The 574,270-nt window shown below is 34.2% G+C and overlaps 34 protein-coding genes and 1 long non-coding RNA gene across 67 annotated transcripts; 18 read left to right on the forward strand and 17 right to left on the reverse strand.

The window, feature by feature from the left end:
- The first annotated feature begins 8,091 nt into the window (after nt 1–8,091).
- LOC130641640 (uncharacterized) lies at nt 8,092–13,744 on the forward strand. Its single transcript, XM_057448520.1, has 3 exons — nt 8,092–8,403; nt 12,931–13,065; nt 13,342–13,744. Exons 1-3 carry the CDS (start codon nt 8,181–8,183, stop codon nt 13,512–13,514), a joined length of 531 nt encoding a protein of 176 aa, XP_057304503.1. The 5' UTR covers nt 8,092–8,180; the 3' UTR covers nt 13,515–13,744.
- Nucleotides 13,745–14,525: 781 nt separating this feature from the next.
- LOC130641639 (inhibitor of growth protein 4-like) lies at nt 14,526–74,337 on the reverse strand. Of its 2 annotated transcripts, XM_057448518.1 has the most exons (10): nt 74,180–74,337; nt 72,656–72,727; nt 69,758–69,924; nt 50,415–50,505; nt 49,996–50,007; nt 49,369–49,435; nt 23,629–23,764; nt 23,086–23,124; nt 22,951–23,012; nt 14,526–14,803 (listed from the first exon to the last, which is right to left on the reverse strand). In XM_057448518.1, the coding sequence occupies exons 1-10, from the start codon at nt 74,214–74,216 to the stop codon at nt 14,764–14,766; spliced, it is 723 nt and encodes a 240-aa protein (XP_057304501.1). In that variant the 5' UTR covers nt 74,217–74,337; the 3' UTR covers nt 14,526–14,763. The 2 variants fall into 2 exon arrangements, with proteins under 2 accessions (XP_057304501.1, XP_057304502.1); XM_057448519.1 differs by lacking the exon at nt 49,996–50,007.
- A 3,881-nt stretch (nt 74,338–78,218) lies between these two features.
- Nucleotides 78,219–85,481, forward strand: LOC130641643 (uncharacterized). Its single transcript, XM_057448522.1, has 5 exons — nt 78,219–78,608; nt 81,240–81,360; nt 83,943–84,028; nt 84,334–84,496; nt 84,706–85,481. The coding sequence occupies exons 1-5, from the start codon at nt 78,298–78,300 to the stop codon at nt 85,018–85,020; spliced, it is 996 nt and encodes a 331-aa protein (XP_057304505.1). The 5' UTR covers nt 78,219–78,297; the 3' UTR covers nt 85,021–85,481.
- Nucleotides 85,482–86,106: 625 nt separating this feature from the next.
- LOC130641641 (cationic amino acid transporter 2-like) lies at nt 86,107–93,392 on the forward strand. The gene is made up of 2 exons (XM_057448521.1): nt 86,107–86,729; nt 90,193–93,392. The coding sequence occupies exon 2, from the start codon at nt 90,238–90,240 to the stop codon at nt 92,179–92,181; it is 1,944 nt and encodes a 647-aa protein (XP_057304504.1). The 5' UTR covers nt 86,107–86,729; nt 90,193–90,237; the 3' UTR covers nt 92,182–93,392.
- Nucleotides 93,393–95,934: 2,542 nt separating this feature from the next.
- Nucleotides 95,935–105,941, reverse strand: LOC130641644 (endothelin-converting enzyme homolog). The gene is made up of 19 exons (XM_057448523.1): nt 104,934–105,941; nt 104,569–104,765; nt 104,359–104,464; nt 104,087–104,238; nt 103,925–103,990; nt 103,717–103,830; nt 103,549–103,638; nt 103,346–103,476; nt 103,033–103,255; nt 102,864–102,962; nt 101,436–101,513; nt 101,185–101,347; nt 101,056–101,107; nt 100,715–100,782; nt 100,413–100,537; nt 99,974–100,039; nt 99,759–99,854; nt 97,138–97,214; nt 95,935–97,059 (listed from the first exon to the last, which is right to left on the reverse strand). The coding sequence occupies exons 1-19, from the start codon at nt 105,202–105,204 to the stop codon at nt 96,960–96,962; spliced, it is 2,274 nt and encodes a 757-aa protein (XP_057304506.1). The 5' UTR covers nt 105,205–105,941; the 3' UTR covers nt 95,935–96,959.
- Nucleotides 105,942–119,120: 13,179 nt separating this feature from the next.
- LOC130641645 (uncharacterized) lies at nt 119,121–125,005 on the reverse strand. Of its 2 annotated transcripts, none has more exons than XM_057448526.1 (10): nt 124,311–125,005; nt 123,898–124,033; nt 123,619–123,811; nt 123,049–123,115; nt 122,049–122,177; nt 121,831–121,977; nt 121,614–121,755; nt 121,061–121,281; nt 120,309–120,537; nt 119,121–119,260 (listed from the first exon to the last, which is right to left on the reverse strand). In XM_057448526.1, exons 1-10 carry the CDS (start codon nt 124,905–124,907, stop codon nt 119,217–119,219), a joined length of 1,905 nt encoding a protein of 634 aa, XP_057304509.1. In that variant the 5' UTR covers nt 124,908–125,005; the 3' UTR covers nt 119,121–119,216. The 2 variants fall into 2 exon arrangements, with proteins under 2 accessions (XP_057304509.1, XP_057304507.1); XM_057448524.1 differs by lacking the exon at nt 119,121–119,260 and adding an exon at nt 119,859–120,177 and having other exon boundaries at nt 124,311–125,003.
- Nucleotides 125,006–125,756: 751 nt separating this feature from the next.
- LOC130641647 (tyrosine-protein phosphatase corkscrew-like) lies at nt 125,757–133,197 on the reverse strand. Its single transcript, XM_057448530.1, has 16 exons — nt 133,065–133,197; nt 132,857–132,988; nt 132,463–132,672; nt 131,725–131,847; nt 130,771–130,933; nt 130,635–130,694; nt 130,348–130,444; nt 130,159–130,238; nt 129,895–130,029; nt 129,642–129,767; nt 129,239–129,408; nt 128,804–128,871; nt 128,481–128,557; nt 127,633–127,707; nt 127,196–127,299; nt 125,757–126,243 (listed from the first exon to the last, which is right to left on the reverse strand). Exons 1-16 carry the CDS (start codon nt 133,067–133,069, stop codon nt 126,204–126,206), a joined length of 1,665 nt encoding a protein of 554 aa, XP_057304513.1. The 5' UTR covers nt 133,070–133,197; the 3' UTR covers nt 125,757–126,203.
- Nucleotides 133,198–135,193: 1,996 nt separating this feature from the next.
- Nucleotides 135,194–149,543, reverse strand: LOC130641646 (tyrosine-protein phosphatase non-receptor type 11-like). Of its 3 annotated transcripts, XM_057448528.1 has the most exons (17): nt 149,402–149,543; nt 149,068–149,199; nt 148,295–148,504; nt 148,084–148,206; nt 147,023–147,182; nt 144,314–144,382; nt 144,054–144,150; nt 143,262–143,341; nt 143,013–143,147; nt 142,300–142,350; nt 139,012–139,134; nt 138,674–138,834; nt 137,849–137,916; nt 137,326–137,402; nt 136,769–136,846; nt 135,473–135,558; nt 135,194–135,371 (listed from the first exon to the last, which is right to left on the reverse strand). In XM_057448528.1, exons 1-17 carry the CDS (start codon nt 149,404–149,406, stop codon nt 135,365–135,367), a joined length of 1,662 nt encoding a protein of 553 aa, XP_057304511.1. In that variant the 5' UTR covers nt 149,407–149,543; the 3' UTR covers nt 135,194–135,364. The 3 variants fall into 3 exon arrangements, with proteins under 3 accessions (XP_057304511.1, XP_057304510.1, XP_057304512.1); XM_057448527.1 differs by lacking the exon at nt 149,402–149,543 and having other exon boundaries at nt 149,068–149,270; XM_057448529.1 differs by lacking the exons at nt 142,300–142,350; nt 149,402–149,543 and having other exon boundaries at nt 149,068–149,269.
- Nucleotides 149,459–167,640, reverse strand: LOC130641648 (general transcription factor IIH subunit 2-like). Its single transcript, XM_057448531.1, has 17 exons — nt 167,505–167,640; nt 162,870–162,947; nt 159,257–159,293; nt 159,083–159,172; nt 158,769–158,819; nt 158,605–158,659; nt 158,281–158,386; nt 157,857–157,947; nt 157,668–157,755; nt 157,492–157,568; nt 152,343–152,373; nt 152,217–152,262; nt 151,462–151,519; nt 150,396–150,441; nt 150,221–150,314; nt 150,013–150,052; nt 149,459–149,934 (listed from the first exon to the last, which is right to left on the reverse strand). The coding sequence occupies exons 1-17, from the start codon at nt 167,558–167,560 to the stop codon at nt 149,815–149,817; spliced, it is 1,164 nt and encodes a 387-aa protein (XP_057304514.1). The 5' UTR covers nt 167,561–167,640; the 3' UTR covers nt 149,459–149,814.
- Nucleotides 167,641–189,166: 21,526 nt separating this feature from the next.
- On the forward strand, nt 189,167–190,764 carry LOC130640671 (uncharacterized). The gene is made up of 2 exons (XM_057447190.1): nt 189,167–189,960; nt 190,078–190,764. The coding sequence occupies exon 2, from the start codon at nt 190,103–190,105 to the stop codon at nt 190,493–190,495; it is 393 nt and encodes a 130-aa protein (XP_057303173.1). The 5' UTR covers nt 189,167–189,960; nt 190,078–190,102; the 3' UTR covers nt 190,496–190,764.
- A 13,361-nt stretch (nt 190,765–204,125) lies between these two features.
- Nucleotides 204,126–242,361, forward strand: LOC130641649 (cilia- and flagella-associated protein 74-like). Of its 4 annotated transcripts, none has more exons than XM_057448532.1 (44): nt 204,126–204,414; nt 206,862–206,958; nt 209,471–209,540; nt 209,895–209,983; nt 211,890–211,988; nt 212,076–212,180; nt 212,260–212,433; nt 212,568–212,781; nt 212,900–213,057; nt 213,239–213,269; nt 213,349–213,441; nt 213,529–213,618; nt 213,723–213,808; nt 215,402–215,522; nt 215,605–215,667; nt 215,809–215,886; nt 219,072–219,232; nt 219,315–219,381; nt 220,097–220,186; nt 220,315–220,441; nt 221,231–221,277; nt 221,360–221,402; nt 221,474–221,538; nt 221,915–222,094; nt 222,278–222,342; nt 227,103–227,319; nt 227,474–227,647; nt 232,823–232,915; nt 233,007–233,324; nt 235,894–236,135; nt 236,215–236,340; nt 236,408–236,517; nt 236,932–236,987; nt 237,469–237,588; nt 237,674–237,829; nt 239,551–239,698; nt 240,041–240,106; nt 240,194–240,282; nt 240,418–240,538; nt 240,926–241,047; nt 241,453–241,521; nt 241,650–241,715; nt 241,807–241,836; nt 242,081–242,361. In XM_057448532.1, the coding sequence occupies exons 1-44, from the start codon at nt 204,171–204,173 to the stop codon at nt 242,156–242,158; spliced, it is 5,058 nt and encodes a 1,685-aa protein (XP_057304515.1). In that variant the 5' UTR covers nt 204,126–204,170; the 3' UTR covers nt 242,159–242,361. The 4 variants fall into 4 exon arrangements, 3 of the variants coding, with proteins under 3 accessions (XP_057304515.1, XP_057304516.1, XP_057304517.1); XM_057448533.1 differs by having other exon boundaries at nt 209,474–209,540; XM_057448534.1 differs by lacking the exon at nt 233,007–233,324.
- Nucleotides 224,809–226,091, reverse strand: LOC130641658 (uncharacterized). The gene is made up of 2 exons (XM_057448567.1): nt 225,950–226,091; nt 224,809–225,781 (listed from the first exon to the last, which is right to left on the reverse strand). Exons 1-2 carry the CDS (start codon nt 226,050–226,052, stop codon nt 225,066–225,068), a joined length of 819 nt encoding a protein of 272 aa, XP_057304550.1. The 5' UTR covers nt 226,053–226,091; the 3' UTR covers nt 224,809–225,065.
- A 1,720-nt stretch (nt 242,362–244,081) lies between the features above and the next one.
- On the forward strand, nt 244,082–267,768 carry LOC130641654 (uncharacterized). Of its 3 annotated transcripts, none has more exons than XM_057448553.1 (29): nt 244,082–247,299; nt 254,841–254,924; nt 254,996–255,114; nt 255,327–255,436; nt 255,513–255,637; nt 255,721–255,783; nt 255,865–256,051; nt 256,799–256,986; nt 258,941–259,033; nt 259,111–259,189; nt 260,131–260,205; nt 260,475–260,630; nt 260,822–260,944; nt 261,017–261,086; nt 261,502–261,571; nt 262,186–262,279; nt 262,429–262,493; nt 263,013–263,095; nt 263,245–263,386; nt 263,679–263,748; nt 264,179–264,260; nt 264,476–264,506; nt 264,590–264,621; nt 264,856–264,913; nt 265,379–265,483; nt 265,556–265,627; nt 265,733–265,849; nt 266,351–266,479; nt 266,636–267,768. In XM_057448553.1, exons 2-29 carry the CDS (start codon nt 254,859–254,861, stop codon nt 266,762–266,764), a joined length of 2,733 nt encoding a protein of 910 aa, XP_057304536.1. In that variant the 5' UTR covers nt 244,082–247,299; nt 254,841–254,858; the 3' UTR covers nt 266,765–267,768. The 3 variants fall into 3 exon arrangements, with proteins under 3 accessions (XP_057304536.1, XP_057304538.1, XP_057304537.1); XM_057448554.1 differs by lacking the exon at nt 244,082–247,299 and adding an exon at nt 252,354–254,082 and having other exon boundaries at nt 255,721–255,759; XM_057448555.1 differs by lacking the exons at nt 244,082–247,299; nt 265,556–265,627; nt 265,733–265,849; nt 266,351–266,479; nt 266,636–267,768 and adding an exon at nt 252,327–254,082 and having other exon boundaries at nt 264,856–265,434.
- Nucleotides 267,769–268,645: 877 nt separating this feature from the next.
- Nucleotides 268,646–291,780, forward strand: LOC130641652 (anoctamin-7-like). 7 transcript variants are annotated; one of them, XM_057448547.1, is made up of 29 exons: nt 268,646–268,747; nt 268,824–268,877; nt 269,738–269,836; nt 270,065–270,137; nt 270,354–270,481; nt 272,142–272,312; nt 278,826–278,885; nt 279,717–279,783; nt 279,864–279,976; nt 280,903–281,010; nt 281,166–281,302; nt 282,688–282,800; nt 282,988–283,115; nt 283,651–283,715; nt 283,827–283,870; nt 283,947–284,043; nt 286,550–286,658; nt 286,913–286,973; nt 287,501–287,721; nt 287,965–288,123; nt 288,225–288,261; nt 288,385–288,496; nt 288,577–288,631; nt 288,705–288,802; nt 289,090–289,214; nt 289,624–289,829; nt 289,984–290,123; nt 290,197–290,287; nt 291,029–291,176. In XM_057448547.1, exons 1-29 carry the CDS (start codon nt 268,739–268,741, stop codon nt 291,068–291,070), a joined length of 2,922 nt encoding a protein of 973 aa, XP_057304530.1. In that variant the 5' UTR covers nt 268,646–268,738; the 3' UTR covers nt 291,071–291,176. The 7 variants fall into 7 exon arrangements, with proteins under 7 accessions (XP_057304530.1, XP_057304529.1, XP_057304528.1 ...); XM_057448546.1 differs by lacking the exon at nt 283,651–283,715 and adding an exon at nt 283,329–283,393 and having other exon boundaries at nt 268,647–268,747; nt 291,043–291,780; XM_057448545.1 differs by having other exon boundaries at nt 268,648–268,747; nt 291,043–291,780.
- LOC130641660 (acidic phosphoprotein-like) lies at nt 272,237–273,612 on the reverse strand. Its single transcript, XM_057448569.1, has 2 exons — nt 272,447–273,612; nt 272,237–272,365 (listed from the first exon to the last, which is right to left on the reverse strand). The coding sequence occupies exons 1-2, from the start codon at nt 272,837–272,839 to the stop codon at nt 272,333–272,335; spliced, it is 426 nt and encodes a 141-aa protein (XP_057304552.1). The 5' UTR covers nt 272,840–273,612; the 3' UTR covers nt 272,237–272,332.
- LOC130641657 (OTU domain-containing protein 3-like) lies at nt 291,390–325,932 on the reverse strand. Of its 8 annotated transcripts, XM_057448559.1 has the most exons (10): nt 325,760–325,922; nt 319,349–319,440; nt 319,058–319,272; nt 317,486–318,092; nt 315,639–315,946; nt 314,365–314,513; nt 308,454–308,553; nt 307,464–307,863; nt 307,104–307,200; nt 291,390–293,963 (listed from the first exon to the last, which is right to left on the reverse strand). In XM_057448559.1, the coding sequence occupies exons 5-10, from the start codon at nt 315,848–315,850 to the stop codon at nt 293,536–293,538; spliced, it is 1,386 nt and encodes a 461-aa protein (XP_057304542.1). In that variant the 5' UTR covers nt 315,851–315,946; nt 317,486–318,092; nt 319,058–319,272; nt 319,349–319,440; nt 325,760–325,922; the 3' UTR covers nt 291,390–293,535. The 8 variants fall into 8 exon arrangements, with proteins under 8 accessions (XP_057304542.1, XP_057304548.1, XP_057304545.1 ...); XM_057448565.1 differs by having other exon boundaries at nt 314,365–314,498; nt 317,486–319,272; nt 325,760–325,926; XM_057448562.1 differs by lacking the exon at nt 317,486–318,092.
- Nucleotides 325,933–327,272: 1,340 nt separating this feature from the next.
- LOC130641655 (uncharacterized) lies at nt 327,273–335,011 on the forward strand. Of its 2 annotated transcripts, none has more exons than XM_057448557.1 (10): nt 327,273–327,770; nt 328,998–329,126; nt 329,939–330,133; nt 330,549–330,772; nt 331,346–332,061; nt 332,470–332,897; nt 333,173–333,387; nt 333,741–333,951; nt 334,038–334,278; nt 334,800–335,011. In XM_057448557.1, exons 1-10 carry the CDS (start codon nt 327,746–327,748, stop codon nt 334,936–334,938), a joined length of 2,523 nt encoding a protein of 840 aa, XP_057304540.1. In that variant the 5' UTR covers nt 327,273–327,745; the 3' UTR covers nt 334,939–335,011. The 2 variants fall into 2 exon arrangements, with proteins under 2 accessions (XP_057304540.1, XP_057304539.1); XM_057448556.1 differs by lacking the exon at nt 327,273–327,770 and adding an exon at nt 327,786–328,124.
- Nucleotides 335,012–335,864: 853 nt separating this feature from the next.
- On the forward strand, nt 335,865–374,333 carry LOC130641651 (pleckstrin homology domain-containing family G member 5-like). Of its 9 annotated transcripts, XM_057448540.1 has the most exons (18): nt 335,865–336,003; nt 336,859–336,898; nt 348,686–348,759; nt 350,881–351,083; nt 351,310–351,406; nt 360,937–361,034; nt 361,224–361,360; nt 361,486–361,559; nt 367,570–367,692; nt 367,805–368,053; nt 368,158–368,358; nt 368,468–368,578; nt 368,742–368,891; nt 369,015–369,152; nt 369,493–369,609; nt 369,735–369,980; nt 370,954–373,095; nt 373,615–374,333. In XM_057448540.1, the coding sequence occupies exons 2-18, from the start codon at nt 336,871–336,873 to the stop codon at nt 373,759–373,761; spliced, it is 4,335 nt and encodes a 1,444-aa protein (XP_057304523.1). In that variant the 5' UTR covers nt 335,865–336,003; nt 336,859–336,870; the 3' UTR covers nt 373,762–374,333. The 9 variants fall into 9 exon arrangements, with proteins under 9 accessions (XP_057304523.1, XP_057304524.1, XP_057304521.1 ...); XM_057448541.1 differs by lacking the exons at nt 335,865–336,003; nt 336,859–336,898 and adding an exon at nt 337,352–337,370; XM_057448538.1 differs by lacking the exons at nt 335,865–336,003; nt 336,859–336,898 and adding an exon at nt 338,996–339,299.
- A 4,083-nt stretch (nt 374,334–378,416) lies between these two features.
- LOC130641659 (uncharacterized) lies at nt 378,417–379,750 on the forward strand. Its single transcript, XM_057448568.1, has 2 exons — nt 378,417–378,556; nt 378,785–379,750. Exons 1-2 carry the CDS (start codon nt 378,495–378,497, stop codon nt 379,371–379,373), a joined length of 651 nt encoding a protein of 216 aa, XP_057304551.1. The 5' UTR covers nt 378,417–378,494; the 3' UTR covers nt 379,374–379,750.
- A 559-nt stretch (nt 379,751–380,309) lies between these two features.
- On the reverse strand, nt 380,310–383,089 carry LOC130641656 (uncharacterized). The gene is made up of 2 exons (XM_057448558.1): nt 381,773–383,089; nt 380,310–381,655 (listed from the first exon to the last, which is right to left on the reverse strand). Exons 1-2 carry the CDS (start codon nt 382,456–382,458, stop codon nt 380,371–380,373), a joined length of 1,971 nt encoding a protein of 656 aa, XP_057304541.1. The 5' UTR covers nt 382,459–383,089; the 3' UTR covers nt 380,310–380,370.
- A 2,755-nt stretch (nt 383,090–385,844) lies between these two features.
- Nucleotides 385,845–401,393, reverse strand: LOC130641661 (ATP-binding cassette sub-family F member 3-like). Its single transcript, XM_057448570.1, has 18 exons — nt 401,247–401,393; nt 398,545–398,689; nt 397,960–398,098; nt 397,619–397,830; nt 396,944–397,156; nt 391,387–391,437; nt 390,814–390,847; nt 390,310–390,356; nt 389,804–390,116; nt 389,639–389,722; nt 389,461–389,537; nt 389,334–389,378; nt 388,999–389,047; nt 388,618–388,787; nt 388,317–388,408; nt 387,136–387,268; nt 386,311–386,398; nt 385,845–386,008 (listed from the first exon to the last, which is right to left on the reverse strand). The coding sequence occupies exons 1-18, from the start codon at nt 401,332–401,334 to the stop codon at nt 385,853–385,855; spliced, it is 2,136 nt and encodes a 711-aa protein (XP_057304553.1). The 5' UTR covers nt 401,335–401,393; the 3' UTR covers nt 385,845–385,852.
- Nucleotides 401,394–402,570: 1,177 nt separating this feature from the next.
- Nucleotides 402,571–436,867, forward strand: LOC130641672 (tigger transposable element-derived protein 6-like). Its single transcript, XM_057448582.1, has 2 exons — nt 402,571–403,136; nt 436,378–436,867. Exon 2 carries the CDS (start codon nt 436,469–436,471, stop codon nt 436,865–436,867), a length of 399 nt encoding a protein of 132 aa, XP_057304565.1. The 5' UTR covers nt 402,571–403,136; nt 436,378–436,468.
- LOC130641669 (uncharacterized) lies at nt 412,867–414,200 on the forward strand. The gene is made up of 2 exons (XM_057448579.1): nt 412,867–413,006; nt 413,235–414,200. The coding sequence occupies exons 1-2, from the start codon at nt 412,945–412,947 to the stop codon at nt 413,821–413,823; spliced, it is 651 nt and encodes a 216-aa protein (XP_057304562.1). The 5' UTR covers nt 412,867–412,944; the 3' UTR covers nt 413,824–414,200.
- On the reverse strand, nt 414,760–417,542 carry LOC130641665 (uncharacterized). The gene is made up of 2 exons (XM_057448573.1): nt 416,223–417,542; nt 414,760–416,105 (listed from the first exon to the last, which is right to left on the reverse strand). Exons 1-2 carry the CDS (start codon nt 416,906–416,908, stop codon nt 414,821–414,823), a joined length of 1,971 nt encoding a protein of 656 aa, XP_057304556.1. The 5' UTR covers nt 416,909–417,542; the 3' UTR covers nt 414,760–414,820.
- Nucleotides 420,295–435,843, reverse strand: LOC130641662 (ATP-binding cassette sub-family F member 3-like). Its single transcript, XM_057448571.1, has 18 exons — nt 435,697–435,843; nt 432,995–433,139; nt 432,410–432,548; nt 432,069–432,280; nt 431,394–431,606; nt 425,837–425,887; nt 425,264–425,297; nt 424,760–424,806; nt 424,254–424,566; nt 424,089–424,172; nt 423,911–423,987; nt 423,784–423,828; nt 423,449–423,497; nt 423,068–423,237; nt 422,767–422,858; nt 421,586–421,718; nt 420,761–420,848; nt 420,295–420,458 (listed from the first exon to the last, which is right to left on the reverse strand). The coding sequence occupies exons 1-18, from the start codon at nt 435,782–435,784 to the stop codon at nt 420,303–420,305; spliced, it is 2,136 nt and encodes a 711-aa protein (XP_057304554.1). The 5' UTR covers nt 435,785–435,843; the 3' UTR covers nt 420,295–420,302.
- A 581-nt stretch (nt 436,868–437,448) lies between the features above and the next one.
- On the forward strand, nt 437,449–472,324 carry LOC130641673 (tigger transposable element-derived protein 6-like). Its single transcript, XM_057448584.1, has 2 exons — nt 437,449–437,583; nt 470,827–472,324. Exon 2 carries the CDS (start codon nt 470,918–470,920, stop codon nt 471,314–471,316), a length of 399 nt encoding a protein of 132 aa, XP_057304567.1. The 5' UTR covers nt 437,449–437,583; nt 470,827–470,917; the 3' UTR covers nt 471,317–472,324.
- On the forward strand, nt 447,314–448,647 carry LOC130641670 (uncharacterized). Its single transcript, XM_057448580.1, has 2 exons — nt 447,314–447,453; nt 447,682–448,647. Exons 1-2 carry the CDS (start codon nt 447,392–447,394, stop codon nt 448,268–448,270), a joined length of 651 nt encoding a protein of 216 aa, XP_057304563.1. The 5' UTR covers nt 447,314–447,391; the 3' UTR covers nt 448,271–448,647.
- LOC130641666 (uncharacterized) lies at nt 449,207–451,981 on the reverse strand. Its single transcript, XM_057448574.1, has 2 exons — nt 450,670–451,981; nt 449,207–450,552 (listed from the first exon to the last, which is right to left on the reverse strand). Exons 1-2 carry the CDS (start codon nt 451,353–451,355, stop codon nt 449,268–449,270), a joined length of 1,971 nt encoding a protein of 656 aa, XP_057304557.1. The 5' UTR covers nt 451,356–451,981; the 3' UTR covers nt 449,207–449,267.
- On the reverse strand, nt 454,742–470,290 carry LOC130641664 (ATP-binding cassette sub-family F member 3-like). The gene is made up of 18 exons (XM_057448572.1): nt 470,144–470,290; nt 467,442–467,586; nt 466,857–466,995; nt 466,516–466,727; nt 465,841–466,053; nt 460,284–460,334; nt 459,711–459,744; nt 459,207–459,253; nt 458,701–459,013; nt 458,536–458,619; nt 458,358–458,434; nt 458,231–458,275; nt 457,896–457,944; nt 457,515–457,684; nt 457,214–457,305; nt 456,033–456,165; nt 455,208–455,295; nt 454,742–454,905 (listed from the first exon to the last, which is right to left on the reverse strand). Exons 1-18 carry the CDS (start codon nt 470,229–470,231, stop codon nt 454,750–454,752), a joined length of 2,136 nt encoding a protein of 711 aa, XP_057304555.1. The 5' UTR covers nt 470,232–470,290; the 3' UTR covers nt 454,742–454,749.
- A 1,264-nt stretch (nt 472,325–473,588) lies between the features above and the next one.
- LOC130642300 (protein dj-1beta-like) lies at nt 473,589–485,394 on the reverse strand. Its single transcript, XM_057449390.1, has 6 exons — nt 485,045–485,394; nt 479,659–479,754; nt 475,254–475,343; nt 475,032–475,101; nt 474,524–474,604; nt 473,589–473,938 (listed from the first exon to the last, which is right to left on the reverse strand). The coding sequence occupies exons 1-6, from the start codon at nt 485,132–485,134 to the stop codon at nt 473,784–473,786; spliced, it is 582 nt and encodes a 193-aa protein (XP_057305373.1). The 5' UTR covers nt 485,135–485,394; the 3' UTR covers nt 473,589–473,783.
- Nucleotides 485,395–493,640: 8,246 nt separating this feature from the next.
- Nucleotides 493,641–495,906, forward strand: LOC130641674 (uncharacterized). The gene is made up of 2 exons (XR_008982497.1): nt 493,641–495,159; nt 495,779–495,906. It is a non-coding gene; the product is annotated as an uncharacterized LOC130641674 (long non-coding RNA).
- Nucleotides 495,907–508,403: 12,497 nt separating this feature from the next.
- Nucleotides 508,404–510,571, forward strand: LOC130641671 (charged multivesicular body protein 2b-like). Its single transcript, XM_057448581.1, has one exon. The coding sequence runs from the start codon at nt 508,556–508,558 to the stop codon at nt 509,192–509,194; it is 639 nt and encodes a 212-aa protein (XP_057304564.1). The 5' UTR covers nt 508,404–508,555; the 3' UTR covers nt 509,195–510,571.
- A 140-nt stretch (nt 510,572–510,711) lies between these two features.
- LOC130641668 (COP9 signalosome complex subunit 7a-like) lies at nt 510,712–518,409 on the forward strand. 2 transcript variants are annotated; one of them, XM_057448577.1, is made up of 9 exons: nt 510,720–511,247; nt 515,264–515,342; nt 515,443–515,531; nt 515,733–515,792; nt 516,238–516,303; nt 516,475–516,551; nt 516,785–516,890; nt 517,567–517,670; nt 518,166–518,409. In XM_057448577.1, the coding sequence occupies exons 1-9, from the start codon at nt 511,086–511,088 to the stop codon at nt 518,206–518,208; spliced, it is 786 nt and encodes a 261-aa protein (XP_057304560.1). In that variant the 5' UTR covers nt 510,720–511,085; the 3' UTR covers nt 518,209–518,409. The 2 variants fall into 2 exon arrangements, with proteins under 2 accessions (XP_057304561.1, XP_057304560.1); XM_057448578.1 differs by lacking the exon at nt 515,733–515,792 and having other exon boundaries at nt 510,712–511,247.
- Nucleotides 518,410–519,705: 1,296 nt separating this feature from the next.
- On the forward strand, nt 519,706–535,647 carry LOC130641667 (uncharacterized). The gene is made up of 16 exons (XM_057448576.1): nt 519,706–520,529; nt 524,956–525,079; nt 528,675–528,776; nt 528,862–528,927; nt 529,071–529,136; nt 529,993–530,084; nt 530,161–530,255; nt 530,704–530,831; nt 530,933–530,989; nt 531,071–531,145; nt 532,223–532,285; nt 534,088–534,216; nt 534,334–534,393; nt 534,463–534,501; nt 535,176–535,267; nt 535,434–535,647. Exons 1-16 carry the CDS (start codon nt 520,339–520,341, stop codon nt 535,546–535,548), a joined length of 1,494 nt encoding a protein of 497 aa, XP_057304559.1. The 5' UTR covers nt 519,706–520,338; the 3' UTR covers nt 535,549–535,647.
- A 23,627-nt stretch (nt 535,648–559,274) lies between these two features.
- LOC130641675 (eukaryotic translation initiation factor 1-like) lies at nt 559,275–568,126 on the reverse strand. The gene is made up of 3 exons (XM_057448585.1): nt 567,968–568,126; nt 560,022–560,179; nt 559,275–559,530 (listed from the first exon to the last, which is right to left on the reverse strand). The coding sequence occupies exons 1-3, from the start codon at nt 567,993–567,995 to the stop codon at nt 559,384–559,386; spliced, it is 333 nt and encodes a 110-aa protein (XP_057304568.1). The 5' UTR covers nt 567,996–568,126; the 3' UTR covers nt 559,275–559,383.
- Between the last annotated feature and the right edge of the window lie 6,144 nt (nt 568,127–574,270).

Raw genomic sequence — 574,270 nt, forward strand, 5'->3', positions numbered from 1 at the left:
ATGTACATAAACCTTCAGGGCAGGATTATACACCCCACGAACATAAACATGCTCACCATAGGACCTTTCGAAGTTTCCGCATTCCGGGGATGGGAGGTGCCGACGATGACGGGTATATCGGGATGGTGCGACCCAATGTGCGAACCCTGGTTGAGGGGCAGGTAAAAGATATGGGGTCGGCAAAGATACAGCTGTCACTATGGATACATTGCAGGAAGCCAATAGGGGGGACAAAAGACTATGAGGAGGCAAATAAGGCCTTCCATAGTAATATGGCGTCGGCATTCCAAGGTAGCAATTTAGATGATATGCTGGATACGATGTTTGCCCAGGTTAAAACGCATGTGAAAAATCCTGCATTCCCAAGAAGTGGCTTCTCGATAGGTCGAATCCTGCACCTTGATGTAGACTTCCATAAATTGAAACTAACAAGAGGCTCATCGTACATCAAACTACCTAGATGGATAGCTTCGAAAAAGGCCATTATTAATCCAAAAAATGAAGATGAAGAGTGCTTTAAGTGGGCTGTTATAGCATCCCTGCATCATGAGGAGATAGGGAAGAACCCAAATAGAGTTTCTCAGATGAGACTCTACGTGGACCTTTATAATTGGGATGGTATAGAGTACCCAACAAGTATCAAGGATATATAAAGTTCGAGGATAATAACAAGGAGATTGTGGTCAACGTCCTGTATATAGATGGAAAAAGGATCAATATCCTACGTCGATCAACGTATAACGGGCGCGGTAAGCAGGTGAATTTACTGTACATCACGGATGGCAAGAAAAATCACTATACAGCCATCACAAGCATCTCACGGCTCCTAGGTATTGAGACTTAAAAAAATACTGCAAAAATGCATTTTTGCCTGAACTGCCTCCAGGCATTCCCCACAATCGAGTCGAGGAATAAACATTATAATTACTGCAAGGACCACTCTGCAGTCAAGATCACGATGCCAACTGAGGCCAAAAAATGGCTATACTACAGAGATGGCCAGCAACAATTCAAGGTGCCATTTCCCATATATGCCGACTTTGAAAGCCTACTAATCCTGGTAGAGGAGGATGCCAGAGAGACCAAGACCAAAAAGCTTAGCAAGCACGAACCTCCGGCTGGTCACATATAGTACCTTTGAACTGGGTGAAAAATATGATAGTCAGGACATTAGATGCATCGCCAAGAACACGGAGAATATATAAGCTTCGGTGTTAAATTTAAGGTACCCCTTTTTATGGGATATGGTGATGGCGAGAAGTACAAGACAATCGAAATCAGCTTCATAGATTCCTGTCGATTTATGGCATCCTCGTTGGAGAAACTGGCAAGCAACGTCATTGGTACAAACGCCGCGTGTATAAAATGTCGGCAGTGTGCGGATATTTGTCTTGAATTCCAGAGTATAGACGCCGGGTACGTAGCATGTTTTTGCTGTAAAAATTGCGACTCGAGTACCACGAAGCAGCTTAATCAAGATCGGGTAAGGACAAATGTACCATCCATGGCAAATTTCATCGATAAAGATGATGTCCTTAGGCTAATGCTTCGGAAGGGCGTTTATCCGTATGAGTACATGGATGGATGGCATCGATTCAAGGAGCTGGAACTACCTTCCAAGAAGGTCTTCTACAGCAAGCTCAATGTGAATGGCATCAGCGGCAGGGACTATGCATACGCAAAAGAGGTATGGAATGTCATTAGCCCGGGGGTGATAACGTTACTATGGGAGACTATCACGATATTTACCTGACCATAGACGTCCTGCTATTGGCCGACGTCTTCGAGACATTTCGAGGCGTCTGCTTGGACAACTACAGCCTTGACCCCGCCCATTTTTACACTGCACCCGGCCTGGCATGGAAGGCAGCCCTAAAATTTACAGTATAAGGCTAGAGCTAATTACGGATCCCGATATGCTCCTCATGTTCGAGAAGGGTATAAGAGGAGGCATAACACAGGCCGTACATCGATATGCCAAGGCCAATAACAAGTATATGGGAGATCAGTATAACCCGGATAAGGAGTCCTCTTACATCCAATACCTCGATGCCAACAATTTGTATGGCTGGGCAATGAGGCAGGATCTGCCAACGGATGGCTTAAAATGGATATCAAACGTCGAGGCATTCACTGAAAAGCGGATCAGAAAACTTGTTGAGGACAACAAGCATGGGTATATTTTAGAGGTAGATATTAATTACCCCGAGAAATTACATGAGAAGCATAACGGGCTGGCGTTTCTGCCCGAACGAAGGAAGGTCCACAAGGTCGAAAAATTGATACCGAATCTAGAGCATAAGCGTAAATATGTTGTACACATCAGAGCCCTTTACGAGGCTATAAAACATGGGCTTGAGCTCAAGAAGGTGCATAGGGTGATCAGGTTCAACCAGAAAGCATGGTTATAAATCTTTAAAATCTCTTTCTAAAAGAATCAACATGGATCTAAAATTTCTCTTCCAATGGCTCAACGCCAACAAAATCTCTCTAAATGCAAATAAAACTGAATAAATCCTGTTTAAGCACAAGCTTAAACCAGCAAACTATAACTTCAAATTATTTATCAACGGCAAGAAACTCTTCCCCAGTAACTGCATTAAGTACCTTGGTATTCTTGGAGAGAACACGTTGTTTGTGGTTTATGACATGATATCCGACGAGAGCCTCGATAAAAAAGGCAGCCCTTGCTTCAGCTGGCTATTTCGGGAAGGCATTGCAAGCATAGCTTGTGGCTTTTAACGCAATCATATACAGCCCTGCCAAAAAAAATTAAGAAGGCAGAAGAAACAGCTCTTCCTCTGGTACCCTCATGAAAAAAGTGATATGAAAATGATAGATGAGGAAACCAACCTAATAACGGAATGGTTGGATAAAAAGGCTGAATTGAAGAGGTCCAAACATGCTTGCCTTTTTGTAAGATTGGAACACCCTAGGAGTTGGAAAATTTTGGATTGAACGTTATAAAATCCTCCGGCTGGGGATCGATATAATAAAAAAGATGTCAACAACACAAGTTATGTTTAACGCAGGAGCCATCAAAACCCTGGCTAACAACCAGGACCAACCGCTCTTCAAGCGAGCTGATTTAGGACGTTAGGAGTCCTATCGAGATATTTCCACCATTGTACGCCATGAGATAGGGTCGGGTGGTAGCCAACCCCAAAAACAAGACCAAAATGGGCATGACGCCTTCGTGACATTGGACAATGCATTGAGGATTTTTGTAGGTCACAAAAGCCTAAAGCAGTGGGCCTAATGAAATGGCTGGTCGGAGCAGTTATGAAAAAATTACAGGATGTAATTAAAGAACAGCGTCAAGCCCTTGAGTACAGGGATAGGGCGATGGCCATACTTGGTGATGAAATTGAGGAGAGGGACAACCAACTCCTGGCACTCGGTGATGAGCTCAGGGATAGGAATGAGCAGCTTAGTGCCCTTAAGCAGGACAACTCGGGGCTACGGCAGAGACATGTCCCGCGCCGATATCAATATGATACAGTACTATGTGTAGTTGATAAAAACGACCCCAACGAGCATGGAAGGAAGGGTATACATGAGCATTATATGATACGATGCCAACGCAAGCAGCTCAGCACAAGGGTAATCATATTAAAAACAATGTATCCCGACATGACGGTGAGAAAACCTGAATGTGACGACCCGAATGCCGTACATGCTTGGTGTCGATTCAGAGATGATTCTCTTGGTACCGTTATTGTTATCTTAATCATTTTACATTGCCTGACGATGATACGCCGGAGGTATTCGAAGGTATGTTCGATATTGATATGTCGTAAGCGGACTCTTTTTAATACTACCCATGGAAGCAGTATTAAAAATTATGGGTTCGTGGGGGCAATCACCATGGGCCCTACCACTCTTTAACATGCTCCGGAGGCACTTCAACGTTCTCAGGAATAAGCATCAACTCTTCCGAAACGAAGCTTTTTCCGGGGGCGTCTTTCAAATAGTATAGCATACGACTACCTGTCACGATCCTCCTATCCAGCCTATACATCTTTTCACTCCAGAAAGCATCAGTGGCACGTCGTTTCGCATCAGCATGCTCTTCCCCGGGTTGCAGAAGGTACAAATATAAACCATCCAAAGGTAGAGGCTGTTCCTCGGGATATTCCTCGCCTTTTACAAGCGGGACATCTTTAAGCTTTATCGATTTACTGGGCTTCATACCGATCATGGCAGTCTTGGTATTATTAAGACTTTTTACGATAGCATACAAATGTTTGACCCATGTACTGCTGGTCTCATCAGATGCTAACTCTTGGGTATCTTGAGGCTTGAATAGCCTTTCGGCAAGGACCTTGTTATACGACTCCACGAAGGCCGTGAATGTATGGTGGTATTTGGTGGTGTTTGGTGGTAGCCCTCTTGATCTTTTCCAGGAGCTTCGTTACATCGGATTTAAACTCACTACCATTATCACACTGGAATGTTTTGGGGTAGTGTAGGGGTCCGGCTTTGTATATGTCTTTCAACATATCCGCGACCTCGCTGGCCTTCTTTGTTCGCAAGGGTCTTGCTACCTTATAACGCGAGGCTACATCGATGCCTGTCAGGATATACTTGTACGTATTGCCATACAGCCGATCATGGGTCATATACAAAAGATCGAATTGGTGCATCTCATTCGGTGCTGTAATGGTAAAATGGAGGTAGTCTATACGTTTTGGACCCCGAATGTGTCGTAGCCATAGGAGTTGCCTACTAAGTCAATGTATTACCTTCTTTTTGGAGAGACCGCTCTCCTTTGCGAGTAATTTGACGGCTTTGCGACCGGTCCAGAGATGTTCCGGGGTATAGTAGATAATACCCAGCTTTTCTGCTTCCTCCTCTGTAACGATATGTGATGCTTTTGACATGTCCTTTATTTATACATGTTAAAAAACGCGTTTTTACAGATATTTGTAAACTACAAAGCCTAGCAGGGTTAGGGAGCAAACAATTAACGTGAGTTCACCATCTTGTTGGGTTTTTGAAGGGGTGTAGAAGTCTTCCAATTGCGGTCCTTTTTTGTCCGGGTTGATGTAATACTGATACATATCGTTGTCCAATTCACGTAGGCTCTTGCCCGCCTTAAGCTGCTTCTCCCTTTCGGTTGCAAACCAGTCGAGTTTTTTCTGTCTATCCCTGATCCATTGGGCCTGGGCTGCATTTAGTTTTTCAACCGCAAGGTCATGTCTTTTCCTCTCAGCCTCTCCATGTCCCGAAATTTTGCTAAATAAATAATTTGAACTACTGAATGCAAGGGCGTTTATGGCCGTCCCAGCCACCAGCACTGCTATAGTAGCCATTTATTAATACTCCACACGGTCCAATCTACCATCCAAAATACTCATCTGGCCATCTTGTAACAGGTATACATAACACCCAAAATCGACATTTCCATCTGCTTTCTTTGTAATGTGTAGGGTAATACCATCCCTTTGACGTTGCAGAGGTCTTCCACTACCATGCAAAATATTGTCGGGAGATGCCCGAAAATCCACAAATAGGGCACGCCTTTCATTGAAAAACTGGCCAATGGTCACATTAGAGTCGTGGCTTCCAAAGATGCTGACGATCTGCTCCAAATGATCCTTAGTCAACATTGCGTGAGAGTAGAGTTCATTGGGTTCGCCCTCAACCGTCACGCTGATCTTCTCAATTTGGGATTGTAAAAAACCTCGTTTACACCGGCGTAAGCCTTCACTTTCCCGGGGTCTATGAATAATAGCAATATACCCTGAAAGGACGTGGAAGGGTATCAATTTGTAAATTGTAACTAGTATCTGCTTTCTTCATGGTGACAACTTTCATTCTAAGCACCCTTTCATAAGGCAAGGCGAGCCTTGTATATCTTGACATCATAGCACCTGTCCTCATGGGTGATCTTGTCAAACACCAATCTGATATTGGTAATTTTATACGTGGCATCAGCCGGCTTGGCTGCTGTAGACCCCGAGGCCGCCGTCCCCTCATCTTTGATAAGGTCGGCGTAAGGTGCGAAATTTACGATGAACTGGAGGCGGTCATAGAGTCCCGCCGGGTAGAACGGAAGATCACCGGTCAATTCAAACATCCTTCCAAGGGGTATGCAAAAGGTGTTCCCATAGGCGGCCACAATTGCCTTTTCTTCATTGGTCCCAACATGGTCACTAGCATTTACCTGTAGGGACCGGATAGTCCCATCGTTTGGATTAATACCTTTCAGGATGAGATTATTGTCACGGTCAAACTTGGGCAGTCACAAGTCTCTATATACGGCTAGAATGTTGTAATCGCTAATGTTTTGGACCTCCTTGCCCTTCAAAGTGATGCGTAGATTCTTTACCAGGCTTTTACCAATGTTCCTAACAATGGTACGCTTTGTATTGGTTCCCGTAAGGGCCAGGACAAATAGGAGTTTTAGACTACCCAGAAAGATGACATCATTCTGGGGCATATTAAGTATGTCAGTATAGAGGTCTTCATTCTGGTTGATGGTTGATGGGATATGTGATATTTGAACCCTCTGTCTCCTACCTTTCATACCTAGTAGTTGCTTGGTCTCCGTATGGATCTGGTATGGTTCCAAACGCATTCATATTTATTATAGGGGAAAAATATTGTAAATAAAGGATGGCCGATAATTCAGTATTCACACCTGAGGAGGATATAGGTAAGCATGATGAGGATGATAAATGCGACAAAGAGGATACGCAGCAATCAACGCAATTATCCGGAACGCAGCAACTTTCATCAACATCGGGGCAGCAACAACATACCATGACGGGTAGGCAGTTGCTGGTTCACGGGGTCGATGAATTATATGACCAAATTAGAAAGGACCCAAGGATGGAATCGGTGGAGGTCCATGTAATCCCCTATGAAGATTTTCGTGTGGATGGAAAACTTCTTTTTTATAAAGGTGAGGATATTACCGGAAAAATATGCAAGGCTAGAGGTGTTGGCTTACAAAGCCCCGAGTCTATTATAAGTAATTTGGGAGCAGGCCCCATACGTGACTTTGGCTTTAGAACGTTTGTCACCACGCCCAACAAGGCGGAGGTAGTCCGGAAGCTTGCGATAGAGGTTGATACTATTGTTAATGAGGGTGGGGAGGATCCGGCACATAGTAGAGCATAAATGGATTCTTTTCAACAGCCTTGTTGCACATGTCCTGCGTCTTGAACCTGTTGGGGACATATTCAAGTTTATGAGGCATCTCCCCAACGGCCTCGATCCAATTTTTATGGTTTACGATATCGTCCTCCAGTAAGCTAATTAATTTGGCCTTATATAGCTTATGTAGCTTATAAAGCCCTATTAATCCACGGGATTTTGCAATCTCACGCAATTGTTTGACCGTGTGTGAATTCATTCTCTTTTATTATATGATTTTTAACAAATTCGGAAGATTTCATTTTGCTCAAAAACTAACACAGTTATTTCTCTCAAGGAAATTTCCCTCTTTACTGCGCATGCGTTAATTTTTTGATGAATATTAGTATCATGAGGGAAATTCCCTGTATGTGTTGATTATTAGGGGATTGTGTTATACTCTTGATGACGTCATTTTGGTGAATACTAGGTCTTTGTAGATTAATATGGAATGGTCTTGGGATTGGGGGTGTGGTGACTATTAGGGGATTACCGATGACTTGTCGGTGACTTTGCTGTGGGTTGCCGTGACGTGCGCGTGCGCCTGTGCCAGAACATACATTTTCCTATCTCTGCAACCTCTCCGCAACACTTTCTATATTGATTTCTGTATGCCACAAACAATTCTTTGTGTGAAAGTGACCGAGAAATTTTACTGGGCTATGGAGGCAAACAAAAACAGGCTCAAAGTTGTCCCTACCAAGTGCTTTACTACTGCCCCAGACTGCGCCGGAGGTCCCGTAGCGGCGTCGTCAGGAATTTTGCGCGACTGACCTTACGCAAACGAATTCGACTTTGATTTTTTATGTTCCGCAGGTTATTACATGCCAGTCCAGATATACTATAATAAATATATCACAGTGGTAGAACAAAGTTTTTATCGCTGTTACTGGAAATGGAAAACACCGTTAGTCCATGTCTGGCCTTAAATGGGGTGTGTCGTATTAAGGACAGGATCAGGTCATCCTCGCTTTCCTTTCCATTGTGAACTTTGCTGTCGGTAAAGGGTATACCAACAAAGGTTTATTTGCTTCAGAATGGGTGGTGATGTTGCAGCGATTAGGTTTTGCGCCTTCTTGTTGGGCTTACTTGGTTTGTTATTCTTATTGATCGCCACTCCAACACATCATTGGTTTCACGACAGTTCGCCTAAAGGTCCAGGCAGCAATGTTACGCAAGAATCCTATGGTGGAATATTTGAAACGTGCGACACTCACACCGGCTCCAGTGGATATTACTGCCATGATACTAAAGGACACGGTATGAGAATAATTTATCCCATTTTTACGTAACTTAGTACAAGTCCTTGTTGGAGATATTCCTAGCTATAACTTTCTGAAAAGGTAGCTAATATGTGTGGCTAGAGGAGTATTTTAACAATGTTTTATAATTTAACATTTTCAAATTGAGTAACATACTGAAAATAAGAAAAAATAAAAAAATATAAGAAAAGTTCAACAAATACTGAATTTTATATTTCTTGATCATGAAAAAAATAGACTAGGCTGCCGCACGGCTGTTACAGAACTGACAAAAATGCTACAAAATAATAATTCGATTTACCCTCTCAGTTAAAACAGGATATCTCAAGAACAAATTAAGATTTTTATATTCTGTAAAAAGAATAATAATCTTAGATAAATTGTCCATATTATTAAAAGAAAAAAAATTTTTGGACACCTGTCCGAAATTGGTAAATTTAGGCCAAAATGTCTAAAAATGACTTAAAATTTATCATTTAGATAAATGTCTTCCACAATATCTCTGGAATAATGTTAAGAAAACATTTTTTATGGTCCACAGGTTAGGTTAAACTAACCAAATTCCCCTGCACCACTTTGGGAACTTTTTCTTCTCTTTTTTAGCGTCTGAAGAAGACTTTAACTTAAAATTTAAGTAGTTTATAGTTTGAGACGAACGGTGCACAGTACGAGGTTGGAAAGATGGTATACTTTCGCCAAAAATAATTTTTTTCTATTTTGTGTGTTTTGTTCGACGAAATAACTCGAAATCCATAACACACATGTATAACATATTAATATATTTAAAAAGTAGAAAAGTAGATCGTTTAAATACTTTTTATTTCAGTAAAATTAAAACAATATAAAAAAAGTTTTATAACTTAAAAATGATAAAAATACAAAATTTCAATAAAAATTGTGGAAGCCATTTTAATTTTGTCCGCGGTTTGACTGTAGAGAAACAGCCGTGGTCGATAAGCTGCATACGCTGCAAAAAGTGCAGGCGTTTTCGCGTGAGTTCGGTGTTTTAAAAACATTTAAGTATTCGCCTAAAAATACCTGCATAGACCTGGACAATGCCCAAAAAAGCGCCTTCTCCCAACTGTCGTCTGCATGGTAGGTTACAAGGGATTGTGCGGGCGGTTTTGTAGCACAACTGGCAATTTAATTCGAAAAGTTGCCTGAACTCGCCCTTATTTATGCGACCGTTTGCGCCTTCCTCTTAAAAATAGAAAACCCAGCACAATGTCAATAAAACTTAAATGAAAGAAAAAAAAATGCATTACAAGAGCTACAAATAAAGTTTGTTCTTTTCATTTTTTGTGGCATGCTGCAAACTTGCAGTTTAATAAATTTCCATCTATCTAATGATATGGCTTGGGCCGGGCTCTCTAAACAATCTTGCTTGTGGCTTTCAGACATGGTGTTTGGTTCTCTGAGATAACTCTTTCTGCTTCAGAAAGCAGTACTTTCAGCTGATCATTTTTAATTTTTTTATTGATGTTGTATCTTCATTTGTTGTCAAACATAACAAAATAAAGGCATTTATTTAAGTAACCTCTATACACAAGACAAATAGACATTGCCACCATTTTACAGTTGACGGTTAAATATGTCGTAAAATGATAACATTGATCCATATCACAACCATTGATTGAGAAGTTGTATTCATGGATCATATTAGGCTTGAATGAATTTGTAATCTTTGTTTCAATTTTTAGAGAAAAAGTTGATACAACAACTGGTTTCCTTTCCATGCACGAAGTAATATTTCTTTTTCGGAATGTGGATTACTTATTTTTCAAATTTTTAAAGTTCTTCATGTCATGTTGAAACCCTTTTCAATTTGTCATAAGAGTACCCGCATACAGTGACGTATCCAGAGTTTTGTTGGGCTACCGTTTTCTTATACCTAACTTTTGCTTAGGTTATCTCCGTGAGGCACCACCACAGTTGTTGCCGAAGGAAAAATTTTGGGTTTTGAGCTCCCTAGATCGCTGGAAAATGGCTTTGCAGTAAAAAGAGCAAAATTTTGTACAATTATTGCATTTATTACATATTTTTATATATTTTTCGTTTTTAGTCTTTGTTGCTGATAAATACCTGTTAAACCTGTTAAAAATTAAACATTACACCATGGTGTCCACAATAGATAACTTTTATTGTAAAACAACAAAGACTGAGTTAGTTTTTTTCTTTGCATTTTTTATTTTTTTGGGGTAACAATTTGGAATCCCATACCGGTAAACCGGTAGCAAAAACTCTCTGGATGCGTCTGTGGTATAATACGTGTTTTCGATTTAAAGTGTGTAATATCGATCAGCAAATATCTGACAACTACCAAGTTGATGCATCAAATATTCAAATATCTCTGATTGCCCACTATCTAATTCAGGATTGTAATATGTATATTTGCCAAAATAAATCAAGAGTTTGTAAGTGTAACCAGTGATGGAATCATACAGTACTTCTTTCTTTTTGTCTCTGTACTCAATGCCAAATTTTCTCTCCGTGAAATTTTGTTTATTTTTAGCTGCATTGTTTCTACAACTTCGCATAGGTACATAAACTGCTCACTGTGGCTCGTTAGCTGAATGATAAAGGTAGTCGCGAATAAAGAGGTTCAGCATACTTAGTAGATTTTGTGCAATACCATTTGACCCTTCACCCACCACCCCCTTAACGATTTTTTTTCTTACTTACACATATCTTACTTAAACAAATTTTTACATTTGAAATCCTCTGAAAAATCTTGACTGTATTTTTCCTGTAAATAGGAAGTTCCATGGAAAAAATTTCAAACGCATAAAATGGGAAAAACTTATAGTGGCTGCTTAATCCGTGATTGGTTTGACTAATATCATGACGCGTTCCGTCTGCGAGAATCAATGAAATAATAAGAGCTAGCTAATTTACATTAGGCTCTATACATTTAACGGATTAGAACTTTGATCTTAAGATTGCTTGGTTGGTGCTCTCCAAAGTGTGGTAATGTTACCATTCTAAGCTTTATGTATGTGCTATCAAGAGCAAACCTTAATGAATTTGCATGTGTACATGCATGCTATTACATGCCTTTCCTGAAAAAGCTTTTATCATCTTCAGCTCATAGGCAAAAAGTCTACAGAAAGCATTCTACTTTCTAGCATTGTTCATGTAATTAATAAGATTCAAGAAGGCAAACTTTTAAAGTAATAAATTTTTGATGGTTTAGAGTATAACCTTTGCATGTGAAAAAAATTAAAAACTTAGGAAATTAAAACTTAAAATGCTAATAAATGTAAGAATTGCCTGTACCAAAATAGTTAGGTCAGTGCAATTTTAACTTGGACCAATTTTTTTGATTTTTTTTCAGATTTTTTTAATGAAGTGGTACACACAAAAACAGACGGATACACCAACCCACTTTTAAAAGATACAAAAATATGGATCAGCTACAGAATAAAATAAAAATAATAATAATTTTCCGATTTTGATTCTACCAGGGGCTGACATAAATTTCCAACCATTTTCAAGTTGGCCCTAAACTGAGGAGTGCAATGCAATTGCTTCAGTTAGCAATTTAGACATTTTTTTCTAAAACACTTCCACTATGCCTGCCACATGGCATTTATTGAAACTTATTAAATACATGTTTTGGTAAAATTGGCAAATTGTTAGAATACACAATTAAACACCTCCCTAAATTCAGTATTCGACTTTTTGCAAGACCAAATCAACACAAATTTAAAAACATAATGCCTTTCAAATCAAAATAACTTTGATCAAGTTGCCTAATCAATCAAGTAAATTTACTGCAATGTTTTAGTAGTTTAATTGCACTATGACGTCATCTTAACAAATCAATTATATACACCACAGTCACTGTTCCACCTAACAACTATTGCCATTAGTAATAATACATAAACTATTTTTTTGACATTTCTTTGTTTGAGATCATTGATAAGACAGCATTTTTAGCAATAAAACACAATTCGTACCACCCCCACCCTTCTCTCTATTCTTGTCCATACCTGTCTGATTTTTCACAACATTCCCCTCCCCATGTCTGTGAAGACAGATTGTGATATTTAGTATAGCTCTTCATTAAAAGCAAAAAAATTGCCCAGACAAAAACTACGTAGAATTCTCTACTTAAGATGCTTCTCATGTAAAATGGATAACAAAACAACGTGATAATGTTCTTTTTTCTCTAAAAAGACAACAAAATCAACAAGAAAAACAGGGAGAGAAAATGTATGAGGAAAGAATGTCTGCCTACTTAAACAACCTCCCTCTCCCTGTCTGCTTTTGTCTCCTTTTTTTTGCTAACTGCTTCCCCTCTCTGAGATGCACACGTCCTTTATGAACGACTCCCTAAAACATAAAAAAACTAAAAGGACGAAACTATCCCATGATATGGTTATTGGTTGCGCTAAAGAGACTACGAAAAAACCGTCAAAATTAAAACATCTCAAAAATCATTGTATGAGAGTAATGGTTTTTTTTATATGTAAATGTATCCTCCCGACTTATCCTTAAATTTACTTACGTTTAACCTCTTTAGGATACGTCAAAGCAACAAAAGCCTTCATGGTATTAGCGATAATCATGTATATTCTTATTGTTATCTATACATTGGTGCTGACTTATACAAAGGGAATTAGTTACAAAGTTCTTAGCGTTTTAACTGTTATTGCAGGTACGATGTTCTGTCACAAATTTGACTTGGAACTGTATGAAACAAGCATAAGGCATACCAGAACCTATAGTTACTGTATATACTTCTGTATCTCTAGTAAACCCGTCTCGTGACTTAAAATATAATCTAACGTCTCTAATAAACATGTAGCATACATTCTGACGATAAAGGCATTGCGATACTCAACAAAAACTTGCATCAAATCACGGATTCAACAGGCTTCACAAAGTTGAATGTATAAAATACAACGTATTTAAGGTTTCTGTATTTTTTCAGGTGTTTTCATTTTGGTTGCAATGTCCATCTACACAGATCAACACAAACCGGAAAGCGATGACAGTGACTTTAAGTTCGGTTATTCATTTGCTCTTGGATGGACATCAGCTGTGTTCACCATTATTGCTGGCATCTTAATTTTCTTTGGAAAGCCAGAGTATCAGAACATCTAAAATTGTCGTCTCTTAATTGTTGTCGTTCTCATTCACTTATTTTTTGTATAATGGAATTTATGCACTGACGTTGGTAGTTTTGAAACTTGTAGTACAATTCGCCATATTAGCCTTTTACTATTTAAGGTGAAATATAGCATGTGAACTTCTTATTTTTTTAAAGGAAACTAACTTTTTTGATATATTTTGTAGGAATATTTTTAAGTTTCAGTAAATCGACATTCGGGAAATTTATTTGTAGTTATTTCAATTCAAATTCTGAAACCTAAATGACTAAAACTATGGCCACGTTTGCTCTACTTAATTGCTCGTTTTGTGGACCGTTGTCGTGAGTTTTAAATCCACATCCCATGCTATTATGCAATACAATCGCGCATAATTAAATTTGTGGTAGTGTTACTTTATATCGCGAATCGTTTGTATTCTCCAGAAGAATAGAAAAACGTTTCTCAAACTATTGGACACGTCACTCTTTTTGAAGTTAAGTCTTTCACAAAAACAAGTATTGTTAGCAACAGGCAAGGACAAGCCATGCACTACGAAAACTGCAACACAAGACATCTGCCTTTACGAATGGCTCTAAATACAGGCGCCGCGGGAAGAAAAAATTTATAATGCGCGTGCTCCACATACCAAACGCTGCGGTCAAGAAAAAACATTAGCAACACGGTTGATACGAGTTTACACTTAACATGCGGTTGATGTCCTGGGCTCGTTCACGCTGAGCTTGACACTGATGAAAATGGTGAAAGGTACCCAGTTATCGTTGTTCCATATATAGTCATCTGTCCGCTGTCTCTAACAATACCCGTATTCTGCAGGTTTCCTTGCTCATGAACTTGCAATAAATTCTCCGATGGAATTTGCCAATGGGTTTTTTGTTTCACCATGCAAAATATCCGCAGCCGACAGGTTCTGCGATGTCCATACGATGAAACAATCAACGCAGAGGCTTTTTGAGATTGATTTAAGATAAAATTAACCATTCTATAAAGTCCTAAATGTAAACTGTTGCATCTACGACCTTTTTTTCTTACTTAAAATTAAACAAAATACACATATTTTACAGATTTTTATTTACAGATATTATATTTTTGTACAATACGGGTTAGATTATGCACGACAAGTATGGTATTGTCAGAAAATGGAAACACTTTTCTCTTGCTTAAGGTAGAATGATCGTTTTCCATTTTTCCTCGGAATGTTCACTTGAACTGACACCAACTTTGACGCGTCCTCATCAACACCATTACCGTTTTTTTCTCTCAGCAGAACATTTTGGACAAAACCTGAAAAATAGTCGTAAGAAAAAATGATTGAAAATCGGTGTTAGATATATCAGCCCTTGCAGTAGTGTTATCGAAAATGATACCAAATAACAACCTCGATCGCAAGGTATTTTTTTCTCTTTTTGATATATGGGACAGCAAGAAAGAAATAGCCCTGGCACTTTCAACACCGCAAAATATGCAGTGTTTGCTCGATTACCAGCCGTATTTTAATTGAGCCAGATAAACTACTTGACAAGCTCGTCGAGTTCACGAGGTGGATTCTTTCAACGCAGCAAATGGAATACCTAATATATTTGTTCACCAGAATTAAAATTCCTCTTGAAAAAAATAAAATAAAAAATTAATTTATCGTTTAGTTTTTGAAAGATTTATTCGTATGGTTTAGTGTTAAAATAAGATATAGCTATGGTTTGTAATTAAAATACAGCTACCTACTTTTTCACATGGCCCAAGAATTTTTAAAATAAAATTAGCTAGCTAGCTAGGTGGGTACATTTTCAAAAGTGAACTACTCTGTCCCAGGTTTGAATCCTGTCTGGATTAGTTTCGAGAATTATGACAATAATACAAGCAATTACCAATAAAAATTTCGTCATTGTTACAAGCATACAATCTATGTAATACTTGCCTGGCTTGTGATACATAATACAGAATAATCTTAGTTAAAAAAATGACTTATATAATTTTTTTCTTTTATAAGATTTCTTTATATACTTTGCTACAAGTTTATCGCATATTTTAGAGTGACTCACCTCTTTGTAGTTTTATGCGTATTGCTACAGATACACAAATGTTCGATATTTTAGACAGAGTTCATTGCAAACAATTGATTCACTGTGGATAAAAAAAATTTTTGAAAAAAGATTGGTAAACTAGAGAGTACTTTTTTCACGGGCATAAATTTTCTTAAACATTAGGCATTGCACAACATGTGCATTACAGTAGGTATATACAACTTAAAAAACCTATTATATCTTGGTGCTTTTTGCAGAGAATACTGGTAATTGCTGATTTTTTAAGCCAGATTTATTTTTATAATCATTACAGCAGTTATTTTATCAAGTAAATGTGACTGTTTATTTTGCAAACTTTTTTTATATTAATGCTAAAATTTAATTTACACATTGGTCTTATTGACAGTCGAAACGACATGGTAGTTTCCGGTATATTGGTCACATTGTTAATCATTTTTCAAAGTTTCATGTCCCAGGGGCGGATTCAGTCACGCGACTGACGTAATTTTTACTAAGAATCGTAAAAAATAATAGGGTACTCGATCCCGCAGGCCCTGCGACCTTTGAGCTTTATTTTACGGACCTTCCTCTTCTGTGACTGAGTTAATAAATACGGCAAAAAGCGACTGACATCCGAAGAATTTTCCTGCGAATTGATTGGCTTGCCGGCCGAAATAACGTATTCTGATTGGTTTACAAAAACCTGACTGCTTTGAACCATATTTACGGTATTTGAGGTGCGATTCAGCATGCATTTTTCAATAATCATTGAATTTTTTTGTAACCGATGCCGTGTAAATTGAATTTCGGACCAAACGAAAGCAATTAGGAGGGTTTTTTCGGACCAAACGAAAGCAATAAATGACTTTTCGGACCAAATGAAAGCAATCAAGGGCTTTTCGGACCAAATGAAAGCATGCAAGACTAATAAGTAACCAGGCATGGTGATTCACGACATGTGTGCTGCAATGAGATGCAATAATTTTTTTAATGTGCAAGAAATATACGTAAAGTTATTACATTAAATTAAGTCTTATGTCAAAAATATAATTACAGTTGGTAACTATAGTATGCCATAAAAATATATATGCTGAACGACCATGTATATGTTTCTTTAAAGTATTAACATACGTTCACATGAACATGTCATTTAAAGATTTAATTACAGTTGGTTATAGATATTGGAACATTTGTAGCTAGCTAGCTAGAAATTTCAATGTTGTTGTTGACCAAAAAATTAGAGAGTTTTGCAATTCCTTTATGGTAAGAAGATAATGCTTTATTATTCTTGTTATTTTAAACAATAATTAATAGGTAATAAAAGCACCACCTAACTTTCATATGAAAAATCCTTTTTATACTTAATTTTTAATTTTCACGAAATAGGCACAGAGCAAATGTAGACTGATAATAACTTCCATCCTGCAGTTGTTAATAGATTACTACTAGAATATAGCGACCTTAAGCAAAGACGACGGGGACTTCTCAAGAACGGCATTTTAGCAAATGACGTCATTTTTGTAAGACTACGCATGCTCAGAATAAGGCGATTCCCCTTATTGCTCCGTCCTGTTCAAGTTGAGCACCTCAAACACAAGCTTTTGACGTAGTGGGGAAAACGTCAACAAAAAATAAATAAAATGGCTGATGAAAACGTTGCCAATACTGATAAAAAAAGGTAAGAGATCATGTCTCGTAACATACTACAGGCCCCCTTCCTGTTCTCCTTATAATTTTTCAATGTTTGCTATCAATAAGCTTGGATTTAGCGAGGTGAGCCGGCAAACATGTCTGTTCCGGGGCTAGCTAGCACAGAGGAACCTCTTTCCAGAAAGCCTCTCAATGGTTGTTCCCCTCCAAAACATGGTCCTCTTCTTATGAGATTTTAGCTAGCTAGCTATAAACACACTATTTTGTTCAAACAAAAACAATAAAATTGTGACCTTGCTTTCTCTCTTTTTTTTGCAAAATATAAACGAATTTATTCCCTTTTAGACCTGTCATGGTTTGGAGTGAATCCAAGGATGAATTGTTATGCAGAGAAATTCTTTTATATGAACCTTTTCAATATAAAGAAAGAACCAGAGAACGAGGCAATAGCTGGAAGATGATTGCAGAAAGTCTTAATTCTGTGAAGGAACATGTCTTTCGAGTAGATTTACGAGCTGTGCGTGAAAGATTCAATGTAATAAAAACTAATTATGAGAAGAAGAATCGTGAAGAGGAAGCTGCAAGTGGTATTAGTCCTGAAGAAACAGAACTTGATGCAGCAATACGAGACATAGTTGAACGAATGAAAGAGTTTAATATTCAGTTTTCACAACAAAGTGAAAAAAAGGCTGAAAAAACAGAACATGACAAAAAAAATTGCTGAAGATTTCCGACAGCAAGCTTTAGAAACATTTTCAGAGACCAAAAAGCGAAAAGGTGAGGATGACGATTGTGGCAAAGTTAAACGGCGTAGCTCTGGTTCTGATACCGTGCAGTTTCTTCGAGAAAAAGCAGAATCAGACCGTGACGTTAAGTTACAAGAGTTGGAGGTTCGAAAGAAGGAACATGAACTGCAACTAGCGCAGCATAATGCTATATCTAGTCAACAAACTGAAATGTTTAAAATTATGATGTATCAGCAGCAAAAACAACAAGAACAAACACAGCAATTTATGTTGTTGATAGCACAAATGATGAACACCAAAAATAATTAATATAATGACCTAATTTATGCAGTTAGTTGATGTTTTGTTGTAATGTGCAGAATACTGCTCCTTGTTTCGTTTTGTTTTTTGCAATTTCGGGGTTTTATGTACAATGAATTAATACATGCTGTTCAAAATTATTTTGGGTTTGTTATGACAATATATTTTGTTATGAAGGTTTGTTATGAGAATATATTGAGCTAAAAACTATATATTTAAGCTATATATATATATATATATATATACATTTTTATATTTTATTATATATTACACGACTTGTAAATTTACTTTGTATAAGTTGACTGACATACATTTATATTTTATTTTATTATTTTACTGTATATACTCCTCCAGAACTGGCGGTTCTAATTCGAAGAAGGACGATGTTTGTGAACCATATAGACAAGTGCGAACATTGGTCAGTAATGCACAAACAATGTACATTTTACCAACTGCACTAAGTTGCACTTTTAAATTCTTTTTAAAATCAAGAAAAGCAAAATAATTTAAAATTTCACCGAACACCCATTCTACGGCTACCCTAACTTTACTCATGCTCTTGTTGTAATTTACTTTTTGTGGAGTTAAGTGTCCTCTAAATGGTGCTTGTAAATGACTTCGTAGTGGATAGGCAGGGTCACCGTAGATACACAGTGGTTGTCCATAAACTGTGTTGGAGTACTGTTGAAGGTCTCCCAGGAGATTTGAGGCTGCTAACATCCCGCTATCGTGCCTTTTTCCTTCCATTGGTCCAAATAAATTTGCTATAAGACCATTTGGGGCTACGACGGATTGAAATTTGAGTGCATGAACTCGTTTGTGTCCATTGTATAACGCACGTTGGTTTTCGCCAGGCCTACATACTGACCGGACTGTCCCATCCACAAATCCCCAACAATTTTGTAAGGCAGCACCTTTATCATGGACTACTTGAGCGTAGCGTTCTAATTCTGGCTGTGAGAGCCATGGCTGGTTAAAACTGCGTAACAGATGTCCATATTCTGAGTAGATAAAGTTTAGCATGTAATTGGTCATCATGCAAATTTCAGGAACTGGCCTTCCGAATCTACTTATCATATCAGAGTATCTGCATGGGTATGCAAATCTTTTCAGTAGTGCACAAAAAGACTCGATTCCTTTGAAAACAGAACGATTGGAACAGGTAATACGTTCTGGAATCTGAAAAACTTGGGCTAGCCTGTAGATGTCAGAACGATAAAAACGAAATTCTGATTTGCATTCCGCATGTCATCAAATCCAAGTCAAATGTATTGTGTTTCCAATATGGAAAATCTAAATTTTTGCTAGTGTTAATATCGAAAAGTAAAGCAAATTCATCATCTTTAATCATATTCTGGTTATAGGCGACCAGGAGCACATTCCTCGTGTCACGGAAGGTAGCCATATTTGTTTACATGTTTTCCCGCCGTCCAAAGTTTACATTTTTGCTTAATACGGATTTCAAGACGGGACCCCAAACGTACTCGATCCAATCCCTTTCCATGAAATCCCGTCCTGATTGCTGCACCGTCGTCTTTGCTTAAGGTCGCTTATATCATCTTAGGAATTTTGATATAAAAAAATATAAAAATAATTCCTAACCGATTAGTCAAGGTGTGAATTTTATGAGGGTAGTATAAAAAAGCATACTTTTCGCTAATGGTAAGAGTCCAATAACTTGTGCAAAAATTAAAACAATGGCCTAAAACTTGATATGGTATAGTTTAAGACCAGATTGATGAAAGAGAACCCAATGTACATTGACGTATCATTGTAGTTCTTAAGTTTTTTAATTTAGGCATTTTCAGGGACGCTGATAAGGCATTTCTTACAGTATATCTGTCTTAACACAGATAAAAGTGCAAAAACCATTAAAAACAATTTTCGTGGTTGAATTGATAAGATAAGAATTGATAAAACTAGTTAGGGCCTAAATTTAATCAGTCTAAAGAAATTGTAAAGTATCGGAATGTTCAACTTAAATTATGTTGGTACAAAAGCTTAATCATGATTACGACTACGGTTTAAGTGATAAAATTTTTGTTTGTTCCTTATTTATTATTTTATCAATTGAATAATATTTGAGCAAACGCATTTTGCAGAATAGGCAGTGACTAACCAAAAGGGTGCATATATGTTTTATTCTGTAGTGCTAAATCCGATGTTGTATAATACAGAAGTTAGTTTCGACAATTTACTTATTTCCTGGAATAATTTTTTTAGCTCTTAAAATCACTGAAAATTTATTTGTACAGCTACATGTCCTAGCTACATGTTGCTGCCAATACACTGGTTGATGTGCTGCAACATTCCATCATAAGGATTTTTCCTTTACCCTGAGGTACATATATAGTAAGAACTCTGTTTTACTTTCTTGCTAAGAACAATATCAAGGTAAGTAATTTATTTATTCCATCTTACATATGATGAGGCCTCTTTGTACAATTAAACTGGTGTAACACAATAGAATTTGTGGGAAATTAAGCTGTTTTTACTTGTACTTGGTTTAGTTTGTTTTGGTAGTTGCGGTAGTATGGTTATTACTCTGAACACAGACAAATTTTGCCACCTTTCGCCAAATACTTTAATTTCCCAGTGGTAAGAAAAATTATGTTGTGTCTCCAGACTGTACAGATACAAATTTTCCTAGCTGTAGTGCAAAGTGCAAAATTGAACCTGTATTTACATCATTAAATGATAAAAATACTTATGCTCAAGTTCATATTCTGTTTTGTCTGCAAGGTGTTGATGAAGGATGTGATGATAAATTTAAAGCCAACCATTTTTGTAATTCTGATTAAAAAATTTAAAAAAGTAAAAGCAAAACACCTTTTTTTGAATAAGCTTACTGCGCATAAATGTCTTTTTCTTTCATTATGTTATATCAATTTATTTTATTTAAATCCCTGCTTCCCCTAGTTAAGCCTACTTTAGCATATAGCAGACTATTCATGTCTGGAATAGCTAACATTACGCTATTAGCCATTTCCTAGACATGCTGACGAGCCCTGATATTGAGCGAAACAGTCTTAAAATATATGAATTTAAACCGTTGTTTTTACTTTTCCTACACTTTTTTTTACAAGATGGTTTGTTGTTTTGCTGTCCATTCGAAAATTAAGAATAAAAAACGTCTCTAACAAAGCTAATAATTTGGACATTATTTAACCGTTTATAGTGCGTAGAGGCTCAAAATAGCGAAAGTCATGGTCATGGGGGGGGGGGGGGGGGGGGGTTACAGCGCCTCCCATGACCACCAGCTATTCCGGGCGCAGCAAATTGCTGCGCCTTTTTTTTTGCTTCGCAAAAAATTTGACTAACATGTTAAAAATGCTGGATGCGCCCCTGTGTCCTGTTTCCACTTATACGCAAAACAGCAGAGGAAACTGCAGAAAGGTTTGTAGTTAGGTTTCTAACTGTCTTTGGATTACCAAAAATTATTCATTCAGACAATGCCAAAAAGTTTGAAAATGGTGTGACGAATTTTGTTGCTGCATTATGGCCACGTTCGTACAAGCTTTATGGGATTCTGTTGTAATTTTGTTCACAGTTTTTTTGTCTTTCTTATCAATCACTCTTTCAATCACTTTCATTACTTGATCAACCAACTTCAAACGTCTATAGTTACCTCTTTCTCATGCATCACCATTGCCCTTGAAACAATTCATTATTACACTCGACTGCCACTCAGTCGGAATAGCACCATCCTTTATAATCTGATTAGTAAGCTCAACTCCAATATATCCAGATGCTTTTACTATCTCTACTCTGATACTCTTGCAGCCTAGCCAATCTTCAATTTCCTAATAGCCTCCACTACCATTTCTGTCTTGATCTGCATAGCTGGCCCTTCTACAACATAATCATCAGAGAAATTATCCTCATCCCAATCAAACTCAGTGTTAAGCAACCTCTGATAATGATTCTTCCAAGCTACCCTTTTCTCCTCCTCTGTGCTATCCAAAACACCTTCATCATTACGTATACACTTCTAACCTACAACATATTGATTAGTCTTCTTCATTTGCTTTGCTATCTTAAATACCTCATTGCGCTGGTCTTCCCTTCTGAACACATCTGCAAATCTGTTTCTCTCTGCTTCTGATTTTGCCTTATACACTGCTGTACGAGCACGACGCTTAGCTTCTAAGTAAATATTTTTACTACCATCTGACTTCCACTCTTTCCAAAGTTTCCTCTTTTCCTTTATATACACTGGTCAACCTCATTATTCCACCACCAGGTCTGTCTATGTCTAGGTGGTCCTTTCGTCCAATGTGTAACTACCATAATTTATCTCATTTTTTGGCGCTTAAAACGTTTCCCGTATTAAAGACTCCCGACAATATGGGACAAGCCTTCTTGACCGTCCTGTATTATCTTATAAGAGCCACAGCTATATTGGAAAAGCTGTTAAACTTTTCAGCTTCTTCACCAAAATTATTAAACAACACAACGTATATACATAACGTAACGTATATATATAGTAAAACTCCACAACAAACAAGCGCCCCATTGCGCACCGCCATCTTGTTTTGCATTGCGCACGCGCCACCTCAAAATATTTAGATGTCACTCGCGCAATTTTTGGGACGGCCTTTGTAAGACCACCAGCCGGTGCCAGGGCTATTTCTTTCTCGCTGTCACTTATCCCAAAAAGTTAAAAAAAAGCCCTGTGATCGAGGTTAACCAATTAAACAACACAGCTTCCTACCATTTCCCTTTGGGCTTCGTTGTTAATCCCACACATCCGAAGTGAAACCATTCAATTAAACACTAAAAAATAACAAAAGGCATTTGATTGCACAAACAAATTTACTCGGTTAATAACGATTAAGAAAAAACTGACGTCACTGTTGTCGCAGCCAATCATTTCCCCGTATGAAACCTGAAACGAAAAAATACTGCCATAGTAAAAAATATTAATATTAATCACTCTATACTGCAACTTAGTACCCAATAGAAAGGGTTAAGCTTATTGCACGGCATTAAAGCAAAATAATTTGCGAAGAGATACTATTACTCCATTTCTTAACGCTTCTTTAGCACCGAAAACGTGAATTGAACACAAATGACGGTCATAAATAAGCGTTACATAATCTTGTTGGCATCAATAATTATATTTAGGTGAAGACAATGGTAATCAACTAAACCTTACTGATAGGGGATGTTGATAAAAAAAGCAACAGAATGTTCAAACAAATCAGAATTTATTATAAGAAAATTCCAGGTTTCTTTAGCCTTGTCCTGCTAGCCATTGCTGTTTTTTGCACGTTGATGTTGGTCAATACATACGCTGATGTTGATCAATCAAGACTTCAATCGGATAGATTTGTAGGAAATGGAATAATATTCGGAATTTTGGAAGAAATTATCGTATCAATGATCTTACCTGATGGCAAAGACAATATGTTGGTTCATTCGGATCGACTGGCATATCAAGTACATTCATGTCCGTTGCCATAGTGATAAGCGGGGTCGCTGATGTACTTAATGACGACATCATGCCTGTTGGTTCATCTGAATCTCTGAACGAAAAGATACAAAACATAACATAACATTTCAGATCGTCTAAGGCTTCAGGAGTTTTGTACTAACCTTGCAATAAAAACAAATTTACTTCGATACGAGGGGAAATATTTTGAATACACAAATTACGAAAACGAATAAATGTATGGAGAATATTTTCAGAATAGTATGAATAAATCCCAGTTTTCTACATTTTAGTAACCCTTTTACTGCCGTCATTGTAATGAAAATGTGGAACTATCTACTCGTATTATGAAGAAAATACTGACTGTCTCCTGAGTAAAAGAAATAACAAAGCACTAAGTAATTAACTAAGGCTGAAACACACCACTCCCTTTTTAAGGAAATGTTTAAACCTACACTAAAAGTTCGGACCAAAAATTTCAGAAAAATTTAATATTAGACGAGAAAGGAAAAAGATGTTGCTGTCACATATTTTTGGAATTTCGAGATTACATCTTTCCAACTCTCCTGGTTTGTCATGGATCATGGTGGTTTAACGAATGTTAAAAATGGTTTTCAAAGTCACATTTAGTAGTTATAAAGATGGGGGTACGAGGACAGTTTGGTAAACCAAACTTTCCTCAAACACCCCATTTCTATATCTACTTAAACACGCAATGGTAACAACTGTTGTTTGCAAGCACTCTGGAATGCAATGTCAAATGACGATGGTAAGCAGGCTCGGGAAGTCATCGCAGAGCAATGAGTGAGGCTCCTTTCCAGCTCGCAGTGGGTAAAGACGAAGTCTCGTAGGGCACCAGAACAAAACGTAAAATCATCTGGTTACATATGTTGCATACACATTTAACAAACCAATTTTACCACCAAATGGGATTTTTCTTTTTGCGATGTTATTTGTCGGTTATATCTGATGTCTAATGCGTTTAAGACTTAAAGAAATAACATGTATGTATGGTATAGATGAATAAACTTACAGATATAGAAATGTCTAAAGTAGATGATGATGATTTATTAATTATATAGAGTCTCATATGCATGATTATTTTGGTGATACTGATGATAAGGATGATATAGATTGTACTTGTGATGTGGATAAGATTAAGAGTACAACATCATCGACACTAGTTTGTCCAAAATTTGGTGTAGTTAGTCAGTGTTTTTGAACGTTGTACATTTCGGAAGAAGTGCATATACAAGAGGGATGGGAATTTCACTGTTATCCTAAAACAGTTCATATGTATGCAAGATCAAGTGGTACCTGATGATGTGATAAAAACGTTATGGAGTCAGATTAATAATACAGACAATTAAGTATACAATTATGTTATACCATAATCACTATTAAAGAAGAACAAGTTGATGTCCTATAAAAATAGTATATTTTACATTTATTTCACATTAATGAATCAACCGTTTCCACATCTAACAATAGAGGAACGTAATCGAACACAACATCTATTTACTGTCATAAGTCGCTTATACAATAAATACAAACCAAATAAGAAAAAGAGCTTTACAAACTATTACTTTACACTAAAAAACATATTCCAAGCACTAGGTATGAACGATTATGCAAAAATAATTCCAGAATTAAGAACACAATCTAGGCAAAAGAAAATAGAAAGAATATGGGGTTTAATATCTAAGGATTCCAAATGGGCCGAAGCTCTTCGAAAAAAGTGATCTCTTAGGACCACCATCTAAATAATATAACGTTGGTCGATTACTTTTAATGTATCTATCTTTTATTTTATATACGTCCCTGACCATATTGGATCAGTAGATCGGTTTCGCCTTTCACCTTTATAAATTTGTCCCTCCAATTCACCAGGCTCATATAGATATCTAACGTTGGTACCAACATCAAGTAATCTTTTATTATCACCTTTGACGGGCCGTGAAAATCCCTGTTTTATTGAAGTGTGTTTTATGGCGTCTACTGGTTTCATATCAATTAGCCTGGTTTTTTCGTTATTCAAAGCACTAACTACAGTTTGCAATCTACCAACCCATTCTCTGTTACCTTTTGATGGATCTACAAACCCTTTATAGTATTGATAACTAAATAGTCTATCCGCTAATGTTTTATTAAATCGTTCAACAATACCTTGACTTCTATGTTGGCTAGGATCACCACGTTGTATTATGACATTATGCTTGTTCATAAGTTTGGTAACATCACCATAAAACTATTTGCCAGCATCACAAATCGATGTTTTGGGGAATTTTAGTTCAGTATTAACATATATACAATTAAAGGCTTCAGCAGTTTCTTTCGAGCTTTTACTAGTTAGTTGATATGCTGATTTATACCTACTAGCAACATCCACAACACAAAGAGCATATTTATATGTTTTTCTTTTGTACTTCTCATGTGAAAGATACAAGACATCTACTTGGTGTATATCATTGGGTGTAGCATAAATAGAATATGAGGAATTGGGTCTCGGAACATACTTTGGTGCTGGTAGATATATTTGATACAGTGGTTGTTTCAGTAGCCATTTTTCTGCTTCTTCATTGGTTGTACCAGCTTTTTTAGCCAACTTACTTATTGCACTTCTACCTCTCCAGTATGATAAATCTTATCCATTCTTATATTATATGGAGTATAATATCTAAGAACCATAAATCTTCTCATACTTGTTACTTATCCCATTGATTGGTGGACATAGGTCAGTAATAATACCATCCAATATCACCATATCTGATAGAAATGTAGTATCCTCATATTTTATTCCATTAAGAAATGACTGTATTTGGATGAGAACCTTATTGTATGATGTGTATGCAAATTTATACATCTCAACCTTCTTAGCAATATTTGTTTTCGTCATATATCCCTGTATAATGACACCAACGCCGCTTATAGAGCCCAATATGATAGGATTTGCAGTTATTGTTCCAGCAATCCCACCAACAACAATTAATGTTGTACTAACCATGTTTAAAACCAAATTTAGTTTTTTAAGTACGTTTATATTTCCAATTGTAGTATATGTACAACTTATGGTAATATTTATACCAATTCAATGGTTTAACTATTTCAGTGTCCGAACAATCTTCACCACTACATTCAAAGCATATGATTTGTTTCATTATATTATATGTAAAATAAATTATTCTAGTTATATATTATACAATGGCAGAAGGTTTTGAACCATTAGATAAGGATGAATTTAATGAAAGTTTTGATGAATCTGAAGATTATAATGATGATAGTGTATTAAATTTTGATGAAGCATATCGTCAGCAAAATGAATTACGAGTAAGGTTAAACAATATAGATGAAGGTAAAATGTCAAAAGAGCAAGAAGCCGAAAGAGAAGAATTGAGGAAAGAGATTAATAACATAACTGCAGGAGTGGAAAAACAAAAAGTTAGGATATCTAAAACGATAGTTTCGATACTGCATAAAGAATATTATAAAATAAAAAAAGATAAAAAGGTAAAATTTACAGATGCACAAACCAGTAAAATATTGTATGATAGGTTTAAATTTAATTGGGGGACAATTTACAACCCCCAAAAAGTATAAGAGAATATAAGGTGTAATATTTTTAAAAGAGATGGGTTTTGATCCGAATTCATCTAAATCAGCACAAGAAGAAAAATTAAGTAAATGGGCAACAAATCTAAATAAAAACTACAATGATACAGCCAATAGTATACAATCATCATCAAACAAGGAAGTTGTGGAAGTGACTAGTAAAGACTCAAAGGAACTTAGTACTTTAAATAAAAAGTTTGAAGAAACATCATTTGGGGGTGATGAACATACGCCACAAATTGGATTGACAGAGCGAGAGCTGAAAGATCATAATAAAGCAATGTAAACATTTAATGGGGCTCTTAGAAAGGCTATGGCTGAACAGATTAAAGTAAAAAATCACATACAATTAGAACAAGAAAAGAAATTGGAAATTTTAAGGAGTACTGACTATACGCAGAAGCAGGCAGATGAAGAATTGAAAACTATTAATGAAAGGATTGATGATTTAGAGATTAAATTGGATGGAAGAAATGAACAGATTAGCATATTAAAGAACAAAATATTCCAGTTAATGTACTATAATTTATTCTACTGTTGATATGTCTTAAAATATTATTAATACTATAGAACCCCTTTTTAAAAATAATGTGTGTATTATTTGTTAGATACATCTTCTCGTCTTCTTCAATGTTGTAAAACGTGTAAACCAAACGCGCTCTAACTAAACCAATTCTTTTACTAGTATTTTTATTGTCGATAGGTTTTTGCAAATTGATACCTTCTGAAATATACATTTTCTAAGTTATATAATATAATAAAGAGAATATAAATACGATCCTAAAATATCTGGGTTTTATGAACCAAACGGTGGGAAATACCTACAACAAATCAAAGCAAAGGACCTATACATACAGAATATAGTGGTTGCAGAGAATGTAGGTGATCACCTCACACTTCTGTATGTACAACACATTAGGAGTAAATAATGATAATTACGTTGATCTTCTTCTATCTAAAAAGTCATTTACTTTCTCCACCGATGCTCTCTCTACAACAGATAACCTCCATAATGGGACTCCATCCAATACCCTTCATACTGGATACACACCAAATGATGTTTCATTTGGTGATACAACAATATGCGAGCCAACTAATGTTCAATACAAAACTATGAGAAATGGTATAATAGATTATATTAAAGTTGAGCTACGAGGTAATGACAGAAGTATTATAAACAGTAATTTTCCTACATCTGTGGTTCTACATATTATTAAACTTTTTCTATTGTATAAATATATAATGACAGCCACAGGAGAAAAACTAAATCCTAATAGATCACTTAGAAATGCTTTTGGAATTAAAGGGAATAGACAACATCTTACCGTCACTAATAATCCAACTATTATCGGAGTAAATGAGATGTTAAATGTACGGTTTCCAAATTTGACGGATACTGATGTCATAGTTCCAGGAACAACCAGGTTAACATTTGATATTACTCTTAATTCAACCGATGATGTGAACAGAACATTGGTTTAAAAATATTGGAAGGGCTATTATTATTAAGAAAAAAGTTATAAAAATCGAGGGCAATGAAACACTTAGTATTGATGATAGTGACACACTTGACACATATTATGATTTATGGATGGCATATGCTGAAAAACGAAATGCTATATTTCAAGGTATTGTTAGCAAGGGAAATGGATAAACTGAAAATGCTATTAAATATCGAATTGGTGCAGGTGACAAAGTGGCCAATAATGGAGATGAAGCAATATCTACAACATTTGGTAATAAGTTTTGTATTCCACTAGACTTTGAAATGCTGGAAAGTTCTAATGTTAAAAAGCGATTAAGAGTGACAAGACGGACGCTACATACACAATTAGCAACACCTCATTGGAATTTGATGCAATTTCTAATTCAAGATTGGCATCTGAAATCAAAAATGAATATATGAGGACGAGTATTTTGTATGATCGAATTTTAAGACACAGACATGTTGTTCGAAAAGATGGTGATACGAAATGGAATATGAATTTTAACACACCAGCCAAGAGTCTAAAAGGTATTCTAATGCTGTTTACAAAAGAGACTGATAGTGCAAGAGACACTAAAAAAATCTACAACCCTAAAATTACTAATGTTGAGATAGCCATCGAGGGAAAATCTAATATTATATATATGTTATTTATAGATCCCCGGATAATTCAAAGTATCTTAATAAAGATTTTTCACCTCTTCTATCTGATGTACTGATATTAACATTAGACGGTATCAAAGAAGTTATAATCTTAGGGGACCTTATTGTCGATTTTCTGAAAAAGAATGATCATATTGGGATTAAAACAGCTTTAACGTTACACGGTTTTAAACAAGTCATTAAATCACCAACCCGAATAGTGGAAACGTCACAAACTCTTATTGACATTATCGCTACAACTAATTGCACAGTTATAGCGGATACTAAAGTCATCCCCATTTCTTTTAGTGACCATGACCTTATATGTTGTATTAGAAAACAACATCACACCCGTTTCGTTAGCAAAACAATAAATTGTCGAAACTATCGAAATTCCTCACAGAATTTTCAAGATGTGTATAATTCAACGAACGTCAATAAAGCATGGTCTTTGTTAAAGGGAATTATATATCGCACCTACAATTCCATGGCTCCAATAATTCGTAAAAAAGTTCGTGGTAAGCCATGTAATTGGATGACTGTTGATCTCAAGAAGGAGATGAACTCACGCGTCAAATTGTTACGAAAATCGCGTAAAACCAAATCAGAAGCAGATATCACCACTTATAAAAAAATTAGAAACAAGGTTAATAATAAAGTTCGAAAGCAAAAAATACGTATCAGCGAGAATTATTTGAGGAGAACACCGGAAATCCAGAATCCATCTGGCGATCGATAAAAAAAGTATTTCCACTTAGATCGAACTCTCAAGCGAATACTACTATACAAATCGACGAGAAATTGGTAACCGATCAACATTCTATTGCTAATGCGTTTTGAAAATTTTTTCCTAATGCTGTAAATTCATTTAAAAGATCTGCTTTTGTGTTGACAAACTCTGTTTGGAAATATCATAAAGAAATAACGAGTAAATCTAACCAAAAATTTCGACTTGAATCAATCACTGTTAATGAAACTATGAAACATCTACAATCATTAAAACGTAAAAAGTCTGTTGGGCTAGATGATCTACCATCCTGGTTACTCAAAGACTGCATGGAGGTAATCACTTCACCACTGACATACATTATTAACATGTCTTTTGAAACTTCAACTTTTCCAAGTGACTGGAAACGCACCAAAGTGTTACCACTTTTCAAATCTAGAGCAAAGTCATCTGTTAATAACTATAGACCAATATCTGTTATTCCAGCTATATCCGAGGTGATTGAAAAAGTTGTGCATGAACAATTGACTGTATATCTGGAAAGTAACAATTTAATAAACAACAACCAGTTCGGTTTAAGGCCTCATCGCTCAACTGAACTGGCTGCAACAATCTTTATCGACACTGTGAAATTGAAGGTTAACGATGGTAAAATGGTCGGTGCCGTATATTTAGACCTCACAAAAGCATTCGACATGTTAAGTCATGGTAAACTACTGTCAAAATTAACCAGTTTTGGAATTGTTGGAGACGAACACGAGTGGTTCACAGACTATTTGTTTGGTAGATTTCAGCAAGTTCAATACAAAAATTCTTTGTCTGATGAACATCCAGTCAATAGTGGAGTACCACAAGTGTCAATTGTGGGCCCACTACTATTTATTATGTTTTTCAATGATCTTTGTATCGTAGTGAAACACTCTAAAGTAGTCAAATATGCAGACGATACTGTTTTATTTGTTGCTGGTAAGGACTTAGAGATCATAGAAACCCGTCTTTCTTCCGACATGAATTGTGTACTTGCATGGTACTTGGAAAATGAATTAACTTTAAATCTTGGAGCAGGAAAAACTGAAGCAATGTTATTTGGTTCGAAAAAACCTCTATAAACAAAAAAGCTCATTAAACGTAACTTACGGCTACCAAACTGTGAGGGTAACATCCACGTATAAATATCTTGGTGTACTTATCGAACCATCATTGAATTTGAGCAGCAACTTTGATTTAACGTATCAAAAAGCTTCCGGTAGATTACGTTTACTATATCGCATTCGACCGCTGATTACACAAAAAGCTGCATTGGCAATTTTTCAAACAATGATTCAACCAGTATTAACATATTGCGGATTTGTTCACCTTAAGAATTCTCAGACACAGCTACGCAAACTCCAATCTTTACATAGACGAGCAACTTCAATTATTGGAAATCAATGCTTGACACCACCTGATACTGTCAATATGATAGAAATGCGAGCTTGTAATTTCATTCGCCGTTGCTTGGACATGTGAAAACTTTAAAAATTAATTCACAAAAACAAACCACACAAAAAACATACCTAACAACAGAAATAGCTTGAAATTACCTAATCTTCGTTTGTAATATGCTCATGGAACTTACTGTTACAGTGGAGCATATATTTACAATACACTCCCGTTGGACATTAGAAAACTACTTGAAACTAAATATAAGCACCATTTTGAATACATTATTATTCTATGTCCAACAATTTTAGATAATAAGACGTACCTATCAAGAAAGTGGTTACTCGATGATGAAAGTGTAATTATTGTTTATGATGTAGAATGTAAATTAAATGATTGGATTAGACTATTTACCAATACTTTTAAGGGCCACGAAACACTATTTATAATTGATGATTGTTCTGCTGAAGGTGAAATAAAAAAAAAACGTGATGCGCTATCAGAACTTGCATTCTCTGGTAGACATAGAAATCACTACCTATAGGTATTAACACAAAAGTATAATTCAGTTTCAAAAGACGTTAGAGAACAAGTTAAATGGCTTTGCTTGTTCTTCACCAAAGATAGAGATAGTTTTGAAGATTGTTTAAGGGAGAATGATGTTGTGCCAGATAAGAATGAACGAGATAGATTGAAAACAGTCCTACAAAATCTGCCATATTCTAAACTTATACTGAAGTGTTACCAACCAACTAGTTATTATTTTTTAAAATCCTGGTAAAATTTGTTGATACACTAGTTATACGCTAGTTATAATTTTGTTAATTAATAATATAATGATTGAATACGTTAACTTCATTTAGTTATTAGCAATTATTTTTGCAATTATATATCCATGTTATAAGTTGCGTAAGATTTTCTATCTTACAAATATAGTAATGGATTCTAAGATGCTTGATCAATTAACTAATTTAGAACAGAATGTTGCCAAAGAAATGAAACCTAAAAGAAATGGTAGAAGAAAAAAGATAGAACAGCCATTAATTGAAGAACCAATGGAAGAAGTGTATCCTGAAAAAAGGAATAGACTGATTAATTGTGTGCTATCGGGTAATTCTAAACAACATCTAGGCAAAGAATGATGAACGCTGATGAGATCAATAATATGTCAACAAGATATGAGAGCAAATTAAGCGGCCAGATGACTAAATCACTAGGAAAATCATTAATTGGTTTATATTCTAATATAGCATGTGGGGCTTTAGGTATGGAAAATAAAAATAAACTAAATGATGATCTAGAGAATGATCCATTTCTTAATACTGCTTTACAGAGATTTACATGTGATATGTACTATTAATTTGGTGTAATGCTAGCGCCAGTTAGTGTAGCCATGATTACAGGTAGACATTATGTAAAAAATTCTAGCACTAATAGTAGTAATAATGTAATAGCAGCAAATAGTGCAACCAACAACAGCAGTAGCAACAGTAGTGGAGGAGCAGAAAGTAACAAAACCGGAGAACCCCCTAAGAGTTGAGCAGGGTAAAAAGCTTGTTGAACATAATCGTCGTAAAAAAGAAGAATTAAAAAGACTCAATGATAGTATAACTAAGCAAGAAGAACACCATGTTGAAAAACAAAACAAACAAAATAATTACCAGTATGTGCGTGTTGGTGCAGGCATATTTTTATTAGGTGGATATATTGCGTATAGTCAAATAAAAAAGAAAATACCAGTATCACAACACAAACCACAGTCAATTGAAGAACCAGAAGAGCCAAAGGTAGTAATCAAAAAACCTAGTAAAGATATCTTTAGTATGGAATAACTTTTTCTATACCATAACATATAATGAGTACTACGGATTACACTAAAAATATAAGAGAAAGCCTGCATCATGGAGCTGTCGTTTCTGGACTAGCCGTTGGATACACAATGCTAGGAAAATCACTTTTTAAAATGACACCACCATCTTAGTAAATTTGATATAGAGGATACTTTTAAATTGGCAGTTGTTGTAGCTGCTGCTGATATGACCAAGGACTATCTAGTGAAGCAAAAAATAATTCCTGATAATATATTAGATGGCTAGCTTAGCAATGATGGGTATTGGTGCTATTGTGAATGCTCTTGCTTTCTCGGGTAGTAATTTCCTTTTTAGTGCATTAAGGGGAAGTGATGAAGAGAGAAAAAGACTCGACTTGGCAGTTGAAACAATGCAAAAGGCTCATATAGCATGGGCTGAAAAAAGACAAAAACGAATTGATTACATAAATAATGAAATAAGAAAGGAAAACTTATCGGAAAAGAGATTTGATGACTTAGGACTTGTGATGAAAAGATATTATGTGCTTACTGGTAACAAACTTCCAGAACTACCACCCGAACCTAAATTATCAGACTTCTATAAACCATCAGAATCACAGAAATATAGGGAATTAGGATTTATTGTTGCTAGCATGACTATGGTTGGTGGTGGTATTTATTGGTATGAAAAAAGAAAGAAATAATAATCTATAGTTATATGGAAGACTATTGTATTTACAGTTATTGTAATCAATGTTGTAGGCTATCTAATGATGTAAAACCGTATTATAGAATAATCGGTGGAAACTTTATCTATTGGGCATTATGCAGTGAATGCAGATGTTACATATTTTTAATCGGATACAATAAACCGATTGGTGGTATTTAAAAGATTATACTTAAGAAAATAACATTATTAGTAATTTTTATTATGGGATATATATTTATTTATGAAGATGTGAAATTAAATGTTATTAATGTTAATGACACTGTTTGGTTCAAAGCAAAAATAATTGCCAATATATTGAAATATACAAATACTCGCAAGGCTATAAGGGATCATGTTGAACCAGAAGATAAAACCACACTAAATGACCTCAAATCTAGGGGGTCTGTGGCAGTACCCCTAGAAAATGGACATATGATTTACAAAATGAATCCGGATTTAATAGCCTTTTTATTAGATCAAGGATGGAGAAAGCAAAAGAATTCAAAAAATGGGTTACAGGGGAAGTTTTACCATCAATAAGGAAAACCGGAAAGTATGAGAAAAAGAAATTTAAAAAATAAAAAAAAAAAAAATAAAACCTACACAATAGAATCAGAATATGATCTACATTCAAAAGTTGTCAATTATATTAGAAGCCATTATCCGGATACAATTATGTGTGTATCATTGGGTGAAAATCAAATAAATAGTAAAATGAGAATAAGATCATACAATATGGGCTATCAGAAGGGTGCCCCAGATATGGTAATACAAAATTTCCACATGTTATATCCAGGATTTTTAATTGAGTTTAAAACACCAAAGGGAAATGGCCAATTAACTGATAATCAGAGAGTTATGTTACAGAAATATAAATTAAATGGATACAAGATACCGGTAAGCAATGATTATGATGAAATTATAACAGAGATCATTAATTATTTCTATGACGTGAGAATCAAATGTGAAAATTGTTATAGAACATTTAAATCACGAGAAACATTAGACAGTCATCTGAAACACATTCATAAAAAAACTTAAGTAAATAAAGTATCATATTTCAGTTATCTAAAAATGAGTAAAAAGATATATATACATATATTTTTTGTATATATTTATATCTAATGGATCAATATAAACGCACTTGCTTATAAAAAACAATATAGTACTTAAGAAATTAGACTTAAAAAGATACAACTTTATTGAAGTATAAAATGAATAAAATAATTTTCAAGCCTAATATAATGATGAATGATATAGATCTCAAAAAACTAACCAAGGCTGAGCTAATTAATTTAATACGTGGTAATAAAACCATTGATGAGAAACCTGGATATATTAGAAAGACCAAGAAATGGATCAAGATAGATGATCTAACGTATGAAAAACTTTTGAAGCAGGGTAAGATAGAACCCTATAAGCCAATGTCAGCACCCAGACCCACTAAACCTGTACCAGCACCAAGACACATAAAACCAACACCAGCACCTAGACCCACTAAACCAACACCAGCACCCAGACTCACTAAACCAACACCAGTACCAAGAAAAACTGTTACAGTCCAAATAATACAACTTGATAGTGCATTTGAGATGGCAACTAAATCATTCGAGGTTAGAATTAAAAATAATATGGATCCATTAAAACAATTAGAATCCACAAGAAAAGGTTTCAAAAAGGTTTCAAATATGTGGAAACATTAAAAATAACATTTGTAAAGCCTCTTAATATGGTGTTTAAACTGCATACTTTAAAAATAGAGTATACACCGTCACAAATGAAAATGATATCCATTATGCTATAAATCTATCATCCCAGCAAATAATAAATCTTATTAACCAATGGATTTCTGAAGGATCTGGATGGACTATTGAATCAGTAGATTCACATTTTTTGAATTTAACATTATATGATCCACTAAACGGATCAAGTTATACAGAACTACCCAAAGAATTAAGATATAATTCAAAGGGACTAACCAATATGCAAAATACAGATAATGAATGTTTTAGATGGCGCCATATTAGGCATTTAAACAAACATAAGGGATCACATCCAGAAAGAATTAAAAAAATCCGATAGAAGATATGTAGATGAATTGAACTATGATGGTATTGAATCTCCTGTAACGACTAAACAGTATAATAAAATTAAAAAAAAAACAATATCAGAATGAATGTATTTGGAGAAGTATGAAGATAGTATGTCCCTACTATTAATAACAAAGGATGAATATAAACATTATGTACTAATTGATGATTTCAACAGTTTTATGTACAACAAAACAAAATATAAGGAAAGAAAACACTTTTGTATTTATTGTCAACAATTTTTCTCTACCAAAAAGATATTGGAAAATCATAGTGAAATCTGTATGGTAATAAATGGTAAACAGGCCATAAATATGCCAGCACCAGGTGAGAACACATTAAAATTTCAAAATTATCATAAACAATTAGAGGCACCATTTGTAATATATGCAGATTTTGAAGCCATCACTGAGAAAGTACATGGATGTGCACTTAAAAACAGTAAATCATACACAGAAGCATACCAGAAACATGTGGATTGTGGATATGGTTATAAGGTTGTGTGTAGATATGATAACAAATATAGCAAACCATTAAAAATATATAGGGGTCCAGATGCTGTATACAAATTTATGGAAGAAATGATAAAGGAAGCTAAATATTGTAAATACATTAAAAACAAACATTTTAAACAGGATATGATAATGTCAAAAACCGATATCAAAAACCTTAAAACAGCAGATAGTTGTCACATATGTAATCAAAAATATATTGAGACAGATATCAAAGTTGGAGATCATTGCCATGTAACAGGTAGATATGGATATAGAGGATCAGCACATAATGATTGTAATTTAAGTTATAGATTAACAGACAAAGTACCCGTAGTTTTCCATAATTTTTAGAGGATATGATAGCCATTTTATTATGCAACAGATTGGTAAAATCATTCAAAAACATTCGTATAAAAATAAATGGGGAGAACTCAAAGAAATGGATATCAACGTAATTCTAAACAATATGGAAAAATATATGGCATTCATGTTAGGTAGTCAGTTGAAATTTATTGATAGTTTCCTATTCATGAGTTCTAGTTTGAAAAAATTAGCAGATAACCTTCCAAAAACATCATTTAAATATACAAAAGAGGAATTTGGTGATAAAAAGAAATTTGAACTAATGACTAAAAAAGGTACGATTATATGGATTCATTTAAGAAATTTGATGAGACACAATTACCATATCAAAAAGATTTTTACAGTCTACTAATTGATGAATATATCACCGATGAGCAATATAAGCATGCTAAAGGGTATGAAAGAAGTTTGAATTGAAAACAATGGGAGAATACCTATATCTAAAATCTGATGTATTACTATTGGCAGATATATTTGAAAACTTTAGGGGTACATGTTTAGAATATTATAAATTGGATCGATGCTATTATTGTACATCTCTAGGATTATCTTGCGATTCAATGCTAAAAATGACAAAAGTAGGACTTGAAATGATGACAAGGGGTTGAAAAGGGATTAAGAGGTGGTGTATCAGATATTGCTAACAGATATGGTAAGGCCAATAATAAGTACATTGATAATTATGATAAGGATATGCCACCGAAGTATCTAATGTATTTGGATGCTAACAATCTATACGGTTCTGGAATGTCACAATATCTACCAACTGGTGGATTTAGATGGCTAAAAGAAAAGGAAATAAAAAAATGTAATCTAGCTGATTATAAACCACAAAGTGGTAAAGGACTAATATTAGAAGTTGATTTAAAATATCCAAAAGAACTACATGATCTATATAATGACTATCCAGTAGCTCCAGAAAAATTAAATGTTACCAAAAATATGTTATCAGACTATTGCAAGAGAATTCAAGAAAAATATAATATATCAGTAGATGATAATTTAATAATTAATTTAATACCAACGTTAGGGAAAAAAGAGAAATACGTATTACACTATCGAAATCTACAATTATATTTGGATTTGGGATTAAAAATCAAAAAAGTACATCGTGTATTAGAATTTGATCAGAGCCCATGGTTGAAAAAATATATTGTTTTCAATACTAATAAAAGGACTTATTGTAAAAATGCATTTGAAAAAGATTTCTTCAAACTTATGAATAACAGTGTATTTGGAAAAACTATGGAAAACACAAGAAAACGTGTAAATGTAGAACTTGTAACCAATAAGGACAAACTAATGAAATTAACATCCAAACCAGCATTTGAATCATCAAAAATATTCAACGAGGACCTTGTGGCTGTACATAGAATTAAGGAGACTCTAAACAGACCTGCATATGTAGGAATGTGTATTCTCGATTTATCCAAAACATTAATGTACGATTTCCACTACAATTATATAAAAAAGAAATACGAAAATAATGCAAAACTACTATTCACAGATACCGATTCCCTAACATATGAAATTACAACAGATGATGCATATATGGATTTCTGGAATGATAAAGATAAATTTGACAATAGTGACTACCCGAAACATCACAATTCTATAATACATCAAATAAGAAGATTATTGGTAAAATGAAAGATAAGGCAGCAGGTGTTCCAATACTTGAATTTGTAGGACTGAAGTCCAAAATGTATAGCTATATTAAGGATGATGAAAAATGTGATAAAACTGCTAAGGGTGTTAAAAAGAATATCATTAAAAACATAATCAAACATGAAGACTATAGAAATGTATTATTTGAAAACAAACAATTATGCTATAAAATGAGAACCATAAGAAGTCAAAATCATATGTTAGGAAGTTATGAGATAAACAAGTTATCACTAAGTTGTTTTGATGATAAGAGATATATCCTAGAAGATGGCAAAAACAGTTATGCATATGAATACTATTTGATTTAAAAATAAACAAAACTCCCGTGGGAGAATGACCTGCACCATGAAGTATCATGATCTTATTGCGCGCAACGTCATGGTGCAGGTCATTTTTAATTCAACTGTGAGTATCCCACTCGGAGCCGTTTAATTCCAACTCCATATGTTTATTGGCGCTTTTCTGCTTAGCAGGCTCAGCTTTCCTGCTCCTGATACTCTATACAGTGGCTTATGGGCAACCTAATGCCACGCCAGGGACCCAACAACACATACGTTACAGGACTACGACATATAGCGGTACTACATGATTGGACGTGTAGGCGGCACACCTTCCTCACTAGCCCCATGGCCCCATGACCCTCCAGCCATGAGAAAACTTATAACATATTTTAACTTTATATAAAGCACTTCACTTTTATCTAAATAACTACTTGTGGTTCACATTTATTACGGTAAATTCACGTCATTCTCGGTAAATCACACTATACATGAATATACATAAAATATCATCAGCGCAAAAATAGGTTAAAATAATTATTAAAACGCTTAACATTTCCACAACAACCAATAAAATAAGCTTGAAAACAGGAAAACGTTAAAAGTAAACATGTTTACATTATAAAGTATCATATTTATTTAATATAGTTTAAAAGAATCATATTTCAAATTCAATGACATCATATCATTGACTATATTTATTTAGACATCAGATGTAACCGACAAATAACATCGCAAAAAGAAACATCCCATTTGGTGGTAAAATTGGTTTGTTAAATGATGTGTATGTAACATATGTAACCAGATGATTTTACGTTTTGCTCTAGTGCCCTACAAGACTTCATCTCTACCCACTGCGGGCTGGAAAGGAGCCTCACTCATCGCTCCGCAATGACTTCCCGAGCCTGCTTAGCTCCTTATCATCATCAGTTGACTTTGCATTCCAGAGTGCTTGCAAACAACAATTGTTACCATTGCGTGTACAAGTAGATACAGATATGGGGTTTCGAGGAAAGTTAAGAAGACCCCATCTCTATAACTACTTATTTAAAAATCAAGCTGAAAAGGGATAGCAAAAAACTGAATGGGAAACTATGATGTCTATATTATATAAACGAGCAAATCATCACTCACTTGTTCATGTATTTCATTAAAGGAGATATGAGTTTAAAAATTTTGGTGACGTCAGCAAAATCCTACCAATGTAATTTGCTTACTCATTACCTCTATTGTGTAGAGCCTTAAATGCTGACGGTTGAAAAGATATGGGGATTTCTAGTTTGTCTGTTGCAGAAAAACAGACACATTTTCCTTATTATTATAAGAGATTTAAAAGTGAAGACTACAAAAATGAAACAAGAAGCCCTGCGGCTTGAAGATTTCTGCCTTAAGCAAACATGTTGGAGGGCAATTATATGCCTTGCGATCGAGGACAGTATTAATTTAAAAGTTTAAAATGCCAAAAAAGGAGGTTAAAAACACGAAGAAAAGAGTTGTTTCAAGTCGTCTGTAAAGATATTATGTTCCATAGGTTGCTTTTTTCAAATCAGAGAGTTTAAGCCTGATTGTATCGTGATGACTGAAATAGACAGTTTTAACGAAGGTCTTGACATTAAAAGTATTTAAAACATTCTCATGGATATAGACATGGTCAATAAGTGAACCTGATATATGAGTTGGCGAGGTTACGACTTGTTTATATCCAGTAAGAAAATCAAGGAAATAGTTTTCATCGCTAAATGCATTCATATTAAAATCTCCGAGTATAATATCGACAGTTTCATTTCCCGAAAAATGTTGAATAAGGTATAATGACTCATCTCTATTGAGGGAATTTTTACGATATAGAAGCAAAACATTAATAGCGTTTTCGTGAAACGTTCTTTTTGTCATTCTGAAAAATATTGCACCAGGAATTTTTACAATATCAAACAATTCTATAGTATCATTATGACCAACTAATAGACTAGAAAATTTGTCCACATTGTTGTTTGGAATTAAAGTAATCTAGTTTTGAGTCGCAATGTGAGTTCAATGGTATCTGAGTTTCCGTTGGGCATATTAAATCACTTTCCATGAGAACGCTGTCGGATTTAATATCGTTTTTATGCTTGTGTCAATTTTGAATGTTCTCGCATGTAATTGTACTGCTCTGTTGCTCGTGTGTCTGACTTAATGGTTGACTTAGCAAATGTACCCGTTAGGTATAAACTGTCTAAACTTGTGACTCGACTTAATGCAACATAGATTTGTCCTGAGTGAAAGGCTCGTTGTTTTAATAAATCAAAACAGACAACAATTTTATCAAACGTTTGTACTTGAACCTCGTGAACACTGCAGGCCCATGACAGCATTAGTGGGAATTGCAGCCGTTTCATAGAAGGTGAAGATGGATTATGTTTGTTAAATTTGATTTCTTTCTCTACTCTATTAATTGGAACAACATTTTCTTGAATAGCATATGGATCTGTTCTCATAGCTTTAAGTCCAGGATATATGTCTTCCATTTTCAAATATATTCTTGTTACATTTCCTGGGCTATCGGTTTTCAACCGATGAACAGTACCTATTTGTCCGTTAATAAGTTTATCAGATACATCAATAATTGACGTCAACATGACTTTTGCATGAAGTTTTAACAGAAGGTTTGGCGCAAGTCCACCTGTTTCCACTTGAGTGCGAGAATTATGAATTGCACGCGTATATTTTCTGGAATTTTGTCAATAGCTGCGATATTTATTTCGTTCGATGTTATGCTATTAAGCACGGGTTGATTTTCAGCAAATATATGAATTGCATTTTTGGGGTAATGTGGGTCATGGTGAAATAAATTTAGATTTTAGTAAATCTTTGTGTCGCGTTTCTACTTTTCCCACTCTGATATTGTTTAATAATTCAATCAAATGTTGATCACCACGCTGTCTCATAACTTCTGTTAGTTCAGCAATCTTAAAATGCTTCCAGCAATGTGAAAGATTTAATAATGCATCTTTGTATTCTGCGTAAACTGGCCTTGCTTGAATTGGTGGAAGTTGGTAGAAATCGCCACATGCTATAACAGATATTCCTGCAAATGGAATGCCATCTGCGCATCCAAATGTTTTGGTTAGCCGTTGATGAATATGTAAAAGTAGCTTGTTTGAAACCATTGAGATTTCATCTATTACAAAAAAGCTTAGTTCTGAAAGCTTGTTTCGCAGCATACATTTCTTTTTATCACTTAACTAAGAAATGTTTTTAATGAAACTTCTATCCGCTGGTATACCTAAGGCTGAATGTATTTTATTTCCCTCTATATTAATGGCAGCAACACCGGTTGGTGCTAAAATTAGAATTTTAACCTTTTCTAAGTTTCCTGCACGATAGGAAAGTGCTTTATTTAGCATGCCAGAAATTGTTGTTATTAAATAGGACTTTCCACAACCTGCACTTTCTGTTAGAAAAATGTGAATTGGCTTAATTTTATGGTGTGCATTACATGTTAAACCTTTTACGTAAGTTCTAACCCAATCATTTACCACTTCAAAAATTTGCCTTTGTGTTTTATTTAATGTTCGAATCTTTTCATGGAGTTCATCTTCGGAAATTCCAGGCTCCAGTAATAGATGAAAAAGTGTTTCCAAAAACTGGGATGTTTTCGGTTTAACTTCGAATTTCGTCAGTGTCATGGTTGTTTATATTACTAATCTCATCAGTAACATCGTCGTTTTCCTGTTCGGCGAAAGAATCAAGATTATTTACATTTGCGTGAAAACTTATCATTGCTTCTTCAACAAGTTCACCAAATGGTTCGCATATTCTTTTATAGTTATTTATAATTTCTAATACACCGTTTTCCAATAATTTCTCTGTGTAAGTACCCGAGTTTTCACTTAACAAACCCTAACAACACTTACCAAGCAAATGATGTGCATATCCTTCTGGATTTTTGTCTCGACTAGGTACATGGTATCTTAGAACACATTTTTCTTTTCGCAAGTTCAACATTTCTTTTGATGACATCAGAGGTATAGTATTTGGATAAGGAGATTCGACTTAAATCTCAGCTATTATTTCTTTGAGTACTTCTGGTTCACTGTCATTTTCATCTTCTGGTTTCGGTTTTATTTTCATAGAGTAGCTTGACAAGAAGTCAGCATAACACATTTGTTCCAACATGGGGTATCTGCCTTTTTTAAATTCTAAATTTGGTCTATTCATGTATCTATCCAACATGTTTCGTTTAAACTTAAAATTTCTTCTTCGTTAGGATATACCCTGTATCGCTTCTCAGGAATGTTACTAGTTTCAAAAACTACAGCTGGAAATGTCTTTCGTAACCATATTTCTGGCATTATGTGGTAGCTACTGCTTCTTGAACTGACATTTCGCGATGATTTCGATACGCATTTGCAATTGACTTTATCTGTTTAAATAATGAATCACCAGTTTCTAGTGCCTGCGATGCAGCTTTTTTCATTGCCTATGAAGATTCATTTTCAACTTTCGACAAATAAGCACACATGTTAAAAACTGCTTTATAATAATCAAGAACAGGTTGAATGTCTATGTTGGCTTCCCATGCCTTCAAACCTTCAGTAAAATAATTATTGATAAAACAAGAATCTGGAAGCCTTCGGAAGTGAATTTGAAATCCAGTAACAGGTAAGATGCTTAGTGCGTTTTCATATTCTTTTTTTCTTATGGCTAAACTTTGAAGGATTTGTTCAATTGTACCTGGTTGGTTATAATTCGGTTCGTCTGGATGAAGAATACTGTTGAATCTTGGATTCAAATTTGAACCTATGTAAGTTTTTACTTTTTCTAGTATAGCCTTTCGTTCTTTTAACCGTGTTTCTCTTTCTTTCTTTGATATGTTATCAGGTAAAGGATCAGCAACAATTGTACGCTCTGTAAAAAACTTGCAGAAAGAGTATCGACAATTCTTGTTTTTATATTTACGACAAGATTTAGAATGAGAATGTGTTTGATATGTCTTTATTAGGAATTTGACATTTAACTATGTTATCCACAAAGGCAATATATTTTTTTTGTTATCGCAACATAAAATTGATGCATTGACAACCCATAATAAAGAGTGGATGTGTCGGCTACCTCTAACCTGAAATTCAACTCTAATCGCGTAGTAGTTTACTTTACCTAATGGCCCGTTGACAACTATGGTTTTAAAAAACGTCATAACTCTGTATTTGTAATGTCTTGCTAGAAGAACTGGATTACTGTTAAGAATCTCTGTTCTTTGATAATAATTTAGATTTTAGATTTCTTCTTCAGATATGTCATTACCTTTTAATAATGATTTTAACCAGTTCATTCCATCTTAAGTCTGCACAGGACAAAGTCATAAAAAATGTTGGAAGTTCTACCTGTTTTACCATAGCCAAAACTTCAAAGAGAAATCGTTTCCAATATGCAGGAGTTCCTTTCAACGTGTTCATAAACGTGAAAGCGTCGTTACTGGCTATAAACGACTTAACTCTTTCTTTAAAATTTGAAGACATCATTCCTGCTGTAAGACCGTTCACTTTAATTTATTGCATAGCGATATTTATGCGACTATTCAAATTAGGATCTTGTGTCACTGCATGAGCAAAAAGTATGTAGTCACTATCAGAGGCAAACTTTTGTCTATAATTAAATAATCTTTGGTTGAAATACTTGGTCGGGGAAAGCGGTACTTCTCTTTTCGTATGATATCCGAATTTACCTGTCGGAAATAGATAGGGGTGGGAAAGTTCTTCACAATGCTCATCAGAAATTATTGGTATGGGAAATTTGTTTTCTCCTGGAGCAATAACAATATTTCTATCATCAATTTGGTCAGGAAGGTGGTATGTTTGAGTTTAATTTCAATTTTTGATTAAAGAGGGTTAACCAGTTTTAGAAAACAAAGAACTTCCCGAATAACATCTGGCTTACCAATTCTAAATAAACGTTAGATTTGAAATTCAGTTTTTTCTTCAACGCAACTTGCACTACACCATTATTATCCATTCCTCTTGGTAGGACATTGCTTATTTCATCGGCTTTTATTGGAAAATTACATATTGCACCTTTTATTTTAGGACACTGACCCTTAGGCATTATTGCAATTTGTTTAAATAAAATTCTTTTAGATATAATAATTTCTTCTAATCGTCGTAATGTGCTCATTAATTCTGGAAGATCAAACATTTGGAGATTATTAGATACAGCCTGGGAAGGAATTTTTCCTTTTGTAAGTTTGGAATGGCATATTACACATATGTATTCTTTGCCGTCAAAACTTTGTACTCTGAAGCGAAAATGCTCTTCTCAAATGGCAGGATAATCGATGTGTCGAAAAAATTAAATTGACCGCTTTTATAATGAACGATTACATATCACACATATATAAAATGGCCCATTCCCAATGCATTTTTTAAATTGGTTTATTTTTTCATCAGAATCAGGCAGATTGTTAACACGCTTACGTTTTGTTGCTTTACCTTCCCCTACATGGCGTTTCTTTGCAGTTTTTTGTTTTTTGATATTTGCCTATCGACTTTTTCACCTTAGCGTGACCCTGTTCCGTTTTCCGATATTTGCTTATCGACTCGCTCAACTTAGCTTGGCCATGTTCCATTTTCTGATATTTGCCTATTGAATTTTTTTTGTTTCACTCGGCCTCTCTTGGATTCAATGTACTTCCTGTTTTGTTCTAATTTTCTTTTTCTGCTATGTCATTTGTTATGTTATCTGTTATCTGTTCAGTTGTGAGTATTTTAAAATATTGAGTTTCAAGATACATTGCTTCGCCAGGGGTGACGTATATTACGCGTATGTAGTTTTCAACATGTTGCAATGAATTAAATTTTGAAAAGACTAACGTACCTTGTTCTGTTATTTGTCCTAAACTAGTTCGGCTATGAGGATCAAATAAATAAATTTGCGGGTGGTCCCAAACTAAAGCAAAAACTAAAAAACGCCGCTAATAATGCCCAACATGCCTTGCCCTTTATCAGAATCAGATTTGTATGACCTCATTTTCAAGAACCAAACTATTTGGGAGCTCACTTGCACTTAAGTACTGGTTTGTGTATCCTAGGTTTGTGTATTCTAGGTTTGTGTATCCTAGGTTTGTGTACCACTTTGTTCCTTCGTAAAGGATATGATCAAGTTCACCTGGATTCCAAAAAGAAACTTTTTTAAGAGCCGACCAAACGATCGCAAACAGGAAATTACACATACATTGTGTACCAGTAAAAGTTCCAAGCCTAACATCTCCTTGATATAAAGATCCCTGTACCGACTTTAGAATAGTGCAAGGCCCCGGATTAGTTTCAACATCACAAGAAAGTAAAAGTACGGTGACAGCTTTTATATGCAGGGTTCATATTAGCATAATGTGTTTGAGAAAAAAAAATCTTAAAAGCTAGAGAAACCTCTGTTATTTTGTAATTTCACCAATAAATTCACTACTAAATTCACCCATAAGTTCACTATCAAGTCCACCAATAATTTCACTATTAATTCACTATTAAGTTCACCGATAACTAAATTCAAGTTCAAGGCTCAGTAGGTTCAATTAATTCTGAATATCTGAATGTTCTGAATAACTAGCTTTTATACTCTGTCGAGTTTCTTCTCTTTTATACTCTGCCGAGTCACGGTTGTCAAACCTAAAAAAAGATAAGAAATTCATTGTAATTTTTTGTTTCAATAGCCCGGTATAAAAATTAATAAACTTATGTCTGCTAAGATACCAATACCTCACAAAATCAAGTTAAAAAGTATGTGACGCTAATTTTATTTGAAATATGCACTTAAAGCAGCTTACCTCCCACTTCCAAATAAATTATAACCTGAAAATCGTTTATAAAATACTAGCTGTTAACCTGTTGTAATCCACAAGTTTGCTAGATTAGCTGGTTGTATACACGTTTTTTTCCCTATAAGAAAAGCGTTTTTGACCTGCTTCAATTTTACTAGCACAATGCTTCTAGGCTGAAACTTTCTTACTTTTTTTTCTTCTTTTTTCTTTGTTTTAAAACACTATTTTCGTTGAAAAAAAAGACTGTTATTTTTAGAATAAATATTTCAGGATGTAACTTCAGTAAAAAAATTGTGTTGTTTCTTGACATGTAATTGAAAATATGCGGGGGTTTTTTCAATATAAGAAATTTTAAAATCTTAAAAATGTTAAGACAATGTCCAGCCTCGGTATGACAGGATTTAATTCCTGGAGACAGTTATTTAATCACATAATTTCAAAACAGCATATATCATGCTATATCGTTTATGTTTGGAAAAATCCATGGGGTCACCCGTCCTTTATATATCACATTTCATTTCGCTTGTGGTTTTACACAAGTCCCTTTTGGTCGACAAACAGACTAAATACAGCTAGTATCAATATAAAGACTAATTGTTTAACCCTGAAAAAATTCATGGGGTCGCCCGTCCTTTATATATCACATTTCATTTCGTGCGTGATTTTACACAAGATGCTTTTGGTCGACAAAATATGGCTGTTATTAATATAGAGTATAGACTCCTATACACACGAAGGGGTGTCCAGCGAACAGACAAAATATGGCTACTATTAATATATACTAATCAAGAATGGAGAAGGATAATTGGGTAAGAAAGTGTAGAGACTTGATAGTTCCTGGGGCAAAGCCCAGAGGCAGACCGAGAAAGACTTGGCAGGAGGTTATAAGGACAGACTTGATACAGAGGAAGTTGAGTTTAGATCTAACACAGTCTAGATCAGATTGGAAGAGGGTCATTAATATAGCCCGTCCAACCCATGCTAGCATGGAAAACGGACGTTAAGCCGAGAATGATGATGATGATGTTTACCAATGGAAAAATTCACAGGGTTGCCCATCCTTAATGTATCACATTACATTTTGTGTGGTTTTACACAAGACGCTTTTGGCAGACAAACAAACAAAATACGGACTGACAAACAAACAAAATATGGCTAACTAATAGTTTACCCATGGAGAAATCCATAGGGTCATCCACTTTTATATATCGCATTTCATTGTATAAAAACCATACATTTACGTAAGGTATAAACGTTAAATGCCACAAAAACCAAGGCTGTCGGTCGAGTTCCGGCAATTTAACAAAAACTTGAAATTTCGCCTGGAAAAACCCGAGATCAACCCGAAACAACATTTTTTAAACATTTATTACCATGTATAATTTATTCTTTTAATGTCGAGGAATGGTAGTGGAAGACTGTTTTTTATATCATTTATTTCATAAATAGCAGTAATAAAATCCCACAAATAATAAACTGTAAGTACGATGACAAAATAGCACCTCCCTTTTTCTTGTAAGAATTTAAATGGGAACCAAGGAGCTTGCCCGCGTAGCATTTCGGGCGGTTTCGGAGAGACCCAGGCTTTTCCCAAATTCGCCCTTACATATGCGGGCATTTTGCAGCTTATCGGCAACCTCTTCTAAACTCAGCAAAATTTTTCTTAGGATCTAGAGAGAGGCTCAAAATGTTAAAATTTTTCCCTTGGCACTAAACTATGGCAGCACCTCACAGAAACTCTAAACTAAGTTCACCCAATCTCCCATTTTACAGGATATCAGGGTTGGAAGGTATGTAATTAGCAAAAGTGGTACATATATAGCTAGCTATACTTTATTTTTTCCCAGTCAGCATACATCATTATGGCATGGCATAACTTTGTAATTATTTAATGATTTATATATCTAGCCTAGATACTTAAAATACTATTCCCTGTTAAGTTAGAAAAATACTGTAGCTACAGGGACGTTTTAAATTAAAATATTAATTACCTATAATTCAGTTCAACACCACCAAAATTAAAAATTTCTTCAATGTTAGCTAGCTAGCTAGCTATTTGGAATGTTCAAGGTGATACCTAACTCAACTTTTCGGTATGTTCGGTTAGTTCTGGAACGTTTAACAGACAGGAATTCAATATTAATACGTATTTTTTCGTCATTTTTCTTAATGCAGATATAGCAGTTCTAGTCTTTCCAGCAAGAAAACTGGCTTTCTGGCTACCTAAAAAATTGCAACTTTGGGACGGGTCGTAAATGGTAATACTGTACTGTCATTGGTTGAAAACTATTAGCCTGTAAACCATGGAATAAACTGAAAAAGTACACAGTATCTATACTAGGACTAACTAATCGCGGGTCCCAGGCTCTGTGCTGTCTCTATATATCTATATATATATCTCTATCTACCATCCGGCGATTTTAAAGATTCCGCCTGCGTGGCAATGGCGGAAATCAAAAATGAATTAGAACACGTCCTTTTTTTGAAAAAGGGATATGAAAGTACCTGTCCCTTTTATTATTTACACGATCCGTTCAAAATAGGGTTAAATCTTCCCTTTAACATTATCATGTACTTTTAGCATTTAGAAATATTAACAAAGACATACTCTCCTTTCTTCCCTTTCTTTTTCTTCTTAACAGTCTCAGTTTTATCTGATTTCCTCTTTCGCCCTTCTATAAAGACACACATTAATTTTTTAAACAAGGTAATAATAGCTATCATTATTCTGTTCAAAACTTCCTGTAAAACTCCTCAAAAGAAGTCGTTGGTGTTGTATCATCTTTCTGATGGGTCAAGCACTGGCCAAAGTACTACATAAAATTCGATACCACAACTTTTTAACTTTATATTTCTGCAACTCTCACCTTACGGTGCAGAAGCTGAAAACTGAACGACAGATGTTCTTGTACGTCATAAACTGATGGCAGTGCACATGCAACAGGTGATCCAAGACAAATACAGATACTGACTAATGATTATTTCCTTTTTACTTTTGAATTTAAAACCATGAGTGTAATACGTGTTATGGATTTCAAAACAATGAGAAAAGGCAGCAAATTCTTGCACCTGACCAGTTAAGAGTGACCACACCCTCATGGGTGGTAAGGATCTAGCCTTATAAAGAGCTACATTATTCTTAGGGTGTCAAAATTTAGCCCAACATAGAGCCCAACATACAAATTTATTTGTTTAAAAAAGAATGTAAATACAAAATAAAATATACAATACTTACTTTCACTGGAACCTGAATAATTAGAAATGCAACATTTTAATACATCGTATTGTTTTTTTCATCTACAATATTTTAACTAAACATTACTGTGATCAAACTGATAATTTTGTAACAAAATAGGACATTACTTAAAGGGAAATTGATGGCAAAGATTTGACCTAAATTCTTTATTGTGTCAATGAAAACAAGAAATATACACAACAAAGTCATTCAGATTGTATTGATGTTCAATTCATTATCCATATTTTAAAGATTTTTTTCTTTAATAAAATTTTCATTACTGTTTGATAACGAAAATCTTTGTTTTAAAATTCCGCTTTATCACGGCTCTGCTCCTCCACCATTTAATGTTGGACTAGGTTTAGGATGGTAGTTTTTTATAATTCTTTTTATAGGGTGATGATTACGAAAAAAAATACCTTCTTCACAGCCTTGTTGTTGTCGTTGTTGTTTTAATTCGTCCTCAAATCTTGACAAGTCAGAGTCTAATCTTCTTATATGTTTGTCAACCTGAATGAAAAGTATAACAAATATCAACCTGATGTCCAGAATGGTGTCAAAAAATAGAAAAATAAATTTAAGATAATGTTCTTACTTTTATATATCAATGAATACTAATTCTACTTCCAGTGTTTTTATAACTTATTATATTCTGGAGTATAACTTTTAAAAGAGAAGCAAAATTTTAGGAATATTGCTTAAAAGAGTAGCCATCAAACTACTATTGGAAACTGCTTTATTAAAACTATCTTTACCTCAGACGATGGTAACAAATATAATTTTGTTTCAAATACCTACACAATTGTATCGCCACACAGGAAATAATGTCTATCACAAAAAGGAAAACATTCAGCATGATTACAGCATTCTGATTTTCTTGTTACATGAAGCAGAATTGATATTGCAAATAATAAAAAAGATTGTGAGCAACGAAACCTACATTAGCAACAAAGTCAACATTTTTAGGTGATAATAATCCCTTGCTTACTATGGGTTGAAAAGTTGCGTCATATCCCCATAGCCTATAGCAATTCTGTTTTTGAATTCACTATTGCAAAAATTACATTTGTTAGAATGCATGAAAATTAAAAAAAGTTAAAAGACAAATAAAATTTAGAATTATTTCTTTGTTGGCTTTTCTTATTCGTTCATGAGTGCATTTTTTGTCAGCGGTTGAAATTACATGTATTGAAAAAATTAAATATCTTTTTATTCTGAGTTCTGTAAGTATTCCTAAATACTAGATATAGATAACGGTAATACATCTGCCTCTACACTAAAATTGATAAAATGTGTATCTTACATTTTTTTGATAAAACATGTGTAAAGACAATTAATTTCAATATATGTCACATGGTTTGCGATTATCAACTGTTTCCTTTTTAACTTTACCTAATATTTTAACGGCGTTAATAACACGTTATAACGCTGAGGGTAAAAAGTATACCAACGTTAAAATTCATCTTGCTTACTGGTGCTGATTGGCTCTTGATTTAGCAGCGTTATAACGCGTTAATAGCAGCGTTACAGATTTCACAAAATTTCGAACGTAGTAAACTTTCGAATATTGCTCAGACAGACGTTCCAAAACTGTGACTTCTAACCGTTATAACGCGTTAAAACGCTTCTTTACAGCGACTGTCAATCATTGAAGTGTTATACGATGCCGTTTTGACTGTATTTAAACAAACTGCAGCGATCTTTTTGATTTCTACGATCCCGTTTTCATGATTTTTAAACAATCTATGGCAATCTTTTCGCTTTCTACCATCCTGTTTTCATCTTACAATATGTCAAACGGGTTATTGACAAGATCGTTATCGACGAAATGAAACATTTGCAGCTACTATGATTTAGAACGCTTGTTCTAAAACATAGTAGCTAAATATAAATGGAACCATTACACGTTGTTGTAAATAAACTTTTTTATAACAACGTAATGGCTAACACTGACGACAATGTCGTAAGTTGGAAAGAAAATAAATTAATAATAAAATTTCTGATCTACAGTTTACTTTTTAAACTCGTTGAACGCAAAGTCAAGTTATTGTTTCATGATCGAATTTTGTTTAACAGGATTCGAAAGTGGGGCAGCGTTATAACGCTGCTACAAATAAAACATAACGGGTAGTGTTATTAATGCGTTATAATGCTGGTTAAAGCGGAAGTGTTATTACGGTGTTGTTCTTAAACATGTCGCTTGGCTACCCTGTAGCTACATTTATTATTTCATTTATTAGTTAATAATAAGTAAAATGGGTCAAGTTTGATTATTAAACTTTTTCGCTATAGCTAGTTAGAGTAACTATGAAAGGAGAACGATGCGATTTTTAGCTGACAAAAAAGTCAAAACTTAAAAGGGAAATTACATCACAGTTTCTTGCCTTTCAAAGGAAATTTTATTGTTCATCCTGTTACCCCATATGGGTAACATGGAAGATTTCTTTATAAAAGAAATAAATTTTTGCAAGATTCTCTCGGTCGGAATGTTATGTGGTACAACTTTCGGTTGAGAAAAAACACAGACGTTATACGGTCTAACTCTCACAGAAGAAGCTTTGATTAAACAAAAACTACAAGCTTCTGAATTATAGTAAAGCTAAATTAGCAAAACCTCTCCTAAAACTACACAATATGACAGGTTTAAGGTAGATTCTATATTATTATTACTTTCAACATTTATACAGGATATAGCCACTTGAGTGTTTGAAACAGTGTTATCAATGTGGTTCCTGTGTTCTGAATGTATACATTAAGTATACACCGGCATTGCCTACCCAATTTCTCTCGCATGGCATGGGTTGACCTGCAGCTGTGGTACAGACACTTGCTAAAGATGCCCGCGCTGTGGACTGAACTAAGAACCTTGTGATTACGAAGTAAACTCCATAACCACAAGACTACTTGAGAGATAGGGAAATGTATGTTCTAGCGCAGTTGCGTGCGCACGTCCCCACAGGAACCCCCAGCAAAGTCACCAACAAGTCACTGACAAGTCAACGACAATCCCCTAATAGTCACCATCCAAGACCTAGTCCCTATTAACCCAGCGCCCATCCGATACCATCCCATATTAATCTACATAAGACCTAGTATTCTGATGATGTCATCAAAAGTAGAATAAAAGATCCAAAAATTATTCTAGCGCAATTCTCTAAAAATCAACGTGCACATAAGGGTAAATCCCTAATGATACTAATATTCATCAAAAACTCAACACGCACATAAGGGTAATTCCCTAATGATAACCACGATAGTTTTTACTCTCTGCTCATCTTTGGAGGAAATCCGAAAAGCTAGAATTAAGGAGGATCTTCTTCCGGTAGCCTGACATCCTGATAGGTTCATCGCTTGGTGCTTTTCAGTGGATGAAAAGTTAGGTCTCAAAAAATATTGGGGGTTGACCTGAAAACGTTATCTTACAGCAATTGTTGTAAAATGACCTATAATAGAATGTGCATTAACTGTCAATATAGCTTGAAAAGTATGTTATTCATGACCTTCCTTACCGCCATTGGTCTCTCCCTACCACTTGTAACCCTGGCATGCATACAAGAATCAGAGAAGGAGAAGTATAATAAACAGCGAATTCAAGACCTTTGGGATCAATTTAATGCCATAGATCGTCCTTGTAACTGTGATAAATAAATGGAACAATGTAACGACTGTGAAAGGGTACTCGATGCATATGACAGATGTACCTGCGGACGTAGGTTCATGGTAAACGGTAAAATGTTATGCAGGTACTGCTAAAATGAGCATATGACGTACAATGGGGGTGGCTGAGAATGTACCATGACTTGCAATTCTCTGCAGTCATTCGAGATATACAATAAAGAAGATGCTGCAATTTGAAAATGAGCTTGTCAATCCAAAACTATTCTACAATTTTGCTAGTACGGTTACGGACATTGACGATATCAATGTAGAATACCTGACGGTATCAGATACCAGGCCTGCTAATGGAGGTAAGGACAAACAATATATAGTAAGGTGCCAATACACAGGACCTCGTGGTGGCCTTGAGGGTAAAGACGCCTAAAATCTGGTCCGCACATGGGGTGAGTAAGTATAATCAAATACGTCACCGATAATGAGTCTGGATTTTGAGGAGTATCCGGATTGATCACAAAATATCGTCAAATATGGTCAAAAGTCGAAGAGTCAATCTTTAAAAAAATTAACAAAATAGCCTGTGAAAAAGGATGGATATGTGAACGCCAAACTCCAGTACCACAAGGACGCGATCACAGCCAAATTCCATGGTATGCGGATACCCTACGATGAGCCCTGCCAGGTCAGTGCAATCCTGGCCACTTCATGGGTGTATGTACGAGGTAAAAATTACTACTCACAGGCACACATCACAGAATGCCGGTACAAGGACTTTAAAAAGCAATGGTTGTTAGGTGAGGACTAGAAAAAACATATATTTTGTAGGTCCATTAGACCTATAAAATATTGGGCTATCTCGAGCATGAAAAATACATCATGCCGTTTTTCAACACCTTCCGGGGTATCTGAGCAACTGTATTCGCTACATACGGTTGTTATACCCTCTATTTCTCCTAAAATTAAGGCCTATATTCAGGTGGAGACTCTAGATAGTGCTTGCATTTTGCACAGATTGAAGTTTTTTTAATACATCCTGCCTACCTTCTTCCCAGCCCTTGGCAACCAGCTGCTGACGCTCCTGTTCATTGATAGCATTCACAATTCTATTGAAGCGCTGCCTCATCTGTTCCTTTAACAGCAGGTATTTTTCCTTCTCCCAAGAGATTAGGCTATACTCGTAGTCGCTGATAACACCATTTTCCATTGCTTTACTGATAAGGTCAACAATAGAGTTTAATTTCGCCTCAGTGAGTAGCCTGATGCCTTCGTGCTTTTTAGACTTAACACGCAACCGTTTTGAGGCGTTCCGAAGACCGTTTGCCCTATTCCGGCAGCAATCGCGAGTCCTCCCATTGCAAAGGCCAATGGGACCCCCAGGCATGACACCATAGCGCCAATGCCAACCCCCCGAAGTAATAACACTTACACCAAGTAGACCATGGTCACAGAGGCATACCCATCCATTGTGCATCTTCAGTCTCTTTGCCAGTCTATTACGTTCCTTTATTTCATCCCGAAGATATTGTTCAACTTCCTCAATTTTTTTAAGATCGAAAACCTGTCCCTCATCCTGATCAGAGCCTTGCGAGGGTGCACTCGGCAAACTCGGATATAGTTTACTGACATCCATCTTTATTCTATCAGCAAATGCATTGTGATGTCAAAAAACGTGACGTTTTTCTCATGATGGTAGACATCTGTCAGCATAAACTCAAGATAGTCAGTAGACCCTTTTAGGGGAAGGTATACAGGGGTATCAAAGGTCTAGGTCAGCATTTCTCCCCAAGTGTTCAATTCTTTGGTGGAAAACGGGGCCAGAACCTTGGATTTTTTGCCATCTAAAAGACAGTCGTCTTCATCCAATTGTGGACAAATAAGTCTTATAATATTTTTTGCGGGATCATAGGTTAATCCCAGGAGCTCTTGCAATTGCCTACCGATCACCACCACATACCCGTCACTGACACGGAGTCTACAATATGCATTTTTCAATACAAACAGTTTGATTTTATGTTCTGCCTGGCTATTCACAATAGCTGCAATACCCTCGATCCTATACAAGCCATTCATAATCTCAATCCTTGTAACCCTCTGGTCAAGCCCCACCTTCCGTATAGTGATATCGTTGTTGCTATATAGGTTCAGCCATCCAGGCCTAATGCTTATCGATTTTAGAGAAATATGGGTGTCCTGTCCCAGGTAGTCTTCAAATATGGCAGGTTTATCTATGTCGGTTATGTACAGTTGTTTCATCTCCCTTTCTTTTAACAAGAAAAGGAATGAACATCTACCAATACAACCACTCCGCAAAGTATAAAAGTAACAGGGGTGAATGGCCACTTGGTGTAAAAAACCTGGAACATCAGGACCTGTACGTGAGTATGGAGTCTCATATTTCTGTGGCATTCCCGGAGTTTACCAAGTACGCCATCAAGGTCCCAACGACCTACCTTGATGACCCCGTTCAACTGGGGTGGAAAGGACAGGCACTTAATTATTGGAACATTCAGGTTAATTTCGCTACCCATAGCGCAACAACTGCCCTGGGCATCTGTGCCAAACACATGACGGGTTCGGTACCCCTTATCAACTCCATCTTCAAATTCCATGTCTATTACCACCGAGGCCTCAATAATCACCATAGGGGTAGGTATAATCCTTGCCTATATATGGTTATAAAAAAATAATGGCTTAATTAATGTATAGCAAGACAAACCCGACAGCGGCAGCAGCTGCCATGTACAGATGCTTAGCAGCATATGTAAAGATAGTTGACACCACTCTCAGAAAGAACAAGACCACTGTACCTATAACACCCGGCAATGCGGCACCTGCTTTACCTGCCAGATATTTCAGGAAGTTTCCAAGCCTTTCAAGTTGCTTTTGTACGAACCCTTTTTCACCGCCCACTGCGGCACCACTGGCGCTTCCCCCTGTAACAGAGAGTAAGATGGTGGAAATTAGTAGACCCACAGCGAGACCACGCTTGCAATAGCCAGGCCTTGCTCCTTGAATAATATCTTCAAATTTTTCAAGCAGAGTTGTATCATTCCCGGAGATCTTCAACAGCGTGTCTTTAATATTTCTCAGTTGGCCGTAAATATCAGGGTTAAGCTCCTTCACTTTATCCTGCAAAACACCTCTTTCTTCCCTCATCCTTTTAATACCCCTCTCAAGCTTTTCAATGGCCTCATTCGAGCCTTCATGGATCTGAACATCGGCATCCACCTGATTACCAATCCTTTTGATACTATCCTTCAAATTTCTAATATTTACGTGGCATCTTGTTTTCAGTTGGTTTGAAGTTCAAGATCGAGTCCCTTCAATTCACACTGGGTAAATTTACCGGAGAATGAGGTTTCCTAAGCAAGGATTCCCGCTTCGGAGAATGGAGTTTCCTCTGTAAGAGTCTCAACATCATGCATAATTCTCCTTATATTATTTATATTTTTTTATCTGAATTATCTCACCAGGGTCCTCCTCAACCCTCATTAACAATAGCATTAACATCCATAGCGAGTTTTCGGACCACCTCCATCTTGTTGGGCGTGTAGACATACTCGGTAAAGCCCATATCTCGAATATATTGAGCCGTAAGGCCATTTTTTCTCAATGTGCTTAGTGCCAGGAACCCGGTCCCATTCTCCTTCGTAAGCCTTATATTTTTTAATAAAAGCTGCCCATCCTTAAGCTCAAAGTTACCATTAATTACATTTATATCTATCCGGATTTCATCCAGATTTCCCAGGTTCCAATTATTATGTAAATGCAAATAAAAATCACCTACCTCTTTTTCTAACACGGATTTGGTAATTCTATCTATCGAACTACCCTGCTGCTGTCCCGATGTTGATGGAAGTTGCTGTGTTCCAGGGAGTTGCATCAACCGTTGCGCATCATCTTTATCGCCTTTATTATCCTCATTATGCTTAAGGGTCCTCCTCGGGTGTGAATACTGGATTATCAGCCATCCTTTATTTACATCCCATATAATAAATATATAATGAATGCATATGGTATACTGATGGACCCTTACGCAGAAAGCAAACAGCTATAAAGTATGAAGGGACGCCAGCAAAGAGTCCAGATTTCCCATACCCCATCAACCATCAACCAGAAAAAAGATCTGTACGTTGACATTCCAAACATGCCACAAAATGATAGTCTAAAGCTCCTATTTGATCTGACACTGACAGGGACCAACACGACACATACCATTGTCAGCAATATAGGGTAAAGTCTGGTGAAAAATCTATGCATTACTCTAAACAATAAGGAAGTTCAAAATATAGGCGACTACAACATCCTGGCATTGTACCGAGATCTATGGCTGTCCAAGTTTGAACGCAACAACAACCTCATATTGGAGGGGATTAACCCTAATGACGGGACAATCAGAGCCCTGCGGCTGCAATTCATAATCAATTTTGCGCCTTACGGTGACGTCATCAAGGATGCAGGGACGGCAGCCGCGGGGAGCACGGGAGCCAAACCAGCCGATGCTACGTATAAAATTAGTAATATCAGACTTGAGTTTGACAAAATCACTAATGAGGGCTTGGCAAGGGCAATGATGTCCTGATATTCGAGACTAGCCCTGCCCTATGAAAGGGTACTTAGAATGAAGGTGCTTACTATGAAAAAGAAACAAGCTATAATTTACAGATTGATAGCCCATCAAAATCGTTCAAAGGTGTCTTGCTACTGTTTTTGGATCCTGGAAAAGTTTTAAAGAAACGTTTTACAACTCCAAGATTGAGAAGATCAGCATGATGGTGGAAGGGGAACCTAATGAATTGTACTCTCACTCAATGCTTCCCAAGGATCATCTTGAACAAATTGTGAACATTTTTGGCAGACGGGGGAATTCCAATGTGACAATTGGGCAGTTCTTCAATGAAAGATACGCGCTCTTCATCGACTTTCGGAGCTCCCCTGACGATGTGCTACATGGTAGTGGTAGACCATTACAGAGACTGACTGATGGGATCACGCTGCATATCACCAAAGTTATGTATATCTGTTACAGGACGCCCAGCTGAATATTTTGGATGGCAGGCTGGACCGTGTGGAGTATTAATAAAATGGCTACTATAGCGGTGATCATGGCTGGTGCGGCTATAAACGCATTGGCGTTCAGTGGGACTAACTTTCTGTTTTCTAAACTCTCAGGGCATGGGGAGGACGAGTGCAGGCATCATGACCTTGCTGTTGAAAAGCTCAATACGGCCCAGGCCCAATGGATCAGGGATAGACATAAAAAAATTGACTGGTTTGCAACCAAAAAGGAGAAGAAGGCGGGTAAGAGTTAGGGAGCTCGATGACTCTATGTATCAGTATTACATCAACTCGGACAAAAAAGCCCCGCAATTGAAGGATTTTTACACCTCTTCAAAAACCCGACAATATGGGGAATTGGCCTTCGTTTTTGGTTCCCGTTGTTGTTTCCCTATCCTGGCTGTATGGGAACACCTAAAAATATACCCTGACAGGTATTGACGTGGCTTCACGTTATAAGGTAGCAAGGCCCCTACGAACAAAGAAATCCGGTGAGGTCGCCGAGATGATCAAAGATATTTACAAAGCGGGACCCCTTCATTACCCCAAGACACTCCAATGTGATAATAGTAGTGAGTTCAAATCCGGCGTAACAAAGCTCCTAGAGGGCAAAGGGGTTGAGAGGGCTACCACTAAATATCATCATACATTCACGGCCTTTGTGGAAAGCTACAACAAGGTCCTTGCCGAAAGACCTTTTCAACCCTCAAGATGCCCAGGAATTAGCATCCGGGGAGACTAGTAGCACTTGGGTCAAGCATCTGTATACTATTGTGAAGGGTCTCAACAATTCCAAGACCACTATGATTGGTATGAAACGAACAAAGCGATCAAGCTGGATGATGTACCACTCGCAAAAAACGAAGAATATCCGAGGAAAAGCCTCTACCCGAGGATGGTCTGTACTTGTATCTGCTATAACCCGGGGAAGAGCATAGTGACTCTAAAAGACGCGCAACCGATGCCTGGTGGAGTAAAAAGATGTATAGGCTGGATAGGATCGTGACAGGTAGTCATATCTTATACTATTTGAAAGACAGCCCCGAAAGGATCCTTGTTTCTGAGGAGTTGATGCTTATTCCCGAGGACGTTGAAGTGCCCCCAGAACATGTGAAGGAGTGGTAGCCAACCCACTTTTGCATATAATTTTCACTACCCACAAGGGTAGTGAAAATCGTGCTTGGTTGGGTGTGGACAGATCTGTCCACACCTATTCCACGAGTTCCAGGAGTCTTTCATGCGTATAATTCTCACCAAGCCTAAAATGCCTGACTCTCTCCGGGTTGCAGCAGATACATCCGCCAGCCAATTATAGTTAACAATAGAATTTGGGGTTTCAGCCAATACTATAATCTCACCCTTGGTGTAATCAACAAGCTTATTGCGTATTTTTTGTGCTACACATCCTTGTTGCCACAGATTGCAAGATAAGGCCAGGGATCGTCGTTATTCTTTTGAATAATCACCATACTGTTATCCTTTCCGGAGATCTTCGAGGTGGGGCACGGCACGTTGCTTCAGCTCCTCAATCTCATCCCTCATTACCATAAGTTGGCTATCTCTGTCCTCAATTTCATCATTTAGGAAGGCAAGGACATTATCCTTCTCAATAATGGTTTCCTGTAATTTTTCCACCCCCTTCCCAGTCAACCATTTATTCAATGCTACGGCCTTGGGTTTCCAACATATGACGGTGATTTCCAATACCCCGTCCAACGTGACAAATACATCATGGGGATTTTTCCCTCCTTCAAGCATACCCGGGTGGGTGTAGTCAGCGACTACACCCAGCATACCCTCCATTTCTCCTCTCAATATTATCATATTGCGATCAACTCCATACTGCCTGGCATTTGGGATACATAGGAATCTCTCAAGGTCTGCCTTTTAAACAGGGGCTGATTTTGTTTATCAAATAAGGTCTCAATGGCTCCCACAGGTATTGCATTGAATTGAAGACATTTTCTATAATCGATACTTTGCCAGAGGATTTTATAACGGTCAATCCAAAATACTACAAGCCCTGGTGTGCTTAAGCATAGATAATACGAATAGATATATATACTCGGATTTTTTCAATTCAGCCTTAATATGATCCCAGTCTGTAATCATATTAGTTTCCTCATCTATCATTTTCATATCTGATCGTTCGTTCGGATGCCAGACAAACAACTGTTTCTTCTGCCTTCTCAGATTCTTTGGTAATGCCGTATATGACTACGTGAGTAGCCACAGGCTATGCTTGCGATGCCTACCGCTGATAGCAAGTTCAAGCAATACTTTGGTATGTTGTTTGTTAATAGGTCATACAGTATGAAGTAATTCTCATCCTGTTGAACACCCCGAACTTCCCTATCAATGGCAAGGGGATCGAGCTTATATTCAACTTCCCTGATATCTCTATTTGCTACAGCCCACCTTTTTTTAGCTTTATCAAGGCAGTCTATGCAACTCTTCGTTCGACTTTTACCCCTAATTTTAAACTTGTGTATGGGTATTAGATTTTTACATACGCGGCAACATCTTATGTTCATTTTATTGTTTGTGGTGACTATTCAGACACATATTTTAGCTTACAGCATCTGATTCCCGGATGTTATAGCATGCTGTGCCCGACGTAATGCATTTGTGACGTCAGCAAGTGTTGGGGAATTAAAAGTTTCATTGTACCTGAAGAGTACCCTATTATTTACATGTCTTTCGAAGTTCTCCCAGGTATACGCCTCATTAAATTGAGCTTGAATATGATCTTGTAGGAGAATTATTAATTAGAATAGGGGTTGCATGAAAATGCGGTGTTTCGTCGTACCTTTTGATACCCTACTGAGATCAAGACAGGGTATGTATGCTTTTGTAAGTTGCCCTTTGCCCTTTGCCCTTTGACTTGAACTGGTTCAATGGTAGGGTTTTTAGACATTTATGGCACTCTTTGGTCTCCTCTTCCATATTTTTTTGTCTCTATGACAAATAAATAATTAAATATTTCGCTTTAGGCACAATGCTGGCGGGTAGCCATCCTTTGGATACAGCCATTTCACGACTTGCTCTCCCTGCTGAAAAATAAGCAACCATCTTGAGGACATCGTTGGTGTCCATTTTTTTAAAGGGCCTCGTTATGTCAAAAATTTTTTACCTGCCATGGCATAGGCAAAGGTGAAACCAAGGTCTACCACTGTGTCATATAGCACATCTAACATCTCCTTTTCTTTCGGTGCTATGTTACTTGCCATTTTATTAGGTGTTATTTTTTAGCAAAATTATTGCATCTTGAAGATGTCAATCTGAGGCTGGGTTTTGTCCTGTTTCCCCTGTTGGGACTCTGGTGTGGTGTTTTCGGGTTTGTTTTTACCCCTGCCAAACATATACCGGACGCCTACCCCCATAGCAATCACGATTATTGCTCCAGCCCCATAGATGTGGACATTGCACAACGACTTGCTAGAACCTGTGGCAGGTTCCTTATCATCCTGTGAAGGTTCTTTGCCCACGTTCTTCTTTAAGTCGACCTTGTTCTTTCAGTTCCATTCCGCAAGTCTCTTGCCTGCGGCAACACGACCCTCATTCTTCTTGGTTATGACCCTCTCCTCTTGTTTTTGTTCCTCTTCACTCATTTTATTAAAAGCCTTGTAATAAATTACTTCTTTTTTACATCAAGATGGAGGTATAGGCCCCGGTCATCAAGGATCTCCATGGCCTCTTTTATCCCTTTGAGTATGACTTCGGGGGTGTTTAAATCTCTCTCGAAGTATCTTAAGAACTCCCTAAACGTCATGGGTTCCTTCTTTGGTGGGGCTATTCCAAGCTTCCTCTCCCTCATCAGCGCTGCTAGTCTGTGTCCCTGGGCAAGCCTTCCGGGGTGCTTTTTGTGTACCTCAACAATTTTTTCTACGGTCTCGGGCTGCTGTTGATTGATGATAATACTACACGCGCTGCTCATCTTTGTTATCTTTAGTATCCTCCACGTTCTCTTTCCTTTTGCTCATATGCCAGGCTGTATGGCCCACCACAAGCAGTGGGGCTAAGCACCTCCCAAGGGCGCAGTATACGAGTATTCCCAGATCAGTCATGGAGTCCCTAATAATTGGGTCTTCCTCAATATCCCTGCGTAACTTGTCAACGCTGTCGATATCCACAAAGTTCCCAATCATGCTGGCATACAGGCTTATAACATGCGTGGACAGCACCCTTGACGTCTTCTCCCCTTTCTCTTGAAGCTCACCTTGTACGCACTCGGCATGTACTCTTTCTACCACCTCCTCCCTTATCAACAGACAGGGGCCTTATCAACAAACCCTTCCGTACACTTCTTTGGCAGGAGATGCCCTTTACCTTTGCGTATGGCCTCCTTTAAAATTTGACGCTTATCAATGGGCTTTTCAATATTTTCATATTCTGTAGAGGCATTGTCGAATACTTGTGTAATGTCGGACATTCCTTTTATTATATGTCGATATCTAAAAAGTATGTAAGCAATTGAAGCATAGGGAGGAGTAAGGCTATATACAGACATGCCTCCATTTTATTTCCCCATAGCCTCTGGCAAACGTCTTAATTTGATTGGGTTGTACAACATGTTCACTTCTTGGGTATATACCTTATGACCCCTGTTTTGTATCAGTACCTGGCTCTTGTGGACGTCAACGCCCACTTCCAGGCATCTTCGGTAATCGTCAAAGGTGATGGATTTTTTAGTTACACAACTCTTTACGCACTTGGTTTTCCTGTCACCGCATTCCTTAGTGAGGCTCTTATAGGCGTATGCCTTGGCCCTCAACGTAATGAACTCTGTCATGATTTTAACACCCAGCTCGTCCTTCATAAGGCCTACCACCTTCTTGTTTTTCCCTATCGGAGTGGCCTTCCATCATCGGGATTATAGGCACTTGTATCGCATCGTGCCTCAATGTCCTGTGCAATATCCCTATAGAAATCTTCTGTGCAGATGTGGTACACAAAGCTGTCTGTGTCCATGTAGCAGAGCTGTAGCTTGCTGCCGTATTTGGGCTGCATGTAGTCATAGTTAAACTCATACATGATCAGCTTTGACATATCCAGAATGGCCTGGCTGATGTATATGGGCTTATTCATTTTCACCTCTGCTTTACCTATCTCTAGACCCAGTAGGTTTTTACTGAACCTGCTTCCACCCTTGAAATTAGGCTTCATTACAAGCTTCATATACTTGTCCTCATTGGTGACCAGCTGGATGTTGCAGTGATTTCTGATATTCTCCATAGTCTTTTCAAACACCGAGAGGTTCATCAGTTTGTAGAAATCCTTCTTAAACTCATTCCTGGTGGCCGTTCTCAACCTTGTGTTGTGATCAATGTACCCCGCCAGCCAGGGCTTCTGGTTGAACCTAATGACCCTATGCACCTTATTGAGCTCAAGCCCATGTTTTATAGCCTCGTAAAGGGCCCTGATGTGTACAACATATTTAAGCTTATGCTCTAGATTCGGTATCAATTTCTCAACCTTGTGGATCTTTCTTCGTTCGGGCAGAAACGGCAGCTCGTGATGCTTCTAATGCAGCTCCTCGGAATAATCAATATCTACCTCCAATATATACCCATGCTTGTTGTCCTCAACAAGCTTTCTGATTCGCCTGTTATACCCTTCTCGAACATCAGGAGCATGTCGGGATCGGTGAGAAGCTCTAACCTTATACACGTAAAATTTAGTGCTGCCTTCCAAAATAAACCAGGTGCGGAGTAGAAATGGGCAGGATCAAGGCTGTAGTTGTCCAAACAGACACCCCGAAATGTCTCAAAGACGTCGACTAACAGTAGGACGTCTATGGTCAGGTATATGTCATGGTAGTCCCCCATAGTAACATTATCACCCTCTGGGGTAATGACATCCCATACCTCTTTTGCATAGGTATAGGCCCTGTCGCTAATGCTCTTCATATTCAGCTTGCTATAGAACGCATTCTTGGTAGGTAGCTCCAACTTCTCAAATCGTTGCCATTCATCCATGTACTCATAGGGGTACACGCCTTTTCTAAGCATCAGCCTGAAGACATTATCTTTGTCAATACATTTGGCCATGGATGGTATATTTGCCTTTAAATGGTCCTTATGAAGCTGCTTTGTGGTACTTGTCGATTCACAAGTTTTACACCAAAACTTTGCCATGTATTCAGCGTCTATACTCTGGAATTCAAGACAGGTATCTGCACACGGCTTACACTTCATACCTGAGGCGTTTGTTCCAATGATGTTGCTTGCCAATTTGTCCAGTGATGATGCCATGAATCGACAGCTATCGATGAACCTTATTTCGATTGTCTTGTACTTCTCGCCATCGCCATATCCCATGCCCCAGAGGTGTACCTGATTTTAACGTTGAAAGAGATATACTTCTCGGTGTTTTCGTCAATACAGCCAATGCCCTGGGTATCATATTTTTCAACCAGTTCCCGGATAAACAGGGGGCATCATACCCCGAAAGGTTATGGAATATCACAGGGATGTGGCCGGGTATCTTGTATTGGAGGTTACATATTGCATGCGCTGCGCCTCTATACAGACCTGTATAGTGGCAGTGGTCCCTGAGCTTACGGTTATTCTCATAGTTATCAAAGGGTTTTAGGCAGATATGACATTTCGATGCCTCGTCATGTTCTTTTTTTAGGACTTCTGTTAGGGGCTTCATGTCCTGCTGTGGGTATGTATTGTACAACCTCTTTACCTCATCCTCTAGGTGGTTGACAAAGCGGGTGACGCAGTCCTCACCCCTATAAACCGTTAGGGGTCCGGTACATCCCCATAGGCAAAGGTACTATATGTGCACAATCTGGATGGTACATGCTTGCTTAACTTTTTATTCTTTTTGCCTCTTGTATTCTCTACCGGGACTAGTAGACTCTCGAAATCCGCATAGATGTAGGGTACCCTGAACTGCTGCCCCTATAGTATAGCCTTTTTTCGGCCTCCGTTGGCATTGTGATCTTGACTGCAGAGTGGTCCCTACAGTAGCCATGGTGCTTATCTCTCGATTTAATTGTTGGAAAAGCCTGGAGGCAGTTCAGGCAAAAATGCATTTTTGCGGTATTTTTAGAGGTCTCAACACCCAGGAGCCATGAGAGACTGATAGCTGTATAGTGGTTCTTCTTGCCATCAGTGATGTACAGTAGATTCACCTGCTTGCCACGCCTGTTATGCGTTGACCTACGTAAAATGTTGATCCTCTTTACATCTATATAGAGGACGTTCACTGCAATCTTCTTGTTATTATCCTCGAACTTTGATATATCCTTGATACTTGTAGGGAACTCTATACCCTCCCAATTATAGTGGCCTACATAGGGTCTCAGCTTGCTAATTCTTTGTGGATCTCTTTCAATCTACTCATGATGTAGACCAGCGATGATGCCCCACTTGAAACACTCCTCATCATTATTTTTTGGGTTAATAATGGCCTTCTTGGAGGCTATCCATTTAGTTGCTTGTATATATGATGAACCCCTTGTTAGCCTCAATTTGTGGAAGTCTACGTCAAGGTGCAGGATTTGGGATATTGTAAAGCCACTCCGGGTTAGTGCCGAATTTTCCACACCTGTTTTGATTTGAGCAAACATCCTATACAGCACATCATCTCTATCATTACCCTGGAATACCGGGGCCATATTACTATGGAGGACTTTTTTCACCTCAATGTATTCCTTATTCTCATTGGCCCCCTCTATGGGTTTTTTCCACATTATCCATAGCAACAACTGTACCTTAGCTGACCCCATATCTTCTGCCTGCCTCTGAACCAGGGTATTCTTACGGGCTTTCGTTGTCCGGACCTTCTTGATGAATAATAAGAGGCCTGGGACGAGCAAGCGAGTGTCATTTTGGCAAAAAATTTATGTTAATCAATTAACCTTTATATCTATGCATTGATAAAGTTTGAAAGCACACCCCTTAACAGGTCTAAATTTACTGATGAAAATAAATGTCAAGTTTCCTATTACTGAAATATGACATCATAATTCATGCAGCATAATTAAATCTGAAATTCTTTAAATGTGAATATCTTGAGAACGAAAAGAGTTTTTTAAAAAATTTAAAAAGACTTGTTAGCTAACTTTTTAAGCTCTATAATATAGGTCCAACATCATTTTGTACCTCGGGTTCCCTTTAAGCCCCTATTTATGACGATTTGACTGCCTGAACGACGTGTTTTCCCTCAAATCATAATGGTTATCCTGAAAAATACGAACCAAGGTAGCTATTTGGATCTGAAGTATTTTTTTTACTATCTTCCTATAACAGTAAACAGTTAAGACTAAGTATATTGCTAGCTAGGTATGCAAGGCATTGTATGTTAGTCGAATATGTTGTCGCAGTGAACAGAAACCTATTCTTCATAAATAAATTTCTGCATATTTTCAGATTTCGTTTATCAAACAGAAACCTTTCTTTTCCATATATAAATATATTTCTGCAGATTTTCAGGTTTCTTTTAAGAAATATTTTTTTTTTGGAAAACAATACTAAGAAGTAATATTCACTATGAGGTTCTTGCAATGATAAGACATTGTTGTTGCGCGTGGCCTTGTGGTTATGGAGTTCGCTTCGCAATCACAAGGTCCGTGGTTCGGTCCACAGCGCGGGCATGTTTAGCAAGTGTCTTTACTACAGCTACGGGTCAACCCATGCCATGTGAGGGAAATTGGGTAGGTAATGCCGGTGTATACTTAATGTATACATTCCGAACCAGGACCCACATTGATAACAGTGTTTCAAACACTGAAGTGGCTATATCCTGTATAAATACTCGGAATAATAATAATAATAAATAATAATAATAAATAATAATAATAATAATAATAATAATAATAATAATAATAATAATAATAATAATAATAATAATAATAATAATAATAATAATAATAATAATAATAATAATAATAATAATAATAATAATAATAATAATAATAATAATAATAATTGTATTGTTGTTGTAGCTAGAAGACCTGAAGCCTCAGTTCAGGTTAAAAACTTGGGCATGTAGGGCACTTAGTATAAAGTTTCAGAAATCAGATAGAACGCTTATAGCAAAACAGCACTAAAGGTGTACATCTTTTTTAAAGACTAACATTCACAGGGCTTATGTTGAAACTTATTGTTACTTCTGCAAAGCAAATACAGTTTTTATTTATTTATTTATTTATTTATCAATATTTATACAGGATAAAACATTTCAGATAAAATATCTGCTTTACAAATGTGTCCTGTTTAAAAAAAATAGCTAAAAATTAGTTGATATTTATTAAAATCTAAATAAAAACGAGATGGGAAAAAATAGAAGAAAATGTGAAACAAAAGGCAGAGAAAATGATTGAGTATGGACACAAACTTTAGGTAAAGACGCTCCTCAAAAAGGACACATCTAGAAAACAAAGAAACAAAATTTCATAACATACACCTAAATATAATATTACTTCAATTTCTTTTTAAATTGTTCTAATATCTAATGGAAACCTGTTGTATGTATCAGCACCCATGTAATATAAACTTCTAATTTCTAATTTAACTTTTGGTAAGCGTAATGTTAACTGCTTATTCCGTGTAACCCTTTCGTGATTTATCAACTCGAAGCTTCTGAGAATGGCTAATTTCAGGAAATGATAAAAGTGAAAACGTTTTTGGCTTCGTTTTATTGAACTGGTCTAAAAACACATACCAATTTTAATGTCATTATTTTAATTTTTACTGAAGTTATAGGACTTTTTTCATACCACTGCTGCCACCAAAATGGTTGCAGGCACTAATCGTTTTGGAATTATTTTATATTTTGATAAAAATCTTGTGTTTTTAATTTTCTGCAAAAAAGAAGTTGTTGCGTAACTTATTATGACTATGGGTTAACAACGAAATATTTCCTCCTGTGGGACATTGGTTTCAAACCTAAAAAAAATTTTCTCAGCAAAAAATTTGAAAAACCATAAGCCACGAAATTGCAAAAGTTTATTTTCCCAGTCAGCAAATGTCACGTGATACTTTTAAACCACTTATTGGGATGAAGACACATAATGCTAAAAAACACGCAAAAAAATTGTTAATACAATCTCTGGAAATACTTTATCTATATCTAAGAAAAATATAAATGGTCTGGAGCTGGTGCCTTTGAATTGTACAGTGGGTTTTCTTTTTACACCTTACTTAATAGGATTTTGCCAGGACCTTTTCTGTGCATGTGCTGTAATTCACACGTAGTTAATTTTGAAGCTGTTTATTGCACATGTAATTTTTTTGCACAGGCGATTTTTAAGTATTATTTTTATTAATTCTTTTTACAGTGAAATTTTAAAACAGAAAAAAGCAAATAAGAATTTAAAAGTACAGAAAGTTGTGTCTTCTTGTTTTACAACTTAGGGTAACTCTGTAGTTTAGAAGCTAGATCAAGCTAGGGTTAGTACTATGAATTAGATAAAACAATTCTCTGCTTAGCATAAAACTCTTGCATGTGTTTTTTTTTAAAAAAAAGGCAGATTCGTGACACCCTCCAACGTTGTGATGTTAATAGCCTGTCTCGCACAATTGAGATACTATTATCCCCAATTTTTATTATCCCTAAAGAAATATTAGACAAGTGTTTTATCATTCGTATTATGACATATTACATGTGTGCTTGCACGCGCACATGTGATTGTACATGGCTCCAGATATTGACTTACAAAATATGAGGATTTTATTTAGAAAACTTATGCTCTCAAAAGGTCAACAAAAATTGTTTATAATAACGGGCACACAGAAAAGGACTTATGAAAATGACTTTGAATAATGGAGGCAAAATAGCCTTCTGTGAAGCACAGCCACAAAAAAACTGTCTATAAGAAAAGAATACATTATATACCATGGTGCAAATATTTAGTGAAAACAATGGAGGTTGTTAAAATATGATGGACACTAAAAATACAGAAATTATGGTTATTTGTTGCCACAATGCTAAACATTATTTCATCTCTATAATTGCTTTTTATGTGTATACATATACATTTTAAGCATTTTTAGCACGCTCCCATCCAGACCAAGTGCAGGCTAAAAACTCAATAACTAATTACCTACATTAGTTTTTATAATGCAAAGCTTACCATTTCGTATGTTTGCACAGCTAACTGGACTTTATCATCACCATATTCTCGACTTTTTTGAAATGCATTTTCAATTTTTGAGAAAAAATCTTTTCTTTCAATTGGAGGTAAGTCTCGAACCTTTGAAATATACTCCTCACATAATTTATCTATATCATCCAAGAGATCTAAAAATAAAATAGAATATATTCCATACATGGCAAAACCTCCACCACCCAACAGCTAGTCTTTCTAAAATTAAATGAGCCAAGGCTATGCATTTGCGACGTGCTTGTTAAGTTGATACAAAACAAAGCCAAGCTGTTTAGCTGCATGATAATTCATGTCTTTGCACATATCTGCGTTACATGCACATTCAACTAAAGGCTAAAATACACTGTAAGTTTAAACGGACTGTTTAAATGTATGATAAAGAAACTTACCGTGTAAACAGGAAAGATGTACAACTTTTTTCGGTTTTATAAGTTTTTTTAAAAGATGGGCATGTACAACTTTTGCTACGTTTTTTCTATTGAAAATAACAGAATGATTAATGAGCTATTGTTCAAACTAAAGATTTGAGCATATTTTTTCGGTTTTTTAATCGCAACCAGTGCTAATCCGCTTTTTTTCTTCTACCCTTTCCCCTTCTGCTGCTATAGCAATAACCGCAATGAAAAAGATATACATGTTCTTTATTTGGTATTTACTGTAAAAAAAAAATTTTAAAAAACTTATACGTTTTAACTTACCGTGTAAACAGGTGTATTACCTGCAACTAAACTTATAAGTTTTTTCTTACAACTAACAGTCCGTTTAAACTTACCATGTATTTTAGCCTTAAGCACCATGTTCAAGTGGTATCAACAAATAATCTTATTGTGATGGTGTTGCAATGTAATGTAAGCTTTTACAGTATGGTTATTATTGCAGTAAAACAGAATAACATGAGATACTGGTGCAATTAAACTTATTCATTTTGGTACAAGCATAATTTTTTTAAATAACTTTGTGTTTATTCCATCTTGAAGATGTGATTTTTTTGTTCATCCCCTGCGGTAATATGGATACCTATATCGGACAAAACAAAGTCGGACAAAATTTTAGTTGGACAAAATTATTACTCACTTTAGTCTGCCTAATAATTTTATCCTTTTTTAAAATTTCTCAGACTACATAATTTTAAGAAAAAAAGCTCTTTTTACTATGTGTGTAAGGTTGAAAAGGACAATTTTCAAAAAAGGACAGCCACAAGCTTTTATTTATTTAATCAGACTTTTATTTCTCAATCCAAGGAAGTTTAAAGCGAGAAGGAGATCATCTCAACAACGTCCATTTAAATTCTATTCAAATTTCTTTTATTTTTATGTGCTCCTTTGAACCCATCCGTTGCGCCGCTTTTGCTGTATTTTTACATGCCGAGAGTGAGACGAGTATTTTAACGACAAAGCAAAACTTTCAAAAAACATATTAAGAACTTTACCAAACACATATAAAACACATCACTCTGTTGAGCTATAAGAATTAATGCTGGTAAAGTTTATTTCCTCTACTTTCAAAACGATTCAGCCGGTATTGCAGCTTGTATTGTGTCAATTGTTGCCATGAGATATGATATAATTTTATATCTTGTAGGTATTTTTGTATATTCCCTCCTAGCACAGCGTCAGTTAAAAGATTGATATCTCTAATTATGCGTTTTTCGTTGGGCAATGATTTACTTTTATTTCTTTGCGTTTTTATTTTCTAATGTTGTTTTTTTATCTTTATGTTACCATAATTTCCCTCATATTCGGCTGATTTTACTCATTTTCTGCATATACCACCAGAAATGTGTAAAAACTGATTTTAAACGATCAAAATACAAAGCAAACGAGTTTTCACCGCTAGAAAAAATTTATAATTATGCAGAAATAACAATGAGCAACAGTTACTTTTATAATTTACGCGCAAGATTTTAAAAAATTTTGTTTAAAAAACTGAATTTGAAAACAATACAGCAACCTGCAAATCAACAACAGATGGTTTCAATAGAAACTACTGAGATGTATCTCCTTCTTTCTTTAAACCTCCTTGCTCAATCAGAATATCATAATCTTCATTAAAATTAAAGTTCATTTCGAAGAATAGCTTTTGTCACTATTAAGATATATTGTTTTTTTATTTCTTTGTGTCATTGGTTTTAGAAAATATAGAATTTTACAGCTCAACAGCTGTCCGAAGACTGGTTTTGAAAAAAAATTATTAGTGGAACAAAATTATTAGTCAGACATAATTCTAGTCAAAAAACCTAGTCACTTTTGTCCAACTTTGTTTTGTCTGAAAAGGTATTCCACCCACATACTCAGCCGTATGCATGAGCAAGTCAGTGGGTTTGCGTAAGCAAGGGCAGCACAAAAATTTTGAAGTGGTCATTATTAGCAGATCCTTTTTTATATTAATTTTTCCACTAGAATAATGTTTTCAAGCATGGTACATATAAATGTCACAAAACAGGCCTGTCAATAAGGGCAGAGTAATCGCTCTCGCACACGCAAAGATGCAGTAATTCTGAAAGTGCCAAAGGAATTTTGTTAATTTACAATTTCGAATTTTCTTCAAACATTTTTTATTTCGGGATTGCTTGTGCAAACAAAATTAATGAAGCTTGGGGCGCGCCATTTATTGTGCGATCGCTTTCTCTTATTGATAGGCCTGCAAAAATATTGAACATGTTCTTTGACTGTATTTCCCTAAAAATAAATCTTTCAACTAAATCATTAAAATTTGTAAAAAAAGTTTAGGTAAGAAGTAAACAATTTCATATTTAAAACATATGGACAAATCTATTTACTCACAAACTGGTGGAAAGAGCATACATAATTGATGCCTAGATTTGTCTACTCATTGGTTCCTGTCAAAGCAGTTTGTAAGTCTTACCATGAGCTCTCTGATCCAAATCTCTTTGCAATGAAAAGTTACGCTGTAAATCGTATGGTAGACTTTCAATGCCTACAAAAGAAATATATGTAAATACGCAGTTGTATAAATAAATGTGTGCTGCTAGTATAATCCAGACTCTGAATCATCCTAAAGGATATAGATTTATGGCATAAAAAAAAAAGTTTGATTAATTGTCTGTTATTCCTTTAACAGTTTACACAGACTTTAAAGACAATTGTTTCCCATATATACAATGCAGTCAGATATCTATCTGGGTATTGGGAAATAGCAAAAATTGTTTTGGTTTTTTTATTGGTGTTTATCGAAAATGAAGGGTGATCAATTCACAATGTACTTGGTGCTTGGCCTTGCAGCAATGCAGTGCCTTTATTTATTTAGGAACGGAAAATTAGTACAAAGTTATTGTAGTGATACACAAGACCAGTAGTTTTCTTTAGTGAAAAGATAAAGGGGTTACTTAAAGTCTAGCCCAAAACAACACTTTATACTAAATGAAAAAACAAAACTATTTCGTTTCATTAAATGAAAGTTACACAAAATGAAAATGAAAATTTCATTAAGTTTTAAAAAAGAGATGCAAAAAAGTTTGTTATCACAGGAAAAAAACATTAATACGAAAAACTATAGAATGTTTCTAAGGTGAAATGTAATTCAAAAGTAAACACATTTCTTTAAATATGAAGCTAAAAAAAAAAGCCATAAACAATCAAATAACCATCAAAACATTACTGTAGTAATTTTTTTCCATCTTAAATTGATAGTTGAACCCTCCCCTACCTTCTGTTATCAGCCATATTAAGAAGTAGTGAAATTCCAGTAGTTAATCAGTACTTTAAAAAAATGGAAAGCATTTTTTTGTAATCTATTGCAAAATATCAGACATCATCTTCTATCAAAGTTAACTAAACTCTTTTCACAAAAGCAAGGATCCTACAACAACTGATTTTTATGTCTTTTTAACACTGTGGTTTGTGTTCATTTGATAATATATACCTATATTATATGTTTTTTTAATACTTTGTGGAAATTAAATCCAGGGTGTCCATTCAAGAGTTTACCCCAATTTTCTTGACAATGCTGACATTTTCCTGGCATCTTTTAGCTCAAAATCCTGATACTTTTTAATATTCTCCCCTACATTTTCTAACAGTTAAGACTGGCAAACTAGCTGACTGTTCAGAGAAGAGTAAAAATGCAATATACAGTGCTGCTTAAAAATCATGAAAACGGGATGCTAGAAAACGGAAAGACCGCCGTAGATCGTTTAAAAATGATGAAAACGGGATCGTATAAAGCGAAAAGATCGTCGTAGATTGTGTAGATTGAACCTATGAATATGCAATTTTACTAGCACAGAGGAGGAGAAAAGGGTAGCTTGGAAGAATCATTATCAGAGGTTGCTTAACACTGAGTTTGATTGGGACGAGGATAATTTGTCTGCTGATGATGTTGTAGAAGGGCCAGCTATGATTCTGAGATGTTAAAACATGTCATACTTACTTTCTAGGTAATGCTCTAAATACAAAGAATTTGCCATTTCAGCTCGCCAAAAAGCCTGTTCTTCATGCAGTCGAAAAATTATTTCACTGTTGTTACCGCCATTATTTTTATCGGGATAAAATACAGTGGATTGTCATCTCACCCGCAGAGGACACAAAATTGTTCTGATAATTAAGGGCCCCCGTCCGGGCGACGCTTATTTTGTGGTGCTGCGGCAGTGGTTTTAACTCTCGCACTCTGTGCGTAAGAACGGTTCGATTCGCCTTGGCGGCGATTCAATATGGGCGAGTGAATGATATCATAGCAACGGGTTAACCCAAGCTGGATGAGGAAAATTAGGAAGATGGCACACTGTATGCGCCGTTGGATGTTGCAGAGAGTTACTGGGAGAGCGCGAACCCTAATTGGGTTTGCATAGCTCACAATGACATTAAAGACTCTAGTACTTCCCATCTAAGCCATGAAGATGTTATATAAGTTTGAAAAAAATAAAACCAAAACTTTTTGCCTGCATTATTCCAGGAATTTTAACGAGACATAAATTAACGATCACGATATCAACGTGAAGGAAATTGATACGAATGCCTATAACAACTTATAAACTACAATTTAATTAACGCAATTCAGTTCAACTGTCCTATAAAATTAAAATAACGCGAATCAAGAAATATGTTTATCTTTATTTCGAGAATGTGTTTATTTGACAACCATTTAATTCTTTAGAACGGTTTTACAATATCAACTGGCCCCAATTGTCTTCTTTAAACACATTAGGTGAGTAAATCGTACGAGAATGATAATAATTTTTTTCGTCAATCAAAAACAAAGAAAACAAATTATGAGTGTGTGTGAGCTTTGTATTGTAATTACTGAAAAACTTTCATTACAGGTTTTAAATTAACTAGTTACTTTGTAATGTTCTGGATATTTACGTTACATTTTAATAAAGGGGCATTTAATTAACACGAATTTTCCAAATTAGCTTTCATTTTGTGTCTCGTTGATTTCCTGGAATAGGATATTTTACAAAATTTCGGCCCTAACATTGCCACTTGTCAAAAAATTAACGCCACTTGGGGGCGACCGGCAGAAAAAAAGGTTGATCTATTTTGATTGAAGACAACTTGTTTGCAGAATTCTAAAATTTTGAATACAAGTTCGCTAATTATACAATCTATTGCTTCCATATGGAGATTTCTACTTCCAATTAAAGCATCGTTAATTTATACCCGCAACCGCCCACGTTTTATGTTGTTTATAAAGAACATATTAACGCCTTTAGAAGTTTAAAAGTTTTGAAAAACTTTCAGCAAAAATATTTTTTGACAATGATTTTTTTGTCTTTATTAAAAGGTTCTTAAAATGCAGGAAAAAGAACTAGCACTTAGCGGAAAAAAGAACGGCTGTTTTTAAAATAACAGTGGAAAATCAGGACACGGCGGCGAAGAATCATGGTTCCTGAAAAAGCCATCCGTTGAAACGATGATACTAATATTTTTAGAGAGGGGGTTATTTTTGGTTTAGCACAAGAAGAGGAAAAGGTGTTAGGTAGCTATATGACTAGCTAATTGAATTAATTTGACGTTATTGAACTACGACTATGCGATGTGGTACGACATATAAGTCATCTGTACCCACTCGCTGCAATGGAGATGAAAAATAAGAGGGCTTAACATTACCATTAGCTGCAAAACTAGTTAAGCAATTTCTTCCCTGTAGCCATCTAAAGCATCATTTTCACCACACTTCTCTGAAAGGTAAAATGTTTGCATAAAAAATAACATAACAAAGAAACAAATGAAGCTGGCTTGCTACCTATAAAATCAACAACACCATGTACATTCAAACACCTCTTCACAGTTTAGTTGTTTGCTCATTTCCTATTTTCCTATATTAAAAAAGGGAAGTAAACAGAGTGAATTTAATAAGGCTTTGACCATGGGACATTATAAATAATTCTAATTTTCTGAAGAAATGGCATGAAATGTAGCTAGTATTTTATTAGCAGTTGACCCTACTTAAAACACAGCTATGTGAAGGAATTGTATATAAGCTAGCTGCTTACCACTAACTTCTCTTTTCAAAATATTTCACTTTTCTTGATGGTCAGACAGAGCCACCTTAATTTGTAACAACTTACTTCTTTTTTCAATTCTTAATAAGTGTAAAACTCATGAAACAACGTAGTCTCGAAGATGGTTTCCCATGATACTGTTCTGCGCAGTCTTGGAATTTGCCCATCTTAAAAATAATTAATCTTTAGACAGTGAGTGGCTGGTCGTAAGACTGAACCTCTCAATCAGCAAAACACCAATGTCCAATCTTGGAGGACAAAAACAACAAGAAAATTTTTAGGCTGTACTTCTTAAATAAAAGTGAGTTAAAACTTGTCTTGACAAATCAAAAGACTGAAATATTATATCAGGTATGGGTGATGTCCAACTATAGTTAATAGCTCAGTATAAAAAATCGGAAATATTTAACCATACTAGTCCGTCTCCTGTAGAAAAATCCATGCGTCTGCTCGTCCTTTTTATTGCATGTGTCTCACTACTTGCGGTCCTTTGCATTGCATGTGTCTCGCTACTTGCAATAATATTTTGCGTGACAGAAAGACCTATACAAATGTTATAATATAGATTCTTAGTTAGCTAACTTCATCTAATTTTATTTTAAAATTTGGCTGCTACAAGTTATATATAAATTCCAAATGTATAATAAATGCTAGCTACAGCATTTATAGCTACTTTTTTTGCTGCGTCAAAACTCATCCTGCCCAATCGTAGGACAATACTGTCTGACAAATTTGAGTTTTTGTTCAAAAGATTTATTTCATAAACTCTAAATATGATATTAATGTATAAAGTGTTGCAAAGCAAGAACCAGTTTCCCCATGTGTGTTAGAATATGAGGCTGTTGACTTGCTGAAAATGCTGTTATACGAGGGCAAACAATGCAGCTTTTATCGCAAAAATGTATTGCAGGTCAGGTTTCTCTCTTTGAGCTATATCCAGTGGTACAATTTTTTTTTGATGAAGATTTTACTTGTAGAGGAGGAAGTTTTCGTATAATCTGGTCTGTACAATATCACATTGCCAATTAGTTCACCCAAAATCCATCCTAATTTATGTTAAAAAAAATAAGAGGATTTTTACCCCATATATGTATACTCAATAAGCTCGTAAAATTCACTTTAATAAAAGAACAATGAAAAAAAGCAATTAAAAATTTATGTGAATTTTGATGATGTCAGCAAAGACCCATCAATGCACAAAATATGTATTATAAATTGTAATAGCATTTTTTGTAATTTCAGTTAAATTTGGATTTGCAACAACATGTGTCCTATAATCCTATGTTAAGTGGTTATGGTATTTTTTTGGTGAAAGCCAGAACAGATAAGTTTAAACTAATGTTTACACCATAAGTGATGCTCAATACAACTTGTAGAGGAATGCAGAAAATTATTTGGCATGGTTATTTGTGATTGACAGAACCTTTGGTCTGACATGATAGAGTATTATTGGGAGTGCAATTTAGTTTAACCCCTGGCTTAATATGTTGTTTTAATTGTTGTTGCTATAAACCATAAGGGAATGATTGCATCTAATTTTCAGACTATTCACAGAATTTAATAAACTCCAGACATTAAAGACACAAAAATTAAAGTTGCAAGACTGCTGTTTTTTATTTAACATCTTGTCAAATTCTTTTTTATTCTAAGATTTTATTTTAATTTGGCTGATTGCTAAAGAGAAGAGAAGTTATTCAGTGTTGATTAAGTAAGTTCTCATATTTTTGCACATTGTGAGCCTTGAAATGAGCTGTGGTTAAAGCTGATTAAATAAGCCAAGACTGAACTGCTAATAAACAACTCTGTAACCTGTTCTTGGTCATATATTATTTTATGGCAAGATGTATTCCACCATTTATTTTTTATTAAATTTTCAAACTAGAAAAGTTTTTTTTATAAAAAAGAGATTCAATACATTCTTGTGATTGGAAAAACTGAAGACAAGTTACAATCATTTCTTCCTCTTATATTATATATTAATTTTTAGGTATATTTACATATTTTTTAAAAAATAATGTGATTTTAAAAGTGTTGCAATTTAAAAATGGTTCAACCTTCTGAAGAAAAAGGTTTATTACTTGAAACACCAGAAGACACTGACATCAATGATGTGGACAAAATTAGTACTGGAGTGACAGCTAAAATTGCACCACACACTGAAAAAGTCAATTCTGTTGTGAATGACAAGGAAAAAACTATAGTGGCTTATAAGTGTAAATCGTGTGATGATTTGTATGCAGATGTGACAATTGACAAATTTAATGGATTGGTATTGAGTAAAAGTACAAACTTTATTAGCAACAACAAAAATGAAAAGAATAGTGTATTAGTGGCTGACTTTGAAACAGTTTTACAGTAAGTATATATACTTATTTTTCACACCTTAATCGTGATTATGGGTTACCAGTGGAACTTAAAAAGCTGGTAATAATAAAATGAATAATGTATACAGTTTCTGACTTGGATATTCGATATTCTTTGCATTATATGTATTTCTTAATTGTACTGACCTAAAGATCAATAAAATTTCATGAAAAGTTTGATTTCCAAATTTTAGTTATACAGATTGTGAATTTTAAAGTCTAAACTACCAGTTGCCTGGTTTGTCTGAAAAGTACTTCTTATATATATAAAATTTCAAAGGGGTTTGCTAAAAACAGAAATAAGTTAAAGTTCTGTTCATGGTCAACGTTGCAGAACACAGTAATTATTTCCAAATCTTATAAAATCTGCTTGTGTTAAAGATGAGTGTTAAGGTTTGTTAAAAGTTAGAGGAAAATTTTAAGCTTTACAACATTGTAAATAACGTTGTTCTAACGCTAGTTTTCATGTTATTTCTATTGAAAAAGAAGTATATATTTGTTGGTGTTAATTGTCCCTTTATCTGCATGTTATGTAGTTTTATGTTCATTGCACGAATTACATAAGAATAAGCATGCAAGTAAATATTTTTACATGCAAACAACAGTGAGTTGCAAACATCAAAGCAAATTGTTTAATATTTTTGGAAATCTGTTTGTAATGTATTGTTTTCTAATTTTCTCTGTTGGTGTTCTGTTGAAAAGAATGATGCCTAAGAGAAATAAACAATTTTCAAAGATCATGTTTTACCAACATATTGGATATATATATTATATACTTTTTGATTTTATTTTGGTGAAAAATACTTCTTTTGACCCTTTTTTATTCCTTGTTGTTAGCTTTAGTCTTGTTTTTACTGTCTTTAAAGCACATCCTCATCAAAGAAATACATGAAACAGTTAAAGGGGCTCTAAACAAATATTTTTTGATACATTGTTACTACTACCATAAGAAAACACATTAAAGTAGTCTTACTGTTTCATATTACTCTGAAGTGGCATATAAATACGAACTCTATCGCCTCTAAATATGGCTACAAATCCTGACCCCTAATTCCGTAAAAAAAGACTGGGATGAACGTGGTTTGTGACGTTGCAAAGTGCAGAAAAATTCGATTTTATGTAGCGCCTGATTTGTTTGAGCTACAAATTTTTGAAATCGTTGATAACTTTGATAAAATATCAAGCAATTCAATCTTATTTTATATAAATATCCGAAGTTGTTCAGCTTTTGGTTGTACAAGTCGCTCCCTCATGAAAAAGAGCTCAGTTTTAATAAAAATACTTCGTAAAAAATGGTTGCAGACAATCAGAAGAAAAGAGACTTTACCAAAAGATTCTGCATTTTATATTTGCTTGTAACACATTACTGACAATTGTTTCCAGAGGGATATTATTTGTTTGTCTTGAATTTATTAAATGCAAACAATAAAGTTTTCTTGGTATTTGCATATATTCATAGGTCTTCAAATCCATACCACTGTATAATTTATGTTCGCTTTCATTTTATTGATGTTACTTTACTCATTTGCTCCCCTTTTCCATTTTTAAGTTTTTAATTTTTTTGATTTTCATCCTTTTGACCTCTTATGGTTATCTTCTTTCAGAACTCACAGAACATTATTTTGTATTTCAGGTTTACGTGAATAAGAATCTAATTTTTGACTGCGGGTAAACACTGAAATATTATTTTGCTAGAGTGAGCTAATGGGTGAACCGATGTTATCAAACAAAAGCAAAACAAAAACGTTTATATAGGCACACAGTTTTAAAATCTAGTTCTGGTGATACAGTTCTTTCCTAGTGGAAAAAATTGTTTTTATTACACCCTGAATTGTTTCTCATTTAATATGCAATTTCTCAGTGTGAGATCCATCAACAATAGAATAAAAAAAATGATGAACTTATGTTCTCCTTCATTGATATAATTTAATTTTTTCGTAAACAATCTGCGAATATAAAATTGTTATCAACCAGGAAATAACAATGCATCAAAAATGTTTTAAAATGCCCATTTTTTATGAAGATAACTTGATTGTTTGAGAAAAACTTTTGGTGCTTTTCTGACAAATGAGAAAGATTTATTTTTAGTAAAAAATGCATTTACTTTTTACATTTGGTTTTATTTATGTGTTCATCAATTTACTTTTAGAAAGTGAGGAAAACTCATCGCTCGACGAACAATTTGGATCATAGTTTTTTTGATTTGTGTTTAAAAAATATAAGTTTAAACAATTCTTATTTGCTTGATGTCTTTTAGGATTCATACTTCTCGCAGCAGTTTGCTGAGTGCTGCACTTTGCAACGTCGTTTTTGTTACTAGATCCAGTCTTCTTATTTTTATACGTCCCTATTTTTGACAATATATCAAAAAATAATTTTTGTGTTTAGTTCCCCTTTAGCAAATAAAAATGTACCTTACGCAGGAAGAGTTTTACGCAAGAATAGGTGCGACTGGAAGGAAAACTCCTGTACCTAAACTTGCAATTATAAAGACATTTGTAAATTTGTACTTAAAATGTATTTGATTAAATTGAATTTGACCCTTAGGTTTCAGTAGCCACATTGGAGTGATCAAATTGTGTAAATATTCTGTCAGCATTTTTTTTTTTTTTTTTATATTTAGACAAGTTGGTTATTCAACAACAGCTAGACATATTACTATTAATGAAACTTCAAACCGTTCAGAAACAGTTGCACTAAGGTTGCAACATTCCCGTGGACATGTTTACCCTGAACATCAGGAGGTATTGTTTATAAGATTTGTTGTTAGTTCACAATGCGCAACTTTTTATTGAATTATTATAAATTAGTGATTCAAATGCTCAGACTGTGTCGTACATCTGGTATACAATACAGTTTGATGTTAACAAACTTAAAAAATTGTCCTTTTTTATCAAAAGAAGAATTTTTAAAATCTGAGATTTGCATTTTCAAACATAAATCATAAATTATTCAAAATATTTTAAGAGTGTTTATGGATGCGATATTCCGATACATTTAAGTTTGTGGTTTTAAAACTAAATAGTTTGGACAATGAAATTTCTTGTATTATTAGAAACTGCGAACTTTAACACCTTTATCTCAATAGCAGTGCCTGTTAAAATACTTCTCTAAATCTTCAATTATTACCTGGCGCAGGGGAAAGCTAATATTACACTACAACATCAATGCATCACACCAACATCAATAAATAATATTGCAGTAGTCAAAGTGTGCTAAATATTTCTATGACAATGAACATATGAATATAACCGACACCATCCCCTGCTTTCATTATAACGACTAAAATCAGTGGTGTCCACTAAGTAACTGCCAGAGTGTCAGAAACTATGGATTAAAATTGCCAATAAGAATACTATGTTCATTTTAAAAATACTCAAAGAATTTGCATCGTAATTAAATTCAAAATGTTTTAGGGTAATCCATATCTTTCTCTTCTGAGAAAAGTCTTGAATAAAACTTTCGCCACCTCTTACTCATACTAATTTTAGGGTGAAAAGTTAAAGTTCGATTTTTGGCATATATGATGTGCTGATTGTAAATTTTCTTTTGTCGTTTTATAAGGTTTTTGTTTTCTGGTTATCAATTCTGTTTTGGGTTGAAAAATCCTTCCTATCAAATTAGGGCCCACGTCAGACAGAAATTTGTCCATTACCCCATAATTTGCCAAACCCTTTACCAAACTGCAGCATTGATGGCGTAATCGAAAAACACAACCCTAATTAGTATCTTTTTAAACACTTGCACGCAATGGCTAAGAAAAGATTTGAAGATTTTTGTATATAGAGATGTCATTGCTGACTTCATCAAAAATTTTAGCATCAATAATATTTTTATTGTTCATATTAGGGTAGCAAAATAATAAGCAGATATTTAACGAGGTGCACTGGGTGAAATATGGTATTACCAAAGTTGTTAAATCTGATATTCAGCAAGAATGGGCTTTTAATATTGATTTTATTACATGCATAAACTGTTTCTTAAGAAGGAAAAATACAACAAGAATTCATGTAGACTGAGGACTGAACACAACAATTTTTTTGAAAGCGATTCCTTTTGTGCTTTTTGAAATGCAGTCAAACCTGCTATAACTACCACTCGTATAAGAGACCAACTGTCTTAAACGACCCCGATGTGTTCATGGTCATTTGCTACTCTATAAGATGACCACCTGACTAAGGCGACTAGCGTCTACTATTTCCCATCTAAGATAGATACCTGTCTAGCACAATCATGTTTTTTTCAAGAACAAAAAACAATTGTTCCCCAATTTTCTACCGCAAAACGAATGCGCAGTGAAGTATCCACATTTTCATTGACATTACAGAACGCGTAACTTAGAAATCAGAATGCTTGCATAAATTTAAATAGTTCTTGAATTTCACAAGTTGAGCTGAAGTCTAAAAGAAAAGAAAAACCTGTCTGACACGGAAAGTTCAGAGGCTGGCCGTTTTACAGAAATGTTTTTTTAAGACGAATAGTGCATTTTTGTTTCAGCCTTGATATTTCTAATTTTTAAACAAATATCAGCTTGATATATTCTTAATATGTTCTTCACGTAAATACAGCTTGGCAATATATAATCAGCCTTAATAAGCTTGCTATATTGGCTGTTTGCTGCGTTTGACTCCATGTAACAAAGTCATTACGTTGTTGCTTTGGCCGGATAAAGAAGTTTGGTTTGCTTATAATATACGATAATATACTTCTAACTATAGTTTATGTCAAAGCTAACATATTCATAACTTGCTCTTATTATGATTGTAATAAAACTTTTATAATTGGTGGTTTGCAGTGTTACGTTCTGTGTTTAGTTCATGAGCCTGCTTTTCAGGTAGTATGAACAGCGAAGGAAACGATATTTTTTCTGTAAAAATATTTTAATAACTTTGACATTTAATTTGTGTACGTGTGCAGATGTTGGAGTGTTTATATAATCAAGTGTGGATAATGTTTTAAACTGTCTGTCGGTATAAGCATCATAATACATCTTCTCAATTGGCATGCATTATAATTCACTAATAAGCAAACTTTCGACAACGTCATTCTGCCGTAAATGACATAAGTCGCCGTCGTCAGTGTGTTGAGGCCATGCAATGACAGTTTTTAGAATTACCTGTCATGTTTAAGTAAAGACAGTTAGCGGTGAGTGCGAAAATGGTGAATATAGTTGAGGCTGATTTTTTTATATTGAGTGGAACAGTGAGAGGTCGGATTTGCTGCAAAAAATTGTAAGCTATTGTTGACCCTGACAATGGTTACTTTTGATAAATTTTTGTTTGTTTATTTGTTTGTTTGTTTGATATTGTGTATTTGAATATCATAGATTGGACCGTGTCGAGTAGTTTTTCACCAACGATCGTACGAAACATCACAGAGCTCAGAATCAGTGATCTGTAGAATATGTCACAGGTTTGTATTTGTCCACCACATAGTTTACTGCAGAATTTTTGTTATACAGAATTTTTTTAGCCGGCGATACATAAGTATGTGACAGCACCTGTGACAGGTGGCGTTTTGCTGTTTTTTTAATCAAGTTTTGTTAGTTAATTTCATCACGTGATTGCTCCCCCCCCCCCCCCCCCCCTCCTGACTGATGTTAAGCGTGAAAACTCAATTAAATTGACAAGAAGTCAGAGAAGATGATCAAAGAACTTAGTGAATCTCCAAAATTCGAGTTCGTTAATGGTAGTTATCTAGGTACACTTTTGTTTTAGTTCTGGCGACGACCGACTGATAGCACCATGTCGGTGCTCTGGTTCAAGCCGTTATGTGCATGCTTCGTGTCTGGTCACGTGGTTTAAAAAAAGTGTTAAAAATCAATGCGAGCTGTGTAAATCTGATGTGAAAATCCGCAAAATTAATCACAACATTGCTTTGGTATGGTTCAACAACTGATTTTTATTTGTTATCGACAGACTTATTTCCTCCGGACTTCTTCTGTTGTTTCCGCATGATTTTTTACTGAGCAATTTGTCTCTTATAAAAACAGTTAGTTGTTCGTCAATAAAGCATGATGTACAAATTAAACTTACCTTTCTGTGACTTTACTTTTTAGCGTGTTGTCTCACTATTTTATTCTTTTTCAGTGGCGCAAACCGGAAGATCGGCCCATTCCACTCATATGGTTTTCCGTCTTTTTTATTGGCTTATTTTTGAACGTGTTGTCAATATATGTGAACGCTTCTGAGAGCTGCAAGTCGACAGCGTGTTTGATATTTTACGTGGTGAACGGCTTTGGTATTATATTAGACGCTGCATTTCTCTGGTTTTGGTTCCATAAGTGTCGTCACTACTGGAGAAAATGGTGCGCGTTAAATCAAGATTGGTTTATAGATGATTTGGATGAGGCCAATGATGTACATGTTGAATTCGTCAGAAGTCAACATGTTCAATTTGTTTAAAAGTCATCACAGTAACACGTAGCCGCAGTTTTATGCAGCAAACAATAGCAGAAAAAACCCATTCGTTATCGTTACATAAAAATTGTTTTTTGCTTTTACTACTACAATCACTGTTTGGTCCGTCAAAACTAACAAATCTCACCCACATCAAACATGTTCCACCCTTTTTTATTTATTGCTCATTCTCGCGTACATTTCTTTTACCGATATTTAAAGCTATATTTCCACTGTGTTTAAAAGCTGAATAACAATATTCTTTTTAATTGGCTAACTTTAATTTTTCCCATCTCGGGTTGTGGCGGACGATTTACATAAAGAAGGCCCTAACCTGCACTATTTATTAGTCTTATTGTTATATATATATTACTAAATATTTCCAGCCTAAATAATGTTCTAGTTGTATTTGTTTGTTTGTTTGTTTTGTTTAAAGACGATTGTTCTCGTGTTCTTCGTTTTGAATACCACTCGAAATGTTCTACTGCGCTGAAATGATGATGTAACCCTATTGTGAAATCCCATTTATGAAAACAAGACGTGTGGTGTGAATATGGAAAATGAATTTTTCAATTTTTATAAGTGACAACCACTTCTCATTTGATTTTGAAAAGCGACATGCGCTAACTTTGTTAATATTTTATTATTATTAGTCTAAAATGAATTTGTTAAAAAATGTTTATAGAGGTGAATTTTGTTATGTTCTTTATATTCACATGCCATTATGGGTGTAAGCCTGAGTTGACTTTTGTTTACGTCAAATGCGCGTACATGTTAATGTTCGAAACAATTCGTCACAAAAATAATGCCGCCGCACCTTTTTTTGGAATTTTTTTTTTTGATCGTGTGAACTCTGATTACATATAACTCATTTGTGTCAAAGGCTCGACAGCGTATGTGGCTCAATTTGAAAAAAGTTTTTGTCGCGTGATGTCGGCTTTAATCTTTGGGAGTCCTCAAAGATCTTTGGGAGTCCTCAAAGATCTTTGATATTTAACAGTTCTTTTCCCCAGAGATCTATGAGGTCGAGATTTAGCTCAGAGTTCCCGACAAAAACACGGGATTGCAATGGACTTTTCTGCACCCTTATTTAGTCGTTACTTAATGCTGTCTAAGCCCTGTCTAAACTTTCGTATGAGAGAGACTTTATTTTGATTTCCTAGGAGAAAGTTTTAGGTAGCTACTAGGCTAGCATAATGTTAAGAATCGTAGCTTAATGACTGCCGAAAAAAAACTTCATGGGTTTATTTGTAATTTTTCAGTGTTACAGATGGCTATACGCATGCGCGTGGGAACCTAACGAACTGTTCTTACTCAGTTAAGATCAATGATGTGCAAAAAATCATCAAAACAACTGTTTCAAAACAGACAACCGACATTTTGAAAGGAATTTTGTTCCTAAGCAACAAAGGGTTTGTGGTAAAATATGCAGAACAAGATGTACAAATTTTAAATCGCTAATATATGCATTGTGCACTCGCCCCAATCCTCCGAAACAGGTCGTTAAAGCGAATTGATAGAGTTGAGCATGCTAAGCGGTTGTAAAAAATAAAAACAAACGTGAAATGTTAGAAAAGATACATTAGTGGTATTATTGTTATACAGAATTGGGAAAGGTGGCGATGCAGTTAGCGGTGTGTATATAGACTTTGTGGCAAAATCAATTCCAATTATTCATTTAAACGATCAGTGTTAGAGATATTCAGAGCAATACGGTAGTTATTTTTTTTTTATCAACGACATTTTCACGTCGTATCTTTCAAACATGTCTTATCTATCATGTGTTCACGTTTCATTATTAAGGCCCATATACACTTTTGTTTTTAAATTCATTGTTTATTAATCATTCCTTTTAAGGTGTTCGTCTTTTCATTTTTAATGATCATTGGTGAGCATGCTTAATAACTGCTCAAAAACAATGTGCATCAACAATGATTACAAAAATCTTAGTGTATCTGAGCCTTTATTTGGTGTACACGTGAATCTGTTACTATGGTGATGATTACATTTTTCTATACCGGTTTGTGTGTCTCATAGTAGCGGTAGTGTATTGAAAGCACAAATTCACAACTGGACTTTTTGTATCAACAAGATCTCAGTGGGGTTGTCTAATATGTATTTTCTTATCTCATCTACTCGATAATAGGAAAGGTTACGAAACAGGATGTTAGATGGCTGTTGTTGTTTTTGATCGGAGTTTAACCTGAAACGATAGCATCCAAAAAACAATGTTAAACCCTAATAAACGGTTTAAAACATTTGAAATAAACAGAATATTTGAGAAAAGTACAAGAACATTCCTTTGGCTTATGTCGATGTCTCCTGAATGGAAACTTATCTCCTGAATAGAAAACGTTTACCGATCAGATTCCTTCAGGCTCTTAAATTATAAAATCCTTGATATAATTTTGGATGATAGGGATTTAAAATGGGAATATATTCATGTTGCTGGATTTTAAATAGGAATAAAACTAATTAAACAATGAAGCGGGGCCCTTTACAGGAAAATGTCCCATCAAACATAAGTCGTAGTCCATGGATGTAGTAAAAATATATACTTCTATATGCACTCCTTTTAGTATCTCTATGGATAGCGCAAGTGATGTGGGTTGCATTCTTTGTTATTTGAACAATTCAAGGAATTTCTCCTATTTGACTGCTTTTTCTTCAAGTAAATGTAATGTTATAGTAAATATCGCGCCGTCCCTCTGGCGAACTTCAATTTAAACTTTCAGCGTACAATTTCCAAACCAAAAAAATGTTCGGCTCAATTTTTTAAATACCGTATTTTATTCCACTAACTAACAGTAAAGATACGTGTGTACATACATGTTTTGAACCAGTAGTAATAGATCTACGGGATCCTGAAAAATAAGGAAAAAACTGTTGTATGATGGCGCAGTATCGAATCTTCATAACTGTTAGTTCAGCTGTTAATTCAATTTGAAGTTTGAATTGTAATGAGAAATTATAATTCCTATTGAAAGTTTTTTGACACCAAGATGTGCGTAATTACCGTTCATTATACTCGATGCGGTGAACTTTCGACGTCGTGGTAGCAACAGTCTGTGGCAATTATATGTGGTAACGTACACGATAAGTTGTTTGTTTGTTTTTTATTTTTTATGATTTTTTTTCCCTTTTTAAATTTGATCCTCTTTTTGCATGAATTTTGTATGATTCCAAGAGTTCACGGGTCTTTACTTTGATGATAAAATTTTAGTTGGATGAAATTTTATATGTTACGGAAAAAATATTATTTTAAAGCATGCTAAGTCACCATATTACTTAAGGGTATCTGTTTAACCAACACAAGATAAAGAACTCTACTTCTAAATTGGAATACACTTTTTTGTAATAAGAAACAGGAAATAGTTTGGTTTAAGGCGAAATTCCACCTTATTCTTTTAGCTAGCCTGTTCAAGTGCACACAAGCCAGAAATTCTTCTTATTTTGGTCTTCTAATTTGAGATTTTTTTATACTATACATAACAACTATTTGCTTTGTAAAATCTTGCCATATTATTTGTAGACAACAATCTATTTACGCGTTGTGTTTTTTGGGGGAAAAACTAAAATTTCAGCCTTGTCTTTGTTCTTAATTTGTTCTTATTTTCCCCATTACCAGCCTTTTTGTTTTATTATTCTAATACAGTTAGCTCCTGGTAACTCGAACACCGAATAACTCGAACTTTCATTACCATTTTTTGGAGTCCTTTGAACTTTTGTTAATATTTTCTTACAAAAACTCCGGTTAACTCGAACCTCGGATAACTAGAACATTCGTTAACTCGACCCATTTTTCGTTCCCCCTGAGGCTACTTTTTTTTAGATAAATTGAACGTCTTAAGAAAAGAAAAGCAAAGACGAGATGAATGTCATATTTTAATTTATTTTTTTAAGTTTTTATTAACTCCTAATGTTATATAGATGATGTTGTCTCTCAAGGAAAATTCGATGTAGAAGGGGTTTGCATGCCTTTTTCATGGCCAAGATTGCACCTTTTCCCGGTAATTGCAAATGAGGCAAAAAGAGATTTTATAAATAAATGTTATATGATATAAGTGCATTGGGACAAAGTTGTTTTCAAGTGAGAGGTAAATTTTAAATAGCGTGCTTCGATTCAATTCACGATTTTCTTAAGAATACTTAAGGCCGACGCAAACCAGTCCAACATTTCATCCAACATTCGTTTTTTGTAATGTTGGATGAAATGTTGTGTTTGCACATTTTAATTATTTTAAAAATTTCAAGAAAGAAGAAAAAATTGTGTTGGATGATGTTGGATGAAGTTTGATTGCTGTCAAACATTTCATCCAACAATTTAGGCAAGTTTAAAGAAAGTCTCTGATTGAAACGCGTCATTTTTCATGTTGGATTGGTTTGGGTGGTATGTTATGTCCAACATCTACAAATTCTGTGAATTGAACGGTAAAGATTCGAAACATCGTTCAGAAACATTTGAATTTGTCAATGGAATATTTAAAATTCGAATGCGTCAATTACAGGCAGAGCAGGACAAAACACAGTTACTCATTTGACCAGGTGAAATCAAATAGGAAATCTCATTAAGTATGAACTCAAAATCTCCAGATTTCCCTGAATCCAAGTCTGTCTTCGATTTTTAATTCCTTTATGATATTATTAAAATATCTATTTTACCCTCTCCTCTTTATAGACTTTCTTGTTTTATCACATGTTGACTTTTCGTCATCTGAATCAAGAAGCTCATTCAGTAACACAACAAGCACTACAGACCTCTTGTCATCCGCCATTTTGTTTTTAAAGAATGAATGAACGATCAAACTGTCAAACGTTCAAATGTTGGATGAAAGAAGTTCCCACAAATCTAAAATCGTCATCCAACATTTCATCCAACATGGTTTGCCCCGACCTTTAGACTTTTATTAGTTTCATTAGTTAGAAGAAAACTGCACTTGAAATTTCTTAACCACAAAACTTCACATTTGACTAAACTTCCCCTCCTTCAATAGTAATGTTCTCTCATGCTTAATCTCCTTCAACAGTAATGTTCTCTCATACTCCTCTCTATTTAGTTTTGAAACTGCTTGTGATAGTTTAATTTTGCAATAAACAACAACATGTATGCGGAAAATATCTATTGTCTATTACAAAAGACTAAGTGTCTAATAACTTAAAATTAAATTTATATTTTAGGTTTAAAAGAGAACTAAAACGAACGAACTGGGTAACGTGCTGGTCATGGGGCTCAGTGATCTAACTAATACTTGGTTTGGGATTGTCTTCAGACGAAAAAAGATTTTGCGAAGGTCGGCAGTACAACAAGGTTTTTCAAAATGTCTGAGTACTCATCAGTTGATTCATTTGGGAATTGGTGCGACCTTAGGCGCCGGAACGTATGTTGTAACCGGTCAAGTAGCAGCCAACATGGCGGGACCGGCTGTGGTGATATCCTTTACCATAGCTGCAGTGACATCAATTTTATCTGGTCTATGCTATGCTGAATTTGGAGCACGTGTTCCGCAAACTACTGGAAGTGCTTATACCTACAGTTATGTCACAGTCGGCGAAATATGGGCTTTTTTTATTGGTTGGAATTTAATTCTTGAGTACATGATTGGCACAGCAGCTGATGCTGCCGCATTGTCCGGATCGTTTGATTATGTTATAGGTTACCAGATAAAAAACTGGACACTAGAAAACATAGGAACATTTAATACTGAATATTTAGGAGGCTACCCAGATATTTTGTCATTTATTGTTACAATCATAGTTACAATTGTGTTAGCTTTCGGTGTTAGAGAATCTGCTCATTTTACGGTTGCATTCAATATCTTTAACATTGTTGTAATTATATTTATAATAGTCACCGGATTATTTTATGTCGACATCAATAATTGGACAAGTGGTGCTGGTTTCTTTCCCTACGGAGCGTCCGGTGTGTTATCCGGTGCAGCCACTTGCTTTTATGCTTTTGTTGGGTTTGATATCATTGCAACAACCGGTGAAGAAGCAAAAAATCCATCAAAATCAATTCCGATAGCTATAATAGCGTCTTTGGTGATTATATTTTTATGTTATTTCGGCGTTTCTGCTGTTATTACACTGATCATGCCATTCGACCAATTAGATAAACTCTCTCCAATACCAGCAGCCTTTGCGCAAAGAGGATTGTCATGGGCACGCTATGTAATTTCAATTGGTGCAATATGTGGTTTAAGTTCGAGTTTGCTGGGAAATTTATTCCCTTTACCTCGCATAATTTTTGCTATGGCGCAGGACGGACTTTTATTTTCGATGTTTAAGCAAATGAGTTCGAGAACGTTAGTACCAGTCAACGCCACTATATATCCTGGTATTTTAACTGCTGTGTTTGCCTTGCTATTTGATCTGGCCGAGCTTGTTGAAATGATGTCAATTGGGACACTTTTGGCATATACTTTGGTTTCATTGTGTGTTCTCATTCTACGATACCAACCGGACGAATATTTTCGTGACGATCACCAGATGCAGCCTCTCATTGAGGCGCAAAGTGGCAGCGAGACTGAAGAACTAGCCGATGAGGAGAGTTTAGAACGTACTTCTAGTACTGTGAATGTTCCTAAACGCTCGGAAGAAACCACGGAAGAAGAGACACTTTTTAATGAGAGCCACTTAAAGACTCCGCCGAGGTTAGAGACAATCTATTCACCTAAAAAACTCCCTGAAACTGCTTGTGATGATAAAAGTGAGGAAGAAAACAAGCCGTCGAGATTAGATCGAGAAAAACACGATAAACGTGAGCCGACAGAAGTGACTGGTCGTATTGTGACGTGTGCTTGTCTGACATTGTTTCTGTGGTTTTTTGGATTTAATAGTACGTTGCTATACGCATTTGATCAAATCTATGCTAAAGAAATGTGGGCTATACTTCTGTTGATTTTTTTTGGACTTCTTATGATAATATCTATAGGCTTAATTTACACTATGCCACAGTCAAGTAAAAGATTTGGATTTATGGCGCCGTGTGTACCCGCCTTACCCATACTAGCTATATATGCAAACACATTTTTGATGTTGAAACTGTCCAAAATAACTTGGATTCGATTTGGAGTTTGGATGGTTCTAGGAACGGGTATTTATTTATTTTACGGAACGTGTCATAGCAAAGCGGATAATGAAGTCACACGTGAAGAAAGGACTTGAAAATTGTTGTTTTAACATTTAATCAGTTGATTTATTTACAACTTATGATTGATCTATTATCTAACAAATCTTAGTGCTTTAAAAAATTTTTTAAATGCTGTATGCCTAATGCACATTTCCGACATTTCTGTAGCATGGCTACACCGTATTTCTATTAGCGCCTGGGGAATTTGTTTAATTTTGGGACTTTAATGAGAATTGCACCTCAACAAAACAGAAATAAACCTACACACTATAGTTTATTAAAGAAATCCTAAATAGGTACCGAGCAACGTGTTATGGCTTGAGCGGTTTTTTGAAAATAAAGAGGTGCTTGTTCGAGTAAATGCGATATGCTAAAATTATATATTGCTAAAATCTTTTTTTAACATAATGGACCTGACTTGATCTTTGTATGTTTTTCCTAAATATTACTTTAGAGCAGCGAATAATTCAGGAGTGGTAATAAACGAAAGAGTGGCCATTAAAAATGTAATAGAAAATAATAAATGGAGGTGGAGCAGAGGTGGTGGAGGGTGGGAAATAGGAAACATAGATACTGCCATGTTAATTTTTATAATCGAGCTTATTTGGTTACTCTTGTATGTGGAGCAACATCGTTGTTCATTTTTTTTCTTTAACTTTTATATTGCATTTCAATATGCCGTTTTATTCAAGAATCCGGAAAGAATGATTATTTGATACTCTGAATAACAATATTAGAATATTCATTACGTAATATTTTCTAGTATAACTGTAGTTTTGTATCTTCAGAAAATAATATAGATTTAAATAATACACTCAATCATAATGCCGTGTTTTTCCTGCGCGCAGAAATGGAGATAACTTTTCTGCTTAGTTTGTTTTCTGCGCGCGCATCGGGCTTTATGTAATCACTTAGATGCGTGCGCAAGTAAATAACGGGACTGTGATTCCATGTATTTAAATGTCGTTATTTATACATTTCCTCAAAGAGGAACTGGGGAAGAAGTGGAAATATTTCCCATTCTAAAGGTATTTACAATTAAAATTAGAATACTACTACACTTACTGTGTAGCAAGCTCTACAGACTAAAGGTGGGTTTCCACTCAAACGAATGTGGTCAAATCGATCGACGTCGATCGCATCTATGTTACTAAAAAAATAGAACATTGCATAATATTCGTCGATCGACATCGACTTGCCGGTGTCACCGTAAAAACATACTCCCCTAAAAGTTTACTCCCCAGTAATAATTTACTAGAAAATAAGTACTCCCCAGTACTTATTTCCCGGGATATTGTTACTCCCGGGAGTATCTATTTACCAGAAAATTATTACTCCCCGCAGGAAATGTTTACTCCCCTATCTTAATAAATAAACAAGAAGCCCAGGGGCTTGAAGATTTCCGCCATTAGGCTAAAAGATTTTAAAATTTAATGTTGATCTTGAAAACGGAGAATTATGGGGTAAACAAATCATTGAGTATTCTCAATTAAGGGCCTGATATTTGGATATATGATCACTCCATTGTCCTTTGAAACTACAAAACTGTTGCTCAGAATCACAAGTGTATAAACTCATAAGTATGTGCTGTGTGGTCGGCTCAATGAGTTGTATGATATTGTACTTGTCGTATGTACATCCTGCCATTAGGTAATATAAATCAACAGATAATATATTTAGACCAGGACCGCCCTGTAAAATGCTCCATGCAGTCAGTTTTCCAGCTAATTCATATCGCTTATTCTGAAGACATGTAATATCATGTGCAAACCAATCTCTCATAAATAATTGACTCTGAGCTATTTCTGTCATCAGAAGACGTAAAAATTCCCTTCGAGGTCCTTCCTCATCTACTCCAAGTTCTCCTGAAAAATGTATGTCCATAGGCTTAACAAAGGAGAAAGTATCCCGTTGTATAGCACACAGGGTCGACTTGTAAACAGATTGACAATTTACAGTCACAGTTACAGGATGTTCATATTTTTATTAAAATTATCTGAAATATATTTTGATAATATCACTGAAGCACTTTCCTCTGGTAAACAGTGTTTCAAACTATTAACGATTGCTTGGTGCATCGCTCCATTCTCACATTCATCTTCTTCTTCATCATCAAACAAGGATAAGAAAGTCTTGTAAGAATTATTGTCTCTGCTTGTGGATGGAACATTGTCTAAAAACAAAACAATTATGTCAAGATAAAACATTACATTAGAAAAAACGGCGAGTACTTTGTCGAATAGTGCACACTAACCCTATGTGCAAAAAGTATACCCTCGATAATACTAGGCCAAGAGGGTGCCGATAAGCCGCAAACGCCCGCATATATACGGGCGAGTTCGGGCGACTTTTCAAATAAATTTGGCGTTTGTCCCCCGAAACCGCCCGCATTTTCCCGAACTCGCCCGGAACATTCCCGAAATGCAATTCCTTGTAACAAACCATGCGGAGGATGGTTGGGAAGAAGGCGCTTGATGAGAAAGGAGTTAATAAAGTTTATATATAAGTTATTTATAAAGTAAACTTGTTCAAAAACCATCAAAAACAGTTCTTCTAAGAACTTCGCTACGAAATAGTAAGTTTATTTTAATTTTTATAGTTTTTTGAATCATATATTAGTGTCTGTTTTTTTTTTCTTTCGGGCATTGTTCGGGTCTATGCGGGTTTTTTCGGGCGAATATTTGAATTTTTTTCAAAACGCCGAACTCGCCCGAAAACGCCCGCACTTTTTACGGCGTATGCGGCTTATCGGCACCCTCGTTAATTGCATTTAGCATAAGAATAAGAATTAGCTAAAAGGAGGTAGCTAAAAGGAGCCAGCTGGGTAGACCGAACTTCAACATAAAAATAAATAACAATATACCAAATCGAAAAAAACTTTAAAAGAATAGGAATAAAAATAAAGATAGCTATAGCTAGCTGCCTCAAAATCTACGTTTTTAGCTAGCTAAACACTTAAAATTGTTTTGTTTAAGATTTGTACATGGCTAGAAAACGTCATGTTATACTTACCTTAACATGTGAAAATACACAGAAACTAAATAATCCTATAGGATACAAAGTACTCAGAAAAAAAGGATCAAAAGGAGACATATCACTTCCAAACCAAAATGACATTTGTAGGGGTAGCATGTTTCCTCCGTCGGCATGCTGAGGCCGCGAAGCACTTGGATTGGTCATTAGTGAAAATGGAGCCCTGTGATTGGTCTATTACGCGTAAGCGATGAAAACAAGGCCGGTAAAAACGGGGTCTGCCGTGGATCCGAAATAAACTGCAGGGCCGCGGGGATTTTCCGTATTTTTTTCGGGGAGTAATTATTTACGGTTACACCGGTCGAATTCTATCGAGTTCAAAAGTAGGATTGTATCTAATTTTTGCCTCGATCGATTATGTTTAATTCAGTGAGATCATTGATTTATACCTACGTAATGTAAACCAATCGATAAAAGAATAAACATTCACTGAGAAGCGGGAAAATGTGAAAAATGGTTGATGTTGTTTTTACCAAACAAAAATTTGAACATTTGATGTAACAACAGCAATACACTATTTAATAAAAGCAACCGTTAAACGACGAAACTGCGAAGTTTGCAGATTTCGGTGTCCTGGGTCACTTTCTCAAGAAGTTTTAAAGAAAGTCTCATGAAGCAAAGAGTTTGGAGGCAAATGACTGTGAAATTTTTAAAAAATGGTACAAAAATAGTTTTGTTCATCGTATTTATGTCATGAAATTCTAAGTATATGCTCAATATCATTATTTCATATCAAATTTGTGTTATTGTTTTAAAAAAAATTCGAATGAATCGCCATAGTCGAATTTAAGGGGGATTTTCACGAAGCGAATTGAACGGCGAATTCGACGGTGGATTGTATCTGAGCATGCGCAGTTTTGTTTGTTTTGATTTTGCATCGAGATATTCGCTTCGCTGAAAAATTTTTAGCAGCTAAAGGTTTCGCTGCTAGTTTTTGACCAATCAGAACGCGGTTAACTAATGTAAACAATGAATTTGGCGCCTTATTTATTTTGTCGTGAAAATTAAAAAGCGAATTCGCCATCGAATTCGCCGTTCAATTCGCTTCGTGAAAATCCCCCTTTAAATGGAAACCAATTTTCATAAAAACGCCATGATTTGATCGATGTCGATCGATTCGACCACATTCGTTTGAGTGGATCTTAAGAGCGGAAACCCGCTTAAGTAAATAACAAAACATATCACTTTGGAAATAAAGAGGACATCAAATTAGCCCGTCCTTTATACATCGCATTTCCTGTGTGACGGTGTTAATATAGGAGACAAGTTTCCAATAAATTGTGATGTAATATATTTTATTCTGCTAAGTATTCTCGTATTATATACAACAACTAATGTTACTGCAATATGTCACAAATTTAGTCTATTTATTTTTAAAGAATAATTTTAAATGTACCCTGACCGTTAAACAAAAGGCTAGCCGTAGCTATGGTTGTTTGAATTCTGTCAAAAACAAAAACAAGAAAAAATCAATATCGATATTCAGTGACAAAGTCAAGTTTTTTAACTATTTTATTATAAAAACGGCGCCCTGTTTAGCCTCGAAACAGTCAAGGAAGTTTCTAAAAGTAAGGAACGACAGATTAAAACGTACTGAATTTCGAGCTGTCCAATTTACAAAAGAGAGTGGTTACGGTACAAGTGCATGTTGAATTTTTTCGTTCACAGTATGTTTACGACATTCTTTCAATAGTAATTAGCACCATTTTGGCTTTTTGTATCAACGAAATTGTGGGCAGGTTTATCATGTCTCGTACTTTCTATCCCTTTTCTGTTTTTGTTACCATATCCGACATTTCTTTACAGGATTCATAGGTGAGGCAACAGGACATTTGTATGCTTTACTAAAATCTTCGCTGTTCTGTAATGTACCAATTACTCTACAAAAACAATTAAAATGGTGCTTTTATTTTTCCAAGAACGAGTGAAAAATATTCAAATCATATTGTCTTACTTACCTGAACATTGATAGTGAATGAACACCTGTTTCAATCTGGTTAATCGCAGCTGACTCTCTGTAAGCAGTACACCAAACCTTTAAAAAAAATTCAATGCCTTGCTATTTTCACAAAAAAATAAGTACTGCTTATGGGTTACGTCGTATTACGTGTGTAATTTAACGTCATCATAAGCAATTGCTTATGGTGACGTCAAATTACATAAACGCTAATTTTACACTTCACTCGCCGAGAAGACACAGTCGTTTTTAATCGAAAAGGAAAAAGAGAAGAGATGGGGAAAGAAGAGAAGGAAACAAAACCAGACGAATTAGTGGAAGATCTGCAAGCCGAGCATTTACGTCTGCAGCGGCAGTTTCGTCTCCTTGAAGACGATCGACGAGTGTATCGCGAAGAAACTGAGTATTCGCTGCGTAAACAACGCGAAACAATTCGCAACCTGAAGATCGAGCATGAGGAACTCGCGAAAGAAGATAAATTAGCTGGTAGTGTGAAGAATCAAACCTTTGATGCGCGAAATACTGAAACTTTGCGTGGATTGCTGGACGAGGAAGATAGCGCTAGGAAAGCATTCCTTGAACAGAGCTCAAGATTGAATAGGGTTAACACAGAAATCAAGCGTCTACAAAAAAAGATGGAGACACAGAGGAATGCTATGGGAGGGTGCAAAGAATCTGAGCGAAGATGTAAAGCCATCATAAAGTTGATCAGCGTTATGGAGAACAGACTAAACAAGGGGAACATCAAATTTAACACTGCTCTTGCAGAGAACCACAAAATGCGCCAGGAGATCGATCACATTAACGTTCAGGGAAAAAGATTCGAAGATTTGCACAGAAAGCTAAGCAAAATGTTTAGAAGTGGAAAAGAAAGTAAAGACTATCTTCTTGACAGCGCAACATCCCTGTTTAACAAGTTAGTTTTACCTTTGAGGGAGATTTTACGCGACTTGTTGTTTTTCTTCTTTATTATTCTTACAAGTTTAGTTAGTTATCAGTGGCAAACTTAAGCTAAATGGAAAATTTGTGTCGTTGTTTTTCATTAAAAAAAGGTTAATATTTACGTATTTAAGCCGGGACGAAGCTCATCACCGTATGCAATCACTGCGGGAGAGATCCGAACGAGATTTAACGCAATTCACATCTGAACTTAAAGATTTGCTACGAGTAATTGACCACGACAAGAAACTTCGCGACTTCATGAATACAAAAATGGAGGAGAGAGGAGAGCTGTATGAAGCAGCCGTGCAAGGAAGGAAGGAGAAAAAAATGATTGATCAAATCAAAGTACTACAGCTGGAGGTTGAGCAGTATGAAGACATATTTCAACAGCTTGTTGAGGTAATATTTGTATATTTGAAGGAGAGCTCTATAACTCTCAAAACCAACTTGTCACAAATCTTTAATATTCTACAAACGATTTTTAAAATTGACATATCTATGTGCGCTAAATCAGTAAAAATATTAGACACGTGCAAAATTTAGTCACTTCTTGCGAATTAATTTTCGAAAAATACTTATTGTGTTAAGAAAAAAGGAAATAACTAGTCGGTAGCCCGCAGATAATCTCACGGATTTGCCTATCTTGTAAATATCGCATTTCGTGTTTCAGTGACACTGTGCGTTGTGCAAATATGTACTGAATTTTTTTACCGATAACATGCGCATAAATTTTAGTGACATTCAAGACCACACGCTGCATGAAGACGAAAGTTGTCATCATATGTGTTTTATTTCAGGTGAGCGGTTTGGAAGATATTGACAAGATGGTCGGTATGTTTATAAAGGTTGAAGATGAGAATTTCGCGTTATTCAATTTCGTGAAAGAACAAAATCAGTCAATACAGCGCAAAGAGAGCGACATTGCCGAGTTTCAACGACAAATTTCGGTCATGGGAGAAGAGGATGTTCACATTGAGAAGCAACACAAAAAGATTCTAAAGAAATTACAAGATGAACAAACTTTGATCTTCACCGATAGTCAAAAAGGTGCTGCACAATTTAAGTCAGAATTGCAAATTCTCGAGAAAGTTCGCGTAGAAGTAAACAAAACACTAAATCGAATCGATACGGATCGTTCGGTTATGACTGAACAGCTGGGTGGATCTAACATAACAAACGAGAATCTAACTGCGTATCTTGGATTAATCGAGCAAAAAGCAAGTGAATTAAGTCATGCTAAAGATGTGCTCCACCATAAAACAATTTCTGAAGTTGAAAGAGAAGCAAAGGACCAGAAGATTTCTTTTAGCACAGTTGGAAATTTGGTGCGCTGTCTCGTTGCTCCGCCATCTTTCCTGACAGACACACCAGATTTATTAGCCACGTCTTCAAGTGATGGTCTCAATAAACCAATGAGTCAGAGAGAAGCTCGTCTGGCTGCACAAAATTTGTTCAAGTATGAACGAGAAACAAAGATGGCAGAAGTTAACGCGAGACGTTAAACTCCCCTGTTTTTGAATACTTAAATACGAATATTTATTTTTTAATCTTGTCGTGTATCTTGTTTCCGTTAAACTATTTCAAAAACTTTTTTAAACTTTTAAAACATTTAATTAAATATCTGTTGAACAACGAACTAACTTTTAAAATATACAACAAAAAACGGTGACAACTTTTTACCTGCGCAAATGCCAGAAAATAAAGTTGCTCTGGAGTTAAGTCAAGTCCAGGAAGTTTGTCTTCTTCGCCATTCTTAGATACCCAATGTCGATACGCCTGTTACAAAAAGGAATATGTTAATGTTTTATTGAACAAATTAATTTTTTTTTCGTTTAGAGCTTAAGCGTCAATATTAAAAAGCCCGATAACCTGTCTGTATCGGCAACTGCACTTACCTGCAGTGCTTGGCGTAGACCACCATTATCAGCTAAATCTTCTCCGAGAGTTTGAGCACCATTCATCTATAAGAAATGATCACATTGATATTTAATAAGGCGGCTGCTGAAAAATCACCATTTGTTTTCTCTTAAGCCCAAAAATACACCTCCGGTTTTGAAGAGTTCTTTTTTGTCAAAAAAAATTAGCATTCCAAAATCCAAAGTTTTATTGGTGACTAATAAAAAATCTAGATGTTTCATGTTTGTTGTCGTTGGTTATTCGAACTCACCCCCCCCCCCCCCTTTTAATATATGAGCAACACTTTTCGTAACAACCTAGTTCTCAGTAGTTATGGCGCTTCAATTGTGGCCTGTCATTTCCTATTTTTGACTATTTTTGATCCGTAGTCTAAAGATTCAAAACGTGTTCTAAACTGAAATTGTTATTAAAAGGTACCTTTTTATTAAATAGAGTGAAATTGCTGTATTGATTGATGAAGCATTGTGATTTTTGTTTGAACTGCGTTAACGAGTGATTTGTCCACCATGTGTCGAAATTTCCTTCGATCGTAAAATCTTTTCCTGAATTGAGATTCGAAGAAGTAAGTAACAATAACAATAAAAACAACAAAAAAACAGCAATAACCGCAACGACAACAGCATCATTATCAACAATAATGACGACGACAATAACAATGGCATCAATAAAAGCAACAACAACAAAAATAACAGCAGCAGTGGCAACAACAACAACAGTACCTTGATCATCAAATCCGTGTGTTATTTCGTGACCCACCACCATACCAATAGCGCCATACGCCACTGCCCTACACAAAAAATTTTTCATTAACTTACGTTTGCGACAGTAATTTTGAGTAACATTCATGATGAGAAGTCTAATTTTTATTCACTGCTTTTATTATTGAAATGCCATATACAATTCTTAAAAAGGGGAAAAACGTATAAACCCCATTTGGGCCATACAAGCCAGACCTTATTTACCAGTCTTGGAGTATGTATAACACTGTTGTTGTTTTTGCTATGTTGACAAATTGACACTAATAAAATCCACAGTAAAAAAGATTAACAGTTTTTTATACCTTGGTGCTCGCTTGTCGTAAAACGGCCACTGTAGTATACCAGCAGGAAATCCTAAATCGGAAAGTTATCTTTAAACTTACAAAGTGATCTTTACAGTAACTTAGCAGTAACAGGGAGAACGAACTAACCAATTTTGTTCTCTGTAGGCGCGTAATAAGCATTAACAGTTGTTGGAAGTATACCCCATTCTGATTTATCAACGGGTTTTCCTCTCTTTTTATAGTTTTTAAAGTTTTTGTATTTTCTTCTCGTCATGTAGTTGTCAAAATGCTGACCTTTTTCGACTTCAAGCTAAAAATATACCGAATTTTCTTTAAAGGGGTTTTCGGCAACTACATTTTCAGGTTAGCAATCGAACAGTATTAAATGTAAGACTTACTCCAATGTATTCCTGTTCCAAAGCAGTGCTATTTAAAATGAAATCTGGATAACCAATATTTTCAAGTATTTTCTCAGCCTACAAAGTATGATATTAGAACTAACAACTATGCTCTTCACTTAACCGTCTGCATTAAATAGGTTAAAATTAAACTAAGTACCGCAAAAGAAGGAAACAGTTGCACCTTAGTGAGAAAATCTTTAATCATATTTTCTGTCTCCATACCAGATTTAACCCTATTCGGTCCGGTCCGCCCCCCCTGACGGTTTTTTTTAATAACTCCTAATTGCTTTGTTATGTGGCTATGATACTTACTGAGTTTCAACATTTATCTATTAGTCACCTGCATGCTAAATTTTTAGGACCCATACCTTTCAGAGGCTTTGATATTGGCCATTACTCGAAACTACCCCTAAGAATCTCTATGAAATCCTTATAATGAGGAAAATATAATAAATCCTGTTAGGATTATCCTTAAAACTTGCAACACAACTTTGTTTCATCAAGAAGAATTATTTTGAATAATTTAGACACGTGACGATTCCGATTTCCCGATTTTGTCGGATTTTACCCGAAAATCGGAAAAGAACGGATTTTCGGACAATTTTTGGCAATTTTTTATCCGATCCATGTAAAAACCGGAAGACATGTTAAATAACATTTATTTAGCTTTCAGAAACTTCAAACAGAATGTAAAAATTCGCTCTAGAACAAAAGTAATTATATTTTAAGCAGATAGTGGCATTTTTAACAATTTTCAGACTTCTGATGAAGTCACAGAAAATGTGCGGACGCAAGCAAAAATTTATTGCCGCCATTTTGTTCCTTTTGTGACGTACTATAAGTGTGCCAAGTTTGATTCAATTTAAACAATCCTATGAAAAGTTATTGAGGGGGGATTGGTCATAGTATGTTCGAAAAACCCCGGACCGAATAGGGTTAATGCAAAATAGAAATTGCTAAAAATCCAGACGGGTGAACAATTTGCGTAATAGACTATCACGTTAAAGACGTGGAGAAATGCCCACAATTTTGAAAGTTTAGAAAAAGTAAGAGGGTGGTGAAGATGAACTTTAAATGGTGGGGAGTGTAGTGTATTAAACACACCATAACCTTTGCAAACATATTATTGAGAAATTATTTCTCATCCTGAAGTATTTAAGCGTAAAAGTTCAAATTTATGTGGATAAATTATTTTACTAAACCGCCGTACATTAACAGCTGGTATCATGCAATTTGTGCCGATAAAGTTGGTATTTGAAATTACCGTAATAAACTGCCTACGCACATGACGGATTTTTTAAAAACAATAAAACGTGAAAGATTAGCTGCAAGCAAGATTTGCAGCCCACTACACGCTCCACAAACGCCGTAGGCAATTAATCATTACCGTAGTATCGTTTACTGAGACAGAAAGGATATCATTACCTTTTTTCGGGCATATTTCTTTGTTTTAGCATCCATCCAATCCATTTGCTCGAGATTGTCTGTGAACACTCCTTTTATAGCTTGTATCATCTCAGTCGACTGAAAGAGAATATTGACGCTTCAATACCATCAATATAAGAGTAATCTTTAATTCTAGGTTAATACGTACCATTGTTTTAGCTGTTCTATCGTACACTTCCTCGACAAACGATCTGGATAACGCGTAACCAAACGCACCCAAAGTACTTCCAATACATATTTCCCATCTCGGCTGCCGGTCTTTTGTACCAAACGCAGTCATAAAGTAATCGTCTGTGACATCCTGGTATTTACCAAGAACGACAGGTGCCATAACTTTTACGGCTTGCCATATCACATATGAGGCCTGGATACTACAAAAGAATCAATATATTTTTGCATGGCGACTGTACGTCCTAGTTCGGTACCTACTGCATAAATTATTGCACTCTTGTTATACTTACTCTGGACGTAGCGCTGTGAATAATTTGAATGCTTTTTTAATGTATTCCACATTAAACGATACTATCCTCTCTGATAGTGGTACATTTACACCCCCAAAAATTTTGTTAACAAATTCCGACAGCCATTTTTCCTTAAAGACAAAGTATAAATTAAACACTTGGTAGTGTGAGTATAAAACTTTGGAATACCAAAGTGGACTTACAGGTATTTCCGTTTGATTGGCGAATTCTGCTAATGTCATTGTTTTGTATATAAGTCGATAGTCTCTGCGTTCCATAACAGACATTGTTATCTATGAACGAGGCGACATCATTATTAGGTGTGTGAGAATTTAAATGTAAACACTGGAGTAATTTAAAAAAAAATAAACCTCAGCTAGCTGTTTTTCAAATTCATACACCTCATCCATTAATCTAATACCAGTCTCATTTGCTCCCATCAGTTTTACAATCTCTTTCACCATCTTCCGATATGCATTGCGATTCTAAAAAAGCAGACCGTCGGTTAAACAACAAATTTTCCATGAGCTCAGTCCTAACATGCAGGTGATAACCACATGGACAAAAAAAACAGTTTACCTTTGCGTGGTATGTGGTGTTTAAAAGGTACGAATCTTTTGACATTGATAATCCCGATTGATCAAACTTAAAAAAGTGAAAAATTATTGTTTAAAAATAGGAAAAATCTGATAAAATAAACGAATGTACGGGCAGGTAATCAAATAAAAAAATACGGCTTACCACTATAACATTTTCGGTTGAGTTTTTTATGTCACCAGCCACATATAAATTAAACACAGGAGCTTGACTGATGTTTCTATGAATTTGAACCATAGCCTCCATTAAGTCCCAAGAACTTGCGTTAAAATTTGAATTGGTAACGGGCCATGAACCTAATTATACAAACATAGTAATACTAAAGACCTTTTTAAGCGCAAAAAATATATTTGAAATATACTAAATACGCCTTGTAAAGGGTTTCTTGTAAGCCCAACAGCCGCCCATTATCTTACCCAGTTTTTCAACAAGTTCTAACATTGGTTTATCTCCTAATTTTTCGATTGTCTTCGTATCCATGCAAGTATGATAGTAGATTGATGCTTTGTCTAATGCTGGAGTCTGAAAAAGAATATATTAGGGAAACTTTTGGCGAAAGATTACTTTTAATAAAAGAGTAATTACAACATTTACTAAAGAAGCGTTCCTTTTTCAACTATACTCACGGAGGCGTTTCTTTGTCCACTATTCAAATCATTTAGAATTTTTTTAATGATAACAGAGTTTTGTTCAGATAATTTTTGAAATCTGCTATATCTAGTTCTGGAGTCCGGAATGGGCGTATTGTGGAGCCAACCGCCGCACGCGTATTGATAAAAGTTTTCACAAGGACTGACTTTATGATCCATTGCCTCGATTATTCCTATTAGAAAACATATAAATTTAAAAAGAAAACAATTAAACAATAAAAAATAAGAAAAAAACAATGAAATGATTGAACTGGTATAAATGATTGACTAATGAATGAATGGCTAAATGAATGAATGCACAAATAAATGATTGCTGTAAGCGATGAAATGATGGAACTTACTGGCTGAAATTTGCACACAATCTCTCGTACTACATACAGTTGTCTTGTGCTTTTTTGCAACTTCTTTCATTTTGCTATCCTTGTTAACATACAGCGTTACCATGACGATAAGAAGCACAAGTAAAAGTAAGAGGAGAAAAAATAACACGATGACCAAAATAGTTTGTCGTTCATTTCGCGGCTTGCGCACATATGCTTCATTCATTGCGAAGTGATTGTTATTTGTGAGTGACTTTTTGTGTAAGGGACTTTTGACATCATCTGTGGCCATACTTGTTTTCGGCTAACGTAAATATTGATTAACAATTCTTTAATGTTCGCACAAATATCTTAGTATTATATCAGCATGTTCAGTTGAATCTAATTTGCTTTCTTTGTACTATTTACCATAAACTATTGCAACTAAACACAACAACAAAATTAAGATAATCTTTTTACACATCATATATTTTGTAAAATTGTCTTGAGCTTTCTGTGTTACTCCTTCTTTTTCTACTAAATTGCTTCTACGATTAATGAGGATCTTAACGGTTGGACAGATAAACAACATTTGAAAGCAGCAATTAAATCAGCCTTTTCTTCCTAATTAGCGTCTTATTTATAATTTTTTTACTGCGTTTATTATCACTTAAGGTACTATCGATTCAACAGTGTGCAAGAGTTTACGTGGAGCCAACATCAAGTGCATTTTTGTATGTCAAGCTCAAGTGACATTGAATACTTTCACGAACATACATTTTCAGTCCGAAGCGAATTGGTGAAGCGTGCATCATAAATACTCTCCTTGCATTTGTAATTTACGTCTGACATTTATTGACGTAATATACCACAACAACAAACGCGTCACGCTTCGAATGAGTCCACCACTGTTCAAACTTAGAACGTTCATTTGCAGAAAAAAAAAATGCCGGAAGTCACACCATGATTTTACACGTCGTGAAATCAGTTAAAAAAACACATCCGTTTCACGAAGAAAACCTACACTATATAAACGTTTAGGGAGATTAAGCTCTTTAAAATATCACGCAAAGCAACCTCCGCTTGTTTGTCTTCTTGAATATTAGGGTTGAGATTTTGTTAAAATTAGAAACATATTGAAAACGTACTCAATCTGAATTCCTTTTAGAATTAGAAAGAAACAATTATTTTAAACAAATTTTCAAATAAAAAAAGGAAACAAGCACATTTAACGTCAACTAAAATTTAAATTTTTCAAATGAAAAGTGAAAAGATAAAATTTGACCTTACTGTAATGTAACCGCTCATTTTTTTACTGCATCTGATTGGAAAATTCTTGGAAGTTCTAGGGTATTCGTCGCGTTTATATTTATCAAAAGACATCTTTGCAAACACTAACCATGCAATGATAAGAAAATGAGTTATGAAACAAAGTGAAAACGTTAGTCACGTAAAGCAAACTTTTTTTAAAAAAAAAAACGTGTTAGTGTGTTGCAATCCATATACCTGCATAATATCTAACAATACCATATGCACCAAACATTTACGTGTACAAAAAGTACATAGTTTGAGTGCGTTGACATCAAATCGTTATGCTTTTAGTTAAAACCTATACTTGATTCATGCGAGTCAAGTTTTTCATTCATTATATTTTCTGTTGTTTTAAAATAAGTTTAACAAATCGCATATTGTACTTAAACAAATGTAAAACTATTTTTCTTTTCGACTGTGAGATCGCATATATCTGTTGTTGACATTTCCATATTTACTAAAGGTAGAAAAAGAAGCAAAGCATCCTGTGTAAATACAACCTTATATATGACATAGATTACACGAGGTCACTGATGCAGAGACATTATTTAACACCAAAACATTGACAAAATGACTTTGAACATTTTTGGCCAATTTTTACTTGGAAATGATATAACCAGATAACGTCGCATCAAAACTATTTAGAGGAGTCGTATATCGAAATTTTCTTAATAAACATGACTCACTTAAACAGAAAACAAAAATCTGTTTTGAGAAAGAAAAAAAATAAAGTCGGCGAGATAATGCGTCAACGATTAGTTTAAACAGACTGAGAATGAAGCCGAAATCCTGCTGCTTGTAATTATTTTGATGAAAAATATACCTTGATATGGCTACACGTAAACTAACTGTGAATTATGTTTCTAATAATGGGAAGTTAAGCGACGGTAAAGACTTTGTGTAAAACCTTATAAGAAATCAGTCATCGCGTTTTTTTTTTCCGCTTTAAACCTCAGCTTATCCGTTTTGTTATGACTACATATTTTTTATGAAAACACTTTATTTTTTTAACACTTAATTTAGTTTGGTGGGTAGTCCTACCCTTCACAATATTAGACACTAGCTATTTTGTTTTAAAATGAGAAGTTTTTCCACAAAAAGTTACCCAATAAAAATATTTACATACAGTCATCACGTTTGGAGCAGTATTTTGGAATTTGGTTGTGGATTCCACACGCCGCACCTCTGCCGTGTAAATAGAGCTAAAGAATTCTATATTAGAGACGTCTTAAACAGGAATCACGCAAATAGCCTCGCTTAATTTCTTATTTAAACACATGCATTTTCTCGTTTTGTAAACGAACAAACGTCTTGGGTCTTTATAAAAATTTGAGCTGCTAAAACAAAAGCAAAAAAATGTACAAAAAGAAGGAAAAGAGTTTAACTTATTAGCATATAAAATCTTGTTAGTATTCTATACGTATCATGTAAGTTTCATTGCGAATAAAACGTGAAAATAACAACAACGCAGTCAGCGAGACAAATAAAGGATTTTTGAGGAAGTAAAACTTAATCCACGCTCTGTACCATAGTTCAGAGCAAAAGAGTTTTTATCTATGTATCATGAAATTACAAAATCGTGCACACCTGCCGTGATATGCAACTTCAACATGCAACTGTGAAAAGAAAGAAATTATAGTGTTTTTTTAGCTGTTAACCTTGCCAAAAAACCGAAGCATGCTAGAATTCTAGTTTAAAAATTTAAAATTTTTTACATCTATATTATAATGCCTGTGTACGTCTGTCTGTCCGTCCGTCCGTCCGTCTGTCTGTCACGCAAAATGGTAGCTTAGCTGCGACTGGCGAACCCGTGGATTTTTCACGGGCTGACGACTAGTTATCTAGTATTTACATAGAACTCTGACGCAACAAATCTATTGTTATATGATACCTACTTGGTTTTATCGGATTTCAATTCAACAATAATGTTTATGAAAATTAACTAAAAGGATATATTTTGTTTTGCTGGAATAACTAAGTTTTTTTTAGCTCATCACGAAATTATTTCAGAAAGAAAAAACGTACACTGGAATCTTCCTAAATTAGGGATACGTGCCGGCGAGGGAAGGGGGAGGGAGGGGGGTGTCTATTTTTTTAAGATTAAAAACAAATTTTAAAGCTAATATAAAACTTAACTTACGGAAATACCGTTTGGAAGTTCCTACTGATTGCTTGCGATACTGATTGCGGGTCAAAAGCAGTCACTTGGATAAAAATGAAAATAGATAAATAGGTAACAAATACCAGAACGAAAAATATTTAGCGCTCAATTTCAGCAGCGCATTTCACAAGTCAAACGGCTTTAGGACGCTTCTTCTTTTTAAGGTAAGAGTATTTTTTATGAAGAAGAGTTGAGTTGCTAAAACATTTTAAGATTGGACCTAAATATTTTAATAAGCGGCCTTACATTTATACCTTGAAACTATCATAGTTTGAGAGAAAAACCACGGGACTTTCAAAATGTCAAGAAATTAGGTGTAAAGATTGTACTAGCTTTTAATTAACCACTGAGAATGTAATTTATAATGACGTCAAGTAATAATAAATATTCTGATAGTTTCCTGGCCTAATGCTCACAGAATATTATACACTTTTATTTTTATTTTTCGTCATTCTTAAAAAACGGCGTTTTGAGTCTTAATAATTCTTAAAGTGGTTGTTACGGAATCTATAAAGTAGATGAAATTTAATTAAAATTGTCGAGAAACGCAGTAACATGGTTGAATGGATAAGAAAGTGGCTTAATATCAAACAGGTGAACCAACGAGAAAATGAATATCTCCAGAAAAGCCATGACGTAACAAAAAAAATCGTAAAAAATAACGTAACGACGAGACTCAATTTTAGAGAAAAGATAAAAATAAAAAAGTGCGCGTTATGTAAACCTGCTGATAGAAAGGCGAGCACATATTTTTTCCACTCCTCTTCACGATTGCATGCATTTTGAGCATCCATATTTGAAAATGAGATACTAAGAAAACCTATAGTATTTTTTATAACAACTTTTAACCAGTCCAAACAAATGGTAACCACGCATTTCCAAGCACATGTAGTTGCTCTAACATTTCTTCCATATCTTGATCGTGCTATAACCATACAGGCTATAACGAAGCTAAATAATTAATTCCCTATCAAAAAAACTGAAAATAACAAGCAAATGAACGAGGCTAAAGTTGTCTTGATGATACAAACATAATATCTTTTTTTTATTTTTTACTTTTATTCCAGAAAACAAAAACAGAACAACATCATTTACGCTAGACTATCACGCATTTTAAAATTATGTAGTTGCTTAGCGACAGCAAAAGCCTCTATTTTGCGTCAAATATCGATTTCTTGTTACACTTTTACTCTCTTCTTTACTCTTCGAATGAAAATTTGCAAATTCTATCACCTAGTTTTTATTTCGTTACGAAGGGAAGCGCGTTAGGACGTGATAGATGAGAGCTGTATTGTTTCTAGCCTGTTTTCCAACAAAGAAGCACACAAGGTGCAATATATCCTTTGAAAAGTTACTCGACTAGCTTTACCGAAGAGTTAGACAGCTGTACGCGAAGAACAGTATGAAATATATCAACAATAAAAAAGTTTTGTTTTATTGCGAATGAAATTTTAAAATAAAAAAATAAACACTTTATTCTTTTCTTGTAAACCTCGTCTCCAGGCCACTTTTGAAAGAGCTATCATGAATTTGTTGCAGCGCACCACGTAACGTCAGTGAAATTATGTGTGAAAAGATGAATATTTGAAGAATCCACTCCCCTATTATATGGACATGTCGGTGCTTTCCATGTTACACAAATACATCAACGACCCATTTCTTTAACGTGACGAAAACTAACCCAAAAATAATGGATAAGAAGGCTATTGATATTTACTGAGGACGAAATTTTTTTTAAAAACCTGAACAACCCCAAAGTCTGTATCTCGGGAATTTAAAGAAACAACATTTAGTCAAGAGATAAGAATTCAATTATGCAACAATATTCGGCGAATCAGTCCAGTGAATATCACTACTCGTGGAAAAAGACACCTTGGTGCCTGTATCGGATCAGAGGACTATCTATCGATAAGAATATTGTGGATATTTGATCGAAAGGACCTTAAAACATTGTGTGAAGTCGCCGACACACAACCGCAGGCTGCTTATGCAGCTTTTGCAAAAGGATACAAATCCAAATTTTCTTATTTCATCCGGACAATGGAAGGGTTTGAACAATTCACTGAACCTATTGACTTGTTGCTTAGTGACAAATTCCTACCCGCACTGTTCGGAGGACAATGCGAAGTATTTAACAATCATAGAGACATGGTCTCCTTGAATCCATCAGAAGGAGGACTCGGAATTAGCACCATTTCAAAAATAGCAACCGAACAACACCAAGTCTCCGTTAAAATTACAAAGATACATGTCATTGCAATTTTAAGTCAGAAAAATATAATGCCTGAAACCAATGGTAACGGAAAATCGATAAGTGAATTAAAAGCAGAAGTAAAATCAAAACGTAGGATGTCGAAAAAAGATGAGGTTAAAGCCACTCACGACAATAACTTAAAATCACTGGTAGATCAGGCATGCGACAAAGGAGCTAGTGGATGGTTGAAAGCTTTACCTATTAAGTAGCAGAACCTAGACCTTAACAAAAAGTAATTCCGAGACGCCCTTCGCTTAAGGTACAATGCGCCACACAAAAACTTACCAACATATTGTGCGTGTGGCGAAAGATTTAATAAATATCACGCAATGAATTGCAAGAAGGGTGGATTTGTAGTAAACAGAGACGACAACATTAGAGATTTTTTAGCGTGTTTAAAGAAAGTCTGCAATTATGTAGAAACAGAACCGCGTTTAATGTCTATCGCAAATGAGAAATTTTTCTTGAAAACTGCCAACACCAGCGAAGATGTTAGGTTGGATTTTAAAGCGAAAGGTTTTTGGAGGAAGGTAGAAACTGCATTTTTCGATGTTAGAGTCACCCACGTTAATTCAGAATCCTCTAAAAACCTTGATACGGAAACACAGTTTAAAAGACACAAAAAAGCCAAAAACGCGAGTACCTTGAACGAGTACTGGTTTTTGGGAAAAATGGTGGTGTTGGTGACGAATGCGGACGATTTCTAGCTAACTTAGCAGCAAAAATCTCTGCTAAAACTGATGATAATTACGCAGCCATAGTGACATGGTCACGTACACGACTCTCTATGGAACTGACACGTGTCTATTTGCTTTGTTTAAGAGGGTTAAGGACTCCATTCAGATCGTACAATACTGAGGAGATCTGTTTGGACAATGTTGCTAGTGGCTTAGGCTAGCTTTTGTATTTAAGGTAGCTAAAGATTTATTCTCGTAGTTTTCCCATTACTTGGCTTGTGGTTTCTATAGGGCAATAAAATAATTTTAATTTTTGGACCAATTTTGGCCTAAAATAATATCACCATCATGTCCAGCATACTTTTTTGTTACCTGTGCTAAATTTTGTCGAAAATAAAGTAGTTTTTATTTTCGGACCAATTTTGGCCTAAAATGACATTGAAGTGACAAAAAGCAAAATTTTGATGTCACCATCATGTTCGGCATACTTTTTTGTTACCTTTGTCAAATTTTGTCGAAAATAAATTAGTTTTAATTTTCGGACCAATTTTGGCTTAAAATGACATTTAGGTGACATAGCTAAATCAAAATTATGATGTCACTATTATGTTCAGCATAATTTTTTTGTTAACTGTTCCAAGTTTTGTCGAAAAGAAATACCAATTTTGGCCGTATGAAGTTTAAATTTGTGACGTTGTAATTGACCATTTGGTTAGTTAGTTGAATTTCCGCGCCCGAAGGCGTAGCAAATTCTTTAAAACTGTCGTTTTTTTCTTTCTCGGAGCATTTTTTGAGAAAAAATCGACCCTGGGATTTCACGTTCCTCTGAGAGGAGGATAGTGTTGGTATAACTGACTAACTAACTAACCCTGCCCAAATGGGCAAGCTCCCTAAGTACTGGGAAGTCATCTAAATGACGTTTCAGGCCAAAATTCGTATTTGTTTTCGACAAAATTTGGCACAGTTAACAAAAAAAGTATGCTAAACATGATGGTGACATCAAAATTTTGTTTTTTTTCGTCAACTAAATACCCTTTAAGACCATAAACGTTTCAATCGCAAGACTTTAAACCATGAATGATAGGCTGTATTTTTTGTTAGCAATTTCTTTTAAAATGTGAGTTTATTATGACACGTTTTTGAGTTTGTTGTAAGATATAATGTTACTTGTGTGCTTTATCTTCAGAGCTTCATGCGCCAAACCTCTTCGAATGTTTGGCACGATAACACAACGAATTAGCAGGTTGTCATCAAATGTTTTGGTAGCGAGTGGAAATTCTTAGAGCCCCCAGGGCTTCTTGTTACGAGTTGGAAACACATCCTCGCAGGCGAGATAGTAAAAAGAAAAAAAAAGTACAAATAGTTACCAAGATGAGATTCGAACACACGACTACTCCCGTGTCGGTGCTCAGAGAGGCAAAAAGTTCCATTTTGGGACGGACAGCTGCATTTGAATACCCTAGCATCTGTGAGCTAGTGTAATTATGCAACACCAACTTTGCTACCAACCTTTGTGAAGCCAGATATAATCGAAACGATTGCTAGTAATTGTAAGCAAATTTAGTACGTAAAGCAAATAAAACTGAGCGGAGGATGTGGCAAAAAAAAGAAAGTATTTGTTGTAACCTCGTTTTAAACGAGTTAGTAGAATCTAATGACGGAAATCACTCGAGGAAAAACAATGGAATGGTGAAAAGAAGAAGACAAAATGGATTTCATAACAACATTGTTCAAGAACTAAAAATAGAGGACCGATTCAGTTTCAAGATGTTACGGATGGACCGTTTTAGACTTGGAATTAATTCATCTTAGAAAAAATCTCACATCTAATAAATGGAGGCCACCAATTCTAGCTTTTATCACTCACTTTCAACGAAAGTATTACTACACAGATTAACAATTCGAACGTTTGACGTCGTTCAAAAAATAAGAACGTTTGAAAGTGGAAATGTTAAAAAACTCCACCAAACCGATCAAATTTCCCCATTTTGATGAAGAAATATGTTTGATGAAAAATGTGTTCTGGAACATATCATCAAAGCACCAGCAAACCAAATTTTTTCTTCTTTTTAAAAAAATATAAAAAATTATGCATATACGCAAACCAATCAAACATCAACATCAGAAAACGAATTGCAACCTTGCAATAACAGTCGGGTGTTTGTATTGAAGCTTTGCATACACTATGACGGTCATCTCAAAAAAGTCAAAAGTTAAAAAATATCAAGGTATTCAAAAAGTACCCCCCGAAGTAAATTAACGACTTTCATACAGCGCAGTCTGGGCACGAATATAGCGCTTGTAGGGACAAATTTTTAGCTTGTTTTTGTGGGACTCGATAGCCCAGTCAAATTTCTCAGTCACTTTCTCACAAAGAATTATTTCTGTTGTACGTAGAAAGGCGGAAAAATGTGTAACCTTTTGTTGTTTCTTTCCTAATTCTTTGCTTTTTATACTAACGTTTAACTTTTAAATAACGTGTTAAAATGGTGCTGCTAGTCCTCTCTATGGTATATTAACTTTATTTTGCTGATGCTGAAGATTTAGTAATTTTAGTGAAAGAAAAATCAGTATTGTTAAATAACGAAAACATTATTGTGGATAAAAAATGAAAAACTTTGTGGTAGAAATTTGTGGATGTTGGATTTTAATTTTTCAAAGGTAGATGTAACTAACAGCTAACATAATGATAATATAAGAAAAGTATTTACAGTGATATTTTCCTTGCCCTTGCCAGGCTAACTAAAGCTAACTGGCTTAAACTACACCTTTCACCACACCTTTCGTCAGCTATTTACCTAGCTAGTTAGCTAACTGCACTTGCTTTGTTTTGAAATATAATGGTAGTAACTATTGCGGACAATATTTTTTTAAAGGTAACAATAAAAATTAGCAATGTGGTGCCAACAATAACATTTCTTTCTGGTTTAACACGTTGGACACTTGACTTTTAGCTAGGGCAACCTTCTAGTCATTTAATAACCTTGAATTTTGTGTCTTACAGTTCATAAACCATTAAAGAATACTCTCTTTTAATTTGAGTGTTATAATAGTAAAGCAGGGAGGTATAAATGTTAATGTTGTTGTTGTTTTCTTGTTGCGCTACCATTATGAAAAATTTGTCCCTACAAGCGCTTTACCTGTGCCAAGACTGCGCTGTATGAAAGTCGGTAATTCAAATATTTAAAATTCTCTAAAAATTTCGTCTATTTTTTCAGTAGCAATAGGCAGCAAAAAATACAGCTACCTATGTCTGCACCAAAACCACAGATTGCCGAAGCTATACATACAAAACTAAAATGAATAAATTGTGTTTTGTAGAATAAAAGGCATAACATAAAAAGAAAGTGCTAGCTCCCCATGAAGGGTACATTAAGGTAGCCATAACCTTTTTGAAAATACTTTATTATAAATAAATGATTGTTTTAACATGAACTGAGCAACTTCCAAAATAGCCGTCGTCATGGTAGCTGCCGTTTTGTTTATAAAATCAGGATTTGCGATTAGTTTAATTAGTGGACAAATGTTGCTGATGTGCCGTGCCAACATAATAAAAAATTGAACATGAACCAAACACTCGCGTATATGCGATCAAAAAATAAAATTATCAACCAAAATTTTAAACCCCGCAATTCACTACGATAAAATGTTGTGAAATGGACGGGATGCGGTATTGTCGCAGTCCTGATATAAAGGCTGTACACAAAGTTTGTTTATCAATCATAAAACTCTGATAACAATAGATGAATGAATGAATGCATGAATGAATAAATGAATGAATGAATGAATGAATAAATGATTGAAGGAAGGAATGAAGAATGGAATGATTGTTGTGGTATTTTGACAAGTGAATATGCAAAATAAATTCACAAGTAATTCACGTAATGTTAATACGCCATGCTACCATGTTTGTGTCAACAGAACTCAATGTGTTTCATATTATTGTCGTCTTCTGTTCAAAGTTGGGAATAATAATTGAGAATAATAAAAAAAAAACACTTACTGGACGCAATGATTACTTTTTCTCCACCTGAAAGAGAATTACAGAAAATTACGTATTACGTGCATGTTATCAGAATTTTCAGAAGAGCTTTGGGGATGAGGTTAATTGCATAGGACATTTTTTTAATTTTTCAGGACAAAATAAACGATAGTATTTCAAAGATAAAGTGTATCGTGATGCTATCAAAACAAGGTAAACTCAAATAAACTCTAGCCGTGCCATGCCGTGACAAACTCATCAAATATATACTTAGTTGGAATCGACGCAGCTTATAAAACCAATACCTGGCCGTGCAGAATCGAGCCAAAAACGCTGACCTAGCTTTGACGCACGCTGAACCGAGACATCATGAATATTTAAGAGTTCGGTTTGGCACAATACAGGTTATATAATGAGTCTTATAAACATAAGAATTTTGAAGCGCGCAGCTTTACTTTGCCTCTTCTTCCCCGCCGATTAATTTTATGATTCCATGTTAACAAGCAGACAAAAATGCACGAAATACTAATGTGAGTTAACGACAAATCATAAAATATAAGAGAAACAGTCAAGCACACAAATCAGAACATTCGGAATTAAAAAAACTCACGAGCGCATAGACCACGTGCTACTCAAAACATTATGTCTTAAGTTTATACATGTATGTTGAAACAGGATGTGCCGTGGAAAATTCATGTGCCAAACACGTAAGCATTACAAAACAAACCTATGTGAGCATGTCTGGTTTTTTAACCGTCACTAACACCAGTGCAATAGTTACGTAATAATATCTGCTAAGCTATATTGCGGTGGTAGGTAAGATATTAAAATTGTTTAGTTGATTAACACGTACTCTTTTGTGCTTAAATGAAGGGGGGGGGGTCGAATAAGCAGGGGGGGTGGGTACTCCGGAGAAAGTTTCTTAAAGTGGGGGGGGGGGGGGGGGTCATAATATAATGACCTACGTGGGGATTACGATATTTTCTGTAAAATGGGGGGGGGGGGGGGTGAAAAAAATAGGGGGAGGGAGGGGGGGGAATAAAACGACTAACTATTAATAAACTAACACTAGTGAAACATTTAAAAATAAAGATAACAATGCTTTTGACATGTTTAAGGAATAAGCTTTGCTGACATTTTGTTAATATTTGTTATTTTTAACCTGTAAATAAGACGCTGCTTTGTGATATTCAAAAAACTTATTATGGGGGGTGATAATATAATGAGGTGGGTCTCATTCTCAAATTTTAATAAAATTGGAGGGGTCATTATAAAATGATTTTAGGGGTGAAAAGTTTGAAAAAGTGCGATTTGAACCCCCCTTACAATTAAGCACAAAAGTGTAAAAATGGTGGTTAATTCAGTGAACAAAGTTCGGTTTCCAGTATTTTGGTGTTTCTTACTGGTAATATTGCTGAAAAATTCACGGCAATTCACTCGTCTTAACAAAATCAATAAAAAAAATATCATATTTGTTATTTCCCCAGAACGATTCTTTTTCTCGCGAACAGACGGAATACGAGTAATAGAAAAGATAGAGAAGAAGACTAGTCGACAGCCCAAGGACAAATTCATGAGTTTCCATCCTATGTATCCAACATGTAGGTGATGCTAACAAAATGAGAGTATTATTAAATCAACGGAAACTTTTCATTTGCTACTTGTAGCTATCATCCTTGGCTCACAGACAGACAAGCCGTAGTCCGTGAAAACATTCACTGGTTCGACTGTCGGCTCATTATGTCACCACTCGTTGTATATATCAGGGACATAAATATTTCGTGCATCTTTATCACAAAGTAGTGATTCGGCTATCACAATCTTCATTACACAAACAACAGCTATTTTAAAAATAAAATAGTCGTTAGTACGAGAAAAAATCCACGAGAATGTGTCCATCCAATGTGTCCATATGTCCATCCAATGTGCCCATGTGTCCATCGCATTGGTATTTCGTGCCTTCCTTTCGCCTGACAACGACTAATGATATATAGACATCCTCAATTTGTTGAAAATCCATGGGAATTCGCCCGTGGCACATATATTTCCAGCATCGGTAATTCGTACATTCTTGTTCGAATGTTAGCATGGAGTAATAATATGCATGATTAACCCTAACGGAATACAGCTGAGCTTAACTATTTTGAACACATAGGAGACAGTTATTATTATGGAAAGAAGACAATGAGAGCTTCATGTTAAGAGAGGCGAACTGCGCTGCGGCACGGCTGCTAAATAAAAGTTTATGATGAGTGTTAATTTTAAAGACCAGACTGACTGGGCTTGGTCGCCTGCTCCATAAAAACACTCCTCACTATAAGAATGAATATACAGACCGGAAACATTCAATAACAAATCGAACGCGCAACATGGTGGCTTCATATTTTTCCCACAACCTGGTTTGTGGTTTCAAGTTTCTATACGCGATTTGTTCCCTTTCTAATATTCAGGAGTCACGAATCTCATCATAACAAACTTTATCATTCGAAGTTGGTAGTATATTGTGGAAAAAGGACTTAAAACATGAAAAAAATATTGTTGTTGGTTATGACAGATATTTCTTTAGTTCAAAAAAGTTTAAACTATATTACGTAAAATATTCTTGGGTATCTCGAGTCAAAGATCTTATTTTTGATGTTTCCTGGTAAGTACATCCAAAAAGCTACTTATTTTCACCCATACAGCCATGAAAATTATGTAAAAACGTTGCTAGGAAGATATATGGATACTTAGTTGTGAAATATAGTTATTTATTTGTTATTACAGTAGCAGATTTAGGATATAAAATCTATAAAAATTTTTCTCTCGCTTAAAATTTATTTTCTGGCTGCTATAAAATAATTTTTTGTTCGCCTCTCCTTTTAGACAAAATTTAAATTACGTAACCGTGTCACTAATAGCTTTTATTTTTTATTAAGTTTATGACCCTTTTTTGTTAATCTCTACCAAAGAGTTTATAATCTTAACACAGACTTTGCTACGCGTAAACGTTCATAGTAAACAAAAGATGTGATGATAGAAGCTGTGTGGGCAGACAGCAACAAACCATCACGCATTTCGTGTTCGCAAACAGAGACTAAGGGCGAATTATAATCTTAAGGTAACTTTAAAATAAACAAATTCATGAAAATCGAGGAGTGTACTTGTTAACAACTTTATGTCATTTACATTTATTGCGTTTTGGTTTGTACAAAACACTCTGGTCATTCATCTTACCTTACCGTGGCTAATTTACTAAAAATGAAATTACCTTGGACATATTCCTTCTTTAACCTTCTTACTTTCTTGCTTTGCACAATAAACGCTCCTAACAGAATGATGACGAGGACGAACAAGAAAACACATGTCCCAGCCACTTTAACACTGTGTCGTTCTATAATCGACACAAAACTATATCTCAAACATGAAAAAATATACAAAATATTTAGTCTAGCATAAAAATGTTACCATGCCTAAGAAAGTGTGTTTTTTTTTCTCTTCGCAAAGCTCCAACTTTGAAGAAGTTTGGTTCTCCTTATCAGGTTGGTATGTGACATCGCCGGTTTCCATCTTTCTACTTCACTTTCTTATTGAGCTGTTACAACACGTTGTGATAGAACGCTATTTTTTTAAAACCCATTAGTTTTCTTAACAAACAAAACAATTCAAACGAGCTGCCATATTTGTTCAATAAAAACACTTAAATCCATCTCTCCTTTTTTATAATAACGGATGTGTAAATGCAAGTAAAAACCGTGCATATTATCAAGTGCGTCATTCTCGCCACATCTCAAATAAACAGCTAGCAGTTACCTTTTATTACGGCTTGTTATCCAAAATTTCGCTTTCATGTAAGATATTGGTGACTTTTGCAACGTCTGAAGCTTGAAAAAATCAAGTGGGGGGACTGATTCATAGCGTGGGTTTGATTGACGTAAAATGTGCAGGGTATTCACGACCATTAAAACCACAGAGATATAATTATCATGTTTATTATGGTTGTAACTACAAATAAATAAAAAAAATATAAATAATTGCAAAAAAATTCACACCCTAAAAATATTTTGCCCATAAATGAAAAACCAAAACAAAATATATGTAACGTGTATATACGGCTGATCTAGCTACATGTCCGAAAAATCATGTAAATAAAATAAATGAAAAAATGACCTATGACTGTGTGACAACCACAGGGGACAAATCACAGTATCGTAATTTAAAAAACTGGAAGCATTTTATTTCTGTCAAATCAATCCTGGACCAAACCAGCGTATTTCACACAACAACAACGGGGAAACGGTTTCGACACGCAGCATATTTGTTTACGTACAAAAAAAGCAAGTTGTCAACTCCTAGACGTCAAAAATTTCTGATTGGTTGAATCCTTTGACTCGATAAACACAAAGTTTTTGCACGGCTCGACGTGTGAAACTGTTTTTTTTTTTATTAAGATATATCTTTTGCTTTCAGAATATTATACAGTAACAAAATATGCATAGTAAAAATAATTACGTTTTTTTTCATAAGAAAAAATTTCAGCTGGCTCTTAGCCTTAAATGTTTTTATTTGTGTCCCACAGAAAAATTTGAGAAACCGGTACTCATTTTTCGTATATTTCATAAATATATTTCAAAACTGAATTCACATTTGAATAAAACATTATTTATATGTCTATTCTTAACTTTTTTTCAAATTCTCAGCCTCAATGTTCTTATAAACTAGACTCTTATAAAAAACGTATGCACAACAGGATAGCAGCTATAACTCGATGTGTCTGTGCTCTGAGTTATCAACTTCATCCCCCACGGAGTTCCATACATAACGCTCCCCATCTTCGGGTTGATAAATCGGATCATGGTCAGGGTAGCCATCTTCATTTTCATCAACGAATTCATTTTGAGATGATAGCTCATCGGTTTCACCTGATTGATCATAAAAAACTAACCCTTACAAAGGTGTTTACGGACAAAAGAGAACACGTCAATTTTAATATGACGCATTGTCGTTATAGCGACTAACGTTTGTTGACAAGGAGTAACAAATTACCGCCTACCGTTTAAAGTCGACGTAACATCATGGTATATCTCCTCTACATTGGTTTGAACACTTTGTTCCTTCAGTCCAGCCTGCTTCTCGTTGTCTTCCTCTTCTTCAGAGAGCTGGTAAATAGGTTCATGGTCTTCCATGTCTTCGTCACGAACGAGATCTTCTTCATGTCCGGCGTCAGCTAATATTTCTTCAACATCATCAATGTAACTCAGAATTGGTGCATCCTTTACGTCCTAAAGAGAGAAAATCCCTTTTTTGTCATATAAACTTATACCTATTAGTCCTTGCATTTCTCTTCAAGTTCTTACTAGCGGTGCAAGTAGTTTTTTTAAAGAGTGATTTTCAAACTTTCACTTGTAAGGGAAGTACATGGAGTTGATTTTCATATATTCCATCTCGTTAGCCCAAAAAAATATTCCGTTTTATAGGTACTCAGGATCTTAAAAAAAGAAAAACACTTTTACTTCTCAAAGCGACATAAATATATGGCGTCTGACTATATGGGCAGGTTAAGAAATGTCTGGTCTATAGCTCATCACTAAAATTTAAGTGACGCACATTATTTGATAGCTTTCTAATACTCACATTTTTTAAAAAATATACATAAATTCAAGTAGCTACGTCAAAAGTAGTGTTTTCATAAAAATATGTTTTTTCAGGATTTTCGAAAAACATCAAAACGCGGTCTCAATAAAGCAAAATATACCCAAAAACTATTTAGGATCGCCAATAAGTCTATCAAGTTGAAATGCATACCAGTTTGTCGTCAATGGCAATTTCGTATTGATTTTCCATTTCTGATGGCTGGTACATCGGTTCATGAGCCGGATAATCGTCGTCAGTTTCTGATGGCTGGTACATCGGTTCATGAGCCGGATAATCGTCGTCAGTTTCTGATGGCTGGTACATCGGTTCATGAGCCAGATAATCGTCGGGTTCCTCAAAAATATTACTATTCTTTGATTCTGTAGATTTCTCTAAACAATAAAAACCCGAAAAGAGTAACCATGGCAAAAACAGACTGACACAAAACAAAACATCGGTAATATTTCTTGTTTAAACATACTATATATTAGACAACATTCTTGCATTAACAATACTATTATCGACAAGCTGTATGCCGTCCACAGACATCCTGAACTATTTTTTATACTTTCGCCATATAATCATGATGAAAAACTTATTCGTAATGTGTAATAACATCTATTATTCTATAACAAACTTTTTTATATATTCAAGATAAATCCTATGAAGATCAATGCAAGCATATGCAAAAGGAGAGCACAAACAAAAATCAAATCATACTAACCGGAGATATCCTTCCTCTGATAAAGAGAGGTGACTCTGACTGCATTTTCTCTCACAATATCGCTTGGTATGATGACATCATCCTTCTCATTATTCAGCATCTTGAAATTCTTTTCACCCATTATCTGCGACCCGCCTAGTTCCTAAAAAAACACAATAGCAACTCATACTTTCAAAAAAAACTATAAACGTAAAACGCGTTTACAAAAAATTATTACCTCATATCTGGCTATGAAATATCTTTTATAAAAGATGCCAGATTCAGACAAACTTTCAATTATGTTCATAATATCTTGTGAAGAAAACATAAAATACTCGCACTCCCCAGGAATAACACGGTTTCCTTTTTCAGCATTTAAAGCATCCTAAAAAAATTATTTTTTTACATTCATGTTTTCTCGAATAAAGGTTTAAATGGCGTTACGAAGTTTCTTACTTGGAGCTGAGATAAAGTTGATGATTGAATGTCATTTAGGTCGATATAACCCTTGTTTGTAGTGTCGAAGGTACGTAATAACGTCTTCACAATACATACGCATGGAACATGACAACTGCCGTCAAAATGCTGAAAACACAGATAAAACTAAAGTAAAGTTTGTACGATTATTGCTAAGGTGGATTTTCTATTTACTGTATGGAGAAAAAGCTGCACTCGCGCAGATTTGTAAACTTTTGGGTTCAGTTGCAGTCAAGTCAACTTTTCCGCAGTTTTCGTATAGTTTAACTTTTATTATTCATTCGTGACATTACACTATTAATTTACCCATCTACAAATTCGATGTAAACCTTGAGAAGATTTAAACCGCCATTCGAGATTAAACTTGGGGGTTTAAAGTTTGCCATTTTTAATTTAGTTATCAACGTCATGCGTTATTAAAGTCATAGAAGAATACATTTTATACTATTACTGAGGCTAAATAGACAGGTAAATAGAAGAATTAAGGAAAAAATAATAACCAGGTTTAAACCTTGTCTGTACCAATTTCGCGCGGAATAATTTCGCGAGAATTTAATTTTGCGAATTCGGCCTTTCTAAAAATTTCGCGAGAATTTAATTTCGCGTCTTTTCCTTTTTTAAACTTTACATTTTGCAAAAGGTGAGTAAAATATCCGCATTTTTTTCTTGGTTTACATTTAGCAATGGGGTTGCCATGGCAACTCTCAAAATGGGATTTCAAATTTTGTCTATAAAAAGTTGCTAAATGAAAAGTATTAGTCACCAGTGAGCTTCAGCTCTGCTAGAGCAAAATTTAGAAGTTACAATTAAAAAAAAATTGGTGGTGGAACCCACCCCTTTCCCTTGCCTAATTACAAAAGGGGCTATTAAGGGATATTTAAGCTTAGTTTTCATACTGGAAAAAGAAAATTCACTTTTAAATACTGACGAAGAGTTTACAGATGCATTCCGAAAAAGAACTAAAAGCATTTTTACATACATAAATATCCTGTAATGTTGCTTCATCTAATTTCTCATATGTACCGATATACGTTATAAAAGTATCCCTAAAAAGATAAAAATGGAATAACTGTAACATCGGCAGTTAAGTTACGTGTTCACCAAACCTTTATTACCAAAGAAGCGATTTTCATATCACACTACTTAGGCCACGAGGTGCTTAGCGAGCTTCATTAATTTCACTTTACCTCAATGTTACGACAAAAAGAGAAAAAGGCCACAAAATATGAGATTTCTACTTACAAAAATAACATGCGTATAGTAGCGAAATCAGTTAATTTAATTGGACAAGCTTGATCTTTTGGTTAATATGTGTTGATGCATGAAACAACTTTTTTGTGTAGTACAGTTTCAAAAATCAAACAAACAAAAGAATAAAGAATAGTTTTCTTTTGAATCAATCAATCAAAATATCACGTTGCGATATATTGTAGTTCTGAGTGGGAATCCGGCTTAAGGACCGGATTGGACACCAAAGTTCTAAAATGAAACCATGCGTTCTATAGAGTATCAAATACCACTTCTATCTCAACCTTAAAAAACTCCATACCTCAGCTTGAATAGGTCTTCCTTGTTAAGAGTCTGGGAAACATTAGCGAAATAAATCCATTTTTTTTTCGACAATGACAAGTTGTGCAACATACTTCCATCGCAACCCGAGTTGTTAAAACTTTTCAAATAAGGTAAAATCACAGACACTTGTAGATTTTGCATGCCAAATGAATTAACTTGATGCCAGTACCCTAAAATATAAACGAATTTCATAAAAAAAATAACTTGAGAAAAAAATCAAAAAGGTGCAGAACAAGATGTACATCAAGCTACTTGCTTCGTGGAAGAAACATGCAATCTCCTGCATTCATATTGGCGTGGTGGTAGCGCACGGCTGCAAATTTTGGATATTGTTTTAAATCTATTTTTTCAACATCCAGTAGAGAATACTGTCTGTAATCCGCTGTAGGTATCTAAAAAAGAAAAGTTTTTTGTGCTAATGTAAAAAAGAATCACAAAAAATAGAAAAAGTTTCGCAGGACGAGAAAATTAAGTTGTTTTTTTTAATATCACTGTCATTAAAGAACAGAAATAATGAAGTATACGAACACGCGTCATCATCCAAGGGAAGGGTGAGCGTTCTTTCAAAACATTTTGGTTCCAAGTAAAAAATGTATAAATGCGTACCTTTTTGAAGTTTCATGTTTGTGATAATAAAAAAACATTAGAAGAAACGTAACAATAATTTACATGTTCTGTAAAATTCGGATGGATTAGTATCCAGTCCTTTGTACCATTCAGTAAACAATGAATCGTGTTTCCAGCGTCATATCGCAGCGAACTCTTTTTTTCACCAGAACTTAACCATAAATTTGAATGTAACAGCCTCTCCTTGTAACTACCACAAGTTAAAAATGGTAGTACAAAAATATCTTCAGCCATAAGATCAGGCAACTGAGAGAAAATGTGTTTTTCCTCACTGGTATAACTCTCTAAAAACGTTTTCATTGTGTCTCTACCAATCTTTTGTATGTTTGCTGGAACCTCTTTCCTCCCGAGTATATATTTCACTTCCAGGTCTCCAAAGCGGTCAATCAAATATTCATTTGTCCATTTTTTTTTCGCAGGAAAATTACTCCCAGCCCCTCGGAAAAGGCAAGGTTTCTGTATATGTATACACTTATCCCAGAATTCTTGGGGTACTGGAACTTTATCGAAAATATCTATATGACCATCACTGTGTCGATGACGACCAAGAGGTTTGTTATATCCGGATTTATTTGACAAACCAGTGGAGAGTATAGATGATAGTAATAGGACAAAAAATATGGATAATTTTTGCTTCATTTTGGTTTTAATCCCACTTTACATTTTTTTTTTATTTCAGTTAGTCTTTTTAACATAACTAAAGTATAAAATAATAAGGATCAACGAAGATCGCGAAAATAATGAATTTAATAAGGGGAGTCAAAGAAACATGGTATTCTAGACATATTTTTACATGCTCAAATTTTACTTTTTAAAAAAATTTATTTGATAAAAGTATGTAAAGTATGTAACTGTAAAAGTGCGTTTTATAATAAATTTTTAAGTTTCCCTCCAATTAAGCACCATTAAAAACGACCGATATATTTCAGTTGAAATTAAAATTTGGAATTTAAAGAACAAGTTTAGCGGATCACAGAAAAAAACTAAAATAAAACGCGAAAACGCTGACAATAAAGTAATTTATAAAAACCGACTTTTGCTACCTTCAGTTTCCGAAAAACTTCAGATTGGCTGTTGTTTAGGAGATGCTTTTTTTCGCGTTGTGTATATGAAAAAAGTTACTTAATTGACGCTTTTTTTAATTGACGCTTTTTTTCGCGTTGTGTATATGAAAAAAGTTCCTTAATTGACGCAAAGAAAAAAGGGTTTCGAGAAGCTTTCCAGATAATAAGAAAGTGCAAATTTAATGTCCATATTTTGCTGTTACGCTCAAAAACAATGGTATTTAGTATTAATAAGAGATTCCTTTTATCTTTTTTTTAAACCCCTGAAAATTATTGAGTGTTAGCAAAAATTTATTTTTAAGAGAGATTCAACAGTACCCGGTCAATACGAACAAATGAACAAGTAGTACATACAAATGCATATACACGAAAGCATGCAAGAATATAAATGTGTGGTAGTCAATATGAACAAAGAAACAACAAGTTCAAAAAAATGCATATATCAACATTGAACAAAAGAAGATTAAATTATAGATTTTAGAAACGTTATCTCTTTCAGATCAATATATAATTTTCATACAAAACTAAAATTACCAAATGTTAGCATCCCCACAATATTGCCACTGCCATAAAAATTTTCCATCTTTCAAAAAAAAGGTTGTTGGAAATTTTTAGATGCCAAAAAAATTAAAGGATTTGTACAACAATATAGGATAAAAATATAAAATAAATAAAATGAAAAGAAAAATATATTTCTAAAAATTGGATGAAGGTAATGAATTACTCAGTGTTAAATAGTATATAAAATGGAAAAGTTTTTTTTTGCATTTCTATAAAACATATTGTGATTTTATAAAAAAACATTTGTTCTTCCAAATAAAAATTTGCAAGAGACAGTTATTGCAATTGTACAATATTCGAATGTTGGTCTTTAATTTGGTTTTGGTACAGGTTTTGACTTCATCGACGCTCTACATGAAAAACGAAACAAGATTATAGGCTTGTCCAGCCGCAATTTCATTAGTTGGTATATATCAGTAACAATTTCATTAGCTGACATAAAGCAGGGTGTAATTTCATTGGCTGGCATAGACCAGGGTGCCAAAAGGTTTAACATACGTTATATTTATAGACTTCCTTTAACAAATTTACTTTAACTTTTTCTGTTCAAGACAGGGATAAACGAGCTTTTTATATCTTCCTGGCAAATTCAAGTAGACTCTTAATATAGACTCTATATAGACTCTTAATATAACCAACCCCCGACATAGTAAACTGTCAAAGTTTTTTTCCCCTGAACTTAAAATTACTCTATATAACGAACTCAAGGCACTAAATGTAACAGAAACTCGAAAATATTTTCAAAGTTTTGTACATCATCGGTATCGATATTATCCAAATCGATGTCACCCACAGAAACATTAGTAGAGCATGCAGTAGAAAAAAAAAAAAAAACTTTAAACTTTCAGATATTATCTTGTCAAAAACATTTTCATCAGCTATATTTTCCTATGACAAATACTAACGCAATAAAACAAGTGTTAGAACTAATGATCTGTAAGAGATAGTTCGCTGGCTTTATGGTTGCATTGTGTAATGTAAACAAAAATTCAAATATGCTGCTTTGATTCGAATTTGTTTTGATTTTAGAACCTATTCGAGTAGAGTTCTACTTGGGACTTTAGGCAATATGTTGCACTTAACACTATAAATTTTTGTGGGGTTAAAAAATGCAGGATTTCAATTAATTGAGGCAAAATTCCAATTTTTTTTATTTTACGGTATAACGAACTCTCGATATAACGAACTTCCCTTCGCGGTTTGTTGTGCCGAGCGTCCACTGTATGAGATTTCAGACTATTTCCTGCTCACTTTAAATTATGATGTAATTTAATGTAGCATACATACAAAAAAAGAACATACTTTGTTGATCTAGGTGGAGGGGGTGGTAAATCTTCTTGGTCACCAGTTAAGTCAGACAATAATTCGCTCATAGCGTCCAGGTTACCGTACAGATTTCTAGATTGCTAAACAAAGCCGGCATATGTTGGATAAGAAAAAACAAAATATAGATTTACCAAAAAAACTCTTTAACAAGTCCTAAATTTTTAACCTATTTTCTTTCTCAAGATATTCTAATTTAATTATGATGCAAAGTACGACGTTAAATTTAAATAAAAACATATTTGGTAAACATATTGTCAAGTTGAGACATTTAAGCTTTCAAAAAGGATAAACACAATAGTGTATAAATATCACAATGGTTTTAACCAAATTAAACACTAAACACTAAGAGATAGACAACTACACTGTTGCACATCATCCAATTTAAATATTTTTATTAACAGAAAGGATCTCACCTGTGCTCCAACCTCTCTTCGTTCCACTGTTTCCATGAAAAATACCACAGCGTTATATATGAAGCGATACTGCGCCTGCCAAGAAATTAAAGATACGGCTACTTAATGCTCGCTATGTACAGATGGAGAGCTAAAACAGTGTTTCCAATAACTTGGGGAAAGTATTTTCAAGCTACTAACTATTTTTAAGGTTAATGTTAAAATTGGATTTATTTTTGGGATACTTTCATGTAAGTGTTAAAATATTAATAAGTTATAAATTTTTTAAAAGCATCTCTGACTTCTGAAGACAGGGATGCAAATTTTGAATTCATAAATATTTGGAAACTCAAAAATGTTGGGTCAGGCATACCAACATTTTATGAAAATACTAGAAATATAAAATTGTTCAAAAAACTGCATATTAAATCTTTTTCTTCATATCCGAAAATGCAAATAAATCTTGGACGGCATACGGCATCATCTAATAATTCAAAAATTTTCAGACTTGTAGATTTCCAATTATTTCAGTAAATTACTTTAATATGATCTAGAATTTTTTAGTCTTTACCACAAAACAATCTGAAAATCGATTTTTCAAGTTTCTCGCCACTTCCAACAATTTCATTAAATGTGCCAACCCAGTGTGAATTTTTCTCTCCCCAATTCACTTTGTATCCACTCTCCCAAATTTACCTTGTATCCACTCTCCCAAATTCACTTTGTATCCACTCTCCCAAATTTACTTTGTATCCACTCACACAAATAAGGGTTAGCAAGTCAACGTTATCGTTTGAATCGATTGTTTATACAAACAAAATGATGAATATTTTCGGTAAAGACAACGTATTAAAAGCAAAATGGTTTACCTCAGTTTGAACCATGCCTGAACGTTGTAGTCGAACCTTCTGAACAGTACGTGGTACATCCCTTTCTTCCAAATGTCCTACACAAACATCACAACAAATAAAGGGCGTGTAGTATTGTAAAAACTCAATTATAATACTGAACTATAATTACGGGCTTTTTGGACCTTCAAAGTAGAAGACTCTGTGTGGAGGACTCTGTATGAGCAAAAGTTGAAAAAAGATGCCAATGAAAGTAAATTAGAAGATATTAATATTATAATATGTTTCTCAAATAAGTCCGAACAGTAAACCCTTCAAATCACACTCATAAACAGGCGACTTACCTTTTATTCGATACAAACTCATCAGCATACTGATCACGATAACTGTCCCAGTCCTGCCAATGCCAGCACTAAAACGTAAGTGAAAAACAAAACACTAAATATCGGCTGCCATATGAGCATTAGGGTCCATAACTTGACAGAGAATGACCAGTGATAAAACTCGAAACAATCGTAAAACAGGGACGAGAAATCCAGCTTTTCAGACACTACGCTCAAATTTGACCCAAATAGATTAAAAATAAGACGAAATCGGAATTATTAAAATCCTTTATTTTTCAAATATATTTAAGTGCTTCCCCTAATGATAAATCCTTGCATAAATTCTTTGTAGTTTTTAAATGCTAATACCGTAATTCCTCTTTTTACTCCAGGGGGGTTTATTAAATATCAAGGGTTCCTAAGACGGTGTTTAAGTACCTAAAACTACCGGCTAACCTGCAATGAATAACTGGAGGTCCTGGATATTCAAATGTTTTTTGAGTTGCTTCGATGAGTTGCATAACTTCCAGTAAGGATCCTGGGTCACCAGGTACACCATGATCAGGCCAACCAACGAATTGATAGAGAAAGATTTTGCGAGGCGGTGTTGGTTGGTTTCCATGTAGCTGAAAAATCCGTATTTAGCATCCTAAATCAGCCTCTTTTTAATCCGCTGAGAGTCACAATTATCCCGATAAAATTTAAAGATGGGCTTATTTTAGCTATATTTCCCAAATTCTTAGGGTAAGTTATTTACCGAGAGGGGGGGGGGTTTGATTCAGCAAAATTTATTGAAGGATTTTTATCAAAACAGATGCTCAAGAAGGTTACCTGTTCGATACTATAACTAAATGCATACCTCGTCAGAAAGCTCTAACTGCCGCACGACATAATCACGCGTCGCCGTCTCTCCAGTATTGGTGACGATTTTTTTCCCAACATTCATCGATACACCAGGTTCTGGCCAATAACGAACACATTTAATCTTAAAAAAAAGAAAAACAATGAGGAAATTGACAAAGTAATACGTTATCACACTGACGTTATCAACATTTTTATTACGCCCGACATCCTGGGCGGGTTGAATAGAAAACAGGGTAAAATCATCCTACTTTTGCCTTTTCAACTTCGTTTGTAACCATTATAATAATTCTGGAATTTTCTTGATCTATCATGTGCCAAAAATCATTTACAGTAGCTTTGACACAACCTTGCGATGCAATAAATAACGCCCCGCTTTCGTCATCCTAAAAAATAAAAGCACATCCTCAAAAATCGGTAACTATGTTACGATAACGTTCTGCATTGTATGACACATCAAAACTAAGGCACAGAATGGCAGAGTTGGTAAAAAATGTAAGAGAATGTAAACTTACAAAAATATAACTAGCATTAATATAATCTGAACCCGAAATATTAGGATCAACATTTCGTAGAACAACGCGTGTGTGGTCAACTAAAAAAGAACATAATATACAAAGATAAAATTTTTAAAATAAACGAAAGATAACATAAATATTCGCTCACACAAAAGAGAAAAACAAATAATAAATAACGCGCTATACATGGTAGAATGTTTCTGTATCTGTTTTTTCCTCTGTTCTCTGGTTTAAGTCCTTCACTCTTTGTATTCGTGTTTGCTCTGTCCTCTTGTTGCAACCACTAAATAAAAAAGGTAATGCTTTTATTGACAGTGACGTTGAACCCTGTCTGTATTAAGAAAGAGATGTATCAGACACGTTGATGAAGATTGGAATATCCAGATGATGCTACTATTCTTAAGTACAAAAGGTTAAGGCGAAGAATGGAAGTTTACACTGGGGATTGTAGAAGATTGACTTGAAGATAATACCTCAAATTCTTTTTTCATTCGTTGGTCATTCTTTCTTCTTTCAGCAGTATCACACAACGCCTGAAAAAGATAAGTGAATTCAACAACAACTTCAACAAGAGAATGTTGAATAAATTTCTTTGGAAAAAAATCCAACCTCCTTCAAAGGGACAACATTGCCATGAACATCCATAGGTGGATGAGCAGTGAAGTGGTTCAGCAAATGTTGCATTGTAGGAAATTTTAAAGATTTTGTTCCAGACACATCAAATGTACCATCAGTGTACTCGATAAGAAATTCGGTTACTTCATTTTTATGTCTGAAAATAAAAAATGCGTGTTATTAGTACATCCTCACTTGACATTTAAAAAAAAAAAAATGTCAGCAAAATGAAGTTTTCAAACCAGACATGTTTTTTTCAAATTTTATATCAAGTATTTTCCTACCCCATGGCAATCCAGGAATTTTTCAGATTTTTTAGAAAGATTCTTTATACCAAAAAATTATAAAAGTAACAAGCCTTGTGTACTTAATGGTAGCCTTGTGGTAGTGGCTTCACATCTCGTCGTACAAGTAACTATTATTTACCAGTTTAAATCGATTTTACTGCTTAACGTTCAATATGAGAATGGATTAATATCTTAGTTCGGTGGTTACTGTGTTTTCACAGCTGTTTCCACAGACGGAACTGTTTAAATGTATCAGTACCACCAGAAGTCTTTACAAAAAAAAAAAAAATTGCACTATGCAGAGCCTAATTGCACTATGCAGAGCCTAATTGCACTATGCAGAGCCTAATTGCACTAAACAAAAAATGAATTCTATTTGATTTCTTGAAAAGAAGCTTGGTCGAAAAAAAAACAAAAATTTAAGGATGGTAAAAGCATCTAACAAAAGAGTTTCTAAAATAGGCGTCCATATGCATTTTTTAAAAAAGTGATTGTACCGTTGAAAAATTTGTTTTTATTAAATGCAAACATGAAGGAAACCAATGTATATCCTTGAGACTGTCACATTGCTAAAAGCTTTCATTTTTCTTCTTTCATAAGAATACTTTAAGGACATCGATTGATTCAAAACTAACACAAAAACAATAAAATGTCACTAAACCTTATCGAAAGGACGTATGATCCTGGTTTGGACCGACTCTCACGAACAAGATACGATCCATCTTCGCCTCTCTGTTTTAAGAACGAATGAGCTTCTCCGCGACCTATTTCTCCAAAAAACCACCTGTCAATAGAAAACGTTACCAGGGGCATACATAAAAGAGTTAACAAGATATTAAAATTTAGGGATACATGAGCATACTGTCTAATTTCTTAAACTTCAAAAAAAAACTAGATACAAGTTTTATTTTCGAAAGTATAATAAATTTCCTATGGAATAGTTTTGTCACAAAAATAATAAACTGGAAAAACGTAAATAAAATTATCGAACACCTTTTTCGTGTTGCAGAATCTTAAGCCAACAGAAGGTACCGGTATTTTAATTTTGCTTTTTAGGATCTAGTTTCGATTATATATCGAAAAATTACTTTTCGTGCTTCTCCGTTGTACTTTTTTACACTGTGGTAAAATCTTAACAATACATTTTTAAGAAGAAAAAAGAGACACCGTTAGAGAGGTTAATATGAAAAGAACATTATTATTCTAGCGTTGTCCCAGTATTCATAAATGCATGTACATTTTGGCCTAAAACATACAGGATGTTTGAGCAAAAACTATTTTCGCGATATAGAGATTTAAACTTTGTAAAAAAATAAATTTATTAGAAAGAACTGTTGACAAAAAAACTATTTGGATGTTTCATGTATCCTTAATAAAAAAAAGAGAGCAACTCTAGTACCTTTCTTTATCCAAACCAGGATCGCTATCATCATCATAAGCAACAGGCTCACTCATTTGCACACAGTTGCCATCCGCATCTATGAATTTGCTGGGATTTTGTTGGTAGTATTCAATTAAATCCGGCACAGATGCGAATCCGTCGTTTTCATACAGCTCAAAGCAATCACCATCGTTTCTTATCTTAAAATGCCACACTACATTGCCACGCCTGCAAAACACCAACATGGACAAACTCACAATACATGGCAACAAGTAGCAGATAGTATCTCTAGTTAAATATTTAATTAAAATAGTAGTCTCAAAAAGTTTTAAGGAAAATACTTCGCTACATTAGAAGTAAACAAGGATTGAAAATAAAAAATAAGGTGCCAACTAAATGTAGGGATACATACTTCACAGATAGTGTGTAACTTCCCGGAGTGGTTGCACTTCTTCGACACAAATAATTTCCATTAGCTCCTTTTTCTTTAAGTATTTTTTCAGCTTCATCAAACGTTAGCTGGGCATGAAAACCCCAGGAAGACCTAATAAAATATATACACCACTGGATTGGCTGATTGAAGATTAAAAAGAAAACAAACAAAAAAACTGTTTACACACCTCATTGTTCACAAACGTGAAGGTTTTCCTGCTAATCGATTTTACTTCAACTTGACCATGAAGTTTTTTACTTTTTCTAGAACACATTAAATGACAATACGATCATATATATAATGCACATCAACACACGTAGTATGGACACGATGAGATTCTTTAAAAGTAACGAAGTTATGAGCACCTGGCTGGCTGATTGGCTAATTGCAAGTTTGGTTCCAAAAGAACAAATTTATGTAAAAAAAGGATTAAAGAGAGTCATTCAGCACTGCCAGCCTGGTATTTTTAAAGTTGTGTGTTTTTGGTGTCATAAGTTACTATTCGAAGCATTTCATTTGTGTCTGTCAAGCTCGAAGCATGACCTATGAGTAGATGTGAATCTGAATCGTGTAAAGGCCAGAGAAACATGCTAAAATTTCTATAAAAAGGCAACAAATATGAATGAGACACAGATATGAAGGAGATACAAATATGAAGAAGACGCACATATGAAGGAGACACACATATGAAGGAGACAGACATATGAAGAAGACACACATATGAAGAAGACACACATATGAAGAAGACACACATATGAAGAAGACACACATATGAAGGAAACACAGATATAAAGGAGACACACATATGAAGGAGACACACATTCGAAGGAAACACAGATATGAAGGAGACACAGATATGAAGGAGACACAGATATGAAGAGACACAAATAGGAAGGAGAAAAAGATATGAAGGAGACACATGTATGAAGAAGACACAGATATGAAGGTGACACAGATATGAAAAAGACACAGATATAAAGGAGAAACACATGTGAAGGAAACACAGATATAAAGGAGACACAGATATGAAGGAGACACAGATATGAAGGAGACACAGATATGAAGGAGACACAGATATAAAGGAGACACAAATAGGAAGGTGGCACAGATATGTAGAAGACACATATATAAAGGAGACACATATATAAAGGAGACACAGATAAGAAGGAGACACAGATATAAAGGAGAAACACATGTGAAGGAAACACAGATATGAAGGAGACACAGATATGAAGGAGACACAGATATGAAGGAGACACAGATATGAAGGAGACACAGATATAAAGGAGACACAGATATGAAGGAGACACAAATAGGAAGGTGGCACAGATATGAAGGAGACACAGATATGAAGAGACACAAATAGGAAGGAGAAAAAGATATGAAGGAGACACATGTATGAAGAAGACACAGATATGAAGGTGACACAGATATGAAAAAGACACAGATATAAAGGAGAAACACATGTGAAGGAAACACAGATATAAAGGAGACACAGATATGAAGGAGACACAGATATGAAGGAGACACAGATATGAAGGAGACACAAATAGGAAGGTGACACAGATATGAAGGAGACACAGATATGAAGGAGACACAGATATAAAGGAGACACAGATATGAAGGAGACACAAATAGGAAGGTGGCACAGATATGTAGAAGACACATATATAAAGGAGACACATATATAAAGGAGACACAAATATGAAGGAGACACAGATAAGAAGGAGACACAGATATGAAGGAGACACACATATGAAGGAAACACAGATATAAGAAGACACAGATATAAAGGAGACACAAATATGAAGAAGACACAGATATGAAGGAGACACACATGTGAAGGAGACACAGATATGAAGGAGACAAACATATGAAGGAGACACAAATAGGAAGGTGACACAGATATGAAGGAGACACAGTAAATCCTAAAAGAAGGGTAATGCTGTCGGAAAAAACTAAACTTAATACAAAAAACTTTCACAAATTTGTGTACAAAGTCATCAATATACTATAACAACCACAAAATATCATATCATTAATATAAAAAACATTGTCTGGTATAAATTGAGATTAAAATTCACTAAAACAGTTTACTTTGGTTCAGAGTAAAAGGCATCTAAGTAACAAGAAATTGACTTAAATAGACTGAGCTTATGAGCACAAACCTTTTAGCAGTTTGAGATAAAGCTTTTAAAACTTAGTGGGAACTTTATGACCTTGACACTTTGCTTTCTTGTATGACATTAAGAGAGTAGGTTATTTTATATTTTCAGAGCAACCTAGTTTCACTAAACGTAAAAAAATAAATCTATGTATGTGTAACATCATAAATAAAAAAATATTTCTTTTTTTATCAAAAAATTTTTACAATCGTAAAGACTATGCGATTAAAAAAACAATATTAACAAAAACCCTTGCATAAAAATTCTTTAAGGTATGATAATAAATTTAGGTCCATGCTTCCGATTCGATTTGCAACTTTTTCTACTCTCTACGAAGAAATTTTGACACAGTAAGAACAAGTAATGATAGCAGATTACACAAATCTCAATCAAAGTAAAGTTGTTAAATTGAAAGGTTGTGTCCACTCACTCTTCATCTCTCAGTCTCGTCCACCACAGTTGGTTTCGGCATATTTCACTTACATGGTTGTCGAGGTTATCATAGTTTTTTGTTTCCTATACAGTTGTAAAAAACTTTCATTCTTTTGAAATAACAAATAATGACTATATAATCACAACGGTTTATTCTGGGCATAATACGTAAAACAACTTTAAACAAGACGTATGATATACGTAAACAACCTCGCGAAGAAAGTTTACAAAAAGCTGTCTATTAGATTGTGATTTCTGTTACGAAGTTAGACACGACATATTTTGCTATTCAAATAGGCAATAATATTTTCTACACATTATGCAGTTATTTTGAGGTAAACTGACTGACAGGAAGAAGAAAAACCACAAGTTCCACATAAAATTTGCAAAATTCAGTCATTCAGTAGACCCACCAAAAAAAAGAACGGGGTATAAGAGAGTTACTCAGTGAGAAATAGCAAAATAAAAAAAATAATGTACCAGTAAATCTTGTTTGAAAAAGGAAATAGCTGTAGTTAAAGAAATACATATTACCAGCACTGTCACAACCAGCAAACTTCGGTAAAAAGATTCTGTGCACTTATGGCGCGGAGACAAATAACAAGAACGGGATCGGAAAATTTACGTTCTTTTGGAGTGTTTCCGAAATCATATTTCTGTATGTTGGCGTAGCGAAAAAAAATCCGTTCTTGTCATTATTTACAATATAATTTAACTTTTGCTTAAATTTTAACCAAATTTTGTAAAATCGATGTACCGTAATGCTTCGAATAAACGCCAAGGGCGTTTATTAATTTTTTTAACATTTTGGGGGGGGCTTCTATTCGAGGTGGGCGTTTAATAGAAAGGGGCGTTTATTCGAAGTATTACGGTATTTAATAAATAGATATGGTGCAGCGTCTTTGTTTCTCTCTTACGTAATGTTGTGGAAATTTTATTTTTCGTGAACAACTTTGCAGACATTTAGGATGACCTTAATTCTGCCTACATTCACTTTTGTAAACTTTGGTGGAAACACTTTTACTTTACCAGTTAGTTAAATAATGCTCTTGAACACTTATCTTTTTGAAAAATAAAATTAGAAAAAAAAAAAGTAAAAATAATTACCAAGATAAGATTCAAACACACGACTACTCCTGTTTCGGTGCTCAGAGAGGCAAAAAATTCCATTTTTGTGGGACACATTTGCGTTTTAATACAAGCTCACGAGCTTGTAAAAAGCAATGTTGTATATTTAAATTTCGCAACCATTCTTTAATGAGATGAGTGATAATATGGTGAATCAAAAACTTACCTTTGATTCTGCATCATCTTTTTGTGCTGATGTCTGCATAAAATGTTTCATTGCTTTGTAGACAAAGCCGTATTGCACCTTGAAAGATAATGACAAAGAAATTCTTATTGTATAATTGTTATTTTCTTTTGAATTACTATCAGGACTTGTGATGAATTCTACGCATAGGAACATTGTCTGCATAATGTTTTGGGGCACCATTCTGGGCAAAATTGATGCTGACAGGGTTGTAGAAGGCGAAATGAAATGTTACTTCCAGCAGTCATGAATAGGTTGTCATTGTCACAATAATTAACAGTACATAAACCGAATCAGATATTAAGTTTAAAGTTTTCCTATTCTAAATAAATTATCTAAATATATACTTAATTTTAAGTAAACACGTGTACAAATTGCATAACAGTAGTGGTGAATAACATAAAAGTTTTCATGTGCAACAATATGACTTACTTAATGAAACACCTTGTAAATAATATCATTGGTGTATACTGACAGACAAACAGAGACAGACAGACAGACAGACAAAAATTAAACATCTACAAGCAAGAAGAAATCACCTTTGTTTGAACCATTCCTAACCTTTGAAGTCGCACATTACGAACAGTCTGAAAAATGGCTTCGTCCTCTAACATCCCTGTGATCAAAAGCAAGGTTTTAAAAAGAAATATTTCGCACATACATCGTCTTTATATGCAGGTAGTCTAATAATCAAGACGTAAATAAAGGGTTAGTGAATCACAAGCAGGGTTTCTTACATGTGTTCACCCCTTTAAAAACTTTTGTTAGTTAAAAGTCTATAGATACACAGGTAAAACTTTGAGAAATGTAATATGTCAACGTGTATTGGATATATATGTATTTAACCAAAGCAACTCTAGAAGAACACAGTATACCGAAACACCAAATTTTTTGGTGTAAGATATAAAGCGAACCATTATCTGATATCTACACAATGTTTATTGTGATGACGACTCAGACTAATCCTTCTTTCATATCCTTATAAAATTCCTATTGCATTAACATTCCTATTTTACTAACATGTTTTTTACTGAACAACACAAAGCCTCAATTATAATTTACCTTTCATTTGATACAAATGCATCAGTATGCTGATGACAACCACTATACCAGTTCGACCAATGCCAGCACTAAAAGTTAAAAAATTAAAGCATATAAGGACTTTGCATTGCTGTTCCATAACAAGAGTTACATATTATATCATTACACTAGTTTGTTTACGAAGAAGTATATTCGTTCAGTGCCTTTCCATGCTGTTTTCTTTTCATATGACAAAAAATTCGAAAATTCGGTCTGCCTGCGTATTTATTATTATTTATTTCTGTAGTGTTGTACATCAATGCAAAAAATATTGTTTCCATTCTGTCATAAATATTTACGCAAAAACAAATACAAATACCACTCTTGCAGAAGAAACAAAAGGAAGGACGAAAGAAATTAAGATTTTTTTTATTTGCTTTCTGATGAGAAACCTTGAAAGGTAAAATAAAACTTTGACCGCACCTACATGTTGGATTTGATACAATGTACAGAATAAAAAAATAGTTTGAAAATTAGTAAATATCTTTTATGTTGTGATCTACAACACAAGAAATTTTCTGCAGATCGTTGAAATTTTTTATGGGAATTAAGAAAAGTGAATTTTAATTCGCTAAAAACTCCTTCACACTTGCCTTGCATTCGCATCTCAAGATATTTAAATTCTTCTCCGGACAAGTGCAAGGGCTACAAGGGTTTTGTTGTCTATTACTAACACTTACTCAGCTATGATGAAAAAAAGATGTCTACAAATAATCTGCAAAATTACTTGCTTATTAACTGTTTTGGAACAAATCGCTTTATAAAACTTGACAGGGAAAACATCTGCAGAATAAAGACAAAACGAACCTGCAATGTACAACTGGTGGTCCGTCACAATGGGTCCTTCTTCGTGTAATCTCTACTTGTTGTATAAATTCTAGTAGGGAGCCAGGGTCGCTAGGAACACCATGTTCAGGCCAAGCAATAAATTGAAAATGATGTATCGTTTTAGTAGAAGAAACTTTGTCCTACAACAAAAGCTTAAATGTGACTATTTAAAGCTTTATTTAGGGTATAGAAGGATACTGAACTCCGCCAATCTCTCCTAGCAATAGTGAACTGTGTAGGACAAGAAAGAAGAAAAAAATGGAAGATTAATATTGAAAAGGAGAATTCAAGATTGTACTTTAATTGTTACTACACACCTCGGTTATTTCCAATTGTCGCATGATATAATCTTGTGTTACTGTTTCATTCACATTTTTAACAACAAGACCGTCAACATCAAGAGACAAAGTAAATTCAGGCCAGTATTTGACACATTTTCTCTGATAAAAAAAAATAGCATTTGCATAAGTTAAAAACAAAAACTTTTGTATAGCAGAATAATATAAAAGCTTACCTCCAATGAAAAATCAAGACAATTTTATATAAAAGACCTTGTATAGGAATTTGTATATTTTTTCAAAATTCCTGATTGGTTCTTACGAATTTGGACTCAAAAAATCACTACATATACATGACTTCATGAACTAGCTCTGCGTGGGTGTTGTTTAACAGTTTTAACAAATCATAATAGGGTTAAAAATGTTTTTTGGCCCTACAATTACACGTTTTGAACATTTTACATAAAATTCAATATTAAGTTACTATAATTATGCTGAATACCAGCAATCTCATATTAGCTAGTTCATGATGCTATTATATTGCAAAATTAGCAAGGCTTTCAAGATAAATATCTTGAAAACAAATAAAGATTTTTCAATAAAATAAAAAGATTTCTAGATAACTTTTAAAGGTCTTTCATACGAGCTCAACTTTTTAACTAAAATTAACGATTTACTTAAACGGTCATATCTTTTGAACCGCTTGTAATCAGAAAAAAACTAAATACATTTTAAGAAGCTTATAAGTTTGGGAATCTATAAATGAAAATTTTAAGTTAATAGCATAAACCGTACAAGAAATATGGGACCTGGAAATTCATGAAAAAAATCTGCGAAAAACACTGTTACTTTTTTGGCAATTTTTATATAAAATGGAAAAATTAAGTTTCTGCAAAATTTTATAGTTTCACATTCTGCAACATATTTGTAAAAATAGTGCAAAAAATCAGAACATTCTGGCAATTTAAAGAACCACAATCTGAAATTTGAAAATATCGAATAATCGTAGAAAACTTTGATATTTACACTTTGATAAGTATAAATCTAACAAAAACAAGTCATAACATCTTAGTTTTATTGTCATATTTCGTTTTTGTTTACACGACTATAATCTTTTAATGTATGATAAGCTTTAAAACATTCCACAAAGCACAGCCCTACACCACAGCTGGGACACCAATACCGCGAGTCTTTACGTTTACCTTGGGCACGGCGCCAAAGATATTTACTTGCAAACTATTCTTTTTACGATGGGATGGGTAAGGTGAAATAAAATGTTATTCAATCAACCAAAGAGGATTCTCATTAACAGCTCTTGAACCTGTTACCCCGTGCCCACTCCATATGAATGGAAGGAAATTAGCTCATTTATCAATAATTTGTGGAAATGAAGGTGGTCAAGTTTTTTCGTTGGTGTAGGTGGATTGAATTTTTATACAGAATAAAAGCATTGTATACTGAGATGCCAAGAAACATTTCTGCCAGCTTTCTAAGCCATTTGAGACCCTCTTTTTAGAACTGTAAGGAATTAACACACGACCCAACGTATCCACACCGCCCATAATTTTTTTATATTCATTGATAACGTCTGGCTTCATAATTTCATCACCAGTTATCCGGTTCTTTTTGCCACTATCAGCGAGTTCTCCTGTATGTATTGCAGACAGCATACTAACAAGTTTTGTAGTTTTTGTCTCAGTAATGTCATTCCACCTCATTAACAAAAGGTTGTCGTGCATTCTGATTTTGACACCCCCTTTCGCAGGTTTCCAAGAACAGAAGTCTTTTGGTAAGCCTTCTTTGCTCCCCACAGTCCCATCACTAGGAGTGTTATGATGATCTAAAAGTCAAATGAAAACCTTGATCTAAAAATGGTTCAATGTGTCAAAGGTTGCCTGTAAGTTATGTCCTTTATCCTGCGGGAATGTGATATCAGAACAATCTTCGTACTTAGTGTCTGCACCTGCATAAATAAAGAGACAAATACCCACTACTGCTCTCACACAGCATGAACAGTTTGACACTATAACGTTCTCTTTTAGATGGTATGTATACACAAAAAGATAACCGACCTTTCCACAGGAAAATATATTCAACAATGGTAACATTTTTTTATGGTGTATAACTTGCTTCTTAGTTTTTTTTCTCATAGTTCGTCTATGAGAAACCTAAGCTGATGTAAGGGATTCGCCTTGTCACAGTTGTTTATGTCAAAAAAATTAAAAATCATTATCTGGAGCAAATGAAATCTGCTCCGACTGATAAGTCTTCGGAAAATTGGGGTTTGAAATAAGGGGTCATTACTCCAATACATTCCGATCTCTGGTTTGCGCATGATTCTCATTAGCATAAGTGTTGTAAGAAATACCCAGATCTCATCAGCATCTGTATCAACCCATTTAGCAAACAAACCCTTCTTCTTGGTTTAATTCGCTCCATAATTTTTGGCATGTTTTTAGAGTATTTGCATATTCGTTTGTGCATGGTACAATTTCGTTTACTATCTTGTCTGTAAAAAATAGTTTACGCGCTTGTTGGATCATCTGGATTGCATTTTACACCAGTTGATCCAGTAAATTTTACTTTCCTTTTAACCTCCTCTCCAAGTGATTTCAATGCCTCGTGTTCTCTTTTTTGCATTTACTTTGGTTCCGGGCATTTTTTAAGGTCGGTTACGTGTTTGTTTTTTCTTCGCAGAAACACTGCATGTTTTCCTGCCTTGAGAAGACTTGACTTGCTTTGGTTATTTGTTTATTTAACTTACTTATGGGCAGATCACTTTCAGAAACATTACTATCATTATCAACTTCAGATTCATTCCCCTTCATTTTCACTTTCCACGTAGTCAGGATCTGCGTCATCACTTTCAGTTTCCTCGTAATCTTCTCCATCATTAACAACTCCTCCATGAACAAAATTGTCTTATTTTGTTCATGGAGGAGTTGTTAATTTATCACATTGTTAGCAGAACCTTTATTTACAGCATTAGGGGCTACATCAATGTCTCCATTAGTTTTGCAAGCTTCTATTCCTTCAATGTTCTAAATCTCAGAGGCAGTTTACGTTGTCGTCTACAGTAACGTCGTCATTGTCAGCAGACTTGTGCAACAAAGTATGGGATGGATCATTGTCAGGACCATGGTCAGGTTGATTGTCATTAACAAAAGATAATTCCTCATTATCTTCCAAATCTAAAAATAAGTTTAGCTCAGCCTAGCTTGTTGTTGAACTATATTTTTAGGGCTCACAGCCTTCCACGTGCCTGCGCCAGCTGAATATTTGCATTTAAAGTCAAGAAAAACAAAGAAATCCTAAGTAAATGCTCACCAGAACTGTCATCAGAAAAATCAGAATCATCATAGCCACTTTCCAAGTCATCTAGAAATTTGTTTATCTCTTCTTCAGTTTTATAAATATGGACAATAGTTTAATCATTTCTAAGTCAGTTCTGACTTTTAATGGGGCGTTTCGACGCCACAGTGGGCACCAAGAACCGTTTAAAGCTGGTATGGTATCAAAAAGTACATATACGTTAATTGATAATCAGCAAACCGTATATATATATGTTAAATACATACTTAACCTTTAGCGGCCTAAAGGTTAAGGGGAAATATCTTATTTTCTCATTCTTATTAGTTAAGCCTTAAAAACTAAACTTAAAAACTTAAAAAATACACTTTATTTATTCACATTATAGATTTACTGTTTACAAGTTACACCTGCAGAATCACATTTTGTGAGAGCTTTATCAGAAAACTTTGATCATTAATTAACTTTTATTTGTAAATAAACTGCTTAATACCAGATTATTTTACATAACGTCCAATATACTATGTAAAATGTTTTACTGTATAAAAATGTTAATCTTGGTTTTCACCAGTCACTGATGTGAAATAACATCAAAAAAATTAAATTATGCTTTCACTAAATGAAAGCAACTTCTTTAACATGTACCTGGATTTTTCTGATTTATCATGTGCCGAAAGTATTTTTTCAATGTCCTTATACTTGTTAAAGATTAACTAGTATAAAATAATTACCTTTTCTGCTTCAATTTCTTTAACAAGCATGATGATCACGCCCGAATTTTCCTGATTTATCATATGCCAAAAGTCATTAAAAGTGGTCTTTAGACAGCCTTGAGTGGCAATAAACACTAATCCACTTTTGTCATCCTAAGAGAGTAAAATAAAAGTTTTCCATTTAATAAGAGCAACAGTCAAGCAGTTGTGCAATAAAAAATTTAACAAAATACAAATTATGTCCAATAAAGTTGTATTTAAACTTACAGATATGTAACTGGCATTAATATAATCTGAACCAGAAGTATTTGGGTCAATATTTTGTAGAAGGACACGTGTATGATCAACTATATAGAAAAAAGACTTTCTTTAAAAAGCTTCTTACAATGGAATTTTATTAAGGTTGTAACAAAACAAATGTACACATGACAAACTTACACAGATAATCCAATCAGTAAACATTTTATTTTGTGAATAATGGTTTAAGAAAACTGTTAACAGACATTGCAACAACCTTGAATTGTCACAAAATCAAAATTTAATTTATTTTCATACAACCAATTTTGCTGTTGGACTTAAATGATAGCCTCTCTTTTTCAAGTACCAGTCTATAGCAGCCTGGATCACTGCAAAGTAAGATGGTTCGTCTGTAACACAATTCTGCTTTTTTACCCCTGCAAAAAAATGTTGGAACACGTATCCAGTTCCCAATAGCCTTTGATGTGTTTTCATTTCTTGCGTTCATAATGAAGGACTCTATTTTGTTACTTAATACTTGATGCAAATCGTGACATATTTAATTTTGATCACTTTTGCTTTTTATTTGTTTACTTTTTTCATTTGTTAACTCCTTTGTGCATATTTCCGTTTGTTCTTGTGAAATTCGAAAAAAAAATTGATTAGTATTCCAACTTTTATTTCATTGTTTTTTGAAAATAAAGACAAAAATGCATCGTTTATTAGCCAATTAGATTTTGACAATATTAAAAGGTAATGATAAAAATAAATATTTAAAAAAGTTGCAATAAAAATATTTAAAAAATGAGAAATAATGCATACATGGAAGAATACTTTTATATCTATTCTTTTTTATGTTTTCTGGCATCAGACCTTCATCTCTTGAATATGTGTTTGTTCTGTCTCCTTCCTGTAGAGCCTAAGGAATAAAATACTTAATAGATGGTATAAGAAAAAAGATGTCATTGAATCAAACATGTTAATTTATCTATGAGTAAATATGCCACCCATACAGCGTAGCTTTCAACAACAGATAATATATTAAATCAAGTGGAAGTGCAAGTCAATTCTAGCTTTCTTACCTCAAACTCAGATTGTATCTTTTGCAATTCCTTTTCTGTTTTTCTTTTCTCAATAGTATCAAACAAAGGCTAAAATTAAGCATCATATATTTAATAAAAAAATAGACATAGAACAAAAATGGTTTTGAGGTATTTCATAAGTGGCAGAAAACAGATGATTGACAACAAATTTCCAAGGCCATTACCACAGAGCTGCAAAAAGTACTAAGCCGCTTGGTGTAACTTAACATGTAAATTCACAATTGTGGTGTAACCATAATCCCCCTCCTAGTAAGCCAGACCTGTTTACTATTTCTTTAAAAACATTTTCTAAATCACCAGAAAGTAAAATACTGACATTGGACTAAAGCTAGAAATAAATTTTGTATTTGTGTTAACACAATAAAAAGGTAGTGTACCAATATACTTACCTCAAGCTTAAACACATTTGACACTGCCTATACTGATGCTGAATGGTTCTTAACACATAAATCCTGCATGATCATAAAATTTTGGAACGTTTTACTTAGCAGCCTTAATCTGTTTAAGCTAACATCACCTGGCATTGTTTACAATGGACTAAGAATCTTAGGTTATTTGTCTAGATCCTTAACACCTGTAACTGTGATAATTCATTTTATTATTAAATACTAGTCAATAAGGCCTGTGGAGAAATCCACTTAGGCAGAAGGACAATAAAAAAATAGGTTGTTTTAGATGTTTTGTTGATGTCAGCAGTGTAGTGCAAAATTTATTTATTTTTTAATTTATTCGCAAAATTTATTTATTTTTTGTCTGTAATGTGTAGATTTTGAAACGCTGATCAAGAAAATGTATAGGATCATGTACTTTCGACAAACAATTGCAAAGATATTAGGATTTGAAAGTTTTTTGATGATGTCATCAACCCATCCATTCCGAAACGGATTCAGGGACCCAGGTTTGGGAAAATTACCCAAACTGGTCCTAGGTGGTCCCTAGTTACCCACATGGTGAAAAATCATTGACGTCACCACCTTACATTTGGCCTCAAAGTTTTAGGTGCACTGTGATAGCTTTATTAATTTAATGTAGTACGATATTGGCGTTAAAGTAGTGTTATTGACGTCGCAGTGTAACGTCATAAAATTTACCATTTCGGCGGCATCAAAGGAAAATGACGGTGTCCACTATGACTGTCACAAACACTCCATATTATTATATAAGATATGATGCGTAATTATAGCCTTTCGACCAACCAGTAACCTTATGGTAGAGCGTTCGCTTCCAGTGCGGGAGGTCATGGGTTCAAACCTAGGCCGAGTCATGCCAGAGACTATAAAAATGTTAATCTATCCTTTCTGCTTAGCGCTCAGCATGAAAATAAGATTGATATCTTAGGCGGTTATCTAGTTAAGCGATTACTGTGCTTGCACAACTTTCATAGCTCCAATGGAAGCTTTAAATGCACTAGGACCCCTTCACAGGACCCTCGCTGATAGCAGTACCAAAAAGGAACTGAAGATGCTATCCTGGGTAAATAATTTCAAAAATAATAATAATACAAAGAGTGTGCCTGTGTCCCTGTAACAGGCAAGGTGGATGTGTTCATTTTCATTCGATGTAGCTGAAAAAGACGTTTCAAATGTTAAATTTTCTGACGTTACGGCGCTACGTAATAACATTAATGTAACGTCAATGTATTAATTTGAATTAATGAAGCTATTACAATGCACCGAAAACTTTGAGGCTAAATAACTTGGAATCGAGGTGGTGACGTCAGACTTTTTGCACAGCTTGGGTTACTAGGGACCACCTGGGACAAAGTTGGGTAAGTTTCCCAAACCTGTGTCTCCGAATCCGTTTCGGAATGGACGGGTTGATGACGTAATTAAAAAACCTTTAAACCACAATATTCCCGTAATCGTTTGTCAAAAGTATATGATCCTACACATTTTCTTGATCAGCGTTTCTAGATCGAGATGAAGGCAGCGTGTATACAAATTTTTGAAATTTTTTCCCACATGGCAGGTACTTGCTGACGCCAGCAAAATTTTTAAACCTTATATCTCCTTAGCTCTAAACATCACAGGCAACGAATAAACTAAATTACGCCAAATTTTTTTGTATGTGCAATGCTGACGTCAGCAAAACAACTTAAACAATCTATTTTCCATTGTTCTTCTTCCTAAGTGGATTTCTCTATGGGCCTTATCGACTAGTTATTCCATAATGCTGACATTACATAAGCTGTAACACATTTTTAAAGTTCCTCACCCACTCTACACATCTGTCTAAGGAGTACTTATGCAGCCTTTGGGATGCAGAGCATTTTTCAGGTGATGCTATTTTTTCCTTTTAAGAAAGAAACTCCCATTTTTCAAGACATAATGAACAGGATTTGTATTACCTACACATTATAACTGACCCAAACTGCAGAATACAACCAAATCTTTCTCACACAATTTGACAGCCAAACAGAAATAAACATATATAATAAAAAAGTATTCTTATCACACATTCTTTAAAACTTGCAGCAAAGACTACGAAATATAGGCATGGTATTGGTTTCTTTTTTTCATCATTCTGGTCACAATGTACTGTTTAAGTTGTTGATTATCGGTATTGCTGTTGATTGTCAGTATTACTGTTGATTGTCAGTAAATTACTCAAATTCAAATAAATCTAATCATTGTGATAAAAAATAACAAACAAACAAAAAAACAAAACAAAGATAACAAAATCTTATACTTCTTTTAATGGAACAACACAACCATTTACATCGAACAGGTCATTGTGAACATAATACTTCAACAAACTTTGGATTGTGGTGAAATATACAAATTCCTCTCGGATATGGAATCTCCCATCTTTATATCTAATTATAAAGTCTATGACGGCCCCATCAAGTCTAAAGCACAAAGCCCTTAAACTGTAACAAATTACAAGCTCAAAACATAAGGGTTAGTACAGCTTTGCTTCATGAAATTTCATTAACCAGACTTGCTTTTAGCAAAAATTATAAATTTTTGAAATAAAAAAATAAATAAACCAGGAAGTGGGATAAAACAAGGAAAACATTATGTCTTTTAATTGGTGTTCAGACTTTCCTATTTGGAAGTTAAAGAGAAACTTTAACTTTAAATCAAATTATTCAATAGTTTCACACTTTTTGGATATCAATGTGGGGTTTTTTTAACACATTTTAACAGGTCATCTTTAAAATGTTTTTTCTTGTAAAGCAATTTTTTACCATACTAGCTCCCCTCAATCTCAATCAAAATACTATGCAATCAACACTGTTGTGTCACTAATACTAATAGCTACCAGACTTTGTTTTTTCTAATTCTTTCAGAACTTAAATTTCAAAAGAGAATTTATCTTGTGATTTGCAGATGTTTCAAAAGTACTAAGTGTGTGATAAAGGGGTTACTGTATCCTTAAAACGAAATGTTCACTCACAACATTCATGTTTAAAATAATAACCTATGCATAAATACGCCTTTGCACACACTACTGGCGATGTACTAAAAATAAGTCGTCTGGTTGTTTTGCTCAAATTAACCAATAACAGCTTCTACTTCAAATAGTACTCTAAATAATCTTACAAAAGCTTATAAGTGTCTGGGGATAAATTTAAGTGTGTCGAATTAGAAAATGAAAAATATTTATGAACTGTGCCACATAACGCAAAATTTCATGACTTTTCTTCAAAATCGTCTTACTTTTTTGACAAGTGTGGAAGTAAACCATTGCTGTTCATGTTTACAAGGCTGTACCAACCCTAAAACATATGCAGGTATATTTCTTGCCTTACTGCAAGTGCATAGGATCCTGGTTCTGATGAACTCTCACGAATAAAATATGAGCCTGATTCTCCTTCCTGCTTGAGCAAGCTTGTAGTTTCTTTCATAGAGATATACCCAGCATACCATCTAAAAGATTTTTATGCAACTGTCACATTACACAAAAGAAGAATTTCGTCCAGGTTACAAAATAAGCTTAGCTGAAAATATATCATACCGCTCATTGAGGAGACCAAGTTTGAGTAAATCTTCACTAGGAAGAGGCTCGATCAACTCTATGCAATCTCCAGCTGAATCAACGAAGTCGGTAAAATTGTTTCGATAATATTCAATTAGATATGGCACTGATCGAAATTCTTTTGCTTTATGTAATGAGAAGCCTTGATCAGTTTTTAGAATTTTAAAATGCGAAACAGTACCATGTTTTCTGCAATTAAGAAATGAAACTAGTACAATTCACTTTTAAATATACACAACATAAACATGTCAAGGAAATATCTTTGATTGCTAAAAAAAATCTGTAAAGCTCGGATTTAGCAAAAATGATAGCGCATTGTCAACATTTTAATTTGGAAAATATTCTCTAAATTGGTAAGGGGCAAAAAACTTTTTATCTGATAGGAAATATTGTATAGGCATCAATTTAATGCAAAATATACCAATGAAAAGAGAAAACATATTTTTTGTTTTAATGTTAATTTTTTTGATCAAATAAAAATTGAGATATCCCATTCAGCTTTTTTTCATTTCTTCATGTACTTGACCATCTTGTTTAATAATTTTTGTAAGCGCATAAAAAATAAGAGAAAAAATTGATACATATTTTTAGTAAAAAGGTTTGGAAAAGTTTAATACAATCATTTTTGTATGTTCTTAACACTTACACACACACATATAGAGAATCTGCAATGAAACAGATTACTTGGTCACCTCTTGTGTGATTATGATCACAATATAAAAGTAGCAGCAGAAAATATAATTACCACATACCGAACAGAGAGTCTATATTCATCTTGAACTTTCTCACTTCTTCGACAAATATAACTGCCATGTTTTCCTTTTTCTAATAGCAACTGTATGGCTCCTTCTAATGTAATATTTGGATGAAAACCCCATGTAGGCCTAGAAGAAAACATCGAAAAATCTCCCAGTCTTACAAAAGTAACATCACAAAATTGGTTGTTTCACCAAACTTTAGAGACTAAAATAACAAGATATTCGAAATTTTTTACGGGGTTTTATCAATTTTAGAGATTAAATACATTATAACTAGGATTTAGGACTTTCCTATATGATCAGTATTTCATCAAAAACATGGCCTTACCTCATATTTATAAGCAAAGGTTGTGTGACATCTTATGTTGTTTACTTAAACTAACACTAAACATTAGAAGACGTAAATAGAAATTAAAGTAAACAGAAAATTTAACAAAAATGACAGAAAATAAAAATGTTATAAAATTGCTGAACGTTTGTTGGTTATGGTTACATAGAATGTGTTATACAGTAAAGTATCCATATGCTTTCCTAATTTCTTTAACTCTTGTATAAAAACTATATAAGTTTAATGTACATGTATCTTTCTGTACAACTATAATTGATGCAAATTGTAACACATGTATAGGATACTTCAGCCAGTTTCGAAGTACTTTAAAAAAGTTGGCATATGGTCATGACATCCAGTTAAATGGACTCAAGTAAATTGTCTTGTTCAATTGTATTGTTTAAATTCAATATTCATGTATTCTCTTGAAATTGATAATGACTGCTACAACCTGGACATGTGTGTAATGTCTCGTGAATAAATAAATCACAATCGTTACAAAAGATTTGATTGCACTTCTTGCACATGTACACCTAAAAAAATGTGAAAAATGCTAACTAATGCACACAATAGTTTCATAATAATTTATTTTTTTCAAAAAGATTCCTTACTTTAACATCTTTACATATATTCAGACAGCCTTCACAAGTCCTGAAAAAGAAACAAAAAAATATTTTATTTATTAAATAATTGTTTTGTAGCTACAATAACATTTTGTTTAACAAAACAGAAAGTAAAAACCAATTAAATTTTATTCGAAAGTATTAACTAAATCCTAATTAAAATAAGCTTAAAAGCATTGTTTAAAACAGTAATTACTCAGTTTCATCTCGTTGTAGTTCTTCAAAAGCAGGTAGAGGAAATAAATGTTGATAAGATCTGGCTAGATGAGGTGCAGACACCAATGTCAGATCTAAAACCAAATTAAAAAAAATAATTATGTCAACAATAGTTGATACATAAAAAAACAAAACAAAATATAATTATCACATACTGCATATTTTGCACTCAACAGGCAACTCACAATATTTACTTTTGCACTGAAACAAAATGAGAAAGTTATCAGCTTTAAAAAACAACAATGAAAAATACTAACTGTGCAAAACACAATAAAATGTTTTGAAAAGTCCCTTCATTAATTGAATTCCACAATTTTAAGTTGGGTTTTAGTTTATTTTAAGAAGTATTTTAACAATTTGAAGATATTGGACATAAGACAAAAAAACTGAATAGCACTGCCTAACTAAAAAATGCCCTGATCTCAAAAAACATAACCATGTTGGATACACATGAAAATTCTTCCCAATACTGACCTTTTTGAATTTTTTAAAAAGCAGTTAGGTTTTGGCTTGTGCCATACTATAGTTTATTGCTTGAGGTAGATGTGTTTGCCTCACAGTATTTAATAAATTTATTGAAAGACTTAGCTTATAACAAAGACTTACCTGACAATCTGTTTGTTTATTTATTTACTCAATATTTTTGTAATTTATTTATGTGCTAGTCGATAAAGCTTGTGGAAAAATCCACTTAGGCAGGAGAACAATGGAAAAGAAAACCATCACTGGAATGACGTCATAAGCAAGGACCTGTTATGCACACAAAAAAATTTTTTATTAATTTTGTTTACCCATTTCCTCCATTGCGTAGGGCTTGAAACGCAGGTCAAAATAATGTATAGGATATATGAATATATATATGCTTCTGAGATTATGGGTTTTAAGCATTTTGTCGGCGTCAGCAAAGACCTGCCAAAGTACTAAAAAAATGTTTTAGAAATTTGATTCACAGTTACTTCTATTGTATAGAGCTTAAAACGCTGATCAAGAAAATGCATAGGATTATGTTTTTTTGAAAAACGGTTAAAGAGATACTGAGGTTTAAATGTTTTTAATGATGTCATCAACCCGCTGCTTTCAAAATGGATGGGTGGCCCTTAGCTGCCCACGCAGGAGATGACCTCCATTGTTTTCACCAATGTCCAAGTTATTAGGCCTTAAACTTGAAAGTGCAATGGAATGCCTTGTTACTAGACAGTAAAACAACAAGAAAGAAAATACCTGCGGACAAAAGTAACCAGTACAATCAAGGCCTTGAATTTTGTTAGTTTCGATATGACTAAATCAAAATATATACAAAATCAGGATACAGCAATACATAAAAAGAATATACCAGAGTTGCAAACATAAAAACACTTAGTCATTTTTAATAATAAAATATAACGATTCTAATTTTTAGGGCCATTTTTTATCATCATTTCAAAAGAAAATACAGTGATTTCCAAGTTTTATATGTCTCGTTGTCATTTTAGAACAAGATTCAGTGATTTTCATGCTTTATACGGCTTATATCAGTTATTTTTGAACAAAATACATCGATGGCAAGTTTAACACAGCTTTTTTTTTACCTGATTTAGCAACATATGGCAATTGTTAAAAATCATATATTTGTGTTTGTCCAATAGTCATTTGCCTGAAGTTTTTATCCATGTTTAATACTTCTGTTACAAACAGTAAAATTTTAAAAATCAAAATTTAAAACAGAAATAAATCACAAACGAATTACGAATTTTGTATTTTTAAAAATGTATTTCTTATTTTTCAAATAAAAAATACAAAAATATTTTTTCCTGGAGGGCATTATTAAGCATAATAAAACGCCCTCACAGACAGAAAAAAGTTGAATTTTGCCTAGTCTGGAACAAAAAGAGTACTGGATTTTTTTTCCAATTGACATAACATTCTTTTAACAATAGCAACAACAATAAAAACAGCAACAATAAAAGGAACAGCACAGAGTAGTAACAACAACATACCACATACACAAAGATGGATAATCATTAGTCAGATGCTTTGGAAATCCTAAAGAATTTATTTACTTTATAAGACAAGATGACAATAAAAAGTATAAAATCAAACAAAGTAGGTCAGTATATAGTTACCCATTCTAATCAAAGATGCGTCAATGTTAACCTGATAAAAACAACACAAAAATATGAAAAAAAATTACTTTAAAAATTTGGGTCTGCCAATGTATTCAATTTATTAAATACATTGGCAGACATAAAATTAAATTGGTGCTCCTTAGCGAAATGTAGTTTTAAAAAATTTCTAGAGTGTATTTTCTTTATAGGAAAGTCTGCTGGAATATATTCTAATTTAGTATTTTTTTCTGCATATAGTTCACTTTTTTAAATAAAAGTCGTTGTTTATTTTCTCCTGAAAAATTAAATGTAACTTTTCAATGTAAATTTTGTATTTAGTTTCGTGGTAAAATTTACGTAGTTGATCTTGATGAGTATACTTTTCCTATATATACGCCAGGATTGTTTCAAAATATGTTTTCAGTTTTAACCTAGTTGAAGAAAAAAATCTTAAACATGCAAAAAGTATTAAAAAAGTAATAATTCCTTTCACATCTTCACCCTTCTTATGATAAATCAAAAATAAAGATAAAATATAACCTGGCCCTGTGTTTAGATTTGAATTTTAAATCTATATTATAATACCTGTATAGGTCTGTCACGCAAAATGGCTACCAATATCCCTTTGATCTTTCCGCGATTTTTAAAAACCAAGGGTTGTTTAATCGAAATCGTATTATTGATTAAAATATATTCAGGAAATTAATTTATTTCATTAAATAATCGAATCATTTTAATTTACTAAACTTAATCAAAAAAATTAAATAAGTGATTAAAATAAATGCATTATTTAAATACGCCATTTTTAATAATAATTACCCCCATGATCTCAACTGGCCATTTCGCTCGGGAGCCACAGAAAACAAATAGGACAGTTTATTACTTTGTTTTGACCGCTTGCACATAGAATACCAATCAAAACGCCTGATTTTTTGAAAAACCAATCAATACAATATTTGTTTTCTATGTTTGTACATGTTAAGATAAATATATTTTAACGTTTTTCGCAATGCACATAGCTTAAACACACCATTTTTAGGATTTTTGGCTAGGAATAAAGATTTTTAAGGATCATTCTACAGCCACCTAGCTAGCTAGCCTTAGTTATTACTATTCAGTTTGTATAACAGCTTTATATCCAAGCCAACATTATTTACTTTTATGTTAAAGTTGTTAAAGAGCTAGCTCCTTTAGCTACCTCTAGATGACAAGTGAAAGTAGCCAAATGCACTGTGTTTGGCTGCAACACAAACCTGAATTTTTTTAACCAGAGTCTCAACAAAGTTTTTTTTAAATTTTTCTAACATTTACACTCGTCTCTACGACACTGTTTACCTGTACTAACCGCTCAGTCCAGTGGTAGCAAGGAGCTGTTTCCTGTTTTTCTGTTTAACTGAAGTTGTGATAACGTATTTTTTTGGAAAAGACTATTACACCTAACTATATGGATATGTGACATTGTTTACCTGTACTAAGAAATAAGGAAGGGGTGAGATTGCTTGAGTTTGGAATGGCAACGGACATGGTGGTTTGCAACACATCATTCAGTAAGAGACAGAGTAGGCTGATAACATATGAGTCAGGTGGTTGTAAGACAGAGATAGATTACTTCCTGGTTAGAAAGTCAGACAAGAAAGTGGTGAAGGACGTGAAAGTTATATCGGGGGAAGAGTGTGTTTCCCAGCATACGTTGCTGGTTTGTGATATTATCTTGAAGAGTGTTAAAGAAGTCAAGGGAAAGTACAGGCCCCGTCGTAAAGTCTGGAAGCTGAAGGAAGAGATTGTAGCAAGACAATTTAGTGCAAAAGTTCAGCAGTTAGCCCACAATGGTCAATGTGATAGTGAAAATGTTGAGAGTACTTGGACTACTATGAAGAATTGTCTTCTAAAAGCTTCTGATGTTACCTGTGGGTGGACGAAAGGACCAGCTAGACATAGACAGACCTGGTTGCGGAATAATGAGGTTGACCAGTGTATAAAAGAAAAGAGGAAACTTTGGAAAGAGTGGAAGTCAGGTGGTAGTAAAAATATTTACTTAGAAGCTAAGCGTCGTGCTCGTACAGCAGTGTATAAGGCAAAATCAGAAGCAGAGAGAAACAGATTTGCAGATGTGTTAAGAAGGGAAGACCAGCGCAATGAGGTATTCCAGATAGCAAAGCAAATGAAGAAGACTAACTAAGATGTTGTAGGTGAGAAGTGTATACGTAATGATGAAGGTGTTTTGGCTAGCACAGAGGAGGAGAAAAGGGTAGCTTGGAAGAATTATTATCAGAGGTTGCTTAACACTGAGTTTGATTGGGATGAGGATAATTTGTCTGATGATGATGTTGTAGAAGGGCCAGCTATGCAGATCAAGACAGAATGGGTAGTGGAGGCTATTAGGAAATTGAAGATTGGCAAGGCTGCAGGATTATCAGGTATTGTTGCAGCGATGGTAAAAGCATCTGGATTTATTGGAGTTAAGCTTATTAGAAGTCTTGCTAACCAGATTATAAAGGATGGTGCTATTCCGAGTGAGTGGCAGTCGAGTGTAATAGTGAATTGTTTCAAAGGCAAGAGTGATGCATTAGAAAGGGGTAACTATAGAAGTTTGAAGTTGGTTGATCAAGTAATGAAAGTTATTGAAAGAGTGATTGATAAGTTACTTAGAGAAAGGATTGATATAGATAAGATGCAATTTGGTTTTGTTCCAGGGCGTGGCACTACAGATGCAATATTTTTACTCAGACAGCTTCAGGAAAAGTATTTAGGAAAGAGAAAGAATCTCTATTTTGCCTTTGTAGATTTAGAGAAAGCTTTTGATAGAGTGCCACATAAAGTTATTTGGTGGGCTATGAGAAAATTAGGTGTGAATGTGTGGCTAGTTGATGGTACAGTCTATGTACAGCAATGCAAGAAGTTGTGTCAGGTTTAACGATTCACTTAGTGATGAATTTAGTGTAAATGTTGGGGTACATCAGGGTTCTGTACTTAGTCCTTTGTTGTTTGTTCTAGTCTTAGAAGCGCTGTCGATGGAGTTCAGAACAGGTTGTCCATGGGAGTTATTGTATGCAGATGATTTGGTTCTCATAGCAGAGTCAATGGAAGAATTAGTTGAAAAGTTTGAGAAGTGGAAGAAAGGACTAGAAGAGAAAGGGCTAAAGGTAAACACAGCAAAGTCTAAAGTGATGATTAGTAGCATTGCAGCCAAGTGTGACCTTGTAATTGGAAAGTGGCCTTGTGGAGTTTGCAGGAAATGGGTTGGTAGCAACTCAATTTTTTGTCAGACTTGCAAGCATTGGGTACATAAGAAGTTAAGTAGTATTAGTGGAAGGTTAAGAGCTGACATTCAGTTTGTATGCAAGCGTTGCAAAGGTGAGACTATTGAGAATGAAGTATTTCCAGCTTTAATGATGTACAACAGTGGCTCGTTAGAGATAGTTGAGAACTTCTGTTACTTAAGTGATATGTTGGGCAGTGAAAGGGGTGTTGGAAGAAGTGTTACTTGCAGGATAGGTTCTGCTTGGAAAAAGTTCAGAGAGTTACTTCCTTTGTTGACTAGCAGAGTCCCGTCAATTGAGGTAAAAGGTAGGTTGTATGAGGCCTGTGTAAGAAGTGTTATGATGTACGGTAGTGAGACATGGGCAATTATTAATATATAATTAATGCTAGCATGGAAAACGGACGTTAAGCTGAGAATGATGATGATGATAAGCACTCAGCTTGGAGTAACATTTCTTTTAAACTTTCACCGGGAACATTCTCCAAAAAATAAAAAAGGTTGGCCAGCTCTTTATGCTATGACGAGGTAACAACGGATTGCAACCTGTGATTTTTTTAGCGTAAAATTCATGGAATTCTCGAAAAAATTATTACACCAGAAACACCATGAATTGTGCGCACCTCACTCAATTTACTACATACCATTACCTGTACTAAAGCGATTCACCTGAATGTGTGGCACAGTCAACGGATCTCATTAATCACTCATTCTGGTGTTCAACGCTGGGTAACACAGTTACTTGTGGCTTAACCTGGCATTTAAACGGAGTGTATCCTGTGTCATTATTAATTTGTTGACGTTTATTGCAACTAATTTTTCTTGCTATGAAGAGGTAACAACGGGTTATAAACTGTACTAAAAGTATATTAAGCATAAACACATGTGCAACACGGATTACCTGTACTAAGCGCTCAATCCAGTGTTAAAAACGGGCTGCTTCCTGTCTCACTACCGTACAACATAACACTTCTTACACAGGCCTCATACAACCTACCTTTTACCTCAATTGACAGGACTCTGCTAGTCAACAAAGGAAGTAACTCTCTGAACTTTTTCCAAGCAGAACCTATCCTGCAAGTAACACTTATTCCAACACCCCCTCACTGCCCAACATATCACCTAAGTAACAGAAGTTCTCAACTATCTCTAACGAGCCACTGTTGTACATCATTAAAGCTCGAAATACTTCATTCTCTATAGTCTCACCTTTGCAACGCTTGCATACAAACTAAATGTCAGCTCTTAACCTTCCACTAATACTACTGCACTTCTTATGTACCCAATGCTTGCAAGTCTGACAAAAAATACATACAGTTAAGAATTTTAAAATAAAATGTTCAACATACATTTAATTTCACACAGGCAGAAAAAAACACATTTAATTTAAACACAGGAAAGAAAAAACACAGCGTTTAATTAACGTTTTTAAAAAAATTTAATTTAACCACAAGTGGTTATAAACTGTTTTTAATGATACAGTTGAAGGTGTCAATGTAAAACGATTGATTTTTGAAATACAGTTTTTAATAGATAAATGCTTAAAGCATAGCCTTAAGCGGTGACATTAACTACGCTGTAGAAAATCAACATTTATAATTCCTTTGTTAATTTTTTTTATTTTACGCGAGTAAAGAGCGTAATTAGCGCGTGCGATGAATCGCACGGCTGAATAGCTGTTGCACGTGTGTGGGCACGTGCGCGTGCGATTGCATGCGTCTCATGGAATTCCCTGAATACATAGTACATCTTGTCTTTTAATTAATTGAATATATTTTTATTTATTTTTTTATTTTTATTTTAGCAAGAAATATTTTTTGCAAACTTTCACAAAATATTTTTGACTTAACATATTTCATCCTTTTTAATAATTTACAATGCACTCTTGCTTAAAATTAAAACAATTACCTTTGTTTCTGGTGGACGTACATGTTCAAATATTAAGTCTTTACAATGGTTTTCATCAAGTATAACACTATAAACACCTGCAAATAAAATAAATAAATAATGATATGTTAAAGATAGTATTACTATCTTAATTAATTAAAACCCTACATGTTCGTTGAAATGCATAGTAAACATACCTTTTGTTTCAGATGTTATGGTTTTACAAACTTTTATTTCAGCAGATAATCCAACAACTGAACATCTGATGTTTTGTTCTTTCAAATGCTAGTAGAAGTGTCAGATATATTTGACTTCTAGTAATTTGTTAGAAACTGAACAGAACTGAACAAGTAAGAAATGGTTGGTTCCAATTTAAGAAAACTTACAGACACAGTCTCAAATATATCACTAGGATCACAGGATGTCAAACTGCCATAAACAACTAATATTTCACGACTTGCATGACTTGGTAAGTTCCTACATAAAAAATTAAAATATTGAATTCTATAAACAATACTACAATGAAACTATTGTAAAAGCATATGGGAATATGAAAATCCATAAAAAGGTACTCTCTTTGAAATTTTTTTTATAGAAAATCTCTTTTGATTAAATAATAAACAAACAGGTACAGTTTTTTACAAACTAAAGTATTTGGCGTTGAAAAACATTGATGTTACAGTTTCAAAACCATATGGCAGGCGTGACGTTTTTTTCACAGAGGTCTCAGTTAAATCACAGACCAGGTGTGGTGTGAAACTGAGACTATTCCAGACAAAATTGGAAGAGTGGAAAAATATTTACACTTACTTTAAAAGCTTTAATGCCATTTCTAAACAATTCTGGAGAGAAGCTTCACCTTCAACCTTTTTTCCTGCAGCCTCCTGCAATGCAGAAATATGAATTCTAGGATTTCCTAAATATAAAACAGGACCATTCATTAGTGTACAACATTGTGAAGTCACATTAAAATTTCACAACATTGGGAAGTCACGTTAAAATTTCACAACATTGGGAAGTCACGTTAGAATTTCACAACATTGGGAAGTCACGCTATAGAACTTCACAACATTGGGAAGTCACGTTAAAATTTACAACATTAGGAAGTCACGTTAGAATTTCACAACAATGTACCACTTAAATCTGTTAACTTTTCACATCTTTTATTCTTGGTAATGATAATGCCAAGCTAAAAAAAGTAATGTGTAAAAGTTAGTAGAACTTTTAAGGTTGGTAAACCCTATGTTTCTGTGTTTTAAAATTTTATGCAACTGTTGTAAATCTGATTAAAATTTTACCTGAGATATAGGGTTTTGGTCGAAGTATTCAACAATGAACAGTTCAAGAAGCTGAAAGGAAACAATATAAAGACATTTTTATTTGCTCCAAGAAATTTTCAAATTTATGTAAGTAAAAACTATAAAAAGTGACATGAAATGCTAGAGTACCAAATTTTTTTGTTTGTAAAAATTTTAAAAAAGAAATTTGGATAAAATATTTGTTAGAGGTCCATATGAAAAGTGACCAAATTTCGACATTTATCCCTTAGCAATACTTCAAGCTTGCTGCGCTATTAAATGTTGAAATGCAAAATAATTCAAATTAATGTTACCTTAGTGACACATGCAATTTTTGAAGGCCGCAACAGATCACTTTCTTTCATCGACTTTGACATATCAACTACAACATACAAGTGCCGCATCTATGAAAATAATAAGAAAACAAATCATTGTATATTTTTTTTTAACTAAGATTGTTGTAACAAACAGATGATAATATGACTTACCATCCCAAGACGTACATTTCCTTTGCGCACAAGCAGCCTATGAATTAATTAGATACTCAGATTAGATTTACTTCAATGAGTGTCTCTGCTTGTTCAATAGAACATATCCCTTGAATGAGACCCCTCTATTTTTAAAAAAGCACTAATTTGATAAAAATAAAAATAAAATAATGCATTGTGCAATTTTTGTCAACATAGTATACAAGACAACAATGAAATATGTTTATTTTAGCAATATATTTCAAAGTATTACTTCATCATCAGGCTATAAGTAAAAGTATATAAACAGTAAAACTGCTAAATAAAAAGTATTCACATCACATATCAACATCTACCTACATACACTATACACAAGTTAAAAGGTATTAAATGATTAAAATTCCCATGAGGGATAAGTCATAATTAAACTTTTATTACTAATTCACGGCTTTTAAACTCGTCCTTTGTGTTTATTTTAAGCTTTATTTCCCGAATGAAAAGTGCCTCCAGTGTCATTAAATGATATTCCGACTTAATCGATTTTGCCATCATTTCTGCATGATTGATTGATAGCTCCACATTACATGTCTTGAAATGATGTCCCACGGCAGTATATTTATGCTTTTAATACGGGTTAGAAGATGTCGGGTAGTCTGCCCCACATAACACGATAGACATCGTGAACACGTTATTTTGTACACTAAACCGCTTTGCATAGGCTTCGCCACAGGTGCTTTGAATGATGGTAGAACTGATTTAATTTTCTTAATTGTAGAGACAATTTTGCAAGGTGCATTGATGCCTTTTAACGAGCGTTCAAATTTCTCCGTCACCTTCCCTCGATATTGAAGAAAAACAAGTTTTCTCTCGGCTTCATCATCGTTACTTTCTTCTGCCTTAGGTGGTTTCGGTCGGTATATCTTTTCCAGTGTCTTCTCGATAATTACTGGGGTACTGGTTATTCTCAAGGAGAGATTTTGCATTCAAGAGACTTTGATGAAAATTCTCCCAGGTACTACATGCGTAATGAATTCTATACACCAGACCAGTTACTACGGAACGTTTATACTTTATGGGAGCTAGCGAATGGAAATTCATTGTTAATCCTGTGTCACTAGCTTTCCTATACCACGTTGATGTTAAATTCTCGCCTCGGTGTATGATTCGCATGTCCAGAAATGGAATACTGCCTTTTTGTTCTCTTTCCACGGTAAACTTTAGGTTGGGATGGAAGTTGTTTATTTCCATAAGTTTGTCATTAATTTGTTCTCTATTGATATCTCTCAGGATGTCATCCATGTACCGGGAGTATAGCTTTGCGTCGTTTTTTATATGTGTGTCAAACTTGCTAAGCCAGCCATTAGCTATATTTGGAGCTGGCGGACTTCCCATCGCTAATCCGTCCTTTTGTCTGTAGTAACCATCATGTGTTAGGAGCAACACATCACGACTGCACATGTTTGCTAGTTGAATAAATGTTTCCTTTGATACCAGTGGCTTTCGTACCTATCTGAAAACAACATGTCAGCGCATTAGTTAATCGCTTCCTCTACTGGGACATTGGTATATAAAGACGAAACGTCGAAGCTTATCATTTCTTCGTTATCATCTAGATGTATATCTTTCAAACTTTGTGATATCGATTGTGTTGACGAATTTATTTGACATTCCTTCACTACTGAAAGCCAGTCAGCTACCTGTTTTGCCACGCGGTAGTACGCTGAACCGGGCATCGACAAGACGGGTCTAAGTGGTGTTGAGGGTTTGTGATGTTTGCTAAGCTGTAAAGTCTGGGTGGTTAAATTCCGGTTGGTTTTAGTTTGTCAAAGAGTTTTTCAGTTATTTTATTCTGATCTTTGAGTTCCTTCAGCATGTGGACTATCTTTTCCTCTTCTTTTAGTACCGGATGTTTTTCGTTCTTTCCCGTTTTCGTGTGCTTCTCAAATTGTGGAAGGTTTATAATTTCGTCAAGTTTTCGGTTGTATGTATCAGTTTTCATTAAGCAAATGCCTATACCCTTATCAAAGGGAGCAGCTAGCAAATCATTTTCTTTAAGGTATTTACGAGTCATTTGGACGTTCCTGGGTGTTTTCTGTTTTTTGCAGTTTTTGATGTATGTCACCGTTTTAACATTAATGTCTGTTATAACTTCTTCATTAACCTCTTGTTTTCTGCAAAATTTCAATAAGTCATCTAACTCCGAGAGCACCTCATTTTTGTCAAAACTTTGCATCACTGCGTTTTTTGGACCCAAAGCTTAAGTTTTGATGACGTATTTTGGTGGTTGTTTAGTTAAACCATACCAAATAACCGTGTTTTCGACATTAAAAAGCGGCCTTTCTTGGTCTTTTAACAGCCTGTATAGCTTATCATTTAGTTTATTCGATTGACGTTTTTTTAAGTCCTTTATGAAAAATCTTGTGTATAAAATTACTGAAGGTAAACATTTATATGGAACATGCGTTTTTACTTTATTTCTAAAGGTGGAAACCTTTTCCGTACACAGCTTTAAATCTCTTCTAGCAGTCCCAATTTCCTTTTTGAGAAGTTTAATCTGAAATTCATGAACATTTCGGTCATCGAAACATCCATTGTTTGGTACTCGAAATTCAGAAATGAAGGAATTATTTCTGCTTTGATGCAATTCTCGAGAAAGTTTATTCTCATACTGTTCATTTCCAACTTTTGTAGCGATGAACGACATCGGATGTATATTTTCCAACAATCATTTCGTTGTAATTCCCATGTAAATAACGCAGACTACCCGACATCTTCTAGCCCGTATCAAAGAGCATAAATATACTGCCGTGGGACATCATTTCAAGACATGTAATGTGGAGCTATCAATCAATCATGCAGAAATAATGGCAAAATCGATTAAGTCGGAATATCATTTCATGACCCTGGAGGCACTTTTCATTCGGGAAATAAAGCCTAAAATAAACACAAAGGACGAGTTTATAAGCCATGAATTAGTAATAAAAGTTTAATTATGACTTATCCCTCATGGGAATTTAATCATTTAATACCTTTTAACTTGTGTATAGTGTATGTAGGTAGATGTTGATATGTGATGTGAATACTTTTTATTTAGCAGTTTTACTGTTTATATACTTTTACTTATAGCCTGATGATGAAGTAATACTTCGAAATATATTGCTAAAATAAACATATTACATTGTTGTCTTGTATACTATGTTAAAATAATGCAACCAAATTGATTAAGAGCCTATTTTTTGAAATAGTGGTAAAATTTTTAATTTTAAGTGTTGTGTTTCTTTTTTTTCCTTCGAATTCTGTGAAATAATTAAAAAATTTCAATGTCTTTTCAACATATATAAACATCTCCTGCCAAAAGTGCCTTAAACAAATTTTTAAATTAGGCGAGCATTCCAGGCATTCACTAAGTTAAAATGGTACTTTATCTTTGTTAGAGTGTAGAACTGAAGATACAGTGTCTCATGCATCAGGTTATTCCTGTATTTTTTTTAAAAATACACTGACACTGAGAGAAGTAGCTTTTGATTAAAAGAATGCTGTTTTAGCATAACATTTACTCAAAAAGAGAATAGAAGTTCTTAAATATAGAATAAAGCACAAAAATAAAGTCAAATCTCAATTGTTTCAGTCTAACCTCTTTCGTTTAGCCGTATGTATGATATCATCAATGGAAGCTTGTAAAGATCCCTCATCATCTTCTTGAATAGCTTCCCTAAAATATTATAAAATCTAAAATCATATCTCAAAACAGGTTATCTCAAATATTTCAATAGATTTAATCAGTTTGGCTAAATATTAAGAAGATCTTTTGATCAACATCTAAATAAAATTCTGGATTCGCTACATATTGAAAGAGAATTTTGTTCTTCTTTTTAAATGCTTATTGATTACACTTATTGATTACAAATTAAAATTCAATTTCCAGGCTATACAGGTAAACAAAACTTCTAAAAATGATAGAAATTCATAAGTATTTAGCCTAATCTGTAAAATACAAAATTGTGAACCCAGCAACAATCTAACCTAACAATTTTTAAATTCATTTCATCATAAATTGTGAATCAAAAAATGCCATATTTGCGAATAACTTTGCGAAGAAAACAATAAAATTGCGAATCAAATATTTTTAAGTGGCGATAGAAATGCTTTTATAGATCGCATTTTAAAAGTTTAAGAACGCAGAACGGTGATAGAAAAGCTTTTTTAGATTGCATTTTAAAAGTTTAAGAACAAAGAACGGCGATAGAAAGCTTTTTTAGATTGCATTTTAAAAGTTTAAGAACAAAGAAAGACAATAGAAAAGCCTTTTTAGATAGCATTTTAAAAGTTTAAGAACAAAGAATGGCAATAGAGAAGCTTTTTTAGATAGCATTATAAAAGTTTAAGAACAAAGTAAGGCGATACAAATGCTTTTTTAGATCGCATTCTACAATATTTACCCAACCTTTAAAGGTTGGGTAAATATTGTAGATTTGGTCCTAAAACTGTAAATATGTGTACATATTTACTGTGTTAGTGGTTTTTATTCCACTGCAGCAGCCATTGGCAAGCTGGTAGGGCTGTTTACACTATAAATAACGGGTCATGCATGACTTTCCCCAACCCTTGGACTCAGGTAACGAATAGTACTTTAAGTAAGTTGTTATTGTCAATCACCATATCATCAGCAGTTTGAGGCAGAATTACCAGAGAATTTACATACTTCTTATTGTATTATCATCATCATCATCATTCTCGGCTTAACATCCGTTTTCCATATTAGCATGGGTTGGCCGGGGTATATTAATGACCCTCTTCCAATCTGATCTAGACTGTGCTAGATCTAAACTCAACCTCCTCTATATCAAGTCTGTTCTTATAACCTCCTCCCAAGTCTTTCTCGGTCTGCCTCTGGGCTTTGCCACAGGAACTATCAAGTCTCTACACTTTTTTACCCAATTATCCCCCTCCATTCTTTCCAATGCCCCAGCCAATTCAATCTTCTTATCTGGATAAATCTTTAATTCTACGGATACTTAGCCTGCTTCTTAGCTCATCTGAACTCGTTCTGTCTCTCAGACTGGCGTTACACATCCATCTAACCATTCTCATATCATTCCTTTTTAAACGGTCAAGATCTTCCTGTTTCACTGCCCATGTCTCACTACCGTACATCATAACACTTCTTACACAGGCCTCATACAACCTACCTTTTAACTCAATTGACAAGACTCTGCTAGTCAACAAAGGAAGTAACTCTCTGAACTTTTTCCATACTTTTTTAAGATTTTCTTAATAAAATAGATAAACATACACCATGGAAAACTATATATTCTGAAAGAACTCTTGGAGCTTCGAATGAAAATATGAACTGAAAAGACATTAAAGAAATAGGAAAAAAATATTTCACATCTGAAAATTGATAAATATTGAAAAAAGTAAAAATGGTCAAACTTCATGGCACTGGGGCTTAAGGAACGACAATTTTTCACTTGAAAAAATCTATTTATTTTAAAACTTAATTAATTCAACATCACAAAACTTGTTATGATTGGCAAATGAAAGCCCCAAAATGTTCAAAAATTCAATCAAATCAAAGTTAAAATTGCAGTTTAGGATTGCCAAGTTTTGTGATTTTACCACACTTCAAAACATTTTATTCTCTTAAATATGCTAATAAAACATAAGAAAAAGTAACAAGTGAACAACAGTAATTAACCAGTCATATACTAAGAAATTTAACACGAAGTTTCCTTGGAAAGTTCTATGATATGCTTAATTTTGTCTTCTTTAAAAGAATAATGTCGTCCTGTGACAGTTATTGGTGGTTGAACATTAAACAACACATTGTGCAGTGGTACCCAACATATGTCATCAGGCTATGGCCAAAAGAATTGCATAGAAGGACCGTTTGGGTGCATGAACTTTACACTTACATCATTATGTTCAAAAGAGACAAAGTTAACAACAGCAAAGTACCCCTTTTTCTGATAACGACATACATAAAATAAACCAGGTGCAATATCATCAATGTGTCTAATGGTGTCAGAAGATCCAGATACACGACTCATTTTAATTTCACCTTGAACAGACAGAAATTGATGTTTTTTTCTAATTCCTTTAAAACCTTGGTGCATTTTCAAAATGGGACTTCAGAAAGATAGAATCTGCTTCAACTTGTTTTAAATCAACAAAAAATGTTGTAATTCTGATAATCTCTTTGGAAGCAAATTTAAATAACTGCTAAATAAATAACTAAATTTTTGTAATTTTTATATATTTTTATATCTTTATACTGGGCTGCTGAGTCATCACTGAAGTAATAAACTTATTCATATACAAATATCCATGAAATCATTAGCATAAAGGCTTTTTAAGAAAGAGAACACTGCTACTGTATCATGGATGAAAATTTTAAGGACATTTATTCTAGACCCTTATTGATATTGGCTGAAATGACCTTGTACTGATTCAATGACACAGGTGAAGTCCCTCAGGGTGCAACGATTAATGCATTTTTTAGCATGCAGCTTTCGTTTATGCAGAAATAATCTGCACTAATGATTATGTAGTGTGAAACTCACTGCAAGTAGGATTCAGGTATCTCAGAAACACGAAGTCCAAAATACAAATTGAAACAAGCATATTTAAAATCAATTGCTTTTTTTTGTTTTCCAGAAATAATATTTTCATTATATCAGCAAAACAGATACTTGGTTTATTCTGCTGGTAGTTGATTCCCTTTTTATTTCAGTAGAAAGTGTTGGCAAAAAGTACTCCTATAAATACTGCCACTAGTTACTACCTATATGATTATTATATTATTATATCATTATAATTTTAGAGATTTATTCTACCGGTAGTACGGACCTTTTTTTGGACATGGTGAACTTTGGCAAAATACTTGGGGTTTCGGCGGACAACCGTTAATTAAATTCGAAAAGTCGCCCGAACTCGCCCTTATATATGCGGCCGTTTACGGCTTATCGGCACCCTCTTGCAAAATATCCACGTTCAAATTAAAGATAGATTAGTAGTTATAGCTCTCATACTCTGTGAGGGAGACCGGGGTTCGATTCCCCTTGATGGCGATTCAAAATGGGCAAGTGAATGTTATCATAGCCCCGGGTTAACCCAAGCCAAGTGAGGAAAATTGGGGAGATGGCGCAATGTGTGGGATGTTGCCAGGAGTTGTCTAGCAGAGCACGGGCCCTAATTGGGTCTCTGTAGCAAGAGGGTGCCGATAAGCCGCAAACGCCCACATATATAAGGGCGAGTTCGGGCGACTTTTAGAATTAAATTGACAGTTGTCCGCCGAAACCGACGGCACTTTCCTGAACACGCCCGAACTCGCCCTGAACATTCCCGAAATGCAACACCTTGTAACATAAACATGGCGGACAACATTGAAAGAATGCGCTTGAAGAGAAAGGAGGTAATAAAGTTTATGTATAAGTTATTTATCAAGTAAATCTTATCAAAAACCACAAAAAAACAGTTCTTTTAAGAACTTAGCTACCATATAGTTAGTTCATTTTAATGTTTATACTTTTTTAAATAATTTTTCGAGAGTCATTTATGGTGAATCTTTTCTTTTTCGGGCATTGTTCGGGACTATGCGGGTTTTTTCGGGAAAATACCTGAATTTTTTTTAAAAAGCCGAACTCGCCCGAAAACGCCCGCACCTTTTACGGCGTATGCGGCTTATCGGCACCCTCGTTCTGTAGCTCAAAATGAGCATTAAATATCCTAGGACTCTCCATCTAAGCCATGGCCCCTCCTGGAAATAATAGACAATGTATATCCCTCGATACTTGTGAGGCTACCCATTGTAAAATATGCACATCTATCTATCTATCAAGGGGCATGCAAAAATTCTTTTTGGGCCACGTTAGCGGGATATCACCACTAAGATTCGGACCCCCTCCCCCCTTCTTTTTGCGGATTTCTGTCCGTGAAATATACACATTCGGATAAATCTTGGAAGGCTCAGGGGCGTGTTTTGTAGATAAAAGTGATTGGAATATGAAAAGAGGAACTTTGATCACAAAATATTTTACGCTATTATTTGACATTAATATTTGACAGATGGAACCTCTTCTGACTATCACAATGACACTAGCTAGCTAGCTAAGCCTTTTTTGTGAACACCCAAAACATTTTCATTATTTTCTTTTTTTCCTCGCGATTGCCAAGATAATAACCTATACATTACATTTTTAATCATCAATGTATAACCTATTATACATTGATGATTAAAAAATCATTTTCGTAAATTAGCTAAGCTTACCAAGTCTTTTCATATTCGTTTAACCACCGAAAGCCACCGTCTTCGATCCCCGCCATCTTTCAAGTTTTTAGACAGCAGAAAATAGTTTTTATTTTTCGGATTGTACTTACAAATCGGATTTAATAACTAAATGTTTTTATAAATGAGCAATGCCCCGGGCGTTTAATGGGGCGCTTTACTAAAACATGACGTAAGAAAAGTTGCACATCCACTTTGTCTGTATCATACACACGCGGTCACACTCATGGTATTATTATGAGACTAGTCGATAAGGCCCGTGGGAGAAACCACTTAGGCAGAAGGCCAATGCAAAAATTTGTTGTTTTTAGGTTTTTTGCTGACGTTAGCAGTGCAGATCCAAAAAAAAACTGGCGAAATATAATTTAGTCGTTGCCTGTAATATGTAGAGGTTGAAACGCTGATGAAATAATGTATAGGTTCATATGTTTTTTAGAAAATTATATACCTGTTACCTTCATCGTATAGATCTTGAAAAGCGGATCAAGAAAATGTATAGGATCATGTATCTTTGACAAACGGTTGCAGAGATATTGTGGTTTAAAGGTTTTTTGATGACGTCATTAATCCGTCCATTCCAAAACGGATTCGGGGATCCATGTTTGGGAAACTTACCCAAATTGGTTCTCAGGTGGTCCCTAGTTACCCACGCGGTGAAAAATCATTGACGTCACCACCTCGTTTTCAAATTATTTGGCCTCAAAGTTATAAGTGCACCGTAATGGCTTCATTAATTTAATATACTTTTTTTTCACGTTAATATTATTTTAACGTTAAAGTTTGGTAACTTACAGAACAATTTTATGGGCGATGTTTTACAGACTTTATCAAAGAAGAATATGATCCACTTTGCAAAAATCACAGACAGACAGACAGACAGACAGACAGACAGACAGACAGACAGACAGACAGACAGACAGACAGACAGACAGACAGACAGACAGACAGACAGACAGACAGACAGACAGACAGACAGACAGACAGACAGACAGACAGACAGACAGACAGACAGACAGACAGACAGACAGACAGACAGACAGACAGACAGACAGACAGACAGACAGACAGACAGACAGACAGACAGACAGACAGACAGACAGACAGACAGACAGACAGACAGACAGACAGACAGACAGACAGACAGACAGACAGACAGACAGACAGACAGACAGACAGACAGACAGACAGACAGACAGACAGACAGACAGACAGACAGACAGACAGACAGACAGACAGACAGACAGACAGACAGACAGACAGACAGACAGACGGACAGACAGACAGACAGACAGACAAAAGCTCCGTATTATAAGAGAAACTAGTCAATAAAGCCCATAAAATATCCACTTGGGTGAAAAAGAAATGATAAAGATCCGTCATTTGAATTTTGTTCACGTTAACAATGACCCGATGATGCAAAAAGAAAGTCTTTTCGCAATTTATTTTAGCCATTCCTGTATTGCGTGAGCTTGAATCGCTAATCAAAATATAATCGCGCGGTTTTGATCAGCGGTTAAGGAGATATTACGGAATTTCATACCGCGCAAAGTTTAAAAATATGACGTCAGTAAACCGTCCAATCCGAAACCCGGCTTACCCAATTTGGTCTTCGGTTGTCCTTCCCACGCGTTGAAAAATAACTGACGTTATCACGCTGTTTCCAAAGTATTTGGCTTCAAAGTTATATATACACTGTAATTACTTCATTACTTTTTATAGGCTTGTTCAAATTAAATCCAACAAGGCACACTATAGTACGCCACAAAAGGAACAAAATAGCAGCAATAATGTTTTGCTTAGGTCAGCACATTTTCTATGATGTCATCAAAAGCTTGAAATTAACCACTATCTGCTTAAAGTTTGATTACTTTAGTTCTAGGGCAAATTTTTACATTCTGTTTGAATTTTCTGAAAGCCAAATAGAAGTTACCAAACATATTTTCCGGTCTTTACATAGTTCGCATAAAAAGTTGCAAAAAATTGCCCAAAAATCCGGTGGATGTTGCAACAAAAGTTAGAATTCAACTTGATGCTAAACATGTTTTGTGATAACAAACGGAAGCCCGAGAATTCTATAATGATTCCAGGAATTCATGAACTGTTCAATAGCATCCGCGCTTACATATCACGAATCCAAGACAAATAGTATGAAAATATAGGATCACCTAAATCGTAATCAAAATTTTTAACGATGAACGTGAGCGCTCTTTTCAGTAGGTAGTTGACACGTGAATTTACTTCTGGCCACAAACGTTTCGCCACGTAGTTAGCTGTGGAGGCAGTTTGCCGGGATGGTTCTCGTCGGGTATCATAGCGGTAAGGTGACAATACATTTAACAAAAATTAAGCAATGCAAATTCTTTACCATAATAATCATTCGGATCTGATCCCAGAACCCATACTTCGACACGGCTGGAATATAGACATACTTCTAAATCAATATGGGATTTTTCATTGGGATACTGAAAAAACTTGCTGCTAATTTTGAGCATCCGTCAATGTAGGTGAAATGAGTCAAAGCAAACTGTTGAGCTTTTTTTCACTTTGGTCGAGGTGCGCCTTGTACCCTAAATATGGTGCGCAATATGGCAAAGGTTTTGTTCTGGTAGCACGTGGTGCTACCAGCGAAAAAGCCGCTGACACACTTCGTTGACTCACAATTGCTATGCAACTCCAAACATTGCTCGAATACTACCTTGCATCATTTTACGGCCATACGTGTGTGATACCATCTGATATGGACCAAGAATCAACTTCTTGATTATTGGCGAGCATTGTGTTTTACAAACTCGTTGCATAGCATGATTCGATGTCTCGTCCCGTTCTTCGTAAATTATTGAATCGACAAACTCGTTTCCAGCACTTTTTAGGTTTTTACCAATGAAAAACCCTTTGCTCGAATCAAGTTAATTGTTGTTTGGTCTATTTCTGATTTTTAACTTTGCATATTTTTTAAGGAAAAGTTAAAAAAAAACGGAAATGTTTAAAAAAATACCCGAAAAGTTGAAAAAAATTCTTGAAAATTGTAATAAAAAAAGTGTTTTTTTGGCGATTTAGTTTGGTGTTAATCATTTAAGATTAATTTTCATATGTAGTTACTAAAATTATTTCCAAAATGCCACTATCTTCGTTCTCACAATTTTCCTCGCATTTGTGACTCCAATTTTCTTGACATACTCTTGTTTCCCAAAACTTTGTCCTCTCACGTACTCCATTTTACTCATTATCATTTTACCTCTTCATACTCCTTTTCCGTTTTTTTCTAGTCCCATTCTTTATCATTCTTTTCCATTCACATTTTTTATATTTTTCCACCTCCCCAACTTTTTCTTGTACTTCCTTACCCTTTCCGCCACCTCTCCATACCATATCTCACTCCATTCTATGATTATCTGCTCTAATATCACCTTCCTCGCAATTCTACTACGTTCTGAATTTAAAGGTAGGTTTCCGCTCAAACGAATGCGATCAAATCGATCGATGGCGTTTTTATGAAAATTGGTTTCCATTTACATTCGACCCTGCCTCGATCGATGGAGACTCATTTTAATTTATTTCAAAACAATAACACAAATTTGATATGATATAATGATATTGACAATGTACTTAAAATTTCATGACTTATAATGACGATAAACAAAAATATTTTTAAATATTCTTCTCAAATTTCTTATCCATTTCCCTACAAACTCTTTGCTTCATGAGTCTCTCTTCAAAACTTTTCGAGAAAGTGTCCCAAAACACTAAAATCCGCGAACTTAATCTACAAATGTTATCTAACTTCCTCAACATTCATCTGCGAATAATCACTTATCAGTGTTGCATTTTAAGCAATTTCATCGTTTAACGGATACTTGTGTTAAATAGTGTTTGCTATTGCTGCATCAAATATGCAATTAAATTTTCGTTCGTTTAAAATGTTTTTAGCCATTTTTCTGTCTTTTTCGCTTTTCAGTGAATGTTCATTTCGTCGTCGAATTACATCACGTGGGTATAAATCAGTTACATTGAATAAATTTAAATCGATCGACGAAAAAGTAGAAAGCAATCCTACTTTGAATTCGATCTAATTCGACCGCCAGGTCGACGTCGATCGACGAAGATTATGCAATGTTCTACATTTTAATAACATCGATGCGATCGACGTTGATTCATTCGTTTGAGTGGAAACCCGCCTTAATAAGTTCTGTAATAACATGAATTGTTCGCACATAACTCTTGCCTTCATTGTCCATATTGTACAATCCCAACACGATGTCTATACAAGCAATACTAACATGCTTTACCTTCAAACTCCGCCATGACTTTCTTTTCATATCGTTTTGGTTATGGGGTGATAGCTTCCTTAGTTTTAAATAAATCTTTCCTTTGAATTCCCAAAATGTAGCTTCTCTCATTCCTCCTTCCTGTTTTCTCAAATACTATTTTTAAATCAATCATCTCAGCTAGAAAGAATGGTTTACTTAAAAGACCTCGAAATATTTTATTTTTTAGTGAATTTTGTTTATTGATGGACAGTGTTACAAAATGTTTTTGTCACAATGGGTAAAAGCTGCTTTTCTAATGTTTGTAAAGTGTTTTTTAGCTAGTCCAAATGTAGATAAAAAGTGCAGGAAAATTTTTATATTTCTGCACTGGTAAAATAGCAGATCCACTAAATTAGGAAATTTATGCCACATGAAACTTGTGTTGTTTATAAAAATGTAATTTATATTTATAACATATATATTTCATGTTTTTTTGTCCCGATTTTGTTTCTGTTTTCATTCACACACGCTTTCGTGAAAGCAGTACTACAAAAGCAGAAGTGTTATTATTAAGACGAGAGGTAAGCCATGATATATAAAATTTGTATTTCTCTTTTAAATAAAAAATTTGGAGGGTTGTAAAGCGTGCAGAAAATTTTGACCTTATAAACAGGGTAAGTTCACTCATAAAGGTAGAAATACCTTATAAAAATGGCTAATATATATGTTTCTGCTTTGATTTTTCTTATCTTGGCTTTTTATGCATTTTAATAAGTTAACGCCTAACTTTGTGGACTAATTTGTTTAAACTTTTGAAGCCGCCCTTTTACAATTTGTGTTGAGTTAAATTACTTACAATTGAATGCCTCAGTACATCGCTTATATGCACTGATATATCTAATCAAAGTACAAGGCTTGTTTCTTTCCTTTATCGACACCTACAAAATTTGAAACTAGCGGACTCTTCAGACAGAAATATATATATATATATATATATATATATATATATATATATATATATATATATATATATATATATATATATATATATATATATATATATATATATATATATATATATATATATATATATATATATATATATATATATATATATATATATATATATATATATATATATATATATATATATATATATATATATATATATATATATATATATATATATATATATATATATATATATATATATATATATATATGTAACTAAGTCGTCCTAATGTATTACTATTTCTTACATACTCTCACATACAAACACCAAAATTAATATTTTAATCGGAGCAGAGCATTATGACTTTGTATATGGAAATGTGATCAGAGGACGAGTTTATGAGCCAGTTGTCATCACATCTTGCGTTCACTGCAACCATCAAATTACATTTGCAGAAATATCTCAGCGACGAACAGATAAAGGATGTGATTGAAAAGTTACTTCGAAATTTATATGTAGATGACATAACAGGTAGTCTTGACAGTTGTACGCATAGAAAGCGATTTTGTCATGTATTCAAAATTCTGCTTAGCAAGTGGAGGGTTCGAGTTACGAAAATAAAGTAGGAATGATAAATATTTACAATCACTCATAAACATGAAAGTATTCATAAGGTATTGGGACTATATTGGGATACCAACACTGACATTGATTAATATGTTTGTGATAGTATTGTGGCATTGTGGTGGATCAAACAGGTTCATAAAAGATGGACATCACAGGAACTAATTATTTCATCGGATATTTATGATTTAGGGGAAGAAAGTAGTTCATTCGTAGTAGCTGATTATAATTCTGAAAAATAGCGTTATCAGTAAAATCATTGATTGTAGGAGGCTTGATTCCATTGGTTAAGAGTTACGGGGCGTGTGTGGAGATATATAGCACGGTTGAAACGTACCAAATTTGAAACAGTAGAGTTAACAGTGCCGGAAATAAAAGAAGCAGAAAAACTTTGGCTGTTATATAATGAAACGTTCATTTTAAACTCGGAGAAATTTGAAAAGTTTTTTTTATTCAAAGATGGCAGTAGTTTGTTGAGAGTACGTACAAGAATTTATGACATTAAAGTGTCTAGTTAGGACAAAAAAATTCCAATTTTCTTACACAATGACAGCTATTTTATTTATTATTTTTAATGAACACGGATCGGTATGTCACAGTGGAGTTTCTGCTGCGTTAAATCATCTACGTTCGCTTTATTAGTTAATACAAGGACAGCAAACGGTAAAACAACGGTAAAACAAATTGTTCATAAAAAAACGCGCGTTACGACGATTTCATTCACAGCGTGGTTTGTCAAGTTTATCCGTTAGCGATAACAAATGGTACTTTATACTGAAACTTTTTCCTTGGTGACGAGGGATTTATGACGATTGATTTGCTTAACAACATCGTACTTGAAAAGGATCATGTCCAAAGCGGTCCTTACGTACAATTGCAACAGAAATTGAAAGCGCAATGTCGACGATGACCCGGACTATAATGTGTTAACCCCATATCAACTCATTTTGGGCGTAATTTGCACGAAAAATGTTGCGACTTAAATCTTCGAACAGAATGTTATAATGTGGATTTTATGAAATCCTTTAAACAAATGGAGTTAGTCATGAAACATTTTTGGAATTGATTTTATAAAGAGTATAACATTGGCGAAAGTTTGGTCAGAGACGTCGTATTAATAAAATATCCAATGTGATAGGATACAATCGAAAAAAGGAAAAGTAACGAACGTAAGTAAGTAATTAACGGGAAGTTTTAACGTCCTTGAGGATTCCATCCTAACGGTTGGCTCTTCCTCCCCTCTGACTGTAACTATGTTACATTACCGCAAGAGATACGCATAGCATTGCTCTAACTTGCTTGCCTGCCACACAAGCCGGTTAGCGGTCAGTAGATGGCACTAAAGGGCTGACAACACTGGATTTAAAGTGAGCCAGAGTGGGGATTCTAACCTGAACCTTATGATTACAAGTCAAATGCGCTAAGAGCAAGGATGAGAGATAGAGAAATGTATGTCCTAGCGCAATCCCTAAAACGCACGCGCGCACGCCCACAGCACAAGTCCCTAATATATAGCGCCGGCCTCCCGCACAAGTCCCTATTAATCCATCACCATCTGATACAATCTCATTTTGATCTCCAAATTTTTCTAGCGCAATTTCCCATAATATTCTACGCGCATAAGGGGAATTTCCTGATCGTAGTAAAGAGGGAAATAACCGCGTTAGTTTTGAGCAGAATGAAATATTCCGACAATCTTAAAATTTTATATAATAAAGAGAAATGGAATCATGCACTGTAAAACAATTACGAGATATCGCAAAAGGTCGTGGGCTATGTAAGGGCGTTCAAGGGGTGCGTAAGAAGGATCTTCTCCAACACATCAAAAACGATATCGCAAGCCAGGAGCATTGGACGTTGACGATCTGTTCCATATGATCGCATTTATCCCAGACTGCTTCAAAACCAGAAATGTGTAATGGGGTCATTGCAAAGGAGCCCCTGATGCTACTGCTTGTCCCGGATCGTTTTAAAACGGAAGACATGTGCAGCAAGGCCGTTGAAAAAGATCCCGGGGTACTCCAATATGTGCCGAACCGGCTCAAGACGCAGGACATGTGCAACAAGGCTGTTGAAAAGGATCCCTGGGCACTCATGTATATCCCAGACCGTTTCAAGACCCAAGACATGTGTAATGGGGTTATTGAAAAGGAGCCCCGCGTGCTCGAGAATGTGCCGGATTGGTTTGTTACCCGGGCATGCTATCAAATAGGAAGAGCAAGCTCAAATGGTGAAAAGGATATCGCCAGAGGAAAGCCGAAAAGGATAGAATTAAGGAGGATCTTTTTCCATTAGCCTGGCATCCAGATAGGGTCATCGCTTGGTGCTTTTCAGAGGATGAAAAGTAGATCTTAAAAAATTATGGTGGTTGGCTTAGGCTTGCAGCAAAATGTTGCAAGATAATACTACTATAATAAAGATGAGTTTCAAGACGCAAGACATGTACAACAAAGCTGTTGAAAAGCAGCCCTATGCGCTTGAGTATGTACCGGATCAATTCATGACGCAGGACATGTGCAATAAGGCTGTTGAAAAAGATCCCGGGGTACTCCAATATGTACCGGATCAATTCATGACGCAGGACATGTGCAATAAGGCTGTTGAAAACGATCACCATGCACTCGGGGATGTGCCGGATCAATTCAGCACGCAAGACATGTAGAATGGGGTTGTTGAAAAGGATCCCCACATGTTCAGTAAAATACCGGATCATATAAAAACGTAAGACACGTGCAATAGGGTCGTTGAAAAGTATCCCTTTATGCTTAAATATATGTGAAATCTTCGGACCTTGTTGGAATGTATATAAAATGGTACTTTTTACTGGTGCTCTGTAGAATTGTGCGATGATAACATAGGCGTCAGGTGCCCCATGAGATACAATCCGCCGCAGGTTAGTACAAAACATAAGACGGAATCTGGATTTTTTCATGTGATGGAAAACATGGCTGCTTATATGGGCGTACATGACGACGATGACGGGTATGTGTACGAGGGTTACTTTTGTAGTAATGCGCGCTGCCTTGCTTAAGTGGAGGAGCAAAAGCTGTATGAGGGGGGTGACTTGACGCAAAAGGAATTTTTTGGGTTGGTTTGAAATATCCATGTCTTAAATATCTTACAACCATGTTGTAAGATACTATAATAAATGTGTATCAACTATCAATATAGCTTGAAAAGTGTGATCTTTATGACCTTTATTACTGCCATTGGTCCCTACAACTTGTAACCCTAGCATGCGTACAAGAGGAGGAGAGGAAGAAGTATAACAAGCAGAGAATCCAAGACCTGTGGGAGCGTCTTGATGACCTGAAGGATGATCGTCCCTGTAACTGTAATAAGTAAAATGGAGCATTGCAACGACTGTGAAAGGGTACTCGATGCATACGACAGATGTACCTGTGGACGTAGGTTTGTAGTAAGCAGTAAAATCTTGTGCTGGTACTGCCACCATGAATATAACGGGGGTGGTTGCGTATGTACAATAACATGCAATTCTCTGAAGTTATTCGAAATATACAATAAAAGAAGATGCTACAATTTGAGAACGAAATTGTCAATCCAAAACTTTTCTACTCATTTGCCGTTACCTTCACAGACATTAATGGGGGTAAGGATAAACGGTACATTATAGGGTACAATACACATGATCTCGTGGTTGCCTTGAGGGTGAAAACACCTAAAATCTGGTCCGCGCACGGGGTGACACGGTACCACGCCAACGCCGTGCCAGCAATGAGTATCGATTTTGAAGAGTACCCCGATTGGGTTGCAAAGTATCGGCAAATATGGCAAAAAATTGAAGAGTTAACGGAGAAATTGACGACGGAGCCCGTAAAAAAGGACCGTTATGTGAATGCTAAGCTCAAATACTATAAGGATGCAATTACTACTAAATTGCTGGGTGAGGATTAGAAACCATATATTCTATAGGTTCATTCAGGACCTATAAAATATAATACAAATTAAGGCTTATATTCAGGTGGAGACTCCACATAGTGCTTGCATACTGTACAGATTGCAGTTTTTTTAATATTTCATCTTTCCCTTCCTCTCTGCCCTTGGCAACCAACTATGCCCTCTCCTGTTCATTGATAGCTTTAACAATTCTATTGAAGCGCTACCGCATTTGTTCTTTCAAAAGCATATATCTTTCTTTTTCACGGCTAATCCGACTATACTCATGGTCACTGATAATGCCATTCTCCATTGCCTTGCTACAATAGAGTTTAATTTTTCCTCCGCGAGTAGCCTTATACTATAATGTTTTTTGGACTTAACACGCAACCGTTTAGAGGCATTTCGGAGACCAGCCTGCCCTATTCCGGCGGCAATCGCAATTCCAACCATTGCACAGGCCAATGGGACCCCCACGCCCGAGACCATAGCGCCAATCCCCAGCCCTGACGTAATAACACTTACGCCAAGCAGCCCATGGTCTCAGAAGCGTACCACGTATTGTGCATTTTGAATTTTTTGCCAAGTCTATTACGCTCCTTTATTTCATTCCGGAGATATTGTTCAATTTCCTCGATATTCCTGAATCTAAAGACCTGTCCCTCATCCTGATCAGAGCCTTGCGCAGGTGCACTCAGCAAACTCGGATAAAGTTTGCTGATATCACTCATTTATTATTCTATCAGAATGCATATGGTAATATTGAAGAACGTGACATTTTTCTCATGATGGTAGACGTCTGTTAGCATAAACTCGAGAGGTCCGTGGAGTCCTTTAGTGGAAGGTAAACAGGGGTATCAAAACTCCAGGTTAACATGTCTCCCCAGGCGTTCAATTCTTTGGTGGGAAGCAAGGCCAGAACTTTGGACTTTTTGCCATCAAGGAGGCAATCGTCCTCATCCAACTGGGGACAAACGTGTCTTAATCTCATGTACGTATCGGTCCTGTATAATGCATCGTAGTCAACCTTCATATAATACTTCTTATTGGGGTCATACGGTAGACCTAACAGCTCCTGCAATGGTCGATGAATCACCACCGAGTACCCGTCACTGACACGTAGCCTGCAAAATCCATTTTTTAGCACAAATAGTTTGATCTTGTCCTCTGCCCGACCTTTGACAAAGCTAAGGGAGAGTATCCGGGTTTACGTTGTCCTGATGCTGGGGTCTCAAGCAGGTGCCAAGGTATCCCTGATCGGGTCCGACGCAGACAACTACACAGCGAGGCGCATTCTGGTACAGAAATTTGAGGCAATGATCCAACGTCAGGAGAATGCAAGCCATGACATCACCAAATTTAGAAGGTATTGCAGTATGCCAGGACCCCTCCCATGCATACTCCCGATCATACTATACAGGCTATACCATCCATACCTCCTAGGCCTACTACATCGCCCCCCATACCCGAACAGCCAACACAAGACCAGCATGAGGATACCAAGACTGTCATGATCACCATAGGGGTGGGATCATCCTTGCCTATATATGGTTCCGAAAATAGGTCTATCTGATATATAACACAACAAGGCCGGCTACCGCCGCGATGGCTTAATACAGGTGTTTTGCAGCATATCCAACGACCGTTACCGCTGCCCTCAGGAGGAAGGAGACTATAGTGCCGATGACTGCAGGCAATGCGGCACCCGCCTTGGCCGCTAGATATTTCAGGAAGTTCCCAAGCCTTTCAAGTTGCTTTTGTACGAATCCTTTTCCGGCCCCATCCGTGGCATTTCCTCCCGCGGCAACTGCTGCGGCGCCTCCTCCCCCCGTAATGGATATTATCATAATGCTTATCAACAGCCCAATAGCAGAGACTATACTGGCTATGGTTATACCCTGTTCCTTGAAGAGTATTTTTAGCTTCTCAAACAAGGACGTGTCATCCGCGGCAATTTTCATCAGCATATCCTTGATGGAACTCAGCTGGCTATAAATCTGTTGCCTTTGTGTTTTCTCCGATTCCTCGGCGGTCTCCTTTAAATCAATCCATTTTTCAAGGTCCTTCTTCGCCTCTTTTATCTCTTTATCGAGACGTTCCTGGTTCCACTGGCCCCCATCTTTTCCAGCCTTCCGTTCCTCAAGCATTTTCAACTTATCCCCCGCCGTTCTAATCTTGTTCTCAAATAGGATCTGCCTTGCCCGCAGTACCTCCAGGACGCCCTTAATAGTTTGCGATATCTGATGGAGTCCAATTATTTCACGTTCATCAAGGCCTTCGATGTTCCCCCAAAGCAGTATCTTGAATAAGTCTTTCCGACTCGTCTACGAAAATCTCGGCCTGTCTAATCCATTTCAATGTGTTCCTTTGTATGAGTTTCTGGGCCCTTGCTTTACCTCCCTTAATGGGTGTTCCGGTATTATAATCTTTAAAGCCCATAGCCCTCACGATATCTACCTCCAAATTTTTTACGATAGCATTGAGGGTCAGGAAGCCCGTACGATCTTGCCTCATAATTTTTTCGGTAATATCCTCCCTTTGAAAAAAGATGATTTCCCTCCATACTAAAATCAAGATTATTTTTCATGGATACTGTTTCGATCCCAGAAGCATCCCTAATATGCGTGTATAGATCGTTGACCTTTGATTCTAAAATTTTCCACTTAGCATCACCTGCCGGAATGCCATGATCCTCTCCCCGTAGCTGCCCCGATGTTGATGGAAGCTGCTGCGTTCCGGGGAGCCGCGTCGATTGCTGTGTATCCTCTTTCTCACCCTTATCATCTCTACCAAACTCTTCCTCCGGTGTAAATACTGGATTATCAGCCATTTGTTTACAACATTTTCACCCATATAATAAATAACATAAATGCATATGGAAATTTGATGGATCCCTATGTAGAAACCAAGCAGCTACTGGGCATGAAAGGACGTCGGCAACGTGTCCAGATCTCCCATACACCCTCAACCATCAGCCAGAATGGGGACCTGTACGTTGATATTCCAAATATGTCTCAGAACGACGTTGTTATACCTGGTACCCTCAAGTCCTATTTGATCTGACGCTAACGGGGACCAATGCAAAACGTACCATCGTGTCGAGCATAGGCAAAAGCTTTGTGAAAAACCTGCGTATTACCCTAAATGGTAAAGAGGTTCAGAACATATCTGATTTTAATATACTAGCCGTATATAGGGACTTCTGGCTACCAGAGAAAGGTCGGGATAACAACGTAATCCTCGAAGGCATCAATCCCAATGATGGTACAATCAGGGCTCTACAGGTCAAGGCAACTAATCACGTTGGGACCGATGAGGAGAAGGCCATCGTTAAGGCCTATGGGAACACCTTTTGCATACCCCTTGGAAAGATGTTCGAATTTACCCAGGACCTCCCATTCTACCCAGCGGGACTCTACGACAGATTGCAATTCATCATAAATTTTGTGCCTTACGGTGACGTCATCAAGGACGAAGGGACGGCAGCCTCGGGGTTCACGGCGGCCAAGGCAGCTGATTCTGCGTACAAAATAACCAACATTAGGCTTAAATTCGATAAGATCACTCATGAAAGGTCTGGCCAGCGCCATGATGTCCCGATATACAAGATTGGCTTTGCCCTATGAAAGAGTACTTAGAATGAAGGTTGTTGAAATAAAACAAGAAGCCCGATGGCTTGAAGATTTCCGCCATCAGCATAGATAATAAAAGTGCAAGACTATCCTCAAAGAACAAGAACGCAATGCATATTATCTGCAACGAAAGTTTAACAAGTTTAAAACAAAAAGAAAACAATAAATTCAACCCAGCGTAAATATCTTTCGTTCTGAGAGCGAAATTGATTTAAAGTAGCCTTTTTAGAAGATTTCGTAAACATCATGTTAGAGAAAGTTTAAACCTGACTGCGTCATGATCACTGAAATATACATTTTTCACGAGCGTATTGACTTCTAACGTGTTGAGGACATTCTCATGGACATAGATGTGGTCAATAAGTGAACCGGATATATGAGTTGAAGAGGTTACAACTTGTTTATATTCAGTGAGAAAATCAAGGAAATAGTTTCCGTCACTAAATGCATTTACATTAAAATCTCCGAGTATAACATCAACGATTTCGTTTCCCAAAAAATGTTGAATAAGGTATAATGACTCATCTCGATTAAGAGAATTTTTACGATATAGAAGAAGAAAACTAACAGCATTCTTTTGAAACGTTTTCTTCGTTATTTTAAAAAATATTGCACCTGGAATTTTTAACGATATCAAACAATTCTATAGTTTCATTATGACCAAATAAAAGACTAGAGAACCTATCTACATTGTTGTTTGGGATTATAGTAAAGTAATCTAGTTTTGTGTGGCAGCATGAATTAATTTATATCTGAGTTTCTGTTAGGCATAATAAATAACTTTGCATGAGAACGCGGTCGGACTTAATATCATTTTTATGTTTGTTGTAGGATCTTGTATTAAGCAAAGCTACTTTTATAGAATTTTCACTAATTACGCCAGTATCTTTTGATGTCAATTTTGAGTGTTCTCGCATATAATTGTATTGCTCGGTTGCTCTTGTGTCTGATTTAATATCTGGAAAATGTCCCCGTCAGGTATAAACCCTCTAAGCTCGACTTAATGCAACATACATTTGTCCTGAGTTAAAGGCTCGTTTCTTTATTAAATCAAAACAAACAACAATTTTATCAAACGTTTTTCCTTGAACCTTGTGAACAGTACAGGCCCATGACAGCATTAGTGGGAATTGCATTCGTTTCATAGTAGGTGAAGTTAGATTCTGTTTATTAAATTTGATTTCCTTTTCTATTCTGCTTATTGGAATAACATTTTCTTGTATAGCATATGGATCTGTTCTCATAGCTTTAACTCCTTTACTTTTGTCTTCCATTTTTAAATATATTTTTGTTACTTTTCCTAATCCATCGGTTTTTATACGATGAACAGTCCCAATCTGTCCATTAATAAGCTTATCTGATATGTGGATATTTAATGTTAACATGACTCTCGCGTTAAGTTTTAAAAGAAGGTTTTGAGCTAGTCCACCTGTCTCCATTTGAGTGCGGCTATGGAGTTTTTGCACCATTGACACAGGAATATTTTCTGGAATTTTGTCAATGGCCTCGATATTTATTTCATCCGATCCTATACTGTTTAGCATCTTTTTATTGTGTTCAGAGGCAGGTTGGTTTTCAGCAAAGATATGAATCGCGTCCTTAGGGTAGTTTGGGTCATTTTGAAAAATAAATTTAGATTTTAGTAAATCTTCGTGTTGCGTTTCTAAGTTTCCCACTCTGGTATTGTTTAATAATTCAATCAAACATTGATCACCACGCTGCGTCATAACTTCTGTCAGTTCAGCTTAAAATATTTCCACCAATGCGAAAGATTTAGCAATACATCTTTGTAGTCTGCATAAATTGGTCTTGCTTGAATTGGTGGAAGTTGGTAGAAATCCCCACATGCTATAACGGATATTCCTGCAAATGGAATGTCATCTGAGTATCCAAATATTTCAGTTAGCCGTTGGTGAATGTGCAACAGCAGCTTGTTTGAAACCATTGAGATTTCGTCTATTACGAAAAAAACTTGTTTTGCAACATGCATCTCTTTTTATCACTCAACTTAGAAATGTTTTTAGTAAAACTTCTATCAACTGGCATACCTAAAGCTGAATGTATTGTGTTTCCCTCTACATTGATAGCAGCAACACCAGTTGGCGCCAGAATGAGAATCTTATCTTTTTCTAAGTTCCCTGCACGATAAGAAAGTGCTTTACTTAGCATGTCAGAAATTGTTTTTATCAAATGTGACTTTCCAAAACCTGCACTTCCTGTTAGAAAGATGTGAATTGGCTCAATTTTGTGGTGTGCGTTACATGCCAAGCCTTTTGTGTAAGTTCTAACCAAATCATTTACGACTTCAAAAACTTGCCTTTGAGCTTCGTTTAATGTTCGAATTTTTTCATGAAGTTCGCCATTAGAAATTCCAGGTTTACTAACCGATGAAATATTATTCCCAATAACTGTGACGTTTTCGGTTTCATTTGGAACTTTGTCATTGCAATGGTAATTTATACTGCTCATCTCATCAAAAACATCGTCATTTTCTTGTTCAGCGAAGGAATCAAGATTATTTACATTCGTGTGAAAATTTATCATTGCTTCTTCAACAAGTTCACCAAATGGTTCGCATATTCTTTTATTTGTATTTTTAATTTCTAACACACAGTTTTCTAATAATTTCCTAATAATTAAGTACCTGAGTTTTGCTTAGCAATTCTGCTCCCTGGCGAAAAGGATAAAACATAAAGAGCAAAGGATGTGCATAACCTTCTGGATTTTTCTCTCGACTAGGCACATGGTACCTTAAAACACACTTTTCTTTTCGTGAAGACAACATTTCTTTTGAGGACATAAGAGGTAGATTTTTCGGATAAGGAGACTCCATGTGAGTATCAGCTAATATTATTTCAAGTACTACTGGTTGGCTGTCATTTTTATCTTCTGTTTTCGGTTTTATTTTCATAGAGTAGCTTGACAAGAACTCGGCATAACACATTTGTTCCAACATAGGGTATTTTCTTTTTTAAAATTCCGTTTTTCGTCTATCCATGTACCTATCCAACATATTTCTTTTAAAAATATCAGTACTGTCTAGTGGCAAACTTAAAATCTCTTCTTCGTTACGACATACCCTATATCTCTTCTCAGGAATGTTACTGTTTGCAAAAACTACAACAGGAAATGTCTTTCGTAACCGTATTTCTGGCTTTATAATAGCAAAAGCTTCTTGAACTGACATTTCACGATGATTTCGATACGCATTTGCAATTGATTTCATTTGTAAAAATAACGAGTCGCCAGTTTCTAATGCTTGTGATGCCGCTTTTTTCATTGCTTCTGAAGATTCGTCTTTAGCTTTAGATAAATAAGCACACATGTAAGACACTGCTTTATAATAATCAAGAACAGGCTGAATGTCTATGTTGGCTTCCCATGCCATAAAGAATTCGGTAAAATAATTATTTATAAAACAGGAACCCTTGGAACCCTGGAAGCCTTCGAAAGTGAATTTGAAATCCACTATCAGGAGATATGCTCAGTGCATTTTCATACTCTTCTTTTGTAATGGCTAAACTTTGAAGAATTTCTTCAATTGTACCTGGTTGGGTATAATTAGGTTAATCTGGATGCAGAATATTGTTTAATCTTGGATTCAAATTTGAATCAATGTAAGTTTTTACTTTTTCTAGAATAGTGTTCCTTTCCTTTAGTTGTGTTTCCCTTTCTTCCTTAGAGATGTTGTCAGGCAAAGGCTCAGCGACAATTGTATGGTCTGTAAAAAATTTCCCGAAAGAGTATCGACAATTCTTGTTTTTATACTTTCGACAAGGTTCGGAATGAGAATGTGTTTGATATGTCGAAACTAGTTTGTGAAGAACTGGGTTGCTTTCTTTACTAGGAAGCTAGCATTTAACTATGTTATCCACAAAGGCAATATATTCTTTCTTATTATCGCTATCTAAAATTGGTGCATTGACAATCCATAATAAAGAGTGGATGTGTGGGCTACCACTTACTTGAAATTCAACTCTAATGGCATAGTAGTTTACTATACCTAACAGTCCGTTGACAACTATCGTTTTAAAAAAGGTCTCAACTCAATATTGGAAATGTCTTGCTAAAAGAACTGGATTACTGTTAAGAATCTCGGTTCGTTGATAGTAATTTAGATTGTCGATTTCTTCTTCGGATATGTCATTTCGTTGTAATTAAGTGATGATTTTAACCAGTTCATTCAATCTTAAATCTGCACAAGACAAAGTCATAAAAAACGTTGCAAGTCCTAGCTGTTTTACAATAGCCAAAACTTCAAAAAGAAATCGTTTCCAATATGCAGGAGTTCCTTTCAACGTGTTCATAAACGTGAAAGCGTCGTCACTGGCGATAAACGACTTAACTCTTTCTTTAAAATTTGAAGACATCATTCCTGCTGTAAGATTGTCCACTTTAATTTTTTGCATAGCGATATTTATGCGACTATTCAAATTAAGATCTTGTGTCACTGCATAAGCAAAAAGTATGTAGTCACTATCAGAGGCAAACTTTTGTCTATAATTAAATAATCTTTGGTTGAAATACTTTGTCGGGGAAAGTGGTACTTCTCTTTTCGTGTGATATCCGAATTTGCCTGTTGGAAATAGATAATGGTGGGAAAATTCTTCACAATGCTCATCAGAAATTATTGGTATGGGAATTTTATTCTCTCCTGGAGCAATAACAATATTTCCATCATCAATTTGGTCATGTGGAATAGTTGGAACAAAAGATGTTTCTTGGCAAGGCAAGCGATATTCGTTTAACGGATTTTCATTCTCTTCTTCGCTATCGTCCAAGTAATCCTCATTCTTGGTTTTTCGTCACTGATATTTTTACTTGGTGTCGATTCTATTGCAAAATCAATGCTCATTTCATTTTCACTTTCTCTAGTTTCAAGTTCAGATGTTAAATTAATCCAAGAATGTGGTATGTTTGTGAGATTAATTTCAATGTTTGCATAAAGAGGGTTAACTAGTTTTAGATAATAAAGGACTTCTCGAATAACATCTGGCCTTACAGACTCTAAGTAAACGTTGGATTTGAAATTGAGTTTCTTTTTTAACGCAACTTGCACTACACCATTATTGTCCATTCCTCTTGGCATTATTGCAAATCGTTTAAATAAAATTCTTTTGGATATAACGATTTTTTCCAATCGTCGTAATGTTTCATTGATTCTGGGAGATCAAATATTTGAAGATTATTAGATACAGCCTGGGAAGGAATTTTTCCTTTCCTAAGTTTCAAATGACATGTTGTACATATATATTCTTTGCCATCAAAACTTTGTACTCTGAAACGAAAGTGCTCTTCCGAAATGGCAGTATAATCGACCGCTTATACAAAGAACGATTACATGTGATAAAAATATAAAATGGTCCATTCTCAATGCATTTTTTAAATTGGTTTATTTTCTCATTAGAATCGGGCAAATTGTTAATATGCTTATGTTTGATTGCTTTACCTTCTTGGGCTGCATATAGTTTCTTTGCAGTTTTTTGCGTTTGTTGGCCATGCTCAATGTCACGATATTTAGTAATGGACTCTCATTGCCTTGCTTGGCCCTGTTCCGTTTTTTATATTTGCTTATCGACGCTTTTAGTCTAGCTTGGCCCTGTTCTGTGTTTTGGTAATTGCATACCAACTCTTTTAGCTTAGCTTGGCCATGTTCTGTTTTTCTATAAGTGTTTGTTGACTCTTTTTGCTTTACTCGGCCTTTCTTGGATTGACGGTACTTTTTGTTCTGATCTAGTTTTCCCTTTCTACGAATGGAAAGCATAATATTGTCGTTATCTGTTTAGTTGTCAGTATTTTAAAATATTGAGTTTCGAGACACCGTCCTTGACCAGGGGACACATATATTTCGCGTATGTAGTTTTCAACTTGTTGAAATGAATCAAATTTTAAAAGGACTGATGTACCACATTCGGTTATTTGTCCAAAACTATTTCGGTTATGAGGATCAAATAAATAAATTTGTCGATGACCCCAAATATAGCAAAACTAACGCCGCCTATAATGCCCAACATTCCTTGTCCTTTTTCGGAATGTGATGAAATATGAAATGTACGTAAAGTAGTGCTATTATCTATAACAGTATGAGAAATATTTTCAAAACTTTGTATTTGTATGATCTCGTTTTCAACAGTCAAACTATTTTGGAGGTCACTTGCACTCAAGTACTGGTTTGTGTAACCTAGGCTCGTGTACAACTTTGTTCCTTCGCAGAGGATATGATCAAGATCACCTGGGTTCCAGAAAGAAACCTTTTTAATAACCGACCAAGCGATTGCAAATAGGGAATTACACATACACTGCGTGCCAATAAAAGCTCCAAGCCTGACAACCCTTTGATGAAAAGATCCCTGTACCGATTTTAAAACAGAGTAAGGCCCAGGATTAGTTTACACATCACCGGAAAGTAAAAGTACCATACGCAGCAGTTTCTATACGCGGGGTTCACAATAGCAGTGGTGGCGTGTGGCCAAGAAAAACAACCTTTAAAAACTAGAGAAACCTCTGTCATATTATTTAATAACCACATAGTTTCAGCGGGCTTAATAATTTCAGTAAGTTCACCAATGAGTAACCAATAGGTTTACCATATGATTCTGAATATCTGATAAGTCTGAATATCTGATTGTCTAAATATCTAGCTTTTATACTCTGTCGAGTTTCTTCTTTTTATACACTGTCGGGTGTTGGTTGTGAATGTCGAACCTAAAAATAAGAAAAAGAGATTCATTGCGTGCATTTCTTCATGACTAAATATTTATGCGGCTATTTTTGATTTCCGCCGACGAAGGCGGAATCATTAAAATCGGGAGATAGAGATATAGATAGAGAAAGCCCAGAGCTTGGACGCTTAAATCTAAGCCAAAGCTTAAATCCTCGTTTTGACAGATTTCTTTCTGAGAACGAGGCTAAAATGAGTTTTAAGCCAATAAGAATCCTGACAGTGCAACAGATTGATTTATTATCCAATGAACATACTTTATTTTAGAGTTTATATGCTATCGAAAGTTAAAGCTCGTGCAGTGTAGCATAATGAAGATCGTCTTATAATGTGCCATCTTTGATGTTATTGACGTTTCCCTTTAATAATTACGTCACTTCCTTCTGTACAATTTTGCAAGCATGTAGACTAAAGCCCGGTTCAGACTTACTTGCGTCTGCGCTGCGCCAGTGGCGTACGCATGCGCAGTAAGATTTCTTTCAGATTGGCGCAAGAGTGACGCAAGAACGACGCAAGCCGTTCACATTTGCGCAAGGATTAATAAGAAAGATTTTAACAAGATGGACGACGAAGACCTTCTGATATATCTTGGCTACATACTTTTAAAACGAAGTTCTCGAAGAGAAGCTGAAAGGAAAGCTCGAAGAAAAAGATCAATTTGGGTTAGGCAAATTTACAAACAAAGAGAAGAATGTGGTATATATCATACCCTGGTACAAGAAATGGCTTTGGGGGATCGAGAATCCTATTTCAAGTAAGTATAACTTACCAACCATTACTGCCATTACTAGCAGTGATAGTAAAACCAGTTTCAGTATCTTTAATTTTGAAAAAAGAAACTAAGTAAGTAATCTAAAATCTACTTTCCTCTCTTTCTCTTTCTCTCTTGTAGGTTTATGAGAATGTCCCCGGAATCTTTCCAGTACCTGTTGAATGTTATCGGACCAGAATTCTTCGAGAAGAGGAGGACGTCTCGCTTCTTTTGCACCAGCTCCACTTTTGTTTAAAGAGTTCCACTTCTTTTTCGCTTTCCCATACTTGCTTCTCAAGTTTCGAAAAGCTTTTTCGACTTCGGTAACTAAAATAAAATCATAAAAAATATTTGTCTATGGTTTGGTTATATTCTTGATATAAAATGGGCGAAAAGATAGATCAAAGTCCTCTGTCAACCATTTATGTCCCTCAAGACTTTTAAAAATTTTGTATCATAGCCATCGTTTTAAACTTAAAAAGAACTTAGGATAATTAACGAAAACGTTGTAAAATACAACTTGTTTTTGTTCAATGATCTCAACATATATTTGGATCTTACCATTCTGTATGTTAAGTTCTTTTGCCACATCTGCCCAAGCTAATCTTTTTTTGTTTTTATCTCTGAAATTTTTATCTTGCTTGTCATACAAAGCAGGATATTTTCTTACTGCTTTTGCGAGTCTTTCTTCACTTTCAGTAGTGTACACTAGTGGATTATGTTACGCAAGAGCGCCGCAAGAGTGCCACAAGCGCAAGCGCAAGCGCAAGAATATCAAAATTTTTTGATATTTTTTGCGGTTGCGTCGCGCAAAAGCAGTAAGAAAATATCCTGCTTTGTATGACAAGCAAGATAAAAATTTCAGAGATAAAAACAAAAAAAGATTAGCTTGGGCAGATGTGGCAAAAGAACTTAACATACAGAATGGTAAGATCCAAATATATGTTGAGATCATTGAACAAAAACAAGTTGTATTTTACAACGTTTTCGTTAATTATCCTAAGTTCTTTTTAAGTTTAAAACGATGGCTATGATACAAAATTTTTAAAAGTCTTGAGGGACATAAATGGTTGACAGAGGACTTTGATCTATCTTTTCGCCCATTTTATATCAAGAATATAACCAAACCATAGACAAATATTTTTTATGATTTTATTTTAGTTACCGAAGTTGAAAAAGCTTTTCGAAACTTGAGAAGCAAGTATGGGAAAGCGAAAAAGAAGTGGAACTCTTTAAACAAAAGTGGAGCTGGTGCAAAAGAAGCGAGACGTCCTCCCCTTCTCGAAGTGCTAGGGTGGTTGGAACCATATATCGTAGAAAGAGGCACATCATCCAATTGAAGCACCAGTGAATCTGTGGCACAAGAAGAAGATGACGACAGGAAATTATTCGAAGGAGAACAGTTTGACCAGGAAGAAGAAGATGGAGATATAGAGGAAGATGGAGGAAATGACGGTGACAACGAGTCAGTGATATCGGAACCAGTAACAAACCCACCACCTCTTCCGTCCAACAAAAGTAAACAAAACGTTTCGGATGTCACGGGAAGACAAAAATTTCAAAAGGGCGCAACTAAAAGGAAGGCAGAGTTGGAGACTGACTTAATGTATAAATGTATGTATAAATCCAATGGAATTAACAACTAGCTAACTAATAATATGGTTGAATACAATTTTTCTGAATCTTAATAAATATAAACATTATTAAATAAATATTATTTTTAAAATTTAGCCGCTATACTACAAGCTGTATATAAATGCTAAATGCTCTTTATGATGGGGCAAGAAAGACCCTGATGGGTGAAGTTGAAGAAAAGGCAAGGGAGGATCATGCCGAAGACGGGCAGCAGCCGAACCAAAATTTCACGCCTCAAAAACATAAGCATGCTCACCATAGAACCTTCCGAAGTTTCCGCATCCCCGGCATAGACGGTACGGATGTTAATGGTTACTTGGGGATGGTGCGATCACACGTGAAAACCCTGGTTGGGAAGCAGGTTAAAGACATGGGGTCTGCTAAGGTGCGGTGTTTCCTCTGGATTTTATGGAAGAAGCCAGTGGATGGTACCAGCGAGTTCATCGAAGTCGATAAAGTATTCCACAGCAACATGACACGGCCTTTCAGGGTACCGTCGTGGACGAGGTGCTAGATACGATGTTTGCCCAAGTCAAAACGCATGTGGAGAACCCAGCGCTGCCCAAAAGTGGCTTCACCATCGGTCGAATCATGCATCTCGACGTGGACTTCCATAAGCTACGACTAACAAGGGGTTCCTCATATATCAAAGCACCCAAGTGGATAGCCACTAAAAGGCCATCATTAACCCCGCGAACAAGGACGAAGAGTGTTTCAAGTGGAGCATGATAGCTGCTCTGCATCATGAGGATATAACCAGCGATCCACAGAGAATCAGCAAACTGAGACCATATGTGGAGCGCTATAACTGGCAGGGCATCGAGTTTCCCACGAGCATCAAGGATATCACCAAATTCGATAAGAACAACCCAAACATCGCGGTGAACGTCTTGTACGTGACGGGGAAGACTTTTAATATCCTGCGTCGATCTACACACAACGGACGCGAGAAACAGGTTAATCTGCTACTCCTCGCGGACGATAAAAAGAGTCATTATATAGCCATCAAAAATCTCTCACGGCTCCTGGGTAGTGAGACATCAAAGAATCATTCAAAGATGCACTTCTGTATGAACTGTCTGCAAGCCTTTCCAACGGTTGAGTCGAGAGACAAGCACTATGCCTACTACAGGGACAACGAAGCGGTCAAGATCACGATGCCAAGCGAAAAGGAAAAGTGGCTATACTACAAGGATGTTCAGCAGCAGTTTAAGGTACCATTCACCATCTATGCGGATTTTGAGAGCCTGTTGATCCCAATGAAGGAGAATGCGAAGAAGACCAAGACGAAAAAGCTGAATAAGCATGTACCATATGGCTGGTGTACATATAGTTCCTTCGCCTATGGTGATATATCATATCCCTTACAGAGATACCGTGGTAAGGACTGTGTGAAAATGTTCGTTCAACACCTGGAGGATGAGGTAAAGCGGCTCTGCGCTACTTTCCCACAGCATGGCATGCTTTCCCTAACGGAGGTGTTACAAAGAGAGCATGAAGCGGCAAAGACTTGTCATATCTGCATGAAGCCCTTCGACGGTGACCCAAAGAACCGCAAAGTTCGAGACCACTGTCACTACACGGGTCTATACAGAGGTGCCGCGCACAAGACCTGCAATCTCAAGTATAAGATACCCAACTGATAGCTATACTCCTCCCATACGTCTTGACCATCTTCCGTTATTTGAGATACAGACGACTAATAATAAAGATGTCTGAATTAGCTGAAATTTTCAATGTTGTTCATACCCCGACAGAAGCGCTTAAGCAACGTGAAAAACTTATAGACAAGCGTCAGGATTTGAAGGATGCAATACGTCAAGGTAAACAGCACCTTCTATCCAAGAAATGCACAGAAGGTTTTGCACTAGGGCCTTCCCGACATTCGAAACCATCGTGCGTTTCGTGTTAGTACCCATTAGCTCCAGATCGAAAAGGAGTTTGATACTGCCTGAAAATATGACAACATTTGGTCCAAGTAGGGGCATGTCAACACATAGCTCTGTATTCTGACTAATCTTTGGCTGCATGTGCGACACTTTTACTCGCTGCTTCACGCCCTTCATCGCGAGCATTGTCCTTAATTCCTTATGCGGATCTAATATAGTACCGAATATGTTACTCATATTTATTATAGTTTAAGGCTGAAATAAATGCCGATTAATCCAATATATGAAGGAGACGATGAAGATACTTCGTTTACACCAGAAAAAGACATGACGGAGCAGTCTGTGGAGGGATCTATCAGTATGCCCAGGGTTCCGAGTATGGAGTGGGCCGAGACAGAATGGACTGAGAAAGACACCACGACGGGGAAACAACAGGTCACGGCAAGGCAGGAGCTACTAAGATCGAAAGTTGGATAGCTTTTACGAAGCCTTTAGTGATGAGCTGGGAGAGCTGAGTTCGAGACACTACGACAAGTTTGAGTTGAGAGGGACTCGGCTTCTTTACGATGGCAAGGAGCTCACGGAAAAAGAATGGTGAATTAAGTAGCATTACCGTGCTACGGGGTAGGCTAGGTGCTGGGCGATTGCGAGCCATGGGGTTCGACGACTATACTACACCACACAAGGGCAGTAAGACGATGGCCCAGAGGCTCCTTAACGAATTGGATAATGTCAATGAAAAGTTTGATGACATTGAAATGTTGCCGCTACTCGAGAACGTGCTCGATGACACGAAGAGCCTGATCGAAGATACTTCCTTTGGCGGGGATATCACAGAGCGTGAAAGAAGAGGGTTAAACCGCGAGCTTCAAACGCTAAGAGGTAATCTCAAGCACTTGAAAGGAAAGATGGTTTTCTACGACAGTGAGATCGACAAAGCAGAAGCCAAGGTAAAAGGGCTCGAGAGCAAGAAGGCCACGCCCGGGGCATCTGAGGAACAGCTAGCCATCTGGAACGAAGACATAAAGCAAGCGAAGGAAGACCTTCAACGACTACAGGACTAAAAAGAGGCCACGGCAAAAGCACACGGTTTACTATCATCCAACACCCAAAGCCAGCTGCTGCACATCAAAGAGACATTGATGAAAATCGCGGGGGATGACACGTCACTCGTGAGAAAAGCTCAAGATTCTCTTCAAGGAACAAGGCTTGACAATAGCGAGCATCTTCTCGGCTATCGATCTGCTCATATCCACCATCATACTCCCTGTGGGAGGTGGCGGAGGAGCTGCTGCAACTGGAAGAATTACTGGTGGCAAGCGTTTTGTACGGAAACAGCTTGAAAGACTCGGAAAATTCCTAAAGTACCTAGCAGACAAAGCAGGCGCAGCACTACCAGGGATTATTGGCAGCGTGGTCTCGTTCTTTTTCAGAGTTGCAGCAAGAGTTGTGGAGTATGTAGCAAAACACCTCTACCTGACCATCGCAGGTGCTGTGGGTATAGTTGTTGCCTATATATGTAACAGGATGAACACACGTCGTGGTAAGAGATCGTAGAGCTGTGAATCTGGTAAAGCACTGGTGTTTTACCAAACAAGTAGCTCTTACTTGAACCAGATATACGCTAAAATTAACTTAACTCCTAGAGTTACCAAGGTAGCCTTGGTTTCATCGTGAGCATCAGAAATATGAGACTCTGGCTGGGTGGTCTAACTACGACCACCCACTTCATGACGTGGTACTTTGGGACGCTGTGGTTCTGGCTGCGTACGAGCAACCGTCAAAGGCTCGCTACTAGAACTCTGAACCGTACGGTGAAGCTTGCGAGCGTTGATCTGGGGGTTAACACAAATAGTGAAATAGTCCTTACTGATTAAGATCTTGTTCGTAAAATTCATAATCTTTCCGATCCTCAACCCCATATCACTCGGAATCATATACACTCCATGAGCAACACTATAATCGACCTTGCTTCGTGCATACCTAAGTACATTCTCAAACTCATCGATCTCCGTACTTGTGTTGGTAGGCCTTTTAATGAGATCCTCGAATCTCGTTAAGTATAGACGTTGGGCATCGATTGCACTCCCTTGATTACTGATGTTGGACCTCGCGTTAGCTTGACTCTGAAGTATGAGATAAGCGCAAAATCTTACGCTTTGGGATAACCGGTCAATACCTATACAAGTGAGGCCTTGAGAAGTTTCGAGAATCCATCGACTCCATGAATCTTCATCGAAATAGCTAGACCCGCTGCCTGTATAGTCTTTGCGAATAGCTTGCCAGTTACTGAACAAGGCCTCGTTCCTCCACTCTTGCTCGCTGCTACTTACCCCAAATTCACGTGCTAATTGCTGGAATTTTTGGTTGTTGAAAGGGTTGTTGAGGCGTCGAAAACCTATCTGAACTCGGTAGAGACACTTTGAGATCTTGAAGAATTTATGAATCTGGAAGTACACGTTGAATCTGTAGACACTGCGAACAAGAGGTAAAGAGGCGGTCAGATGTTGCATGGAAATAGCACAAGCTGAAGTTGCGCAGTAGGTAGCAAAATTGAGCTGAGGGGACCAGAGGCTGAAGGGGTGGCTTTGCCATGTATTCAACACCACACTAGAATAGAATTCATAGTCGACAAAGATGTTGGGGAATTTCATCATCAACGAGGACCCCTTTGCATCTATCATGATGTCTTGCGTTGAGAGATCATCACCCTTGAGTCTCTCGAAATAGCGCCCATGTGTAGGGGCATACTTTGCTTTGGGCTTTATACGAGTAAATGCTCATGTTTATTTAAAGAAACATGAAGCAACTGTATATTACAGATGTCGGCAAACCTACGATATTCGACCCTGATCTGGGGGAAGGCACGAGGATCGCTCTAAAATCCATCAGTTCCCGCCCCAGGTGGTGGAATCTCTTCAAAAAGAGCGAGTTCAATGTATATAAAGCGATGACCGATATAAATATCGAACCGTTGGAAGTCCTCATCTCAATCGAGCCAGGGTTGTATAGAATCGAGGATCTGGCGGCCATAGTAAACAGTCAATCCGAGGGCAAGATCAAGCTCTCCGTGCTCAGGAACGGAGTCTGCAGACTCTGGGTTAAGAAGAGATACGGTGTGTTAATTGATCAACAACTGCAGGACATTATGGGTTATGGGGCTGATGCCAAGGTACTGTTCACAGAGGGAGACCATGACAGCCGCTACAAGACTGACGTTCACCAGCGGCTGAGACTAACGTGTAACCAGATAGATACGGATTACTGTCTTTTAAATGGTGAGAAATCCAATATACTGGCAATGCTCCCCATCAAAGAGTTGACTGATTGGGGGGACATGCTTACCTGGAATTTCGATAACCCCGTATACCTACGGCTTAAGAGTTCAACAGACAGGCTGGAGTTTATGATCATAAACGAGTTTCAAAACAATAAGAACCCTTTCGTGGGAATTACTATGCATTTGCTGATAGAATAAATATGAGCAAAATTACAAAGTTTTATCCACACTTATCACCAAGTGCACCTCCTGATGGCACGGAGGTAAATGAAAGCCAAGTATACAGACTTAAGAAAATCGAGGAAGTGGAGCAATACCTGCGTAATGAGATTAAAGAGCAGGACAGGCTCGCTGAAACGTTCAAGATGCATGGTACGTGAGTTAGGTACACTGATATTGGATTACTCGCTGTAAGTGTCATTACTTCGGGCGTTGGAATTGGTAGTATGCTATCCGGAATTGGCGTGCCTCTGGCCGTAGCTATGGGTGGGATCACGATAGCCGTAGAATTAGGGCAAGCGGGCCTGAGGAATACGGGCAAGAGGCTAGATGTCAAAAGCAAAAAGCACGAAAGCATCTGGCTGCTGGCAGAGACCAAGCTAAATTCCGTCGTTGACTTGATCTCGAGATCTGTGGAGAATGGTGTGATTAGCGATTATTAGAGTACTTCTCCAGTGTTTCGGTCAAAGGTGTGATCACCATCATGTACGACACGTCGCTGCCTTTCAGCGAGCTCTCTTGTGTATTGTTCGAGGTTCTTCTGAACTGGCGATACTTGCGTAAGGAGACGTCTATCTGTGTCGACTCCTTGTACCTGGCCTTGACAATGGCTTCGAGGAGCTCGGGCTTATTCATAGTGGAGTATTTTCCAATACCTAGTGCTTTCGCACCCTTTTTAAGTTCGGGAACGTTCATAGTGACATAGCGAAGAATGCCCAGTGCTGCTTCCTTCTTAAGTTCGGAGATGTTCCTAGTGGCGTAGCGAAGAATGCATAGTGCTTCTTTTTTCAGTTCGTTAACGTTCATGTTTGTTTCTATGGCTGAAGACAACCATCAAACCTTTGCATCCACTACAACTCAGTGACGCTCTGAGCGCTGATCAGGTAAAACCGAAGGTTCACCTGATTACTACTATCCGATTAACTGTTGTTTCTTACTGGAGATCTACGGTGTCGTCGGATGGTGGAGAGTCAAAGTTTTCGGTTTCTTCCTCTGAAAAACCTCCTTCATCATCATCATCTATCATCAGCGACTGTTTTGGTATGTCGTGAGCCCCAGTGATGATCGCTTGCCGAATCTCGAGGCTCCTTTCTGGGATGGTGTTAGACGAAAGGTATAAATCTCTGTAAGTTATGGCTGCCACCATGGAAAGCCTCTTCCCATCATAAATAGCCGGATCTACTTGCCGTCGGTGCCTGTTGAAGAATGGCGTGGTTATCTTCCTGACTGGCTTGCCGTCTTTGTACTTTGTACTTTGTGCCCTGCTGGCAAAAGGTGGGAATTGATCTCTCCTTGATCGGGGAATTATCCGAGATGTGCTTGATCATGGGGTGCTTATAGTTCTTGGCGAGCTCACAGGTCCGGGCGTCGATCCTTTGCACGCACTTGATATAATCAGCCTGCTTTAGGTTTTCGGGGTCGATGATAAAGCACACTTTCCACTTGGCGGTCTCGTCCCACATAGTTGCGCTTGAACTTGATCGTGTTGCCATGGACTGGAAAGTCGACCATCGACGAGATCACGACCTTGTTCACATCGACTTCGGAAGGTTTCATGATTTTTGAGTCTACATTGAATAAGATGTTCGTGTTTGGTACTTCGATTTCAGAAAAGTTTAGTGTTTTGTTCATTTTGTCAGACATGTCTCTTTATTTGTAGAAAAACAAAACCTCAACTAGCATCACATGGACAGCTACCATCATTATACGCGATGTACTCCTGCCAGCAGTGCCAGCGGAGCAGCTTAGCTTTTATGAAGAACCTTCGTCCAGAGGAGCATCTGTCATAGGTGTCGAGTACTCGTTCACATTCATCGCATTGTTCCTTCATCGTTTATTTACTCCACAAGAGCTCAAGGTCTGCCTTTTCATCCTTTGAAAAACACCAGTCTATTGCTCTGTTGGGATGCCAAGCCACTGGTAGTAATTCCTTGTTAATCCTATACTTCTCCGCTTTCCGCTGACGATAGGCTTCGAGCAGATCATTGTTACCCATGCACATTTCCCGAGTCACGAACCAGTCCGGAACATACCAGAGCATCTCCGGCACCTCCTGAACCGCTCTGGTACACATTTCACGGGTTTTGAAATGATCCAGAACATCCTCGAGCGTCCATGGGTTCTGCTGAACCGCCATGGCACACATCTCCTGCGTCTTGAAACGATCTGGAGCATATTCGAGCGTCCATGGTTTCTGCCGAACTGCCCGAGCACACATTTCCTGGGTCTTAAAATGGTCCGGAACATAATAAAGCATCACGGGGCATCTCCGTACTCTCCTGATCCAGCGTTCCCCCTCCCGCCGCAGCATATTCTCTCGTATTTTCCCAAATTTTTTTCCCAAACCAACTCATCTTTATTATCCCGACCTCGGCAGGGGATCCTTGAGTAAGGGACTTTCCCCTACTCAATTGCGCAATCTCCATTTTTGTTGATGTCAGCATTATTTCCGTTAGTCGCTATTGCGCATGCGTAGGATGTTATCGGAATCGTATTTGGTTTTCGGATTTGTCGGAATTGGGATTTCGGATTTCGGGAATTTGGGGAATTTCACTTGTCGTCGTCGTCGACTGCGCTAGAACGAACATTTTCCTATCTCTATCTTTTCATTTTGCCACCCACGATTCGAAAGATTTTCGTACCATGCGTTGTACGTTTAAACGGATTACGTGTAGATAAGAAATCTTCACAAAGTTTCTCCTACAGGTTATCCGTCAGGTTTTGACCTTCCGTTTAAACGTATCGTGTATTTCAGCCTTACTGTGCGCATTTGTAATTAAAGGGTGGGCGCTTATTCGCACTGGGCGCTTAGTTGGTAACTGGGCGCTTGTGATAAAAACAAACAAAAATCTCAGGCCCGCTGGTTGTGTTGCTTTTTGCGAGATCTGGTTTGTATTTTGTTTGGTATACTTTTCTTTTATTTCTTCTTGCGGCTTCTGTACCAGGAAATGCTAAGATTGAATTTAGTTTACTAACAACTAACTACACTATTAAGCTCAGCCTGCCTTCATAACCAATTTAAATCGTTGGTTCAGTAATGAAATGAAAGTTTTAGCTACGTCTAGTTGGCGTTGCTTTACAATAAAAAACGAGCTATAGCTAGCTAGCTAGCTAGAAATTTAAAAAAGGTTGCAAAGCAGTTTGCTAGTTTCAAGAAAATCTTTTTTTTCAACCCTTATTGCTTTTCAGAAATTTATTCCGCAATACACCTTTACGATAATTCAATTGTACATGCGTTTCCACGGCTCTCCATTGTTTTACAATATCGGCAAAAGGGAGGTAAAAATCGTGTTTTTATGAGAGTTTGTTAGAGACGAAAGCGTGTTTTCTCTAGTTTTTTAACTTCTGTCGTATCAATTTCTTTCAAATTTTTAGGAAACGTTAATAATAATAAGATACAACTTATGCGTACTTTTTATTAAAAACAAAATGCGGCAAGAAAAGTTATCAAGAAAAAACGTGTTTTCTTAATAAACTGTTATAAAAGTGTGATGTTTACCTCCTCCAATCACAAAATAAGCTGCTATGAAGTGTTAGTTTTCCCGAATTATCGTAAAAGTGTATTCGGTTCAGGTTTGTTGCCGTAGTGATGAGTTATAAAAGCTGTTTTTTTTTAAATACTATAAAGTTACCTATACAAGAAAATATCAATATTTAATCTTCTTTTTTGTCAGATATCCATAAAACGATCTCTTTAGCTCTCAAAAAACTCTCTCCGGAACAAGACGGCAAAGTTTTTTATTAAAGCCCTGGGTGTCAAAATATATGACGTAATAACGTTCAGAAAGTTCATTTCTCCAGCGGTCGTCAATGAAGTAGCATTACTTTTAAGAATTAAAATGGTTAACCGTGCTGCTGTTGGGTGTTCAAATCGGTCCAACGATAATTCTGAAATAAGTTTCCTTAAAATTCCATCTAAGAAAAAAAAATTACAACGAAAGAAGTGACTCCAACATATACGCATGATGGTAATCTTCAAAAGGACGAAAGTTTTTACATAAGTTTAGCATTCTCTTGTAAACAAATATTGTCCCAAAAGACTTCATTTTTTAATTCTGGGAATGATAGCCAGAACCCAATTAGCTGTTCTGGATTTCAACTGCGGAGCGGCATGCTTTCAAGCAACTACGGTAGATGAAGACCTTCGCCATAAACAAGTATTCTCAAAGATCACAAAGATGGGTTGCTAAAAAAATACAGGGAAAAAAGAACCGCGATTATCTGGACATATTCATCATCATCATCATCATCATCATCATCATCATCATCATCATCATCATCATTCTCGGCTTAACATCCGTTTTCCATGCTAGCATGAGTTGGACAGGGTATATCAATGACCCTCTTTTAATCTGATCTAGACTGTGTTAGATCTAAACTCAACTTCCGCTGTATCAAATCTGTCCGTATAACTTCCTGAAGTCTTTCTCGGTCTGCCTCTGGACTTTGCCCCAGGAACTATCAAGTCTCTACACTTTCTTACCCAATTATCCTCCTCCATTCTTTCCAAGTGCCCCAGCCAATTCAATCTTCTTATCTGGATAACATCTTTAATTCTACGGATACTTAGCCTGCTTCTTAGCTCATCTGAACTCTTTCTGTCTCTCAGACTGGGTGTTACACATCCATCTCATACCATTCTCATATCATTCCTTTCTAAACGATCAAGATCTTCCTGCTTCACTGCCCATGTCTCACTACCGTACAACATAACGCTTCTTACACAGGTCTCGTACAACCTACCTTTTACCTCAATTGACAAGACTCTCCTGGTCAACAAAGAAAGTAACTCTCTGAACTTTTTCCAAACAGAACCTATCCTGCAAGTAACACTTCTTCCAACACCCCCTTCACTGCCCAACATATCACTTAAGTAACAGAAGTTTTCAACTATCTCTACGAGCCACTGTTGTACATCGTTAAAGCTGGAAATACTTTATTCTCTGTAATCTCACCTTTGCAACGCTTGCATACAAACTGAATGTCAGCTCTTAACCTTTCACCAATACTACTGCACTTCTTATGTACCCAATGCTTGCAAGTCTAACAAAAAATTGAGTTACTACCAACCTCTTTCCTGCAAACTCCACAAGGTCACTTTCCAACTACAAGGTCACACTTGGCTGCAATGCTACTAATCATGACCAACATTTACACTAAATTCATCACTAAGTGAATCTTCTAGCATTGCTGTACATAGACTGTACCATCATAACTAGCCACTCATCCACACCTAATTTTATCATAGCCCACCAAATAACTTTACATGGCACTCTATCAAAAGCTTTCTCTAAATCTACAAAGGCAAAATAGAGATTCTTTCTCTTTCCTAAATACTTTTCCTGAAGCTGTCTGAGTAAAAATATTGCATCTCTAGTGCCACGCCCTGGAACAAAACCAAATTGCATCCTATCTATATCAATTCTTTCTCTAAGTAACTTATCAATCACTCTTTCAATAACTTTCATTACTTGATCAACCAACTTCAAACCTCTATAGTTACCTCTTTCTAATGCATCACCCTTGCCCTTGAAACAATTCACTATTACACTCGACTGCCACTCACTCGGAATAGCACCATCCTTTATAATCTGATTAGCAAGATTTGTAATAAGCTCAACTCCAATATATCCAGATGCTTTTACCATCTCTGCAACAATACCTGATACTCCTGCAGCCTTGCCAATCTTCAATTTACTAATAGCCTCCACTACCCATTCTGTCTTGATCTGCATAGCTGGCCCTTCTACAACATCATCATCAGACAAATTATCCTCATCCCAATCAAACTCAGTGTTAAGCAACCTCTGATAATAATTCTTCCAAGCTACCCTTTTCTCCTCCACTGTGCTAGCCAACATTCATCATTACGTATACACTTCTTACTCACAACATCTTGATTCATTTGCTTTGCTATCTTGAATTTGAACATTTGCAAATCTGTTTCTCTCTGCTTTTGATTTTTCCTTATACACTGCTGTAGTAAATATTTTTACTACCACCTGACTTCCACTCTTTCCAAAGTTTCCTCTTTTCCTTTATACACTGGTCAACCTCATTATTCCCCCACCAGGTCTGTCTATGTCTAGCTGGTCCTTTCGTCCACCCACAGGTAACATCAGAAGCTTTTAGAAGACATTCTTCAAAGTAGTCCAAGTACTTTCAACATTGTCACTATCACATTGACCATTGTGTGCTAACTGCTGAACTTTTGCACTAAATTGTCTTGCTAAAATCTCTTCCTTCAGCTTCCAGACTTTACGACGGGGCCTGTACTTTCCCTTGGCTTCTTTAACACTCTTCAAGATAATATCACAAACCAGCAACGTATGCTGGGAAACACACTCTTCCCCCGATATAACTTTCACGTCCTTCACCACTTTCTTGTCTGACTTTCTAACCAGGAAGTAATCTATCTGTGTCTTACAACCACCTGACTCATATGTTATCAGCCTACTCTGTCTCTTACAGAATGATGTGTTGCAAACCACCATGTCCGTTGCCATTCCAAACTCAAGCAATCTCTCCCCTTCCCTATTTCTGCTCCCAAATCCATAGACTCCATGCACACCTCTATAACCTTCAGATGACTTCCCAACATGACCATTAAAGTCGCCGCCCACCATGACAAGTTCAGTGTCTCCAAACTTTGATGTGACTGCTATTAACTCATCATAAAACTTATCTTTATCTTCCTCACTGAGTCCACACTGTGGAGCATAAACTGACAGAAAAGTGACAATTCTATTATCTATCAAAAACTTTATCACTATAATACGACTATTAACTTGCATAACATCTATTACTTTTTCTACCCACTTCTCTGCAACGAATATGCCAACTCCTCCATATCCATCACTATTACCAATCCAAAAAAGCTTATACCTTTACACGGTTTGATTCACCAAGGATCAAAATCTACTATATTACTAGCTTAGGAAATGTTAAATATTTCTTGTGTTTTTTTTTTTATTTATTTAATTAATAAGTAACACATTCTTTGTTGTTCCAACAATAAAAGAAATAAAAGAAGTTGTGGGTGCCATGATGTAAAGTTTATATGTGTAGCCAACATTACAATGATCCATGGTTGGTAAAAAATATGCATTGTGTGTTATCATGGTTCATGTGTAGCATAGAAAACGTGACCATAATGTTAGCAAACCTTTTTCACAGTACTGTAGTAATTTTACCAATGGTGAATAATTGCAGATTTTTTTCCAGTTCTTGAAATGATAAACAATTTCAGCAATAGCTACTGACATTAAAGTGCTCCTTCGAAGTTAAGACTCAATATTTTTTGGATTCTTTCTAAGATATCGAAATGAGAATTCTACACACAGTTTTACTCTGCATATATCAAAGCTCCGTAGTATACCCTGTTATTCAGATTATTTATGCATAAACCAAAGTTGCCTGCTAAAAAAGCATTAATCATTGCACTCAGACAGACTTCACCTGTGTCATCGAATTGACTTAATATAATGTGACAAGAGTTATAAAAAGAGTATATGTACGCTATCCTATAAACACCTGCCAGAAATTGAACTTGGATCTCTTACAGAATTTTTCTATAAGAATCAGGGTTCGAATTAGAAAAGTAAAGTCGCTTCGCAAAAATTTCGGCTCTCTGTAGCGAAGTAAACCACCATCTAGATGTGGCCTGGGAACACCTTGATCAATTACCATTTTTCTATATCGCCGTTCTTCCTTCTTAAGTTTTTAAAATGCGATCTAAAACAGCATTTCTATCGCTGTTTTTTGGTCTTAATCTTTTAAAATGCAATCTAACAAAGCTTTTCTATCGCTGTTCTTCGTTCTTAAGTTTTTAAAATGTGAACTAAAAAAGCATTTCTCTCGCCACTTAAAAATATTCGATTTGCAATTTTATCATTTTCTTCGCAAAGTGATTCACAAAAATGGCATTTCAATTCGCAAATTGCGAATTGCAGACTGCTAATTCGAACCCTGAGAATCTTAACCATTAGAGCACACAGGTTTTACAAAAAACTGAAGAAAAAAAGTAAACTATGAGTTTTATTCCAATACATGCAAAATTACCAGACTTCAGCCATACTTTTTAACTCTGCCATATGAGGTCTATTAATAAAAAAGCGTCTGTGTGTTAAATGAGCGCAGCAAGGTTTCAAAATTTTGCTTGCACGAGCGATCTCAAAATATAAAAATTAAGAAAAAAGTTGAAAAAGTGAAGTAACAAAATTCCTTTGCCCCTGTGTATACAGGGGCGAAGCACAGGGGTTGCTGTTTTGGCTCGTGGAACAATTGTCAAAGATTCTTTTTATCTTTTACTTATTTTTCTCTAAGAGACGACAGGTTACTGCAGTTACCTCAATTAACATGAGCCTAATATTCACTTAGTTCCATTTAAGAGAGTAAGATATAATTATTTTAACAAATACCAGTGTTACCTGTACTAATCATTTGATATTTTTAATTACATAGCATTTGAAACTAATATGAAAAACGTTTTTCCAAAACATTTTATAACAATTGGTAAAAATGAGAGTTGTAGTTGGTTAAGTTTTAATATGCCAGTGTACACCTAATGTATACATTCAGAATACGGGATCCACCTTGGTAACAGTGTTTCCAACTCTGAAGTGGCTATATTCTTTATAAATAGTAGTAGTAATAATAATAATAATAATATGTAATAATAACTTGTTGTTTTTAGTAGAATTCTTTATTAGTCAGTCATTTGTAAAATTCTTAGGTGTGGAATGGTCAGTTTCAAATTTGTCCTTTTTTTCATCTAAATAGAAAATCTGTATATATAAAAAATGGAAGAAGAGGTTACACTGCACCAGGAGTCTGTGCATATGTACAAGCAGGACATTGATGACAATTGTCCAATGACAGGTGATGAAACAGACACAGAAGTATATCATGATATTTTACGTCCTGTGCTTACATGTTCAGATAGCGAAAATGTTAATATTAAAAATGAAGCAATGGAATTGCCATCAGAATCTTCCCCGAGAAAGAAGAAGTCAGAAATGACAAGTGGTGACTTCCAAGACTTGTGTAAGAAGAAAATATTTGAATTTGGTTGTTAATTTATTGTTCCAGATACTGGGCATGCACTTTAAGCTCAGAGACTTCACCCTTTTAATCCTGACCACCAGTTGAACTGGTGGAAGAAATAATATAGAACTTCTTCATGAGAGCCTTTCAGCTTTCAAATGGTAAACCAGTCTCTTTGGTAAAATGTTTATCAACAATTTTGGAGAATAGCTAACAAATTCTGAATCTGTATTGACAAATTAGACATTACTGCACTTTCCTCCAACCTCCCAATTTTTAAAAATAATGTTCTTATTCTATGTACAGCAATTTTTAAACCTTCATAACAAAAGATTTAGGTTTTCTGTTTGGAAAGAGAAGTTTAAAATTTCTTTTTGTTTAAAATCAAAAAAAGTTCATGTGAATAATTAATCGTTTTAATAACAGAGACTTCCCGTACAAACTTTTAGTGAATATATTTTTTTAAATAAATTTGAAAATATTTGTATAAACCAACAATCTACATTAAATTTATCAATAAACAGCTCAACAAACTGCACCTGATCATAAAACTAAGATATGTACAAAGATACAAATAACAATTTGTTCAACCTGTCTTATTGCTACCCTAGACTGGTACTGCTCGGTACTTACTAGTCTCATAAAAAAGCAGGGACAAGCTCATTCTAAAATTCTGCTGGGTTAAGCCTCAAAATATTTAACTTAGTGATTGGAAATTTAAAGTAGAAGGAAATCCTCATAAATGTCTAACAATATCATTTCTTAGAATTTTTTTTGTTTAAAAAATTAGAAAAGCTAAAAATTTAAAACTTAAAATTTTCATTGATCACATGGCCCAACAGTGACATTAATTTTCTTTTATTTTTGTGATGTGTCATCTTGACCAAAAAGGTTTTATTTGAATTGCTGTTATGGTTCAGACTTTTTTGCACATACAACAGTGTAGGTAAGAAATTGAATTTTTAACCAGTAATTTGCTGTTTAAACATTCCCCTTTAGGCCTTGACTAACTTTGTTCAATTGGATAAAATTATATCATAACCATACTTTAAGGCTAACATTTTAAAATTAATAAAGGTTATTAATACTGCCACAATGCTTAACCATGTTGACTGTTTGAATGTAATGTCACATGTACACACACACATATAAGCAGGTCTAGCCATTATAAAAAGTGCATCATGCTTGTCATGTGGTGTTTGTTTTTAGAAAGATAGGTTTTTCAATGTCCATTTTGTACTTAATAGGTTATTAAATTTTAAAGTTCTCCTTACAAAACAAAAGAATTATAAGACACAAACAAAAACAATCAATCTTTTTATTTATTTTTAAAATAATAACCCCATGTGCATTGGGTAGTACACAAATTGCATGTTGGTATTTCAGCTTCAATGTGATGCCAGCAGTGTGCTTCTTTTGACATTGATTGATTTTTTTAAAGGTGAATAAAGCTTCGGGGACACGGAAACATTTCTCATGCAATTGCAACAAAAAAATTTGTTTTAGGCACATGATCTTTTTCCCCATGTCGCATGGGTTCTAGTTTATGAAACAAATTTGCATGTAGCTAAGAAGAAAGATGGCGGTTGTAAAAAAACGTGGTAATAGCATCAATAGCACTTCTTCTTGATGAAGAAGAAACAAAAAGACAAACAAGAGGCTCTATTTGGACAAGACCATGGTTGCTTCGCCGACAAATTGATAGAAGTTACTATAATTTGTTTAAAAGAGCTAAAAGATTCAGAAGGTTTTAAAGGTTATTTAAGAATGGATGTTAATCACCAGAGTGCTTTATGATCTTTATAAAAATTGTTAAAGCTTGATTTTTCTTCATCAGAAAGCTTTTGTTGCAAATTCTAGTAATTAAACGAGGGGGACACACGGAAACATTTTTATGTGCTTGCAACAAATCATATTTTTGTTTAAATCGCATGAAAATTTGTTTGCGTGTCCCAAAGTTTAATTTATGTGTATAATTTAGGAGAGATATTACCTCAAATGTAAAATAGTAAGTTTTGTGAGAAAAAATGTGCAAAATGAACAAAAACAGTCCTAAAATATGGTTTCTAAGACATTTATGAGGATTGGACTATTAGTTTTTTCTGAGCTTCGAATTGAACAAACTTGAATTCCAATTGTATAAGAATAAAGCATATATATTTATATAAAAGAGAGTGTATTTATCATGTGAGATTTAATTTCTTGCTGAATAACCTATGATCTATGCCAGTATTATGCATATTTAATTGAACATAATTATTTTGTCATAGTTGAAAATAGGCGTGTGTTTTTATAAAAAAATCGGTTTAAAGTTTTCTTTATGAACTTTTGTTTCATTTTTAGAAAAACTTAATAGTCAATTTAACCTACCCTACTATGTCAAGTTCAGAGAACAATAGAGAACTATTAGGTGCATGCATAAGTAACCAATAATATTATGTTTTTAGTTCCACAAATATCAGCCAGAGATAATGAAGAGGAAGAAGAAAGCCTTTCATCAGATAGAAATTATTTCAGTGATGAAGAAACAAGCTCAGTTGCTGGGTGAGTTTGTTTAGTTAACATATTTATCATTAAAATAGTCAATAAGCCTGTGAAAAAATTATTTAGGTTGAAATAAAGTAAAACAAAATGTGTCAATTACATTTTAGTGATGACACCAATGACACTTTGTCATATACAAAGAAAAAGCTTAATTTGTTTACATTTACATTTTTTAAAATTTTTTTTGGAATATCACAATTTTGGCGTTAGAATCCTTTGCCGCATTAGAAGATATTTAATTCTTTTTACCATGGAAAAGTTTGTGATGGCACTTTGTTAATTTTAATATTTCCTTTGCTACTTAATAAACCTTATTCTAAAGAGATATTGAGTCTGGGTGCAATTCATTGTAAGTCACTTGACATTTCACATGTTTACTGGGTTCTGTGGAAACATCTTGTTGGAACCATTTTATAAAAGCTGACAATGACACATGGGTGCATTTCACAACTAAGCATTGCCAATGTCTTACCATCTCTTGGGGAACTGGAAATAGTGGAAAGATTTATTCCCTTTACAGTTGTACAAAATGCCTGAAAAATATCATGTCCTTGTCTGATATACAGTGGTACTTATTCCTTAAATTTCAACAAGCAGCAGATAAATTGCCACCGAAATTTGGTGCTTTTAAGTGCAAGTTATTCTGTACTTACAGTCTTTTAGGAATATTTGAGAGTAGGTGTGCGATGATTCGCACGTGTAAATCAAGTAACGCGTGCAATGTAAAACGCATGTGCAAAGAATGTTACACCTGCGACACAGGCTCCGAGGTTATTTTTGTTGCGCATTCATTTTGCGGTAGAAAAGTGGGGGACGTGAACCCCAAACACGATGATCGAGCGTCTACTGGTATAGCAACTCTCTCAATCTTAACTTCCTTTTCTACATGTTCGAAATAGTATGCATAACTATACTGTCATTTTTATATTTATTGTTTATTTTTCAGGTCATTACAAGCAAATAGGCAAAAATATGCTTTGTTTTTAAATTAAAAAAAATCTTTATCCACGTGGCTTAAAACTTCAAAATTCATTCAGAAGGTTCAGCTACACTTTAACAAAAATTTTACAGAAAAAAATTTATACCGCCTGTGGATTTCGTTTTTACAGGCATAAAGAAAAAATCCATTAAATTAAATCCATGATAAAATGTCTATTCCGCCTGTAAGTGCAGTTTTGCAGACTTGCTTTATCCGTGCTCCGTCGGCGTTTACCTCCACATTAGTTAAGAACCTCATGGCTGGATTTCTTGTGTAAGACCTGGTTACCAACGACGAAGGGGCCAGGCAAAAGAGATTTATGTCTATGTAGTTCTTTTAACTAAGTCAGGAGTCAGTAAATTAGCTAGGATGGTCAGGTTGGCTATGAATAGGCTTGCTCGTGGATTAAAAGGATCAGGACTATTCAATAATTTCTGAGATCTAAAAGTGTCCGACCAAGACGAAAATCTATCGGACGTTTTGTCTGACGACTCTCCGAAAATTATTTCGAGGGCTGCCATCGCACGCTACAAAATGGATTTTATAGGTTGATTTTGAAAGCTCAATATTTATTTTTCAGCCGTACAATTAATCACACGCCTGAAACGATTTAGGCGTGTGCCGAAGCGTGCGCGTGCGATCGCACATCTCCCCTGAAAAAGACTGTACTTATGATATTACTACGATATTGCAAAGATCACATCTTTTAATTCAAAAGCTTCCATCGTCACTGGATTATGGATAGGAAAATGAAGATTCCTCATTGGTACCAATTTTGATTGATAATTTACCAGCGCCATTGGCCTAGATTGAACCTAATAAACGTTCTTCAGGGTTCCCACGCCTTCTCATAACTCATTAAATTCAAAAGGTCTCCTCAATTCTCCTTAAATGTTGTCAATTTTTTTCTTCTCAAATCTCCTCAATAAATTTGACATTTGGTTATTTTTTATAATGCTAGTTTTTATTTTATTTATTTTGAATCACCACAATTTGTGGTTGCTGTAATAATATATAAACAATAGCAAATTAAACATCCATTCTGGGGAAGGACAACAGAGCGTGATGATTTATTCCTAACTTAAAAATAGTATTGTTCAAATTTTTAAACAATACTGATGTGTCAGCAAAAAAGGTCTATAAATAACTAGAGTACTCACAAATTAAGGAGTGCAAATGAAATTCTACTAATTGCTTTAATTTTATTTTCACCACCAAAAATGTTAAATGCTGAATGATCTTCTTTTACATAAAGCTAGAGTGTTAAATAAATTTAGCACCAGTGGCAACTGTATTGTGCATTTGTTCCTTGAATTAATCTTGCTTATATTTATGTCTTTGAAACAAACTGCTAACATAGAAGGGACTGGGACATTTTTGAAATCCCCATCCACATAACAACATTTGTAGCCCTAATCTGGTGATTAGACATTATTTCAACCACTTTATCTGGAATCTTAAGCACATAATTATAGTTGTTTTAAGCTTCTTAAAGATCTACAACAAATTGCATGAACTATTGCTTGAATTTAGAAGTTTTGATGATTTTGGAATAGATGATGAGGACAGTTTATCAGAACCTGTCTCAGAAAAAAATAGAGAAGTATATTTATTTGTTCTTCGATGCATATCTTTTATTAGCTAACTTATAGTCTTTAAGGAGATTCTTAATGACATTTCATGAAGATATACCTTGACAAAAGAATATAAAAAGTGATAAACCTTTGTGTAATTAGCTAAATTTAATTTGGAAAAAACGTTTTACATTTCACTTTTTCTGATAAGGGAACTAATAAATTGAATCAAGTCCAGCTAAATGACAATTTCTTGGTAACATTTCTATAAGTTAATAAAAATTTGGTTAAATTAATATAACCTATTCACAGACCAGAAAAGCTAGCCTAGTAATATGCATACATGATAATGTTGCAAAAGTATCAGATAAACTTTTTTCTAGGAGAAACTTCGAAGAATAGCGTTAAGACAACATCTTGATCAACTTGGAGAACTTGTTATCGAGAAGGAGTGTGCTGTAACACAGGCTAGGTATGTATGTTAATTTTTCATTTAAGGATACGGTGACCCCTTTCATTTAAATTGACAGAAACATGGTGTAATAAACACTGTTGTGATTCTCATAGCTATGAGACGTTTTTTCTAAGTGAGATATGGTTTTAAATACATAAGGGAATATAAAAACAGTAACATTTAGTATACTTGAGAAAAAAAATATTGTTTTGAAAAACTGGATCTGATTGACTTAAAGTGCAAATTTCCTTTTTAAAAAAATCCTTATAATTAATATATTATCCTGTGGATAATTTACTCATCTTTCAGAAGATATATTTTCAAAAGAAAAATTTAAAGATATTTTAAATGTATTGTGTCTGTGTATGACTATGGAAGTATTGACTATGGTATGGTTGACTATGGTAGTATTGTGTATTAGATAAATGTTACAACACGTTTTGTTAACACAACAACAGTTATCATCCCAAATGGGCCCTGACATAATTTTGAAATAGCAATTCACAGCGGGCAACATCTTGTCAACTAGACATGATTCTAACAAAAGCACAAACTCTTTTTTGTGTAGAAAACATGTGAGAGACAGCCTTGAAGGTAGATGTTTTGCATGTTAAAAGAGTGATTTAAAAGTACAACAACCAGTCTTATAGAACCACAAAAACACAAGGGTGACTCAATAATTCAATAATGACAATTTTTAAGCTGGAGATTTAACAACAATAAGTAACTGCAGTCGGTTTGAAATCAAACATAACAAAAAAACATTTCAGTCTACGAGTTCCTGCAAAGAATATGTCAATACCGATCCGGATATTAATACAAAATATTAAGCTGCGTTTCCATCCAGTGGAGGATGGGATAAAATGCAAACTAAATTTTTTATAAAACTATGTAGAACCTGGCATGTCAAAACAGAAAAAAAACTAGCTAATAATAAACGCAGAACGTGTTGATTAAGATTTTTAAATGCTTTAAAATTTTATCAAACATTCTGATCACTCCAGACAAAAGCTTCTTTTTAAAAATTTTTTTTGTATGCAATCTTTTTCCTCTTCGCGTGAGACCTTATTATCTTATGCTTTTGTGAGGGCGCATGTGAAAAAATAAAATAAAAAACGTTATACAACATTTTCCAGATAAAAACAAATTATACGACGCACAAATTCTTAGCTACGATTTTTTAATACATGGCAAAATACACATAAAAATTGCTTTGTTTGCTTGTTCGGTTTATTTGCTAAAAAAAACTCTACAAACAAAAAGAAATGTAACATAAAAACTCTTTGAAACATTGCCTTCTTTCAAGTCATCCTAAAATTTTTGGTTTAAAAATTATTTTTTTAATTTATTCTGCTTGAAAAATTTCAGCAACAACAGCTTCTTTCTTCATCTTAACTAAGTACAAAGCTTCAATAAAAACAGCTAAAGATAAATCTCTTGTTCCTTAACTTTGTATCAGGAAAGCACAACATCAGCTTTCCGTTTACGCAAGAAAATAGCAGAGAATTTTTTTATCCAGTGAAATGAGCAGTAATAATGACTCGAATCCAGTGTGAGTAAACTTTCCTGAAGACCGCCACCGCCACAACGAAAGGGTAAACCAACATATCAAACTACTCCGTATGTGTGATTTAAAAAACACAACATTCCAAAGATTTCCAAAGATAATATGATGATATTTGGGTGATTTTATTTTTTCTAATGAAATGAATTTTATACTTGTTTCATTGTTTCTATGGCCTTGCAAAAATATTTTTTATTTATTCGAAGTATAATGTCAGACAATATTTCCTCCAAAAATAGCATTGGTAGTTACTTCAGCCTATATAACTAAATTCTGTTTTCAGCAAGATAGATCTCAGTCATAACAAGAAAAATTAGTTTGACCTAAAAAAACACACCCACTGAATAATTTCATCTATAGGAATGAACTTCAAAAGTGCCAAGAATACCTTGAACAACTGCAGTTGGACCTATCTGAAGCTAATAATCAAGGCAAAGAAGCAGAGAAGAAGAAACAGAAGTAGGATATGTTATTTTTTTAAGTGCTGAGATTTAAAAATGATCAAAATTGTGAATTATAAGGTTTGTCTTTTATTCCATCTTACAGGGCTGCTTACTATTGTTTAAAAAGCAAACAAGATAAGCTGTGGACGGAGATAAATGTTGAAAAAGCTGTTGAAGTGAAATTATTGCAAAACCTTGAAAGTGCCGAGTAAATAATTATTTAAACATCTGTATTGATTTAACCTTTCCATGCTTCTTATTCTATAGAAAGCATTCATTTTCTTTAGGTTTAACTTAGCCCAAACATATATAGAACATGCTAAGTTCTTGCCGTTAGATGAGGAACTGGAAAACGAAGAAAAAAAACTGGATAAACTCAAAGCTGAGAAAGCATCTGCAAGAATAAAAAAAGAAACAAATGCAGCTTTAGTTCTTGAAAGGCGGAAAAAGAGTAGAGACAAGTAGGAAATAATATGCTCACCTTGTTTGAAGTATGCATTATGAAATCTTTTGTGTCCTTTTTTTTGGTTTATAGTGAAAATATACCATGTGATTTTAGAGTTTGTTACAAAGGAATTGAAAATATTTCTTTTAGGGAGCATATATCTGCATTTCGGGAAAGAGAACGAAAAAGTCGACAAGCACTTATATCTGCAAAGAAAAATCGAGAAGTAGCAGTTAAATATTTGAAAGAGACCATGGACCGAGTTCGTCAACGGGAGAGCGAGGAAGAGGATAAAAGCAGAAGCGATTTAAATCAACGAATGAGTGCCTTGTTAAGTTTAAAAAGAAACATTGAATTGAATAAGGTTTAGAACTTTTATATTAACTTTACAATTAATCAGATGTATGCTCCGAGATTAAATGCTGAACCTGAATGGGCATGAATCTGAGTTGAAGTTGATTGACTGATATAAATGTATTTAGGAAAATATAAATGCAGTTCAAGCTCAGGATTCACACATTAATAAAAAGGAGAAGATGAAGGAAGATTTAGAAAGACAAAAACTTATCTCGATGGGTGAAAATCCTGATGAAGTATTGACAAGACGTAAAAGAATACAACAGTTTGAACGTGATAAAGAGTATGTTATTTTTATTAAACAAATATTTTTACAGGATAGTTCCTCAGTCATATAAATATACTAGTGTCCTGGAGGTCCAGAACAAGATAAAATAAACTAACAATAATAAAAGTTGAAATTTATGTTAATTTTTGTATGATAAAAATTTACATTTTTGGTAATATATGATATACTTGTTTAGGGCATTTGAAAGAAAACAAAGAGAACGGGAGGTCATGAATAATTTATTTCTTTGCTATAACTTCGGAGGTTTGACAAGGGAATTTCACAATATATATTATTAACTTGTAGATAGAAATTGTAAACAAAGTTATCCTTGAAGAGAAACAGATGAAACGTAGGTATCAACAACAACCACAGCTATGGCCAGACAATAGGCCCAGGGTAGGTTTAGGAATCTTTTACGTGTTGTTGGTTGATCTTGAAAAATTATTGTTACAAAAAGTTGATAAATAGTTTATTTAATTGTAGAGGGTTCCACGCAAGAGGTCCAAGCCTCGTTTTGCTCCATCAAGTGGATCTGAATCCATGGAATATGGTGCCGATGTTGAAGACACTGGAGTCAGCCAATTATTTATATTATTCTCTGCAGTATTATTTTTTAGGGATTGTTTAAGTCTGCAAATGTCTGTTTTCAAAAATGATGTATTTTGCCTTACTTTTAGGGGAAAATCTCATATATTGGCAAAGTTTCAACAGATGATGAAGGAGAGTTTTCACCATATGGTGCTACAAATAGAGACGATGATAGGTAGTCTAAATTATATTTCCTGTGTGTAAATATATTAACCTACAGGTGCTTAACTAATACCTAAAAAGTAAAAATAAACGAAATCATTATAACACAATCACAATCATAGTCAAGTGAATTGTAAAAACACAATTTAATGTACAGTAATATTTAACAAGCAATTGCTTATTTTACTATGTAGTTTTTTCTAAGACAATCAAAGAAGTAAAAAAAAATACATACAGAGAATATAAAAACTATGTACTCTCAAAAAAATATCCACTTTGTCTTTGAGGGCTTTTTTTAAATTTATAAGAGCATAAAATGTAGTTCTTTTCAGCATAAAACAATATGTCATTAGCTACATCCAAAGGGTGAGAAAGATGGAGACTAATGTCAATAAACTTATTTACAGGGAGATAATTTGTGCTCACCTTGGTTTTAAGTTCACTTTTTTATAAACAAAAACATTTAAAAAATTGCTTGGTCATTGTTTACCTGGATAATTCAGTTGTTTATTTTTAAAGTATTTTTTTACCATTGTGCACCAATTTGGTATTGGGTATAAAAAAGTAAGGCAATAAATTTAAAATGTTATGGCATCAAATGATCCACTCATTATTTTGGTTTCAAAGTTTAATAGGGAATAATCTCGTCAAGTTTTTGTATTTTTAAACAGGACCTACAATTGGTATTTTACTAGTGTAAGTAATTATCATACAGTTGCGTTGATATACTAGTGTAAGTAATTATCATGCAGTTGCGTTGATATACTAGTGTAAGTAATTATCATACAGTTGCGTTGATATAATAGGCAGATGAATGCTCAATTTCAATCATGGTTCATGAAGCTGTTCAACAACAATTAAAAGTGACCATGTTGAATTTATGATCAATTTCTTTTGCTTTAATTTCAGTTTGTTCTTAATTTCTTGATGTAGAAAGTGTAGAAAGTATTTGAATTAAGCGCAAAACTTCAACATACTTTAAAAATAACCTCATCACAGTCAAATTGAATATTATCCTCAGTTCTCTAATGCAGACAAAATAAATTGTTATTTTGTGATTAAGTTTTGTTAATTTCATTAAAATAAATTGTTAAGAAAAAATCATGGAACAAATTTACCAACAATTTGTCATTTTTCCAGAAAACAACTTTTTAGTGGTTTTTGCGATGTGGAATTAAAAAATAAGTAAAAATTCCACTCCATTTTTTGGTAGAAAATAAAATATAGCATGTGTAAATTAGAACTCCAACTATACAATAGATTTCAATGAATAGTTGCCATCTTAGATGCTTAGGAGGTTTATTTAAGTTGGTTTAAGTACATTTTAAGCTCTGCCCTACAATTTAAAACAATTTTGGTTTCAGATGTTGCCTGGCTACCCACCCAGAACAGGATGTCAGTTTTTCTTATCAACTTATTTTATTAGACAACAATGAAATGATGTTGGTAATTCTTGCACTAACATTAATAACCTTAAGTTCTCAGTAATTTTATTGACATGGTGACGTAGTTGTTAGTTTGTATTTGATAAGTAAGTGTGATGTGTGTAAATGTAGTTGATAAGTAAGTGATTTCTCTTGTATATAACTTAATTTATCATTGTTAGAGAAACCACAGAAGATGACGAGGTAGCAAAAGACGACAGTGGAATTCAACATGACGAAGGTGAAGAAGAAAATCTTGCAAAACCTGAATTTAAGGGGTTATGGGAACAGGAAGAAATTCAGGTCAGAATGCCTTGGTGTAATATTTGATATTTTTATTTTTATTCTATTAGTTATAAATAATGCAGTTTTTGTGTTGCTAAAGGAGGATGTTGATAAACCTGCACACTGGAAAACTTCAACTCGTGAATATAGCAAATATGAACAGGTGTGTGCTATTAAAATAAAGTTTTGCGTTTGTTGTTTGTAAAATAATTCATATATTGTTTTTGTTTTTTTAATTTAATTATCTTTTACTTTACTGTGTCATAAAACTTGGAGTCAAGTTTTTGTTGGTCTTTTTTTTAAGGGAATGATGAAAAATGCATTGAGTAAACAAAAACAAAGCATAGTACAGAAGCAAGTTGCGGCAGGAAGAGAATTTAAGGTTCCATCTTTTTAATTAATAAAAATTATCTGTACTTATTATCTTCACACCTTGTATGCATACTGTTGCATTTCTAGTTGATCAATTTTTTGTTTGTTTTTATCGTTTTTGCTGTTTTTACTGCTTTTTTCCATTTTTATTCTCAGACAGGACGGACATCGATAGCAGTTTTTTTGTATTTATGTATACATTTGCAAATTACTGAAGTCCTTATCCTGTATAAATATTTTTAAATAAATAAATAAATAAATACAAGCCATTGAGCATTTCATTAAGGTAGTGGTATGGTAAATTACACCTCTTTTGTATAAAGCATTTTTTTAAATTAAATTAAATTACAACTAAATTAAATTAAATTACACCTGTTTTGTACAAAGCATTTTTTTTCAACTTTTCTTCTAAAATTTCTTTTAAAATTTTCTTCATAAAATTATGCATGTACTTGTTAACAAGAGTTTGTTCCACAATATGAAAGGAAAAATTGAAATGTTATAACACATAAAAAAAATATAGTTAAAAGTCTTAAAAAGTGGTTGTGGTCAACTGTAAAGGGATTATTCTCAAAAGTATACAACTTCTCCGCAAAATATGGTCACAATTTCAGCATAGTCTGAATTTAAATTGTGTGTCTTATTTTTTTGTGATGTTGTAGTTTATCAGAGGAACTTAAATAATGCTTTAGAATTGCCTAAACAGCCTGTGACATCAATCCTGCATCACCCTTATTATCGCGAATTGCTTTACCGTAAGAATGTGAATAACATCCCTCTCGGTTATCATTTAACCACCTTCTCTGCCACCAAGACTTTTTCCATTAGAAAGTTTATTGCATAAAATAATAAATTAAATCTTGCCATTTTGTAAGAAATGGATTAAAAACGGGTCACAGTGAAATCATACATGACACATAGATCATGCGATTTTGATGAGGGCTCCCATCATGGTTAAAAAAACAATCAGGTTCATGATCACCAATTGAGGTAATCCAGTTGAATTATTTCATTAGTGCTTCTCTTATCTCGCATATAACTATCTTTGAAAACAATGTCTAGGACTTGGCCTGTACTATCGACTATTGCATCAGCAATTCCGTAAAAACATGTCCAACCCCTTTTCTTACATGAACCATAACAGCACGTAGGGACGTTCACATACTCATTTGTATCTTCAACATCCGCTAGTTCCACCTTTTTAGCATATCTTGCAGCATTTGAAAGGTTTACCTTGAGTGTATCAAAAGCCTTTAATTATATTAACTTTGTTTGCTCTACAAAGCACGACTTCAATAACGGTGTTGCCGAACCCAAAAGAGAACATATTTTCTCCAACCCATTCCTACCTTTTCCAATAACTCTTGCACCAATTACTTTGTCCGTTAATGTCATAAGAATAACCAGATTACTCAGCTGTGTAAAAGACCTTACTCGAGACTGAACCAATACAATGTTGGTTCACAAAAATGAAATGAAACTTCGTACAGAGTCCCGTTCTAAAAGATTTCTTTTCACGAACCTCTAATTTACCATGGCACATGTTAATTGCAACATCGTATAAGTAATTTTTCAAGGATTTGATCGATATTATCCAGTGATGAACAACCTTTGAAAATTGTTCATTATCTATAAACTTAATTTCACTTTCAAGTGTTGTTTTTCTTTTCAGAATTTACTTTGATCTGTACTTCTCGCAATGAATTATTTTGATCATACCGAATTTCTTATCCAATACTTTTTAGCACAATGGTTCTCTACGATAATCTGACGATTTCAAAGACATGTTCATGATAACGAAAAAGAAACTTATAATAATAAAAAAATGATGGAATGCTAATTACAAAATTTCAACTTTTTTTCCAGTGCTTTTTGTCTCGCTTATATCTCAAAACTTATGCATAAATATTGCGTAAACCGAAATTTCTCTCATTCTCAATGTTGAAGTTTAGTCAACTTATTTTGTGCACAAAAATTTTTGATCGTCAGAACAAAGACATATGAAGTGAAATGTTTTGTAGCACTGAATCCTTTAATTTTCAGAAATTTTTTTGGTTAAAAATTGGAAGGAGCACTTTGAAAAGTAAAATGTTCCTAAAAAATAATTTGAGGTGTTTTACATTCTTCGTCTTTTCTATCTATTATTCTTGTTGCACAAGTAAAATTAGATCATATTGAGAATTTAATTAAATTATAAGTACAAAAATAAGCAGAGTGAAAAACAAACTTAAACATAAAGCTATAATAAATTGCTAATCCTAACACTTTGTTCATCGAATAAGTGCCCAGTTTTATGAAGTGAAATGTTTAATACGCATTCCTGCATTTATTAGTAACTAATCCGTAGAGTTTTGACTAAACCACTGTTCAATTGTTTAAAGGGAAACAATACAAAAAAACGTTAAAAGATGTATCACTTTCCTCTTGTCCTTATCTCATTAAACTCTAATACAAAAAAGTAAAAATATTTGTTTCTAATAGATATTTTCACTTCATAAAAAATTAACTTCCTGATAAGTTGTATTTTTAGTATATTCTTGAAGTTTGTTTTAGTATTTTTAGCATATTTCTTTAAAAATAATTACAACAAACAAAAGAAAATGAGCTGTTTCTGTAGTTTTGGGTATATGATAAACAAAAGAACTGAAATCATATCACTTGTATCAATCAAACAAAAACAAAAACATTTTCAGAGAAATGCAACTTGCTATGTGTCAAATATTTCAATAAAATGTAGCTGTAATTAATCGGGAGTATGTCTTCTTAAACATTGTAAAATCGTTGCTTGCAAAACGTTTTTGTTGGACCTGTTCAAGTAAACGATAACATGCACAGTTTTTTAAATAATTTAGCAACAAGAAAGTTGAAAAACAATAATACACCAAAAAACTTTGATGTGAACACTTTAAATGCTATAATAAAAGTACAAGTAGGTCTGTTTCTCCTTGCAGTGACGTAATACCTTTGATGGTTGAAATTGACGTATTAAATAAAGGTTTTGAGTTGCATGGTTTATACTACGATTCCTATAAAGATTCATTGTTTGTGTTGTTCCTGTTTAAGCCATTTTCTGTAAAAGAATACTATTTCTTCTCTTTTAAATGCTGATTTCTTAACTTTTTTTTAGGAGAACGTACAGTGTGTAAAGTGGCCTTTAATGTTACCAGGGCATGAAGATGTTAATTTTAAATTTAGGGAGAAGCTTTTTACAGTAAACCGGAAATTGTGCTTTTTAAAGATTTTGATGTTGGTAAAACATACAAACAGAAGGTTCTTTTAACAAACATATCATACTCACAAAATTACTGCCAATATGTTGGTGTCACAGAGAAAATAAAAGACTTCATCGATGTCCTGTATGTTAGTTACATGCTTTATAATTTTTATGCAGTTTATAAATAATTTTTACTAGCATTGTATATTTTTTCATTTTTTCAGGTTTAGTCCACCTGGATCGATGTCAGCTGGACTGACATGTGATCTCACTGTCACATTTAAGCCCATGGTAAATAGTTCCTTCTTGGTTTTTAAGAGCTTTGTGGGCAATGCTGCAAAGTTTTACACAATGGATATAATGGTAATTTAACCACATTGGTCTGTAAGGTAGTGTCTGGTGTATTTGACATTTGTTTAAAGATAATTCCTGTTTTCATGTTTTACGTTTGATTCTTAAAAGAACATAAAAGTTTACAGTTAACATGAACAAATCTTTAAAATCTGCTAATTTGGGTAATGAAAAAGTTCAGCATCTGCCACATCTTCATCTTGACATCAGCTCTGATGTTCCTGGATGACGCCACAGTTAGTAAATAGATTGTTCATTATCAAACACTAACAAGTTCATGGAGTTAACTCTGTCAGGAAAGTCTTGAATTGTCGGGAATTTCAACAATATTGGCGAAATGTTAGAAACATAATCAGAAATATCAGCTGTTTCTTTAAAATGTAAGAAAAATGCCAGGAAGTTAAAAATATTAAGTTTCAGAAGATTCATATTTTCTACGATCTGTTTTATCGATATGCTTGTAATATAATTTAAAAAGTTCATGGTTACCCAAGGTTCAATAAGTGAAATCTCAGCAAAAAGCAGCGGAAAATCAGGAGGAAAATAAGAAGTTAATATCGAGTGGAGTAATCTGAATTCACATTGTAGGATGCTAACTTGGCCACACCTGAATGTTGTCATGGTAATCAGCATTGACATGTGTTGTATTTTTTAGATTAATGAAGATATGGAGGGGTGTATTGAAATGATGGCTCAAACTGGAATATTTTATATCCCCATCAAGTGCCTGATAAAACGCTGTGAGGTAGATTTATATAATATTTTGTTGCTCAGGGACGGACCTTGTCTAAAGTAGTCGACATTAGATTTACTATGGAAATAATACCTCTACAATAACCACTGCAGTTTGCTTACAGTACAACTGTTTTTTAGGTATGTGTTGATGCACATGAAGTTGACTTTGGTACTCAAGTGGTTGGAGAAACACGAAAAAGATCAATTACATTAAAGAATACCGGAGCTCTGTCTACAGACTTCACTTTCTACAAAACCTGCAACTGTAATTACGCATTAATTTCTGTGCTATTTACACGCAAATGAGATTGTGTTAAATTTCATAGTATTTAACTTTAAAGATTTAGTAAACATAAATGACCCTGACATTAAAAATTTCCAAACTTTTATTAAAGGGGAGGTTTGAAGAAGATATAGATCAGATGCATTCTATACAGAAATGAGACGCTTAACTTTATCCACAAAAATCATATCAGTGGCATTGCTCTTGATTTCCTGTTTAATCGAAACAAAAAAAACATTTAAAAACTCAATAACATTAGGTTAATTAGGGGAACCAGTAACTTTGTTCATGATTGTTATGTTTGCGACCTAATCATTGAAATAGTGTAACAGCTTAACCAATCGTAAATATTTGTTTGTAAATGACCTCAGATGTCGTCCGATTCAGGATTTAAATATTTTATATAAGTCGGTTGTGAGAAGTTTTGATTTTTTGTTTCCATCAAAATATATAAATAAACTACAATACCACAATTAAATCTGAAAATTCAATAGTAGCTAGCTACCTAGCTCGTTCCTTTCATTGCGTTATTGCTGTAGAACAGAACTTGAAAAACTCCTTGTTCTGATGAAAAACGCTGGAGGAAAATCGTGAAGACAACACACGCATGTCTCACATAATTATCGTGTTTCTGCTTTTTGCATGAGTTAAATATTCATTTAAGATGTATATTTATTAGATTTTCTACGTTTTAAGCAGGATGTTTATTTAGCGGTGTCGTATTTGTGTTTTCAAGTACCTTTTTCTCAAGTTTTTTCTTACAATTTTTAGGTGATAGCGATGAAAAACCTGATGCTGAAGCAAGTGATACAAATGTTGTAAGTAATGCTTCGTATGATTAAGTACCACAAAAACACTGTCATCATAAGACGTCAAAAATGAAAAACGTCGTTTTTATAGAATAACAAAGAAAGTCAGGAAAATGGTGACGCTGCAGTCACAGGTTGGTTTCATCCATACTTTTTTTTGCCAGTATAATGTATGGTGTTGTTCAGGATATCTTTTAATTTACAGGTGATAAACAGCCAGTTGGTGTGGCTGAATCTAACGAGAAAGTTGATAGTATGAGAGTTGGTAAAGTAAGACAATTGTTACATCTTTTTGGATATGACTTAATTGTTGAAAAGGGTATTAAAATCTCAACATAATGCAACACTTGCGCAGCTAACATGCCATTATTTGTGTTAGTCTTGGATGAAGTAATTATGTATAAATTTGAGAAGTATGATCTGAAATGCTGCCAAACAAATACCTTTTAGACTGTTTCTATAAACATTTAATTTTCATGATTACTTTTATGGAAGCATGCAAAGATAATGAAACAGTTTAGCAGATAGCAACGGCTGCAAATTTATTAGATCTAGTTCTGATAAGTAGCCTGTGTGCCATGACATGGTTTTAATGTCTGAATGGAAAATTTGGAGTGTGTTGAAGTTGTAATTGTTTGTGTTGTAGGTTGCAAGTGGTACGTTAGCACCGTTTTCTTCAACTCAACTAGACATTCTGTTTTCTCCTCTACAACCAGGAAATATTTCATGTGAATTCCACATTGCGTTCACGGATCCCAAATTGAAGCCAGCCATGGTGATAGCAAAAGCTTTAGCCATTGATCTTCCAGTGTGGGTTGAAAGAGAGGTATGGACTTGTAGCTGTTGGCATGGCAGTAAAAAATTCGAATGAAATTTGGGTCGTTTATTTTTTCCAAATATTGATTTTTGACTAATTTTTCTTTATGAGTGTCTGCATGTTAGAAATAGCAAACATTTACGCATTTATTTTACCACACTACTTCATGCCACTTCCCCTTAACAACTTTAGGTTGTAGACTTAAAGATATGTACGTATGACAGACTTTATCAAGATGCGATTATCGTTAATAACAGGTGAGATTGTTTTTACATGTTTTTTTAATATTCAATATCAAAAATAAATATTTTTCATAGCTCTTATCTGTTGTTTAATAATTTTTATGTTTTGTCGTTCTTATTCCCGTTTCTATAAAAATGACTGAAATAACGAGTAAAACAAAGGATCCTGTGTCATGGGATTTGGTTTGATCTTCGCATTTTACCTTTTTTATATAGTCAGTTAAAGTCTTCCGGGTTTTTTCATAGTTATGGTTACCTAACAACTTCAGCAAAAACCAAAATTACAGAGTGGTCAACAGAAAGTATAAGGGTCCTGGTGGGACTAAACTTTTCCTATTCCAGTTTTTAGATTGTTTTTTACATAAAAAAATATAGACAATTTCTGTTGGACCAACATGACATCATAATTGTGCAGGATCTTTAGCGTGAATATCATGCGAACGAAAAGATGTTTTTCTTCAAAAATTAAAAAAAAAACAAAAAAAAACTGCTAACAATTTTTTTTCAGCTTTAAAATAGGTTAACATCATTTATCCTATCGGTTTCCCTTAAACAACTTAACATGTTGATATGTTCAAACTCTGTTTTTAGCAAATGTCGGTTTTACAGGTCACAAAATGGTAGTTGACGAGATGTGTGTCGGTGTGTTATAAAACAATATTCCGAAAGTGTTAATTCTAGATTTTATTGTGACTCTTTTACATGGCTATACCTAATTTCAACATAATTACATTTAAATTTGGCTAAAGCCATTTATTGGAAACCTTTGTGAGAGATACCACCGAAAGGGCTTTTTGTCATTTTAGAGGTTTTAGAGGTTATTCAATATTTCAAACTAATTAATTCTGACAGATTTAACTGTCACTGGTTTTTCACCATTTTCAGTTTTCATAGCGTCTACCGAATTTTTCTGACGTTTGTGTGATTCTTGATACATACTGTCTGCAGATATTAACTCGTATAGCTTTTTGTTGCAAGAAATACCTGGTATGGTAGAAAGAATTCGTATTTTTTTTCCTAGCTAACGAAAAATCGTCATTTTAGTATTTTTTTCTAAGAGTAATTCACAAATCTCGTTAATTATAAATTCATTAATCAATGGATTTATACAGTACTCGGTAATAGTACAAATTAATAGATCTGACTCTGTTCATTTTGCTATATTATTGTTAATTTATTTCATTTATTTATTTGCTATTTCATTATAAGACTCCTAATGTTCAAGTACATCCACAATAATATAAAGTTTAAAAATGTTACAGTGTGAATGCATTTCATTTGTTTAATTAATTTATTTTGTCAAATTTAACAACAGGATTTTTACTCTCAGACATTTTTATGCTTGGTTGGAACGGTATACTTCTTTATGCCGCTGTTGCACGATTGAGAAAGTTTTGTTTTAACAAACTGTGCAGGATAAAAAAGAAAGTTTCATGATTATCGACTGCTGATTGTTTGTTGTGAAACATGTTTCAGAGTAACTTAAAGAATGGCGATTTTACACAGTTTCTTCACACTTGGAATACGCGTTGTTTGGTATACATATTTATCTTCATCCTGAAAATTAATTTTATTAACAAATTCATTACGAAACTTGAGTTGAGAAACATTTGTCACTAGATACTTTGCCAGGTTTCGTGTAAAAAAACATTTATTGGACGCAGATGTCAAATGCGGTGATTTTATTTGTTTTAATTTTGCACGATTTTGGTTGCAAAAATATAAAACAAACGGAATAGAGAATTTGAGACATGAATTGTTTTGCTAGCTTAAACTTATAAGATTATAAAACAAAGCGGTTAAATTTAATCGGAATTATTCAGCCTAGTTATGATGATATTCTACTATGCTGCGCGCCGGTAAATATCGCAAATTCGACTGAATAATTTCGGCTGTCCTGCCCTGACAATTGTCTTTGCGAGGTGAATTATAATCAACAAATAAAAATGTTGCATTGCTTTTGCATGTAAATCATTGTACGCGAAGTTATCAAAACCTAACTGTTGGTTGGACCACTAAGGCAGTTCCAGAGTGTTTAAAGCTCCTATTTGAGCTACAGAGATCTCTCAAGTTGTTAATTTAAAATTGAACTGTGTTTTTATATAATTACATAAAATGAAGATCGCTTCTCGTTTTTTTCGTTGGATGGAACTTAAGACGTTGATCAGAATAGCGTATCCTTTTTTATAAAACGATTTCGTAAAAAAGTTAAGCTAAAAATAAGAAGGTAAAAAAATAACAGTAACAATAACATGTTTTTATTTCCTGAAATAAACGCAACAGTCTCTTTATCTTTAAATGCAGTTTTTTTGGACGATTGATTTTTGCGATTTTGCAAAACTTTTATATACTTGGATTTTTTGTTGCAAAAAAATGTATCCGATCTGGGAGAAAAGTTATAGCATCCATCCATCCTTGTATAACTGGACTTTGGCTACCGAAAGAAAAGAGGGGGAAAACAATTCTTAGAAAGCAAAAAGCTATGCTCCATTTTTTATATTTCTCTTTATTATCTGTTATAATGGTTAGAATTTCTGTTGTTTTAAAGTTGACTCGTGAAGCCTCTAGATAGATAGGTAAAATAACACCAACATTGAAATATTTTTTACTGATATTCGTATAGTGAAGAATAGCTTGAAATGTCTTGATGAACCAGCTACGTAATACTAATATTTAACCAGCCAGCTGATGCAGCTAAAATATTTAGTAGCGGAGCCTTTTCATACTAAAATACTGCATTACGCGACCGCTGACGGTCGTTTTGAATTGTTTCTTGTTATTGTTTCACGGTTTTCAACATCGTCTGTCGGCCTTGCCCCAGTTGCTGCCACATGATTGCGAGTGTGATCAGTGACTGTGCGCGCCATACTTGTTATCTTTTTGTATATGGCTCGGTTCAATCTTATAAACACTATCCCGTTAACAGTCGGGTTCACGTAGATAAGCAACATACCGATAAAAAAGACGAAATGCAGAACATCCAGATTATATAAGTGTTTTAAAAAACTGGTGGCGAGTGACGGCAGATACAATGCGAACACAGATAGCAGGTAAAAGGTTGAAAGCTTTGTTACTGTGCCATCTACACTCTTTAAGATGTCTTGGTTGTGTGAATTCCGTCGAATGAACTTCATCGCTCGTATCGCTTTCAAGTAGAAAACTGTAGTCGAAATGAGCATTACAAAATTCATGGGCAATAAAATAAAACCAGACAAGTGTATATGGGGGTTTAATGTTTCCACAGTTCTTGCCACACCTTGGAAAAAAGCTAACCCAGAAATGATAGCGAAAAATACGGAGACTTTGGTTGTCGTCATTTTTTTAGGGTAGTTGTGTAAGTGATGTATTTTGAGGTAGCGATCATACGCAGTCACTAGTATCATGAACGCGGCGGTGTGCAAAAAGTATGTGTTGAAGAACTGTGCTGCGATTTCCAATATGCATGAACTGTTCTCTGCGTACAAGAGAATCAACAGTAAAAAGTTAGCAAACGCCAAGCCGCAATTCGACACGCTTAGATAGCATATGATGAGTACTGACGGGTTCTTTAGTTGTTTTGTTTTGACAATCATAATGGTAGCGAAGCTGTTAATAGTGCCATTTAGTATAAATGTGATGATACCTAACACTTTCAGGACGACGAGATGTTCTGTGTTAATGTGCAAAAGCGGAGTGTAATATGTGTGACAGTCATGTGGCGGAGTGCTGGTGTTGTTGCTGTACATCCTTCTGTTTGTTGTTGCTGTTGTTGTTTACATCTAAAAAAAGAATAATAACTTCCTTTGTCACATTTTTTGTAATGAAATTGCTATGTTACATTAAGTGGTAACGATTTCATTACAGAATAAAAAGCGTGCTTGTTGAAACATTGTAGTTAAACAACCTTGTAAAATCACGTCTTACGGATAAGCTTGCTAGCTACTTCCTTCTTTTTATTGTGATTGCTCAGACAGATGTTTTTTCTAGTTCCCATTTCTTTCTCCTTATTTTGTTTTCATTAAAATATAAAAAAAAGAACATTTATAATTAATTTAAACCTTGTTGATATAAGCTCTGTATTATAGCAAGAGATATCCAGCCACCTTTTCGTAGGATTTATTAAAACAGTTATCAAAATTGAGTAATTTTTTAATGTTAGCATAAATTTCCCATTATGCAAATATCAGGTGGAATATAAAACTTTTAAAAGGTCTTTAATGTTTGCCTTGCTAAGACACAAATTATTTCAAAATATAACGTGCAAAATGTGAACACAAATTATTTCAAAATATAACGTGCAAAATGTGAACACAAATTTCAAAATATAACGTGCAAAATGTGAAATCAACTTTTACTTTCATCATAAGCTTCAGAGTCAAAAATTTTAGTCGCCGACACCCAAAATTTGGTGACTTTTTACCAACTTTTTTTTACTGGTAGATTTAATCTTCTTAGTTAAAAAAAGAAGCAAAAATAGTTTAATAATTGATTGCGTGAAATTTTAATGGTGTGCCAATATGTATTTCGAAAGGCGCGAAAAAATAAGAAACCGAAAATATAAAATTAGCAGTGTGATCGTAATTTTGAAAGACCATAATCCCAATGAATCCTAGCAATTTTTTTAACTGGATCAACGCCCAATTTCAATAATTTTTTTAACCCAGACTTCTGATTCCTAGTTATAAACAAGTGTCTCATACTAACATCGACAATAAAGTTTGTAGTTTCCAATTACGTATTTCATTTTATGTCAAATATTCTATGAATCTTAATTTTGTTCAAATACCACATTTTAGAGCAACGTCTGCACTTCGGTTAAGATTTGAACAACCTAAAGAGCTGCGCAATCATCTTGAAATTTTACCAAAGACGGCATACGTGCAGGCTGAATCACAGTTTTCTGCGCAGTTGAAATTTCTACCACGAAAGACACTTCTCACTGATGCGGAATGTTTCTTGAACAAAAACAGCATGTTACTGGAAGTTCCTATCACTCTCCGTGTGGCTGATCAGGTATGCTGTGTTTTTCTATAAACATCAAAAATTATTTTTTTTAACTTTTTTTGGCCTTCTCAATTTTGTGCAGTTCGCATATGTGCATCTTGGACTATGTTTCTTCAGGTAGATTTAAAAGCCGATTTTCACAGTTGAGTGATTTTTTTTTCAGACACAGCCTGTTAAGTTTGTCTTTCAAACAGTACTTACCTCGTCCGATTTGGAGTTCGACGTAGACGAAGTCAACTTTGGTTGTTGTACAGTCTGTGAGACTGTTTACAAAACCATACAGCTACATAACAAATCAGTTTTACCGCAGCGATATGGTTTTGTCGCTACACCAGAGGTTTGTCGCTATTTATACTCTTCATCAGCTTGTAAAAACCCTGTCAAAGATATATTTAGAAGGATCATAAACACTGTTGGGAGGCAGTGGAGTTAACTTTGAAATCCCAACTTTTTCCACTTTTTACTAAATTAAAAATATAAGAAATTAAAGAAAATTTACGTCAATTGTATGCCATGGTAACTACGACACTTGTGGCGTTAGTCTGACTTTAAAGGGGCTACGAAACTATTCAATAAGCTCAATTCCTGCCCAATCCGAAGAATGACGTGTAATAAACGGACTACCCATATCACGGAGGGATCGGTGCCGCATTCCGGCAATCATTTTGGTCGGTGTTTTATCAGGTTTTTCGGCGGTGCTATGCGACGTCGACGATGGTTTTGTCCGTTGTTTTTATGATCCGACGGTGTTTGAGGCTGGTGTATCAATAATCGAGGTGTTCTTGGTATAATGAGACCGGGGGTGTTCTTCTCGGCGTTTTATTGCCTGGGTCGTTTCAACCCCTTACTTTCGTTTTTTCGATGGTTGCACAACGCGGCGAAACACTTCAAGAGACGATGTAGTACATCGGTGGTTGGTGTTTGAATGGGCTTTTGGGGAAAAAACGCCGTTTCCATACATATTCCTATTCCACAATTTTGTTAGATATTGAAACAACGACCAGACCTGGTCCATTAAGATTGATAATAACTAAAAAGCAGCTTGAATTTTATACAGAGAATGGTTTCAATATACCCCAAATATCCGATATCAGTAAAAGAACTATTAAGCGACGATTGAAAGTGTTTGACATTATGATCAAAAGAAAATTCTTTAAAATCAGTGAATCGGATCTTGATGAAGAAGTTTTAAAGATCATCAAACGGTTCCCAAATACAGGATACAAGAAAATGAAGGGTTTTCTGTTTTCTGCTGGAATTCGCGTACAAGAAATCCGGCTTCGGGAGCCCATCCGTAGAGGCGATCCTGAATGTATCGTATTACGAATTTTGTAATAAAGAACCGTGGTTCACCAAAAATATAAAGTCGCAGGACTGTTGTCTATGTGGCGTATGGATGGAAATCATAACCTTATTGCAAAGTGTGAAGTTTTAAAAAGTAAAGTATCATTGAATATTGCACCGTGTTTAACTTGTGAATTGTTTTTTCCCCGTTTAGGTATCGCCTCGTTATACACGGATGCATAGATTGATATTCGAGAAAAATAATATATATTTATCTAGTGAAAATAACAATGAACCACAAACTGTTTTTCCAATTTTTTTAGAAGGAATAAACAAACACGGTTTGCCTTCGCGTGTAAGAGGTGACCAGCGAGAACATAGAAGTAGCTAGGTATATGTTGACACACCCAGAAAGAGGAATAAAGAGAGGAAGTTTCATTGCATCTAAAAGTGTGCATAATCAACGCATCGAACGTCTTTGGGTGGATATCTATGTGGCCGTGACTAAGATATCTGCTGGTATATTTCAAAGACTTGAACAGTTGGGACACTTCAACATTGAAAGTAAAATACATATGTATTGTTTGCACTATGTGTTCTTGCCGCACCTAAATGAATTCGTTACGGCTTGGAATGCGCATACAATTAGCACGAAAGGCAAAGTCTCCCAATCAATTATGAATTTACGGATTGCATAGTATTCGACGATCACAGTCGACAATTGATTGAGATTGCTGGGGGTCTCATGAAGTAATACTTTTTGTTGTGTATCATTACTATTTTTTTAAACCAATACTGATTCTCTTGATGCCAATATTTTTTTAAGAAGAAACATCGCATTACCGTTTAGCTTCGAATGAACCAATTACAGCTATGCGAGATATCTCTAACGCGATTGAAGTTAGTCCGTTAGATGCAAGCGATTTGCAAGATTTGAAAACACGATAGACCCACTCTTACACGTTATTGCACCTGCTCTCATACAAAAATCAAAAACAAATTCAATACTAACATAAGACTTTTTGAACCTGGAAACATTTTTACAGTAACAAAATATTGTAAGTTTAAATGTCAAAAAAAGCCAGGATTTGGCAAAGTGGATAAATTCAACAATAATTAATAAAGACCGAGTGTTACATATGAAATGTTAAATGTGTTCACATGAATACTTCAACTCACTCCAATATCATTCAGACACCAGTCATCGGTAACATCACAAAATTTTTGAAAAGAGTGATAATCGGATTAAGCATACATTTGCTGCTTTTTTACACAGCTCTCTAATATTTTTAACTGTAGGAAGATCAAATATTTCATATTTAGAAAATATATTAACAATTGGCTGTACTTCAATAGTTTTACCAGCAATAAGTTTTTGTATGTATAAACTTTCCCGCTCCTGTAGATGCTCAAAAAAGGATGATAATAGCTTTTCATCTGTGATATTGCGATACAGGTTGTACTTCAATGAAGCTCTGCAAATTTGTAATGGGAATATGTTGTACAGCAATAATGCACGTGTGATTATTTTCCTTATAATCTTTAGTTGATCTTCCTCCTTTCCAGTCTCCATACAACTTTACAAAAAATAAATGCATATACATCTCTAGCAACACCATCGCCAACAGCATCCTCATCTTTGACAGTAATTACAAACTTGGAATATTCGTATATCACAAGAAAACTTATTTTTTAATTTTTTTAACGCTTCATTCCTTATGTTTTGTAGAGCTTTGTAAACACTTTCATGATTAACTTGCGGTGGATTACAATGATAAGTTTGTTCCTGTATGGGATCAATTTCTTTTACAGCATGAATGCTACAGTGACATAAAAAGGGCAGAGGATGTTGTATTCATGTTATATGTTCCTTGCATTAACGTCTGGTCTGTGTTGGCAACGTTGTGCCGATAGTCTCGAAATTCAAAAATTATTAACCCCTGAACATTTGAACAGTCAATTATATACATTATAAAAACTCACCAAATACATACCAAAAAGCTCATATCGGAAAATTCAAGGCTTTTGTTTTTATATTCTCATTTTATATTTCATACAGTATTCTTTCTGTACAGAATTTATATTTATAATATTTCAGTACAAAGTTCTGAAGAAGTGAAAATAAATATTGATGTTTATATATATAACAAATTTTCTTACTTGTGCTCACTGAATTCTTGCAGATACACTGAAACATCACATGTCTGACAACTCACTCTTGGTCTTCCTCTTTTTTGTACATCTCAGTGAGATTTACCTGGGCTTTGAACAATGAAAATATGACTAACAATCTATACAACAATGGGTTGCTGACAAGTAAATCATTCATCCCATAATGTGGAATCATGTATAAGCAATTGAATGGAATAGAACGTAAATGATTTAACAAAAGTTTTTTCGAATGTATTTTCATTATCGGTGCATTTTAAGAAGAAGTGAAAAGATGTCGCATGACTTATATCACTAAAAAAAATCAATAAAACATGCATTTACCTCGTCATGTAAAAAAGTAGAAAGATCGAAGTTTTATTGCAATGGTTTTATATATAAACAACCACTTCCTCTCTCAGTTTCGATACGTCATACCACTTAGTAGTCAGTTGCACAATTGACATGTGGAAGCCTTCATCTTGAGCACGATATAACTTAAACCCACCGACGTCAACAAACAAGCTTCTTCTAATTCTTATGACCACTTCCTGGTGTGAGCTGTTTTTGTTAAATTCAATTTTCTTTTTGCCCAATCCTGCTTTGTTCAAAAGATTTATAATTTTTTGTGAGGGTGTGACAGATAGAAGGTATAAGGGAGACAACAAAACTCTCGTGTATGTGTGTCCTTTACAAAAAAATGATTCACTTTCCTTGACTTTTATTGAACTTGAACTGCCACCTAGAACATCAGATGCTTTCCTAGCATGTTCTTAACTGTGGAAACAGTGATAAAAAATACATTGATATTTTCTTTCATTTTTTAAAAGCTTACTTTCTTAATTCGATGCCATCTTGTATGTTGCTTTCTCTTTCGCTTTTGGCTTCACATAATAGTTGTTCTGCGAAATACCAACATTATTTTACCGACGACCTGCACCGCCTTATCACAGCGCCTCTTTCAACTCCGCCGAATTTTTTTTTAGAGCGACCCGGTCAATTGACTCTACAGAGCGACTCAGTTCCATGTGGCGCTTTGGTCGAGTACCCCGTTGTCTCAGTCTAACGTCCTAGGAAGGAGCGAGGCAGTATTATCAATGGATTTATTAGATATAGCGAAGTTCGACTGTTACTTTCTTAAAAAGAAGGCACCGCCGGATCATAAAAACAACGCCCAAAATCACCGCCGTCGTCACGTAGCAGCGCCAAAAAACGATCGCCGGATCATTGAAATGTCCGCCGAAACGACCGCCGACCTGATAAAACGCTGACCAAAATCATTGCCGAAATGTGGCACCAATCCCCCCCTGACATATTCAAAAGGTCAAAGACAACCTGTTTATGAATAATTTCTTTTTTATGATGAATTTGCTACTTTTTTATGGCGATGAAATACGCTACGGTCTGTAAGATAAAAAATATCAGTAAATCGGAAATTTGTATTGACGAGCGAACAGAGATAACACGAGGAACTGTATTTGTTAAGAAATGCAATGTTACTAGCTTTGAGAAGATAATTTATCTCTAAAAAGATTTTAAAGTCATTGTTGTTGCTTTGACTGGCTTTATGTTCAATAAACTTATATGTTTCTATGCAAAGTTTCAAAGGATATAGCTAGCTTTCTTGTTCAAAGAGTTTGAAGTTAATTTTATTAGAAAACTTAAGTTAAAAGCAAGGTAAGTACTTATATCGAATAATTATGGATATCAAATATATGTGGGAAATTTTTCTGTCATTTTCAGTTATATTTGGATGTTCAATATAATGTTTAAGATGTTGTTTTAGTCCTCAGTGATCAGTCATTAGCTTGACTTTCGTGTAAGTCACTAAAGTCGAAAACCAACAGCCGTTTTGTAGGCCCTGTAACTGTGTAACTCAAAGTGCAGTCTCTTAAGCTTTGTTTCTAATAAATTCCATAGTTATTTTGCAACAGTTGTTGTGCAACTGTCGTAGAGATAGAACAAATTTTGTTTTGTTTTTGTTGTACAAATGTGCTTCCAAAAAAGTTGTTAAAATGGCTGTTGTGCAACAAAATTTAGGTTATTGGAAACCAAGCTTTAATGGCGATATTTTTTGCAGGTGATAGATGTGCAACCAAATGATGGCTTTGGTACAATTTTACCAGATGAAAAACTTTTATTTGATATTTCATTCAATCCAACTAAAGCACAGGTAAAATTCTAACTACCATGGAAACAAAACCCTTTCTGTTCTTTGCCAAGATTTCTTCAAATTGTTTTTGCAAATATGTTATTTCTTTCAGGATTATAAATTCGATCTTATTTGCAAGTCACACATCGGGCGTGAATTCTTGCTGCGATGCAAGGGCGTAGGTGTTTTACCGCCACTTAAGTTGTCTGATTCGCTGATTAAATTTCGCGCTACTGCGGTGAACGACACTTCGTCGACGTTTTTTTCCGTAATTAACGATCACACAAGTACTAACCAGTTTACGCATCCAGTTCCAAGAATAGGAAATGGTGACATATTTCCCGTGGGACCGACATCTTTCCACTTCGTAGTTCCAAATGATGCTCCCATCACAATTTCACCATGTGTTGGTACTGTGTTTCCCGGAGAGGTTTGTTTTCTCATATTCTTCAATCCCAAGGTTTGTTGTTTTTATGCAATCCAGCATGTTTAAAATAATCGACCAACGGACACTGGAAAATTAGTTTAAAAAGAATTAATGAATTGTAAAGAAAATATGCTTAAGTGATAGCTTAAGTACTTGAATATGTTTACTACTTCTTCGATGTCTGATTTTATAAAATACTTGACTTCGTGGTTAACCCTTTAATGCACAAGGTACTTAAAAAATTATTTAAACCTTAGATGGTACGTAATAAATCCCCATAATTGTTCCAGTGCATTGGACGTTGTGCATTACTATAGAAACATTTCCCTTCATCTATGAAATTTATAAAATACATGCAAAACAGTTACAAATTATCAATGCTACAATTTTTATATCTATTGAAATAAAAAAAATCACCACTAAACAGCTCCATGGAAGTCCAAAAAAGACTCTTTAAGAGGAATTTTTTGTTCACGCATAGAAATGTTGCTGCGTTGTAACATACTCTTCTGTTTACAATCGTTCTTCTTGCATTTCATTTCGTGTGGTATGTCCACCAGAATTGTTCAATGGTTGTATTTATCATGTCTCACATCATCAGGAATATCATTGGTTTGACACGCTTGTGGATACTTAAAAGTCTGGTACGTCAACATCTGAACTTAATGGGTTATTAAGGAAAATACATATGCTAGTAAGAAACTTTGGATAACTATCATTTCATTTTTCATTTGTGATGGTTACCTTGTGACAATTACCTTGTGATGGTTACCTTGTGTTGGTTACCTTGTGATGGTTACCTTGTGATGGTTACCTTGTGATGGTTACCTTGTGTTGGTGACCTTGTGATGGTTACCCTGTGATGGTTACCCTGTGATGGTTACCTTGTGTTGGTGACCTTGTGATGGTTACCTTGTGATGGTTACCTTGTGATGGTTACCTTGTGATGGTTACCTTGTGATGGTTACCTTGTGATGGTTTTCCCGACCTACCTGCACACACTCTCCGATTGGATTTCTTACAACAAATTTTGATATCACTGACATTTTTTGTTATCAAACCAGGACTTGATTTTGTCAAGGACCTCGGCAAAGGCTCCACGTACCTCCCTTTTAACTTCTTCTTTTCACTTGTTAGAGTACAGCTTCTGGACCGTGTTGCATTCACAGTACCAATAGTCATGACAGATGGTAAATAATCTACCAATTTTGTACAAGATTATGTTGTTTTACGCCTTACAGATGCGTAAAACGACTTCCATCGATACTCTTTGGTGCAATGCAACCAGCAGGCGGTCCAGATTCACCCTTCTCTCCATCTATTTCAAAGTTGTACATATACCTCGACATGCCAGGTAGTGCCCAAAACTTCACTTTTTAGGAGATATCGCTTCAACCCTTTGAATGGGACCACTTGTTTATCAACCGCCAAACTTTTTTTGTAGGTTAATGATTGCACTTCGTAGCATTTGTTATAGTTTTGGTTGTTTGCATTTGATATCAAGTTGTTATGATGCAGTACGTGCAGAATCTGAGCAAATCGATTAACAGTGATGGTTTTCGCAATCAGGGAGATCTTGGTTTGCCAGTACAATTACGGTTTGGTAGTTTTACAATGTCCGTATATAAAATAATGCCAAACAACTTTTTGAGATCTTGTCGTCGCGTTGTCAACTTTGTTGGCAGCACTCTTTATCATAGTTGAGATATTTTGTATAAGCTTGTCATAAAAAAGCTCATAAAAGTCTGTTGTTACAAATTCAATTGGTATACTCCTTTTGTCAATCATTCGGCGGAACCTATCCCTCATCATCATGTGACCATTCAATACGTAGCGGCGATAGTTGTGCGACAGGTACAGGTGACGCAGATAAAATATGTTTCGAATGTTCTTGATCCCCGTCAGACAGCTCTTCAAATTGTAAAAGAATTATTTCCTCTTTTTCTTCTTCGTTTTATCATTCTCGCTGTTATCAGCATTTGGAATAGCCAAAATATTTGACGTTGATTTTATTGTTGAAGTGAGTAAAGTGAGTAATAATCTTTCATCAAAAATTCACTCCATTATATTGAACATTTTGAGAAAATAAGAGTAATAATAAAACTAAGGACAGCCATTACTAAAAAAGTATTTGTTTCAAGTATTAAACATATTTCTAAAGAAAACATTTGAAAACTAGGTCATAGCATGAGCGAAACTAGGTAAATATCAAACGGTTTATCCCTAATTTACAGCTATTGCCTTCCTCGACGACATCCTAAAAATAATAATATTGGGAAGCAAAATTCGCCACATGCTTTTTTGTTTTCTTGATTCTAGTCATGGCTTTTACACACAAATTTCAACTTCAAATCCAGCCGATAACCTGCCAGAGCTAAATGCACAATGTTAAGTGTACTGGAGAGGATGCACTAACGGCTATATTTCGTATTAAAAAATACGCATAAAATTCCCATTTGAAAAAATGTTGTCCAGCTTGTGAAAGGAAGATCACATTTGTGCTTTGATGGCAGCTGCAATTAAAAAAATTTCCACACCTTGTATTAAAGGTAAACGTTTTTTTGTGTTGTAGAAGTGCATCGTACATATAACGTTTTCCCCGAGATTGGATGACAACGTCGTCGATGCAAAAACATTAGAGTTGGTCGAAGAAGAACAATTCGAAACAATCCAATGCATAGAAGAAAAAACTGAAGCGAAGCATAGAGAAATTAAAAGTAAAAATCAAAAGGGAAACAGCAGAGCTAAAGGCAATACATCACAAACGCAATCATCAGGCAAACAGCTCGCTAATGACAAGCGTACTCATGATAGGTAGGTACAGCTTATGACTTGTGACTTTATTACATACTTTTATTTGTTTCTTTTCTTGTTTGTTTTTGTATTTTGATAGGTCTAATCAAAGGAAGCAAGCTCAATTATATTTACAAAGAAATTATGAGAACATTTTGTCATGTTACAAGATACCTTGCTTCATCGCGTACGGAGAATGTGTTGATTCCACGAATATGCAATATAAGTGAGTGTCACTACGTAGTGGATACTGTTTTGTTGTTCTCCATTAAAACCTTTTTATTTATTTTCAGTGTACACAATACGTTATACCTGAAAGCCCACTGTCCATCTGTGAGGCCGTCGTTGATCGTTGTCTCAGAAAGTGGCGATAATCTTGTTGATTTTGCCAAAGTTTCAGTTGGTATGCTATCCCTGGCTTTGAGTACAGACGATTTTATAGCTCTTGCAAACAGGATTTTTTTTTTGTTAATTTGTACGAGTAAAAGTTAGACCATATTAGACATTGATTACTTTTAAGCTTGGGTTCAAGACAATAACATATTCACCTATTTTAAAACGCTTTGAAGTAAATTAAGATATTCCAGCCACTGAGAGATGTGAAAAAATCGCCGTCAAGGCATTTTTAAAAAGCCTAATTATGGCGCACTTAAGTAGAGGGTGGCAACAGTATCTTTAAATACGTCTAAATAACTTGGGGAATTACCAATGTAAGCCAGCCAACGTAACATTTTATCTTCCGTCTTTTAGGCATGCTTGTCCTATTGTTTTTAAAAGCAATTAGAAAGTTTAAAACTTGCTGTTCATTTTTTTTTAGGTCAGCGGCATTCTCAAATAGTTTCACTTCAAAATATATCCAGTGAAACTTTAACTGTATCTTTTCATGTATATGATACCCGATTACCTTTATCGTTTTTACTTTAAGGTTTTTCGCGTTTTTTGCCCTTTTTCGCGAAAGTTTTTGCCTTTGGAAATTTCAAAACAGCAAATCGCAAAAGTTTTTTCACGCGAAGTCATAGTCAAGTTAAAAAACGCGAAAGTTTTTTCACGCGAAAAAATCTTTCTTTTCCAAGCAAATTTAAGACCCCTCCTGAAATTCGCTTTTATCAAAAATCAACTTTTAACAAAGCAAGAAACATTAAAAAGCTTAAAAAAGATCTTATTTTTGCTCATTTGCGAAAGTTTTTCACGCGAAAATAACCGCGAAAGTTTTTTTTGCAAAATTTGTTCCAAAAACCGCAAAACGCAAAAGTCTATTCCGTAAATTTCACGTTTTTTTATACGCGAAAGTTTCTGCCCGCGAAAGTAATCCTATACCTTGGTTTAACTTTCTTTTACTGTTTGAAATATAAAGTTAAGTTCATCTCTACTTGATCCTCTTGGTCCATTTGAGGCTGTTAACGCGCTGAGACCGATTGAACCGAATGATATCTTCTCAGTGAAATTATCTTTTACTCCGCAAAAAGATGATGACGTAAGTTTTAATGATATTGTGCGATGCAAACTCATCAACCAAACTGCGCCGTTGATCATAAATATTTTTGAATTTCGATCCTTAGTTTTATGAAGTCTTGGAGGTGTCATCTTTGACAGATACTGTTCGTATTCGTTTAAAAGGACAAGGTGTGAAGCCTAACATTACGTTGGAACCGATAGGCGATACATTTGATGTCGGCGACGCCCTTATTATGGATACAGTGGTCGCAACTTTGAAGGTAATGTATCTATGATATTTAATTATATAAAGACTATCTCGCGCAAAAACACAAGTTTATTTCATATGCTAATTATTATTAAGCTAATTAAGCTAATTATGCGGAGTTATAACATCATCGATTCAAAAACAATTGCTGGTATAAATGATAATCTGGGTAACTAAGTATTAAAGGAGAGGCGAACAGCTGCGGCACGGCTGCTGATTGAAAATTTGTGATGCCTGAGATAATTTCAAAGACCAGATCCGCTGGTCTGGAATATCCCGTAAATTCTTGACAGTTGTTTAGTTTTTGTAATATTTAGTTAGCATCAAATCAGGTAAAAAATGGTTTTGCTGAAAGATTTGCTGTTTTTATATTAAGGGGTAATAATTTAAAGCTGCTTGTTTAAAAAAGGTGAATTTGTGGCTTAAAACTTTGCAGCACAACAACACGTTATACTCACATTATACCCAGAATATCTCTTCATTAGAAGTTTATTACAAAAAACTAGTTTTCACTTTTATCCTTTATTATGCTGAATCATTCATTTTATGTCTCAGTATTTTTACACATTTGCCAAACTGGTGGTTATTCAGAAATAATATTAGATCTTTCTCTACAGTGATGACCGCGCTTCGATTATCACACTGTTTTTTTAAAAACAATACAAAAGTTAAAGATCAAAATAGCAAAATTGCTATCAGTTGAATAACACGACGAAAATATTTTTATTATTGAACTTAGTAAACTAATTCATGAGTAAAGATAAAGAAAATAAAGATTTGTAAACAAAGCTGAAACCGCCATATTGCACGTTCGATTTGTTGTTGAAAGTTTCCGGTCTGTGTATTTATCAAATTTGGCGCCTTCTCATCACAACAAACTTCATAGTTGGATGTATGTTGTGAAAAAGCGAACCAAATTACGAAAAGAATATTATTATTGGCTGTGAAAGATGTTTATAAAGTTCCAAGAAGTATTAACAAAGGTTATGAAATGCCGACACTACGATTGTATGTAAAATATTCTTGGTTCTCTTGAGTTAAAGTTTTTATTTTTAATTTTTATTGGTAAGTACATCTTAAACTTGCTTCTTTTTTCCCCACACAGCCATAAAAACTTTGTAAAAATGTTGCTAGAAAGGAATATGGATATTTATTTATAAAACATAGTTATTTGTGTGTCGTTATAGTAGGTATTTTATTATATTTTGGGATTTAGACGCTCCTTAATTTTTGCTTCCTCGCCTAAAATTTATTTTGTGGCTGCCACAAAAAAGTTTTTTGTTCGCCTCTCCTATAATATTTATGTTAATATACGTATTAAATATTAAACTAAACAGGTGAACATATTTACATCGTCGTGATAAACCCTTAAAATAGCACCTCATGTTTTCTAATACATGATGTCATGCATTAATTAGCCTAATTATCAAAAAATCTAAGTAAAAGATCTTGAGAGCTGATCGAGATTTTTCAAAAAATTAAAATAGTCAACTTTTGAAGCTCTGTCATATGAAGCCAACTTGTTTTGTTTTTTGTTTTTTTCGCAGGAGGTAGGCTTAAAGATGTTCAAAAAGAATTACAGCGATATTTTACATAAAAGTTGATAATTGAACTGGTGTCTTTAACTCTGGGATATTTAATTTTACAAGAGATACTGTGTATTTTTTAGTACATCCAACTCACTGACTCTCAACATAAAATGGGAAATCCTCAGAGTAAATTCTTCTTGTTTAGGTGACTAATGCTTCGGAATTGTCTCTTGTGTTTGATTTAACACTTGGAAGCCTGTTGACAAGCAAACATAGTCGCACCCAAACCCTGCCCGCTTATTTAAAGCAGTTCAAAGATTGTTTGGAGAGTTCGAATTGTTCATTCCTTATTGGTGAGTAGATACCTGATTCTTGTTCGAATCGTTATTTTCATTTTTTTAAATTTTCTTTTTTCTTTTTTTTTTTTTTAAGCCTAGTTGATTCTTGCCTTTTTCAACAAACTGAGGTCCATTCGCTTTTTCAACAAATCGAAGTTCATTCGATGCTTTTTGTTACAACCCAAATCTTTGAAGAATATCTAACTATTTTTCATGCTCTCACACTTTCACATGTGAAGACTTGTTCGCTATAGAAAAAATAATCCTGACAGATTGCTGTTAATTGGGTATTTATTTTGGCCTTAGGAAAAAACCTTGTATTAGCCTTATCACAATCTTTTTGTTGTTTTTATGCAGGTCCACCCAACAGATCAAGTTTGTGCGTGTTTGGTTGTAAACCGGCTCACGGTATTCTCAAACCCGGTAAGTAAACTTAACTATCACCTATCACGTGTCTGAAACACAACTGAGAAGTGGTGCGTTCAATTTTATAGTTTTTTTTATGTACAGGTGAGTCGAAGGACATCATGATATCATTTTCTCCTGATCATGCGAGCGAACTGTATCGTGACGAATTACTCATAAATGTGAACGGTGCTGTATGTCTTATTTTCTTTACTTTTCCAATGAAACGCTATCAATTGGGATGATAAATGGATTGTTTCATGTTTCGTCAGTCGTGAACTGTTTCTCAGAATGTTATCATCATTTCAATTTAACGTATGTTAATCTAGGAGGAGTTTACGCACGTTCACCTTGTTGGTCGAGGCTGGCCAAACATTGCCTTTGCAAGAGGATGGGACAGATTAATTCCTGCTGAAGAAAGCTTAGTAAATGGTGAAAAAGAAGATATAGGTAGGCTACGCATGTCAAGCTTTTAGTTGAACGTTTTTTATTCAACTAGTACAGTGAAATCTCATTAAACACAGCTTTTTATGCATAAAGATTCGAGCCTCGATTTAAAAGAGCATGCTAAGAATATATCAAGACCAAGCCCTTAATAATACAGTCGACATCTGCTATTTCTAACTTCCACAAGACTGCCCAAAATAGCAGATGTTGAAGATAGCGAATGTCTAAGGTTCATGAATTTTCCACGGACTAACGACTCGTAACTTATATATTCTTCTGCATATATAGCGAGTTATGTTCTTTTATTTTTTTTTTTTTTTTTTGCAAATATGTTTTTTATTGAAGATATATTCAAAAAAAAAGATTCTATTCTTTTTCTTCCCATTTTAGACGCGAAGTCATATGAAAAGACTGTCCTATTAACCTTTCACAGTGTCTTGACCGATTCAACACCACCTGCTGAACGTATAATCGAGCTTGGTTGTATTAAATCGTCCACACAAACAAAAAAGGTGTGATAAGCATTAGGTTCTCTTTAAGTGGGTTGGATTGCACCCTTGCTCGAGGTACCATATTTAATTTCAGCGAGTATAATTAAAACTACTATAAATTCTAAGCGCAACTGATAAAAATGAGCTTTTTTTTAAATTATTTATAATTTACTTCGTTTCTCTTCCGAAGTTCTAATCTAATACTTTGGAGGTTAAAAACTTACTAAAAAGTGAGAAAATTAATTGTTTTTATTAAGCGCTACTCTCGCCCCTCTCGAGTTTGAATAAATACCACGGACGCCATATCGTGTATTTGCGGTAATTTAAGAAAAAGCAATATAAATGGAAAGTGTTTGGCAACGTCAAAAGAAAGTTTTGCGATAGTGCATTGGTTTCAAGTTACCATACAGTTATTTTTTATTTCAGTCTTGCGATTTTGTGATTGAAAATACCAAAGATGCAAATGAAAAGGGCTTCACTATCGATCATCTAAAGGTACTCCTTTCCTGTGTGGAATCTGTAATTTCTTCTGAAGAGTGTCAAATTTTGGTTACAACCAACAGATTTGCATGTTGTGTATCAGATTCTGCTGCAGCATTGTAAATGCTTTTTTATGTTTACAGGGTGGTGTGGATATAGGGGCGAGAAGAGATTTATCCTTTAAATGGACAATTCCACCACAATATGACGTAAGTGTTGACTCGTAAAAATTTCAAACAACTATCTCGTTTTCAGTACTCTCGCATTGGATGGTAACACCGTGTTGTTCTTTTTATTTAGCCTGGACATTTGATTAAATCTTCCGTTCAGGTAGGTGTGTTCGTTAGTTTAAGCTTTTCCTTATAAATTACTCGAGTTCTGCACTGAAATTGAAAGACAACTCTCTAACTGGGATTCTTCTTATAATTACATAAAAATGTTATTATAAGATAAAAATTTTGAGACATTGATCACGACCTACTTATCCACTAATCACTTTGTTTTTGATCAACCATGGTTAACGGTATTTATTTGCTTGTACGTACATTCCATTTATATTGCTGATTTTTTTTAGCTGGTTATGCGTGGAGATGCAACTGTGACGTATAACATCATACTAAGAGGCTATGTTATTTGTTCAGTGCCCAGCTAGTTTGTTGAATGAATTTAAGCACAAATTCTCTTTGGCAAATATATATATATATATAAAAAATAAATTCATCTGTAATGTACTTTATGATTTATATTTATTAAATTAATATTTTCTGCAAGTTAATAATTTATTTTAAAAATCATTGTGTATTTACGTAAAAAAATTCTGTAAATATATAAGGTATATAAAATTATTGTATCAAATTCTCTTCTTTATGTACACCCCCGTTGAATAGGGCGCTTTTTTTAGATAAATACCATGGCGAAAAATAGCCCCGTTGGAGTCAAGTTTGCATAGTACGTGCAAGTGAATGGAATTTTGTTTTTCGCGCGAACTAAAATTAGCGAATTAAAAATTCTGATAAATTTAACAGGGATTTAATTTGTGAGCAAGAAAAAGATCTTCGAGCTGCAAAATGAGATTGCTTCTGTCTTGTCTTTGTCATTTTGTTAAAGGCTTTGTGCGCTCAGAATAAACCAACCCAATACAAAAATAATTTTGCTTACATCTCTTTTTGATGCTATTGTTTCGTGGTTCTCCTTCGCATGTCGCACATTCTTCTTTTGTTTATTTTTTTTAAAAAAAGACTGGTATCAAGTTTCGTTTTTGTAAGCTGATTCAGCATAAGAAAGAGCAAGAAAGACTTAATACCCTTACATTTTTGTTAACAACCTTACTATTTTCCTTTGCTTGAAAAGGTAAAGTGCATGCTATAATCAAATTCTATTTCTTTAATACACCGCATAAAACCACTGATCGTTTTGAAAGAATTTCTACGTTTTAAGTAAGTTTATACATCTATTAACACGATAAGTATCAAATTTGCCCGGATATCACCAGATCGAAGAAAAACAACAAAGCGAAGCAGTAGGCCAAGCTGTTTTTTGATTATTGAATTGAATGGTGGCTATTCGTTTTAAAAAAATACCACTATGTTCTGGAACGACTTCTTTTATGTTGTTATCTTTTATTATGGTACGCTTGCAATGCTTATAGAGCTCGCGTCTGTCAAGGGACAATGTAGTAGCAGCTAGCTATAATTTGCTGGAAGTATAGCTATACGTCCAGCGAACCTAGTTAAAAAACTTTTAATGTTGCAATATAGTAACAACGTCTAAGGCATCAATTTTCATACATTTCAATTTAATGTGATGTAAACAGGAGCTAGCTATATATAGCTAGTTACTAGCAGCTACAAGTTTGCAAAAAAAGATTTGTTTAAAAAAAGAGCATAAAGATTATAACCATTGTCAATTCTAATATTAATTTTTTTTTGAATGGTGAATTGGCGCAAAATTTAATAGTTCAAAATGCACCTTACACTGACAGCTTGCCCACAATTGAAGCAGAAAAATTACTCATCCAGTTTAGCCACTTACTTAATTAGGAATTTGCAGACTTACTTGATCGGGTAATTTACCCCATTGGGCTAGAGTGCCATACTACCAGGTGTTACACCTGTATGATAGATAGTTATATAGATGTGCATATTTTACATGGCTAGCCTCACAAATATTGAGGGATATACCCTGTTTATTATTTCCAAGAGGGACCATGGCTTAGATTGGGAGTTATAAAGTATTTAATCTAACCCTGGTTTCCTGCACAAAGTGCAAGAGTTATAACCACTAAGCTATGGTGCCATTATCTGGAACAATCCTCAGATGCTGGGGAATAACAATATATAATTATATTAATATATAATTAATAATAATTTAATATATAATTATTTTTGCATGAATTTATTTTTAGGAGAGTAATTAATTTCACGAATCCAAATTTTGAATTTATTTTCGATACGCTATATTTTCTTAAAATTTTATTACTGTGAATAGCCAGTTTATATTGCATAATTTCTAACTACAGTACCGCCTGCGTGTAACTTTACATGTACGCGAGTTTTAAGACCTCATGTAACGATCTCATGTCTACATAAAGAACGTTCACATATCTTTTGTTTACACACAAACTTAATTGCTTTCTATTGTTATCATCGTGCGAGAGTCATAACAATAAGATTTGATGAATCCTTTTGTTGTCACATGTAACATGCATGTTATTGTTTAAAAGTGTTAAAGATCACGAAGGCTATTGAAATATATTATTTTAGAAAAAAGAACGAACATAACACTTAATATTTAAAAAAAACTAATGTTGCTACTTTTTAAAACTTTTAGTAATTCTTTATCATCGAAGCATATTTTTTAACATGCTAAACTTTTAAAAGTTCTTCTTATAAAAAGCAACGTTTAACAGCGCAAACGGAAAAAACCTACAATTATGCTGAATTAAAATCAATGTCACTTTCATTATGTTTTTTTCTGTTTAAATATTCATTCATGCTATTTTTAGCTTCACACCAAACAGCTTTCTTCCGATCCTCACTAACAGAATAAATGTTAAATAGAATATTTTTAATATATTCCACTTTAGCCACATTTAAAGGTTCTTTCGTTATCACTTGTCCGTTTTTAACAATACTTGTTCCATACATGCTGCGTCCCTGCCTTTCTGAAAACGGGAAAATCCGTCGCATCAATCTTTGCGCAAAATTTTTTTTGGAATGTGAACGGTTTTTGATGTTGACAATTTCCATGTTGTTCAACATCCAAATCGCGGTTAGCCTACTGTAAGAAGTGGTTAGCTGAAGAAAATAGCTTCAATGATGTGATGTTTACCGACGAGTCCTCCATTGAAATCAATAGACACGCTGTTCGATGCTTCCGAAAAAAAACTGAAATGCCAAAACTAAAGCTAAAAGTTAAGCATCCGTATAAAGTTCACGTTTGGGGAGGAATTTCGCGACGAGGCAGGAGTACACTTCTCATATTTATAGGGATAATGCGTAAGGTAAGGCGTTAAGAACATTCAACTGCGAAAAATTTGAACGCCAAAATAATTTTTTTTGCAAAGTTCAATGTTCTTAAGGTGAGGTAACGTCTATCTGTTTCTTTAGGAATTTTTCGTGGAGGAGATCCTTCAAAATACATTAAAACCGTCGCTGGACAAGTTATACCCTGACGGGCATCGATTTTAACAAGATAATGACCCGAAGCACACATCCATTCTTGCAAGAGAATTTATGCAAAACAACAACATAAATCACTGGCCAACACCCGCTGAAAGTCCAGACCTTAACCCAATAGAGATGCTGTGGTCTGAATTAAAACAGTATCTACGTCGGCGTGTCAAACCGTCGACAAAAGAAGAATTGGTCAATGGCATTAAATTTTTTTGGAGAAATGTTACTGTAGCAAAATGTAATAAATACATTGATCATTTATATAAGGTTATTCCAATAGTTATTGAAAGAGAAGGTCGAGCATCTGGACATTAAAACAATGTTTTTATTTCGTTTCTTCCCATTTTCCGGAGGCCCATTTTTAAATTTTTTAAAATGCGATCTAAAAAAGCTTTTATATCGGCGTTTTTCGTTTTTAAACTTTTAAAATGCGATCTAAAAAAGCTTTTCTATCGCCATTTTTTCGTTTTTAAACTTTTAAAATGCGATCTAAAAAAGCTTTTCTATCGCCATTTTTCGTTTTTAAACTTTTAAAATGCGATCTAAAAAAGCTTTTCTATCGCCGTTTTTCAATCTTAAACTTTTAAAATGTGTTCTAAAAATCTTTTCTATCGCCGTTTTTCATTTTTAAATTTTTAAAACGCGATCTAAAAAAGCTTTTATTTTTAAAGTTTTAAGTAAAGTGAGTAAAAACAATAAACCTTTGTTAAATTTTATTTTCGTTCGTGGATCTCTTGACGACTGTAGCAATTAAATACAACAATGGGACACACACAGTTCACATGAGCTAATTAAATTTCGCGAACAAGACATGAACTCTATTGTTTTCAACATGCAAAAATAGCTCATGTATTTAACAATAGGTTAACAATAACAACGAAAGTTCTAAGGCTACCGAAAGCTCAAGCGAAGGTGATAACTATCGCGTACATGTAAAGTTACACGCAGGCGGTACTGTAGGTTGGTCATTATTCTTATATCGATGTTGTTTTAAACAATAAACCTATTATTATTTGAAAACACATAAAAGAAACTTATACAAAGCTTTTCATAAATTACATCCTCAAGTAAGTACAATTCTGTATAATTCACCCAATTTAAAGCGTAGCTACGGTTTCAAACTCATTTTAATAAGTTCTCTAAGGGTGAGCATTTGCTTTAAAATTTTTTTTTGCAATTTGGTGTGCAAAGATTTTGCCTGGAATCCTAAATTCAGCACTGAACTATTTGAAAATCAGCAAATATTTCTAAATCTTATGGGTTCCTGTTATGCTTTGGTTTATATTTTTCCATGTCTTTATTATAGAAGCATTGTGTCTGCTGATCATCATTCTTTTTTCAGCATATGCAGGGAATTCCATAAAGAAAACAACAAACTTGCTGCAAACCGCACGCATGAATCTATATTAGAGAATTTGAGCATGTCATTTTTTTGATTTTTTAATTCACTTTATAGAGTCCCTTGAACTTGCTTACCCTATTCAAGCAAAAAAAACTTCGCATAACTGGACCCCGGATAACTAGGACGCCCGCTATGTAATACAATTTTTCTCGGTCCCTTGAGGCAAAAACTTCGGATAAGTGAGACATGTAATGGAATGACTTCATATTTTTTTTACTTGAAACAGAAGACATTGCATTGATTTTAATGAAAAACTTGTCAACAAATCTATTCTACACATTAGTTGTTTCTTCACGAGTGCAGTCATGCCTCAGCTAGGTCAAAAAAGGAAGCTGGAATCCACACCGATAACCAAAAAGTATGTTATACTCAAGGAAATTGATAAAGGCAAGGTCTTATATCTGTTGCTCTTAAACATGGAATGTCCAAACAAACTGTTTCAAACTGGGTTAAACAGAAGAAAAAGATTTATGAAGCTGTTGATTCAAATTCGTCAACAAAGAAGAGGCATAGATTTAAACCGTCAACACCTTGATGACGCTTGCTACAAATGGCTGGTAAATGCAAGGGCTCAGAACATTCCTGTGTCTGCCTTGGTTTTGAAAACCAAAGCTATTTGTTTTGCGAAAGAGCTAGGATTGACCGACTTTAGTGCATCAGATAGCTGGCTTGATCGCTGGAAGAAAAGAAAAAACGTATCCTTCAAAACAATATCAGGTACTTTTAACTATATTTCTTAAGTTCTTTGTTTAATACATCTACATATTCTCACTGTCCTTTAAACATTAAGATACATGGGACTTTCATGCCTTTCGTGTCTCCTTGGTTGACTGCTTTTCCAGTAACGCGAACTGTACATCCATGGTGTTCATTGGCTTGTAAAAAATAAAAAATTGTTTTTGCGAATCTTCCACTTTTGCCTTTCACTTAATGTGACCAACTATCGCATTTTTCTCTCCATGAACAGCAACAGCATAGCTGTCCTTTTTGTTGCCTGGTTTCATGTGGGCATTTAACACATCGTTTTCCTTTGGTGTCCAAATCACTCTGTATTCGTGAAAAACCATCAGAAATGATTAACATAACCTCTGTCCTTCAGCCAATGGACCAAGGAGTAATCCGTTCTTTGAAAGCAAAGTACAGAGTGAAAGTGATCCAAAAGATGATTGAAGCAATTGACAAGAAAAAGGAACTCCCTCAAATTTCTCTGTTGGATGCAATGAAGATGCTGGTGTTGGCTTGGGATGAGGTAACAGAGAAAACCATTCAAAACTGCTTCAAAAAAGCTGGATTTAGTGAGATTGATGAAAACCCGCTATCATCCGACAATTTGTTTTGCGCGCTGAATAATACCATCCGTCAACTGAGCAGATTGGACGAAAATTTCAAAGATTTGTCTGCTAAAGATGTCGCCTCTTTCGATGACGCAGTTCCTGTAACTCAAGGTTTGATATCCGATGAAGAGATCTTGTCAGATATTCTGGGAAATGAGGTCGAGGAAATGCAAGACGAGGAAGATAATGGCCAAGAAGGAGCCCCTTGGAGAAACCAACCACAATTCATTTACACGATGTCATTGATACCTTGATGAACTACTCCATGTTGATTGACACGACCGAACTGAAAGCACTTACGATCAAAGTTTCTAGAATTGTCGAAAATGAGGTAATAGCTGGTTCCAGGCAAAGCAAATTGACAGAATTTTTTTCTGTTTAATGTAGTGTAATCTTATGTTATATTGAATGGAATAGAAAAGTTGAATTTAGCCTCAAAGTCCTCTTGTTCGCTAAGTTTTACAAAAAATCTCTCGATAACTAGGACAATTTAATCCTTTGTATGAAAACCCTACTTACAAGGAAATTCGGATAAGTAGGACGCCCTCTAAGTAGTACACTCTTGTTCGGTCCCTTGAGTGTCCCAGAGAGTATACTGTATTGTGATAATGGGAGTGGCAATTAAAGATTTACCAAAAGTAAGCCTTGCACTACAGAATAGCAAAACACTAAAAGACAATCTACCAAAACCCGAAAAATTGTCATTAAAGAATTTTAAGAGCAACAAAGACATCATCATCCTGCCAGCTGACAGGGCCTTACAAACTTCTTAAGAAAGATACCACAGAAGTGTTTAGCCGAAAAGCAAGGAACATCTTAATAGAGTTAAAGAGAAAGGAATGCATTAACGAAAAAGTAGTATTATGGACTGAATTCTTGTTATGGACCACCACCACAATTTTACAGACTATAAAAAATTCATAAACAGGGAAATCCAATTTGATCGATAGTCTCTTGGCACACCGTTATGAAACCTATTAAAATATGTTGCTTCTATCCTTAGAAAATTTACAGCCAGTGACCATAGCAAGAACTCGAAAGAAGTTTTGGAATACATGAGGGAAATAACATAACAGACGACGAATGCATGGTATCATTTGATGTCACATCACTCTACACAATTGATGCTACATTTGGTGAAAAGACAAAGATTCATTTGCGTTTGGTTGAACTTGTTCTTACAAAACATGCCATCTGTTTAACAATGCGAGGTCTTGAGTGGTCAGTAGTTGCTGAAATATACATGCAAGCGCGCTGGACAACAGCATTGGTCATACAGAAAGACGTCTAAAGGTTTGGAGAGATTTGATGACCACATATTCACCATAATCAAAAGATCTCATCCAGAAGAGTTCCATGAACACACCAACGGCCTCTACTGACAAAGGAAATTCATTTTATAGCCTGAAGAAGATGGAAGCATCACTTTCCTTGACACGTTGGTCAAAAGCAAGAATGGTACCATTTCAGTTTCAGTATATCATTAACCAACACACACTGGCCAGTACCCTAACTACGAATAAAACATCAGAATGTTTCAAAGAAAGTGTTATTTCATCATTACTGAATTGTGCCAACAGCGTAGTCAGTGACAAAAAGGAGAGGAAACAAGAGATTAAACATGTGAAGAATACAATAATGGCACATGAATACAATCAGAAAGTCATCAAGCAAGTAGAGAATAAAATAAAAACAAGATCCAACCAAGACAACAATAAAACATCAGATTAATTCATCACGTCAGTATTTCTACTCTTTGTACCAGGTGCCAGCAAGATCCTTCATGGAGCAACACAAGATCAAATGCATTTTTAACCTTAAAGATACATTACGAAGCACTTTTATTAACTAGGAAGAACAAAGCAATGTTGTTTACCAAATCCGATGTAAAGATTGTTATACAGTATATACAGGCAAAACAAAAAGGTAATTCAGGCAGCGAGTTCAAGAACATATGCATGCAGTAAAAAATGAAGAAGTCATCAGTTAAACTGGAATGAGAAGTAAGTCATTAACAATAAAACTAGAACAATGGCTAGGAAGATAAAATAAACCATCAATAGTGTAGAACGTTATACATAATCAGCATCTTGTATCAACACCCTGAAATTTTGGTTGCCAGCGCTACAAAAAAATTAGTTATGTCCATCTAGGTCCGGAGAATGTTATTTACCAAAAGTAACTGTAGTTAACAGCTTGTTCCTGATTTTAATTCTTATGAATTTCAGTTCTCTTTAATTATATAAATACATGCTCAACATCATTTAACTTTGCCTGATGATAGGAGAAGGATCTTCCGAAACGTTGCCTACCAAACTATCATGTTCAAGAAATGATAAACTTCGAACAATAATAAATTCAATTAGTTCATAAGATCATGAGAACATTTTCCTGAACGTTGTGTTTTCTTTGCAAACTAGAAGAATTGTATTTTTTGCAGAATTTGTTTTCTACCAATGAGCTGGAGCAGAACAATAATAATGTCAATGTACTCAGAAACAAAAATTTGAGGCTGTTGTATAAGTGAAAGGCATATATACTGGAATAAGCTTCCACTGTCATATATTTATTATGTCTGAAAAATACCTAGAAATAAGGTTATGTTATAAACCCATGCAATAAAACTGAATTACACTGGAAAAAATTATTTATTGTTTATTTAAAATGAATATTTTTGCAGGTAGCCTTTGAAAAAACTAAATGTATCTAAAGTTTTGTAAAACAAGTTTGTCTAAGAAGTTTCTTTTTTCCCATGGGTCCTGTATAATTTTGGACAGAAAACAGGACAAATACAAAAATGATAATAAAAAAAATAAATAAATGAAAAAAAGGCCATAAACATTAAAAACTTCCTTATATAAGTTTAAAAATTCCTGTGTTAGGACTAAAATCTTAAAATTCATCTGGCATTAAATCGCGATAATTTTTTTGCGCTAATTTCTGACCTCAGAGTTAATCATATTGAGTATTTAGCGCAAGGATGTTTCTATTACAAGTAAAATTCATGCTGATTCAATTCTTTCTGTTAATAAAGTCTGTCTAATAACATTGACAAGGAAATTTAAGGATTGTTATGAAGGAATTTAAAAGAAAAGTCCAAAATCAAAAAAGAAAGGGGTCAAGATTTCAGGTTTGTGAATTTTTTGTAAAGAGGGAAATGGATAATTTTACAATCTCCTGGAAAGAGTTAACGTATAATCTTTTAAAGATAAACTTTTTTGTTTGCCGTTTGGAAGAAAAATGCTTGCAGAAATTTTTTTACACAAAAGTGTGTTTGCACTAACAGTCTGATCGACATTTCGATTAGGTGCTAAAAAATTAACTTCAATTAGCACACCTGCTTAATGGCAGATGAAAACTAAGCTAATGATGTTACATTTTAGTGCACTGTCAAAGTAAAATCCTCTTCTACGTGTTTCACAAGTTAAACTTGAAGTCGTAGGATATGTTTTTTGTTTCTTGTGTTATTGTTCATGATTTCGAAGTAGTTTGCTAAGTTTTTGCTTGTTTTTCCCTTTGACATACTTGTAAGCAGATAGGTTTTACAAAATGCAATATACCGTTGGCACATCTCCTTTAAACACAAGAACCTCTAGATTGGCTAAAACAGCCTTTCCTGTATATTAGAAACTGTTGTAGAGCATTGTTGATTACTTACGAAAATAGTACAATAAAAATACATCACCTTAGCATATGCATTGTCTTCTATTTTAGTATATAGAACGTAGTTTCTTTATAAAATTATCTTTATAAAATTTTAAAATTATATCTGTCTATTTTGGGCACCTAAAATAAATGTGCCCAAAATCGATATGTCCCAATTGACCTGGATTGCCCCCTGGGATAGTGTTTGGTCTAGTTGTACACTAAGGTATCTGTAGATGCTTGTAAATGACAAAATATGGTGGTGTTAATTTACCTTGAATGATAGTTGAGCAGTTCCAAACAACATACACTCGGTAAGTTAATAACAAGATCTTTTTTTCCAGCCAATCAGCTAATGATTTAAAATCTTTCAGTAGTAATTTCTCTACTTTCTCCTTCAACTTTTCTGAGGTGTAAACCACTGTAACATCAGTGTATGTGGTGATTTTGCAATGAGGAATACTATTCTCAATATCATTCAATACAATGAAACAGTGGTCCCAACACTGACCCTTGTGGGACATCAAATCCAGGTGCAGATGTTTCTTTTCCAATGCACACAGTTTGTTTTCGATCAACTAGGTAATTAACAAACAATGTTCTCTTGGTTCCTTCTTTTCTATAACTACGGTGCCTTTCAATAATTTCGCTGTGACTTAAGGTATCAAAAGTCTTGCCGAGAAGTCACTTCACCCTTATTTTTATTCCTTCTAATATGATCAAGCAAACGTGTTGCTGCGGTTTCTGTGTTTCTGTTTTTATGCTAAGCAAACTGAATAAATTACATAAATTGGTTATAATACATTTTCCATAATTTTGAAACAAACAGGCAAAACTGTTATTAGCCGAAAGTGGTCCATTACTTGTTTTGATGCTGAATTAAATACTGGAGTAATTTTTCTAAGTTTGAAATCAATTGGTATTATGCCTGTTTTTCACCATATCTTAATATGACATTATTGAGCAATTGTGATAGCTGCGTCTTTTACGCCTGGTGAAAGCTTGTCCGGCCCACCCAACGTTTTCCTTGAACGTTTCTTTGGGTGTTTGAAGACATTAGAAACAGTCACTTGGGTATGTTTGCGCGCACAAAGTTTTTCAGAACTCTCCTTTTTAAGCAATATTTTAAAAGAAAGAATGAAATCCTGTGGTGATCACTTTTGAGTTTATTACTATCAAGTTATCTAGCAAAAATGCCTTTGCACACGATACCTTTTCTTTTAAAGGAATATCTGTTTTATTGCCTTCCAAAATTAATCAGGTTTTTTCACTGATTTGATTAAGAGTGACTGCTTGTGTTGATTTTTTGCTTTTTAAACAAGGACATTGACTTTATTTCTCTGAGTTTTGAATGCGTCAAAGTCTGTTGTTAATTCAGACTTAAGAAACTTACCATGGAGAGCATTGTTGTGGTTTATCTCCGTTATAAGTTCTTGTGTTAACCACAGTGATTGTTTACCCTTTAAAGTGTGAGTTTACAGAAGTGTTATGAATGGGGCATGTTGGTCGATGTATGTTTTTAGCCTTTCTTTTATTGATGACTAGGCAGTATTCAGGTTTTGATCGGAACAAACCCTGTTCCAGTCTTCATTTTGCAGATCATTACATAAGTGAGTTGGGTTGTAATTTGTATATTTTTAACATTGAATCGTTGCAAATGGTAATTTAGTGTTTAAGGCTGTGGGAGCAACTGTAATAGAGAAGCAATGTTCTGACTTTGTTAATAGTATAAGGTCTATTAATTAATTAGCTTTGTATCGATCACACAAGTAGGTCCCTTGACACATTGTTTAAAGCCATGTAATGATAACAGTTTTTTTAATAGTTGATCACTTGATTTGTTAAGATATTTACAATTCAAGTTTCCAATAATTATTACTTCCTTATTCTCTGCATAAAGCTTTTTGAATTTCTTTTGAAAGCTTTCAAAGAAGTTTTTACTTATGTATTTTGATCTTTCTGCTGAGATATAGGGAATACAAACAAAAAATGGCTTCATGTGCGGGGAAATAGTTTCTAAACAACAAGTTTAATGACAATATATTCAAATTGGATCTTCTTAAATATTCAATCCCTTGTTTAATGTATACTCCAACTCCTCTCACGGATGACCCGCTGTCTCATCTCTCAAAATTATATCTGCTTATGTTTATAAATGTTGAAGGCTGCGTTCGTTAAGTAGTAATTCTGTAATTTCTATTTCTTGACAAACCATATTTTGGTGTGTAATACCAAAACATGGTTTGTCCTGATTGTCCTGTGCAATACTAAAGTTTTTAGTTCTCCATGCTTTAGATTAACTATTAAAGTGTGTGGAAAATTGTTTTTATTTGTCCCATTTTCTAGAATCTATTGCTTTATCACGTTTTCTCTCACTATAGGAAATAAGTTGTAAGTTGTTAATAATATTTTGATATATTAATATGACACCAAAAACCATGTTCAGTCCAAGTTTTCTACTTTCAAAAAGGGTAGAGATTTTGATTGAAGTTTTCACAAAAAAAGCGTGAGTTTTTTAACTGTAAGTATAAACTTTTTATCGGGGTTAATTTTCCTCTTAATTTATTATCAGGTCATCTTTAAGTAGGGAAAAATAATTAAGCTGGCAGTTGGCAACAATCATTTCCAGGTGTGAGGGGGAAAAATGTCAATAAAAAAACATTTTGCACTAACTAAACACTACCTCAAGTTATATATTTGTATTGCTGTATTATACTTTTTTACCTCTACCAGAAGAATTGTACTATATAAACATTGAGATAAAACGTGTTTCATCAATGCTATGCTAATTGAATGCAATTTCTAGCAGTGTCTTCTGCTTTGAAAACCCATAATGTTATTACTGCCTGACCCTGGTTCTGTGACTCATAGCATAAATTAATATTCTGGACATGCTGAGCTCTCAGGTTTTTCTTTAAAAATAAATTGTTAAGATTTTATCACCAAGGTAAAAGCAGAAATTTTATGAAAAAAAAAACACATTAAACTTTGTGAAAATAAAAAGTATTTAACCATATAATTTTTCCTTTGTAGCATGTATTTTTTAATATTGTGTTTTTTTTTTCTTAAAAAAAATTTGCTGGAACATTTTTTACTGTCTATAATTTGTAAAAATCTGATCAAATTCTATGTGTAGCACACATTCCCAAAAATTAGCGTGTGCAAATAACTCTTTGTAAAAATTAATCTGTATTGGGTCAGTGACACCGACTTCATAATAGGAGCACTGCACATGTATACATTTTATGATGTTGGTTATAAAGCAATCTTATGTTTTAGGAAAAAATATTAAAGATTATGGAAGAACAGGCTAATTTGTTTAAAGATGATACTCTTAAAGGAATTTCTTTATCAATAAAAAATGTAAGTAGATATCTGTGGCATTTTCATTTCTTTCAATTCGAGATAACAATCAAATTTTTATTTTTTTGTAGCTTCAACACCAAGAAACAGAAGTAAAATCAAGTAATCCAGATGCAGTACATTCAATAACAAAATATAATCCCCATTTTAGAAATCTTATCAATTTCTTAGACCTGGCTTTTTCATTTGGGTGAGAATTTGTGTGTACTATACTGCAAATATGTAAACAGACTTTGCACCCTTTATGTTGAATTTTGTGGCTTCTAAATTTTGTTCCTTGAAAATTTTGTTCCTTGAAAAAGACAGTTTGATTTTTAATAAAATCTAACAAAGCATTTTTCCAATAGTCTTCAGGTTCAATTATTAATAAAATAGTCAGTGTCTGTACATAAAAACTTTTAGATTAAAGGACCAAAGAAAAGGTTACTGGCCATTCATTAAAAAGATTGCACATTCATCAGTTGTTGAGATGATAGAAAAACATAAATATGCATCAAATGAAATTAAAAAAGGTTCAATTTTCTTTGTTTTTTTGTTTGCACTTTAACATGTATTCTGTTTCTGTATTACCTAAATTTTACTCTCCAGGCTACATTTGGCTCTTTCTAACATTCATCGAAGACTCCTTGGACAGTTATTTGAAAATGATGACGATGGAAACTAAAATGATTAAGTACTTTTATCAAAGGTATTCGCTGCTTCGGGATACTGAGGTGTGTATTTAAACAATAACTTAAAATAATAATTTGTGTTTTGAAATAACAGTGGATTTACTATTAGCAAATTAACATTATAGAGATGCGAGATATTGTTTAATTTGCTTGTTGGAATGGAGGCACTGACATTCTCTTTATTATTTGTGAGTGTCATTTTGTTTTTCTTGAGTTTAAAGCTTCTGGAAATTATTTGCTTTTTACATTGTATTGCATCTGTATTATAGGATGATCCTTACATGGATTATGGTCATGATCCTGTGCTTCGCCAAGAAAAAATAATCATTCGTGTGCAAGCGTTGTCACATAATTCACATGAAGTACATAATACACAAACGCAGTTTCCATCTCAACCAGATGTTACCATTTTTTCCGATGGGGGAAAAGCTGCCAAATATCCTGATCTAGTTTCAAGTAAGCTGCTTAAAAACATGAATCAGAATGGCATTTTAAAGTCCCCTTTAACCTGTAATTTTTGTTTTGGCTTTGTGTAATGCATTAATATAAGGCAGCTTTTTTAACCAGATGTCAGTACACAAAAGTGCACTACCAGCAATGGTTTTCCAAGTTCTGATGAAAACTTTGACATGCTTTTTCATAATTTTTTCAAAAAAATAAAACTGGTCATTAATAAACAAAGAGATTTTATGAATGTATCCCTTTGCTGCATCATCAAAAACAGGATCCCATAAAGGTTTAATTTTCCTATTATAAATTGATTCAACTTATGTTAAACATAAGGACTGTGAAGTCTCCAATGTTTGGGGCTGACTGGTTGAATAAGTCAACCACTGATTTATAATTTGTTTGCTTTTTCTAATAAATTTAATATTTTACACTGTATACAAGAACTTAATTAAAATTTCTTGGAGCAGTATTTCTCTTAATGGACTTGACAATTCCATAACTGTGAAAACGGAAATATACCAGCCTTGTTAGTGAAGTTTCGTTAGAAAACTACACAGTCTGAAATTTTTAAAACATAGTGATAAAATTCCACTGTATTTTTTCATGAATTTAACCATAATGGCACTTACAGCAGCAACACCTAAAATGCTATCCCAAATTATGAGGGATGTAAGCTTTTACAGTTACGTATTTAAGCCTGAAAAAAAGTTTGCCTTTTATATGTTACATATATTTGACACCTTGTTAACCTAGATAAAAAAAATTTTCAAACATCGGTGAGTATATCAGAAGATGGAGCAGATATTGTGCATCATAGAAAACATAAAAGTACAAAAAAGAAGAAACGTAGAACGGTCAGTGCTGGTGATGAATTTAAAAATAATGAAAGCGATGATCTCACTATCTCGGTTGAAATGGAAGATGATAACTTCATCCCTGAGGTAAATTGTTGTTACATGTTGATTTTGTTTAAAAAATATTTTAGTTTTATAAATACAATTAAAAAATGGTGCAATTCATTTTATTTGCCTACAAATACTTTAATTAACATTCAAAATGGTTAAGCAATTTCGTTCTTAAATATAGTGAAACTAAAAGTATAGTGTAGTACTAATGTGTAATGTTCTCAAATATGGTGAAACTAAAAGTATAGTGGAGTACTAATGTGTAATGTTCTCAAATATGGTGAAACTAAAAGTATAGTGTAGTACTAATGTGTAATGTTCTCAAATATGGTGAAACTAAAAGTATAATGTAGTACTAATGTGTAATGTTCTCAAATATGGCGAAACTAAAAGTATAGTGCAGTACTAATGTGTAATGTTTTCAAATATGGTGAAACTAAAAGTATAGTGTAGTACTAATGTATAATGTTCTCAAATATGGTGAAACTAAAAGTATAGTGTAGTACTAATGTGTAATGTTTTCAAATATGGTGAAACTAAAAGTATAGTGTAGTGCTAATGTATAATGTTCTCAAATATAGTGAAACTAAAAGTATAGTGTAGTACTAATGTTTAATATTCTCAAATATGGCGAAACTAAAAGTATAGTGTAGTACTAATAGTGTAATGTTTTTCATTTTGTATCACATATCTATCTGATACGAAATTTATTTATGGTCATGGATTAAGGTTTTTCAAGCAAGTTAATAAGTAACAGAAGTCGCTGAAAATATCCAGCTGATTGAGTGGCTTTACGTGCCGTAAAACTTTTTTAAAGCTACAAAAAGCACTGCTCTAACTACTTTCTTGCCATTTGAATCAAATTATGGTCAGTATATTTCTTCAATTAGACTGAATTACGCTTTTGCTGAATTAGCTTACACTCCGCTATCATTGGTACTAGTCTTTTCCCAATGTTATATTGGTTTGGGTGTTTAATTTAGTTCTTTTAGTTCAAAAACGACTAAATAAATAACATAAATAAAATCTTCCTTTTGAATTTAAGTAGGGAATACAAGATCATTTAAATTAAAATAAAGACGATGATATTTTTTTTTTTATTTATCCCCCCCTTTCTGTGTAAATCTTTTCTTCAGATTTTTTACACAGCCTCTTTGATGGGACATAGTAATAAAGAAAGGTTTCTTTGTGTTGATTTTTTTGTGCTAGTAGTTGTGTTCTGTATTACTTCATCTTTATATATATACTTGTTGTAATAAAGAAAAAAAGCTTTTTAGCAAAATTTTATTTTTTGCGAGTATTGCATTTCTTGGATGGGAGTAATGTTTGTAAATTTCAGAAAGTGCTGACATTAGTATATGTCAAACTTGCTGTGAGAAGTTGTGTTAGTTGTAAAATTATTTATCACATGCATGTTCGTTACCAGGTGGTTGCCAGGGCGTTGTTAGCAAAATGACATCATTTTCTATCCCAATGTCGTCATTATATTTTTTTTTACTTTGAACATCTATTAATGCTATATTCTCATTATGTAACAAGTTTAATGACGAGCATTAATATTTTCTTAAAAACAAATCTTTTTACCATTACCATTAAAATAAGAAACCTCTTTTAATCCTAATGACGTCATTAAAATTCATTTTTCTCATATTGAATCAATTTATTTCTATTTAGTGAATAAGTCTAAAGAATTTATTATTATAAGAACTTATCATTAGTAGTGCTTGAGAATTGCAAAAAATTCATTGCAAATTAGGAAAATAATTTTTTAGGCGTGTATGACAACATTTCTGATCCCAATGACGTCATAAAATTAATTTTTTACTTGAAATTTGTTTGTATTAAGTTTTATCACATACGCATTAGTTCCGTATTTATGCCCTGCAGGCACTTTATGCCCCCTCCATTGCTGCACTAGACCAAAAATAGCCTGGTGCTAATAGGGTTAAATTGTGCAGTAAATAAAAAAAACTTGATCATATATTTCTAGATTATAGGATCACCAGGCTACACAGTGTGTTTACCAGAAGCTCCAAGCGAAATTCTGAAAACTTCTGACCCAATGTTAAAAAGCTTTTCAGAGGTAGGTTAAGTGTGATATAATTCCTTCATAAAATTGATGAATGATAAAATTTAACATGGAATTTACCATGTTTACAGCAAGATGCAAACTATACAGCATTTTTGAATGGTTATGTCCAAGATGAAGATGTGAAAGAAAATAATGAAGAAAAAACAAGTAAAAAACTTTGTTATACATAATATATGCAATCTTCCCACTTAAATAATTATTAAGGTTAACATATTGAATAAATTAGAAACCCCTTAAATTGCTACTGTAATAGATATGTAATAACACAAGCCACATGAGAAAATTGCCCTATAGCTAAAGTATAAATAATAAAGAAATATGTAGATTTAAAATATGCAGAATTTAAAATATACAAGAAGTAAATAACAAAGAAATATGCAGATTTAAAATATGCAGATTTACAATATGCAGATTTAAAATATGCAGTTTTAAAATTTGCAGTTTAAAATATGCAAGAAGTAAATAACAAAGAATTATGCAGATTTACAATATGCAGATTTAAAATATGCAGTTTTGAAATTTGCAGATTTAAAATATGCAAGAAGTAAATAACAAAGAAATATGCAGATTTAAAATATGCAGATTTACAATATGCAAGAAGTAAAGACAAACAATACTAGTCGCAATTTGACAAATAATACACCAATGTTGAAACGCTCCCATTGTTAAATTTTCTTCACAAGATTTATATCATGAACATGCATCTTTTTTCACAGCGGATCTCACTACTTGATGTGTCAATAGTTTGAGAAATCCAATCCTGCCTACCCTTGTGCAGTACCTAATTCTGGAAAATGTGTAGATCCTGTTAAAAAACAACCCTTCCCAAGTGTGTACAACCCTTCATAGAAAAATTGTAACTTGCCTATTAAAATTACGAAATCCCAATTTAAAATGTGTATTTGTGCTGTCTGCTAGAGTTATCATTTTGATCACACAAGTTTGTGTACCCAAAAACTACAAATTACACAATTTATTTGAAATAAGCCATAAATTTTTTAAATGCTTTTATCACTGGTACTTTTGCTAATGAGAATATAATATTCCATCATTTCTCTAGTGTCATGTAGTACAATACTGCTTTTCAGAACCGGAAGAATTTGAAGCATCCAATGAAGATGTTGAAACAAAGCTTGATAGATTGAGTTTACAAGAAAGTGAAGGTGATCTTCGAAATTCAAAAAATATTATTTTTCTTTGGATGCATAGCATGTGCACGCTTTTTGTGGAATATATTTGTGACAAGTTGTTCTTGTGATCCTGATCTCTGTATTTTATTTCAACTTTCAACATGACAAGTTTTTAAAAGTTGTAAATATATACGACATGTGTAAGAAGAGATGACTTCAAATTTAATTGCACCAATGCTTTCCAATCTATATGTGGATGTATCAATATCAGTAACAAAATTAATGTGTTTTTTATTGGTTAGGCTACAAGTTTACATATGTATCCGATGATGAAAAAGATGAGGAAGATTATGGTATATACAGAGCTGACTCGTTTGATCGTTTCTGCCGAAGAGGATCACCAGATTTAGGCAGCATTACTGATGAACAAGGTGTTCTTGCAGAAGCGGACAATGCATGTATGTATTCATAAATGTTGTATAAATAAAGTTCTTTCCACGTTTCTTATCAAGTTACTTTTTTTGTACCAGGTGTATTAGCTTAATTTTTGTTACGTTAAGAGTACAGTGAACTGATCAATTTTATTGCAGTTGTTTGTATTGTCATGTGTTGCTACAAACGCTATCCTTGTTTAAACTTCTTGTTACAGCCTCCCCAGTTGGAGTAGCTCCTAAAATTACAAGGGAGAATCTGACACATTCTCCAATTTCTTCATCCATCTCAAGATCAAGCATTGATAAGTTAAATGATGCAAGACTGGACACGAAAAGTGGTAGATTCTAATTTCTAATTTTTAATTGTTTTAATTTTTACCACTCTTTTTTCCTGAACTTGCATTTTTTAGGAATCTTGTTGCCTGCTCTTCCCCGAAGACCAAATTACAAAGAAGCTACTGAGTTGATGTGTAACGTCACGTGAGTACGGCCTCTGTAAAACAACGTATATGTATTATTGTTATCTTTTTTAATTTATGGGAAGGAAAGGGTTAAGTGGAAATCTACTAAGCAATATAAAACAATTATATATTTCAGTTTGATTTGGAAAAATAAGAATTAGGGTCTAAAAGAAGTGTACTTTCTAGCATTGTTGGCTTGGTATAAGATACACTTGCCATTCTGTTTAAATGAAAGCAGAATAAAAATGTCACTTCTAGCAAAATATTAAGTGAAAAAATGATTTAAGTGAACTATTTGTGTTAAACGCGTAAAATTTTCTTCAAAGTTTGAGTGGTCCAGTAGTGAATAGAGTCAATCGCTTTCGTGCAATCAAATCAGATTATAGTTGCTACACATGCCCATGGTATATTGTAGTCGGTTAATTCTCTTTTAGTTTGGATCAAAGTGCAAAAGTTTTAATATCATTAGAAGTGTTTGAAAATCCTACAGAAAGCCTGGTTCAGGTTTGTTTGTCCATTTTTTTGTCCATATTTTGTTTTTCCATAATTTGTTTGTCCATATTTTGTTCGTTCGTATTTTTTTTGTCCATATTTTGTTTGTCAACATTTTGTTAGTCGATATTTTGTTTGTCAATATTTTGTTAGTCAACATTTTGTTTGTCACATTTTTTTTGTTGATATTTTGTTGGTCCACGTTTTGTTTGTCAACATTTTGTTTGTCCATATTTTGTTTGTCCATATTTTGTTTGTCACATTTTGTTTGTCCTTCCACGTTTTGTTTGTCCCTCCACGTTTTGTTTGTCAACATTTTGTTTGTCCACATTTTGTTTGTCAACATTTTATTTGCTAACATTTTGTTTGTCCATATTTTGTTTATCTATATTATGTTTGTCCATATTTTGTTCCATATTTTGTTGGTCCATATTTTGTTTGTCCATATTTTGTTTGTCCACGTTTTGTTTTTCCACATTTTGTTTGTCAACATTTTGTTTGTCAACATTTTTTTTGTCGATATTTTGTTTGTCCATATTTTGTTCGTTCGTATTTTGTTTGTCCATATTTCGTATAGCTTACGTCTCTACTTGTTATTTTACATTCAAAACAAATCTGGTTTTTAGATGTTCATAGTTTCAATTGGCCATTTCGCTGGACTGAACTACACTATGAATTTGCTTATCTCAAATTTAACAATATATTTATTAAAGACGAGAGGTAACATTAGATTTAACGCCCTCTTCTAAATACACACCAACAAACAGTCGTTTTATTTATATGTCCAAATAATTGTGTTGTATAGCCAGCGGTTATAAGATTTGTCACTGTGTGGCAAGTGGTAATAAATATTATGTATTGTACTTTAGACACTGTTAATTCTGGATTTATCAATATGTTATCAATTAACTTTGATAGTGTCAATAAAGTTCAGGTTGGTTTACTTTTTACCACAAAAAATATAAAAAATTACAAAATCTTTTGTGTGTAACGTCAAGGAGAGTTATGAAGCCAAGGTATTTTTTGTTAGTTTCCTTGTTGTGTCTGACTTTATATTGTGTTGGTGTATTATTCTGATTCATAAGTTAACTTAATAAAAATAAAATTTATATATATGTATTGCGTTTACATTGCGTAATTATACAGATTCAGCATGAAAACAAAAAAAAATGAAAACGGAAAGGTTTCCAAGAAAGATTTTTCCGGATTCGTTTGAATCTGTAATAATTGCTTGAATGTAAACTGACAAAAACGCATTTATCTGAATAACTTTGACACAATACGTAAGTGATAATTTAAAAATTTATACGATTTGTACACGAGTGTAAACAGTTGAAAACGAATAAAATATTTCCCTTTTTAACCTTTTTTATTTTCGTTTGAATCCTGATACTTTCTTTAAATCCAGATAAGTGCTCAAGTGTGAACGCAGCTTAAGTTGTTTCTTTTTCAGATCGGTTTGAATTATCAAGATATTTTCATATTTCACGATCATGGTTGTTTACACGTTTCTACTGGGGATGAAATTGTGACAAGGTGGGACATTTTTCGCAGTATCAAATTCAGCATTAACGTCATCTGTAGCTTAAGATACTATAGTCATAATATTAACAATATCACTGTAAATTAAAAGTATTCTAAACAAGCATTGGCATGAAATAATTTCAATGATCCTGTTTTTATAGGTCTATCGTTTCAACAATTAAATCTATCATTAAATCTAATCAAGATGTTAAAGACGGAAAACATGAAATCATGGCAGCTAATACAAACAATGAACTGGACTTAGTTATCCAAGATTGGATTATATGCAACACAGGTGTTGAAGTATGTTAATAGAGGCCATAAGTGTTTGTATGGCTATTTATTCCAACTAATTTTCCTTGTTATATTTCATGCAAAGTTAAACAGATATGACAAATCTCAGAATCAGCTAATGTGTAAGGTCTATTTTATCAAACAAGAAACCAGACAAAATCTCCTAACGATTGCTGAGATATAGACATTTTGTCGTAGAACTTTTTCAAAACACTACTAAAATGCTAGACTTGACGTAAATCTGGCTGTATTCCACCGATCTGTAATCATTATTCCACTATATTGAACTTTCTTTCTTTAGGAACCTGAAGTTAAGCATTTTTCTCTCATCAAATACTCTTTACTGTCTTCACCTAAAGGAAAAGAAAAGGGTGGGACGAATTTTTTCAACGCGAAAACTTTATTTCTTCAGTTTATTTATGAACGTAAATGTACAAACTGATTAACTTATTACCTCTTGCAAACAGTCACAACTACTGGGGAACTGGGGAAGTGTCTTGTAAATTCTGTTTAGATACAGATGGGTGAAAAGTTTTAAATAAAGTGATTTATTAGTATTGCTTTTAAACTTTGTATGTTTTCTTTCTTCCTATTGCTTTGTCAGGAAATTGCTCGTAAATGTAAAAAATTGATAATAATCATCAGGAAACTATTATTACAAAAGATTTAGTTTTTGTATAAAAAATACACGCTTTCGTTTTTTACTACTAAGATTTTCTTGTTGTATAAAAAAATACATGTTTTCGTATATTTGAGCTGAAATTAACAAGTTTATTAGGTTGTTTTCATTTTTTTTTCTAGTCATGAAAGCAGGACATGTCCATTTCAGACATTCGTTACTTGGAGTCATGTCAAGATGGGAAGTGGGATTTTTTGCGCTAAGGTATAGCGTCTACTTGTCAAATGATAATTATCTAAAATATCGATATTTTCCAAATATTAAATTGTCGTCGGTATAATTAGCCCTCGCATTATTCCTGCAGGTTCTTCCATATTCACGATTTCGATACGCACTACAGAGAACATCGAAAAAACATTGTATTGTCCATTTGTTAATTTCTGAATTTCAAATCATTTTAATATTTTTTTCTTTTTTAGAGGATATATACTTAATCATTATTCCACCAAGGTATGTCTTTTTATTTAACGAAGTATTTTATTTCAATCACACTATCGAACGACTTACAAACCAGGTTACTTCTGTTTTTTTAGAGAAATGATTTAAAACATTCTTACAATCTGAGGTATACTTTTTTTCGTACTTCGATCATCTTCTGTGCAAAGTAGCAAAGTGTTTTATGTTACTTACTTTTATGTAGCTTAAGTAAAGAAACACGATTGTAAATTAACTATAGGCCACATAATAAGAATGCAAATAGAAGTAATAGTTCAAATGGTTACCTTAAGTTTCTTCGCTATGACCATTTACGACTTTTGTGATTCTTGTAGAAGTAGCTGGGGATGTATTTTTTCTTTAGCGTCAAATGCGGTGGCTGTATAAGAGCTGGGTCGGATGAAGGATTGTACATATTTAAGGTAAGAATGAGCCACCTATTTTACATCAGTATTGCTTTTATAACCAGCTTTACCGTCCAAATTCACCAAAAATTCTAATACCGCTCGATGCCAGGGCGCAAATAATATTTTGTAGGTAATGATCTCCTATCATGTGTAACAGATTGTTTGAGGTAGCACTTTTTATTTTCATTTGTTTCAAGGAGAACTCAATAACAATTTGAAAATATTAAAAACAAACCAGTTAGACGACTAACTTTTAACGACAAAACAAATCCTGTAGATTGGCTGTTATATTTTTAAACAAGCACACTGTACATTAAACCTTCTTTTTCAAGGAAGGTGTTTTCTTTAACGCTAAAATGTCTCGTCAGTGGTTGACCTTTTTAGCATTTATTCTGGAAAGTGAGACAACAAAACATCAATTTTTAACCTAAGCCTTTGTTTTTATTGGGAGAAAATTAAACAAGTGATAAATGCTTATAGATTATCGGAAATGATGGTGCGACCCCTTTTCTGGAGTTAGCTGTGGAGAACGAAAACGATGCTAATGACTGGCTGATGACGATATGTCAAGTCGTAGCTGATGCTGTAAGTGCTAATTCAAGTTTTTGTAAATGCCTTCCTCCCTTGCATGAGAGTGTCGTATTTATTTCCTTTCAGAAAAATGGTCCTGAACAAAAAGCAGAACCGGGTGCTTTGATAAATTGTGGCCTGGTTTCTACACACGATAAGGTTTAGTAATTTAACTCTGCTGATTGTTTGTTGATTATTTTTGTTTTTGGTTGCTTTTTTGATTCTTATAAGATTCTTATAGGAAACGTTTTGTATTAATTTTAGTTGTTCTTGTTTAACCAAGATCCAAAATCAGGCCGTTTGTTAATGGAAGACTCGTGTAGTATACAAGATGTAACACAAGTATGTGTGGATAATCAAGTCAGAACACACTGTACACTAGTACGTATGTTTTTCGTTTGCTGTAGGTTGCTAAATGTGAATTCGACGAACGTGGTTTTTATTATCACACAGCAGGAAATTATCCATTTTTCCCTCAGCAAATTTAGGACAACTAGTCGTTAGCCCGTGAAAAAATTCACGGGTTCGCCCGTCCTTTTTATATCGCATTGCGTGCGTCTCGCTACTCGCGCAGCTAAGAGCTACCATTTTGCGTGACAGACAGACAGACGGACGTATACGGGTATTTTAATATAGATAACCTACAGTCAGCTTTCCAATAAAGCGTTCATGGCTGCAGATTTCGGTTACTTAAAAGATGGTAGTTTTTTTTGAATTTCTATTGGTTGTTAAAAAGCTCCGTCTGCAAACGTTTGGTGCCAGGAAAAAAATCTGCGCATGCGCATGCGGAAAAAACGAAGGTTGTAAGTCGGCTGATACATCTGCACAAATGCTGCAGCTTGATGGACTGTGTTTGCAACACTGCACACTTTTTTGTTTCAGTTTATTGACGACCACATGGATGAGGAAAGCAATTCAAACAAAACAGTCTGGTTGTTCTTATTTCCATCAGAATATGAACTTGGGAAATTTGAACAGAAGTTATACGCTTGTTGGCAGTCTTTATATCAAGTAAGTTTTCTCCTGTCCATTATTCTCTTTCGTCTTTGTGTTTATTTGTTTTTGTTGTTATTGTTATTGTTGTTGTTGTTGTTTTTATCGTTGTTGTTGTTGTCGCTGTCGTCGTTTTTGTTGATTTGAAATATTTTGTTGGTTATTTATTTTTAGGTGCCTTTACAGTTTGTTTTGCTGTCTGACCAAGAACTTAAGGAAACTATAAAAAGTGTTTTAAATTACCAAAACAAAGACCAACCAGACATAGGACGACAGTTATTATTGGAGTTGACGAGTAATTAAATAAAAAGGGAAGTCTGGATGATTCGCATTAAGTTTTATTTTTAGTTTTAATAATTTTTATGCCACTCTCTCTCCTGGCGTCTTTAAATTGTAAATATATGTTTCTCGGCTTAATATCGTTATCTTATTTTATGATTTTCAAGAAGAGTTTTTCGTGAGTTATAGTATTTCTTTGTGGTAACTTTTTTGCGACCTGTTCAGTGATCTGAAATATCGTGAAATTCTAACGAAAATATTTCCCACCAAAAGTAATTGGTTTAAGATACACTTACACAGCTTCTATATACAAATGTCTTATACAGGGAAATACTAAGACTTTTCTCCTGAAAAAATTTACCAATATTTTCAGGTCATAAATTACTACGGACAAAATTATTGATGACATAAATTATTGGGGATTTTGCCCTAAACCGCGATAATAAATGTGAGGAGTATAAAAAGGAAGAAAAAAGCTTCTTCGCAAAATCGAACGAAAAACCGAAAATTGTTGGGCTATCTTAATAATTTTTACCGCAAAAACATGATAAAGCCTTCGATTAATAATAATTGATGTCGCAGTTAATTTAACGGCCCTTGACTGAAAAAATCTTAATTAGAAAAGGTATCTGTCTTTAGTATGAACCACACCTAAAAGCACAAATAAGAATAGTTAGTATCGTCACAGGTTCGTTCTTGTGACCCTGTTACATAAAATTATTTATTCTTGTTTTATATAACGAATTTCTAGCTTTTATTCGAAACTCGATTTTTTATGAAAATAAAAAAGGCGGCCCGAAATTAGTTTATAAATATAAATATATATATATATATATAATTTCATATATTTTTCACATATTTTATATCTTAAACACGCTGTTTATATTTAATAGGTTTATATTGTGCAGCCTTATTTTGAATATATGTTTGTTTGTTTATTTTTTGTTTGTTTGTTCGTTACAACAATATATTATGTATTCTGTTCTCCATTTTTTTGTAATCAAATAAATTCATGTTTTTACCAAGAATTGTTGTTAATCATCTGTGTTTATCATATTTATTTTGTTTCGGTTTTTCCTTCTTTCTTGTCATCAAATATTAAAAAGAGAAAAAAGCCCTAGAGATGAGGTTGTTTTTTCTCTCTTCCTTAGAATATCAATTTGCCGTAAACAGTCTAAAATATTTCATTGCATAAAGAATAACCCTTCTTGTATTTATCGTATATCGCATCTGAAAAATCTTACGACAGCATAATAGACCTTTCCCGAATTTCCTAATTATGCCAAACTCAATTAAAGAGGTCGATACTAAAAATGATTTTTTCCCTAAGTTCCTTAGCAAAAGGTATAACAAATTACCTAATTTCGTAAATATTTCTGTTTGTTAAGTGTCTCAATTCCGAGCTGAAAGTTACGGTCAAACCCTTCATAGCCGAGCTTCCGAAGAATAGCCTCGTTTTTAAAAAAATTATTTTCTTTAAATCTAAATAAAATCCAACTAGAATAGTATATTGCTCTCTAACAACTTTATTTTTGTCATGATAATTTAATATTCTATCTGAATATCCTTATTTGCACACATAAGAGAACAGACCCATTATAAAATTTTAGAAGACGTCATAATTATTATAATTTATGAAATTCGGGAAAGGTGTATTGTTGATGTCTTTTCACGTTACAATGTAAGTACACACATTCAAGTGACGTAGCGTCGATGACAGTGTAGATCACTTAAGTTTATTTAATTAGTGTTGAGCATTTGCCAAAAAACAAAAGTTTTTATTTACATTAACTTGACTCCATGTTTGTGAATGTCATGAAAGCGCTAAAGTTGATGCAAAATAATTTGGAGGGTTTTGTCAATAGTTACTGTGAAGAGATTTGTGTGAAGACGTCACTATTTGTGCAACTTTTCGAAGCGAGCGACATTTTACTGAGCGCGAATGAACGCTGAAACAAAACAGATAGGTGATATTAATAGGTTAAAAGGAGAAACAGCATGAGAAAGGTAGGTGATTGGTCAACGTATCTCAACACTTGATTTCTTGATAAAAATGTGATAAAAATGTAACTGATCTTTTTAGAACGCAGGAAGTTTCGTAAATTATAAAAAATTCCCAAACTCGTCGAACGAAAACGTAAGTTTTACAAATTTGCTGTTGTTGTTGTTGTTTTTGCGCGTGCGCTCTAAAAATATTTTGAGTCGGATACGCAATAAAAAGAGAAGATAAAGCTTACTACTACTACTGTAACTAGATTTTAGATTTAGGAAGAACCCTGACAACTTTGTGCATGTTCAAAATAGTTGCGCCCAGCTTTATTCTGATTCCCCTGGTGTAATTAATTCAAGCCTTTTAATGGCAATTGCGATATATTTTTATCAACTTTTAATTTGTCAATAACTGTTCATTACTTCTGCTTCGGCTATAAACAATCTTGGATCATTTCTATCACAACAATCATTCATGGAACAGTCAATGAACCTAGTGTATATGGTAAAAAGGACTGGGTATCATATCATTAATAATTGTTCCGTATATGTACAACTCACTTTTTGCCATCTTGCAATGTAAACACGCGGTTAAACTCATCTGTCGTGAAAGAAATATTTTTTTGTTTCTTTGCAAGCTGAATTTTTTACGTTGAAAACATTAGAGTTTGCACGCCAGCTCTATTTTACAATGAGAACAAACATCTACGAACGAGAAATTACAAGGAGGCTACATGATAAACTTATGTACATTTGAAACTATATAGCAAGAAAAGAGTTACTTTTGCTGCCGTAGTATCTTACATCGCGTCACAACTCCTGCACATGCAAAGCATTTCATGTTTGCGTGTAATAATGGATGCACTGACCCATGTTGGCAGGGATAAGTAAAATGCAGGTATAAACAATCTAAAACTTGTTTCTGTGTGACGTATTAAAAGTAGTGCAAAACTATTGGCGAACTATTTAAGCTTCAACACTAATGCGCTTTGTCCGATCTTTTCGCAGGTTGACAAAAAGAGAAATCGTCTATCTGTTCGAAGATCTTCTGATCCAATTGAAAAACAAGAGTTAACCAGAAAAGGATCTTCCAAGAAGAAGTATGCGGTAGGATATTGTAGAATGTTAGTGTGAGTGATATGGAATGAAAAAAATTACAATTTAAAAATCTTCTTTGCGGCGGATTTAACGCTTTACAGATTTGAGTGGTGAGGGTATAAGGGAACGCAGCTTGTTGTTTTTGCATTTTCATTTTTTTTTCTATTAAAAACTATTTCTTGGATGGCGCAGTGAATTTGAGGAGGTACGGTATTGTTACATGTTTTGATTTTGTAGAACATCAATTCAGACATCCTTCCGAGAAAAAGAACGAGTACAATCGATGTTGAAATACCGGTGAATGAAGCAGGTTGGTCTGTTGTGTGTTCCCGTTGTTTTTAGAAGCATGAGAAAAGATTGTTTTTAGTTAATATAGTGTTGATAGTTTCGTAACTAGACGATAATACTCGGCATAAACCTCTGTCATTGTAGCACACGACAATGTGGTAATGATTTTTCGGAAGCTTTAGGCTAGTTAACTAAAACTTCTTCGTTGCAAGAACTCATATGTCACGTTGCCATTCAGGGATTGGTGTAATACTCGAAGGCGGTGCAGAAAACAAGCATGACTCGTCCTTATACGTATCTGGGTTTAAACCCGGGAGCGCTGCAGAAAAGTCAAAAAAAATTGGAATCGGAGATAAAGTAGTACAGGTAGATTTATCTCTAATTTCTACTGTTTAATTTTTTTCTTTTGTTTGATTTTGTTAATAAATTCCGACGAATAGGCGCGACATCTGCTAGTATTTCTGTTTATAAGCTTCCAACCCAAACATGTATCAATAACAGAGCTTGTTAAAATAATTAGGGTTTCATTGTAGACTTTCTTGGTAAGCAGGTGAGAATTTGCCGCAAGCTTAAATCTCGTTTCAAAAAGCGTCACACATTAGGCAAATTATTACAATGCTTCAGCGACTCACGAAATTATCTTTAGACCTGTTTGTGCTTTTAGGTCTTCAATGATTTAAACTTTTGCTAAAATATTTACTGTCATGAAAGTCGAGGTGATGTTTAAGTTTTTGCAGTTTCTCTATAAGATCTTTTCTGAAAAACACAATAAAAGAACTAGTGACAGAATTGCCACCAAAAAGATTTTTTAAATGAAATCTTTCTTTAAACAGTCCATCTTTTATGTCGTCGTTTTTAACTGTGGATATAGGAGATTTTTATTTTTTTATTTTAAGGAAGGGTTTCTTACGCTTATAAATGGATTTTCGTTGCGTACATCTCAATGGCATGCCTAAATAACGAAAAAAAATATATACAGTTTATGCGTTTTGTTAAGCTCGTCTGTTTACCTTTATTAATAGAATTTCTTAAATTTAGTAGTTCCGGTCTAAATTGATTCATTAAATTGCTGCGATGCTTATCGTTTTAGTTGTTTTCATTGCTAAAATTATGCAGGATCTCTTTTAGGTCGTGTTGTCGTTCGATCAGAATGAGCTGATAAAGCGTGAAGCGTAGATAAAATTGTTTTTTGACCTGATTTGAAGAGAGGTTAAACTCCAACAGTAAACGATGTGCAAGCATATGCGAGTAGTGCTATTTTTTAAGTTGAAGAAGAAATCACAGAGTTCTGTTGACAGAATATTTTGTCGGTCCCTGCGCAAAAAACATCGTGTTACGGAAACACGAAATGCGATAAATAAAGGGCGGGTGATCCTGTGAATTTTTCAACGGGTAACCGACTAGTCTCTTTAGTAATAGCCGTATTCCGTCTGTCTGTTTGTGGGCGAGAAAAAAGTCGTGTTACGAAAACACGAAATGTGATATATCAAGGACGGGCGACCCCGTGGATTTTTCCACGGGTGACCAGCTAGTCTCTTTAATATTACCCGTATTCCATCTGTCTGTTTGTGCGCGAGAAACACGTCGTGTTATGGAACACGAAATGCCATATATAAAGGACGGGCGACCCGGTGGAATTTTCCACGGGTTAACGACTAGTCCCTTTAATATTAGCCGTCGTCTGTCTGTTTGCCTGTCTGTTACGGAAACACAAAATTCGATATATAAAGAACAGGCGACCCCGTGAATTTTTCCACGGGTTGATAACTATTCTATATTATGATACCCGTATACGTCTGTCAGTAGCGAAACACACGAAATGCGGTAAATAAAGGACGGCCGAACCATGTCATTGACTAGTTTTTTAAAAAAAATTAACATTGTAACAAATTTACCATTACCATGTGTCGTTGCAATGTGTTTCATTTATAATGATTTTGCTGATGCGAAAAATACAAGTAGTTGGAATAAAAGAAATTTATATTCAGTTATAAAAAGTTGTTTTATTTTTTTCCCAATGTATTAGATTAATAACATCGACCTTCGGAATGTATCTAAGCTGGCAGCGAATTCCATTCTCCGTTCATTTGAAATCACATCAAAAACACAACCAACGAGACACGTGAAAATAACTCTCCAAAAGCGAGAGTGGATAGTCGCGAAAAATGAAGACGATAACGCAAAATTGGATATTGTGGTAAGTTTTTTACACATGCATCACGGACGTATGTTGGTTTTCTTGAGAAAAGTCTTAAGAACAAGATAGATACTTTTACAATTAAAACAGCACTGCAAAGATACGGGTTGAATATAAAAAGTAAGCTTGCTTACTCTCTCAATTTTGCTACGCTTTTTGTTATTTCTAACCAGTACTCCAGTAAGCACTTTTTTAATAAGATTTTTGCCGAGTTTCAAATCTTTTGAAACGATACTAGGGGTTCCTTTTTCCTTCTTCTTCTTCTTCTTCTTCTTCTTCTTCTTCTTCTTCTTCTTCTTCTTCTTCTTCTTCTTCTTCTTCTTCTTCTTCTTCTTCTTCTTCTTCTTCTTCTTCTTCTTCTTCTTCTTCTTCTTCTTCTTCTTCTTCTTCTTCTTCTTCTTCTTCTTCTTCTTCTTCTTCTTCTTCTTCTTCTTCTTCTTCTTCTTCTTCTTCTTCTTCTTCTTCTTCTTCTTCTTCTTCTTCTTCTTTTTATTATTATTATTATTAATCATAAAACCGGGTTCCATTATATTAACAAATGATTCTTCTCCCAAAACTTAAACATAAAAGAAAAGTAAAATAGTCGTAAAATAATTTAAATTCACTATATATATAATATCTACAAAATAAAAGTTTTTGATCACGCGAAGAAACAAACTTCAATAGTTGACGCAAGTAGTTAATGAAAAAAATCCAAACCTGTCATAATAATTTATTATATCATAAAAAAGGATTAAAACGGAGAAAACTGGGCACAGAGTAGTGACAACAGAGTAGTGATACACAAAAGATTTAAAAGTGATAGGGTCCGAACATACATAGAAAGCCCAAAGAAAAGAAACCAAAAAAAGAAAAAAAATCATTGCGAGGACAAACATTTTGCCTCTCTAATAAAACATTTCAAGTTTTTACAAGTCCTTATGTTCTTTGAAAGATCGTTGAAACTTGTTGCTTGGTCAATAAATGTGTTTTTTTTCACCACGCTCTAGTTTCATTACGTTGTCAGCTCGTGAACTCCTACTTTCTTTCTTCATTCGCAAAGGTATAACTTGTTATTGCATGATGCGCAAGTTTCACAGTAGCGAAGTCTTCACTCTTGGAAAGGAATAAGAACGTCCTATCTTGAGCGAAAAACAGATGTTTAAAAAAGTGTGTAGGGTGAAGCGTTCATTAATTGTCGGTCAGCTTAATTATCATTCTTAACCTACTTTGAAAATTTAGCACTGTTAAATAAACCTAAATAAACAATAATCTGGTTAAATAGATTTTAATTACAAGATTTATTTTAAAATCTATGCACTCCACCTATTACACTCTCCACCTCTGAGCATCAAAAAGCATTAAATTTTATAACATCCTTACTCAGCAGACCCGGAAAGAAAATATTCAGTTTCTTTAAAACTGCACGAAAGCAGATTTGATGTCAAAACGTAGATCAAAATATTTTACGCATCGCAAGATGGACGTTAGTTCCTTTTATGAAACAAACAAGTAGAAACCAGGCTGATAATGAATAGTTAAAGCAATAGAGAATCCACCCAGGCATAACATACATGCAATGTAAAACAAAATGACAAATAAGATCGCGATGTTTTTATTGACATGTTGACACCATGATGGCATAGTGGAAAATCTTGTGATGGCGAAAAGCAAGAAAGGAAAGAAACTGGAAAGCATTAGTGATTTTCAAAAACGAACAAGTAATGAATACATTCCTCTCACAAGCGAAGAAGATAGTCAGACTGCCGCACCAGCCACCTCTAAGAAAACTTTAACCCCTATACCAACAAGAAAGAGCGACGAGCTTCAAATTGTTGACCTTGATAGTGAAAAGAAGTCAATGGAGGTAGTATAATTATTTGAGAGTAGAGGTCAAGTCGGAAATATTTTAGGATCACAATTGTTACTTCAATGCGCAGTCAGTCCAGAAATTCATGTGTACAAAAATTTTACTTTTTTTACTTGTTTGTATGATCCTCGTGTAATTCCTCAAGAGAGTTATAATCTTCGGCTATTGCAAAAAAAACAATTTTTCAACTAAAAAGCGTTGGGAATAACTTATTAGTGCGAATTTGGATAAAAATCGCTCTTATAACTTTAATTCTGCACGAACCCCCAAAAATTCTAATTCGCACTTATAAGTTTCGCATTAGACAATTTTTTTTTTACAATAGCAAAAATGTTTATTTTTCTTAATTTTAACTTGGTACATAAAAGGGATATTCAATCAGAATAATGCATTTTTCGCTATTATTTTCTCATTTAAAAGGACGTATGTTCCGTCGTCAATTTTTAGCAGTCTTCAAACTTTTCAGGATAACCTACTCGATAATCGTCACGAAGTAATAATACCTGAATGCCATTAGTTAAAAATGTTACTTTTTTACACCTAATGAAAGCTTCTCAATTTTTAAAAAGGCGACTAGTCGGTTTCTTTTACGAAGCAGTTTCTTATCTTATATGAAAAACGTGTATGCAAAAAATAATAATTTGCTTTTAATTTACACAAAACTTAACTTATGCCTAAGTACTAATAAAGTATCCTCTTAAAACACCAAAATGTTCCTAATAAATTCTGCCCTTTTTAGCAATGCTGCTGATCCGCACTAATTTACTCTGTTCTAATTTAATTTAAATTTTTTGAAGCACTTGTTCACTTTTTATTCTTTCAAGTACTGAGGACGAGGTTGAACATTTTCAAAATTGTCTAATTCTTTATATATGAAATCAATTTCATCGCTATTAATATTTATGAATATTTCAATATGGAAACCTTTTATAAACAATCGACTTTATTGTGAAGATTTAAATTGTTTTTGGAAGAACAATGGTGTCTAAAACACCTGCCGTTTAATATAAGACAAGATGCAATCCCATTCTGCGAAGTATCCATGCACAACCAAAAGCCACCTAGAGTTGAAAAGATATATTTTACACGTGTTTCCTTTTCCTAAATTTCAACTTTAGTGTGGCATAAGTAGCTTCGTCCTTTCACCACTTATTCAATGTCGTACACCGTTTTAAAGGCGATATTTCATCATCTGTTTTTCACATGACTATAATTTCACGTCGTCAGTACCAGACCGGCTAATTTATGTAAAATACAGAACAGTCAGATATAAAAAAAAACATTGGAACTGGGATCAGAAGGAAAAGAAAGGATTTTTGTGGCATAGTTGGAAGTTTTGCAATCAGAATGCCAACAAGGTTATTCTAACGTAATGTCAGTACACACAAGCATGTCTGATGACAGGCTTGCGTTAGGGAACTCGGACTATTTGGTAGGTTATTATACATAGCCCTTACCTACCTACCTACCTAGGTATAGCTAGCTGGCTACCAAAACCACAACCAAAAATATGGCGCGAATATACTTTGGCAACAATGAGACTGCAAACTATAGCTAGGAAATTTTCTTCCCAAAAATAGAGCTAATTCAGCCTTTTTGTTTTCCATTATAGGAATTATCCTTTTCTCTTTTCTTTCCAGCTATATACCTTGCAAGAAAGAATCGTGACTTTTATGCCCTCTGCTTTTACTTGCTTAGCAACATGAAAATTAAAAATTATATGCCATTAAAAATGCATTTAACATTATACATGGTCCATTAATTAATTCATGATGACTGATACAAGTTGGCAACATGTTGTAAAATATTTTTAAATGGATGCAACAATGTGTTAAGGTTGTACTTGTTAATATAGAAGCTTAGTCTATAGCTATGGCTATCACATGAATACATTATATGCTGTGTACGTGGTGAAGACATTTATAGATATTATAGTGAAGATATTATATATTTATTAATTAAAAAATTGGCTAAAATATTTACAAATAATTTTACACATCACATCAAATTAGGAGTTGTATGAATATAACAACATTAAAACTGCAGTATTGATCCTTCTAACGTACAAGGTGTACTTTTTCTTTGTAACGATTCAACATTGTTACAAGTAGTAATGATGTTGATATAAGTAATAAAAATGAAGGAAAGTAATAAAGATAAAAGTCCTTTGATTTTAAAGGTTTGTAACTTGTTGCACTTTCACGTAAACCAGAAGTTTAGCTTAGTAAATGTGTATATACATTATTTTCTTAATGTTTGTATTTGCCAGCAGTAATAATTATTGATTATCTACTTACTCTATTCTAAGCAGGTTGTTTTTTGTTTGTCTCAATTTTAAACTGTTAAGCAAAAAATATTTTAAGTTTGGAAATGCAGCAAATTAATATATGTGTAATCATGCAAATACATTTAAAATTCAATATGGTTGCCTATTTTTTTAAAAAAATTTGATATATATACAGCAAATATTGTTGGTTTTGCTCTGTTTATGTTTTGGAGAAGCTAAATAATGACATGATGTGTCATGCAAGGTTGCAATTACTTTTTCAGGCTATTTCAGGAAGTAAGCACCCGTGCAGCACACATATCAAGTGTTTTAGGCTGTTTGTCAGCTGCTATATTTGTGTGCTACATATAATGATAAGAGGCTACAAAACCGGCTGTTGATTTTTTAATTTATATGGCTGCAAAAATAAATAAGAGCACTGAGGTCAAAAACAACATCTGAAATCATCTTAAATATGGCATTGGACATCTAAAAATAACTTATCTATTCGATATAAGTATTTACTATGCCATATGCCATTTACTATGCCTGGTAAAATAAACTTCAAACTTTTTTGAATTAGCTGGCTAGCTATATATTCTTCTTTTTTGCATTTTCCTCCTTAAATCAAACTTTTGATTTACTGATATATAATATATATTTCAGACCGTAGCTTATTTTAGTGCAAAAAAGAATACTAATTACAATCCTTTTTTAGAAAATAGCAATAAAAAAGTAGCAAATTCATAAACAAAGTAATTCTTCATAAACAGATTGTCTATATATACAGTTGAGAAAGTGCAAATAATTTTTTGTGCTTAACCTTTCAAGTGGTGTCTTTATTACACACCTTCATTCAGAATGCGCTAGAATGGAGAGTAATGTTCATGTTGAAGATCTCACTTTAACTGTTTTGTAGCCTCTTCAACTTCTTATAAACTTTGGATTTGGCATGTGTTATCAATAGCACACTTTAACCAATTTTAAGGTGTGTGTTTGTGGGTGTACACATACTACTACACGCCTCCAAAAAAGTCTGTAAATACATCTAAATGGAGCATATAAGCTTTTGCAATATTATATACTAGTCGATAAGGCCTCTGGAAAAAAATTCACTTAGGCAGAAGAGCAATGGAAAAAATATATAAATTGTTATGCAAATATATTCAATTCTTTTTTAAAAAAATTGTTCACCCATTTTGCCTCTATTGTGTAAAGCACGAAACACTGATCAAGAAATTGGATTGCATACTTTCAACGATCGATTAAGGAGATATTAGGCTTTAAAAAATTACAAAAATCTGTCAATTGGCAAATTTTTTTATAGAAATTTGTTTACCTGTTGCCTCTATTGTACAGTGCTTGAAACAATCAAAATAATGTACATATAAAATGATGTACTTTCGCCAAACGGTAAAAGGAGATATGGGTTTTTAAAAATTTTGCTGATGTCAGCAAAGACCTGTACCAAAATTTTTGTTTAGAAATGTGTTATACAGTTACTTCCATTGCATGGAGCTTGAAATGCCGATCAAGAAATTGTATATGTTCATTATGCCTTTGAGGAACAGTTAAAGAGATATTGGTGTTTAAAAGTTTTCTAAAATGAGTGGGATAACCCAGGTTTAGGAAATTGGTCCCATTTCAGTCCTGGGTGGTCACTATTGACCCACAGAGAAGATGATGCCAGTTATATCCACTCGTTTCCAAGTTATTTGGCTTTAATGCAATGCAAATTAAATTGTAAACATTGACGTCAATCTTATAGACGTTGGGAGGTAACGTCAAAAGAACTTATTTGTTGTTTAGCAATAATGATATAGTCTCTTATTAAGGGTAAAAACTGCATGTAAAAATTGCCCTTTAAAAACACACTAAATTTCCATATCATTATTTATAATAGATGTGGTTTTCACATAATGACAATTATTTTTAATGCCAATGGGCATCCATTTATTTCTCAAGAACAAAAATGTTATTTTTCCTATTTTCATTTGACAAAATTTTATCTCACTTCAGCAATTCATATTTTATTTTGTAATTATACGCTGCAGACCATTATAGGAAAAATAGTTAAACTTAGAGAGAAAATGAGGTTAAAACTTTGTGTTCAGTTAACATTTATAGCATATTTTGTTTTAAAAATCACCCTATCTTGTTGTAAAATAGCAATAACATAGCCGTAAGAAGCATAAGTCAAGCTTGGTTCGGAAAAACTAGAACACTTGCTTGTAAACGTTTAACATTGATGTACTGCGTTTTAAGATTATTATAACGGGATATTACAAAGTTCGAAAATATCACTATTTTAAATTAAAAATTCCATAATTAAAAATATATACAAAATAAAAAAGAATTTTTAAAATACAGGATTTATGTATATGAATTTAATTTGTAGGAGATGTCTAGTCGAGGGTACAACACTTTTGGTGAAGGTGGCAGTGGAGAAGAATATAAAGTAAGTTTACATTTATTATCATGTGTTTAACTAACTATGTATGTTAAATTTGAACAAGCAAAGATAAAGGGCAACCTATACCAATTTACTGTATCCTTGAGCAACATAATGATGTCAAAATAAAATTAAATATGAATAAGTGTAAATGAAAAACAATTTCGATATGGTGGAGAAAAAGTAACGAAATGCTACGCGCTGCAACAATCCTATTAAAAGAAATAGTACAAAACCATAAAAAAACTTAAAAAATGCACTGTGTGGGTAATAAAACTTCCCAAATAATACTGCTGATTATCGACCTGGTGCCAAATCACATAGTGACGACCATCTGCAAAACAATTCTATTTGATAAAAGGTTGTTGGAAACAGAATGAACTTACAGTAACAGAAGATTTGTGATTTTAATTAGCTACGTCTTATTCTGGAGGGGACAAGAATTAAATATGATGTGTGTGTTTATCAGGGTACCGATTCCGGTACCATTTTGAGGTGCACAAAAAGATGAAGTACATGCTCAAGCACCTAAACAACCTAAGAGGTACACGAAATGACATGTACCAAAAGTTTGAATTTTTGAATCTCTGTGAGAGCATATCTCAAAGATTTCAGCCGAATATGTACAATAACAAAATCAAGAACCTGCATTCTTTTTTTCTTTCAGCTCTCTCACAATTCTTGCGTATTTTTAGTTCTTTATGAAAGCTCTGCTGCCTTAAAAAGGAAAGCGTCCTGGTTGCAAAACCGTTGTAATTTAGGAGTAAAAAATTAGCACTTTGGATTTTAAACAACACGCTACACGATTGAATAATAGTTATTCCTTTTATTGTTTAGAGTATTGATGATGAGGATATGAGTGGTGAGAGGGGAACTTATTTTAGAGATGGAAAAAGAAAAATCGGTATAGAAATGTGATTCTTATGTTTATGCCGTTGCACTTAATGTGCATGATTTTGAAAGTGTATCTTTAATTTGTTATAGATTTTGTGTTAGTTTTTGCCGAGGAGGAAGACAAACAACCAGATGCTAAACATTTACAATTTAGAGAGAAATTTTTAAATAATTTGAAGAGATCAAATGTAGAAATGGAAGAGGTATAAAAAATTGTTTGGTGTTATAGTGCATGGTGTTTTTAAACACGCTAGTTATATTTTGTTACTTTTTTAAATAATTTGTACTGCAGATGATATGAAATTAAGTCTTTCTAATTCAATCTATTTTATGTTAGCAAAGAATTGCTGATGTGCCATATGCCCACTTCAGCAATTGTTGAGTGTGGATGTGAATTATATAGGCTGAAATTAAACAAATGCAGAAAAAAATTGTTGTTATTTTTAAGAAAGATTCAATGTTTCCAGCTTATTGTGTTGATGGGCATCTGCAAAACCTTTTTTTGGCAACATAACCAAGTGAAATAAATTTTCTGGTAAAGATTTTGAGAAAATAGTTACAGTTCTGATGTTTTATTGATGGTTACTGCCAAATAATATTAGATTTTCATTCTTATATTGCCCAATGGTCAAAAGATTTTTAATACAGAAAATGAATGAACAACATTTATTGAATATGTAATGGTCTAACAGCAAAGGAATGCTAATTCATTGCACAAACAAAAGAAAATAAGTTTAAGCTATGTTAAGAGGAAGACTTAACTTGAAGTTAGCCAGGTAATTGCAAAAGTTTCCCCATGTGCTTTTCACCTTCTTATAGATTTTAAACAAAGAGTTTATTTTGCACAAAAACTGGTGACTCGTTCATTTTTCAAAATGTAAAAAAATTGTTGATGATGTTTTATTCTTTCTGAGAGAAAAAAAAATTCATTCTTAAAATAAACCATCCACATAAAAATAAACTGAAATTAACTTTTACACTGCCACGTTGAATATTTTTCACCCTACTGCTACACATGAATTAATGTTAATAGGTTTTAAGGGTATATTATTTGGAGTCAAAATGGTTAACTATGTTTCATGTTCATTATGCTCCATATTATCTAGCTCTCTGATTATATTTGTTTAAGGAATTAGCTGATGATAAATCAACGAAGGTTCATTTTATTAAATGTCATTGTCCCTTTGAAGTTTTGAAGTACTATGCTGAAGAACTTTCTTTCAAGGCTCCGTTAGAAGTAAGTTGATGTTTTCTTTTAAAGTGCTTAAACATATGATGCTTTAATATATGATTAAAATAACATATGACATGTGACATGCTTCACAAATGAATGATTAAACTTATTAGACACTTATGCACGTTAAAGTTACTTGATTCCTTTTTGTTTTGTAGAGAAGAAAAACAGATAAAGTTAATTGGTCAGAAAGAATGTTAAATAAGTTTCATTTGCCAAATCCATTCTATGAGGTCATTCCGAATCATCCTCCAGATTACTTCACAGCTACTTTTCAGGGTGATAAATTCCATTTGTAAGTTTTTTTGTATGTGTTGCCGTTTTAAAAAGAATTCAGTAATAAATTTGTCATGCTAACACTTTCTAGGTGCTTTATGCGTAAGGCTGGTTTATAAATTACTATTCTAACTGACCCATGATCCATGGGATGGATGGTTGGATATAATGACGTTTTTTAATGACAGCACCCATAAATAATGCTTGTAAATAGCATTTTTTTAAGTCAAATTATGACAATTTATATTTCGTGAAAATATCAGGTTAAAATAAGTTTAAATGACATGAATAAGGTCTTGAATGTTATCCTTGATGAATCAGATATAGAAAAGGATGAGACTGATATTGATTCTGATTGATAATATGAAATGACGGTTAACCATTAATTTTTTAGCCAGAAATTGTTAAACCTGTACCACACCAACTTAGATAATTTTAACAAAAACAAAACTTAAAAAATTAAATTATAAATAAGTACTCGCGAAAAATTTAGAGAAGCTAAATTCGTGACATTTAATCCTCGTGAAAATTTTAAAAAAGGCCTCATTCGCGAAAATAAATCCACACGGAAATTTTAAGAACAACATTTTTTTCTACATCTTTTTTTTCTTTTTTCATAGAATTCTGTAAGTCATGTAGAAGTTTAATCTTTTTTGTTTTTGCCTCATGCTTGCAGTATACATAAATTAATATTTACAGTCTCTGAAAGAAAAATCATTCTTGGGTTTTGAGCAGGATCCGTTTTCCTTTTTGCTTTCGGCTGTACATCAAACTGAACGTTGGCATTAGCATTCTTCTTAAAAAACTACCTGTTATTACTTAATCTTTCAGTTCACAATAGAGTTCTTGTACCATTTCTTCATAGCGTTGCAACAGCAAATGGCCTTTAATACTGAAATGGTGACCATCACTTCACACACATTTATTTTTTTATTTGACTCGTCTTTTTTAATGGTAAAGCAGATCTGTGATGACTGTGATATAAATCTTTGTAACTTTACTATTACAGCAAATACATAGTTTCTTTACAAAAGCCATTTATTATACTTCTGACGGTAACCCCACACTCAATAAAATTATTTCCTAAAAGTTTGTGATTCACGAAAATAAACCCTCACGAATGATTAGAGAATGGTCAACTCGCGAAACAGTTGTCCACGCGAAATATTTGGAAACGACCGATTCGCGAAAATTAATCCTCACGAAATGTAATTTTATCCACTTGAGGTACAATCACAAAATAAGTTTTCTTGTATAACTGTGTAGTGCCCCACAGCCACGTCTTAACATTTTCTGTATGAAAAGAATTGGACAGTTTCACACTAAAATTTTAAGTTTGTTTTGATAAATGACACATTTATTTCGGAACTGTATAATCATAATCTTTTTTGTTTTTGTTTACAGGTTTATTGGGAGTGAGAATCCTGAAACGTATTTTACCGATACTGAAAGAACTCGTGTTTGTTATGAAATACTTGAGACTGCGCCTTACGGTAGAAGGCAAAAAGGGGAAATTGGTAACTATGATACTCTGTGTTCTTTGTTCTTATTATTATTTTAGAGATAGAAATCAGCATTGAACAAGAATACACTCTCATAAGCATGCATCTACATTACTTATTGTTTTATTGTCGTGCATAAAAGTACACCTAAAAACGTCTATGTTGTATTTCAATCTTGAATATTTGACTTTTTTCTGAACAGGAATTGAACGTCTTGTTTCTGAAGGAGTATTTACTGCAGCATATCCTCTCCATGTGGGCCCCCATAAACGTCCTCGTGAGACAGGACCTGATAATCCTGGAGATGAACCACAACTTAACCAAAGACAGGTTAGAGGTTTAACATAAAATTGTTTAGAATAGCTGGATTTATTTTATAAATCTGCACTGTTAATTTGTTAATATTTGACAATTTGTTAATAATGTCACAATTAATAATTTGGCACTGTTAATAATTTGACAGCAACTTATTATAATAATATTTACCTAGTATATACACGCACTATACACACTAATATAATCTGCACTTTAATTGTAATGTAGATTTTAAAAATTTTCTGGGCTCGTTATGTTAAGTGGATTAGATATCAACCTCTTGATCACATCAGGTGAATATTTTTTTTGTCTTATTATGTGTCACATGAAAGTACGTGGTGTCACCTGGCTGTTTTTTATGAATGTTTTATGCTTCCTTCGTGTTTGGGAAAAAATGTAAAATTTACCAACCTAGACATTTAATAGTGTGCTAAAATTAAAAAGACAGGATTGATTGTAAAATTGCTAATAGTGAAAAATGACAAAAATGTTACTTTCATTTGGCACATTTTCATTTTTTCTTGCTTATGTTGATTACTGCTTTTTCTAGATTCTCAAAATGTATTGGGGGAAGTGGGGCAAATGGCTGAAATACCAGCCTCTTGATCATATCAGGTAATATCCACAGCCCCACACCTCTTTACATTTCTTTTAAATTTTTACTATCTGGAAATTTGAAGCACAATTAATATTTTAGCGAAATAAAAATTTTGGATTTTTTTTTAGGGAATACTTTGGTGAAAAAATAGGATTGTATTTTGCATGGCTTGGTAAGTACTATGTTTCACCAATTTGTCCTCCATATATCATTTGTAAATACTTATGAGGTTATTTTTACATCTGTAGGTCAGTACACTGCATGGCTTTTACTACCATCTTTTGTTGGATTATTAGTATTTATTTATGGACTAGCAACAATTAACTCACCTGATAACAGAGACGCGTATGTATACTACAGTATATCATTTCCCAATACTATTTTTTTGTTCCTTAGTGCAATTTTCTTTTCAACGTTTGTTAACAGCAAATTAAGTAAGTAATCGCTCACTGTTTCTGTCAGTGTATGTTAATTAATAATATGATGACTCTCTAGTTAACGGACAAAAAGTAATTGTACTGGCAAAACCATGCTCAAATACTTTAGAATAGGCTTATTTAGCAAGAAGACACAAATGTCAGGCTTCCGTAAAAATTTATATTGAATTTATGATAAGCTAATGTGTTAAAAAATTAAAAAAACATGCCAGCTTTTCAAGGTCTACGAGAATTGCGTGAAGCTATTCTTATTCCGTGTGCCTTTAATGCGATTGATGATGAAGAATATTTCTTGCTAACTGAATTATATATGTCGAGAGAGCTTTCCCCTTATTGAGATTTTTTTAAATTTAATATAAAATTATGGGATGAACAACGTTGCTTAACTGTTTGCAAAGAACAGTGTGCTTGGAAATAGAAGGGTTGTGTATTTTTCTAAAACGTTTAGCATTTCCCTGCAGATACATTGATATGGTGTCTAGTTTTGGTACCCTACTGAGTTATTCTTCATATACAAATTTGTGTTAGACCTTGTGTATGAGCATCATAATCACATATAACAATTATGGAGCCAAGATTTTTTACAGCGAGCCATACGGCAGCAATATGCAGATGCACTAAACCAAAATGGTGCATCCCTGCAAAATTGTTTTAGTTTTGATGATGGGACTGTTGTAAGGATAGATAGCCCTCAACAAAATCAAAGAGTGTGTTACAATGGCCATAAACGTGTGCATGCTTTAAAGTTGTAAAGCATTGCTTTTTACCAAATGGAATCTTTCTGATTTTAAATGACCGTTTGAAGGCAAGCAAGATGAAAGTACTGTGCGGAACAAATCTGGGACACTGCTAGACCCTTAGGACATGCATGGTATAACGGTCAAGTACTCTGCATATATGGAGACCTTGGTTAATCACTTTCACCAGCTCAACAAAATACCAAAAAAAGCTATGAGTGAAGTACGAGTGCCAGCAGAATATTTATTTGATAATGTAAAAAAATTCTTTAAATTTGTTGATTACAAACGACACAATTGGTTACAGTCCGGTCGAGAAGACGGTGCTCGTGTGTATTGCATAATGCATGTATATGCTTTTATGGAAACATGACCTCCAGCTATTTTGAAGAGGAGCCACCATCACTACAAGAATATTTTCAATAAATAGATCTATCTATAACTTTGAACAAATTTTACATATAAATATCTTGAGTAAACATCGTCATAAACATCCGGAAATGCTGTTGCTGTTAATTTATAAGCTGTAAAATATTTCTTTGTTGATCAGCTTGATGTACAGTTGTTTTTGACGCAAAAATTCTATACTTTCTGAAGTTGACTTCTAATGTTTTAAATAACATTCATCGCTTTGTTCAATCAAATCTTGAAATAAAATTTCATATTCAGTTGGTTGACCTCCAATTCCTGACCTTACATATCTCTTACATATCTTAAGCTCACAAAATATCATTTTAGTTCAGAATTGCTGCAATATTTTGTCAGGCTTGACTTCAGATTTTTAAGGAAAACATTCACTAGCTGCCCTTTGTCGCATTAACTCCAAATTGCATAAGTTTTTTTAAGAAATTTTGTCGTGTACGCAACTTTGCAAAATAAGACGCGGTAAAACACCTTGATCTCCAGTCCCTTCCCGCGTTTACCACTGACAAATGTGCGTCTTCTTGCTATATAAGACCAAAACTCTCTAAATAACGGACAGCAGTTAGGAATGATCCTATGCGTTATTCTTTTAGGTCTTCTCTTTGTAATAGAAGCAAAGATAGATATAAAATGAAATATACAAAAGATAGAAATATATTTTTTATATGAACGAGTCATTGATAATGATTTATTAAATCATTTAAACTGTCTGTCCTTCTGTTTGTAGTAATTATTCCAAAGACCGACAACTACTTTTCGAAATAATATGCGAAGGCGCACTTTAGCAGGTTTTAAGCAACAATCATGGGAAAAATTAATGAAACAAAGGTGGTTTAAAACTGTTGACTGCAAATTCGCGAATTTGCACGCATGTAGGCCTGGTAGAGCGGGTATGCAAAATTTGCTAGTAAAATTCGTTAGTGTACTAGCGCAACGAAATATTCTACGTCTGGGCCCACGAAAATCGCGAAATTTGAGAAAAATGGATGTGCAGTGCAGGTACCTTTCAAGAGTATGGATTTTACCAAATAACCACCAATAAGTCCGCTGTGAACATTGAAAAGTAAACTTAAACGAATTCAAAACGCGCGACTCTAAAATAGAAACAACAATGTCATCATTTGTGGTGTCATTTTACTATATTTTATGATAGTAGCTACAAACAGCTAGGATTTATATATCGTTCCAATGAAATATCTAGATGTTTTATACATATGCATGTTTTAAAAACTGCCAACATTCTTCTTTTTTCAGACTTGATATTTGTAACTCGCCAAATGGTACCTACGTCATGTGTCCTCGGTGTGATGAACATATAGGATGCAAATATTGGGACTTAAAACAGAGTTGTACATTAGCAAAGGTGATTTTTTTACACGTCAGTTAGAATTTAGTTTGCAACTCCCTGCGCATGTTAGAATTTCGTTTGTAACTCCCTGCGCATGTTAGAATTTCGTTTGTAACTCCCTGCGCATGTTAGAATTCCGTTTGTAAATCCCTGCGCATGTTAGTTATAACATGTTTTTAAATTTGTTCTTGTTAGGGTGTGTATAGTTATGATATATTTATGACGTGTGGTACTGCCTGGTGTTCAATAATATTTCCATGTCTGTTTAGGTGTCGTATCTGTTTGACAATGCTGCCACGGTATTCTTTGCTGTGTTTGTTTCATTTTGGGGTATGTATTCTAAAGCTGGTTAGAATTTATTGACTGTCAATGTTTTAATCCTCTTTTATGTAAGATAACATTTATTTTGCTAACTTTTAATGATGAAAGACTACATCATCTTGAAAGCTTTTGTACGAAATGCAAAGAAGTTGTTTTCTGTTGCTCTTCTTTCTCCAAAACCCATAACGAAGCAGATTTCGAAAATAGGAACAATTTGATTGCAATATGAATTAAACTTTTCCTTGTGAACTTATGTGCGCTCAACTCATGTAGACTAATATAACAAGGGAAGTTTTTAACACTCAACTATAAAAGGTTGGCATGATGAAAAATGGAATACAACTTTAAGAAGTACGTAAGATTTAAAGACTTCGTTGTTTACTCTACTGAAACCCAGAGCCAAAATAGCTATTCACAATTACAGCAATTATCTACTTACTGACGTTTTAATAACTTTCATTCATGCATTAAATAACCATGCCGTTAGTAACTTGAAATACTGTTATTTATTATAGTTATTTTCACTTTTCATTTAGCTGTTTTTTTCTTGGAATTTTGGAAGAGGAAAGAAGTTACTCTAGCTTACCAATGGGACTGTCTGGATTATGAATCTGAAGTTGAGCGACCACGTCCCACTTTTGCAGCATTGGCACCGACTGTTGAAAGAAATCCCATCACTGGCATTCCAGAGCCGCATTTTCCAACTAAAGAGAGAGCACCAAGACTGTATTCAGGAATTTTAATCATAGTCACCATGGTAAATTTGTTAAGTTGAAGCAAATGTAGGAAGTTTATTCTTGTTTTTTGTATGAGTAAATTTCCTAACGGTTTTTTATTTCAAAACTTTGACATGAAGCTTTTTAAAATCCATTATTGTATAAACCATTGGGATTGACTGGATAATTCTGTTTCATTTTCTCCTTTACAGTTCTCCTTTTTCTGAGGCCACTTTTGTGTTTATCGTATCATTTTTGTCTCACTAATCTTTTCACTTTCATAGGTTTCTCTGGTCTTAATTTTCATGCTGGGTGTTATTGTGTACAAGTTGCTTGTGTATCGACCCCTAGCAAGGAATCCCTTGACTGCTTCCAGGGCTTTACAAATTGCAAATATATCTGGTGCTGTTTGTAACTTGATATGTATCATGATCCTGTCCAGGGTAAGCATGATTGTTATTTATGACAGGCGTGGTGGTTAACCTGAAAAGTGGTCAATGGTATGCAACTTGTTCTACTTCTTCCGGTTCATATTTTTATTTAGGTGTATGAAAAAGTTGCTTTGGCGCTGACACATTGGGGTAAGAACGCAAAAAAGTTGTATCCATTTACTTTTTTTTGGCCAATAAGCGTATTTGTCTTTTTGAATATTCTTACGCTGCTGTTGCTGTGAAAAAAATAATATAGGTTTTGTTTCTCTTTAGAAATGCATCGAACACAAACGGAATATGAAGACAATTTAACCTTCAAAGTTTTCGTTTTTCAATTTGTGAACTTTTACGCCTCTATTTTCTATATCGCCTTTTTTAAAGGGAAGTAAGTAACTTTTTATCACTCGTTATTATGTAGTATACTTTAAAAACCTAACGCCTGTACCATACTTGTGATATTTTTAGAATGATTGGATACCCAGGGCATTACACTCAGCTATTTGGGCTCCGCATGGAAGAGGTTTGCATACATTTCATATGTTAATGGTGCATATCGAAGATGTAAGATTACTTTGAGGTATTTTCTTTTTTAGTGTGGTCCTGGTGGATGTCTTATAGAGCTTGCACAACAATTAGTTATTATTATGGTTGGTAAACAGATCATTGGAAATGTGCAAGAAGTTATGATTCCGTAAGTTACATCACCCGCCATAATTTTACGCATTTATTGGTTGACACCGTGATTCATGACGGGAAGACACAAACAAAAAAACAGTCAAAATGCAAATGAAACGTGTTTGAAAACTCCCGCCCGTACACGTGTGTGGACATCAGATTTTTATGCAACAACCAAGAATAGTTCAAACTAACAGAACAAACTTAAATCAGTGTGTCAGGAATATCTTGTTTTATGTTATCGATGATGTTAACCACGCCTTAGCAGGGTCAGTGGTTTATACTATCTTTTTTTAACTTTAGAATAATTAAGCAAAAGTTGAAAAAGCGTAAACGAGGCAAGAAAACAGTTCAAACGAAACCAAGGTGGGAGGACGATTATGAATTAGTTGAGGATGAAGGATTGTTTGCCGAGTACCTTGAAATGGGTAAGTAGTGCTATTTTTTGATGGTTTATGAAATACTTCGTTAAATAAAGTTTTTGCAACAGATAGGAACAGGAGGCTTTCGATTAAGAAATAAATTTAATAGCTAAATAAGTTAGAATGATTTTTGTTCATAAAACAAAATGTATATGGTTTTTGTTGATGTTGGTATTCGATTTTATTGTGAAAAGAAGTCATGAGGTCAATTTCGGTCTAGTTATTTGTATTATATATAGTGTATCGGTCAATCTTTGACAGATATTCATCATATATCTAACGATATTATAACTTAAAGAATCTTTTTTTGAAAGTAGAGTCAAACAAAAACTTCGAAAACGTCTCATATGCAAAAATTTCGCGAAATATGGGATATTGTCTTATTTGCAAAAGTAAAGTCTAGGTTTTAATTTAGTGATCCAGTTTGGTTTCATCACAATTTTTGTGGCTGCTTTTCCGTTGGCTCCATTCTTCGCATTGGCTAACAATATCTTTGAGATTCGTATCGATTCTAATAAGTTGCTATGTGAGACGAGGCGACCAATTGCTGATCGCGCCCAAGATTTAGGAATTTGGTTTAATATTTTGGATGCGGTGGCAAAGATTGCGGTTATTTCGAACGTGAGTTCAATTTTGTCGTTTATTTTTTGTATCAGCAGTGGGTGTCTGGAGTTGTGAAATCATCTCTCAACCTCGCCATTCGTCATTTTAAAAATCATTTGTTGCAGGACGAAAAACAAAGCATGTATCTCCTACTTGGTTTTTTTTTATTCAGGCTTTTCTAATTGCTTTCACATCAAACTTTTTACCGAAATTATTATATCGTTCCACCATATCGCCGGATGGTTCACTAGAAGGTTATTTAAATTATTCGCTAGCCACGTCACCACCAAATACCACGGATAATCCGTGCAGGTATGTTACTCTTTTTTTTTCCAGACAGCTTTTTATTCAATGATCACTAAGTCTTTGCTAACACTAATTTCAGGTATCGAGATTTCCGCGATCCTAACGGCGAGATGACGGCTTTTTATTGGCATCTGTTGGCGTTAAAGTTGGGCTTTGTTATTGTGTTTGAGGTAATTAATTTGCTTTTCTAAGGATAAGCGAATCTAAAGGAACAGAAATTATTTTCCGTTTTACTTCGAATGAACGCCCCCATTTTATTCTACCTCGTTAAACGCCCCATTTAAAGAGGCGTTAAATCGAAACATAATGCAGTCAATTTTCGCGACAGGAACTTTCATTAACATTGTACAAAATATTAGAATAAAATATGGCCGATGCTGCATTAACTTTCAGTATTATTGACGATAATGGTATTATGTTTGTATTATTGACGATGACGGTATTATGTTTGTATTATGTAAAAATAGACATTCCACTGGCAAAAACGAAAAAAAAAGTACAAAAACATTAAAAAGCCTTTGATCATAAAACCACTGACTAGAGCTATGAAATCACCTTGCAGCTACTTTACAGATATCTTGTTTTGTCCTCTAGAAAAGAACTTAAAAAGTTTGAATATAATTGCGTAACACTTAGTGTGCGAAACACGCAGGTACGCAAAACAGCGCTAGGTGTTATGAAAAATGCTCCCCATGTTTTAAAGAGGATGAACTGGTCTCCTTACGATACCAAAGTGAACTCTGGGTTTTCATTAGCGTTTTCCTTAGCCATTTAATGCCCACTCAAATTTTTGAAAGTGAATTAATTCTTGGCCGAAGAAAACGTTCTTTTTAAAACGGTCGTTTTAAAACGGTCAAAACGGTCGTTCATTCTAACAGTTAATGTTATCTAGTACGCTTTTTTGCATATAAATTTTTTCTGTTAGCATTTCGTATTCGCCACTCATAAGCTGATCGACTTTTTGGTGCCAGACATACCAGAGGAGTTAGATATAGCCATCAAGAGAGAGGCTTACAGGGCGAAGAAAGCTCTCTCAGATCACCCGTCGCTGATTGACAATTCAGAAGACGAGTTAGATGAAAAGAATATCGACATCAAAGTACGGTAACCATGCCGACGACGTTATCCATTGGTTGACACACAGTTTTGTGGTGGGCGCGAGTACTTATTATATTGTAAATATATTAACTAGTTTATTGTAAATATAGTAACTAGGGACGCTAAAAGACAGGGATATAATGTTTTAAGTTAAAAAAAACAACAAATATTTAAATTGCGTGAAGACAATATTTTGAGTAATAGATACAATGTACGTAGGTGTTGTTCAGTGTTCATGCTCGTCCTGATGTTGTTGTTCGTTGTTGTTTTTTGTTTTGTAAATATCTTTATTTTTTTATGCACGTTCTCTTTAATCACCATTTTATTTTATTAGTAATTTTTTTAAGCCTTTTTGTATTCGTCTGGGGTGTGTCGGAAATTATTTATTTTTTTATGTTGTGAGTTGTGTTCACTGAACTAAACTATCACTCGGCTTTTTCACGTCCTTTCGTTGCCACTATTTACGGTCAGCGTTATTCTAAAATTAAGCTGCGTACTCAGTTTACTGGTATATTTTCTAAAATGTTCATCATTGTTCTTGTTTAATGAATATAAATGTACCACATTTCTGCAGTTTTTTCTTCTAACAAGATTGTTTTAGATCACCCTTAAAACTACATTTTAATACACCTGTTTCACATTACGCGCCATTATTATTTCGCGCTAGGGAAGGGAACTGGGTTCTAAGAAGGGGTGTCTCATAAAATCTTCCTTGTGTTCTTCTTTGTTAAACTTGATAAAAACGAAGTATAAACAACACGCTTAAATTTATCTATCTGCACAAAATCTTTTATTTCAAGAATTATTTATCATGTAAAGTGTAAACTGTGCTGTTATTGGCTGTTCAATAGCACTAAGAAGTTGCGAAAATGGAAGAAGGAACGATGTGAAATTCACGAAGTTAACCATGAAGAATGTTTATGTCAACAACCGTTTAGTTTGTATTGCTTTCCGAGCGTCCTTAGAAATAACCAACAGAGACAGCCTTGTATAAAAGCTATGAGAAGAATTAACCCAGATAAAAGTGACAGGGTATGCTCTGTTCATTTCGTTAATCCCTAAAGTATCTAGATCCAACACCAGAATTGGGGCACGACGCTCCTGTTACTAAAAAACCTAGGAGAGAACTATTTCGACTATCTCTGGAAAAGTCATCTCTTGTTTCAGAAGATGTTCCCAGCAATGAAGCCGGCAAAATTCGGCTCCTAATGAATAAGAAACTGCAAATATAATCGATTACTTGCGGGCATTCACATATTAAGCACACTGCTGAGTCGGCAACCCAAACAAAATTTTAGTCAAATTATTTGTGGACAGAGTAAAATTAAAAATATCACACATTTGCAGTAGTACTGACTGTACTACTAATGTCAGAATGTAAATTTAAAAAATTTCACAGGCCTATGTTGATTGTTCGAAATACGCACAATTACGTTTTTTCTTTTAAAAGCGGGCCATCTACTTCCTACCGACGACATAGTTTCGGCCAAAGGTTTCTTTCAAAGCATGCCAAATATTGTTGCCCATTTTTATTATTAGAGTTATTACTTAAGTTGGTTGCTGTAAAAACTTTTTTTACTGCGGAATTGGAAGACCTGTCTTGGCTTATGGTCTGTAACCAAGACATTAAGAACAGATTATTGTTCCCAGATAAGTTTTAGCTGAGCCGAGCGTTATTCGGCCACTATATTCGGCTTCAATAGCACTTTTAATCACAGTTGTTAAAAACTCGGAAAATCTGATTTTAGTAATATTTCCCGTGTTCTAGGTGTTAGGTGACATCATATCACATGCCAATTCATCATCGGATTAAAAAATATTATATTTATGTAATGTATTAATAAAGAATTAGTACAAATGCTCCTATATAAAAATCAAATCCCACGTAGTCGGAACAGAACAAATATTTCAGCTTAGAAAAAACTATTTATGGAAGAAATTTTTGAGAATCTTATTTGTACAATTGGCCCGACGCTCAGATTAAAGTTTCGTAAAATTTCGCACTTGTTGTATCCTAAAAACTTAAATTTAACTTAAAAATCCGCTAAATTTTTTATTTCTTCATACTTTCTGTAGAACCTAAGCCATTGAGTTCTTCGTTGTTCATTTTAAAAAAAAATATTTCTGAAAGCTAGTTAGACAAAAGACTTATTTTGCAGTTAATAAATTACTGAATTTCCAGCAAAAGTCATCCGCAAAAATATATTCCACAAAATATAGCATTTTAGGGCTAATCATCTGCAATTTTCTCACGCAGCGTTCACAACTAGGCAACATTGTCTAAAAAAGTTGCATGATACGAAAAAGCTGGTAAACACGTCTAAATTTTGATACGAGGTAAATAAGTTTTTGTCACTGGGGAAATTTGTGCCACAGAAGACGTGTTTACCACAGATGAAGTTTTTTCAACAGAAGGGTTGTGAGTTGTGTCACTTCTTTTTGTTTCCTCCCTTCGTTTTTTACGATTTTGTTTCGCCAACTCTTTTCGCTGTCTATTAGATAGGTGTCTTTGTTTCGCTTTTTGCGTTTTTTTCTGCGCGCTTCCTTTGTCTGTTATTGTCCCTTCTTTTTCCTTACAAGAGCAGTTTACAGTATCAACAGAGGCTTTCGAGGTGTTGTTATTTTTTACCGGCGAAACATCATCCGATAATACATCCAATTTTGTCGAACAAATCAGCGTACTCTCATTGCTTTCACTGTCGTCTTTCACTTCTTCAAGACGTTTTTCTGATGTAGGTTTCTCCTTATCTATAAAAAACGTCGGAATTTAAACTGTTTGCATTGTAAAAGAATTTGTCGGATTAACATGGTAAAAAAATCGTCATATTCGCCCCACAAAGTTTGATCTAATATATGGAATGGCTGAAACAAAAACGCCACTTAATGTCTTTCAAACACCGGAACCACAAAATATATATTATAACATGAAAAAGACATGACGAAAAAGCTATCGGATTTTGCGTGCATTAAGACGGATGATTTTATTTTTCAAACTGTTTCCAGGATGTTCCGTTTCACATGTTTCATGGAGGAGGGGGATATTTTTTCTTTGCATTCGAAAGGGATTACCAGCATTTAACACAAATTTAAAATTCCTAGTGTGTCATTTATGACGGTGTGAGTAAAATATATGTTTTTTAGAACTTAACTTCTTTAAATTTTCTACTGTCGCCTCTATATTTTATGTTTAAAGCTTACCTCTCACTTCAAAACAACTTATTCTCATTCAATTTCATTTAATAAAGTAAATCTATTTTTGTATGCAAAATCCGATTCAGTGAGTCTGTCATCTTAATCAAGAGCTCTCGCGTAAGCGGCAAACATTAAAGAATTTGTAAAAATTGAAGTTTAGGTTTTTGACCTTCAATATGTTGCTCGATCCTAAGGTAACTCGCTGACATCATATACGAGAGTATAACGTTTGCAAATCTCATATACCTCCTTTCATTTTAACGGCGAACCCTAAAGCAACGTAATAACATCAAAATCAGATTAAATTCGGAAAACGAAGAAACATGCCAATATGGCGGAGTAAAAATTATCTAAGTGGGAAAAACACAACTTTTAATTTTTTTTTTAATATTTAATTGTTGTTGCAGCATTTATTGCAGGGTTGCGTTTATTTAAGGCGACATTCAAGGGAGAACAGTGTTTATTTAAGGCGACATTCAAGGGAGAACAGTGTTTATTTAAGGCGACATTCAAGGGAGAACAGCGTTTATTTAAGGCAACATTCAAGGGAGAACAGCGTTTATTTAAGGCGACATTCAAGGGAGAATAGTGCTTATTTAAGGCGACATTCAAGGGACAACAGCGTTTATTTAAGGCGACATTCAAGGGAGAACAGTGTTTATTTAAGGCGACATTCAAGGGACAACAGCGTTTATTTAAGGCGACATTCAAGGGACAACAGCGTTTATTTAAGGCGACATTCAAGGGAGAACAGTGTTTATTTAAGGCGACATTCAAGGGACAACAGCGTTTATTTAAGGCGACATTCAAGGGACAACAGCGTTTATTTAAGGCGACATTCAAGGGACAACAGCGTTTATTTAAGGCGACATTCAAGGGAGAACAGTGTTTATTTAAGGCGACATTCAAGGGACAACAGCGTTTATTTAAGGCGACATTCAAGGGACAACAGCGTTTATTTAAGGCGACATTCAAGGGACAACAGCGTTTATTTAAGGCGACATTCAAGGGACAACAGTGTTTATTTAAGGCGACATTCAAGGGACAACAGCGTTTATTTAAGGCGACATTCAAGGGACAACAGCGTTTATTTAAGGCGACATTCAAGGGAGAACAGCGTTTATTTAAGGCGACATTCAAGGGAGAACAGCGTTTATTTAAGGCGACATTCAAGGGAGAACAGCGTTTATTTAAGGCGACATTCAAGGGAGAACAGCGTTTATTTAAGGCGACATTCAAGGGAGAACAGCGTTTATTTAAGGCGACATTCAAGGGAGAACAGCGTTTATTTAAGGCGACATTCAAGGGAGAACAGCGTTTATTTAAGGCGACATTCAAGGGACAACAGCGTTTATTTAAGGCGACATTCAAGGGACAACAGCGTTTATTTAAGGCGACATTCAAGGGAGAACAGTGTTTATTTAAGGCGACATTCAAGGGAGAACAGGGTTTATTTAAGGCGACATTCAAGGGAGAACAGCGTTTATTTAAGGCGACATTCAAGGAAGAATAGTGTTTATTTAAGGCGACATTCAAGGGAGAATAGTGTTTATTTAAGGCGACATTCAAGGAAGAATAGTGTTTATTTAAGGCGACATTCAAGGGAGAATAGTGTTTATTTAAGGCGACATTCAAGGAAGAATAGTGTTTATTTAAGGCGACATTCAAGGGAGAATAGTGTTTATTTAAGGCGACATTCAAGGGAGAACAGTGTTTATTTAAGGCGACATTCAAGGAAGAATAGTGTTTATTTAAGGCAGTCACACTGTGAAGCACAAATCTTCTCAATAACTACGCTCAATTATGACTAAAAAGAAAGTGAACATTTAAAACATGTATGGAATTTAAAGAGAGAGTTATATTTACATGTGATACTTAAAGTACACTTTCGAATGTCCTGTGTTGCGCAAGAAAAAACAACACTAAAATTTTAAAAATAAATCTTTCTCAATTAAACTCATATATAAGAACTTTTTAACTCAAAATCCGCCAAAAAATAAAAACAATTTTAGAAAATTTTAAGAATATGGAAAGCCATGTCAAACAGCTGGGAGGTGGAAAAAAATATATAGGGGGTCGTGAAGACTTGATAAAAAAATTATTTGTTCAAGGTAAACAGTGCAGTCTCTATGAAATTTTAATTGAAAGTAGCCAATCAATGGACGCCCTAAGATCACCACACAAATTTAGCTGACGACACAAAAATCTGACGTCTGAAGTAATTTAGAGTTTCGAGAGTGTAGTCATATTTAAAAGTGTTCTTAAAATCATCAACAAAAAATAGATACCGAGAATAAGTGTGTGATGACATTGAATACAGATACAAGCTTTACTCCAAACATATTCGTGGAGTGCCTCGTTTTGTAATATAACCTCTTTACGAAACGAGAAGTTTCTTTCAAACTGAATTTTTCTGGTCCACCACTTCCACCATTTTTGCAACTTGCGTCCGCAGGCAACCCCTGCCCCCTCCCCCTAAAAATAATAAGTGATACTAGTAAGTAGATTCGAGTTAGACCGGGGGAGAGCGGAGTCAGACCGGGGGAGGGCGGAGGTTTTTCTGAAGAAAAAATTCAATATATTTCGGGCACACTCTATCAATTCACTCAAAGAAATTCAAACATTAGCCAAAAAAGACGGGATTCTTACACAGAGTCATAAAACGAGGCGTTGGCCATTAACTGCGAAAATAATTTTTGAGGAGATCAAAAGAGAAAGTTGGTTATTTTTATATTTTGTGCGGATACATTGAAAAGCAATCGGAAACATAGTCACTGTAGAAAGTTGCTTATTAAAAAGATGTTTCCAAAATGATGCAATTAGCGAAACGGTATCATAAACTTTTGTAAATTAAAAATACATTTAGACCAATAACTTCATCTTCTTTTGCTTAATACACAACGGAAATTGGACAGAGAAACATTTCCTCCTAGTAAATTTAGAAAGAAAAAAAAAAAGAAATTTAATTAAAAATGAGATAGCTAATTAGGTTTTGAAAGTGCCGAATGAAATATATTTAATTGCACGTTGGAATTTTAATCTGTTTCATAAAGATTCGTTGGAAAAGTGGGAGCCATAAGTTGTCATGGAGCCGGAATCCACTGCTGATCGGAAAACGTTGCATAATTCGCAAATCCAGATCACCTGTTTTAGCATGGTAGACTGTGAACTGTAAGTACAACATGCTCAACCTCCAGCTCAGACATGAGCTTCTGAAGATAGGAGTTAAAAGATCTATCTTGACTATGTTAATACTTAATTGATGACATAAATTCGTTGAAATTATCACTCTTCATCGCAGATTATAATAAAAACAATAAAGAAACATTCTGCCTTATTTGTCTTTTTATCGAGCACTTAACTTCACAGGTGGAGAGAAAAAGGATGGTGATCTTAAGTATGTTTTGTTATTAAAAGCCATCAAAGTCAGAAGTTTACATATGGCTTTTCATAGACCGTTTTATGTACGGATCATCACATCATTAAAATAAGTTGAAACGTTCGAACACACAACAGATTATGGGAAACGATGCAAGTACAGAAGTGAAAGGGGATGGCAAGCGCAAGCGGGAAGGAGGTTTATCACGGAGCAGTTCGTTACGCGTAAACAGAACACCAGCGCAACAAAACTTCGCCCTGAGAAAAGACTTTGATGGACCTACTATATCAAGCGTAACATCCAATTTACCGATATTAAAAAGATCAAATACTTTCTCGTCGTCCGGGAGTTTTTCGCGGCCGAACATATATAGTAACAAAACGACCACAGATTTAACGACGTCAATTATCGAAGAGAACAAAAGGTCGGAAATGAACAAATTAAATTCGGATCGTTTAAATGAGATGAGCATAGCTGATGACATTGTTGAGGGCGAGATTAAACACGAAGAATACATTTTACGACAGGATGTTGGCTATAAAACAAATTTAACTTCAACAGAGTTGCGACAAGAAGGGACTACTTCACAAGTGGTTACAACAACGGCGTCTTCCTCACCTTTTCCATCCATCATCACACACGAATCTAACGAAATAACGACAAAAAAATACGAAGAAAAGATAACGCCACCGATTGATCGTCATAGAGCGAATTCTTTAGATTTCACCTTACCTTACAAGTCCCGAGAAAATAAAACATCGGGTGATTGTTCACAAGTCGCTTCGGATATGACGATTAAAAAAAATGTTGATAGTAAAATGTTGTTTAACAAGGAAGAGTCAGTAAGAAAATTAAGTACGTCTGAACGAAGAAAGAAAAATGTTATACGGTCCCAATCAATGAACACACATGGGACGAGACCGAAAGTAACAGTTCATCGTAGCAACTCTGCTGAAAAAGACGACATGTTAATAAAACAAAATAGCAGCGCCCCGACGTCAAATGACGGACGCAGTCGTCGTATATCGGATAGTTGTTTATTAAAAGAGCAACATATCAAGAGGTCCGAACAATTTACTCAGATGTTAAAACAGTATCAACGGCCCGAGCAACGAAATAAAAAGCTTTCTACTTATGGCTTAGGCGTCATCACGGAGACGACGAGAGAAGAAACTGACGGGAAAAAATTCAAATTTCAACATCGACGTGAATACTTTGATTCGTGGTTGAAAGACCAAAGTGATCGTATCAATGAACTGTCGCAGGCTGTAAAAGGAGACAGCGAAAATATTAACAGATTGAGGGCATCATTTCGAGAGAGGGCGTTACGATCTCCGCAAAAAAATTTACTTCCGCGAAGACCAAACTCTGTCAAGTTACCTCGACGCAAGAACAACATGTACGCCCAAAATATCGCCAGCAGTCCCGAAAGCGAAAGCGATGACTCATTTCTGGAGAGTTTACGTCTGAGAAAACAAGAACTTGACCAGAACGGAAACAAAATTCGACCAAAAGATCCTTTAAAAAAACAACTGAGTGACACTTTAATTCTGGTAGATAAATCTTTTAAACCTAAGTATGAACCTATGCCGCGAAAAGACGGCATTAGGTTTTCAAAACCAACGTCGACGAGCTACAATAATGGCGCAAATAACGTCGCTGTCGTTAAGCCAATGTGTTTTCAAAATGACGAGCTCGACAGTGTTAAAGAAACAACACTAATAGCGAATTATGTGACGAGTGTACAGTATCATACGCTGCCGGAAAGTTTGATATGTAACAACTCCACTCTGTTATATATAAGTGACAAACAAAACATACTAGCAGAAGAGAAAAGTTTAGCTAGTCAAAACAAACAACCAGTGGATGGAAAATACATTTGCAGCGATTTAATAAATAAAGAGAGCGATAACTGTGCGTTGAGAAACACAGAATGCAACATTGTGAATCCTTTAAATGAGAAACTATGCTCGAACGTAAACAGAGATAAAAACACGAAAAATGATAATCATGAAATTCATAAACATGAAATTAATAGTCCCAACATTTCCGCAGAAACCGACAACAAATCGCACAATTCTTTTTGCTCGGTCTACCATATCACAGAGTCGCTTTCAAAAGTTATGAGTGATCTTAAAGAACTGAGAAAACAAGACGTTAGGCTAGCGAGACAGCTTATAGGACTTGGAAAATCGATAAAAGAATTCAAACATCAACAATCGTCAAGCGAAGACGATACAGAACCAGAATAATTTATTTGGAGCATAAATTATTTGTGAAAAATTCTTGCAAACGTTTAAAAGTTTTTTTATTTAAATGTGATGAATGTTTTTCTCTCTTGTTTTTTGACGTGAGTTTTGTTGTTCTGGAAGTGCATCCACGCGACAGAATAAAATGGTGACAATGGTAGATTTCATTGAGGAAAACCAAGCATTTCCTTTTTTAGATGCTGTGATCAACAAAAGTTACAGCTGTAATCGAGTTCAAATTAGCCCCTGTAAACAATAGGAAGGCAAAAGGATTTTTGTTTATACTTTCGTCTGCCTTGCTTAAGTCGCTAACAATGCGCAAACAAATAAGGGCCATCAAATTTCACTTAAAATTTATCAGTGAGCACTTGTGCTATCCCTAGTTTTGTCAACTTTACACCAATCTTTCATCATCTTATATCACGTGACTATCACGTGATAACTAGACAAAAAACGACCAGTATTTGTAAAGAGAATTTTACAGACCTCAAGCGTTGTGCCACAAGAAATAAAATCTTATTTGTGACACGAAATTGAAATCCCATTAAATATTTAAAAATGATAGAAGCGCTCAAAATAAAACAAAACATAATAAACGACCTTTATATACATGTTTGTCGGAATTGCGTGTTATTATCAGATTAAAAAAAACGGCCTAAAGTAAATTCACTTATATGGAAGTAGAACTAATGCAGCGTCGTGCTTAGATTACACCGCATTCATATCTTTCTAATTACGATTCAAAACTAAATCCCTGATACTCCCCATGCATGAAACAAAAAAGGAGATTAAATATATACACTAAAGCAGAAAAAGATCTTACTCAATATGCTCGTCATAAGGTACTGAGTAATTTGTTTTTATATTTCGTGTGGTTTTTACATGATGTCACAATGGTAAATGTTACATGAAGAATGTAAACAACAGCTCTGCAAGATTACCGTGGCCACATGTTTATAGCATGTTTGCTAAACATGGAAATGCGAAGAAGCTAGTTTGCATTACAGATTGCTTAAGACGCAAACCATCGACATTATATCTATGCTGAAACTACGATCCTGAACAATAGTGCGCGCAAGAGAATAAATTTCTCACAAAATTGACAACAACTGCCCTTTTCGATGTCATTTAATGAAAGAGTTTAAACACTCTAACATCAAAATAAGGAGAAATTGTGCTTTTGTGGAGTGTTGCAGATACAGAGCTACGTCGTGTGCAAAAAATAACATTCAATCGTGATATATATTTAGTGTAAGTCTCCTTCAACTCTCTTCATCTCACTTTTAAGCAAAACACAAATGACTAACATGTTCTTAAATTCTTTTTTAATCCAAACAAAAACACAAAATTTCTCAACATTTCATCAATCTATGTACAGAAAGATGGCTGTGGAGAGAAATTCTTCTCAAATTTCATTGCACAGCTACAGAGAGATCACTGCACAAATGTTACACCACTCCGCTTTGTTGACAAACAACGATATAAAAACTGAAGCTTTCTACTAACTAAAAACTATGACAACTATGCGAGTAAATAGAAGTATGTAATTTGTAAGAAGCTTTCTTGGATCAGTGGTGATCTATCTTTACAGTATTTCAACAGAAACTAACGGTGAACTACATGTTGTGGCTATCTCTCATATCTTCTTGTGGCTAGTGCTAAATCCAAATATAGACAGAAATCCGTTTTGCAAATCTAAGAATAACATACTCTCGGTTGAAATATTTTTAAAACCCCTGGGAAAAATGTTGCGCGACATTTTTGCGACAATAAGAAAAATTGAACTTATCTTTAAATTTAATTTTCCGAATTACCAATTATATTTGAAATGACGTTGACAAAGTTCGCCAATTTTAACAAACCCTCTCCAAATGTTGTCTTAATTGATTTTTCTACAAATTGATGAAATGAAAACGGATAAAAACGTATATCTTATTTTTATATTTAACGTGACGTACAAAGTCACTTTTTTATTTGACGATTTTCCTAAGTTGATCTTTCTCATAATTAACCAACTCAAATCATTTGTTATTACTCGAAAGCAAAAGTACCCTAAACATTTCGACTTTAGCGAAAAAAATAATCAAAAAATTAAGGTCGTATTAATATTTAATACGAGATCTATTTGTTTTTTATGATTATTTTATGTCCACAAACGAGCCAAGGAACATGCCTGTTAATTAGCAATTAATTGCGCAGTCAGAGTTGTTAAGCAAACATTTTAGGTAATTAAGAAACAATAACGGAAAAGCATAATAGTCGAGAAGATTTGGAATCAACCTCGTCCAACGGATGCCATTATGTTTCGAAAAATGCAATACGGTGGTTTCCAACATGGTGGCCTTTTCTGTGTATCACAAATTTAAATTAAATCTAGACTATATATTGTCAACTTTAATAATGGTCAGTAGTTTCTCCAGGAAATACATTATATGCAGTCCACGGAATACTCTTGTCACTCTCCACCGCGTCTTAAATATATGCAATTTCTACAAGGTCACAAGACAATGTGTAAACAACAAATGCTGTCTATAACTTGTGATCTACTGCTAATGAAAACAAAAACAGGCATTGATGACTTTATCTCTATTTATACGAGGATGACGAATTAAATGTTTATCACTTGGACTTTTTGTTAGATAATGACGAGGGGCGGTCCACGTGTAAAAGTGAAGAATTGCAGTGTAAAAAGGATTACCAAATATGTTACTTTCATTTTTAATGTTTGCCGTATTTTTCTTTTACAGCGAAGGTTCTACAGAAATTACGTACAAGTTCTTTCCAATAAGCGTCTTTTAAAATTTAGAAACATTTAGAACAAATGTCCCAGCTTAAAGCTTACCTCCCACTTCAAAAAAAGTTCATCTTATTCTGTTTATATTATGTTGAGAATTTGTAATTTAACATTTATTAAGTAAAATTTGAAATAATAAAGCTAATATAAAGCCACATTTTCTTGTGTTTACAGCATGCTTCCTTCTCGAAAGCCGCCATTTTTTGATAATCTTTTTTTCGGATTAAACCCAGTTTGACGTCATCTCCCGGATGGCAAAAAAAGACCCCCTGAACATGTTGCCGCAAAACAATAACTCAGAGAAAAAGAAGAGGAGTAAATTGTTGCAACTAAGATTAATTTTGTTAATAATTATAAATTGTGTTTTTGTGCTATGGCTTTTTGTAATAAGAATAATAGAAGTAGCGCTGGAAAGCATTCCTTTGCCAGTCTTCCAACAGACAAGAAAAAACGAGCTGCGTGTACTCATTAACAGAGTCTATACGCTTTTAAAGTCGAGTTTTAATCACTAGAATGTTTTGATCAACGTTGGCAAAAAAGACTTTGGCAATTCTAAATCTCTGTCTACTTGTCTTTGCATTAGGCCATATGAAAATTCTGGTATAGGTGCTCGCTCTTCTACGTTGCGTCTAAGACTTTTCTATTATATTGTGGTACACTAGGCAGGGGATTTACGGGATTTTATTTTGTTCTGCGCGCGTTGTTGATTCTTCTTTCTTTTTTTTTCTTTTTTCCTTTCTTATATTAATCTATTTTAATTTATTTTTCGTGTCGCGTTTCATTCTCATATCAAAGAACGCTATAGACCCTGGGATCGAGGTTGCTTGATTTGTTATTATAATAAGCCCAGGGTTGTGTTTTTGCACCCGTTCTTTCTATCTTTACTTCCGAATGGTCGTGATTATTAACGCTGCCAATAGTCTAGTCATAAAATGAAGTTTTCTGCAAATCTTCTAAATTAAAAACACTTTCCGAGTCTAACTCTTCTAACCAACACAAACTCTTAGGGATCACAGCGCGGCATTTTTCGAAAGAGTAAAATAAAATGTCGCCCGCCATGGTTTGCTCTGATAGCCCTAAATAGCTTCTTTTTCACTTTAAAATATACTTTCCGGCGCCGCGACCCGTCTCCTGTACACAAGTCAGTAAGAGCCAATCTCGTTCTGAGAGCATCGGAATAGCTAAAAAGGCCACGGTTTACTACTAAGCTATTGCTTCCACTGCCATTCTCATCCTCATACCAGCTTTCCCAGCTAGAGTGTGATTCACTGTCAGGTTTTGTAGACTTTTTACTGGCCGAAACTTCAAAACTAAGAAAGCCCACAACTTTTTCACGGGAACTCAGTTTTAAAAAGGGGAGTAAAAAACAAGTGTTTACTTATCTTCAGTATATACCTGTTACAAACTCATCTTCAGTACCCGTTACAAATGTTGAAAAAACAACAACCGCTTTGTCATATAAAAAACCGCTTCGTATATAAAAACATGGGCCAACGGCAGAGTCAGCCAAAATATCATCCGGGAGTTGACGTCACAAGCCCTCCCGCGAAGGAATTTATTTACAATCGGGACACAAGATGGCGACTGACACGAAGCTTCTTCTTCAGCTAATATTTTACAACTTCAACAACGAATATCTTGCGAACAAATCAAAATAAGTGCAAAAGAAATTTTTTTTTCGTTATTAGTACAATATTTTGAGTTGATATTCGAATACTTTTTTTAAAGTGGGAGGTAAGCTTTAAGAAGTAAAAAAACAAAGCACAAAATGTGACAAAAAAGACTGCTTATTGAGAGGTTTTAATAATTAACAAGATGCTGTGTAGCTATGAAGCTGTGGAATCAATGTTATAACGAAGCTGTGTTTTTTTGTTACTCTAAGATACACAAAGTCTATTTCTAATCACCGACGTACCGCAAGCCAATAAAAAACTCAAACCCCGCTTGCCTAGCATTTGCAACAGGTGATGCTAGACTAATTACTAAAAATCGTTTTTTTATACTTGTCACAAACACAAGACTGAAATATAATGAAATAAAAAGTTACATCATTTTTGAAAAAATAAGGTTTCTAATAAAAGTTGTACCAGTAAAATCATGTTTTAATAAAACAAAATCCCTGCATAAGAGCTAGTTTATGTCAATAAAGTATGTACGACATCGAGAAAACACTTTAACTTGTATCACAAAAACAGACTATTTGAGCTGGCATTGTTAATACTTATTCATAGCATAATTAATCAAAAATGAGCTTTTGGTGCTTGTTTTACAGAGGAAAAATTAAACAGGCTGGCAAAATTGTAGAACCAATCCTGTTTAGTTACTGAGCCGCAAGTTCAATAATAATATGCGTATTTTATTCAAACTGGTGCAGAAAATTTCTGCGAATCTGAGCCATTTCAGACTAGTTTCATTGTGATGTGATGTGTTGTATATATTCCCCAGATCTTTTGCGCAAATCGACAGACAAAATAAACATGCAATAAGCCGTAGACCAACCAGCCTATTATAAACTTTAATTTTGAGTGGAGGCATTTTTTGATCTTGAAATTAAAATCTAGTTTTTGCATGCGGATTAATTTACAACATACATCAGTGAAAATATGCTACTAGCCTAACAATTTTTTAACCATAACTAACCAGTCAGGGAGAACTGATACTGAGAACTGATTAGCCTGTAAAGGACAGTTAGTCATTACAGGAAAATTATATGGTACCTAGTAAAATTAGCTGCTTATGCGGCTAATTATACAGTAGAGATCTTATTTGCTTAAATTTCCACACTTCTTTTTGATATCTATCTTCCGATAGTCATATACCTAGTTCCACAGTATGCTTTAATAAAAAACAAAATAAGGACAAGAAACGACTGTGCATGAAAGATATTCATTTTCAAACTAATACCAGCTAATTAAACGTATAATACTGACTTGCTTGCACTACATGGCTTCTTCATAACAAATATGGCTGTTACTGTATAATTAGCCGTATATAGATGAGTTGCGGTGTGATATAGTTGTTTCGATTTTGCGTTTAAAACAATGGACATGTGCACGCATGAAATAATTAAAACCTGATCTGAAAAAGAGAAAATGACTCATTCCAGCTTCTTTTAGATCGTTTATTCCTTGAATCTATAAATTAAAGGAAATAGTCAATTTTCTTTATGTGGTCCTTCTTTTATTGCCTGTAAAGATGCGTGCGCATATACGGAACTTTGTAAACATTCGCAACTCATCTATATAGTGTATGTATAATTAGCTGATTCAATTTATGAATGCTCTTAAAACTACAACGCTAAGTTTCTGGAAAAGCATTGAAATGACGTAGTCAGTCGTAAAAAACATGGGGAAGGCATACTCTACAATATTGACATATTGAAGAATTTAAGCAAAAAAGATCTCCACCGTATTATAGTCATATAAGCGCCGACTAACTATGATGTTACAGGCTAATTGTCAGTTCTCCCTGACTGTTAAATCTATTTTTCTAGATAGTCTGCATTTTATTATCTGTCGATTTTTCAGATTTTATACACACGCGTGGAAATCCCGTCAAAATGTAAACATTGACAGTCGTTTATACCACTAGGATAAAATATTTTATTCTATTGCTGTAAACGTAACACAATAAATTATGGTGTATGGAAAGATACCTTGTTAAGCAGAGTATTGCAGCTAAAATTTGCAAGGTTATTATTACAATATTTAAGCTATATGCCTTCTTACTTTTGTGGCTAGCTACAGGTTGGTAAAAGATAACACAAGAAGTAATAACGATGGATAGCACAAAATGCACTTATACCAAACAAAATGAAAAACTTGGGAGAAAAGCACAAAATAGCTACCTAGCTAGCTGTCTGTCTATTGCTCTCAACTGACACTGACTACGTTAGCTAGCCTGCTATATACTTCAGTTATAGCTAAAATAATAAAAATGATTTTACTAAGATTTACATGGATGTGATGGTATTTTGATTAGCACATAGAAGTATAGAAAACATACAACGTATTTGCAAGACAAAAAGGTCGAAAACAGATCTTTTCCAAACCTGACCTATGCAACTTTTAAATAGCAGATTAAATGTCAATTTTACTAACCACGTCCAAGATACGCATATCTTCACTTAAATCCCAGAAGATCAGGATTTTGTGCGAGCTTTCAGCCGAAACTAGAGGCTGTGTGTTCCACAGCTAATGATTAGAACATATTATTTTGAAGTTGTTTTAAAGAAGTATCCGTGAAATAAATTATAAGTAAAAAAGAACAATTACCCGTCTCGTTTAAGCTCAATAACTGCAAAATATAACACAAGGTTGCATCTTGGTTCATCTTATTCTCTACTAAACATTTTCGAATATAATCAGCATCCTATGAAAAACAACATTTCTGAACCAGGGTTGCAGCTTTAGTTTTTCATCAAATTCAAGCAGATTTTAGGTACATTTCAAACAAAGTTGTTACAACTATACTCATACAATACTGGTGACGCCTTTTTATATACCGAACACGTTCGGTAATGGTGTTGATACATGTTCTTATTAACAAATACATGAAGTAACCCTTTTGAGTACCTGTAAAACATTTCTGAATGTTTCAACTTAACATCTGTTATCTGCATGCATCCTACTCACCTGATAACCTGTTTTAATTTGCAACTTTTGTACTGTTTCTTCTACCACTGATTCATCTTCTTTTTCAGTAAAAATACTATTATTCAGGTTGCTATTTATTGAATCACCATTATCAACTATAATTTCTTCAACTTCAACATTAGCGTTGCTCTCACCAACACAGCCGACATTATCACTATCACTGTTGCTGTCGTCATGCCCTCCTTTCTTTCTATGTTTATTCCTCAAATTTGTTGTAACTTCTCCACCAGTATCGCTGGTTTTATATTCTCCACTACGTCGATATCCACCCTCCAACTTTCGAACAGAGGAGTAATGTTGATAGCTATGATAAGCTAGATGAATTTGAACAGAACGCTGTTCATTTGTTCCATCGCTACCGTTAATAACAAAAGTTGGACTAAAAAAGAACTGAAGTAAGCTTAAGAAGAAAACTTGTTACTTGAAACATCTGTGCACAGAAATGAAAATAACAATCACTGAGTATACACAAAGGAACACTGTTATAACATTTGAAGAATCGGACGCAGAGTTTTTTGCTAGTTTAATTTATTATGATCCTGGAAACAAATTTCAGTGAAAGTAACTGACAGATCAATTGTATTGAGGAAGTTAGATAGTGCACTATCATGTTTTGTTTCCCTGAAAATTGAGCAGTGCTATTAGAGACCTACAATCTTGGATTATATTCTCAGAAAATTTTGGTTAAAATATGTTGAGACTAGACAGCTAATTTTGAAGTTCGCCACCACAAGTAAAATAGGTAGACTATTTCTATATTAGATTCACATATTGTGAACTTGTCAAAGTTTAATTGTCAATGTTCAGAGTGGACTTACGATTCAGTATCTCTAAAAATGTGCTTTTTTTGTGGCCATTTTTTACGAATTTCGGGGCCTTCGTGGACCGCGACGTGGATTATTTCGGTGTGCGGGTGTGCTAGAGAATGTGACTAATTGTGCAATATTAGTTTCGAAAGAAGCTACCTACTTGTTGAATTGGTGAATGATAACATCAGCTTTATTATATCTTGCAAATGCCACAATTGAATCATTTCCACCAAATGTACCAAAGGATGACAAATTTTGCACTAAATTATAAAATAATAAAATACCATATTTAGGATGACCACATTTCTAAATCATCATGTTGTTATGACTGTGGAATTTTTTTTATCTTTCTTTACAAATAGGCATTTGGAACAATGTGAAAAATTTTGTGATAATAATTTTTACGATTTTTGATTTGACAATCTTAGAGATTAATTATTGGAACAGAGGCTTAAATTGTATTGTTTTCTCTGAGTAGTAAGTAATAAAAATATAATTATAATTTATGTGGCATAGATACAAATACTCAATAAACTTGAGTAAAAGACTCAAGGGTAGATTTTTATTAAAAAAAAAGGTTTATGAATGTCTTTTCCAAGTCCAAAATAATTTAATGTGTACTGTTTTTAGCTTAGTTAAAAAAGTATCAAATAGTCAAACAGAGAACTTGTACCATTGTCAAATTGATAATAGGAAATAAAATATTTACAAGCTATGATGTGGTCATATTTGCGCCTTTATATATGATAACAACAGGTGGTTATTTACAGTATTGTTACAGCATACACTGGAAACATACAATGGAATACAACGAAAAGCTGCCTCCTATGATTAGTTAAAATACCCTAGTTAATTAGAAAGTGCAGCCTTGTGCTAATCAATTTGGCAAATTTTTAGAAATTTTTATTCAAGGTGATTGATGCTTTTCCTCCTTAAATAGAATTTCCGATATTAAAGTGTCATTGTTCGGAAGGCCAAATAGAGCATTAAGTTACGAAATTTTTTTTGTCTCTTTTTTCTCTGTGTCTTTGATTGTTTTTAATTTTTTACATATTTTTGACAATTTGCTTAATATTTTCTTGCCGTGGTATTGTTGCTGAAGATTAGTGAGATATTTTCTTGTCGTGGTATTGTTGCTGAAGGTTAGTGAGATACTTTCTTGTCGTGGTATTGTTGCTGAAGATTAGTGAGATACTTTCTTGTCGTGGTATTGTTGCTGAAGATTAGTGAGATATTTTCTTGCCGTGGTATTGTTGCTGAAGATTAGTGAGATATTTTCTTGTCGTGGTATTGTTGCTGAAGGTTAGTGAAATATTTTCTTGTCGTGGTATTGTTGCTGAAGGTTAGTCTTAAGCTTGTCGCTAGAGCTGTTTGTTTTTTTGATTTTTTTTTCGATTAAAACCAGTTTGACGTCATCTCTTGGATGGCAAAAAAGGCCCCTTAACCATGTTGCCGCAAAAACCATTTAATGCAACTCAGAGCAAAAGAAAAAGAGTAAATTATTACAACTTTTGGCATCAAGAATAATAGAAATAGCACTAGAAAGCATTTTTTCTTAGCCTCACATACAGGTAAGAAACAACGAGCTACGTGGATTCATTACCAGAGTCGATAGTCTTTTAAAACAAGGTATTCACGTTTCAGTATAGACCCTGCGCAAACTCTCGTATAGGCGTGCGCTCTTCTTTTACATTGCGCTATGCCTAGGGCTTCTTTTTTACACGCTTTTTTTATAGAAGTATAAAAATTCTAACCAAGCTGGTCATAATTATTTGTTATTCAGTTATTATTCTCTATTGTTCTAAACAATAGACCTATAATTTAAATAACTTTAAATCCCAGCCTGATATTCTTGTAAAAAAAATTTGGCAGGAATTTGCGAGCTTATTTTTCTCTACTTGCTATTTCCAGCTTGCCGTATGGTCCAACTGAACCTCTTGGCGTTTGCGTGAAGTTCAAACTCGATCACAGGGAATGTTGTGTTCTTTTGATATAGAAGATAAAAAGCGTACTTGGTATTGTTTTTTTCTTTTTAACACTACTTCATGTTTATTTGTTTTCCATGTCACATGCGTGTTTCACCCTCATATGAAAGAACACCATGGGCCCCTAGGACAAGGTTGCATAAATAAGGCCGCGCCCAGCCCATTACAACTCTGACCAGAAGGTGTTTTAGCTTTGTGTGTTTACTCACCTGGTCGTGATGAACAATGCTGCCGATAATCTAGCCAAAGAAGAAAGTTTTTTATTAACTGTCTTAATGAAAAAAACTGGCTGAATCAAACTGTAAACAACAAAAACTCTGTCTATGTGGGCATTGATGTACATTTTCTACACTTTTGCAGACTTTTTAACTAAAACTGAAAACCCACAACTTTTTCGTGGGGAAAGTAGCAAAACAAGTTATTACTTATCTTCAGTACCTGTTACAAGCTCATCTTCAGTACATACTATAAATATTAAAACACAAAACAAGGGGTCAACGATCGCTCGGTTATAAGGCTAATTCAACGAAATTATTATCTGTGAGTTGACAGTACAAGGCCTCCCGCAAAGGCAATTATTTACATTTGGGACACTAGATGGTGTCGGCCACGAAGCTTCTACCCTAGCTAAAATTTTGCAACTTTAAAGACGAATATCTTGGGAACAAATCAAAAAAGTATAAAAGAATATTGTTTTAGCAATTAGTACAATACTTTGAGTATATTTTAGATTACTCTTTTTCAAGCGGGAGGTAAGCTGTAAACATGCTTAAAGCAACAGGTACAAGAATTGAAACAAAAAAATAAGCATTTTCCTAAATTTTTGCACACTCATACATTAATTGGAAAAAACTTTGAGTTAGTACACATTCTTAATTGTTTAAAGGATTTACAAACAGACATGAATGAGTATAGTGTAGCATAAGTATTATGTGTAATTGTGTTATTGTGATCTATCTCTTATAATAATCTCTTATAATAATACGCTAAGTGTGTCCGTCTGTCTGTGACAGGCAAAGTTGATATCGTCATTTTCCTTTGATGTTGCCGAAAAATGCATGTCTAATATGTCAAATTTTCTGACGTTACGACGCGACGAAAATAACACTACTTTAACGTCAATATCCTATATTAAATTAATGAAGCCATTACAGTGCACCTAAAACTTTGAGGCCAAATAACTTGGAAACGAGGTGGTGACGTCAATGATTTTTCACCGCGTGGGTAACTAGGGACCAACTAGGACCAATTTGGGTAATTTTTCCAAACCTATGTCCCAGAATCCGTTTCGGAATGGACGGGTTGATGACGTCATCGAAAAACCTTCAAATCCTAATATCTCTGCAACCGTTTGTCAAAAACACGCGATCCTATACATTTTCTTGATAAGCGTTTCAAGACCTATACAATAAAGGCAGCAGGTATACAAATTTCTAAAAAAAAAATTTGGGGGGTTTGACTGGCCATTGCTGACATCAGCAAAATGTTAAAACCCTTATGTCTCATTAACTGCTTATCAAAAAGATATGATCATATACATTTTCTTGGTCAGCGTTTTAACATCTGCATAGTACAGGCAACGAATAAACTAAATTTCGCCAAATATTTTTGTAATTGCACTGCTGACGTCAGCAAAAAATCTAAAACAACCTACTTTTCCATTGTCCTTCTGCCTAAGTGGATTTTTCCACGGGCTTTATCGACTAGTCTATATAATAATACGCTAAGTGTGTCTGTGTGTCTGTGACAGGCAAAGTGGATGTCTTCATTTTCCTTTGATGTTGCCGAAAAATGCATGTCTATTATGCTAAATTTTCTGACATTACGGCGCGACGTCAATAACACTACTTTAACGTCAATATCCTATATTAAATTAATGAAGCCATTACAGTGCACCTAAAACTTTGAGGGCAAATAACTTGGAAACGAGGTGGTGACGTCAATGATTTTTCACCGCGTGGGTAACTAGGGACCACCTAGGACCAATTTGGGTGATTTTTCCAAACCTATGTCCCAGAATCCGTTTCGGAATGGACGGGTTGATGACGTCATCAAAAAATCTTCAAACCTTAATATTTCTGAAACTGTTTGTCAAAAGTACATAATCCTATACATTTTCTTGATCAGCCTTTCAAGATCTATACGATGAAGACATTAGATATATAAAATTCTGGAAAAAAATTTTATGTGTGATTGCGGGTCTTTGCTGACATCAGCCAAATTTTCAAACCCTTATATTTCCTTATACGTTCGTCGAAAACCCATGATCCTATACATTTTTCTCATGAGAGTTTTAGCCTCTACACATTACAGGCAACCAATAAACCAATTTCGCTAATTCTTTTTTGTATCTACACTGCTGACGTCAGCAAAAAGTCTAAAATAATCAATTTTTACATTGTCCTCCTGCCTAAGTGGATTTTTCCACGGGCTTTATCGACTAGTCTATATAATAATACGCCAGTTCCGTGTGTCTGTCTGTCACTTTTGCAAAGTGGATTACATTCTTCAAAATTTTCTTTAACAAATACTACACATTACAATAAAATAATAAAATAAATTTTTCTAACTTTTTTGGGATCTTCACTGCTGACGTCAGCAAAACATCTAAAACAACCTATTTTTCTATTGCCCATCTGCCTAAGTGGATTTCTCCACGGGCCTTATCGACTAGATAAGGTCGATAAGGCCCGTGGAGAAATCCACTTAGGCAGATGGGCAATAGAAAAATAGGTTGTTTTAGATGTTTTGCTGACGTCAGCAGTCTAGTCTAGTATTACTTTAGGCGTCTTTATTTTCTTTATTTTAGTCTAGTTTCATATTTTTATGATTGTGTGGTTTTGATGAGCGTTTAATAAAATATAAGGGTTTAAAAATTTTGCTGACGTCAGCAATGCCCAGTGAACCCCCTCCCCCCAAATTTTAATTTAGAAATTTGTATACCCGTTGCCTTCATCTTTGAAACGCTGATAAACGCTGATCAAGAAAATGTAAAGGATCATGTACTTTTAATAAACGGTTGCAGAGGTATTAGAGTTTGAAGGTTTTTTGATGATAATAATACGCCAGTTCCGTGTGTCTGTCTGTCACTTTTGCAAAGTGGATTACATTCTTCAAAATTTTCTTTAACAAATTCTATAAAACATCGCCTATAAAATTGTTCTGTAATTTACCAAACTTTACCGATAAAATAGTATTGACGTCAAAGGAAAGTTAATTAAGATTAGTGAAGCCATTACAATGCACTTAAAACTTTGAGGCCAAATAACTTGGAAACGAGGTGGTGACGTCAATGTTTTTTCACCGCGTGGGTAACTAGGGACAACCTGGGACCAATTTGGGTAAGTTTTCCAAACCTGGGTCCCCAAATCCGTTTCGGAATGGACGGTTTGATGACGTCATCAAAAAACCTTTAAACCTTGATATCTCTGCAACCGTTTGTCAAAGATACATGATCATATACATTTTCTTGATCAGCATTTCAAGATCTATACGATGAAGGCAACAGGTATACAAATTTCTAAAAAAATATATTTATTTTGTATTTGCACTGCTGACGTCAGCAAAAAACTAAAACAACCTATTTTTCCATTGTCCTTCTGCCTAAGTGGATTACTAAACGCCTAAAGTAATACTAGACTAAAATAAAGAAAATAAAGACGCCTAAAGTAATACTAGACTAGACTGCTGACGTCAGCAAAACATCTAAAACAACCTATTTTTCTATTGCCCATCTGCCTAAGTGGATTTCTCCACGGGCCTTATCGACCTTATCTACACATTACAATAAAATAATAAAATAAATTTTTCTAACTTTTTGGGGATCTTATATTTTATTAAACGCTCATCAAAACCACACAATCATAAACATTTTCTTGATCAGCAGTGTAAGCTCTACATAATGGAGGAAACATGAAAACAAATTTCACATTTTTTTTTTGTATTTGCACTGCTGACGTCAGCAAAAAATCTAAAATAACCTATTTTTCCATTGTCCTTCTGCCTAAGTGGATTACTCCACGGGCTTTATCGACTAGTATGTTATTATTACTTTAGAAAAAAAAAAAAAACAAGTAGGTAACTTACAATATTTTTCAAAGGTTACAGTCTCAACCAAAAAGGGTGCAAAATCATCTTTATTTCTTCTCATATATTCTACAGCCTCTTTTCGATGTTTACCATGCATATTTTCATCACCATTCAGTTGGTCAGCTAATGCTCTAAATAAACAGTTTCTAAAAGCAAATATATAACAAACTATATACAATAAAGTGTTACAGTGCTGTACAATAGGAAATAGCTCATGTTCTGTTATTCAGCCAAGTCTATTTTTCTATTACAGTAATACAATATTTTCATCTGTTTGTCTGTCTGTAAAAAGTGGATTATATTTCTCAAAATTTTCTTAACACAATCTGTCAAACATCCTATAGAAAATTGTGCTATAAAACAGACAAGTTAATGACGTCATTAAAAAATTAAATCCCTATATCTCTGTAACAATTCTTCAAAAGCATTTTGAGCTCTACGCAATGCAGGTAACGGCTAAATTTTACGTCAGAATGTAAAAACGGTTATCCTATATGGACTAGTATATTAACTACGAATACTTTGGTTGAAAAAATCAATAATTAATGTTATTAGACAAATCTAAATTTTTAAAGTTTTTATAAATCCCTTTACTTATGGCCTGTTGAAAAACTGAGAATAAACACAAAAGTTTCTGAAAATATGTTATTAATAAACAAAGAGCTTTTTAAAAGATGATCAAATATGTAATTTTTGTGAATGGCAAATTATAACAGTAAAATTTTTTTTAAATATTAGCCTCATCAGCAGCAACAAAGATACACTGTAGTTTTGCCACCAAAATATATTTGTTGGTAATTTGAGAAACAAATCAAGTTTGAATGAAAGAAGGCTTTTTACCAGTCATTGTTAAAGTGTGGGATATACCAAGTTGCAGATCCCAGGTTATTGGGTCATTGGAAAAAATTTCAGAGGCCTGGGATGAGCAAACAAGTGTCATTTATGCAAAAAAATTATGTTAATCAATTCACCTTTATAATATCTATGCATTGATAAAGTTTGAATGCACATCCCTTAACAGGCCTAAAATTACTGATGGCAGAAAATGTCAAAATTTGCTATTACTTAAATATGACATCATAATTTATGCAGCATAAATAAATCTGAAATTCTTTAAATGTGAATATCTTGAGAATGAAAAAAGCTTTTTAAAAAATTTAAAAAGACTTGTTAAACAACTTTTTTAGCTCTATAATATAAGTCAACATCACGACATCACTATACCTTGGGTTCCCTTTAAATGTAAAATAGAAAGAAAGAAAAATATGTACCCATCACCAGCCACATCTCTCAGTTCAAAACCTTGTGCATGCAATTGTGAATTAAAACTTTTGAAATCTCCATCTTTATTACAGTTTTTGTCACCAGGATGCTTTTTTAGTAAATTTCTTTGAGCTCTCTCATCTCGCTTACGTTCCATATCATTTTTTCTTTGGCTAGGAGTAGTTCCGCGACCTTTTTTTGACCTTCCCTTTTTTGCCATCTTTAAATAAAAACTTGGAAGTTTTTCAAAAGTCAATACATTTGTTTTTTTGTTTCATTTAGTATTGGATATTCTTTAAAACCAATTTCAACCATTCTACAAAAAAAATCATAATCGATGAGTGATATTTTACATAACCAATTAGCCACAATAATATAGATAGATAGATAGATTGATGTGCATATTTTACATGGCTACCCTCACAAATATCCAAATATACCCTGTCTATTATTAATATAGCTACTGTTTTGCAAGACACTCTTCTGTGTAACAAGAACACTAATAAAAAAACAGAGTGACCATATAAAATTTAATTCTAATTCTAGATATTCTAGTACCTTTTCAAGTATATTTTTCAGTTTGAAGTACCATAATAATTGGAATTAGTGCTCGACATCATTCAAGCAACCCTTTCGAAATTAGTGCCCATGTAAATGCCACAGAGCTCAATAATCACCAAATTTATTAGAGAAAATCTAACAAATTTAAAAAACAACACACCAGATTTTGGTGTGTTGTTTTTCTCTTACAATTTTCCAGTAGGACTTGGTGCCTAGCTAGCTTTCCACTGTGAAAAAACTTTTTCCTGGAAAAGGGAGATGTGAATGGTGGGCTGTGGAAAAAATATTGCCTGGCAAAAGTTGTTTATTGCAAGTTCCCCATGCAGAATTCTTTTGACTTGACAAAAGTGTCAACTAGCCCAAAAACAGTCAGAGCTATCATAGGGAATTTTTCAAAACAAAAATAATGCTTTTCATCCCATAATCTCTTCACTTTTCTATACTTGACCAAATTATTGTTAGATTCCTGCCATATTTGTTTTTGTTTACTAATGGATAGGTCCAGACTTTTGGTGCCTGTCAAATAGAACGGTATTTGGACTACAGATGGTAGAGTTAAAAGTATAAAAGAAAAAGGACGTTTTTGTTGACTTATACATAGAAGAAGAAACCATTTTAGTATTTGTTTATTTTATTACCCCCAATCATGGCTGAAATATTTACCCAGCACACCAATAAACCAGTGGCAGAACTTGATTTTCAATGGGGACGAAAGAAAATTTGAGATATGGGAAACAAGGATTTTAGGTTACATGACATTCAAGGAACTAAAAGAAACTTTAGTTGGAACTAGTAGTAGTGCAATTGATTCAGATAAAATTGAACTTGCATTTGCTGAACTCATACAATCTCTATAGATGAACGTGCTTTGTCAATGGTCATTCGTGAAGCAAAAGATGATGGAAGAAAGGCGTCCAAAATGCTAGAAGATTTTTATGCTAGAAGTAGCAAACCGAGAATAATTACCCTATACAACCAACTTACAACATTGTTGTAAGTTGATGACAATGAATCACTAACTGATTATAAGGGCAGAGAAAGCTGCTGCCACATTGAGAATGTCAGTGATGTTACAGTTATGGAGTTGCCAGACAGATAGATCCTCATCACACTCTCACAGTAACTTGCAAAAGCAAAACCGTGACTAGCCTGAGTCTTTAAGTGATAATAGTAATCAGAGTCATTCTTTCGCATTCAAGATCAATGATGACTTCAGTATTAAAGGGATTCCTGCGTCCTAAACAAAATTTATTGTAGCCATTTAATTTTATGAGTAAAGTGCAAAAAGTAATACCTTTTTAACATATGTTATTAAGTAACCACATAACAAACCCAAATTCTTGCTGATTTTCGTCCGCCATTACAGCAGCGCAAAGCGTTTGCTTCAAATAGGCAGTGATTTTTGCTCCATTCCTCTAAAGCTTTATGACGTAACATGAAAGTAGCTTCAAGAACAGCATGAGATTTTGCTGCTTATTATAATGTCAATTATTGAAACATCTATAAATATTAAGTAAATTTAAGAAGATTCGAGTTTGATATGGTTCATGTTCTCTCCTTCCAAGAACTGTTTTAAATTAATCTTGTATTCTGAGAATTTGAGACAATGAATTTATTACATCACCCACTAAAATACACTCCAACGTGTAATTTTCATTACAAAGATTAAGAAAACTGAAAAACCTCTGCGGAAAAGGGTCTATATGCTATGTCAAGCTGAGAATGTCAGTGATGTTACAGTTATGGAGTTGCCAGACATATAGATCCTCATCGCGCTCAAACAGTAACTTGCAAAAACAAAACCGTGACTAGCCTGAGTCTTTGAGTGATAATAGTAATCAGAGTCATTCTTTCGCATTCAAGATCAATGATGACTTCAGTATTAAAGGGATTCCTGCGTCCTAAACAAAATTTATTGTAGCCACTTAATTTTACGAGTAAAGTGCAAAAAGTAATACCTTTTTAACATATGTTATTAAGTAACCACATATAACAAACCCAAATTCTTGTTGATTTTCGTCCGCCATTACAGCAGCGCAAAGCGTTTGCTTTAATTAGGCAGTGATTTTTGCTCCATTCCTCTAAAGCTTTATGACGTAACATAAAAGTAGCTTTAAGAACAGCGTGGGATTTTGCTGCTTATTATAACGTCAATTATTGAAACATCTATAAATACTAAGTAAATTTAAGATGCTATGTTAAGCTGGCTCGGAATGCCAAAACGTTTAAGCGCTAGAAACACAATCGGGTGAAACGAGTCAAATTTAGTAGGAAAAATTATAAAAATTAGTAAAAACAAGGGAGGTAGGAAAAACAAGCTATGCCGTTTTGCGTTGCTGGTAACTGCAATAACCAGCCAGAAAACAACAAGAAAGTGTCCTTCCATAGTTATCCAAAGGACCAGAAAGTTTTTAAACGATGGGAAGCTGCAATAGTTTGCACTGAATTATCTAAGTCCGAAAGGCTTTGTTCTGCTCATTTTGAACCTACTTGTTATGAGGGTAATGAATTTAAAAGTAGGGAGACAACATGTAGAAGGCTGAAAAAGATGCAGTGCCAATCATATTTCAGCACAAGGAGCTACCGAAGACAAGCCGTTTGTGAGAAACGAGCCGAACACTCAACAGTAATTGATTTGTTGTCAAGGTTTGATACTAATTTTTTTACATAGTATAATTCTCTTTTTGATTACTGTAGATTATTGAAGAAGTATTGCGTGAACATCTATCACAACCAGAGATTGTCGATGACGAAATTGAAAATATTGAGATTGAAATTAAAGACGCAGATGTAGGATATCAAGTAAGTATAGTACGAATTTCCTTCCATGAATCTTTTTGTTTAGAAAAAATAAGTCATATTTTACTTCATTTTGCAGGTCGCCAGCACACAAGTACCAAAAATTTTTACTGTGCACTTTTATAATGTAATTTTTTCTCTCTAGCTCAATTTTACTTCCATTCTCCACACCCTCACGGCAACCACCATAAAGAGAGCTTAGCACAATCCAAAGCAGCCCGTGTTCCCAATTTGTTGTAAGCCCACCAGGTAAACTGGCGGTAAGCAGCGTACCTGTATGTTCTAAAATATAATTTAAGAAGTTTATTAATATGTATGAAGAGTTTGGGGTATGTTTAAACAGAAACAAACACTGTACCTATAGTTACTTTATTGCGTAACAGAAGATAAGCTCCTTCATGATCAGCTAAATTAACCACGGCGTCCAAAGTACATCGACATTAAGGCAGCCTGAAAAGAAACCAGAGTGATCGGTAATACATGCTAAAAGGAAAAAACAAATAATTTGTTTACTTCATTTTCAATGAACTGGATTCAGATCCAGTTCATTGAAAATGAAGTAACAAAATAAGAAATGGTATATTCTCCTTAGTGGCTCGAAAGGATACGGTAAAATCTCCTCTGATGTTTTTGTGGTTGAAGAAGAAGAAGAAGTAGAACATGCTTCTGCCATTTTAATATTTTTTTCTGCTAAACTCAGTTATTCACTGCCGTGCATTATTGTAATTTCTGTTCTGGTAGTATGGCTAACTTGGGTTATACTTTCTTATTACATCACACGTCTTTGGAGAGCTGGAGCAAGTGATAACAAACAAGCAGCAAGAAGGCAACAAAATGACAGGGAAGAAACCATGAATTTGGAAATTTTGTAAGAGTATTGTGATCTTTTTGTTTACTTTTGTATTATATATTTACAAAATTCGTAATTCTTGGCGTATATTGATTTCAATAATGAACTATTGTTTGGGACGCAGAAATCCCTTTAAAATGAATGGTAGTGAGACACTTTTTGTGGATTGTGGAGCAACAACCCATATGTTACTTGAAGCTAGTTTACCCAAACACTTATGGACATATGTCGTTATGGCTGCTACACATATTTGAAATCGTTGTTTTGTAGACCGCATCAGAGAAACACCATATATGGTATTATCACCAGACTAAAACCTGACATCTCTAAATTACATATTTTTGGAACAATATGTTATGCATTTTTCCATGATAAAAAAAAAACTGGACCCAAGAAGCTGTACAGGAATTTTTGTTGGGCATGACAAGGAGAGTCCAGCGTATCTAGTTTACTATCCCGAAAGCAGGACTGCATCAAGACATAGACTTGTGATATTTACAGAAAAATTCAATGTTGAAGAGTCAAACACAGCCATTAGCAATGACTTATTTTTAACTGAAGCCAATACTAAACGAAGCAGTTCGAAGAAGAAGTAGTTCAGAACAAAGTGAGGACCCAGAGGGTAATCCTGAGACTCTATATCTAACTAGAGAATGTAAAGCTCCGACAAGATATGCTGATTATCACTCTAGTGATTTTGAAGAAACCGAATATGATTGTTCTTATCTGAATGTTCAAAACACATACAATGAAGCCGTTCAACAAGATGACGCAGATCAATGGATAATTATGATGGAATAAGAGATCAACTTTTTGAAGTTCAACAATACATTTACCGAGACACTACTACCCAAAAATAAGCAAGCAGTTGGAGGAAAATTGGTGTACACCATCAAAGGAATTTCAAGCAACCCAATTTACAAAGCGCGTTATGTAGCAAAAGGATTCAGTCAAAAAGAAGGAAGAGATTACTCAGAAACTTTCTCACCAACTGCAAGAATGGAAGCCATCAGCACTTTACTACAGGTAGCTGTTCAAGAAGATTGGAACATTCATTAAATTGACGTTAAGAGAGCATATTTATTTACCAATCAAATAGAATGTGAAGTTTATGTTCAACCGGCTCCTGGATATGAAACAGCCAATAATGTTTGAAAGTTGAATAAATCTTTTTATGGGCTTACACAAAGTGGATGCAATTGGCACCAATTGCTGCATGATTTTTTATGTGATATTGGTTTTGTCCAATCTCATGTCTTTCTTGGAAATGATTTTGAGGGGGGGGTCGACTATGTCACCATGTCGCAATCCCATTACCTTTCCGATATCCTTATTTGTTTTGGTCTCAATGATTGTAAACCGAGGAATACCCCATGCGAACAAATCATGCCACATTAGATGAGACCAGTGATTCTAAGATGACCGATAACAACACGAAACTATATGCATTTTGTGATGCCGATTGGGCTTCTTCTTTGGATAACAGAAGAAGTATTACCAGTTATGGTATCAGCATCAATCTGAGTGGGCCACCTAAAAGTTGGAGATCAGGGAAACAAGTGTCTGTGGCACTTCCAACATGCGAAGCTGAATATATCGCCCCCTCTCTAACAGCTCAGGAGACTGCCTACCTAACAGGACTTATCAAAGATTTAAAACCACAACCAAGGCGCCTTAGCTTTATTGAAGAACCCAGTGAAACACATGAAGGCCAAACATATCGACATCCAATACCATTATATTAGAGAATGTTTTCAACAGAATCATTCTGAAATATATACCATCCAATGAAGACAGAGCCAATATTTTTACGAAATCGCCAAAGAAACATTTGTTCAAACACTATTTGTTCGGAGAGTAAATTTTATTGAGAACTTTACGTCAAGTGGGGGCGTTAGATTGCGGCCATATTTGTTTGTGTTTATTATTGGACATGTCCAGACTTTCGGTTCCAGTCAACTGGAACAGTATTCGGACTAAAGATGGTAGAGTTAAAAGTGTAAAAGAAGAGTTTAGTATACATTTATTTTATTACCCCCAATCATGGCTGAAATGTTTACAATTATTCCTGAAATGCTGACTTGGCCACAAAAGCTGCTAAAGCATTGTAAACTGCTAATAAGGTGATTCTCCAAATTAGGAATAAGATAGAAGAATAATTAAGTACCCAGGGTCTATTTAGGATTACCTAATTCAACTTCTATAAATCAAAATCAAGCCAAAAAAATGATTATTCTACCCCTATAAATGAAGCCAGGGTCTGTAATTGGGCAAATTGAATTGGTACCGCAAGTCTTTTTAACCCCTGTTTTAGTCACGTTTCACTAATTTACAGTAGTCTGAATGTAATCTACCGTGGACGCGAAACTCGCATGAATAGTTACACAGAACAATAGCTTTTGTTTTTTTAAGAAAATAATTGCCTCGCTGATCAACAATGACCCCACGCGATCAATTGTTTAATCACAATAGGTTGCAAGATCAATTTTAGCAATCTATTTTTGAAAATTTTAATTGCGGTAATTAAGCAGTTTTTTTTAAAAGTTTAAAAACGAATAGCGGCGATAGAAATGTTTTTTTAGATCCCATTTTAAAAGTTTAAAAACGAATAGCAGCGATAGAAATAATTTTTTAGATCGCTTTTTAAAAGTTTAAAAACGAATAGTGGCGATAAAAATGTTTTTTTTAGATCGCATTTTAAAATTTTAAAATCGAAAAGGGGCGATAGAAATGTTTTTTTAGAACGCATTTTAAAGTTTAAAAACAAAAAGCGGCATTTAATAATTGTGAACAATGCTTCTCGTATGTTTCTGAGATTAAACGCGCTGGAATCAACAATACATACTCGCGCAATGTATTATAAAACTTCGCGAAAGATTTTTATTATTTAATTACTTCACGCTAATACTTAAGGGAATAGCTTATCAATACATTTACACAATGCATCTCACTATTAGAAAAAATATAATTGCTACGATATTTCTTTGCGAGCGCATTGTTTTTTAACACGCAAATATAAACTCGCAAAACGCTCAAGGGATTTAATTATAACAAAAGACAAACGACTGCCGTCCTCCACGCAAAGGTATGATATTAGCGTGTACGCGGTAGATTACATTCAGACTGTACCGTAGCAGTGCAAGGCTTTCATCATTCTTTTTCTTCCGCTTTAAAATAGTAGAAAAAGAATGAAGTAATTTGCTAAATTAGGATTTATTTAGCCAAATTTAGTTACATTAGGAAATGAAATTGCTGTTTACTAACGAGTCGGGGAGTCTGTAAATTTGTAAAAAATAAACCAAACAATCCACGAACAATCTTCGACACCCAACAAAATCCACCATTCACCTTTTAAGCGGTCCTCCGAGTTACGGTTGTTACGTCCGAATGTTATTTCGATAGGGGACTAACATAGGGGGATAAAAAAATATGGCTGCGGAATATAGTATTTTTGTAATTTTTATTTTTTTTAAAATTTCTATGCAACCATGCATATTTTTGACGGTGGCCTAGTTAAACAGAATAATAATTTCCAAGGTAAAATAAACCAAATTTAATCAAGCAAAAAATAATATCTTTTCGAAAAATATTTTTTCTTTAGCTCTCTTTTTCCTCTAAAGTTTTTTCACTGCTAAATATTTTTCTAAACTTTTTAAAACTGCTCGTGTTGTTACGACAGTCTAATTTGGGTTTTTTGTATTGTGTTCCATCACTCAAGCGCATATTCGGAATAAACATATATGACTTATTGTGAGATCTGTCAGGGGGTTATTTATTTAATTTTTATTTCTTATTTAGAGAACGAGTGAATCACAGAGTTGGACGATTTCAGAACGATTTGGCTTTATAAACCAGTGTTGATGACAACCATTGAGGTGTATAACTAACAAGAAGAAAAACGTTTTACAATAAAAAATAAATTCAAAACAAGAATCTTGTTTTTGTGTTGCATACAGTTTCTGCCTTTTTCTGGGCGTTGTACAGGTGCGATGTATTTTGGTACGTTGCTAAGATCTGGAACAGCACATTCTTCTTGAGAAGACACTAAATACTCGGCTACCTCTACCAAATCTTCTGTATAGCTCTTAACTTTTTTTGTCAAAATTTTTTTTACTACCCAGGCACCAGAAACCTTTGAGTATTGGTGCTTAAACCGCAATTTACCATCTTTCGTTTGAGCGTGCTTTAAGCTTGTGCCAGCATTGTGATCTAACACTGCTAACAGAGAACGCGCGACCATACCACTGTAGCTAAAATGCCGTTTGGGGCAGTATTTGTTATAAAGGGCATGATATACCTCTAAACTGCCAGTATGTTTAAATCCAACTAGGTACTTCAAATCTCGTACCAATAGTTTGTCTCGCACAACTTTCTCCAGCGCTATGAAAGCAGTAGAACCCTCTCGAAGCCATTTTTTAATTTGGCTGTTGTCTTTACTGAGTTTGGCGTGGGCACAATTCTTGTAATAAGTGTTTCCTTTCCAGTTATGTCTATTACTCACATGGTGGAAAAGACTGAACCACTTTTCTTTTAAAATTGTTGGATTACCCTCGCATGATGCACAGCACCACCAAAAGTGATTGATAACAGACTTTATCCAGGGTTATAAATCACGGGCACTTTTTTTCCTAGGCCATACAACATTTATCTTTTTTATGAGTGTTTTTCAACATCGTCCCCAGGACTTGTTTGGCTTTTATATTATATTTACCTGTTTTTTCTCCCGTGATTTTATCCTTTCTTCTGTGTGTTTTCGTTATTTACATTCTGACGTGAATATAAAGACTGTTGGTAGAGCATCTGAAAACAATCTTCTATGCGGGGTGGTACCAAGTAGTTCCGCCTAAAACTAAAATTAATTACAAACATTCTTGCGCAAGGTTTTATTCTTTTTCGGTGAAGGAACTCTGTGGAAGCTCAAGTCTTTTTCACGTGATGATCTGCTTGTACATCCGAATGCTGAACAGCTGGGCATGTTTTATTTATGTAAGAATTATAATGTTATTAAACGTATTGCTAGCTAATCGACTCAGACATAAAATGAGACTATACTTTGTAGCTTTGTTTACGAAAATTTGCTTCCTGAACATAGATGATGTGCATATTTTACATGGCTAGCCTCACAAATATCGAGGGATATACCCTGTCTATTATTTTTAGGAGGGGCCATGGCTTAGATGGAGAGTCCTAGAGTATTTAATGCTCATTTTGAGCGACGCAGACCCAATTAGGGCCTGCGCTCTACTAGACAACACCCGGCAACATCCAACGGCCCGCACAATGTGCCATCTTCCCAATTTCCCTCACATGGCTTGGGTTAACCCGGGGCTATGGTAACATTCACTCGCCCATGTTGAATCGTCGTCAAGAGGAATCGAACCCCGGTCTCCCGCACAGAGTACGAGAGCTATAACCACTAATCTACGGCGCCACAACATATTTACGTCATAAACCGCGCTAGATCCAGTTTTTATAACTGTCGAAGTGGTCTGATAGCGGTCATAATTTTCAGAGAAAGAGCGTGAGTTTTTTAACTTTTCCTGTTAGAAGTTTGAAATAAAACTTAAAATTTTGAAGTTGTTGACTTGTGTTCTATGAAATATCAAAAAAAAATTTTGGGGTTAACTTCCCCTTTAAATATAAAAGTTGTTAGTGTTGTCCTAGAAAAATGCACATTAGCCAGCAAACTAGCTACAGAAATTTGTAAAATTTAGAACTCATCTTAGCTATCTATCTAGCTGGCTACATTTCTGTAATATTGAGTACAGTAAACTCCGTAACCAGAGTTTTTATCCCACGAGAACACAAAAGAAATGATTCGAGATAATGAAAGTTCAAGTTACTGGATGGAAGCTAACTGTATATTCCCGTAATACTGAGTAATTTCTTAGCTCTGTCTAAATTTCAGACGCTACAAACCTTTTCGTGGTGGTTTAACAAGTAACAGGGTCACAAGATTACCTATGATGCCGATTTTAACGCAAAGAAAGAAGCTTTTCTAAAAGCTCAGCTTTTTTTGTAAGACGCTTTTTTTCTCCGATATCGAAAACATCCGTGTGTTGCGGAAAACTCTAATAACAAGTCTCAGGTCGGAGGTCCTATTTTGCTCGGCGACTAACTTTAGAAATTGGAGTAGCTGACATATGGAGGCCATTCCTGTCTCGATTGGTTTTTTCGAAAGCATTGGTTTCTTCAAAATTATACCCGATGATTCGCTCTTTAAATCTGTTGCGATGTGAAGAAATATATTTTTTATTTTTGTATTTATACATTATTAAATTTCTTAGTGCGCATTTTATTTATTTATTATAGAGATGAAATTTTAAAAATACAAAAAAATCATGCGCAATCTCGAAAAAGAAAACTTGGTTAATCTATAAAACTATGGTATGGATGTGAAATGGAAGGTGGTGAAAGTTTGGTGATATTTCATTTCCTCGCAAAAAAGAACGCTACGTTGGACGTGAAGGTGTAAGAAAGGATAATTTTAAAAAAGCAGACGCTGATGTAAGCAATATCATCAATTTGCCAGCAAACAAGCCGAAACAGTACGCGATTATTGTAGAGGAGTTTATCGATAATGTGATAGGTTGTAGTACTGTAACTCCGCCTCAATCTCCACCTGTCATTCATTTGATCTCACCCGAGAAAACAGGAAAAACAGACGTTGTCTCTGACCAGTTACCGAGTAAAAAAACTATTGTTGACTTCGCGTGAAATGGACAAAATTATTAATAACCATATGCTAACCGATGAATCCATCGAAACTGCGCAGCGTTTGCTTCAAAAACAGTTTCCCGAAATTGGTGGACTTCAGGACACAGTGGTTGGACCTACTGGCGAATTTAAATCAGTGAAGCCTGACCAAAGATTTATCCAAATTTTGCATACTGGTCAGCTTCCCTGACCATCCTTCCAATGCAACAGCAACGGAATGGTGTTGACTGCGGCTTATTTGCCATCGCTTGTGCAACCTCGCTGGCATTTAGAAAAAATCCGGAAGAGGTAACGACGATGCACTCCTGGGAAAGCACTTTTTGGAGTGCATTAAACGTGCAATCAATGTCACCCTTTCCAAAATCATCAAAACGGATAAATGTTTGGTATTGAAACTTTATTGCGTGTGTCGTAGTATTTTGGGCAATGAAAGGATGGCACAGTGTGACAAGTGCGAAAAGTGTTTCACGAAATGTGTGAAAAGATACTAAACAGCGTTTTTAAGAAATCCAACCAAAATTGGTATTGCAAAAGGGGTAAAAGTGTTAAGTCTTTTTAACTTTTTCTTATCTCTTAAGAAAAAAAAACAAAAAAAAAGAAAGTGTTTGATTCCATTCCGCGTGGGTATTCAAGTCGTAGGGGCATAGTCTGTTAGATATTCGGAACAACTCGCGCAAACTCGTCCAAAATATTTTCTTTGTGTGTGAACCTCCGACCTGGCACTTGTTATTAGAGTTTTCCGTGTGTTGCCCTGCGAGAATTTCCACCACTTCCTAGAATACGAAAAACGATAAAAAGGGGACTAAATTCTAAGTCCAATTAAGACGACATATAACGCGATAAAAAATTATTTTCTTTTTTTCTTATCTTTTTTGTGTATTTTAACATTAAAAAGATATGTAAAATTTAAAAGTTAAACTGTTTTTTGTAAACTATTTGATGTATGTATACTTAACAGAGTCCGGAAATTACTCGTTGTGGATGCGTTAACCCATGGAAGACCACGGATTCAGCTTTATTTTATGGGGAATCACGTGCGGCCAGGCATAGTTTTACAGTATTCTGTGGAATATGAATATGCTATCCTTTTCCATTCCGCCATTTTCAGGGGTTTCGTTTTTTTGTCTGAGCACGGTTACTTTCTTGTAGAAAAACAGCTTGTTGTAAAGTTGTGTATAAACTAGAACCATGAGCTGCTTGTTCAGCGAAAAAGGTATGTTGCTGTTTTCATTATACCACGTGCATTCACGTTTATCAAAGTCACTAAAATGTTATATGAATGTTACAACAAAATAAAATTAAGAATCAGTATATAAATGTTTAATTCAGATATTTAACCATTTGTAATGTTTAACAATCTTGAAGGTTATCTTCTATTTTATATTTGTATTTGGGGTTTAAAGGGTTAGCAATATAGCTAGCTAGCTAAATGTGTTACCAACGTTATGGAAAGTGACAAAAATGATGAACAGAGGAATTATAGACGACTTTCATTATGACGCATGTTGTTTATAATCCCCAGACCTCATACGTATGTGGACCATTTCATTCCAAACTTTATTTTCAGGTAGAGGCATCTTTTAACTTGCAATTAGAATATGCATGACTGCATGGACTTCCTATCTTGATAAATTTTTTGTTTTTATTTTTTTGGCAGGCAAAATAAGCAATTCAATTGGCTAATAATTCTTTTTAAAAAATTTGATTGGTTAATAAACTATTTTTCTGCTAAAAAGAATGTAAACAAAGCTTATTTCAAGTCATCTATAGCTTGCATGTAGTTTAGATTTACATCATATATCAGTGAAAAGATGCTAGAGTAGCCACAGTACAAAAGTTTTTAACCATAATTTGACTTTTTTACCAAGGTCTAAAAACGTAAACATTGAAACTCATCTATAATAACAACATCAGGTGTGTTATCGCTAGTAGGTCCAAGCACAAAGTTACAAAGTTTAATTAATGACTCCACTTACAACATTAACATACATAGGTCGAAATTCTGAGGTTACTGTTTTGCTGTGCCAAAAATCAGGATATGTCAGGACATTTACTCCTGTTCAAGCCTGAGTATTTTTTCAAAGGCATATACATCTAAAAATTGATTTTTTTTTAAACAATCAGCTGAAATGCAGGATTTTTTGTTTTAAAATGTAAATGCCGCGATTGACCATGAATGAAAGATTAACTAAGAATGGCCTAATGATGTTTCTTTAATGTTGAATATTAATTGCACTTTTATATACTCATACAATATGTATATATTGCATTAAACATGTGGTCCTTAAAAGATATGTACTAAATATATGTCTACCTCCATAAGTTTCGAAAATCTTTAATGAACACCCTACGTATTTAGTATTATAGGTTTACTGATGTGTATATAATATGACAGTTTTTTCATATGCTGGAATAATTTTTTGTTATTCATTCATTTTAGGTCTAGATCTGGATACTGCCATAAGTATTTTGGAAAACATTGAAGATTATGTCACCATTAATCAACCACCAGTCAAGCCGAAAGGTGGAGAGGTCTTTATTTTCATACCGGACTCTCCTCATGAACAAGGTTAGTCCTTATAGTTTGTTGTTATTGTATTATGTAGGAATAAAGGAGCCAATGTGAACAAGAAGCCAGAACATGGCTTAGAAAATTACACTTGAATTACACTTGAAAATTACACATGAATAATGAAATACTAAAAATGTGAATTTAATTCCCACCACTAAAAGATTAAAGGTGAAAATACAGGTTTAACATGCAAATGTTTGCCATACTGTAATATTTTTTGTGACAAAACCAAACCTAAAAGAAAATCATGTTCAGCATATTTTTTTACAGTGCCAAATTTTGTTCTGAACAAAGCTAAAAAAACATGAAACAGAATTTTTTTCGTAAAATAAATGCATAAATTTTGGCATATTTTGAAGCAACCACGCGATACAGAAATTCAAACTTTGTCCTTCTGATAAAATATTGTGACCTTAAAGCAATTTATTCTTGTATGGTTATTTAAAAATGCTTTGGCCTTTATTTTTATTTGTGAAGCTCAAATAAAAAAGGTTATTTATTCATTCGCATTACATTGGTGTATATGCAACAGCTTGCTCATCTTTCCATTAGCCTATTACATAAGCTCCTGCATATGCAATGTTTTTATAATGTGGCCAAATTTTAACATGGCCAGCATGAATTATTTAAAACTTCCCATAATGTACAGTACTTTTTTAAGCATTTCAGTCTGTATCTAACTTTCTTGTTTTGACTCAATATCTTAAAACGGACCTAAATGTTTAGCAATTACTGCCATTTTAAAAGTGTCTGTGGTATTAATTCTGCATGTTTATGTGTGGCCAACTTTTTTTGTAAATTTAATATAGAGAATTACAAGTGTGATCAATACAGATGGTTAAATTCTGGACCAAAAGAAATCCCCCGAAAAAATCCACTTGTCAAGAAACAGTATTTTATTGGCAAGCTTCCTCAAGGAAAAACACAAGCATTTCAAAAACATTGTTATGTATTGGTGGGTGATAATCGATTACCATATCCAGTACTTCTACATTATATTGGAGGTAAGATCACAATTTCACTAGTTGTATAGATATGGAATGTAGAGAAGAGTGTCATCAGTTTATAGTTCCTTCCAAAATCTGTAATTTAAATTATTTTACAAAGTTTTTTTCTTTATTGTTATTTTCTTTCTGCCCAACATCCTACACAATTGTTCACAATTTTTAGTAAAAAGAATATATCTTTTTTAGCCAAGCCACTCTGTTTTCAAAATTGTGCAATATAATGAAAGTTTAAAAATGAAAAATTCTTAGCTTATATTTGAAAGAAGGAAGCATAATTCATTGCCTAATTTGGGCCAAAATTGAAAATTTTTTTACTTATAATTCAATATAGTAGTTATGTATATTTGTACACTTGTTTCTGATATCTTTTACTTAAATATTTGCTATTATTTTATGTTTAAATGAGTTGCAGATGAAACAGTAATGGTTGATTATCCTCATGGAAACTCAAAAAAGTCCAATTCAGCATACTTTGCTATTGCGCCTTCTGTTCGAAGAGATATTGCTAATCGAAGCAAAAGTGCAATGCCCACTGCCATTATAAATTCATACAAAACCAGTCCTTCATCTTATTCAGTAAATGAAGCGGGGGAAAAAGACATTAATCCTGTATTGACACCAAGAAACAAATCTCAAGTAAGTCTGCCCACATATTAGGAAAATTACGAAAATCATTGATACACAAATCTTTGGCCATAAAATATTGCAGACAAAAATATGTTTGTGCAATAACCCTGCATTACAGAGTTGTTGCACTAACCACAAAAAATGTTGCGAAATGAGTGAAAAAACAACATTTTAATGTCACAAAATGCAAGAGGAAAAAATGTTAATTATATTTTTATTGTTCAGGTATTTTGAGATTTACAGCATTAAAAAAGACATTAGAAACCACATACAAAACTGAATTTAGAATAAGATATGCGACAACATACCACAGTAGTTTATGTTGTAAAGGTTTTTTTACGTAATCACAAAATTTTATTTCACTATCGTTTTTTTCACAATTTATATGGCCTTAGGGTCTTTAATGACAATAAAAGGAAATTCTAAGTAGAAAATCGCTAGTAATTTAGCAAGAATTTTTAAATTTGCACAATGAAATCATAGCTTTAAAGGTCTATACTGCAACATTAATCACAAAAAATAGTAACATAATGAATAGGTGTATACAACAAACTTGTGTTTCATTTCATATTTCTATTTAAGGTGAGAAATATTCGACGCAAACAGAAATTATCAAATGTAAAGGACTGCATCCCGAAAGATGATTTGGCTACATTACATAGTCTAGGTTCAGAGTTAATTGGGTTTTGTCATTACATTCGCACTCAACCGGAACTAGCTTGTATTGTTGGCTTAAATGACATAAGTACTGAAGTGGAAAACTTAATGAAGTTAAACAATAATGTAGTGGTGTTTTCATTTCATGAAACATACAAAGTTGGACGTTATACTATAACGCCATTTAATTTTGTCCATGCAGCATTTTCAGACCTGCCTACTGTTCCAAGTTATTTCATGATTTCTGAGACTTCCGATTTTTTTGCTTACGAAAAATTTCTACAGATTGTTATTGATTGTATACCAGCGTTAGAAGAGTGCCATACAGCTGTTGTAACAAACCAAGAGTATACTTTTACATCTGCAATAACTGTATCATTTCCAAACTGGCTGCAAATTTACGATTGGGAGATATTGTTTGCTGCTGCTAGGGCGTTTCTTCGGAAACTGCATGTGGATATTAAAGACATAAGTATGCGAATAAAACAACTAAAAAGTTTAATGAGCTCTGAGTCCATTGAAGATTATAGGCTTGAGTTAGAGAGGTTAAAAAAAGACTGGCCCTTAGGATTTTGTGAATATTATTTGCAAGTACTACAAGAACCAGTTGAAATGAGATTAGGCAGGTGGATTCTTGAGAGGTAAGAAATTCTTCTTTACTTACAACCTGTATGCGGCGTAAAAAAACTTGTAACAACTTGCCAGATGAAAGGCAATAAAACAATAAAAAATCTAACAGAAGAATTTGAATCTTTCTTTGATCTGGAAAAGTTAAGATGCTCACTTATAATGCATGAAAAAATGAACTAAAGGAATTCAATTCAAATTCTAATAACTTTGACAAAATCTCAAAACGTACTTTAGTCATATAAGTCTGTGTAGTATAAATTATTTACTTAATACTTTTTTTGGCAAGAATACAAAAAAGAAAGATTTAAAGAGTGTTGTAGGAAATATTAGGTAAGAAAAATCCAGCAACAGAGTGTGTTTAGATATAAAGAAAAGGGAAGGAAAAGCAGAAATGATTTTATCTGTAAACTTATTTTTAGGTACAAATTGTACTCACCCCATTTGGGCGTTTTACGTGGTGTGAACCCTGATCTACAACTGGTTATTAAGAACTTACAAGAACTTAAAGATGTTTCCTTAGATGTGATACTACCATCTTTGTATCATCTTCAAGTTTATGTGTACGTGAACATACAGAAAGGTTTTTGTGGCATTGGGAAGTACAACTTGAGCAGCTCTTTTAAGTTTTTACTGCGAGATATTGACGAACTTGTACTTCCAAGTAAAGTGTACGAACCTGCCGGAATAGTTAAAATATTTCGTGTTCGAGGAATCACGCTGTTCTCGGAGAGCTCAGATTTGTGTGATGACGACAACACTTCGCTTCTTCAAGCACAACGGATTGTGGAGATGGGGCATATTTCACACAGCACGGATTTGAAAGCTTTTTTAGTAAAGTCAACATCAGGTACCGAAGGATTGTGTATTTTTATTGTAATATTTTTTGTGTGCTTATGAATAGCTGAGAGCAATGTATTTGCGTATTAAAAGCCATAAAATTAGCGAAATATTATAGAAAGAAATCCGTTAAAAGTGAGAAAATGACTTGAAAGTTTTAAGAACAATTTGCAGACCTCCTGATATATTTTATTCTTAATCAATGATATGTTACGGTAATCTGGAATGCGCTGTAGTAAAGCCTTCTTTTTTTAATTGCAACCTTAGTGGATTTTTTTGCAACAGGTAGTCTACATGGCGTACAGTTGTTTCCCCGAGAGTCTTGTTCGTGTTCTATCAACCAACGCTGTGCGCACATCATGGCCGTTATGCTTGCCCTCGGAATGCCCGTCACATACGACAAGAAAGGATCAATTAAAATGATCAAGCCACAAGTAATAACAACACCTAGTGCTGAATACCTTATGGAATCTGTACAGCCAAAGCATGATGGGACGAATGTAAGTAGTGACTAATAGTTTAGCAGCAGAAACTCTCGCGGGTAGAATCTTCGTGTTCTTTTTAATCTGGAATAAACCGGCGCTTGATTTATATTAGTTATAAATAATATTTTTTTTAAATCATTTAAAAAACTAAGAAACGCTGAATTCAATAGTCCATCAGCCAAAAAGCCAATTTTTAAATGTTAATATTAAATTTGGATGGTGTTTTTCATTAATTTTTATAAATCCGCATGAAATTTCCCAAATACTGATGCATGATAGTTTTGTCCCCTGGCTCATGGGCTACGATATTAATTGTTATAAAGATGGTTAGAAGTTTGAATGAAGTTTGTATTTTTGTTTTTCAATAGGAAAGTGAAAAGGCTGACTCGGCAGTTGCAGAAATATTAAATGTCGATGAGAAAGCAGGAGAAGAAACTGCGCATATATTGCATGAAGCTGCGACCACCGTGTCAGACGCAAATACAGTGTTTACTTCGATGGCGGATGCTTACCAACAATCACAAAACATTGTACAAGTTAACTCCGCAGACCTGGAGAGTGTGCTCAGCGCTTCTCAAGGTCCCTCTTCACCTTTTCGAAGATTACTTACTAATCGTGTTATCGTTAAAAAAACCTTTATCTATCTTACTCTGTTTAATATTTAGGCAATGAAGTGCTAATGGTAGTCGCCGACACCTCAGGTGGAGATCAGAAATCATTGATTACGTATGAAGTAGCTCAAGAAGCGATGTTGGCTGACGCGCAGGCGCATAACCAATCAGTGAATTCCGCAGCGAACGTTGAAATTGTAGGACTGCAAACTGCTGACTCATTTACACATAACGAACAACAAGAGCATATAGAAAACAAAATTCCTGTGTCACAGGCTATCACAATTGCCCAAGGGTATGTATTTTGCGGTGTCGCTGTATGTCATTAAAAGCTGATGTTATATTAAAGCACCTGCAATAAAATGCAGTACCAGCATTGATAAAATGCAGCACCAGCATTGATAAAATGCAGTACCAGCATTGATAAAATGCAGTACCAGCATTGATAAAATGCAGCACCAGCATTGATAAAATATGTGAAAACATAATTTTCAATTTACATACAGTCCAATACAATTTGAAACAAAACACTGAGAACGTTGACGGATGGATTCATTGTTTATTTACACGAGTTTTTTTTAAGGAAAACCTGGTTTAGCCTGGATATTTCTTGATTTTAAAGGAGATTTTCTGAAAATTTGCATAGACAAGCCCTTTTGTTTTATACCCCTAAAATTCTTTTTAGCAGGATTTCTATCAATTAATATTGTGCTGCAGTTGAAAGTACCTATGATCTCACCCTAATTTTTGCAAAATACCCACTGTCCTTGATGATTGTGTATTTGCGGTTTGTTTTCATTTTCATGTCTCTTTTAGTCATGATGGCGTTACTTCTACAGAACAAACCAACTTTGACGAAGTTCATGGAAAGAGGATAAAATTAGATGGGGATATTCGTCCGGAAGAACTTATATTGACAATGAGTGAAGTCATGCACAAAACAAATAGCTTATAAATACAAATTTTCTAATTTAAAATGTTATTGTTATTATGTAATATGTAATCAAATAACATTTTTTTAAATGCCACTCATACTTGTGCTACTAACACTATTTTAAGAAGACGATAATGGAGCGCCGACATACACAAAAATACTACTAATGCGCTGTTTGTTTGGTTATTCCATTTTAGATAATATTTTACGTTAACTGCCGCCCAGACTCGAAAATTGATTGATCTGTTTTCATTGGTTACTGTTGTTAATAAATTGAGGATTCTGCGTTATTTGAAATATAATACAAAATGTTAAATTTCACGCAGAGAAAATAGAATAATACATTTTATTTAAAACATCAAAGTATGTTTACCACACGTTCAGTGGAAATTTAATATGCTCTTATTTTTTAACCCCTGCCACAGATTCGGGTCTACTGAAGAGGCGCGAATGAGTTAATAGGTTACTTGTTTTTCTTTTTATTAGCATATGAATTATTGAAATCAGGCTCGCGTATGCTTAGCATTAATTACCAAAGATGATCAGCTTTTGCTAGGAAAATGCTTATTTCGTTACCATTCCAAACCCAATAACTAAAATAAAGAACAAAGTTTTTAACTGTTTTAACACAAACAACATGGGCTCTCAGTTATGCTTGTAATATGCTTATTTTTTCACTAACCCTGAGCCTAAATATGCCTTTAAACGTTATGCTTATAAAAAAAACATGTATCTGTTTTATCCCTCGTTTAAAAAGCGTAAGCGTTGGAAAGAATGAATATAGTGCTGGGAACCTTGTTGCCATGCAAACAATGTAAACATCACATGTTACCTTAACATAACGATCACATACGTCATTGCGAACATAAGAAGGCTCCACAACACCTGCGATTTCTTTTAATTTAAAAAAAAAACTAAGAAATAAAATATACAAATATTTTACGATATATAAGTTAGAAGAAGTAAACGTGGCGAGAGAATAAAGAAGAAATACGCTGAGTAAGCAAAACAGCGTGCAAACTGTGTCGTAAACACGATAAAGGAAGTATAACAGAAAATATTTTAGAAGTATTTATTATGACATAAGTAAGGATATTTTATATATGTAGTCTGCTGGAAATAAAGCAGCCGCGACGTTATTACAATTTTATATATGTAAACTCTGTCAGTAATTCGAACGACCCAAAATATATTCGAAATCAGAAAGAAATTAATATTTTTTGTTGTAGAGACAATTTTCATAAGTGATGGTTGACAATTTTCACGTTTTGAAAGTGAAGCGACCAAGTTAAGGAACCCCACCATGGTTTGGCAGCCGTAAAATTCTTTCAATTTAGGGCCTCAGAATGGCTAAAAAACTTAAAATAGTGTTCTGTCTAGAATAGAAAAAATAGCTTTTTCATGGTATTTTAATTATGTCTATAAGTGGCAACCTTTCCCCATGATTTTGTTGTTCCTTTCTAACAGAACCTACTTCAAAATACAGGAAAAGCATTTGTATTGCATATCTTACGCAATTTTTATCCAAAAGTTTAAATACATTACTAATTTTTCCCGTCCAAACTTGAATTTACAAATTAGAGTTAATACCCATAAGAAAATTGTGGAACTAAAATGTAAACTCGCAAAAATATAAAAACTTGAAAAACTGGACTTATCACTTAGTTTCCTTATAAAAATGAAAACGTAAATCAGGCTGAAGTTTCAAATTTTCCAGCCTGGAAAGAAGCAAGCGCTTAAAAAATAAGGTGACGCACTGCTTCGTTTTAACTTCGTGATTGATTGGTATGAAACCGCAGAAACGAGGTTGACTGACCAACTTGTGCTCACAATTTGTCTGAGGTCAAGGTGATCACTCTAGCTGTGGTTTAACCTCGAGAAACACAGCCTCGTGTTGAAAAACTGAGAGCGTGATGACAAAGCTTTTTTTATGATTTTTAGTTCGTTTGAGAAATGTTGGAATTAAGGAGCAGCGCATTAGGTAAGTACGCAATTTGTAGTTTATTTTATGCTATACAGCCTCTGATTTACAACTTCGTCCCCGGGGCTTATTAGGTTTTTGTATTGGAAAACAAAAAATAACCCCTGGTGACTAGGTTGTCATTTTTATTCATCATTTTTCTCATTATGATCAAATGTGGACGCAATCCCTGGTAACAAAGTTGCATATGTAAGAACTTAAGAGGGATGTACTAATTATATTGTTTGTGGGAGCCATTTTTCTATTTTTTTCTTCATAAAATATGCCCAATACTCGACCCGGTTCCGTCACAAGTAAAATTTTTACAACCTCTAGGCACGACGCTGCGACAATACATTTTGATTTGTGTAGATGCTTTCCACTTCAGTTTGCAATTGTTTGTAAAACGTCAAATATAGAGGCTGATACAAAGAATACTGGTTTGCTTTTACTGTCATCCACTGAGTGTACAATTTAAAAAGGTGTCATTTTGGTATGTAGAAACAAAAATCTGGTATATATGTGATATTAGGAAGGATCCTGGTGACTCGTTTTCACACTATTTTTATGTCGTTACAAAAATGCTACTCAGTGTCACGGCTACCACAGAAAACGTATAGCGTTGTGTTGGAAGAATCGTTCATCTTTTGCATGAGAGATTTTAAAAGTCCAACTTAGTCCGCCAGTTTTTGCAGTACCTTAGTCCTTCAGAAACTTTGAGTATCAGGTTGTCCTGAAGTCATTCGTAATACCATATAATTTATGAACAAAACGTCGCCAAGCGGCTTATCCGTTTTAATGACGTCAGCATTATACATTACGTGATAAGTTGTCATGTTTTTTAATAGTTTTTTCCAACAAATCACCCTTCGCTACAATGAAATAAACAACTGGAATAGTGAGGAAAATTTCTTCGGAAAAAACTAAACTTACAGCAAAATGGCTGTCAACTATAGTGCTAGGGTATTCAAACATTCTCTCCATTATAACGGGGTAGACCTACAGGAACGCCTTGATAATGGACGAATATGGTGGCCCGGGTAAGAAAGAACGCCTCGATAATGATCGAATATGATGGCCCGAGTCAAAAAGATTTTGAATTGTTAAACCGTTTACATTAACTAAGTTCGATCAAAAATGATTGACTAGAGACTCTGGAAATGAATTTGAAGTTGTTTACATATTTCTGAAAATTATTACCAGTCTACTTTTGCAGGGTAATTAATAATATTTCTCTTCTTTTTCCTTTTCTTTTAACACGTTCTCACGAAATAAAGTCCCCAACTGAGGACAAGGTTGTTTTGATCATTGCTTTGCAGCTTTGTCTTTTCGTGATACCATGTTGTTTTTCTTTAATAAAGAAATTAACGGTTAAGCCTTTAAAAATCAATTAGACGCCCATTTGTCAACACAAGTTGTATTCTGAACATGGGTATAAAATTAAAATGTCAAACCACATATAGTGTTATGAAGTGAAAGCAACACAATGAAATACTACAACATATCAAAAACCCAAGAAACCCTGGAGACGAGAGTGTTGGATATATCACTAATTTGTTTTACTACTCACCTGCTGTCCAAATAAACGCTATGTGCGGTAGTTTACAGTCCTGCCCTGTGAGGTAGTTTACAGCCCTGCACAAGCATTGGTGTGCGCTGTAAATTTTATTCGACAGCATTTCGCTTTACGCACACTCAACCAGTTATCTCACATACATAAAATACTAGATGTTTTTTTTTTTTTTAGTCCATCACTTTTGATGAATTGTCGCGTTGTTAGCGAATAAATTTTGCACTGATTTAATTAATGAAGACCCACGTGTCTGATGGCTATGACGCACTTTAAACCACGAAATAAAACTTTAATCGCGACCTGTTATCGTGTCTTTGTTCAATCTTATTCTTTTTTTGGACTTCTTGTAAAAATATTAAAGCTAAGTGAACAAAATTTACTCCGCATCTTTTGCCATATTATTTGCATAAAATTAAATTCATTAGTTATATTTTTTTCAACAAAAGAATACGGCTGTACTCTCTTGAGTATTTCTAAATGATTTTCCTGCACGAAATTAACTTGAATAGTAAGTACAGATGATTTAATAACAGAATACAATTTTTTACACCCGCCTGAATGAAAGAGTGTTAAATAAGATGTGAAAGTTTAAAAAGAACATCCTGTAAAGATTTATATGACAAAATATATTTCAACTGAGTGATCTATATAAGTGAGGAAAGTTACTAATGGTTTATGCGAGGCTGAAAGAAAGTACAAAAAGTTATTCTGCTACTTTTAAAGTTACAAAATGTAAAAACATAAATAAGAGAAATAAAATTTTAAAGAAAATTGGTTCAAGTCTGATGAAGAAATCAAGTTTGTTTGAAACCGCAGTTATGCACAAAAAAACGGCAATGGCAACAATAGGTAAAGATTACTTCTTAACATGCAACACAGTCATTTATTAAAAGCCCATCACGTGGTCACGTGGTCACGTGTTGTTGTCAATTTCCGCTTTCAGATTGTTACAAACCTACCTTTTGTTTCCTTCTAACATTATCGAGTCACTAGTACGAAGAAGTTAATAGTGATATGCGACAAAGTAGCATATCAATATTAAGTGTATATTTTAAAATTTAAATGTAGACAACAAAATCAACACAAACAGGAATTTAACAGAGTAATACCGCTGCGATAAGGATAAAACTTTCCTTTGGAACATAACTAAAGATGAATGCATTTATTAATTAAATTGAACGATATTTATTTAACACTATATGTGGTTTTGCTCCGGCGTAGTTGCCTACACAAGAAACAGTGAAAAATTTCCTTCTGCACATGTGAACAACAAAAATATTCTATCACATAGGTTGACAATATTGTTGTGCTTTCTTTGTCTTAGGTGTTGATATAAGACATACACGTGTTTTGAATGTAAACAAATCACTTCGCAGTTCTATTAAAAGGCAGGAATTTACAGCATTTTGTTCAACCTTGAAAGTTAACATTTACAGAGAAGAAGAAATGTAAAAGTTGAACTAGTTTTAAATTTTAATGTCTATTTCAAACTTCGTTGCGAATTGGCGAATTGGCATTGCATGAGCAAATAAGAAAGTCGATAGATATGATTGTGTCTAATCGTAATCTTGACGATGTCATTCTATTTGAAGAATGCATACATCAAAGCATAGACGATTCAATTATTTACATGGAAACGATAGATAAACGAAAAGTTAAGAAATACAATAAAAGAAAGCTAAGTACACCGATATTTAGTAATGTTGTTAAAACTTGTGTTTACAATCCGAAAGTGAGCGTCAATGTGGACTATTTGACGGAATTAAAACACGACAATCAATCTGCTATGTCGGGTGAAAGTAAAACTCGTCGTAAAAAAAGATTCACGCGCACTCAATCCCTACCAAACTTTAATGTACATGGTAAGAAAAGTTTTAATTTTTTCTCGTTATTTTAAGATGAAAAATCTCGCATAGACTTTTAATGGTTTTTTTGAATCGTCATCTAGATTAAACCAATAATAAACCAAATTGTCGAATCATGGAAGTGCATGGAAAAATATAAATACTAAAACCAAGTCGAAGCCTGTTAAGAGTTCAAAAATAGCTAGCATTTTGTAAGTTTTTTCAGGATATAGGTGAAATTTTTCCTATTTAAATTGCTAGGGATTCAACTATACTTAGAAATAATTTTAAATTTAATGTGCTTCTGAAGGACGCTGAAAACTTCAGCGGGTACGTTTCTTTCTTTATTCACTTTTCACTCGTGTTTTTTTACTAAGATCAATTATGAAATGTTATGAAATTTTTTACCAGACGGAGTGATGTAATAACTGTGAGAATTTTAAAAATAAATTCGTGTTTAATTTGTAAACTCGATTGAAACAGGATACGATGTACGTCGTTGTCACAACTTTTGGCAAAGTTTTGTATTGAGAATAAAAAAAACATTTCGACTAAAATAGGAACTCTATTATTTGTGTACATATACGCGACACCCACCGAAAAAAAGGCCATAACGGGCGAAACCCTTAAGAACAATAAAAAATAAAATGCAAAAAATAAAATACATTAAAATAAAATACAAAAAACGCCTCAAGGATTATTCCGAAGTTGGGGATAGTGCACTTTGATTGACAGATGTTTCCGTTGGTTTAATAAACTCGATGACCCCAGTTTTTACCGCAATATCACAGTCCTTTTTGGATGTCAAATTTCACCCAAGCTGATTGTTTTTTATTGCTTTAGCTTGAGGGTGTTTTCCTGTTCATTCCAGCAACGATTTTTTAACGAATTTAGTTCTTGTCCGTTTTTATTTTGGCATCTGCCATGATTAGATATTCAATTGCCGTAAGGATGATAGAAAAATGTGCAATAAATACAAGCATTAAACTTAAATATTCAGGGGGTACCCAGTCTCATTTGCATTAAATTTTATCCATCCTTTGGGGACTTACTCTGGGGCGCAACTGTTTAAGCAAGACATAACAAATATAATTGTGAGCGCAATGAATGATGGCGGATAGTGGTGACCTGAAAAAAGGCAAGAATTCCTTGATTTCTTTTAATATTTTTTGAGTAAACTGTAAAAGGATATTTTTTTGGAGAAAGGGGGAGAGGAGGGGAGGGAAGGTGCGGATCTATGAAGATTTATTTTTGATACGATATTGCTTTCCTGTGTGACCGTTAACTTTACACCACGGATTTAAAAGAGGATATTATTTTTTTGTTGCCTAAAAGTAAACAGATTTACCATTTTTGACATCTTATTGTTTCTCTAGCTGTGACCGTTATGTTTATGCTAGTTTGAGTGGGATCCTTAGCACAATGTTAAGCTCTTCTGGCATTTGATTGACATGTTTTTAAAGATAGTCTAGCTAGCCAGTCAGGGAAATCCTCTTAATTAAGCTGTATAGCTTAATTTGGAGATCTCCTAAATAAGCTGTATCATACAGCTTAATTAGGTGACATCATCTAAATTAGGAGGTAGAAAAAGTTTTTCCCCGATTTCTCGTAAAATGTAAATTTTGGCAGAATCACCACTTAATTAAGATGATTTCCCTGACTGCTAGCTAGCTAGCTAGATAACCTGGCCTATACACTCAATCATAGTGCCGTGTTTTTCCTGCGTGCGCAGAAATGGAGGTAACTTTTCCACTTGTTTGTTTACATTTTTACCTCCATTTCTGCATGCGCATCGGGAATTACGTAATCACTTAGATGTGTGCGCAAGTAAATATCGGGATTGGGATTCCATTATTATTACACTATACTTACATATTTGTTTAGTAATGCAGGTTTAAACTTAAATTAGCAGCTAAAAGCTAATGTGGACCTACAACAAAATAATAAAAATTAACTAAAAAACAGGAGGACTTTGTGAGAAGGAAAGTGTGAACCTGTTTTTTGAAGCTTCTCTTGTTTGATGATTGTGGTAGTTTTTTGCCAAAAGGAATTTTGAATGCATGTAATCAGGAACAATGTGATTCATGGATTTGAAAACTAATATGGCATCGTTTTTGATGAGTAAATTATTCAGTGAATATTCCCTTGTGGCGCCGTAGATTAGTGGTTATAGCTCTCGTACTCTGTGCGGGAGACCGGGGTTCGATTCCTCTTGACGGCGATTCAACATGGGCGAGTGAATGTTACCATAGCCCCGGGTTAACCCAAGCCATGTGAGGGAAATTGGGAAGATGGCACACTGTGTGGACCGTTGGATGTTGCCGGGAGTTGTCTAGTAGAGCGCGGGCTCTAATTGGGTCTGCGTAGCTCAAAATGAGCATTAAATACTCTAGGACTCTCCATCTACGCCATGGCCCCTCCTGGAAATAATAGACAGGGTATATCCCTCGATATTTGTGAGGCTAGCCATGTAAAATATGCACATCTATCTATCTATCTCTCTTTCCCAAGAAAGGTACGGACACATTTTAATCGTTTTTTTAGTTTTCCCAATCTACCTTGGGTGGCACAAGACCATGCCGAGGAGCAGTATTTGAAATACGGCATGACAAGTACATTAATTAAAAGTTTTTTTGTGTGAGGTGTTAACAAGATGCAATGGTTCTTATTTTAAAATATTTAATTAGTATTTTTCTATTTATGTCATTAATGTGCTCTTCCCATTGCATTTTTTGGTCAAATGTTACCCCGAGATATTTAACTTTTTCTCTCCTCTTTAAAGAAATAGCCATATAGTTGATAGTTTTGTTCTCAACTTTTTTAACTGGCTGTGGTTGCTGAAAAAGATTGTTTCACTTTTGTCCGTATTAATAGTCATTTTGTTATTATTCAGGCAGAGGTCAACTTGTGAAAGTTTTAACTCGACTTGCGAGGCAATGGTATCCAAGTTTTTATGGGATGAAATAATTATTGTACCATCTGCATTAGATGGTGGTAGTTTGAATTGATGACAGATTTGTCATCAATATACAAAAGTCTGAGTAGGGGGCCCAACACAGATCCCTGCAGCACTCCAAAAGCGTCTTCATGAAGCAGATCTGATCTTGTGTCGTTTACAAGCAGTCAGTTGCATTCGGCCCATTAAGTAGGATTTGAACCAGTCAAAGGCAGCATCTCTGATGCCAAAACACCATAGGTTTTTTAACAAAATTTTATGATTAACAGTGCCAAAAGCTTTTTAAGATCAATGAGCATAGCACAATTAGTAGGATCTGTTTTATTGCCACTTTTAAAAATAGGCAAGACCTTTTTAGTCTTGCAACATTTAGGTACATAACCAGTAAATAAATATTTGTTAAAAAGACTTGATAAATAAATACTTAAAACTGACGAACCTGCTTTTAGCAGTCGTAAATCAATTCCATCCAAGCCTGTAGCTTTATTAAGTTTTAGTGAATTAAAAATTATTCTTTCAACACATTTGGTCTCAATAGGAGCCCACCGAAAATCGTGTCTGCTAACAAGTGGATTAACATTAGTAGTGCTAGAACAAAATTTTGAGGCTAGTTTGGCACCGACACTGACAAAAAATGAATTGAATGTGTTTGAAATTTCTTTTGAGTGAGATGTTTCTGTACCATCGTTTTGGACTACTCGTTTTATTGAGGTAGTATTGCCGGACTTATCAGGAACAGTTCTTTTTAGGATTTTCCAAAGTTGTTTTGGCCGTTTTTGAAAGTCCTGTGAAACGTCATTATAGTACTGTTTTTGAGTCAATTTTTGAGACCTATTACCTTGTTCCTTTTTTGTTTGAAAGCTTTCCGTTTTAAAGAAGTCTCTTTCTTCAATCGCTATTATTAATTCATCAGTGACCCATGCCTCAACACGGCCGGAAAATCTATGTGTTTTGAAAGGGGCATGTTTGTCAGCCACTGTTTTAACATTTTTATTCAGTTTCTCACATGCTTCATCAAGGTCATCATAATTATTAAAATATGACCAGTCTAAATTCCTAAGGTCATTTAAAAAAGCCTCTTCACTAAAGTTCTTGTAGCTATGAACCTTGATAGTTTTAGGTTCAAATTTTGGCCTTTTGAATTTTCTGATCACATTAACTAAATTGTGATCACTGATGCCTAAATCCATCACACTAGTTTTAGAAATACAAGAACTGTTAGAAAGAATCAAGTCAATAAGAGTGCTACTATTTTCTGTAACACGGGTTGGCATCGTAATATGTTGTTTTAGCAAAAATGTGGAGCATAATTCCTTCATTTTGAAGGAAATAGCATATTTGAAAGCATGTAACAGTTAAAATCTTCCAAGATAAAAACTTCTTTTACTTTTGGGAGTTTATTAAACATTGTTTAAAATGAGTACACAGGTTTTCAGTACTCTGCAAATAACTACCTTCGGGTGTCCTGTAAACCCCCAATACACGTAAATAGGTTTAGTTTTTTTCAGGCACACTTTCACCCATAGTGATTCAAAATTTTTGCAGTAAAGTGGCTATCCAAGTTTTAATTTACAAAAATCAAAACACCCCCACCTCGTCTATTCCAATCATTCCTATAACAAACAATTTTAATGTCATTGTCAGTGATGGTGTCAACAATTTTGGTTTCACAAATGGAGAATACATCAACTTTTATTGGATGTAGCAGAAATTTAACGTATAGTTTAGATTGGATGACAGACCATTAATGTTGGGTCATTTTTTTTCTCATTGCCTCAAGATCAAAGTTTTCATCAATAGTAATATTGATTTTGTCTGGGATTCCGTTGCCAAATGGCTCCTCATTAGCAAAGGGCAAATTACGAGAAATACAGGGACTGCACACAAAAAACAGTTTATCTTCAGCAGTCTTCATAAAATTGTTGATATATTTATATTAGAAATACGCTTACATTTTTTATGGGCCCATAATCCATACTCGTCACATGCTTTGTGTGTTTTTGCCACAGGTTTTAAGCATGAATAACAGAGATACCCAACAGGACCTTGGTTGAGGCACATGTCCCCTGACAAGAGGATTAAAAAATAGAAATAGTGGATTGGCTTAAGTTTTTATAGAGCAATTAATTTTAATTGGAGAGTGAGCTGGCTTTCAAAAACTTTATTGCAGGCACCAAGTAAAGAGATAGAAAAGAAACTCCTATCTAGTCGACTTATTTTGCTGTTGTTGGGTGAGCTACTTTTGAAGGAAGTTTTTTGTATTACTCAAAAATACAACGAAAGCAAAAATCAGTTTTAGCGTAAATGTGGGGTTTCCTACCCGAGTAAAGTTATTTTAAGTTGTATGGATATCATTCTATGATTATGTTCTCTTCCAAAACTATTTTAAAGCATTTGAGACAAGACCATTTCCTTATAATGTTACAAAGCAGGAGCAGTAGGAACCCACAGCAAAACTACCATATTAGATGATAGATGGATAAAAAACTGACTGGGATAAAAATAATTTATTAACAAATTTAAAAACTTACAAGACAACAATTTAAAGAAATGAAAAAGATATGAATGAAGTAAAGAAGGCAGTACAATATATAATAAATCAAAAAGGACTTAGCTGTCAAAGCAAGAGCTCTTCAAGCTTTAGTCTTCTTTCTTCTTTCTTTGACTTAGCGTGCCAAGACCGGAGCGTTTTTGGATACCTCCAACCTCAACGAGAGCTAAGCGCGTTGGGCCTAATGCAAACGACTAGTTAACAAATAAAGAGAACTAGTTCTGGGCTATTGCATGACATAAAAATAATAATAATAATAATAATAATAATAATAATAATAATAATAATAATAATAATAAATAATATAATGGAACATATGAATTTAAAAATATAGCTATGAAAATAGTTTGGAAGTGTTGCTAAACAATAGTCAAATAAAAAGAGAATCTCTTTGATACTGAATATATTATATTAGAAAGAATAGCTGTTATTGTTGTTACTATATGTCATTTAAGAATTGATTTAAATTCAGAATAGCTGTCGCTCTCTTTTGTTTATCAGACATTGCATTTCATATTTTTTGTGCTCTTAAACTAAATTTGTGTCTATCCAACAAAGTTTTAACATGCAATATTTTAAATTGATGTTTGTGTCTCAATGTTTTACTTGGTACTTTCTTCACATGAAATCTAAGGGAATGTTTTCATCAATCTTGTTGTACATTGCATACGGTGCATCAAACACAATAAGCGACTTTTGCACAGGTAATATGCCATCTCGTTGACTGAAGAAACTAGTTGAAAGATTATTTGGCTGGCCACAGATAACAAGAGCAGCTTCAGCATGCACTTTATCAAGTTTTTCTAGCACTTTTGGAGAGCAATTTTCCCAAACAAAAATGTTATAACTGACAGACAGTATTACTGCTTTCTAATAGAAATTTGAAAGTGTTGCTCTGTCTAAAAATAGCATCTGCTTTAACTGTTTAACTTTACGGCTAAAATTTATCTCTTACAAGTGTGATTTGGTTGCTCCAATTCAGTCTATTGTTATTACACCCAACACTTTATGATTACTCATAATTTGCTATTGTTAGTTCTCCATATGGATTTGTTTCAATATGGAGTTTCTTTCAATAATATCACTATTTTGGGTTTTCCTGGATGAATAATCATTACGCTTAGTTTGGCCAAACTATTTAATTTATTTGATAATCTTTGTATATTGTCCAGTAAGATATCCGTATGATAAAAAAAACAATATCCTAAATAGTATCATCAGCAAACATTTCAATGGAATCACCTTAAGATGAGTCTGGGAGGTTGTTAGCATGAAAGCTATAAAACCTTAGTCCTAATAATGAACCTTGTGTACTCTTTGGTCAACAGGACAAAGGCTCCAATTACTACCAATACAGTTATGAATTGAGTATGGTCACAAAAGTCATCTTCGCACCAATTTAGCAAGTTGCCAGTCACATCAATAACTTGCAATTTATGTAATACGCTAAAGTTTTTTTTAAAATCGATTAGCATAACTCCCACCATTACATCGTCTCTAATAAGGTCATGCCAATGTTTGGTTATATTCAACAAATGCATTTCTGAAGAGTGTCCTTTTTTGAAACCACATTGATGTGCTTGTTACTATAAACCAGCTTGTCAAGAATTAATGGCACGCTCCAAAAAATTTCCAGGTAAACAAAGAAGAAATATGGGTTGGTTGTTTTTTCACACTTAGGTTCAATTTCTTTTTTATGCTGTTGAATGTAAACTGCAGACACCATATACTAAACCCTTTCATTTATTGACATTTGCAATGCAGTTGTTTTTAGCGCTCAAATTCCTTGACCTCTGTCATGCAGACTTTACACCCTCTGAAGAACAATCCATGTCTACAAAAATTTAAAATGAGGATATTAAATCTGAGTTTTTTTGTTAAAGATAGTTCTGCAGAAGTTAATCAGGTGAAAATAATGACAATAAGAGTATTATTAATAGTGAATGGGCATATAAAGAAGAAAGTTCCGTGTCAGCAACTGATCAGGTAGAGCTCTTGTGAAATTGAAATAATCTTTTCCATTGCAATATATTTTGTGAAAATCAATTTTCAAGTGGAATGTAGCTAGCCCTTCACTTAGTGCATAAATCAGTTTTATATTTTGCTGGTATTTTCTTATGAATTAAAGTGTATCCAAAAGACCTTTTATGGGGATAATCTTTAGCAGTTATACCATGTGATTAAAAAATGCTGACAGCTGTATTTTGATATATGCTGCACTAATGATTTTGTTACACCTTGTTTAAAATATATATACAGGTGAATTTTAGGTTTTATTGTTACTATAAAATTAAGTGTGTTGGTTTCAACTTGATTTTTATGATTTCTTTTTTCACTACTAAACATTTAGACAGGGAAGCAATGAAAAAGATTAATGATAAAAAGATTTATATAATGTTGGCAATGGTCTGTCTAATATATACAATTTTGTTTGAAATTTGTTAACCTGTTCTTCATATTGTAGAGCTTGAATTGCTGATTAAAATAAGATATATTATAATGTGTTTTCGACAATATACGTTACAGGATGAAGATAATAGCCTGACCTTGAAATAATAGGAGGTTACTCTCAAAATTAGAAGAGTGGGGATATTAATAATAAGAGGGGAGGGATGTTTTAAAAATAGGGTTTTTTCGACCCCTCTACCAACTATTTAATCAATTTCTATTTTTGCACAAAGGACTGAAAACACAACACAAAAAGTTTCTTCCCGTGAAGTATGTGTATGATGTGCCAGACTTCACATATACTGTAATGGGTGGTAGTATTTATGTACTTGTTTTGTTGATAACCTTTTATCAATTTTATTAGGTTAATAGCTCACAAGTTTAAAAATCTGTTGCATTAGATGCACTTTTTTGTATCAAAGTTTTTCATTTTTAGAAGATGATATTAAACAGTGCCAAGGAAGTGCATGTAAAGAGCTGCCAATGTCACAACGCCAGCATGCCACAAAGGTATGTTAAATTTAAGAGGTTTGGTTATAAAGTTTTTACCTTGTACGTGGTCATAATGCACCAAATGTAAAATTATCCACATGGGTAGTAAAATTTAAAAAGATTTGTAGAAAGTTTAAATTATCTTTTAACAGAATTTATACAGAAATTAGATGGTCATTTCGCTTTTGTTTTTTTTTAATAATTATTTGATTTCTTGATCAAATCTAATTATTTCTAGATTAGAAACTTTCTTGCTGGTGTTTTTTAACAATGCTTTATGGCAGGTAGCAAACAAAACTGCTTTTTTATTTATGTATTTTGAAACTAAAATAGTTGACTTGTGTTTAGCAAAGATTGTAATAATGAAACAGAAATAGAAAAAAATGCAACCACACACCACTGCACACCACAAAATTTCTTGACATGCAAAAATCGTACGCCAAAATATTCTGAAATTAGTTATTATGCATGAACAACAGAACAGCATCTTTTTTCTTTATGATTAGACCTGAATAGTTGTTGGCCCATCATTGATACTATACATTACATTTTGTGTTTCTGCAGCATGACATTTTTCTTGTGCGCAAACAGACAGACAATGGCTATTATTATAGAGGCAGTGATTTCCTTTTTTGTTTTATAAATTCTATTAGCAAGTCCCTAATTTTCACAAAATTTCACAAATTCACAAAAGGTGATGCAATATGCATGCATTGAAGGATGTGGTAAAAAATTTTAACAGTTAACACATAATGTATAGTAACACTGTTCAGTATGCCTTCAACCTGTTCTAAGCAAAAAGCTTTTCAGAATACAAAAGGTAATGGCTCATTTTCTAAGACGACATAAAAACACCAGGTTTTTAAAATATATATGTGATCCTGTAGTTTATTTCAATTAGCTTTAACAGAGCAAAATATTGGTTTAGCATATATTTTTGGATTACCCATTCTACGTACCAATTAAATAAGTCGTTTCAGCAGGAATTTCTGGCACTGATTTGTTGGAGACTAGTTAGATAACAGGTTAAAAAAAAAAATTAACTATAAAGATTAAATCCATGTCATAATTTTCCTGAGGCAACAAAAGGGTAAACAAAATGCCACTTACACATATAGAGATATGTACATGTTAAATTTTGATGATTATGGTGGCTATCAACAAAAAAATGGGTAGATTCTGCAGACTTTCAAACCAAAATGCTATATTTATAGGAATTAAAGAAAGCAATTTCAAGCAAAGCTTTGTATTACACTTTGAAGCTTCTTTCACATACCAGAAGGATTTTCTTGTCTTTTGTTTGAGAAAAATGTATTTAATAACATTTGGACTTGAAATATCACGTAACAATGCAAAAGATGTTAATTTTCATTTTACAAGTTCATAAGATACCTGTGTTTTTATAATTCTGTACCTGAACGAAAATAATAAGTTAAATTATTCGGTAGTTTGCTCACTCTTATCAATGTATCTGTATTTTATTCTAATAAGCTTAGTAAAGGAAAAAAAGAAGTAGGACAATTTTGTACTCAATCACAGGACTAAGTTTAATGTCACCATAGCAACCATGTTTCACACTACTACATCTTTTCTTTTCTTTCTTTATATTGTGACAAAATGAATAATTTAACAATTAGGAAGACAATTGGTTATGATATTATTAGCTTTTTATTTCTTTTTGTAATTAAGGTTTTAAGAAAATATTCTTTGTGTGTAAAAGATGTTATAATGTATAAATAAAAGTAAGTTTTAAATTTAATTTTATGATTAGTAAAGCATAACACACAAAAAGTTGTTGTTGGCTTACTGATAAGGCTTATAAGATAATACATGCAGTTCCAGCATTTGTTGTTAAATTTGTACGATTTAGTGAAAAATATTGAATTTATATCATAAAAACTGTTCAGAATACCTGTTTTTAATTCCAGTGAATAATTATAGTTACCAAATTAAGTCTACTTTCTGCAATATCTCCTGAAAATGTGTTATAATATTATATGCATGTAAAATTAACTTTTTGCTCTGACGTTTTGAAAATTATGAAGACAAAGTAAAAAATTGGTTCCAACTGGTTTTAGTTAGCAAGCCAAATGCTGATCTATACAAAACAGTCTACATATTTTTTGTTTTTCTATGTAGGTTTGCCATCATTCTGCATGCCAGGAACAAAATGAAATGAATCCAGTTATGTTGTGTTCTTCCTGTGACAGTCGGGATCACCCTGGCAACCTTTCATCTCATTTACGATTTGATGTTCAAGTAAACTTACAGAGAAAAGGATCAGTGCGCTCTATCAACTCTGATTCTGGCACAGAAGAAGATACTGACCCAGCCTATCGTTTGTACGTAATCACTTTTTAACCATTTTTCTGTGTAACACATCAATATACTAACAAACCTACAAGGTTATGAAATAAGGATTGAGTATAGGTCATATAAAATAAGGATTAAATATAGGTCTTAAAATCTTTTGTGGTTTAAGGCAGCTTAAGTATTTTGATAATTTTAAATAATTTATTCAAACCATGATTGATTTACCTGTTACTTATCTTCCTTTTTTTATTGTAGTGATAAAAAAAATAGAACATATAGTTCTGCGAGACGATTCTTTAATATTTCTGCTGCAAAAAATCGTGGAAAACTGAAAAAGATTAATTCATTTGAGGTATGTTTTTTAGCATGTGTTTTTGTCCTCCTTTTTATTTTTTAAGTTTTTATAATCATGATTAGAATAATGATATCCACACAAGTAATTAAACATAATCATAATCAATAAAAAATAAAAGTAAAACTTTATATATATAATTTATTTATATACTTTTTTTTTATTTAAGATTATTGGACCAGCTTATTCTGTAAAATAAATATAAAAACGTATGACTGTTTTAGCTACACCAGTGTAACAACAATCTGTTGCTTGTGTTTTAACCCTATTCAAGTTGGGACGTTTAAAGACATTACATTTAGTGTAGATATCAACTTGTTCTCGATATCTTGGCAACCACTTGACCTAAGCAAATCAAATGATTTTGTACAGTGTTGAAACAGAAAAGAAAATGACAATCTACAACTGCCAAAGAAAGTTAATGGTTTAAAAAAGTATTTTTTGTTGAAAACTGTATGTTTTACATAAAATACAACTTATTATAACTTCATTAAAAATGTAAATAGTGACTTGAAACCTGGTGTGATGTGTTTTTAAAATGGTTTGATCCAGATTGAAATAAGTCACATAAGGTCTAAATAAAATGTGTATCATTGTTGTTTGTTAACCGTCTATGTTTTTCTAGCGGGCAATACAGGTTTTTAGGCATTCTGATTGGCTTAACGCTCTTGACGACGGGCCGATGTTTTGCGGTATTGCCTGTCATCAAGAAAAATGGTAGCTTAAAATGTAAACAAGCACGAAAAACAAGTTTTAAGAAGCATTGGAAATGATTATATATCTAACTCCTAACATGCATTTATCGATTAAAACATTTTCATAGGATAAACAGAACAACAATGTCAAGTTTAACAGTTAAAATAACCAGATTCAGCAACTTTTCGTGTGGATGCTTCTTCAACATGGCTAGTTAACTGGCTACATTGTCCATAAAAAACGATGCTGATATCCAGTTTTATCAAAAATACTAAATACAGGGCGACGAAATCATAACAAATACGTCTCCTCTCATTTTCAGATTCGTTCCTTTAGCTTTGTGGTTACAGAGTCAACATAAAGCTCGTTGAAGCCTATGTTTTTCTTGGCTACCTAGCTAGTTAAAAAATTTACTTTAATATTTGTTGTAACTATATTTTAGCTCCGCATTTATCTTTTCACGTTATTCTGTACGTGTCGAACATCGTAATGTTTTGTTTACAAAGTTTTATTCTTTAGGGGCTTTCGAATTCTAAATAGAATTTTGTTTTTAGACAGGACTGTTTCGAATTTTGAGCTCGAGTGTTAACAAAAGTAGTGCTAGTGAATTATATTATAAGAACACTAAACTAAAATTCCTTTTTTTAATTTTTATCTAACTTAGACGGTTAACAGATACAATAATAACTGATCACCCGGTGCTGTACCGAAAATATCGCCCTCAGTCATTGCACTGCCCTCAGGCACTTAGACCCCGGCGATATTTTGCAGTACAGCCCGGGGTAATCGGTTATTATTGTATTAATAACGAATTTTCTTATTTGTTAATATTATTTGGAATATAAAAAAAACCAATTCAAGAAATCCCGCCTCCCCGCCTATCTCACAAAAAGCCATCATATTTTTAAATTCTGTTGCAGAAACTGTAAAAAAGTCACCAAATTTCAGTTCAAATTTTCAACATGCAACAAACTATGGATTGTGTTTTAATGTAATCTGCAGTGACGATAGTTATCTTTTGAAAAAATGCTTAAAGTGAGTGATACACAATACATTCTGTAGAATCTAATTTTTGGATTAGTCTTTTCAAAATTGTATTTAAAGTTTGCAACCAATCACACTCTTCAAAAATTTGAAAATTTTTTGAATTGGTGTTAAATAAAATGGATTGTGTATCTCCTAATTAATTTTGAATGCGAAGTTCGGCATTGAAAAATTAATTCTTGTAATGCTCCCTTAAAAGGGTGCTCCACTGAATGTGTGGCAAACATGCCCTAATGTTTTAAAAAATTTTCTCTGGAACAATGGAACTACATCATCATATTGTTATACAAAATTATACAAAAAACTGCCATAACACATATTTTGATATTTTTTTTCAGATATCTTGATTGGATCTTTATGAAATTTTTCTACACTTTAAACAGGAACACACATTAATTTCTGAAAAAGACTGGTTCATTCAGTCCAAAAAGACCTTAAGTAAAACATTTTAACAATTTTAAATAAGCTTATAATTTATAATCTGACGAGGATTAAGTTATAACTGTCTATGCAAATTATCCTAGAAATCACACTTATCAGTGAATTAAAAGTTTGGAAAAGTGTGTTGACAGTGAAGTTTAAAACAGTATGTAGCCTAAAGGTAACCACTATTACAAGCAAAATACATTATTATTATAATTGCATCAATAATTTTGTGTTATATTCTGTTGTTGTTTTATTTTATTTTTTGAGTGAGATGCATAAAATTTAAATAAACATGAGGCAAAAAAAAGTCCAGTAAAAGATGAATATTGCTGGTTTTTTATCTGTACATTTCTTTTAATATATTTCTTATGACATCTTTTTGTGTAATTTCAACCTCACTGTAGTTTTTACAGACATGGAAATTATTTTGCACATATTTCTCTGCCATAGCACATTTTTTATTTTTAGTTGGAACTTTGGAATAACTTTTTTTTCTAAAATCACTAATATTTCTTGGAGACTGTTTAAAACCACACGCGCTCTTGTGCTTACACACATCAAAATATCAATACAGGACATGGATAATTGTAACTAATCTAGCATACCTTAAAGCATCTTGCTTTTATATTTTAAAACTACATGCAACATTTTGCATTCTGTGCAATTTTTAAAAACACAACAACCAATTAATTATAAATTGGATTAGTATATTTTTTTACTTAACATGCAGTAATTTACAATGTATTGTATATTTCCAAGTGTAGGTTATTGTGTTTGAAATATAACATGATTATGTTTAAAAACTTTTATCATGCATCAACTGGATGCATAAGACTGTTTCCATAGCATCAGATTTTGTACAAACTTGGTGGTGTTTATAGAACGGATGTTTTTTAATTTGCTTTAGTGTACTATTGTTATTTAGTAGGACAGTATTTTAATTTTGAAGATTCTTTGATATTAAAGATGTGATGTTAAAAAGTGTAAATAGTTTCCTTCACACATTTTATAAACAACATGACTATTTAGTTTGACATTGGTTTTAACTAGTCTTAGGTTAAAATAATTTTTAGAGCTGATTCTAGTGATATGGAGCTGGTGTAAAATTTGTAGACTAGGTTAGAAGTCAAGTAAAACTCACGAGAAAACTTCTGGTGTTACATTGTGTTTATTGCGGATACTTTTTGTTATCAACCTCTGACACATAAATTAAGTTGAATTTTTAGCTGTTTTTTTTTATTTTAGGTGTAGAAACTTTCGCAAAATTTTATGAATCCAAAAATAATTTTTTTTTAATTCACAAAATTAATGTTTGTGAAAAAAAAGTCTATTTTAGTTTCAATTGTATGCTTTGATGATAAAAGAATCTGTTTTGAGGTTCAATCCTTAAAAGAAATTTTTGGTAATGTGCAAAATGTGATGCTCAATAATTAATGTGGCTCATTTGCAAAGGTTTATATTCGCAAAAGTTTCTATCTGCGAAAGTCCTAATACAGGCATCCAGAAAGGCTACAAAGTCTTTTTTCTTTCTGTCAGTGAGTCCTTTTTTTCTTTCTGTCAGTGGTTTAGTTAAAAAATTCGACTTTGCTTTTGTTTTGTGCAAATATTATGATTAATATGAGGACAAGCTTTTAATATTTCCTAGTAGATGCATTTTTGCAATCAAATATTTTCTTTAAACACTCTTATCTATAGATTTTGAAAGCAAGCACAACAGCAAATTATATCTTAATTTAAAAAGTAATTTGTTTGCTGATGCACTCCTACAACTTTAATGAGTCATTCTCCTTGGATCTGACTAAGAAGCACGAGTAAACAAGGTTAATGACCTACTATCACTATTTGTTTCTAACTTCTTTCAATCTGTTACAAATGATTTTACTCAACATTATGAGCACAAGTGTAACCTGATGAATCAATAAAATGAAGGTAAAGGACTTGAATGTATTGTTTTGAATTGGAATTATCCTATTATAAGTTTTTTGTTTAAACAAATTACATTTTAAAGGTTGGTTCACAACGATTATCTTTGTTGGTAAAGGTTCTTCAGTTCCATTTTTGAATGGTAGATGTAAAATACTGTTGAATAGGAATTTTTTCTCATATTGATAACAAGATGATGTGACAATATTTATCAATATATATCATTCTATGTCTGTAGTTGGTGATTGGTATACATGTTCTTATGTTTTCTGCAAATAATTTGTGTTTCTAGGTTGCTATTTTTGTAAAAGAAACCAGTTTATTTTAGACTCAGATTTAAAAAAATGTTTAGAAACTTAAGGTTAGGCTATCCACAGATTTAAAAAAATTGCTTTTTTAACTTTGATCTTAAAAAATAAAAAAATGTAGTAAAAAAATATTTTGAAACAAAATCGCAACCTGAAACATTTGACACTTAAATTTGTAGCAATTTAGCAACTAAGGCTGAAGCCTCATGGAAAACATGTTTTTTAAGTAGAACTATTAAATGAGTTGAAAAGAGGGAAAAATTAAATGTATGTTTAAAACTCAAGTGGAGTAGTTACCTGGTTGTGTGAGCTAGTTAAGATGGTGAATGTTTTTTCCAAGCTTCTGTGATTTTAATTTGAAAAGTTGGGTATGAAGTATGAAAAAATAAGTAATAGCCAAGGTATGTGCATATGCTCAGTTATTTCTTGATTAGTATACAGGAGGAATTGTTGGCGAGACAAAAAAAAAATGTTTATTACTGAAAGGAGGATATCTCATATTGAATATTTGAATGCTCGTAATAAAAAAAAGTTTGCGTCAGCTCTATGACGATGAAATAATAGATGTTGTGTTATGATAAATTGATTCCTCGGTCTTTATTTTTGACCATTTATCTTTTTTTCTATAGTTTGAATGCATGTCTTTGATTCTTTTTTGAGAACTCAATTATATCTCTTGGTAAAAATACTTTTATCAGATGTCACTAAGTGGATCCATCAGTCTTTTAATTGGCTTTGAAAAAAGACAGGCTTGTTTTTGAGCTGGCATCAAATTAAATTTGTGAGACGTAAAATGGTGTAGAATTAAGGTGGATTTGGTAAATGTGAATAAATTGCGTGATTATGAGTTTTCGTCAAAAAGTGAGTCTACCAAGAGGGCAGATGTTTTATGTAAGATATTTAAAATACTTTTTTTTATATACTAAACTGTCTTGTGAAAAAAGGTTTCAGTAATTTTGTTTACACTAATGCCTTTCCTTGCACAATACGACATGCTTATTTCAGTAATAAATAAGCTATTATAAAATGTCATTTAAATCTTGTTAGAGGTGTTTTTAAAAGACTGACCCATTTCCTGATTTTCTGCCTCAAGTTAATCCCTTTTGAGGAAAAAAGTCAGTTTGTAAGCAGAATATTTCTTGTAGCTTCTGTTATCTATCTTTATTCTTTTATTCAATGCATTTTTTCAATGTTATCAGGCTTGTTTTAATTTGTTGTTAAACAGAGAAGTCCCCCTTAATTGATGATATTTACGATGTTTGTTTTTCCAGCATTGATGTCGTACTACCCAATGTTAAGAAAGTTTTGATTGTAAGGACACAATCGGGATATTCCCATGGATTATTGTCTAGCTAGTTTTTAAACGAAGAATCTTTATTATGCAATCAGTTGTAATATTTTGAATGTTGAGTTTTATAGTTGCTAACTTGAGGAAGGGATGTAAACATTTCAGACATACAAGAGTTGAGATAGTGTACACAGTAGAGTTTTGAAATTTTTGTGCATATTATTTCTGTCATTTGAGTTGATGTTGTTGCAACACTAATTGTAGTGCATACGTTCTCACTATGATGTCAACAGTCTTTTAATTTGGTAACTATGAGTGATGGTTCAGCAATTGAAGCCATAAAACAGTATTGATTTATTGATTAAGAGTATGACATTGCTATCTGTGCACTTGTCATATTGAATACAAAATTACGAGCAGCACGTTCTGTTTTAAGGTGAGTTATATGAAAATGATTAATAAGTAAAAAAAAACAAAAAACGCTGTGTGTAAAGTGGTGGATGGTTAAAAGCCATTATGATAGGAACAGAACGATCACCTTCATTTTTAAAGAAAAAGCTCATATCACTTGATATCAACACGCATGTTTTTGAGAAAACAGATGGAAAAGTGCGGAGGCATACATTGTCTGTGCCACCAACTGTTCTCAGACCACGAACACCACCAGTGAAATACCGCACCTTTTCTCACCAGGTAAGTGGCTACAATGTTTCATACAAAGTATTATTTGGGGGGAAACTTTTGCTTATTGCATTTTGTATTCAGTTATCAAAATACTTATTTCTCTGTGGAATATTTTAAAACTGGTTAATTGCATTCCAAAACGTTACATAAAGTGTACAGCTTTTGCCATTTGTAAAGCAACAATTAAATTTTTGTATTATAAAATGTCTGTCTATATTAGTTCGTTAAAAACACCCAATTTTTTATCAGTTGCAGTGACTTGGATTTCAAGTTAGTGAGCAAGTATTCAGAACTGTAATTTCTAGTTATACCTTGATCCCAATTATTGTTGCTGACGAAGATGTAAAAAAATTCCACCCTAATGATATTTTAACACATCTGTACACACACAGCATGCTGTCTTCAAGCAGTGTGTGTGTAAACATTATGTGATGTTATTTGTTAGTTTCTCTCTCATTAATTGCTTGGCGTGTATTTGGCTGCATCTGTCCTGTTGCAACGAGCATATAAAGTATGCAGTATATACAAAATTTAATACATAAAATGTCTTTCTACAGTTGCTTAATTTCGTATTTTTCTCAAACAAACACAAGCAAATAAAGCAAACGTGTAGATAATTTGTTTAGAAGTGTAGGTAGTTTTTAAATTGCGATTTTTCTTCCCATATATTTAAACTGTAATTAGAGCATGATATTCAAGGGAGTAGTGAATTATTAAAATGGCTTGATGCATTTATTAAATATATGTGTACCCTGGTTTCTACATGCTTTAGATTTCAATATCGTAAATACATATGAATTGTTAATTAATAGAAAACTTAGTAGATTGAAACCAGGACTCATAGTTGTTTTAATTAAACATAAAACAGGGCTAGCTTTTCTGTCAATATATTTTGACTCTTTTACTCATTGAGCATGATCTAGAAGATATCAGAGTATGACTAACGACTAAAACTTTTTGAAAACTGATGTGAAGAAAGAATTTGTGGTTGTATACTAAATAAAAAAGTCTTTGTTACTTACGAATATAATTTATTTGAATAGGAGTTAGCTGGCTTCACAACTTAATTAGTGCTTTAAGAAATATCATCAGCGTTAGAAAGTTGTTTAAAATCGTTTCATGTGCGTATTATGAGAGCTGTGGTCGGCCACCATGAACGATTGATGCGTCAAAATTTTGGAAGAAGCGAAAGTTTAAGTTCTTTGTGTCGACAACAGTCGTTTCAAGATTTTGCTGTAAGTTTCCCTTGTGTCATAGTATTTTCAGGAAATCAACTTTCGTTTGTGTTGTTATAATGTTGTGAAAAATGATATTGAAATGAAAAGCATGTTTTATGAGCATTTGAGGTTATTTTTTTAGGCGGATCTTTTGTAAGATAATCCCACAGTTCAATGAATTTACTGAGGGCTAGTGTAGTTGTTTTTAATGAAAGCAAATGAGACAGAAGTGTAACAAAGTCATCAGATTAGTTGGAGTGAATTTCACTGGTGCACACTGGTATGAGGAACGATTCACTCTTTACTTATAACTAACGTACAAGAGAAACAACGTCTTATTTGTCTTCAGCATACAACGAATGAATTAGTCTCTCAACTTACTTCACATTTTTATTTAGTTGCTAGGTTTCTTAAGGATTTTTGTTTTTGTGTGTTTTGTGTTCGGCAAATTGTACTTTTGTTTGTCGTGAGTTCAGTCATATTTTACGTGTATTTGTGACATAGTGGGAAAACATAGTATGTTTTGCAAAAAGTGCGTGAGAGAACTTATGTGAAAGCATGCTATCTCGCTTTAAAAAGTGTATTGTGCATTCCTTGTGTAGTATCAATGTTGTATTTGAAAGTGTGGATAGAGACTTAATTAGTTGTATTAAACAAGATTTTAACGAAAACAATGCCATCTTATTCCTGTCATTACCTTCGACGCTACGTATGAATTGATAGGATTATAAAGCCTATTTAAGCCGCGTTGTCAACTGGATGACTTACTGTGCAATACAATGTTAGCATTATATCAAAACTAAAAGTCATGACTCCCTACAATATGCGCACTGCATAAATAAACTGGTTTCTTTATAAGTCATAAAAAATAACGAGTGTTTCTCTTTCTTCTAGTGATGGTTGTATATATAAGCTAAATATTTAGATCAAAACAAATTTTTTCTTTCATTAGCTTTTTGGATACGCTCTTTTTTATTAAAACAACTTTTTCTAACGAAATGGACTATACACTTTTATGTGATCCAAAGAATTAGCTAAGAACGAAGTAAAAGTATTTAAGCTTGACTATGAAATAAAATTCAAATGCAAGTGTAATCAAAAAAACTTCATAAATCCAAACCTAAAAAAGTTGATGATAAAAACAACGCCATGCTGCTACTCGCTTGTGGCCTTGTAAAATGATACTCATCAAATCCATAATGGCGGATTAACGTTTGATCAAGGTAGACATTGTTTTGGTCAAACTGCATTCTTGCAATCTATTACCATATAAAGAAGATAAATGTATGCATATTGAAGTAAATTAAATGCGTATTTCTAACGTCCCTTTAATTTCCCCTATTTCTATGATTTTTTTTACACATTGCGTAAATTTTGTGATGTAAAAGATTGTTGTTGTTATTGTTGTTGTTGGTGGTGGTGTTGGTGTTGTTGTTGTTGCTTATATATATAAACTTCTGAATTTCGTAAACAACGCTGTTAACCTACAATTTAATACAATAACCAATACTACGGTGCTAGTTGTAGCTTAATTCTGATGTTAATGTGGCAGATTATAATTTTATTTAAACATTGGTAAAAACATTTTTTTGGCCATTAAATGTTGGTTCTGAATATGGAATCGAAAGTAAAAACGAAATTGTTATAATTTTTTATGAGCCTGCGTTATGATACAACTAAACGTTGCTATTATCAACACAACCTTTTGTTAGAAACATTATTTTATAGAAACCCAGCAACAAGAAGTTGGGATACTGTAACACGTCTTTTTAAAAGTCTACAAAAAATTCAATAGTACTGCGATGCAAAAATCAGTTTCAGTTCAGTTTGCTTTTACGTTCTTCTCAATAATTAAGTATCAAAACTTTATTGCCATCTGGTTTTGATTGACTTCAGCGTTTGCTGTATGCGTTGAGAAAATTTAACTGGCTGGTTTAATTTTAGGATTCATCGAAAGAATTATTTACACTACAATTTTACGACAACGAAGAGAATGTATTGGACGTGGAAAAAGTCCCTGTGCGTAAGGGGAAGTCTCTCAAGTGAGTTTTTTGTTCGAACCGCCCAAACAGTTTTGTTATAATTTGCACTGCAACGTCAAACCAATCATTTAGTTTTTTTGAAATCTTTTGTTTTGGGTACTTTCCCGTCAATCTTGATATTCTTCATCACACAACGAAAAAGAAAGTTTTGGTAGCGGGGTAGTTTATCTATTGTCATATATATATTAGGGACTCGATTGAAACACTTCTCACCAACCGTGGCTTGGATTTTAACACCCACTCAGTCTTTCTTGATTCATCGAAGACGCCCCTACCATTGGCCTTCGACACCTTTCCTCTCGGTGGTAACACGCTCCACGTTAAAGGTAAGTAACGCTTAGCCCAGCAGATATTTCTTCCTTTTATTGGTTTTAAAAGATGAATCAGAAATTTGTTTTGAATATCAGGTACGACTCCATTGTAGTTCATTTTTTATTTTTTTTATTTTTAGCGAACCAGGCCATGAAAGTGGATGAGCGGATTATGATACTGATGAAGAATGCAGAAGAAGATAAGAGGCAGCAGGTTAGCTTTCATTACCAATCAATTTTAGAAAACTTTGTCTCGCGGCTCCTGTTGGCTACGTCTTCGTTGTCAAACACCTTTAACCCTATTCGGGTTGGGTTTTTTCGAACATATTATGACCAGGGGGCGGATTATAACTTTTTATAGGCTTGTCTAAATTGAATGAAAGCACACTTATAGTACATCACAAAAGGAACAAAATAGCGTTAATAAATTTTTGCTTGCGTCAGCACATTTTCTATGACGTCATCAAAATGCCACTATCTGCTTAAAATACAATTACTTTAGTTCTAGAGCGAATTTTTACATTCTGTTTGAAGTTTCGGAAAGCTAAATAAAAGTTATTTAACATATTTTCCGGTTTTTACATGGATCGCATGAAAAATTGTAAAAATATTGCCCGAAAATCCGTTTTTCCCCGATTTTCGGGTAAATCCGAAAAAAACGGGAAATCGGATTAATCACGTGTCCAAAACATGGCAAATGATTCTTCTTGGTGAAACAAAGTTGTGTTGTAAGTTTCAAGTTCTAAACATCCTAACAAGAGTTATTATATTTTCCCCAATATAAGGGTTTCATAGAGATTTTTAGGGGTAGTTTTGAGTAATAGCCAATATCAAAGCCTCTAAAAGGTATGGTACCTAAAAATTTTGCATGCAGGTGTCTAATAGAACTCAGTAAGTATTGTAGCTATACAACATAGCATTAAAGAGTTATTAAAAAAAACCGTCGTCAACCGGGGGGGGCCCCTGGACCGAATAGGGTTAAATGAAAATCTCTCATACTATTAATAATCTCGCTTCGCTCTCCTTCTTCTGTTAACAGCCTCGTTTTCATATCTACCTTTTTCACTGCGTAATCAGTTTCGTTATATTTATGCTTCTTGCTCCTCTAATTGTGTTACCTTGTGTGCACTATACATTTCAAATTTAATCCAACATTATTATTTTGCTTAATATAATAAGTCGACTTACGCGCAAGTTGTTGACAGTCGTTTTGTTGTTCTGTTTATTATCTCACCAATGATCGTTTTGTGTTCACGAGGCGTAACTTATTTATTGGTTGAAAATGTTGTTGTTGTCGTTGTTGTTATTTCGTAATATGAAGTTGTTATCCTTTTCGTTACCTAACTTTTTTTCTCGATTACCCAGTCATTTTCCTTTTAGTGCTGATTAATTAGTTCTAATGTTAATGTTTCATGGTTTGTACTTCATTTCTTGCTTGCATATGTAACTGTAACCGGATATCGTAATGATAGTGGTTTACACACGAGGCTGTACTAATTTAGTTTTACTACGGGCTAGTTTTAAACGAGAACAGGCATAGTTGAGTGGACCAGAGCTGGTCTTTATCAGGCACCAGTCTGGTTAATTGGAACGTAGTTGGTTTCAAGCGGGAATAAAGCTAGTTAATTGGACCAAAGACAGCCATTCAAAAACACAACACTTGTTGATTAAAACAGATAAAAAACAAGATAATTGGAACAAAGTTTTATTTAACGGGCGTCAGACTAATTGCTTGGGACAGGAACCAGTCTAGTCAATTTTTGAAAGAATAGTGGGACGATTTAAAATAAAATTGAGAACTGTTTTTCATTTATTAAACGTTTTTGGAAAAAATAGCTGGTTATCATAATAAAAATGTTGCGCTTCTTACATATGAAGACTGTATAGAGGTCACGTCCCTGTCAGCTTTAATGGAGATCTAAAGTGCTTTATTTTGTAACAAATTCAACTAAATCACTTTTATTACGTTTTACACATGTGCATATCATTAAACCATCATCCTTTGCGAAAAATTTATCTTCGTTGGACGAAAAAATGCAGTTGCTCAGACAATGCCTTTTAATTTTTATCAAGAAAATTTTTTTCGTGTGCGTCTCTTTAATTTGTGTTACCACGACAGTTTTTCGCAAAGTTGTAGACACATTTTAATTAAGATTACTTACTCACCACACCACCATATGTGACATGTGTTTTTAAAACTTAATCACTTTTTACACAAGTCAATCAAATGGCGATTTAAACATGGTCAAAATTTGTTGAAGAAAGCAGTGTAAATACAATACTCGCTTTTGTTTTCTATCTAAATTGTTCAATTAGTGCGAACTCTCTGGAGAGAGCAGAGTTGTTAAAATTCAGACGTCGAAACTCTTTGTGTGTGTTTCAACGAAAAGAAGAAAAAAAACGCTACGTCGATTTTATTAGTATAATTTCGTGTTAGTTGTTGGAAGTGATCAACGCTTGTTGTTTTTGTATTCAGGAAGCCAGAACAGTGTATTTTTAACATCTAACTTGTTTTTTTGATTAATGTGACTTCGACAACCCCCGTTTATGTGGTATTGTTAACTTGATCAACAAGAGAAGAACTTCAGACATATTTTTAATTATTTTTTTTCATTTGAGAGAAGTCTTACAGTATGATGTTTATCAGGTACTGAAGAAATATTAACATTGGATTGCTTGCTGTATGAGTCGATCGTTTCATCGGAATATTTAACATTTGTTTTTTTCTTAATGCTGTTTTTTTGTTAGATTTTCGCTTAAAGTTCGGAAGTGAGTGAGACTGTTCTCTTGTCTCTTAACCACTCTTCAAGTAAGCTTCGTGTAAACGTTTCACGTGGTGAACCGAACTTTAAAAGTTATTTTCTCACTACGTTCAGTATAATGAAATAACAGAAGAATCGGTTTTAAAAGATTTTTTTTTTAATTCATAGAGAGCTTGGTCATGTGATAATTTAAAACTTTTGTGTTTTTGTTACTTTGTTGTGAAGGACGTTTTTACTTCTTGTTAGAAAAGATATATAAAAGTGGTGAAAAAGCGTGTGTGTATCACATAGTGTAGAGAGCAATTGACAGAATGAGATTATATAAAAAAGAAACAGCGTACATGCAAGAGCGAAGTTTCTCTATGTCCAGTAACGATGTCGTGAAACGTCGACGAAAAGTTTCAGCGGCGAAAAGATGTAACCGACACTCGTGGTCGGATTTTACTCCGTACGAGGTCAATAACAACGCCAATAATCGATATTCGTGGACAGAAGGTGACGATAAGCTTGAAACGCCACCGAGGCGTCAGACCTCTCTTATTCAGAATGAGATGCTGCGTAGAACTTGGACAGGAAGTGAGATTAAACTACCTCACAGCAATAATAGTGTAAAACTTTACGACAGGCGAAATGCTTTTAGCATAACCAATCTAGCCTTTTCATCACCGACAGACAAGAAAACGCCGGAGAGTAAATGGAGCGGTATTAGACGAAAGATTAGTGCTACGGTATGTTCAAATTGTTTTTACGTCTCACTGACCTCTCCCATCTAAAAAGCACTCTCGGTTTCCGTATGTTTTTCGTATTCTTAACCCTTCGCCAGATAAGTTTATGTTTTAAATTTTTGTCGTTGTATTTAAACTTTCAAAATACCAGCTATTCGATGTTGGCCTTCTGAATGCATATGTGTGAACTGCTTCAAGTTTGTCTTCTTTTACCATCTTTGCTCTCTCTGCACCTGCTCAAAAATTATCTTGTATGTTTATTTTTTATCTTTCTATGTATATGTCTTTTTTCTGTGTTATGTTTCTGTTGACTTGCGTTGATGATTTGTTTACATGAGATCAATGAATGAATGTTGACAAACAAGACGGCGAAACATGAAACGTGGTTTATTCTTAACTTGTTGATTTTGTAATAAATATGTTTAAGAGTGTAGTGATAGTTTATCTTGTTTTGTTTTTATTTCATTGAAGGTTTTGTGGTCTGAAACAAACCGGCGATTGCGGTTTCTCGTAATATTTTTATTATAACCACTCAACGCATAACAACTTCCAGATCGGAGACATTACTGAGTTACGCAATAATTAAATGCCCTCACCTGCGCCTAGTGTAAACGTGCGCTTATCTTGTGCGTTGCGAAGGATTAAGGGTGTATTCACACTATTGCGTAATTCTAGCATATTGCATGTATACGTACAAATAACCCGGCATGTGTAAAACTCTCCCTCGTTCTTTATTAAGATTCGACTATCTACATCAGCCATTCTACTTTAAAATCTACCGCAAAATGTTGTGTATGATTATTCAAATGTTGGTTTGTGTATTTCTCGGTTAATTCGTACTCGCTGCATCATCATTTTAGGTTACTTCGTATACGTGTTATTTCAGATGATCAAAGTTTTGCTATGACTTATGTGGTCAATAAATAGCTTTTTAATTTTATTAAGTGCAGTAACGTATCCTGTCGGCTTCCGTGGTTTTGATGAAAGTGATCTTTATAATGTTTCTATGTATGGCTTTTAACTAAGTTTGACATAGTTCATTACCGTTATAAATTAATTAGTTCAGAAAAGCTTTGGTTTCTATTCGACACATGTAAGATTAAATTTTTGTTAGCTACGGCATCAAATGTATTATAAAGCATTTACCATCTTGTGAAAACTTTCCCTTGAACAATTTCTTGTCTACATAGCAACACGCGACTGTGAGAATACGAGAATGTATTTTCTTTGGCTCATTCAAATTCTTCATTACGAATTTCGCATTTGAAGTTGTGTGGAGTGAAGTGCTCATGTTTATTACACACGTAACGTGGCTACTTCACGAACGTTCGTCATTTCAACATGTTTCAGTTGTTATAACGAAATGATTCTTTTTTTGTCGTAGGATTATTCTAAATGTGCAGAAGTTGTGAACTTTTCTAATTGCTTCTTTACTCATCAACAATTAACTGTAATTGTGTGGTAGATCATAACGCTACATTGAGAAGTGCTTACTTCATTTGAAGTTTGATTTCTGCTCACCTAACTTTGCGTGTACATAGTTAAATTTGCTTTTCATGAATACAAGTGTTTGTATTAACTTCGTTATTTCTACTTACTTCACTGTTGTTGATGTTTTGTTAAGATAGTTTTAAGTCGAATGTTAAATTTTGAGAAATCTTTACCAGTATAGCATACCGGTTGTATCTGACATGAAGTGAAGCTTGTATTGATGTAATCCGCGTAATTATTTAATTAGTCGATCGAGGGGTTTCTTTATCAGGTTTTTCAATCGACCTTTCTTTCTTTCTTACTTTATAATTATAAAGATCAGTAAGGTGAACTAAGGCGATGATAATTCCTTAAATGGATTTGTTATTTTTAATGAGTTTTTTTATTGCGCGAAGAATGTTTGTTTGTCCACTGTATTGTGAATGATATGTTGAAATCACGTTGAAGTAGTTGACGACAGTTTTTAAGTCATCTGTCTTTTCTTGTACGTTGTGGTACTGGTGTGGTACTGTAGAAAAGTTTTTCGAAGTGTCAATATGATCATCTTCTTTTCTTACATCAGTAGTCGTGCTTGGTTTTATGTCGTCAGCTGTATCGAGTGTTTCAAAATATTTGAAAACATGTGTTTACTTTATCTTTTTTTACTGGTTGAAAAAGAATATATTATTTTCATGTAAACGGGGGGGAGGGGGGGTCTAAGAAACGAAATTCATTATCTTCTTGTGTCTAATAATCGTCATTTAACGTGGTCTATGCCTAGTTCTCGATGTATACAGCGTTTATCTGTTCCATAGAAGTGAATGTTATTTATAACTTATGACGTAATAATCACAACAATGGAGATGAAGATTAATAGAAATGCTTTTGCAGGAGAAGTATTCCTGGATCAAAATGGTACCCTAGCTATGACAGAATTACAAACGAATAACAATAATAATAATGACCAGCTTATGCGGTTGCCGGAGAAAGAAAATTTTAAGAAATCTCCTATTGCATCTCCTGCTCGGCGCCGTAAATTAAGTTGGGTTGGTTTAAAAGATCAGGTAGTTGCAGCGCATATATCTGCAACAACATCTGTATCTTCTCCTAGCAGTCGGAGGCGTAAAATTAGTAGGGCTGGAGTTAGAGTGGCGGAAATGGTCCGCTCTATAAGTGCGAATAATATACAGGTAATTCAACAGTGCAGCCGATTTTTTATTCTTTGGTTTTATGATGCGGGGTGTAGTCAACTCCGTTACTTTTTTAGGGGCAACGACAAAAGAAAAACCTGATTTCATTATATAAAGATGATGACGCAACAGTGGGCGGGAAAGTTTTACCCAACGCTACAAATAAACTCCGTAAAAGTGGAATATTCAGTAGTGCGAAGGTATGTAAAAATGACACTTCATTGCAACTCTTTTACAAACGCATTTAATAACACTGGTAATGACAAGAGTATTTTCTTGCTATCCTTAATAATGTTGTGCTTGTTTTACTAGGACGTCAGCATAAAAAGTCTCACAGATGTCCTCACTCATTATGGATTGAATGGTTTCGATCTCGACATTGATATTGGTGAAAATGTACCTGCTGAGACTACCGCCGACATTATCCTGGAAGACTCATGGACCGACGTCATCACGGAGACCGAGACAATGTCGAGACAGCAGAAGATTCAGCAGGAAGCGATTTGGGAATTATTGATTACAGAACGCAATTATTTACGAAAAGTCCGAGTAATTATTCAGGTATAAATTGCCTCGTTAAAATTTTTCCTGGGAAGTTGTTTATAACAAATTTAAGGTGGCTTTATTTTACGTGTGGAAAATGTGACCATGCTGTTTTACTTCAGGTGTTTGAAAAATGTTTGGTCAACTTGCAGAGAGAAAACTTCTTAACAGAAGTCGAAAATCAACGTTTATTTTCGAACATCAATGACGTGTTTGAAGCTAATTTGACATTCTGGCAGGAATATTTAAAACAAGTTGTGGAAGAGGCGCGCAGCACCAAAAAACCAATTAAACCGAGCCAGTTGTTAGATTCGTTTGCCAAGGTAAGAATTTTATACACATCTTTTTTAAGGCAGTTGAGAGTATTTTTTTGTCAGTAGTGATGTGTCCATCACAACACTAAAAATTGTATTTGTTTTTAATTTGTTTTAGTTCGAAGATTTGTTCGAACCCTACATCAAATATTGTTTGGAGGAATCATCGTGTGTAAAATACCTCAAATATGTCAAAAACACTCATGATCACTTTGAGGAATACTTGACGGTAAAGATTTTTGGCTTATTTTCCCCTCCTCTCCCCCCCCCCCCCCTAATACTATGTCATAGGAAGCAAATTTGTTAATAAACGGGGAAGAGTGATGCAGGAACTACTTACATTATAGTCATTACTAATTTCTCAAAAAATTTTCGTTAATACTCTCTTATAGTGGTGTGAAAACCATCAGCAGTGTAATCGTTTGAAACTAGCAGATTTATTAGTAAAGCCTATGCAGCGTGTGACCAAGTATGGACTGTTGTTAAAAACTGTACTTGGAAAAACTACCGACGAAGAAGAACGTCTATCATTGCTTAATATGGTAAGTTTAAACCGAGAATTTTATTTATTATTTAATTATTTTTTTTCTATTAATATTTTTTTAGACGAATTAAACAATACTGAATCTTTCAAAGCAAGTATTTCGATTTTAACTATTTTCTAGATTAACCAAGTTGAACAGTTCGTTACAAAGATCAATACAACGTTGCGTTTAAGACACGAGCAACAAAAATTAGAAGGCGTGTTGAGAAGAATCGAATCGTATAATCCAGTTGAAGTAGCAAATGAAGAGGTCGAACGAGTACGTCAAATGTTCCATACTTATTCGTCGTACAACGACCTAATTTTATCATAGTTCGGGATTTATTTTGTAATTTAAGAAATGACAAAAGCTTAAACATTGAGGTTTTGGTTTGTCTCAAATTTCACAAATTTTTACAAAAATCTCGTTTTAAAATAAGTTTTGTTTTTTGTTTGTCCAAAATGTTTTTTTGACTTTGATCCACTAAATTAAAAACACGCGAAACTAAAAATATTTCTGTGCTTGATTGTAAAGTCTACTTTTAATTAGTTTTTTTGTCATTCTGATGATTTTCGCGCTGATAATTAAGTGTGTCAACATCAATCGCTTTCTCGTTTAGGTTATATCTGATTACTGTAACTTTAATCTTCGTGGGAAAATCCCGGGTTTGCCGGAAAAAGAGCAGAGATGTATTTTACTGGAGGGACCCATGAAAATGATTGAAAAACATGGCAGAGTAAGTTTTGTCATCGCTTTTGTGGGTTTGTGTTTTCTCTTGTATAAATCTCAACCATGGAGGGGATGTAACTTGGTGATTTAATTTCTGTTGATGTGTAATTTTAGTATGTATTTATTTTACAGAGTGAGGTTCACGTATTTCTGTTCACCGATGTGTTAGTGTTGGCTAAGATGAAGAAAGGTAGCGACAAGCTGCGTATAATTCGTCAGCCGTACCGATTAAGTAAAATCCTTATTCATCCTCTGCGAGATGTTGGATCATTTGTTCTGATCTACTTAAATGAGTACGATGTGCTAGTAACTGCTTTTACGTTAGAAGTAAAAGTGAACGAACATCTAAATTGGATACAAACCATCGAAAAAGCTAAAGTAGGTTTTTTGTACAATCTGTCGTTTTAACCCTATTCGGTCCGGGGTTTTTCGAACATACTATGACCGTCCGCCCCCCCCCCTCAATAACTTTTCATAGGGTTGTTCAAATTGAATCAAACATGGCACACTTATATTACGTCATAAAAGGAACAAAATGGCGCCAATAAACTTTTGCTTGCGTCAGCACATTTTCTGTGACGTCATCAGAAGCTTGAAAATTGTTAAAAATGCCACTATCTGCTTGAAATATAATTACTTTTGTTCTAGAGCGTATTTTTAAATTCAGTTTGAAGTTTCTGAAAGCTAAATAAAAGTTATTTAACATATCTTCCGGTTTTTACATGGATCGGATAAAAAATTGCCAAAAATTGCCCGAAAATCCGTTTTTTTCCGATTTTCGGGTAAAATCCGACAAAATCGGGAAATCGGATTAGTCACGTGTTCAAATTATTCCAAATGATTCTTCTTGATGAAACAAAGTTGTGTTGCAGGTTTCAAGTTCTAAGGATAATCCTAACAGGAGTTATTATATTTTCCCCATTATAAGGATTTCATAGAGATTTTTAGGGGTAGTTTCGAGTAATGGCCAATATCAAAGCCTCTGAAAGGTATGGGACCTAAAAAATTAGCATGCAGGTGTCTAATAGATAAATGTTGAAACTCAGTAAGTATCATAGCCATATAACAAAGCAATCAGGAGTTATTAAAAAAAAACCGTCAGGGGGGGCGGAATCCGCCCCCCCCGGACCGAATAGGGTTAAGGTATTTTTTGTAAAGTCACTACGTGAGAACCGATAAAACACGCGTAAGAACCGATAAAACACGCCGATATTTGCGACAGCTTTACTATCTGTCGTGATAAATGTCTATTTTACTTATTTGAATACAGGCATGTCTTCCATTGTATAATTTCAAAAGTGCTTGTTGTATATTAAGTTTAAAAGGACAAAATTTTAATTCGTGTTTTTAGAATCGCTATTTAAAAGCACGAGTGGGAAATGGTTCTACGTTGGACTTTTTTGACGATGAAGCGTCAAGCTTGTTGTCTCCTTCAACGTCCGTTCAGTATGTGCAAGATATTTCTCCGTCACCCGATCGTCGATCGATGACGGTAGTTGGTGAAGATCCTCGTACCTTTTCCACACAAGAAGGACAGCCAGCGATTGTTGTCACCGACGATTTGCGCAGTCGTTCATCAGTTGCAATAACGGACCATTCTCGTCATCAGTCTATTCCTGCAACAAATGAAGTTGCGGTAAAACGGTCTCTATCTGATCCGAAGTCTGGACCATGGAATCGCGATAAAAAAAATCGTTCACGCCCTATATCGCTTGTTTCAGATCGCGACACAGCGTCTTGGGTATTAAATAACGAAGAGCGGAACCGGTCAGGATCTATTCCTAGTGATATTTCGGAGGGCCGCTCCTCCGGAATCGGCGACAGTTTTCGTAGCATTAATTCTGACGGCGCAGTTCAGTTGAGCAGGGACAGTGGTTTGAGTATGAAAGCTTTTAACAGCTACACAGAAGTTTCATCTGTAGCAAAACTAAAAGCGCGATTTGAGTCGGATTGTCACAGTCCGACAGAAGAGAGTAGCAACAGTTCAATATCAACAACCTCTCCCCTAGCTGTCGGTTCGGAAGCTATATCAACATCTCAGTGCAGCACCACCACGACAACCACGCCTGTGGCGAGGCGGACCACTCCACCTGATTTTATGGAGCATCATAGTACTATACAGGAGGAAGAAGAACAGTCATCAAACAATAGTTGTGATAAAATTACAGAACCGGTTCCGTTTACATTCGATATAGAAGATGATAGTTGTGAATCATTGATGACATCGAATGACGGAAGTAGTACTATACAACCTTCGAGTCAGGATTCACCGTACGAAAATATCGACCATATAAAGCAGTCAATCATAAACGTGTCAATGACAGATAAATTATCTAATAGTAAAATAAAATATTTTGAAGATTTCTGTGTTCAATGCGATCTTTCCCACGACAAAATTGAAGAAGTAGTTGAAGAGATAAAAGTAAACGCCTCTACACAAAGTGAGGACAGTATACACGAGCGTGACGTTATTCACACTGCAATTCAATGTGATAGTTGCTTATTATGTGACGTTAGTACGCAATGCGGAGATTTTATACATTTGTCGGGTACCTGTGATAGTGACACTGAGGATGGTGAAATTCATCCAGTAAAGGTGCCTTTTATGTCAGAAACGGCCATTCGACCCTCATCTGCACCTCCGACGTATATTCACACTCCTATGTTAGATATGTTAACTGGAAAAAAACAGCCACGCAGTATTTTAAAACATTCGTTCTCAGATTTAAATTTGACAACAGTTCATGATTACCCAAATGATGATATAAATGTTATTCATAGCAGATCGCGCAGTGATGAACCACAAACGACGAAACGTCATCGCAATTCTACGCCTGCGTATGAATTTCCGGGAATGAAAGCATTACAAACACTATCCGAATCCTTAGAATCGTCTTTACGTAGACAAACAACTGGTGAAAAGTCTACTACTGTCAAAAGTTATGACGAAAGTAGTAATTTACAGAACGCAAGTAATACCAGCTGTATAAGTCAGAAAAGTACCCCTCCGTCGCTACGTAAAGTAGCTCTTATAAACAGTAGCTCTCCAGTACAATTAAGGACTACTAATGCTAGTAGGTTTGACCAGGCTTCAATGGCACGTACGAACAGTGATGTGAGTCATACACTTGTACCGTTGCGAGATCATTCCACGAAAAAGAAGTCTGAAAACAAACGAAACACATGGCATGACTTTGATTCCGTAGCTTTATTAGAACGAATTGAGCAAACAAAATATGGACCAGAAGGTAGAACTGGCCACGAGGCAAATTCGCCGATGAGTAACTCTACAGTGAAGAAGTCAATGTCCAAATCTACGGAGTGTTTAAATGCTCCAAAGAAGCAAATGAGTTTTAAGAAAACGTTGCTTAAAAAGTTTTCTACGGCTAATGTTTTTGAGCGTCAGGATGGTGGTTCGTCGTCGTCTCATGATGATTCTGTGGAGGAGAAAATGACGAAAAAACAACTTGAAAAAGAGAGAAAAAGAATGAAGGTAGTTTAATCAATCTAAAATGTCTTCATCGTTACGAATATACTTAAGTTAAATATCTTCTCTGCTATTACCTGTTCACAATTTTAAAACTGTCGCACGATCACTTTGAGAAAATGAAGCAACATTTTACAAAAGAGAAAACCAAGATTTTCAGGATCAAGTGTTAAAAAAAAATCTCTTAAAGGTTTTAATGAAATAAATTTTAAAAAAAGTTAAAAATAATTAACAAAATAATTAAAGAAAAAACAAACAAACCATAGTTGAGAGGAAATTGTTTGTGTTACCAGCGATATCTTTGAAATGTAAACATGTGTGATCTCTTACAATTTCGTAAGACTAGAAGATGAAGGTTAAAAACATGTGATTGAAAACACGCCATGTTTTCTTCATCATTTTCGTATAACAAGGATTATTGTTCCCATCAGTTAGAATCTATTGTACCCACTACACCCTTTCTCACCCTCCCCACTGACGGCTGATTTGTTTGCTATTTTAAAATTTCTTTGCTATTTTTTGTAGAAGGAACAACGACAGCGAGAAAAGGAAGAAAAAAAGAAAGAGAAGCAATCGAAAAGAAGGAGTTCGTCGATATCTTCTTCAGGTTCGTCTTCCGTCAGTTCGAAACAGTACACCCATGATGGAGTGGTGGTTGGCAAAACTCGTTAACACATACTATGAAAACATATTTTATATATTTTTATATTTTTAGTACACCCCTGACACCTTGTACACATTGTTCATAATTTCATTTCTACCAGTAAATAATTTGATGTAATAATTTAAAATAATGAAATAAACTATTTGTTTGTGATGTAAACATAGCTTTAATATTTTGTTATAATAATTATTTTTAAATTATTGTATACTTTTGTTTTGTTACTTAGCAACGTTAAATTTGCAATTGTTGTGTTTATACGCTCTGTCATGAGAGAACTTTGTGTCCTTTTCTTATTCCTTTTTCAATACGTGAACCAATCAGATAATTCTATGAAAATCTTTGGGTTTCCAGACTTTAAAAAAATGTATTGACTATTTGATTTTTTGTGTTTCTCTTTTGCTAGCTGAATAAACACAACTATATGCACGTCAAGATTTTTTTTACTTAAATGCATATATAGTGGAGTGTTACTATTTTTAATAATATCTCTCGTAGACGGGAGTTAGATATACATAAACATGTCTATTTAAATATTGAGTTTTTCCTCATCTAAAAGATGAAATAAAGAACAAAAACATGACGTCATTCTTCTTATCAAATCCTGAAAAGCCGAAACAATATTATTAGCAATCTCCTTGAAACTAAAAATCAAAAAATGCAAACTGTCAGCAAGGGATTTGCCTGCTCTCTCTCCCTTTGTTCAGTCTGCAATAGATTTGCATGCTCTTTCTTTATCTGTGAGAGTTTAGTTGACATGTATGCTCTCTTCCATCTTTGAGCAATTTAGTCAGTAAGGGGTTGACACGCCCTCTCTCCATCCGTGAGAGATTCAGTCTAAGAGATTTGCATGCTCCCTCCCATCTTTAAGATATTAGTCAGCTATGGCTTTGCATGCTCTTTTTAATTTTAAGAAAATCCTTCAGCAATGAGAATGAAACTCAAAACGATTGTTTGATTATTCATTTATTTACTTATTTCAGCCTGATCAGTTTTATGCTTACAAGTTGCTTCGTTTTTGAAGGATGTGAGCCTCGTATTGAAGGATGTGAGCCTCGTATTGCTTTAAAATACACTGTTATTTGAGCATTTTTGGATGGCGATCGCACACGACGATTATTTTACGATGTTCTTTTTAAATAAAATCTCTTTGTGTCAACTTTTACCTCACCTGAATCTCCGCAGGAGGCTTTTTGGCGCACCAGGATGCTTGTACATAGTTGAGAATAGAAACATTGTAGCTATATAAAATAACTATTTATGATAAAGGATAATCATATCCTATATATTTATAATCATTACAAAAAAGTTTTATTTCGCATGTACGTTATTTCTGTACAAAATTTTATCACTTTCGCGGGCAGAAACATTCGTGTATCAAAAAAAACAAAATTTTGAAAAACGTTCGCGAATGAGCAAAAAATAAGATTTTTATATATTTTTTTGCTCTGTTTAAAGTAAAAAAATAGAACTGATTGTTTTTCCTTTAACTTCCCACTCAGAATCAGTTTCGTCAAAGGTTTTTCTATCTTCACCCAATGTACCGTTGCACTTTGCTACCACATAATAATTCAAATTCTTCTACCGTAACATCAGAAACGGCTAGTAGATGACTATTCATTTGCCTGTCATACCTCCTTGCTGTCATCATCACCCAACATTGGGTCGATGTCACGGCAAGGATTTATGCATGTCATCTTCAGTCAGCCGAGCTTAATAGGATCTCAAACATAGCAAAACCTTTCCAACCATCGATAATGTCTTTTCCTTTCCCTTCACGAACCCGGGAATGCGTTTGACTGTTTTGCCGTCAAAACAGTACACGAAAAAGGAAAAAATTGTAGGACATTCACCTAAGGAGATTTCAAGGGTAACCAAATACCTTTTGAATCGTGATTTCACTATTTTGTAAATTATCTTACCGATAGTGCAAGGAGGGCTAGAAATTCATACGAAGTCGTGGTTACTTCACGTGCAACAACGCTACAATCAAAGCTGACTGCCCGTTTTATGGAATTGGCCACGGATCTTTATATTAAGCCTGCAGAAAACAGAGCCATTGACAACCTTTTTAATTTTGTAATGACTTTACCCCCAATCGTGAACAATCCACCTGTTTTAGGTCAAAAAGAAAGCTGCGACAAGTACCGGAGGAAATAAACATATTAGAGAAATGTTTAGAATGGCAAAAGTTATTGTAGTAATAGATTGATAGACTATGTATGTAGTATGTATGTAGGTATATATCGCATAAAAAGGTATAGTTACAAAAGTTTCCATAGACTTATATAATATACGTAACATAATACATATATACATATATAATATACGTAACATATACATGCAATACCACGGATTAATTGCAACTTTCCTTACTAAGCCAGTATTTGACAAAAACTTTTGCGTTTACTGATTTTCGAAACAAATTTCCCGGAAAGAACTTTCGCAAATTCAAAATAAGGTTCATATTCGCGTGAAAAACTTTCGCGAATGGGTAAAATCCAAGAAAAAAAATGCATTCGTTAAATCACATCTCGGGTATTTACTGTAATCAAAAATGTATAAAATATACAAGGTTAGGCTAAGTAAATTTAATTATCTCCCTCTTCCCATTCTGAGTCAGTATCGTCGTCACTTTCTTGTATCTTGCTTCCACATAACACTTCAAATTTCTCAACTGTGACATCACAAATTGCTAAGAGATGGCTATCATCAGATTGCCCAACATAATTACTCAGCATCGGATCTATATCTTGGAAAGGATCAATCGATGGCATTTTGCCTGAACCGAACAAAACCAACAGAAGACATAGCGGTTGGAAATCTGTTCAATTTCGTCATGATGTTGCCGCCTACAGTCGTTACACCGCAAGCCCCCGGCAAAAGGAAGAAAAAGACTGCATCCAGAAGCACTACTGTTTCAAATAATCGGGACACCCGAGAAATGCTCGCAGCTCCAAAGAAGAAAAAACACCAAGTGTTATTGTAGTTGACGACGATTAAAGTAGAAACAAGAAGCCCAGCGGCTTTAAGATTTCCGTCATTAGTCTGAAAGATTTTGAAATTCAAAATAGACCTTGAAAACGGAGAAATATGGGGTAAACAAATCACGAGTATCACAATTCTCAACTATTTTTTTAACTAACCTACAATGTTAAAATACAACTCAATAAATAAAAAATAAAAATTTTACATAGCTATATGAAGTATTCTAAAATAACAGTTAAAACTTTAACTGGATATTTTTAAAAGTGATCAGGAAAATTTTGGAAATTCCAGAATACAAAAATCTTGCTACGTAAAAACTTGACGATTCGAATATAATAACTTCTGAACGAGCTCAATTTGAATGATGAAGTAGTTCATTGTTTATTAATTCAGCAATAAATACATACATATTACTATTTCAGTATTTAAGGCTTCAAAATTTACTCTCTTGTTGAAAATTTTTGAAAATGCTGGTGGTGCATGGTTTGATAACAGCTGACCTGAAAAAGAAAGTATGTTATAAAAATAAGAAACATGAATACAATTTTACCATAAACTGCATTAAAACCAGGTTGTTTAAATATTGTCTCTTTTTTAACCTCTCTTTGCCTCTTTGATTTAAAAAGGGAATTTAATACAAAGATACAAATCCATGCGATATGATGCACAAGTATATTTAGTGAGATTTTTAAAAATCAAGTCATTTCTAAGAAATCTTAGAAAAATATTTTGTGATACTTTGGGTTGATCTCAAGAAAGATTTTCAAGCAAATTAGACATAAGGAGAACTGATAATTAGCCAGTAACAGAATAGTTAGCCGTTTTTAATGGCGCCATAGCTTGGTGGTTATAACTCTGGCACTTTGTGCGGGAGAACAGGGTTCGATTCCCCTTGGCGGCAATTCAATATTGGTGAGTGAATGCTACCATAGCCCTGGACTAGGACTCCCATCTAAGCTATGACCTTTCCTGGAAATAATAGACAGGATTTGTAAGGGTAGCCATATAAAATATACAGACATTCTACTTATCTATGCAGAATGATTATATATACGGTGCGTACAGTATAATTAGCTGCTTATACAGCTACTTATACGATATATATCTTTTTACTTAAATTTTCACTTTTCTCCGTTATCGATCTCCCCATAGCCATCTATATTTATATAGATCAACATAAAGTTGTGCTTCAATTAAAACCAAGAAAAAGAACAAGAAACGATTTTGCAAAAAAGATATAATTTTACTGTAGCTTGCAGTACATATGTCGTCTATATTATTAGAGCAGTACATATGTCGTCTATATTATTAAACAACAAAACTATTCTGATTTCAAGGAAAAACATGACGCAGCTAGCTGTAAAGAACACGAAGAAGCTTTAAGTTGTTTAATAAACAAAAACATGCTTGTCGCATAATTTTTTGTTTAGACAGATATGCACCAACACAACACTTATTTCTTCAAATTGGAGCTTTGAACATTTATCAATTAAATATGCATCAAGTTTTACTTCTCATGTACAAGATGAAACAAAACATAACACCAAAATTGTTTACTAACCAATAGACGATATCGCAGTTGCCGTAAAATTTGAACTGCGCAAAGCATTCTGGGATTGTTCTGGGGATGAAAATAAACAGCGAAGCGATTTTACGGTCTTTCACAGCGTTGCCTTGAGTAAAGAAAGATATCGATTACATTATTCGTACATTATTACATTATTAGCAAGATATATTTTATTGAATTTGGACCGTTATGGGTAAAAATGATTACTGTGCTGTATATGGATGCAGTAATGGAAGAAACAGTCCCGATAAGTGAGTTTAATATATATAACTCTCCCACACTAGCTAGCTAGCTGGCAAAGCAAGTTCTACAAATATTCAATGACAGTGTTTTCTATGTTTGTTTGAACTATTTGTGGTTTATCAGTCTATTTCAGCTCTTTGGATGCTTGATAACTCAAGTCATACAAATACCCATGCTAGGAATTTTGCTTAAATGCTTCATTTTTAATCTGTCTTCTTTTATTTTCACTTCTTCAGGTTGATCATAATGTCTCATGTTGGCATTCTACGATGGCATTCTCCTAAAACTGAGAAAGATGCTAAAAGCTTGGAGAAGGCTTTGAATCGGGGTGGTAAATTCAAAATCTCTATGTCAACGAAAGTTTGCTCGAACCATTTTGCTGCTGGGTATTGTTCCGATATATGCAGAATACCGACGTTATATATGAAAGGTTATCAATCAAATCCGACGAAACGTTCACTACCAACTGAAAGATCTTCACTTTTACCACCACCTAAAGCACGGCAAGTTTTTCGTGATGGATCTGATGACTTGAATTTATGCGACGTACCATCACAAACACCTTTTTTGAACGGCCATGATTATGACAACGCCATAGATAATGAACAATGTTCTCGTAGTAAAATTTATGAAAATTGTGATTCGTGCACTTCGAAGCAAAACAAAACTGTTACCATTATACGTCAACAAATAAAAAACAAGCTCAAACGTATTCTTCATACAAATCTAAAAATACTTGGAAAAAACTGTTGTCGATCACACCTTGTGGAACAATTTCGTTCATTTCAAAATGCTATGGTGGGTGTGCTTCAGATCGGTATATAACAGAAACTTGTGGCATTCTTGAGAAAATTAACCCCGGTGACAACTTGATGGCAGATAAAGGTTTTAATATAAGTGATCTGTTGGTTGGAAGAGGATCAAAATTGATTATTCCTCCGTTCTTGAAGGATAAAATTCGTTTTACCAGAAAAAACTGCAATCGAACCTCTAATATAGCTAAGGCTAGAATACACGTGGAAAGGGCAATAGCTCGAATCAAAGACTTTCGTATACTCCAAGGTGCAATACCAGTTACAATGAAAGATTTATTGGATGATATTTTTGTCATTTGTGCTGCCATCACTAACTTAGCTCCACCTCTTGTGCCATTGTAAATGTTTTAACCTTAGGTATTTTCAAGAAAAAAAATTGTTAATATATTCCATTGTGTGATCTTTCACGTCCTACATTTGTTCACGTCCTACTTTCGTGGTTACAGAATTTTCAAACTTGTCTGAGAATCTTATTTTTTTCCTTGGAAATCTCAATCGATTCTCGAAATATGCAAAACTTTGATTCAGCTTGCGCTTGTCTTGTTTATATTTTATAAAGTCCCGTAATTCTCGTCTTAGTTTAAACCAATCAGAGCGCGACATTCATTTCTTTTAGACCAATCAGATAATACGGTAAGGCTCGGCGCCGTGGAAATCAAAACAACTCAGGCCGACTTCTCAAACTGCCGAGACATAATGTCTCGTATTATTTTTTATTCAGCCAATCAGGACAAGGCTTTTATATTTGAACCAATCATGACAGCGCGCAGTTCGATAACGAGAAATAAGTTGCGTAATATGATCTCAGCGAGAATCAACGACTGGAAGGTTAAGAATATAGAAAGGCTAACGCAAGGCGTTCACGGTAAAGTTCGGTCCATATGAGTAAATATAGGAATCATAAACTAAGTAAGAATCAAAAGGGGTTGAGGAAATAATGTCATAATATGTTCAGAGCTTTTTACTTCAAAATATTAACAAAAAAATGATGTACAAGAAGTTTCTTTTCATGAGGTATTAGATAAAGCAATAGTAACATGATCAACAATATCTGCGACAGTCTCCTTCACTTCTTTCTCCACATGCAATGTATAGCATAAGTCTCTAGTATATATTTCAGGTAGTATCAACTCCTTATACACGACTGTGGCTTTTCGAACAGCCATATCATAAAACTCTTTGTCAAACATAATCCTTTCAACAAAACTGTCTTTCGTGGTGCAAAGAAAAAAATCACACCAGTTCCTTCCGGTTGCATGCATTTGGCACTGCATCTGATAAAAATATGTATGTTTACGTTTTAATTTAATATCTACGCCAACAATTTCCAAACATGAATCCTTCTTCGAGGCATACTCAGGTATATTCAATCCAAGATGAGTCCAAGGACACTTAATTTCTAATAAGCCAGGATCATGACAACTACAACTAACTAATCCATCGGGGCTTGCACCAATAAATGGATATGCCATATCAATAAAAAATCCAGGTTCCATAACTTTGAAGTGTCGATGAGATTTTTTCATGTTCTTCTCGTATATCTTTCTGGCGACAGGTTCATTATTTATGCCCCATCGACATGCTTTCGATTGATATTTTGAATCATAGTAACCGCAAACTTTAGATATCAAAGTACGTGTTTTCTTGGGGTTTATAATATCAAAGTTATTATCAACTTTTATACAACAGTCTTTAAACTTTGATGCTGTGACACGATCACGTCGGTATTCAAACCATGATACATCCTTGCTTTGATTAGATGTAAGTTCTTGAACAAGAAGTTGCTGTGCAGGACTAATTTTCAAATGGCTAGTAAAATTTTCAAAGGATGTCGTACCAACTTTTTCAAAATTTTGTTGAACCGTCATAGGTGTTTCAACATGTTCTGTTTCTGAAATTTCTACAACATTCGATATAATTTCTCCATCCGCATTATCATGGTGACAACGTTTACGCATCAACTGTACGATGCCACAATTTCCATTCGTAACATCTGCTAATGCGTCAATATCTTTCTCGTAAAGTAAATCTGTACTACGATCGTTCACATGTCTTGGATCATAATGAAATCTATTTTGTCCATAGCTTTCATTGGGACTTAAAATTTTTTCAGCTTTTGGTTTTTTTATTGTGATGTTATTTAATATATCAGGGACATGCAATTTTAGCTGCTTCTTGGACGGAACACTCCACTGCTGCTTCTTTGATGTACATGTTTGATTATGTCCCAGTCTCACTTCTCGCTCAATGTACCAAAGTAAACCACCAACATGTTTGCACACACCTGATACTCTAAAAAAAATTGATAATATTTCATATGCTTGAATTTTTTTTTCAACTATACCTGCAAAAAAAAATTGTATTTTGGCTCTACAATAACAGGTTACAAAATTGTTAAAATAAACGTACCCGGCAGTGCAACTACAATCACCAGTAATTACATCACCAAAATCTTTGTGCAAGCAAACCCACACAGAATAAGGATCTTTAGATAATTTCTGTTCTGGAAGACATGAACCACGTACAAAACAATAACGAATGTTCGGACTTATCATGTGTGTCATGACATTCGATACATGACCGGACTGTAACAACGAATTTCCTCCCTTGAAGGCTTTGCCAGCATTGTTTTTTTCTAAATACTCGGTAACATTGTTATTTAACGTATCAGGCAGATTTATGGGTGCTTCTACCCAATCATTTTTCAATGTAGTGGGATCGGGCAGTCTCATCAAACCATTCTCTAATAGCAGCTTAGCAGAAACGTCCCTCTTAATTTGTTCTTTCTCTTCCTGAATATTGGTTGCTGATACTGCAAGATTCAATTTATAAGCTCCGAAGGCATTTTCCACTAATCTGCATTTATTTCCAGTTCGGTTGATGTTTCTGTCTCCTAAAAATTCTTGTAGATGAGACATCGTCCATGTTTCAAAATCGGCTTTGCACATTCCTTCTTTTATGTTTGGGTATCTCAACGTAGGATCACGAGGTGTGCTTGCTGTTACCCCAGGAATGGGTTTTCGTATAGGCGACAAAAGTATAGCTGCTGAAGGAGCAGCAGCATCAGTGTCATCTTGATTTTCCTTCACCGTCATTGTTGATGAAAGCTGAATATAGTTTAATTTTTTCCAAGTTAAAATGACTGTTTCTAGAACTTTCTGTTTTTTGGCATTTGTCAATCCCTTTAACTTCCCACTAATCTTCAAAAACAACTTTAATTCAGACAACTTCCAAGCAGCGAAGTTACAAGCTACATCATGCCCAGCTTTCAAACTTTTCACACCAAACGTTTGTAGTAAACATTTGTATCACCATCTAAGTTGAAAGTACTTTCATTTTTATTCAATTCCATCGATGTATTTATAGAAATCTCAGTAACACAGCTCTGCTCATATGAAAATCAATATTAAAATGGCTACTCTCACAGCGCTAGATAATGTTTATCCCCAGAACGATCCCAGAATGCTTTGCGCAGTTCAAATTTTACGGCAACTGCGATATCGTCTATTTAGTTTAATACAACATAAATATGATACTAGGTTTTCAAAAAATAATTATCAAGTGCCAAAGATTTTATTAAAATCTTGTACGTTTTCAATTAGACATAGGGGACCATACCTATGGAATAAATTTTTATCTGATGATTTTAAAACAAACTCAACTCTTAATATTTTCAAGAAAAATGTGAAAACAAAATTATTAACGACTGATCTTATAGAAATTTGTAAATATTTTTAGATGCACACTCTCACATAGACCTTTGTAAATTTAACTAGTCTTTTTATGGAATATATATAGTTAGAATATTGCTTTAATATATAAGTATTATTTTAACTCTCTCTTTCTTTTTGCTTAACAGCGGGGCTTGGTGATAAGGCAATTTGTGCCTTCTTTTTGCGCCGGCCATTTTTGTATATATTACAAGATATTTTGACCTGTAACATTTATATAACGGCGAAATATACCTATAACCTATAACCTAACCAAATAGCTGAATTATTTACTCAGTGTTTTATTAATACATTTTTTTTTACTATTTCCTAAAAATATAGGCCTTAATGCATAATGACATGATTTTACTTTAACACCAATTTTGCTGAGCCAGCAGAAATTTCTATTTAAATTTTTTTCATAAGCAAGAAAAAATTCGGCTTCTCGAGCTCCAACTTTTTACAATCTCGCTATTTTTCATCAGCTTCTGTTTTTAAATGAACCTTGGGTTAACCCTGTTAAAACGGTGTACGGAGTTTTTTTGTTCATTCATATTTTTTGAACAATAGCCTCTCACCAAGTATGTCTGAAAATTTTAAAGTAAAACGAAAATGCTATTAAAGTTAAAGCTCGTGCAGTGTAGCATAATGAAAATCGTCTTAAATTTCTACATAATGCGCCATCTTTGTTGTTATTAACGTTTGTCTTTAATAATTAATCATTTCTTTCTGTACAATTTCGCAAGCGCGTAGACTTAAACTATAATCGGCAGAACTAATAAATTATTCCTGAATTATGTTAAAGAGTAATTGTTGAGGCTGAATATTTTTGGTCAAAGATAATAGTATTTTAGCTATAAAATCGTGACAAGTGTGTTATAACAAAAAATATGGATATATAGTCTAAAAAATAATCTTTTGTAACTCATAATGTAAAAAAAAAAATTTCTATTTTTAAAAGGGTTACTGCAACCTTAAAGGCTACGGAACGGCTGTTGGTTTTCGACTCTAGTGACTTTCACGAAAGTCGAGCTGTAGGCGGTGAAAAACAAACTGGCTATTTTTCTGGCATGTATGTAGTAATTTACAGACTCGAACATATGGAAATATCTAGAATTTTTATCTTCTTTAGTTTTTGTCATGTTTTCATCCAGAATGAGTGTCGCTGAAATATTTCGTTATAATATACTTTTTGAAAAAAAATATTGAACCAGCGAGCAAAGTGCGCTGGTCCGTTCATTGCGCAAAACGCGTTTGCCGGATTTTTAATATATGCGCGGGATATACGAAATGTGAACATTTCAACCGGTTCGTAGCCCCTTTAAGGTGATAAAAAATGACGTTGGGTAGGAAATGAATTTTTTTGTGGTCAGAATACTGACTGCGCTTTTTCATTAGTTACTTCTATTGTTCTTTACTCACCTGATAAATATTGGAAAATCCTTTGTTTTAAGCCCGAATGGCGTAACCCAGTCAATCAAATATATTTAATTCTCGTATTATTTTGGAGGGCAAGATGTGACCACCTGGCTAGATGATGCATACATCAAGCTCTGGTAGTGGTACGAATGATAGTGACGAATTAACTGGTGATTATGCCTGACCTCAACCTCGTTCTCAGGGCATTTTGCTTTGTTGATGAAGTTGGCAATAACGGCTTAGGGGCCACAAGACCCAGGGGACGAGGTTGACTTGACCTCACTTAGTTAAAAAAACTTTTTTTCACGCACTTGTTTTATTCGCAAAGGTGTGGAAAAATATAACATTTATTGTCGCCTAAATAAAAGTACATGCTGACCTCTTCGATGTTCAATTTAAACAGGACTTCAGTTTAATTGTGTGACAAAACTATGGTGAACAAAAGTTGTGTTGAAGTTAGTGAAATGTATATCTTCGATGTTCAATTTAAACAGGACTTCAGTTTAATTGTGTGACAAAACTATGGTGAACAAAAGTTGTGTTGAAGTTAGTGAAATGTATATCAGGGAGTTGATTATGCAAGTCCTTCATATTTAATTCCTACTAAATTTAACTTAAGCAATAAGTAATAATCAATAGTGTAAAAAAGCCTTTTTTTCGCCCTCAATATTAAAGACCTTATATTTAAATATTTTGTGATAAAAGTTCGAATTCCCGTTAAAATGGTTTTAGCACCCAATTTTAATAAAAGTTCTCTAGTTTCATTTGTAGCTTAATACCTAAAATTCAAGTTTACCATTCGCGAGTTAAAGTTCATTTCATATTTGCTTGAAAATGTGCTACGAATTTGAAAAATCTTGATAGGTTCTTAAAATTTTGGACTTAAAATTTTAACTTATTACTATCTCGCTTGCTGTTATCTTCCTTAAAACATATATAAACGTATGTATAAAAACGCAGAACACACACACAAAAAACAGATTGTGCGTTACTTTCTACTTTGTATAAAATTGTAAAATGGGTGTTTCCCTCTTGCTGATGTTCCATAGATATAGTAACAATTTAGTTCATGCAGTGGCTGATCTTGTTAAGCTTCACATCATGAATGCACAGGGTGGTGTATTTAAAAATTTTAAAAAAGCATATAGAGTTAAAAATGTTTTTTGGCTACTGAGTTTGGCATTTTTAAGCATTTTACATAAATTTGATTATTTCGTTACTATAAATAAGTTCGATAACAACAATTACTTGTTTTAGAGCTACTTGATGACGTCATAATTTTTTTTATAAAATATTAAAAAAATAATTAGACCAAACTTGGTTTTATCGTGTATAAATCAAAAAGAAAACACTGTATTTATCAAGTATTTATTCTACGGAATTCCTCTTCCAAAGCCTTTTTGTAAGCCGGAAATCCGCCTTCTATTCTAGTAACGGTCTTGTTACCACACAACCATGTTTCTTGTGCCACCATTTGGATTAGCTGCTCGTTATGTGATACTAATATAACTCCGCCCTGTTAGAAAGAATATTGATATTATTTTATATGCAATCGCCCTTTTGACTGGCTTATGTTACGCCAAAAACGAGAGCATAATTTTCTAGTAAAACAATTTTACCACATGATTGTAAATTCGAGATAAAGTAGGATTAGGACAATATAAAATTTTCTGATATTTCAATTTTTAGCTAAATACCGTGGAGTTATCATCGTTAAACAACAGTTGGAACAACAACAAAAAATCCCAGAGTTGAAAAAAGTCATATGGTAACACTGATAAAAGAAGGGTTAAGACATCCCAATATTGAGACACTCACATTAAATTTCTTTAAAGCTTCACCCAGGGCTTCGACTGTTTCGATGTCCAAATGGTTTGTAGGTTCGTCGAGAATGAAAAAGTTCGGTCTAAAAAGAAAATATATTTTCTTTTCAATCACATGCTATCGAGTTACTCAAAATATAAGTACAATTACATTTTAACAACAAATTAAACTGGAAGAGTGGTCGATGTCGGATTGTTGGATATTTTTATCCACTACAAGGTGTTCAAACATTTAATATTTTACGTAAACAAAGTCAGCATTTTATTCTGAGCACTGTGCAATTTTTTCTCCAAATCAAAGCAATTTATATTCTGAGACCGTAAAACATTAAATCGAGACATTTTCAATCTTAGGATAACTTTAAATCATGCATGACATGTGACCAAAAGAAATTTAAACATGCTTATTTTTTAACTTTGTCGAAACCGAAAAATTTTTTGGGAGAAGGCGGGACTAATAATCACAACAGGTGTGAGGACAACGAATTTTATTGTCATCGTCATATTTGATCGAAACAGAACGCAAGACAGTTAACTGTTGACGTTATAAAAAAACTGACGGAACACGAAAGAAAGCTTCACCAATAGATAATACAACAAAAAGTATTAATTTGCAGAATGTTTAAATTTAAATTCGCCGAACAAAAACAAATCGTAAACTTTAAATACTTCCTGTCTTTAATTGCAAAAATAGCAAGAATTTATGACTCGAAATAATAGAGACATTTGAAGAAGACAAAGTTTTTTAACATTCCTATTATAGGTGGTATTATAGGTTTAAAGAATGACTCTTAGCTGGCAAAAGGGTCAGTAAACATACTCGTGCCATGTCATAACAGCAAACGCGACTCGACTTTTCTGTCCTCCAGATAAGCTAGAGATAGGTCGCATCGCCAATTCGCCAGTGACGCCATATTTTCCAAGATGTGAACGATACTCAACATCCAATTTGCCTAAAAGCATTCGAAAGAATATTCACTTAAATTCAAAAAAGGATGTAAGATGTTCAGTTAAAGTAACAATATCCGAAAACCATTGCCATATTTTTTACTTGTTCTTTGACCCGTGAAAACATCCACTTACACTAGTTATAAAATGTGATAGGGGAAATGTGATAGGCGAAATGTGATAGGGGAAATGTGATAGGGGAAATGTGATAGGGGAAATGTGATAGGGGAAATGTGATAGGCGAAATGTGATAGGCGAAATGTGATAGGCGAAATGTGATAGGCGAAATGTGATAGGCGAAATGTGATAGGCGAAATGTGATAGGGGAAATGTGATAGGCGAAATGTTATAGGGGAAATGTGATAGGCGAAATGTGATAGGCGAAATGTGATAGGCGAAATGTGATAGGGGAAATATGATAGACGAAATATGATAGGCGAAATGTGATAGGGGAAATGTGATAGGCGAAATGTGATAGGCGAAATGTGATAGGCGAAATGTGATAGGGGAAATGTGATAGGCGAAATGTGATAGGCGAAATGTGATAGGCGAAATGTGATAGACGAAATGTGATAGGCGAAATGTGATAGGCGAAATGTGATAGGCGAAATGTGATAGACGAAATGTGATAGGCGAAATGTGATAGGGGAAATGTCATAAACGAAATGTGATAGGCGAAATGTGACTTGTGAAGGAAGGTGATATTCGATTTAAAAAAGTAATTTACATATTTTGATACTCAGAGTTTTGCCTGTAGTACATATCCAAGGCAATCTCAGCACAGGGTGAAGATACGTACCATTTTGAACAGAATGTAGGTATAATTACAGAGAGGATATAATCCCTGAAATTTTTTTAATTCTTGCGGAGCCCGGTTCTGTTATAATTTATATATGCATTATTTAAATACTTTTTCCAGCTTTACCTGTAAAACAAAATCCTTGTCTCAAAACAGTTGGACGCACGCAACGATATAGCAGTGTGTCAACAAACAAAGAAGCAAAGAAAAAGTAGTCTACGTATGATTTGCAATTTTAAATTAAAATCTCAAACCTGGATATCGAGTCTTAAATAATTCTAGGCTTGTTTGTTTCATACTTAGCGAGTCTACGTGGTGTTGGCTGAAGTATCCAACTCGCATATTCCTATAATAATTAACAAAACAGTTTTAAAAACTTGTGCCCAGGCCTATTTAAATTTGTTTGCAGAGAAGTTTCAAAAAGGTCAATTTTTTATCACAAAAGTATAAAAACGTCTCTTCTCCTTTCTACAACACAAATATAAAACAAAACTCCCAACAAAAGAATACCGCATCTTTGTGACAGAATTGAGTGTGCACGAAATTATAACATACCTATGAACACGCCTTACTCCTCCAGTAGGTTCGTATTCACCAAGTAGAATCTTAAGTAAGGTCGTTTTGCCAGATCCATTTTCTCCTAACACTGCTATCCTAGCATCCATGTTCGCATTAAGGTCCACTTTTTCAAATATATTTGTTCCAGCAACATATGCAAAATCTACCTATACAGAAAAATTACTGTTGTAAAGAGGACAGAATTATGCACTGTCAGCAAATATAAGATTACATCAGTATTAAAATAAACACAGAGACATTTTTAAATAGATGATTTTAGTTGCCTGTATTGAGTAAAGTAAATCGAATTTCTAACAAATTGAACTTAATTAACTTGTTTTTTGCGCCACAACGGCTACAAACATGTTTTTTTTTTACCTCATCAAATCTCAACATGGTAGCATTGACGCGATCACATTCTGGAAGCCTATAACAGATAACACAACACGTGAAATTGGCTTTATAAAAAAATATCCTTGAAAACACACCGTGCAATAGGTTATCTAGTAATGTGCGACATTCTTTCTGGTTTAGGGTGCATAAAGTTTGATTATATAGGTTTCGCATTCCTATTTTATCTGAGGAAGCAGTGAGATACCAATGAATAACAGTTTCGAAAGTTCATCAATGTCCCTCACGCCTGCAGTATATGGATGAAAACCTCACAGAATAATCCTTTTTTTTTGACGAGAAAATTTTTTTTGTATTTTTACCTGAGAGTAACTTTTGGTTCGATCTCGACAGGTGTCAAGTCAGGTCTAAAGAGATGATAAATTAAAAGTAAGATAAGCAGTTTAATGAATCATCTTCTATACACGAAATTGAAAAAAACCAACGTACAATTTTTCTAATATTTTCAATTTACTTTGCGCTTGTGCAGCCCGATTTGCATTCACACGCCATCGATCTACATATGCCTAGAATATAATTTAAGCAACTTTAAAATACGACTGCTACCAACAAAAACGTTTAAAGGATTCACCCTGAGGATTAAAAGGATTCACTTGCATGTTAATACCTGCAAATGTTCTCGGTACTGCTTTTGTGCTTCGTATTCTCGTTGCTGATTTCTAAGTTTCTCATCTTTTGTTACTTCAAATTGCTAAATAGACAAAATACGTAAATACAACATCTTAATAATTGACACAACCAAATAAACTTAATAACTTGTTATCTGACGTACTGTATAATTTCCTTTGAATGTGTCGAGTGATCTGGAATGCAAGAATACAATGTCTGTTGCTACTGCGTCAAGAAACATCCTGTCGTGAGAAACCACCAGCAATGTTGTTGGCCATGTTTGCAAATAGTTTTCTAACCACAAGATGGCTTTAACATCCAACATGTTGGTAGGTTCGTCAAGCAACAAGAGATCAGGTTTCGTAAACAAAGCTCTTGCAAGAGCAAGTCTCATTCGCCAACCACCAGAAAATTGCTTTGTTTTCATATTCTGCATTTCTGTTGTGAAACCAAGACCACTTAAAATCATCGATACTCTAGAATTTGAACAAACAGTTTTTACAACAGAGTTTCACACAATGAAATAACTTCTACTAGTGTCAATATCATGCATGTAACATAACTTTGCCTACTGGACATTGATTAGAAATCTAATGAAGTACAAATTTTATTAAAGTTAATTCAAATCTTAGTGTGTACAAGTCAGACATATTCAAGCCTATATCTTACCTAGCAGGAGCTTTATCTGCTTCAATATCTGACAGTGCAGCATAGACCTGTAAAATTACATAAAAAATCATCTACTTTTTATTTTCTACACAGTGCTATTACAATTACCAGCATCATTTTAATATTCAACCTAGATGAGAATCGTGCTGAAAAAAGTCTAGTGTCCACCCAATCTCAAGTGTCGACCCTATCTTAAGTGTCCACCTTATCTGAAGTGTCCACCTTATCTTAAGTGTCCACCTTATCTCAAGGCACAGAATGGTCATGAAAATTAATGCTGACCGACCAGATACTTTGTTTGAAAAGAACATTTCAATACCCAATATATTCATACATTTTTAAAAGGATGGTTACTAAAAGTAGTGCACATCCAATGTTTCTCTTACGAATAAAAAAAGAGGATAGTTTGGTCACTTTTGCATATATGTGCATCCTTCCTTTACCAATGCATTTCATAAGATAAAGATAATTATCAAGCAACAACATAAAAAAAGTTAGACAAACCTCTGACAATCGTGTACTGGATGCAGGATTCGAACTATAATTAAATATAGAATATCAATTTTTAGCTAGTGCACACAGACTCACATTTCTTTTGATATCATATGGACCAACCCGTGTAAAAAAAATCAAATTATTTTTTAATTTTTGTATCTCTTTTATTTTAGGACTTCAAAATCTTTCGCAGCCTCGATTTTTTACATCTATTCAAATTTGATATTTACTAGTCATTAGCCCATAGAAATTCACCAATTGCCACACCACCACCTATGTTTGCTTACTGACAGACAATGGGAATTATAATACACTGTAGAAATAAAAAATTGTACACTTTATATTAGTGTAAATGCTAACCAATGATGAACAAAATTCGAGAAGTTACTCAACAAATGTTTAAGTTTGATTTCTTTGCTAGTTGTTAGTGCAATCATAGATTTAAAGAAACATGTTTCTTAATTCTGCACGAGTTCCCAAGCGTTTTAAAATCTGTGAAATTAAGGATACACAAAAATTACTGAAATTAAGGTGAATATAAACCCTCAATTTAACACATGATTACATTACAATGCAGGATACCTGTTATTAATTCTTTTTGTTAACTCCTCTTCTTCCTTTATTAACTTTAACCTAGAAATAAAAAATATGTTTATATATATATAAAAAAATTGGTTTTGTTATTATAAAACGAAACCTTACTAAAAAGAATAATTCTATTAGGATTAGCTTTCAGGCTCTTATTACAAGCTTGTGAGCTTGTATTAAAACACAAATGTGTCCTACAAAAATGGAAATTTTTTGCCTCTCTGAGCACCGACACGGGAGTAGTTGTGTGTTCGAATCTCATCTTGGTAACTATTTTTACTCTTTTTTTTTACTATCTTGCCTGCGAGGATGTGTTTCCAACTCATAACTAACTAACCAAATGGTCAGTTGCAACGTCACAGATTTAAACTTTGTACCTAAACTCTCTAAGTACTTGGAAGTCAAAAAAATTATGCTGAACATATTAGTGACATCATAATTTTGATTTTTGTCACCTGAATGTCATTTTAGGCCAAAACTGGTGCAAAAATTAAAACTACTTTATTTTCGACAAAATTTGAAAAAGTTAACAGAAAAAGAATGCTGAACATGATGGTGACATCAAAATGTTAATTTTTTGTCAACTAAATGCGTTTAAGACCATAAACGTTTCAATCGCGCAACTTTCAACCACAAATAATAGACTGTATTTTTTCAGAAATTGTAGAATTGGGTCGCATTTTCGATGTTTCATAGTTGTGCATTTTTAATAGCGAGATAGTTTAAGCAGCGCCTGCATCTTGTGTATTTTTCAAAAAGATAAGTGTTGAAAAGCATTATTTAACTAACTGGTAAAGTAAAGTTGTTTCCATTAAAGTTTACAAAAGTGAATGTAGGCAGAATTAAGGTCTCCCCAAATGCCTGGAAAGTAGTCAGCAAAAAATAAAATTTCAACAAAAATATGTAAGAGAAAAGCGAAGATGCTCCACCATATATAAATAATGACGAGAACGAAATTCTTTTCACTACGCTAATGACACGTCAACATAGTCAAATATGATTTCGGAAACACTCCGAGAAAACGTAAATTTTCCGATTCCCTCCTTGTTATTTTTCTCCGCGCTATGAGTGCACAGGATTCGTTTTAACGAAGTTTGCTGTTTGTGACAGTTTTGGTAATATATTTTTTTAACTACAGCTATTTCCTTTTTCGAACAATTAAGATTGTATATTATTTTTCTTTATTTTGCTTTTTCTTTTGTTACTGAATTACTGAATTTTGAAAATTTTAGGTGGAGCTTGTGGTCTTTTTTCTTCCTGTCATTCAGTTTACTTCAGACTGACCCAACGAAAATTGAAATTTCGAGGAATTTTCCATTCAAGAAGATCTCACAAATCAATTTTGAAAAATAACTGCACAGTGCGTAACAAATATTATTGCATATCCGAATAGCAAAATATGTTGTGTCTAACTTCGTAACAGAAATCACAATTTGATAGACAGCTTTTTGTAAACTGAACATGTTCAAAAATAAGGGGGTGGTTTGTGACATTTTTTCAAACCATACTTCAAAACATCATCCTGGTAAGAAAAATGGCCTGACATATAATATGAAATATTCCTGGTTAACCTGGATAAATAATGAAGCTGTCTTAAAAAACTGAACTTTTAAAGGATGACATCAGCTACTTTAAAAAGCATTTCAAATAAGTGAAAAATTCAGGCTTACACCTTGCTAGGCTTACATTGTTTGTAAGTTGTCATTTCTTTGCAGTGAGTTGTGGGAATTCCAAACTTTGTGAAATTGGTCTATATAGGTGTAATTTTAACTTCGTGAAATTTTTAGGCTTACATGTTAGGTTAAATGTAAAAAAATCAGGTTTACATTTTGGATTGTCTATTTTTAGGAAAATATGAGATCATTGCATACCTTAACTTATATGATATATGAAGTTAGATTCCTCCTTTCACATGTAATCACTAAATTCTATATAAATAGGTGAAGGATTATGGCTTACAAGTTCAAAACCACAGTAGTGAATGTTGAATGTTATATATACTTCATGTTCCAGGTGTTGCCGCTTTTAGGATTTGGTCATGCTATGTACCTGGTAGTTTTGCATATTATTACTCAAATTTAAGTAAAAAACAATGTTGTGTATGTCCTGTACTTTTTTAAATAAGATTATGTTTTGGGTGAGAATATCGGGTTTACAGCATGAAACATACTGCCTCTGTCTATATAATATATATCTATATCTGTATTAGTAAAAGTCAATCAATTTTTTTTAGTGAAAACTGTATTTGTTTCATTATTTGTATCCTTGAACAACAATACACTGAGAATCCAGGTGAAAAAAATAGGCTTGCTGATGGTATATTTACACAATGAAGAAGACATTACATTGCAATACAAATAGCTATCCATTAATTTACATTAAAAATATTTTATGTATTTATTCTTGTATCTTCCTGAGCTAGAGAGTTAAGTGAATAGAGGAAGTAGAAATGATTGTATTGCTAGTTTACAAGCCAGATGTGATAGAAGCCATTGCATTGCAGTTTAGTAGAATGTTGATAGAATTGTAATAGAATGTCATGTAAAAGAACGTTTTTCTGTAATCTTTCAAAGTAGAAAATAGTGTTCACTTGAACTAGAAGTTAGAATATTGTACATAGCAAATTTACAGATTTACAGATTATAAAATGGGAAAGACTGACAAAAATATAAGTGTACTAAGTGTGAAAACCAGTTTAGTCAAAGACAAAGTCTCAGTAGACACAAACAGTCCATCTGTGGTACTGTTAAATTTTCTTGCAGCAAGTGTAAAAAAGTTTTGAAAAGAAAAGATTCCCTCAACCAGCATATGAGACTATGTAAAGGCAAGAAAGAGCTTAAATGTCAAGTATGTGACAAGGAATTTACTTACACATGGTTCTTGCAAAGACATATAAAGCAAAGTCATACAGAAAAAAAAAGTTTCAAGTGTTTACAGTGCAATTTAGTATATAAAAGAGAGGATCACCTCAAGAAACATGAAATGAAATGTTTGAAGGAGTCTATGAATAATGTATCTAGTGTCAGTTCTGGAGAACTAGTAGATTAGTGAATAAAGAACATTTCGATAATCTTGTATCACTCAGTTTGCTTTATAACTACTTTGGAGAAGATAAAAAAGACCCTCTTCCAACTATGGTATCACCGGAAGAACTGTTGCTCAACAAGGTGAATTTTTAGTGAATTTTTAGTTTTAGAAAAAGTTTTAGTGTTGAAAGTGTGGGTTTTATTTTAAAATATAAAGTGCTCAAATATTATGTTTCCCTTGTAGCCATTTGACTTGGACATTGATTTCAATATTTCGACTCCAAATTCCACTGTATTGGAGAGTCCTTCAAAAATCTGTACTCCTTCATTCAAACTAAAGACACCTAGATTTCGTACAAAGGTAAAAATTCGCACCTGCCTTGTTTCTCTTCACATATTAGAAAATTATTACAGTAAGAATAAAACATTTGCATGTCTTAATAAAGAACCAAGGGTTTTGTATTTAGAAAACTCCAAACACTTCAATTTCCATGACTCCACCGAAAACACCACTTCTTCCTTCTTCCTTCTTCCAATAATGTCACCAAACACACGACAAAGAAAATCCAGATGTGCACTAAAAGTAACCCAATTAATCAAAACCTTCAATTTCCAGAAGGATGATCAAATTGATATTCTCAACTTGTCTGCCCAGCAGTTGGAATTAAAAAATAAGGTGGATTATGTGAAGCTGACCAAGGGTGGCAGGAAAATGGTGTCTTTTGAAACAAGGCAAGCAATTTGGGACTACTGGCATGCTAAAAGTACACCATCAACACTAATATCACGTCCAGCTAAGTTAAAAATGGGTCACAAAGCTAAGATTCAGTCTGGTTTAAAGTTTGTTGACGTCGTAAACATCATTAAGCAAAGAGGGAAAGAATATTATCAGGGAAATTGGAGAATCATCAATATCACATTTCGCGAGTGATACTATTTTCACCTTTTTCTTCTACTATTAAAGCTGCTCCTAGATTGTGCATATGTGAGTTGTGTCGAGAAGAGTATGGTCAATGCTCTGTATTTGAAGAGTACCTTCTGAATGTGTCTACACTCACTGCAAGCCACATTCGTTCAGATAATAAAGAATTCTTTGGTGATGAAGTGAGTGTAGAAGGTAGTGATTTTCTTCTCCCTGGAACAGTTTGTGCTATTGCAGCTGATAGAAAGTCTGTTGACACGGTTTGGTTTTTCGAAATTGTGAAAGAATTTTGTGCAACTGTAGATATTTATGATGACTACGGTGTGACAGTTGGTGCTGGTCAAAGATGTCTGGAAGGTCACTTTTTCGAGTTGCTGAAGGTGGTTGGTTCAACCAGAAAATACAAGCTGATTTTATCCAAGAAAGCCTTGGTTTATCGAGAAAGTGTTGTGTACCCCTTTGTCCCATTCGAAAAGAAAGATGATTGTTTTGTGCTATTAAACAATGACTTTGTTGATATCCTTAGATAAGTGGAACATAATGGTTTGGAGTTTATCTGAATGATACACAGATAGCAATTAAAAGTTATATTCATTAGTTTATATGTTTCATTAGTTTATTCAAGTTTTTCCAATATCGATCTTCATTTGTAGTTTAATTACAGTTCATCAATATGTTGTTTGAATGAGACTACATTTTGTTTGTATTATATAAGAGATATAATACATTTTTCCAGAAGATTTGATTGTTTTAAAAGGAATCCTATCACGTTTTACATTTTTACATACTGATTTAAGCTAGTACTAGTCAAGATTAAATGATTTTTTTTCAAAAGGAATGTATAGTTTGTTTGTATATGTTGAACTTCATAATAGAAGCCTGGAACATTTACTTGTTATAAGAAGATTGCTTTTGGTTTAAAGCTTGTTTATGTAGTTATATCACTGGATGCATTATATGATCTTATCTGTGAAAATTTTTGGCTTACACATCGAAATTTTGCCTTAAATGTTGTTGTAAGCCCGTTTTTTTCACTTTGTTGCATTGTTTGTTACTCAACTGATAGTATACATTGATCTTGACAACCTCTCAAATTTTTAAGATTTAAGCTTTAAGTAAATTAGATATTATTCAATATTATGTATAAAAAAACTAAAATTATATTGACATGTAAGCCAATAAATTTCACTTTAAACAACTGAAAAGCTTTCACCCGGATAGTTCCAGTGCAAGAGTAACTCATAAAGATCCAAATTTCAGTGCGGTATTCAGTCTAATCAATGCAGTGAACATTCTAGGCTTACAAATATAACAAAACACAAAATCACATGTAAGCCTGCAACCTTCACTTAGAATACTTTTTAAACTTACTGAGCTTAAAGACTGTATTGAACTGAGTCACTCCTCCTCAAAATTTTGTATTTAGTATTTTTGATAAAACTGGATATCAGATCATCGTTTTTTTTTATGGACAATGTAGCTAGTTAAATAAGTTCTTTATTCGCGAGGTTGTTTGCGTATATCATATGTCTTGTATTAACATTAGAAAATAATGCTTTTTGTATAAAAAACATGAAGAAAATATTTTTCATCAGTATGATACCTCACAACATCAGCTTCTAGCACACTATCCACTGCATTTGTGTCATCACCAACAACTTCTTGCTCAACATGCAGCACAGTCACATGGGATGGAATAAATAGCTCTCTTTTGGATATTGCCCTCAGTAATGTTGTCTTTCCTAAGCCATTACGACCAACAAAACCATACCGTCTTCCAAACGCCATTACAAGATTTGCATTTTTCAGTAAAACCCTACAGCAAAGTATTTTTGATTGCTTTTAAGCTTGATTATGCATAAAAACAGCTATTATACTCTGGTAGCATTGTTGGAGCATAAAAACAAGACAAAATTTGGGCACAAACATTAAATGCTTTTGAATTTAGATATAAAATAAAAAATTGTGTCAAATAGCTAAGAGCGCAACTTCCAACTCATGGCACTCTAAGCATGAAAAGTATCATGAAATGACATGCCTAATACAAATAGCTGAGAGACTGGTAGGAGTAAACTATGTTACTTTTTTTACGTAGACACAATTTAGGTATATCATTAAAAATATGTGTGTGTCAGTCGAAAAGATATTTTCTGCTTTGTTCTTTTAGCTTTTTCTTGTGATTACATCATAATATGTCACAATATATACGCAGACCCAATTAGGGTCCACGCTCTACTAGACAACAACAAGAAAATGTTGTAAAATATGAGTAACTAACTTGCTGCCATATGCTAAATCAAAGTTTTCAATTCTAATGTCAACCACTTTTCCACTTTGATCCTGTTTCAGATCTTTTTTTTGTATAACCTGGTTTGTTGTTGGACCAGCACATTTTTCTTCTTCATTGCAAATTTCGTCTTTTTCTCTTTTGTCCGACTTTTGTTTCAGTTTAGCATCTGCTTTTTCCAACTTTTTCAGATCAACTGTTTTCTATAGAAAAAATAAAATCCTAAATTCTTTTTTTACGCACATATACAAAATGCTAAATTATGATTCCCATTTGGGTAAAAAATAAAAAAATAAAGTAAGCACAATAACAACAAAAACAACAAAACATACTAGGGTAATATCATCATTATTTTGTTTAAGCCAAATGCTATCATGTATTGTTGTTTTGTCGTCATTCTTTGTACGGTCACCAATATGAACTGGTGCATTTAATATCTTGACATTCTTTGTGGTTTCTGTTGTTGTGTCTCTATAATTTAACATAAGTTAAATCTTTTCATTTGAACTGCCTCAAGGAAAAAAATGCTGCTCAGTCTTTTTTCAGTCAGCTTTTTTAAATATTGGTGATTTTTAAAGTATTAATAACGTTTATCACAATTCATAATCTGTCTAGTACATTATTAAAAAAGTTTTAATCCAATTTGGAAATTAGAGAGTATATTTATTATCAACATATACACCGCTAAGGATTAAATAGTCTGTTGGTTGACGTTATCAAATGATTAGTATTTAGTGAAATAAAAAAATATAAGACTATGACCAACTTTGGCCTAAGAACATTGGAAGACTGAAAAAATGGAAGTCGGTTGAGATAGATTGAAGTTTAAATTTTTGAATGATATTGTTAGAAATATTAAATGCATTTCGAATTGAAACTACAGGCTAATAAAGGTACAGAATTTAAAGAATACTTACTTATTTAACAAGTTGATAATTCCTTTACATATATTTTTTATCTCGTTTTCATCATCGTTTTCTATCGCTTCATGTAGAACTCCGCCCACAGCATCATATAGGTCATCTGCAGATTCAAAATCATCAACACTTGTCTTTGTTACGTCTAAATGTCACAAAGTAATGGCTAAGCTACTGTCCCTTTAAAAACTTTTCAGCTCAAGGAACCGTTAGCTTTTATAGCTATCAATGTTGATTAGTTTGTATAATAACTGCATTGTTCTGATCCAGGTGGTGAGTTAATTCGCTGAGATAACAAATATCATGTTATTTCTTTTAACATATTGTTTCACAGGTCACTTTTAAATTTACATGCAATTTAGGCAATTTTGAGCTTAACACTATAAGCAACGAGTGGGGGAGAACAATGTGCTTTGTGTGTTTTGTGACTTTTCCTAACTCTAATTAGGACTTGTAAGCTATTACATTTTACGAATAGGTTAATTTTAAAATGTGCTAATATGCATTTACAAATGTTGTAAGATGTTGTCTGTATGTCTGTTACTAGGTGGTTACAAAGGTGTTGCTAAGGAGATATGGGTCACAGGACCAGGGTTTGAATTAACAATTCGTGATTCGTGAACCACGAACCATTTTCATGATTTCACGAACATTTTTTTTAAATTATAATAAAATCACGAACCACGATATTCTTATGTACTTTAACATTGACATCAGACATTATTTTTCTGCCGGAAAGTTACTCTCTCTGTATTTTTTTGGAAGTTCTTTCCTAAAAACAATCGTCAAATTAAGTGTCGCGCGCTCGCTACGTAAGCCTACCATATTTGTTTACAAGGGCAGAAATTTTGCCGACAAATGAATTTTCATTCAGTATTTTTTACAAGCTAAAAAAAACCATGTGCTGCATGTGATTTCACAGGTGAAACAATTACTTAAAAGTCATTTCTCAGATATGCAATTGGTTTGATTGTTCAGAAGAAAGAGAGTTCGCTTGAAAGTTACAACTCCGTCGTAAGGCAATTGAGGTTCTCTCTTGTTCTGTCTATCATATATAGACTGCGTTAGTGCGCACTCTTTATAGTGTCAGGTCCTTGTGACATAGTTCCAAATGGGGCAGCTGATTCAATCGTAAATCAACAAAACGTCAGGGCTTAAAATGTTAGCATGTGTAATCTCAATGTCAGCTTCAACTCGCTATTGAACATAGAAAAAGAACAAACAAAGAATAAAACACTGTAAAAAGAGTGAAATCCAACACCAACATAAATTGGCCGCAAGTGCATTTTCTGCCAATTTACTGCCACTTATATTTAAAAAAAATTCACTTCTGCGCCCACCATGGGGGCGCCTCATGGAGTCACCCTTGTATGCACATCAAGAAAATATCACACATCACTTTATAAGCGTTAACTTGAAGCCTGAGGGCTAAAATACTAAATCCTTTTGTAGGAAATACCGTTCTACCAAAATGACGTCATTTCCAATTGCAATAACATAAAAATATTGTTATCCTAACCTTGAACATGTCATATTCTAACCTTGTACCACGTTTAATGACATGAACATCAATAATTGAGGAAGTAGTATGACGTGATTAAAATTCATTTTTTTCACATGAAATATTATTCTCTCCAGTAAATAATTCTACTCAGAAATTAGACTTTTACTAGTATATATGCCATGTTTTATCCCCTAAGCATTAGTAGTTCTGGATTCATTGCCTGCAGGCACTTAATCCACCTGGTGTCACAAAAAAGCACAGTGTAATGTAAACTAAAGTGCCAGTAGTGGTCAATGAAATCCTACAATATTGCAATTGCGCTGCTGGTACACCATTTCTGCAGCCTACAAACACTGGCTTCAACCACTCTGGGTTTTGGAGATAATAGCCTATGGAGATAACAGGTTATCTGCGAAAATATTTTAAATAGCATAAAATAACTTTTAAAGTTTTTTGTTATGTATATACAACAATCGCAGTTTATGCTTTATGCAAAACACAAAAACAGACTGATCGGAAATTTTTTCACAATTTTGAAATATCAGAAAATCCATGTTGCCATCTAAAAGTAGAGTAGTCTTATATATACATTTATATTTCTTTTCCTAAACAAATTTTTTTTTTGATTCCCACTTAGTTGAGCCTTTATATCATGCAAATATTGGATACTACACTACAATCGCAGGATAAACAATTGCAGGATTTTGTGAATAAAGTTCATTCCCCAGGATTTCTATGACTAGCCATGTTCTATATTTTATCAATGAGGGTTATAATCCTGTCAATTGTTTCAGGAGGCAGGTTTATAGTGCTTAAAGTTTTAATTCAAGCTACAGGAACCCTTGACATTATGGCCCACTAGTCGATAGGCTTATGTTGGGATTGAACCTATCATGAGTTGAGCGATCTTTTGTTAGAGGAAGGATCCGGTCCAACAATAAGGAAAAATTAAAAAGACAAAGGGGCAAGTCAATAAAATAGCTGCCATTAGAATAATAAAAGAAACCAGCTTCTTATTTCGTTGATAAGAACTTCCAGCAGAATAGATATATATCCAATTTATTTTACCAAATACACAGTCCTAGCTGAAATTTTTGACCTCTTGATTTTGAATCTTTTTAAAGCCTTTTACAGAATATCGTTCATAGCGAAATTTTTAGGATCGTAAAAAAAAATATAACAGGAACGTGTAACTTACCAACAACATAAGTCAAAAGGTCGGAGTCGATGTTAGGGATTTTTTTTTGGAGGAAGTTCTCGACCAGAACTTCTACTCCATCCGACATTTTGAGAAAAGAGTTTTATTATGCTGCGTCAGCATTAAGTTTTGCTTTCGTTTGTGTTGTTGCAGATCATACACTTCTTAAACTCCCCCCCCCCCCCCCCCCCCCGGGGTTGCTTAAGAGTGGAAACGGGCGTTTAATAAAGACTGGGCGGTTTATTAATACTCTCCAATTAGCGGACATCTTCTTTTGCCCGTTAATTAGAAGTGTCCGCTATTTAGAAACTCGACTTTTTTGGCCCCAAAAAAGGACCAAAAAAGAGTTCAAGCTAGATGGTTTACAGATAAATCAAATACACATACAGTAGAGTCTCCATAACTCGAACCTCTATAACTCGAATCTCTCCTTAACTCGAACAAATTCGTTGGCACCGTGAAAATTTCCTAATAAACTCTTATAAAAAAACCTCTACAACTCGAACCTCCATAACTCGAATCTTCCCTTAACTCGAACAAATTTTTTTGTCCCTTGGAGACTTTTCTCTCCATAACTCGAATTTTCTGACATCATAATCAAAATTCGAACAGTTTTCCTGATAAATTGGGTCTAAAAATCTTGTTAATACGTGTTTTGCAGGCCTTATTATTAATTCGAATGATTAATGATGCGTCATCCAAACCTTTCGAACGTCTTTTTCGAACGTTTTCGAGAAAATCTAAAGAATTTCAAAAGAAAGACACTCTCATAACAATGTCGTCTGTGGCAGGATCAAAGCGTCGAATTGACAATAAGTCGTGCAAAATCAAGTACAAAGCTCTTAAAGCGTTGGAAAAGGGTACTGCGCCAAAGGATGTGGCAAAAGAGTTTAAAATTCCTCCAAGCACCCTGTCAACTTGGAAAAAAAATAAAGAAAAGATTTACAAGCAGTTTAACAACGGGCAAACATCGAAGAGATCAAAGCCAGAAAAATTCAAAGATGTGAACAAAGCTGTTCATAAATGGTTACTTATGATGAGGAGTGAGAATATCCCAATCAGTGGCCCGATGCTGAAAGAGAAAGCTCTTGAGTTTGCCGAAGCGTTGGGTGTCGAGTCATTTCAAGCTTCTCAGGGGTGGATGGCTAAATGGAAAACCAGGTTAGTTGACTAAGATTTTGTTTGTTTATCTTCGTGAAGATAAAATCTAAAAAAATGTTACAATAGCTTTGGTAGTTGTTTTTTCAAAATATAAATAGACTCTCTTTCAGAGAGGAAGGATAATTTGCAAAAGGATGCAGAAAGAGCGATCAACGAAGATGACGACCCTTTTAAAAGTTTAACCAGCAAAGTAGAAGAAGACCCAATTCCAACCCTCGATGCTGAACTCTCTTACATAAAACGAAGGTTTCCTGACCACATTGATCCTGACTTATCAACTGAAGATTTCATTGATTTTGACATTGAAGTCAGTACATCCCATGGGCGTCTGAAGACTGCTGACATCATTGCTGAGATCACTGGGACTCAAGACGAAGAATTAGAAGAGGTCGACGAAGAAGACAAGGAGGAAGAAGATAAGATCACAAGACCGACGGCCGAGCAAGTGCGTACAGCTATCAACGTCCTCGAAGACTTGAGTATTTTTTCACATTTTGGAGAAGAAATGATAGCTTCCCTGAGGGACTTGAATCGTAATATCGCCAAAGATTTTGATATGAGTTGTAAGCAAACAGTTATCACCGACTTCTTTTCTAAATAAACATTAAAAAATTCATTAAAAGTGTATTGTTTTGACTTTCATTAACCTAATAGCCCCCTTAAAGTTAGACTTAAGATTAAATATAACGTTTTTATCCAGCTGGTTCACGTAAAGGGAGGATATTGCGCTAAAAGTTGAAAACCTCTACAACTCGAATGTCTCCATAACTCGAACGATTTCCTTTTCCCCGTGGCTGTTCGAGTTATGAAGACTCTACTGTATTTCTTTCTTATACGTTATTAAAAAAATCGTCAAGCTTTCCATTTATTCGCGGATTTTGAAGAAGCAGTTTATTGATACGCCCTTGTAAATGAAGTGCCACTTAACTTTTTCAACGCAGTTTGTAAGTGTCACTGGAAAACATGTGAACAAAGGGTAGGATATAATTCCTGTTAAATATACGTTCCGAAGACCACAAAAGGCAATTGAGTGGATGAAGAGGAAAGCTCATTTCGTGCAAATAAAATTGTCCACTAGTTAGAGTGTCTGCTAATTGACTGTCCACTATTTAGAAAGTTTTGTATGAGGTTTTGACCGTGGTCTTGGCGGTGCAACGGAATTTTTCCATTAATTGGAGGTGTCCGCCAATTGGAATGTCTGTTAATTGGAGAGTTGTATAAGCAATTAAGGTACCTTCCATGCAACACCAATATTTTTATATCACGGAAGTTATGAATAGAGGTAGTTAAAAAAGGATATAAAGAATTATTTGAAAGTCAAACGACTTTATTACTTTATTTTTCCTGCTGGTCAATTATAACAGAACGTTCTTAGAAGTATTCTCTATAGGTTTCTTCCTTATATAATCTAGAATCCATGTCAGTTGCACTCCGTCCTAAAAGTCTAAGAAACACTGGAGGTCGCAATATCTAAAATAAAATTGCTCACTGTGTACCATGTTTTGAGCTTTATTAAACTAAACACATTGTTAGAAACAAGAACTTTCGTGGTTACAGGTTTACAAAATTTAAAATCTAATTTAGCAAAAACAAATTTAGCGAAACATCTGTAACAATTACACCTTCGTTTCCAGGAATTTTTGGCGTCGTTGAGCATTTTATGGCCAATATATGTCCAGATGACCAACATTGGTGAACTATTAGAAATTTTATGTTCTAGCAACACAAAGTAAACATTGTGACGATATGCAAGAAAAAGTTATCTAGGTAACGATAAGCGATTTTATGTGTGAAAAAAATGTTTCTCCCATATCAAGGAGGCAAAAAATCGTAGGGACGAGGGTGGTAAGAATCCTCCAGCCAGACAGCTACCGAATGTTACTAAGGGCAGGCAGGCAGGCAGGCGTGTCTGCTTCCTACGTTTAGACGCTGCCGAATTGTCGAATATTCTGCGATTTTGAAAGTTGTTACATTCATTTAGGAACCATAAGCCAATGTGAATGATAGCTATTTAAAGTTGTGTGTTACAAGAAAACCTAAATTAAAAACGTTAAAAAACAAAACTGCCAGATCAAATTGCGATTATTCGTAAAAAGAGATTGAAAATTTAATTCAGACTTTAATTGTCTTAAAGTGTTGCTAATTTCCAGCCAAACTCAGTTACTAATAAAAAATAAAATAAAAGCTAGCCTAAAAAGACAAGCTTTCATACCATTATACTTGTATGTTATGTAAATTTTAACAAAAAGGGTATATTTATGTTAACAAAAAACAAACAAGTTTCAACCATTTTAAAAATATCACTTTCTCATTCCAAGGCTTCATTTTTTTCTACAAGAAACAATTTAGGCTATGTTGCGTATTCTTCACGTAAAGAATATACAAAATATATAAATAAAGCAATGAAAAAATATTGAATAATACAAAGATCTGTCATTCACCGTAAAAAGCGATAATAACGATGAAATGAAACAAAATGTATTTTTATGCTAGTAACATTTGCTCACTCAATTGTTTCACCGTACTTGAACCTTGCAATACATCGACAATTGTGAGCGCAAACTCAAATGCGGTACCAGGTCCTCTACTTGTAATCAAATTTTCATCACGAACAACCCTTTCCTCCGAGTATTGATAATCTGGAAAGCAAATCATTTGATTTCAAATTAATGACTTTAATTTCTTTCTATTCTTATTCACACAATAGACTGGGTACTAAGTACCATTTTACAGTTCCTTTGAGTCATTCACAACACGAAATAATTTTTTATTCAATATGATTTTATAACTATGCGCTTTTTTGTCTCCTTAATCGTCTCTTTATAAAACAAGAATTTTACTTTTTTTCATAAATGGATATACTAATGTACTCCTTAGGAGAAAATACCAAACAACGTATAAATGCCATTTCATACCCTGACCAGCATTCCTAACATACATGCTTGCTCGTTAATTTTCTTTCAAAAAATGCATGACAACATAAACAATTTTAGAATTTATGAGGAATCAATATTTTTGGGAGATTGTTCCATTCTAGCAAAAAGTAGATTTAAGTGGAATAATTGTATTAAATAAGTGTTTTTTAAATCGTTTTTTTTTTTCGGTGGATGTAAATATTTTTAAACATATAGAAAATAAACAAAAAAACAAAAAAAACATATTTTTAATTCTTTGCCCTCTTCCCTACAAATAATTCAGCTTAATAATAGAAGATTCCAACACACCGTGAAATTTCTCTTTAAACGTTGGATATGACGTCACTCGTTTTCCTTTACATATTCCATGAGCTGCTAAAGCAGTTGGAGCTAAACAAAAATAATCTGACATCATCTTCACACAGTACAGAAAGATCTACCTAAACATTTCTCTTCCGGCTGTTGCGTATAAACTGTTAAAAATATGATAACTAGACATATTTCTTACACTGTTATTCGTACAAATTTCAGTGCAGATTCAATTTGGCGATGAGGAAACATGATTGTCTTGGAAAAAAATTTAGCGTTAATTTGATTTGAAGGAGATAAATTATTCTTTTTACACGCATTTTGAAATTTCTACAAGTTGAAAATTTACAAAAAAATAGTATGCAATAGGGCAAAGAAAACTTTTTCAAGGGAAAATGTTTTATTTAAAAGTGTAATAACAGAATTGGTAAGACGAGTTAAAAAAAATCGCATTGATTAATTCAAAAACTTAAATTTTTCGTTGCCAGTTTCCCTAGTTTCTACTCACCTGCACATATCGCCGCTATAAAATTGCCAGCTTTGTTTTGCTGTTCCACTAGTGTCTTCACCTCTATAGACTGAAATTACAACATCAAATGTTATCACAAGTAAACACAAACAAAAAATTTAAAAAATGTAAAAAAAAGGATTTCTTAAGTATTATTATGGTAAATAGAACGCACAATCCATTATTAATTTTTTAATCTCACGAAACTGTTTTGACACGTACATACAAAAAGTTAGCAATGTGTTTAAAGTACCTCTGCCAGCACCTTTGCACTTCTACTCCTCCAGGAAGCACAACAACATCAAAAGTTTGCTAGAAAAATACAACATTTCTTGCAACATAATATATCATTTGCAAATAATACTTTTACAAAAATGTTTCGAGGGTGTATAATGGGTCTTACAGTCAGAGTTAAAAGCTTTTAATATGTTTTTATGCTGTCTGAGATGCCTTAAATATACTAAAGGCAAAATTGGACCTGACTGAAGACTGGTAAGTTTTCGATCAGTATGGTTTACTTCCACAGAACATTTGAGTGGACTTTAAATATCAAGGTTTGTTTGTTTATTCTTCCTTCTCACATTTGAGGATATGGTAACGCCTTTGACACACACTCAGTATATCTAAAATATCTTCAAATCCCAACGAAATTTTTTTTTTGAACATATGTGTTCTAAAAGATAAACAGGAAGCCCGGGTTTTATAAGAATTTCTGCAAAGAAGCCAATATAGCGTAACAAGTAAGGAAACTTTAAACTAAATGATTCAACACGAAGTCCAAAACCCGGTTCATACCATGAAGGTAATTCTTGTGCTAATTCGCTTGTTATTTGTCTGCGATAAAAATTATATTTGTTGATGAATTGTTATTTGCATGTTATGTGCTTCGAAGTTATTCAACAAATTAGATAAGAACATGCAAATATATTTCAAAACCTTTTTATATCTTGCGAATTGCGAACACCAAAGCAACACTGATTGATCTTTCTTGATCTGTCTTATGATGTTTTAATAGAAAAAAAATTACTGAGATTTTCTCTGTTAAAGAAAACGAAGCATAGAGCATAAAACAGTTATGCCAAAAATTAACAATTTTAGAAGAGGAAAGTTAGAAAAATCGCTGTCTTTAGTCTAATTTCCTTTACGCTGTACGCACTCTTTGATTCTCTTTAAAGAACAAGTTTTTAGATAATTTTTTTTTGGTTTAACTTCAGTCTTCTTTTTATTATGCGAAACATTAAAAAATGTTGTGTAGAGCATATCCTGATCATAAAAATCCATAATTAAAAAGTCAAGTCTTTATTCTTATGAATTCGTGTTCTATTTGATGTAAACAAGTTTTTAAAAAAAATCTTATTCGCATGCAAAAGAATTAAGTTTTTACATAAGAGTATTAATCGCATTGATGTTTGAAGTATTATGAGATGTTCTTTGAAAAAAATATCACCGCATCTCGAATTAAATTTGGTGTTTGTAGTAAAACGTTAGTAACCTTCCTTTTTTTAATACATGTCAAAAGAATAATAGTAATAAAATAAAAACATATGATGCCATTTAGTTTTACAATATTGAAGCTAAATAGTTAGGCTTGACAAAATATCATAAGAAAGTTTGCTTACAAAGTTGTGAATATGACAAGATGTCTGCTGCATGATTTAGATTTTTTTAAGTATTATTAGGCTACTCCCATAAAGGTTTTTTTTAGGAGCAACAATACTATTTATAGTGAAATTAATGTTATCCACGTCTAAGAGCGTATTTTAAAGTATTAAATGTGAAACAGACAACTGTTTAAAAGAAAAAGATTTTAAGACCAACATTAAAAATAAAATATATATGTAAACTAAACTATCCAAAAATTATTTTGAGAATTTAACACAATAAGAACTCCTCATGTAAAGATAAAAATCTTGTTTAAGTACAGATAATTTATTGCAAAAACAGAAATGAAAAGTCCTTGCAGGCTAAAAGATTTCGGATTTTTGTTCGTGTTTAATTTTGTTCCCTATACCTAGGTCGCCAGTAGCCTGTTTTATACAGAACTTCTACAATGTTGCTCCGTTATTTGAAATAAATAGGTATTATCCCGTGGTATTATCTTGAACTTGCAAAATGTTTCATGTAGTACAAATATCCAAAAAGTGATTTGTGAAAATAAATACTTAACATTGATAAGAAAGAAACGAAGAAGCTTTCAGCTTATCAATTTGTTTGTGATGTAAACATAGCTTTAATATTTTGTTATAATAATTATTTTTAAATTATTGTATACTTTTGTTTTGTTACTTAGCAACGTTAAATTTGCAATTGTTGTGTTTATACGCTCTGTCATGAGAGAACTTTGTGTCCTTTTCTTATTCCTTTTTCAATACGTGAACCAATCAGATAATTCTATGAAAATCTTTGGGTTTCCAGACTTTAAAAAAATGTATTGACTATTTGATTTTTTGTGTTTCTCTTTTGCTAGCTGAATAAACACAACTATATGCACGTCAAGATTTTTTTTACTTAAATGCATATATAGTGGAGTGTTACTATTTTTAATAATATCTCTCGTAGACGGGAGTTAGATATACATAAACATGTCTATTTAAATATTGAGTTTTTCCTCATCTAAAAGATGAAATAAAGAACAAAAACATGACGTCATTCTTCTTATCAAATCCTGAAAAGCCGAAACAATATTATTAGCAATCTCCTTGAAACTAAAAATCAAAAAATGCAAACTGTCAGCAAGGGATTTGCCTGCTCTCTCTCCCTTTGTTCAGTCTGCAATAGATTTGCATGCTCTTTCTTTATCTGTGAGAGTTTAGTTGACATGTATGCTCTCTTCCATCTTTGAGCAATTTAGTCAGTAAGGGGTTGACACGCCCTCTCTCCATCCGTGAGAGATTCAGTCTAAGAGATTTGCATGCTCCCTCCCATCTTTAAGATATTAGTCAGCTATGGCTTTGCATGCTCTTTTTAATTTTAAGAAAATCCTTCAGCAATGAGAATGAAACTCAAAACGATTGTTTGATTATTCATTTATTTACTTATTTCAGCCTGATCAGTTTTATGCTTACAAGTTGCTTCGTTTTTGAAGGATGTGAGCCTCGTATTGAAGGATGTGAGCCTCGTATTGCTTTAAAATACACTGTTATTTGAGCATTTTTGGATGGCGATCGCACACGACGATTATTTTACGATGTTCTTTTTAAATAAAATCTCTTTGTGTCAACTTTTACCTCACCTGAATCTCCGCAGGAGGCTTTTTGGCGCACCAGGATGCTTGTACATAGTTGAGAATAGAAACATTGTAGCTATATAAAATAACTATTTATGATAAAGGATAATCATATCCTATATATTTATAATCATTACAAAAAAGTTTTATTTCGCATGTACGTTATTTCTGTACAAAATTTTATCACTTTCGCGGGCAGAAACATTCGTGTATCAAAAAAAACAAAATTTTGAAAAACGTTCGCGAATGAGCAAAAAATAAGATTTTTATATATTTTTTTGCTCTGTTTAAAGTAAAAAAATAGAACTGATTGTTTTTCCTTTAACTTCCCACTCAGAATCAGTTTCGTCAAAGGTTTTTCTATCTTCACCCAATGTACCGTTGCACTTTGCTACCACATAATAATTCAAATTCTTCTACCGTAACATCAGAAACGGCTAGTAGATGACTATTCATTTGCCTGTCATACCTCCTTGCTGTCATCATCACCCAACATTGGGTCGATGTCACGGCAAGGATTTATGCATGTCATCTTCAGTCAGCCGAGCTTAATAGGATCTCAAACATAGCAAAACCTTTCCAACCATCGATAATGTCTTTTCCTTTCCCTTCACGAACCCGGGAATGCGTTTGACTGTTTTGCCGTCAAAACAGTACACGAAAAAGGAAAAAATTGTAGGACATTCACCTAAGGAGATTTCAAGGGTAACCAAATACCTTTTGAATCGTGATTTCACTATTTTGTAAATTATCTTACCGATAGTGCAAGGAGGGCTAGAAATTCATACGAAGTCGTGGTTACTTCACGTGCAACAACGCTACAATCAAAGCTGACTGCCCGTTTTATGGAATTGGCCACGGATCTTTATATTAAGCCTGCAGAAAACAGAGCCATTGACAACCTTTTTAATTTTGTAATGACTTTACCCCCAATCGTGAACAATCCACCTGTTTTAGGTCAAAAAGAAAGCTGCGACAAGTACCGGAGGAAATAAACATATTAGAGAAATGTTTAGAATGGCAAAAGTTATTGTAGTAATAGATTGATAGACTATGTATGTAGTATGTATGTAGGTATATATCGCATAAAAAGGTATAGTTACAAAAGTTTCCATAGACTTATATAATATACGTAACATAATACATATATACATATATAATATACGTAACATATACATGCAATACCACGGATTAATTGCAACTTTCCTTACTAAGCCAGTATTTGACAAAAACTTTTGCGTTTACTGATTTTCGAAACAAATTTCCCGGAAAGAACTTTCGCAAATTCAAAATAAGGTTCATATTCGCGTGAAAAACTTTCGCGAATGGGTAAAATCCAAGAAAAAAAATGCATTCGTTAAATCACATCTCGGGTATTTACTGTAATCAAAAATGTATAAAATATACAAGGTTAGGCTAAGTAAATTTAATTATCTCCCTCTTCCCATTCTGAGTCAGTATCGTCGTCACTTTCTTGTATCTTGCTTCCACATAACACTTCAAATTTCTCAACTGTGACATCACAAATTGCTAAGAGATGGCTATCATCAGATTGCCCAACATAATTACTCAGCATCGGATCTATATCTTGGAAAGGATCAATCGATGGCATTTTGCCTGAACCGAACAAAACCAACAGAAGACATAGCGGTTGGAAATCTGTTCAATTTCGTCATGATGTTGCCGCCTACAGTCGTTACACCGCAAGCCCCCGGCAAAAGGAAGAAAAAGACTGCATCCAGAAGCACTACTGTTTCAAATAATCGGGACACCCGAGAAATGCTCGCAGCTCCAAAGAAGAAAAAACACCAAGTGTTATTGTAGTTGACGACGATTAAAGTAGAAACAAGAAGCCCAGCGGCTTTAAGATTTCCGTCATTAGTCTGAAAGATTTTGAAATTCAAAATAGACCTTGAAAACGGAGAAATATGGGGTAAACAAATCACGAGTATCACAATTCTCAACTATTTTTTTAACTAACCTACAATGTTAAAATACAACTCAATAAATAAAAAATAAAAATTTTACATAGCTATATGAAGTATTCTAAAATAACAGTTAAAACTTTAACTGGATATTTTTAAAAGTGATCAGGAAAATTTTGGAAATTCCAGAATACAAAAATCTTGCTACGTAAAAACTTGACGATTCGAATATAATAACTTCTGAACGAGCTCAATTTGAATGATGAAGTAGTTCATTGTTTATTAATTCAGCAATAAATACATACATATTACTATTTCAGTATTTAAGGCTTCAAAATTTACTCTCTTGTTGAAAATTTTTGAAAATGCTGGTGGTGCATGGTTTGATAACAGCTGACCTGAAAAAGAAAGTATGTTATAAAAATAAGAAACATGAATACAATTTTACCATAAACTGCATTAAAACCAGGTTGTTTAAATATTGTCTCTTTTTTAACCTCTCTTTGCCTCTTTGATTTAAAAAGGGAATTTAATACAAAGATACAAATCCATGCGATATGATGCACAAGTATATTTAGTGAGATTTTTAAAAATCAAGTCATTTCTAAGAAATCTTAGAAAAATATTTTGTGATACTTTGGGTTGATCTCAAGAAAGATTTTCAAGCAAATTAGACATAAGGAGAACTGATAATTAGCCAGTAACAGAATAGTTAGCCGTTTTTAATGGCGCCATAGCTTGGTGGTTATAACTCTGGCACTTTGTGCGGGAGAACAGGGTTCGATTCCCCTTGGCGGCAATTCAATATTGGTGAGTGAATGCTACCATAGCCCTGGACTAGGACTCCCATCTAAGCTATGACCTTTCCTGGAAATAATAGACAGGATTTGTAAGGGTAGCCATATAAAATATACAGACATTCTACTTATCTATGCAGAATGATTATATATACGGTGCGTACAGTATAATTAGCTGCTTATACAGCTACTTATACGATATATATCTTTTTACTTAAATTTTCACTTTTCTCCGTTATCGATCTCCCCATAGCCATCTATATTTATATAGATCAACATAAAGTTGTGCTTCAATTAAAACCAAGAAAAAGAACAAGAAACGATTTTGCAAAAAAGATATAATTTTACTGTAGCTTGCAGTACATATGTCGTCTATATTATTAGAGCAGTACATATGTCGTCTATATTATTAAACAACAAAACTATTCTGATTTCAAGGAAAAACATGACGCAGCTAGCTGTAAAGAACACGAAGAAGCTTTAAGTTGTTTAATAAACAAAAACATGCTTGTCGCATAATTTTTTGTTTAGACAGATATGCACCAACACAACACTTATTTCTTCAAATTGGAGCTTTGAACATTTATCAATTAAATATGCATCAAGTTTTACTTCTCATGTACAAGATGAAACAAAACATAACACCAAAATTGTTTACTAACCAATAGACGATATCGCAGTTGCCGTAAAATTTGAACTGCGCAAAGCATTCTGGGATTGTTCTGGGGATGAAAATAAACAGCGAAGCGATTTTACGGTCTTTCACAGCGTTGCCTTGAGTAAAGAAAGATATCGATTACATTATTCGTACATTATTACATTATTAGCAAGATATATTTTATTGAATTTGGACCGTTATGGGTAAAAATGATTACTGTGCTGTATATGGATGCAGTAATGGAAGAAACAGTCCCGATAAGTGAGTTTAATATATATAACTCTCCCACACTAGCTAGCTAGCTGGCAAAGCAAGTTCTACAAATATTCAATGACAGTGTTTTCTATGTTTGTTTGAACTATTTGTGGTTTATCAGTCTATTTCAGCTCTTTGGATGCTTGATAACTCAAGTCATACAAATACCCATGCTAGGAATTTTGCTTAAATGCTTCATTTTTAATCTGTCTTCTTTTATTTTCACTTCTTCAGGTTGATCATAATGTCTCATGTTGGCATTCTACGATGGCATTCTCCTAAAACTGAGAAAGATGCTAAAAGCTTGGAGAAGGCTTTGAATCGGGGTGGTAAATTCAAAATCTCTATGTCAACGAAAGTTTGCTCGAACCATTTTGCTGCTGGGTATTGTTCCGATATATGCAGAATACCGACGTTATATATGAAAGGTTATCAATCAAATCCGACGAAACGTTCACTACCAACTGAAAGATCTTCACTTTTACCACCACCTAAAGCACGGCAAGTTTTTCGTGATGGATCTGATGACTTGAATTTATGCGACGTACCATCACAAACACCTTTTTTGAACGGCCATGATTATGACAACGCCATAGATAATGAACAATGTTCTCGTAGTAAAATTTATGAAAATTGTGATTCGTGCACTTCGAAGCAAAACAAAACTGTTACCATTATACGTCAACAAATAAAAAACAAGCTCAAACGTATTCTTCATACAAATCTAAAAATACTTGGAAAAAACTGTTGTCGATCACACCTTGTGGAACAATTTCGTTCATTTCAAAATGCTATGGTGGGTGTGCTTCAGATCGGTATATAACAGAAACTTGTGGCATTCTTGAGAAAATTAACCCCGGTGACAACTTGATGGCAGATAAAGGTTTTAATATAAGTGATCTGTTGGTTGGAAGAGGATCAAAATTGATTATTCCTCCGTTCTTGAAGGATAAAATTCGTTTTACCAGAAAAAACTGCAATCGAACCTCTAATATAGCTAAGGCTAGAATACACGTGGAAAGGGCAATAGCTCGAATCAAAGACTTTCGTATACTCCAAGGTGCAATACCAGTTACAATGAAAGATTTATTGGATGATATTTTTGTCATTTGTGCTGCCATCACTAACTTAGCTCCACCTCTTGTGCCATTGTAAATGTTTTAACCTTAGGTATTTTCAAGAAAAAAAATTGTTAATATATTCCATTGTGTGATCTTTCACGTCCTACATTTGTTCACGTCCTACTTTCGTGGTTACAGAATTTTCAAACTTGTCTGAGAATCTTATTTTTTTCCTTGGAAATCTCAATCGATTCTCGAAATATGCAAAACTTTGATTCAGCTTGCGCTTGTCTTGTTTATATTTTATAAAGTCCCGTAATTCTCGTCTTAGTTTAAACCAATCAGAGCGCGACATTCATTTCTTTTAGACCAATCAGATAATACGGTAAGGCTCGGCGCCGTGGAAATCAAAACAACTCAGGCCGACTTCTCAAACTGCCGAGACATAATGTCTCGTATTATTTTTTATTCAGCCAATCAGGACAAGGCTTTTATATTTGAACCAATCATGACAGCGCGCAGTTCGATAACGAGAAATAAGTTGCGTAATATGATCTCAGCGAGAATCAACGACTGGAAGGTTAAGAATATAGAAAGGCTAACGCAAGGCGTTCACGGTAAAGTTCGGTCCATATGAGTAAATATAGGAATCATAAACTAAGTAAGAATCAAAAGGGGTTGAGGAAATAATGTCATAATATGTTCAGAGCTTTTTACTTCAAAATATTAACAAAAAAATGATGTACAAGAAGTTTCTTTTCATGAGGTATTAGATAAAGCAATAGTAACATGATCAACAATATCTGCGACAGTCTCCTTCACTTCTTTCTCCACATGCAATGTATAGCATAAGTCTCTAGTATATATTTCAGGTAGTATCAACTCCTTATACACGACTGTGGCTTTTCGAACAGCCATATCATAAAACTCTTTGTCAAACATAATCCTTTCAACAAAACTGTCTTTCGTGGTGCAAAGAAAAAAATCACACCAGTTCCTTCCGGTTGCATGCATTTGGCACTGCATCTGATAAAAATATGTATGTTTACGTTTTAATTTAATATCTACGCCAACAATTTCCAAACATGAATCCTTCTTCGAGGCATACTCAGGTATATTCAATCCAAGATGAGTCCAAGGACACTTAATTTCTAATAAGCCAGGATCATGACAACTACAACTAACTAATCCATCGGGGCTTGCACCAATAAATGGATATGCCATATCAATAAAAAATCCAGGTTCCATAACTTTGAAGTGTCGATGAGATTTTTTCATGTTCTTCTCGTATATCTTTCTGGCGACAGGTTCATTATTTATGCCCCATCGACATGCTTTCGATTGATATTTTGAATCATAGTAACCGCAAACTTTAGATATCAAAGTACGTGTTTTCTTGGGGTTTATAATATCAAAGTTATTATCAACTTTTATACAACAGTCTTTAAACTTTGATGCTGTGACACGATCACGTCGGTATTCAAACCATGATACATCCTTGCTTTGATTAGATGTAAGTTCTTGAACAAGAAGTTGCTGTGCAGGACTAATTTTCAAATGGCTAGTAAAATTTTCAAAGGATGTCGTACCAACTTTTTCAAAATTTTGTTGAACCGTCATAGGTGTTTCAACATGTTCTGTTTCTGAAATTTCTACAACATTCGATATAATTTCTCCATCCGCATTATCATGGTGACAACGTTTACGCATCAACTGTACGATGCCACAATTTCCATTCGTAACATCTGCTAATGCGTCAATATCTTTCTCGTAAAGTAAATCTGTACTACGATCGTTCACATGTCTTGGATCATAATGAAATCTATTTTGTCCATAGCTTTCATTGGGACTTAAAATTTTTTCAGCTTTTGGTTTTTTTATTGTGATGTTATTTAATATATCAGGGACATGCAATTTTAGCTGCTTCTTGGACGGAACACTCCACTGCTGCTTCTTTGATGTACATGTTTGATTATGTCCCAGTCTCACTTCTCGCTCAATGTACCAAAGTAAACCACCAACATGTTTGCACACACCTGATACTCTAAAAAAAATTGATAATATTTCATATGCTTGAATTTTTTTTTCAACTATACCTGCAAAAAAAAATTGTATTTTGGCTCTACAATAACAGGTTACAAAATTGTTAAAATAAACGTACCCGGCAGTGCAACTACAATCACCAGTAATTACATCACCAAAATCTTTGTGCAAGCAAACCCACACAGAATAAGGATCTTTAGATAATTTCTGTTCTGGAAGACATGAACCACGTACAAAACAATAACGAATGTTCGGACTTATCATGTGTGTCATGACATTCGATACATGACCGGACTGTAACAACGAATTTCCTCCCTTGAAGGCTTTGCCAGCATTGTTTTTTTCTAAATACTCGGTAACATTGTTATTTAACGTATCAGGCAGATTTATGGGTGCTTCTACCCAATCATTTTTCAATGTAGTGGGATCGGGCAGTCTCATCAAACCATTCTCTAATAGCAGCTTAGCAGAAACGTCCCTCTTAATTTGTTCTTTCTCTTCCTGAATATTGGTTGCTGATACTGCAAGATTCAATTTATAAGCTCCGAAGGCATTTTCCACTAATCTGCATTTATTTCCAGTTCGGTTGATGTTTCTGTCTCCTAAAAATTCTTGTAGATGAGACATCGTCCATGTTTCAAAATCGGCTTTGCACATTCCTTCTTTTATGTTTGGGTATCTCAACGTAGGATCACGAGGTGTGCTTGCTGTTACCCCAGGAATGGGTTTTCGTATAGGCGACAAAAGTATAGCTGCTGAAGGAGCAGCAGCATCAGTGTCATCTTGATTTTCCTTCACCGTCATTGTTGATGAAAGCTGAATATAGTTTAATTTTTTCCAAGTTAAAATGACTGTTTCTAGAACTTTCTGTTTTTTGGCATTTGTCAATCCCTTTAACTTCCCACTAATCTTCAAAAACAACTTTAATTCAGACAACTTCCAAGCAGCGAAGTTACAAGCTACATCATGCCCAGCTTTCAAACTTTTCACACCAAACGTTTGTAGTAAACATTTGTATCACCATCTAAGTTGAAAGTACTTTCATTTTTATTCAATTCCATCGATGTATTTATAGAAATCTCAGTAACACAGCTCTGCTCATATGAAAATCAATATTAAAATGGCTACTCTCACAGCGCTAGATAATGTTTATCCCCAGAACGATCCCAGAATGCTTTGCGCAGTTCAAATTTTACGGCAACTGCGATATCGTCTATTTAGTTTAATACAACATAAATATGATACTAGGTTTTCAAAAAATAATTATCAAGTGCCAAAGATTTTATTAAAATCTTGTACGTTTTCAATTAGACATAGGGGACCATACCTATGGAATAAATTTTTATCTGATGATTTTAAAACAAACTCAACTCTTAATATTTTCAAGAAAAATGTGAAAACAAAATTATTAACGACTGATCTTATAGAAATTTGTAAATATTTTTAGATGCACACTCTCACATAGACCTTTGTAAATTTAACTAGTCTTTTTATGGAATATATATAGTTAGAATATTGCTTTAATATATAAGTATTATTTTAACTCTCTCTTTCTTTTTGCTTAACAGCGGGGCTTGGTGATAAGGCAATTTGTGCCTTCTTTTTGCGCCGGCCATTTTTGTATATATTACAAGATATTTTGACCTGTAACATTTATATAACGGCGAAATATACCTATAACCTATAACCTAACCAAATAGCTGAATTATTTACTCAGTGTTTTATTAATACATTTTTTTTTACTATTTCCTAAAAATATAGGCCTTAATGCATAATGACATGATTTTACTTTAACACCAATTTTGCTGAGCCAGCAGAAATTTCTATTTAAATTTTTTTCATAAGCAAGAAAAAATTCGGCTTCTCGAGCTCCAACTTTTTACAATCTCGCTATTTTTCATCAGCTTCTGTTTTTAAATGAACCTTGGGTTAACCCTGTTAAAACGGTGTACGGAGTTTTTTTGTTCATTCATATTTTTTGAACAATAGCCTCTCACCAAGTATGTCTGAAAATTTTAAAGTAAAACGAAAATGCTATTAAAGTTAAAGCTCGTGCAGTGTAGCATAATGAAAATCGTCTTAAATTTCTACATAATGCGCCATCTTTGTTGTTATTAACGTTTGTCTTTAATAATTAATCATTTCTTTCTGTACAATTTCGCAAGCGCGTAGACTTAAACTATAATCGGCAGAACTAATAAATTATTCCTGAATTATGTTAAAGAGTAATTGTTGAGGCTGAATATTTTTGGTCAAAGATAATAGTATTTTAGCTATAAAATCGTGACAAGTGTGTTATAACAAAAAATATGGATATATAGTCTAAAAAATAATCTTTTGTAACTCATAATGTAAAAAAAAAAATTTCTATTTTTAAAAGGGTTACTGCAACCTTAAAGGCTACGGAACGGCTGTTGGTTTTCGACTCTAGTGACTTTCACGAAAGTCGAGCTGTAGGCGGTGAAAAACAAACTGGCTATTTTTCTGGCATGTATGTAGTAATTTACAGACTCGAACATATGGAAATATCTAGAATTTTTATCTTCTTTAGTTTTTGTCATGTTTTCATCCAGAATGAGTGTCGCTGAAATATTTCGTTATAATATACTTTTTGAAAAAAAATATTGAACCAGCGAGCAAAGTGCGCTGGTCCGTTCATTGCGCAAAACGCGTTTGCCGGATTTTTAATATATGCGCGGGATATACGAAATGTGAACATTTCAACCGGTTCGTAGCCCCTTTAAGGTGATAAAAAATGACGTTGGGTAGGAAATGAATTTTTTTGTGGTCAGAATACTGACTGCGCTTTTTCATTAGTTACTTCTATTGTTCTTTACTCACCTGATAAATATTGGAAAATCCTTTGTTTTAAGCCCGAATGGCGTAACCCAGTCAATCAAATATATTTAATTCTCGTATTATTTTGGAGGGCAAGATGTGACCACCTGGCTAGATGATGCATACATCAAGCTCTGGTAGTGGTACGAATGATAGTGACGAATTAACTGGTGATTATGCCTGACCTCAACCTCGTTCTCAGGGCATTTTGCTTTGTTGATGAAGTTGGCAATAACGGCTTAGGGGCCACAAGACCCAGGGGACGAGGTTGACTTGACCTCACTTAGTTAAAAAAACTTTTTTTCACGCACTTGTTTTATTCGCAAAGGTGTGGAAAAATATAACATTTATTGTCGCCTAAATAAAAGTACATGCTGACCTCTTCGATGTTCAATTTAAACAGGACTTCAGTTTAATTGTGTGACAAAACTATGGTGAACAAAAGTTGTGTTGAAGTTAGTGAAATGTATATCTTCGATGTTCAATTTAAACAGGACTTCAGTTTAATTGTGTGACAAAACTATGGTGAACAAAAGTTGTGTTGAAGTTAGTGAAATGTATATCAGGGAGTTGATTATGCAAGTCCTTCATATTTAATTCCTACTAAATTTAACTTAAGCAATAAGTAATAATCAATAGTGTAAAAAAGCCTTTTTTTCGCCCTCAATATTAAAGACCTTATATTTAAATATTTTGTGATAAAAGTTCGAATTCCCGTTAAAATGGTTTTAGCACCCAATTTTAATAAAAGTTCTCTAGTTTCATTTGTAGCTTAATACCTAAAATTCAAGTTTACCATTCGCGAGTTAAAGTTCATTTCATATTTGCTTGAAAATGTGCTACGAATTTGAAAAATCTTGATAGGTTCTTAAAATTTTGGACTTAAAATTTTAACTTATTACTATCTCGCTTGCTGTTATCTTCCTTAAAACATATATAAACGTATGTATAAAAACGCAGAACACACACACAAAAAACAGATTGTGCGTTACTTTCTACTTTGTATAAAATTGTAAAATGGGTGTTTCCCTCTTGCTGATGTTCCATAGATATAGTAACAATTTAGTTCATGCAGTGGCTGATCTTGTTAAGCTTCACATCATGAATGCACAGGGTGGTGTATTTAAAAATTTTAAAAAAGCATATAGAGTTAAAAATGTTTTTTGGCTACTGAGTTTGGCATTTTTAAGCATTTTACATAAATTTGATTATTTCGTTACTATAAATAAGTTCGATAACAACAATTACTTGTTTTAGAGCTACTTGATGACGTCATAATTTTTTTTATAAAATATTAAAAAAATAATTAGACCAAACTTGGTTTTATCGTGTATAAATCAAAAAGAAAACACTGTATTTATCAAGTATTTATTCTACGGAATTCCTCTTCCAAAGCCTTTTTGTAAGCCGGAAATCCGCCTTCTATTCTAGTAACGGTCTTGTTACCACACAACCATGTTTCTTGTGCCACCATTTGGATTAGCTGCTCGTTATGTGATACTAATATAACTCCGCCCTGTTAGAAAGAATATTGATATTATTTTATATGCAATCGCCCTTTTGACTGGCTTATGTTACGCCAAAAACGAGAGCATAATTTTCTAGTAAAACAATTTTACCACATGATTGTAAATTCGAGATAAAGTAGGATTAGGACAATATAAAATTTTCTGATATTTCAATTTTTAGCTAAATACCGTGGAGTTATCATCGTTAAACAACAGTTGGAACAACAACAAAAAATCCCAGAGTTGAAAAAAGTCATATGGTAACACTGATAAAAGAAGGGTTAAGACATCCCAATATTGAGACACTCACATTAAATTTCTTTAAAGCTTCACCCAGGGCTTCGACTGTTTCGATGTCCAAATGGTTTGTAGGTTCGTCGAGAATGAAAAAGTTCGGTCTAAAAAGAAAATATATTTTCTTTTCAATCACATGCTATCGAGTTACTCAAAATATAAGTACAATTACATTTTAACAACAAATTAAACTGGAAGAGTGGTCGATGTCGGATTGTTGGATATTTTTATCCACTACAAGGTGTTCAAACATTTAATATTTTACGTAAACAAAGTCAGCATTTTATTCTGAGCACTGTGCAATTTTTTCTCCAAATCAAAGCAATTTATATTCTGAGACCGTAAAACATTAAATCGAGACATTTTCAATCTTAGGATAACTTTAAATCATGCATGACATGTGACCAAAAGAAATTTAAACATGCTTATTTTTTAACTTTGTCGAAACCGAAAAATTTTTTGGGAGAAGGCGGGACTAATAATCACAACAGGTGTGAGGACAACGAATTTTATTGTCATCGTCATATTTGATCGAAACAGAACGCAAGACAGTTAACTGTTGACGTTATAAAAAAACTGACGGAACACGAAAGAAAGCTTCACCAATAGATAATACAACAAAAAGTATTAATTTGCAGAATGTTTAAATTTAAATTCGCCGAACAAAAACAAATCGTAAACTTTAAATACTTCCTGTCTTTAATTGCAAAAATAGCAAGAATTTATGACTCGAAATAATAGAGACATTTGAAGAAGACAAAGTTTTTTAACATTCCTATTATAGGTGGTATTATAGGTTTAAAGAATGACTCTTAGCTGGCAAAAGGGTCAGTAAACATACTCGTGCCATGTCATAACAGCAAACGCGACTCGACTTTTCTGTCCTCCAGATAAGCTAGAGATAGGTCGCATCGCCAATTCGCCAGTGACGCCATATTTTCCAAGATGTGAACGATACTCAACATCCAATTTGCCTAAAAGCATTCGAAAGAATATTCACTTAAATTCAAAAAAGGATGTAAGATGTTCAGTTAAAGTAACAATATCCGAAAACCATTGCCATATTTTTTACTTGTTCTTTGACCCGTGAAAACATCCACTTACACTAGTTATAAAATGTGATAGGGGAAATGTGATAGGCGAAATGTGATAGGGGAAATGTGATAGGGGAAATGTGATAGGGGAAATGTGATAGGGGAAATGTGATAGGGGAAATGTGATAGGCGAAATGTGATAGGCGAAATGTGATAGGCGAAATGTGATAGGCGAAATGTGATAGGCGAAATGTGATAGGGGAAATGTGATAGGCGAAATGTTATAGGGGAAATGTGATAGGCGAAATGTGATAGGCGAAATGTGATAGGCGAAATGTGATAGGGGAAATATGATAGACGAAATATGATAGACGAAATGTGATAGGGGAAATGTGATAGGCGAAATGTGATAGGCGAAATGTGATAGGCGAAATGTGATAGGGGAAATGTGATAGGCGAAATGTGATAGGCGAAATGTGATAGGCGAAATGTGATAGACGAAATGTGATAGGCGAAATGTGATAGGCGAAATGTGATAGGCGAAATGTGATAGACGAAATGTGATAGGCGAAATGTGATAGGGGAAATGTCATAAACGAAATGTGATAGGCGAAATGTGACTTGTGAAGGAAGGTGATATTCGATTTAAAAAAGTAATTTACATATTTTGATACTCAGAGTTTTGCCTGTAGTACATATCCAAGGCAATCTCAGCACAGGGTGAAGATACGTACCATTTTGAACAGAATGTAGGTATAATTACAGAGAGGATATAATCCCTGAAATTTTTTTAATTCTTGCGGAGCCCGGTTCTGTTATAATTTATATATGCATTATTTAAATACTTTTTCCAGCTTTACCTGTAAAACAAAATCCTTGTCTCAAAACAGTTGGACGCACGCAACGATATAGCAGTGTGTCAACAAACAAAGAAGCAAAGAAAAAGTAGTCTACGTATGATTTGCAATTTTAAATTAAAATCTCAAACCTGGATATCGAGTCTTAAATAATTCTAGGCTTGTTTGTTTCATACTTAGCGAGTCTACGTGGTGTTGGCTGAAGTATCCAACTCGCATATTCCTATAATAATTAACAAAACAGTTTTAAAAACTTGTGCCCAGGCCTATTTAAATTTGTTTGCAGAGAAGTTTCAAAAAGGTCAATTTTTTATCACAAAAGTATAAAAACGTCTCTTCTCCTTTCTACAACACAAATATAAAACAAAACTCCCAACAAAAGAATACCGCATCTTTGTGACAGAATTGAGTGTGCACGAAATTATAACATACCTATGAACACGCCTTACTCCTCCAGTAGGTTCGTATTCACCAAGTAGAATCTTAAGTAAGGTCGTTTTGCCAGATCCATTTTCTCCTAACACTGCTATCCTAGCATCCATGTTCGCATTAAGGTCCACTTTTTCAAATATATTTGTTCCAGCAACATATGCAAAATCTACCTATACAGAAAAATTACTGTTGTAAAGAGGACAGAATTATGCACTGTCAGCAAATATAAGATTACATCAGTATTAAAATAAACACAGAGACATTTTTAAATAGATGATTTTAGTTGCCTGTATTGAGTAAAGTAAATCGAATTTCTAACAAATTGAACTTAATTAACTTGTTTTTTGCGCCACAACGGCTACAAACATGTTTTTTTTTTACCTCATCAAATCTCAACATGGTAGCATTGACGCGATCACATTCTGGAAGCCTATAACAGATAACACAACACGTGAAATTGGCTTTATAAAAAAATATCCTTGAAAACACACCGTGCAATAGGTTATCTAGTAATGTGCGACATTCTTTCTGGTTTAGGGTGCATAAAGTTTGATTATATAGGTTTCGCATTCCTATTTTATCTGAGGAAGCAGTGAGATACCAATGAATAACAGTTTCGAAAGTTCATCAATGTCCCTCACGCCTGCAGTATATGGATGAAAACCTCACAGAATAATCCTTTTTTTTTGACGAGAAAATTTTTTTTGTATTTTTACCTGAGAGTAACTTTTGGTTCGATCTCGACAGGTGTCAAGTCAGGTCTAAAGAGATGATAAATTAAAAGTAAGATAAGCAGTTTAATGAATCATCTTCTATACACGAAATTGAAAAAAACCAACGTACAATTTTTCTAATATTTTCAATTTACTTTGCGCTTGTGCAGCCCGATTTGCATTCACACGCCATCGATCTACATATGCCTAGAATATAATTTAAGCAACTTTAAAATACGACTGCTACCAACAAAAACGTTTAAAGGATTCACCCTGAGGATTAAAAGGATTCACTTGCATGTTAATACCTGCAAATGTTCTCGGTACTGCTTTTGTGCTTCGTATTCTCGTTGCTGATTTCTAAGTTTCTCATCTTTTGTTACTTCAAATTGCTAAATAGACAAAATACGTAAATACAACATCTTAATAATTGACACAACCAAATAAACTTAATAACTTGTTATCTGACGTACTGTATAATTTCCTTTGAATGTGTCGAGTGATCTGGAATGCAAGAATACAATGTCTGTTGCTACTGCGTCAAGAAACATCCTGTCGTGAGAAACCACCAGCAATGTTGTTGGCCATGTTTGCAAATAGTTTTCTAACCACAAGATGGCTTTAACATCCAACATGTTGGTAGGTTCGTCAAGCAACAAGAGATCAGGTTTCGTAAACAAAGCTCTTGCAAGAGCAAGTCTCATTCGCCAACCACCAGAAAATTGCTTTGTTTTCATATTCTGCATTTCTGTTGTGAAACCAAGACCACTTAAAATCATCGATACTCTAGAATTTGAACAAACAGTTTTTACAACAGAGTTTCACACAATGAAATAACTTCTACTAGTGTCAATATCATGCATGTAACATAACTTTGCCTACTGGACATTGATTAGAAATCTAATGAAGTACAAATTTTATTAAAGTTAATTCAAATCTTAGTGTGTACAAGTCAGACATATTCAAGCCTATATCTTACCTAGCAGGAGCTTTATCTGCTTCAATATCTGACAGTGCAGCATAGACCTGTAAAATTACATAAAAAATCATCTACTTTTTATTTTCTACACAGTGCTATTACAATTACCAGCATCATTTTAATATTCAACCTAGATGAGAATCGTGCTGAAAAAAGTCTAGTGTCCACCCAATCTCAAGTGTCGACCCTATCTTAAGTGTCCACCTTATCTGAAGTGTCCACCTTATCTTAAGTGTCCACCTTATCTCAAGGCACAGAATGGTCATGAAAATTAATGCTGACCGACCAGATACTTTGTTTGAAAAGAACATTTCAATACCCAATATATTCATACATTTTTAAAAGGATGGTTACTAAAAGTAGTGCACATCCAATGTTTCTCTTACGAATAAAAAAAGAGGATAGTTTGGTCACTTTTGCATATATGTGCATCCTTCCTTTACCAATGCATTTCATAAGATAAAGATAATTATCAAGCAACAACATAAAAAAAGTTAGACAAACCTCTGACAATCGTGTACTGGATGCAGGATTCGAACTATAATTAAATATAGAATATCAATTTTTAGCTAGTGCACACAGACTCACATTTCTTTTGATATCATATGGACCAACCCGTGTAAAAAAAATCAAATTATTTTTTAATTTTTGTATCTCTTTTATTTTAGGACTTCAAAATCTTTCGCAGCCTCGATTTTTTACATCTATTCAAATTTGATATTTACTAGTCATTAGCCCATAGAAATTCACCAATTGCCACACCACCACCTATGTTTGCTTACTGACAGACAATGGGAATTATAATACACTGTAGAAATAAAAAATTGTACACTTTATATTAGTGTAAATGCTAACCAATGATGAACAAAATTCGAGAAGTTACTCAACAAATGTTTAAGTTTGATTTCTTTGCTAGTTGTTAGTGCAATCATAGATTTAAAGAAACATGTTTCTTAATTCTGCACGAGTTCCCAAGCGTTTTAAAATCTGTGAAATTAAGGATACACAAAAATTACTGAAATTAAGGTGAATATAAACCCTCAATTTAACACATGATTACATTACAATGCAGGATACCTGTTATTAATTCTTTTTGTTAACTCCTCTTCTTCCTTTATTAACTTTAACCTAGAAATAAAAAATATGTTTATATATATATAAAAAAATTGGTTTTGTTATTATAAAACGAAACCTTACTAAAAAGAATAATTCTATTAGGATTAGCTTTCAGGCTCTTATTACAAGCTTGTGAGCTTGTATTAAAACACAAATGTGTCCTACAAAAATGGAAATTTTTTGCCTCTCTGAGCACCGACACGGGAGTAGTTGTGTGTTCGAATCTCATCTTGGTAACTATTTTTACTCTTTTTTTTTACTATCTTGCCTGCGAGGATGTGTTTCCAACTCATAACTAACTAACCAAATGGTCAGTTGCAACGTCACAGATTTAAACTTTGTACCTAAACTCTCTAAGTACTTGGAAGTCAAAAAAATTATGCTGAACATATTAGTGACATCATAATTTTGATTTTTGTCACCTGAATGTCATTTTAGGCCAAAACTGGTGCAAAAATTAAAACTACTTTATTTTCGACAAAATTTGAAAAAGTTAACAGAAAAAGAATGCTGAACATGATGGTGACATCAAAATGTTAATTTTTTGTCAACTAAATGCGTTTAAGACCATAAACGTTTCAATCGCGCAACTTTCAACCACAAATAATAGACTGTATTTTTTCAGAAATTGTAGAATTGGGTCGCATTTTCGATGTTTCATAGTTGTGCATTTTTAATAGCGAGATAGTTTAAGCAGCGCCTGCATCTTGTGTATTTTTCAAAAAGATAAGTGTTGAAAAGCATTATTTAACTAACTGGTAAAGTAAAGTTGTTTCCATTAAAGTTTACAAAAGTGAATGTAGGCAGAATTAAGGTCTCCCCAAATGCCTGGAAAGTAGTCAGCAAAAAATAAAATTTCAACAAAAATATGTAAGAGAAAAGCGAAGATGCTCCACCATATATAAATAATGACGAGAACGAAATTCTTTTCACTACGCTAATGACACGTCAACATAGTCAAATATGATTTCGGAAACACTCCGAGAAAACGTAAATTTTCCGATTCCCTCCTTGTTATTTTTCTCCGCGCTATGAGTGCACAGGATTCGTTTTAACGAAGTTTGCTGTTTGTGACAGTTTTGGTAATATATTTTTTTAACTACAGCTATTTCCTTTTTCGAACAATTAAGATTGTATATTATTTTTCTTTATTTTGCTTTTTCTTTTGTTACTGAATTACTGAATTTTGAAAATTTTAGGTGGAGCTTGTGGTCTTTTTTCTTCCTGTCATTCAGTTTACTTCAGACTGACCCAACGAAAATTGAAATTTCGAGGAATTTTCCATTCAAGAAGATCTCACAAATCAATTTTGAAAAATAACTGCACAGTGCGTAACAAATATTATTGCATATCCGAATAGCAAAATATGTTGTGTCTAACTTCGTAACAGAAATCACAATTTGATAGACAGCTTTTTGTAAACTGAACATGTTCAAAAATAAGGGGGTGGTTTGTGACATTTTTTCAAACCATACTTCAAAACATCATCCTGGTAAGAAAAATGGCCTGACATATAATATGAAATATTCCTGGTTAACCTGGATAAATAATGAAGCTGTCTTAAAAAACTGAACTTTTAAAGGATGACATCAGCTACTTTAAAAAGCATTTCAAATAAGTGAAAAATTCAGGCTTACACCTTGCTAGGCTTACATTGTTTGTAAGTTGTCATTTCTTTGCAGTGTGTTGTGGGAATTCCAAACTTTGTGAAATTGGTCTATATAGGTGTAATTTTAACTTCGTGAAATTTTTAGGCTTACATGTTAGGTTAAATGTAAAAAAATCAGGTTTACATTTTGGATTGTCTATTTTTAGGAAAATATGAGATCATTGCATACCTTAACTTATATGATATATGAAGTTAGATTCCTCCTTTCACATGTAATCACTAAATTCTATATAAATAGGTGAAGGATTATGGCTTACAAGTTCAAAACCACAGTAGTGAATGTTGAATGTTATATATACTTCATGTTCCAGGTGTTGCCGCTTTTAGGATTTGGTCATGCTATGTACCTGGTAGTTTTGCATATTATTACTCAAATTTAAGTAAAAAACAATGTTGTGTATGTCCTGTACTTTTTTAAATAAGATTATGTTTTGGGTGAGAATATCGGGTTTACAGCATGAAACATACTGCCTCTGTCTATATAATATATATCTATATCTGTATTAGTAAAAGTCAATCAATTTTTTTTAGTGAAAACTGTATTTGTTTCATTATTTGTATCCTTGAACAACAATACACTGAGAATCCAGGTGAAAAAAATAGGCTTGCTGATGGTATATTTACACAATGAAGAAGACATTACATTGCAATACAAATAGCTATCCATTAATTTACATTAAAAATATTTTATGTATTTATTCTTGTATCTTCCTGAGCTAGAGAGTTAAGTGAATAGAGGAAGTAGAAATGATTGTATTGCTAGTTTACAAGCCAGATGTGATAGAAGCCATTGCATTGCAGTTTAGTAGAATGTTGATAGAATTGTAATAGAATGTCATGTAAAAGAACGTTTTTCTGTAATCTTTCAAAGTAGAAAATAGTGTTCACTTGAACTAGAAGTTAGAATATTGTACATAGCAAATTTACAGATTTACAGATTATAAAATGGGAAAGACTGACAAAAATATAAGTGTACTAAGTGTGAAAACCAGTTTAGTCAAAGACAAAGTCTCAGTAGACACAAACAGTCCATCTGTGGTACTGTTAAATTTTCTTGCAGCAAGTGTAAAAAAGTTTTGAAAAGAAAAGATTCCCTCAACCAGCATATGAGACTATGTAAAGGCAAGAAAGAGCTTAAATGTCAAGTATGTGACAAGGAATTTACTTACACATGGTTCTTGCAAAGACATATAAAGCAAAGTCATACAGAAAAAAAAAGTTTCAAGTGTTTACAGTGCAATTTAGTATATAAAAGAGAGGATCACCTCAAGAAACATGAAATGAAATGTTTGAAGGAGTCTATGAATAATGTATCTAGTGTCAGTTCTGGAGAACTAGTAGATTAGTGAATAAAGAACATTTCGATAATCTTGTATCACTCAGTTTGCTTTATAACTACTTTGGAGAAGATAAAAAAGACCCTCTTCCAACTATGGTATCACCGGAAGAACTGTTGCTCAACAAGGTGAATTTTTAGTGAATTTTTAGTTTTAGAAAAAGTTTTAGTGTTGAAAGTGTGGGTTTTATTTTAAAATATAAAGTGCTCAAATATTATGTTTCCCTTGTAGCCATTTGACTTGGACATTGATTTCAATATTTCGACTCCAAATTCCACTGTATTGGAGAGTCCTTCAAAAATCTGTACTCCTTCATTCAAACTAAAGACACCTAGATTTCGTACAAAGGTAAAAATTCGCACCTGCCTTGTTTCTCTTCACATATTAGAAAATTATTACAGTAAGAATAAAACATTTGCATGTCTTAATAAAGAACCAAGGGTTTTGTATTTAGAAAACTCCAAACACTTCAATTTCCATGACTCCACCGAAAACACCACTTCTTCCTTCTTCCTTCTTCCAATAATGTCACCAAACACACGACAAAGAAAATCCAGATGTGCACTAAAAGTAACCCAATTAATCAAAACCTTCAATTTCCAGAAGGATGATCAAATTGATATTCTCAACTTGTCTGCCCAGCAGTTGGAATTAAAAAATAAGGTGGATTATGTGAAGCTGACCAAGGGTGGCAGGAAAATGGTGTCTTTTGAAACAAGGCAAGCAATTTGGGACTACTGGCATGCTAAAAGTACACCATCAACACTAATATCACGTCCAGCTAAGTTAAAAATGGGTCACAAAGCTAAGATTCAGTCTGGTTTAAAGTTTGTTGACGTCGTAAACATCATTAAGCAAAGAGGGAAAGAATATTATCAGGGAAATTGGAGAATCATCAATATCACATTTCGCGAGTGATACTATTTTCACCTTTTTCTTCTACTATTAAAGCTGCTCCTAGATTGTGCATATGTGAGTTGTGTCGAGAAGAGTATGGTCAATGCTCTGTATTTGAAGAGTACCTTCTGAATGTGTCTACACTCACTGCAAGCCACATTCGTTCAGATAATAAAGAATTCTTTGGTGATGAAGTGAGTGTAGAAGGTAGTGATTTTCTTCTCCCTGGAACAGTTTGTGCTATTGCAGCTGATAGAAAGTCTGTTGACACGGTTTGGTTTTTCGAAATTGTGAAAGAATTTTGTGCAACTGTAGATATTTATGATGACTACGGTGTGACAGTTGGTGCTGGTCAAAGATGTCTGGAAGGTCACTTTTTCGAGTTGCTGAAGGTGGTTGGTTCAACCAGAAAATACAAGCTGATTTTATCCAAGAAAGCCTTGGTTTATCGAGAAAGTGTTGTGTACCCCTTTGTCCCATTCGAAAAGAAAGATGATTGTTTTGTGCTATTAAACAATGACTTTGTTGATATCCTTAGATAAGTGGAACATAATGGTTTGGAGTTTATCTGAATGATACACAGATAGCAATTAAAAGTTATATTCATTAGTTTATATGTTTCATTAGTTTATTCAAGTTTTTCCAATATCGATCTTCATTTGTAGTTTAATTACAGTTCATCAATATGTTGTTTGAATGAGACTACATTTTGTTTGTATTATATAAGAGATATAATACATTTTTCCAGAAGATTTGATTGTTTTAAAAGGAATCCTATCACGTTTTACATTTTTACATACTGATTTAAGCTAGTACTAGTCAAGATTAAATGATTTTTTTTCAAAAGGAATGTATAGTTTGTTTGTATATGTTGAACTTCATAATAGAAGCCTGGAACATTTACTTGTTATAAGAAGATTGCTTTTGGTTTAAAGCTTGTTTATGTAGTTATATCACTGGATGCATTATATGATCTTATCTGTGAAAATTTTTGGCTTACACATCGAAATTTTGCCTTAAATGTTGTTGTAAGCCCGTTTTTTTCACTTTGTTGCATTGTTTGTTACTCAACTGATAGTATACATTGATCTTGACAACCTCTCAAATTTTTAAGATTTAAGCTTTAAGTAAATTAGATATTATTCAATATTATGTATAAAAAAACTAAAATTATATTGACATGTAAGCCAATAAATTTCACTTTAAACAACTGAAAAGCTTTCACCCGGATAGTTCCAGTGCAAGAGTAACTCATAAAGATCCAAATTTCAGTGCGGTATTCAGTCTAATCAATGCAGTGAACATTCTAGGCTTACAAATATAACAAAACACAAAATCACATGTAAGCCTGCAACCTTCACTTAGAATACTTTTTAAACTTACTGAGCTTAAAGACTGTATTGAACTGAGTCACTCCTCCTCAAAATTTTGTATTTAGTATTTTTGATAAAACTGGATATCAGATCATCGTTTTTTTTTATGGACAATGTAGCTAGTTAAATAAGTTCTTTATTCGCGAGGTTGTTTGCGTATATCATATGTCTTGTATTAACATTAGAAAATAATGCTTTTTGTATAAAAAACATGAAGAAAATATTTTTCATCAGTATGATACCTCACAACATCAGCTTCTAGCACACTATCCACTGCATTTGTGTCATCACCAACAACTTCTTGCTCAACATGCAGCACAGTCACATGGGATGGAATAAATAGCTCTCTTTTGGATATTGCCCTCAGTAATGTTGTCTTTCCTAAGCCATTACGACCAACAAAACCATACCGTCTTCCAAACGCCATTACAAGATTTGCATTTTTCAGTAAAACCCTACAGCAAAGTATTTTTGATTGCTTTTAAGCTTGATTATGCATAAAAACAGCTATTATACTCTGGTAGCATTGTTGGAGCATAAAAACAAGACAAAATTTGGGCACAAACATTAAATGCTTTTGAATTTAGATATAAAATAAAAAATTGTGTCAAATAGCTAAGAGCGCAACTTCCAACTCATGGCACTCTAAGCATGAAAAGTATCATGAAATGACATGCCTAATACAAATAGCTGAGAGACTGGTAGGAGTAAACTATGTTACTTTTTTTACGTAGACACAATTTAGGTATATCATTAAAAATATGTGTGTGTCAGTCGAAAAGATATTTTCTGCTTTGTTCTTTTAGCTTTTTCTTGTGATTACATCATAATATGTCACAATATATACGCAGACCCAATTAGGGTCCACGCTCTACTAGACAACAACAAGAAAATGTTGTAAAATATGAGTAACTAACTTGCTGCCATATGCTAAATCAAAGTTTTCAATTCTAATGTCAACCACTTTTCCACTTTGATCCTGTTTCAGATCTTTTTTTTGTATAACCTGGTTTGTTGTTAGACCAGCACATTTTTCTTCTTCATTGCAAATTTCGTCTTTTTCTCTTTTGTCCGACTTTTGTTTCAGTTTAGCATCTGCTTTTTCCAACTTTTTCAGATCAACTGTTTTCTATAGAAAAAATAAAATCCTAAATTCTTTTTTTACGCACATATACAAAATGCTAAATTATGATTCCCATTTGGGTAAAAAATAAAAAAATAAAGTAAGCACAATAACAACAAAAACAACAAAACATACTAGGGTAATATCATCATTATTTTGTTTAAGCCAAATGCTATCATGTATTGTTGTTTTGTCGTCATTCTTTGTACGGTCACCAATATGAACTGGTGCATTTAATATCTTGACATTCTTTGTGGTTTCTGTTGTTGTGTCTCTATAATTTAACATAAGTTAAATCTTTTCATTTGAACTGCCTCAAGGAAAAAAATGCTGCTCAGTCTTTTTTCAGTCAGCTTTTTTAAATATTGGTGATTTTTAAAGTATTAATAACGTTTATCACAATTCATAATCTGTCTAGTACATTATTAAAAAAGTTTTAATCCAATTTGGAAATTAGAGAGTATATTTATTATCAACATATACACCGCTAAGGATTAAATAGTCTGTTGGTTGACGTTATCAAATGATTAGTATTTAGTGAAATAAAAAAATATAAGACTATGACCAACTTTGGCCTAAGAACATTGGAAGACTGAAAAAATGGAAGTCGGTTGAGATAGATTGAAGTTTAAATTTTTGAATGATATTGTTAGAAATATTAAATGCATTTCGAATTGAAACTACAGGCTAATAAAGGTACAGAATTTAAAGAATACTTACTTATTTAACAAGTTGATAATTCCTTTACATATATTTTTTATCTCGTTTTCATCATCGTTTTCTATCGCTTCATGTAGAACTCCGCCCACAGCATCATATAGGTCATCTGCAGATTCAAAATCATCAACACTTGTCTTTGTTACGTCTAAATGTCACAAAGTAATGGCTAAGCTACTGTCCCTTTAAAAACTTTTCAGCTCAAGGAACCGTTAGCTTTTATAGCTATCAATGTTGATTAGTTTGTATAATAACTGCATTGTTCTGATCCAGGTGGTGAGTTAATTCGCTGAGATAACAAATATCATGTTATTTCTTTTAACATATTGTTTCACAGGTCACTTTTAAATTTACATGCAATTTAGGCAATTTTGAGCTTAACACTATAAGCAACGAGTGGGGGAGAACAATGTGCTTTGTGTGTTTTGTGACTTTTCCTAACTCTAATTAGGACTTGTAAGCTATTACATTTTACGAATAGGTTAATTTTAAAATGTGCTAATATGCATTTACAAATGTTGTAAGATGTTGTCTGTATGTCTGTTACTAGGTGGTTACAAAGGTGTTGCTAAGGAGATATGGGTCACAGGACCAGGGTTTGAATTAACAATTCGTGATTCGTGAACCACGAACCATTTTCATGATTTCACGAACATTTTTTTTAAATTATAATAAAATCACGAACCACGATATTCTTATGTACTTTAACATTGACATCAGACATTATTTTTCTGCCGGAAAGTTACTCTCTCTGTATTTTTTTGGAAGTTCTTTCCTAAAAACAATCGTCAAATTAAGTGTCGCGCGCTCGCTACGTAAGCCTACCATATTTGTTTACAAGGGCAGAAATTTTGCCGACAAATGAATTTTCATTCAGTATTTTTTACAAGCTAAAAAAAACCATGTGCTGCATGTGATTTCACAGGTGAAACAATTACTTAAAAGTCATTTCTCAGATATGCAATTGGTTTGATTGTTCAGAAGAAAGAGAGTTCGCTTGAAAGTTACAACTCCGTCGTAAGGCAATTGAGGTTCTCTCTTGTTCTGTCTATCATATATAGACTGCGTTAGTGCGCACTCTTTATAGTGTCAGGTCCTTGTGACATAGTTCCAAATGGGGCAGCTGATTCAATCGTAAATCAACAAAACGTCAGGGCTTAAAATGTTAGCATGTGTAATCTCAATGTCAGCTTCAACTCGCTATTGAACATAGAAAAAGAACAAACAAAGAATAAAACACTGTAAAAAGAGTGAAATCCAACACCAACATAAATTGGCCGCAAGTGCATTTTCTGCCAATTTACTGCCACTTATATTTAAAAAAAATTCACTTCTGCGCCCACCATGGGGGCGCCTCATGGAGTCACCCTTGTATGCACATCAAGAAAATATCACACATCACTTTATAAGCGTTAACTTGAAGCCTGAGGGCTAAAATACTAAATCCTTTTGTAGGAAATACCGTTCTACCAAAATGACGTCATTTCCAATTGCAATAACATAAAAATATTGTTATCCTAACCTTGAACATGTCATATTCTAACCTTGTACCACGTTTAATGACATGAACATCAATAATTGAGGAAGTAGTATGACGTGATTAAAATTCATTTTTTTCACATGAAATATTATTCTCTCCAGTAAATAATTCTACTCAGAAATTAGACTTTTACTAGTATATATGCCATGTTTTATCCCCTAAGCATTAGTAGTTCTGGATTCATTGCCTGCAGGCACTTAATCCACCTGGTGTCACAAAAAAACACAGTGTAATGTAAACTAAAGTGCCAGTAGTGGTCAATGAAATCCTACAATATTGCAATTGCGCTGCTGGTACACCATTTCTGCAGCCTACAAACACTGGCTTCAACCACTCTGGGTTTTGGAGATAATAGCCTATGGAGATAACAGGTTATCTGCGAAAATATTTTAAATAGCATAAAATAACTTTTAAAGTTTTTTGTTATGTATATACAACAATCGCAGTTTATGCTTTATGCAAAACACAAAAACAGACTGATCGGAAATTTTTTCACAATTTTGAAATATCAGAAAATCCATGTTGCCATCTAAAAGTAGAGTAGTCTTATATATACATTTATATTTCTTTTCCTAAACAAATTTTTTTTTTGATTCCCACTTAGTTGAGCCTTTATATCATGCAAATATTGGATACTACACTACAATCGCAGGATAAACAATTGCAGGATTTTGTGAATAAAGTTCATTCCCCAGGATTTCTATGACTAGCCATGTTCTATATTTTATCAATGAGGGTTATAATCCTGTCAATTGTTTCAGGAGGCAGGTTTATAGTGCTTAAAGTTTTAATTCAAGCTACAGGAACCCTTGACATTATGGCCCACTAGTCGATAGGCTTATGTTGGGATTGAACCTATCATGAGTTGAGCGATCTTTTGTTAGAGGAAGGATCCGGTCCAACAATAAGGAAAAATTAAAAAGACAAAGGGGCAAGTCAATAAAATAGCTGCCATTAGAATAATAAAAGAAACCAGCTTCTTATTTCGTTGATAAGAACTTCCAGCAGAATAGATATATATCCAATTTATTTTACCAAATACACAGTCCTAGCTGAAATTTTTGACCTCTTGATTTTGAATCTTTTTAAAGCCTTTTACAGAATATCGTTCATAGCGAAATTTTTAGGATCGTAAAAAAAAATATAACAGGAACGTGTAACTTACCAACAACATAAGTCAAAAGGTCGGAGTCGATGTTAGGGATTTTTTTTTGGAGGAAGTTCTCGACCAGAACTTCTACTCCATCCGACATTTTGAGAAAAGAGTTTTATTATGCTGCGTCAGCATTAAGTTTTGCTTTCGTTTGTGTTGTTGCAGATCATACACTTCTTAAACTCCCCCCCCCCCCCCCCCCGGGGTTGCTTAAGAGTGGAAACGGGCGTTTAATAAAGACTGGGCGGTTTATTAATACTCTCCAATTAGCGGACATCTTCTTTTGCCCGTTAATTAGAAGTGTCCGCTATTTAGAAACTCGACTTTTTTGGCCCCAAAAAAGGACCAAAAAAGAGTTCAAGCTAGATGGTTTACAGATAAATCAAATACACATACAGTAGAGTCTCCATAACTCGAACCTCTATAACTCGAATCTCTCCTTAACTCGAACAAATTCGTTGGCACCGTGAAAATTTCCTAATAAACTCTTATAAAAAAACCTCTACAACTCGAACCTCCATAACTCGAATCTTCCCTTAACTCGAACAAATTTTTTTGTCCCTTGGAGACTTTTCTCTCCATAACTCGAATTTTCTGACATCATAATCAAAATTCGAACAGTTTTCCTGATAAATTGGGTCTAAAAATCTTGTTAATACGTGTTTTGCAGGCCTTATTATTAATTCGAATGATTAATGATGCGTCATCCAAACCTTTCGAACGTCTTTTTCGAACGTTTTCGAGAAAATCTAAAGAATTTCAAAAGAAAGACACTCTCATAACAATGTCGTCTGTGGCAGGATCAAAGCGTCGAATTGACAATAAGTCGTGCAAAATCAAGTACAAAGCTCTTAAAGCGTTGGAAAAGGGTACTGCGCCAAAGGATGTGGCAAAAGAGTTTAAAATTCCTCCAAGCACCCTGTCAACTTGGAAAAAAAATAAAGAAAAGATTTACAAGCAGTTTAACAACGGGCAAACATCGAAGAGATCAAAGCCAGAAAAATTCAAAGATGTGAACAAAGCTGTTCATAAATGGTTACTTATGATGAGGAGTGAGAATATCCCAATCAGTGGCCCGATGCTGAAAGAGAAAGCTCTTGAGTTTGCCGAAGCGTTGGGTGTCGAGTCATTTCAAGCTTCTCAGGGGTGGATGGCTAAATGGAAAACCAGGTTAGTTGACTAAGATTTTGTTTGTTTATCTTCGTGAAGATAAAATCTAAAAAAATGTTACAATAGCTTTGGTAGTTGTTTTTTCAAAATATAAATAGACTCTCTTTCAGAGAGGAAGGATAATTTGCAAAAGGATGCAGAAAGAGCGATCAACGAAGATGACGACCCTTTTAAAAGTTTAACCAGCAAAGTAGAAGAAGACCCAATTCCAACCCTCGATGCTGAACTCTCTTACATAAAACGAAGGTTTCCTGACCACATTGATCCTGACTTATCAACTGAAGATTTCATTGATTTTGACATTGAAGTCAGTACATCCCATGGGCGTCTGAAGACTGCTGACATCATTGCTGAGATCACTGGGACTCAAGACGAAGAATTAGAAGAGGTCGACGAAGAAGACAAGGAGGAAGAAGATAAGATCACAAGACCGACGGCCGAGCAAGTGCGTACAGCTATCAACGTCCTCGAAGACTTGAGTATTTTTTCACATTTTGGAGAAGAAATGATAGCTTCCCTGAGGGACTTGAATCGTAATATCGCCAAAGATTTTGATATGAGTTGTAAGCAAACAGTTATCACCGACTTCTTTTCTAAATAAACATTAAAAAATTCATTAAAAGTGTATTGTTTTGACTTTCATTAACCTAATAGCCCCCTTAAAGTTAGACTTAAGATTAAATATAACGTTTTTATCCAGCTGGTTCACGTAAAGGGAGGATATTGCGCTAAAAGTTGAAAACCTCTACAACTCGAATGTCTCCATAACTCGAACGATTTCCTTTTCCCCGTGGCTGTTCGAGTTATGAAGACTCTACTGTATTTCTTTCTTATACGTTATTAAAAAAATCGTCAAGCTTTCCATTTATTCGCGGATTTTGAAGAAGCAGTTTATTGATACGCCCTTGTAAATGAAGTGCCACTTAACTTTTTCAACGCAGTTTGTAAGTGTCACTGGAAAACATGTGAACAAAGGGTAGGATATAATTCCTGTTAAATATACGTTCCGAAGACCACAAAAGGCAATTGAGTGGATGAAGAGGAAAGCTCATTTCGTGCAAATAAAATTGTCCACTAGTTAGAGTGTCTGCTAATTGACTGTCCACTATTTAGAAAGTTTTGTATGAGGTTTTGACCGTGGTCTTGGCGGTGCAACGGAATTTTTCCATTAATTGGAGGTGTCCGCCAATTGGAATGTCTGTTAATTGGAGAGTTGTATAAGCAATTAAGGTACCTTCCATGCAACACCAATATTTTTATATCACGGAAGTTATGAATAGAGGTAGTTAAAAAAGGATATAAAGAATTATTTGAAAGTCAAACGACTTTATTACTTTATTTTTCCTGCTGGTCAATTATAACAGAACGTTCTTAGAAGTATTCTCTATAGGTTTCTTCCTTATATAATCTAGAATCCATGTCAGTTGCACTCCGTCCTAAAAGTCTAAGAAACACTGGAGGTCGCAATATCTAAAATAAAATTGCTCACTGTGTACCATGTTTTGAGCTTTATTAAACTAAACACATTGTTAGAAACAAGAACTTTCGTGGTTACAGGTTTACAAAATTTAAAATCTAATTTAGCAAAAACAAATTTAGCGAAACATCTGTAACAATTACACCTTCGTTTCCAGGAATTTTTGGCGTCGTTGAGCATTTTATGGCCAATATATGTCCAGATGACCAACATTGGTGAACTATTAGAAATTTTATGTTCTAGCAACACAAAGTAAACATTGTGACGATATGCAAGAAAAAGTTATCTAGGTAACGATAAGCGATTTTATGTGTGAAAAAAATGTTTCTCCCATATCAAGGAGGCAAAAAATCGTAGGGACGAGGGTGGTAAGAATCCTCCAGCCAGACAGCTACCGAATGTTACTAAGGGCAGGCAGGCAGGCAGGCGTGTCTGCTTCCTACGTTTAGACGCTGCCGAATTGTCGAATATTCTGCGATTTTGAAAGTTGTTACATTCATTTAGGAACCATAAGCCAATGTGAATGATAGCTATTTAAAGTTGTGTGTTACAAGAAAACCTAAATTAAAAACGTTAAAAAACAAAACTGCCAGATCAAATTGCGATTATTCGTAAAAAGAGATTGAAAATTTAATTCAGACTTTAATTGTCTTAAAGTGTTGCTAATTTCCAGCCAAACTCAGTTACTAATAAAAAATAAAATAAAAGCTAGCCTAAAAAGACAAGCTTTCATACCATTATACTTGTATGTTATGTAAATTTTAACAAAAAGGGTATATTTATGTTAACAAAAAACAAACAAGTTTCAACCATTTTAAAAATATCACTTTCTCATTCCAAGGCTTCATTTTTTTCTACAAGAAACAATTTAGGCTATGTTGCGTATTCTTCACGTAAAGAATATACAAAATATATAAATAAAGCAATGAAAAAATATTGAATAATACAAAGATCTGTCATTCACCGTAAAAAGCGATAATAACGATGAAATGAAACAAAATGTATTTTTATGCTAGTAACATTTGCTCACTCAATTGTTTCACCGTACTTGAACCTTGCAATACATCGACAATTGTGAGCGCAAACTCAAATGCGGTACCAGGTCCTCTACTTGTAATCAAATTTTCATCACGAACAACCCTTTCCTCCGAGTATTGATAATCTGGAAAGCAAATCATTTGATTTCAAATTAATGACTTTAATTTCTTTCTATTCTTATTCACACAATAGACTGGGTACTAAGTACCATTTTACAGTTCCTTTGAGTCATTCACAACACGAAATAATTTTTTATTCAATATGATTTTATAACTATGCGCTTTTTTGTCTCCTTAATCGTCTCTTTATAAAACAAGAATTTTACTTTTTTTCATAAATGGATATACTAATGTACTCCTTAGGAGAAAATACCAAACAACGTATAAATGCCATTTCATACCCTGACCAGCATTCCTAACATACATGCTTGCTCGTTAATGTTCTTTCAAAAAATGCATGACAACATAAACAATTTTAGAATTTATGAGGAATCAATATTTTTGGGAGATTGTTCCATTCTAGCAAAAAGTAGATTTAAGTGGAATAATTGTATTAAATAAGTGTTTTTTAAATCGTTTTTTTTTTTCGGTGGATGTAAATATTTTTAAACATATAGAAAATAAACAAAAAAACAAAAAAAACATATTTTTAATTCTTTGCCCTCTTCCCTACAAATAATTCAGCTTAATAATAGAAGATTCCAACACACCGTGAAATTTCTCTTTAAACGTTGGATATGACGTCACTCGTTTTCCTTTACATATTCCATGAGCTGCTAAAGCAGTTGGAGCTAAACAAAAATAATCTGACATCATCTTCACACAGTACAGAAAGATCTACCTAAACATTTCTCTTCCGGCTGTTGCGTATAAACTGTTAAAAATATGATAACTAGACATATTTCTTACACTGTTATTCGTACAAATTTCAGTGCAGATTCAATTTGGCGATGAGGAAACATGATTGTCTTGGAAAAAAATTTAGCGTTAATTTGATTTGAAGGAGATAAATTATTCTTTTTACACGCATTTTGAAATTTCTACAAGTTGAAAATTTACAAAAAAATAGTATGCAATAGGGCAAAGAAAACTTTTTCAAGGGAAAATGTTTTATTTAAAAGTGTAATAACAGAATTGGTAAGACGAGTTAAAAAAAATCGCATTGATTAATTCAAAAACTTAAATTTTTCGTTGCCAGTTTCCCTAGTTTCTACTCACCTGCACATATCGCCGCTATAAAATTGCCAGCTTTGTTTTGCTGTTCCACTAGTGTCTTCACCTCTATAGACTGAAATTACAACATCAAATGTTATCACAAGTAAACACAAACAAAAAATTTAAAAAATGTAAAAAAAAGGATTTCTTAAGTATTATTATGGTAAATAGAACGCACAATCCATTATTAATTTTTTAATCTCACGAAACTGTTTTGACACGTACATACAAAAAGTTAGCAATGTGTTTAAAGTACCTCTGCCAGCACCTTTGCACTTCTACTCCTCCAGGAAGCACAACAACATCAAAAGTTTGCTAGAAAAATACAACATTTCTTGCAACATAATATATCATTTGCAAATAATACTTTTACAAAAATGTTTCGAGGGTGTATAATGGGTCTTACAGTCAGAGTTAAAAGCTTTTAATATGTTTTTATGCTGTCTGAGATGCCTTAAATATACTAAAGGCAAAATTGGACCTGACTGAAGACTGGTAAGTTTTCGATCAGTATGGTTTACTTCCACAGAACATTTGAGTGGACTTTAAATATCAAGGTTTGTTGGTTTATTCTTCCTTCTCACATTTGAGGATATGGTAACGCCTTTGACACACACTCAGTATATCTAAAATATCTTCAAATCCCAACGAAATTTTTTTTTTGAACATATGTGTTCTAAAAGATAAACAGGAAGCCCGGGTTTTATAAGAATTTCTGCAAAGAAGCCAATATAGCGTAACAAGTAAGGAAACTTTAAACTAAATGATTCAACACGAAGTCCAAAACCCGGTTCATACCATGAAGGTAATTCTTGTGCTAATTCGCTTGTTATTTGTCTGCGATAAAAATTATATTTGTTGATGAATTGTTATTTGCATGTTATGTGCTTCGAAGTTATTCAACAAATTAGATAAGAACATGCAAATATATTTCAAAACCTTTTTATATCTTGCGAATTGCGAACACCAAAGCAACACTGATTGATCTTTCTTGATCTGTCTTATGATGTTTTAATAGAAAAAAAATTACTGAGATTTTCTCTGTTAAAGAAAACGAAGCATAGAGCATAAAACAGTTATGCCAAAAATTAACAATTTTAGAAGAGGAAAGTTAGAAAAATCGCTGTCTTTAGTCTAATTTCCTTTACGCTGTACGCACTCTTTGATTCTCTTTAAAGAACAAGTTTTTAGATAATTTTTTTTTGGTTTAACTTCAGTCTTCTTTTTATTATGCGAAACATTAAAAAATGTTGTGTAGAGCATATCCTGATCATAAAAATCCATAATTAAAAAGTCAAGTCTTTATTCTTATGAATTCGTGTTCTATTTGATGTAAACAAGTTTTTAAAAAAAATCTTATTCGCATGCAAAAGAATTAAGTTTTTACATAAGAGTATTAATCGCATTGATGTTTGAAGTATTATGAGATGTTCTTTGAAAAAAATATCACCGCATCTCGAATTAAATTTGGTGTTTGTAGTAAAACGTTAGTAACCTTCCTTTTTTTAATACATGTCAAAAGAATAATAGTAATAAAATAAAAACATATGATGCCATTTAGTTTTACAATATTGAAGCTAAATAGTTAGGCTTGACAAAATATCATAAGAAAGTTTGCTTACAAAGTTGTGAATATGACAAGATGTCTGCTGCATGATTTAGATTTTTTTAAGTATTATTAGGCTACTCCCATAAAGGTTTTTTTTAGGAGCAACAATACTATTTATAGTGAAATTAATGTTATCCACGTCTAAGAGCGTATTTTAAAGTATTAAATGTGAAACAGACAACTGTTTAAAAGAAAAAGATTTTAAGACCAACATTAAAAATAAAATATATATGTAAACTAAACTATCCAAAAATTATTTTGAGAATTTAACACAATAAGAACTCCTCATGTAAAGATAAAAATCTTGTTTAAGTACAGATAATTTATTGCAAAAACAGAAATGAAAAGTCCTTGCAGGCTAAAAGATTTCGGATTTTTGTTCGTGTTTAATTTTGTTCCCTATACCTAGGTCGCCAGTAGCCTGTTTTATACAGAACTTCTACAATGTTGCTCCGTTATTTGAAATAAATAGGTATTATCCCGTGGTATTATCTTGAACTTGCAAAATGTTTCATGTAGTACAAATATCCAAAAAGTGATTTGTGAAAATAAATACTTAACATTGATAAGAAAGAAACGAAGAAGCTTTCAGCTTATCAATTTGTTTGTGATGTAAACATAGCTTTAATATTTTGTTATAATAATTATTTTTAAATTATTGTATACTTTTGTTTTGTTACTTAGCAACGTTAAATTTGCAATTGTTGTGTTTATACGCTCTGTCATGAGAGAACTTTGTGTCCTTTTCTTATTCCTTTTTCAATACGTGAACCAATCAGATAATTCTATGAAAATCTTTGGGTTTCCAGACTTTAAAAAAATGTATTGACTATTTGATTTTTTGTGTTTCTCTTTTGCTAGCTGAATAAACACAACTATATGCACGTCAAGATTTTTTTTACTTAAATGCATATATAGTGGAGTGTTACTATTTTTAATAATATCTCTCGTAGACGGGAGTTAGATATACATAAACATGTCTATTTAAATATTGAGTTTTTCCTCATCTAAAAGATGAAATAAAGAACAAAAACATGACGTCATTCTTCTTATCAAATCCTGAAAAGCCGAAACAATATTATTAGCAATCTCCTTGAAACTAAAAATCAAAAAATGCAAACTGTCAGCAAGGGATTTGCCTGCTCTCTCTCCCTTTGTTCAGTCTGCAATAGATTTGCATGCTCTTTCTTTATCTGTGAGAGTTTAGTTGACATGTATGCTCTCTTCCATCTTTGAGCAATTTAGTCAGTAAGGGGTTGACACGCCCTCTCTCCATCCGTGAGAGATTCAGTCTAAGAGATTTGCATGCTCCCTCCCATCTTTAAGATATTAGTCAGCTATGGCTTTGCATGCTCTTTTTAATTTTAAGAAAATCCTTCAGCAATGAGAATGAAACTCAAAACGATTGTTTGATTATTCATTTATTTACTTATTTCAGCCTGATCAGTTTTATGCTTACAAGTTGCTTCGTTTTTGAAGGATGTGAGCCTCGTATTGAAGGATGTGAGCCTCGTATTGCTTTAAAATACACTGTTATTTGAGCATTTTTGGATGGCGATCGCACACGACGATTATTTTACGATGTTCTTTTTAAATAAAATCTCTTTGTGTCAACTTTTACCTCACCTGAATCTCCGCAGGAGGCTTTTTGGCGCACCAGGATGCTTGTACATAGTTGAGAATAGAAACATTGTAGCTATATAAAATAACTATTTATGATAAAGGATAATCATATCCTATATATTTATAATCATTACAAAAAAGTTTTATTTCGCATGTACGTTATTTCTGTACAAAATTTTATCACTTTCGCGGGCAGAAACATTCGTGTATCAAAAAAAACAAAATTTTGAAAAACGTTCGCGAATGAGCAAAAAATAAGATTTTTATATATTTTTTTGCTCTGTTTAAAGTAAAAAAATAGAACTGATTGTTTTTCCTTTAACTTCCCACTCAGAATCAGTTTCGTCAAAGGTTTTTCTATCTTCACCCAATGTACCGTTGCACTTTGCTACCACATAATAATTCAAATTCTTCTACCGTAACATCAGAAACGGCTAGTAGATGACTATTCATTTGCCTGTCATACCTCCTTGCTGTCATCATCACCCAACATTGGGTCGATGTCACGGCAAGGATTTATGCATGTCATCTTCAGTCAGCCGAGCTTAATAGGATCTCAAACATAGCAAAACCTTTCCAACCATCGATAATGTCTTTTCCTTTCCCTTCACGAACCCGGGAATGCGTTTGACTGTTTTGCCGTCAAAACAGTACACGAAAAAGGAAAAAATTGTAGGACATTCACCTAAGGAGATTTCAAGGGTAACCAAATACCTTTTGAATCGTGATTTCACTATTTTGTAAATTATCTTACCGATAGTGCAAGGAGGGCTAGAAATTCATACGAAGTCGTGGTTACTTCACGTGCAACAACGCTACAATCAAAGCTGACTGCCCGTTTTATGGAATTGGCCACGGATCTTTATATTAAGCCTGCAGAAAACAGAGCCATTGACAACCTTTTTAATTTTGTAATGACTTTACCCCCAATCGTGAACAATCCACCTGTTTTAGGTCAAAAAGAAAGCTGCGACAAGTACCGGAGGAAATAAACATATTAGAGAAATGTTTAGAATGGCAAAAGTTATTGTAGTAATAGATTGATAGACTATGTATGTAGTATGTATGTAGGTATATATCGCATAAAAAGGTATAGTTACAAAAGTTTCCATAGACTTATATAATATACGTAACATAATACATATATACATATATAATATACGTAACATATACATGCAATACCACGGATTAATTGCAACTTTCCTTACTAAGCCAGTATTTGACAAAAACTTTTGCGTTTACTGATTTTCGAAACAAATTTCCCGGAAAGAACTTTCGCAAATTCAAAATAAGGTTCATATTCGCGTGAAAAACTTTCGCGAATGGGTAAAATCCAAGAAAAAAAATGCATTCGTTAAATCACATCTCGGGTATTTACTGTAATCAAAAATGTATAAAATATACAAGGTTAGGCTAAGTAAATTTAATTATCTCCCTCTTCCCATTCTGAGTCAGTATCGTCGTCACTTTCTTGTATCTTGCTTCCACATAACACTTCAAATTTCTCAACTGTGACATCACAAATTGCTAAGAGATGGCTATCATCAGATTGCCCAACATAATTACTCAGCATCGGATCTATATCTTGGAAAGGATCAATCGATGGCATTTTGCCTGAACCGAACAAAACCAACAGAAGACATAGCGGTTGGAAATCTGTTCAATTTCGTCATGATGTTGCCGCCTACAGTCGTTACACCGCAAGCCCCCGGCAAAAGGAAGAAAAAGACTGCATCCAGAAGCACTACTGTTTCAAATAATCGGGACACCCGAGAAATGCTCGCAGCTCCAAAGAAGAAAAAACACCAAGTGTTATTGTAGTTGACGACGATTAAAGTAGAAACAAGAAGCCCAGCGGCTTTAAGATTTCCGTCATTAGTCTGAAAGATTTTGAAATTCAAAATAGACCTTGAAAACGGAGAAATATGGGGTAAACAAATCACGAGTATCACAATTCTCAACTATTTTTTTAACTAACCTACAATGTTAAAATACAACTCAATAAATAAAAAATAAAAATTTTACATAGCTATATGAAGTATTCTAAAATAACAGTTAAAACTTTAACTGGATATTTTTAAAAGTGATCAGGAAAATTTTGGAAATTCCAGAATACAAAAATCTTGCTACGTAAAAACTTGACGATTCGAATATAATAACTTCTGAACGAGCTCAATTTGAATGATGAAGTAGTTCATTGTTTATTAATTCAGCAATAAATACATACATATTACTATTTCAGTATTTAAGGCTTCAAAATTTACTCTCTTGTTGAAAATTTTTGAAAATGCTGGTGGTGCATGGTTTGATAACAGCTGACCTGAAAAAGAAAGTATGTTATAAAAATAAGAAACATGAATACAATTTTACCATAAACTGCATTAAAACCAGGTTGTTTAAATATTGTCTCTTTTTTAACCTCTCTTTGCCTCTTTGATTTAAAAAGGGAATTTAATACAAAGATACAAATCCATGCGATATGATGCACAAGTATATTTAGTGAGATTTTTAAAAATCAAGTCATTTCTAAGAAATCTTAGAAAAATATTTTGTGATACTTTGGGTTGATCTCAAGAAAGATTTTCAAGCAAATTAGACATAAGGAGAACTGATAATTAGCCAGTAACAGAATAGTTAGCCGTTTTTAATGGCGCCATAGCTTGGTGGTTATAACTCTGGCACTTTGTGCGGGAGAACAGGGTTCGATTCCCCTTGGCGGCAATTCAATATTGGTGAGTGAATGCTACCATAGCCCTGGACTAGGACTCCCATCTAAGCTATGACCTTTCCTGGAAATAATAGACAGGATTTGTAAGGGTAGCCATATAAAATATACAGACATTCTACTTATCTATGCAGAATGATTATATATACGGTGCGTACAGTATAATTAGCTGCTTATACAGCTACTTATACGATATATATCTTTTTACTTAAATTTTCACTTTTCTCCGTTATCGATCTCCCCATAGCCATCTATATTTATATAGATCAACATAAAGTTGTGCTTCAATTAAAACCAAGAAAAAGAACAAGAAACGATTTTGCAAAAAAGATATAATTTTACTGTAGCTTGCAGTACATATGTCGTCTATATTATTAGAGCAGTACATATGTCGTCTATATTATTAAACAACAAAACTATTCTGATTTCAAGGAAAAACATGACGCAGCTAGCTGTAAAGAACACGAAGAAGCTTTAAGTTGTTTAATAAACAAAAACATGCTTGTCGCATAATTTTTTGTTTAGACAGATATGCACCAACACAACACTTATTTCTTCAAATTGGAGCTTTGAACATTTATCAATTAAATATGCATCAAGTTTTACTTCTCATGTACAAGATGAAACAAAACATAACACCAAAATTGTTTACTAACCAATAGACGATATCGCAGTTGCCGTAAAATTTGAACTGCGCAAAGCATTCTGGGATTGTTCTGGGGATGAAAATAAACAGCGAAGCGATTTTACGGTCTTTCACAGCGTTGCCTTGAGTAAAGAAAGATATCGATTACATTATTCGTACATTATTACATTATTAGCAAGATATATTTTATTGAATTTGGACCGTTATGGGTAAAAATGATTACTGTGCTGTATATGGATGCAGTAATGGAAGAAACAGTCCCGATAAGTGAGTTTAATATATATAACTCTCCCACACTAGCTAGCTAGCTGGCAAAGCAAGTTCTACAAATATTCAATGACAGTGTTTTCTATGTTTGTTTGAACTATTTGTGGTTTATCAGTCTATTTCAGCTCTTTGGATGCTTGATAACTCAAGTCATACAAATACCCATGCTAGGAATTTTGCTTAAATGCTTCATTTTTAATCTGTCTTCTTTTATTTTCACTTCTTCAGGTTGATCATAATGTCTCATGTTGGCATTCTACGATGGCATTCTCCTAAAACTGAGAAAGATGCTAAAAGCTTGGAGAAGGCTTTGAATCGGGGTGGTAAATTCAAAATCTCTATGTCAACGAAAGTTTGCTCGAACCATTTTGCTGCTGGGTATTGTTCCGATATATGCAGAATACCGACGTTATATATGAAAGGTTATCAATCAAATCCGACGAAACGTTCACTACCAACTGAAAGATCTTCACTTTTACCACCACCTAAAGCACGGCAAGTTTTTCGTGATGGATCTGATGACTTGAATTTATGCGACGTACCATCACAAACACCTTTTTTGAACGGCCATGATTATGACAACGCCATAGATAATGAACAATGTTCTCGTAGTAAAATTTATGAAAATTGTGATTCGTGCACTTCGAAGCAAAACAAAACTGTTACCATTATACGTCAACAAATAAAAAACAAGCTCAAACGTATTCTTCATACAAATCTAAAAATACTTGGAAAAAACTGTTGTCGATCACACCTTGTGGAACAATTTCGTTCATTTCAAAATGCTATGGTGGGTGTGCTTCAGATCGGTATATAACAGAAACTTGTGGCATTCTTGAGAAAATTAACCCCGGTGACAACTTGATGGCAGATAAAGGTTTTAATATAAGTGATCTGTTGGTTGGAAGAGGATCAAAATTGATTATTCCTCCGTTCTTGAAGGATAAAATTCGTTTTACCAGAAAAAACTGCAATCGAACCTCTAATATAGCTAAGGCTAGAATACACGTGGAAAGGGCAATAGCTCGAATCAAAGACTTTCGTATACTCCAAGGTGCAATACCAGTTACAATGAAAGATTTATTGGATGATATTTTTGTCATTTGTGCTGCCATCACTAACTTAGCTCCACCTCTTGTGCCATTGTAAATGTTTTAACCTTAGGTATTTTCAAGAAAAAAAATTGTTAATATATTCCATTGTGTGATCTTTCACGTCCTACATTTGTTCACGTCCTACTTTCGTGGTTACAGAATTTTCAAACTTGTCTGAGAATCTTATTTTTTTCCTTGGAAATCTCAATCGATTCTCGAAATATGCAAAACTTTGATTCAGCTTGCGCTTGTCTTGTTTATATTTTATAAAGTCCCGTAATTCTCGTCTTAGTTTAAACCAATCAGAGCGCGACATTCATTTCTTTTAGACCAATCAGATAATACGGTAAGGCTCGGCGCCGTGGAAATCAAAACAACTCAGGCCGACTTCTCAAACTGCCGAGACATAATGTCTCGTATTATTTTTTATTCAGCCAATCAGGACAAGGCTTTTATATTTGAACCAATCATGACAGCGCGCAGTTCGATAACGAGAAATAAGTTGCGTAATATGATCTCAGCGAGAATCAACGACTGGAAGGTTAAGAATATAGAAAGGCTAACGCAAGGCGTTCACGGTAAAGTTCGGTCCATATGAGTAAATATAGGAATCATAAACTAAGTAAGAATCAAAAGGGGTTGAGGAAATAATGTCATAATATGTTCAGAGCTTTTTACTTCAAAATATTAACAAAAAAATGATGTACAAGAAGTTTCTTTTCATGAGGTATTAGATAAAGCAATAGTAACATGATCAACAATATCTGCGACAGTCTCCTTCACTTCTTTCTCCACATGCAATGTATAGCATAAGTCTCTAGTATATATTTCAGGTAGTATCAACTCCTTATACACGACTGTGGCTTTTCGAACAGCCATATCATAAAACTCTTTGTCAAACATAATCCTTTCAACAAAACTGTCTTTCGTGGTGCAAAGAAAAAAATCACACCAGTTCCTTCCGGTTGCATGCATTTGGCACTGCATCTGATAAAAATATGTATGTTTACGTTTTAATTTAATATCTACGCCAACAATTTCCAAACATGAATCCTTCTTCGAGGCATACTCAGGTATATTCAATCCAAGATGAGTCCAAGGACACTTAATTTCTAATAAGCCAGGATCATGACAACTACAACTAACTAATCCATCGGGGCTTGCACCAATAAATGGATATGCCATATCAATAAAAAATCCAGGTTCCATAACTTTGAAGTGTCGATGAGATTTTTTCATGTTCTTCTCGTATATCTTTCTGGCGACAGGTTCATTATTTATGCCCCATCGACATGCTTTCGATTGATATTTTGAATCATAGTAACCGCAAACTTTAGATATCAAAGTACGTGTTTTCTTGGGGTTTATAATATCAAAGTTATTATCAACTTTTATACAACAGTCTTTAAACTTTGATGCTGTGACACGATCACGTCGGTATTCAAACCATGATACATCCTTGCTTTGATTAGATGTAAGTTCTTGAACAAGAAGTTGCTGTGCAGGACTAATTTTCAAATGGCTAGTAAAATTTTCAAAGGATGTCGTACCAACTTTTTCAAAATTTTGTTGAACCGTCATAGGTGTTTCAACATGTTCTGTTTCTGAAATTTCTACAACATTCGATATAATTTCTCCATCCGCATTATCATGGTGACAACGTTTACGCATCAACTGTACGATGCCACAATTTCCATTCGTAACATCTGCTAATGCGTCAATATCTTTCTCGTAAAGTAAATCTGTACTACGATCGTTCACATGTCTTGGATCATAATGAAATCTATTTTGTCCATAGCTTTCATTGGGACTTAAAATTTTTTCAGCTTTTGGTTTTTTTATTGTGATGTTATTTAATATATCAGGGACATGCAATTTTAGCTGCTTCTTGGACGGAACACTCCACTGCTGCTTCTTTGATGTACATGTTTGATTATGTCCCAGTCTCACTTCTCGCTCAATGTACCAAAGTAAACCACCAACATGTTTGCACACACCTGATACTCTAAAAAAAATTGATAATATTTCATATGCTTGAATTTTTTTTTCAACTATACCTGCAAAAAAAAATTGTATTTTGGCTCTACAATAACAGGTTACAAAATTGTTAAAATAAACGTACCCGGCAGTGCAACTACAATCACCAGTAATTACATCACCAAAATCTTTGTGCAAGCAAACCCACACAGAATAAGGATCTTTAGATAATTTCTGTTCTGGAAGACATGAACCACGTACAAAACAATAACGAATGTTCGGACTTATCATGTGTGTCATGACATTCGATACATGACCGGACTGTAACAACGAATTTCCTCCCTTGAAGGCTTTGCCAGCATTGTTTTTTTCTAAATACTCGGTAACATTGTTATTTAACGTATCAGGCAGATTTATGGGTGCTTCTACCCAATCATTTTTCAATGTAGTGGGATCGGGCAGTCTCATCAAACCATTCTCTAATAGCAGCTTAGCAGAAACGTCCCTCTTAATTTGTTCTTTCTCTTCCTGAATATTGGTTGCTGATACTGCAAGATTCAATTTATAAGCTCCGAAGGCATTTTCCACTAATCTGCATTTATTTCCAGTTCGGTTGATGTTTCTGTCTCCTAAAAATTCTTGTAGATGAGACATCGTCCATGTTTCAAAATCGGCTTTGCACATTCCTTCTTTTATGTTTGGGTATCTCAACGTAGGATCACGAGGTGTGCTTGCTGTTACCCCAGGAATGGGTTTTCGTATAGGCGACAAAAGTATAGCTGCTGAAGGAGCAGCAGCATCAGTGTCATCTTGATTTTCCTTCACCGTCATTGTTGATGAAAGCTGAATATAGTTTAATTTTTTCCAAGTTAAAATGACTGTTTCTAGAACTTTCTGTTTTTTGGCATTTGTCAATCCCTTTAACTTCCCACTAATCTTCAAAAACAACTTTAATTCAGACAACTTCCAAGCAGCGAAGTTACAAGCTACATCATGCCCAGCTTTCAAACTTTTCACACCAAACGTTTGTAGTAAACATTTGTATCACCATCTAAGTTGAAAGTACTTTCATTTTTATTCAATTCCATCGATGTATTTATAGAAATCTCAGTAACACAGCTCTGCTCATATGAAAATCAATATTAAAATGGCTACTCTCACAGCGCTAGATAATGTTTATCCCCAGAACGATCCCAGAATGCTTTGCGCAGTTCAAATTTTACGGCAACTGCGATATCGTCTATTTAGTTTAATACAACATAAATATGATACTAGGTTTTCAAAAAATAATTATCAAGTGCCAAAGATTTTATTAAAATCTTGTACGTTTTCAATTAGACATAGGGGACCATACCTATGGAATAAATTTTTATCTGATGATTTTAAAACAAACTCAACTCTTAATATTTTCAAGAAAAATGTGAAAACAAAATTATTAACGACTGATCTTATAGAAATTTGTAAATATTTTTAGATGCACACTCTCACATAGACCTTTGTAAATTTAACTAGTCTTTTTATGGAATATATATAGTTAGAATATTGCTTTAATATATAAGTATTATTTTAACTCTCTCTTTCTTTTTGCTTAACAGCGGGGCTTGGTGATAAGGCAATTTGTGCCTTCTTTTTGCGCCGGCCATTTTTGTATATATTACAAGATATTTTGACCTGTAACATTTATATAACGGCGAAATATACCTATAACCTATAACCTAACCAAATAGCTGAATTATTTACTCAGTGTTTTATTAATACATTTTTTTTTACTATTTCCTAAAAATATAGGCCTTAATGCATAATGACATGATTTTACTTTAACACCAATTTTGCTGAGCCAGCAGAAATTTCTATTTAAATTTTTTTCATAAGCAAGAAAAAATTCGGCTTCTCGAGCTCCAACTTTTTACAATCTCGCTATTTTTCATCAGCTTCTGTTTTTAAATGAACCTTGGGTTAACCCTGTTAAAACGGTGTACGGAGTTTTTTTGTTCATTCATATTTTTTGAACAATAGCCTCTCACCAAGTATGTCTGAAAATTTTAAAGTAAAACGAAAATGCTATTAAAGTTAAAGCTCGTGCAGTGTAGCATAATGAAAATCGTCTTAAATTTCTACATAATGCGCCATCTTTGTTGTTATTAACGTTTGTCTTTAATAATTAATCATTTCTTTCTGTACAATTTCGCAAGCGCGTAGACTTAAACTATAATCGGCAGAACTAATAAATTATTCCTGAATTATGTTAAAGAGTAATTGTTGAGGCTGAATATTTTTGGTCAAAGATAATAGTATTTTAGCTATAAAATCGTGACAAGTGTGTTATAACAAAAAATATGGATATATAGTCTAAAAAATAATCTTTTGTAACTCATAATGTAAAAAAAAAAATTTCTATTTTTAAAAGGGTTACTGCAACCTTAAAGGCTACGGAACGGCTGTTGGTTTTCGACTCTAGTGACTTTCACGAAAGTCGAGCTGTAGGCGGTGAAAAACAAACTGGCTATTTTTCTGGCATGTATGTAGTAATTTACAGACTCGAACATATGGAAATATCTAGAATTTTTATCTTCTTTAGTTTTTGTCATGTTTTCATCCAGAATGAGTGTCGCTGAAATATTTCGTTATAATATACTTTTTGAAAAAAAATATTGAACCAGCGAGCAAAGTGCGCTGGTCCGTTCATTGCGCAAAACGCGTTTGCCGGATTTTTAATATATGCGCGGGATATACGAAATGTGAACATTTCAACCGGTTCGTAGCCCCTTTAAGGTGATAAAAAATGACGTTGGGTAGGAAATGAATTTTTTTGTGGTCAGAATACTGACTGCGCTTTTTCATTAGTTACTTCTATTGTTCTTTACTCACCTGATAAATATTGGAAAATCCTTTGTTTTAAGCCCGAATGGCGTAACCCAGTCAATCAAATATATTTAATTCTCGTATTATTTTGGAGGGCAAGATGTGACCACCTGGCTAGATGATGCATACATCAAGCTCTGGTAGTGGTACGAATGATAGTGACGAATTAACTGGTGATTATGCCTGACCTCAACCTCGTTCTCAGGGCATTTTGCTTTGTTGATGAAGTTGGCAATAACGGCTTAGGGGCCACAAGACCCAGGGGACGAGGTTGACTTGACCTCACTTAGTTAAAAAAACTTTTTTTCACGCACTTGTTTTATTCGCAAAGGTGTGGAAAAATATAACATTTATTGTCGCCTAAATAAAAGTACATGCTGACCTCTTCGATGTTCAATTTAAACAGGACTTCAGTTTAATTGTGTGACAAAACTATGGTGAACAAAAGTTGTGTTGAAGTTAGTGAAATGTATATCTTCGATGTTCAATTTAAACAGGACTTCAGTTTAATTGTGTGACAAAACTATGGTGAACAAAAGTTGTGTTGAAGTTAGTGAAATGTATATCAGGGAGTTGATTATGCAAGTCCTTCATATTTAATTCCTACTAAATTTAACTTAAGCAATAAGTAATAATCAATAGTGTAAAAAAGCCTTTTTTTCGCCCTCAATATTAAAGACCTTATATTTAAATATTTTGTGATAAAAGTTCGAATTCCCGTTAAAATGGTTTTAGCACCCAATTTTAATAAAAGTTCTCTAGTTTCATTTGTAGCTTAATACCTAAAATTCAAGTTTACCATTCGCGAGTTAAAGTTCATTTCATATTTGCTTGAAAATGTGCTACGAATTTGAAAAATCTTGATAGGTTCTTAAAATTTTGGACTTAAAATTTTAACTTATTACTATCTCGCTTGCTGTTATCTTCCTTAAAACATATATAAACGTATGTATAAAAACGCAGAACACACACACAAAAAACAGATTGTGCGTTACTTTCTACTTTGTATAAAATTGTAAAATGGGTGTTTCCCTCTTGCTGATGTTCCATAGATATAGTAACAATTTAGTTCATGCAGTGGCTGATCTTGTTAAGCTTCACATCATGAATGCACAGGGTGGTGTATTTAAAAATTTTAAAAAAGCATATAGAGTTAAAAATGTTTTTTGGCTACTGAGTTTGGCATTTTTAAGCATTTTACATAAATTTGATTATTTCGTTACTATAAATAAGTTCGATAACAACAATTACTTGTTTTAGAGCTACTTGATGACGTCATAATTTTTTTTATAAAATATTAAAAAAATAATTAGACCAAACTTGGTTTTATCGTGTATAAATCAAAAAGAAAACACTGTATTTATCAAGTATTTATTCTACGGAATTCCTCTTCCAAAGCCTTTTTGTAAGCCGGAAATCCGCCTTCTATTCTAGTAACGGTCTTGTTACCACACAACCATGTTTCTTGTGCCACCATTTGGATTAGCTGCTCGTTATGTGATACTAATATAACTCCGCCCTGTTAGAAAGAATATTGATATTATTTTATATGCAATCGCCCTTTTGACTGGCTTATGTTACGCCAAAAACGAGAGCATAATTTTCTAGTAAAACAATTTTACCACATGATTGTAAATTCGAGATAAAGTAGGATTAGGACAATATAAAATTTTCTGATATTTCAATTTTTAGCTAAATACCGTGGAGTTATCATCGTTAAACAACAGTTGGAACAACAACAAAAAATCCCAGAGTTGAAAAAAGTCATATGGTAACACTGATAAAAGAAGGGTTAAGACATCCCAATATTGAGACACTCACATTAAATTTCTTTAAAGCTTCACCCAGGGCTTCGACTGTTTCGATGTCCAAATGGTTTGTAGGTTCGTCGAGAATGAAAAAGTTCGGTCTAAAAAGAAAATATATTTTCTTTTCAATCACATGCTATCGAGTTACTCAAAATATAAGTACAATTACATTTTAACAACAAATTAAACTGGAAGAGTGGTCGATGTCGGATTGTTGGATATTTTTATCCACTACAAGGTGTTCAAACATTTAATATTTTACGTAAACAAAGTCAGCATTTTATTCTGAGCACTGTGCAATTTTTTCTCCAAATCAAAGCAATTTATATTCTGAGACCGTAAAACATTAAATCGAGACATTTTCAATCTTAGGATAACTTTAAATCATGCATGACATGTGACCAAAAGAAATTTAAACATGCTTATTTTTTAACTTTGTCGAAACCGAAAAATTTTTTGGGAGAAGGCGGGACTAATAATCACAACAGGTGTGAGGACAACGAATTTTATTGTCATCGTCATATTTGATCGAAACAGAACGCAAGACAGTTAACTGTTGACGTTATAAAAAAACTGACGGAACACGAAAGAAAGCTTCACCAATAGATAATACAACAAAAAGTATTAATTTGCAGAATGTTTAAATTTAAATTCGCCGAACAAAAACAAATCGTAAACTTTAAATACTTCCTGTCTTTAATTGCAAAAATAGCAAGAATTTATGACTCGAAATAATAGAGACATTTGAAGAAGACAAAGTTTTTTAACATTCCTATTATAGGTGGTATTATAGGTTTAAAGAATGACTCTTAGCTGGCAAAAGGGTCAGTAAACATACTCGTGCCATGTCATAACAGCAAACGCGACTCGACTTTTCTGTCCTCCAGATAAGCTAGAGATAGGTCGCATCGCCAATTCGCCAGTGACGCCATATTTTCCAAGATGTGAACGATACTCAACATCCAATTTGCCTAAAAGCATTCGAAAGAATATTCACTTAAATTCAAAAAAGGATGTAAGATGTTCAGTTAAAGTAACAATATCCGAAAACCATTGCCATATTTTTTACTTGTTCTTTGACCCGTGAAAACATCCACTTACACTAGTTATAAAATGTGATAGGGGAAATGTGATAGGCGAAATGTGATAGGGGAAATGTGATAGGGGAAATGTGATAGGGGAAATGTGATAGGGGAAATGTGATAGGGGAAATGTGATAGGCGAAATGTGATAGGCGAAATGTGATAGGCGAAATGTGATAGGCGAAATGTGATAGGCGAAATGTGATAGGGGAAATGTGATAGGCGAAATGTTATAGGGGAAATGTGATAGGCGAAATGTGATAGGCGAAATGTGATAGGCGAAATGTGATAGGGGAAATATGATAGACGAAATATGATAGGCGAAATGTGATAGGGGAAATGTGATAGGCGAAATGTGATAGGCGAAATGTGATAGGCGAAATGTGATAGGGGAAATGTGATAGGCGAAATGTGATAGGCGAAATGTGATAGGCGAAATGTGATAGACGAAATGTGATAGGCGAAATGTGATAGGCGAAATGTGATAGGCGAAATGTGATAGACGAAATGTGATAGGCGAAATGTGATAGGGGAAATGTCATAAACGAAATGTGATAGGCGAAATGTGACTTGTGAAGGAAGGTGATATTCGATTTAAAAAAGTAATTTACATATTTTGATACTCAGAGTTTTGCCTGTAGTACATATCCAAGGCAATCTCAGCACAGGGTGAAGATACGTACCATTTTGAACAGAATGTAGGTATAATTACAGAGAGGATATAATCCCTGAAATTTTTTTAATTCTTGCGGAGCCCGGTTCTGTTATAATTTATATATGCATTATTTAAATACTTTTTCCAGCTTTACCTGTAAAACAAAATCCTTGTCTCAAAACAGTTGGACGCACGCAACGATATAGCAGTGTGTCAACAAACAAAGAAGCAAAGAAAAAGTAGTCTACGTATGATTTGCAATTTTAAATTAAAATCTCAAACCTGGATATCGAGTCTTAAATAATTCTAGGCTTGTTTGTTTCATACTTAGCGAGTCTACGTGGTGTTGGCTGAAGTATCCAACTCGCATATTCCTATAATAATTAACAAAACAGTTTTAAAAACTTGTGCCCAGGCCTATTTAAATTTGTTTGCAGAGAAGTTTCAAAAAGGTCAATTTTTTATCACAAAAGTATAAAAACGTCTCTTCTCCTTTCTACAACACAAATATAAAACAAAACTCCCAACAAAAGAATACCGCATCTTTGTGACAGAATTGAGTGTGCACGAAATTATAACATACCTATGAACACGCCTTACTCCTCCAGTAGGTTCGTATTCACCAAGTAGAATCTTAAGTAAGGTCGTTTTGCCAGATCCATTTTCTCCTAACACTGCTATCCTAGCATCCATGTTCGCATTAAGGTCCACTTTTTCAAATATATTTGTTCCAGCAACATATGCAAAATCTACCTATACAGAAAAATTACTGTTGTAAAGAGGACAGAATTATGCACTGTCAGCAAATATAAGATTACATCAGTATTAAAATAAACACAGAGACATTTTTAAATAGATGATTTTAGTTGCCTGTATTGAGTAAAGTAAATCGAATTTCTAACAAATTGAACTTAATTAACTTGTTTTTTGCGCCACAACGGCTACAAACATGTTTTTTTTTTACCTCATCAAATCTCAACATGGTAGCATTGACGCGATCACATTCTGGAAGCCTATAACAGATAACACAACACGTGAAATTGGCTTTATAAAAAAATATCCTTGAAAACACACCGTGCAATAGGTTATCTAGTAATGTGCGACATTCTTTCTGGTTTAGGGTGCATAAAGTTTGATTATATAGGTTTCGCATTCCTATTTTATCTGAGGAAGCAGTGAGATACCAATGAATAACAGTTTCGAAAGTTCATCAATGTCCCTCACGCCTGCAGTATATGGATGAAAACCTCACAGAATAATCCTTTTTTTTTGACGAGAAAATTTTTTTTGTATTTTTACCTGAGAGTAACTTTTGGTTCGATCTCGACAGGTGTCAAGTCAGGTCTAAAGAGATGATAAATTAAAAGTAAGATAAGCAGTTTAATGAATCATCTTCTATACACGAAATTGAAAAAAACCAACGTACAATTTTTCTAATATTTTCAATTTACTTTGCGCTTGTGCAGCCCGATTTGCATTCACACGCCATCGATCTACATATGCCTAGAATATAATTTAAGCAACTTTAAAATACGACTGCTACCAACAAAAACGTTTAAAGGATTCACCCTGAGGATTAAAAGGATTCACTTGCATGTTAATACCTGCAAATGTTCTCGGTACTGCTTTTGTGCTTCGTATTCTCGTTGCTGATTTCTAAGTTTCTCATCTTTTGTTACTTCAAATTGCTAAATAGACAAAATACGTAAATACAACATCTTAATAATTGACACAACCAAATAAACTTAATAACTTGTTATCTGACGTACTGTATAATTTCCTTTGAATGTGTCGAGTGATCTGGAATGCAAGAATACAATGTCTGTTGCTACTGCGTCAAGAAACATCCTGTCGTGAGAAACCACCAGCAATGTTGTTGGCCATGTTTGCAAATAGTTTTCTAACCACAAGATGGCTTTAACATCCAACATGTTGGTAGGTTCGTCAAGCAACAAGAGATCAGGTTTCGTAAACAAAGCTCTTGCAAGAGCAAGTCTCATTCGCCAACCACCAGAAAATTGCTTTGTTTTCATATTCTGCATTTCTGTTGTGAAACCAAGACCACTTAAAATCATCGATACTCTAGAATTTGAACAAACAGTTTTTACAACAGAGTTTCACACAATGAAATAACTTCTACTAGTGTCAATATCATGCATGTAACATAACTTTGCCTACTGGACATTGATTAGAAATCTAATGAAGTACAAATTTTATTAAAGTTAATTCAAATCTTAGTGTGTACAAGTCAGACATATTCAAGCCTATATCTTACCTAGCAGGAGCTTTATCTGCTTCAATATCTGACAGTGCAGCATAGACCTGTAAAATTACATAAAAAATCATCTACTTTTTATTTTCTACACAGTGCTATTACAATTACCAGCATCATTTTAATATTCAACCTAGATGAGAATCGTGCTGAAAAAAGTCTAGTGTCCACCCAATCTCAAGTGTCGACCCTATCTTAAGTGTCCACCTTATCTGAAGTGTCCACCTTATCTTAAGTGTCCACCTTATCTCAAGGCACAGAATGGTCATGAAAATTAATGCTGACCGACCAGATACTTTGTTTGAAAAGAACATTTCAATACCCAATATATTCATACATTTTTAAAAGGATGGTTACTAAAAGTAGTGCACATCCAATGTTTCTCTTACGAATAAAAAAAGAGGATAGTTTGGTCACTTTTGCATATATGTGCATCCTTCCTTTACCAATGCATTTCATAAGATAAAGATAATTATCAAGCAACAACATAAAAAAAGTTAGACAAACCTCTGACAATCGTGTACTGGATGCAGGATTCGAACTATAATTAAATATAGAATATCAATTTTTAGCTAGTGCACACAGACTCACATTTCTTTTGATATCATATGGACCAACCCGTGTAAAAAAAATCAAATTATTTTTTAATTTTTGTATCTCTTTTATTTTAGGACTTCAAAATCTTTCGCAGCCTCGATTTTTTACATCTATTCAAATTTGATATTTACTAGTCATTAGCCCATAGAAATTCACCAATTGCCACACCACCACCTATGTTTGCTTACTGACAGACAATGGGAATTATAATACACTGTAGAAATAAAAAATTGTACACTTTATATTAGTGTAAATGCTAACCAATGATGAACAAAATTCGAGAAGTTACTCAACAAATGTTTAAGTTTGATTTCTTTGCTAGTTGTTAGTGCAATCATAGATTTAAAGAAACATGTTTCTTAATTCTGCACGAGTTCCCAAGCGTTTTAAAATCTGTGAAATTAAGGATACACAAAAATTACTGAAATTAAGGTGAATATAAACCCTCAATTTAACACATGATTACATTACAATGCAGGATACCTGTTATTAATTCTTTTTGTTAACTCCTCTTCTTCCTTTATTAACTTTAACCTAGAAATAAAAAATATGTTTATATATATATAAAAAAATTGGTTTTGTTATTATAAAACGAAACCTTACTAAAAAGAATAATTCTATTAGGATTAGCTTTCAGGCTCTTATTACAAGCTTGTGAGCTTGTATTAAAACACAAATGTGTCCTACAAAAATGGAAATTTTTTGCCTCTCTGAGCACCGACACGGGAGTAGTTGTGTGTTCGAATCTCATCTTGGTAACTATTTTTACTCTTTTTTTTTACTATCTTGCCTGCGAGGATGTGTTTCCAACTCATAACTAACTAACCAAATGGTCAGTTGCAACGTCACAGATTTAAACTTTGTACCTAAACTCTCTAAGTACTTGGAAGTCAAAAAAATTATGCTGAACATATTAGTGACATCATAATTTTGATTTTTGTCACCTGAATGTCATTTTAGGCCAAAACTGGTGCAAAAATTAAAACTACTTTATTTTCGACAAAATTTGAAAAAGTTAACAGAAAAAGAATGCTGAACATGATGGTGACATCAAAATGTTAATTTTTTGTCAACTAAATGCGTTTAAGACCATAAACGTTTCAATCGCGCAACTTTCAACCACAAATAATAGACTGTATTTTTTCAGAAATTGTAGAATTGGGTCGCATTTTCGATGTTTCATAGTTGTGCATTTTTAATAGCGAGATAGTTTAAGCAGCGCCTGCATCTTGTGTATTTTTCAAAAAGATAAGTGTTGAAAAGCATTATTTAACTAACTGGTAAAGTAAAGTTGTTTCCATTAAAGTTTACAAAAGTGAATGTAGGCAGAATTAAGGTCTCCCCAAATGCCTGGAAAGTAGTCAGCAAAAAATAAAATTTCAACAAAAATATGTAAGAGAAAAGCGAAGATGCTCCACCATATATAAATAATGACGAGAACGAAATTCTTTTCACTACGCTAATGACACGTCAACATAGTCAAATATGATTTCGGAAACACTCCGAGAAAACGTAAATTTTCCGATTCCCTCCTTGTTATTTTTCTCCGCGCTATGAGTGCACAGGATTCGTTTTAACGAAGTTTGCTGTTTGTGACAGTTTTGGTAATATATTTTTTTAACTACAGCTATTTCCTTTTTCGAACAATTAAGATTGTATATTATTTTTCTTTATTTTGCTTTTTCTTTTGTTACTGAATTACTGAATTTTGAAAATTTTAGGTGGAGCTTGTGGTCTTTTTTCTTCCTGTCATTCAGTTTACTTCAGACTGACCCAACGAAAATTGAAATTTCGAGGAATTTTCCATTCAAGAAGATCTCACAAATCAATTTTGAAAAATAACTGCACAGTGCGTAACAAATATTATTGCATATCCGAATAGCAAAATATGTTGTGTCTAACTTCGTAACAGAAATCACAATTTGATAGACAGCTTTTTGTAAACTGAACATGTTCAAAAATAAGGGGGTGGTTTGTGACATTTTTTCAAACCATACTTCAAAACATCATCCTGGTAAGAAAAATGGCCTGACATATAATATGAAATATTCCTGGTTAACCTGGATAAATAATGAAGCTGTCTTAAAAAACTGAACTTTTAAAGGATGACATCAGCTACTTTAAAAAGCATTTCAAATAAGTGAAAAATTCAGGCTTACACCTTGCTAGGCTTACATTGTTTGTAAGTTGTCATTTCTTTGCAGTGTGTTGTGGGAATTCCAAACTTTGTGAAATTGGTCTATATAGGTGTAATTTTAACTTCGTGAAATTTTTAGGCTTACATGTTAGGTTAAATGTAAAAAAATCAGGTTTACATTTTGGATTGTCTATTTTTAGGAAAATATGAGATCATTGCATACCTTAACTTATATGATATATGAAGTTAGATTCCTCCTTTCACATGTAATCACTAAATTCTATATAAATAGGTGAAGGATTATGGCTTACAAGTTCAAAACCACAGTAGTGAATGTTGAATGTTATATATACTTCATGTTCCAGGTGTTGCCGCTTTTAGGATTTGGTCATGCTATGTACCTGGTAGTTTTGCATATTATTACTCAAATTTAAGTAAAAAACAATGTTGTGTATGTCCTGTACTTTTTTAAATAAGATTATGTTTTGGGTGAGAATATCGGGTTTACAGCATGAAACATACTGCCTCTGTCTATATAATATATATCTATATCTGTATTAGTAAAAGTCAATCAATTTTTTTTAGTGAAAACTGTATTTGTTTCATTATTTGTATCCTTGAACAACAATACACTGAGAATCCAGGTGAAAAAAATAGGCTTGCTGATGGTATATTTACACAATGAAGAAGACATTACATTGCAATACAAATAGCTATCCATTAATTTACATTAAAAATATTTTATGTATTTATTCTTGTATCTTCCTGAGCTAGAGAGTTAAGTGAATAGAGGAAGTAGAAATGATTGTATTGCTAGTTTACAAGCCAGATGTGATAGAAGCCATTGCATTGCAGTTTAGTAGAATGTTGATAGAATTGTAATAGAATGTCATGTAAAAGAACGTTTTTCTGTAATCTTTCAAAGTAGAAAATAGTGTTCACTTGAACTAGAAGTTAGAATATTGTACATAGCAAATTTACAGATTTACAGATTATAAAATGGGAAAGACTGACAAAAATATAAGTGTACTAAGTGTGAAAACCAGTTTAGTCAAAGACAAAGTCTCAGTAGACACAAACAGTCCATCTGTGGTACTGTTAAATTTTCTTGCAGCAAGTGTAAAAAAGTTTTGAAAAGAAAAGATTCCCTCAACCAGCATATGAGACTATGTAAAGGCAAGAAAGAGCTTAAATGTCAAGTATGTGACAAGGAATTTACTTACACATGGTTCTTGCAAAGACATATAAAGCAAAGTCATACAGAAAAAAAAAGTTTCAAGTGTTTACAGTGCAATTTAGTATATAAAAGAGAGGATCACCTCAAGAAACATGAAATGAAATGTTTGAAGGAGTCTATGAATAATGTATCTAGTGTCAGTTCTGGAGAACTAGTAGATTAGTGAATAAAGAACATTTCGATAATCTTGTATCACTCAGTTTGCTTTATAACTACTTTGGAGAAGATAAAAAAGACCCTCTTCCAACTATGGTATCACCGGAAGAACTGTTGCTCAACAAGGTGAATTTTTAGTGAATTTTTAGTTTTAGAAAAAGTTTTAGTGTTGAAAGTGTGGGTTTTATTTTAAAATATAAAGTGCTCAAATATTATGTTTCCCTTGTAGCCATTTGACTTGGACATTGATTTCAATATTTCGACTCCAAATTCCACTGTATTGGAGAGTCCTTCAAAAATCTGTACTCCTTCATTCAAACTAAAGACACCTAGATTTCGTACAAAGGTAAAAATTCGCACCTGCCTTGTTTCTCTTCACATATTAGAAAATTATTACAGTAAGAATAAAACATTTGCATGTCTTAATAAAGAACCAAGGGTTTTGTATTTAGAAAACTCCAAACACTTCAATTTCCATGACTCCACCGAAAACACCACTTCTTCCTTCTTCCTTCTTCCAATAATGTCACCAAACACACGACAAAGAAAATCCAGATGTGCACTAAAAGTAACCCAATTAATCAAAACCTTCAATTTCCAGAAGGATGATCAAATTGATATTCTCAACTTGTCTGCCCAGCAGTTGGAATTAAAAAATAAGGTGGATTATGTGAAGCTGACCAAGGGTGGCAGGAAAATGGTGTCTTTTGAAACAAGGCAAGCAATTTGGGACTACTGGCATGCTAAAAGTACACCATCAACACTAATATCACGTCCAGCTAAGTTAAAAATGGGTCACAAAGCTAAGATTCAGTCTGGTTTAAAGTTTGTTGACGTCGTAAACATCATTAAGCAAAGAGGGAAAGAATATTATCAGGGAAATTGGAGAATCATCAATATCACATTTCGCGAGTGATACTATTTTCACCTTTTTCTTCTACTATTAAAGCTGCTCCTAGATTGTGCATATGTGAGTTGTGTCGAGAAGAGTATGGTCAATGCTCTGTATTTGAAGAGTACCTTCTGAATGTGTCTACACTCACTGCAAGCCACATTCGTTCAGATAATAAAGAATTCTTTGGTGATGAAGTGAGTGTAGAAGGTAGTGATTTTCTTCTCCCTGGAACAGTTTGTGCTATTGCAGCTGATAGAAAGTCTGTTGACACGGTTTGGTTTTTCGAAATTGTGAAAGAATTTTGTGCAACTGTAGATATTTATGATGACTACGGTGTGACAGTTGGTGCTGGTCAAAGATGTCTGGAAGGTCACTTTTTCGAGTTGCTGAAGGTGGTTGGTTCAACCAGAAAATACAAGCTGATTTTATCCAAGAAAGCCTTGGTTTATCGAGAAAGTGTTGTGTACCCCTTTGTCCCATTCGAAAAGAAAGATGATTGTTTTGTGCTATTAAACAATGACTTTGTTGATATCCTTAGATAAGTGGAACATAATGGTTTGGAGTTTATCTGAATGATACACAGATAGCAATTAAAAGTTATATTCATTAGTTTATATGTTTCATTAGTTTATTCAAGTTTTTCCAATATCGATCTTCATTTGTAGTTTAATTACAGTTCATCAATATGTTGTTTGAATGAGACTACATTTTGTTTGTATTATATAAGAGATATAATACATTTTTCCAGAAGATTTGATTGTTTTAAAAGGAATCCTATCACGTTTTACATTTTTACATACTGATTTAAGCTAGTACTAGTCAAGATTAAATGATTTTTTTTCAAAAGGAATGTATAGTTTGTTTGTATATGTTGAACTTCATAATAGAAGCCTGGAACATTTACTTGTTATAAGAAGATTGCTTTTGGTTTAAAGCTTGTTTATGTAGTTATATCACTGGATGCATTATATGATCTTATCTGTGAAAATTTTTGGCTTACACATCGAAATTTTGCCTTAAATGTTGTTGTAAGCCCGTTTTTTTCACTTTGTTGCATTGTTTGTTACTCAACTGATAGTATACATTGATCTTGACAACCTCTCAAATTTTTAAGATTTAAGCTTTAAGTAAATTAGATATTATTCAATATTATGTATAAAAAAACTAAAATTATATTGACATGTAAGCCAATAAATTTCACTTTAAACAACTGAAAAGCTTTCACCCGGATAGTTCCAGTGCAAGAGTAACTCATAAAGATCCAAATTTCAGTGCGGTATTCAGTCTAATCAATGCAGTGAACATTCTAGGCTTACAAATATAACAAAACACAAAATCACATGTAAGCCTGCAACCTTCACTTAGAATACTTTTTAAACTTACTGAGCTTAAAGACTGTATTGAACTGAGTCACTCCTCCTCAAAATTTTGTATTTAGTATTTTTGATAAAACTGGATATCAGATCATCGTTTTTTTTTATGGACAATGTAGCTAGTTAAATAAGTTCTTTATTCGCGAGGTTGTTTGCGTATATCATATGTCTTGTATTAACATTAGAAAATAATGCTTTTTGTATAAAAAACATGAAGAAAATATTTTTCATCAGTATGATACCTCACAACATCAGCTTCTAGCACACTATCCACTGCATTTGTGTCATCACCAACAACTTCTTGCTCAACATGCAGCACAGTCACATGGGATGGAATAAATAGCTCTCTTTTGGATATTGCCCTCAGTAATGTTGTCTTTCCTAAGCCATTACGACCAACAAAACCATACCGTCTTCCAAACGCCATTACAAGATTTGCATTTTTCAGTAAAACCCTACAGCAAAGTATTTTTGATTGCTTTTAAGCTTGATTATGCATAAAAACAGCTATTATACTCTGGTAGCATTGTTGGAGCATAAAAACAAGACAAAATTTGGGCACAAACATTAAATGCTTTTGAATTTAGATATAAAATAAAAAATTGTGTCAAATAGCTAAGAGCGCAACTTCCAACTCATGGCACTCTAAGCATGAAAAGTATCATGAAATGACATGCCTAATACAAATAGCTGAGAGACTGGTAGGAGTAAACTATGTTACTTTTTTTACGTAGACACAATTTAGGTATATCATTAAAAATATGTGTGTGTCAGTCGAAAAGATATTTTCTGCTTTGTTCTTTTAGCTTTTTCTTGTGATTACATCATAATATGTCACAATATATACGCAGACCCAATTAGGGTCCACGCTCTACTAGACAACAACAAGAAAATGTTGTAAAATATGAGTAACTAACTTGCTGCCATATGCTAAATCAAAGTTTTCAATTCTAATGTCAACCACTTTTCCACTTTGATCCTGTTTCAGATCTTTTTTTTGTATAACCTGGTTTGTTGTTGGACCAGCACATTTTTCTTCTTCATTGCAAATTTCGTCTTTTTCTCTTTTGTCCGACTTTTGTTTCAGTTTAGCATCTGCTTTTTCCAACTTTTTCAGATCAACTGTTTTCTATAGAAAAAATAAAATCCTAAATTCTTTTTTTACGCACATATACAAAATGCTAAATTATGATTCCCATTTGGGTAAAAAATAAAAAAATAAAGTAAGCACAATAACAACAAAAACAACAAAACATACTAGGGTAATATCATCATTATTTTGTTTAAGCCAAATGCTATCATGTATTGTTGTTTTGTCGTCATTCTTTGTACGGTCACCAATATGAACTGGTGCATTTAATATCTTGACATTCTTTGTGGTTTCTGTTGTTGTGTCTCTATAATTTAACATAAGTTAAATCTTTTCATTTGAACTGCCTCAAGGAAAAAAATGCTGCTCAGTCTTTTTTCAGTCAGCTTTTTTAAATATTGGTGATTTTTAAAGTATTAATAACGTTTATCACAATTCATAATCTGTCTAGTACATTATTAAAAAAGTTTTAATCCAATTTGGAAATTAGAGAGTATATTTATTATCAACATATACACCGCTAAGGATTAAATAGTCTGTTGGTTGACGTTATCAAATGATTAGTATTTAGTGAAATAAAAAAATATAAGACTATGACCAACTTTGGCCTAAGAACATTGGAAGACTGAAAAAATGGAAGTCGGTTGAGATAGATTGAAGTTTAAATTTTTGAATGATATTGTTAGAAATATTAAATGCATTTCGAATTGAAACTACAGGCTAATAAAGGTACAGAATTTAAAGAATACTTACTTATTTAACAAGTTGATAATTCCTTTACATATATTTTTTATCTCGTTTTCATCATCGTTTTCTATCGCTTCATGTAGAACTCCGCCCACAGCATCATATAGGTCATCTGCAGATTCAAAATCATCAACACTTGTCTTTGTTACGTCTAAATGTCACAAAGTAATGGCTAAGCTACTGTCCCTTTAAAAACTTTTCAGCTCAAGGAACCGTTAGCTTTTATAGCTATCAATGTTGATTAGTTTGTATAATAACTGCATTGTTCTGATCCAGGTGGTGAGTTAATTCGCTGAGATAACAAATATCATGTTATTTCTTTTAACATATTGTTTCACAGGTCACTTTTAAATTTACATGCAATTTAGGCAATTTTGAGCTTAACACTATAAGCAACGAGTGGGGGAGAACAATGTGCTTTGTGTGTTTTGTGACTTTTCCTAACTCTAATTAGGACTTGTAAGCTATTACATTTTACGAATAGGTTAATTTTAAAATGTGCTAATATGCATTTACAAATGTTGTAAGATGTTGTCTGTATGTCTGTTACTAGGTGGTTACAAAGGTGTTGCTAAGGAGATATGGGTCACAGGACCAGGGTTTGAATTAACAATTCGTGATTCGTGAACCACGAACCATTTTCATGATTTCACGAACATTTTTTTTAAATTATAATAAAATCACGAACCACGATATTCTTATGTACTTTAACATTGACATCAGACATTATTTTTCTGCCGGAAAGTTACTCTCTCTGTATTTTTTTGGAAGTTCTTTCCTAAAAACAATCGTCAAATTAAGTGTCGCGCGCTCGCTACGTAAGCCTACCATATTTGTTTACAAGGGCAGAAATTTTGCCGACAAATGAATTTTCATTCAGTATTTTTTACAAGCTAAAAAAAACCATGTGCTGCATGTGATTTCACAGGTGAAACAATTACTTAAAAGTCATTTCTCAGATATGCAATTGGTTTGATTGTTCAGAAGAAAGAGAGTTCGCTTGAAAGTTACAACTCCGTCGTAAGGCAATTGAGGTTCTCTCTTGTTCTGTCTATCATATATAGACTGCGTTAGTGCGCACTCTTTATAGTGTCAGGTCCTTGTGACATAGTTCCAAATGGGGCAGCTGATTCAATCGTAAATCAACAAAACGTCAGGGCTTAAAATGTTAGCATGTGTAATCTCAATGTCAGCTTCAACTCGCTATTGAACATAGAAAAAGAACAAACAAAGAATAAAACACTGTAAAAAGAGTGAAATCCAACACTAACATAAATTGGCCGCAAGTGCATTTTCTGCCAATTTACTGCCACTTATATTTAAAAAAAATTCACTTCTGCGCCCACCATGGGGGCGCCTCATGGAGTCACCCTTGTATGCACATCAAGAAAATATCACACATCACTTTATAAGCGTTAACTTGAAGCCTGAGGGCTAAAATACTAAATCCTTTTGTAGGAAATACCGTTCTACCAAAATGACGTCATTTCCAATTGCAATAACATAAAAATATTGTTATCCTAACCTTGAACATGTCATATTCTAACCTTGTACCACGTTTAATGACATGAACATCAATAATTGAGGAAGTAGTATGACGTGATTAAAATTCATTTTTTTCACATGAAATATTATTCTCTCCAGTAAATAATTCTACTCAGAAATTAGACTTTTACTAGTATATATGCCATGTTTTATCCCCTAAGCATTAGTAGTTCTGGATTCATTGCCTGCAGGCACTTAATCCACCTGGTGTCACAAAAAAGCACAGTGTAATGTAAACTAAAGTGCCAGTAGTGGTCAATGAAATCCTACAATATTGCAATTGCGCTGCTGGTACACCATTTCTGCAGCCTACAAACACTGGCTTCAACCACTCTGGGTTTTGGAGATAATAGCCTATGGAGATAACAGGTTATCTGCGAAAATATTTTAAATAGCATAAAATAACTTTTAAAGTTTTTTGTTATGTATATACAACAATCGCAGTTTATGCTTTATGCAAAACACAAAAACAGACTGATCGGAAATTTTTTCACAATTTTGAAATATCAGAAAATCCATGTTGCCATCTAAAAGTAGAGTAGTCTTATATATACATTTATATTTCTTTTCCTAAACAATTTTTTTTTTTGATTCCCACTTAGTTGAGCCTTTATATCATGCAAATATTGGATACTACACTACAATCGCAGGATAAACAATTGCAGGATTTTGTGAATAAAGTTCATTCCCCAGGATTTCTATGACTAGCCATGTTCTATATTTTATCAATGAGGGTTATAATCCTGTCAATTGTTTCAGGAGGCAGGTTTATAGTGCTTAAAGTTTTAATTCAAGCTACAGGAACCCTTGACATTATGGCCCACTAGTCGATAGGCTTATGTTGGGATTGAACCTATCATGAGTTGAGCGATCTTTTGTTAGAGGAAGGATCCGGTCCAACAATAAGGAAAAATTAAAAAGACAAAGGGGCAAGTCAATAAAATAGCTGCCATTAGAATAATAAAAGAAACCAGCTTCTTATTTCGTTGATAAGAACTTCCAGCAGAATAGATATATATCCAATTTATTTTACCAAATACACAGTCCTAGCTGAAATTTTTGACCTCTTGATTTTGAATCTTTTTAAAGCCTTTTACAGAATATCGTTCATAGCGAAATTTTTAGGATCGTAAAAAAAAATATAACAGGAACGTGTAACTTACCAACAACATAAGTCAAAAGGTCGGAGTCGATGTTAGGGATTTTTTTTTGGAGGAAGTTCTCGACCAGAACTTCTACTCCATCCGACATTTTGAGAAAAGAGTTTTATTATGCTGCGTCAGCATTAAGTTTTGCTTTCGTTTGTGTTGTTGCAGATCATACACTTCTTAAACTCCCCCCCCCCCCCCCCCCCCGGGGTTGCTTAAGAGTGGAAACGGGCGTTTAATAAAGACTGGGCGGTTTATTAATACTCTCCAATTAGCGGACATCTTCTTTTGCCCGTTAATTAGAAGTGTCCGCTATTTAGAAACTCGACTTTTTTGGCCCCAAAAAAGGACCAAAAAAGAGTTCAAGCTAGATGGTTTACAGATAAATCAAATACACATACAGTAGAGTCTCCATAACTCGAACCTCTATAACTCGAATCTCTCCTTAACTCGAACAAATTCGTTGGCACCGTGAAAATTTCCTAATAAACTCTTATAAAAAAACCTCTACAACTCGAACCTCCATAACTCGAATCTTCCCTTAACTCGAACAAATTTTTTTGTCCCTTGGAGACTTTTCTCTCCATAACTCGAATTTTCTGACATCATAATCAAAATTCGAACAGTTTTCCTGATAAATTGGGTCTAAAAATCTTGTTAATACGTGTTTTGCAGGCCTTATTATTAATTCGAATGATTAATGATGCGTCATCCAAACCTTTCGAACGTCTTTTTCGAACGTTTTCGAGAAAATCTAAAGAATTTCAAAAGAAAGACACTCTCATAACAATGTCGTCTGTGGCAGGATCAAAGCGTCGAATTGACAATAAGTCGTGCAAAATCAAGTACAAAGCTCTTAAAGCGTTGGAAAAGGGTACTGCGCCAAAGGATGTGGCAAAAGAGTTTAAAATTCCTCCAAGCACCCTGTCAACTTGGAAAAAAAATAAAGAAAAGATTTACAAGCAGTTTAACAACGGGCAAACATCGAAGAGATCAAAGCCAGAAAAATTCAAAGATGTGAACAAAGCTGTTCATAAATGGTTACTTATGATGAGGAGTGAGAATATCCCAATCAGTGGCCCGATGCTGAAAGAGAAAGCTCTTGAGTTTGCCGAAGCGTTGGGTGTCGAGTCATTTCAAGCTTCTCAGGGGTGGATGGCTAAATGGAAAACCAGGTTAGTTGACTAAGATTTTGTTTGTTTATCTTCGTGAAGATAAAATCTAAAAAAATGTTACAATAGCTTTGGTAGTTGTTTTTTCAAAATATAAATAGACTCTCTTTCAGAGAGGAAGGATAATTTGCAAAAGGATGCAGAAAGAGCGATCAACGAAGATGACGACCCTTTTAAAAGTTTAACCAGCAAAGTAGAAGAAGACCCAATTCCAACCCTCGATGCTGAACTCTCTTACATAAAACGAAGGTTTCCTGACCACATTGATCCTGACTTATCAACTGAAGATTTCATTGATTTTGACATTGAAGTCAGTACATCCCATGGGCGTCTGAAGACTGCTGACATCATTGCTGAGATCACTGGGACTCAAGACGAAGAATTAGAAGAGGTCGACGAAGAAGACAAGGAGGAAGAAGATAAGATCACAAGACCGACGGCCGAGCAAGTGCGTACAGCTATCAACGTCCTCGAAGACTTGAGTATTTTTTCACATTTTGGAGAAGAAATGATAGCTTCCCTGAGGGACTTGAATCGTAATATCGCCAAAGATTTTGATATGAGTTGTAAGCAAACAGTTATCACCGACTTCTTTTCTAAATAAACATTAAAAAATTCATTAAAAGTGTATTGTTTTGACTTTCATTAACCTAATAGCCCCCTTAAAGTTAGACTTAAGATTAAATATAACGTTTTTATCCAGCTGGTTCACGTAAAGGGAGGATATTGCGCTAAAAGTTGAAAACCTCTACAACTCGAATGTCTCCATAACTCGAACGATTTCCTTTTCCCCGTGGCTGTTCGAGTTATGAAGACTCTACTGTATTTCTTTCTTATACGTTATTAAAAAAATCGTCAAGCTTTCCATTTATTCGCGGATTTTGAAGAAGCAGTTTATTGATACGCCCTTGTAAATGAAGTGCCACTTAACTTTTTCAACGCAGTTTGTAAGTGTCACTGGAAAACATGTGAACAAAGGGTAGGATATAATTCCTGTTAAATATACGTTCCGAAGACCACAAAAGGCAATTGAGTGGATGAAGAGGAAAGCTCATTTCGTGCAAATAAAATTGTCCACTAGTTAGAGTGTCTGCTAATTGACTGTCCACTATTTAGAAAGTTTTGTATGAGGTTTTGACCGTGGTCTTGGCGGTGCAACGGAATTTTTCCATTAATTGGAGGTGTCCGCCAATTGGAATGTCTGTTAATTGGAGAGTTGTATAAGCAATTACGGTACCTTCCATGCAACACCAATATTTTTATATCACGGAAGTTATGAATAGAGGTAGTTAAAAAAGGATATAAAGAATTATTTGAAAGTCAAACGACTTTATTACTTTATTTTTCCTGCTGGTCAATTATAACAGAACGTTCTTAGAAGTATTCTCTATAGGTTTCTTCCTTATATAATCTAGAATCCATGTCAGTTGCACTCCGTCCTAAAAGTCTAAGAAACACTGGAGGTCGCAATATCTAAAATAAAATTGCTCACTGTGTACCATGTTTTGAGCTTTATTAAACTAAACACATTGTTAGAAACAAGAACTTTCGTGGTTACAGGTTTACAAAATTTAAAATCTAATTTAGCAAAAACAAATTTAGCGAAACATCTGTAACAATTACACCTTCGTTTCCAGGAATTTTTGGCGTCGTTGAGCATTTTATGGCCAATATATGTCCAGATGACCAACATTGGTGAACTATTAGAAATTTTATGTTCTAGCAACACAAAGTAAACATTGTGACGATATGCAAGAAAAAGTTATCTAGGTAACGATAAGCGATTTTATGTGTGAAAAAAATGTTTCTCCCATATCAAGGAGGCAAAAAATCGTAGGGACGAGGGTGGTAAGAATCCTCCAGCCAGACAGCTACCGAATGTTACTAAGGGCAGGCAGGCAGGCGTGTCTGCTTCCTACGTTTAGACGCTGCCGAATTGTCGAATATTCTGCGATTTTGAAAGTTGTTACATTCATTTAGGAACCATAAGCCAATGTGAATGATAGCTATTTAAAGTTGTGTGTTACAAGAAAACCTAAATTAAAAACGTTAAAAAACAAAACTGCCAGATCAAATTGCGATTATTCGTAAAAAGAGATTGAAAATTTAATTCAGACTTTAATTGTCTTAAAGTGTTGCTAATTTCCAGCCAAACTCAGTTACTAATAAAAAATAAAATAAAAGCTAGCCTAAAAAGACAAGCTTTCATACCATTATACTTGTATGTTATGTAAATTTTAACAAAAAGGGTATATTTATGTTAACAAAAAACAAACAAGTTTCAACCATTTTAAAAATATCACTTTCTCATTCCAAGGCTTCATTTTTTTCTACAAGAAACAATTTAGGCTATGTTGCGTATTCTTCACGTAAAGAATATACAAAATATATAAATAAAGCAATGAAAAAATATTGAATAATACAAAGATCTGTCATTCACCGTAAAAAGCGATAATAACGATGAAATGAAACAAAATGTATTTTTATGCTAGTAACATTTGCTCACTCAATTGTTTCACCGTACTTGAACCTTGCAATACATCGACAATTGTGAGCGCAAACTCAAATGCGGTACCAGGTCCTCTACTTGTAATCAAATTTTCATCACGAACAACCCTTTCCTCCGAGTATTGATAATCTGGAAAGCAAATCATTTGATTTCAAATTAATGACTTTAATTTCTTTCTATTCTTATTCACACAATAGACTGGGTACTAAGTACCATTTTACAGTTCCTTTGAGTCATTCACAACACGAAATAATTTTTTATTCAATATGATTTTATAACTATGCGCTTTTTTGTCTCCTTAATCGTCTCTTTATAAAACAAGAATTTTACTTTTTTTCATAAATGGATATACTAATGTACTCCTTAGGAGAAAATACCAAACAACGTATAAATGCCATTTCATACCCTGACCAGCATTCCTAACATACATGCTTGCTCGTTAATGTTCTTTCAAAAAATGCATGACAACATAAACAATTTTAGAATTTATGAGGAATCAATATTTTTGGGAGATTGTTCCATTCTAGCAAAAAGTAGATTTAAGTGGAATAATTGTATTAAATAAGTGTTTTTTAAATCGTTTTTTTTTTTCGGTGGATGTAAATATTTTTAAACATATAGAAAATAAACAAAAAAACAAAAAAAACATATTTTTAATTCTTTGCCCTCTTCCCTACAAATAATTCAGCTTAATAATAGAAGATTCCAACACACCGTGAAATTTCTCTTTAAACGTTGGATATGACGTCACTCGTTTTCCTTTACATATTCCATGAGCTGCTAAAGCAGTTGGAGCTAAACAAAAATAATCTGACATCATCTTCACACAGTACAGAAAGATCTACCTAAACATTTCTCTTCCGGCTGTTGCGTATAAACTGTTAAAAATATGATAACTAGACATATTTCTTACACTGTTATTCGTACAAATTTCAGTGCAGATTCAATTTGGCGATGAGGAAACATGATTGTCTTGGAAAAAAATTTAGCGTTAATTTGATTTGAAGGAGATAAATTATTCTTTTTACACGCATTTTGAAATTTCTACAAGTTGAAAATTTACAAAAAAATAGTATGCAATAGGGCAAAGAAAACTTTTTCAAGGGAAAATGTTTTATTTAAAAGTGTAATAACAGAATTGGTAAGACGAGTTAAAAAAAATCGCATTGATTAATTCAAAAACTTAAATTTTTCGTTGCCAGTTTCCCTAGTTTCTACTCACCTGCACATATCGCCGCTATAAAATTGCCAGCTTTGTTTTGCTGTTCCACTAGTGTCTTCACCTCTATAGACTGAAATTACAACATCAAATGTTATCACAAGTAAACACAAACAAAAAATTTAAAAAATGTAAAAAAAAGGATTTCTTAAGTATTATTATGGTAAATAGAACGCACAATCCATTATTAATTTTTTAATCTCACGAAACTGTTTTGACACGTACATACAAAAAGTTAGCAATGTGTTTAAAGTACCTCTGCCAGCACCTTTGCACTTCTACTCCTCCAGGAAGCACAACAACATCAAAAGTTTGCTAGAAAAATACAACATTTCTTGCAACATAATATATCATTTGCAAATAATACTTTTACAAAAATGTTTCGAGGGTGTATAATGGGTCTTACAGTCAGAGTTAAAAGCTTTTAATATGTTTTTATGCTGTCTGAGATGCCTTAAATATACTAAAGGCAAAATTGGACCTGACTGAAGACTGGTAAGTTTTCGATCAGTATGGTTTACTTCCACAGAACATTTGAGTGGACTTTAAATATCAAGGTTTGTTGGTTTATTCTTCCTTCTCACATTTGAGGATATGGTAACGCCTTTGACACACACTCAGTATATCTAAAATATCTTCAAATCCCAACGAAATTTTTTTTTTGAACATATGTGTTCTAAAAGATAAACAGGAAGCCCGGGTTTTATAAGAATTTCTGCAAAGAAGCCAATATAGCGTAACAAGTAAGGAAACTTTAAACTAAATGATTCAACACGAAGTCCAAAACCCGGTTCATACCATGAAGGTAATTCTTGTGCTAATTCGCTTGTTATTTGTCTGCGATAAAAATTATATTTGTTGATGAATTGTTATTTGCATGTTATGTGCTTCGAAGTTATTCAACAAATTAGATAAGAACATGCAAATATATTTCAAAACCTTTTTATATCTTGCGAATTGCGAACACCAAAGCAACACTGATTGATCTTTCTTGATCTGTCTTATGATGTTTTAATAGAAAAAAAATTACTGAGATTTTCTCTGTTAAAGAAAACGAAGCATAGAGCATAAAACAGTTATGCCAAAAATTAACAATTTTAGAAGAGGAAAGTTAGAAAAATCGCTGTCTTTAGTCTAATTTCCTTTACGCTGTACGCACTCTTTGATTCTCTTTAAAGAACAAGTTTTTAGATAATTTTTTTTTGGTTTAACTTCAGTCTTCTTTTTATTATGCGAAACATTAAAAAATGTTGTGTAGAGCATATCCTGATCATAAAAATCCATAATTAAAAAGTCAAGTCTTTATTCTTATGAATTCGTGTTCTATTTGATGTAAACAAGTTTTTAAAAAAAATCTTATTCGCATGCAAAAGAATTAAGTTTTTACATAAGAGTATTAATCGCATTGATGTTTGAAGTATTATGAGATGTTCTTTGAAAAAAATATCACCGCATCTCGAATTAAATTTGGTGTTTGTAGTAAAACGTTAGTAACCTTCCTTTTTTTAATACATGTCAAAAGAATAATAGTAATAAAATAAAAACATATGATGCCATTTAGTTTTACAATATTGAAGCTAAATAGTTAGGCTTGACAAAATATCATAAGAAAGTTTGCTTACAAAGTTGTGAATATGACAAGATGTCTGCTGCATGATTTAGATTTTTTTAAGTATTATTAGGCTACTCCCATAAAGGTTTTTTTTAGGAGCAACAATACTATTTATAGTGAAATTAATGTTATCCACGTCTAAGAGCGTATTTTAAAGTATTAAATGTGAAACAGACAACTGTTTAAAAGAAAAAGATTTTAAGACCAACATTAAAAATAAAATATATATGTAAACTAAACTATCCAAAAATTATTTTGAGAATTTAACACAATAAGAACTCCTCATGTAAAGATAAAAATCTTGTTTAAGTACAGATAATTTATTGCAAAAACAGAAATGAAAAGTCCTTGCAGGCTAAAAGATTTCGGATTTTTGTTCGTGTTTAATTTTGTTCCCTATACCTAGGTCGCCAGTAGCCTGTTTTATACAGAACTTCTACAATGTTGCTCCGTTATTTGAAATAAATAGGTATTATCCCGTGGTATTATCTTGAACTTGCAAAATGTTTCATGTAGTACAAATATCCAAAAAGTGATTTGTGAAAATAAATACTTAACATTGATAAGAAAGAAACGAAGAAGCTTTCAGCTTATCAATTTATTAAATATTATTGCTTGTGGTGTAGCGATATTTTGGAAATGTTTTATTATACCTGTGACATGACTAAAATCTTTATCAAGTTTAAAATATCTAAAGATTTGATCATAAAGTTGGATCCTACAAGTTTAAAACACAAAACAAAACAAAAAGGTTCATTGGTTTAGAATTCACAATAGAGACTAAATCCAAAATGCGATTCCGTGGTATTAATATTTAGACTAGCCAGATAACCCTGAGTCGAAACGCCAAGTTAAGCCACAAGTAACTGTGTTACCTGGCGTTGAACGCCTGGAAGAGCGATTAATAAGAAATGTAAACTGTGCCACACATTTAGATGAAAGGCTTTAGTATAGTATCTCATAAATTAAGTGAGGCACAGAACATTATGGTGTTTCCTGTGTAATATATTTTGAAAAAAATAGGCACACAACATTATGTCTTTCTGGTGTAATATATTTTTCAAAAAATAACTTTTCACAACTTTAGCTGAAATAAAAACACAGTTTACAACTCGTTGCTACCCTGTTATAGAAAAAACAGTTGGCTAACCTTTTTTATTTTTTAGAGAAAGTTCTCGCTAAAAGTTCAAAAATGAATATTAATCCGGGCTGATGGATTAGTACAGGCAAACAATGACACATATCCATATAGGCATAATACCCTTTTTTTAAAAAAAACTTTATCGTAACTTCGGATAAACAGAAACTCAGGAAACAGCCATCATTAACATTGGACTGAGCGCTTAGTACAGGTAAACTGTGTCATCAATGTGTTTAGGCGTAATATACACTTTTCAAAAAATTTTTTGCAACTTCGGTTTAAATAAGAACACAGGAAAAACAGCCTGTCGTTACCCTGTCCAGCTAAAAAACTCACTCATAAATTCTATTTTGCGGAGTAAGTTTTAATGACACTAATAAAAGGTGTTCTACTTACTGCATTTAACATAACAAATATTAATTAAGAATTTTGTAGCCCAAACTGCATTTGGCTACTTTTACTCTTCAGCCAGAAGTAGCTAAAGAGCTAGCTAGAAGACCCAGACATAAAAATAAATAAAAATATACCAAACTTTAAAATAATAAGAATAAATAAGGCAAGCTACAGCTATCTGGCTTTATCAGGAGGATGCTGCCTTGAAATCTAATTTAGCTAGCTAAAATCTTGAAATTGGTTTGTTTTAGAATTACACATGGCTAGAAAACATGATGATATTTTCATCTTAATTGGTGAAAACATAGACACAATGAAGAGAATATCTTAAATGTTGATAGAACTGAAATTTAGGCAGTTGAACAATCCGCAGCTTGGTGAAGAAGAGTATAACAAATATGGCGTCCCTCGTAAGAAACGACTCGTACCTTAACCCCTAGAGCTCAGTTTAGTTGCACAAAATCCACCTCGTTAAAAACACAACTGGTCACGAAAATTTGAAGGAGTATCTAGCATAGCCCATCAAATAATATTAAAATAACAGTCTATAACAATATTTGTGATCAAATTCATAACGCAATCTTTATTCTTTTCCCAATTTAACGAATATCAAGATACGCCATAGTCATATGACTATGGATACACACACAGCTGGAGTAGCCCTGGGTCATGGGGTCAGGTTGAACTTTAGAAGTCGTGACGTTACGGCAATCGGTTAAAAAAACTGTTGAAGAAGAAGGAGAAGAAAAAGACCACCCATTTTAATAAAATCTTGGATGTAATCCGAAATCTTAATTAAAACAGTATGATGGTCTGTGGTTTATTGTAAGTAGCAAAGAGTGACAGACACATAGAAAGAATAGAATGTGAATAGATAAAATATGGAAACCAAACAATTTTCTCAGTAAGCATAGAAATTGAATAAATTTCCTATAAATTACCTATAGGAGAGAAGAAGAACTAAACTGAACCTAAATACACTCTTGACTTGGTGCTTTGATAGTTCCCCTCAGCAATTTTTTTTCAACCATAAGCATATAAAAAGTTATTTTTTTTTTCTCTTTTTGATGTATTTGCCATATCTTGCTAAAATCTCATTTTCAGCATTTGAAAGAGAAAAGTTTTGTAGATACGGGTAATAGCAACATACAAGGTCCATTGCTTCAAATTTCAATAAAATTAAGTAGGATTTATCAAAAAGATTTCAAGCCATTGCAATAAAAAATTACTTTAGAAGAAAAAACAGAGATTTTTTCTTCAACCTATAAATACGTGTTATGCAAAAAGTGTACCACTTTTAAATAATTGATTACTTGTGCATGATTTATTTCAACAGTAGAAGAAAAATTTAAAATATGTGAAATATGTAATTTTTATTTCCAAAAATTGTACAACACATTTTACAAAATAAGATTTTTTCATCAACTTTTTTTTGAAAAAAAAAACGGATTAAAAGAGGTTATCATATCCTTAAATTTTTTTACCTCTGTCAAATCTTTTAAACATCGATCAGGTACAATTTTCACATCTCGACTACATGTTACTGTATCTTTATCCAAACCAGCAACAATAACATCAATCTAACAAAAAAGTAGGAAAATTTAGCTAGAAAACAAGGACTAAACACACATTAAAAAACATATAACACATATATACATAGCATAAACAAAACAGAGACTATTAACTGTAAAAAAAGGTAGGACAGATGTCAGGTGTGAGCATCGTCAGACCGTTACCCAGCTATCACATCACAAGGTAGATAACACTAGGTTGAGGATGGCTAGTGTAAATGTTGATACTCTGAGAGGTAGAGCAGGTGAAGTAGTTGAAATGTTAGAACGTAGATCTGTTGATATATGTTGTGTTCAGGAAGTCAGGTGGAGAGGAGCTTCTGTGAGATCTGTGGAAGGTAGGAGGGCAAGGTATAAGCTTTTTTGGATTGGTAATAGTGATGGATATGGAAGAGTTGGCATATTCGTTGCAGAGAAGTGGGTAGAAAAAGTAATAGATGTTATGTGTGTTAATAGTCGTATTATAGTGATAAAGTTTTTGATAGGTAATAGGATTGTCACTTTTCTGTCAGTTTATGCTCCACAGTGTGGACTCAGTGAGAAAGATAAGGATAAGTTTTATGATGAGTTAATAGCAGTCACATCAAAGTTTGGAGACACTGAACTTGTCATGGTGGGTGGCGACTTTAATGGTCATGTTGGGAAGTCATCTGAAAGTTATAGAGGTGTGCATGGAGGCTATGGATTTGGGAGCAGAAATAAGGAAGGGGAGAGATTGCTTGAGTTTGGAATGGTAACGGACATGGTGGTTTGCAACACATCATTCAGTAAGAGACAGAGTAGGCTGATAACATGAGTCAGGTGGCTGTAAGACACAGATAGATTACTTCCTGGTTAGAAAGTCAGACAAGAAAGGGTGAAGGACGTGAAAGTTATATCGGGGGAAGAGTGTGTTTCCCAGCATAGGTTGCTGCTTTGTGATATTATCTTGAAGAGTGTTAAAGAAGCCAAGTGAAAGTACAGGCCCCGTCATAAAGTCTAGAAGCTGAAGGAAGAGATTGTAGCAAGATAATTTAGTACAAAAGTTCAGCAGTTAGCCCACAATGGTCAGTGTGATAGTGACAATGTTGAAAGTACTTGGACTACTTTGAAGAATTGTCTTCTAGAAGCTTCTGATGATACCTGTGGGTGGACGAAAGGACTAGCTAGACATAGACAGACCTGGTGGTGGAATAATGAGGTTGACCACTGTATTAAGAAAAAAAGGAAACTTTGGAAAGAGTGGAAGTCAGGTGGTAGTAAAAATATTTACTACCACCTAAGCTAAGCGTTGTGCTCGTACAGCAGTGTATAAGGAAAAATCAGAAGCAGAGAGAAACAGATTTGCAGATGTGTTAAGAAAGGAAGACCAGCGCAATGAGGTATTCAAGATAGCAAAGCAAATGAAGAAGGCAAATCAAGATGTTGTAGGTGAGAAGTGTATACGTAATGATAAAGGTGTTTTGGCTAGCACAGAGGAGGAGAAAAGGGTAGCTTGGAAGAATTATTATCAGAGGTTGCTTAACACTGAGTTTGATTGGGATGAGGATAATTTGTCTGATGATGATGTTGTGGAAGGGCCAGCTATGCAGATCAAGACAGAATGGGTAGTGGACGCTATTAGGAAATTGAAGATTGGCAAGGCTGCAGGAGTATCAGGTATTGTTGCAGAGATGGTAAAAGCATCTGGATATATCGGAGTTGAGCTTATTACAAGTCTAGCTACTCAGAATATAAAGGATGGTGCTATTCCGAGTGAGTGGCAGTCAAGTGTAATAGTGAATTGTTTCAAGGGCAAGGGTGATGCATTAGAAAGAGGTAACTAGAGAGGTTTAAAGTTGGTTGATCGAGTAATGAAAGTTATTGAAAGAGTGATTGATAAGTTATTTAGAGAAAGAATTGATATAGATAAGATGCTATTTGGTTTTGTTCCAGGGCATGGCACTACAGATGCAATATTTTTACTCAGACACCTTCAGGAAAAGTATTTAGGAAAGAAAGAATCTCTATTTTGCCTTTGTAGATTTAGAGAAAGCTTTTGATAGAGTGCTTTGGAAGTTATTTGGTTGGCTATGGAAAAATTAGGTGTGGATGAGTGGCTAGTTACGATGGTACAGTCTATGTACAGCAATGCTAGAAGTCGTGTCAGGATTAACGATTCACTTAGTGATGAATTTAGTGTAAATGTTGGTGTACATCAGGGTTCTGTACTTAGTCCTTTGTTGTTTGTTCTAGTCTTAGAAGCGTTGTCGATGGAGTTCAGAACAGGTTGTCCATGGGAGTTATTGTATGCAGATGATTTGGTTCTCATAGCAGAGTCGATGGAAGAATTAGTTGAAAAGTTTGAGAAGTGGAAGAAAGGACTAGAAGAGAAAGGGCTAAGGGTAAACACAGCGAAGTCTAAAGTCATGATTAGTAGCATTGCAGCCAAGTGTGACCTTGTAGTTGGAAAGTGGCCTTGTGGAGTTTGCAGGAAAGAGGTTGGTAGTAACTTAATTTTTTGTCAGACTTGCAAGCATTGGGTACATAAGAAGTGCAGTAGTATTGGTGAAAGGTTAAGAGCTGACATTCAGTTTGTATGCAAGCCTTGCAAAGGTGAGGTTATAGAGAATGAAGTATTTCCAGCTTCAATGATGTACAACAGTGGCTCGTTAGAGATAGTTGAGAACTTCTGTTACTTAGGTGATATGTTGGGCAGTGAAGGGGTGTTGGAAGAAGTGTTATTTGCAGGATAGGTTCGGCTTGGAAAAAGTTCAGAGAGTTATTTCCTTTGTGGACTAGCAGAGTCTTGTCAATTTAGTTAAAAGGTAGGTTGTATGAGGCCTGTGTAAGAATTATTATGTTGTACGGTAGTGAGACATGGGAAGTGAAGCAGGAAGATCTTGACTGTTTAGAAAGGAATGATATGAGAATGGTTAGATGGATGTGTAATGCCAGCCTGAGAGACAGAAAGAGTTCAGATGAGCTAAGAAGCAGGGTAAGTATCCGTAGAATTAAAGATGTTATCCAGATAAGAAGATTGAATTAGCTGGGGCACTTGGAAAGAATGGAGGGGGATAATTGGGTAAGAAAGTGTAGAGACTTGATAGTTCCTGGGGCAAAGCCCAGAGGCAGACCGAGAAAGACTTGATACAGAGGAAGTTGAGTTTAGATCTAACACAGTCTAGATCAGATTGGAAGTGGGTCATTAATATACCTCGTCCAACCCATGCTAGCAAGGAAAACGGACGTTAAGCCGAGAATGATGCGTTAGCTATTGGAGAAAAGAATATAAATATATAATATATGGTTCTTCTTGATTTGCAGAGTCTTCAATGTATAAAAACAGAGTCTTATAATAACCAAGTATGTAATTTCACACAGAGTTGATTAAATTTTATCTCTTTTCACAAGAGTTCCAAGAATTTTCGAAAAAATATTTTGTCAGCCATTTTTAATGTAAAGTCTTCAACGAGCTTCGAATCAACATTTCTTGACAAATTAGGTGGTTAAATTGATAGACTTTGAAGCTAAAACATAGTATTGTTATAAATAAATGAAGTTATACATGATTTATAATTCCTGGCTGTAATTGGGCGATGGTCATGTATGGGCAAACCCACTCTATATCAATCAAGTTTATAAGTTTTCTACGATGATTAACAAGCTTCACTATTATTACGCTCCTCTTTATTTAAAGCAACAAAAGTCAACTCAGAACACCAGTTTTGTACGCAGAAGGCGTGCGCACAGGTTTTATCCTGCCGTATTCGCCGATTCGGTTTGATGTCATAGCAATTTTTTTGGAGGTAGAAAGTTTCCGTATTTTAGGTGAAGAGAGTGCAGAGCTAGACACATTTTGGAGTTTGAAAAACAATGTTAGGAAGTTTGAGCAAAGATAATTTTTTGGAGCCAAATCTAGATAGCTAAGCATCACTTCCAGACAGATTTTTATTGTGGTACCTTTCGTTAGCTAATTATTCTTCCATTTCCACATTTTTTAGCATTCTTCCCCCTACAAACTAGGTTTGTTTTCATCCTGCGAAATTTTAAAAATGGCGGATGTAGCATAAATGTGATTTGTCAATTAAGCAAAATGTCAATCATCACTACGACAACAAAGCTGAATCGAATCGCCGAATTCAGACTTCGCACGCAAAATTAAAAAACATCAGACTCAGAGAGATAAACCTTAACTTTTTTGAGACAATATTTTACTAGTATTTACATCAGCCAGTACACTATAGTTAAATCCACCCCAGCAAATTTAAGGCTAATGCCAAAGGAAGTCGTACCTCAGTTTACTGTTGGCCGCCCGCATGTATATTTACCACCGCATGAAAAATGTCATTATTTAAAAAAATGTCATTATTGTCTTCACTTTCCCTCCAGAGAATGAAAATATGAAGTAATCACTCAAAGAATATCTTAATAAACCTCTCTGACATGCTTTGCACATCACCACACCATCATCACTGAGGATTTTCAACAAAAACTCGAATCACCGCGCATGTCGTCATGCTTTATTTCCTGACCCTCTGATTTTTAGTCGCCCCTGAGCCACATTCTTTAACCCTGCATGAAAAAATTACTAAATCGGCATAGTAAAACTTATAATAAAAAAAATAAATAAACAAAAAAATAATTAAATATTTAATATACATAAATGATGAACATATTCATCACAGTTCCACAAAGAAAGAAATGAAATATACTCAATGCATTCTAGTTCGAAAAAGCTATTACGTAATTTCGATTGATGTCACAATCGATCAAAAGTGTTCTTTTTTTTAATGTTTTCAAATGTAATGTATTGTGTTAATTTAAATTTCGAAGGGCCTTTGTTCCAATGCGTGGCATACAAAGTCGTGTGATCAAGCCTTGCCTCATTTGGATATATGTCCCAGTCTCCAGAGGTTGTCTTTCGGTGTTATAGTTCTGGTTCGGGCTTCGAGTTTCCGGTTCAAGCTAGCTAGGCGGAGGGGCAAAATAATGAATAATGAATAATGAAAATTTCCTGCATGGTACACCTGAGATACAGACAACGGTAAACTGAGGTACAAATTCCTTCGGCCTAAGGATGCTCAAATGTCATGCTTATAAAAAAACATGTAGCTAGCTAGCATGATTGTTACCTGTTAAAAAAACGAGACATTGTATTGCTTGTCAAAGCATTGCAGCATTTGCTAATTTTAACAGGTGGAATCGTAAAGTTTAGCAGTAGCAGTGTCTAACTTCTGCAACTTGATGGACTTTCACTTTCGTTTTCAATTATGCATATTAAATCACTTTTAAGACTTTCATTTGGGACAAAGTTCAAATAAACAGAACTAGAAGTTACCTTTGCTCGTCTGAGAATATCTATTGCAATCACAGCTTCCATTTCCTCAGCTCCCGAAGCAAGCAACACAAGCGCTGTCTTTGTCGCCATTTTCCCCTTCTTCTTCCAGCTTTCCTTGATGGTCCGGCGAACTTGCAGTGTGATTCACATCTGCATCCTCCTTCCCAGGCTTTACATGTCAAAAAGTCAAGAAGCCTTTGGAACGGGATTGCCCATAAAAATATGAACACGCATTTTTCATTTTGGTTTTTAATCAAAAATATATTAGCTCGAGACGAACTAGATGAACGTCATTGAATTTAAGGGCATTTTGCCTTTTTGGTTTAATTTAAAAGCCGACCGCTCCGTAATAACGGCTCAGGTGCCAAGAAACCCTGGGGACGAATGAGATAAGGCATTTCCAGTCTTCGATCGTCGGTGTTCAGCTTGTGTGCAGTTAAATTGTAATGTCTGTGTGTTGGAATGGCATATACAGTAGACGTCCGTTAATTCGAACACGCAAGGGACTAAATTATTTGTTCGAATTAACGAATGTTCGGATTATCGGAACTTCAGAAAAAACTAGAATTTTAATAAATAAATAAATTATGCTAATGTAACTTTATTACAACTTTACTACAACTTTTTATAAAAATCTTTTAACGTTGTTTGCTTAACGATGGGCGAGGCCTCCAAATTCCTTGTAAACTTCATTTTATTGGAAAGAATTTTTTCCACCATTGATGCAATAAAAATGAATAAAAATGAAAACGTTTTTTTACTTGGGACTAAAAAATTGTTCGAATTAGCGAAATGTTCGAATTAACGGAGTTCGAATTATGCAGCTCAAAATATAAGACTTTATTAAACCAAACTCAAGGGACTTGGCAATTTGTTCGAAATAACGAAAAGTTCGAATTAAGCGGCATTCGAATTAACGGACGTCTATTGTATAATGCAGAAGAGCGTGTACGTTCATCATTATTACAGCTGCCCCGATCACAACAACGACGTCGGCGACAAACCCAGAAGAACAATAATTAATCTGACACTCACACTTAAGTTCAGTGTAAAAACAGATTTTAAGATGGATACATCATTTAAATTGATAAACCACATACATTTATAACCATGTATTTCTGTCGAATTTCCGAATATATCACACAATTAACATAATTAAATTACAACATGGGATCGAGACTGCATACAGTCAACTGTTTAAATGTATCGTTTTGTGATTTCTGGAATCTGACTAATCGATAAATTTTCTGTACAGATAAAAAAAAAATTTAAAATTTTTATTACAACATAAGAATAATTAGCAAAATTGCTAATCACATTAAAGTATTATTCTTGTTTCGTCCCGTTCCGATCCATCTTTTTCTTAAAATCTAGCTTAACAGCTCATGCGTACACTCTTGGTCAGGGAGAAACTATGTGGATTCAAAACTGGCTTTAATAGCATATGCAGTGTAGCATATGTTGATCTTTATTACGCTAATGAAATTAAAAAAAAACAACGTTATTTTATTTTAAATTAATTTGCAAATAATAAAATGAAAATGACATGAAGGCGGTTGATTGCATTCCTCGAGAGTAGAGAAAACGTACATAACTTATCTACATTTATGTCTTGTCAACTTGCCTACTAAAGGAGAAACAAGCAATAACAAAGACACACCTAACTAACACACGCTGTGGGAGTTGGTTGTAGAGAGAACGTGACATAAGTGCCGCACATATGGTGACGATCTGGTTTTATAAGTTACATTCCAGCAATACCTTTGACAAGTTTTAAACATGATGACTTTTTATCATCCAGCGCAACCAGTACTATAAGATATCTAAGATATTTAATAAGGATGAATGGTTTTTAATGCTTAAAAAATACGTCATCAAAAAGCCATCCTGCGTCATTTGATGCTATAAACTTGTTTATGTTGCGGGTATTGTTGATGCGCATTATGAATTGTGGTTTCTTGAGCAATTTCTTTCAGAACTTTGAGCCACTAACGGCAGTCTAAATGATTTTACTAAAATTTCGGGAGCTTTCGCGTTTTTTTAAAAATCCGACAAATGTATGCGTGTTTTTGTTTAAAAGAACCACGTCAACTGTGATTCTATGTGTTGTGGGTTGATTAAACAACATTAACTGGAGCAGATGCTGGTACAACATAGGTCGGCTGGCACATACCCAGTTGGAACTGAAGCATGCAACGTAATGGTTAAATTGTCAACAATGTTCTTGCCGGTAATGATATTTAACCGGGGCAGAACCGTCAACGTAGGTGACCATGGTCTTTACAATTATACTAGAATGGACCTACTTTTCTTATTTGTTTGTTTGATTCTTTATGTAGCAGCTATCTTCAATACTCAAAGCAGACCATTTCTTTAGGTGTCTGTTGGCGCATTTTGCAGCTGTAATTAAAGTGTTACCACAAGGCAGCTTCTTTTTTACAGACATGCTTATTGCCGCCATGGACAGACGTGTTAAGGCAAAATCGTCTTTAGACATATATATTTGTAGGTTTTGGGACAAAGTGTTAACCCTCCAAGAAAATCGTTGACATCGATGAACTCTCCACGTTTTCAGTAGTCCTTCGACACTCTCCACCCGATGTTCATGTCCGTGAACGAATGTTAGCCATCTAAGCAAATCGTTAGTATTGGTAAATGTCCACCTGTAGCATAGTCGTTCGATATCTTTCTGCGCGTGCGCCAATAAATTGTCAAATCTGCCGGTCTCCGACAGAAACCGCACCTGCGCAAAAAAAGTTCAACGATATCTGGCAGAGTGTGACGATGTTCTGAGACAAAGTGTCAATCTCTGTCCATGTGATAATGTATTGATAAAAAATTTTTGTATAAATAAAATGAATGTCTCAAAATTGTCCCGAGAAATCAAAAATCCAACCCAAAATTCTATAATAAAGATGAACACGAAAACCGTTAAAGAATTACGTGCAATGGCAAAGCGCCGTGGCTTGACTCGTTACTCTAGGCTATTCAAGGCTGATCTCATCTCCCTATTAGAAGCGCCACAGAGACCGCTAAGATCACCAAGACAAGTGGTCAGGCCTGTGACGATCTTGCCTACACCTGAGGCCATGGATATCTTTGAAAAGCAAGAGATGTCGAAGAATCGATCGGTAGTGAAAAGTAAGATGCAAGGATGGTACGATTGGTTAATCAACGCTGTACCGCAGCCTATAAAAGATCGTGTACAAGGCGCTTACAAGAGCTTCAAGAACAAAATCATGGAATTATACAACGAGAAAAAGTATCGTGGCAAAACCTGCGCTTCATGATGAAATTCAAGAAGAGGCTGGGGAAGACTACATCGACGGTAGTCTCCATGAAGAGGGTAAAGAAGCTGATCCTGGCCTAACTCCTTGTGAGCATTAACATGCACTCCACAAAACTTTTTGAAGTTTTCGAATATCTGGTGATAAAAAAGCTGACGTTGATAGTTATATAGCACTGGTGAGAACGCATGTGGAACAAGTGATTGTGGAACAAGTGGAAGATATGGGATCTGCCAAATTGCAGCTGTCTATGTGGATCATATGGAAAAAGAAGATCATGCTTGCATTTCGATCTGATACGGAAGATCTCGAGGGAATAGAAAATTTACGTCATCTATATGCAGATATTGATCCACGCAAGGGCTGAAAAGGTATTTAACAGCAACATCATGCAGGTATTAAAAGCTAATGATGTAAATGAGCTGCTGGATAATATATTTGCACAAATAAGGGCTCATGTTGAAAATCCAGCGCTACCACAGAGTGGGTTTACAATCGATCAAATCATGCACCTGGATATCGATTTTCATAAATTGCAGCTTACACGATGTTCCTCCTATATAAAATTACCATCTTGGATAAGCGCAAAAAAGGCTATCATCAACCCAAAAAATGAAAATGAAGAGTGCTTTAAATGGAGTGTTATTGGGTTACTGCGTCATGAAGAGATTGGTGATCGTCCAGAACGTCTCAGTAAATTACAACATTTTGCTGATCTCTACAACTGGGAAGGGTTAGAATTTCCAAACATTAAAAATATAATAAAATTTGAAAATAACAACCCAAATCTTGCAGTCAACGTTTATCGGGAAGTAGTAGCATCAATATTTTGCGTAGGTCAGACTACAATGCATCGCGTGAAAAACAAGTGAACCTGCTGCTCACCACAGATAATGAAAAGACGCACTATACCTGCATTAAAAGTCTGTTAAGGCTGTTCTGCCTAAATTGCCTGCAGGCATTTAATTGTGTAGAATACAGGGACAAACATTATAGCTATTGCAAAGGTCACGAAGCGGTTAAAAATACGATGCCAAAAGAAAGTGAAAAATGGTTGAAATATCAGGATGGTCATGTGCAATTTAAGGTACCGTTTGCGATTTGTGCAGATTTTGAAAGTCTACTCATACCGGTGGAAGATCGTAGAAAAAGTATGACCATGAAACTGAACAAGCATGTGCCACAGGCTGGTGCACGTATAGAAAATTTGCTTATGGAGATGTACCAGATTCATTAAGAGTTTACCGTGGTGAAGACTGTGTTAAGAGATTCGTGGATCATTTGGAAGATGAGGTGAAGAGGTATTATGATACATTCCTACAGCAGTCTATGACGGAGCTTACAGAGGTGGAAAATAAAAAGTACAACGAGGCAACAGAATGTCATATCTGTATGAAACCATTCAACGATCCATCAAACCGAAAAGTTCGAGATCACAGGGATTTATCGAGGGGCGGCTCACAACAATTGTTATATGAGATAGAGAATCCCTGGTCACATCCCAATCATCATCTAAGCGGTTATGACGCGCATTTGTTCATCAGAGAACTTAGAAAAAAGTACAACACGCAAGATATAGGATGTAGTGCGGAAAACAAGGAGAAATATATAAATTTCAGCGTCAATGTCCCCGTACCTCTCGCTGGAATTAGTAATTCTAACGGAGAGCAGGTATTAAAAAAAATTAGATTTATCGATAGCAGTAGATTTATGGCATCGAGTATTCTTATTGACACAACCGCATGTGGAATGAAGTGTAAAAAATGTGCACAGGAGTGTTTAGAATTTCAGGGTATATCATCTGAATATATCGCTAAATTTTATTGTGGAAATTGTAAAGTAGTGACCCCAAAACAATCAATAAAAGAAGAATTAATGTCAAATTTACCCCCCATGGCACAACAGTTTAATGATGGTGATATATTTAGAGTTTTCCTTAGAAAGGGCGTGTATCCTTACGAATATATGGATTGTTGGGATAATTTTGAAGAATCAGACCTACCCCCAAAGGAATCATTTAACAGTAAGCTGAATATGAAAGGCATCTCTAATATAGAGTATAAATATGCTCAAAAGGTGTGGAATTACATAGTACCAAAGGGAGATAATGTTACGCTCGGTGATTACCATGATATTTACCTTGGAATTGATGTTTTACTACTGGCAGATATTTTTGAAAATTTTCAGGGTGTGTGCCTTCTAAATTATAAGCTGGATCCAGCAAACTTTTACAGTGCTCTGGGACTGGCTTGGAAGGCTTCATTAAAACGCACGGAATAGAATTACAGCTCCTCACGGATCCTGACATGCATTTAATGTTTGAAAAAGGTATTCGAGGTGGTATTGTGCAAGCTATTCATCGCTATGCCAAGGCCAACAACAAATACATGGGCGATCAATATAATAAAGACGAAGAAGACGAAGAATCGTCGTATTTACAATACCTTGATGCCAACAATCTTTACGGTTGGGCCATGCGGGAGGATTTACCAACCCATAAAAAATATAATTACGGCTACCTATTGGAAGTGAATGTGGATATCCAAGTGTGCTACATAAAAAACTTAACGAACTGCTATTTTTGCCAGAGAGGATGACGATTGCAAAGGTGGAAAAATTGGTGCTAAACCTTAAAAACAAGCGCAAGTGTGTGGTGCATATCAGAGCACTTAACGAAGCTATAAAGCATGGCCTAATTCTCAAAAAAGTGCACCGAGCCATCATCCAGTTCTCACAGAATCCGTGGCTTAGGACTTACATTGATATGAATACAAAATTGAGGACTGCTGCTAAAAACGATTTTGAAAAGGACTTTTTTATATTAATGAACCTCTCCGTGTTTGGAAAAACGATAGAAAATATACGCAATCATCGCGATATAAAACTTGTGACAAGTGAAAAAGCACATTAAAAATATGTGATGGAGCCCAATTTTAAAGATGGTTATGCATTTAGCAAAAATTTAATGGTTGTTGAAATGGGTAAAACGGAGATCAAAACGACTAAACCGGTATATCTCGGGCAGGCAATTTTAGATTTGAGCAAACTTGTCATGTATGAATTTTATTATGACTAGTCGTTAGCCCGTGGAAAAATCCACGGGTTCGCCCGCCCTTTTTATACCGCATTGCGTGCGTCTCGCTAATTGTGCAGCTAAGCTACTATTTTGCGTGACGGACAGGCGTATACGGGTATTTTAATATAGATTGCATGCAACCAAAATATGGGAGTAAACTACAACTCTGTTATATGGATACCGATAGTTTCGTGTATTACATCAAGACCCAAGATTTTTATAGGGATATCGCAGGCGATGTAGAGAAACACTTTGATGCAAGCGCTTATACAAAGGAAGATGGTAGACCACTTCCAATTGGAATGAATAAAAAGGTTGCGAGTTTGATGAAGGATGAATTAGCTGGAAAAATCATGACGGAATTTATTGCATTGAGGGCAAAATTTTATGCATACAAAACATTGGAAAAAGAAGACAAACGATGCAAGGGTGTTAAAAAATGCGTGTTTAAAAATTCAATCACATTTGACGATTATAAAAAATGTTTAGATGATGGTATAAATCTGTATAAAAGTCAAATGCTTATTCGGAATAAAAATCATCAACTGTACACTGTAAAAAGCACCAAAAATGCTCTTAATCGCGATGATGATAAAAGACTCGTGCAAAAAGATATGATCTCAACACTAGCTCGCGAATATATTTCTGATTAGTCTAGTGTGCTTGATCAAGCACATTAGACAAGGCGCAGACTTCGCTAGCAATAAATGGAAGTTTGTTTATATATTTCGATAATTTTACCCTCTATAATTTTACTATTCGTTTTTCTAAAATAAAGACGTATAATAAATAGAATGTCGCAGCTTGCTGAAATATTTGATGTTGTTGATACCCCGCAGAATACTTGCAACAACCGAAAAAAGTAGTAGATAAACGTCAAGCTTTGAAAGATGCTCTACGTAAAGGTAAAGGGCATCTTTTACCACAAAAGTGTACTGAGGGCTTCGTAGACTAGACACCAGACGATATAATCGAAAAGGTAAATTCCGAATATGTTCACTGTGAAATCCACCAAAGGGGACAAAAAAACAGCAAATGCATTGTATTCTCATGCAATTAGTATGTACACCAATGTTGTAGGTAATGTTGTTCAACTCGATAGTGATGAAGATTTAAAGAAGACCCAGTTATCAAGGATAGTATGGCTGATTTGGGAATCCTCGTGTACTCAGCCCCTTCTCGTTGTTGCCCATACAGTCAACCACACACAGCTGTCCAAAAAAAATCAATGAAGATAAAGAGGAGGAAGAAGATAATGGGGAATAATATATCAAAAGTGACTGTAGACTTATATGAAAAATATAATCAAGACATTACACACTTTAATTTTAGGGCTCGATGTGGGCTTATACCAAGTTTCAACGAATGGCACAGTCATGGTATTGATGTGCGTCGAAAAATTATAATTACTCCACCCGCAGGTAGGTTTCCAGCCCATGTCTGTGAGTTGGAGTTAAGCGAACAGTATTCGAAAAGGATTTATGAAAATATAATTTGAATACTATTTAAATTTTATTCTTCTAAAGTTCAGACTGCGCTAGCTAAAATAATGATAATAATAAATGGACGACAGTACACAACAAGGTACAGAACAAGATATAATAAAAAAACAGCAAAGAATTCAGGTCGAGTAACACAAGGTCACAAGTTAGCTGCACTGATGAAGAAGAGAAAGGAAGAACTTAAACACTCTTCTGGAGACAGTTCAATATCAAGTACTGTAAGTACGGTACCAAGTAGTTCATCAAGTTCTAACGCTGTGTTAGGAGCTACGTCAGTAACAGTGATAGTAGGCGTCGGTCCATAATTGATTTCCGCCGGCGAAGGCGGAATCTTTAATATCGCCTGGGAAGATAGAGAGATAGATAGATAGAGACAGCCTAAAACTTGTCCGGGCTAAAGCTTAAATCCTTGTTTTGACAGATTCTTTTCTGAGAACGAGGCTAAATTCAGTTTTAAAGACAATTAATTCTGATATATATCACAACCAAATCTCGGTATAGGTTACGGGAAATAGCAAAGCATGGTTTTCCTTTGTTACGTTGTGTCATTCGTAAAGAGTGAGCCAATGACATAAATTTTTAGGACTTACGTACAGGGCACTTTGGTTACACTAATAAGCGCAAGAAATGAACACATAAAATTTGGTACTTATTACAAAAATACCAATGGGTTTGTTTACAAAGAAAACAGCCTCGATGTTGTTTGATGTTGTTCTTACAGGTAGCTTAGCTACTATAGTTACATTTAGGATTAAACTAGCATTTATTACTTAATACTCAGTAAATAGGTCAAGTTTGAATATTAAACTTTTTCGCTATAGCTAGCTAGACTAAGCATGAAAGGAGCTGGGTTAAAAGTCAAAACTTAAAGAGGAAAATTACATCACATTTTTTAAGATTATACTACACATATTTGAGAACACCTGAAAAATGCATTGTTCATCAAGTTACCCCATATGGCTAATATGGAAGATTTCTTCATAAAAAGCATCAAAACTTTTTTCATGTGGATTACTTTTACATTAACAAAAATTTAAAATTTGAAGATAAACTTTTGCGATTTTGTCATTCATTAGTTTTCAAATTTCTCGCTGGAAATTTTTAAGGTTTAAAACCCATGTCTCACAGTAACTTTTTCGTTCTTATCCTAATGTTAATACATGAGTTGTGCAACAACTTTTGCAGGAAAATAAAAACACATCAAGAGAAAAAGTTTGTTATTAAAATATTATAAACTAGTTGTTAGCCCGTGGAAATCCACGGTTCGCCCATCCTTTTTATACTGCATTGCGTGCTTCTTGCTATTGCACAGCTAAGCTACCATTTTGCGTGACAGACAGATGTATACGGGTATTATAATATAGATTAATTTCAAACCGATTAGTCCCTGCAGTCATTTTGGTGTCAGCGGTATAAAAAACTATGCAACTATACTAAGTAAAAGTCCTATTACTTCAGTAAAAATGAAAAAGATATTATACCCTTAATGCTATAAGTGCTCCACTGGATTTGTAACACATTACACTAAGTGTCCTCCATGTGAAACAGTTTACGCTTTACTAAGTCTTAACCTGAAGACTTTAGGTCTTCCCACTTCAAGTGAATATTACTTCTGGCTATACTTTCCCAAATTTTGTTATTTCATAAAAGAAAACTGAAAATCTACAAAATTATTTATATATATGTGCAGAAATTTATTTATGAAATATAGGTTTCAGTTTGTTGTGGAAACATGTTTACCAACATGCAATGTCTTGCATACCTAACTAGCTATATACTCAAGTCTTGAATGTTCACTGTTATGGGAGGTCCAAATAACTACCTAGCTTTTTTTTATTTAAAATGACAGAATGCCTTAAAAAATCTTTTGTGCAGCTAGCTACATTAAAGCAATATATTTAGCTTTTGTACTTTATCACTTAATTATTTAATAACAAATGCGCCCTGGAGTGCTGGCATGGTACTGGCTAGGTAGCTTAAAATCACAAAATAAATATTATCCAGATGTGACCATCCTCATCATCAGACATCGGAACAGCGTTTTTGTTCTTTACTTCTCATTGTAGGGTACCTCAAATTCTTGTAAATCCAATTAACAAAAATTACTTAAGAATTCCTCTTCTTGTATATTTGCAGCTTATTGACACCCTCTTATTTTAGAATATTCTCAGAAATAATAGACCAAAAGAAATTACATCACAGTTTCTTGTCCACCGCCCACGTGTGTTTGAGAACAACCCACACAAAAAAGTTCGTTATTTTTTAAATTATTTGTGTAAAAATTACCATTTTATTCACGATAAACCACTTGTCAGTCATTTTATTCCTCCAAAAAGAATCCTATCCAAGGTGCTTTTCTATTAGTGCTGAATTTAATAATTGACATGATTCAGCATAGTTTTTAAAAGGGTCTGATTGCAAAATATGATTGCCAAAGTTCAGCACTTGTAATATTTTTGTATTTGTGTACTCAGCTTCTAAAACACAGACAAGAGACATTATAAGTTCCTCTGGGTGATTACATTAATGTTGGTTGAAAAAAAACCTGAATGATGAGAAGCATGTGTTTTTGAATGGGTATAGGACAATAAACTTATTTAATTTCCCTTGGCCTTGCATCAATCAAATTCTAAAGAAATAAACACTTTTAAAATGATTTTGTCAAATTTGGAAATTGTTGGTATGGTTAGAACTTTGCATATAAAATTAGTAAAGTTGCCGGATTGTTTAGTTTTTTTCTTTTATACTTTTCCGAATTAGCCTTAATTATTTATGAGATGAAAAACAGCGCTTTCAATTCCATTGACTTGGCCATCCCTTAAAAGCACTGGAAGCTTCACTATATGAAAATGTTTTCTTTTTCTTTTAGATTGTGTGCAATGGGAGTGAGTGATGTAATCTTTCAATGCGTGTGATGAAAAGAAAGCGAAACCGTTATTGTTTTTTCTGCCAAAAATTTATTTAATAAATCTTGATAAAGTTAAAAAACTGTTTTGATTTGTTTGTTTTTGTTTTAATTGTTTCCCGTGAGTTTTCGAAATTCGTTCCAGCAGATTCTGTGGCTTCTAGTGCCGGTATTTTTACGTGAAAAAAATACTATTTTGTTGTAAGGTCATTTACGAAATCGTTAACGTTAGGACCAACTTCTGCGGGTTGTACAACTCGATGTATTACATATCTTTCGGAATACTGCTAAAAGTGTAATTTTGTATTGCGCTCTTTACTTTTATCATTCTTGTGGGAAAAGGCGGTACAAAATTTTAACACGCGTTATTCGTTTTTGTTAGTTTCGCGTAATCTAATTTTCTCGCACATTTTGAAAAGAATATCCCACGCACATTAAATACTCGCGTAGTCTTTTCGCAAAAAAAAAGGAGTTAATTATCTTTAATTATCTTTAAGCCAATAAGAATCCTAATAGTGCAACAAATTGTTTTATTATCCAATGAACATTACTTTATTTTAAAGTTTATAATCGAAAGTTAAAGCTCGTGCAGTGTAGCATAATGAAGACGCCTTTTAATGCGCCATCATTTCCCTCTGTACAATTTAGACTAAAGCTAATTATTTATGAATTTTAATTTAAAGGAATTGTTGAGGCTGAATATTTTTGGTGAAAGATTTATAGCTATAAAATCGTGACAAGGTGTCATAAAAGAAAAAATAAGAATATGTAGTCTAAAAATAAACTTTCCTAACTGATTATGTAAAAAAAATTTGCTGCCACCTTTAAAGATATTTTCCAAGCTGTTTTTCAGAGAAAAAGAGAAAATAGATAAATTTTCAGCCTTGCCGTTGTTCTTATTTTGTTTTTATTGTTTATCAATTTTCAGGATTATTATTTTTCTTTTAAAATTGTTCCTATAGAGAAATGAAGTTTATGTATGTTAAGTTAGCTATGATTTACAGTTACAATAATAATCAAAAATTGAATTTTAAAATTTTAGAATATATAATGATTTTGTTCCCCCAGTCCTCTTCAAAGTTCAGCACTTTTTCAGATTATTGCTAATGGCGGAAATCTTTAAGCCACAGGGCTTCTTGTTTTTTTTTAAATTCAGCAGCTACAGCCTGACAACAAATCATCGGAGCAACCCGTTGAAGTCACAGACCGCGCTAGCAAAAAAGTTCAACCCTAAAAAATAGACATCTTTGAAATGAGTTGAACTATATAATAGATGAGTTCTTCAAACATATCACCGTACGAGAAAGAAATAATTGATATGCTCTATGAAATCGCAGTAGACATCGGTTTTGCGCTAGGATATGCATTTGTGGGGAATGAATTTTTAGGAATTGGCCAACCGTCAGCAAAAATGGACATTTTGCTGCTGGTCGTGCAAGTCGAAAAATGGCAGTCAAAAAAGGATGGCTTCCAGCCAGTATTATCCCTAAGAAGTAAAAGTAATATGTCTAGCGAAATTTTGTGTTTACCTTCGAGGTAGACACAAAACAACATGGAAGAGGCCAAGAAATGCACAACTTGCAAACACTTTTTATCTTTAGACAATTTCAAGGTCACCAAACGTAATGGACAGCTGACGAAGACATGCATCAGGTGCCTCGATAGAAAGAAGACTTCAACATAGCGTACCAAGTGCTCTCATAAAAAACGGAGGTTTCAATGCCAGGAATGTGGTGGAAGTCAAATATGGCCGCATGACATACATAGATGCAAGGAATGTAGTGGTGGGGGCATATGCAAGCATCAAAAAGAGATATCAAAGTGTAAAGAATGCAGAGGAAGTCAAATCTGCAGCAAACAAGGCTCTACGGAGAAACAAGGAGCTCAGTTCTCGGGAGTATCTTGGATGCGATATGAACACACTGCGAGCTTATATTGAAGCACAATTCACGGAATGAATGAGCTGGGATAACTATGGTAAAGAGTGGCATATGGATCACAAGATCCCTATCAAGTATAAAGAAGATGTAGAAGCTCAACAACTCGTGGAAGTAGCGAGAAGACTGCATAATACCAACACTCAACATATGTGTGCAAGTGAAAATATGTCGAAAGGTAACTGTTACCTCTCAGAATAAATAAATGACAACTATCAGAGTTCTTATAGCAGGGGCCGCAATTAACGCACTTGCATTTAGTGGTAGTAATTTGTTATTCAGCAAGCTCTCGGGGCATGGGGAGGAGAAGCGAAAACGCCATGATAAAGCGATTGAACAACTACAAGCCGCTCAGGCGCAATGGGTATGTGATCGTCAGGCGAAAATCGACTGGTATAATAAACAACGGGAGCTAAAGAGTCAGGCCGGTGAAGATTTGAAGGAGCTCGATGAAGGGATGCGGGAGTACTATATCGCGACCATTAATAAAGCTCCAAAACTGTCTGACTTCTACGTACCGTCCAAACATTAACAGGACGGTGAACTTATGTTCATTGTAGGCTCCCTAGCTCTTTTGAAATACGGAGCTTATAAATACTTGTAAATAAAAAGCATACTTTTGACATATAATAAACATGTCAAAAGTAAGCAAGTCACTAGCAAAACAGGTAAAGCGCGTAGCTCAGATTCCCACAGAAGAAGAGGCCAAAAAGCTGAGCAAATCTATTACAATCCAGAACATCTTTGGGTTGGTAAAAAGGCTATCAAATTGCTCGCCAAAGATAGTGGACTATCCAAAAAGAAGTTCTTTCACTGGCTATCCTAGAAATTACTACTTCTTCGACATATTCGAGGACCAATAAAGATTGATTATCCCCATTTTAACATTACAAAACCGAATGAAATGCACCAGTTTGATGTATTGTATATGCCTCATGACAAAGTTTATGGAAACACGTACAAGTATATCCTGACAGGCATTGATGTTGCTTCAAGATATAAGGCCGCGAGACCTCTGCGTACAAAAAAGCTAGTGAGGTTGCGAACATGATCGATGATATTTACAAAAAAGGGCCTCTGCACTATCCTACAATTTTTCAATGTGATAATGGGTCAGAATTTATATCGGATGTAGTAAAACGTTTGGAAGTGAAGGGGTGAAAGTTTCTAGGGCTACCACTAAATATCATCACACCTTTACAGCGTTCGTTGAGTCGTACAAAAAGATCCTTGCACAGAGACTATTCAAGTCTCAGGATGCGCAAGAGTTGGTCACTAAGGACCCAAGTAGAATATGGGTAAAACACTTGTATGCTACCGTGAAGAATTTAAACAACACAAAGACCGCAATGATTGGTATGAAGCCCTCGAAGGCCATCAAGTTGGAAGACGTACCACTTGTGAAAAGTGAAGAGTTCCCTGAGGAAAAACCTTTGCGTGAAGATGGGCTGTATTTATATTTTTTACAGCCAGGGGAGGAGCATGGAGATCAAAAAAGACGTGCAACGGATGCATGGTGGACCAAAAAGACCGGATCGCATTGTAGCAGAACCAAATAGTCGTGTCTTGTATTATTTGAAGGATGAGCGTAGTTTCGTTGCAGAAGAATTAATGTTAGTACCAGAAGTTGTAGAAATACCGCCAGAGCATGTGATGAAGTATTAGATTTTAATTTTTTATGATTTGTAAAAAGTCACAAAAAATATATTTAAGTCCTCATTGATTATCATCATCCCAATCATCGTCATCTGGATCATCTTCATCTGGATTCCGCAAACAATCATAAGGATGTAAGGTATAGAAAGGATATCCATAGACGATTCCTTGAAAAAAAATTGTCTCATTATCAAGGTTGATGTCAACCAGTCGTCTATCTGGTATATTAACGCCTAGGATGTCGCCTATGTTTTTTAAGTCTGCTAGATCTGATAGCTTTGCTTCCTTATTTTTTTGATTACTTCATAACAGATAACACCGTATTTGTTCACAGCTAGCGCAGTCTGTGACTCCGCATCGACAATATGCAGCCCTAGACGTTGTATATCATATTCTAACACGATGTCGATCTCAAACCTTGGGAATGTTGCCCATGCTTTTTTGCCTGCTGCTACTCTATATAAAAGCTCTTCATCTTCGGGGCACTCAAACCTTTCGTAGTATGGTCCATTTTGAAATTTAAAGTTTTCCAAGCATTGCGGGCAATAACCAGTAACTGCAGCTGCTTTGATACAACATTTTAGTACAGGCACAGAGATATTGTAGATATTGTTAAATTGTAATTGTTGTACGTATGCTTCCATATTTTGTTTTTTATTCCATTACTTTTTTCTCCGTCCATAGCGGTCAATTTTATTTTTTTATAACTCACAAAGAGTGACAAAATTATCGCCTGCTTACGCCATATCGATGCCAAACACCTCTTCGAAAAATTCACGCGTATCTTCATCAGGCAATGTAAACTGGTTGCAACAAAAGTCGTCCTTGCAAAGAGCATCTTCTTTAAATCTGCTCCATGCATGAACGGCATTCGGATCGTCGCATTCTGGTTACCTTACAATCATATTGGGGTATCTCGCTCTTAGAATATTTATTCTCTTCCTGAGCCGTTTACACTGGCATCGGATCATGAAGTGGTTATGTCTGCCAGCTATCCCACGTTCATGAGGATTGTATTTATCGACTAAACATAGCACGGTGTCTATAGGAATTCGATGTGGAACATAGCGCAGTTGGAGTTGTTCGATTTAGCTCTACATTCTGCTCCCTAAGAATTGCCAGAGCCGTATTTTTTTCTTCAACAATCTCACCAAGCTTTCGAACCACTATAGGCAACACCTCTTCTTCGACCCAGGTTCTGTTTGACTTGTTTTCCTTGGAAATAATCAACCATTACAAAAGACATTTTTATTTTGTTATTTTTTTTGGAATCCGAAATTTTTTTATGGACGGTCCAAGAAAAAATGAAATATTCTGACCTTTTTTGAGGGCGTACGTCGGTCGCCTAGCAGACATATTATGCGGGTTTCTGCCCCTTCCAAGGATCCTCCGCGATTCATACGAAACGTATATTGAGATAAACAACCTGGGTTGATGAATCCTAGTACTGGCATAGTGTCGTCATATATGTGCCGTCTTGTGATTCTTTTGGAAAATAAACGACAATTTTTTCCTCGACCGAATCAAAAGTCACGTCGTATCGCATGACGTACGGCGTGTGATGAAAAACCTTTCTCTACTGTGGTCTCACATGACATAAAACAAACTCAACGCTGGTTATTGATGATCCACTATCCGGATCTATTATTATTTTTAATATAGAAATGTTGGATATTTTTAACCCAATCCCCAGCAAAGGGCAAGATAAGTGGATATACATTTTGACTAGTTGTTGCCTAATAAAAAATTTGATATTTGTCATGGATCCAAAATAACTGGGCGGTACGATAATTTTTTCTTGCATTCGGGTTCGTATCCGATCAAACATTGATATATTTTTGAAATAAATGCTCTGTCTTTTGTGGACCAACTTGATCCATAAAACCACCACCATTCTCTGCACCTTGCGCGGAGCCTCGCAATTTAGAATTTTATGTGTTCTAGGATGCTCCAAACTTACATACAAGCATGCATGTTTTGATTTCTCCAGTTGAGTCTTGATATCCTTCCAGTCGCTGATCATATTGGTTTAATCATCAATCAATTTCATATCAGATCTTTCGTAGGGGTACCACAGGAACAACTACTTTTTTTGTCTTTTGAGCTTTTTGAGAGGGCTGTGTAGGACTGTGTTAATAACCATAGGCTATGCTTTCGATGTCTGCCAGAGATCGCTAGTTCAAACTCAGATTGTCTTTTTTTATCCAGCGATTCGTCAGTTATGCAATTGTCAACAATAAATAATGTTTCTTTGCAGGCAAGCAGGCCAGCAAAATTGTTTAATGCATTCGAAAAGTTGGTATTTTAGTTCGTTATTTTTAAAAAGTTGATCCTCAGGATTTATCAAGAACACATAGTGATCTTGCCACAGCGAGGATCTCTCAAAGTACGTGCTATTCCATCGTATAGATGGGCACAGGATAATGTTGTGAAATTGCTTCTTGTACTCACCCTCGAGGAGATCAAGAACGAGCTGTGTTTTTCTACAATTTGTTGGTCCTGAAAATATCGCCGTATGTGGATCTAAAACAACGTCTAAGTCCATTTAATACTAGCGTCATTCTGTGACTTGAAAGAATCTGCGACTCTAGCTAACGCAGTCTGCTCAGTATTCGACACTGTGAAACCTACCATTTAAAATATCTAGTTGAGCGTCACTAAGCAAATAGATATAGCACCGAAAATTTCCAGTCCCATCCGCCTTCTTTGTTATATGTAAAGTGATGCCGCCACTCAATTTCTGCAAAGGTCTCCCACTACCGTGTAGCATATTATCAAGGGATGCTCAAAAATGTACAACAAGTGCATATCTCTCAGTCATGAACTGACTTATAGTAATATCAGAGTCATGACTGCCGAAGAGGTTCACAATTTGTTTAAAATGATCTTTTGGAAGCATAGCGTGTGAATACATTTCATTAGGTTCACCCTCGACAGTGATCGATATTTTTTCAATACTTGGGTTGTAGAAGACTTTGTTAGCACCGCTATACGGCTTAACTTTCGATGGGTCTACGAACATTAATAGGACACCTTTCAAGGATTTTGCAGGAGTATCGATCTGTAAATTAAGGCTGGTATCTTCTTTTTTCATGGTAATCGCCTTGCTGCGCAATACCCTTTCGAAAGTCAGTGCAAACTGACTGTACCGTGATACCGTTGCACTTGCAAGGCCCTCGTGATCCAACTTGTCGAATTCCAGTGTAATAATTAATTAATTCAAACATTTTTCCAAGAGGAATACAAAAGGTGTTACCATAAGCCGAGACAATCGCTTTTTCTTCGATATCACCTGCATGATCAGTGGCTTTCACTTTCAAGGCGCGGATCGTACCATCATTTGGATTAATCTCCTCTTCGACCAAATTATTTTCATGTTCAAATTTCGATAGCCATAGGTCCCTATAAACCGCTATGACCCTGTAGTCGTTGATACTTTGGGTCTCGTTACCATTTAGTACGATTTTCAGATTCTGCACTAGACTATTTCCAATATTGTTCACAATAGTACGTTTCGTATTGGTACCAGTCAACTCCAGATCAAATAATAACCGAAGACTTTCTGGGAATATCACATCACTCTGATCCATGTTGGGAACATTCAAATACAAATCCTCGTTCTGATTGATTGTAGATGGGACATGACTCACCTTTACACGCTGTTTTTTAGCTTTTATAGCGAACATTGTTTTAAGTTCAGCGTATGGATCGAGCGTTTTCCCAAATATGTTACTCATAGTTTATTATTAGTTTTTTTTGTTAAAATTAATGGCTGATAATCCAACATATGACGGCGGTTTTACAGATGAGAGCAATATTGATGATACTGATGATAATACTCATTTTAGTAGATCAGAGGACCTTGCCTGGCCTGTCACAACGCCAACTCGGAAAGAACGACAGGGAGTATTTCGAAAGAAAGTGTGATGAACGTGCACAAAATATCAAATGCTCTTTATGACCATCTTAAGGAGACATTAGGAATTTCAGATGCTAGACATTATGACGACTTCGAGATTACAGACGAAGGTGAGCTGAACTTTACACTAAGAAAGAGGAGAAAAAAGCTAGTTAACCCTCCGGAGAAAATAAAAATAACTGACAAGGTGTATAGAAACGACGGTGAGCTTCATACAGCCGGTGTTATACAGACTAACCTAAAGGTAGACATTGTAAAGGGTCTAGGCTTCAACGATTATACTACTACTACATCGAATAAAAAGGGAGTGGTGGTTCGACAATGGAAACGTCCCTTAATGGCCAAGAAGTTTTTACGGAACGTGAAAGGAAAGGGCTCGATCGTGAACTTCGAACTATAAGGGGGAATTTGAAATCATTAACAAATAAAATTACTTTGTATGATCGTGAAATAGTGAGCCTAGAGGCCAATGTGAAGAAACTAGAGGGGAAGAAAGCATTGCCTGGAATGTCTGAGGATCAGATAGAGATTTGGAACAACGACATTGCAAAGGTTAAGGAAGAGATTGAAAATTTGAGCGATAAAAAAGCAGCAACATTAGAGGCTCATGGTGAACTAGCATCCACGATTCAGAGTCAGCTCAAAAATATTAGGAAATATTAATGAAAATCGTGGGAGACGACAAATCTCTGCTTGAAAAATTAAAATCTTATTCAAACAGCAGGGAATTACTATAGCAAGCGTCGTTTCCGCTGTTGACTTGCTTATATCCACCATCGTGCTGGCAGTTACAGGAGGTAAAGGAGCTGGCGCTGCAGCGGCAGAAAGCGCTGGAGGTGCTAAAAAGCTCGAAAGATTGGGAAATTTTTTAAAATATTAGGCAGGAAAAGCTGGTGTGGCTCTTCCTGGTATCATAGAAACGGTAGTATCATTCTTCTTTAGGGTGGGAGCAAAAGTTGTCGAATTTGTAGTCAAGCACCTATAAATGACGATCGCTGTCGCTGTGGCTCTTGTTGTCGGCTACATAGGTAGTGGGAAAGGTAAAATATGGTAAATAAACTTCCATTTACTGTCTAGTTTGTTGATCAAACACACTAGACAGATATAAGCAATGATAAGACCTATTCCACCTGTGGTTAGTACACCTTTGGTATCATTGTGCTAGTCTGCTTCTAGTAGCTCGTGCTTAGAAAGTATTGCCTTGTGCTTAGGAAGTATTGCCTTGTGCTTAGGGAGTATTACCCTGTGCTTAGGGATCACGTGGCTCGCCTGTAGTGCTCCACGCTTGCTCGAGGTCCCAACAGGATTCTTCACCTTATTCAGATCGACTTGAACCCCATAATTTGACATTGCGGGTGCAATCAAGACATTATTATTATAACCCTCAATTTTACCAATACGAAGATCCTGATGTTCCAGATTCGTGATACCCAGTTTGATATTCGTGTTGAATATTGGATACTGCAGGCTTCGTGTAAAGGATGGGTTTAATGTTGTTATTAACAGAACGCTACAAGAGCTCATTGGTTTATCTGATCCGCCCGGTGGAAAGTACTATGCGACAGGCGACTATTATGTATACTACGTGACCGATATTTATCAAAGAATAAGTCTTATATGCCCTCAGTTAAATGAGGATGATTGCTTGTTTAATGGTAAAAATTCAAACATTCTTGCTTTACTGCCCACCAAAGAGTTAAATGCTTGGGGAGTTATGCTTACATGGAGTTTCGCCACACCAATCTATCTTCCAATAAAATAATCGACAGACAGACTCGAGTTCATACTTACCGATCAATATCACACTGAAAAAAATGTTGCTTTTACAGGACTCACGATGCAAATACTTTAGAATAAATAAAGAAGATGAATGATAATAGATGAAATTATAGCCTACATTATCACCAGCCGCGCCTAAGTACAACAACAATGAAAGTGAGGTCTACAGAATTGAAGATATCGAACAGTATCCGCGAAGGGAAATCAAAGAGCGGGATGGACTCGCGAAAAATTTCAAGATGCATGGCACCTGGGTTTCGCTATTGTGACCATGGAATACTCGGTATCGATGTTATCACTACAGGAGTTGGAATTGGTGCATTAGCAACAGGATTTGGAGCTCCTCTATGCATTGCTATGGGAGGAATTGCATTAGCTATGGGAATTGGGCAGGCTGGCCTGAGGAATGCTTCGAAAAAATTAGGCGTCACATCACAGAAACATGAAAGTATTAGATTACTAGCCGAAACAAAATTGAATTCCGTCTTTGATTTTATATCAAAGGCAATCGAAAATGGTGTTATCAGTGTCTATGAATTCAGTCTAATCATGCAAGAAAAACAGCGATATATGGTGCTAAAAAAGCAAATACGCCAACGAGTTAAACGTATCATTAATTCGATTAATGAACGAGAGCGTGCTCAGTCAATTGAAAAAGGTCGACAGAAAGGTAAAGACGAAAAAAATTCAATCTGTACAGTATGTCAGTGGTACCTAGATTCCCCGCCTACCTATTCGATATAGACCATAAGTTTTATAGGGAATATAATTCTTACAAAACTACATGCGTTGAGTAGCTCTCCGTCATGTACTATACGTCACGATTTTTTAACGAGTTCTTGCAAATATTCTTCAAGTTTTTTTCGTATCTAATTTCAACACAACTTTTGCAGTAGGAACCCTTTCTTTTTTTGTTTCTCGGATTGCCTCATTAAGATCTGCCTTTTTTCATTTTATAATAACGAGAAATTTTCAATAATTTGGCTTCCTGTCGAAGTTCGTTCATTTATTTCATATAGTTATTATCAATGTAAGCTAATAAACTTAACACACTAAAACTCTCGTCATCATCATCATCATCATCATCATCATCATCATCATCATCATCATCATCATCATCATCATCATCATCATCATCATCATCATCATCATCATCATCATCATCATCATCATCATCATCATCATCATCATCATCATCATCATCATCATCATCATCATCATCATCATCATCATCATCATCATCATCATCATCATCATCATCATCATCATCATCATCATCATCATCATCATCATCATCATCATCATCATCATCATCATCATCATCATCATCATCATCATCATCATCATCATCATCATCATCATCATCATCATCATCATCATCATCATCATCATCATCATCATCATCATCATCATCATCATCATCATCATCATCATCATCATCATCATCATCATCATCATCATCATCATCATCATCATCATCATCATCATCATCATCATCATCATCATCATCATCATCATCATCATCATCATCATCATCATCATCATCATCATCATCATCATCATCATCATCATCATCATCATCATCATCATCATCATCATCATCATCATCCTCATCATCATCATCATCATCATCATCATCATCATCATCATCATCATCATCATCATCATCATCATCATCATCATCATCATCATCATCATCATCATCATCATCATCATCATCATCATCATCATCATCATCATCATCATCATCATCATCATCATCATCATCATCATCATCATCATCATCATCATCATCATCATCATCATCATCATCATCATCATCATCATCATCATCATCATCATCATCATCATCATCATCATCATCATCATCATCATCATCATCATCATCATCATCATCATCATCATCATCATCATCATCATCATCATCATCATCATCATCATCATCATCATCATCATCATCATCATCATCATCATCATCATCATCATCATCATCATCATCATCATCATCATCATCATCATCATCATCATCATCATCATCATCATCATCATCATCTAGGTCTGTATGTAATACTTGCACCCTTGCTTATAAATACTTCCTATTTTAATGATGGCCGTACATTCGTATGGTCCTCTTTGAGGTGGTTCCCTTTGCTGATGAAAATTTGTTCTAATTTTACCTTCCCATTCTTTTAATTTGGGGTTGATATAACGATCTTTCTCCACACCTAGGTTGGTGAAGCAAGCCCCACTTTCCCACTCCACTTTTTTAAGATTTCCTCATATTTTTCGATTCAAGATAGTCACCAGGATCAAGCGACATGGTGAACGCTGAATTCGGACTATATTGAGAGACACCCTGGAAGTAGATTTTTTAGGGTTTTTCATAAGTAATGGGGATAGGTTGCCGTTCTCGTCGTGATATCCAATCACAAACCGTTCATCTTTACATTTGTTTGCTAATATGGAATCACTCACCACTAGGTTTTCAATTTTAACATCTTCGATACAAATGCCATGGCAATTTTGATTTTGTCAGTCCTACTCTTTTGGAAATTAAGAATCGAGATGGAGTTAAAACGAGCTGGAAGCATTGTTGATCTCATACAGAGCATATGTATATATTGATTAATTAATAATTGATTATAACACATGACAACCTCATAAAAAAAACATCACTTCTTGGCAAGTACACAGAGAAAGATAAAGAACAAACTATAAAAGCGGATATGGTGTAGTGGTAGCGCATTCGGCTTGTACGCATAAGGTTTCAGGTTCGAGTCCTCACTCCGGCGCACTTTAAATGAAGTGTTGTCAGCCCATTTGGTGCCATCTACTGACCGCCGATTGGCAGGTGAGCAAGTTAGAGCAATACTATGCGTATCTCTAGGTAAGAACCAGTCGTTAGGATGGAATTCCCAACGACGTTAAAACTTTCCGTTATTTACTTACTAATAACAGCGACGGTTTCCGACGCTTGTCTAAAAGTCATTTAATTTTTAAAAGGAAATAAATTTGATTGAAACCGAAGTTTGATTAGGCTAACTGGGCACGCAGACATTTAAAATTGGTCTTAAGTTGCTTCTCAACAAGTTACAAGTAAGCAACAGTTGCGCTTGTGAATATATAAACTTAAGCCTCAGCTAAAATTATATATATTATATTTTGATATCGAATATCGAATAAGCGCTAGCTGGTGTCATATCAAGCAACAAACCGAGGATGGTTTTGGAGAGGAGGACTCTCGGGGCCCGTTTCGCAGGTTCTCGGGTCTCACTTTTCTATTTAACAACCTAATGATGTAAGGTTAAAGATGGAAAGAGAACAATAATAAAGTGCTTACTATTACTATTTTCTACTTTTTTAGATATTATTTGCGTGAGGAAAAGCAACTGTTGGTCTTTTCAGTTTTCAGTAGTACAGTTATTATACCAGCAAGGTCAAAGATTTAAAATGTTTCGTAAAAAACCAGACACGAAGGAAGTTGTAAGACAACAAAAAAGGGAATTAAATAAGACAAATCGAGATCTTCAAAGAGATACGAGACAGTTAGAAAAGCAAGAAAAAGCACTGGAAATAGAAATAAAAAAAATGGCGAAAGCTGGTCAAAGACAAGCTGCCACACAGTTAGCAAAACAGCTAATTGCAGTTCGTAAACAAAAGGCTCGTGTGTTATCAACTAGTACTAAAGTAACGGGTGTAGGGCATCAAATGACAACAATGCAAGCCAATGCCAAGATGGCTGAATCAATGGGAACAGCAACTAAAGCAATGGGAGTCATGAATAAACAAATGGATGTTCAGAAATTGTCAAAAACATTACAAGAATTTGAGAAAGAATCAACAAAAATGAATATGGCTGAGGAAATGATGGATGACTCCTTGGACGATTTATTAGGAGAGTCTGGTGATGAAGAAGAACAAGATGCTGTTGTTAATCAAGTTTTAGATGAAATTGGCATTGAAATAACAGGAAAGCTAGCAGCTGCACCATCAGCACAATCAAGTCTACCACAAGCTTCAAAATCTAAGGGAATGTCAGAAGAAGATAAAGAGATTGAGGACATGTTATCTAAACTAACAGCCAGTTGAATATTTATTGTACCTTTTTTTATGTAACATAGTTTAAAGTTTATATTTCTTTATAGTGGTAAATCTAAAACCTTTGGTCCATTAGTGAAATAAAAATACTTCAATTGAAATAATTTTGCAGCTATAGATGAGTTGCGAACCATATAAGTCAACTTGGCTATTTACGCTAATTTCCAGAATTTTAGAATATTAGATTTAAAATTTGTTGGAATTATTTTTTTCTCAACTGTTATTTTCTTTGTTTGAAAGCAGACTTTACCAATTTTTGTGTCAGTGTTTTTTTAATTAATATTTTTGATTGTTGCAGTCTGTTGTTTATATTTATTGCATGTGCATGTTGATGTTCTTCCCAACTTATGTATAAAACTACAGTATGTACTCCACAACAAAAGCTTAATGCCATTATATATGCCATTATTATGTCATTTTACTAAAAAAATAATTTATAACATGGTTTTAATCGCTTTGTGAGAAATTCAGTACTGGAATCTCCTAAATTTATGAAGTCCTTAACTTTTCAATAAAAATGAAATGAATAATGTGTTTCACAAATCTGTCAATTTTTTAATTTATAAGCATACACGTATGTAAAACGTATCAATATGCAGAGAAAAGTAGTATTATATACATGCCTTTTTATTAAGGAAAGTTGTAAAGGGGCTTGTGTATATTGCTAAACTTTTTAACAATTTCACAGTTTCATCATTTGGATTTTCTTAAATTTTTTATTAAGATGGAGTTGACTGGAACAAAAAAAGAAAGCATTCTAAATTATAGATTAAAGGTAGGTTAACTACTGACAACTGGTGCTCCTTAATTTTTATTGTAATTTAAAATTGTTCTCAAATTCAATTTTTCTGACAAGTGTTGCAATAAATACTTCTGGAAAATGATTTTTTTTTAGTTAATATACTAATTTTTGTGTTATTTGCAGATTATGGACAAACCTGCTCAATATAGTCAAATTATATTCCAGCAAAATGTCTTTAGCAAAAAATAATATTTACAAAAAACCTAAGACATTTCAATAACTTGTCAAATTTCATTTATCACCAAAATTATGACAAAAGATATGTTTATTTGCATTAAGAAAATGCTTTTTTAAAAAATTATTTACATACCATTTTTACAGCATTCATGAAAATGATTACCTGCTTTTTTCGAAATTATCTATGTTTTTTTATTCTTTTTATCACTTTTCACAATGCAATTGTCTTCACATTTATATTAATCTATATAAACAATTTTTTTTTAAAAAAAAGAAAAATAACTGGAAATTTGATAATACTTAATATTATGGTTTGAATTTTTTGCACAATTTGCAAATGTAAATATTGTATGAGAATCAATCTATTGAGGAAATGTTAAAATTCTGAATCCTATTTTTTCATCAATTGTTTTTTTCACCTATTATTTTCAGGGCTGTTGCTACAAAGAATAACCAATAACAAGGGATTACAACTGCAAAAAAGTTTTCTTCTCTACTGTCACTAAATTTTTGCAAGCTAACTTTTTACTTTAAACCCTGTTTATGCATGAGGTGCAGCCTTCTCTGCTATCATCTTTTAGCTGTTTTAATTAATATTTGTAAATTAAAAAAAGGTTTTTACTGAATGTTTAGTTGCTGCGTTTTGAAAAATTATTAACGGTTTTGTAAAACAAATTATAATTACACTGCAAACATGTACCACTTATCTCCTTAAAATCAGAAAAAGTGTTTGTTAGAATATAACATGTTATGTCATGTTATGTTCTCATTGTCCAACCCATGCTAGCATTAAGCCGAGAATGATGATGATGATGATGATCATTTCCCTGTTTTTCAACAGGACAAGATGGTTTTATAGACATAATTAATTTTTCAGCATTTATATGTAAAAAAATCCCAAATATGATTGATGAAACCTACAAAGGAGGCAGCTCCTTAGAGCCATTCCTGTTGTTGGCTAAAAATGCCAGAGGTGCTGCTGCAGCCCAGTTAATTCGACAGGCGTGTGATGCTCCTGGTGTGTACGTTTTTGGTGAATTGATTGAAATTGATAGCATAAAAGAGGTAAATCTTTTTGTATATAAATTGTTTTTTTCAGCATTACAAGGTTCACACAGTGTGATGGAGAAAGTAATTTTTTTTATCATTCTCATTCCTGTGTTATTTTAAACATGTTCTTTTTACCTTGGATATTGCTTGGGATTTGTATTAAAGCAGTTATAGTTGACAGAAGTGCAACATGGAAAAGTCAAACCTTTCAATTGACACTGTCTCAAAAAAAAAAAAAAAATATCCTAGTTTAAAAAAAATAAAAAGCAAAAAAAAAACAACTGAAATGTTTAGTTTATCAGTATAATGCGAGCATTCATGGAATATTTGTCATTTGAAGTCAAAGTATGCAACAAATGATGCATCAGAATACTATTTGTGTATCTGGAGAATGGCGAAGTTAGACTTCTTATAAAGAGTGATATACCAAATTATGTAAATGGATTCTCTGATGTTTAGTTTATGTGTTGAAAGTGATGTTGAACTATGTAATGCGCATTATAACCATATGCAGTAAAAATGTTTTGATAAACATTAAAGAAAACCAATATGTTCAAAATATGTTCAACACACTAAAGAATTATGCACAATGTAAAACAAGTTGAATCTCACTCACATAAAAAGCAAAGTAATTCTTTTAAAAAAATGTGTGTTCTTTTACATTTTCCTTATTTTCTTTTTTTTTCCTTCTAATTTTTTTATTTAAAATCAGTATTCTATGATTTATAAGCTTTCTAATCATAACAAGAAAATCTGTTGGTTTCAAACTTTCACCTTTTAAAATATGAGATTTGTTGTTGATACTTTTACAACACTTTGCTGACCATCTATGACTTAAGGTTTACCCAAGTGGTTTATCTCAAATAGCTCTGGGGGTGAGAATGATGTATACAACAGCCAATAACTCACTTCCACTCCACCTTTAACTAAAAAAAAATTCCACTATAATTTTAAATTAGCTATTATGTAGTATTAATAAATCCTTAGGGTTTGCAGGCCAAAGCAGTGACATTTGTCATATCCAGGGTCTTGTCAAGATAACAGGCTTTTTATAAGGACTTTTACAAATCAAAAAACATGGAAATTTAAACTGGTTTATTGTAAAATGGTTGATTCATTCAAAAGTTCTTGAATAATTAAAATTAGAACAGTGCAGGAGTTTTTTCCTATCTGTAAGGCATCTGAATATATTTAACCTCAATTTTGCTGAAAATCACTAATATTTTATATTTTGTGTACATCGTGCAGTTTTAAACATGCGCAAAATTTAAGAAGTTTCCTCTGGTGTTTCTACGGAAAATGACAAATTTATATCATATTTTACACGTGTTTCAAAATATACAAAAAAGAAAACAATATGATATTATTTTCATCGTTATAAGAACACAAAACAAAAAAGACAACTGGGTGGCAAAATAACTGTGTAGAGCAACTATATACTAGAATCTCACATTATATTGCAGACGAAACATTTTGTACCATGACAGAAAAATGTCTACACCAATACACTCCTCTGTAAACAGACGAGTAAAAAAAATTTAATTTTTTTGGTCATTTTATGTAAAGTAATTTTAATGCTTACCCTACCTTGTGTTATTCCTACAATAAAATGAGAAATCAGATATACTATATACAAGTTAAAAGACATAGGTATACGCAGAGGTGATAAATGAAAAATTAAAAATAAGAAAAGGTAATTCTCTAAGGTAGGACTGTAACATCTATAGCAACATCTATGGCACTGATGATGGTTTTTTACCGAAAAGCTTTTGCTTAATATATATTTTTTTAAACTGTTTTTATTATTTCATTTCATAACTAAATGGCTAATTTTAACACATGTACTAAATATATATCAGGCTTAATATGTTTGCTAATCTGGACATCATCTGACTAATATCTATAGTCTCTGTGCTGGAAATGTTCATTAAGAAATCCAAAAATCATGAAAAGTGTTGGAGATAAAAATTTAACAAATTCATATTGTGAAATGAAACTTTCTCAGCAGGTGTATTTTTATAGTGATAAAAAGTTAACTTCGTATTTTTTTTCGTTCACTCAAGGAAATGATAAAAAACTAACTTTGTTATGGATTTATCATTTGTTGGTAATGTGAGGAAACTATAATTTTGGGAACACTTAATGTTTCTTTAACCATCATAGAATGTGGCTTTTGTTACAGGAAAGACATTAACGTGGCTTCCTGGAAAGATATGGATAAATTTTTATCATATGATGATTTTCACGCAATTCGCTGTTATATTTCAATTTATTTAAAGAAGGTTATTTTGTCACAATAAACCATTTTGATATCAAGAAACCTTGCACTAAATTGATGTCTGACATGTATAGTTAATGTAGGAAATTTAATGAAAAAATATTAACATGTATTTAATTTGTGATTTATAGAATCGTTGCATGATATTTTTTCTCCTATAAATAAAACCCCGAAGTTTATAAACATTTTTATTATGTTTTTTCCTTCAACAACCGAATGAGGGTAAATGATTATTTGGAGCTTTTTTGTATTGGTTTGTATTTTAATCATAAAACACTACCACCAAAGTTTACCAGCCAAGTTTTTGAAAATTCTTTTAATTTCAAAAATATTTATAAAGTATAGCTCTTTTCTTTATTTTTTAATATTTTATCAATTTCTTACCGCCATTAAACAAATACTTTACTTTTGATCGACTGTTATTATTCATTAATTCTTTCGGTTTTTTTGAAATATTTCGTAAAAAGGGATAAGAAGGGATAAAAAGTGAACAAATGTGATACATTTTCACCAATTTGTTCTTTTATTATTATTTTTCCATCTTTGATTGGTCTCGTTGTCATAAATTGTATTCTAGAGCTTTTTCTCAATCTTCAAAAGACACAGTTAATAGCATAAAAAGGTGTTTATCAAAGTGATAGGGAAAAAAAACACTGATTATGGCATGAGGATTATTCTTATTAAGATTTGTTATTATGTTATCATTATCTTACAGATAATATATGATAAATTTTCTATTTGGTGTTTCTGTTAACACTTTGTCATTATTGACATTTTAATGCGAAGTTAAACCATTATGTTATGTATGAGAAAGTTAAAGATAAAAAGACACATTTTTTTATTTGTTTTATATTTTTATCATTTTACTTTTCTTTAAACCCAAAACACCCTTAAACCACCTGGTATACTAACAAGATTGACCACTGAAAATTTCAACTTGAAAAATTCAACCGTGTCCATTTTATCAATATTTTTATTGTTACACAACATTTGTGGTACGTTAATTTTTTATCATTTTTCTTTGCTGAACTAATTGTTAATAAATTGACTTTAACTAACGTTATAAAAACAGATCTTGTTTCAGTTTTATCTATCTACTTACAATAACAAAAGTTAGTTTTGCAACGTTTCCTTAACAGTGAACCAATTCTTATAAATATGTCCTACTGTCAAAAATACTTGATAAACAGTTTACAGGAATCTTACAAAGTTCTTAGAAAGCTAAAAGCTTCTGACAAACAGTTATAGTTTCCACCAAAACTGATTAGCTGCAACAATTCTGTGTGATAAAATTTGACTGAATATTGATTTGGGTAAAAAACTATAAACTATCATATAAACATAGTGTGTTGCATAATACAACAAGCCCTAATTCTAATTATCCATATCTGAAAATTTGTGAGGTGTATTTTTGCCTAACATATCTGCATCAGAAAGACTGATTTTCAATTTATGGGGATATTTTATTTTTTGTGAATAAATTTATTCCATGCACAATTTTAGGCTGATTCCACTATCGAGAAAATTAGGTTAAAAGAATGATTCAATTTGCATACATATAATAAAATTTTGTAAATGAGATTTTTCCTACATCAGCTACATGTACTTTCCTATTGATTAGTGATATTTTTATCCTTAGTCCGGATTGAAAGTAGAATTTCATTATCACCATTTGGTCCAGGCTGAGAGGCAATTTAAAATTAAATATAATTAATAAATTTCAACCAGGTGTCTAGTTCCTGTATTTTTTTAGCTAGAGAGTAATCCAGAGTTTAGCAAAGATTGGAAACTTCTTCAGTTATATGCATATGGAAAATATAGTGATTATATATGTAAGTATTGCATTTTTGCTTTGAATGTAAAAACTAATCATTCTGTTTCAAGAGGTTGCTGTTTGAATTTTGTTGATATTTATAATCAATTATATTTCAGCCAATAAATCAGAGATTCCTGACCTAACTGAAAACCAAATAAAAAAGTTACGACTGTTAACAATTGCCTCTCTAGCATCAAAATCGAAGGTACATTAATGTGTTTTTAATTTTTTTTCGTGTCTGTATGATGATATTTTCCAACCGTCTTTGACATCAGAATCGAAGAGAAAATCTTGCAACTGGAGAATATTTGTGATACTGAGGAATTACCTTTCAGGGTTATTAATGAAAAAAGTGAAATGTTGCTTAACCAAATACACACAAAGGTTGTTTTTCTAAAAATTTTAGTATGTACCATATGCTGTCCTGTTAGAAAATTTGGGACTATCAAACCTGCGGCAAATAGAAGTATACTATAATTTTTGTTTTTATTTATATTGTTTATTATGTATAAAAATACAGAAAAGTAAGAAAATCATTTGTTAGGTGCAAGAAACAAGAATATAAGAAACATAAAAGTTCTGATTAAAATGAGAGATTCTCGCTTGTTGTTATATAATGCGATTCATTACAACAAAGTGATGTTTCTTCTAATGATTGTGCTACTAAATTTTGAGGATTTAACAACAGATGATAAGGCAACCATACAACCAGCTAAGTTTTCAAAGAGAGAAAATGTGAGAGAAAAACATAATATTGAAATATATAATTCTTGTTCTTTTCTTTCCTTACGTTTACTTAATAGAAGCATCAAATTTTCACATTTAATTTTAAGAGGTGTCTATGCTTTATTTGGCAGTTTACTACATTGTTGTTTTGATGATTAATTAGAACTTTTTTTGGGTTCTGCCAGGACTTAATTATAGAAGCAGTCTACGCCGATATTTTAAAAGGAAAGCTGGACCAAAGAGAAGAAAGGGTGAGTTTAATATTCCACCTCTTACGTAAGAAGTGCGTTATTTGTGACAGCTAGTATTTTTGTGTTTTTCGTTCTTCCTGATTACTATCCAGACATCGATTGATAATTTCTGTCTTTTTATCGGAATTTTGTGGGCATTGACAATTTTAAAATTAATTGACTTCATTCTAGCTTGAAGTAGATTTTGTTATTGGGCGAGATATCCAGCAACAGAATATAGATACTGTCATATCCATTCTTGATAGTTGGTAAGATCATCGTACGGTTTTCATGCTTTTTGTATTTATCATATTACAGTTACTGAATGTCTTCACAGGATGGTTCGTTTTAACTGTTCTTTTTGTGTTTCATTGTGTCATCATTTTTCACTTATATTTACAGCTACAAATTTTACCAGTTCTGCCAAAGAGAAAATGCCCCGTACTGATTAATGTTGTTTTTACTTTCAGATTTCATAATTACAGATATGTTTTTTTTATAGGTGTTCGAACTGTGAAAAAGCCATGGAAACATTAGATACCCAATCCAGTAGAGCAAATTATTTCAAAGAAGTAAATTTAAATAAATTAAAACAAGTCGAGCAAGAGGTTTGTAAACATTGTCGAGTATATTTTGTGCCACGCAGATTCAGACGAGACTTCGGGTGAAAACTCATTTATGCATGAAATAACTTTTAACGTGGATATACTTATGGCTAAGAAGGCAAATTTTCTGTGGGTTTAAAATAAAAAGAGAAACGTGTGTAACAATTTGCGTTATCCACATTTGAATCCAAAGAATCCAAAGTTATATAACCTTCCAACACTGATGTTATGCTGAAAAAGCTTTAGCACTTTCTTATTTAGCTAGAAACGTACAAATTTGAATTAGAATGAATACGTTAACAATTGTATGTGTTTCTTGTTTGCGTTGATGTGTAGTCAGACGTTTTCTCATAGCAATTGGAATGGACGTTGACCTTTAAGTATTATTGAATACTGTATAAAGTCATTTCTTATCTTGTAAAGTGACGTTACAAACCTCAATAGATGGTGATATGGAAACTATTTTTACCCCTATTACCAGCAGTCAGCTGATCAGCCTAAGATTTGCAGTATATTGACAAGGTGAAAGGAATAGAAAGTCAAAAAACAACTAACTAAGTACACCATATTTCGTCTTTCCTAAAACCACACCTTGTTAAAAATTTGTAGTGGCTTGGACTCACAATTGGAATCGAGCCCATGCTTGTATTACGATGGAATTATGTTGTTGTCATTTCAGGTTGAAAATGTGAAACAAGCATTAAAGACACAAGAAATGTCACTGACACAAGATATAGATATTGACTCAACGATGCAACAACGTTCTGTTCATAAATTAAAAGGGTGAGTGCTTCGAATTTTCTTGAATAATAGACATGAACAAGAATTTTTGAATTCTTGTTCATGTCTAGTAGGATAGATTATTGCTACAGGGCCGACAAATTGTTTTCAAAAGTGGAGAGACTAATAGAATGACCAAAGAAGCCCCACCATCGTTATGGCTGCCAAGAAACATTTTGAAATTTAAAACGCTTAGATTAAACATTCAAATTCTAACATTTTAGCGTGTTGAGTGGAGAAAATGATCTTTTTAAATCGATCTAAGACATCTTTGAAAAAAAGAGTTTGGCCGATTTCGTCGGCTTTGTCCTAGATAACCTTCTAGTTTCCATTAAATATCTTAGTTTTAATAAACTAGAAAAATTTTTTAATGTCCCGACAATTTTCTAAAACGTTAGGAGAGTTTAGTCTCATGTTTTGATTTCAATACAGCTGTTTGTAACGTTACGATTTTTAACTCGGTTAGCTTGTTCATTTTGTCTTTTATCTTCTGTTAAGAATGAAGTCCTCCATAAAAGCTGCATCTTCTAGGACAAGATAACAGGAATATGCTAGACACTTTTTGTGAGAAAACAAAGCGACGTTACGACGGCTACCCTTCAACAACAACAACGACGCTTGAGACATTTCGTCGATGCGATCGTATGAATGCATTGCAAAAGAAAACAGACATAAATTGTAGTTAGAATATGTTTGTCTCGTTCTACAAAGTTTTAATCAATTAAATTTGGTATCCGATTTCCCAGTTGTTGTTTTTTTTAGCCAGCGTGTGGTTCCAGCCAGGAATCTTTATCTATTCCAACCACCTGGCAGCAGATCTATAAAAAATATGTGAATATTATAATTTTTTGACTTACGTGTAAGCCTATCACAGATGGTTTAAACTATATGACAAACTTTGTGAAGAAGTTTTAAGGTGACGGAAGAAATTATTTACGAAAGAAATATGTGCGAAATTTATTTTGGCGGATGAGTGACCCAAAAATAATTTCTTTTCTTAAGGTATATCTCATGAATACCGACGAATAGTTAGGTCTAGTTTCAATTGTTCAATTTTATGAAGACGCTGTGGAAGAAATTTGACACGAGAGAATTAGTTTTTCGCAATTCTGTGCTTTTTTTTGCGCATAAGCTGAATTAAGTTTCTAATACACAAAGGGTATCATTTTGTATTCGTGTTGTTTTTCATGTTGCGCACTATAAAAAGGGCTTCCACCGAGTCAGGGAAATCAGTCAAAGTCAGGGAATTTTATCCGTGGTCAGGGAAAGTCAGGAAAAAAAGACCCATTTTGGGGGAAAGTCAGAGAAAAATGAGGGAATTTTTTGTCCTTTCACTTGACTTACACTGATAGAACTTTATTTCTATAATTTCAAAAATTGCAACTGTTAAAGCTCTTCTTTATAATTATTTTGATAATTACTGACAGACTCTGTTAGTCATTCAGTGGAACTAACATACTCTTGACCATTTTATGTAGTATATGCATTAAAGCTCTTGTAAGTTATGTTGCGACAAATACGGTTTAAACGGTTTTAGTTAATTTGTTTTTCTGTTTGGCTGTAGAATTTCTTGAAAAAGTCAGGGAATTTGACCTCAAAAAGTCAGGGAAAGTCAGGAAATTTGATATCATATTTTCGGTGGAAACCCTAAGTTTCCTTTACTTTTTGCTCAATAAGAACTACGCTTCTGGCAAGTTTAAACTATCAAGTTTCTACTGACTTTCATTTTTTTTATATCCTTTATTATCTAAATATAAAATTTAAGAGCGACCGAGCCAAAGTGTACGTCTGGCAAGGTGACTAAATTAGAAGTGACGAAAACTAAGATTGGTGACATATTTTCCTGACAACATGATAATGTGGTTTCTATTTCTTGGCCAAGTCAGCCTAGCGGTTGCATAAAGGCTTAGTGCTTGTCATTAATTGTGAGATTGTGAGAGCAAGTGATAATACTAGATGTTACTTTAAGAAATATTAGAATCAGCGCAAAACTTTTTGGTCTTTTGAGAAATTTTTGCTGGAATAAACTTGCGTTTCGAGGGTTTGTATACTTCGATGGAGTAAACATATGCTGTTTGTGATTTTAATATTGAAAAGCAAAACTTGATATATGTTATATTTTTCTTTCGCGGTTAAGCAACTTAGGCGTGTTTTGCGTAAAAAACTTTCGTTTATTCTGCTTAACTTTACATTTGTAAAAAAAATACGTGGACTGGAATAACATGATCGGTATGGGTATTTAATGTTTTCCCCTTAAGCATGCGTGCGTATAAATCCCAGTTGCGTGGTTTGCAATGTGATGTGTGATTCTCTAATGCGCGAATTGACGTTGGGAATAATAAAGAATAACGTTTTAAAAGAATAGCAATAGGATGGAATTTCAGGTTTAAATAATAGAGAAATAAGAATAATAACCAGCCTGGTTGGAATTTTGGTATTCTTTTAAAAAAGTGTGTGTATAGAAACTACAGTAATCTCTTGCATTGTGTTTGACGTGGACGCTAATGGTTTGACCACTTTCGCTTTAGTATGCTAGAAAGGTTTTTTTCGAATAGAAATCTCAAACCTATTCTGATGACTTTTTGCCTTGGGCACAACCTCGTTCCCAGGGAATTTTGCCTTGCTGATAATAACGCTTTAAGGGCTACAAGACCCTGGGGACGAGGTTGCGATGGACAGAAAGACCTCTGATTCCCGAGGTACGAAACAAATCCGACAAATTGGTGACGTTTTTGAGAAATCGAAAGGACGACAAACAAATATGGCTGTGCTGAGATTGGGCAATGCAGATGTAACTCCTGCAATAGTTGATGGTCCAAGTTGCGTATTCACAGCAAGTCCCTTTCTGATGACTAAAAAAGCGTTAGTATTTTTTGCCCTTTTAGGCAGGGGTCAATGTGCCTGCAAGAAAAAAAGGACCAAAGACCAGATTGGTTATTTATTTAGTCAAGGTGACCTAATAATTAGCTAGCTATAGCTAGGCTGAAACAGGATAGGTAACCGATGCAGAATAATTATACGGTACCTACACTATAATTAGCTGCTCTTATGGTTAATTATATGGAGCTCTTTTTTACCTAAATTTCCATATATTTTTTAATTTCTCTGGCCCGATTAAAAACGTGGTCTTGTTTGCAAACAGGGAATCATGATTTTAAACAATTTTTTTTTGCTTTATAACGCTTCATCCCAATTTAAAATTGTTGTATAAATCCTGTCTGGTTTTAAAACGGGACGTCCTGATTAGAACTTCGTAGTGAAATGAAAAAGATATATAATATGTTCTCGGATCCGGGTTAACGTACTTGAAGGCGCATAGTCACTCTTTTCAAAAAAAACTAACATAGCTATATATACATTTTTTATTTTTTCCAAAGTTCAGACGGAGTTATGAATTTCCTGAAAATTTGAGGATGTAAAACTTAACAGAAATGAAAATAATAATATATACTTTAATATCTTAGATTTATTGTTTTTTTTTCTAGCCACCATATTTAACGTTCTTGTTGATCTCTTATTCCTGTCTAATAAGCGGGGCATCACAAAATGTTTGTGTGAAACTGTAGGTAAACAAACGGCCTTAACTTTAAATGAGCTCTGACATGGAGTTCGATAATATCGCCATTATGGTAGGCTCCGTTCACACCGTATTTTGGGCTTGTTTTTTCTTTGTAAAACATGGCATCAAAAAATGGAAAGAAATTTTAACCCAGAGTTTCTATTGGAAAGTCACAGAGGAAGAAAATAATTTTCTCTTTATTCTATTCGCCATTTTTTTGGAGAAACAAAACAAAATGAAACAGAAAGAAGAAATTACAACTCTCGTGATTAATAATTATGATAATTAATGTTTATTACTCTCTGTCCTTTTTAGTTAGCATGGCCGGGATTACTACGTATTATAAGCAAAAAAAACCCAATGGGGGAGAATACACATTGTGGTAGTTGAAGATAGTTAAAGCATTGTGGAGATAATTAAATTTAGAGCATACAGTACAGTCCAGATGTAAGCGTACGCATACGCTAAGTTTCACACCTTTTTCTCGGAGGCGGTAGTTGTTTGTCTTTTGCTCTTATTAATTATCTTGCGAGTCTTGTAAGTCATTTAACTTGCGCGTAATAAACAAAAAATTCTTAAAGAAAAAATAGTTTATTATAACTGCACGTAACTATTGTTTAATAGTGTTAACATAACTATTTCCAATAGCATAATTTCAAATGTTATCAACTCTATCAATGTGACACGAAGAGCCATTGTTTAATTAGTTGTATTAAATAAACGTTTTGCGTGGAAACTAAATAAACTATAGTGAGAAGGCATTGTTGGTTGCACGGGTTTAATAAGCTTTTAAGTGATAGAAATAATTATGTTTTAACAAAGATTAAAACTTTGATTTTGATAGAAAGCATTTTCAGATCGCATTTTAAAAGTTTAAAAAGGAAAAACGGCGATAGAAATGTTTTCTAGATTGCATTTTAAAAATTTAAGAACAAAAAGCAGCAATATAAATGTTTTTAGATCGCATTTTAAAATAGAAATGGTTTTTTAGATCACGTTTTAAAAATTTAAAAACGAAAAACGGCGATAGAAATGGTTTTTTAGATCGCATTTTAAAAACGAAAAACGGTGATAGAAATGGTTTTTTAGATCGCATTTTAAAAGTTCAAAAAACGAAAAACGGCGATAGAAATGTTTTTTAGATCGCATTTTAAAAGTTTAAAAATGAAAAACGGCGATAAAAATGTTTTTTTAAATCGCATTTTAAAAATTTAAGAATGAAGAGTGGTGATAGAAATGGTTTTTAGAAAGTTTAAGAACGAAGAACGGTGATAGGAAGCGTTGTTAGATAGTGTTTTAAGTATTTAAAATGTTATCAACTCTAACCAATGTGACACGGCGAGCCATTGTTTGACAGTTTTATTAAATAAAACTAAATAGACAGGGAGAAGCATTGTTTGTTGGAAGCATTGTTTAAATCTTTTAAGAGATAGAAATAATTATGTTATAAAATTCAAATAATGTTAAAACATTGATTTGTACTAACTCTTGTTCCAAGATTTATTTTTTAGAAAAAACACTTGTTTTTTAACTTTGTATCTTTTTATTCTCACCAGAACAAAATGTTTCCACAACGAGCGTTTTCACCTTTTATGTGCGTCAAAAGTTATATTTTTTAGACTCTTTCTACTGTATTAAAATCTAAACAAAATGTTCTCACAATGAGTGTTTTGTTCTTTCCAGAACATCAAAAGTTATATTTTTAGATTTTTTCTTTCTTCGATGTTAAAATTTAATTTGTTTTTGAAATGTTATCCCGAACATAGGGTTTTTCTGTTTGCGTTATTAAACGTAGCTTTTTATAAAAAGAATTTTTAAAAGTTTTGCATGTTAAGAAATATATTTCGACGATATAGAAATATTACTAAAAGTTTTAAAAGTAGTATTAGTTTTTTTTAAATATTTAGAGCTTGTGTTTTTTGAATATATCGAGATTAAAATCGCGTTATTGTAATTAGTTTTGTTGTTAAAAAAAAATTCATTAGCCTTTGTGTTAAATTTTTTCTTGCACAGAATATTGTTTATAAACAATGTTTCTTGCTATGCTTCTGTTTTTAACACGAAGCAATAATTTTCGCGCAATTTGAAAGGAACTCGCTATCCTATTGTTTTTTGAATGAAAGCAATTATTTTTGCAAGTTGAGCGTACGCGTACGCTTACATCTTGACTTTACTGTAAAAAGAGTAATTTCGAAAATTTAGGTATTCTAATTGTCTCATCATTCTCCGCTTAACGTCCGTTTCCCATGCTAGCAGTAGGGTTACACTACTGCTAGCATGGAAAACAAACATATACCCCGTCCAACCCAATATACCCCGTCCAACCCTACTAGCAGTAGGCTAGTAGGGTTGGACAGGGTATATTAATGACCCTCTTCCAATCTGATCTAGACTGTGTTAGATCTAAACTCAACTTCCTCTGTATCCAGTCTGTCCCTATAACCTCCTGCCAAGTCTTTCTCAGTCTGCTTCGGGGCCTTGCGCCAGGATCTATCAAGTCTCTACACTTTCTTACCTAATTACCCCCTCCATTCTTTCCAAGTGCCCAAGAAAGAATCGTCGTATTTTCTCAGGCTCGCTAATGACAACATGGTTATATCTTGAATTTCACAGGTTCATATGCATGAACAGATTTTCTATGGGGATAATAATTAACAGCCAGGTTTTGAGGTAAAAGGTGGGCAGTCGGCATCTCAGAAACCCACAAGCTATACAAAAATATGCGTGCCAATATTTCAAAATTTTGAAGCGAAGGCTTCTGAAGATAAAGTTATAATAAATAAAAAATTTGAAATATTTCACATTTTCTATTTGTCTATTTTTTGTTGTTGTCGTAACTTGTTGACCCATTTGCATGAATTTTTTTTTTGACATAATTTTTAAATGAAAAATTAAAACATGAAATAAAATTTTTAAAATATGGTTAGTGATATCACTATGGTTACGGAGAAGAAATAAAAAAGTATGAATTTTTTTGAAATGAGCTACAGGAAAAATAAATTTTAATTTTTTTTACCATTCCTATAAAATTATGTGTTCTGCAATTTAGTAAAGTTTGAACAAGAAAAAAATATCTAATGAAAAGTTATGGTTACAATAGTGTCTTTTAGGTTTATTAATACTGGAAAAATATCAATGTATAAATGTGAAAACTGATAAAAAGTTCAAAATATTTCTTTTTAATTTACAGCCTTATGAATTCAGCATTGCCAACCTAAGACTGAGAATTAAGAACAGCTATTTATGCTGCCCTATGTGTTGGCATGTCGAGAAAACTTCTTTTATTCTGACTTTCCAGTACTTTGGCGCCATAAAGCTGTATATTAGTGGTTATAGCTCTCGTACTCTGTGCGGGAGACCGCGGTTCGATTCCTCTTGACAGCAATTCAACATGGGCGAGTGAATGTTACCATAGCCCCGGGTTAACCCAAGCCATGCGAGGGAAATTGGGGAGATGGCTCCATGTGTGGGCCGTTGGATGTTGCCGGGAATTGTCTAGTAGAGCGCAGGCTCTAATTGGGTCTGCGTAGTTCAAAACGAGCATTAAATACTCTAGGAGTCTCCATCTAAGCCATGGCCCCTCCTGGAAATAATAGACAGGGTATATCCCTCAATATTAGTGAGGCTAGTCATGTAAAATATGCACATCTATCTATCTACTTTGGTCTTACAGAGCTAAATGTAGTATATACAAATTGAATAATTTGTTATTTTTTATATTTATTTTAGATGGGTACCTGATTCCGATGTTACAATTTGTCCATTGTGTCATCAGAAATTTACCCAAATTAGACGTAAGCATCATTGCAGACAGTGTGGTCGCATTTTATGCGGTAAATGTTGTGAAAATAAGGTATAAATGTGGCTTGTTATTGTAATAGCTAAATTTTATGTCTTAGAGTAGATTTATGTTTACAGATTGTTTTCTCACTGCATGACTGTAGGGGGATGGAGGGGTGCAAATGTACTGTGGCCTGTCACTATCAATTTATTCCAGTGTCTGGTCTACATTTTTTCTTTATTCTGTATTTTTGCCGTGTTCACAGAAATGACAAAACGTAAAGATTTCAAACAAAAAAAGCAAGGAAACAAGCTAGATTCTGGTGATAAGAAATAGAAAGGGCACCAACACCAAAAACAAGTAAGTTTAGCATACCCACTGGTGGTGAAAGGTTACTTCCAACTTTAGGCCAAGTCCCTATACTGTAAAATATATTCATCATATTCATCATGATTGCTGACTTAATTGGAGCTGGTACATTGGTGGCCCCAAAAGATGAATAAAATGTAGAATTAACTCTTAGTATTTCGATATATCATAAAAGGCCTTGGACGAAAAAAGAAAAGCAACATTTATTGTTAAAAAAGATAATTTTTCACAATGTGCTTTTTAAAAGCATACTATACAAACAATAACCAAGAAACATGGGTGATAAGGATTTTAAATCTGAAACTTGGGCTGAAGTTGAACGTATATATGGCATGAATTTGGTTGCGAATACACCTAAACAAGTTCAAGAGCTAAAAATCCAAGAGCTAGGAGACGATGAATTATTTGGACTGTACTTTAAGTATGATAATGTTTATTTTGCCATGTACCACAATGATCAAGTAACTGTGGAGAAATATATGCCTGGAAGATTTGTTAAATAAATCAATACTGGTGATAGGCCTGGTAAAGCTACTACAGGTTTAGAAGACATTTATAATAAAGCTGAGACAATGAGTCATTCTTCGTTTGTTGATATTGATCAATAATAACTTTTTCTTGGTTTCATAAATGCAATTCCTATTGCGATTTCCTTGGTTTGCCAGTATGATACTATCAAACAAGTAACACAGATAACAATGGTGAAAGTTAACTGCATATTATTTACAAACAAAAATAACTTCCCCACAGCAGTTTTATTTCAAGATTTTATGTACTGGAAGTTTCTTATGTTCTTATTACAGTGCTAATCAAAGGTGGCAAAGTTTTATAATAAAATGATATCATGATATCATGAAAATCAAACATACATATTGTCAAATTATGCAGTCTATATTCAAAGTATTTTTACAGTTAATTGGAACAGGTGTGTATAAGGTTTGTAATCTTTGGTTGATATAACCAATTTTGTTTATATTTAGTTTTTTCAAAAGCTGGTTATGCAGAAATTGAACGTACCCTAAGTGATGTTGTGGCAGTAACATTAAGACATTATTTTTATTGATATTGTGTGATATATTTAACATAGCATAAAATAAAATGTCCAACTTTTATTTCATTTCCTGTATAATCATTTTACATGCACAGCTAAATTTTCCCTTTAGCCTCAGGTTGAAGAGATTTCCCATGTCCAGATAAAGTAACTCAGACAAATTTGTAAGCATTCAGGTTCTTAAATTGTAGTTGAAAAAAGACTTTTGCCTCACTTATGTAATCAACAGGTGCATTTTCCAAACGTTCTAATTCTCTGACTTTTTCTAACACAGCGTCTGTGACATTTATGCCTCTTGTTTTTGTCCCATATTGTTGCGAAAATAAGTATATGTGATTTGGAATACTGGTTGGTGGTTCTAATTTCCATCAACTTATCATGACCGTGAAGGAAAAAGTCCATCAAACAGGCGTTTTGTGTTGCTTTTTTCTTCTTGGCATTGCTAGCTTTGACTACCTCGCTATCTAAATCCTATTGAATAGCACGAACTAGATTGCAATGAACACAAATATCATGTTTAGTGCAAAGCTTCTGATTTATTGCCCTATAGCCAAGTAATTTCCCAGGTCCATCAAGCTCTTTTGCAACACATTTGACTACTTTAGCTAAAGGTGTTTATCTGTTGATATAATTAAAGTTGAAGTGTGATAGTCGTCTATCAAGGGTTGGAATACTCCACGCGTAAAAGGGTAGTGACTCTGCATAAAGTCTATCATTTCATTTCTTTTTTTCCATATTTTCTTTTAAGTACTTTCTTTCCAGCTACAATACAAGCCTTTTCTTTCCAGCTACAATGCGTCATGTTGTTTTTCATGCTTTATGTGTTCTTCAGTAGTTCTTTCCAATTTGTGGATGAAAATACATAATGGGCCACGTGCAACTTTCAGGGGTTTTGTATCATTCTTTTATTTTTTTTATTTTAATTTTTTTTTTGCTTTATTTTTGATTTTACATTGTTTTTTTTTTTGAAAAAAAAAACTTTATTTTTTATTTTTTATTTTTCTTTACGTTTTTTCATTTTATTATTATTCTTTCCCTGTCTTTTAGCGATGGGTCACTACACAAATAGGTTTGACTGGTTGGTTAACTCTCATTTAGAGCACATCATTTATTTTGTAGTTCTTGTATTTTTATTATTGCCAGAGAACCTGCCACATCAATTACTAAGGAAGTTTAAGTCTCTGTGTATATTCATTAATAAACTTTTCCAGACTACTGATGTCATTGTCATTATTGAATTAACATGTGTTTTCCATGTTTACATGGGATGAACAAGTTACATCAATGATCCAATCCGTTGTGAAACGTTAGTAATTAAGTTAAACAGTTAAATTATTTGTGCCTGTGAGTTTTTCGGGTAAATAAAAGAGTGAGGCCTTTTTAAATATGTTTCCTAAAGTTAAACTTGCTCAATGGCCATGTAAATAGGTTACTTAGCATCATTTCACAGAAAAAAGGCCATATCTCAATATAATATTGTCAGCGTTCGAATTAATGGCTAACGGATCGCGATTCACAAGTCATTTAAATATTCTCGCAAATCAAATTTACCAACTTAGCATAAAATTTACAGACCTAAATATAATATTTTAAAAATACTGCGCATTAATTATATTTTTAAAGTTATACAGGTTTCTTTATTATTGCAAAATAGGCAACAGGTGAAAAAACTTACAGTACTCCTTAAATGCATTTTTTATAATAAAATATGCAACATTTAAGTTCTGAAGGACGTTTTCTCGTTATTTTAGAACGGCATACAGTGATATTTTATCTTTGTAGGGTCGTTATATTTTTATTTTAGAAAAAAATATAGTGAAAGTTTTTAGGGATGGGTTTTTGTCATTTTTGAACTTTCTAAAAATATCAAAACGCTCTTGCATAAAAGTTAACAAAGCGTATTTGTTTTTAAAGCCATCAAAATGCGATTGTACGGAACTAAAACAATAACATTTGTTCTAAAATCACCAAAATGCAATCGTATAGAATTTTAAAAACGCTTTATTTTGTACTAAAATCATCAAAAACACTATCATATAGAACTAAAATAACGCTGTATTTGTTTTTAAAACAATCATCAATTTTTGCAGATCACTTTTAATATTCAGCTTGAAATCTGATTGTATCGACAGTGTACAAGTAAAGATGTTATATGATGAAAACAAATCGTCCTACAGTAAAACGGTTTTTCTAGCTACTTTAATAACTAATTCTTAAATTGGTTGGTACTTAAATTATTTTCTTTAGTTATTATTACCACAACTTAATTATGATCACGAACCTCAAAAAGTTTGCAACGAATGTCTTCCTGTTAGCCAATTGGTGGCAAAGTCTCGTTCACCTCAATTTGTAAGTTTTTTCGTTTTGGCCTGAAATGTTTTTCAGAATTCTATTTTGTTGAATTTCTGTTTTCTTAGATTTATTTGTGTTTTAGTCGAAAAAAGAAGAGGCTGCCAAATTATTGAACGAGATGTGTAAAGACATCAACCAGCTACAAAAGGTTTTGTTGTGTGTTTATTACTCTACTGCGAATCTTATGTTAAAAGAAGTTTGAGTGGCTTTCAGTATAAACTCCTTTGTTATTGTGATTATTTTTTAGCCAATTTTACTATTTTATTATTATTCTGTTGTTTTTATTTGTAGTTAGTTGAGCTAGGCGGGGTGCAGACATTGATATTTCTGAGCCAGAGTATCAACAATAGCATAAAGGTAAGTGTACAAAGTAAAAGTTGAGTTGAATTGTAGTATTTCTACATGTAGGTTAATTTTATTTGCAGTATTAATTAACATCTCTTGCATAATACCCCATTTTTTAATCCATCTGTGATTATTATATTTTCGATTTTGCTAAATTTCGTGCTATTTTAATTCCGCAGATAGCTATTTTTTTAAAAGTATTTCGGGGATTTAATTTTGTTGATTTTTAATTTTTTTTTAGTAACTTGATTTCGTGGATTGGAGCTATTTGTTAGTTGTCAAATAAAAGCCTTTAGAATGTTGAAAATTTAGCTTCTTTAATTCTGCTTACATTTTTGCTATAATCTCCTTAACATCCTTATATTTATCCTCTATTTTAAGAGAGATACGCATGTATTTATCTTCTCTTCATACATTTTACATACATAAACCAATAACTTTTAGTATTTTCAAAAATGCGTGGGCTATATGAAGCATTCACTTAAAAAAAACTGGCTGAGAAAATCAGAAATTCTTGTACTTAGCAATAACAGAGACTTGTGTTTAGACTTGTGTTCAATGTTTAACTCTATTTTATTGTGTGTTTAGCAGTTATTTATGTTGTATTTGTTCTAGTGGCAAACGGTCTCATCTGAGGTACTGATTACATTAGAACAGCTATTTTAAGATATCTTTTTTACTTGAAATGTTGTGTTGAAATTGTGCTCTTCAGTCTCATCTCGATCTATTATGTTTGCATAGCATAGGTTAGTAGCTCTTTTTGAGTTGCCTATAATATAAACTGTATTGAGACGTCGTTTAAAGTTGTATCTTATTTTTGGTTATATTCTTCTAAGAAAATTACCACTCGTTAAACTGGCTGTTTTAGGAAAATGTTGCTGAGGCATTGCACATGATGGCAACCCACACTGTGTTGCATCCACTTCTTGTGCAATCTGGTGCAATCAAAGCACTATGTAGGTCAGTGGTTCTCTTACGGCATACTGTGTGCAAAAATATGTTTAAAATACTTGTCCTTAATAGTTGTTACTTTCAGTTTGCTTTCAGATTCGGAGAGTTTCGAACGAATATTAATAGATGCTCTCAGTGCAATGATGATATTTTGTAAAAATGAAAATTATCGCAAACAAGGTTAGTGTCCTTCTCATCTGTGTTTTTTCTTTCTAGTGCCAGTTTTTTCCGGGTCGAAATCGATAAATATTTTTTATACGAAATTTGAAAGTAAGTTTTATTAATCCCCATTTTGCAAATAAGCCTGGTTGGTATTGAGAAGTTCTGATGGAGACCTGTTTAAGTGGTAAAAATGCACACATATTTTGATAATGCTGTTTTGATATTACAGAAGGGAAATTATCAGGTTTTTGCATCCGCGAGAAAATATTTAAATTCCACTTACTGTTTTCTTGTAATAAACAATACCTTTGGCAACAAATATCAAAGTCTAGGGTATCGGGGCGCTGGTTACATTTCCATCTTTGTCAGCAAAAGAGGGCTAAAAACCTTGGCTTTTTCCGTTTCAAAAATCTTGCTTGGAGCGTTTTATTTATCTATTACTATTAAAAACTATGTGTGATCTTAGTGGTTGTTGAAGGTGCGTTAAAACCAATCCTAACTTTATGCGGGATGAAAGAAACTATCGCGTTGCTGGCAACCACCACGTTAAGTCTTCTTGTTGATAACGAAGACAATTTGTACACTGTTGTTGATGTAAGTAGTTCAGTAGATGTATTTTTCTACATCTCTGCTTTTTTACTGTATGCATGGATTCAGACCGTACTTAGACTGATTGTGTGGATATGTGTTTATAGAAAGAGAAGGAAGCCTTATGGAAAATTATGAATCTGGTAAATGCGAAAGATGAAAAGGTTTTTATTTGTTGTTGTTGTTTTCGTTGCTGGTTATGGTAGCTGGAATTTTTTTCTTGAACACTACACAATTTCTTTTAGATGCAAGAAATAGCTTTGAAGATTTTAGCCTCGCTTTCGCTAGGTACAGAATGGCATCGTCACAGAATTGTGCAGGTGAGGCAAATTCAGGAACTTAACTTCGTCCACATTTTATGTCCAAATACCGTTTGTTGCACTACAATCATGACAAAATTAGTGAAACACAGGCAGTTTTTTCGTCATTTTTTAAACATGGGCGAAAGGGTGAAATGTTCACTACTCTGCAGCCGGCCGACTTCAAAGTCGCTACTTTTACGTACAGGTAATTCGCGAAATTCGCTAGTAGCGCGCCCATACAACAAATAATCCATGTTGCGGCCGAAATTCAGTTGAAAATATGGTTGAAAAATAGTTGTGCTGACGTCAGCAAAAGTTAGCATGTTTTAAGCGTATGTATTTAACTAAATAACATCCCATGTCCTAAGTCCGCTGCGAACATGGACAAGTTTAAATCGCGACTCTAATATAGAAACAAGCAATGTGACCGCTTGTGGCGGCTAAATTCCGAATTAACCATGCTGTTTCATTATATTTTGTCCATGTTTTTAGTTTTTTTACACGTATGACAAGTCCCCTCATCGACTACATGTTGTGTATTTTTTTTTAAATGACGACGCAATGTTGTAAGTTACAGCAAACTTTTCTAATTATTGTAAGAAAGAAAACTTTTGCTGAATATAACTTAAGAACTTGGTATTTTGTAAGAATTTATTTTGACGATTGAGACCATGTTTTAGATTTTTTGCGGACTTCTTCTTTCCCTTCGATTCAGAAAATCACGAAAAAACTAAAAGTACGGGGTACAGGCTCATTATGTTTTTGCTTTTACAAAGAAATACGACATTTTTCTAGACAACTTTAGCAGAAATCTTTAGGTGATAAAAACTTTACACATCGAAAAAAGCAAAAATTAAAACCGAAATTAATTTAAAAGTCGTTCTGTGTAATATTGCTGTTCACTTGTAATATCCACCCTTGACGGAAAATTAAATAATTTCGAGACGAGGACTTGAAATAGGAAATGTAAATATTTAAATTTGCCAAATAATCTGTGCAAAATTGCTGATAATTTTAAATAGATAAAATCTTATCCACTAAACATTTTGTCGTTTAAAGTGTGTTACGTGTACAATTGTTGATTCACTTTTTTAGGAGCATTACTCAAATGGAAAATGTCTTGTTAATGTATTCCGTACAGTACCTTCCAATCAACAGGTACTGGCTTTTTTGTTATCCAAGAAGCAAAGTAAAACGTATGCAACCAACCAGGCTTGATCGTGGTCCAAAAAGGACTTTTTTAAAAAAGTTGCATTTTTCAGAAAATTGCACCCATGAATGGGAAAATTGGTAATTAAAGCTCGGTTCCCACTGTGGTTTAAGTGTGTTTTAAGTATGTTTTAAATAAGATTTTAAATTTAAACCATAATGTGAACGTGTTCGTGTTTAAAAAATTTTCGCCATAAAACCTGTTTAAACCACAGATAAAATAAAATCTTAGATCAAGAAATTTTGATATTGTGGTTTAAAGTTCAAAGGCGCCGACAAATCCCGAAGGAGTATTCAACGATTTTAGGGCACATTTTGCGCATTTTCACGTTAAGACGGAAAAGGGAATAAAAAATGGCAGAAAAAAACTTAGTTTGGTACAGGAAGAGAATCTTAGCGTACTTATTTCCCCAATATCCAGTGATTATCCAGTGAAATCACACAAAGGCTACCAAGAGAGAAACGCTACATGTTTTTGCTTTTAAAACGCAGTGGGAAAGCTTAGGTTTTATTTTAATTTTTAAAACACATTTAAAACCTTTTAGGTTTTATATTTAAACCCAAGTTAAACCACAGTGGGAACCAAGCTTAATAAAGCCTTTTGGTTATTTAACATGGATGTTTCCTCATTTCATATTTCAAAAAAGTTGCCCTATTTATCGTGTAAATATGAAAGCCAGGGTGACCACTCCTCCTTAAATTCCTTAAATAAACTTAGAAAAAAAAATCACCTTAAAAGTACTTAAATATACTTAAAAAATTGAAATTTTAGCTATTCTCCTTAATTTCTCCTTATTTCTTAATTTTTCTGATCGTAACTTTTTTTGAAATGTGTTCATGGATTGTTCATCACCAGTGAAATAAGACATTTCTCTGTTGCCTGAAATCCTATATTTTCTATCTTTCAGGACATAATTTATATGTATATTTGTATAATATGTATAATTTTCTTATCATCAAACATAGTATTTAACATTAAAGATAGAAAACTAAAATTGGTTTTCTCCTTAATTATCCTTATTTTTTTATTCTCGTTCCCAGAAAAGTATCCTTAAAAAATGTCAATTGTCTCCTTAATTCTCCTTAATATCCTTACTTTTGTTCTCATTTTATTAGTGGTCACCGTGAAAGCGTGTTTCAGTTAGGCATGATTCTAATGATTAAGATGGCTGTCTAAAGTCACGTGATTAAGTAACAATTGCTACAGCTCAAAAATGTTTAAACCAGGAACGTATATGTACTAGAGCGCGGGAATTGTTAGGTATTGTTCTGTGCATGTCATGCAGTGGGAGAAACCAAGTTTAAAAAAAACTCATCACAACAGTAAGTCATAACTCTGAAGTAAAAAGTAGAATTTGTGAAATTTCGACATACTCACGGCAAACTTGCTCCCCCCGAATTTTTATAATTGCATCGGCTCGCAGCGTAACTTTAAGAAACGCAAAAATAATAAAGAAAAACAGAACCTTTCTTTGGAAAGTAAAAAAAAAATAAGAAAATTTGAAGATTCTGTTAGTATTCGACTAATTGGAAACTAGTTGAGACATAATGTTAATAAAAATTAATTGTTTGTTAACAAACAATTAAAAATTAATAGTTTGTTAACAAGGGTTACCAGTTGCCACGCTTCGCGTTAGTGCACCAACTGTTCATCAAAGGATGTATTTTGCGGTAGCATCAGTATGGTAACACAGTAACACTCCTTTATTCATAAAACTGTCTGTGCAGAACGTTACGATTTTTGTACATAGGTGTTAGTGAACGGTATATGTTTACTTGGTAACCTGGCAACAAGTGAAAAGGACCAATCAGTTTTGCGTGAATGTTTGGAGTGTGTATGCGCATTAATGCGTAAAAATGAAGTAAACGTAGATGTTCAGGTATTGTTGCTGTTGTTGTTTTTTTTGTTGTTGTTTTCTTGTTGGTGTTGTTGTTATTGTTGACGTCAGTAGTTAGAACAAATCAAAAAACAAGTCAGGAAACACGTACATTTATAGGTACAGATTTCTAGATGCATCGCAAACTTTTCAAAGCACAAAGTGAATACAGAACCACTAGTAAGTGTTTCGTTGTTACACGAGTTATCTCTCTTCTTGTGCTTCGTATGTACGTTACTTATTTTTTAGCTTGAATACATTCCAGAAATTGTTCGACTACATGTCCAGGTATGAGTCAGCCATTTTGTTAGTTTGTGTGATTGGATTTATATTTTCATCCTTTCATCCTTGGGTTTATATTTCCATCACATGTGAAAGTGTAGTGTCGTATTTCTCTGTAACAGTTTTTTTAATACTCGTTGAAGGCTCCTCCTTTGAAGTGGCCCTAACATTCGAAATCATTACGGTTTAAACAAGCTCCCATGTAGATTTTTCTTAACTGAGTACAATACTTTTTCTGATATAATAATCTTTTATATGTTAACACTTCCATATTTGTGCCAGTAACAGTCCTAACTTTTAACTTTTAATTGTTTAGTCGTCAAAAAAATATATCTAAACAAAAAAAGCGTTTACCTTTTTTTGCATGTTGGATATTTTGTGTGTGGAATTTTCCGTACAATATTTCAAATACAGTCAATACGTTATTGTATTGTGAATCAAAAATATCTTTGACTAACATGCTTACAATGTGGCATTTATCAAACTCCTTCCAATAACCCCCATCCTAAAAATCATTTCCGACAAGAATGAGTTTTGGTTTAATGTTTAATTATTTTTGTTAGTTGAGAGATTTTCTAGAAAGGGATGTGACGATAGTTTCAGATGGCGACTGTAGAATAGTACTGATGTAAAGAGGTGAACAAAACATGCAGACACAATTATTAACTTTTTTGTTTTAGGTGGAAGATGCAACCACGCGACTTTATGGTGTAAAGACATTATTTAACTTGTTGAACATCGAACAGGGTCACGTGTTATCTTTACTAAGCAAGTAAGCAAAACGTTGTTATGGTAGCGATGACACCATTTTGAAAAATAAATATTTGGAGGAGAAAATGTAAATGTAAAAGTTCCAACTAAGGATTTATCGATGATCTGCGTTTTCTTTTCCTATCCAATGACTACATTTACAAATGGAGTTTTTATATTTGTTGTAGGCCGCAGTTGGATACCTTGCTACACTCTCTTCTGAACTGTTCAGGAATGCATGACTCTCTGTTGACATGTTTAGAAAAATCTGCACCTCCAAGAAGTCGCCCGATGACACTATAGCAACAACACTTATTTTTAGATGTTTGTTTTATTATAAAAAGTAGAGATGTATTGGAATGTTATATTTTTTACAGATGAATAAATAATCCCTTTTTTAAATTTTTTATTCATTCGCCATTTTATTTTATTTTAGTTGTCATTTAATTTCCGTCAGTATGTATGTCTCAGTATGTTTACATTCCAGCCGTATTAAAACTTTGGCTCGCATATTAATCATATTGTTTTTATAAAAAAATTCGTAATTATTTCAGGGCAGGTTGATGATGTAAATGTTTTGCGCATGGCCTAACTTTCGCGCAGTATTAATTTTTACGCGAATGCGTAAAAATTAATACTGTTAGGGTACATCTATTTCTTTAATTACGACTGACTAACATCAATGTTTCAAGAGTGTCTTTCAGGTTAACGCATTTTACTGTTGTTTAGCAAGCTATCTACAATTTACTACTTTAAAGGAAGAAATTGTGATGCTTAATCGCAAAAGTTAACTTCCCGAGATATGTAGAAATAGGCTGTTCGGGAAGTTAATTCGCGAATTTTCTTACTCTCTTTATGTAAGTGCAAGTTATTTATTATTATTTTTCTATTAGAAATATTACCGGTCTTGTTTAAATTACCTAAATTCTAAATTTCAAAATGTGCTAACACAAGGTCACAGGCCAGTTTACCTGTGCTAAGCTACATGTATAGCCAGTAAACAAAACTCCTCAGCTTAATTTAATAGATAGAAGCACAGAAATGCTGTTCAATTCTTTTTAGTTTCACCACATTTTCGCTCGTCAGCGAATAAATATTTCCTTTGTCCATTTTCCCAAAATCAGAAAGTAAAAATAACATTTAATTTCAAACTTCCATCAGAGTTGAAGGAAAGGGAATTATAATTTAAAGCTCTTGTACAAGTTTGAATATAACAGTCGTTTCTATTTGAGATTTGAGTTTTTTGCGCTATACTAGAAAATGTAGCTAGTCACAAATGGCAACTAGCCTTTCATACCTGTCGTGAAACTAATTGTAAAACTTGGTAAGTATTTTACAAAAAGTTAGGTTTAAGAAAATAATCAGCCATAAACGTCACAAAAAAAATTATCCTTTGTTTCATTTTAAACTAAAGTCATTTCATCAGGAAGACTCGAAGGCATTATATATGTAACAACTTCCATCGTTGAGCAGTGAAAAGCGCTCTAACATTCTTTTGTTCTATAATGCATTTTAAGATTCTTTTGTCCCAAAACTCCCTGTTGTTGGTATTTTTTCAATTTTGACTCGTGGTAAAAGCTTACAAAAATTCGACCATCGATGTTCACCTAAAGTAGTTATGCATGAAGGTCGACTCGAATTCTGCAACAGCATTCAACTTCGTTTCTTCTCCCAAGGCTTTCAAGAACTTTAAAAGCATGTGGGCAAATTTCTCGAAGCCTTCTAGTAGTTGTAACTTTTAGGTTTTTCTGTTTGTATTTTTGGTAAAGTGAACCATTTGTAGCAAATAAAGTCGTAGGAACCACAGCGATATATTTATGATCGATGTGGGCAGGGGGGAGAAAGTTTTTGTGGTAACCCCGATACGTACTTTACAGAAAAAAATATAAGAGTGATCTTTTATATATTTAATAAAATTAATTTATATAGCCAGATGGTAATTTTCATTTAATGTTCCACGTTAAAGACTAATCTCATTAGATGTGGAGTGGAAAGAGGTTTTCATGTTTCCAAAAGCTTAATGAATGTTCTTTAAAAAAAACGTTATACGATCAAATCGATTCGTGACATAGAGAAATCGCCTAATTGTAATTGTAGTATAAATGCTCCATTGCAAAATATTTACATAATTCCTATTTATATATATATTATTCTTTTCCGTTAGTTTAATCATTTAAAAAACATGCGTTTGAATCACTGTAAACAAGTTTTTGACAGCTGTGACTTGACAACATAATAGTTCGTTTCCAAGAATAAAACTCGTTTTCGTTAAAAGTCGTCGTTAGAGAATCCTAACTTTTTATCGGTTACCAATAAGGCTTGAAATTTTTTAAAGTAAAAAACATTGAATCTGGTTGGTCTTGTACATGGTTTATTCAGAAAAATTTTTTTTTCTACTTTTAATATCTGGTGAATTCTAAAAGTAATAGTTGCGTATTGTACAGTTACTGCAGACGATTGATTTTGTAGATTTTATAAATATGCTATCATTCCTTCAAGAAAACTAAAACAAAATTTACAAAATTCAGAATCTGTTGTTAAATGTACAAGTAATTTTAAATTTTAACGCAAATATTTGCGAGAAGCACGTAATTATTGCATCGTGTATTCACGAAAAACGTAACATAGCTATAAAGAAAATCCACCAGCCTTAGTACTTTGCTAGAATTTTTGCATGATAAAAAATTCAAATTTGTGTGGAAATCCTATTAGAGGCTATGAAGTTTTAAAAAGTTATCTGTATACTTTGTAGCTTAAATTAGCCAGGATATTGTACTGAAATATGGCATTTCAAGTTTTTAGATTTTTATTTGGTTATACAGTCGACGCTCGTTATCTCGAACTCCCAAGGGACCGAAAGAAAAGTTCGAGATAGCGAGCGTTCGAGATAGCGGAGGTTCGACATAACGAGCGTATTTCATGAAAAGTTCGAGATAACGAGTTTTTCGAAATTTTTTGAAATTTTCAGAAAAGGGCAAGGGTCAGTAGTTCGGTCATAAGTATCTGTGGGCAAGCTTTTAAAATTAAAATTCACCTGAATTAAGGGTACTTGAAGGAACTGTTTGGTCAAGAAAGGGAAATGGATAATAAAGAAAACAGCATTTTGCGTACATGTATACTTATTGTTGATTACAATTACATACATTATTTTTGATCGAAAAAGCTCAAAATACTAGTTTGCTTCTTGTTTTTCATTTCACTTTTAAGAAAACAATCTTCAAAGCGAAGATTTTTCGAGAGCAGAAAAAAGTTTTTCCTTATTGGCTAGCCAAGTTGATATCGTGTTTTTAGGCACCCCGTACTTTTTAGCGATATCTTTATTTGGAATACCTTTTTCCAATTCTTTTAATGCTTGGCATTTTTCTGCCAAAGTTTTTACAACGAGCTTTCTTTTCGGTGGCATTCTGACAAAGGAAATCACAAAAAAAACATTGCAAAATCTACCTGTTTTACAATGGAATGTCTTCTTTTTATTGCAACATTTTGTGACTTTAAAACAAGCAGTGCAAGGTCTTCTTTTTTCAAAATTCCTCTTCAAGAGTTCGAGATAACGAGCGTAAATCAGTCCAAGGGACTGAGAAAAAAGTTCGAGATAGTGAAAGTTCGAGATAACGGAGGTTCGAGATACCGAATGTTTTTTTGCCTACTATTGCTTACAGAACTCAAGGGACCGAAGAAAAAGTTCGAGATAGAGAAAGTTCGAGATAACGGAGGTTCGAGATAATGAGCGTCGACTGTATGCCATTTTTCAGAAGTCCGCATTTAAACCGTTCAAAGTGCGATTTTTAAAACCATGTACAGTGCCGTAACCGCCGGGGAGGGCCAGGGGGCACAGGCCCCCCAATAATTTTCCTACTAAAAAAAAAAAAAGAAAGAAAGAGAGAAAGAAAGAAAGAAAGAAAGAGAGAAAGAAATGAAAGAAGGAAGAGTGAAAAGAAGACAGACAGAGAAAGCCAGAAAGACAGAAAAATGAAAAAAAAAAGAGAGAGAAAGACGTCCAGGAATATTAGGATCCTTCCCATAGATCATTAATATAAAAATCACTGAATGTTTTAAGGGGACTAGCAGCACATTTAAAAAGTCCAAAAGCGATGTAAATTTTCCAAAAAAGTGGCAGTACACTTAAAATTTCTGTTGTTCTTAACATTTTTCATATTATTGTACTCTTCGGCAGCTTATGGTAGGGGGAGCATCACCACCCATTTCTATTTACTAACACCCCTCCCATTTAGCAGTTTTTGTCAAAATACCCATTCCCTCCCCCTGTTTATAAGCATCCTCTCCCGTTTAAGGATTTTGAAAGAAATATCACTTTCTGCAGGTAAAATAAAAACACAAAGAAACTTGATATAAAAAAATTAATTCTCGCAAAAAACTCCACAATTGCCAGATTAACCAAAATTTAATATTGTATATATATAATTGGTTAGGAATCTAGTATTAAAAGGGGAATGGTGGGTCAAATTTTTCTCACAAGGATAGAGAAAGGTTGGAAAGATATCATAGCAAAATTACATGCAAGTAAGAAAATGTTCTCTTTATACTTATTGACAAGAATTTATTTCAGCGAATACGTTGTAAACACATGCTGACTGACTGATTGATAAGTTACTTAGAGAAAGAATTGATATAGATAAGATGCAATTTAGTTTTGTTCCAGGGCGTGGCACTACAGATGCAATATGAGAAAGAATCTCTATTTTGCCTTTGTAGATTTAGTGAAAGCTTTTGATAGAGTGCCACGTAAAGTTATTTGGTGGGCTATGAGAAAATTAGGTGTGGATGAGTGGCTAGTTACGATGGTACAGTCTATGTACAGCAATGCTAGAAATCGTGTCAGTATTAACGATTCACTTAGTGATGAATTTAGTGTAAATGTTGGTGTACATCAGGGTTCTGTACTTAGTCCTTTATTGTTTGTTCTAGTCTTAGAAGCTCTGTCGATGGAGTTCAGAACAGGTTGTCCATGGGAGTTATTGTATGCAGATGAGTTGGTTCTCATAGCAGAGTCGATGGAAGAATTAGTTGAAAAGTTTGAGAAGTGGAAGGAAGGACTAGAAGAGAAAGGGCTAAGTCTAAAGTCATGATTAGTAGCATTGCAGCCAAGTGTGGCCTTGTAGTTGGAAAGTGGCCTTGTGGAGTTTGCAGGAAAGGGGTTGGTAGTAATTTTTTTGTCAGACTTGCAAGCATTGGGTACATAAAAAATGCAGTAGTATTGGTGGAAGGTTAAGAGCTGACATTCAGTTTGTATGCAAGCGTTGCAAAGGTGAAATTATAGTAATGAAGTATTTCCAGCTTTAATGATGTACAACAGTGGCTTATTAGAGATAGTTGAGAACTTCTGTTACGTAGGTGATATGTTGGGCAGTGAACCCCTTCACTGTTGGAAGAAGTGTTATTGCAGGATAGGTTCTGCTTGGAAAAAGTTCAGAGAGTTACTTCCTTGTTGACTAGCAGAGTCTTGTCAATTGAGTTAAAAGTTAGGTTGTATGAGGCCTGTGTAAGAAGTGTTATGATGTACGGTAGTGAGACATGGGCAGTGGAGCAGGAAGATCTTGACCGTTTAGAAAGGAATGATATGAGAATGGTTAGGTGGATATGTATGCCAGTCTGAGAGACAGAAAGAGTTCAGATGAGCTAAGAAGCAGGGTAAGTATCCGTAGAAATAAAGATGTTATCCAGGTAAGAAGATTGAATTGGCTGGGGCACTTGGAAATAATGGAGGGTGATAATTGGGTAAGAAAGTGTAGAGACTTGATAGTTCCTGGTGCAAAGCCCAGAGGCACACCGAGAAAGACTTAATAGGAGGTTATAAGGACAGACTTGATACAGAGGAAGTTGAGTTTAGATCTAACACAGTCTAGATCAGATTAGAAGAGGGTCATTAATATACCCCGTCCAACCCATGCTAGCATGGAAAACGGACGTTAAGCCGAGAATGATGATGATGATGATGATGATGATGACATGCAAACACATGACTGACTCTTAAAATTTGTTGTGAACTTGTAAACTAAAGAAAGAAACCCTAAAAAAACTCATGAAAACTTCTTTCTGTAAAAATCCATCTTTTAAAGATTACCTTCATCCTCAAAATCTTTTCCTCAAAAAGAAAAGTTAGCCATAAAAAGTTAAATTAAAAAAATAAAAAAACTGTTAAAATTCAATTCTAAACCCAACGGGATTAACAATGAATCTGTTAGCGAAATTGGCATTAGCATTTATCAATATATCTATATTTCAATATGTATAACAGTTCCTTATACATTGTCTGAAAATATGTCTTTCACGTCTTTTCGACATCCACGACTTTGTCTGCATCAAAACAACAAAATTATAGTAGCTAAATGGATGTTTGAATGTTTTTACTAATTCGCTTTTCATCCGATAACTTCCCATTCCATCACAATTTTTTCAAAGTTAATTTTAGAGATGATGAACCATAAAGTTATGTAGTTGGCGGGGTTAAATATTCGCTTTTAGATAATTACGTAATAAGGACAGTATATATAAGCTACATATGCAGTCAGTCAGGCATAACCGCAAATTTGGCTATCCTCCCAAATTAGGATAGTAGCTTAGTTAGGAGATTTTCCATAGACTAGTTAGGAGATCATCTCCTATTTAGGAGATGTGTTTTCGTCTTTTACAATTATCTCGACAACCACGTCTGGTCGCGCCATCTTCTTTCGGAGTTTTGTTGCTCATTACATCATCTTCGTTCGAGCAAAATTTTTTATAATTTGCTTCACGGGACTAAAAATTATACGTCAAAAGTCTTTGGATCGGCTAATTAGACGAGAAATAGTCTATTTAGGCTATGCGCCACCATGTTGAAAATATGCGCGCGAAAAATTTAGCCTTTTTTTAGAAGCAACCGTGGCCGTAAAACAAAGAAGCCGTAACACAGCGCATGCATTCTTAATCAAAACAAACTAAACGCTATATCTTCTGACAGCGCAAATAATAAAGAAAAATATATTTGGACCATCAAAAAGGGGTTCTATAGAATGTTTTTAGCTAATAAAATCATTGCGATTATGCAACAGAACAGCTATAGGCAGCAAAAAGCATGTTGATAGCCTAATTAGGAGAGATAAATCGCCTAATAGGCTATCGTAGACTAATTAGACTATTATAGCCTAAACTGGCAGTTGTGGCATTTTTAATAACCTTTCGTCCATATTTAAAAATATTCTTTGATAATTATTCATACCTTGATTCTTTTAGCTTGATATTTGATTATCCATTTCTTCTACTTTTGCAACAATAAGGTAGCTAGCTCTAATTTTTTCTAGCTGTTCTTGTTGTAGCCGTAGCCAAACATACATTACATTGTACATATGGTGGTTTTCAGCCATCTAGCTATATTTAATTCATACCATGAAGGTTGATTATAAGGAAAAGATGTGTAATATTTAGCAGTGCGTCATGTAATTTCTTATAGATACTTCAGTCCATGCTCATTTCCTCTGCAGGCACAGAGCTAAAAATACCCTTTTACCATCATCTAACTTTGAACTTTGTAAAAGTTAATAACTGTAATTTGTTCTTGTTTTAATAAAGTTAATATACCACAGAGAGGACTAGCTGCACCATTTCAACACGTTATTTAAAAGTTAAACGTCAGTATAAAAAGGAATCAGGAAAGAAACAACAAAAAGTTACACATTTCACAGCCTTTCTCCGTATGATACAAATAATTCTTTGTGAGAAAGTGACTGAGAAACTTGACTGGGTTATCGAGTCAAACAAAAACAAGCTTGTCCCTACAAGCGCTTTATTCGTGCCTAGACTGCGCTGTATGAAAGTCAGTAATGTTCTTTTGATTATTATTGCAATGCAAGGGTATCATATTCAAACCATTTCGAACACATATGCCACTACTTGAGATAATTGTTCGAAATTAGCGTAAAAAAAATGATCTAAGCAAAATACCCTCCCCCCCCCTCCGTTAATGACACCCGCCCCCATTTTATGGATTTCTACAAAAATCCACCTCGTCCCATTTATTACCCTCCCCCCTGTTTATAATCTTTTCCAAAAATATCGACCCCCCCTTGCTATTTGCACCCCTCCTCCCCCCCTACAATTAGCTGCCGAAGAGTAGTCGTGTAATGTAAATTTGCATCTCTTTCTATTTTCTGGTTTCTGCTAAACAACTTAAATAGTAAAGTTAACCATGCAATATCAAACATGCGAATCAATCATGCGAATAACCAGGTTTTGTTAAAAAAAAATTAATTTCATTTCAATGTTTTTCAAAATTTTTCAAAACAAAACATTCGAATAATCATATCTAAATTAGATTCTTTTTAAATGATTTTTAAGCTAAAGTTTATTCTTCGTCAGAGGATATCATACAAATTTTTTTAACATTTCGTGCTGTTTTTTTGGTGGAGTGGTTTGCGATTATAGATCTGCTGTCCTCTGAGTCTGTATGGATGTAACTATCTTTTAACGATTCTTCGGCGATGTTATTTGTTTACATTTATAGCTACCATTTTTGTTGCTATGAGGTTAAAATTATACTGGTGCTGCACAAAGCCTGTCGAATTTTCCGTATAAACCGGTCGAAAATAGCTATCTATATATTAATAAGCCAGTTCCGTGTGTCTGTAACAGGCAAAGTTGATATCGTCATTTTCCTTTGATGTCGCCGAAAAAATCTTTGATGTTGCCGAAAAAAATATGTCTTCTTTGTCGAGAAAAGCCGCGAGTTTTGTGTGGTTTGTTAAATGAAGTTCTAGCACAAAGTAACGGAAATTGTGTTTGCAAAAAAGATGGCTGTCCTTTTTAAGCATTTGTCTTCTCTTGCCTTCAAAATAAATCTTTACAAAAGCATTTAAAAAGGGGCATGGTATATAAATGAAGTATAGAAAGGTTTCTGTAAGGTTTGTTTATGTTTTTTAAAGATTTGATGATATTATTGATGCGAGACATGTTTGTTAGCTAGCATCAACCACACCAACAACAACTAGCTAGGTAGCTAGGAATTTATAAATATGTAGCCATGTTCTTTATACCTAGCTAGCTAAGTCTCCAGTTTATATTTAAGTGACCAGCTATTAGCTGCTGTAGCTACCTTATGTTAGCTTCAGTTTTATGTTGCTTTTTACATGTAAGCTAATCTTAGTGGTCTTTGCTAAGAATGTGACTGTAACTTATTTTAATTGACATTTTAAGCTTAAATTAACAAGCCACAACAACTTTTAAAAAAGTATTGCATAATATTTAAGAAGAGTTTAAGGACTGTTTTTAAGCAAATAATGTATTTTTCACAATTTGTGTATGCAAATAATGTATTTTTCACATTTTGTGTTAAACTTATATACATCGGTTACATGCAATATGACGAAACGATTTTTATTTAACGTGTAGTAATTCTGGTACCTTAAGTGTAGTGATTTTTGTTGTTCTAGATGTTCTGACTAAAATGTTTTTGTTTATGGCATTTTGTCTCAATTAAGAAAAGTTTCAACTTTTTTGAGGGAGTACAACACCGAAAAAACTTGTGTTTTTTTTATATTTTGTTTAAATTCTTACCAGGCAGGACTCTGTACAACATACCGAAATGACTGATCCCTCTCTATTTTTAAATTTGATGCGTTCCAAATCACAGTTTTTTGAAATTTTGGGTAATATTTAATGAGTACAAGATGCAAATACTGATTTTTGTTGAATCAGAAGTATTTCCTACAACCATTCTTTTTTTACACTTTTGTGGAGAAAAAGTGTATGCAATATCATCAGAATAACTGATTTTGTTGCAAACTGTTTTTCTTTTTCAAATTTTGGATTGAAATATTGTTATAAAGGGCATATATCAATAGACATATATATACCAAAATAATTAAATTCTGCAAACTTTGATTTTGTCGTTCACCTCTCATCTTTTATATTTTGATTAAACTTTTGAGGAAAACCATAGGAATTATTTAGAATTTGTATTTTGTGTTGCAAATTTAGTGCAAAAATTTAACTGTTGTGAGGGAGGACCATATGCAATTATATATACTAAAAATAATAATTTGATATTCTACAAGTTGTATTTTTGTATGCACTTAAATGACTGCTTTTTCTGAGTTGAATTTGATGGGTTTCATATCAATTTTGTGGAAGATTTTATGGCTGAAGACAATATAGAACATGCCAATTGAACTGATTTTTGTTCATATTTTGATTTGCTCCTCATAAACCTTTGTGTTCTACATTTATTGTAAACTTTTGTGTGGAAGGACCATATATATATACAATGTTTTCAAAATAATGATTTTTGTTAAATTGAAATTTACTCCTTGCATATTGCTTTTTCGACATTTCAGGTTTAAATGTTTGGTAAAGTCAGTACGGATCATTAGACAAAAAATTGTTTTGTTAACCGGTTAATTTTTACATTTTGTGCATATTTTTGCGGGAGAGGACGGTATGCAACCAAATAAATGATTTTTCAAAGTTTAACTTTTTGTTTTTAGGTGTTTTGTGTTTGTTTAAGTTTGGATTTTTGATATTGTTTAAAATGCGTAAAGAACTTATTTCATAGATCTGTGCTTACTGTTGCAAGCCTTTCTTTTCGACACTTTAGATTAAAATATTGAAGGTTTTCAACATAATCACATAATAAGATGTATACATATTTGAGATATGTGTTATTTCTGACATTATTATTATTGTTGTCGTAACTGTCTGGGTTGTGACTGTCAATGTTGTAACTTTCTACTAACTAGATTTTACACCTTGCACGCCGTTGTTTTTCATATTTTGTCTGAAGTTTTGTTGGGAGGATTTCATGCGATTTGACATTTGATATTTTGTGTTAGATTTTAAGAACTTTTTTGTTAAATTATGACTTATATACTTTCTTTTTATGCATTTTCAGATTATTTTTTTTAGTAAAAGGCATATTCAATATACTGAAATATTTGCTGATGTCATCAAAATTCAAATAACAGAACTTTTCAATTGCTTTTTTGGCCTAAGTGGATTTTTCCACGGGCCTAATCGACTAGTCTATATAATAATACGCCAGTTCCGTGTGTCTGTCTGTCACTTTTGCAAAGTGGATAAAATTTCTTTGATAAAGTCTATAAAACATCGTCTATAAATTTGTTCTGTAAATTACCAAACTTTGACGTTAAAGCAATATTCACGTCAAAGGAAAGTATATTAAGATTAGTGAAGCCATTGCATTGCACTTTTAAATTTAAGGCTAAATAACTTGCAAACGGGTGGAAATAACTGACGTCATCTCCTGCGTAGGTAACTAGGGACCACCTTTGACCAATTTGGGTAAGTTTCCCAAGCCTGGGTCCCTGAATCCGTTACGGGAATGGACGGGTTGATGACGTCATCAAAAAACCTTCAAACCCTAATATCTCTGCAACCGTTTGTCAAAAATACACGATCCTATACATTTTCTTGATCAGCGTTTCAAGATCTATACGATGAAGGCAACAGGCATACACATTTCTGAAAAAAAAAGTTTTGTGTTCTGACATGTCTCTGCTGACGTCATCAAAATTTAAATGACGGTTATTTTTCTCTGTTATCCTGCCTAAGTGGATTTTTCCACGGGCCTTATCGACTAGTCTATATATTAATAAGCCAGTTCCGTGTGTAGATTTTACACCTTGCACGCCGTTGTTTTTCATATTTTGTCTGAAGTTTTGTTGGGAGGATTTCATGCGATTTGACATTTGATATTTTGTGTTAGATTTTAAGAACTTTTTTGTTAAATTATGACTTATATACTTTCTTTTTATGCATTTTCAGATTATTTTTTTAGTAAAAGGCATATTCAATATACTGAAATATTTGCTGATGTCATCAAAATTCAAATGACAGAACTTTTCAATTGTTTTTCTGCCTAAGTGGATTTTTCCACGGGCCTAATCTACTAGTCTATATAATAATACGCTAGGTGTGTCTGTGTGTCTGTGACAGGCAAAGTGGATGTCTTCATTTTCCTTTGATGTTGCCGAAAAATGCATGTCTAATATGTTAAATTTTCTGACGTTACGACGCGACGAAAATAACACACTACTTTAACGTCAATATCCTATATTAAATTAATGAAGCCATTACAGTGCACCTAAAACTTTAAGGCCAAATAACTTGGAAACGAGGTGGTGACGTCAATGATTTTTCACCGCGTGGGCAACTAGGGACCAACTAGGACCAATTTGGGTAATTTTCCCAAACCTGGGTCCCCGAATCCGTTTCGGAATGGACGGGTTGATGACGTCATCGAAAAACCTTCAAACCCTAATATCTGTGCAACCGTTTGTCAAAAACACGCGATCCTATACATTTTCTTGATCTGCGTTTCAAGACCTATACAATGAAGGCAGCAGGTATACAAATTTTAAAAAAAAAATTTGGGGGGGGGGTTGAAAGGGCCATTGCTGACGTCAGCAAAATCTTTAAACCCTTATATCTCATTAACCTTTCATCAAAAGCAAATGATCATATACATTTTCTTGATTAGCGCTTTAAGCTCTACACAATAGGGGCAACGTAAAAACAAGGTTCTAATTTTTTGGTGGATCAATTGCTGACGTCATCAAAATTCAAATAACGCTTCCTTTCAATTTTATCCTGCCTCAGTGGTTTTTTCCACGGGCTATATCGACTAGTCTATATAATAATACGCCAGTTCCGTGTCTCTGTGACAGGCAAAGTGGATGTGTTCATTTTCCTTTCATGTTGCCGAAAATTGCATGTCTAATATGTTAAATTTTCTGACGTTACGGCGTGACGTCAATAACACTACTTTAACGACAATATCCTATATTAAATTGATGAAGCCATTACAGTGCACTTAAAACTTTGAGGCCAAATAACTTGGAAACGAGGTGGTGACGTCAATGTTTCTTCACCGCGCGGGTAACTAGGGACCACCTGGGACCAATTTGGGTAAGTTTTCCAAACTTGGGTCCCCAAATCCGTTTCGGAATGCACGGGCATATGACGTCATCAAAAAACCTTTAAACCCCAATACCTCTGCAACCGTTTGTCAAAGATACATGATCCTATACATTTTCTTGATCATCGTTTCAAGGTCAATACGATGAAGGTAACAGGGATATAAATTTCTGAATTTTTTTTTTGCGTTTTAACGGGCCATTGCTGACGTCAATAAAATTTTTAAACCCTTTATGTCCTTTGTCGTTCGTAGAAAAGATATGATCCTATATATTATTTTGATCAGCGTTTCAACCTCTACACGTTACAGGCAACGAATAAACTAAATTTCGCCAATTTTTTTTTTAATTTGCAATGCTGACGTCAGCAAACCAACTTTTTCAATGTCCTATTGCCTAAGTGGATTTTTCCTCGGGTCTTTATAGCCTAGTCTATATAATAATACGCCAGTTCCGTGTCTCTGTGACAGGCAAAGTGGATATGCTCATTTTCCTTTTATGTTGCCGTAAAAATCTTTGATGTTACCGAAAAAAATATGTCTATTTTGTTAGCGGGTTTACTTTGTTTACGTCACGTGATGAAAACGACTCAATTTGATTTGCTGAAATAAATTTAACGGCTAACTTTCCAAAATGGTGTCCCTCGACACCGAAAAAAACACAAAAGAAAGGTCCCTTCGTCTTGAAAAAAAGTGCAAAAAGTGATTCAGAGAAAGAAAACTCTAAGTAAAGAAGTAGAAGTAGCAAAATAAAGTTGAAAGCCACAAGAAGTTACTTCGAAAGTGAAGAGTGAAGCTAGGAAGTGGATAAAATCCTGGCTAACAAACTAATTTGCTGGACAAACAGAAAACTTTGGTTTGTTTTACATTACTATTGTTTCTCTTTATAATGTCTTTTACTAAGCATGAATAGCTAGCTATAGACCCAGTTAAGTCTCCCCAGTTTAAGTATATTTAACTGGGTGTCTTAGCTACTGTTATCTGATAGCTAATGTTAGCTTTAAGGCTCCCATCATCCCAAGCTTAGCTAGCTCTAACCTATCTCTTCTTTTTTGAACACGAATTATGATGAAACAAGCTAGCTACAAAATCTTTCTTGAACTTTTAGGATGGTGTGACTCATTGTTATGCTCATAGAGTATAATTTTTTCACATTACCTGTAAACTTTACAAAAGGGACCACAATATGACAAGTGGAACGAATTTTATTGAATTTAAAGTGTGTGTGTTAAGTTATTTCTATTGTTTTGTTTCTGACATCCCGTTAAACTTTTGTCAGCCTACATGTAATATGCCTGGTTTTTTTACAGGGTTTTTTTACATTTGATTGGAAATTTACGTGTGTTTATGATGACTTTGGGTTAAAAAAAATTATGAGAGGATGGTATGATTAAGTCAGTTTATAATAATATAATAATATAATATAATATAATATAATTGTTTGTGTTGCAAAATGCTGTTTTTTAAAATTTTGTGTAAATTTTTGTGGAAATAAACCACATCCAAGATATATATACTGAAAGAACAAATTTTTGTAGAATCAGACTTCACTGTAAGCTGTTGTATAAGCTAATGTCTTTATATTTCGTAATATAAACTATTGTTGGGGAGAACTAACTGTATGTGATGTCATTTTTGGTGGAAGAAAATTTCATGGTTTCACGTTTTTGTTTTTCATGAAAATTTTACAAAATTTTGTAGGGATAAATGTTAAATAAATGATAAAAAAATCACTTAATGTTCTGACTGAAACTGTTTTTGTTTTTTATATTTTGTAATCTAAACGGGTGGACTGTATGCACTGAAATCACTGATTTTTTTAAATTTTGATGTGGTTCATAACCTTTTTTTGGAAGATTAATGGGTAATGGCAAAATACAACATGCTGAATGAACTTATTTTTGTTGATTTAGATGTGTTTCTCAACAACCGATCTGTTTTACATTTTGTGTAAACGTTTGTTTATGAACCGTATGTATACAATGTTTGTTGATTCAAGTTTATTCTTTGCTTATTGATTTTTTGACATTTAGGTTTAAAATTTTTGGTAAAGGGCAGTATAGATCATCATACTAAAAAAGAAAATTTTTGTGTTCTTAACTGGTTGATTTTTACATTTTGTGTAACTTTGCGGGAGAGGATGGTATGCAACCGAAGTGACTGATTTTTCTAGATTTAAATTTGATTTTTTCCAAACTATGGCTTTTTCATATTTTTGTATAAGCTTTTAAGGGAAAGACAATATTTAAAATGTGTAAAAAACTTATTTTTGTTGATTTGTGCTAACTCTGTGCAGGCCTCCTTTTTGACATTTCAGAATAAAATAATGAGGGTTTTTAACATAATCAATTATAATATGTACATATTTGAGATGCGTTATTTCTAACATTGTTATCATCCGTGTTGTGACTGTCAGTGTTGTAACTGTCGGTGTTCTTAGTGCCGGTTTAGATGGTGTTGTGAGTGTTGCTTTTTATCAACTAGATTTTGCACCTTGCATGCTGTTCTTTTTTATTTTGTGTAAGATTTGTGTGGAGGATTTAATGCTATTTGACATTTGATATTTGGTGTAAGATTTTAAGAACATTTTTTTTGTATATGCACTGCTGACGTCAGCAAAACATATTAAGCAACCTATTTTTTCATTGGGCTTTTGCCTAAGTGGATTTTTCCACAGGCATTATCGACTAGTCTATATAATAATACGCCAGTTCTGTCTGTGACTTTTGCAAAGTGGATAAAATTTCTTTGAAAAAGTCTGTAAAACATCGCCTATAAATTTGTTCTGTAAATTAGCAAACTTTGACGTTAGAGCAATATTGACGTCAAAGGAAAGTATATTGAGATTAGTGAAGCCATTGCATTGCACTTATAAATTTAAGGCTAAATAACTTGGAAAAGGGTGGAAATAACTGACGTCATCTCCTGCGTGGGTAGCTAGGGACTACCTGGGACCAATTTGGGTAACTTTTCAAACATGGGTCACCGAATCCGTTTCGGAATGGACTGGTTAATGATTTCATCAAAAAACTTTTAAACCCTAATATCTCTGCATCCGTTTGTCAAAAGTACACGATCCTATACATTTTCTTGATCAGCGTTTCAAGATCTATACAATGAAGGCAGCAGGAATACAAAATCTCTCAAAAAAATTATTGTCTTCACGGGTCATTCCTGACGTCAGCAAAATTTTTAAACCCTCCTATCTCAATAACCGCTCATCAAAAGCACATAATCAGCGCTTTAAGCTCTCCACAATAGAGGCAATGTGAAAACAAAATTCTAAATTTATTTTAGTGGATGAGTTGCTGACATCATCAAAATTTTTATCCTGCCTTAGTGGATTTTCCACGGGCCTTATCGACTAGTCTATATAATAATACGCCAGTTCTGTGTGTCTGTAACAGGCAAAGTGGATATGTTCATTTTCCTTTGATCTTACCGAAATTTTCTTTGAAGTAACCGAAAAATGCATGTCTACTATGTTAAATTTTCTGACGTTACGGCACGACGTCAAAAACACTACTTTAACGTCAATATCCTATATTAAATTAATGAAGCCGTTACAGTGCACTTAAAACTTCGAGGCCAAATATCTTCGAAACAAGGTGGTGATGTCAATGATTTTTCACCGCGTGGGTAACTAGGGACCACCTAGGACCAATTTGGGTAATTTTTCCAAGCCTGGGTCCCCGAATCTGTTTCGGAATGGACGGGTTGATGACGTCATCAAAAAACCTTCAAACCCCAATATCTCTGCAACCATTTATCAAATGTACATGATCCTATACATTTTCTTGATCAGCGTTTTAAGATCTATACAATAAAGGAAACAGGTATACAAAGTTCTAAAAAAAAGATGTTTTGTTTGCTTCTTTTTCATTTTTATACTGCCTCAGTGGATATTTCCACGGGCCTGATCGACTAGTCAGTTATACAAAAGAAACGACGATCTTCAAATTGAATAGGAGTTACGAGTTTTTAAAGGAAAGGCGAACAAAAAACTATTTTGTGTCAGCCAGAAAATAAATTTTAAGCGAAAAAAATTTGTTGATTTCTAAAACCTAAAATCTACTAATGTAATTACTATAATAACAAATTAATAACTATATTTCATAACTAAGTATCTCTAAATCTTCCTAGCAACATTTTTACAAAATCTTCATGGCTGTACATGATAAAAACAAGTAGGTTTTGGATGTACTGACCATTACACATCAAAGATAAGATCTTTCACTTAAGATAACCAAGAATATTTTACGAATTATAATAATAACAGCATTTTATAACTTTCGTTTATACTTGTCTGAACTTAAGAAATATCTGTCATGGTACCTACAACAATATTTTTTTCATGTTTTGAGTCCCCTTTCTACAAAACACTACAAGATTTGAATGATGAAGTTTGTTATGATGAGATGGCGCCAAATTTAAATAAATATACAGACCGGGAACGTCCAATAACAAATCGAAAGCGCGATATTGTTGCTTCATCCTTATTCACGAATGTTTACTTTCATTATCTTCAATCACAAAGTAAATATCAATTTCCCAAAGATGTAAACAAAACTGGTATTTTTAACAAGCTGTTTTATATTTTGGGTCTAGTGTGATGTCGTTCGGCAAAGTTTTAGGTGAAAATTTACCCTTATGTGAAAAAAAATTAAATTTTTATAAAGGGCCTGATACACTTGTATAATATACCTTATAATATCAATATAATTTCTTAAAATATGTTTAAAATATGGTTATAATTTCTTATAATTTCTTATAATATAGCTATAATATGTATAATTTCAACACCTGACATGTGCGTCATAACCTCATAATTTGCTGCATGGCTATAATATTTGAATAAAATCAAACGAGTTTGATTTTAATAATATTGTTGGTGATCTGGTTTCGAATGCCTTTTGTTTGTGTGACAATAGATCTATTATTTGTTAGCGTTGTTGTGGCAACGATGTGATGAAATGAAATGAAATTAGAACGATATATAACAAATTATAAGTATATTCTAGAAAAATTAAAACTATATTATAGAATATATTTAATGATATTATACAAGTGTATCCTGGCCTTAACCCTGCAAATATTTTAAATATAAAACATCTTTTTTTAGGACGTTTTTTGTTGTGATGGCTGAAACATGTAAATTGATTTATTATAGGGCTGACTGTGCCAGTCTGTGTGGTCTTTAAAATCAACACAGTCATCATAAACTTCCGCAGCCGTGCCGTGCGCAGTTCGCCTCTCCTATAACACTTATCGTCCACTTGAGTATAATTTTTGCTTTGTTTTCTATGGTATACTCAGTCACGTCTTTATGAATAACAAAATTTAGAAGCACAACCTTCGAAATATTTATCACCTCAAGTGTGAAAGCATCACCCTCATCATGAGTATGCTTGAAAGGCCCATCCACCCACCCATCGAACGTTCAAAAACAAATTCCATTTTTTTAACAGGTATATATTTTGTCTGAGCATCTATTTGTTGTTCTAGTGTCTCATACAATGGATATACTTATACTTACTACCCTTATATTAATGATGCTCTATTATCTATAACTTTTAACCTCATAGCAACAAAAATAGTAGCTTTAAATGTAGAGAATCTTTAAAACATAGCTCCAAAATAAGGATGCAGTAAATCCAACTCGAATCACTCCGCTGGGAAAACAGCAAGAAATTTAAATCCATTTTCCATGGTGCACACACAAAAATAACTGCGTTTTTAATATAAATATTTATCAACACAATGAGCAACAAGCCAAACAGAATCGAATTTGCATGGTAGACTCTTCTTCTAACGAAGGATAAACTTTGGTGTAGAAAAAAGTTTAAAACAATACTGTGTATGGTTATTCGAATATTTTGTTTTGAAAAATTAAATAAAACAATTCAATTCTAATCGAACATTTTCTTTTTTTAACAAAACATGATTTTTACAACCTTGTCACAAGTAAATCTTTAAGAAATATTCCTGGTTAAGTTAAATCTACTTTGGTTCTATGCAAGCAAGCTAGACTTAACTTAATCTATTCTGCGAAGTATCTAATTCAGTTTATGTTTTTCACATAATGTGTACGAAAAAAAATAACCCCTAAAAAGCAGAAAATGATTTTATATCAACTCCCATTCTCGTCCCAAGAAGTCTTAGAGATTAAAACCTCGAAAGTACTTTCGAGTTTATCTCAAAGTGCTCTGGGGTTGAGAATGATCAACTACTACAAAACATTTCATAGGATAGAAACAACAACAATGTCAAGTTTCACCTTCACTGATAAAATAACTAGATTAAGCAACATTCTGCCTGGATGCTTCTTCAACATGCTAGTAAACTGGCTACATTATCAATTAAAAAAACGAATATCTGATATCCAGTTTTATCGAAATATTAAATACAAAATCCCCCTTACTTTTAGACTCCCGATATAGAATAAAGCTCGATGAAATGAATTCGTTGTGAGGATGCTTTTGAGCGATAGCCAATCAGATCACCCTTTAACATCGCTTGCGGCATTTAATTCAAAAAAAAGTAGTGAGTTATATTATCTTATCGGTTAAAAATATGTCAGACTTTTATTTCGTCGGTTAAAAATTTCGTCACCTGGCCTAAATCTCGTCACTTTTGTAACAGACGAAATGTTTTAACCGAGTAGAAAAAAATTTTTTTTTTTCAAATTATTTGCTTTATTCGTCTATTAAAATAACGTCTTCCTCCACCACCATTCTCACTGTTAATTTGTTAGTAGTATGTGTTTTAGCATCCTCTTCCACTCCATCCACATCGCCCAATGTGATTCCATAATCAATGGCTTTGATTCTGCTGGCACTTCTGAGGCAATCAAATCGGCAAACGATGATTTGGCAAGAATTGAAATACCTTTTCGAGAGGAAATTCATTAGCCTCCTGTGTGATTATTTTATTTCTAAGAAAACTAAATAAATTAATTTAAAATGCAAAATTTGATTTTTGTTTTATTATTTCACCTTCCCCGTCGAAAATCGCACATAAAATCGCTAATTTTAATTTAAAAAACAAATAAGGGAAAAATTTCGTCAGTTAAAAATATTCGACGAATAATTCGTCAGACTTTCGTCGGGTATAATTTTTCGTCGGTTAAAAATTTCGTCACCTGTCAAATATTTCGTCACTTTCAACCGACATATTTTTAACCAATAAGGTATATTATTTTACGAACACTAAAGGCCGAGGCAAACCAGTCGAACATTTCATTCAACATTTTTGGTGATGGTTTGCGCATTATAACAATTTTGAAAATTTTAAGAAGGAAGAAAAAAATTTTGTTCGATGATGTTGGATGAAGTTTGATCGCTGTCAAACATTTCCATCCAACAATTTCGGCAAGATCAAAGAAAGTCTATGATTAAAATGCGTCATTTTTCATGAGCGGTATGTTATGTCCAACATCTACAAATTCTGTGGATTTCGAACGTTAAAGATTCGAAACATCGTTTGAAAACATTTGAATTTGTCAATGAAATGTTTACAATTCGAATGCGTCAATAAAAAACATTATCATTTTCAATTACCGGCGTTCTAAACATTTCCTGTATCCGAGCTTGTCTTCGATTCTCAATTTCTTTATGATATTATTAAAATATCTATTTTACCCTCTCCTCTTTATCGACTCTCTTGTTTTATCACATGTTGACTTTTCGTCATCTGAATCAAGAAGCTCATTCAGTAACACAACAAGCACTACAGACCTCTTGTCATCCGCCATTTTGTTTTTAAAGAATGAATGAACGATCATACTGTCAAACGTTCAAATGTTGGATGAAAGAAGTTCCCACAAATCTAAAATCGTCATCCAACATTTCATCCAACATGGGAAAAGCGTTTGGAAAAAATGGTTTGCCTCGGCCTTAAACCGAAATTCTTATTTTTATATTTTCATCCAACTTAGACAGTTAACAAATGCATCAATCATTGCACCGACCTCAGCACTCACATCTCGGGCGATATTTTGAGGTCAGCCCAAGGTAATCGGTTACTATTGTATTAATATTTGGACCAAAGATTGGAAAATCAAAACTTAACTCATTATTTTTTTCTCATTAATTCGGACGTACAAGAACCAAGTAAATCCCACATAGAGAATGTCTCATTTAAAAAAGTATTTCGGTAATACTTCGCAAAGCGCCTCACTTATTACGTCATTTTCAGGATTACTACGAAATACAGTTGAACTCATGTAATTTGACTCTTCAGGGGGTCTCACGAGTTGGTCGAATTACATGAGTTGTCGAATTATAGGATCGAATTATATAAAGTCAGTAATGGAAGATTGTGTCAAACCGGCTAATCTTTTTTGCTTGATTTGCTCGGATACTTTCACAAGCAAGGGATCTAACTGCGAATCAGTTGTAAATAATGCATATATATTTAGAGCTTCGATTGCTTCATTAACTTCATTTCGCGATGGTGGTGAGATTGGGTTCTCAGGAAGCTTATCCTCGTCACTGCTGAAATCTTCAATTTCAACTGGCTGTGAAACGTATTCGTTAACTATTTTATCAACAGACAATGGTTGAGATTCGTTTGTCATGACCTTTCTGTCAAAATCAATGAGGGTGTCAGCATCAAGGCTTAAGATACCAAGTCTGGCCTTGTTTTACGAAGTTAATTAAGGTCAAACTGCAACTCTTCTACATTTTCTTCCTTGCTGTCGTCCTCTGCACTATCCATCTCTTTAAATGGATCGTCTAGAATAGGACCATTGATTGGAATGTTGTGACCACGCATTGATTTAAACCACTTCAACAAGGCTTCATTTAACATATCGTAAGTTCCTGTTTTGACACGCTGACGTTTTAATGACAAATTTTCAAACGAATCAAAGATTTTTTGTTTGTTTTTCTTCCAGGTAGAAATGGTATTGCTGGGAACAATAAAATGTTCAGCCACATATTTACGCGGCCTACCCTTTTCTAGCTCTTTCAACGCATCATATTAATTTTTAAAGTAACTTCATTGTGCTTTCTTTTAGTTGTCATTTTGTCTTGTTTGTATCATCAGCTGCGCCAGTACTCGAAACAAAAATTTGAAACGTAAACAAACATTCGAATTTCATGATTCAATTTTAGAAAATTTCTAAAGTCGAATTACATGATGAAAAACACGACCAGGGGACACCGAAAAATCTGATTGATTTACATGATTTGTCGAATTATGGGAGGTCGAATTACATGAGTTCAACTGTAGGTTTTTTGCAACAGAAGTACAGACACTTTTCTGTCAATATTCTTCAAAATTTTGTACTTTTTTCCACGATTCTTGTTTCGGACTTTCTCTGTAACGACGTTTGCCTTGTTCTGATGGTAAAGTTTTAGCGAAAAGTAAACTTTAAAAAATAACTTTGATCAATGCTTCAAAGAAAATAATCGATAATGAATGAACGCACTAGAGATAGAGATTTACAAGGCTTTTCAGATTTCTATCATGAGAGTAATACTAACTTAACTTGTTTTGATGGAGCAATAGAAGATGAGCCAATCTGAATGCTGATATTGCCATTAATAAACACATTGAATAAGATCGGTCCTAGGACAGAGCCTTGAGGAACTCCTAACAAAATTTCAAACCACTCATTAACCGAGGAGCCTAACCTCACTCGATGTTTCCTGTTTGATAGATAGCTCAGTACAAGCTTTAATGTATTATATCAAACGCCATATGCCTCCAGTTTTGCAATTAAAAGACCAAAAGGGAGACAATCAAACGTTTTGGATAAATTCATCAAAACTGCACCGACTTTTCCAGATTTTGAGATACATTTTTGCCACTTTTGAAGAATGTTTAGAATAGCATACTGACAGCTGTAACTCTTTCGAAATCCACAAAGATATTTAGACAAAAAGGTTTTGAAGAATGGTAACAGTTGTTTGGCTAAAAGCCTCTCAAAAACTTTGGAAACAGTTGGTAACAAACTGACAGGTCTATAATTTACCTTGTCTGTGGAGCTACCCTTTTTATATAAAGGGATTATCTCTGCCAAAGATAAAAGACTAGGAAAAACAGAACTGTCAATAATAGAACTGTTAAAACATTTTGTAAGTACTGGAACACAATATCTAGCAGCTAATTTAAGCATCTTCGTTGGAATCGAACCACTGACTTTCTTGCTACCATCCAATGCAAGAATTTCCTTAAACATGACATCCTCACAAATTGGAGGCAACTCAAAAGTATGTGTCTGTTTCTTCGATTTAATGAAGAGGACACTAGGGTGAGACCCATACTTCTCAACCGCAACGAGAACAGCATCACACTCGGATGAAAGAGCTTGAGGAATGTGTGGTATGTTAAGGTTGTCAGTAATTTTATTAAAAAATTCATTAATTATGTTTGCAATACTACTCTATCATTATTATATAATATATCTTTGTCAACAAGAGTAGTTCTTTCTTTACCATATTTCGCTTTTTCATTAAACAAGGGTTTAATATATTACATACTAGTAAACTTAAACCAAAAAGATTTTCCATTCCTTCGCTAAATAACCCTTAGGATAGAAAATCTTACTAGATTAACCAAAGGTATTCGTATTTTTAGACAGCATCATGTTTCTATATGGGATGGAAAGTCAAACTTTAAATTTCATTTTTTTCTCTGCAAAGGTGCAGCAAGTACAACTACCTGATGGCCGAGTGGTTTATATCCACGCACTAACAATTGCGAGAAAAGTATTTTTTTCTCCATTTTGTAAATTTAAAAGGGGCTTGACAGCTTCATTGTGATAAGTTAAAAGATGCCACCTTTAGCAAGCTGGCACACAATTTAAGGATTTCCTTCTCATAATATTTTACATTTTCCCTAAACGCAGATTTCAATTTTTTTGCTTTACTTTCACCAACTTACTATTAAAATATAGTCTTGAAGGAAAATTCTTATGCAAACCCAACAAAACACACTGATTAGACGAAAAATCGCACCGCAAAAAATATGGGAAAGACTGACGAGGTAAATGATACCACGCATAAACAAAATGCACAGTTTGTGTCGAAACACGCACTGTTCTTTCAGAGAATGTTTAGGAAAGTTTCTTTAACCGATCAGACAACAATAAACGAAAAGGTTTAAGTGTTTGAAATCTTTATTGTCAGTAGATTCAAAATAAATACAGAAGACAACTTTTTATGCGACGTAAGTATTACATGCGCGAATAAAAAGTGAAGAAATGCTGGTTAAAAACCGTGCACAACAAGTGCATCTTTTTTACAGATGCCTACATTAATTAAAAACTGTTGGATGTTGTTCCTTTGGTCTCCTGTTAGCTGAATAACTTCGCCATATTGCTCATCCTCGACCACCGTACCATTGCAATTAAATTCCTAAAATAAAAAAGGTAAATTAAAATTACTCGGGTAAAGTGTAGTGGAAGTGTTAGTAAGCGTTAATTTTCTTAATTTCTGTAATATAAATTAGAAATGAGATTGATGAGAAAATTGTTTTCAATTCCATCATATTATAGGATCAGGAAAAAGTAGTCTTATCGGAATAAATTTTAAGGAATAACAAACTGTCCTTTTTTGGAACGTTAAAAAGATACGACGCTGTTTATACAAACGCTTTGTGCGTTTATTATCAAATTATACTATCGGAAATCATCCCAGTTTTAAAGATCAATGCGTTTAAAATTTTTCAGCTTGAACTTTTGCAATTTCAGCAATAAATCGCGAAAAGTTGTGGCTTTGAAAGTTTGAACTACAGCTGTAAGTGGAGTTTTGGCGTCATTATATCACACCTTGTACTGTACTGAAAGTAGCATCTGATGTATAGAGTATCTATGTATAGAGTATTTAAAGTAGAGAATATGCGGTACCTTTTTAAAAACTTTTGCAAGCTTTTTCTGATCGTATTTTTCATCAATCCCTTGAAGCGTGGTTATAGTTTTTCTTCCATTTCTTTGCTGGATACGTATATGAATTTTATTTTGCGAAAGTTTTCCACCAAAATCACCTTCTGTGTCCTCACTTGGATCTAAAAACACCAACAAAAAATATAAAGAAAACTTTGATCAGAATATTAATTAAACCGTATCTTTTCATCCTAGCCGTCCAATGAAACTGTAGAGCATGTCTACTTTTCAAATCTATACATACTCTTAATCAACCCCTAAGTCATGATTAGAGTATGCTCATTTAGGGATCGTCTCCACGATTGTTTCAGCTCGTATAATATTTTGTTTGACACGAACTTTAAAAATAACTTTTACAAAAAAATATTTTCAAAATAGTTTCAAATTGCTTCGTTGAATTGAAAATCGTTTCGAAATCCTTATCAAATCGTCTTACAATCCTTTCAAATAAATAAAGGTAATTTGTTTCAACACTTGGTTAAATTTGTTTGAGTTTAAATCGTGTCAAAATCTATTTTAATGTAACACATGTTTATCACACATCGCCGATCTCTGAAGAAATTTCATGATCAAATTATGTAAAAATCTGCATTCTTTGTAGAAAGCAAAAGGGTCGCCGTGGATTGTTTAAAAATATCAAAACAGGATTGTGGAAAGCGAAAACATACCTGTAAGCCGTTTAAAAAACATCAAAACGAGATTGTAGAAAGCGAAAACATCGCTGTTAATCCTTCAAAATCATCAAACAGGAACGTAAGAATCAAAAAGATTGTTCTAGATCATTTAATAATGGAAAAGGGATCGCAGAAAGCGAAAACATAGCTGTAAATCGTTTAAAAACATCAATAATAAATATTTAGCCGAATACTTAAAAAAAACATTTCTGTTAAAAATGCTTTCAATGTGTACTCTGCATGAAATAGAGTGTTGTTTTTTCACATTTATATAAAAATTAGAATAATTTCGCAAAAAAATAATTGCGGTAAGAATCGATATTCGCGATTTCGTGAATAGGAAATCAGCTATTTTTTAGGTTTTACAAGGATCGCAGTTCGTGAATGATCCATCCTTGATCTCCTTCTTTAATTTCCAAATTAATATATATACTTTATTTGGAGAAACCTTCGCGAAAGAAACTTTCGCGAGTCCAAAAACTCGCGAAATTTTTTGGATAAATTTTGGAGAATCTACAAATTAAAAAATTTTTGCGAGATAAACTTTCGCGATTCGTGATTTTTTATGTTCTCGTAAAAAAGTGGCATATATTTCTTATGATAGAAAAGTGCTTTTTAACGATGTAATTTTCTTTCTAATGGTATGTTAAAACTTCTATTTACAAATTAGGTTCATCGTCAAAATCACAAAACGGATCAAACACATTTCTAGGCCCATCTTCTTCCAGCTCCCACTCATCGTCGTCATCGTCTTCTTCGCCAGTAACTCGGTTATAAGCCATACATACATTTGAAACATCATCGCTTTTGTTTATTTCTAATTTTATTCCAATCTCGTTCCCAGCGCCAGTTGTCTCTTTTTTTATCGGGAGGGCAAGCCAAGCGAGGGCGAGTCAAGAAAAAACTTTTAAAACCAGCATTTTTTTGAAAAAAATTTAGTGGATAAACTTTCGCGAATGGCGATTTTTAAAAGTTTTGCGAGACAAAGTTTATCCGAATAAAAAACGCGAAATTCGTGCTCTCGCAAAAGTTTCTCTGAATAAAGTAATTAGCCGAAGCCGCGATTAAAATAAAATCAGAAAAATAAAGTTTTGCAAAAAATTAATCTCGCTAATTGCAAAAATAGAGAAATTTAGTGAGAAGCACTTTTTAATTTTGTTGAACATTTGTCAAATGGTAAACTCTTATTCTAGCGAGAATTTAACAAGTTGTGCTGCACAACCATGCAACAGAAAAATATTAAAGCCGCATCCACACCTACATAAATTTTTACGGAAGGCTGGTTTTCATTCATTCTCTTACGTTGCGTAAAATCTTTACTACATGTGACATGTTTAAAACCCTAGAGATGAAAATTTTATATGCGCATAGTGAGACTGGGCTGAAAATACACTACATGCTTACAAAGAAAAAGAGTGTAATGACAAAGCTCTCTGCCTGCACTTTGATGCTTTTTTATGGAAAATATTTTGTGAGTCTGTAGAACATTATTTATTGACGGTCATGGGATGGCATAGTTGTCCTATAGTCGTGCGTGTAAATGGAACCAGCTTAAAAATGTTATATCCTGTTTATCAACAGGTTGGGCCAAGCATTTCAAATTGGGATGGCATTTACAACACAGATAGATAGACTACTATCCCTTCATTTAAACACTAGCTAGCTATACCGGTCTACTATTGCCATCGTCCTATCGCCACCAGAAATAAAATGCGTGATATGCACAAATGCTTCGTCTATGCATTGTTGTTTCGGTATAAACATAATCACGAAACATATTCATGATTTAACTCCATTGCAGAGTTCTTTGTATTTACCTGCAGTTTAATAATGCATATTAAAATTATCTATATTATAATGCCCGTATACGTCTGTCTGTCTGTCACGATAAAATGGTAGCTTAGCTGCGCAATAGCGAGAAGCACGCAATGCAGTATAAAAAGGACGGGCGAACCCGTGGATTTTCCACGGGCTAACGACTAGTTCTTTTAAATGGTCTAATTTTAGAGGCACGAGAGGCAGTTAACTTTTAGAAAATGTTGAAAACAAGACATATTCCAGGGAAGAGGGAATTTAGCTTTTAAGAGGGTGGCAATTTAGGAACTGATTTGGCGACAAAGAGACGCTTATTTTTACAAAAGTCTGGAAAAGTGGCGATATTAGGGTGGTATTCGCCAGCTCACAGGAGAGGGTCTTAGATTTTTGTAGAATATTGTGTGGAGAAACTTTAGAATACCATCATATTACTGTGGAAAGTTTATCATTTCTTGAACATGATAGTTTAGTAGGCGACGTTTCGGGAGATCCTTCTCCCATCATCGGGCAAAGTAAAATGATGTTGCGCATGTATTTATATAATTGCAGAGGATCGAAATTCATAAAAATTAACCAATCAGAAACGAGCTGATAATTACAGTTAATTACGGTAATTAACATTTTCGGACCTGGATGTAGGTAACTACTTCTTCTGTAGGGCTGGTAACCAAATCTCAGGAAGTTGATACGAGATGCTGTTTATGTGTTTGTTACGTTCTACACTGTTGATGGTTTCTTTAATCTTCCTGGCCGTTGTCAATGTCAATGATTTTCTTCTCATCCCAATTAAACTGATGACTTCTGCTCCAGCTGTGGTCCGCAATTTCGTTTTTCTTCACATCTTCGTTTCTCACTGCGCGCATATGTTCTTGTACTCGTTGCTTAAACTTTCTTTTTGTTTTGCCTATATACACTGCATCACAATCTTTACACGGGATTTCGTAAACAACATTGTTTTGCTCTTCCAGGTTTATTTTGTCTTTTGGTTTAGACAAAGTGCTTCTTAGGGTGTCTTTAGAGGTAAGAATGCATTTGATCTTGTGTTGCCTTAAAACTCGACGAAGGATCTCGCTGGTACCTGGTACGAAGGGTAGGAATGCTGATGCGATAAATTCCTCTGATGTTTCCTTGTTGTCTCCGTTGCATCTTCTCTTCATTTTATTTTCTACTTGCGTGATGACTTTATGACTGTATCCATTTGTGATTAATGCATTTCTTACACGTCGAATTTCTATTTTCCTCTCCTGTTTGTCACTGACTACACTGTTGGCACGATTCAGTAATGAAGATATGACACTTTCTTTGCAAGATTTCTGATGGTTTGATTCGAAGTTAAGGTACTGGTCAGTGTGTGTTGGTTTACGATACACTGAAACTGAAATGGAACCATTCTTGCGTTTGACCAAAGTGTCCAGGAAAGCGATACTTCCATCGTGTTCAAGCTCAACAGTGAATTTGATTTGTCGATGTAGGCCGTTGATGTGTTCATGGAACTCTTCTAGATGAGATCTTTTGATTATGGCGAATACGTCGTCAACAAATCTTTTCCAAACCTTTGGACGTCTGTCTGATGTGACTAATGCTGTTGTCTCGTGTGCTTGCATGTATATTTCTGCGACTACTGATGAAGCAGGGCCTCCCATGGCAACTCCGTCTGTTTGAGTGTAGAAGTTCTTATTAAACAGATACCATGTTTTGGTTAGAACAAGTTCGACCAAACGCAGAAAATCCGGTACTGGAATCTTTGTCTTTTCACCGAATGCAGCATCGTTTTCGATAATGTCTTTAATGATGTTTAAGGTGTCTTTTATGAGAACATTTGTGTAGAGTGATGTGACATCAGATGATACCATGCATTCGTCGTCTGCTATCTTTATTTCTCTGATGTATTCCGAAAATTCTTTTGAGTTTTTGCTGTGGTCACTTGCTGTGAATTTGCTGAGGATGGAAGCAACAAATTTTGATAGGTTGTATAACGGTGTTCCAGTGCAGGAAACTATTGGTCGAATTGGATTTCCCTGTTTATGAATTTTGGGTAGTCCGTAAAATCGCGGTGGTGGTCCGTCACAAGGTTTCAGTCGGTAATACTGCTTATCGTCGATGTATTCTTTTCTCTTCAACTCCATTAAGAAGTTCCTCGCTTCTCGTTTGATGACTTCTGTGGGATCTTTCTTGAGAAGTTTGTAAGGCCCGTTGTTGATGTGTTCGTTGCACTTGTTGATGTAGTCAAGTGTATTCATGATAACCGTTGTTCTCCCCTTGTCTGCCGGTAGGATTATGATATCTTTGTCCTTCTTTAGATTCTTCAATGACAGTCTTTCAGATTTTTGCAAATTGTCCTTTGGTGTTTTGCTTTTCTGTAGCGTGAGGCTTACTTTAGCTCTTACTGTGTCTGCCTCTTCTTTTGGTAGATCTTTAATTGCCTCTTCCACTTTCGCAACTATTTCTTTCTTTGGAATTGAAGCTGGTGTCATGCAGAAATTCATTCCTTTTGATAGAAGGTTTGTTTCTTCTGTCGTGAGTTGTCTGTTGGAGAGATTGACAATCCATTTGCTCTTTTCTATACCCGTTTGTGTATCATCATTGAATCTGTCATTGATTTTGTTGAACTTTTTAAGGTGTCTGTCTTTAACCGATCTCATTTCTTTTTCATACACACTATCATGAATATTCTTAACCTGTTTATATTGGTCTGTGGAGAGTCTCGATTTGATGGTGTTGTCAAGATCAAGTATTTGGCGATGTAGGGTGTTACGTGTTACGTGATTTAGATGGATTCTTTCTTGCAACAACTGGCGGCTTGCGCGTTGTAAGATTTTCTTACTTCTTTCAGTCTTGACTCTGCAGGTAAGTCGAAGATCTTTAGGTGTTATCTCGTTGTGAAGACAACGTAGAGAAAACCGAAGATGGTTAGTGTATCTTGCGTATTTTATTCTTGATTTCTCTAGCGATCTGACTTCTGCCAAGATGGATTCTCCATATTGCTGTTTGATATTATTGAAGATATTATTTCGGTTTGTCTGTTCAGTATTCATATTACTGTGGAAAGTTTATCATTTCTTGAACATGATAGTTTAGTAGGCGACGTTTCGGGAGATCCTTCTCCCATCATCTTCCAGGTTTATTTTGTCTAAACCAAAAGACAAAATAAACCTGGAAGAGCAAAACAATGTTGTTTACGAAATCCCGTGTAAAGATTGTGATGCAGTGTATATAGGCGAAACAAAAAGAAAGTTTAAGCAACGAGTACAAGAACATATGCGCGCAGTGAGAAACGGAGATGTGAAGAAAAACGAAATTGCGGACCACAGCTGGAGCAGAAGTCATCAGTTTAATTGGGATGAGAAGAAAATCATTGACATTGACAACGGCCAGGAAGATTAAAGAAACCATCAACAGTGTAGAACGTAACAAACACATAAACAGCATCTCGTATCAACTTCCTGAGATTTGGTTACCAGCCCTACAGAAGAAGTAGTTACCTACATCCAGGTCCGAAAATGTTAATTACCGTAATTAACTGTAATTATCAGCTCGTTTCTGATTGGTTAATTTTTATGAATTTCGATCCTCTGCAATTATATAAATACATGCGCAACATCATTTTACTTTGCCCGATGATGGGAGAAGGATCTCCCGAAACGTCGCCTACTAAACTATCATGTTCAAGAAATGACTTTCCACAGTAATATGAATACTGAACAGACAAACCGAAATAATATCTTCAATAATACCATCATAGTTTTAATAAATTTAGCAAAACAGTCAACGAGTCAATGGTCAACCTTATATCCAACATAATAGACGAGCCAATGAGCCAACAGGCTAAAATGCAAACGAAACAACCCAGTCAACTATAAATATTTCTAGGAATGGCGAAAAAAGAATGGCAAAACAATGGATGAGGACTGAGGGACGGTGACTGAGGGTCGAAAGGTTGGGGCTTGTTTGTTGACTTTGATGTCAGCAAAATTCAAAACATTCTTAGGAGTTTGTGGAAAGCACATGCAGTACGGGATCTTTCTTGGATCAGGTGAATGTCCCCCGATTGAGTAAACAACCTGATCAAGTGAGTCGGCACTGGTGGCAATTTTTCATGATCACACGATCAAGTGAGTCATAACTGGCTGTAAATTTTTAGCTAGCTAAATACATAAACAAACTAAAGGTGCTTGAGAGAGACTTAGTTCTTGCCTAGCACCTAGCCAGCTATATGTGAGGCCAACTGCATATGTTTTCTCAAGGTTTTCATCTGTGATTGCGCAGAAAAGCCTGGGCCTGTCTGAAACCATCTGAATTGCGCTCAAAAAGCAACGCGTGAGAGCTCATTTTGTTGTCATTTAAATTTTGTCTAGAAGGAGGGTGCTATTTTGTCATTGTACTCTCAGTATGTTGTTTCGGGTTTCCCTGGGCAAAATTTTCAAGTTTTTTTTAAAACACCAGAAGTCGTCCGACATCCCCATGGTTTTTGCGGCGTTTCCATTGAGTCGGCACCCTTGTTTAACATGTGCGACCTAGACTGAAAATATGCACCATGTAGTCAATCCAACTCAAGAAGTCATCAATAGCATGGAAGCGGCACGGTGAATTTTTTTTAATCAGTGAATCGGTGCAAAATAAGTTTATGACTTAATGTAAACAAAAATTATATTGCACTTTTGGCCATCGGCTTGCCCTTTTTAAAAGCAATTTTGAGCAAGCAAAATACTCACCCGATTTAGGTAAGTCTCACCCGATTGGGTGGCTGCGCATGCCCACTTACTCGATTGGGCTCCCTAGTTTAGTGGTCATCATTCTCGTGCTTTGTGCGGGAGACTGAGGTTCGATTCCCCTTGATGGCGATTCTACATGGGCAATTGGATATTATCATAGCCCCAGGTTAACCCAAGCCATGTGGGAGAAATGGGAGAGATGGTGCACTGTGTGGGTCATTGGATGTTGCAGGGAGTTGTCTGGCAGAGCGCTGAGTTTGTGTATCTCAAAGAGAGCATTAAATACTCAAGGACTCCCCATCAAAGCCATGGCCTTTTGGAAATAATAGACAGGGTATATTCCTTGATACTTGTGATGTAAAATGGCTAGCGATGTAAAATATGCACATCTACCTATCCATCTCGATTGAGTGATTTACCCCGATCAAGGAAAGATCTCTTACTGAGATGATCATATATATTTTTTTGGTTAGCACTTTAGCTCTAGCTACACAATAGAGGGAACGGTGTAAACAAACTTCCAAATTTTTTTTCATTAGCTTATGTCATTAAAATTCAAGTAAAGGTTCCTTTTTCCATTGTTCTTCTGCCTAAGTTGATTTTTCTACGAGTCTTATCCACTAGTACTATGTAGCTAATAGCTAATACGTTCTTTTTTAACATGTTCTAGCAAAATTTATGAAAAATAAATAAATGCCACAAATCTTACCGAAAGGTGCGTTAAATATGGTCGACATGAAGACTATTTTATATAAAAATTCATCAAGTTTGGTTAAAGTATTTTTATTGCATCAGTTTTTTTTCCAGTCCAGTGATGACCCGATCTTCAGTGTGCGCGTGAAAAACTGCAGCCCTGTAAAAAAAGTAACGGACTCAGTCACCGGCCCCGTGGCCCCGTGTGCGCGACATCTCGTTCCTGTTTAAAAAAAAAAATGTTTGTAGCGGACAGGTTAGAAAAACGGAACAAAAAACCACAAGTTTAAAATAACACATTCAAACTACTATTTTAAACATCTTCCAACTTTTTGTTTACATTTGAATCAATGTTAATAAGTTTTCTTTGCCCATTGAAGAACTATCTCGTTTCCATTGAATACATATTCAACCGGGATTTCGAAGCCATTTTTTCTCCACCTTGGTTAATTCTCTTTCCCGTAACCAACACCATCTTTATTGTATGATTGGGTGAAGAAAGAAACTCTTTAAACGTTGAAGAATACATAAATGGAACGTGGACAACCACACAAGGTACAATATGATTAGAATGTATTACAGCCACTGCATTTTTGTCGTGTATGTTATCGTCCTGCTGAACGTGGAAACAGTCAATTCTGATATAGAAGATGAAGATGAGTCACAAGAAAGCATATGCATTTCATCAAGTGTAATAACTCCTAAAGAGACCTTGTCACTTCTTGATAAAGTGTGCTTGTTTGCCACTTGTAGCAAAAGTGTAGACCTGCAACGTATAATCAATGGCATCTTCTGTATTTTAACATTTTTCTTCTGAATTTCAATGCATTTATTCTGCACTCAACACTTCTCTGCATGTGTCCCCCGTTGCCATTGTTTTCAGTTTTTCTCATGGTATTCCAATATCTTCTTTCAAAGCGACCATGGTTTCTTCAGATATCTCCACTGGTGAGATCTGTGACTTTTTTTTATAATTTTCACTCTCTGTTTTTGTTCAAATGACTGTATCAGAACAGCAGTCTGGCTTACAGCGGATACTTCATCACTGCCAGAAATATTCATTATGTTATTTTATACATGCTTATTCCTATTTCTAAGGGTACGTTGTGATGCAATGCTACTGGCATTCTTTCGGTGTTGATGTAATGTAAATTGGCTAAAGTAAAATGTAATGTTGGAATAAATATTCATTTTTAAAAACATTGTCTGAAAAATTAAGGTATATACAAGTTTAATGTTTTATGATTTTGAAAATATAATTATTGTAATTTAGAACTGCTTATTCGAGGACCACCAGATTTGAATTCTGCAATTTTCGAGCTGCTACTGGCTAACTTCTTCTTAATAATATGCAGAGTCGCATCTTCAACTTCCCTTGGAATCGATTCAACATCATTAATTCTGAAGATGTCATTAACAGTGATGGCAGTTGGTGTTTTTTGAAAGCAAAGACTTTCATGTTCTTGTCTGCTCTTTCCATCATGCACGGTAAATGTAGAACCACATGAATTTTTGCAGGCGATCACAATACACTTTAGCATGTCAGCTACGTTTACAGATTTTCCAATTTTTTGAAAATTAGTGCCACACACTGGACACATAGTGCTAGTCAATAGTTTTTCTTCAATCTTGGGCAGGATGCAGTTCATGTAAAATGAATGCTGGCGTTCTTGAATGTATACAGGAAATTTTTGTATGTTATTACAAATATTGCATATGCACAATTTAAGATGAGGATTTATTTCATTATCCAAATTTTCTACATTGTATATATTGTGTGGAAAAGTGTCAATGTAATTGTCTTGAATTTTTTGCAAAATATCTCGTGTCCATTTGGCGTTTTCTAATTTTGTCCTCCCACCTGGATTGTTTTTTTTAATGTGTCTGCCACGCTTTTATGGGATCACATGTAACACAGTTTAGGGAAGAATGTTGGGTTCATTCTGCCACTTTAAAGTCTGCTGAGAGTGTTGATTTTCTAGTTTCAATATTTCTCATTTTTGAATAGCAGTTTAGGCACATTATGGTGGGATGCACACAGGTTTCGCCATTTACTGGATCTATATAGAATCCAATCTTCTTTCACTCAATTTTCGTACGTCCATTTTGTCTTTCCCTAATTTTTTGGCACAAATACGACAAAACTTAGTTAAGTTGTTTGTGTGCCTCTGGTCAGCCATCTTGAATATCGTGTAGCTAGCCCTCCTCTTCAATTTCGCTTATATCTTTTGAAAAAAAACTGTTAGGCTCCTGATTTCTTTTAATTTGCTCAGAGAATAGATCAATTATGGTTAAAAAGTCAAGTTTTAATACGCAAAAAATTTTTTGTGCTGTTTTGGGGCCTCAAAGTTGGTGTTGTTTCACTCTCTTAGACTCGTTTTGAATTTCGCGCTATAAATTTCCCTGAGCGTTCAAAGTCCATATTTTTTTTATTTTCTGATGCCCTGGTCACACTTCATTTAAAACAATCCAGGGTTAGCTCTATGCCATATATTTACTGTAATACAGTAAATAAAAAAGGGTTGTGTAGCCACGCTGGTGCTCGCCCGGGAGGCGGAAATGAGGAACCTCGGAATTTACGCATGCGCATAAAAACATTCCCTGCTTTCAGCGGAATGAAACTAACCCGCCCGAAACTTTCTCTTCACAGGTAAATTTGAAATCTGGTCCGCAATTTTGTACCTATGGTCTTTATATTTTTCATTTTTCGCGACAGGGAATCTCGTTCCCAGAGCTTCTTCTTCGCTTTTTTAGATATGCGTACCGCCGCAAAAGAAGTAGCTCTGGGGCCGGCTGGTTAAAGTTTGAATTTCATTGACTCTTTAATTTTGCGAGTTATAAGACGAGTTGCTTCAAGGCGAGAACGTAACGGCTATAAGTTAATTTAAAATGGCGGAAGATGATGTGCGTGATTTGTTATGTTGCTGTTTGTTCAATGGTTGAAGTTTGAAGTTTTTTATTACATAAAAAATAAAATTTAAAAAGATTTTTCGCAATGCTTACGACCATGTTAAAAAGATACCTGTAAAAATACAATATAAATACTTATGAACATTTTTTTCTCACCTTTTGTGTTTAGCTAAATTTTGACAGAACTAAATTGTGAAGGGCGAATTCGGCGGCAAATTAGCTGCGAAATATCTTTTTAATTTTCGTGTGGAGAACGAAAAACATGTGGCGAATTTAAAACACTGAATGTAAGCACTCTTTTGGATATTAAAAACCCGACAGTTATTTTAAATTCTTTCCTGCTGTAATGATTTTTCCTGACAATTTATTCTCAGGAAAAATCATTGAATTTTGCGTTCTGATTGCTTAAAAGTTTACAGCGAAATATTTCGACGCTAAAGACTAGAAACTGTTTCTACTTGTCCGCGAAGCGAATCTTTCAAATCAAAATGAAAACAAATAAAATTGCGCATGCTCAGATACATTTCGCCAGCGAATTAAATGTTCAATTCGCTTCGTGAAAACCCCCCTTGTATTGTAGCAGGTCACGGTGCATCTGCATGCATAAAATAATATCGCGAATCAATTCAGCTCAGAAGCAGAAAGTTATTGTTACTCATCGATAAATGGCTGCCTAAAGTCCCCAAAATGATGGTATTGTCCACCAAGGAACGCAATTTTCTTTTTATGAGAATGTGTTCTAATAATAGCCGTATACCATACCGTCTGTCTGTTTATGCGGGTGAAAAAAGTCGTATTATGGAAACGCCGTGGATTTATCTGCGGGTTCCACCGGATAGTATAACAATATCAGGCTGGTATTTTAGGCTAAAAACATTAGGTTTTTTATTACTGTGGAAAGTTTATCATTTCTTGAACATGATAGTTTAGTAGGCGACGTTTCGGGAGATCCTTCTCCCATCATCGGGCAAAGTAAAATGATGTTGAGCATGTATTTATATAATTGCAGAGGATCGAAATTCATAAAAATTAACCAATCAGAAACGAGCTGATAATTACAGTTAATTACGGTAAATAAAATTTTCGGACCTAGATGTAGGTAACTACTTCTTCTGTAGGGCTGGTAACCAAATCTCGGGAAGTTGATACGAGATGCTGTTTATGTGTTTGTTTGCGATTAATGCATTTCTTACACGTCGAATTTCTTCTTTCCTCTCCTGTTTGTCACTGACTACGTTGTTGGCAAGATTCAGTAATAAAGATATGACACTTTCTTTGCAAGATTTCTGAATGGTTTGATTCGAAGTTAAGGTACTGGTCAGTGTGTGTTGGTTTACGATACACTGAAACTGAAATGGAACCATTCTTGCGTTTGACCAAAGTGTCCAGGAAAGCGATACTTCCATCGTGTTTAAACTCAACAGTGAATTTGATTTGTCGATGTAGGCCGTTGATGTGTTCATGGAACTCTTCTAGATGAGATCTTTTGATTATGGCGAATACGTCGTCAACAAATCTTTTCCAAACCTTTGGACGTCTGTCTGATGTGACTAATGCCGTTGTCTCGTGTGCTTGCATGTATATTTCTGCGACTACTGACGATGCAGGGCCTCCCATGGCAACTCCGTCTGTTTGAGTGTAGAAGTTCTTGTTAAACAGATACCATGTTTTGGTTAGAACAAGTTCGACCAAACGCAGAAAATCCGGCACTGGAATCTTCGTCTTTTCACCGAATGCAGCATCGTTTTCGATAAGGTCTTTAATGATTTTAGGGTGTCTTTTATGGGAACATTTGTGTAGAGTGATGTGACATCAGATGATACCATGCATTCGTCGTCTGCTATCGTCGTCTGCTACATCAGAGGAATAAAGATAGCAGACGACGAATGCATGGTATGTTATCGTATAAAAAATCTTTAAAAAAATCAAAGTTAAGGAGTATGCATATAAGCTTTCTCTTGTAACCCCGACTTCTGTCTGTTAATAATTCTGAACGCGTGCACGCATATTCAGCATAAAGAAGAAGTTCGCACTTCTATCATCTTTCTGCATACTCAGTTCACACATTTTCATAACAACTACGAAAATCTTTAAAAACAAATATCTCGTTAGTAAATTTTTGCATACATGCCTTTACGTTTCCCATACTTTGCCATTCAAGTGGGTAAAGTCCCTAATAATCAATGCGTCATTAAAATGCATTTTATAAAACAATTCCTACAAGTCTACGCTTATCAAGGACATATCCCTAATATTCAATACAATGTAGTGATGTTATGCAGAATAGGAGCTCCAAAATTCTCTAGCACAATTCCTAAATGTCTACGCATATCAAGGGTAAGTCCCTATTATACAAATAGGAGTAGGGAGAATTCCGTGAAAATCCAACGCATGCGCAGTAAAGAGGGGAATAACTGTGTTAGTTTTGAGCAGAATGAAATCTTCCGACGACGTTAAAATCCATAAAATAAAGAATGAACACACATACCGTGAAACAATTATGTGATGAAGCTAAAAGCCGTGGACTTACGGGGTATTATAAGCTACGCAAAGCTGAATTGGTTACACTATTGGAGAATGTAGCACAATACGCCCGGAGACCACCTTAAAGGCTTCCAGGTAAACCAACGGAAGACGTACCGCAGTATGCTTGGAGGCCACCTAAAAGGCTTCCAGTTAAACCAACGGAGGACGTACCACAGAGACTGCCTAGAAGGCCTGGACAACGAAAGCCGGTAAGGACGGTAATCATACTACCAACGCCGGAGGCCATGGATATTTTTGAGAAACAGAAGCTGTCAAAAAATCGTTCCATTGTAATGGATGGAATTAAGAGATTTTATAACCGGTTTGTGAACGCTGTCCCCAAACCTATAAAAGAGGGGGTCAAGAGTACATTTGCGACCCTTAAACGTACGGTGATGAATCTCTATAACGGGGCAACCAACACAAGGCCTACACTCCATGACGAGGTAGAAAAAGAGGCCGGGGAAGATTATCTCTACGAACAGCCGGGGGAAGATTTTACGCCACGGGAACATAGGCATGCTCATAACAGGACATATCGAAGTTTCCGCATTCCCGGCATAGGAGGGGCCGACGTTGACGGGTATATGGGGATGGTGCGACCAAACGTGAAAACCTTGGTTGGGGACCAGGTAGAAGATATGGGGTAGGCAAAGGTACAGATGTCACTATGGATTATGTGGAAGAAGCCGTCAATTATAGAGGGGCTAACGACATTGATGTTTGCCCAAATCAAAACACAGGTGTGGAAAACCCAGCACTACCCAAAAGTGGTTTTACAATCAGTAGAATCCTACACCTCGATGTAGATTTTCACGAATTGAGGCTAACAAGGGGTTCATCGTACATCGAACTACCCAAATGGATATAATCAAAGAAGGCC

The sequence above is a fragment of the Hydractinia symbiolongicarpus genome, chromosome 4 (genome assembly GCF_029227915.1).
Source record: "Hydractinia symbiolongicarpus strain clone_291-10 chromosome 4, HSymV2.1, whole genome shotgun sequence".
Taxonomy (NCBI): Eukaryota; Metazoa; Cnidaria; class Hydrozoa; order Anthoathecata; family Hydractiniidae; genus Hydractinia; species Hydractinia symbiolongicarpus.

What these genes read in the sequence shown, in the direction of transcription:
- LOC130641648 (XM_057448531.1), bottom strand. Translation starts at nt 167,560, where the DNA reads ATGGCGGGGATCGAAGACGGTGGCTTTCGGTGGTTAAACGAATATGAA. An exon ending in CTGGTTACTTTTGTCCGCAG is followed by an intron (nt 150,442 to 151,461) that starts GTATTTTCTTTC and finishes ATTTTGTTTCAG; the next exon opens with TGCAAAAGTAAATATTGTGA. An exon ending in TGTTGAGTGCAAAATATGCA is followed by an intron (nt 150,315 to 150,395) that starts GTATGTGATAAT and finishes ATTTGGTTTTAG; the next exon opens with ATCTGACATTGGTGTCTGCA.
- LOC130641672 (XM_057448582.1), top strand. Translation starts at nt 436,469, where the DNA reads ATGTCGTCTGTGGCAGGATCAAAGCGTCGAATTGACAATAAGTCGTGC.
- LOC130641658 (XM_057448567.1), bottom strand. Translation starts at nt 226,052, where the DNA reads ATGTACAGCAACAACACCAGCACTCCGCCACATGACTGTCACACATAT. An exon ending in CGTCGTCCTGAAAGTGTTAG is followed by an intron (nt 225,782 to 225,949) that starts GTATCATCACAT and finishes TCTTGTACGCAG; the next exon opens with AGAACAGTTCATGCATATTG.
- LOC130641668 (XM_057448577.1), top strand. Translation starts at nt 511,086, where the DNA reads ATGATTGATGAAACCTACAAAGGAGGCAGCTCCTTAGAGCCATTCCTG. An exon ending in TGGACCAAAGAGAAGAAAGG is followed by an intron (nt 516,304 to 516,474) that starts GTGAGTTTAATA and finishes ACTTCATTCTAG; the next exon opens with CTTGAAGTAGATTTTGTTAT. An exon ending in ATATCCATTCTTGATAGTTG is followed by an intron (nt 516,552 to 516,784) that starts GTAAGATCATCG and finishes TTTTTTTTATAG; the next exon opens with GTGTTCGAACTGTGAAAAAG.
- LOC130641655 (XM_057448556.1), top strand. Translation starts at nt 328,091, where the DNA reads ATGTGGACCATTTCATTCCAAACTTTATTTTCAG. An exon ending in CACCAAGAAACAAATCTCAA is followed by an intron (nt 330,773 to 331,345) that starts GTAAGTCTGCCC and finishes TTTCTATTTAAG; the next exon opens with GTGAGAAATATTCGACGCAA. An exon ending in TTTAGTAAAGTCAACATCAG is followed by an intron (nt 332,898 to 333,172) that starts GTACCGAAGGAT and finishes TTTTTGCAACAG; the next exon opens with GTAGTCTACATGGCGTACAG.
- LOC130641669 (XM_057448579.1), top strand. Translation starts at nt 412,945, where the DNA reads ATGGGTAAAAATGATTACTGTGCTGTATATGGATGCAGTAATGGAAGA. An exon ending in GGAAGAAACAGTCCCGATAA is followed by an intron (nt 413,007 to 413,234) that starts GTGAGTTTAATA and finishes TCACTTCTTCAG; the next exon opens with GTTGATCATAATGTCTCATG.
- LOC130641643 (XM_057448522.1), top strand. Translation starts at nt 78,298, where the DNA reads ATGGTTCAACCTTCTGAAGAAAAAGGTTTATTACTTGAAACACCAGAA. An exon ending in TTTACCCTGAACATCAGGAG is followed by an intron (nt 81,361 to 83,942) that starts GTATTGTTTATA and finishes TGAATATCATAG; the next exon opens with ATTGGACCGTGTCGAGTAGT. An exon ending in ATCTGTAGAATATGTCACAG is followed by an intron (nt 84,029 to 84,333) that starts GTTTGTATTTGT and finishes CTTTTGTTTTAG; the next exon opens with TTCTGGCGACGACCGACTGA.
- LOC130642300 (XM_057449390.1), bottom strand. Translation starts at nt 485,134, where the DNA reads ATGGCGACAAAGACAGCGCTTGTGTTGCTTGCTTCGGGAGCTGAGGAA. An exon ending in ATATTCTCAGACGAGCAAAG is followed by an intron (nt 479,755 to 485,044) that starts GTAACTTCTAGT and finishes CTTTTTTGTTAG; the next exon opens with ATTGATGTTATTGTTGCTGG. An exon ending in GTTTAAAGAGAAATTTCACG is followed by an intron (nt 473,939 to 474,523) that starts GTGTGTTGGAAT and finishes TTTGCTTTCCAG; the next exon opens with ATTATCAATACTCGGAGGAA.
- LOC130641645 (XM_057448524.1), bottom strand. Translation starts at nt 124,907, where the DNA reads ATGAAGCAAAAATTATCCATATTTTTTGTCCTATTACTATCATCTATA. An exon ending in ATCCGAATTTTACAGAACAT is followed by an intron (nt 124,034 to 124,310) that starts GTAAATTATTGT and finishes TTTCTTTTTTAG; the next exon opens with ATACCTACAGCGGATTACAG. An exon ending in CAACATTACAGGATATTTAT is followed by an intron (nt 122,178 to 123,048) that starts GTATGTAAAAAT and finishes CTGTGTTTTCAG; the next exon opens with CATTTTGACGGCAGTTGTCA.
- LOC130641662 (XM_057448571.1), bottom strand. Translation starts at nt 435,784, where the DNA reads ATGTCGGATGGAGTAGAAGTTCTGGTCGAGAACTTCCTCCAAAAAAAA. An exon ending in CCTTTTGACTTATGTTGTTG is followed by an intron (nt 433,140 to 435,696) that starts GTAAGTTACACG and finishes TGTGACATTTAG; the next exon opens with ACGTAACAAAGACAAGTGTT. An exon ending in AAGCTTTAAAGAAATTTAAT is followed by an intron (nt 420,459 to 420,760) that starts GTGAGTGTCTCA and finishes TCTTTCTAACAG; the next exon opens with GGCGGAGTTATATTAGTATC.
- LOC130641675 (XM_057448585.1), bottom strand. Translation starts at nt 567,995, where the DNA reads ATGTCGACCATATTTAACGCACCTTTCG. An exon ending in CATATTTAACGCACCTTTCG is followed by an intron (nt 560,180 to 567,967) that starts GTAAGATTTGTG and finishes TGGTGTTTTTAG; the next exon opens with ATCCAAGTGAGGACACAGAA. An exon ending in TTGCAAAAGTTTTTAAAAAG is followed by an intron (nt 559,531 to 560,021) that starts GTACCGCATATT and finishes TTTTTATTTTAG; the next exon opens with GAATTTAATTGCAATGGTAC.
- LOC130641656 (XM_057448558.1), bottom strand. Translation starts at nt 382,458, where the DNA reads ATGACGGTGAAGGAAAATCAAGATGACACTGATGCTGCTGCTCCTTCA. An exon ending in GATTGTAGTTGCACTGCCGG is followed by an intron (nt 381,656 to 381,772) that starts GTACGTTTATTT and finishes AATTTTTTTTAG; the next exon opens with AGTATCAGGTGTGTGCAAAC.
- LOC130641640 (XM_057448520.1), top strand. Translation starts at nt 8,181, where the DNA reads ATGGGTGGTGATGTTGCAGCGATTAGGTTTTGCGCCTTCTTGTTGGGC. An exon ending in CCATGATACTAAAGGACACG is followed by an intron (nt 8,404 to 12,930) that starts GTATGAGAATAA and finishes TAACCTCTTTAG; the next exon opens with GATACGTCAAAGCAACAAAA. An exon ending in CGTTTTAACTGTTATTGCAG is followed by an intron (nt 13,066 to 13,341) that starts GTACGATGTTCT and finishes GTATTTTTTCAG; the next exon opens with GTGTTTTCATTTTGGTTGCA.
- LOC130641670 (XM_057448580.1), top strand. Translation starts at nt 447,392, where the DNA reads ATGGGTAAAAATGATTACTGTGCTGTATATGGATGCAGTAATGGAAGA. An exon ending in GGAAGAAACAGTCCCGATAA is followed by an intron (nt 447,454 to 447,681) that starts GTGAGTTTAATA and finishes TCACTTCTTCAG; the next exon opens with GTTGATCATAATGTCTCATG.
- LOC130641666 (XM_057448574.1), bottom strand. Translation starts at nt 451,355, where the DNA reads ATGACGGTGAAGGAAAATCAAGATGACACTGATGCTGCTGCTCCTTCA. An exon ending in GATTGTAGTTGCACTGCCGG is followed by an intron (nt 450,553 to 450,669) that starts GTACGTTTATTT and finishes AATTTTTTTTAG; the next exon opens with AGTATCAGGTGTGTGCAAAC.
- LOC130641667 (XM_057448576.1), top strand. Translation starts at nt 520,339, where the DNA reads ATGGACAGAAAGACCTCTGATTCCCGAGGTACGAAACAAATCCGACAA. An exon ending in GTAAATGTTGTGAAAATAAG is followed by an intron (nt 525,080 to 528,674) that starts GTATAAATGTGG and finishes TATTTTCTTTAG; the next exon opens with TTATTATTACCACAACTTAA. An exon ending in CAGTACCTTCCAATCAACAG is followed by an intron (nt 532,286 to 534,087) that starts GTACTGGCTTTT and finishes TTTTGTACATAG; the next exon opens with GTGTTAGTGAACGGTATATG.
- LOC130641659 (XM_057448568.1), top strand. Translation starts at nt 378,495, where the DNA reads ATGGGTAAAAATGATTACTGTGCTGTATATGGATGCAGTAATGGAAGA. An exon ending in GGAAGAAACAGTCCCGATAA is followed by an intron (nt 378,557 to 378,784) that starts GTGAGTTTAATA and finishes TCACTTCTTCAG; the next exon opens with GTTGATCATAATGTCTCATG.
- LOC130641664 (XM_057448572.1), bottom strand. Translation starts at nt 470,231, where the DNA reads ATGTCGGATGGAGTAGAAGTTCTGGTCGAGAACTTCCTCCAAAAAAAA. An exon ending in CCAGTACACGATTGTCAGAG is followed by an intron (nt 459,254 to 459,710) that starts GTTTGTCTAACT and finishes GTAATTTTACAG; the next exon opens with GTCTATGCTGCACTGTCAGA. An exon ending in ATTTAAGACTCGATATCCAG is followed by an intron (nt 456,166 to 457,213) that starts GTTTGAGATTTT and finishes GAATGCTTTTAG; the next exon opens with GCAAATTGGATGTTGAGTAT.
- LOC130641661 (XM_057448570.1), bottom strand. Translation starts at nt 401,334, where the DNA reads ATGTCGGATGGAGTAGAAGTTCTGGTCGAGAACTTCCTCCAAAAAAAA. An exon ending in AGTACCGAGAACATTTGCAG is followed by an intron (nt 389,538 to 389,638) that starts GTATTAACATGC and finishes ATTATATTCTAG; the next exon opens with GCATATGTAGATCGATGGCG. An exon ending in TTGAAAATATTAGAAAAATT is followed by an intron (nt 389,379 to 389,460) that starts GTACGTTGGTTT and finishes TCATCTCTTTAG; the next exon opens with ACCTGACTTGACACCTGTCG.
- LOC130641673 (XM_057448584.1), top strand. Translation starts at nt 470,918, where the DNA reads ATGTCGTCTGTGGCAGGATCAAAGCGTCGAATTGACAATAAGTCGTGC.
- LOC130641644 (XM_057448523.1), bottom strand. Translation starts at nt 105,204, where the DNA reads ATGGCCACAGATGATGTCAAAAGTCCCTTACACAAAAAGTCACTCACA. An exon ending in ATAGAACAGCTAAAACAATG is followed by an intron (nt 102,963 to 103,032) that starts GTACGTATTAAC and finishes ATTCTCTTTCAG; the next exon opens with TCGACTGAGATGATACAAGC. An exon ending in CATTCACTATCAATGTTCAG is followed by an intron (nt 97,060 to 97,137) that starts GTAAGTAAGACA and finishes TTGTTTTTGTAG; the next exon opens with AGTAATTGGTACATTACAGA.
- LOC130641639 (XM_057448518.1), bottom strand. Translation starts at nt 74,216, where the DNA reads ATGGCAAATTCTTTGTATTTAGAGCATTACCTAGAAA. An exon ending in TTTAGAGCATTACCTAGAAA is followed by an intron (nt 72,728 to 74,179) that starts GTAAGTATGACA and finishes TTTCTTTTGTAG; the next exon opens with GCATTGAAAGTCTACCATAC. An exon ending in CTGTGCAAACATACGAAATG is followed by an intron (nt 50,506 to 69,757) that starts GTAAGCTTTGCA and finishes CTTTTCATTCAG; the next exon opens with GTTGACAAACATATAAGAAG.
- LOC130641651 (XM_057448535.1), top strand. Translation starts at nt 339,997, where the DNA reads ATGATTGTGTCTAATCGTAATCTTGACGATGTCATTCTATTTGAAGAA. An exon ending in ACCAAACTTTAATGTACATG is followed by an intron (nt 340,313 to 348,685) that starts GTAAGAAAAGTT and finishes TTTCATTTTTAG; the next exon opens with AAGATGATATTAAACAGTGC. An exon ending in TGATTGAAAAACATGGCAGA is followed by an intron (nt 369,610 to 369,734) that starts GTAAGTTTTGTC and finishes TTTATTTTACAG; the next exon opens with AGTGAGGTTCACGTATTTCT.
- LOC130641652 (XM_057448546.1), top strand. An exon ending in AGATGGAAAAAGAAAAATCG is followed by an intron (nt 279,784 to 279,863) that starts GTATAGAAATGT and finishes AATTTGTTATAG; the next exon opens with ATTTTGTGTTAGTTTTTGCC. An exon ending in AGATTGCGGTTATTTCGAAC is followed by an intron (nt 289,830 to 289,983) that starts GTGAGTTCAATT and finishes TTTTTTATTCAG; the next exon opens with GCTTTTCTAATTGCTTTCAC.
- LOC130641647 (XM_057448530.1), bottom strand. An exon ending in TCATACGTCCTTTCGATAAG is followed by an intron (nt 130,934 to 131,724) that starts GTTTAGTGACAT and finishes TTTTATTTTCAG; the next exon opens with ACATAAAAATGAAGTAACCG. An exon ending in CCTCCAGTTATTCATTGCAG is followed by an intron (nt 128,872 to 129,238) that starts GTTAGCCGGTAG and finishes CTTACGTTTTAG; the next exon opens with TGCTGGCATTGGCAGGACTG.
- LOC130641657 (XM_057448563.1), bottom strand. Translation starts at nt 315,850, where the DNA reads ATGGCAAAAAAGGGAAGGTCAAAAAAAGGTCGCGGAACTACTCCTAGC. An exon ending in ATCATTCACCAATTCAACAA is followed by an intron (nt 307,864 to 308,453) that starts GTAGGTAGCTTC and finishes GTTCTTTTTTAG; the next exon opens with TCCAACTTTTGTTATTAACG. An exon ending in ATTGAGCTTAAACGAGACGG is followed by an intron (nt 293,964 to 307,103) that starts GTAATTGTTCTT and finishes CGTTTTTTATAG; the next exon opens with ATAAGGAGAAACCTACATCA.
- LOC130641641 (XM_057448521.1), top strand. Translation starts at nt 90,238, where the DNA reads ATGGGGCTCAGTGATCTAACTAATACTTGGTTTGGGATTGTCTTCAGA.
- LOC130641646 (XM_057448527.1), bottom strand. Translation starts at nt 149,213, where the DNA reads ATGTTTTCTTCTAGGCCTACATGGGGTTTTCATCCAAATATTACATTA. An exon ending in TCCTATGCACTTGCAGTAAG is followed by an intron (nt 147,183 to 148,083) that starts GCAAGAAATATA and finishes TTTGTGCTTTAG; the next exon opens with ACTTGATGGGGCCGTCATAG. An exon ending in AGATACAATCTGAGTTTGAG is followed by an intron (nt 144,151 to 144,313) that starts GTAAGAAAGCTA and finishes TTTATTCCTTAG; the next exon opens with GCTCTACAGGAAGGAGACAG.
- LOC130641654 (XM_057448553.1), top strand. Translation starts at nt 254,859, where the DNA reads ATGGAAGAACAGGCTAATTTGTTTAAAGATGATACTCTTAAAGGAATT. An exon ending in TGGTTTCTACACACGATAAG is followed by an intron (nt 265,628 to 265,732) that starts GTTTAGTAATTT and finishes TATTAATTTTAG; the next exon opens with TTGTTCTTGTTTAACCAAGA. An exon ending in GTTGGCAGTCTTTATATCAA is followed by an intron (nt 266,480 to 266,635) that starts GTAAGTTTTCTC and finishes ATTTATTTTTAG; the next exon opens with GTGCCTTTACAGTTTGTTTT.
- LOC130641649 (XM_057448532.1), top strand. Translation starts at nt 204,171, where the DNA reads ATGGAAGAAGAGGTTACACTGCACCAGGAGTCTGTGCATATGTACAAG. An exon ending in TCTCAGAAAAAAATAGAGAA is followed by an intron (nt 209,541 to 209,894) that starts GTATATTTATTT and finishes ACTTTTTTCTAG; the next exon opens with GAGAAACTTCGAAGAATAGC. An exon ending in ATAGTATGAGAGTTGGTAAA is followed by an intron (nt 221,539 to 221,914) that starts GTAAGACAATTG and finishes TTTGTGTTGTAG; the next exon opens with GTTGCAAGTGGTACGTTAGC.
- LOC130640671 (XM_057447190.1), top strand. Translation starts at nt 190,103, where the DNA reads ATGCTAAATGCTCTTTATGATGGGGCAAGAAAGACCCTGATGGGTGAA.
- LOC130641660 (XM_057448569.1), bottom strand. Translation starts at nt 272,839, where the DNA reads ATGGAACCCGGTTTTATGATTAATAATAATAATAATAAAAAGAAGAAG. An exon ending in AGCGTAGCAAAATTGAGAGA is followed by an intron (nt 272,366 to 272,446) that starts GTAAGCAAGCTT and finishes CTTGTTCTTAAG; the next exon opens with ACTTTTCTCAAGAAAACCAA.
- LOC130641671 (XM_057448581.1), top strand. Translation starts at nt 508,556, where the DNA reads ATGTTTCGTAAAAAACCAGACACGAAGGAAGTTGTAAGACAACAAAAA.
- LOC130641665 (XM_057448573.1), bottom strand. Translation starts at nt 416,908, where the DNA reads ATGACGGTGAAGGAAAATCAAGATGACACTGATGCTGCTGCTCCTTCA. An exon ending in GATTGTAGTTGCACTGCCGG is followed by an intron (nt 416,106 to 416,222) that starts GTACGTTTATTT and finishes AATTTTTTTTAG; the next exon opens with AGTATCAGGTGTGTGCAAAC.